This window comes from Meleagris gallopavo, chromosome 1, assembly GCF_905368555.1.
Source record: "Meleagris gallopavo chromosome 1, MGAL_WU_HG_1.1, whole genome shotgun sequence".
Classification (NCBI taxonomy): Eukaryota; Metazoa; Chordata; class Aves; order Galliformes; family Phasianidae; genus Meleagris; species Meleagris gallopavo.
In genome coordinates, this window is record NC_139404.1 from 166,177,691 (window position 1) to 166,702,209 (window position 524,519).

The 524,519-nt window shown below is 40.3% G+C and overlaps 8 protein-coding genes and 2 long non-coding RNA genes across 19 annotated transcripts; 4 read left to right on the forward strand and 6 right to left on the reverse strand.

The window, feature by feature from the left end:
- Positions 1–35,957: 35,957 nt before the first annotated feature.
- On the forward strand, positions 35,958–229,350 carry LOC146545764 (uncharacterized). The gene is made up of 4 exons (XM_085230352.1): positions 35,958–36,139; positions 142,033–142,132; positions 151,166–151,594; positions 228,880–229,350. Exons 1-4 carry the CDS (start codon positions 35,958–35,960, stop codon positions 229,348–229,350), a joined length of 1,182 nt encoding a protein of 393 aa, XP_085086478.1.
- A 7,473-nt stretch (positions 229,351–236,823) lies between these two features.
- LOC146545765 (uncharacterized) lies at positions 236,824–251,473 on the reverse strand. Its single transcript, XR_014881279.1, has 3 exons — positions 250,887–251,473; positions 236,931–236,980; positions 236,824–236,837 (listed from the first exon to the last, which is right to left on the reverse strand). It is a non-coding gene; the product is annotated as an uncharacterized LOC146545765 (long non-coding RNA).
- Positions 251,474–266,252: 14,779 nt separating this feature from the next.
- On the reverse strand, positions 266,253–286,705 carry SUCLA2 (succinate-CoA ligase ADP-forming subunit beta). The gene is made up of 11 exons (XM_010728821.4): positions 286,541–286,705; positions 284,846–285,029; positions 275,614–275,713; positions 275,257–275,419; positions 272,504–272,632; positions 271,929–272,067; positions 271,389–271,550; positions 271,165–271,307; positions 268,864–268,984; positions 268,505–268,593; positions 266,253–267,057 (listed from the first exon to the last, which is right to left on the reverse strand). The coding sequence occupies exons 1-11, from the start codon at positions 286,625–286,627 to the stop codon at positions 266,983–266,985; spliced, it is 1,392 nt and encodes a 463-aa protein (XP_010727123.1). The 5' UTR covers positions 286,628–286,705; the 3' UTR covers positions 266,253–266,982.
- Positions 286,706–295,883: 9,178 nt separating this feature from the next.
- On the forward strand, positions 295,884–298,284 carry NUDT15 (nudix hydrolase 15). Of its 2 annotated transcripts, none has more exons than XM_085215853.1 (3): positions 295,884–296,348; positions 296,437–296,691; positions 296,784–296,930. In XM_085215853.1, the coding sequence occupies exons 1-2, from the start codon at positions 296,197–296,199 to the stop codon at positions 296,681–296,683; spliced, it is 399 nt and encodes a 132-aa protein (XP_085071979.1). In that variant the 5' UTR covers positions 295,884–296,196; the 3' UTR covers positions 296,684–296,691; positions 296,784–296,930. The 2 variants fall into 2 exon arrangements, with proteins under 2 accessions (XP_085071979.1, XP_010727121.1); XM_010728819.4 differs by having other exon boundaries at positions 295,904–296,348; positions 296,437–296,627; positions 296,784–298,284.
- Positions 298,285–301,032: 2,748 nt separating this feature from the next.
- Positions 301,033–310,884, reverse strand: MED4 (mediator complex subunit 4). The gene is made up of 8 exons (XM_085215851.1): positions 310,728–310,884; positions 307,280–307,346; positions 306,818–306,988; positions 306,380–306,437; positions 305,297–305,383; positions 303,789–303,920; positions 301,693–301,910; positions 301,033–301,546 (listed from the first exon to the last, which is right to left on the reverse strand). Exons 1-7 carry the CDS (start codon positions 310,823–310,825, stop codon positions 301,738–301,740), a joined length of 786 nt encoding a protein of 261 aa, XP_085071977.1. The 5' UTR covers positions 310,826–310,884; the 3' UTR covers positions 301,033–301,546; positions 301,693–301,737.
- A 26,601-nt stretch (positions 310,885–337,485) lies between these two features.
- ITM2B (integral membrane protein 2B) lies at positions 337,486–363,524 on the forward strand. Of its 2 annotated transcripts, none has more exons than XM_085215855.1 (6): positions 337,486–337,743; positions 353,149–353,280; positions 355,718–355,921; positions 357,955–358,065; positions 361,466–361,616; positions 362,797–363,524. In XM_085215855.1, the coding sequence occupies exons 1-6, from the start codon at positions 337,645–337,647 to the stop codon at positions 362,883–362,885; spliced, it is 786 nt and encodes a 261-aa protein (XP_085071981.1). In that variant the 5' UTR covers positions 337,486–337,644; the 3' UTR covers positions 362,886–363,524. The 2 variants fall into 2 exon arrangements, with proteins under 2 accessions (XP_085071981.1, XP_085071980.1); XM_085215854.1 differs by having other exon boundaries at positions 337,488–337,743; positions 355,715–355,921.
- Positions 363,525–367,204: 3,680 nt separating this feature from the next.
- On the reverse strand, positions 367,205–372,991 carry LOC146545766 (uncharacterized). Its single transcript, XR_014881280.1, has 3 exons — positions 372,923–372,991; positions 370,313–370,438; positions 367,205–367,218 (listed from the first exon to the last, which is right to left on the reverse strand). It is a non-coding gene; the product is annotated as an uncharacterized LOC146545766 (long non-coding RNA).
- Positions 372,992–373,175: 184 nt separating this feature from the next.
- On the forward strand, positions 373,176–450,705 carry RB1 (RB transcriptional corepressor 1). Its single transcript, XM_085215856.1, is given in 28 exon segments — positions 373,176–373,383; positions 373,386–373,431; positions 373,530–373,647; positions 380,728–380,840; positions 382,817–382,951; positions 384,919–384,957; positions 386,085–386,152; positions 387,417–387,527; positions 389,527–389,675; positions 390,811–390,888; positions 393,296–393,405; positions 394,729–394,806; positions 399,646–399,733; positions 400,391–400,507; positions 401,163–401,219; positions 401,298–401,329; positions 401,408–401,484; positions 401,582–401,784; positions 442,295–442,413; positions 442,897–443,042; positions 444,049–444,194; positions 444,784–444,888; positions 445,817–445,930; positions 446,021–446,187; positions 447,017–447,047; positions 447,535–447,677; positions 448,281–448,330; positions 448,942–450,705. Coding segments are annotated over 28 exon segments (2,763 nt in total). The 5' UTR covers positions 373,176–373,334; the 3' UTR covers positions 449,016–450,705.
- On the reverse strand, positions 416,671–418,557 carry LPAR6 (lysophosphatidic acid receptor 6). Its single transcript, XM_085215865.1, is given in 2 exon segments — positions 416,671–417,141; positions 417,144–418,557. Coding segments are annotated over 2 exon segments (924 nt in total). The 5' UTR covers positions 418,021–418,557; the 3' UTR covers positions 416,671–417,094.
- Positions 450,706–452,186: 1,481 nt separating the features above from the next.
- LOC100548427 (RCC1 and BTB domain-containing protein 2) lies at positions 452,187–484,450 on the reverse strand. Of its 8 annotated transcripts, none has more exons than XM_085215858.1 (16): positions 484,321–484,423; positions 479,162–479,259; positions 478,371–478,485; positions 477,631–477,724; positions 475,763–475,826; positions 473,819–473,977; positions 473,219–473,369; positions 471,774–471,940; positions 470,937–471,095; positions 469,438–469,545; positions 467,468–467,610; positions 465,563–465,753; positions 463,026–463,152; positions 461,433–461,569; positions 460,718–460,848; positions 452,187–456,152 (listed from the first exon to the last, which is right to left on the reverse strand). In XM_085215858.1, the coding sequence occupies exons 4-16, from the start codon at positions 477,666–477,668 to the stop codon at positions 456,012–456,014; spliced, it is 1,716 nt and encodes a 571-aa protein (XP_085071984.1). In that variant the 5' UTR covers positions 477,669–477,724; positions 478,371–478,485; positions 479,162–479,259; positions 484,321–484,423; the 3' UTR covers positions 452,187–456,011. The 8 variants fall into 8 exon arrangements, with proteins under 8 accessions (XP_085071984.1, XP_085071989.1, XP_085071987.1 ...); XM_085215863.1 differs by lacking the exon at positions 484,321–484,423 and adding an exon at positions 477,085–477,283; XM_085215861.1 differs by lacking the exon at positions 484,321–484,423 and adding an exon at positions 476,918–477,283.
- Between the last annotated feature and the right edge of the window lie 40,069 nt (positions 484,451–524,519).

Genomic DNA, 524,519 nt, shown 5'->3' on the forward strand with positions numbered 1-524,519 from the left:
ATGGTGAAGATGGGCTGATGGTAGGACTGGATGATCTTAGAAGTCTTTTCCGACCTTGATGATTCCATTAATCTATTCTATGATTCTGTACTTGCAAAGAGGGACACGAGACCCCTCGCCTAAGGGTAGGTGTAAGTCCTTTCTGAGAAGACCAGTCGTCCTGCTGTTTTCTCACAGGGCTCCCTCCAGGCTCAAATGACTCTTTAATGTAATAGTTACAATGGGAGATACTTTCTGGCAGATAAATACCCAAACTGTAGGTCAGAGGCTGGTTACACCAGCAAAGCCCAGTTGTACCAGACAGGTCAGTGCACTTTTGTCTCACTCCAAGACTAGAAAGGAGATTTGGAACAAGGTCTTCCAGTTTCTTGCATGAATGCACTCTGTGTAATAGTGTGTGTAGGCTGTGTGTAAAAGTTTTGTGAACCCTAGATTCACATATGCAGCTCCCTGTAGGCCTGAAGCAGATCCCTGAAGTGTAGAAAAAGGCAGGAATTTGTCACCTTCCTGTTCCACACAGAGTAGCTTCACCTCCCCTTTGCTGTGGTAGTATAACTCTCACTCAGATACTGAAACCTTCCTTGAATCCAAAGTCTCATTTTAGAATGTAACTCTACTCTGGACATCAGAAATGTACACGGTACATGTTAAAAAGTTGGACGTTGCCATGATGGAGACCTGTACAGATACAGTCATAAGATCTTCAGGTAAGCATTGCAGCATCTCCTTTTGTCTGCTGTGGATACATTTGTCAGAGTGTCTTCTGAGCAGTTTTCTGTCCCATTTGTTAGGCGTGAGCCCGAGGCACAGTCAGATGAAATATCCTTCCTTGCATGTGAAGCACGGATGGCCAAGAAAACACTTCTGTATAGCCTAGTGTGTCAGAAACAAGTCATGATCCTACGTCTTCTAGCAAAGTGTGCTGGGTATTCTACTGGGTGAAAATATATTCTGTTATTTACCTCTAGATCTTTATTTAACACTACTATCCCCTGAAAGCCTGAAAATGGCTTTTCTTCCATGTAATGTCACTAAGGTGTCAAGCAACCCAAAAGCATCCAACCTTCCCATGCTGAACTCGGTGAAAGGAGAGTACCTGGACTTTCTATGTGCTCCTATCTACTTGCAGAACTGAGAGTGTTCTGCATTGAAGCAACAGTTAAATACAACTCCTGCATTATTTTCAATGTCTAAAACCAATGTTGACCATTGTTTTTCCTAAAGGGGAATAGCTCTGGAAAACTGAAATCCCAGGCAGTATCTGCATTGAAAACAAAAACAGCTGCATTCTGCTACAGCCTATGTAAATTAAGTGAAATCTTAGCTTGAAGTGGTGATAATGTGGTCTGCAGCTAGGCATAAAGCATTCTTCAGAAACAAAGCAGGCACTGGAATATACTGCTTTTTAATTTCCGGAAGACACCAATGTACTGCATTCATGTGAGCCCCTCCTCTACTCCCTAGCCCTGCTTCGAAATGTTGTAGGCCATTAAACTGCCCACTTGGGCAGGGTTTTTATGGTTGGCGTGGTGTGTTTTACTGCCTCCTGAAAATGTAGCTTTTCAGCAATGTCTTCCGATAGGGGACAGGTTTTTTAAAAAATCAGCTCATTTACATAACTCAAACTTATTGTTCTCAGGATAACTCAAGGTAATAAAAGCCTCTGAGTTTGTTATTGCCTTCCTTGATGTTTTGAGTAGATTGTGTAATCAGTAACAGTATAAACTGCAGAGGTTAATCGTTCACTCTGATATCTAGAAGTCAGGCAGGGGGAACATGAATAGTTTTTGTCATGGTTGAACTTGCAGTTATTTGGTTTCTCTGTTTACATTTATTGGAGCTGCTGGAGCAGTTCATGTTCTGGTGCCTGGAGACGTGAATCAGAGCCTAGTTTATAATAACAAACAACTAAATGGTGCTGCTCTGATTCTTTGTGATATATGCTCCATGATTGAGCTCAGTCTGGATCTCTTGATCTTCTCAACCCATTCTGTTGTAGAAACAGCTGTCACCATCTTTCCAAAAATCACGAAAGACCACCATCCTTCATCCTTGCAGTCCATGGGTGAAAATCCCAACAAGCTGAATTCTGTGGCACCAGCACTGTGTCCTCATGTGCTGCTTTTAAAAGCCTCACTGGCTCATGTATCCATGAGGTGTGGATGGATGTACGGCATTCCTAGTGACACGCAGTGTATCCTCTTTCCTCACTGCGTGTTATTCTTTCAGGATCTCCAGGCCACTCTGCATACTTACAGTCCCAACAAGGAGGTAAGTGTAAGAAACTGCAGCACTCTAAGGCATATCTTTGCCTAGAGATGTGCACTGGGACCAGTATCACTGCACCTGATATCACTTCCATGTTGGTGTGATTCCAGTGCAGCTCAGTGAAGTTGCTGTGTCACAAAACTGGTGTAATGATTTGTGGGCTGGAAATCACAGTGGGGGAAAAAAAAACCTCTCTTGTGAAATGTTGACTATTTAAACAGTTTCTTCATATCTTTTTTTTTTTTTTTTTTTTTTTTCCCACAGGAGGAAAATCTCTGAAGAACTTCAGTTTCTAAAAGTACCCAAATATTTTATTTCAGTATTTTTTTAACAAAATATAGCATTTTAATATTATTGAATTAAAAATGTCTTGTGAGCCAGCTACCTGGCTGTGATGCAAATTATCTTATTCCCTTATTCTCCTGGACGATTTATATCCACTGTAGCAGCAAGCCCAGAGGCAGTTTCACATTGAACTGAATTGAAATCAAATATTCTTGTTCAGTTAAAAAATAAAGTGAAACATTTGATTTCGGTCAAGTCAGTGTAGTGGAGAAAATATTTTGCTTTGATATTCCCAAAGGAAACCTGAATGCCTTGGGCAAAATTAATTTTTTCTTGCATACAATGTTGATTTTGTGGAAGCAGTTTTCCAGTAGAGGCCACGTTACTGGCAAGCATCCATTAAGTTTTTATGTTGAAGCAATGAACAGCCTGTGATGCTTTAAGAATGAACTCTGCAACCTCATTTATAGAAACCTCTATAAATATCTGTGCTTTGTTTCAGAGAGGCTTGAAAGTTCTTCTTCCTATCTTTCTCTCAGGTGTAAATGTTGACTATTTATACAACTGACAATAGCTTTTATATGATCAGAGACCTCTGTAGGTCTTTGGTTTACTAAAACCCATTTGGTTTTGGATATTTCCATTTCAGCTTTACTGGAAAGAAGCTGGCACGTTGACTTGTTGTGTGTCAGTGTAATGCTTTGATCTGGTGAGGGTAGATGTGGCACTGTGGGACATGGATTAGTGCACATGGAAGGGATGGGCTGATGTTTGGCCTAGATGGTCTTAGGAATCTTTTCCCAACCTTTATGATTCTATGATGACCTGATTTGTAAACTGGGCAGTTCCTCTACAGGTAAAAATTTAATTCATCCTGACAAACATCACTGCAAATGCTGTGGCTTAAAGCTCCGTACTTCAGCATTAGTATGAAAATCTATTCAATTTTTTTTTTCTCAGTTTAAACTGCCAAGAAACAGTGATCATTTTCCAATTGATTTGCTTCAGTCTCCTGCTCAAAGATGCGCTGTCTTCTCCTGCTGCCCCAAATAACATCGATCATCATCCAAAGCCTGAATCATCTCAGCTGTTATCCAGTGAAAAAATGTCTTCGTAATCGGGTGATCAAAAACATCACCATATTGCGGAAGTGGCAATGTGTGAGCTTTCTGCCAAGCTGTGGAGGGTCTTGCATGACTAATAAAGACTGCCTTATCCTTTCATCATGTGCTAGACACTGCACCCGTCATCCCTCCCTCCCTCCTCCCTTCCTTCCCTCCTCATTCCTTCCTTCCTTCTTTCCTTCTTTCCTTCCTCCCTTCCTCCCTTCCTCCCTTCTTCCCCTCCCCCCCATTTAATCTCTACTGCTCTGTTAAAGATGAAAGGTTTTACTTTTCACTACTTTATTTTGCTGATGCTTACTTGTAAATTAAGATCCTGCAATATTCAAATTAGACATTTTCCCCTCTTTGTGAGTTAGCAGCATTATATGGTTGCAGGTACTAACTCAAATGTTTTTGTATTTCCCATCTCCACAGAAGCTTGTGGGTCAATGGTTTCACTGATGTTAGCAGAGACCAGACAAGCATATGTTAAGACTACAAGTATTTTTCTTGGCATGTCTTTCTCACTCTTTAAATGTGGCAGAATCAAACAGCTGCAGCCTTGAAGTAATAATCTTAAATATATATACACATATATATGTAACAGCTATATATATACATATATATGTGTATCTATATAGCTACTATTTGTTATTAAAATAGCAGTATATTAAAACTAGCAGGTGACTGCTGTTACATCTTCCCCCTCTTATTCCTAGGATTGTACATTTTTAAACTTGTTAATTTACGATATGTAATTTATAATCATCACAGTAGAAAACATTATGCAACACATGAATTAGCATCAGTATAAACGTCTGTTATTGAATGTATGTTATATTTTTAGAAATACGCATTTATAGCTATTCCTTCTTGGCAAACCTAGGATTCTTACCAACAGGTTTTGTTTAATTAAATTTGACCAATTTGCACATAATAATTCTGTCACTGTTGTTATGTTTTGGCAAACACAGGTCAGCAGTAAATCAAGATCTTTGGGGCAGTATCGACTGGTAAGAAGGTGCAGATTTGTAACAGAAAAAAAATAATTGGGCTGATTGAGTCCTTAAATATTGGTCATGGCATTTTGTCTCTGGCTTATCAACAGTGTCTATCCATTTAAGATTGATTTCCACCTAATTGTACATGCATAGAAAAACAGTTGCTTTTGTGGAAAGGCAATTGAGTCAATATGTGTTTGGCAATATGTGTTACATGTTGGTGCAGCAGTATCTGAACTCCAGAGGAGGGATACTAAGATGATCAGAGTGCTGGAGCACCTCTTCTGTGAAGAAAGGTTGAGGGAACTGGGCTTGTTTAGGTTGGAAAAGAGAAGGCTCCGGGGAGACCTCATTGTGGCCTTCCAGTACTTGAAGGGAGCGTTTAAACAGGAGGGGAAATGACAAGGTTAAATTGTGATAGGACAAGTGGGAATGGTTTTAAACTGAGACAGGGGAGGTTTAGGTTAGATATTAGGAGGAAGTTTTTCACTCAGAGGGTGGTGACGCACTGGAACAGGTTGCCCAAGGAGGTTGTGGATGCCCCATCGCTGGAGGCATTCAAGGCCAGGCTGGATGTGGCTCTGGGCAGCCTGGTCTGGTGGTTGGCAACCCTGTACATAGCAGGGGCTTGAAACTAGATGATCATTGTGGTCCTTTTCAACCCAGGCCTCTCTATGATTCTCTGATTCTCCGATTCTCTGATTCTCCGATTCTCTGATTCTCTGATTCTCTCATACTCTGATTCTATGATTCTATGATTCTATGAACTAGCTGATTCAGCCAAACTGGTTAAGCTGAGACTTCGCTCCTTGCTCCCAGTGTTTTAAATGATGTATTTCTTGTGGTATAATTTTAACACCATTCAAGGTGTTCCAGAGAAAATGTGTCACTCCCTTTCCTTAGTAGTTCAATCCATTCCTACCTTCTTTTTTTCAGACACAATTTGTGAATCTTTATATTCAGGGTCCATAAAATTCAGCTGTGAAGATCCTGGGGACATCACAAAAACTTACAGTTTGATTCATTTTATTATTTACTTAGCTCAACAATCACTGCTTTATCTGTTCTCCAGTTCCTGAATATCACTGGAATTCAAATATACTTCTTTAGACACTTAGGGCATTCAAAACTATTTATTTAAAGCACTGGATCACTTAGGTAACAAGCGGAATACTACTGAAAGTTCAAATATTTTCAGTGGGATTTGATAACTCTGTAAATATTTTGGCTTCCATTTTCTTCCAACTCATTTCTGAGTCCGTCAAGGATCCAAACAGCATATTTTCTGTCAACTTCTACCAAGTACTGTAAGTTGGAATACAAGTGGAGAACTCAATCACGTTGTGTAGTGCCAATTATACCCTCTCACTATATAATATATGAGTGGTCACTGTTTTGTGGAGTCCAATAAAAGCTCGATGAATGGTTTTATTTTCCTCTAGAAAACCCATGCTGTTGGCCAAGCAAGAGCCCGTGCCTGTTCTACATGGACACACTGAGCACATCCATGGCTTACAAACTGTGTAAACTGAACAGAGCATCAGGGCCATGCTGGGTAGGGTGGGAATCCCCAAGGACACTTCTGATATGAATGTTAAATTAGTTTTATTGGACTATTACTTTCAAATGAACTGAGCCTGATGTCTCTCTCTTGCAGGAATATGCTTTCTTAATGATGCTTCCTTGAAAGCTGTTGATGAGAGACAGGAGTGAGGAAAGAGTCATTAACATTAAGAGTACTAGTGTCAAATGGGAAAAGTCATTGCCTTTCTTCCAACTGTGTGATTTTTATAAGGTCAATTAGTGCAATACAGAACACAGCAGCTTTTTGTGGTACACACTGAATCACTGAAATAATGTATAGATCGTTCTCTTTCACACCAGTAACTCCCAGTTAGCAGCCAGTCTGCTTCACTTATCCAATGGAGTGTCCACAGAGGCATTTAGGGATTACTCACCGGAAGACTTATGTGTTTAAGGAGTCCCAGATTTGGACAGATGAGAGCTCTTCTCACACCATGCACTGCCATCGTGGAGCGGCTGCTCATATTATGTAGCCCAGGCAGCTGTCCTGTATGTATCCATTTAGGATACCATCAAGGAAGGACTTCAGGAAGTTTGTCAGTGCTATTCAACAAGGGCAGGGAGGGACTATGAGCATTGCTGGGACCCTTGACATGGGATGACGATAGCACCAATGTGCTATTTGCAATGCTATAATGTGGTGAGCAGAGGCGTGGGCAGAAAGGAAGGAGCTTTGAATGCAAAGATGATCGGAGGGCTGGAGCATCTCCCCTACGAAGACAGGCTGAGGGAGTTGGGCTTGTCCATCCCACAGAAGAGAAGGCTGTGGGGTGACCTAATTGCAGCCTTTCTGTACCTAAAGGGAGCCTATTGTTTATAGTCAATTCTTTGAAAGAGTAGATAAAAGCAGGACGAGGGGAAATGGTTTTAAGTTGAGGAAGGGAAGATTTAGGCTGGATATCAGGGGGAAGTTCTTTGCTACGAGAGTGGTGAGGTGCTGGAACAGGCTGCCCAGAGAGGTTGTGGATGCCCCATCCCTGGAGTTGTTCAAGGCCAGGTTGGATGGGGCCCTGGGCAGCCTGGACTAGTATTAAATGGGGAGATTGGTGGCCCTGCAAGTGGTGATGGGATTGGAGCTTCATGATCCTTAGGTCCCTTCCAACCCTGGCCATTCTGTGATTCTCTGTAATTAGGAGGAGAGATAGCAGGACCTGGGGCTGCTGCAAAGTGGCAGGACCTGCGTAACAGAAAGACAGGGATGTACAGGAGGATTGAGAGGGATTTGGTGTTTAATGGATAAAAGGAAGAAAGGAAAGGGAAGGACGATCTATCAGCTGCTATGAAGATTCATATGACCCAGGTATAAGATGAGCAGATTCATACAAGTTTTTAACAGAAACTGTTCTATCTGCTGTGGTCATTAGGATTCCTTTGTAAACCCAGGAATTATTCTTTCCCTCATCGAAGGTTTGAAGTTTGTTACTTCAAATGCAAAAACTCACAAAGTAATAAAAAAATGTATACATCTGTCCAAAACTGTCTCCAGGGTTCTTAGAAGGGTCTCATTAAAGTTTTAATCATTTCTTGGCTTTCGTACACTGTCAAACCTGTATTTTAATGCCCTTTTAATCCTTCAGTATTTCTTAGACTATTTTATCTCCATCGTTTGTCAGGCATACTATAGAAGGAAAAACTTTTTTGAGAATTGAGTAACTTAGAACCAATGAGAGCTTGGCAAAGGAATGAAGTGTCATGCAATTTGAGTCAATGGTAAACCCAATGGTCATGGAAAATCTCATATTTTCTCTTTAGTGTATTGCCAGTTACAGTAGGAAAACCACTTATACAAGCCAGATGCTTCAGGGGAGAAAATCTGGCCCACGATGATCTTGCTGCTGTTGCTGAAGGTGCTGTATGTATAAGCTTTCCTGTTCGAGACCAACTCTTAATTCTTTTGACACAGGAAATCCAATATCAGTCTGAGAGAAAACAGCAGAGAACCTGTCTATAAAGGACAACCTGGAACAAGCAGGATTGCTTTCAGTAGAAAATATGTCTGTGCGAGAAATCATAATTAGTTGCACAAGTAATAATGGGAAAACAGTTCAGAATAGGGATCTGTGATCTTTTGTTTGCAGCAGCAGGCTCCTGGTGCTCCTGGAAGTCTCACAGGCTAGCAGGGGTTAGAAACAGAGTGTTTAGTTGTGCCTGCTTATTTATAGGGAGCTTCTGGATTTCACAATCTGCAGAAGAACAAGCAGCAGGAAGAAAGCTTCTCCTTTCATAGTTGTCTCGTTGGAAAGATTTATCATGAACACAACTCGTTCACCAACAACAGATTTTTTATCACAGTCAGGAGTTGTGCGTGGGGCAGTTTGGAAGTGAGGATAGCAGTCCCTACCACACATTGACTTTGGAGAGCTGCAACAGCTGGAGAAACTGTCCTCAAGAAGCATACTGCAAGGGGAACAGAAAACAAACATTCCTGTGGTGCTGGAACATTTCAAAGCTCTGAGACATACCCGGTGCATGCAAAGTGGGATCAGTAAATCACACAGGAGAGCTGCAAGCATTGCATGGAATCACTGCTTTGATGCTCTGTGTACAGCTTTTAATGTAATGCCTGGCACTAAAATGGAAAATTGAAGCCAAAAAGTTGCCTCTGAACACAAGTCAGGCACCAGCCCAAAGTCTGTCAGGAGATGAGCCTTGTATTACTTTCTAGTGGCCAAAACTCACAGGATATGCCAGCTTGGCAGAGTCTGAATCTGGAGCTAAGGGCTACTGATTGAATGCCTTTTCCTGTAAATATGCCTAAATACCAGGCTAATGATCTGCCACGTCCGGCTTGATTTGTCCTATTCTGGTGATAGGAGAACAAAGAAATTAGCATGATCCAAGAAAAATAAAGGCAGGCTTCATTAAAGGAAGAAGTTCTCTTTCACAGAAGTGGAATTGCTGAGGATGAGAGGGACATCTGAGGCTACCAGGTCCAATCCAAGTCGATCACAGCAAATTGACCGAAACCAACTGACAGCAAATTCCCTAAAACCAACAGTGATTCCAGCAACATAAATGGAGTGGAGAACCAGGCACCCACAACATTTATGCTGGAGAATGCAGGACAGAAATGCATTCCCCAGCATCAAAATACATGGATTATCATCTAAGTGGTAAAGAGAACCACGCATGGAATCACCGAACCTTAGGGGTTGGAAGGGACCTCAAGAGATTGTCAAGTCCTATCCCTCTGCTAAAGCAGGTTCCTTACAATAGGTTGCACAGGTAGATGTCCAGCTGGATCTTGAATATCTCCATAGAAGGAGACTCCATAATCTCTCTGTTCCAATACTCCATTACCCCTACCGTAAAGTTTTTCCTCATGCTTGTATGGATCTTCCTATGCTTACTTTTAGGCCATTAGTCCTTGTCCTATTGCTATGCACCACCAAGAAGAGTCTGAGTTCATCCATCTGCTTCCCTCCTCCCTTTAGTTATTTATAGACATATATCAGATCCTCCCTCAGTCTTTTCCTCAGGCTGAATAGACCCATGATACTCAGCCTTTCCTCGTACGTGAGACACTCCAGGTCCTTTATCATCTTTGTGATTCTCCACTGGATTCCTTCCAGGAGATCCCTGTCCTTTTGAACTGGGGAACCCAGGACTGGGCACAGTGTAGGGGGAGAAACACCTCCCTTGAACTGCTGGCCATGCTCTTTTTAATGCATTACAGGATACCATTTACCTTGGCCACAAGAGAAGTGATGCCCACATCACTTTGCAAAGTCCCTTCTGGCACTGAGCACAAAATACTTACAGGGACTGGTAGGTGGTTCTCCAAAATAAACAAATGGGTGCCATTCACCTCACTGCCCAGAAGATGGAAAATTAATTATTATAGAGAATCATGGAAACCAGAAATCAACCTGGTGCTCAACCCATCAGTGGCACAGGCTTTCAAGCTGATGGCAGTTGTTACCCTAGATGTTTAGATATGTTGTGCCAAGGTCCTGTAACATCTCCAGCTTCCATGTGTGCTGTAAGTGAGAACAGTTATTCCTGTAATGTAACTGTCCAAACAAATGAGCAAATTACTGCCTGAACTCTGCCTTCTGGGCCTCCCCCATGGCTTCTGGAATGAGCTGGTTGTCTTGTTTTGCATCTACCCAGCTGATTTTTATGAGCTAAGCAGCAAAGAGCTTTCACTTCACATCTCTCATGTATGCAGCTTTCTGTTAAAGAACAAAATGAACCACTAGCTTCAAAATGTGAGAACTAGAAATGCTCTGGGATGTGTCATCAGCTGGAGAAAAATCCCATCATGGCCCTGCTACTACAGCATCTACCTTGTTTGTGCCTCCAACTCAAATGCATTAAACTTAATTACACAGTAGTACAACTCCAGGATGGATTTACCATATCTGTATGGGAAAAGCTTTAAAAAAACACTCTTTCAACAATAATTGAAGCACTGCTTGTGCTGGCAGCAAAGGAAAGCAAAGTAATGCCAGCCTGTGGGACACAGTGCAAAGAAGCAATTGTGTGCCATGTTAATAAATACATATAAATCCTGAGCTCATGGTCACTTATCCCACAGCATTGAGGCTGCAGATGGAAAAACCCACTGGGTGGCCTAATGAATGTCCCTGGCAGAGCAGACCAACTGCTAGCATCGCCATTTCCATTGAAAGAGTCTAGTTCTCTGCACACCAAGCAATGGGACACCCACTTCCTCATGTATCTTCGTATGAACAGACTTTGATTTTTCCCCTCCACAATGGGCAGTTTGCATTTCCTTTGTGATTTCATCCACCGCTCCTAATTGCATCCCTTCTGCTGAAGGAGGTAACTCCCCTTGGTGCTCAGACCCTTCAAATATTGATAAGAAAATCACCGTGCTGCTTTTGCAGATGTGTTCAGGCCCAACTTTTGCATATTTCGCCTTTCAAATCTTTCTTCCTGTGTCCCCCGCATCCTTTTTGCTGCTCTACTTTTACAATTTCTCATTGTGTGTAAGTCTCAGTACTTCATCTTTGGTGGTAATAGAGCAGTCAGGATGCGTTTGCCAAACCCTTGCATTCTAAGTGTAAGATGATTAATCCTATTGTTCTTCCATTTTACAACTGGGGACAGACGATTTGTTTTTGCTTGGACTGCCTTCCCACTGCCTTCTGGGCTGGAACAGATTGTCCCCTCCGGTGCAATTTCAACCTCATTCAATCCTTGAAATTGGGTTTGCAGATTTTACCCTTAAAACAAGGAAAACAAAAAAAGGGGTTGGAAAAAAAGAAAGTGAATGAGGTGCTTTTGCCCTTTCCTTTTCCCAGCTGCTTTGTTCCATCATTAACCCTGTCAGTGCTAAAAGGGTTTGGGAAATGTCAGGCATGGGGGGAGGTTGATAGCAGGGGAAGAAATGCAGATGCTCTGAAGAACTGGTGAGTATGAGTGGGAAAAAGGCACTTTTGTTGAGGGTTATAGTGAGGATTACAGTAAGAGGTTGAACTAGGGAGACCAATTAGGCAGAAGCTGCTAGGAGGAACAGATAAGGCACTAGTGGCTATTGTGATGGAGAGATAAGCTGTATTTGAAACCTCAAAAAAGACCTGATGTTCTAGGAAAACCTTCTAAATTGAGAGTTGGTCTTGATATAGGGTGGTGCATCTTGGAAAGATAGAGACATTAATATAGAAAAATCTTCTGTTATCATGTGTATGCATTAGTTGATATATTATGGCGCTGTAACCAAGCAGATTAGGAGAGATACAACCCTTGATAATAAAACACCCTTTAGTCAAGCAAATTGACCTCAATCTGTAAGGGTAATTTTGATGTAGGAAGTGCCTTTTTCCATTGTTTCACAGCCTTCATTGACTAATCCTAGTGGTGTCACCTCCTCTGCTCCAGCAGTGTGAACTAGGGCAGGGTTTCAGACAATGCAAGCTATCACATTTTGCAAGATGTTGTGTGTTCATGGTCCAACTGGTAGTTTCCATGGTATATGGACGGGCAGAGTTAGTTGCAGGCCTGCATGAGCATATGAGCAAGGAGCTGGGCAGATCTTCAATGCGAAGAAATTCAGTAATCAAAGCTGATGGGCTGTAAACCAGCAAATATCCCCTTCCTGTTCCTGGCAGGAAAACATTTATAGGTGCTTACCTTGTCCTGTATATACAAATGATCAAAACAAAGCAGAACTACCCATGAGTGTTATTGTGTCAATTTATTTGTACCCAGTACCTCATGCAATATTGAATTGTTCTCGCCTTGTGGAAGAACAAATCTATGCTTGGGCACTTTCGGGGCAGGTTTTGCCTGAAGGATGTCTGGCCAGTGACATATTTTTAACTATATTCGAAGCACCTGGTGATATTATCTTTTACTACTAAATGTTTTTGGTTGCTTTTTTTTTTTTTTTTTCATTTGACCACACAACTTTGATTTCATTCATTTACTCACTGTGCTGCTTTTCTGACCACATGTGCTCCGTGCCATAGATAAGTCTGAGAAGTTGCTTCTGAGAACTGAGATGAAATTGCTTGGAGTCCTATGCTTCTAATTCACAGATTTCTTTACAAGATATTGTGTTGGATCCAATACTACATTTTACAGGCCATGCTGGAAGAGCTCAGTAGTTTAACCTTTGTCTTAAAATAATAAAATGAAATGAAATGAAATGAAATGAAATAAAATAAAATAAAATAAAATAAAATAAAATAAAATAAAATAAACCACCACCCTCTTTTGGTTTGAAAAAGAGAACTACACTCATTTTTCACTTAAGGAGAGGAGTAATTCTTCTGTCTGTAATGGCAACTGGTCAAGTTACAGAGCTCTGATAAGTAGCAAGGAGGATTTTTTATGCCTAAAGTTTTACTTGGGATGCAATCACTTTAACTGGTGTCTGCTTAAGGATTTAAAATTCCCAAGTATTTCATTCTAGAGCGAACCTTGATTTGAGGGACAGCAGATGTGGGGTGGCTGCTGTCAGCAGAGGCAGAAGACAGGATAGGCAGAGGGAAGACCTTCAGTTCTGACCAGTTTTACTTGCAGGGTTGGTGGTAGAAGAATAATAGAATCATAGAATCTTTAGAGTTGGAAGTAGGTACCACCCATCCAGTGATACTAGCCAAAAAGGTCCACCCTAGAAGCCACATAGGGATGACAAGGGTGGTGTTGAAGTGCTGATGAAGAGACAAGACACTGATAAACAACAACAAAGCACTGAACACACTCTGAGGGAGGACAGTGTGAGTGGATAAGAGGGACTTACCAAAGGAGAGGTGCCAATTGATTTGCTGGATGCTAAGGCACAGTGAGATATTTTTGTTAAGGAGATCCAGCATGGTGATGTTGGTTTGGCTGAATTTTTTTCACCTTGTATTGGTTTAAACAATTGTGGGTTGTGTTTGGTTTCTATTCCTACTTGTTGAAGCAGTGCAGAGTGAGGGCAGGGTATCTTTCTGCAGACATATTCTACTTTGGTGCTACTGTATAAGGAGAACAGAACATATCAAGTTCTAAAAGGTAAAAAATAAGTGTAGGAACTTAACAGGAGAGATCTGATCTAGTTAATTATTTATGTAGGTATCCAAGAAGGAATGATATAGACAGAAAGTAATTGTAGAATTCTACAGAAAATCGAGTATAAAAGGATGGAAGAGAAGCAGGCTGAAGATAAGAGACAATTTTTTTTCCACTGTCTTATCCCCTTCCTTTTCAGGAATAATCCACAGTAGGGAATCTTGTGAATGAAGATTTTAGAAAATAGAGAGATGGCAGCAAATGTTTTATATTGAAGCAGACTTGATGGTTTTTTTTGTTTTTCTAGCTCCAACGAATAACAACAAAGGCCTAAATCCTGCTGTAATTTTTACTTGTACAGTCACAATTAAACTTGTTCAGGACAATATTGATCTGAGGAAATACAGTGAATGCCAATTTCTGACTATTCTTCTTTCTTCAAAATCAGATGCAATGCTGAATTCAAAATAATTTACCAATTACAATATTAAGCTATGATTTGTAAGAACTTCAATTAAGTCAGTGTAACACCACCCTGGTTTGCCTGGAACCATCTGTATTTTATAGAACCCTATAACCTCATTTTCAAATTAAAATGTATTATTTTCTCAGTTTGTATCATTTCCAGCTAAGATGTCATCCTCTTGTTTAGAAGATTGAACTAATCTCTATCTCATGATGACAGCCTGAGTTGTCATCCTCACACTGCTGTTGACAAATGATTTTGTGAAGATGCGCATTTGTGTTAACCCAAATTAGCAGTAGGAGTCAGGCACTGGAGTTACAGTATATGTCATCATCACAGAGTGGGAAATTGATGGAAACAATTTCCCATCTAGCCACAGTGGGCAGCTCCTAAGCTGTTTTGGTCTTTGCACAAAGGAAGAATTTAAAGGAATTTAGTACTGCTAAAGGAATTTAGTACTGAAACAAATTTACTCTGACAACTACATCTTCATCCAGAATCCAGCCGTTGCCAGAGGAGAATGCAGCCCTGATCTGAATGGTGGAAAAAAATGTGTAAATTATCGAATAATAGAATCACAGAATCATTAAGGTTGGAAGAGACCACTGAGATCATCTAGTCTGTCAACCTATCCCCACCATGCCCAATAACCATGTGCCTCAGTGCCACATCTACATGTCCCTTGAACACCTCCAGAGATGGTCACTCCACCATCTCCCTGGGCAGACAGAGCATTGATCATTGCATCATCACTTCCTGGCATGGACAGAGAGTGAAGACACGGTAGTGCAGTGTTAAAAACTTGACAGTATCCTGGAATATTCACTACTTGGACTGGCCTCTTTGGACTTTAGCAGGATTAACCTGTTATGCAAGCTCATACCTTCGCCTGGAATGATAACCAATTACATAGGTAGTCACTGACATAAGCTATCTACTAGAACTTGGGAATGCTTGGAAATGCTCTTTAAAAAAAAAACTTAGAAAAAAAAAAAAAAAGGAGTATTTAAGAAAAATATTTTTCCTGGAATATTAAAGAATTTGAAGGAAAGCAAAACATGCTGCAGAAAGACTTTGTTTAATAAACTCCTGTATTTTCCCATTACTGCAAAGTAAGAATGGAAAATTCTAGAGTGCTTGAGAGTAGATGACCTTATCAGACTGCTGCAGGATGCAGAAAAGCAGAACCACGAGTTCCTTTCTCTCCAGGGTCTTTGCACAGGAGCAGGCAATGAGCAAATCACGGCTGAGGTCTTCAGGTGCAACAGAGCATACACATTGCCCCTCATCGAGGAGGACAGCATTCACCCCCAGAGATGTGCTTTTGTGCATGTGGCTTAAAACAGCATTTACCTATTTTTTCCTCTTTTTCCTTCCTTTGAAGCCATTTCATTTGTGCAAATTCACATCTAGATTGCACTTTGTTTTAGAGGAAGGGCTCCATCACTGTAATCCACAGAGGCTTGGAACCTTACAGTAGTTACTAAAAACTTTTTTTTACCTTCTTAATACTTTATGAAATGCTGGTAAGCAATTAAGAGCAATAAATCTATGTAAACTAAATGTAGAAATCCTCTTAGGAATATAAATGTGAGAAAAGTAAATGTCAACATCTACCTTTGTGCCTTTGTGTTTATGGGTGATGCCACAGAATGTGAATTCAGTGCCTTTCCTGAACTCCAATTTTGTATACATTACTGTTCAAGGAATTTCTTCTCCTTTTTTTTTTTTTTTTTTTTTTTTTTTTTAATTTTAGTGAAATTTTTTTGGTAGCACTGAGTATCCCACTTGAGAGGGACTTTCTTTGACTAATGATCCTGAAGATGCAGATGAAAAAACAACTGATATGGTTCCAAAAAAAGCTCTGTCTCCAAGCCAGGCCTCTGGTACATGGCTGTTCCCAGCTCTGACAGCAGATATACTGGGCCAAATCTTTCACCTCCTTTTTATAGAATTGTATGTCTTGTTGAACTCAGAAATTTCAAGAGGCATGAACTTCATCCCATGCTGAATTTAAGCCATACTTGGCATCATCAGGAGACAATGGGCGCGGCTTCAGACTCTCCTGAGGCATTTGTGTGGTACATAAACTCAAACAGTAGCTCCCACTCCTTCCTGGCCATGCACGGTGTGCATGAGGAGAGGAAGCGGGAGCACCATTTGCACTAAGGCAACCCTGAGAAGCTCCCACTGTTTGAAGATGAGGTCATGAATACAGTGGCACATTTACTTGCTTCCTAATGACCCAAGAACTCACTGCAAATAAAAAATACAACTCTTCCTTTTACGTCTCTTGCTGAGAGAATGCTGTTTGCATCTCAAGAAATGGTGTTTTTAGGTTAAAATCATTAAGATGTTTTTGTTTGTTTCAGGCCTGGTTTTACAATGTCACTTCAGTGAATTAGTCCTACTGAAATAAAGGAGGAGCCTCCTGTTATTTAAGTGTAGACTAGTGTGGTTGGATTTTTTTTTACTTTTATTGAATATCCTTACTTAGGAGAGCAAAGGGAATGGATAAATGTTCTGTGGGCATCACTGCTGTCTCAGCTACCAAACCATGCTCAGGTGGATCCAGTGCCACAGTTGCATGGTTGGCATCGTTGTTGTCAACCTAATTAATAGTTTCATCATTTAAAAATGGGTGAAAAGTTTTTGTTGTTGTTGCTGTTGTTGGTTTTTTTGTTTTGGTTTGTGGTTTTTTTGGTAGCTTCCAGATTTCTTGCATTTTCTGCTACTACAATAATAAAATTGCAGTGGATGTCACTTTATCAGTCTGATAACCTCAGAGAGGAATAACATTACTCCTAGGGCTAACTTAAATACAAGCTGGAACAGCATCTATGAAGTCAATAAACCCCTTTCTTGGGTTTCAGAAATGCTGATTCACTCAAATGCAGTTAAGAGAATAACTGAATTGATTAAATCACACTTGAATTAAAATCGAGACATTTTGATACATTTGACAGAAAATCAAAATAACTTTTATGCAGTGAAGTATGGACTGAAAAAGTAGTTCTGCCTCTTAAGGCTTCCTTAGAACAGAAAAGCTCTCAGTTAGTTCAGATGAAATGGTTATCTTGACCACTTCCATGTAGCTCTTGATAGGTTAATCTCTATTTGCAAATACTTGCGTTATTACCCTACTCATGATTTACAGGGGTGAACAGCTTCTGAGCAGATGCACGCTGATAATCACCTTGCACATTTATGAGAGGTTACAGTCTTTTTACAGCAGACTTTTTGTTGGCCATGGATCCAGATCTCCAGGTTCAGTTGTGCAATATTGTGGTGGGCTGACCTAGTTTAAGGGTCAAATGCCCACCTACTTTCACACTTCTGCTCTGCAACTGTTTTCCAACTGCCTCTTTACCAATGCCTTGCCAGGTTTCTGGTTATTATAGCTATATTGATTGACTTCATCTTTATCAAAATTCTCCAGGCATCTTCCCAGCTGAATAGACAAAGATGAAGTTAAGGTACAGTCACATTTTCTTCACTCACAGAATGTGTGTCCTTCCCCTTACACAGACTAATGAAACGAGGGACAACCCAATTTTGGATCTCTCTTTGCTAAGGTACTGTGTTTCTTATCAAAGATGATGAAGAGTTCTGGTTTTGCTGATGTCATTCCCTCCTCTCAAGCATAAGATATCCTGTCAAAACTACCAACAGGAAGGTGCTATATGGTAAGAACTTCCCAGTGCGATAAATGAGATAATGTCTTGAACTTGTAATATTTTTCTATTAGATAATAGTAAACAGTTTATAAACAGCCTTTTGAAACCTATGTCAAGAGCTGGTAATTAACTGTGGTACTTCTGGGTATTGATACGTTGTCCTTTGTTCAAAGAACTAAGCTATGTTTGGATGCAATCAATACAATTTTAAGTGTTGGTGAAAACAAGAATAATTTTTACCTACTTTATACTGATTCACATTTAGCATAATCCTGGGCAACAATACCTCTTCAAGTTAAGAGCACACCTACACTGCATCTAATTCTTCCACACTTTTTGCAACATTAACTTTTAACACGTGTTTACATACCAGCTGGGTTGAAAAGCAGCACTGCTGGCTGGTTAATTGGCGGTTGTTCTTCCTTGGCCTTCTCAGCCTTAGATCCCAATCCTCTCATTCTGCCAGTAATCCAGTATCTGGAACCAGACAGTGTTTATTGGGAAGAAGAAAGCCATTTTGGCAATGATCTTAGAGGCAGATTGTTGGGAAAATGATTATAAGACAGTAGAGTTGAAAAGAAATGTGAGAATCAAAATCCATACCTCCAGATAGGCAGAGCCACCAGCTCCTGAAAGCAGAACCAAACTGGAGCATAGAAGACATGGGACCATTCATTCCCTCATCCTCAGTAGTGCTACCAGCAGCTCATGGGAGCTGTAAGTGTTTGCTCTTTTCTTTCCTTGCCTGCTTCTGAGCACAGAAGGGAAGATTCTGGTGCCAGAAAGATAGCTAAAATCCTGTTGTATCTAGGACAGTTGTTCTCGGAGCACTGCTGTCTTCTCCTGGGAGGAATTGCTGTCCTTTATTACATGGAAGCAGAAGCATGTACCTTATATTTTCCCTGTAACTTTTTTAGTTTGAGAAGGTTTAGTGCACTGTTATGAGAAAATGAAAACCTCTAAACTTTCAATATATATATATTTTTTCTCAGGCCACTGTTGTGACTCGGATAAAGAAATAATATTAGTTTTCTAATTTCTTCCCAAGTTAGAAGATAAATGGAAACTAAAGGCTACTTTGGAGAAGTAGAATCAATTCGTGACACTTTTTAAGTTTAAAACTGTAGTCATTTACTTATGTAAGGAGAAATAAAGCCTATCACTACACAGTTTGCTGACACTGGCTAAGAGACCATATGCCTGTGTTTTGGTTGGGGGATGGCAGATGTCATCCTATGGGATGCCTGGGGGAAATGTGGAGACATGACCTCAAACTGTACTTCTGCCTTCAGCCTGACAGCATGAATCTTCCCCTGCCCCCATCCCTAATGCCTGATGTCTGCATTGCTCAGTGCTGAAGATGCTGTGGTCAATGAGGAACGTATATAGTTGGGGAGAAGAGGTAATGGCCTTAAATTGCACCAGGGAGGTTCAGGCTGGATATTAGAAAAGAAGTTATTCTTGGAAAGAGTGGTGAAGCATTGGCACAGGCTGCTCAGGGAGGTGGTGGAGTCACTGTCCCTAGAGGTGCTCAAGAACTGTGTGGATCTGGCGCTGAGGGACATGGTTAATGTGCATGGTGGAGATGGGCTGATGGTTGGACTAGATGATCTAGAGATCATTTCCAACCTCAGTGGTTCTATGATTCTATGATTCATTGTTCAGTAGTTTTGTGCTCCCAGTGTTTGTCTGATACAGTGAGCTCACGGCGGAGAGGAAGGTTTTTAGGGAAAAGCATGGGCAATGGGATTAAATTGGCTACTGCTAACACTTGCTCTTCCATTGCTTCAGATATTTTCACAATGCAATCATGGAATACAAAGCAAACACAGTTTTCACACAGATATGAGCATCTTCTCACTCAGCACAATGCATACTTTTTATGTGCATGTAGGGAAGCCAAATATTCTTCTGAAGCACAGAGAGCAGCTCCTGGGGGAACTGTGTAGCAATGCTAAGATCTGAAATTGCAGTCAAGAAGAGACAGACAGAGGGTAAAAGCTACATGAATATGTAAGGCGGAGGCATTTATGCAGAAGACATTACTGCAGACTCAGCTGTAGTTAAACTGCCCACAGCTGCTGTTTTGCTGTCACCTTTGGAATGGGAAGATGTTTCAACCAGCAGAAAATTTGAAGGAAAATGTTAGGTATATCCTAAGATCATGAGTTGCTCACTGTGCCCTAGGAGAAAACTGTTTAACTTGTCACTTCACATATACCCATGATCAGAAATGAATAACTGATTTCCTTTAAAAATGCTTTGAAGTAGATTATCTTGAAAGTTGGAAAGAATGCCTTCATTTCAGGCACACATTTTGGTGGCTTATTCCCCTTCCCAGTGGGAAGGGAAAGGGAAGATTAAAATAAAAAGAATAGTTTCAGAAGTGTCAGAGTTTCGCTTGCTTTCTATTTAGAAAGTATGCTTGTGAGAGAAAAGGGGAGGGAGAGGAAGAAAATAAAAATTGAGACTCTTTAAAAGGAGGACAATTTGGAGAATTCTTTAATTCTTTCCACTGTTTCTTTTTTCAAAATAATACTCCAAAAACTTATCTGAGGAGTGGAGTAAGTTTGCATGTATGAAGAAAAGGAAAAAGGAGCGTGGGTTTGCATGGAAGAAACACATAACAAATTGATACCCTTACTGTAAAGACTGGAGGTATAAAGAACAAGTTTAGAACAGAGGGGAAAGAAGCACAGAGTGTGAGAGACCATTATCTTTGAAGGAAATAATAACAGTGTTTGTGAAGCAAATTTTTGTTTTCCCCTTGTCTTTAAAAGAGTCATTAGATATAGGAAGACAAAAAGAGCTGCCTGAAGGAAAGTGGAATCCCCAGGTTTCAGGCAACATTTCCTACCAGCAGTGCAGTAAGCCCTTCAGTACTCCTCCAATTATAGGCCAGTAAGAGTATAATTTAGATGCAAGCTCACAAATTGCCCTGCAGGAAATGACACCAAGATGAAATACATTCGTGGATATGAAAAAATTTTAGAGACAGCCACAAGAACTGTATTGCTGAATTGCTACTTTCCTCTTGCAAATGCTTTTCTTTTATCTATTCTGTTTCTTCTTATGAATTTCTAGATGGGACCGCTAGCATTTTCATAATTAAAGATATCAGGTCCAAACAGGATGCTTTTAGGTTATTAACTTTATGTCAGGCTGTTCTTCAAACACTGTACTTTGCTTCTGCAGCAAAGTGAGATGAGATACTATGATCTCCTTAATCAGAGCCTCTAAGACATCAGAGTTGAGGCTAATTAGGATTTATGAGGTTTTGGAAAGAATATAATTTATACTTGAACACTATAGGTGATAAGGGGTTATAGACCATAACTACTCATCTTAGCTGAGCTCTGGCACAGGCTTGACAGGATAAATCATAAGCAGTACATCACACATTATTCTTCCACTTCATCTTATTTTTATTCTTAGGCCTAGGACAGAGAAAAAATACAGTATATGTGATAGAAATTTGTGTCCCACCTTTTGTTAAAGTCTATACTGGGACTGAAGCAGCAATGAATATCTCCTGCCTAAAAAGCATTTATTTTTAGTAAAGTCTCAGCCACTGAAACAGCACATTTCCATTCAGAAGTCCATCCTGCTTTGCTCTTAACACCTGGATCATATCACACCATGAGCAGGCTTATGCTCACTGAGTGTTTGCTGGGGACTCTCAGAGGAATGCAAAACTGCTCCAGCAGTTTTAGAGTAAGCCCTTGGAGCTCTCAGGATCCATCGAATCCAGGACAGCTGTTCCATTGTAAAAGTCCGCTTAACATATGGTTTATAGTGTTGATATGTTTATACTATACGCAGTATAAAATAAAATGAAGTGTTCTTGAATTCTATGAAAACGGAAAGTGCAATAAGCAGAAGTGTCGAGAAAAAAAATGATTATGCACAGTCTCTACTAAACTAGCAGGAAACATTAGCAGTAAAAGGACAGAATTCATGAAAGGGAGACTTCACTATGAGGACAGCTGTCTACTTGGCAGCTAATATCAAAAGATATTTGATGAATGAAATCTATCTAACAGGTTCTGGTGTTGACAGTAACATTATTTGCATTTGGCATATTGGTGGCAATCTCTGTAAGTTGTCTGTGTAGGAGTGCACATGTGTGAACCTATGAATTACAAAAATTATTAATCCTGCAAGAAACTTGAATAAGTCTTTTTAGCATTTTCTCTTCTTTGGGGAAGGATTTGTATCCTTGTCATTGTAGTCTTGTTAAAATTGCCAAGTATTCCTAAGATCCATGTTTCCACATGTCACTACTTTAAAAGAGTATTGTCTTATGTTTGGATTATTAGTATCTTGTGATGAAGAGCTTTCTGTTACACACTTTGTGCAAGAGATTGTTGATTACAGTCATCTTTATGAATACGGTTTATATTGAAAGACACCTGATGGACATGGAAAGCATTTAATCTATATTTCTCTTTTAGAATCATGGAATCATTAAGGTTGGAAAAGACCACTAAGCTCATCAAGTCAAACCATTGCTTTGTCTCCGCCATGCCCTTTACCATGTCCCTAAGTGCCACATCTACACAGCTCTTGAGCACCTCCAGGGATGGTGATTCCACCACTTCTCTATGCAGCTTGTGCCACTGCCTCACCACTTTTTCCAAGAATAACTTTTTCTTACTATCCAATTTGAACCTTCCCTGCTGAAATTTAAGGCCATTACTTCTCATCCTAATAGTAGCTTTATAATAGATTTTGATTTCTGAGAGGGCTAATGTCTTCTTGGTTTTTTTTTTTCAGGTCTCTATTCTAGATGAAAGAATGAAAATTTCTGACAATTTTTTTCTCAAGAGTTTGTTTTCTAAAACTCTCACAAACTGCAATTTGTATTTTCCCATTATTTTTACATGTTGGTACTGCATAGAGGTTCTCAACAGTGCTGTGCAAGGCAGAAAAAATACATTCCTTTCACTTATGAAACCTCTGTTCATCTATCCCACAATTTCATTTAAGTTTCTTGCAGCTACAGCATGTTCTCAACTCGTACTCAGCTTCTAATCCACTACAAACTGCAGATATTATTTCTTCCCTTTTTCAGAATGTCTTTCTTTTGTTAGCAGAGACAGTGGCAGCTAACAGAAATAGTCCAGAGGTCCCAGCAAGTGATCTGCTTATAAGCCGCTCCCTGTTCAACATGGCTGAGTACCTTGGTGTAATTTCCAGTTTGGATCTTATAAGGTAAAGCAAAAACAAAGTCCATAGACTGGGAATGAGGATTTGTATCATAGGAAACTATAAATGCTCCAAAGTAACAAACGTAAGGAAAAAAATCTGGAGTGAATTTTAAAAATACTTATGTCACTCCAAAAGCAATGCCTCCTATCTATTTCCATGGAAACTACAACAAAAAGCACAATAACACTACTTTATAGAACAAATTTTCTATTATAGAACAGCATTTTTCAACATAGTCACTGCCATTCGCCGTGCATTTTCAACAGAGATGAACAAAAGCCTGCATGCTGTGCCTATGAAAGTCGGCACCAATGGAGGTGACCCACTGTCACTGCTGCTACTGATGGAATGCATCACCTATCACCTCACTGTTTGGTCTCCTTAAACACTCAGCAAGTGGATCAATGGATGTCAGTGGGTGACATTTTTTCCACATGGAGGAATTCAACAACATAACTTTGCCCCACTGGCCCCTCCATGCCAGACACCATTCTATCAGACTGCCTTCTGCTGCCATCTATTACATGGCAACAAAATGTAATGGAATATTGGTGGGAAGGTCCAACCTCTGTTGTGATACCACTGCCTCTGACATCATGGGCCGACATCATAATTTTGGGAGCATTATTTTCAGAGCCACCCTTGTACTAGGCTCAACAAGATTTCTGCTCATACTTCTCTTGAAAGAAAACAATTTATATTTAGGAGACATGACCAAAAGTTGCAGCAATTGTCTTGGAGACTGGATTTTGGAGCTGTTAAAAACAATTCAGTCCTCTGTAAATTACTTGAGAAGTTGAAGTAATCAGTTCAATAATAGTAGGTGCTGGCAGTGCTCTTGGCTTCTTTTTGCAGTGTTTTAGTGTAGGTGTGGGAAAGTGGGGATATCACACACACAGGCACCACTAAAACCCTGTCTGCTGTATGCAGCTCTGTATTTCCCCTGATGATTGTGCATGAACCTCAAACTGACTCCAGAAAATTACAACTGCAGCTCATCAGTTAAGCTCAGTTTCCTGCCATCACAAAGAACTGAACAGTCATAACCAAAGGAAGAAAATTTTGAGCTATTTTGGGACAAGAAACAGGCAATGTGGCTTTTTTAATGAGAAAGGCATCTTCCAATGAAGGAAACAGACTTTTATGACAGAGCTGTGGAGCTGCTGTTTCTCTGGAAGACAGTTTCAGGCTGCATTTCTATTTAATTGGCATCAAGCCTGGCACCAAGCCCACCTTCAGAGTTACACTTTCTTCTGAATTTTAATTTGTACTTAAAACTATGCTCCGACGACTGAACTTCATCTTCCCTCGCCTACTGCTGTTTGTCTCAGAAAGAAACCGCACTCACTCAGGTGCCCTCACCAGGCTGTTCCTCTCCTGGCTCCTCACCACGTCTCCTCTGCTTCACCTCAACACTGCAGCTGAGGGGACAAACCCAACCAGCAAGCAAGCAGACGAGCGGCACAAAGATAAATGTGGTTTAACACAGAAGCTTACTGGGCACATAAAACTGAAAAAAATTTGCTCTCTTGAGTCTCATCCATTATCTCAATCTCTCAGTTGCTCTTCAGCTGGGCAGTGTTTTATAGGTTATCATGAGGTAACTTTAGGGATACAATTACTTAAAATATTTTGAAGAAAACAATTCTTTCATTTGCAATGAGTTTCCTATAAGTATACACAAGAAACAGCAACATACCTCCCAGCAACAACGAAGACACCTTCCAAGGCCTAGAACGTACTGCTTTTCTAAACTGTAGCTGCAAAAGAATCACAGAATAGTGGATTGGAAGGGACCTTAAAGCCCACCCAGTTCCAGTGCTACCCACCAGGTCAGAGCCCCATCCAACCTGTCCTTGAGCACCTCCAGGGATGGGGCACGCACAGCTACTCTGAGCAATGAAAGATGTATGCTAAACAGAACCTAGCCTTAATTTGAATGAAACCCTGCCCCTCTGGGTACCAGTGTAAATCCAGACTCTGGTTACTGTCAGTCTGTGTACCCCAAACTCCCTTTGAGGAACTTGCACTATTAAGGCTCAATTGTGAGGCTATGTGAGGCCTCACAAAATGAAGCCCAGCTAAAGGTAGGGGAGTACAGAACTGGTCTACTAGGAAAAAGGTGTGATGGAAAAGCTGTTGCTGTGAGTTTGTCACCAAGTTGAGCCTTCCTTAAAGGATGCTACACTCTTGACAATTCTGCCATAATCTTGTGTCACTTGCAGGAGGGCAGGTGGAAGAGCTTGTTAAGACTCCCTGGGCCTGATACATGGCATTTCTCTGCCCTGAGCACTTGGGGATGGGGTATGACAGTCAGATGGAAGGAGTTTGATACGATCTTCAGAGGGAATGAAATTTGAAGTTTGAGGCTAGGTCCTTTATTTTACTTCTTTTTATTCCTGAGAAATACATACACGTATTTTTATGTGTGTATACATGTGAGACGAAGGGAAAGAAGATGGAGGGGAGACAGAGAAGATTATCCTATTTATTGGTTTATATCTCACTTCCAAGAACAGAAGCTGCTCTTTCCTTCTTTCCTGTGTGGCCATTGCAATATCTGCAGTACTAATGGAATAGTGCTGTTAACAAATGTAAAGCTCAATTGCTCTGAATAGTGATTAAAAGGTTGTTGCTCAGAAACAGGTGATTTTGTGCACAGTTCAAATGTATTTACATTTTCCTAACCACATACTAGCAAAATAAGTGCACATGTTTAGGATCCCTTTCCAATTAACATTAACTTGTTTTTATGCCTGCACATTTCACACGCCATTGGTTGTCAGTAGATTGTATGAAATTTGCCAGCATAAAACCTCCTCTATTTCTCCATATGCAGTGACAAGCTAATGAGGAGGGAAAAATAAATAGATTCTCTCAAAAAAATTATTAAATTTACTGAAAATATTTTATTTGAGAGAAGTGAAAAAGTTACCGATGCTGATCACGAAAATCAGAATTGAACAGGTGACTTTACCAAATGGGTACCTAAAAATCAAAGTGAAACTAACCCACTGAAGGAGTCCTATGTGGATGCCTTGGATATGTCAGGGTACTTTGAATGACAATTAATAGTTGCACTGTGGCAATTAAATTGAGGTGCTAACAGCAGTTCTCTGACAGTTCTATCTGTACTATTTTCATGTGGTCTTCATTATCTTAGTGCCTCAGAAACATTAGAATTAATATTTTCATATCTCTCTGAGACAAGGAAATACTTCTCTCCCAGTTCTCTCCTTAGATGATCAGACTGCATTAACAACTACCATTTAGGGCTATCTTGACACCACACAATACACAATAATGCACACCTAATTTATTTGCATCTACACTGATGGCTAGCACTGCTAACAATGATTTGTTGTTGTGTTTGTACCTTTACTCCTTGATTCATTCATTTGAACCTAATTTGTCTAAAGATGATCATGAAAGTGAAAATATAGTCATCCAGAAAGAGGCACACAGGGACATTCATTCTGATAGTTCATTCTCACAGAGGCAGTGGCAGAGATGCTTCAGAACTGTTCCAAAGACAATCATTCAAAAAAACAATGAGCATCTCCACCACTTGATGACTTCAGTGGACCTGCTCTTTCATCTCCTTCCTTCACATCATATACACAGTCTCTGTTTATTTAAACTGTACATATTTAATCCCTTGCACATATGTTCCTTGTATTGCATTAATTCTCGTGATAAAAAAAGCTTCCCTGGCTATCGTGTCACACCTGTTTCACATACCAGGAAAGTGGTTTTGTTGGAAGCTGTACTCAATTTCACTGCAAAGACCTAAATCCTTAAACCAAGCAAGGAAATCACTCTTTTGCAAAGCTTAGATTTGCATACAAATCTTCTGTAATATGCATAAATAGTTCACAGTATTGCTTAGCACACCATATTTTGTACATATATAGTTTTTATGATCTAGCACTTTGTCAACTTTAAATCTTGCAGTAGTGCTTACAATTTCCTAAAAGCATCAGTGTATTCTTTTATTATTTTTTTCCCTTCCAAAAAGGTGGCTAGATCAAATTACAGTGCTTTTTACCTCAATTAAAACATAAACTCATGGAATGTGATATGTCTACCTGAATAAAATTCTTTTTCTGCTTTACCATCTTGTACCTTTGAATAAGAATTATTTTCTTGACAATTCTGCTGCTGTTTTAATTGTATTCTAGTTTTCCATAAGATCGTAAACCTCACCATAGACAAAGCATTCTAGTTTTGAGGGAGTTGTAAAAGTTCTGCAGCTTTTGAGCAAAATAAAATAAGAAAAAAGCATCTCTCCTTCTTCCCCAAGTTTATCATTTATAAAGAGCTGAAATTTCAGTGGGGAATTCTGAAGTGACCTGTAGGAACTTCTCCTAACAAAAAATCATTTTCTTACAGCTGCAAGATATGAAGAATGCCATGGGGTAAGCAACCCTACGGCATTTTCCATCTTAGTTCTCTCTGAATATAGGATCTTCAGTAGTTATGAAACCTGAAAGATAAAGAAAACTATGAAAATTGCTATACACTCCTCAAGAATATCTGTTGATTTATCTTCTGTTTCCTTTGCTGTATTGTATTGACAAGGGCAATTACCAAGGAGCATTGTTCATTCTTTTTCCTTTGTCTGTGAATGGTGTATCGCAAAGTAAATATTAACACTACAGTGCTCTGTTGTTTCAAATGACACATTGCCAAACTCAAGCTACTTGACTGCAGAATGCACTGTGCATCTTGTACTCATTACTTACAGATTTAGTGAAGTCTTGAAAATAACTGATTGATTATTCCCCTTTCAATCATGTAGTAGCAGACAGTTTATCAAAAGCGTTCTTATACCTTCATGGTTTGTATCATCAGTGGGCACACAAAAATGTGTCTCATTTTCTGCATTGGCTTTAAAGTCTTTCCCGTTTGAAAGATAAATTAACATTTTTTGATTGATGCCTGAAGCTGTTGTCTTGAAAAGATAAAGCATCTTAACTATTATAAATCTTGGAATAATAACACTACTCATTTTGCTGTCAAAGTAGTGATCTGCATAAAAGTCATTTGCGATTTATGGAAGAGTGCTGTAGAGGCCATTTTCTTTTCTGAGAAAAAAATATTCGAAGTTTTTCTTTCTCTCTGTCATGCTCGTTGAGTTATTATGATCATTTACATGTTTACAAGCAACTAAGGAAATGTCTCTGTAAGATATAGTAAGTCTTAAGGGAACGATTACTTTCTCTGTTGAACCGCGAAAAGTCATTTTTGTACTCACTGTAGGAATGATCTGTCCTCTGTTTTATATTAGGCACTGTGTCTTGGTTTGTTGATAAAACAATATCACCATAACCTCTACTAAATCGTCAGCAACATGAAGATGAGTTGTGGTCGACTACTCCTAGACCACTAGTGCTCAGATTTCTGCTTGAATGCAATCAGTCACTCTAGCCTGAAGACAGAAAGCGTTGGGCTAATAAACACTATTTGTGATAGAGCCAGTAGCTCGCTCTATTCTCAATAAACATTCCAGATAAAATTCTCTTTAGGTATAAAAATATTCCATGCAGGGTACAACTCCAGCTGCAGTTTGTACTTCTTACTTTACTGTGGCAGGTGGAATAATTTGTTAGAATTTTAAAAGGAAGTTTTACTTCCTTTGTTTTTTAAATTTGCTCAGCAGATGTTAACAAATGCCTGAGATCCTGTCCAAGGGCCTTTCCCTCAGACACCAGATTGGCGTGGGGGAATTAGAGCTGTCTTCAGGAAAGCACAATTCCATTGCAGTTGTACTAGGTCCCTACAGTGCAGCACTTTCCTTAGCTCTTCCCAAATCTTTGATGGCTTTGCCAGCAAGATTCTGAGTCCACTTCCAACTTTTTTCTACTTTGTGGCATCTTTCACCCTTTTTCTCTGAAACTCCCTCGAGTTTGAATGTGAAGGGAGCATATTTCTCTTCTTATCTCTAGGCTCCTTGTTGGCATAGAGCCATCCTCATTTGAAGATACTCAACATACAGAGCCTCACTGTACTGAAGTCGTTCTCATAAACTGAAGAAGTTGGATGAAAATATCTAGAGATTTCTGGTAAGACATCTGCCAAGACTTCTAGATTCCACTTAAGTCAGAAGTCTTACTCCTGGTTCAGTGCCCTACCTTGCACATACTGTGTACAAAATCTTTGCAATAAAATATTCCAGTATCTATCTAGAGTAAGTGTTGCTCTTTATATAACTATTTCTTCACCTTTCTAGAAGTTTCTCCCTTGTGCACAGTCTTAGTTATAAGTGAAGTGAAATATATAAATGCCACAAAAACAAAATCAAAGAATCTACTTGCAGTAGGCAAAAATTTGTAACAGTAAAATCTGAGGGAAGAGAGTGATGTCACAGCACACATTCTGTTAATTCATTGCTTAAGATAGCTGCAACAATTTCACTGCTGCTGGTAGAGAGTAAAATGCAGTAATAATAGGGGCACTAATCAAATGGCAATGCATTCTCTGATTTTAATTACGTTTTCCAGTAAGCAAAATTAAGCAAAATTACTCTGTGACACTATCAAAACAGAAAGTCGGAAGAAAGTACAGAAAGTAAAGAAAAATTGTTGATCAAATCCACATTACCTTACCAACATTTCATCTATGCCGTCTCTGGACAAAAAGCATTATAAGGCCACAAAAAAAGGAGAAGTCATATCATGGTTGCATGTATAATCATTATGCTCTTCTCGGCAAGGAATATCATTACACTGTGTGGGATGAATTGGATCTCAACAGGGGAAAAAATAGCACATAGGATTAGAAGTAGACAGTATCATGATGGATATGGAGAATTATTCAGAAAACCAAGACAGTTCGGGTGGTTATAAATTTCGCTGCTTTTTTTTTTTTAATAAGAAAAAACATGAAAGGCATCTTTGTCTTTATGACCTTAGTTATCTTCTCTTCAAGAATAGGTTATCATATGAAAATTCCAGTCTTGCTGGCCCAGTGATCCAGTGCCACAGTGCTGTGACAGCAGTTGGTCAGACAGGAGGTGGATGGGTGGTGTCTGATGTCATATCTTTAGAGGCTGGTTAAGGGTACCCTTAATCCTGACCCAATAGGATTGACCAGATTCTACTTTATGTGGTACAACCTGGTAGGAATACCTATTTTATGGCAAGATCATGAAGACCTGGCTCAGCCTCCCACATCTATGACCTTCCAAAGCTCACTGGTGTTGCTTTGCAGTTTAGTAAAGCAACATGTCAGTGCTCTTTCCAATGTTTTAACTTGCTTTGGCACTTTGACAGTAGTATTTTTTTTCTGAGGATTTCAAACTTTAGTGAGGAGCTTATGATTTTCAACAGCTTATAACTCATCCAAAGTTAAATGCAGTTTGATGGGACAAAGTATTTATTTAGCCTGAGGCCTTTCTCCCTGCTGAATTTTGAAAGTTTTTCTGCAAACTGCAGGGTTAAATTAGATCAGCTTTAAAAATAAAAAGAACCTTCCTAGAGTGGGATGTCTTAGCCTCTCTTATAGGGGTCACTACCAGCTCACTTGCAAAGACCCTTGTGGTCATTTTTTTAATGGCCTCTCGTGGTCTATGGTTATTGTAATGCAACATCGTGTATAGAGTGAGTATTTTAAAAGAGCACTCTCAAGCAGAAGGAAAACCTAGGTTTCCAGCTTCTGTATTCACCTCCCAGAAGCTGTGCCACCTATTAGAAAAGAATTTCAGCTTTATGGGCCTAGTGGTTAGGGAAGAAGATGAAGTAAGCATTTTGTCTAATTTTTTGGGAAAAAAAAAATCTTTGCTTCATTACGTATTAATACCACAAACTTCTGCAGTTTTATCTTTATTTAAAGGAGTGGTTCATTTAACATCTACATTATGCCTGAAAAATCCAGTTTCTCCTTCAAGAGGAATAGGCACCTTTAGGGCACAACGCATCTCATAGTGTGTCCTTGTCTGACACTGAGATTAATTACCTCACGGCAATGCTACTTCTCTCTTAATTATGAAGTGTGAAGCTGCTCTGTAGTGGTCGTCTACAAAATGAACAACAACACGAGATCAGAGGACTTGCCCCAGGGTGTGAACCACCACAAATTAAGATGAGACGTATGGATGTGTCTCTCCAAGTTAGTCAAGATGGCCCACAGTGAACTGGGAACAGAAAATCTGTTTGATCCCATTGAGATGGAAACATAAGGGCTTCCACTTGCCCCCCAGGTCACTGGTCTGAGACCTACTTTTTTCCTTGCTCAAACTGCTTCAGCCTCAGACTCTTTGGACTGCTGCCTTGAACAATGACTGGGGCCCTAGGGAATGTTCTGACAAGACAGAAACCATGGAAAAACTTAAATATGTCAGGATGTCTGTTTCTTGATGCAATCAAAAGAAGTTCAATTCTTTGACTTTTCTGCAAGATCTAAAATCACAGGATATTCTGCACAGCAAAGATCCTGGCTGCTGGCTCCCTCTGGTGTGTTATTTTCATGGAGAAAAGAGGGCTGGATAGCTACCCTGACTGTTAGGCTCCCTTCTCTATAAAGTGATCCATTTAATCATCTTGCCTCACTCTCTGACAAAGGGTTGTCACAATTGTGAAAGAGTGAAGCCCAGGGCTCATCAAGAAAGGACTGACAAGACATGGTAGACTTTAGAGTTGTGTGTACCAAAATTTGTACCTGTTCCATCAATTTCTTACGTCTTTGCTGTCCCCTCACTATCTTATATGTGCCTTTGTCTGATCTGGTGACATGAGCTGCGGAGCAGCTTTGCTGGCAGATGTGAAACAGCAGTCGAAAGGTTATGGACAGCTGGAGGTAAGATCCTAAGTTACATGCGACAGTCACAGTTGTTTGCTGAATGTGCATCTGTCAAAGAAATACTGGCAAAATCATCACTATTCCTCCAAGTTAGGTCAGTTTGATTTCAGAGTATCCAACTGGGGATTATTTTAATCTAAGGCTATTGTGTACAAATATCTTTTTCTCTTCATGTCTAGCTAATGAATAACTTAATTTCTCTTCTGCCAGATCAATTGGTTGGACTTTTTTTCTGGTTTCACTTACATTTATTTATACTTGAATAGTTGCCACTAGAGAAAGGTCCTGAATTTTCTGTTCCTCGGGGATTCAGGGTGTTGCTAGAAGGTTTAGTTTTGACATAGTGTAATGTACCAGTAGAAGAAAGCCAAGGAATGCATCACTAACTGGTGCCATGGCCAGATAGACTAAGAATGCATTACTAAATGATCTGGGGTTAATACTGGCTTCATAGCTCAGGAAGAGCTATGTATATAATTCAGCTGTGATTGTTGTGACTGACTGTGATGACATGCAGGGATTTATTTAAAGCAGTTGTTTTCACATTAATATATATTTTTAAAATGAATGCATAAGTAATAGAAACACAAAATGTGTCATAAGTCCTAATCTATCTCTAGCAGAATTTTCTTTTTAGAATATCACTGGTTTCTACCATTTGAGAATACATGACTTTTAGCTTTCCACAATGTCTGTTTTTGGATACCTGTAAGTTGCCTGTTGATCCTAAGACTGTTTAATCACGAACAGCCAACAATATTCCAGTCATATTAACTGAAAAAGAATCAGAAAGTAAAAATATCTAATACACACTTATTTTCAAAAAAAAAAATTAATTCAGCTCATTTTATTTTTATATACTTCCTAATGTTCTTGTACAATTAATTAAATATAATACATAAGAAGACATCAGGAAAAAAAACAATTCAAAATATGTTTAGGCACTTGTGTCCTTGTGCCACTTTACTTTCATTATCTGGGGAGGATAGCAATTAGTATATTTTTAGGAAACCTCTATCTCTCCTTTCTCATATATTGCGCATTACTACTTACTGAACCATATGTAATTTCATAATTCTCACTATTTCATTATCTACTGCTTCTATTAGCATTTCATCTTCCATGGTATTTCTTGCACATAATTGCAATATATCTGACAGGACTTAATTTAAGGTTTAATAACTTCTAATTTTGTTTACTCAGAGGATATTAATGACACACAGATCTCCAACAATAAGTAGCCTTTGCTATGATGGCCCTCATTTACTTTTGAATGTCCTTTTCAGAACAATTACATATGAAAACATTTTCAGTGTTAAGAGTGTGGTATAATGCCTCATAATACTTCAAAGATATGATCAATAACTTCTTTGCAGAAAATCACAATAATTAACACTCTTATGTCCATTCCACACAGTCATTTTTATCTGGCTATTCTTTTACATTAGGATTAAAATGAACGGCAGGACTTTGCACTAATAAGCCAAAGTTCCTACCTAGAGAAATTCCAGGTGTTGCACAGGAATCACTTATTTAAGTGATCAATCCCTACCCATCTGCCTTCTGTTGTAAGCTGATGGTACACAATTTTGGAAGGATCTCTTCAACCTGTGCTTAGCAGGAATGTAGCTGGCAAGATGCCCGAGCATTTCTCAGCCGTATCAGTAGACTGCATTGCTTGAAGATGTGAACTGTGTAACTATACTGGAATACTGACCGTACTAAAGCAGAGATCATCGTATGTCTTCCTATGATTTACAGTGCTACAAAAGTATATCTTCTTTATCTGGCTGGTAATCTGAATTCTATTCTCTTCTAACATGGTGAAAACCAGTGAAATCTGATGTTCCTTCTTGTCCTTTAATCAAGATCAGATACTAATGACATTGATCTACTCCTGGTTGAAAAAGACACCCTATTGAATCTTGTGTCCCTTCAGTTTTCTGTAATTTCTTAGTTCCCTACAGTTTCTTGTAATTTATGGCATTTCTTTCAGTAGATCATAGTCCTTTACTGGAACTAGTTTGTTCCATTGTACAGAAGGACCATGGACTTCTGTAGTAAACCTTTGCATGGTGATTTCAAAGATATTATATATGCCAAAAGAAGAGAAGGTACCTAAGGATCTGGAAACAACTATCTCTGTATAACAGATTTTGCAAAATAAAAAAGCTGAAATGTTTTTGCAGATGCTGTTGGTAATAGGATGTAAATTGTCAAGGACCATCTGCTGTGAGAATGATTGACCATGATTCAGACAAATATAATTTAGAGATTTAGCAACATTTAGGAAATCGTGGAGAAACTTAGCTTCTTTTTTTTCCCTTGCATTCGCTCCCTCATTGTCATCTTCCCTTACTAAATTTTAATTTATAATTAATTTCTCTTTACACAAAAGGGAAGGCAGTGCAAGACTGACCTTTTTTTTTCATGATAATATCATTATTTAATGGTATGTAATATACATGCAATATGAAGTGTAAGATTTCCTTTTTTTTTTTTTTTTTGACAAAAGTAAGCTCAAAATATATATTCCAAACATAATGTTGCAATTATAAGTTTAATAATATAAAATTATATATAGGGGGTTTTAGATGTTTGTTGCAACATCTAATTTTGTGAACTGCAGAAATGCTTTCATGAACCAGATTTTTAAAATGAGATATGTGATCTTAGACTAGTTCCACTCTACTCAGCATTGGTGAGACACATCTGGAGTACTGGATCCACTCCTAGACTTTCCAGTTCAAGAGGAATATGGACATAGTGAATAGAATCCAGCAAAGAACTCCCTGGAGCATTTGACATTCAAGGAGAGAATGAAAGAGTCAGGACTTTTCAGCATGGAGAAGAGAAGACTTAGGGGGAATCTTATCCATGTCTATATGTACCTAAACAGAGAGAATGAAGTAGACAGAGCCAGACACTTCTCTGTTGCACCCAGTGAAAGGGACAGTAGTCGATGGGCATGAACTGAAATATAGAATTGTTAGGACAACTGAATACAGTAGCATATTACCCAGGGAGGCTGTAAGAGGCTCCATCCCTGGAGATATTCGAAGCACAAACAGAACTGAGCCAACTGTGTGTGGTTTAGCTCACCCTGTTTTGAACAGAGAGCTGCACTCAGTAATCTCCAGAGGTGCTTTTCAAACTTAGAGTATCTATGATTCTGTGATGCTTAAATTTCTTAGGTTTTATCCAAGCACACTTGTGTTTAGCGTCCTTGTCAAGAAATGATCATAACAAAATATTTTGAACAGTATCCATTCCTTTACATAATTATTTGGAGTTCCCTTGTCTAGTTGTTTGGAGAGAATCAGGGAGGAAATTTTCCATGTGATTTCCAGCTTGGTGCTGTGATAGTCTTTAGTAAACTCTATCATGCTCAGTAGTCTTTGTGCATGGTTATTAATATCTTCTGCTCCGTATGCTGATGTGTAGCTGCAGAAGTATGAAAAGGTGCATACAACCTGGTAACTCAGGGCTTGCAACCCATCTTATCTGATGTCTGTACAGAATTTCTAGGAAGATCTAGGAAGTCTGGAAGGATTCCCATACACTTGCACATCTTGTTCAAGGGCTGAATATATTTGCCAGCAATCTCAAAGTGGGACAAATGAGTTGGGACTCCAGGCAGTTACACTGGTCCAGCTCCATGTATGTGCTGGCTTCACAAGCTGGTGTCCTATCTGCACCTTTAGAAAATTAGGTCCTTTTTTCCTTGACAACTTCAGTAACTGCTTTTTGAAAGAAGTGAGATCAACACTACTGATCATATAAAATGCTTCTTCAAAATCAAACAGTTAAAAAGCAATTCCAGAAAGATACTTTACCAAAATGTTATGTACTTTCTGTGATCCTGTCCAAAGCTGGTGTAATTTAACATTTGACAGTGTCCCACATGAACCCACAGGTCTATAAATTGGAGAAAAATGGATTTGATGGGTGGACCACTCACTGGAAAAGGAATTGACTAGATGGTTGCACTCAGAGAGTTGTGGTCAACTGCTCAATGTCCAAGTGGACACCGATGACTAGTGGAATTCCTCAAGGATCAGTACTGGGACCAGTGCTATTTAACATCTTTGTAGGTGACATGGACAGTGGAGTGAAGTGTATCCTCATTGAGTTTGCAGATGACACCAAGCTGACTGGTGCATTTGACACGCTAGAGGGAAAGGATGCTATCCACAGGTTTGAGAGGTGGGCCCATGCCAATCTCATGAAATTCAACTTGGCCAAGTGCAAAATCCTGCACTTGGATTGGGGCAATCCCAAGTACAGATATAGACTGGGAGATTAATGGCATGAGAGCAGCCCTGAGCTGGATTTGGGAGTGTTGGTTGATGAAAGATTTAACATGAGTCAGAAATGTGTGCTTGCAGCCCAGAAGACCAACCATATCCTGGGCTGCATCAAGAGAAGCGTGACCAACAGGTCGAGGGAGATGATTCTGCCTCTCTATTCTGATCTTGTGAGACCCCACCTGGAGTACTGCATCCAGTTCTGGGTCCCCAAACATAAGAAGGATGTGGAGCTGTTGGAGCAGGGCCAGAGGAGGGCCACAAAAATAATCAGAGGACTGGATCATCTCTACTAGGAGGACAGGCTGAGAGAGCTGGGGCTGTTCATCCTGGAGAAGAGAAGGCTCCGAGGAGACCTTCCAGTACCTAAAGGGGGCCTACAGGAAAGCTGGGGAGGGACTTTTTATAAGAGTAGGTAGTGAAAGGATGAGAGGAAATGGCTTTAACCCGGAAGAGGGTAGATTTAGACTAGATATTAGGAAGAAATTCTTTACTGTGAGGGTGGTGAGACACTGGAAGAGGTTGCCCAGAGAGGCTGTGGATGCCCCCTCCCTGGAAGCATTCAAGGCCAGGCTGTTTGGGGCTGCGAGCAACCTGGTCTAGAGGGAGATGTCCCTGCCTGTAGCAGGGGGTTGTGATACATTCTTTAAATCCTTGCTTCCTATTTCTTTTTTCAAAATGCAAAAACAATCTGTTGAATTAAATATGTATATATATATTATTGCCATTCTACTATTAATTGTTTTGAATTTAATTTACCTAACAAGATAAGTACAAGGAATTTGGGTCTAATATTAAAGTGAGTAACAATCACACTGAAGTAAATGGCTTCCTATTTGTTTTCATGTTTGAGCACTAGACCACAGTACAATTCCTGCTCAATTTATCTGAGTGCTCAGTTTTAATCAATAGCCCATTTATTGGGCAGAACAGCACTAAGATACATTGGCTTGAATATATTTTTGTTTCTCTGTTAGCTTTGGTACTTTCCTCTCTCACATATTCTCTGATGGGAAATGTATGATAATGTAATACAATCTGGCAAGTTTAGGTTGAAGCAAAATAATGAATTAATCTATATGAACTGATAACCTAATTTTCTCAGAAAGATCGAGCAGTAGTAAATAAACCTTAATAGTTCCTTGAGTTACTGAAGTCAGAGGTGAAAGATAAGCCCATTTTCACAACCCAGTACTAGGAAATAGTCTTCTTCGTGAATGCCAGTTCTTAAGCTTGTAGAAATCTTGCTTCTATGCCAGAAACCCATGGGCTTGGGTTTATCGCAGAGATTAAGGCTCCATTACTGAATGAACAGTAATGACACAAATCATCCCCAGAACAGCCACTATAGTGTAGTGTAAACACTGTGATATATGCTCAAAGTCCCAGCTGTAGGAACTGCCTAATATCATTCAATGAAGGAAAAATAAGAGTCATTTTGAGAATTGACTCTCCCCTCTGTTCTCCTCCCATCAATTATTTTCTTCTGTTAAGAGGCATTCACTCTCCATCAGAAGGGGAAGGTGAACTTCTTGCTTGGGCAGAATCTTATATAATTTGTTTGTCTACACAATGGTCCTACATTTCTTCATCTGACTAACAATCCTACTCTGACCAGGGAAAGAGAGACTCTCTTCATTCCTGGAGATAGAATAGATCACACTCTGAGATTTGGGTTCATGGTAATCATCATCAGCTACCCAGATTGATGTCAGAGAATCCACATACTGAGGGCTGGATTACAGGGCATCCTTGAGTCCCATGACATCTGCTGGCAAGTGTGTTGGACTTGCCTTTCTTTGGTAAGATTCAGCACATGTAGATTGCCAGCATCTACATTTCCAGCCTCCTCTTGGTTCCTCTCAAGTCCAGAAGGAGAGAAAAGACATCTGCAGATAAAACCTTATTAAAACTCTTATTTGATAAGGAGTATTGTGTAGATGGCTGTAATGTGGAGTAATGGGCTTTTTATGTGCCTGAGTGTCCTTGCAGATAACTTCAAAGCTGACTGTAAAAATCAGCATGGATATATGCTTAATAATCACTCTATGTTGTTTTATTTTTTTTATTTTTAATTGAGGAGTAAAAAGAGCCTGAAGCAAAATTTATGTCACACAGTTTAAAGCTGCATGTATTCCTGCCAGCAAAATTTATATCTGGTGAGACGTGAACAGGCAACTAAATGCAATTTGAGTGAAATTGGAAGCTGTAAGAATGGAAAACATCATTTATATTTCCTATCAAGATGGTATGGCTACCTCTAAATACAAATACTTATGCAAATACTTTAAAGCTGAGCTCAACTGTATGACTGAAATCTCTGTCTGAGATAGTTACATAATTTGTCATTCGCCTGATATTTTTTTTTTCTCAAATGTGTGTGATGATAGCATTTCAATATTGGCTCCTTAAAAACTGTTCCTTTTGCTGATGTCCCCCTGCCAGCTTCCCCTGGTGCATGGAGTAAAACTTGACCATATTTCTTCATACATGGTTTACAAGAGAACATTTGTGTCTGCATTGAAAAAACAATTTTGTGACTGCATTGAGAACTGTGACTGTAATGATGACAACAAGCACAGACACTTCCTCCCAAACTGAAGTCCAAGAGACTGATTAAGCCATTCTTTGCCAAGGCTGCAAAGTCTCTGTTCTGTGCTTTGGTGCTCCAATAACCATCTCCCAGTGGCTGCACAGGGAGACCAGACTGGGAGAGAAAGGGATCTGAAGGTCCCTAAATTAACATGCCAGAGCATATAGTGTCACAAGGCCAAATTCTGTGTCACATGAAAGAGGATGCGGGAACAGGACCTTACAGATCAAGATGAAGAGCCAGGAGTGCTCTCCTGTGACAGACGTACTCATTCACTCTTCCCCCTGCAAATTACAGTATGACAGCACTGCAAACCAGTTTTGCCCTCCAGATACATTAATACTTAAACCAATTTCTGCCAATGATTTATCACTATTCAGGGGTGAATTGAAGTCAGCTGAAGCGAGGGGAAATCACATCAACTTTTCATTCATTTTGCTGACATAATTTGAACAAAGGCTCTCAGTCAGTACAGCTTGGTGTATTTTTCCTTATTATGAGCCATTCCAAGTGAACTCATTTAAAGCATGGGGAAATATCATTCTGTCTGGACTAACTTGGACTATAGAAAGTACTGAGGTTGTGCTTGAGACCAGTGGGTAAAGTAGGAAGGAAGATGAGCTCTTAGTTAAAGGAGGTTTGTCTGCTTGAAAAGTGTATTTGTACTTGTCTTCATTTTTTCATTGAGAAATATTTGTTTTGTAATTAGAAGATACAATAAGAAAATAAACAGCTAGCACAAGGTTTCTGAAATTGGGTGGTTGCCTTTTGAGTACTATAAATATGTTGCCATACAAATAAATTCTTTCAAAAAAGCAAAAGCTTGGGAACATTTTTTGTTTCATCATCTGTTGTAGGTATCACTGCTTCCACAGATTGTGCCATTTAAGTACAAAGTAGGTCAAGAAGGAAGTGGCATCAGATTTTCACAGTGTAATGAAAGCATTGTTCGTCACCTGTGAGGTCTGGTGAGCTAGTATACTCTAGCAGAGCATTGCAACCAGGCGGACTCACAATCACTTTTTGAGTCATGTACATTGCTCAACTTACCAACCCAAATTCCAATCTATAATACATAATGCTTCCCTTCCTCATGGGATGGAGCAGTTGACAGAAGCAGAAAGAATAAAATATAGTAAAGTATCTGTCACTCTGCAGTACCATAGAAATGAAGCCTGTGCAAGAGTTTAGATCACACTTTCAATGCAAAGAACTTTATTTCCATAGGTTTCCCTCTCTCTGTGATGATAACTCGTTGCTGATAAACTGGAACAGTAAGACGTATATTTATGCACTCTCAGACTTGATGGAAGCTACTTTCCTAAAGCTTTAAAGTATATTCTGCTAAATCTTTTCATAGGAACATCCACTATTTCTGAAGCTGCTTTAGGATCTGCAAAGGAATTCAGCAAAAGGGATATCAGAGAGCTAGTGGGAACTATGTATTCCTTATGTGAGTGGAAGGGAGTTTGACAGCCTGAATTAAGCAGTTCTCAGAAATACGTAATATGTCCTGGGGCTGATGCAGTATGTTGGTGTGAGGTGTCAAACAAAGAAGGATTTAAATAGAGCCAGCAGAATTAGACTGAGCGAGGTTTTCTGGCAGTGTTTCTTTGCCCTCTGGCCTTCAGTTTTAATTGCTTCATTCACCCTGTTCTCACACAATTACCCGTAAAAGTGGCAAGATAAGCAAGATAACTACTTAGAATGTACTGTGGTCATGTCTGAAACACTTTGCATATTGTACGTTAGGAAGGTAGAGGAGAGACATCTGAAGAGACCATGCAGTCCATCCATCTGCAATGGAAAGGAAACAGATCTTCTTAAACCTTTTCCTGTAGTAGTTTCATGGAGACATAGCAGAATACAGTGAATTATCAACATCCCTACAGCAGTCTTTTGCATAATCAAAGACACCTTCAATAAACCCAGTTCTTTCCTCTTAAATTACATTTTCAGTGTCTCTTATCTCTCTTGTAAGCTCCAGTATTTTTACATTTCTTCAATGTATAAGGATCACAACTGGACCCTCTATTCCAGCTGTCGCTGCATCTATACCAAATAGAGCAGAATAATTACTTCCTGTGTCTTGTGTATAACTCTCATGGTAACAAGGATCTAGAGTTGTTTCTTTTACTTGACGGGGTCTCACTGTTTACTTTTATTTTCCTTCTGTTGTATTACATCCAGTTGTACTGGTACCTGCTACTTCATTCCCCACTTCACCCTCACTTATCTGCCTTAATGGACCATTTTGCACTCCCTTTCACTAAATTCTACTTTGTGTATTTCAGACTATTTTTTTTCAGTTTGTCAAGATTAATTTGAAATTTAAACCTGTTCTTCAGAGTGCTTACACACTTTTCTGTTTCATGTCATCTTCAAATTTATATGCACTTTCAGTTAAATAACAGTCCATTAAAAACATACTCTGCCTCATATGCATGCCTAGAGGATTGTAGGAGGGGGCAGTTACATTCCACAGGCATTCCTGCTAAACAAGCATATCTTTGACAAGGAAAAAGTTTGTACATCCTTAAGGAAGTAAAAACACCGAAGCATTAGGCAGAGATCATCACTGAAATCTAAAAGGACACAACAATCTAATCAAGTCACTGTTCTTTGCTTGCAAATGTTAGCCTAGCATTCTGATGTTTTGATGAACAATGTGTAATGAGCACTTGAGTATCCTCTGTTCCATTAAAAAAAAAAAAAAAAAGAGTGGAAAGAGAAGGTGTTGTTGACGAGTCATCTACTTATAAGATGCTAAATGTACATTTCACACAATAGTACATAGAAATGTTAGAAGGGACCTCTGGAGGTCATACAGCCCATGCTTCCTACAGGCATATACCTATGCAGAATAAGCATTGGCCTCATCTGTCTAGTTCTGGGGACCTCCAAGGATAGAGGTCACACAACTCTTTCAGGGAACTTTTCTGATGCTGCATTACTTTCTTAGTAGTAACATATTTCTTAATGTCCTGTTCAAGCTTCCCATTTGCTTTGGTCGTGTGACTTTGACTTCTCCCTTGAAGGAGATAGGCAGATAGGCAGTGCAAGATCTCTGAACAGAAGCAACATGGATGGTAAGAGCTGATAGGGTCAAAGAGTTAAGAGCAGCTGTAACAACAGAGGCAAGTTACTTTGTAGAAGTCTTTGATAAAAGGTGGTGATTGAACATCACTCCATACTATCTATCACTTCTTCAGTCCTTCAGCCTGACTCATCTATACTCACTGTCATATTGTTATCTTTGACTACAGGAAGCTCATGACATGATGAAGATGAATTTAGGATGTTATCTGATGGGTGAAAGCACATGGCAACATCTTAGATGGCTGTAGTGTAATGTTCTTTGAACAATGACAAACTTGTTTCCCTATTGATTTGGGCAAATCTAATTTCTAGAAGCAAAATCCACGTTAAGGATAGAGGTTTTTAAGAACCATAATACATATGTATGTGTACTCTGCAGGAATATTTGACATTTCTCTATCAGAGAATCACAGAATCACTGTTGTTGAATAAGTCCTCTAAGCTCATCCAGTTCAACCATCCAGCTATCACCAATATTTCCCACTAAACCATGTCCCTCAGTACAAAACCTAAACATCCCTTGAACACCTCCAGGGTCAGTGACTCCACCACCTCCCTGGGCAGCCTATTCCAGTGCCTGGCCACTCTCTCAGAGAAGTAGTATTTCCTAACGTTCAACCTGAATCTTCCCTGGTGCAAATTGAGACCATTCCCTCTAGTCCCATTGCTAGTTATTTGCCTGACCTCTGCCTTTCACCACAACCTCCCTTCAGATAGTTGTAGAGAGGTCTCCTCTGGTCTTCCTCTTCTCCAGACTGGACAACCCCAGCTCCATCAGTCACTCCTCATAAGACTTGTCCTTCAGATCCCTCACCAACTTCATTGCCCTTCTCTGGACACATTCCAAGGCTTCAATGTCTTTCTTGTAGTGAGGGGCTCAAAACTGAGTACAGTACTCCATGCTGTGGAATAGTTCATCACCACAACACATAATGTACTGTCAAGGTAATTACTCTGGAACTCCCATAGTCTTTTACTGCAAGTTCATCCTGAGATGAAATAGTTAGCAATTGATCAGCCTCTGTTTACTACCAAAATATCCCAGATCCTTTCATATACTTTCCTAAGTTTTATTCCTCAAGACTGAAAAAAGCACCTGTGACACTGGAAGTGGTACAAATAATCCACTAAAAATGTGCAATAAGAATTGTAAAATATAAATACTGCCTTTTAAAAGTTTCATAAAAACTACCAAGCAGTCTCTGTAGCTTTGGGGTTTTATGTACGTTGTATATAGCAGAAGAGAAGATATAACTTGATTATACAAAATAAAAAAAATTCATTTTCAAAGCAGCTAGTATAGATATCTCTCCAGTTCATACACTTCCTTTTTTCATTTTCTGCAAGAGAAGGAAGAAGTTATAAAGAAAATAGGCCAAAATGTTCAAAGGTGCTGATTTCTCCTTGGGAAGTGTTTACCACCCTCAAATATTACTTTTGGCAGTAGATTTTCATGGGAGCTTTTAGCCTTATATGAAATTAGTTCTCCTCAGAATTTTCTAATGTTTCTTATATTGAAAATGATGCCACTTATGGGGAAGCCTGCAGAGCCTGCTGGAGGCTTGCCTTGAGGGGTTAGGAAAATGGCATTCCCTGACTCCAGGGGGAAGGTAGGGGTAAAAATAATAATAATAAAAACAATCACTGTGATGAAAGGTTTACTTTTTCAAATGGAAATGTTTTACTATTAAAACTAGCACAGCAAGACTGGTGAATTTAATTATCTCAAATTTTGGAATAACTAAAAAAATACATGTTAAAGCAGCAAAAATTATGGCTTTTTTTTTTTTTTTTTTTTTTTTTTTTTTTTTGATAAATAGGCATTAACACCAATCATGTTGTTTCTCTGTCACTTGTACTGACAAGACAGGGAGTAGCTCTTTCAACAGTCCAGAAAAGACAGTCATACCATAGTGCAGGAGGACTGACAAAGGATCTATTTCCTGATTTCAATTTCATAATGGTGGAAGTGTGGATCTGTTTTCTGCTTGTTCTTCTCTTCTAGAAGTGCTGAAACTACAGATGGAAATTCATCTGTCACTCTGCTTTTCAGAATACTGTCCTTGCAGTTGGAGTATCTGTGGTGGGTATTTGAACTCTGTGAAGAAATGAATGAGTTCTTGTGTGTGCTTATTATATTTAGAAAACTGGGAAGATTTTCTCTCATTAAATGGAAAGAAAAACAAGTGTATGATTTCTCCCTTGCAGCTCACAACTCCCCTCCTAGTATTTTGTGCTGTAGTTACACTTAAAATGAAAACGTGGAAGAGGTCACCACACTGAAACACCTCTTCAAAAATCAATGAGTGTTTCCTATTCTGGATTGCATTACAGATAAGAAAGCTGCAGCAATTCTTTTCATGAGGCAAAAATGTAGAGACCTTTATATAGCACTATAAATGATGTCTCTCCAGAGTGAGCAGCAGCATTTCTCAAATAGCTGCTAATAAGACTAAATATGGTAGAGCATTACAGTGAATCACAGTGTTGTATTGGGTTATGCAACCTTCTAAGGTCACTTACATAAAGAAGTGAACAAATTAAGTTCAAGCAAGCTCCTCTTTGTTAATTAACTTTTAAGGTGAGCAACTGGCATTTAAAGAGACAACTTCTTATGGCTGGCTGTTGCAATGGGAGGAATACTTTATTGCAATCGTTCTTCAAGTTTCCTGAGATCATCTGAAGCTCCATCCGTTGTCAGGAATAATGCTTGTATAATCTACTCAGACCCTTCCTTGCAACCCTCCTGGCCTCAAGCGAAATTGCTGATGCAGCTTAAATTCTTTGGTTCATTTTAAAACTTGTCTGATGGCAGTACAGAAAAGATGAGGATGTCAGCACTCCAGGTTGAATCAAAAGAAGTGTGGCCAACAGGTTGAGGGAGATGATTCTGCCTCTCTATTCTGATCTTGTGAGACCCCACCTGGAGTACTGCATCCAGTTCTGAGTCCCCAAACATAAGAAGGATGTGGAGCTGTTGGAGCAGGGCCAGAGGAGGGCCACAAAAATAATCAGAGGACTGGATCATCTCTACTAGGAGGACAGGCTGAGAGAGCTGGGGCTGTTCATCCTGGAGAAGAGAAGGCTCTGAGGAGACCTTCCAGTACCTAAAGGGGGCCTACAGGAAAGCTGGGGAGGGACTTTTTATAAGAGTAGGTAGTGAGAGGATGAGAGGAAATGGCTTTAACCCGGAAGAGGGTAGATTTAGACTAGATATTAGGAAGAAATTCTTTACTGTGAGGGTGGTGAGACACTGGAAGATGTTGCCCAGAGAGGCTGTGGATGCCTCCTCCCTGGAAGCATTCAAGACCAGGCTGTTTGGGGCTGCGAGCAACCTGGTCTAGAGGGAGATGTCCCTGCCTGTAGCAGGGGGTTGGAACTAGATGATCTTAAAGGTCCCTTCCAACCCAAACCACTCAGTGATTCAAAATATCAACTTGTGAAAAGTGGGAGCGAGTTTAGTACATCCAGCCCCTTCCATTCCCTGAACATCACTGACCTACTTGCACCTCTAACGCTCATACTGCTACCTATTTATACTGTTTAATAAGAGGAGACAAATTCTGTACTGTTTGAAGCGACTGACTTGCCTTTCTGTATTTTCAAAGCCACTCAGTATTTTCAACTGGAATAGGAAAAGAGGATCTATAATATTCACTGAAAGATATGACATAAGGAATCACTTTTGAGCATGAAAATTTCAGAGCTTATGAAAAGAGGAAATACCTGTGCATGTAATATTTCATTTTTGTCCTTTACAGAATTTTAATACAGATGCAAGTGTGCAAAATGATTCAGATTTGGTGTCATGAAGAAATATATCAAACACCAACAAATAATTTATCAGAGACAAGTTTCATCTTGCATTCATTAGCTGCAGCTAAGCTTATAGCATATTAGCCAGTGAATTAATTACTGGCATTGTTCATTACAATGCAAGTTAGATGTTCACTTCATAAGTACTGTGGTACTTCCCCATTTGATCAAAAGGAAAAGGACTACTATGCTTGGCTTTTTCAGCTTAGGTTCTGTACTCAAAACGTCCCTTGTCACCCTCGTATTTCAGTGGCATAGCAGATTCCCAAAATAACTGAAAGAAGATTTTTTTATTCTTTGGCAAAGATCAGACCTCATCTCTGCTCTCAGATGTGTTGAGGAAGACACAACACACTGGAGACCAGATAGGTGAACTCCTATGTCATACACTTGAACCACTGAAGTGTTTTACAGATGACATTTCCATAATGGACCAGGGAAAAGGATTCTTAGTCCTGGGTCAGCTCTTTAAAGGGAAATGGGCTGCTATTGATGTAAGCTGTGAGTGAAGGGATATCACAAAGTGGCTCATGGGCCATTATTTCACAGAATTAAATAAAACTGTAGAATCTATTTGAATCAGAAGGGACCCTTAAATGTCAGCTACTCCATCCCCTGCAGTGAACGGGGACGCCTACCACTACTTTGCTTTTTTACCTGGGAATATCTGTAGGGCTTGTGGGTGGCTTTCTTGATTGTGGAGTGTCTCAGTGAATCCTTCAGCAACTTAGAGATTTCCCTAAGAGAGTGTGGCAGGTTTTCACACATTATTTTCATCACTACAGGAAAAGAACCGTTAATCATAGGATCACCAAGTCTGGAAAAAACCTCTTAGATTGTCCAGTTTAACCATCCACCTGGGCACTCTGCTGGCTCATGTTCAGCTGAGTGTTGACCTACAACACCTGGCCCATTTCCTCAATATATTATTCAACTATTCAAGAAACCAATAGGAAAGCCAGGTTTTTAGGTCATTTTCTTGAAGCCAAATCTATACAGTTTCTAACAAGCTGTAGATTTCCCTGAAAAAAACTCAAAGAAAATAAAGCACAGTAAACAGATTTTATTCTATTCAACAGGACCATCTATTTGATCACATGGTAGTATGGCTTGTGACATCTCCCTGCTCTGTTCAAAGGGTTTTATCACAAAAAAAAAAAAAAAAAAAAAAAATTCTGAGCACAGTTCTGGTGAAAACACAGCCTTGTGGTGGCTGACGGTGCCAGGACAGAATTTACAGCTGAAATATATAACCTATGCTATAAATTCTTTGAGGTTAGAGCCTGGCACCATGTGTCCCTGATCATGATACAAGCTAGAAGTGCAGTACAAACTATAAAAAGAAATGGTTTACAATAAAGTGCCTCAGTAGCACGAAGAATAACACCTAAGAATAGCTTGAAAATATTATAACATAGCAATGGACTATGACAAACTGCTTATGTTTGTAATCATTTATGACTCTACAGCGAATCGCACAATATCATCATAGGGCAAAAGATTTTTTTTTTTTCAGTATTTCCTCTTGCAAGAGTTTGCAAAGTGAAGGTCCTCTGTCCACGGATCTCTGTGAAAGAAATGTTGTAAGGAAACGATTTCATGCAGGAAATTCAGAGGAAATTCCCCTTTTCAGATTTTTCTTCTGCTGGAGTTTACTTAGAAGGCAGGATCTAGCTGACTTTCTCATAAACATCCTGCTGGCTTTTGGCTAGGCCTTGAAATGTGGCTTGAATTTGGAGAGGACTGAAAAGAAGTTTATTCCAGCGAAGTCATCCTCACAAACAAGACAATCAGTTTGAGGGATTTGTCCTTATACATTTTGAATATAAGATAATAAAGATAGAGGAAACTGAAGGGAGGGAGTTGAAAGAGAGTAGACTGAACCAACTGCATGTGTAGTAAAAAGATAAAACATAGAAATGTAACTACTTTACTTACCTAATTTTCATTTGAAAAAACAGCTTTTGTTTTGATTTTCTAATTTTCTGTTGTGTAAAATCTACTGAGAGGTGTGAAACAATATGAACCCAACAGGTGTGAAACAATATGAACTCATTTTCACAATATCATGTTGCCTGAGAAGCATTACAGCAGTAGGTCTGGATTGATGGAAAGAGTGAAGTAAGGGCAAACAGTACAAGGAAAGAAAGGGATGACCTAAAGAGAAGCAATTGCCAGCAGTTTTGCAGCACTGGAGAAGTAATGGTGAAGAATATGTAGAACACAGCTAGGTATGGTCCCTTTCCTTCCCCAGGCAGCCTGGCTACATTTGAACTACACGTTACTAACCTTGAATCTGTAAAAAAATACAAGGACCACCTATAGACACGTATCAGTGCTACTGAGCAGAATTTCTTTCATTTATTAACATCCTCAAAGAATGCTGTGACAAAAATGAGAAAAAAAAATCATTATTAATCTAATGTTCTGTGGGAAATATGGAGAAGTCTGTTTTACCATTGAAAATTAAAGGAAAAAATTCTAAGGTCAGACTTCCCAGCGTCCTGCAAATAATGAATAAAAGATTAAAAAGTGCTTGGCACAGAGTTTGTGTTAATCAGTGTCTTCTCATGTGGGCATGTTTCCTCCTGCAAGCCTGTAAACTTTGATTTTGTGTAATTGGGAGGTTAAAATTTCTTCTAATTAGCATCCACTTATATGGGGAATGTAGCACCTAGTTTGCAATCATAAAGGTGAGGGTTTTTTGAAGTGCTGCTAATTATGAAATAGATTTGCCATTTGAGGCAGAAATCAAGTGTGGAGTCAAATGAAGCCTCAGAATTTTTGTCAATGCAGAAGGGAAGTTAGATAGCTACATTTTATAACAACTTTTTAATGACTCCTTTTTGTGAAAAGGAGATTAAGAATGAGTTGTCAAATGTCTGTTTAACAAATCATATCATGATTGTGATCATTTTTTTCTTCATTTTTTTTTTTTTTCTCTAAATTTCTTTAGCTGCCGCCATACAAAGAAATGAGAAAAAGATTTTAAGTCAGGCACCTCAAAATGTAAAAGAGTAAGGGTGACATTTTGGTCACCTCTGTAAAAGGCATCCATCTATAAGGCTGATAAAATGCATGATTAAAGATGATTTCACAAAATATATTTTCTGACTTCTACTCTTTAATTCTGCATCCCAGAGACAAACAGGGACTTCTCCTGAGAGCCAGAAGAGCAACCTTCTGGATGAATGTTGGGGTTAGTGAAGTTCTCTAGAAATTGTCCTCAGCAGCTTTTATTCCATATATTCAGCATATAACTAGAGAGGATTAGCTTCTGCACATTAAAACTGTTTGTAATGGGCTTTTTCTTTTCACATATTTCTCATATCTGGAGAATAGTTGTAGGCGAAGTTGTTATACTTGTAAATCAATGCAAAACACAATAGTTTTCCCTTTTATACATTATACGAGCTTCTGCAGTCTGTAGTCATATATCATACAGAAGAGTTCTTTGTTGTAAAGAGTAACATAGAGCAGAATTGTGATTTACCTACAAAGTTACTCAATGGATCTGGTGGAGTTAAAGTGGAGTTAAAGTATAATTTCAGAGCTACAATACTGAAGTCTGAACACAAAATTATGGAGTAAACTCTGCCAACCACCAGCATTGATTCTGACAGATTTGGGGTTAGACAATACCAATAGCTTCTTTTTTTTTTTTCTTCAAGAACAAAACAGAAGTTATACTGCCAAAGCATATTTTTCAAACGGAGAGAGTTACAAAATGGTTCCATCTTGCAGTCAACATTGTCTTACAGTGGAATTTCTTCTGTGTACATGTAACAAAATCCGTGTAAATGACCAAGTCATCTGCCATGAAAAGTCAATGTTTCACCTTCTTTAAAAAGAAAAAAATGTATATCAGTAAGATAATAGGTTTCTAATTTTAACTAAGTGTTGACAACCTGCCTTTTATATATGGCTGTATTACATGTGATCTGAGTATCGCTGTGTGTTTCAGTTGATTACAAAACTTTCAACCCTCGCTAGCAGTTGTTCTACTAAATGTAGAAATGCATCTTGCCTGTGGAAGGAGTCACAATATTCCCACTATACATATTTTCTCTACCACTCCATTCAAAGGCTCACATTCTGACCTTTCAGGAGCTCATTATCCTCAGCCAGGTAGACATAAGAACAAAATGCCCTAAAACAGATACAGTCTGATTGGTATCTCCACTCATGTTATTCAGTGGGTGTGTTTAGAACAAGGTCTTTGGTTGTACAGAAGGTAGAAATTCTGAGTGAAAGAGTAAAGACAGTTTCAAGACACTGAGATAAAAGCATGAAGGAAAGAAGACCCAGTGCATGGGACATCTCAGTTTCAGGTGCAAAATTCAATTCTTTGCTCATCTTACTGATGGGAACAAACAGCATACAAAAAAGAGGACAAGAAAAAAAAAAAGAAGGCACACTTTCTAAAGGGTTATTAGTAAATCATCTGAGATTGATGTCTCATATAAGATCAAATGCACTTACATTTTGTCCTTCCTCAAATACTTTATGTTGTCATAGGAGATAATTTGAAAATAATGGCTTGACAACTGAAGAATTGTGGAAGTCTGTATGGCAGAAATCTTCATTAAATCAATGGCCTTATTGACTGAAGATCAAACCACCTTAATGAAATTATCTTTTTGACCTATATCCACTGTCATGGTACAAATACTGAATTGAATTTTTAAAGTCATGGGACTTTGCCTCAACCTCTTAAGTGATACTGCATGACTGAGTAGAGCTGTAAAATGGTAAAATTCTTACCACTGGTTTAATCTTTGGGTAATAGTAAGTAGTTGAAATGTTTCAAAGCATATTGGGAATGAGAAGCCTTATCCAAAGGAAAAAAAGCATATGATCAGTGTGAAATGGATGAGTTTCAAGAGACCTGAGAGATCTGTCAACAAAAGTTTCTAAATCCAGCCTACTGAGATAAAAAGAATAAATTCTATCCCAGAGGACTAGCCCATCTTGGCAATTAGCTCAATAGAAGAGGACAAGCTTTTAAAATAGATATAAGAAAATAGAAAGCATCAGCTGCAGGCCATCAGGAAGAAAACAGAAAGATGAAAATCAGTGCAAAACCAAAAAAAATTAATTTAGCTGTCCACAGTCAAAATTTAGGCTTCTACCTATAAATCAGATGCCTATGATCTTGCTGTAGTCAGTGTAAGAGTTTTTCAGTTAGTGAAACCTGGAGAGTTACTCACCTGGCCAAATACCAGCATGGATTCAGTTGCCTTCAGTAGTTCAACGTCCCCAGGTATCTAAGATAATCCTATGGGCCTGGCTTTTGGGAGACCCTTGGGACTGGTAAATGGAGGCTGCACAGAACATACAAGGGCAGCTAGACCCCTCTGTTAAATATCTGAGTCAATCCAGGAAGGATCCCCTGCTGTGTGAGTTTGATCTTGTCTTTGCTGGTGGAAGGCCTGGATGGAAGTGGACTACATGCAGTAACGCAAATAGACATCTGGGACAGCTGGTGGGAAGCATCAGCCTTCAGCTGATAGTGCAGGGAGGTTGAATATCCCCAAATTCCTGTGTCTTTTCTGTGGAGATGTCTCAGCTACTGCACACAAAATGGCATTGGATGTTGATGCATGGGCTGCCTCTGATGTAATTAGAGCTCATGTTCAGGCAGTTCCACATGGATGCATGAATTAGAGTATCACACTTGCAAATTTAATCTCACCTTAGAAGTTAGCTCAGGTGGGACCCATAATCAGATTATCACAGTATAATCTGTAAGCTAAAAATTGTGTGGCAGTGTGTTGCAGGTTAGGTAAAATCCCTATTGCAAAGTGGTAAACTAAATTAAATTCCCAGCTTTTGCTATAATTCATTACACGGGGCATACACAAGTAGCACACTTTAATGCTCATCTGATAACTTCAGGAAGTGCATGAGCCTGATGTGCCATCATCCAGCAGTATATCAAAAGAACGAGTCCAGTCATGAGATTTGTGTGCCATGAGCAAACTATACATTCTTCAGCAAGTCTAGGTAATCAATAGAAAGTGATCAGGGAAAGCCCGTTTCTATCTGAATTAGAGGACAGTATGAGGGAACTACAATTTCTGGAACAAAAGTAATCCCAGTGCTGGTATAGATTACATAAGAAACAGAAATTTTTATAGTAAAGCTGGAAATGCACAGAAGCTGAAAAATATTTTCCAGGTTTAACTTGGAATGAAATAGAATTAGGTGTTTGAATTATGAAGTGTGTGGATGAGATACGTTGTATTCCTTTACTTGACGACGGTTGACAAGTATTTATAAACTGTCTACTGCTTGCAATTAAGAGATGGTGACTGCATTTTACATTCATCAGCAGTGTAATTTCCTAATAAATCTTGCAAGATCAGTGGAATGCGCAAGATCATTAAACTGTTTCTTCTTTGCTAATATCTAACAGTGCAATGGACTGACCAGAAAACTGTAGAGCCACCAAAGTATATCTGCTATAGGCAAAGTAACAGACCTGTGGACTTAGGAACAAGTACATATAGAATTATGATATTGCAGTGTAATTAAGGACAGACAACATATCTGAAGGAACTAGCTGCTATCACACAACTCTGATTTCATTTTTTTGTTATGATTACAAGTTCTGATGACAATGGTAATTGCAAAGATGTGGTGTTATTCAGATTTCTACAAAGTGGTAGGCTTAGTATCACAACATGGTGATTTAGAAAGGAGCTCCTTAGGGTATCAATAAAGTGTTTATGGCTTTGCTTGGTACTTGCAATTTCAAAAATATTAGAAAAATATTGTCATAAGGAATCTTTATCGGACAATGTTACTTCTAATAGTTTGTAGGGCATGGCAAGAAATTTGATCATATTCAATACTCTCACGAGAATTAAAAAGGCTGCCAAAAAAAGATAGGTTAATCTCATTTATGAAAGGCTAAAACCTAGGTAAAAGCAAAATTATCCATTTATAAACAAGAAGCACAGACCATTCTTTCATAAAGAGGACACTGACTGAAAATAACACTGGCTTATAGGGAAAGTGAACTAATATAAGCTCTGATAAAACACAGAGGCAAAAGTGCTAATTCAATTCTTGTCAGCTTAAACAACAGAATAGTGAGGAGTAGGAGGAAAGTGACTTTTCATTGCATGTGACATTATTGGGACTGATGTGAAATAATGTATACAGACTTGATGTCAACATTTTAAAAGGGATATGGAAATACAGATGATATAGATATAAGCCACAAATATGTTTTGATGGCTGGAAGATGGAAAAAAAAAAGAGAAGGAACTGCGAGAGCTCAATCTGTTTATCTTATCAAGCAGATCAAAAGACAGCTTGATTATAGTACGTAAGAACCTTCACGAGCTGTAAATACCAGTTACTGAATGGCTCTTTAATCTAGCAGAGAAAGGCACATCAAGAACTAGTGGCTGGAAGTGAAGCCAAATTCAAATGAGAAATTAGACAAGCTTCTAAGATGGAATGTGATTAGCCACTGGTATAAAGAAGACACTGAATTCTGTCACCTCATTTTTTTGCAGCCAGGGATACATGCCCTTCTCAAAGCCCATGTTTAATCTGATCCAAGAGATCTGGCTCTTCTTGCTTAGGATACATATCATTCTAGATGGTCATCTGGTGCCCTTCAACCTTGATTACTGGAAATCTTGGAGGTACACCTTTCAGCACTGAGTCCAATCCTCTTCTTAATCTTTCTGTTATTTCATCTGTAAATGTTGATGAGACACATTCTAGTACTGAAACAGATGTCTGGGGCTCACACATATGCCCTAGGAAAACAGCTGGTAAGTGATGGGGGAGAAATGAAGGAGGAATAACTTACCCACACATTCCTCCTAGGGTAAGAAGAGAGCCAGTAGATAGAGGTCCGTCCACTTAACAGTGCTCACCAGTACAACAGTTAAACCACAGTACCTAGTTAAATTCTGAGCTCAGTTCTAAGGAAAGAAGTGCTCACTGCCTCTGAGAGATGCTGCAGTTCAGTGATATACAAAAATACTCTTCTCCCAGTAAGGAGAGTTTATTGCCTCTTCATTTACTTTTGTTTTTTCATCTTCCTATACCCAAGACTCAGGTTTTGCAAGCCCAAAGTGAGGGATATATACATAAAATATTAGATGTAGATTTGAAAAATAACATTGAACAGATTGTGCTGTGACAGTTTTCTAGTGCTTTAATGCAAAAGACTTCCAGAGCTCTTTATATTAGCTTATGATCAATAATAGAGGAATTAATTCTAGGTCAGGTTCTAACATTTCTACCAATATTCAGTGTACTTTCCTCTGTACATAACTCAACAAAATGAAAGGGAATATTTGCATAATGTGATGCCTTCCATGCAATTAAAGCAGCACTTTCTTTAAAACCCTTTGCTTGGGCTATCCTGAGCTATTTCTTACACGGAAGTGTTGAAGAATATAAAAAAATTTCAAGAAAGCAGATTCTAAAGCCACCTTCATAACCTTGAAATTCCCTTTCTGCTTACCATAAGAGTTCTCTCTCTTCTCTTAATGGAATTCCTTAGGCTGAAGGAGAGGAAGCACTATAAATTCATGGGTATTTTTTGCCCTCTTGAAATGGATAAAGATGTCCTTCCTCAGAAAAAGCAAGTACTGTGAACATGGCTTTGTGATGCTACACAAAATCTCAGCCTGGAATTTGTCTCACTGGAAGAGCAAGCTGTCTTGATTTTGTTGAGCAACTTCTGATCTGTTTATTCAGGAAAAAAAAGATCTCCCTAAATCAACACCTGACAGATGTTACTCTCAGAAATGTTTTATTAAATCCCAGCACCTTTGAAAATATTTCCGCTGAGTCTTCCTCACAGCAATACAAGCTTTGACACCTTGGTGGAAGAAGCGCCTACAGCAAGAGAAAAACAGATGTGCCAAGTCAGCTAAAGCTCAATGTGTGAAGGGAAAGGGCAACAGTTGGCAAGTATGCAAATATGATTCCTGTTAAAAATGCCCTCTTAGGATTTCTTGTGTGCAAGGTGTTATATCCTCAGGACTGCTTTATGTTTAAAAACGTTCATCAATACTGCTTCAGACTACAAAAACTCTTTCTTATGCAACGCTGAGTCTTAATATGGCAGCTCTGTGGCTCCATTTTGTAGCAATTATTTAACAGTTTTGAACCTTTACTACTAACATGTAATGCAAATGAATTACAAATGACATGCAAAAGATGACTTACCTCAGGGCACATTTAAAAGATTTAATGCTAATACGATCTGAGTCAATACTATTGCACAAATCAGCAGGAATTGCAAAGTAATAAAAAAGAACCATAAGACTGTGAGAATTGTTGAGCATTAGTGGAAAGAAACAGGATATATTGTGAAATGTTCTTGGGCTCAGTACTGAATACTCTTGGAATCAGATAGGAACACATCCAACACAACTTTTAGATATACATTTAATTTACAAGTATTTTACTGGATAAAAGTACTGTAGGATTTAGGGATTAAAAGGATATACTTGATTATCATGTTCAGGCAGTTTACATTTCTCTTGGAGTGCCAGGGTAAAGAACTCAGAATTATTGGCTGCATTTTTTCAGTGTCCTGTCTAGGCAATTTATATATTATTAAACAACAGAATTTAAACTACTTTGTCTCGGATGTTATTTCTCAGCCCAAATAATATAATACCAACTGCTAAATGCCAGCAAGACAATAATGAATACTACCCAGAATTTAGTAAGGATTAAGTTGCAATACTTCTGCAGTGCATATGCTTCCATTTTAATTGCCAGTTGTTAGCAACACCATTGGGAATACTAAAATTATGTTTCTGCCCAAATTATGTTTCTGCCTGCTTAGTTAAAAGTTTTCTTTGCTGATTTATAGACAGATGAAGAAGAGAATGACCCAAACAAGTTCAGCTAGTGAATTCCAGTGAATTTGCAATTCACTGCTTACTCATGCACATAACTCTATTGTCCCAGACTCCTAAACAAAAGAGAAATTAAAAAACTTGATTTTATTAAGTGCTCTGAAAGATATTTTTTACTTCATTTGAGCTAAGAATTCATGATTTTCCTCAACAGTAGGGAAGTGAGTTTGTCATATCACAGTTACTGAGAAGATATTTGTGTGATAGGAATTATCTGCTCTTATTGCACGAGGACATGTTTTCTTATGTTTCTTTTCTGTGAATTACTTATTTAAATCAATTGGGTGACAGATGCTACTTACGTTGTGGCTATAAGTGGGCCTGAATCAAAGTCTACATCAAAGCATCCTTAAATGGCAAGGAATGCTGGACACACATGTGAGCTCCACAAACACCGTTCATTTGTAAAATAAGGCAATACAGTAAACAACTGCTCTTTTTCTTCCAGCTGCAAAAGCTTTCAAATGCCTGAGCAAGCCCTATCTGAACTTGCATTTTTCAGTTCGTGACCCTTTACAGCTCTAATAATAGGGTTTAGACATCTATTACAGCCGTAGTAATAGGGCTATCCAAGGTAACATTTACCATTTTGAATTGAACAAATCATCTATCCCATTCTGGGTGCTGTCAGTTGAATTTATATGACTGGATGTCTGAGAAAAAAGTAGGGGGAAGAATGAACTGTCCATCAGAGGTAATTCATTCTTTGTTAAGTGCTTTTTATACCCTGGAAATAGGTTTTATCTCCCGACTTCAACTGTGCTTTATAAAAATGATTTCAAGTGGTACTCTCAGAATATGTCTGTCCAGAGCAGTGCAGTGGTACTTGAGCTCTCAGGTGCAGTGGCAGGGACTACAGATGTGTGACTAACACCATCATGGAGGTTCCTAGGCATGTGGCCAGCTCTGTGCCTTGACTCCCTTACAACCTGTGAAGAAGTGGCCCCATTCCACTGTTTAGATTTAGGGGCCTCTCTGACAACTCCCATAACAGCTTTAGAGACATACTGATGAAATACACATCAGACAATGGGATATTGTGGTAAACTGAAAACTGGTTGGTGTGCTTGGCTCAGAGGTTTTGATGAGCAGCATGAAGTCCAACTCTTGGTCAGCCACTCATGGTGTACTCCTGGGGTCAATACTGCAGTCAATACTACATATCACTTCATAGATGATCCTAGATGATGGGACAGAATGTAACCTCAGAACTTTGTAGATGATACGAAAGTTGGAAGAGCAGGTGATGCACCAGGTACCCATCCAGAGGGCGTCTGACAGGCTGGAGAAGTTGACTGACAAAAATGTCATGAAGTTCAACAAAGGGAAATGCCAGAACCTTTGCCTGGAAAGGAATTACAGCATGTACGAATACACACTAGGGGCCAACAGACAGGAAATCAGCTTTGCAAAGGAGGACCCAGCAGTTCTGGTGGACAAGCTGAAGATAAGACAGTAATGAGAGTAAGGACAGAGAAGAGAAGGATCGGGGGAATTATATATAAATGCCTTGTGGGGTAAGAAGGAATGAAGAAAACAAATCCAGCATTTCTTAGTAGTGGTCAGTAACATGACAAGTGGCAGTGGGAACAAATTAAATCACAGAAAATTCCAATTAAGCATGAGGAAAATCTTTTTTACTGTGGTTGTTCATTGCATGGGTCTCCCCAGAGAGGCTGTGACCTCTTTGTTTTTCGAGATACTCAGTATCTGTCAGGATATGGCCCTAAGCAATCTGCTGTAGCTGATCCAGCTCTGAGCAGGATGGTTGGACTTGACTACCTCCAACCTTAGAAGAGCTGTGATTCTGTTGTTCTGTGAGCTAGGTGCAGGCTCCCTATCTACAGTCAATGGAAATCCAAGTAACAAATCAGATTCCTAAAACTCCAGAGTTTTTAAGGGCATTTGACATGCCCTGGGCTTCTAGCCTTCTGTTTTGAAGTCTGTGGGTCTTCAGAAAGTCCGTCACAGGTGACTCAGATATGCAAGGGCATCCAAAATGGTACTAAAAACTTGTATATTTAGTCTAGTGAGCTGAGACCACATGTCATCAGTGAGTTCCAGAAACTGATTTGTTTCAAAATGGGTCAACTGCATCAGAGCCTTGCTCTCCACTGGGTCTTGGATATCTGCCTATCAAAACTACAGTTTGGTATCTTAAACTATGTCCAAGTTGAACGAATTTCAAGTTAAAATCTGAGCCAAAAAGAGGAGACAAACGGCTGCCTGTATGTCTCATAGAATCCAGCAAGTTTTATCTTGTGAAAGTCTGAGACGAGTTCTCATCCCCACGAGCAATTAATGCTTCTCTCCATATCTCATTTACTTCCACAGTGAACAACTTCTCTGCTAGTTGCTGCTCTACTGAGCATGAAGCACCAGCATGTGCCCTGTACAACACCGGGCTGTTCGCTGCCTGAGCTCTCAGACAAGAGTGACTTCCGTATGATTCCTCCTCCTGTATGTTTTCTCTGTTTATGAAATCAGTTTGGGACACAGTCAGGACTAGGGCATCAGATAACAGTATATTCTGTAGTAAAGTGGACTCTGATGGCTTGCCTAAAAAAGTCCATTTTTTTGTCTCTTGACTCAGTGTCATCCTGAACTTGAATTTAATTACACCTATCTCTTCTGACTGTCTGCCCATGCATTATTATCCCTTATATCATCCACTATTTGACATTTATTTGTTCAAAATGAAAATGACCATTACTCTTTAAAGATAATAAATTATTTTTGAATTTATATTAATTCCCTGTCAATCCAAATAATGCTCATTCGAAGAGGAACATCAGCATCAAAAGAAGTAAAAGCAAGAGCTTCAGATATGTGAGCAATCAAGATTGATAGATGATGTGTTATGGTGGTTCTCTATTGTTTCTTTTACTGTGAATGTATTTAGTATTTACAATATATCCTTTAGGCAAAAGATTTATATTTATTATATATGAGAGCTCTCCTTGTGAATCTTCAGTACAAAATAAGATAGGACTTACAGTTGGTTTTGTTTTTTGTTTGTTTGTTTGTTTATTTTCCTAGGAAACAGTATTTATGAATTTAAAAGATCTTAGGAAAAATTTATTCCCAGAAAGAGTGATTATGCACTGGCACAGGCTGCCCAGGGAGGTGGTAAAATCACCATTCCTGGAGGAATTAAAGAAATGTGCAGATGTGGCACTGATGAACATGGTTAGAGAGCTTGGTGGGGATGCACTGATGGCTGGACTAGATGATCTTAGTGGTCTTTCCAAACTTAATGATTCTACAAGACTTTCATGTTAGAGATATATGGTCCCTTTCTTTTCTCCCAGCAGCTCTGTATCTCACTTTCTGCAAGTGTATCTTTTTCCAAAGGTTCATGCCAGAATTGACCATATGGTGAGGATCTCTAACACATTTCAATACTGAGTACCAGAGACAGCCTACACTGAAAAAGAAGTTTTATAGACTTTCCTTCCTGTTTTAGATTTAAAACTCCTCTAATGCTCCATAAGCGTCTCTGTTATTCAATTGTTGTTTCAGGAGCTGTATTTGAAACTTCTGCACAAACTGTGGTACCTGACCCATCAATCAGCCAGCTTGCAGAAACTAGGATGAGCTGAGAAGATTTTCTAAGGAATACAACCAGATGCTTTCAACTCTTGTGATTTTATTGCACAGTAATGCATATCAATGCAAGTGAGACAATCCATTGCCATGAACACCCTTCTGACAAACCAATACACGACTGAGGTTACTAGAAATGCAAAAAAGCAACCCAAATCAGCAATGGATTATTAGTGATTCTCACTTCCCATACACCACTAATTTTGTATACACCACAGCCTCAAGTGCAGCTTCATGTGCTCCTGGCTGGGAGTCACTTTTCACAGCAGTCTGCCTGAGCAGTGATAAACTTGCATCCACTAGTCAAAATAGCATAACGGCTGCATGGAGTATAGCTGTCACACTGAAGGTGAGTTCTAGGTTAGAAGAATATCCACATTTTCTTCTTCTGTCTAAGAGAGGAGATAAGCTCTAACTGCTGGCTTTTCAGAGCAGTGAAGAACATAGGAGGGTGCATTGGTAATAAATTCTCTTTGTGCTCTAAGGGGTTCCATGATAAATAGCAAAAGCTGAAGCCAACTGGTTCAGCTGTTTCTGAGCCTTTCTGGATCATGCTCAGAGATGAACAAGCAAAGAGGGAAAATTTGTGTACAGAAACTCTTACAAAAATGCTGGCTTAATATTACGTGCCTTCAAACACAACCTCTTCAGCACTTTCTACAGGAGATACACAGGATGAATATTTGGCGACTGTTACTCAGTATATTCCTGCTGTGAGAAGGAAAGCTTTTTCTTGGTGGAACAAAAATGAGTGAGAAGGAGCTGAAAAAAGAGAAGGGAGGGAGGGAACTCAGCGGTTCACAGGCTCAAGCAGAACAGAGCTGATGCCAGCTTCCCACCTGTGCAAACCCTGGAGGTGAACAAGGGCCAGCAGCAGCCGGTTTATCTTTCTGTTCCAGCTTTGGCACAAAGCTGATCATTTTGAATTACATACAAAACAGAGACAGTACAGATGGAGACGTTACTTTTTCTAATGCCACACATCAAACTTATTGTTTTCTCACCCAGAAGATGTTTCTGATCTCTCCTGAGACACTCTGAGCTGTGTGTGCAGGTGACAGGGAAGTGGAGAACTCTGGGTGAACTTTCCTAGTGCTGAGAAGCAGCATAAAGCTTTTGTTCCCTCAAAGTCCCTCACCAACTGGTGTATGTGAGTTCTCCTCTTCTTAATTGAGAATAAAAGTAATAGCTTCAGGTAGGAAATGAACACCAAGGCTCCCAAAGAAGCAAAAGCTAGCAATCCTAGTGAGGATTGCTGATGGATATGAGGCTCCCAGCCCCCTAAGGTCATACGAGGGCTGATGCAGATAGACAGAGTTCTGGGGAATGGCAAAGATAGAGTTGAGAAACATGTGGAAGCCATTTGGAGGCTGAACTAAACCCAGAAATATTTTTCTCCTTAATCTGCAGCAGTCAAGGGCTGGGAGCCCTCTGTTTTCCCAGCCTGTCAAGAAAGCTGGGATAAGATCACAGATATCCAAACCATCTTTCTGAGCTGGGAAGGACAATTCTAGGAAGATGACTCTTTCTGAGGCTGAAGGGAATGAGCTGGGATTCTTCCAGGTTTGTCTAAAAACTTCCAAAGGGCAATGACAAAAAATATCCCACGGAGATGCCTGAGAAAAATGGGTGTACTTCTTCTGAGGGCATTTTCTTCAAATTTTACGTATTTGAAGCTAATCTGAATTTCTCTGGAATAATACAAGCTCATTCAGAAATAGTGACCATATTTCACCTTCAAATTAAAAAAGACAGTGTTCATCAAATAATTTTGTGTCAGTATACACTGGGATTAAATTTATGTGACAGTCTATCATCAGTCTAAATTATCATTTCAGTATTCAGTATGAAATAGGTTGCCCAGAGAGGTGGTGGATGCCCCATCCCTGGAGACATCCAAGATCAGGCTGGATGGGGCTCTGAGCACCTGATATAGTTGTAGGTGTCCCCGTTCATTGCAGGGGAGTTGGACCAGATGGCCTTAAAGGGTCCCTTCCACCTCAAACAATTCTTTGAGTCTATTCCTTTCTCTGTTTACTTGTGCTTTTCCAGACACTGAGAGTTCCAACTAAATATTTCTAATAATCTTGATGCACATGATGCACAGCCTTTACGGTTCAGAGCTTTTCTGGGGAGCATTTTTTTTCTTTCCAAAGTCAACAAAAAGTTTGACATGCATCTGTTTTTCAAATTGTAAGGTAGAGTCATCTCTCAGAACATCTAAAAAGCTGATGTGTTACACTGGGAATGCTTTTAGACAGAGTTTCCTCAGAGAATCTTACAAGCAAGGATTATCCTGGCTGTGACTTCATATTATATTTCAACAATATGCTCTCTCCTTTTGCTTGAAAATATTTGTACTCTTGCTTTTTGGTATACTGACAGGTGTTGACAATTACAGTTACTGCTTTCATAGAATCATAGAATCATAGAATCACACGGTTGGAAAGGACCTGCAAGATCATCATCCACCTATTACCACTGCTACCACAAGCTACTAAACCAAATCTTGTAGCTCCTCATGCAGACAATTCAAAAAAAGCAAGAATTTGCTGTCTCAACTTGCAAGTACATGGTGTTATGCAGCACTTCAATACATAATCTTAAAAATAAGATTATGTGAAAGTTGGCATTTCTGGACTGGCCAGAAAAGCAAACTTTAGTATGTTGCACTTCCATAGCAGTTGAGACACAGCTTTAAAAAAGAAAGACAGTGTTTCAGAGACCCTGGTTCTCAGACAATCTTCAGTATTTCATCCACACATCTTAAAACATTGCCTTCTGGATAAGTGGACTTGAGGGAAGAATCAAACTAGCAGCATGGCTGAAATAAGGTTTCCAGACTCAGTTTATAAGTGCTCCTCCCCAGAAATCAACCTTGATTTTCCCCAAACAGCCTATGGGACCCAGTGCAATAGAGCTTGTTCCCATATTTCGAACCCTCAGCAGGCCCCTAAAGTGCCTCTATATTCTGACCTCTTTTGTTGAACGCTGAGTTCCTTTTCACTTCTAGTTTTTCTTTTTTTCTTTTTTCTTTTTTTTTTTCCCCCAAACATACCTCTATTTCTCCTATTCTCCACCTTCTTTTAAACTATACCCTCAGGGACTTATTATGTACCCCATGCACTTCTTCAAGCTAGTAATTGAAAACTAGCAGAAAGAGCAACAGAGAGATAAGAGAAGAATACTGTTATTGTCAGGAAATTGAAGTAAAGGAGATGTAAAAGAATCCATACCTAAAAGTTCTGCTTTTCATATGAAAATGATGAGCTGTATCTATAATGTGAGGGAATGGACATCTGTTAGTCTAACTTTCAGAAGCAGTACTGATCCGTAATAGTAGTCACAAAATCGACAGTCATAAAAATGGCTGTAAACCTAATGAGAAAACTAAATAAACTTTACTTCCACAAAATAAACCAGACTTCTATTTACAGACAAGCACATAATCAATACATGTATGTTTGTTTGCTCCTTTCTTGGTCCTCTAGAATATCATTGTTTTAAATACAGATAAGGAATATTAGGCATATATCAGAATCATAGAATGCCTTAGGTCAGAAGGGACCTTAAAGCCCACCCAGCTCCAACTCCTTGATGTGGGCAGTGCCACTTAGCAGCTCAGGCTGCCCAGGACCCCATCCAACCTGGCCTTGAGTGCCTTCAGGGATGGGGCACCCACAGCTTCTCTAGGCAGCTGTGTCAGTGTCTAACCACCATCTAGATAAAGAATTTCCCCCTATTCTAACCTATTTTTCTGCTTTTAGTGTAATTCATTCCCCCTTGTTCTATCACTATTAGATAAAAAGTTGGTACCCATTCCTGCTTATAAACACCCTCAAATACTGGAAGACTGCAGTGAGGTATCCCCAGAGGTATCCTCTTCTCCAGCTTCCTCAGCCTTTCTTCTTAGAAGAAGTGCTCCAGCCCTCTGGACATCTTCTAGATGGTCTCCAGACCTCCTCTGGACCCACTCCCACCGCCCCACGTCTCTCCTTTGTTGGGGCTCCAGGCCTGAATGCAGTACTCCAGATGGAGCCTCATGAAGATGAAGGGGGGGACAATCCCCCATCTCTCCCTACTGCCACACCTCTTTTGATGCACTCCAACAGTGGTTGGTCTTCCTGGGCGCAAGCATACACTGCTGGCTCGTACAGATTTTTATCCATCAGTATCCCTAAATCCTTCTCAGCAGGGCTGTTCTCAGTGAGTTCTTCTCCCAGTCTGTATTCGTATCTGGGATTACCTTGATCCTAATACAGTGTCTTGTGCTTGCCTTTGTGGAACCTCATTAGGTTGTCATATGCCCACTCTCTGAGCTTGTCCAAGTCCCTTTGGATGGTGTTTCTTCCTTCTTTTGCATCAACTGCATCACTCAGTTTGGTGTCAGGAGTAACATCACTAATTTCTGTGGCAACATATGCAACTGTTTTCCTACTGGAAATAGAATCTATTTATACTATCTATTTCTTTTTCTTGTAGTTTTCGACTGTATATCAGAAAACACTTCTGAATGCAAATATAGAGCAGCAGATTTGTTTTTATTATTTATTTGCTTTTATAACAAAGCTCTTGCTTCAAGTAAAGTTACTTCTCCACATGACTTCTCTTAAAATCTGCATGGAAATGGAGGAAGTAATGTACTGCAAGAGAGCTGTAAATGATGGAAGTGAGTTATGTTAAGATTCACTGGCTGCCATTAATCATTTTATACACATTCTCCATTAAAGTCAGAAAGGCTGAGAGGCCTGACCAAATCCTCCTTTTGAGATATATAATGCCATGACCTCAGATGAATTACCCCTGATGTGTATCTGCCAAAGTGATGGAGGATCAAGTCTCAAAGCAACAACTTTATTTCAAGTATGACAGAAAAGCACAAAGAAAAGTACTTAGCAGAAAATTTGTGCCGGTCATGAATGTCATCCTGGCTTTATTGTGGAAGGGTGGCTTTGTGCCTGAGGGATGAGTCAGACTCCTCACAGTGACATTTGTGGGAGGCTTGTGTTTGTGTTAAGATCAACTGGGAGGTTGGTTGTGCTGCTCAGGATGAAGAATTGTGCACATCAGGGATATATTTCCTCCTAATGCATGCATGTATTTCTCAGCTTTGTTATGGGAATTGCAAGAAACATTTGTAGATACAGAAGCTTTGAGAGAAAGCTAACAAGACACAGAGTAAGACAAGTAATTGGAGAGAAAAAATGGCATGGAAGCACCAAAAAGCTTCTCTAGTTTATCATAGCTGGAGATTTGGCCTTGCTCAGAAAGAAACGTATTTAAGCAATACAAAGAGCAGAATTCTAACTTCAGCTAAATTAGAGACTGAAGCTTTGGGCTGCTAACGTTGCACAGTCTTCAGAAAATTAATAAATAGGACAATTAGTAATACTCAACACTACCAAGGAATTATAGGATGTATGTAACTGATAAATAATTGATGTTAATAAAATATGTGGTTAGGAAGATAGGAAGAGCTCCGTAACTACATCATCACCTCTCAATACGTTTCACATGCAAAGAGAAAGGTAGAGTAAGTGCACTTTGCAGAGCATGAATAGGAGAGGGCTCTTGGATGAAACTATTATATCCTGCTACTTCCTATAGAAGTCTGTATTTTTGGGGATTCAGTTTTGAGGAAGATCAGCTGCTGCTGCTGTGGCAGTATCTGACAGCCCTTTTCAGTCTCATAGTAAGAAGCCATGAGAGGCATTTGCTGGTTCTCTGCCACTCCCAGGACCAAGAAGGACAAAACCTCTGTGCATTCTGCTCTGAGAATGTGAAAAAAACCTCAGGTGGCTTCCTAGGATGCTGCCCCATTTACCTGTTACTATGGAGATCCATTCTGTCATCCCATTTTGTCAATGACATCTTGTTGTTCGCTGATGAGCCTGCTGTTGGGAGAAAGCATTTTTGTCGGAGATTAAAAAGAGCTGTTTGAGGCTCCTTGTTGCACATCACTCAGAAGAGGGCTGAATAAGTGAGCACAGGAGAAATGCATCAGCAGTGACCATCCTCTGCTAAGGCTACACGTGGCTGATATGTAAGGTCCCATTCAGAAAATATGGATGCAGTATTCATTTAAAATGACTATAGTAGCACTCTGTGCTAATCAATAGCAAATTACCCGTACAGCTGTACCTCACTTTAAAATCAAAGAGTATGATGTGAGATTTAACTCAGGATGTTCTTCTGTATATTTTTTGTATGTTCTTTTTCTTTCTTTCTTTCTTTTTAAAGTCTTGAATAAAAAAAAAAGCAGTGGTGTTCTGCTCTGTTCTCACTATATGAATTTAGGATTCCTAGCAGGACTGTGATGGGATGTTGGTTCTAATGGCGCAAGTTTGGAATCACTCCGCTAGCATTGCAAGAATTTGTAATAAAAACATGAAGATTGATATGAATAAAATAAAAACATATAGCATTCATAGAAGCATATGAAGAAAAACATCAGTGATAGCAGCAAAACAAGTGTTAGAAGGAAAGGCATGTGTTACTTACAATGGAGTTCCCTATCTTTTTATTTCATTCCAATGAGATAAAAGAACAAGCTGAGATAAAGATGTCAGGGGGATGAAGAACAGGACTGGAGCTTATCAGCCAAGGAAAATAAAGGTTGTAAAACTCGAGAATTCTGGCTAACAATTACAAGGGATGAATAAAAATCAGGAGGCTAAAGAATCCGATCTACATCCAAAGGGCATTCCAAAGTCCAAGAGGCATGATGAGGCATCATCAGATGGTGACGTCCCTTGTCCGTATTGCATACAAGTGGACCAAGACTATGTATTAGGAAAAGTGTCTTCAGTGAGAGTGTGGTCAAACCCCGGAACAGGCTCCCCATAGCGGTGGTCATGGCCCTGAGCTGCTGGAATGCAGGGAGCATTTGAACAATGCTCTCAGACATAGAGTTTGATTTTGGATGGTGCTATGTGGAACCAGGAGTTGGACTTGATGATCCTTGGGGGTCCCTTCCAACCTGGGGCATACTGTGATTCTCTGATTCCATATTTCTAATTAAACTCGAGCATGATTTTCTTGGTTCTTGTAAGTTAATTAGGCAGAGGAACGTATGTGAACAAAATCCACGAAAGCATGAGAGGGTGCAGATAAAAATGACTTCTTTAGAGTTTTTTTATTGCAAAATCATCTTTCCTTCCATAAAATCCCTCACAGAATTATCTCTTGCAAAGCCAGTAGAGTACAACATGCGTACAAATGTCTGAAATTAGCTTAAAGGTTTTCTAAAGTTTAGGATACAGTAAACAGTATAAATGGGAAAATATACCAGCTTTTATGCACAGTGCATCTTTCTCAGGGTTAAAAAAGGGGAAAAGAAGATAAATTCTTTGCAGGTAGAGAACTCTGAATTTATCTTAATTATGTTAATCAAGTAGAGAACTTCAAGAGACAGTTACATTAACATTTGCTTACTAGGAAATTTATTTTATGCACATTCAACTCCAACTCCTGTAGCAGTTTTAACTTAGGTGAGGTTAAAACAGCAGCTTGTGGAGGAAAAAAAAAAAGAAGTAAAGAAATCCAACCAAACAAACAAAAAAAGGAGCTTTATCTTTTTAAAAAAAAAAAAAAAAAAAAAAAGTTTTATCTACCAGAACATTTCCTTGGTTTGATTTATAGATCTTCAGAGAATTAACATGGCCGATGAGGTAGACAGGGAATTCCATCATGAGGAGGAATAGGAGCACCATTGAAGGTCACCATTAACTGCTCTGCTTTTCCTTGCTCCCTTTGAAGCAGAGCCAACTGTACAGTAGACTGTGCATTGCTTCTCTTTTCCATTGGGGTCATCTTCAGATAGGGGTGCTGGAAAAAAAGAAGGGAGAAGTCAGAGGGCCAGAAACCAGGAATTGTTAATTAGGAGCATGATGCAGGAGAATTTACTGTCCAAGGTCTTCCAGGCACTGGTATGTTCCAAACACTGCCAGCAGGAATCCATCACAGCTGAGCAGTTTTGGAGACGAAATTGTAAGATCCTGCTTCAAGGGCAACCTGAAAACTGCTATAATGACTTGTTCAATTGAACTGTGTTTGCTTACTGGAGATATGGTCATCCAAGGTGAAACTTCTTCAAAGATGTGATCTAGAATTATTATTCAGTTTTGATAACCAGGTAGCAATGATCATTATTTCTTCTGTGTTTGACATGTATCTTTGAAAATCTTCAATATAGTAGCAGAGAGAAGAATAGTTGTGCAAGCAGTACATTCAGACACACGGCAAGAGGAATGTGAAACTGGCATGGTGCAAATTCTGTCTGTTTAAGCAGCATGCTCCTCTTCATTCTGTATTTTTAGGACAGCCACTGTTGTTGATTTTTTAAGATTTTTAATTGATATTTTTTAAGATTTAATTGATTTTTAAAGATAGTCTAGTATCTCAGGACTTTAACAGGACTGTGGTTATTTCTCTGGGCAAACACTGACAACTATACAAGGACATCTTGTGTCCCTGCAACGTGAAAGCGGGCAGGCTGCAAGAGAGACTGCATGGCATGACAAAGGCATGACTTTTGCTCTGACCATTGTATAATAACGATATTTGTGTTATAGTGATACAAATGCTTTAATGAGTAAGTACTTCTAACATTCTCCCAAAATCCAGATGCAGGAGATGTACTGCTTGCCCTTTTAAAATTGAGACAGGGATTAAGACAACATTGTGTAAAACAAGTTTTTAATTAGAATTCCTTTGCTAAATCACCAGCACTGCCTCAAATATTTCATTGCTCAAATTTACAGCCAAACAGAGGTTGATGAAGATCCACATTAGAAAATCAATTTTAGTGCAAATGAATTTTAGAAAACACAGATGCCTGAACCTAATGACTCTTGAAAGATTTTAATTTCTTACCATGTTTCCTTTGTTCACACTTCGCACCAGGTTCATTAACTTTCAACCCAAATATATAAATTGCTTTCTTTCTGGTTTGTCAAAAGCATTTTCTTATGTATGTGTCATCTCTGACACATAAATCATGCAATTTTCTCTTAATGGTATACCATTTGCACACTTCATGCTCAGAAGTGATTTTCTGACTTCACTGCAGGCCGATTAGCTGCATGAGAGCATATAACACAGGAAGGGACTGTACGACTCAGGAAGAGATTGTATAACCAGCCAGTGAATTTTGTAGCTATTCCAAGTAGGACTCATTGCTGTACCTGGCTGGTTTTATGATGCTGTGTTGCAGTGAAGTAATGCTCTTATATAAGTGAAAACCTACACGAATGTAGTGCTAACCGATGTCTGTAGAGAAGGAGCATTCACCTATAATCCTAGAAACCCAGAGGAGAGCCTCCTCTTTTCTTTCTCAATTTTCCTTCTTTTCTCAGTGGAAGATTTCAAGAAAGGTCTTCTTATATTCTCAAATATGTGTCCACAGAGAAACACGTACAACACCTGAGTTCAGGTACCTTACTGCTGGTTTAGAGACTTCTGCACCCTCTTCAGGGTGTGGGAGAGCTGAGATCTTTGGGACTGGCTTTTCCTGTTATTGATTGATGATTGTCCAAAGTCTATAATTCAAAGATGATCTTTAAAGGTCCCTTCCAACCCAATCCACTCAAGGATTCTATGATTCCATGATTCTGTGACTCTACGATTCTATGACTATATGACTTTACCATTTTATGATTTATGACTATATGATTCTATACCTTCTGCAAAGGAATCATGTTCCTTCCTCTTGCTCCTGAGAGAACACCTCTCTGAACTTTGTACCCTTGGGAGATACAACACCAGAAGGTTTGTTTCAGTAAGAATATCATATACTTTGCTATTTTGTGTAGCATATTGCAGAGCTGACTCTTCTAGAAGGCAGCTGGGTACCCCCCTAGACAAGAACAAGAATTGCATCTACATGGTATGTCTTTCTTCTGTTATGAAAAAATAAATGAAAAAGCAGTAGTCTCTCAACAGAAAAAGTTGCCTTCCCCCCAAAAAAGTTGCTGCTCACACTCTGTCTTCATCTTTCTAAGAATAGCCCTGTCTCTACATTATGAATTTTTCATGTGGAGAAAAGACTTCGTGCTTCAAAAGTCACTGTGTAGAAGATGTTCATGAGAGATTGCCAAAAGTGTCTCAGTGAAAGAGGAGTATTTTTAAGCTTAATATTTTTTGCAAAATGCTGTTTGCATGCTCAACATTGCAGTCCTGTAGAAGAAAAAAAAAAAAAAAAAAAAAAGCAGATTAACTTTGTTCAGTGTTATTATTTTCTTGCTAGAAATAGAGCTTTGATCACCTCAGTAACTCCTTTTATGAAATTCTGGATACCAGTTCCATCAAAAATTTTGAAACAACTTATGAAAATTCCCTCCGTTCTTGAAAATAAACAAGCAAATAAAGCTTCCAGAAAAGTATATGCAATTTTTTTCTAACTTTCAGTTGGCTCTTCGTGAATATTTGCAAAGCTATGGCTGTTACCTTCTTTTATTGAAAGTCCCATATTATTTTCCAGTCAACTCTTTCCCATCAATAATTTCACAGTTTATTAGGTTCCAGTTTCCTCAGATATGCAGTAAATACTCAGTGCAGATGATTTTTATATAGATTTCATAGGTGGCTAAAATGAGTCTTAAGAAAAAAGTAACTTTCCCAAAGTCACAAAACAAGGTTAGAGTAAAGCAGCAAAAGTGTGATGGCTTGTCCCTGTGGAGAAATGATTGTCATGGTAATTTTCTGAAGGATTAATCTTTGTCACAAATGATTGCCACACAAATTAATCTAGAGCAGAAAGAATTAATCAGAGATCTTCTCTTTGTGACAGGAATTGTCACTCATCAGTCTGAAAATGTACTCCTTGCAATAGTAAAATTAGTAATAATGAGTCCAGGAAATAAAACATAAAATTAATTACTGGGAATTTGATGGCAACTTCTTGTCAAACTTTCTATTGAGAACCTAGGAAGAGGGGCATGGCACTAGTGGGAGTATAAACCTTTTTTTGATCTAGGACAAGCTTCTCTAATAATCCTAAACTTCCATTTGTTCCTGTCTCTGGTTTAAAGAGTTTTTCTTTAGGCTGAACCAGCTTGTAAAGAGAAATGTTTATTCCTTGCCTGGTATGCACTGTAGTGCTGTGCTTGCGTTACGTGGACGCTTTGCATGCTAGAGGAAGGAGTCTGTGAGAATACAAGAAAAACTGTTCAGAGCAGAAGCTGTGGAGCAAGATAAACAGTATGAGTACTAAGGACACCTCTAGAAGAAGAAAGAACATCTCATGGCTCTGACTGGACGGTTGAAGAATGTTTTGTAGAATGCTCTGTTGACATATAAAGGTGGATGGGAAAGGTGTAGGGGTGGATGGAAAAGCTAGAAAAAGAAAACTTGTGAAGGTATATAAGTGATGTGAGAACTTGTAATAAATGATTTGGATCATTCACATCTGAGTCCGTGCATCAGATGCCGCAGAGTCTATTGGCCTCTTATATTTCCTATTTAAGTGCTGGCATCTTCTCCCCAGAAAGCTTAAGTAGGAGGGGTCATGCTTGACTTTTTGGAGTGAGATGGTCAGCAAAATATAAAACTCATTCACATGTGATAAAGCCTATTTGAGCTGTGATTCTTGATCTCATTATATCTAACTGAGATGAAGACTGAATGAATAGCTGATGTTCCTTCCCTGAGGACTCTCACTGGAGAGTATCTGCAACGAGACTGCAAGCTTCACATTCCAGATCCTCTCCACCTTTAATGAAGATGCTGAAAATCTTATTCTGACAGAATTTCCTTCCAGGTATTCTCGCTTAGATGAGTAAATGTCAATAATTTAGTAGAAGAGTTTAAAAGGTCTTTGAGATCTCCTGCAACCCCAAGTAACCAACATTACAAGATCACTTGGATACGAACATTGTTATTCTTTGTGAGGGGATTGCTTTACCTGTGCCTTTGTGACCCAGGGCCTTAAAAGTTTCCCTACTAGGGAGCACTTTTTAGCTTCTTTTTTTCCTTGGGCAGTAAGAACAGATTTTTTGCACAGTTTTTTAGTATCTTATCATCTTTGAACCTTGTCCATTTGCAGCCTGAATTTCTATACTCCATTTTTTACCTCTTTCTTCTTTGGCCAGCGTGGTCTTTCTGTTTAGATTCTTTTTTCCATGAATATTTATAGTGAGTGACCATACAGAGTATACAAAGTATAAGTGATTTGGTTTCTGTACTCCAAGTACAATCCTCTTTGATTTATAAATCTCATCTGTCCCTGTCTGCTGGAAATTTCATTCCTGATATATCCTACAATTGCATCAACCTTTGTGTATCTGAATCATGTTGATGACTCATGGCTATACTGTGAAGGATTATTTCCAGCCTGGGCTTTCTCCTTGTCTCACGTAATCACAGTTCAGACCCCAGCAAACAGCAAATCTTCTTATTAGTCTCTGTATGCCTGACCTGGCACTTCAAGCTATTAAATTTAATCTGATTTTTATTGCTTCATTGCTCAAGATTATCAGATTCCTCCTATATTGTATTTTACCTTCTTCTCTATTGACATTGTAGCCCAGATTTGTGTCATTAACAATTTTTAATAGGTTTGTGGGGTTTTTTGTTTTGTTTGTTGTTGTCATTGTTGTTTTGTTGGTGATGTTGGTTTTTTGTTTATTTATTTGGTGGTACAAACAACTGATGTAAAGTCTGGTCCTGGTCATATTCCACTCAGGATCTGCCCTTTGCTGTCTACTTACTCCATCGGTATTAGCTACTGTTGCCTACCTTGGGGCTGGATCTTTCCCTTAAACTAATTGTAATAATTCCCCTTCTTTTTGCCTTAAGCATTAATAATTTGTAGTTACAATGTATGTGAGGCTTAGCAGAAGGCCGGGCACTTTGCGTTTATCACATTCTTTCATAAAGCAATGTGTCACAGAAAAACACCAAGTTTATCAGATGAAATTTCTTGTGAATTCTGTTTGTATTTTATCACAGTTTCTTCTTATCTACACTTTGTTAGGTAGTCTTTCTCTTGAAATTTGTTCTAAAATTTTGCATACGCTGGAAACAAGGAAAAAATGTCATATATCCACTTGGGTCATTTTTCGCTTTTGAAAATATGAGCATCATCTTTGTTAGTTCCAAATGCTAATGCACTAGCCACAGAATAGTAAGTTCCTTACAGCTTTGCTACAGGACTTGTAATTTCACATGCTAGTATTTATTGGTATGAATTAACCTGCTCAATAATTTTCAGCATACTAAACTCAGATTCTTTTCATCTCTGTTGTAATTTTCCATTTTGAACAACCATTCTTATTAAGCCTCCTGTTGTGTTTCTCATTGATAAGAGCAAGGATGAATAAGCCACATAAACAAGCCTATTTTGTTTATGAAGCATGTGCTTTCTATTGCGATTCTCTCATCTTCCATCTTTTTCTTAAGTTGATCTCCAAACAAGTAGAAGAGAATAAGGTTATCAGTAATAGTCAACATGGATTTGCCAGGGAAAACTGTGTTTGATCAATCTGGTACCTTTGCTGTCATGACCAGCTGGATATATATGAAAAGAGGGTAGTAGATGTTGAGTGGTGAGGTGCTGGAACAGGTTGTCCAGAGAGGTTGTGGATGCCCCGTCCCTGGAGGTGTTCAAGACCAGATTGGATGGAGCCCTGGGCAGCCTGGTCTAGTATTAAATGGGGAGGTTGGTGGCCCTGCATGTGGCAGGGGAGTTGGAGATTGATGATCCTTGAGGTTCCTTCCAACCCTTGCCATTCTGTGATTCTGTGACTGAGAACTGGCTGATTGGAAGAGCTCAGAGGGTTTTAGTCAGCTGCACAGAGTCTGGTTGGAGGCCTGTTCCACAGGGTCGGTGCTGAATCCAGTCTCATTCAGCATCTTCATCAATGACCTAGATGAAGGGATAGAACCTGCCCTCAGCAAGTATGCTGACACCAAATTGAGTTCAGTGGCTGACACGCCAGAAATCTGTGCTGCCATTCAGAGATATCTCAACAGTCTGGAGAGACAGGCAGAGAAGAACATCTTGCTCCTCCATTCAAGAAAAACAGTGATCTCCTAGAAAGAGTCCAGTGAAAGGCTGCAAAGTGATTAAGGGCCTGGAGCACCTCCCTTATGAGGAAAGGCCAGGAGACCTGGCATGGTTCAGACTGGAGAAGACTGAGGGGGTCATTATCAATGCTTATAAATATCTAATGAATGGGAGTCAATTGCATGGGGCCAGGCTCTTTCAGTGGTACCCAGTAGCAGAACAGAAGGGGCAATGGACAAAAATTGGATCAGAGGAAATTCCATACAAAAACAAGAAAGAATTTATTTATTGTGAAGGAGACAGAACACTGTAACAGGTTGCCCAGAGATGCTGTGGAGTCTCCTTCCCTGTAGACCCACATGGATGATTTCCTGTGTGACCTCCTGTAGGGAACCTTCTTTAGCGGGGTGTTGCACTTGATAATCTTCAGAGGTCTCTTACAACCCCTACAGTTCTATGATTCTGTGATTACGTGTTTCTGTGATCTAACAGTGTATTTTTACTGCTACAATTTTAGATTTACAGCTATTAAAATCTAGATAGCTAGACAACCAAAAATTTTATGTAACAATTGCCTCCCTCATCTATACGACCTAGTCCACAAAGCTTTAGACAAATATCATAGTGTATATCAAGCTGTATTATGGATCAGTAGTGCTTATTTCACTGTTTAACTACAATTTTGTTGTTTGTTGATATGTTTGCATTTCTGTTTTGATTAGATCCCAAATTTTAATAAATTATTCAAATGGAAAGCCCATTATCTTCCCTTTAATTAAGTCAATAATCTTAAATTATTTCTTACCTGTCATTTCAGCTAAATTTTTATTTTACCCGCTAAGAGGTCTAGAGCTAGCTTTATAACATCAATTTACATAACAGATGTCTTTACATAGTCAAATGTATCTCTGCACATGGCCACTTTCCCCCAGAGGTGGACTGCATTTTGACATTTTTCAGTGCCAGATTATGCATCTGATTTGTTAAGTGGAGGATCTCTTTTCCATACAGACTGCTATTCAAAAGCACCTTGTAAGGATGCTTAGAAAAAATTCCAATAACCAGTTTCTGTTGTTTGTTGTATTGGTAGAAGTAATATTTTTTGAGAAAGAAGTTAAATATCTATGATTTCACCTTTCTGAAAGAAGATTTTACATAGACCCAATTCCAGATTTTGATACTTGCCACAAATAAGGAAAAAATTCAGAAGGTTATTTTTTTCAGAAGCCCTGCTAATTGCAGTTATGATATAACTAATGATTATGAAGCCAATTTCATCTGAAAATTAATGTCATTAATTCTTTTTTTTTTTTTTTTTACTTTTTTTAATGCCAATTTCTGTCCGAAAAGAGCAATCATTTTCAGAGCTCAGCTTTTTCCTAAAAAACATGAATAAATAAGTCCTCAGTACAAGAGAGACATTGATGTGTCGTGATGTGTCCAGAGGAGGGCCACCAAAATGATCCAAGGGATGGAACATCTCTCCTATGAGCAGAGGCTGAGAGAGCTGGGGCTGTTCAGCATGGAGAAGGGAAGACTCTGGGGGGACCTGAGAGCAGCTTTTCAGTGTCAAAAGGAGGGCAGTAAGAAGGAAGGGGACAGACTTTTTAGCAGGGTCTGCTGTGGCAGGACAACGGGAAATTGTTTCAAACTAGCACAGAGGAGGAGATTTAGATTTGATATAAAGTTTTTAATTATAAGGGTGGTGAGATAGTTGCACAGGTTGCCCAGGGAGGTGGTGGATGCCCCATCCCTGGAGACATTTAAAGTCAGGCTGGATGGGGCTCTGAGCATCTGATTAAGCTGTAGATGTCTCTGTTCCTTGCAGGGGAGTTGGACCAGATGGCCTTTAAAGAACCCTTCGAGCTCTAAGGATTCTATGATTTCACTATTCTATGATCTTCATCTGCATGCAAAAGCCTCTTTGAGTTCCCTCATCTCAAGCTCCTATAAGATATAACAAGCACTGGGAGCAAGCAACATGCAACACATCACGTAGATCCTGCATTGCAGCAGTGTGGCTTTGGTGTTAATACTATTGCTGTTTGCCATTTGCAGGTTGCCACATAAAGTAGTGCTTATGTTGTGATTTACCTTTTCTGCTGACCACCTCCCAGGGACATCTTACAACAAAAGCCATGAGAAATCTGCATTTTACAGTTCCTCTCTGATAGAATTTTTCTTCCTAGACTTTACTTGGTTACAGTTGATAGTAGCAGGTTACTTCTTCCTGAGATAGCTTTCAGTGTCATTGTTCCAGCCCTGTTCCTGAAGGGGTGAATTATAGCAGTCCTGTGATTGAATCTGTCCCAAAAATGCAGACTGGAAGAGTAAACAAACCACTTGGAGTAGACTACAAAATATTGAAGAAAGATGGATAAAGAGCACACCTTAAATACTTTGAGACATGAAAGAGTGACCTGCAGTTTTTTTGGAGAGGATGAAATATGTATATATATATATAATTATTTATTTCTGCGTCATACATATGCAGAGGAAGACAGATTCCCTCAAGCTATCTCTCCCAGAGCTCTCTGAGTGTTTTTTGTCCCTTTCTTTGATCTTGCATAGCTCAGTGCCCAGCTCTCTAAGCAGATGGCATATTCCATGTGACAGCTCTGAACTGAATATTTCTGACAGGTGGCATCACGGGGACATACCATGCAGTGCTATGACATACATCAGGGCACTGTAGATAACTGAGTAGGATCAATATATAATGAAATAATGAGAAGATGGTAGCTTTCAGCAAGATTTTTATCCCAAAGGACTTTGATGATCTGCAGGCAAGTAGTGTCAAAAGCAGGAGTTTCATCTCCGTTTCTGAAAGAGTGCTAAAGGGATGAATGGCGTACTGAAATATAAAAAAGCCACTCAGAATGGGAATGAATGCAATTACTACATCCACTTCACATTGCAGAATGATTTGGCTCTGGACAGAGTGTCACTGCTGTGATGAAAATTCACCTAGAGCACTAGTTTTGACTTTGACAGACAGCCTCTAAGCAGCAAAAGTAACACCAAGTACTTGGGATGGGATCTCCCTGCTTCATCTGAATAGCTATCTTCAGTACCTGGCGTTCTCCTGATGTCCAACACACTAACCAGACCAACCAAAGTTCAGAGGGCAACATGCATTTTCTCTATGCTAACCCTCCTTATCTCTCCTTTATTTCCATCTCCTCATTTTGATCCTGCTGGTGATGTGGGAAATTTGAGTTGTTGGTGTTTTCTTCCATCAGGTGGGATATTGGCCCTCCACCCTCAACTCTCTCCAAACTGTAGATGGTCACAATAACAAAGAAAGAATAGTCTTGTGTTGAAAAAAAGCTGAGATCTCACTCCTGAATAACACTCAGGACAGCACTAATGCTCTCATTTCAAGAGCAGGGAGTAAGGGCACTAAGTATGGGCAAGTTCTTGACGATGCTCCATATTCACTATAGAGAGTAGTTCTGTCTGGGCAGTGCCATATTAGGACATTGGTTCCATTACTGAATTAGAGATGTTCTTACTAGATAGGTCACTGTCAGTGATAACCTTTCACAAGGAGATCAGCAGGGATCGTTTTACTTAGTTCAGAGTGATGGTGAGATAACAGCCCAGAATAATAACAGACTAATTACAAAAATTAGCAATTAGAACACATACACTCCTGAGAATTGTAGTAGAGGACCTATATGACTCATTGCCATCACTTACTTGTGTGTGAAGTTGTCTCCCATAGGTTGGCTGATGGGATGCTCTGACAGGAAGGAAACACGTTCAAAGCCCAAATGAGTCTGACTAATTTCATTGCCTTGCTGCCAGCATCTCTGGCACACACTGTCCCTCAGCTCCAATTCTGATTCTGATGATTGAATCCTCAAAATACTTCATGCCATTAGAGGAATAGTCTCATTAGTGAAATGGCTTGATCTTTTTCAGCTCATTTCTCCCCTTCTGTATTCTTTCATCTTTACATGTCGTCTCTACATAAATGCAACCAAAAGCTAGAGTGTTGTCCCTAAAGTTTATCTCATTAGATGAAGCACCTTCTTTGGCCAAAGTAGGAACAGTATCTTGTGCTAAATGAAGAACTCAAAGGCTAGAGGTTGTTGCAGTGCTGAGGATGCAGCTTGCCATGATTGTACACATGCTACGTACAGTTTCTGGCATTCATATTACTGTCCTTTAACATCTGCACAGGAATTAATCTCACCTTACTTCAGACATCCAAAACACTAAGACACTTCTTAGTTTCCTTCTTCTACTCATTAGAGTACAGGCATCTGTTGGTAGCATCTCATTTCTTCCCTTGCTGGCACAGTTCAGTACTGTAGATGCACCTGTTGCAAGTTGAGATTTCCTACACTACCCCTGGGCATCCAGTTGCCACTCCAGGATGACACAGGCCTTATATCTGTCAGCCCAATTAGGATATGGGCTTTCTCCAGATCTCAAATAACACAGGATGTTTGTGTCCATATCCCTTACTCATACCTTTGACATCTATTCTGCTGTGGGATTGTTCGCACTTGGGAGAAATCTTTCTGCCTTCATTGACTGAAAGAATAGGAGGGATGGGATGAAATGCATTTGCTCAGACTTGGGAGACATGATGCTACTCATCATCCATGTTCCCTACAGGTGGCTGCAGGCAGGATGCCTTTGGCTGTACAACATGGCATTTATGTATGTTTATGCAACTGCACTGAAACTGCACTGTTAGTTGCTTCAATTTAAGTAAGTTAAAGTCAACCCTAAAATTTTTCTGCCTTTACCTTCGGATCTTTTTCCTTACCAGCTCAGTTTGGCTAGCTTCTGTTTCAGTCACCACAGGATTGGAGTAGGTATGGCCAGCTGGCTTCTTCTCCAAGGTAACTAACAATAGGATGTGAGGGAAGAAACGGCCTTAAGTTGCACCAGGGGAGGTTCTGGTTGGATATTAGGAAACATTTCTTTTCAGAAAGAGTGGTGATGCACTGGAACAGGCTGCCCAGGGAGGAGGCAAAGTAACTGTCCTGTTACCTCCCTGGAGGTGTTCAAGGAAAAATGTAGATATGGCACTGAGGGACGTGGTCAGTGGGCATGGTCGGGGTGGGTTCATGGTTGGACAAAATGATCTTAATGGTCTTTTCCAATCTTAAAGATTCTATGATTCCAATGTGATAAATTGTAGACAGACTACAGTAGCTTTAACAACTACTTACTCTTGTTTCCACTGCTCTGAACTTGTATCCACTGTGATTTCCTGTGAGGATGAATGTGAATGTGCTTGACTGATGTTAGCAACCATTATGTAAAATGGCAATTTGGTATAGTGCTGTCATTAGAAATACTAATTACTGATATGCCCTGAAACAAATGCCCAACAATTGTTCCACACTTCTTGCTAATGCACATGGCTTATTTATTCCTGGATTACATATTAACATGGGCGTGGGAATGGTGTATTTCCCAGAAAAGAATGAAAGGAAACATTCAAGGATTCTTCTCACTTCCTCCTCACTCTCCCTGATTATCTTTCTCCCGTTCAGTTTGCCTCTGGCCAGTAAGTTTCCAAGACTTTATTAACCAGTGAACTAACAACATCACATTAGTTATTCTCACTGTCTCTCTCCAATTCTTCTTGTCTCATGTTAGCCCATCACATACAGCAAGACCATAGTCTAGATTATGTATTCTACTGCACACGCTGTACTAGTAGCAAATGGGATCCTCAATGAAATACAACAAAACAAGTTTAAACTTTACTCCAAACTTTCATTAAAATTCTGTGGAGACTCCTATTTGTGTGCTTAAAGGCAAAGGAGGAGTCTCAAAAGATGTAACTTCTGAGAATACAGGAACCAGAATCCTGTTGTTTAAACACAGTCAGTGTTTTAATGCAGACATAAGCATCTTAATAGTTTTCTCTATCCTGTGTAATAATGACAGTCTCTACAGGGAGAAGCCAGTGTCTTAGTGTTGGATCTTATTGAGGCGTTTATTCCTGGAGTAAACTTCTGGAATTCTTGGAATAAATTCTCAGCCAGTTCTTAGAACAAAAAGTTATCCAAAATACCCCTATAATATTTTAACTCCCAGAGATTTATGAAACAAAGCATACTCCAACCACGCCTCCTGGAAAGCTGCTTTACAGGTTGAAGCCTGGCAAAGAGAATGTTGTGTGGCTCTTTATTGTCAGTAATTTCCCTCACAAAGAAAACCACTATCAATGCTCAAAATTGATTGTATGTCATTTCTTCCATTTCATTAGCTCAGTTCTGAATTAAATCGGGAAAGATACAAGCATAAAATACATGGAAGCATTTTTGAGGTTTAACCTGGCAGACACCTAAGCACCACAAAACCTTTTGCTCTTCCTGCAAATACTCAGAAAAAAAATAATGTTAACGTACATTTAATTATGTATATAACATTATATGTACAAATATACCAAACTAGTGAGTCACAAGAAAATTGCTCACCATCCATCAGTCAGTCTCCAACCAGCCTCCAAGCAGTGGCAGTTCCCCCAGACAACTCCTCTCAGCATTACAGTTTTCTCTTCATGTTGTATGGAATATCTTATTGGCCAGTTTAGGTCACCTCTCCTGGTTCTGCCCTGGTGTTCCTCAGACATCCATCTTGAGATGTCTTCGATGACATAGTGGGATTGAATGCACCCTCCTCAAGTTTGCTGACACCAAGTGGAGTGGTGCAGAAGGGAGGGAGGCCATCCAGACAGACCTGCACAGGCTCAAGTAGTGGACACATGAAAACCTAATAAGGTTTGATAAGGTCAAGTGCAAGGTGTTGCACTTGGGTTGGGGCAATCCCATACAGATTCAGACTGGGAAAAGAACTCACAGACAGCAGCACTGTGGAAAAGGACTTGGGTGTCCTGATGAACAAAAGTGAAATGTGAGCCAGCAGTGTGTGCTTCAGCCCAGAAGGCCAACAGAATCCTGGGCTGCATCAAAGAGGGGTGGCATCAGGGAGAGGAAGGGGATTCTTCCCTTCTATACTGCCCTCATGAGGCCCCCTCTTGAGTACTACATCCAGGCCTGGGGCCCCCAGCACAGGAAAGGTGTTGAAGTATTTCCAGAGAAGGGCCACAAAGATGATCAGAGGGCTGGAGCACCTTTCCTACAGCGAAAAGTTGAGGGAGTTAGGCTTGCTCAGCTTGAAGAGAAGGCTGTGTAGAGATCTCATTGAGGCCTTCCAGTACTTGAAGGGAACTTACAGGCAGGAGGGACACTGACTTTTTATATGGTCTGATAGTGATAGGACAAGGAAGAATGCATTTAAACTAAAAGGGGGAAATTTAAATTAGATGTTAGGAGAAAATTCTTTAGCCAGAGTGTGGTGTGGCACTGGAACAGATTACACAGAGGAGCTATGGATGCCTCATCCCCAGAGGCATTCAAGGCCAGGTTGGATGGAGCCATGTGTAGCATGATACTGTGAGTTGCAGTCCTGTCTATGGCAGAACTGGATGATCATTAAGATCCCTTCCAACTGAAGCCATTTTATGGTTCTATTAGTCCATGATTCTATGATTCTTTCCCCTCCCAAAATCTTCTGCCCCTCTAGCCTCTAAATGTCAGGAAAGAAGCTGGAAAACTGAAGCGTCTTTGGCTCTGTATAGCACTGTTCAGCAACAATTAAAAATCTCGGTGTGTTATCAGCGTTATTTTTCTGTGTAAAGCCAAAACATAGCATCATACCAGACACTACAAAGGAAAACAATTCTGTCTCATCTGAAACCAAGACAAGCATAAACATATACAGGACATTGTAAAGACCAGATAAATCATACTAATCCCATATTAAGAATGGTGAAATTCAGCACTGAGGTTTCATACTTACAGCTAGAGTGTGTTTTTCATGGGCAAAGCAAAGATTGCTGGTGGCAGCAGTGGTTGTGGATCTGTGACATGAATTAGGGGCTTTGAAAGGTAATGTATTTCCCTTGTGAGGTCTGCCCTCCTGTAGGACACACATACATATACACAGGACACATACAAAGATCCAAAAATGCTGTCAAACTTAACAAATTTTGACACTGCTTTGTATACCATTGTCTTTGGGCAGGAGGAGAACTTGAAACATCATAAGCCAGACTCCCTAAAGGAAAATATCCAAGTAGAATAAAGGGCAATTTATTCTTAGTTTGATTTCTTAGAGAAGGATGACTTGCTTAATAGCATTCTCTACATATATCTGTTTTTTCCTTGTAGTATTTTTTTGAAGGAATCCTCTAATTTCCATTTGGGAAAAAGCCATTTGGGAAAGAGAAGAGAAGTTCACCATATTTCACAGTAATGTGAATTTTGCCATATTTCATGGAAATAGACAGCTAAATGAAGATGTATTTTTGAGGCTTTCAGGATGGGTGAATTCAGCTCTGATTAGAAACAAAAGCATCCACACAGGAATCCTTTCCTCAAAATGAAAATCCTCTGTAAGCTCAGATTGAATCTGTTTTGTTGCTTATAGGACTGTGTGTTTTGCTTTAGTTGTTCAATCTTTATCTTATTCCCCTCAGCTTCTGCCTTTCTTTACCTACTGCCCATCCTCTGCAGGGAAGGGAGAGCTGCAATTTATTTTGCTTAGGCGCCAAGTCAAAATTTGTGAATAGGAGCCACACATGCCCTGAGGCAAGGCAGTGACAGCATCAATGATAAGAGAGAAAACTGTCAGAAAATGCTAAAATGCTTTGAGTTTGGAAACATCACTGAAACAGACCACAGAGTGATGAGATATGGGTATCTCAGGGCATGGACAAGCAGCAGCAAGGAGTGAGGGAAAATGGTTTTGACTTACCCTGGCTGGAACCTGAATGTGTGCTTAGAGAGCATAGGGGGATGGCAGCAGTTTAGGTATGGTGTGAAGCAAACAGTACTTCCCCAGTAGAGTGTGTGTGAGCCCAGAGAGCAGAGGTGAGCATTTAGGAAAGCAGCAATGCAAGACCCGAGGAGTGGGCACACTGCAGCTGCAGCAGTGCTTGTACAGCTTTGAGTAAAAACCAACTCCGCAAAAGACCATCGTGCAATGATTTACTTGTTGAGCAAACCTAGGGAAGACATAACTGCAAGGATAAGAACAATCTTTCTATAAGTGCCTAGCAGTCTCTTTTCTAAGCCACAGTTTTTGTGATGACAGCAGATAGACCTGAATGTAAATGGACCTGTGGGAGAGACACAAGAGATTAACATGCTGTGGGAGTTCATTTTCAAGATTTGTTTCCAACAGTTCCTTAAAAGTTACTGTTTTCTCCAAAGGTTAGAAATTTATTAAGGAACTGTTTTGAAGTCTGTATTTCACAATTTTTGTGGCTTTGTAATTAATTTATTTATGTGTTTGGTCTAGTATTAAATTGGAAGGTTGGTGGCCCTGCATGTGGCAGGGGATTGGAGATTCATGATCCTTGAGGTCCCTTCCAACCCTGGACATTGTGTGATTCTGTGATTCTGTGTTCATCAGCCACAGAAAACACAGTTGTACCAATAGAGATATAGTCAGAATTTTCTCTGCTGAGTTTCCAAGGCAGAAATAAATTGGTCACAGGATCCTAATGCTTTACACACCCACTGTTCCCAGCACACAGGGATTCAGTCAAAAGAAAACAAGCCTTAAACTTAAACTTATTTTGTCTGCATCTTTCCAAGTATCCAATTATCTGTACTCATTTTTCATTAGAATTTCTCTACAGCTCATCTACTGTAGTTCTCTTGACCTCCAGTCTCAAATGAACTTATCCATTTCCCATTAATATTTGCTACCATCCCCTCTGCAGCTTTGTTCCCACAGGAGCATCTCCTATTCTTGCAGACTGGCTGAGAAAAAAATGAACTTGAGTTGTCCTGCAAATGCCTCAAGGCACCATGCGCCTTTAAATCTTGTGGGATGTCAGTTACCCATCAAATTGTAAAGCTTGCAAGAGCATGGTGGAGGCTGAGAGGATCTCTACCTCCTTAAAACCACTTCTGTCCTCTCCCTGGTATTCATGTTAACTTTCCCATCTCAATTACAATGTTTGACCCCAGCATCTGCTGCCCACATTGCTAGTGCACATACATGATTTCCAGAAATGCTGCTGGTTCTTCTTTTGTTCCTTGGCTGGTGAGGTGCGGTAATATCTCAGTCAATACCAGCTATGAAAGCAGCAAACAAGATTATTTTAGTGAAATGTCTGCAAATATTCTTCCACCAAAGATAGGAGTAAGGTTCCTTATAAGATGAGATAATAAAGTAGATCTTGAAAGTGGCTGTATACCTGCCTGGGTAGTACTCTTCATCCTGTTCATTGTGCCATTCATTCTTCTAGAGCAGAATTTTTCGTGTTAGCTCACATACAGATTCACAAAAACTCCACCAACTTTCAAATAGGCTTATTTTAAATGGGGTTAAAATTGGATCCTTACTTTCCTGGATTTTGAAAGCCAAAAAATAATAACAACACTGATATTGAAGGTTGTTCTTAAGTGAGAAGCATATGGGAAGAACTTATTTGAATGGCTTTCAGTTTGTTCCTTCAGCCTCATACTTGCCTTAGTGACAGGAGAGTTATCTGTCTTTCCATCTTCTGTTTCCTTGTTAACTCTCAGGCTCTTATTTTTATGTTCTTTGGGTAGTAAAATGAGAGCTGAAGGTCATGTTTATCTTTTCAAAAGCAGTCATTGCACTGGAAAAGCCCCTTTCTTTCTGTTTCCTTATAATGCAACGAAACCAAAGGCTCACGGAAGCCTGTTGCAAAATCCACCAAGTCTCTCCCGCCAGGTGGTTCCTGAGTGCTTTCTGAGCTATGCCTGCCTGTAGTCTTCCTTTTTTTCACACTTAAAATTCTTTGAAGCCCTAACACAAATTAGAATCATCCATTATAATTACTAATAGCAAACTGCAACAGTGTGGATTTGATGTACCTGTGAGAACAGGTTATCCTCTGCAATGCAGTCCCATTATTGCTAGTACTTGAGCTGTAATCCATGTTAGCACGGATACCTTGATGGTGCATGACAAATAGTGAGAAATACCTAAAGCTTTCTCCTGTTGGCTTATCACAAAATGTACAAAGCTCTGCGTTTTTTTTTCTCTCTTTCTCTCATAGTTAGTGACTCCATTATAAACACTTTTCCACTATATCCAGCAGAAAAAAATTTAATGTAATTAAGTAGGAGTTTTTATAATTTAACTATACAGATATACTATTCAGAGTGTGTACTTTACTTCAATTTACCTCAGCTGATAAGCTGTTCCCCAGACAGTTCCATGACAAATGCTACTATGCCCCTCTCTAAAACCTGTGGTTTTCCTACTGGCCTTTCCTCTGATCCAGACATGTTCTTTCAAACAAGGCCACTTTAATTATCTGATATGTGGAGCCCTACAATTAAACAAGGAGTAACGACATACGAAGGAGATCCAGGTCAATTCCTGTGTCTCTTGTGAGACAGGAGTCTCCCAAGTCTTGCTTTAATTCTCTGTTTCAGCCTTAGGTCTGAGAAGTTCAGTGTGCTCAATGCTTTGCGGGCATGAATGGTAACTGATTTAAAATTAAACAAAATCAAAACAACAAAATAAAAAAAAAAAAAAAAAAAAAAAAAAAGGCTGAAAGGTGTCGTTTCCAGCACAGTGGTGGGAGAGGTGGGAGAGGAAGGAAGTAAGGACAGAGCAAGAGTCTCCTGAAGCAGGTCTGTTTTGGTCATGAATAACCGAAGGTAGGGTGCCAGAGGTTAGAGCCAGGCTTTGTCAGTGATGCCTGGTGCCAGGACCAGAGGCCATGGGCACAAACTGGAGCACAGGAAGTTCCCTCTGAACACCAGGAGCCCTTCTGTGCTGTGCAGTGACAGAGCACTGGCACAGGCTGCACAGAGGGTGTGGGCTCTCCTCCTTGGGCACCTCCCAGAGCCTCCTGGATGTGACCCTGGGCACCCTGCTCTCGGTGTCCCTGCTGGGGCAGGGGATGGAGCAGATGGATCCAGAAGGCCCCGTCAGCTTCAGCAATTCTGTGGTCCAAAGAAATTGAAAGAATCTGAGAAGGTAGCTAATACCAAAATCAGCCCAGAGTAAAAGATGCATGGATGATCCAATGCCCTCTAGATGACCCAGGCTATGAAAGTGTAGTTGATGTTGCTAATAACCTAATGAATCTCTGAAATCTGCCTGCAAGGTAAATTTGTTAACAGGGTGATGTTCTAAGATGTCCAGAATGCAGACATTACACCTGTTCTTGACACCATAAACTCCCTTAATAGACATCTCTAGGACACAGTTTATCTTGTACAAATGAGCTTAAGACAAAAATAGGTCAAACGGATTCTACCCTTATTTCTCCCCAGTGAGCACAAAGAGAGCCTAATATGTTTAATTTAGAAATACAGATCCATGCTGTTGATATCTAAGGCTGGAAAAGAGGAGTCCCACCTGAGGGTATAATTGTTCTGTCTCAACATAGACATCTATAGGATGAGAGTCCAAATGAGTGCTCCTCTAGTGACCAAATGGAGAAGAATAAGCACTACCAAAAAGCTACTCAGCTAATGTGCCTGTCTGAGGATGACATGACTGACACCCTAGTAATGCCAATTAGGTGTCTGAACATAAAGAAGATTGCAGTGCTGAAATGACCAGATGGTATTCTGTTTTGACCATTACCTTCGTAGCCTGATGACCATTCTACTTCGAAGCAAACCACCACTGCCTCTGAAAGAAGAAATCCCCCATGTCTTTCTAGCTAAGAGAAAAGGTGGTGGGTAGAAAGAAGAAACAAAATTTCAAAATGTGTGGGATTTTTTTTTACAAAATTGCAGGTTCAGATACCCTCTCCCTCTGTAGGCAAAAAGGACTCTGCTTAGTTGCCCACACAAAGGCCCCTAGAGATATTTGAGATGTCACACAGTATCAGTGATATCCATTATGTCTGGCAGATACGTCACTAAACCTAAGGGATCTCTGTGCCCTCAGCGCAAGTAAGGTGATAAGTTAGAGCATTTCAGATGGTAACACATACTCATACCCACAGTGTAGGATATATCTGCTTTAATTCAGACATCTAAAATGTTGACCTTACTCCATTGTTGACCCCTTGCTCTTCCCCTTTGGAATGCTTCCCTCTATTGACTGTAAGGAAAGAGTCAGTGTTGCAGGTTTAAGTTTACAGTCAGAGGGGTAGGTGATGTGTTTTTTAGACTCTTCTAGAGTTTGGCAAAAGAAGTCTCACCCCTAAAAATTAATGTATACTGTTACCTGCCTGTTTCAGTTGCATGTGTGCCCTGCTTTAGCTGGCTCTACTCTTGCATCTAGCTGCCTGGCTGGACTCACCTCTACTCCCACTCTATCTTTCAGTCTTTTCAGATACTATTTTTCACTCTTCCAAAATCCTCACAGCTGCATTTACAAAGCAACTTCAATGTATCCTAGTTTTTATCTCTTCTTTCTGCACCTACCTCTTAGTAAATGAAATATACTCCCAATCTGTTTGCCTCATTATTTTACTCATCCCTCCTTTTGTGCTTAGATTTCTTTTACTTCAGTTCAACCAGGAAATTATAGTTTTTTCTTTGAAATCCTACATTGACTTAGCTCTTCTCCTCCTCAACATTTTTTCCTCCCCTATACATTCTTATAAACATTATAAACCCTCCCCTATAGATTCTTATAAACATCTTATAAACACTTAGTGAGATGTTGTACTATCCTTCCCATGAAGTAATAATCAGCAAAACCTAAATGGAAAAACTTCATTCCCATAGAAAAGAACATTATTCTGAGATTCCGGAGCATTTAAAGTTTCCACCTCTTTAATTTCAGTCTCTCTAGAGTAGGCAGAGTTGACATATATGACATATATACTACCACACATATCATATGGTTGCACTATGTATTATCTGTTAAAAAAACAGAACAAAGTAAAAACAAACAAAAAAAAAAAAACAAGCAAAAAAAAAAGCCAAAAAAAAAAAACAAAACAAACAAACAGTGATTCAACTACTGTGAAGATTAAACATGGGGCATTTATAAACAATTATCCCAGTCTTCTCTTCCTGACCTGCTTATTTACAGCTACATCCCTTGGGTCTGTTGTCTCTGCCCTTTCTCAACCTGTCTGTCCCATTTCTGATCAACTTTGCTTCTACATCTCATGCTCAGCAGGTTACCTTCTGAGGTACTATTCAAAAGAAAGAAAGCCCTTTAAGATTTGAAAGTTATGTAAGGTAGAAAAACACAGTAGATTATAGCAATTTGGAGAAGATGACATTAGTCCTGTTCCTGTTGACATTGATGGGAGAATTCCTGTGGGCTTCAGTGCTAATTCTAGATAGAGGCTGGAAGACTCCTAGAGTTCCTTTTAAATCTATATTATGCCCTGATCCTATGATTCTGTGATTTACTATGTATCTTTCCCAGAGTTGTTTCTATGAAGAGTGCTTCACAACAAATAATAATGCACGTAAATGCCTCCAAACATTTTTGAAATTAGATCTGATGATTTCTGTTCTCCTATACCCAACAGTTTCTGTAATTTCCTGGTTATAAGCCAGCTAAAAGGATCAGATGGACTGTTTCAGCAATCTCCTATTTACTCATGGACATTATCTTAGGTTACAGGAGGTAAATTTTATGGAAATCAATGGTAAATCAGCCATTGACATTATTATGGTTCCACTAGGTCTTCAAGAGTGAGAGAACTATGGCACTGTATAACTTGAGAGCTACAGTAATTGACCCAAGTCCTCAATTTCTTTCTCCAAAAATTTTGTTCTTGTAAAGCCAAAAGCAAAACGATAGTACTGTGCATTGCGTCTTGCAGAAGACGTCACCATTTTCATCAAATGTGCTGTTAAAAGTGTCACTTCAACATTTCAGTTCCTCCAGTACAGGATTTAATCTTCTGGCAATCCAACATCACAGACAATCTTTAAGTTACGACAAGCAAGTTAATCTACTGATTCTACTATCTTTTACAATTTTCTATCATTTCTGTTCTTCTCTTTGAATCAGAATGAAGAGGTAGGAAGATTCTCATTTCCTTTTAACTTGTATGACTCTTTGTGCTCTGCAGGGATAAACTAGATAACAATTGAATTGACCAGCTCACAAACTCGTGAGAAATAATACATTGAGAAAAAATAGAGTTGCAAAGACAATGCTAACATTCACCTGTCCTGGCAAGACTTTCCCTGCCTCCCCTAAGAACTATGCCTATTCTTTCACTTAGACTTTTTCCAGTCTTCTCGTTCTTTCCTGGTCCTGTTTCTTCACTATGCAGAAAAGTTTCCACCTCTTTTATCTTATCTTAAAACTTTTCTTGCAAGTTCACTTGCTTCTTCTGCATACTTATCCTTGCCCTACTCCCTTGGCAGCAATTTCCCTTTTCCATTTTGATTGCATCTTGTTTTGGTGTTGGCTTCCATCTTTCATACTGTTCCCTTAAGCTCTCTCTCCTAATCTTTCAGCAGACCCCTCCAAAGAGGCCTGGCATCTGTGCTATAGGAAAATCCTCTCCCATCTGTTGTCTGTTTTGACAACATTGATCATGTTCTTTGGAAAACGTTGCCTTCTTCTGGTTTCAGTGATTATCTTCCCTGCAGTCATCTTCTAGTCCCTATTGCAGTCCTTCAGAGCACATTTTGAAAGCTCTTCCTGCTCTCTTCTCCAGCTTTCTGTGTGAGCCCTGTATATCTCTTTCCTTGGTAACCTACTCTCTCCAAGCTTCCTCCCTTTGTTATCCCATCTACAAACATCAGTTCTAAATACTGATGAACAGACAGGCCATACTAACCAGCCTTCTTCTGTCATTACACACTAAGATCTCAGCTTGCTTTTCTGATGTCCAGCTATCATCTGTACTTACAAGAGTGTTTAATCACACTCTTCTCCTTTCTGGATAGCACTCATTCCTGGGTCCTTAGTCTGGTCATCAACTTAATCTGTAGATTCACTGTGCCTTCTGACATCCTGAAGTTTACCATGAACAGCATTACATAAATGTCATACTTGCAATTCAACCACACAGATTTCCCTTTTATTGCAGTCATCATCAGCTGTTCCCTTAGTTGTTGCAATATATTTTTCTCTGGCTTTGATAAAGACATTTCCTCCCTTTCTGTTCAGAGTGCTACCATTTACCCATCATTATCTATGCCTTTTCTTCCTACTTTTCTGTCTCGCTGAATTTAAGTGACATCTCCATTTTATAAGCCTTTCATAGACAATGCCTACTCTGCCTGTCACCCGTCATTCAGTTCTCCAAAGACCCCTGCTATCTTTGATTGCTCTACCATTTTCAATCTCCTGCTTGCTGAACTGCAAACTCTCTTTCATTCTCACCCATGCTGGGGATATAATCCCATAAACATATTCTGCTCTATCTCATCATTCAGAATCATCTTCCCAAATTTTTCCCACAATATCTGCCAAACAAACAAACAAACAAATAAATATTGTCCTCTCTGAAAATAAAATATCCTCTCCCATCTTGCTAATTAATGCTTGTTTCCCTTTTCCTCTATCTTGTGCTCTTAATAGTCTCTTGCCTTAAGTTTAAATTGTGACCTTTTTTGAGGCAAGGACCATCTTTTATCCTGTAATAACCTCTGTATGTCACAGTTATAAAGATGATGTTAAGAATAGCAATGATAATGAGAAGAAATCTGTTCTGAATTCTAACTCAACAGAGAAGAATTGTTGATTTTAAAAGCACCATCCACGTGTTGCTTTGAGACACGCTTTCAGTTTCCTCACTGTTGTAGCTGACCACAACCCAAGTGTTGTTTATGGAGCCATGTCAGCTTTGATGTATGAGCACATAAATAACATTAAGCATCACTAGAAAGGAAGGTTTGTTCTTATTTTATCACACATGCGGGAAAAATAAATAGAAGGGCATACTTTAAAAATACCTTGTAAATACCCCTTCTGCCACATGCTTAGTGACAACATGACACTGCACTGCTTGGGTCATCTGCTCTCAGTGACCTCTGGTTCTCTGTCCCCTTCTCCTTTTTGGTGTAATTCCCTTAAAGATAATATGTGCCTGTGTTGTCTGACTGGTACTCCCTTCTGCCTTCAAATCATTTGTTGTCAGCCAGATTTCCTTTCCATAATTCTTTACATGAAAATTACCTTTAAACTGCTCCATTGTGCAACATTTCTCTTTTGTCTATATACAAGACAGCCTCAGCTCCCGCAGCCTGCCAGCTCTGATAGCATGCTGCCCTTTCTGCAGTGTTGTGCATCAGACCGATAAGAAATTTCCATCTGCAGAAAGAAAGAAATATAGTGCAACAGCTATTGACATACAATTTTCCTGAGAAATCCACTGTTCCAAAAACTGCATATATAGAAGGACTGCATGTATAGCAGGACTAGACTGCTAAGATCTAACAAAGAAGTCATTGTAAAACCGCTTCATCTGCGTTATATTTAGTCTGCTCTAAATTTATGTGCAGAATATTTTGGCCTCCTTCTTGGTGATCCAAGGTCAGAAAGTTGGAAAAGTGGTGGATTATTTTAGCTCTAGGTTTCACAGAATCATAGAATTATCAAGGTTGGAAAAGACCTCCAAAACTATCTAGTCCAACTGACCACTTGTTATCAACAGTTCCCCAGTAAATCATGTTCTGTAGCACAATATCTAAACGTCTCTTCAATATCTCCAGAGATGAGAGCAAGCAGGTCAGTATTTCTCTAGGATATTTTACTAAACAGCAGAAGATGGGAGTCAGCTCACTCTGAGATCGCTAACAAAAGCACTTGTGCAATCAGATGCGACTTGGTGACTACTGTTGGGACAGGGGACCACATGCAGCTCCCATTTCCACTTGAGCATTCTAATTAGTGGGGGAATAAGGTGTAAGCAAGGAGCAAAAATTAACTCATTATACTTACAAATTATATTCAGAAATATTTAGGTGGTTGATTAAGCTCTCAGTTCATAGTCCTTCATGCTGTAGTATCATCTTCTGTAGATGAAATACATGTATTAATCAATGAGTAACTGCAAATATATTTATATAAATAAATAGGAATAGCGAAGGTAATCAATTTAGTTAATCAAGAACATTTTCTGGTGTTCATCTCTGTTTTATTCTAGCCAGAATCAAGAATAAAAACATTTTCAGCCCTCTGTCTATCTGCCAATGGCTGTTTTTTTCCTAATATACATATAAAGTCACACAAGAACAAGTTCATTGCAATACATCTTCTAGACTGTAGTACAATAGAGCTGGATCTACAGGGATTTACAAGAAAAAAAACCTTTTTTCTTACATTTGAAAATGCTGACTTGTCAAAGTTAGTTCTTTTTTTCATGACAAAGTATTGCTTTCAGTATTTTTTCTAAAGTCAAAAGGATTTGACATTTGTTTAATATCTTGTTTTGGTACCTTCAAAATGAAATGCTCAGCTTTTTCATTACAGAAACACTTCAGGAATGTGTAGCTGTAGTGAAAATAAAGATTTTAATGAAAAAGATCATCATCTAAAAACAAGCTTTTCTGTTTCTCTAAGGCTAGATTCATTGCGGAGGGGAACTGGTTGTTTTGTCTGTGATTCTTGCTATTTGTCCCAGTTGGAAGAGGAATTAAAATATTCCAAGACTTTCAGAGGATGAAAAAACAGCTTCTGGTCCTATTCTAACATCGAGTCCATACCTGTGTACAAATATGATGATAGCTGAATGTTGAGTGATAAGCTGTCTCAGTTGGTAATCTCTTGGCTTTTCTGTGATCTCTGTTGGGATTTACATCTGGACATTTTGCCCACAAGATCTGCTTACATTAGTGGCCTTTCTTTTTTCTTACCCAGTACTGTACAAATGTGTAATTAATTAACTGTACTTATTTATATCCACTTGTGAAGAGGTATTATGTAAGCTTTGACCAAGAGCCATTTCAGGCATACAAGTCAGCAGATTTATGCATTTTGAGCAAAGAGTCAGTGTAAAAATTCCAGATAACTGCAGATGAAATCTGTCTCTTATGGGTTACTTTTTTTTTTTTTTTTTTTTTTTTTTTTTTTTTTTTTTTTTGTTCAGTCCAATTCTGGAGTATTTCAATACCACCATTTGCTCCAAAACTTCAAGGAAAATATTGCTCATAAATAATAAGAGCTTAGGTACAAGGTACATGAGCAAATTGCTTCAAAGTAAGTGTTCACACTTATTAATAAGAGAAAATAACACATTTTTATTTGAAAATAAAATAAAAAAAAACTAACATACTTAATATTTTTTGTTTGTTGCCCACAGATGATTAACCCACATATAATTATTAAAAGTCTTAGGGACTTTTTAGACAAATATTACCCATGTTGAAAAACAGCTTTTCAATCAAATCAAATCTGTCCTTTCACAACAGTGCGTAAGTAGATAATTCTAAAGCTGAAGAACATATTATCTTTAGTCGTATTAAACCATTTAACTACAATTAGGATTCCATTCAGCTTATATCAGCCATTAAGTCATTTCTCTGTTAGAAGGAAACTTTTCTCAATTTCTGTCATATTCATTGCTGCCTCAATTCAGAATTGTAAGAAGCAGTTTTTCCTGAGTTACTTTCTGTATTTGAGATTATTGATCATAAATTTATTGTTCAGGAATTGCCTCAATATTTGCATTTTTATGGATTAATTTCACAATATCTTCTGTGCTGAATGAGAAAAGCTGTAATTAAACAGCAGTGTTACTCAGTGTATAGCATCAATTATTTTTGCATGTTGTTAATAAGCATCTTTCACATGTTAGACTTGTTCACTGACAAAGTTCAGACTTAGCTAGTGTGCACGTATGTGTTTGAATTCAGAATTCAGAATAGTATGAATTTGAGATTAATCACATTTGGGGCTTCAGATGAATTTTTGGTCATATTTATTTTCTACAACTTCATTTTTCTCTTCTTCCCTATTGCATAAAGGAGAGGTGTGTTTTTTGAGCAGCATGTATCTTCAGTGTTAGCCTGACTCCTTCCTTTGAGGGTAAGAGGTAAACATGCTTTTTTTCCCCAAGTATTTAAAAGAACAAAGTTGTGTGCTTTAAGCAATAGCAGCGTAATTTCTTTTGCATTAAACCAGATACAGCTAAAATTCCTTTAGAATGGGTTTTATCTTCTTAATACCAATACTTAAACTTTATTATATTTAAAATTTCTGATAAGCATACTCTTTTCCATGCAAATTCATTCTTCATTTGGACGTCTTTCTTGAAGTTAGGAAAGGCCAAATTCTTGCTGCAAGACCACCAACTCAAACTACAAAAGTGATATTATAAAAATGAAGAATAATGTGAAGCCTGCTGCATTTGAAAAATAACAGATTTATGATTCTTTATGTAACCTTGCATATATACATTTAAATAGTGATGCACATTCTATGTCTTTAATGACTACTCCCCTACTGAGCTATAATGCAAACACAAAAGGTTGAACTAATTTTGTTTTTGCACATCATCATTATTGTATGGCAGAGAAACAACGACAGAGATTTAGGAAAACAGTCTTGTTTTAGAACTATCTTCTTATTGTATTATAGATGCCATTCAACCTTTAATCCTGTCCACTCCACCTATGCCATACATCCTCAAACACCATCTCTGCTTCTGCTATCTCCTTCATTTTCCACTTCCTTATCCTGCACGTTTCATCCAGCTTCCTTTATTTTTTCTTTCAACTTGCAACTTGTCACACTCCTTTTCTTATCCGTCTGTAAATCATATTCATGTAGATATAGTGTTGTCATTGTCACATAGAGGTGCTAAAACCTGCTAATTAAAAAGCACTGTAAGACTTGTGATGGGCGAAAAAAGCCATGTATTTTCCTTAATTCTTATGTCAGAAATAGATGAACTATATCAAACAGTATTAACAAACATGTTTGAAATAAACCACTCACTTGTGAAAACTGTTGGCCCAAAAAATTCAAGTCTGGCAATGACCTGAAAATGGTGTCTTATATAGGAGTCATCATCTGTGACATGAAGAGTTTATTTGCATTTTAATAAAGAAATGGATGTCAGCTTGACAGTGTTCAGTAATTATGCTGTCTTTTATTCTAGGTGCCTCTTGAAATAGATCTCCAGAAACTAGTAGACAACATGATTTATACCTTCAGGGTTGCATCCATCTGCATCCCCTACATGGTCACCTGACCACCTTCAGCCATTCGTAACTTTTTTAATTATTTTTTTGCAAGGATAACGGCCTTGCTTGTAACTGAGAGTTACTCAGTATAATTCTCATATTTCTGCTGCGTGCTGAGCAATGCTGGAAACAAATGATTTGACAGTTCTGATGTTCTATCATATAGAAATGTTGTGCAATATTTAATGGGTAAATTAAATGAAAAGACCACATACAGTAGTTCTGTAATTTAATTTGCTGGGCTGTTTTTCTGTCAGCCTCACATTTCTATACAGTTATTAATGTTTTTTTACAGTCCATTCCTTCTCTGTTGCCAAGGATCTTTGTAGAGAAGAGATTTTATTTATTGTCTCTTACAAATATATTTAAAATTCTAAATTATCTTTCTTTCTATCTTAAAGCTTGGTCTTTAGGAGAAAGAGAGGGAATGAGGAGAATGTGTTTCCATACTTCCTTTGCATGGAGCTGAAGAAGCTTCAACTATTTTTAGAGCATCTTTCAGACAAAAAGTTCTTTTTTCTTTTTTTTTTGCCAAAGCTCTAACAAGATACTTCAACATAAATCACTCTGAAATTTAAAACAATAGGGCAGAGAGATATTATGAAATTACTCATCTCCAGAAAAGACTCAATCTTTGCTTAAAAACTCTCTGGTATTAATACTACTATGTTCACATTTTCATCAAGAATATTAGGAACAGAAAATCACCACTTACAACAAAATATTATCAGAATGTTTCAAAATAGTGATCATGCTTTTCATTCATTTCAACTAAAATTTTCAATTTAAAATTCAGTAAATATTAGTTGGGAAACACTGCTGAACGCTAGGTCTATTGTTAACGATGCTGAGTAGTTACAAGCTTAAAAACAATTTCAAGATTATTTTCTCAGTACCAAAAGATTTCACTTTCCCTGTGACTTTCTACTTTCACTTTCTGTGTGTCTGAGTAGAGTTTTACTCTTTTGCTCTGTTTTCTACAGCTTAACATCTTATTGCTTTTTTAAGTCTTTTTGAATCAGTTGAAGACCATTCATATCCACTTCTCTACTGAAAATCAAGAGTATTCTCAGAGTATTCTCTGAAGTGAGGTTTAACATGGGGTCCTTCAGAATGTTTTTTTTTCCTAGCAAGTTGATTATGTGGTGTCAGAGTGGCAAACAATGGCCTTTACTGAGCAGACATTTTTCAGAACTGCTTAGCACCTATGTAACCCAAGGAGGTGTCTGGGTAATTGACTTGACATTAAGAAGAGAACAATCAGAATTTAAAATTAATCTGATCTGAGGTGATACTACCCAATACATGTTTATTCAAAAGTGCTGACAACAGAGCTTGATATTTGTTTTTACTTCTTTTACCCTATCCAGCTACAGGGCACCTGGTGCAAACGCATAACTTTTTTTTGTGTTTGTTTTTTTTTTTTTAATCAAATGTTAACATTTCCAATTTAAGGTTAATTGAACACCCAGTCCAAGGCATGCCATTTGACTTTTCTTTGGTTTAATTTCCTGTAGCTTAGTGTTGCAAATGACAAGAACATTAGCTAAGTGAGCTCCCTCTGTTTATGTGTCTTGTCATTACTTTAATGAGAAGCTACTGTAGTGACTCATTCCCTCTTTGGCTTTAAGGCTCTTGCCTTCAAATATTTGTCACAAAAAAAAAAAAATTAGGATTTAAACTGAAGTGTATGCCTACTTCTTTTTTTCTCTCCATGTTTGTAATCATGAGATGACAGCAGGTTCTTATAGGCATACAGTGTTCAAGAAACATCTGGGTAATGCCCTTAATAATGTGCTTTAACTTCTGGTTGATCTTGAAATGGTCAGGTAGTTGGAATCTATGATCATTGATGATCCCTTCCCTTCCTTCCTTCCCTTCCCTTCCCTTCCCTTCCCTTCCCTTCCCTTCCCTTCCCTTCCCTTCCCTTCCCTTCCCTTCCCTTCCCTTCCCTTCCCTTCCCTTCCCTTCCCTTCCCTTCCCTTCCCTTCCCTTCCCTTCCCTTCCCTTCCCTTCCCTCCCTTCCCTTCCCTTCCCCTCCCTTCCCTTCCCTTCCCTTCCCCTCCCTTCCCTTCTCCCCTCCCAGATTGGTCTTTCCAGCAAGACAAAACTTTTTGTTGAGTCTGATGCTTCTGCAGATGGAGTAGAATATTTCTAAATCTCATGACATAATATGTAAATAACACCAGTATTTTACATTACTGTTTTAGAATCTCACTTTCTGATTATAATAAATTATAAAAGTTAATAAAATAACAAACCTTCTAAACACTGAAGATACTGGAAATGTAACGTCACAACATGCTTCTTGAAGTGTGTGTTCCCACTCTTCCTTCCTTTTGTGGCAAAAAGTGTTTTTTGACAGGAGCATGGGAGCATTCACTGAAAATATTACTTTGTCTCTGCTCCTGATATGAACAAATACTCATTTCTTTTCTTTTGTTTCCTTTTACTTTTTTTTTTTTAAATATACTTCTCCTTGTTGCTGTTTTAGTCTTTTGTTTGCACTTTCCTCTTTCAAAGTTGTAATCAAAAATATAGTGAAAACAGAGCAGGAGAAGTAGCACGAACTGAGGCAATGAAATGCCAGCCCTAATATCTGGGGACTCTTTTCTTAAGAACTCCCTTGAGATGCCTAGATCTCCCTTAGAGATATTGAGAAGGTGACATATATCTCTTCTTTCTTCTGAGTACACTGTAAGAATGTATTTTAAACAGGCAATAGCCTTCGCATCCCTTTGTTCTAAAATTTAAAAAAATTATTTCATGGGCCACTTAATAAAGAATACTTCCAGTTGATTGGATTTTAATGAGAGTAAAGGACATTAGAAAGTGTGTGTTGATGAGTGAGCTATAAAAATAAATGATTGGTCTGAGTTATATTTTGCCTCTAATTAGCACTCTTGGTGGGTGGGTAGTGTCAAAGCAGTGGGAAACACAAAGACTTCAAGAGTTTTATATGAATTTAATATTATTATTTAAGCAAGCCTCAGACGTAGCCCTGTATTAGAAAAAACAACAACAAATTATTTCACTCTTTAGTGTAACAAGTAAACCACAAAAGGTCTAAACTGCACATAAACATCACTGACATAGATTTACACTGCTTCTGAAAAGCATAATTCCTTTTTTTTCAGAAAATAGAACCTGTCCTCCCAAGGATGCTCTTGAATGGCTGCTTCTCCAGCTCCTGACAGCAGCAGCCCCAGCCACCACATTTAAGTCCTTTTCCACAAGGGTTCTTCACAGTTCATAGAGTTGACAGGACCTTCCAGGATTTGTTTTTCACTGATGGGAAGAAAATGCTGAATGATGGTGATCAGAAAAGGATAGGGTAAAGTACTTATGGCTTTTGTCAAGTACCAGTTCCAGCTGCCCCTGGAAAAATCTCCAGTTGACTCTGTCATATCCATCAGACTCATCTGGGTGTCCTGCACACCTTGAAGTTTAAGGAACCTGAGTGCAATTCTGGGAGCTGAAATGGCTAAATCAAAAGTTTGATTTAAAAGTGTTTTTCCTCTTCTTGCAAAAGAAATACAGTATGATCTGGGCATAAGCTTGCAGGAGGTTTCAGGATTCCATTTTTTGTCCACTAAGAAATATTCCTAAAGTCTGTTTGGTTCTTCTTTTATGTCATAAACAAAATAAATTTTATGGATCATACAGGAACTACTGTTCACAGTACTACTTTAGTACTGTGTACCACTTTAGTTTTTGTCTTCCATTTATTTTAAAAAGAAAAAGAATGATCAATATATGCAATGTCAATAGCGGTAGATTGTTGTCCAGATCTTACCCTTCCAGGCTGTTGCTGCACTCTTCATCGACCACTGTTGCAAGTGCTAAAATTTATATTTCAGGGTTATCAGAAGCCTTCCTATACTCCTTTTTATCTATCCCTGTTGAAGAATGAAACTGAAATGAATATGTATTTTATGTTGGTATTTTGGTATTGTTGTACTTCAGCCCCAGAGTTAGTTCTACTGAATTTAATGGCTACAAAAACTCAACTGGGACAGCTTTCTGTGAGAAGAAATTCCACAACAAGCTGCCTGTTCTTGCTCCCCTATCACTGATCATGCTTTGGTTAGGGGTGTCATTCAGTCCTTCTGCTTTAAGTGCTCAGTGTGTATAAGAAAATGGAGGGAAACACACTTTTTCCCTGAGAAAATACCTATTTTTTCAATTGCTTCCATTACAAGTGACATTTATAGAATCACAAAACACAGAATGTGCCAGAGCCTCACCACCCTCTGAGTAAAGAGTTTCTGCTTAACATCTGACCTACATCTCCCTTCTTTTAGTTTTAAGCTATTCCCTCTTGTCCTGTCACTAATTAGACCACATAAACTGTCAGTCACCATCCTGCTTGTAAGCTCCCTTTGAGTATTGAGAGGTCGCAGTGAAGTTTCCCTGGAGCCTTTTCTTCTCCAGGCTGAGCAAACCTGGTTCCCTCAACCTTTCTTCACTGGAGAGGGGCTCCAGCACTCTGATCATCTTTGTGTCCTTCTCTGGGCTAATTCCAATGGCTCCTCATCCCTCTTGGGGCATCCCAGGCCTTATACTGTACTCCAAATGGGGCCTCATAAGGGCAGAGTAGAGGGGGACAATCCCCTCCCCTCCCTCTCCCTGCTGGCCACACCTCTCTTCTGATGCAATCTTGAAGATTTGACAATAAAAATGTATTAATCTATAGTATATATACTTTCAAGGGGCCACAAATTTACTACCTCTGTCTATTGAGTACACCAAGAACTCTGGTTGTTGCTTTAATGTGCTTTGTTGGGTAGCTGCACTTTAAAGAAAGTTCCGTGCCTAATTTTTGAAGCCTTACTCCTACTAAGTGATACTTAAAAATATGACTGCAAACAGCTCTCTGAAGCCTGAAAAAAATGCAATGAACATTTCATTAAAGAAGCAATCTTTTGTGGAGATGAGGACCCTGGACTGAAACAAACATTCATGCTGTCAGCAGCTTAGTCAAGGCAGATTGATTCTCATCTATGAAACAAAAAATGGCAAAGAGTTATGAGCAAGTTTTGACTGAAAGCAGAACACTCAGGAACTATCTCTGGGGTATTGTGGCCCAACAGTATGCTGGAAACTGAAGCAATTGCATTCAGGTTTTCTGGATCTTAGTCTTGAATCCTCAAATAAGCTGGATATCCAGTAGATAGATGAGAAATTTTTTTCTGATGCTCATGTGCCTGCACATACCACCACAAACTCTTAGTTCTGCAGTCTGAGCCCACATCTTGTCTTCAGTATATAAAAATAAAAATATGCTAGAATATTACATGCAAATTTCACAACCAGAAGACTATCAATAAGCAGACTGTAGCATTCAAATAACTGAATGTGCAGAGGGTAATTGCAGGACACAGCTGCTACTATGTTGAGAAGTAAATTTATTCTTTTTTTTTTTTCCTTTTTAAAACATCTATTCTGTTTACAGAACTCTTCACTTTGGAGATTTTGAATTCACTTCCAAATATATGAAATGATTATACCTGTCATTTTCTATTTGATTTACTTCCTGAATTTAGAATACTTTTTTTTTTTTATCCACTCGAATCCTCAAAATAAGAGTAACCGATCATTTGCAGATCTGTGTTGAAATAATTAAGCAGTGCTGTTCTCCACTCCATAAGGATACACTCTTTCATCTGACTGATCGCTGCATCATGTTGAAGATTGTTTGAAAACAGTAATGGGAACTCCTATCTTACTTTGAAAATTCTGATCCTGCTGACACCAGAGAGCAGGACAGATTTTTTTTATAGTTATAGCAATCTGAATCAAGAGCAATTCCTGTGAAGTCAGAGCAGTTATTGGAATTAATAATAGTGAAAACAAAGCTGCCCAACAGGGAGAAACCTGCTGCGTTTCTGCAGTTATTCATTAATTCTCATTTATTAAAGTGTCTATACTTGTATAACTTTGCCAGCAAAATGTGAAAAGGCTCTCAATCTCCCTGCAGACCTCTGGTCATCTGCTTCAATGAGATGCCACACTGACAGAACCTGGTTGGAGCAACTAACAGCACTGGTATTTGATTTCAAAATTCCTCTCATTTAATGGAAGACGGCTAACTGAGGATACAAGATCCTAGACTTTGATGCTGCCCATGAGGAAGTGTAGTAATCTCCAAGAATAATGCGTATTTTAGAAGGAGATTAATCCTTCTCAGAAGGTACCTACCTCATTCCAATGACTGCGCAGGAAGTTGAGGAGTAATATGCTTCTGGTAAGAAGTTCTCTGAGTTGGATGCCATGGACCTGAGCCTATGCTGTTTTCCCTACATTCTGAGCTTTAACTAAGTGACTTGTGGTATCATTTTTTACACCATGCTAAAAATACGCGTAGTCTATAAATAAGGATCCATCAGTAGGGCAATTTATAAGATTTCCTACTTATAAGGAGAAAAATCTGTATTTCTAATTTTAAGCTGTTTTGTAGGGAAGATTGAGGCAAGAAAAGTCAAGCAGAAAGAGCAGCATGAAAGTAGGAACAAGAGAGATCTGTGCAGTATCCCTTCACAATAATTTCCAATGTTTTGGGAACAAAATAACATCTGGCTGCACCACCTGCATGCACAGATCCTAAACATAGCAACCAAAGATGTAGAGGAGGGGATACGATTTCATAGGTCACAGTTACTAGATTTGTGGTATTCAGAAGCAGGTAGAGTTGAAGAAAAATTTGAAATGCAGGGGTGAAACTTTCAGGTTGCCAAGAAATATATAAAGATATTTACATTTATGTATGTCTTTGCCACACTATATATGCATACATTAGGAAAAAAAATGGACAAGTGTCAACTGTCATTATATTTAGGATGCCAGATTCACAAAAGTGAACACTGAATATGCCCAATCAGGATGCTAATTAAACTACTAACATTCCCATTTCTCTAACTATCACCTAGAATTTTTCAGATGTTTATAAGGATCCCATGGCACTTGGACATGCATGATCCAAATACTCTCCACCATATTAATGCCAAACAACTACATGATTAAGTTCCCTTTGAGGGCATAAACATATTCCTATGCATTTTCCACCTTGAGGACTTAAAGTAATGTCTTCAAAATGTAGTTACGGGGACCTTTGCACTAGAGGAAACAAAGCTTTCTCTTTTTCACTGCCATTTTATCTAACATTCTCCAGGTGCCATCACAGGCATGCAGATTCATTTCTGCCCTCCAGTTGAAGATATGTAAACCTGTTTCAAATACGATGCTATCTGACAGATGCGGGCTGCTTCTCTTGTGTGTGCTAAGAATGATTATCCTTTGTTTCTGGGCTGAGAAAGAGGAAAGGGAAGAAAGTCCTCTTTAACCTTGTTCTTAGAGCACTGTGTGAGATGATTTGGGGTTTTCAACTGGAAACTTCAGTGCACTAAATAATAGTATGTACCTTGTATGGCTACAGTTAAGACACTTCCTTCCAGCATGGACATTAGCACTTCCGATCCTAAAAAGTGTCAGCAGCATTCCTCCCATAATGTTTCTTGCCAGCTGAGATTTCTTTGCATAGCTCCTATGCATCCTCTGCTCTGTAGAGGTAACCAAAATCCCTAATTCAGGAGTGTGGATGCTGCCAAACAACCAACTTCTGTAGAGTCATTGAGGAAAATTCGTGATTTCTAATGCTGAATGCCTTTTACAAGAGGTAACTTTTACCAGTAACAAGCTTTTACTCTTCTTTTTGTGGCAAAGGACAGATCTGGCTGGAAGTGTGGATCTGCCTGGGGGTAGCGAGGCCATACAGAGGGATCTGGACAGGCTAGAGAGCTGGGCTGAAGCCAATGGGATGAGGTTCAACAAGGCCAAATGCCGGGTCCTGTACTTTGGCCACAACAACCCCAGGCAATACTACAGGCTTGGGGCAGAGTGGCTGGAAGACTGTGTAGAGGAAATGGACCTGGGGGTATCGATTGATGCTCGGCTGAACATAAGCCAGCAGTGTGCCCAGGTGGCCAAGAAGGCCAATGGCATCCTGGCTTGCATCAGAAACAGTGTTGCCAGCAGGAGCAGAGAGGTGATTGTTCCCCTGTACTCAGCGCTAGTGAGGCCGTACCTCGAGTACTGCGTCCAGTTTTGGGCCCCTCACTGCAAGAAAGACACTGAGACCCTGGAGCGGGTTCAAAGAAGGGCAACAAAGCTGGTGAGGGGTCTGGAACACAGGCCATATGAGGAGAGACTGAAGGAGCTGGGAATGTTCAGCCCGGAGAAGAGGAGGCTCAGGGGAGACCTGATTGCTCTCTATAACTGCCTGAAGGGAGGTTGTAGTGAGCTGGGGGTCGGCCTCTTCTCTCGTGTCATTAGTGATAGGACCAGAGGGAATGGTTTCAAGCTGCGGCAGGGGAGATTCAAGCTGGACATTAGGAAGTATTACTTTTCAGAAAGGGTGGTCAGGCACTGGAATGGACTGCCCAGGGAGGTGGTGGGGTCACCAACCCTGGAGGTGTTCAAGGAATGTTTGTATTTTGTGTTGAGGGACATGGTTTAGTGAGAACTATTGGTGATGGGTGGATGGTTGGACTGGGTAATCTTGTAGGTCTTTTTCAACCTTGGTGTTTCTGTGATTCTGTGATTCTGTAATTTGCATGTGCAACTTATCAGATAGCTAATAAAGCGATCTGACAAAAACTGTGCCTGCATTCTAAAGCAGACAAAGCAGAGTGAGAGGAAATAGCCAGTGGGGCATCCTGTCCCAGTGAGGTGAATTTCCTATGCTGAGATGGATTTTTTCAATAAAATTTAGTTAGCAATTCTGTACTTAGCTAGGCACCTTGAAATGATGTGGCCTCAGCAGCATTATATTTTCACACTGATTTTCATTTTTCATTCCTTAAAAATATAGCAGATATCTGCTTACAATCATTATTCTTCCCCTGCCAGCACCTAGTTGTTGATTGACTTCCTTGGTTTTGAGTCCTGTCACAAAATGACTTTCCCAAAGGGAGAAAATAATTGGGAATGCTTTTCCAGGATGGACTGATCCAAAACGGATCCAAGATGTGATTCCTACTGCCCCTGTGATCATGTCATGGTAATGAAACTATTCGATTACTCTGAAGTTATTTCTTTGAAAGTCTAAACTGTCTCCTCATCTACCTTAGAACTTTCTTGCATACTCGGAGCCAGAGACACAAAGGGTCATCTAGTTTTGTCACATATCCTCCAGTCCTTCTGTAGATGATAATCCAAATTTTTCTTTTGCCCTCGCTCACCACAGTCTCACATTTTCTGACTGAAGTTGACCCACTGCCTTCAGTAAATATGTTCTTGATCATCATTGTTCATCTCCAGGACAGAATAAGTGAGAAAGGGTCAATGCTATGTTTGGCCAACATCGGTCATACTATAAAATGATTATAAGATCCAAACTGAGTTGGAAAAGCTATTGGACCACTGTTATCTCATTTTAAAATATGGAGACAAACTAATCTCTCATGAGTTTTTAACTGCATTTTTTAGGGACATATTTGGACTGAATTCTGGTGTTTCAGTCAAACCCACTCCATTAGCCAGTGTCAGTATCACAAATAAATATTGTTATAGGGTTTGTAATAGTACTGATGATGACTGCCATTTTCCTGTAAATATCATAGTAGACAACATTTAATGATGCACACAATAGAACAGCAAATGTAAAGAAGTGAGTAAAACTCACTCAGACTGCAGTACATTATTGTGGATACACTCCACAGATGGATGAGTAATAATATAACTCAGAAATAATTACTGTATCAAAAGAGTAGTTCTTTGAGGTATATACCACAGCAAAATGGCTAATTTGTGTGAGAGTTTGTCATCGCTTCAAATACAGCCTGAAGCTTTAGGAATAAAACAACATAGTTCCCTCAGTTTTTCATCACTAGAACTGAGCTGATCTACAACTTTCATAATATAAACTGTAATTACTGTCACTGTTGTGCCTAAACAATTTTGCATGCATGGCTTTACAACTCAATGGAGGAGAGCTTGAACACTGAAGAAATGTATTACTGTATATTTGGACAGAATGAATCCAAAAGGGAAGCCAACAGTGTAAGGCACAAAATACCATGTTCTTTTGTGAATAGAATTTTCTGTCCCCAGGTTGATACTTTTTGCAAGCTTATGGTTTGTTTTAGAGACGATTTACACAAGCATAAATATGGGTGCATTGCTAATGAAAGACTTACAGCCTCAAATGAACGAACTCCTTACATTAGTACAGCTACCAAAATTCTAGAACCTCACCCAAAACTGTGCACAATACTCAAGGTCAGGCCATGTCATTGCAGTGTAGAGCAAACAGTCATGATCAGCTGGCAGTGCTGGACCTGATGTATAGAGCATGCTGATTGGGTCCCTTTCTCAGTTTAAAGATTTGATATCACCTATATTCATCTCCTGACAGATGGTACACTGGAAAGTAAAACGGCCTGTGAAGCTTATACCATGGAGGTTTTTCAATTGGCAAGCTACAGAAAATTTCCAGAAAATGTGTTTTCTTCATTCTGAACCAGGACTCTTAATGGGTTGGTAGGGACCCCACAAGAGGGACTACCCCCAGCGTAGCACAGAGGACCCTGAAAAGGAAGACTTCAGGCCATCCGAGGAGCCCAGGAAGCCCACACTTCTAAGTGGAGATCTCAAGAGGAGGCTGAGGAGCTCTAGTGCAGACAAGGCAGCTGCTCCCACCTCCTGGCAGTTCACACAGCCTGTTGTGGGGCAAGGAGGCAGAAGAACATTAGGGCAGCCTGCAGACTAAAACAGTGAAGTGTTTCTATTGGACATGATGCGTCTGTCAGATCTATATTTACCAAAGAAAACTGTCCCACTATCAAATTTCTTGCTTCTCTACACATGCCAAAGCAAAGTTCCTGTAGATTGTATGAGATTTAGGGTGTCTGTGTTGAACCAGGAGTTTAAAAGAAAACCAGATGGAAATAGAAAAGATTAAGAAAGCAGATGCAACACTTATCTGGGTGGAAGGAAAGAGACACCTTAATGAAAAGGGCTTGTGGTTTAATAAAGGCAGCTTGTCTAATTAACAAATAATATGAAATGTCAACTCTGAACCAGATCCCCTATTGTATGCATTGACTTCAACAACACTTCTGAATAATGCAGAAATAGTAATGCTTCCGACTGCTCCATTTCCAAGGACCTGCCTGAATACAAGCCTTGTTTTCACTGCATCCTTCCTGTGTCAGTAGACAAAAAATACATAATTGTTTCAGAGAAAGTTCTAGCCAACAGCTTCTTCCTTCATACACTCTGGCTGACTTCTCATGAGTCTTTGTGCCTCACCTTGTCTCTTTCATAGGGATCTGGCTGCTGCAAGTAAGATATATTCAGTCCACTTCAGAAACAGAAACATTCTCTACTCTAGTATTGCAAAAGTCCTGTACAGTCACTCTTATTAGCCCAATAGTGCTGCCTGAGGACTATGCAGTCCTGAGATTAAAATAAATACAGAGTGGTGAAAAGAATAGAAGAACACATTTAAAGCACCTAAAAAGAGTTTTCCTTTGGTGAAAATTCTTTGATTCATCTCAATTTTAATTTTTGCACCATGCTTAGCTGTATAGTATTTTCCAGAAATATTATGCTAAAATCCCTTGAGATATTGTTGATTTGAATCTTTTCTCCTTTTTTTTCCAAGAAATATTGCTCTTAATTTTGCAGGTATGTGGCATATTAGGATGCAGATTAAGACCAAGATCTGTTTTAAAGGCTTTCGAAACAAACATTCTTGATTTTGTTTCCATGTTCCTTTTTAAAAAATGTAGGCATGTGTGCCTTGGCTGTTACTGAAGCCTGAAATAAAGTATTCAAGCATCTTCAGCATCTCTAAGTTTAAAGGGTTTCTTAGAGTTTAAACTTCTACCTTGCATGAGGAAGGTTTTTTATCATACATTTCCAATGAATTCTGTAAGGAAATGGTCTTGAAAATTATAGCTCTGGAAAAAAGTTCCAAATATCACGTATTACCATTCTGGTACATTTCCTCTTTGACATTTAGTCAAACGTTACTCTGCTTTCAATTTAATTTAGAAGAGTTCATAAGATTTTGCATGCAATATTTTGCAGACTCCAGCTCCACATCTACCTGTCTTTTTAGAAAAGATGGCCTCCATGGGTCAACTCCTCCTTCTGCTGCACTTCTGATGTCATTTATTGTGGAAACCAAGACTGTGCTTTTTAGCAGTGCCTGTCCTTTAATGTACATTTATTAATTTCAAAAGCAAGGAAAATCCCCCCGTTTATGTTTTTTTTTTATAGGGATAGGTAATTTTTGGCAAGTCAACTAAAGAATTTTATCAAAAGGTTGTAGGCTTGCAGCACTAGAAACAACACAGTCACTACCCTCTAGACTAACAAAGTTAAAGATGTGTCACTATTCAAAATAGTACAAAATATGCAACAGATGTCCTCGAGTAGAAATGTGTGCTCCTCTGTTACCTTCAGCAACTTCAGACTCATGTTAACTACAAGAAGGTTTCAGACTTCTTACAGTTCCCTGGACTACCTTTTATTCCCAATCTCTTTTGTGAAGTTCTTTGTGAACTTCACCTCTCTAGTGTCACTATTAACTTAGGAACATAAACCTTTTCACATAAAGCAACAAGAAAAAGAAGAATCAGTCAAAACCCAGTCTTGCTGCAAATCAATAATCACAGTTATTTTTGCACAGGAAAGAGAAAACAGAAAAAGCAGCAGGTTTTTCCCAACTTTAAAGGTCGGATGGTGAGATGGTCTAAGAAGAAAAGCATAAAGAAAGAAGACTTATCTTATGTGACAAGCCAAAGTTTGGTCGACTCCCAGGAGCTCTTTATGACCTTATTCTTTCAGACTCTAATATTTTCTAGTTGATGGCTTAGTGGATATGAGCTGCTCCCTACACTACATTCTTTTGTGTGACCCTGTACTAAGGCTACCCAGAGTTTTGCAGGTTAATCCATTTTTCCAAAACTGCTAGATTTAATCTCTGCATCTAGCTCTGGTCATTCATCTAAGCACAGAGCTTTAATTGAAGAAGTTTAATTTTGGAAGTTCGGATTTCCCTAGATCCTAAATCTAATGCCTTACAGGGAGCCAGTAGCCACTTTCATGTTCTCACCATCACCCTTAGGTTACGTTCACAATCAATATCAAACATACTCTCACTGATGGACCTAGATACTAGCAATGCAGTCATTTTTCTCTAAGACTATCAGAGAGCTGAAAATATTTCATCTAGCTGCATCTATTTGCTGCATCTGAGTTTTCTCAGCCTTTCAGCTTACAAAAACATCCTTGCTTTTTCTCTATGATGTTTAAATAGCAATACTTTACTGTTCCCTATTGTGTAGCTGCCTATTGTGAAGTGAGCAATGCACCTAAGCTCTCTTTTGCAGCCATTTCAATCACTATCATACCTTCAATGTGTTTGCTCTGAAGTTGTTGGTTTTTTTTTGTCAAGAATTTTCACCCATCAGACACATGGTCAGGAAATATCTTTTACCTTAGAAACCTCAATGAGTTGGCAAGTTATCTAAATTCCCAGCATTAAAAAAATAAAAAAATAAAAAAATAAAGTCTGTCTAAAAATCTTTCATCTCAAGGAAGGAAGGAAAAAAGATCTCAATCTTCAACCAGTTCTGAGTAGAATATATTACAGTAGAGCTGTATTGGATAAGATCCGATTTGGTTCAGCCTTCTCTATTCCTTCCCCAGTCTGAAATGTTATTACTCTCAGTGTACGTTCCTAGTCCGTAGGCCTTATGTGTTAGGTAGATCTTAGTGTAATCCAACAATAAGGATATGTTCAAAAAAGCCACCACTTTTCCTACCTGCTTGACAAATAGAAGTTTCACTAATATGGGATGGGAACAGCGTGTAAGTCATTTAGAGTTTAACAGAGGAATTTTCAGGGTTCCCAGTTTTCTTCACATAAAGAGACACTGAATGGTTGTCAATTCAAATATCTGATCATGAAAATGCAGATAATTTTGTACACAAGATGACTTAAATGTGCCAAAATAAATCTTAAAACAAACCAAACACAGTTCTCGCACAAGATTCCCAACAAGATCCAGAGGCTAGCAGTGTGCTCACCCACATCAACCTTGCACATGTACACACACATCAAATGGACGTTCAGTTCATCTTCCAAACCATGAATACTTGATAATTTTACTGGGACAACTGGTCTGTTTCCCTTCTCCTGATAATTTGGCAGGTCCTTGAAGATATCTAATACTTTTTTTCTTGAAATATTGTAATTTGGCTGTTCTTTCTCTGCTAGCATCTTGTCATAACTTAAAAGTTTTCTGAAATTTCATGTGGTGGAATAGACTTCATGAATATTGAAAAAACAACTCTCGTTTAGGATATCTGAAGTGTTGTAATGATCTCAGGATCTAAGATGCTTATAACAACTTTAAAAAAGTGATGTTGGGAGCAAGATGCAGAGATAATGAGATTTCTCGTCATTTTTGAGCCATTTTCACTTGTGTCTGTTATGTGGGTACTCCAGAAGCTGAGAGAGAGCCCAGAATAAAACTTTCTTTTCATTACCACTGAGTGTGAAGAAGAGTAGGAGGCATTAGGAAATGCAAACCCTAATGTTATTCTAAGTATGGTTTTCATTAAAAGGATTGAGTGGGAGGAATAAAACATTTCTATAAAGAACATAGAGTATATATGTGTAAAAGAAGAAATAAAAACTATAATTTCTGCAGCTAGGTCTAGACCAGCATTTATTGTTGTATTGTAAATTAATTTGGTATATTGCCAACCAAACTCTACTTAGCAATCACCCTTGAAAATGATGAATCAGAAAATTCTCACAGGCACATGCTTGAATCTTGAGACTTTTGGATGGGAAATGTAGGAGACACAAACTCTTGTTCCAAAGTCCAGGCTTAATTTAGGAAACACTTCTTTATTATGTGGGTGACAGAGGTATGACACAGACTGCTCAGAGGCTGTGGATTCTTCTCCTTGGAGATTTTCAAAAGCCACCTCAATGTGGTCCTAAGCTCTCTGCCTTGGGTTTCCCTGCGTGATCTGGTGCTAGGTGCTTTCACAGGAGGTCCCTTCCAATCTCAGCTGTGGTGTGATTCCATAATTATCCTGTGGAGTCTGATGAGTCACATTTCAGTCAGTGGGTCTACAACCATGGACCGTGCCAAGCGTCCTATGAACTGGAACTAAGCTGTCCTTTTTTCATTCAAGCACCTATTACCTTTTCTTACAAAAAAAAACACAAACAAACAAAACAAAAAAAAAAGCAATGGTGAGCACATACAAAACATGAAACTGGGAAGACAGAAATAGCCACAAATCTTCTTGACGTGCTACTCTAGAGGTCAAAATCTTTCTGTGCAAATTCTCTAAGTCAGTTATCAAGAGATTCAGAGGTTATATCTGTGGTGAAATTTAGTGTTTAAAAACCAGTATAGTCAGTTCATTTGCTATAATGAACAAACATAGAACAATAAGGAGAATTGTATATGGTAACCATTACATGTACAGAAAAGAGTTCAGTTTGGAGTAAAAGCGTTGAGCACAGAACAGAATTATGATTTGACTATGGTAGGCTCTCTCCTGCTGCCTTGGCACTGTAGGGTTTCAGGTGAACAATATGATGTTATTTTAGAAAAAACATACATTTTCCTTCAGTAGTGAAAAGCTGTTCTCCAGCTTAGAGGGAATTGATGTTTTCAAGCATTGTTCTATGTTCTCATGAAAGATTTGAAGGAAAAGCAATCCAGTCTTTGCTGAAAGCAAAATAACATTATTTTATCTCCTGAAGTGTGAGGATTCCTGGGGTAGTGCCTGACTTAGACATCATGTACAGGCCATTAAAGGAAACAGAGTGGGTATTGTTTGACATCCTAGTGACTTTTAACCTTTGTTAAAGTGCTCATTGTATTGGTATATGAGACATTTTTCTTGATATTTACACGCAAACAAGGGATGCCCTGAATCCTGGAAATCTAGTGTGCAAATATTTACATTTCTGGCTAGAAATGTCTTAAAGATGTGTTGTTTTTTTTTTGCAACCTGATAGTCTGGAAATGCCACTCCTAAGTCTGGCAACCAAACTAACTTTTGCTCATTTAAGACATATTTCAACTTTGTTCTGTCTGCTTTCTTGCTAGTAACTGAAAATCACTGCCTGCTATACAGCACAAGCCAACATGACTGTTATCAACACTAATGCTTCATCTGTCACAAGAATGCATCCATGCTGCAGAGCTTTGTCATCCTGTGGAGCTGAGCCAGGATTGTATACTTGTCCCCCACAGCACTAGGCTCTATCATCTTGAAAGGTTTTGGTTTAGTATCATATAAAACACATAAGGAAAGTAAATCCTATCAGAGAGTCCAGAGAGCTCCTTTGTAATGCTAACTATTGCAACCCTGAACCCAACACAGGATGACAACTGGTGCTGGAGGAAGCCAGTAGGGAAGGATCTGGGAAGAATCTGTTCATATAGATAAAAGGGAGTGCATACTTCTGGTTTTGGGTCATTGTTTATATGTGGATACACTCTAGTCATTGTTACTAAACATCTACAGACACCTGTAGTGAAATGACTCAGTAGAAGATCAAATTAACCTTTGGAATTTGTAGTTCCTTTCAACCAAAGTTATCTGGCATAGACAGAAAGCAAAGATACTTTCTCAGTTTGGATTTCAGCCCAGGTAATTAGAAGAAGGATTAATTCCTTTTGACTTTGGCTGCCTAACATAGTCAATTTAGAAATGTGCTGGAGATCCGAAGTGAGCTCAGTGCATTCTGAAGTTGTTAATATATAAGTTAAAAGGACAAAGTTTTTACTTTGTGAATATCTAAAAATTTCATTTCTGGATGCAGTTCAGGTGGAGTTTTACTCAAGGATCATGCTGTGGACCTCTAGGAAACCTTCTCATGAGATGCCACATTGCAAAAGCAGCAGCTCCATTTGTCCAACCAATATGCTGTATGCATACCGTTCATGTGCAGGAGCTGGTTGCCCAAGCTGCATTTGAAGCTGGTTTTCAAAATTCCCTCCATGAGTTTTTAAATTCTAATAGTGATCTTACTGAGGATATAAATACTGAGGGTATTAACTTTGGTATAATCACTGATGTTAATGCATAATGTATTCCTTTTTTTTTTTTTTTTTCTTTTCCCAGAGAGATGTCACAGAAAACCAAACATTTTGTAGTATAGAATCATGAAATAAGGTAGTTTGGAAAGAGCCTCTAAACCCATCCAGTTTGGTCCATGGACCAAAAAGGAGCAAAACGCAAAGTTGAATCACATTGCTCAGGACCTTGTCCAGTCAAGTTTAAAAACTGCCCATGGAAGCAGATATCCATAGCCTCTTTTGGCCTGTCTTTCAGTGCTTCATAATTTTCACTCTGAAGAATTTTGTCACTGCTTGTTGCTGGAGTAATCATTTCACAGTAAGGAAAACAGAACAGGCATAGGTGTAGACTTTACCAAGAAGCTGTTGAATCATCTGCAGATAACCATTTGTCTCTGAACTAAGACAATATTGATTTGAAAGGAAAACATATTACATCAAATCAGACATTGTTTTAGGGCATGCCCTAAGAAAACTAAAATTAGATACAAATGTCTAAGATAAACATAATAAATTAATGTATACAAATGAAAAATGCTTTGCAAAAAATATCCAGATAAAGGAAAATAGGTAAATATTGTCATGTATATTATTTTTTGAAATAGTATTTGTATAAATTTTCTCAGAAAATATTTTGGCCATATTTATGTGATAAATTATATTTATCACATAACTGAAATAGGCCAAATACAATAATTCATATTTTAAGCTAAAGTAGTTTTAGCTTCCATTTCTCAACTCCTGGGCAGTTCTCAGAAATGAGGCATTCATACGGAATGAAAATATCTAAATATCTAAATGACTTATTCGTGTAAGAGTCATTAAGAAACAGCTCAGCAACTCAGTAACAAATGTGTATTTCCTTTGGTGTGGTGCTATGATGGTGCACTGAGGTAAGCAGGGAAGCACAGTGCCCTGGAAGTTGACGTTTATACCATGATGCCAAGGTTTGATTTCACAGGACCACACAGAAACCATCATTACTTTTTCTAGTTCTTATTATCAGAGAGGCGAAGAATACTGAACATTCCATTTGTCAGATTCCACTGTCTGCAGTAGCAGATCTGAGGAGGAGTAGAAATCAAACTGAGCCTGACAACAGAAAAAAAAGGCATTTTGAGCTTCACCATCAATACAAATCAACCTTTGATGACAAGAGTTTCAAAATCTATGCACTCCAACACTTTTGAAAACAAGCATGTCCTAAGGAGCCTTAGTTTAGTCACCCATGGCATTAGTCACGTTAACAGCCTGGACAAGCCAAGAACAATTTGTTTTCTGCTTGTTCTAACATTTCCTCCCCACAAGGCCTTGTACAACAAGTACCTACATTGCAATGGCCTCATTGTGCCATGCTGGAACACATTTAAGTCCTTGCTGTTTTAAATGGTCAAAATAATGTTGAATCAGAAATTCTTCAGTTTTGCAACCCTATATTTTACCAGCAGTATACCTACAACTCTGATATTTGGCTCAAGAGCTATGCTTTTTTTCAAAAATCTCAAAGTCTTGAGTGGAAAATCTTGGTCCAAGTACATGTCAGATTCCCACAATTTATGCTTCTATTGCCTGCATTCCCTTCAGCTACTGGCAGTGTGATCGCATTGGCAAAGAGCATTACATTCAGTTCATACCTTCGAATGAAATAAAAAACATCCAGACAACAACATCTACCACAACAAGAACAGCAAAAAAAAAATTAATTATTTTACTGAACCTGGAAAAACACATCAAACTGTGGCTGTTCAAGCTTCAGTGAAGAACTTTTGTTTTTGTTCTCTTTAAATACCAATTACTAATGAGTTCTCAATTTTTACTACTTGCTACTTGCAGTCAGTAAGCAGTCAGTGGCATTTGCCTCCAACATTTCTGTTCAGTGGTAATATGGGTTTCAGCAAAGCAGTGAGCATCCATAAGTGGATATGTAAAATCTTTTCTGATTCCTGGTGCTGTTTCCAAGTGGTAAATTGAGACTTACAATTTTTTCTACACTTAGATATTTTCTCAGGAAAACTAAGGATATATTTACTTGCACATTACCACATTTGGCCATAGTTTGCACTATGTCCAACCCAAGCAAATTCAAGATGTATGGAACTCCTTCTCTAGCTTATATACCTGTCACTTGTATTTCTACAGGACCATTTCAGCATGTTGCTTTTTTTTTAAAAAAAAAAAGAGGAACTACAATGTCCTCTATTTCTCCATAGTTCCAGAATAAAACCAAAGACATGAAGTTTTTCATCCTTGTTATAAATAGAGAAAATCTCTGATTTTAGAAAGGAAATAGGTTGTAATGAGATGGATGCTTTGAATACATTATATTTCATTAGCAGTTTAACATATTTCTATTAATGCTGTTTCAAATTATCACAAATGCTGTGACATTGGCATTCACAGATGGTATAGGATGGACTGTATTTCTGATGGCAGCAGTGTTGGTTTTATTACCAAAAAAAAAAAAAGTGAGACTTTGTTGTCTCCTATCTGGACAGATCTTCAACTAATATAGACTGAACCTCATTATCTGGAGGTTTATTTCCTTCTGAAGTGATAGGGTTGGAGACTATAGACGTTAGAGGTATTGCAGACAGATCATGGCTTGGTTGTTTGTCCTGATAGACAGATGTCAGGACTGATCTTACCCTGCCCAGCCCTACTGGCTGCATGCTGGTGTGCAGGTTGCACTGTGGTCAAAGCACTCCAGTGAAGTAATGAAGGAAAGACAAAGTCTTTTCCTGGAGTTTACTTAATCTCCTCACTGTCTCATTCATAATTAATAGGTTGGCAGGTCCATTATTCCCAAGTAAATCATCCTAATACCCTAAAATGTCTAATAAATAACACAATAAACATGATTTAAAACCAAAACATTTAAGAACACTAAGAAATACTGAGAACAGTTTCTCACACTGGGATCCTTCTTCTCTAGAATCTTTTCATAATCTAATTTAACATCCTTGATATTTGAATTTCATGAGGAAAAGGCCCCCGAGTTTGACAACTACAGCTAACTCCTCAGTTTGCAGTGCTGGGATTTGCTTGTTGCCTGTTGCTGAAAGCTGTACAGCTCATCCTTCATTAGTGTTTATTGTAACATCAGCAGAATGGGGTTAGTAGACCATAAGGTTGCCCTGTATGCATCTTACCTCTTGTAACCTTATGGTTCTTCAAATGCCCTGCTCAGCAGCTACTTGTGCTGAAGTGGTTTAAATTCTCATTGGCTGGCATATATAAAACCACTGAAGATTTTATGTCAGTTCCCCAGATAATATTTAATGATTAGACAGAATATGCCTCAGCTTCGGAAGAAGAGTTTGAGAAATTGAGAAACCATGATTGTGAGTTAAGCGTGCTTGGGGACTCCCTCCTAGACTTGAGTGCCTTGAAGTCATTATTTGAAGTAATCAAAAGAGCCACGCAGATGGCTAACTGTAAATGTCCTTTTAAATGTCCTTATTTCAGTTAGCAGAGTAGTCATAATGACAGATGAAATACAGGAAACAGCTGCATCTATTCTTCTCACTATTTTTGAGCAAACTGTATCATTTTAAGAACTCAACAGGGTTATGCTAAACTGTAACATTGCCTGTCCTAACAGCACCCAGACAGATCTGAATTCTGCTGGTTTGCTCTCAATCCTGCGCCAAAAGGGTGTGTTCTCTCTACCAATCCATGGAGTTTTCCTCAAACATAAGCTTTAAAACGGAATACTTAAGCACAGGAGGTGCCTTCCCCTTCTCTGCCTGAAGGCATTATGGCTATTTAAAACTAGTTGTGCAATTTTTAGGGTCCTAATTTTCGCATAACCCAACTCTTACTTAGAAGTAAGATACATTTCCCTTCCCCATAAAGGAAATGCTTTTTATCTTTCAGTATCTGTTAACAAGTTGTAGAATCTGTGCCTCCTCCAAAGCCTCCTTCTGTTCTCTCTCCAGTCTTTCCAGTCCACACAACAGTGCAGCTGACTGGGATTAGGATGTGGTGGCACAGCCACACGTTTCAGTAGTAAAATGAAGCTGTTTCCACTCTTAGTCTACTGTTGCAGGATCTACTCAGGTGTTCATAACACTTAACCAATGACTTCCTATTAGACAGATGTCCAAGTATAAAAGGGAGGTAAGATTACAATAAAAGATAACTATGAGACTTAGGCTTCATCTACATGGTGCAGTTCTACAGAACTACTTTATCCAAGCTCAGCAACACTTCAATGCTGGTCCAACACCCGAGCCATTTATTCTAATTATTTCCATTATCCTTTTTCCAATACCCAAACATAGTGCTTCACTGTATGTCGCACAGCTGTTGTTTTTGTAGTGCAAGGAACTAACTGGTGAAATTATACCCAAAGATGCAGACAACTCATTAAGTGAAATGCAGAGGTTGTACATAGGTGACTCCCTGAATGATCCCCATCCTCCAGAATCCACATTCACATCATCTGCAATGTAAATTCACCTAAGTCAATAGAGACTCCTCTGAAGTCAATGAAGTTATAACAGAGATTGATTTGTCCCTTAAAGCTTTAATAACAGGAAATAACTAGCTGACTCTACGAGCCTGCTTTATTTAATTTTTATAAGCCACAGAGTGACAGTCTTTATAGAAAGATGGATGATTATTGTGCATTGTACGAGCATCTTTCCCTCAAACCAGACTTTACTCAGCAGGAAGAGTACAAGCATGCTTGTTTCACTTACTGATGTCTTTCTTCTTTTATAATTGTGGATGGTTTATGTTATTGTGGTTGATGTCAGTAACATCTCAGCTCCCATAATCGCTGCTCCAAGCAAGTAATGCAATGCTTGAAGCCTACAGATCTATTAAAAATTAACAAATAAATAAGTCTTCCTTCAAGGACAATGTGCCCAGACCAGTCAACTTGGCTTTTTGTTTTTTTCTGTGCCACTGCCCTGATCATTTCTTGTAAAGGAAATTGATTTGCCCAGTTTTAGCATATGAAAGAGACAGGAATTTATATACATGGGTTCATTGCAAGAGTAACGGAAGTTGTATAGCCAGATCCTCAAGGAAAAAAAAAGTTCTGCAGGAAATTTACCCTTTTAAAGACAACATCACTTTTTTTCCTAGCGGCCTAAGGTATAAATGCAGTAATTGTATATCAAGAAAAGTGATTATATCAAATAAATTTAAATTTGTTGTCTTCTGTTCCCCACAACAGAAAGGAAGATGTATGAAAAGCAATTGTTTATGTTACCATGTTTACAAAGTCTTGAAAGAGCCCATTTATTCACATCAATGGTCAAAATATTGCAACAGGCATTATAGTCTCCCAAGAGATAGATGACCATAGATTGCCAAGTTTTGGATCCCACCTTCCTTCTAGTCTTCTTTAAAACCATCTAAAAGTTACAACTATCCCTTTCATTGTCCAGATATCCTATGTCTCATTGCGGATTTGAAGCATGGGAAGCCAAAAGCAGATGAACTCCTCTGAAACTTCTGTAGAAATTATAAAGATTGTTTCTTACAGTCTCTTCAGCCAAAAGGAATTTTTTTTTTTTTTTTTGTGGGAAACTAGTGACAAATCTTGTTTTCTTTGTGTCTTCGTAAGTAAACTTCATTTGAGAACATCACTGAGTAGGCAGAAAACTGAGCCACTAAAAGAAAACCCCCGGAAAACACAGATTGTATTAGAAAGGCTAATAATTATTATTTTCTTTTTATGGTCCAACTTTGTAACACGATTATGATGGGACTTACCAGAATTAATTCCATGCATACAGGAAGCAGCCCATTCTCCATTTCACCATCTGTGATGTCATGCTGGGTTTTTAATAGAATTCTGTAGGCATGATATAATTACTAACCTAGTAAGGAGTTTGTATCTGCAATATTTGTCATAATACAGTGTGTAAGGTTTTACTAGTGTCTCTTCAGAAAGCTCTAAGAGATACAAGCAGCCAGAAGCCAGAAATGTGCTAATTAAGGTATACAACAAAATATTAATCAAGAGATGCGGAGGAGGAGGAGGGAAAGAAAAACTTCAATTAGTCACACCATTATGTGGCATCCAACATAGTCTGAAAGAGAAAGCTAGTTGAACTGATGAAACAGTCAAGGAAAATAACCAGGAGACCTGTCTGGCATGCAGTATGAGGGCAGGGGCTGTGCATGGATTCTGTAGATCCACACAAGATTCTGATAAATATTTTCAGTACAAAACAGTCACTGCTGAGGGCATCAGCTCTTTTCTAGGAAAACCTGCACACATTTCCTTCCCAAGGTTTGTGTTTGGATAATAGCCATAACATGGAGCTTAAACAGGCTATGCTAAGGAAAAAAATGTTTAATTAATCTGTAAGCCTCCCTTCACTGGTGGCCAAACAAGCATGCTTCCCTATAGGGGTACCATTGCCACTGTTAAGGGCAGCACTAGAATTGTCATTGTCCCCTGCTATGCCATGTGCTAGGGCTCAGTTGCTTCAGCCCTTCTGTGCATATAGCTGTTCTGAGACTCTCAAACTAATGAATACATTTCAATCTCCACCTCCTTTAGAGTCTGATGATGGGAGCAAACTAAATGTTTTGTAATGTCTGTCTTCCCAGAATCTGTATTATGATTCCAGATACACCACGTCTGCCTTGCTGTTTGAAAGCATTATTTGTCTTCACACATAGAAACAACATCATTTTAGTAAGTCCAGAGCAGAGTCTTTTTTGTTTGCTTTATCAGATACCTACCAGCTTTCAAGGCACTGTGGTTCTGTTGTATTTTGGTTCGGTTTTCTACTGATGAAGTCACAACAACCACGTAACCTACGTGGCCTCAGTCCACTTAACATTGGTGTGGATCAGATTCTGCCTCTGCAGTCTTTGTAGTAGTGGCTTCATGTCATTTTAATGCCATTTTCAACAATTCCCTAATAGACAAAGAATGATGGTGTAGTGTGGTTCCATATCCAAAAGTACCACATCACTCAAAGTGCAATAGAATTATATCAAAGACAGTCTATAGAGCAGCACAAGGACAATAGGCAGAACAATAGTTATGAAACCTTTCTTGAGGAGAGACTTCAGGGATCAAAAGCTCTTCAGTTAAATGTACTCCATGCGTGAAAGAAGCTGGATTCTGGCAACAGCTCAAGGCTGACAGCATCAAAACTCGTAGTAAAGAGGGCACAGAAAAGCTCCAGAGTATGAGAGAACACCCAGGCTCAACACACATACACCAAAAATCTTGCAGAAAGGTAAAACAAGGCATTAGACAGAACTTATATCACTGTGCTGCTACAGACTCATCTCTCTGTGTTCCTCTTGCCAAGAAACCTATGCTTCTTTTTGAGTAAGCTTCGTGCAATTTCTGTTGACAAATTTTTGGTGGCTTACTCAGTGCAGACAAACATGCAGCATTTTAAGCACGGTACGTAACATAGCTGCAAAAGTATATCCTGGATATCTTTGTCTACTTTCTGATTTTAATTGCAGGGGCTGACATGTTGGTGTTCATTTTTTTATAAGTGAAAACCTACCAGTACTGTTTTCTACATTTACTTCTATCTGGAAATTCTCATCCTATTTCTTTAAGCTTAATTTTAAGCTCACACAAGGGGAAGACAGAGAGCTCTAGTGACTCAAGATTCTGTTCCAGCTTAGGAGGAGAATTAAATTATAGCAGAGCAGAAGCATGGAGCTGGCTTTGACAATCTATCAGAGCCTGAGAATATACTGGGAATCCTGGCCCAGATCTTACGATAACCTTGTGACAGGCCACAACCTCAGAACCATCTTCTCCCACAGCTATAACTGTTGTACTGTTGGACATTTTCTACCTCACTAAGAGAAAGAGAAGACAGAGTAGAATAAAACATGGGAAAGAACAGAATGAAAGTGATAACTAGTCACCAGGCAATTTATGAGTGACTCTTACAAACACTTCATTGCAAAGAATGGCTGCTTTTATCTCCTTTTCTCTAACCATACTTTCAAAACTATATTAATTTCCATGTGCTGGGGTAGGTACAGACAGGTGTGTAACAGCAAAAGCAAAGCATTTTTCTGTAGCATTCACTCCCCTATTCTGCTCTACACATGCACTTTGCAGGTTGCAAGATAAAGAATACCAGTTTGTCAAAAATTTATTTAATAGATAACCAGGGCCATTGTTGTCTGTTCTTCAGAGTATATTTTCTTCAAGCAGCTTTTCCCGTGTTGCAGCTACTGCTTTGGAAAAGAGTCCCTATTCTAGCCTCATATTCCTTTCCTTCCTATAATACTTTAAAACAGCATACTGAAGAAAGGAAAGCTACTTGGTAATTTTCTTTTCCTCTGGTGTTAGATATTCATTAGAGAATACATCTGGAGAGGTCACAGCCTTTTTGGTCATATGGAGAGATAGTGTATAAAGAAGTGAACCTATCTGCTCACCGTCATCGGCTGAAGTTGTTAATGATTTCTCATTACACTATGCCACAGTTCAAGTTAGATTTCATAGAAATTAATTTGAGATTTTTTGCAGTGCAAGTTAACAGAACATACACTGCCTTATGACAACATACAATCTCTGCATCATCATCAAAATCCTATTTTCTGGTTTTCGCTTTCTAGAATCTTTCTGATATCAATTATTTGAAACGCATAAACTTCACCCTAATATTGCATGACTTGCACAAAAAAAAAAGTCAAAAATTTTTTGGAGTCCTATTAAAATATCCTATACGAGGAGGCAGATGATAAAATTACACAAGTCAGCATGACTGCAATCACATCACTCTATGTTAGTTAAATTTACATATGTATAGTCTGAGAGCAGTAGAATAGCATGTCTGCATAGCTGGAGGAGCAGTTTCATGCTTTCATACTTCCTCATTTTTTCATATAAAAACAGATTGAAAGATCTCAGATCATTAAAAAAAAAAAAAAAAAAGAAGAGATTACTATTTTCCTGATATTCTAAAGAAAAATGACTCTTTAAGGATGAGAACCCAATTCTTCAATATGAATCATGTTCAGTAGTGGTTTAACATGGGTATGAACTAATAAATCTTAGTCAGAATGACATATTCTCATTGGTCACTCTACTAACAGGTACTGGCCTTGCCCTTGACTTTCAGGGGTGCATAAAAGAGGCTCTGAACCAAGTTATCATATTTTAATGCAGTCTGTGTCTTGTAAAATCCAAGATTGGTGTGGCCACCCAGGTCAACATTAACAGGTCGCTACTTGAAGACCTAGAAAAATTAAAGAAAATGCAGAGCTTCGGAATGTTTGTGTTCAATATAAGGCTGTCTGATCGATCAAGGGGAGGGTCAGGTTGCAAATTAGGAAAGGACTCTTCATCAGATGGTGATTATGCCCTGGAACAGGCTCCCTGGGACAGTGGTCACAGACCCAAGATGCTGGAGTTCAAGAAACGTTTGGACAGTGCTCTCATGCATGAGAGCATGTTGGGTGGTCCTGTGTGAAGCTAAAAGCAGGACTCAATGATTGCTGTGGATCATTGAGTTGGATATAAGGAAAAAGTTTGTACAGTGAGAGTGGTGAGGCACTGGAATTGGTTTCCCAGAGATGTGGGGGATGCTCCATCCCTGGGGACTTTCAAGGAGAGGTTGGATCAGACTCTGAGCATTGCAGTGGAGTTGGACAAGATTACCTTTGAAAGCCCTTTCCAACTCTAAGGATTCTACTATTCTATGATTCTATGATTCTTGTGGATGCCTTCCAAATTGGCATATTCTATGATTTGATGAACTGGAGTTTGGAACTTCCCCCCTCTTCCACACTTTTCATGTTTTATGTTTTCAAAAGGCTTCACAAATTTGCCTTTCCAGTAAAACTCAAAACTTTCTTTAAACATCCTACCTGGCCTTGACTTCATAAGTAAAATCTCTTGCTCAAATCCTTTATAGTCTGATGAAAGTCACCTGCTCCTTTCTGTATTTTTAGCCAGTGAACATTTTTTTATTTTTACCTTGCACAGGTTTTCCAAAGGCCTTGTCTTTGGGAAGCATATTTCCAAATTCAAGATAATAGCTGTCATTCAGTCCGTATTCCTCAGAGATGACTCTTTGGTGTGGCAAAGCACATCCCTCTGTAGTCTGTGGCAGTGTCAAGGAGTAGAAAAGGAGCAAAGTTGCAGCTGTACAGGAGTGTTGCCTGCCATGGGGAATTCGTTCTGTTAAATCATGGGATAAGGATGACGACGGTTAGCTCCTTTAAAATAACTTTGAAGCTGTAATTCACCCTCTGTTTGTCTCTTCTTGTGAAAGCTTATATTAATATAATACTTACGACTGTTTACATGAGTGGATAGAGATAGGACAAGGGGGAATGGGTTTAAACTGAAACAGGGCAGGTTTAGGTTAGATATTAGGAGGAAGTTTTTCACACAGAGGGTGGTGGCACACTGGAACAGGTTGCCCAAGGAGGCTGTGGATGCCCCATCCCTGGAGGCATTCAAGGCCAGGCTGGATGTGGCTCTGGGCAGCCTGGTCTGGTGGTTGGCGACCCTGCACATAGCAGAGGAGTTGAAACTAGATGATCATTGTGGTCCTTTTCAACCCAGGTCATTCTATGATTCTATGACTTTATGATTCTATCATTCTATGAATATCATCTGAGCAGAGAATCTAGAGCTGTGAACAAACCTCACTCACAAGTTACATATCAACACTACAGCATCTCATGACAAAGACACTGCTGTAGGGCTAATAACTGCTCTCTGCCATCATCTGGGACTAAATTTCACACAAAATGTTCTTGCTTTGCTATACAATAGCTGAAAAAGCACTGAGTCATAACTGCAGAAAAGTGATGTTATTGGCAGATTTTGCAGGGCTGTGTTGTCTGTAACCCTTTAACAGATCTATTTTAACATGGGAAATTGGTGAATTCTTCCCTTAAACTCACTAGCATTAGGTTTCACTGATTCACAGAATAGTAAGTGAAGCATTTCTGCCAATGTCATAAAGGGAGAAATTTCATTTCTTCACTATGTGGTTGCATTAGGTAAAATCTCAGGAAGGTAAAGTTGCTGTAATTTTGAGTGATACTGGATGAAAGATTTATGTTTGTGTTCCATGACCTAGCTCTTGTCCAATATCTTGAAATACTTGTGGTATGTGAAGCTCTACACTACCTGATTTTTTTAGTCTAGGACAGTTATACAACATGGCTTTGTAAACAGGCAGTACAACAGTATTTTTAAGATTTCAAAGTACAAACAAGGGGAAAAGGGTACAGAGAGGAAAAGGTACGGAAGCTAGATTACTTTAACATAACCATCTTGTAATAAAACAACAAATGAATTGAGGAAGGGGTGTGGAGCATTAGCAAATCCCGGTCAGAACCTGGAGCCATCATGAGAAAGGATGCTCAGGGATGACATCCATTAGCAACCCAGTGATGTTATGTTCTTATCTACAACAATTCTTGTAGATTAGTATCTCAGAGTATTGAATGAACACGTTGGAAGACATTGTTCTGCTTTCAAAAGCCCTATCATAGCAAAAATAGGGAGAAGACAAAAGCTAACACAGTTTGACAGACTAGCATTTCTCCCTGTTTTATTTCTATTACAGAATTAATTGTGCTTTGGTTTTTTTGGTCTGTTTTTACCAGGGAAAATTCAGACTGTGTAGGGCTGGGAAAAGACTATCAGGATTGTTGCTTTATTTTATGTAAGCAGCAGAAGAAAATAAAGAGCAACACGAGAATGGAAAGAAACTGAGAAACAGATCTCTTAAAATATAGTGTAGAGAATGTTGTGAATTTATTTTTATAGGCTCAAAGGACTGGTGCATGAGAATTATGACTCTGCTTGCATTTCTGCGGGTTGAAAAATATTGTGAAACATATCTCTGTTTTCCTGAAAGGCTATCAGCGGTAAAAAAGACAAATAGCACTTTAATCCCATTGACATTTTTCAGTGATCGAGATACAAACGTTTTCAGTTTGGGGCACCTCTGCAGATAAGTAGAGCTTAGAAGACATTTTCAGAACATTAGGTGAGAGCATTATGCTGTATTTTTTTTCTTCTTGGAAACAAATAATTGGGAAGATATCTTTAAAACATTTTAGAAGCAGTCTTTTAGAGGATAGTGGAAATCAAAAGGGCAGTGTGTATGTAGCTGAAATTATGTTGTAGGTTTTATGGAGGATTCTTCATTCTTGATGAGGCTCTACAATCAATACCCATGAGGTTGCGAGTGGGATTATCTCCCAAAGCATCTGCAGCACTTAAAATAATTTTCTCTGTGTACACACAAATCTGTTGATAAAAGAAATTATAAAGAAACAGAGGAAATGCAGCTCACTGGATTTTGGAGGGTAGATAACTGACCAGAAGGAAGCTTCCCTCGCTGATGCTGATTTGGGTACAAAGAGAAACATCTCTCCACAGACTATGAACTAGAGCAATGTATCCTAATGAAATGTATCTGTCCTCTTTTTTTTTTTTTTTTTTTTTTTCTATGCTAAATGGGGTCACTTCCTACTAATCATCCAGACGCCTCTTGAACACTGTCAGGAAAGGAGACTCCACCACCTCCCTCGGCAGCCCATTCCAGTGCCTGACCACTCTCTAGACAAAAAGTTTTCCTTATGTCTAATCTAAACCTCCTTTGGTACAACTTGTGGCTGTTTCCTCGGGTTCTGTTTGTTGCCTGGAAGAAGAGACCAAACTCCTGTTCACCACAACCTCCCTTCAGGAAGTTGTAGAGCACAATGAGGTCTCCCCTGTTCTTCTAAGTACAGCCCTATTCTTCTAAGTACAGCCTCCTCTATTCTTCTAAGTACAGTTCACAACTGCTTTAAGTCTTGCACATATTTTGCACTGTAGATGTATATCCAGTCTGTGGTTGAATAGCCAGTCTGGGCTGAAACTCCTGTTGGGCTGTACCTCAGAGACAACATAACCTCTGTGCGAAGTAAAACATGACTTCTCATCAATAAGATGGCCACAGTTGCTTCCACGTGTCATTCATTATCTTGTTTTAATTGTTTTTTTTGGTTTGTTTGTTTGTTTGTTTATTGACAGAAAAACCTAATGGCCTAGAATTGAGCAAGGGCCTACTCTGGATTTGCTCAACCGGCCTGCGTGACATCATGAATGCCTCTATGGGGAGAAGTTCTAGTTCACCAGGCATGCTCTCTCAAAAAGCATGAACTAATCCCTCTGACTGGTCACAGTCTCCCGTGACTTCAGGAGAGCTGGGCGCTGATATGCATTTAACCCAGATCCCTTCCCACCGTGGTTGCAAGCACAGTGTGGTGAAAAAGTACACAGGATTCCAGGAGACTTCTTCCCATCACTCAGAGGCATGATGATGCTTTGAACTTTTTTGCACACTCCCAACAGGAGAAGTGCTTTCAGTAAAGTGTGATGGGTGACAGAAGTGGTGGCATTTGTTGGTTGATATACTTCCAGGTAGCATCCGTATCGTGAAAATGATCACCAGAAAAATGAAGATCCAAGTTCAATGCCTATGAACATTTCAATCCACATATTTGTGCCACTGTATTCTAGAACCAAAAGTTGACAAATTTTTGAATCAGTCGAAGGACAGATTTTCTTCATGCACAAAGTAAAATTTAAAAAGGGAGCTTATTTCCACAAGTTATTCCAAAGGTCAAGTCTTGAATGAAATTGAAAACAGTGTTATCATTTTGCATGATAACAATGACTGCAATTATGTAGATGAGATTTTGTTTGTAACCATCATTTATGTGATAGAATAACACAGATCTATTTATACACATAGTGCATATGTATAAAATGCACAGAGTTGAAGAGGGAAGTTTCCTTAAAACTGCATTGTTAGATATTTTTCCATTATTCTTCTGGAGCACCTTTTACTGGATTTTGTGAAAGTTTTTGCCAGAACAAGAAAGGTTTTGAGTTTGGATGACAAAATCCATTTTCTAGCTGCATAGAAAAGCGTGGAGGAATGTATAATAACCATTTGGAAGAAGAATCATACCTCTGAAGAAATCTTCCTTATGAATTTACTTGGAAAATGGTAGAAAGAAAAAAAAAGTAGCACTTTTTAATAGGAAATCCTGAAACAAATCTGTGCTGTTTCCTTGGAATCAGTGTTCTGCACTACATAACGAGAATTCCCTTCTCTACTGCCAAAATACCCTTCGGTGTACAGGAGTGGGTAAATGGACCAACAGAGCAAAACACTAGCTTCCTTGAAGTCTTTATCAGTGATGCCACTATCTAATTAGCACTTGATTTCAAGATAAATAAGCATTGGTGCAAATAAAGCTAGTTAAATTCAGGGTCAAAAGGGAAAGACTGCTATAAAATTGTACCACTAGTAATGGTGTTAGTACTGCTTATGTAGCAATGATGTAGCTACTTAGTTCACTGACCAAATTTCTACAGAGGAAAAATTTGGGGTAAATTTGCTAATTTGTAACTCTCTGAAGATGATGTCATGGTTTACTAGCCTGGAAATATTCACTATAAAACCTGAACTTGGCTTTAAGTTGCAAGGGAAATGGTACTTTAGGGCTTTGAATTGTTTTAATCGCACAAAAGATTTCCCATGTGTAAGTAACCTTTTAAATGAGTCACAGCAATAATTGTAAGTAGAACCAAATTAATAACAGCATAAATTTAAATATATGCACTCTTATTAGACATGTGCAAGATAATTTTCCCATTATGGCTAAGTGTAAGGGTAAGAGCCATTCCAGAAAAAAAAAAAAAAAAATTGTATTTGGTTGCATAATTTGTTTTCCTTATTGCTTAAACTTTGGTCTGCAAAGTTTAGTTATAAGTGGCTGTCTATGATTTTCTCTTCCAAAGAAGTCTAACACTCCAGGGTCTTTATAACCTTAGATGACAGATACTGGCACAACCAGAATGCTTGGAATTCAAAAGTTCAGTAATGTGTGTTGTGTTTCTTGCTGAGGTGGAAGACTCTTCACAATGCTTTTTTTAACCTGGACTCTTGTAAAGAGGATCATCACATGAAGGAAAGAGAATCACAGAATCATAGAATCCTTAGACTTGGAAGGGACCTCTGCAATGAACAGGGACACCCTCAGCTACATCAGGTTGCCCAGGGCCTTATCTAGCCTCACCTTGAAAGTCTCCTGGGACAGAGCATCAACCACATAAGTAGTTCCAGTGCCTCACCACCCTCATTGTAAAGGATTTTTTCCTTATATCCAAATTAAATCCGTCCTCGTTAAGCTTGAAGCCATTTCCCCTTGTTCTTTCCCAACAGACACTGCTAAAGAGTCTGTCCCCTTCTTTTCTGTAGCTCCCCTTTAAATATTGAAAGGTTGCACTCATGTCACCTCAGAGTCTTCTCCATGCTGAACAGCCTCAGCTCTCTCTCAGCCTGTCCTTGTAGGGGAGAAATTCCATTTCAAGGATCATTTTTTGTGGCCCTTCTCTGGATGTACTTCAACAGGTCCACGTCTCTTCTGTACTGAGGACTCCACACCTGGATGAGGTACTCCAGATGAGGCCTCAATAGAGATGAGCAGAGGAGCTGGATCACCCCCCTTGCCCTGCTGGCCATGCTGCTCTTGATGCAGCCCAGGATATGGTTGGCTTTCTGGGCTGTGAGGGCACATTGCTGGCTCATGTCCAGCCTTCCATCCACCAGTACCATCAGGCCTTTCTCAGCAGGGCTGCAATCAATCCTTTCGTCCCCCGGCTTGTACAGGTAATGGGGCTTGACTCAATGTGGTGCAAGATCTTGCATTTGGATTTGTTGAACCTCATGAAATTCACATGGTCTCACTGCTCAAGCCTGTCTAGGTCCTTCTGTATGGCATCGCATCCCTCTAGTGTGTTGACTGCACCCCACAGTTTGGTGTCATCAATAAACTTGCTAAGCACTTGATCCCACTGTCAGTGCTATTGATGAAGATATTAAAGAGTATCAGCCCCAGCACCAACCCCTGGGAGACATCACTAGTCACTCATCTCCACCCAGACATTGAGCCATTGACCATCACTCTCTGGACTGGATCCTGCAGCCAGTTCTTCCCATTGAAATGTCCACCATTTAAATCCATATATTTCCAATCTGGAAGGAAGAATGTTGTGATGTACATTGTCAAAGGCCTTACTGAAGTCGAGATAGATGAGATCAGTGGACTCTTTCCTTGTCCACTGAAGCAGTGACACCATCATAGGAGGCCACTAGGTTGGTCAAGCAGAATTTGCCCTTGGTGAAGCCATGCTGGTTGTCTCATATCACCTCCCTGCCTTCCATGTGCCTTAGAACAGCTTCCAGGAGGATCTGTTCTATGATCTGCCCCAGCACAAAGGTAAGAGTGACAGATCAGTAGTTCCCAGGATCATCCTTTTTAAAAGTGGGTGTGATGTTGACTTTTTTCCAGTCACCAAGGACTTCATCTGATTGCCATGACCTTTGAAATACCATAGAGAGTGGCTTGGTAACTACATCAGCTAATTCCCTCAGGAAAATAGGATTTAGTAGGACTGGATGATGGGTTGATGGTTGGACTAGATAATCTTAGTGGTCTTTTCCAACTTTGATGAATCTACAATTCTATGATTAAACTATCCTGCATAGAATATAACTCATACTACACACCTTTGCCCTGTCCTCAAACTAATTTACAAGGTGATCCTTGCTACAGCAGCATGCATTGCATCATTTGGATTACCATTACAAATTGCTGACTAATTTTCAATGCAATCCTAAACATGCTCGTCACATAAACATATTATTGCAGCGTAGGAAATTGTGCTGTATTTTGCCTGTCCATGGACTCTAGCCCAGGGCTGGCACATGGTAGATAATGATCAATCCTCTTCTGCTGTTGGAATCTGTTCTTAGGATAGTTCCTTAGCTGCTGTCATAAATGCTTCATGAACCCAATATTCATGTCAAAAGCCTGTACAAATAGCTGATGTTTTGTAAAAATACTTTGAAATATAATACAATAGATGACTGAATTTCCTTCCTGTTTCCAGGAATGAACCATCCCCATGAGGAGAAAAAAGTCCTAGTGCAGCAGAAGGTATGACATATGAGGTTAGTTGGTGGGGGCTCATTCCTTACTGCCAACTGGGATGCCTAAGTTCAAGAAGCCATGCATTCTCAGTCCTTCAGTAATACAAGAGCAAGCCATGCCCTCTGCATGGTGAGTCTGTTCATCTGAGATTAAAACTACTCTTCAGTGGTGCTTCTTTCTGTCTTTTGACTATGAGGGAACCTGCAGAAAACTGTAGTCCCCAGTTGGACACCAGAGCTGCAGGTAGGTAGGTGCAAAGAACCTGACCTGCACCCTGGTCAGGGCATTCTTAGTTGTGCTAGCTATTGTAGACCATGAATGGTGCTTGGCAGCCTAGTGACATCATAGCCTGTGCAAGGACAAAAAAAAGATAATTTCTGATCTAGAGAAAAAGTAAAAATGTATGGTCAGAGAAGATAACAGGAGTAATCTTTTTCAGACTATAAGCAACTCATAGAATATGTAAGTTGTGGTGTGGTAAGGTAAAGCTTTCAATCTCAGTCAAGACAAAGAGAGATGCCACAGATAAGGGGCTGTATAAGGCCCACATTCTCAGCTAGGACTCATCATGCAGTATCCTCACCACTGGGTATAAAATGGAAATTAAAATTAAATCCAGTCTGGCTAGGGACAAGGTGACAAGTTCAGCATTTCTAGTTTCTGTATATACAAGGAAATCTTATGGTGCATTTAAGTATACTACCACAGTTCTACTGGTGATTAGATACAAGAAGTATTTTGCCCTTGAGCAATGCTCTTCTGGCATTGCACTCAAGCTCAGGCTGAGGCTCTTACTTGCAAATATGACAAAACCTAGCTACTTTGCACTTAAAATCCAATGCTTGGGCAGAATTTATCCTTGATACGCTGTCCTGAGTTTTAGGAACATAAATCATACATGAATTTCACTACTGTGGCTGCTTTCTTCATGTTAAAATACACTGCATGTGCATTCTTTAATGTAATATTTGAAATTTTTTTTTCTGCTGTTTTCAACGATTAATACATTCAGCAAAGTTATTTTGCAATTAGGTTTTTTTGTAGTATTTGATTTTTTTCATGGACTGATTTTTTGAACTTCATTCCCTCCTGGCTGTAAGCAGAGGCTCAATACAGTATATATTAGTACACTGACTTCTTTCATGAAGCCATTATTAAAGGGAAATTTCCTCCACTGAATGTATCATTACAGGCAAGAAAAATGAAGATAAGGGGGAAATAGATGACTTTTGCATTAGGAAGGAAGGGAAAATAAGTTTTATTTGAATAAAAGTCTTTTGGAAAAAATTCTCGGTCAGACTAGGAAACTTCACACCAAATAAGGAACTTCATATTTTACGTATCGATTTTGTATATGTTGCACACAGGATTAGAGAGTAACATAGGACAAAGAGCACTTAACCTTGAAGGACTATTCCTGAGTCCTTGAATCAATGGAATAATATTAAAAAAAGAGAAGTCACAAAAAATACACAAAGTTCTTGAATCTGGAAAATGGTCCTTTCCAAATCCTTTTCAAATCCATCACTTTCTGTCAAGTTCCTGCTGATCCTTATGAGCTCTGAGAACTTCCAGCTACTGCTGAGATGGAAGGCAGAACAACTCTCTGGCAGAAATGTACTCATAGGTTACAATATTAAGTATCTCACATTTGTGTGTGTGTGTGCGTGATGTCCCCTGAAAGCCACAGGATATGGATCCACTCTGCATACTTTCTGCAAAACTACAAATTGAATAAGGACAGTCACTTGAAAATAACCTTCTGCACTTGCAGATTTTCCAAAAGCTCTCTCTTTCAACGCACCCTAAGTGAGATAATTACCTCAAAAGTACAGATATTGAGCCACCTTCCCTGTAAGAAGTACTGGAACCTGGAAGGAGATGAGAAGGATGGTGCTTTTGTCAGCTGTTCAAATTGGATCTAGTTCTTACTTTTCTGAATGATATGTTCTAGCTCCATATCGCTGTTGGCTGCTCTATCATGCTCCCTATCCTTGCGTGGTGTAAACTGTGTAGAATCTCATCTTCTTGACGAATAATGAGCTCTTCCATATGGTTTTCACTTACTCAGCCATTCTTTGCAAGGAAATCGCATTCTGAAATTCTTAAGCCACATACTACTTGATTGTTGCTCTGGATGTTTGCACAGTTAATCCGATACTAATCCAGTCAATATGTTATGCCAGAGTGCTGTATTTGCCAAGTAGTTGGCAACTGTTGGTAACCTGTAACTGAAGAGATCCACCCAAATGATTCAAGGGATGGAACACCTCCCCTATGAGGACAGGCTGAGAGAGCTGGGGCTGTTCTGCCTGGAAAGAGAAGGCTCCAGGGAGACCCAAGAGCGGCCTGTCAGTATCTAAAAAGAACTGCAAAAAGGAAGGGGACAGTCTTTAGCGGGGTCTGTTGTGACAGGACAAGGGGAAATGTTTCCAAACTAGAAGATGGGAGATTTAGATTGGATATAAGGAAGAAGTTTTTTTCAGGGGTGGTGAGGCACTGGAACAGGTTGTCCAGAGCTGTGGTGGATGTCCCATCCTTGGAGACATTTTACCAAAAGGACATCGGATAGTCTTAGGTATTCCAGACTTCTCTATTATGATTCAGATGCTGTCAGGGATTTCTGCAAATACCAGCAGACTGAGAAAGTAAAGAATGAGCTGACAAATCTGGTAGCAGAAATATATCTGTCTAGTATCAACCCTGGGAAGCCTGGAGAAAAAAAAATGCTCCATGCTATTTTAAGGCGTGGATATTTCAATTCCAAAAATTCAAGATGTTAATCTCAAAACAGCAGATCCTGTAAGACAGGTTAAGAGAGCTGTTGAAAAACTCAAAGGAAGCCCATTCTACATGTATCTTGACAAACTTCAGTATTTGAACCCTTCACATGATTTGAAACTCTGATTTCTTTCAAGAAATTTGTGCTGCTAAAGCCAAGAAAGATTTTTAACAGTATCTTGGAATATGGGCAATGGTGTAAAATCTAGACTGTCTGCTGAAAATATCCCTTCCCCTCAAATTATATATGCATTTGATGTCCTAATATAAAAGCAATCAAGAAAACAGCAACAGCACTTTTACAAATAAGATAGTGTATGTCAGTTTTACCATGCTGTAGTTTTGCTGAGTTCAGTCCATGATTTTTCCTGGGCTTATTGTGACAAAATGCTGATAATATGGTTATATTTGGTGAAAAAGAATTGCTTGGGAGAAAAGAAAGCTTGGAAGCATAAGGATGCAGAAATCTTATTTCACTAAAATCTTAACTTTTGTCAAGATAGCATGTCTTTAATTCTGTTGCTTTAAACTGATAATGAATAAGAAAAATGAATCTGTGTTTCTCTCAGGGTTGACAAGTTCTCTGTGAGATAGCTAAGAAATTTTCTCCCTTAGCAATGTAAGTATGTAGGTATATTGTTGGCTTTATTTTTTCTCTTTCTCTCTCTTCCCTTCCTCCCTCCCTCCCTCCCTCCTTCCCTCCCTCCCTCCTTCCTTCCTTCCTTCCTTCCTTCCTTCCTTCCTTCCTTCCTTCCTTCCTTCCTTCCTTCCTTCCTTCCTTCCTTCTTTCCTCCCTCCCTCCCTCCCTGCCTCCCTCCCTGTCTCCCTCCATGCCTCCCTCCCTGCCTCCCTCCCTCCTTTTCCTCCCTTCCCTCCCTTCCCTCTCTTCCCTCCTTTCTTTCTTTTCCCCAGAGGAAAATAGTTAAGGGTACACAGAATGGACAAATATGCTTTCTCCTGATAAAAGCCAAAAACCAGAGGGTCAGCCCACTCTTGAAAGATGGAGAAACACACCTTCAGCAGTTACTCATACAAGCACAGCAAACTTAAACTAGCATATCTGCCTTGGAGGTGCTGTAATCACTGGGCTGTTTTTTATTTAGCATTACCAGTTCTCACTGCTTTTTCAGAAGAGCCTCTGAAAGGTGTTAATTTTGTCCTAAGGCAAAAAAGAAGAAACTTCAACATCTTCAGTGTGAATGCAGAATAGGGAAACCAGCTGTGCAGAGGATGGATATGTACACATTCATTAGCCTAAGATAAGAAGCACTGCATCTTTGTTGAGTCTTTAAAATTTTGTTATTTAATATTGCCTGCCAACCAAAGATCACCATTCAGCTGTTTGAATGCTCTTGAGATACGTAAAGTCTTTTAGAGAGCTTTTGTGTTAAGTTTCTTTAATACCAAAACAAATGCTTCTAGGACTGAACCAATACCTACCAAAATCAATTATTTTAATGAACACGGGGCCCTTTTTTCTGAGGCTAATATACAGAAAAATGTTTGAATTGGTTGTGTTCTTTTTTCAGTACCATATATTAAAATCTATTATAATGAGCAGTTATGTTTTCATTTTCCAGATAAAAGTAAACATTTACATTCCAGACATTCAGTAGCAGAAAAATGAAAATAAACAAGAAAAAAAAATATCAGAAACTGCAAGTGATCATCAATATTTCTAAGTCTGGCACTTTCTTATTCATTTTCATAGGACTTCAAAATAGTTGTGTCTGTTTCTCATGATTAAAGAATGCAAGAGAATACTGACACTTGGAACATCATGTAACTGCAATATTTTTTTCTACACATTTAAATGTAAAAACTCTCTTAATGAAAAACGGATCCTTAAGGAGTCAGAAATACAGCTGAAATAGCAGCTCTTGAACATCTAGGATTTTTATCAAAGTATGAATTGCCTTAACACCAACTTTAATTAAAACCCTGTCTGCACTGTTATTTTGCAGATAAAATTAATCATCTGCACTGCAACATCTTCCTGTCTTTTACTGAAAGAGTGTTTGGGTGCCATGATTGTATTAGAGGCCAGGTCAGGTTCTAGCTGAAAGAATTGTTGCTAGAAGCTTGTGCTGAAGAAAAGTGATCTACAACAGTACATTGGAAATTAAAGAAGCTTGTGTGGCCTGCAGTTTCATGGGGTGATACAGTAAAGTGTATGTTTAAGTCATCTTAAATAAAGTTATATCTCATAAAAATCTTAAGGAGGTCTTACAAGGACCTTCATAAACTCAGGCCAGGCTTCAGCTCCAGTTTCAGCTTCAATCTCCAGAGCAGGAGGTACTGCAGGATCACAGGGAATAGCAACAATCTCTTCAGTTACTTCCAACTGTATTTAGTGTTTCAGGAAAAAAAATAAATAAAGGTTAGAAGTGTCTGTTCTGTATCAGATAATTCCCATCAAATGATCAGTGGTGATCTTGATGAGAATGTGTATATTCCATCCCCAGTGGCTGTGAAAAAGAGGATCCTGTTGTTTGTCTTCTTTCTCTGGGTAACTGGCATGTACCATGAAATCTATTCCACAGGTCAGGGACACCTACCAGAGGAGTTTCTTCTGGGAAGACTTACTTGGTACTCCTTTGTGCACACCATAAGAGAATAAATGGCCATATCCACCAATACTCTGATTCATTTGGCTCAGGAGAGGAGCCTGAAAGGAGGTAAAGAAATAGGAAAGGCATTTTGGAACCATCCATCCACTGCCCAGTAACATAATGTAAAGACTAATAATCTTAGGAGTACTCATTTTATGAACCCAGTCTGGTACACTGCCTTTGCTTTTCTATCATTGTTCATGACACATTCTTCTAATCCTTTGTCCCTGCACCAGATACAATTTATTTTTCACTGAAGACTCAGTATTTTATTCCCAGGACCTTACTAAAAACACTGTCTGTATTGATTCCTTCATGAAGCTTGTCATCAGTTCCTCTACAACATGGATTAATCGTATTTTTGATTTATAAAGTATAACTTCTAGTCAGTGTCATCATTCTTATCTACTGGTTTTCGTTACCAATTTAATAAGAAAGGTTTTATACCTTTAAAAACAATGTAAATTAAATCTTGTCTATTTTCTTGTCACTTCTTATCAAAGTCCAAATGGTATGTTTTCTAATCCAGCAGACATTGGCAACTACCTCACAAAGTGCCACTTGTGCCATCTGAGGATAAGCTACTTGATTAGATATTTGTAAAAGGTATGAAATGAAAGCAAGAGCTCAGTGAAAAAGGAGCAGTGTCTATTTATTGTTCTTGAGGGAAGTAGGAGCTTAAGCCCTCCACCAAAATAAATGCTTCTGATCCCCCCAGCTAAGAATCCACACCTGAGCCAGTAACTGAAGTCCTTTCCCAAGTCTGAAGACTTTTCATTGAGCTTTCTCTGCAAAAGTGTCAATCAGAATTATGTGGAAAATGACTTTCTCCCCGTAAGTCCCTTCAGACTTCTCCTTCCTTTGCAAACTTAACCCATAGGATTGTTTTAACAAAAGATTTCCTTGGCAGTTTAACCTCTTTGCACTTTTCTGTCTCACACAAACTTCAGTAAAGGAGCCCTTGTTCAAATCTGTTACTCTGTTATATTTTTTGTTGATATTTTCCTACTACAAACTCGTCAAGGCCCTTAGAATTCACATGTTCTATCCACCATCTTCCTAAATGCCATATAAATATTCTGTGCTTTAAAATTCTTTGGCCCTTTTGATGTCAACTCTGAAGGCAGCCCATGTAATTTCTGTGGATGCACACTCTCTCAGACTTTGCATACCATAAGACTGACACTGCTTTCTCTGTGATTTTGCACAGAACAAAAAGAAAGGCTTCACTGGTCTGCCATGACAATATATTTCTTTCTTGATTTTCTACGCCATAAAGCTTCCTTTTTTTTGAACGTTGTAGGGTAGATAGGATCATCTTGGCTCACCTCATCACTGATTTCTACAGCATTAGTCATCCAGACCTCTTTTGCCAAAAAAACAAGTAGCTGTACATAGTAAGATATGTTAAGAAACTAACAAATATAAAATCCTCTAACTAGATATGTAATTCTGTTACCTGTGAACAAGATTGTAAAATCATAGAATCATAAAGTTTAGAAAAGACTCCCAAGAACATCTAATCCAACCATCAGCTCACCCCCACCAAGCCCACTAACCATGCCCCTCAGTGCCACATCTATATGGTTCTTGAACACCTCCAGGGACAGTGACTCCACCACCTCCCTGATATCAGCACCTCTTTTATACCACAGATGACAAAGCTGAGAATGTGAAACACAAGTAGAGTAACACCACCCGACTTGCACATCTTCTGTTTCCTGTGAACAATACCTGAAACGCTGTCTTGCTTTTATTCCTCAGCTTTCATAGTATTTCACTGCTTTTTTGTCTGGATTTCATTTTCCCTCTGCTCCTCATTTATTTAAACTTGTTTTTCAAACAGAAACATTGTTCTTTCTCTCTGTTTTCACCCTCCTAATCTTCCCATGTTCTATACATTCCTCTTGCCACTCGTTTTCCTCCAAGTTATTTCCCTTCCCTCAGGCTCTCTTGTTATCTTCTCTGCCATCCCCATCCCCCCCTCCACAGTCCTCTATGTGCTGAATTTAACCTGTTTTCTCTCACATTCAATCCTACCCACTTTTTTTTTTTTTTCCAGAACATTCTGTTTCTCACATCTTTTTTGCTTTCTATCTGACCCACAGTGACTAACATTCACTCACATAGCATCGTTCTTTGCCATAGCTTTATGTTTATCCACACATTTGATACCACACCCCTTCACAAATGCAGAGAGGAAGGAGAATAGCTAAAAGTATGCTGCTGGTGAAGAAAGATTTTCCCACTGATAAACAGCAACTACACTGTACCCACTGGTTAGTCTGGGGGGTTGGACTAAATGATTTCCAGAGACCCCTTCCAACCCCTACAATTCTGTGATTTCCACTGCAGCTGGCAACTTTCCCCAGCTTTCCAACAAGACTGCATTTCTCCCTTTTACTTCACTCATGACATACAGTGCAACAAATTCTCCTTCTATGTCTGTTGTAAACTCTTCCTGAAGAATTAATAACCTTCCACACCAGTTCTCCAGGCTTAAGATTTATCTAGTCAGCAGCTGGACAGAAGCTCATAGGAGAATTTTGAATTCAGTCCATGTGCCCTCAGTTGAACTGCAGTTAAACCAGTTTTCCCCGCCACTGCAGAGAAGTGCTTCAGTCTGCTGAACCATGATACATACCCTACATGATCCAATGGTACCATGCTGGCCATGGACTCCACAAAACAGGACCAGGGCTTCAACAGGTATTTCCAGACTTGGAATTGCCTCAGGACCTGGTCCTTACAGCCACAGTGAAGGATAGAAGGGACAGCCAGCATCAGGACATTTTCCAGAATATCTAGACTTTTCTCTGAAGCCTTTCCAAACAGCAGGCACATTTTCTGCTCCCTGTTTTCTACCGTTAATGATTTTGGATTATTAGCTCCCTTGCTGCTTCAGTTTCTTGAAGCTACAGTAACTCAAAAACTGCCCCCGTGCACTTCCTTGAAGCCTAAAAAACAATTGCTCTTTTCTCTGACTTGACCTTTTCCCTGTCCTTCTTCAACTGTCTTTTACAAGTAAGCCACAACAGGATCTGACTGCTTTGATTTCAAAGCTGGAGAGTAGTTTGTATCTTTCCAATTAATTCATATTCAGAGAACAAGTCTGCAGGATGCTCTCAGCAAACGCTCTAGCAGAAAAACAAACCCCAAGTGCCCATTTGAAGATATCTTTTACCACATAAAATGTAGAATGATGGATCAAAAAACCTTTCAGTCGCTTGTGCTTTGACCCTCTGTTAAGCCAGTGAGACACCATAAGGGCTGTCTAAACTAAACTGCAAATATGCCAGAGAAATTGAAGAGAGCACACTGGAGTTGAAGTACTTCCCCTCCCACCCAAAAGCATAAGAAAAAAGAAAAGCATTAAAATCTTCCATTTCTTCATGTGGGGTTTCAACATGGCAGCCTGGGCTGTGTCACCATGCTTGCTGCTCATGGCAGGACCACTTTTATTATTGCTACTGCACTCAGAGTCAATGACAGACCTTAGCTGAAGACCACAATAAAGTTAATCATATCCTACTTACCCTGCATTACTCACAGAATCACAGAATAGTTTGGGTTGGAAAAGACCTTAAAGATCATTCGGTTTCACCCCCTGTCACTGGCAGTGCCACCAGCTCAGGCTGTCCAGGGCCTCATCGAACTTGGCCTCGAACCTTGAACCTTGAACTTTCTAGGGATGGGGGGCACCCACCCAGTGCCTCATCATCTTCTGAGTAAAGAATTTCTGCCTAACATCTAACGTCATACTTACCTATTACAAGCCAGAGTGCTATGTTGCCTATTTCTGACACTGAGATCTGTTTGGGTGAAGCAGGAACAGGCATGGAAGTGCTTGGTAAGTACTGCTGGGAGCAGGAACCCAGAAAAGCAGAAAGCAGTCCTTTGGCCATAATATTAACATCTCTCTGTACCCATTGCTTCTACACATTTACAAAGCACAGAAGAAAAATTTCTGAGATCACTGGCATCTAGTTTGCTGTTAGAGACAGTAAGAAAGAGTGATGTGACTGGGTAGAGGGAGGAGAGCCATTTCAGCAGGGACACACATCACAAATCTTACAGAAGTCTTACAGAATAAGATGAATGAGACCATCCATACCATCCAGGGCTACAGTTTAGGAAAGCAATGTTATGCAAACAAAAGTTTGAAACTTACAAGTAGAAGACACCTACCTGAACACAATTGTACTGTTGTTCTTTTTTTTTTTTTTTTTTTCAGATCAAAGGTGCATTGAGAGCTTTTAAAACAAAAATAGGTGTGGTTTCCAAAGCTAGTAACACAATTTTATGTATTAAACAGTACTTAATTTTATGTATTAAAAAACACGTATACGCTTGAAAAGACAACTTTATAGACAAGTCAGTTCCTAACCCATTCTCTCCTCTTATGGCACTCTTCCTCCCCAGAAACATTTGGTTTCTGCTGGCTTCAGTTATTTATGATTTAAAATAATGAGTTACAGATTGCGAAATGTGACCTTGGTTCAGGAAAGCTTTAAGAAATGTGCCTCAGCAAGTTTTGAGTTGTTCTTCTCTTTTGACCTGAATGCTCCCAACAAAATATGTAAGACTGTATTCTAGGGTGGATTCATCTAGTAAGTAAAAAAATTCTTCGGTGTTTGGAGAGAGAGATGTGAGGTTTATGCATCATGAAGATATTTAATTATGTATATGAAGTGAAAAACATTCAATAGGCAAGAGATACTAAGGTAAGGTTAGTCAGGACATTGTGTATGAAGCCATGAATAGGGACACCTGGCATAGCCAGGATAATACAAAATTATAAATGCATTTAATAGAACTGAACTGCTCCTTGGCATGCTGCAATGCCCTTCCTGCCTCTGCAACAAGTATGCTGAATGGGAATGCAATATTTCTGAAGAAGCAGAGAGACTCAATTTGCCACAGCAGAAAAGAGACTGAAGGATGACAATTCAAACAGTACGTGATGTGTCCATTGAAGAGGCCTATTTATTCTGTTTAGTCCCTGGTCAGGAGACTGGGTGCTGCTGGAGGAGCTGAAAGTCCCTTGTCATGTTGATTCAGTCTTTGCTCAGTGTGATCTTTCTGAAGTTTCAAAAAGTCCAGCCTTTTCTCCTGAGCTTTAAACATATCTTTCTCCATGTGTTTTGATGGTACTGTCAGGAATGAAAGATGTATGATAAAAACAAACATCAATAGATGTAGATGGCTACAATAGAGAGTAAATATACTCCGCATTTTTCTTTCATTATATCTTTGTATCTCATGCTTCTGTGGTCTATTTTACTTGTGCTTGTGTTTCAGATGCAAAAGTGTCATTCCAAATTTGCCCATTTTGAGCCCTATTTCTGATTTCTCCAAGGAGAATAAAACTGGGGTATTCCAGAGACTTTTGGCTTTATCATCAAAACCATCAGAATTTATAGAATCATAGAATCACAAGGTTGGAAACGACCTATAAGATCATCTAGTCCAACTGTCTTCTCATTACTACTACTATCACAAACTACTAAACCAAATCTCACAGCTCCTCATCCAGACGCCTCTTGAACACTTCCAGGGACGGCGACTCCTCAACCTCTCTAGGCAGGCCATTCCAGTGCCTGACCACTCTCGGAGAGAAAAAGTTTTTCCTCGTGTCTAACCTAAACCTCCTCTGATACAACTTGCGGCCATTTCCCCGGGTCCTGTTCGTTGTCTGGGAGACGAGGCCAAACCCCTCTTCACCACAACCTCTCTTCAGGAAGGTCTCCCCTGAGCCTCCTCTTCTCCAGACTAAACAATCCCAGCTCCCTCAGCTGCTCCTCATAAGACTTGTGCTTCAGACCCCTCACCAGTTTCGTTGCCCTTCTCTGGACACAGCAGAGCCTCAACATCTTTCCTGTAGTGAGGGGCCCAAAACTGAACAAAATACTTGAGGTGTTGCCTCACCAGTGCTGAGTAGAGGGGGATAATCACCTTCCTGCTCCTGCTGGCAGGACAGGATGCCGTTGGCCCTCTTGGCCACCCGGGCACACTGTCAGCTCATGTTCAGCCAAGCAACAACCAACACCCCCAGGTCTCTTTCTTCTTCACAATTATCTAGCCACTCATCCCCAAGCCTATAACGCTGCTTGGGGTTATTGCGGCCAAAGTGCAGGACCCGACACTTGGCCTTGTTGAATCTCATCCCATTCATCTGAGCCCAGCGATCCAGATTATCTAGATCCCTCTGTAGGGCCTCCCTACCCTCAGGCAGATCCACACCACCTCCCAACTTGGTGTCATCTGCAAACTTACTGAGGGTGCACTCAATCCCCTCATCTAGGTTGTCAATAAATATATTAAACAAGAGGGGCCCCAGTATCGACCCTGGGGGATGCCACTTGTAACGGGTCGCCAGCTGGACTTAACTCCATTAACCACTACCCGCTGGACACAGCCCTCTAGCCAGTTCCTTACCCAAAGAAGTGTATACCTATCCAGACCACGAGCAGCCAGTTTCCCCAGAAGAAACCTGTTTCCCTGTGAGAAACCATGTCAAAGGCTTTGCTGATGTCTAGATAGACTACATCAACAGTACTTCCCTCACCCAATAGGCTGGTCACCCAGTCACAGAAGGAGATGAGATTGGTCAAGCACGACCTACCCTTCATGAACCTGTGCTGGCTGGGCCTGATCCCCTGGACACCACGCATGTGCCTTGCGATCTCACCCGAGATGATTTGCTCCATTACTTTCCCCAGTATCGAGGTCAGGCTAACAGGCCTATAGTTCCCCGAATCTTCCTTAAGGCCCTTCTTGAAGATGGGAGTCACATCAGCAAGCCTCCAATCCTCCAGGACCTCTCCAGGAGCGCTGATAGATGTCCAAGAGGGGCTTGGCAATCACCCCCGTCAGCTCCCTCAACACCCGAGGGTGTAGCCCATCCAGGCCCATGGACTTGTGACAGTCCAGATGGAGGAGAAGCTCTCTGACTGTCTCCACCTGAATCGCCGGAGGTATATTCTGAGTAGGGTCCCAGACTTCCAGATCGGGGCATAAAATTCCCAGCGGATAACTGGTTTGGCTATTAAAGGCAGTTGTAAAGAAGGCATTGAGGACCTCAGCCTTCTCCTTATCCTCAGTGGCCACATTCCCTGCTGCATCAAGTATAGGATGAGAAATATCCTTGGTTCTTCTTCTGCCATTGATATATTTATAAAAGGATTTTTTATTGTCTTTTACTGCAGTGGCCAATCTGAGTTCAAGTTGGGCTTTTGCCTTACTAACTTCCTCCCTGCATACGTTATGAACACTTGTTCAAGTCTAATTGCTATTCATCAATCTTAAAATCCTAACATAGTCTAACAAACTCTGTTTTAGACACATTAATTGGCTGGGATAAACTCTAAATCTACACTTGGTACCTTGATTAGATACAGCCATTCAGCTGAGCTTGTCCTACACTCATTAAAATCTCAAATATCACAGCAAGTATCTTATTTTTCATTCTAACATTGAGTTCCAGTTTTGGACTAGTCTAGGAAACCTCTCAAATCAAAAAGATATGTTCTGCTTCCTTTTTTTTTTTTTTTTTTGTTCAGAATCATACAAGAAATTGATAAAAGTCATCACGTAAGCATCTGCCTTAATAGCTTTCTGCAGCTTCACCTCATTTGACCTTTGTTACTGTCTGAATTATCTACTATTGCATTGAAGTACAACTTCTTTCTCTGTCATTGGATATTTTGCATTGCATTAAAAATAATAGTTCCCCAAATATATCCTCCAGCTCTCCTTGCTCTAGTTCACATACTTCACCCTGTCACAGTGCAGCTAAAATCTTTGCAACTACTGTTCTGTCCCTTTCACTTAGCTCTTTGTCTGCTCCATTATTTCATGGCTCAGCTGCCTTTTGTCACTCGGCTAGCAGCATATTTCTGCAATCAGTGGGCATCTAACTTCATTTACCATTATGTTGGGTAATTGTCAGTTTCATTTCTATGTCCACTTAAAAAAAGTCTGGAAAAAATGTCATAAAAATAGAAGTATGTAACAAATCAGAGATCTGTGTTTACTCCCTCTACTATATTCCCCAGAGGACAAGAGTCTCCTGTGAAATCAGTGAGAGATTCTTGCCACGGGCTAACACCTGAATCTCACTCTGATTTTCCTTGCTGCGAATGATTTGAGTTACACTTCATATGGAATTTTTTTACAACATGAGGAAACTTTACCATGTTACTGATCTTTTCAATAACATGGTCTTTTTTCCCTGACCTTTTCAGCAATGGTGAGAAAAGAATAGCACACCTAGGCTTCCTTATCATTCTCTACAATGATCTGAGAGGAGGTTGTGGCAAGGTGGGAGCTGGTCTCTTCACCCAGGTAACAGTGATAGGAAGAGAAGGAATAGCCTCAACTTGTGCCAGGGAAGGTTCAGGTTGGATATTAGGAAAAAAAAAATTGTCTCAGAAAGAGGAGTGAAGCACTGGCACAGGCTGCCCAGGGAGATGGTGGAATCACTGTCCCTGGAGATGCTCAAGAACTATTTGGATGTGGCACTGAGAGGCATGGTGTAGAGCAGTCACAGACATGGTTTGATGGCTGGAACAAATGATTCTAGTAGTCTTTCCAATCTTAATGATTTAGGATTCACTGAACTATTGCATGTTAACACAAGCCGCATTTTCCTAAAACCCTTGCTAACACCAAAATCTCTAGCCATAGGTTCTGTGCAACCCAACCCTTCTGCCATTTTTCTCATAAGTGACTTTAAATAACTGCTATCTTCTTTACATTCCTCACTTCTCATTGCTGTTGCTGCATTTTATCATCTAGTCCATTGTCAGCAAATTAAGTCTATTGCTCTCAAGAGTTCTTACTTATTTCATGTTATCAGATTTGATTGCAGTACTCCCTGTGCTACGTAGATATGCATCAGTAAAATATTCAAGGATCATTTCTGCATAGAGACAAGCAAAAACAGCAGTAGACTGAGAAATTCAGAAAGTAACTTGGAGTAGACAAGACATCTGGCTTCATGTCTATGCAGTGTTTGTAGCTTCTTAAGGTGACAGCATGTGGAGACAATGGATGGCATCGGTGTGTTACATCTACAAAGCAAGCAGCTAGGATGTGCAAAAGGTTATTGTTCAGAGATAAATCCAGTGCTATGGAAGGTGTGCTGCTGTCCAGTGCAAAGGAGTCTTCCTCTCACAAAGGATATGTAATAATATATTATGACAGTTACAGTTAAATTCATGTGGTTCAAGGTGTTACAAATACAGTTGTTAATGAGAAATCCAGGTTAGATATTAGAAAAAGTCTCTTCTCAGAAAGAGTGACAATGCATTGTAACAGGCTGCGCAGAGAGGTGGTAGAGCCATTGTCCCTGGAGGTGTTCTAGAGACGTGTAGATGTGGCACTGAGAGACATGTTTAGTGGGCACCATGGGGAATGGATGATGGCTGGACTAGCTGATCTTAGTGGTCTTTTCCAACCTTAATGATTCTATGACTCTATGGATCTAGAATTTCTTACCAGTAGCTGGGATAAAGGGAGTGGAACATGTCTGGTCCTCCTAGCACCTGCAGTTTCTGGTGAGACAAGTTACTGCTGCATGGGCTGCTCTGTTACTTTGCAATAATCCAGATCTCAAGTTCTCTTGCATGCTGGCACCTGGCAACATTACATTTAACATAGCGTGGACAAGGTAAAATGCAAAAACCCACAACTTGAATGTGATAGTGTTTCATTCCCCATGGAAATCTGCAGCCATCAAAATAACAACTATTTGTGTCATTCCAACAACTGGAGTGTTTCCTGCCATATCACTGTATCAGTGCTTAAAATGGATCCCTCTACAAATCCAGCTGAAGTGTCAGCATACTAGCGTTGTTGAAAGTACAGGTTTTCAGTGTGACAGAAGAACACTCACAAATAGCAGATCCACTGCTGACCCCCTGCACTCTCACACCTGTGTGTGTGACTTTTCTGGAGGTTCAGTCTGGTCATACTCCAGATCATATCTGGAAATCATGTAAAGCACCATATCTCTATTGACCCACCTAGTTGTTCCCCATTAAGTATTTACTTAAGTGTTACTGCCTGCATGGTATCTTACACCTGTCCTAATTAAATTACATCCTTTTTCTCTCACAGATCGCTTTCCCAATTTGTCAAGTTTATTTTGGATTCTAAGCCTTTCTTACAGACTCTCACGATTTGCTTTATGGGCCAACTTAATATCCATATTCCCTCCTTCACCACGCAAGCAATACTCAAAGACACAAAACACGACATCATCAATCTTCAGAAACCTCTTCCTTTATGAAAACGAACAGTCAATATTTTTATTTTTAGAAAGGTTATCCATACAGTGTAATGCTAATGTTTCCTTAGCTCTTTACGTACATTGGTTTGAAATAGTTTTCTCTGACTAATCTGCATTGACAGTTACTCACTCCTGCCTTAGCAGTTTATAGACAGTTTCTTTTTAGCTTGTTATGTTCCAGCATTTTTCCAAGAACTGAATTAAGCTGGGAGACTTTTGATTGCTGTTTTGTTGTTGCTTATGTTATTGTTTGTTTTTATTTTATTTAAAAATAAATAAAATTTTTGAATGTTGGTGGCCTTTCTTGTGGCAGGGGGTTGGAACGTGATGACCATCGGGGTCCCTTCCAACCCAAGCCATTCTATAATTCAGCTCCTTGCTCCCTCTTTTTCGTGATAGGCACTTCATAATGTTCTTTTCCAGTATTCTGGTCTGTTTCCCATATTCCAGATGTCTTGGGTAATGGCTTGATTGAAGTACTTCTTCAAACTCTTTGCCAAGATAACCAAGAGACAAAGTTCATCAGACCTACTTCTCTGGAAAACATCTTCCTCTGCCAGCTATGCCCTAGGCTGTCCCTTTCTTAGATGGAAACTGCCACAAAAGCATCACAGTATGTCTAGTAAGATGAACTCTTGAAAGCTGTCAGGATGTCTTCATTTTCCCAAAAGGTGTTTAGGAGAGATACTCAGAGGACAGAACAAGACGATCTGGATTAAAGCCATAGTAACGAGAGAGCTACAGCTGTGTATGAAGGGCTTTTGGCCACGCTGAAGAGAACTGGCAATTTGGGGTGAGAAAGTAAGTACTTCACTACACTGAAAATGCAGTTAAGACAAAGGTATCACAGAATCACAGAATCACAGAATTGTAGGGGTTGGAAGGGACCTCCAGAGGTCATCAAGTCCAACCCCCCTGCCAAAGCAGGTTCCCTACACCAGGTTGCACAGGTAGGCGTCCAGGCCGGTCTTGAATATCTCCAGAGAAGGAGACTCCACAACCTCCCTGGGCAGCCTGTTCCAGCACTCTGTCACCCTCACCATAAAGAAGTTCTTGCTCACATTTGTGCAGAACTTCCTATGCTGCAGTTTCTGGCCATTTCCCCTTGTCCTGTCTCCACGTACCACTGAAAAGAGACTGGCCTCACCATTCTGCCCCCCACACCTCAGATATTTATAGACCTGGATCAGGCCCCCTCTCAGTCTTCTTTTCTCAAGGCTAAACAGACCCAGTTCACTTAGCCTTTCTTCACAGGGGAGATGCTCCAGGCCCTTCACCATCTTTGTGGCCCTCCGCTGGACTCTTTCCAAGAGATCCCTGTCTTTTTTGTACTGGGGAGCCCAGAACTGGACACAGTACTCCAGATGAGGCCTTACCAGGGGGAGGATCACTTCCCTCCACCTGCTGGCCACGTTCTTTTTAATGCACCCCAGAATGCCATTGGCACCACCAGGACACCCAGGTCCCTCTCCGCAGAGCCCCTCTCCAGCAGCTCATCCCCCAGCCTGTACTGGTGCATGCAATTATTCCTCCCCAGATGCAAGACTCTACACTTGCTTTTGTTAAACCTCATCTGGTTTCTTACTGCCTTACAGCTCTCCAGCCTGTCCAGGTCTTGCTGAATGGCAGCACAGCCTTCAGGCGTGTCAGCCAATCCTCCCAACTTTGTATCATCAGCAAACTTGCTGAGGGTGGCCACTATCCCCTCATCAAGGTCATTGATGAAGATGTTGAACAAGACCAGACACAGCACCGAGCCCTGGAGGCATAATAGGAGGCACATAAGGAGGCATATAAATTTGGACATAGGATTAAAATTCAGCAGGTGGCTTCATTTTCAGGAGAAGGTGATTGGTCCCCATTCATTGCACAGAAATTGTACTAAATGACTTTTAAACTCAAATAACTCTGTGATTCTATGAAAACATTAAACACTGAATCTTAAACCTTTTAAAACAAAGATCACAAGACCAAGGGAAGACATTGCATTTAGGATTAGACAAAGATTTAAATCCTGAATGAATTTTATTCTGCAACCATTTTGTCTATTGTTTGAATGAGTGGGAAAAAAATGCCGTTTGGCTGCGAGTGCAACTGATGTCAATCTCAATTTTTCAGGTTAGTTGAAGAGCTGAAAAAATCAATTGCACCACTCTTGTCCTGAAGCCTTGGAAAATTACTCTCTAGAGACAACAGCTGTAGGAGTTATGGTACAGAACACCATCATGGATATTTAAATTAGGACAGACTGAAATTTACATCATTTTTAAATATGTCATTAGACTTTTGTTTTGAACTGAGCAAAAAAACTTTCTGAAACCTTAATGAATGTGGTTAGACCTTCCACATGCTTTTTTTTTTTCTTTTTTTTTTTGTCTTGCAAATTAAGTATAATTATCTTTAATGCCAACAACATCAAATAATAGGTAGTTTTCTTGTTGTAGCTGAAACCTCTAAATCATGTTCCTATGACTGTGCTTGCGGGGAAATTTGCATTGCTTTAGACTTCATTCATCTTATTTGAAAGCAAAGTCACCAGAATGCTGTGGCCTTTCACCAGGGGATTCAGCTCTTCCTCTGAGTCACAAGATATCTGAATTTGACCATTAGGACTCAGGAAATGACTAGTTGCTTACCTCATACCTTGCCTAATAGGGAGATGCAAAATGAGTGACAAGGTTGGTGAGACTGTTTTTTGGTTTGTGGTTGTTTTTTTTCCAGTAATATCTCATTAGTGAATGGAATTAGTTAAGATAATATTTGGTTTAAACTTCTTTTTTTCATCATCCAGTTAAGAACACAGCTGAATCTCATTTAAAAACAGTTTCTGCAGAATAAGGGTCAGCCTGGGCATGGAGTCGACTGTTTCTTTCTGGGCAAGTCATAAAATCAGAGAATCACAGAGTTAGAGAATCATTAAGCTTGCTAAAGACTACTAAGATTGTCTAGTCCAACTACCAACACCACAATACCACTAAACCATGTCCCTCATTGCCACACCTACACATTTCTTGAACACCTCCACCTTCTTCAACATCTTGTTTAGGCTTTGTTTTCTTCATAAACAAGATACAGTAAAGATGGGAGGTCTTCTCTTTTTAAATTCATTCCCCTTCACCCAGAAACGTGCCAATTTGTTATGCATACTTTTATTTCAACCCAACTGTTTTCCCTCAGCTTTTCTCAGAGGTACTCTGAACATCCATACTGTTAACATAAAGCAAAGCTCACTGGGATTCTGTTGCTTTAATGTTTCTTGTAAAATATATAAAAGTAAAAAGAAACAAACGTTGTAATGACTCAGCAGCTTGAATATTTTACAGAGTGAGAAAAATGATCTGAGTCTCCCTACTCAAAGTATTGTTCCTCATATCTGTCCACAGAAACAACAAATGAAAGGTTGGTAGTTCATGTGTGTAAGTGCTCTGCATTTTCCCTTAGCAGGAACTGTGAATAGCCAGGAATAAGCCTTTTCAGACTTTATCAGCCAGCTGCTTTTGAGGGACAGGTTCTTAATGCAGAAAGATCCTTCTGGGTTTGCTTCTATTAATTTTACATGAGGCATTTTTGTTAGCCAGAATTAGATAGCACCAGTTATTTATGAATAACCCATGAAGGAATGCATGAGTCAATATGAGATACTTTCCCAGTCCCTGGTGCTGGGTATTCACAAATCAAGAGTGGCATATGTGCAGAACAATCACCAACAGAGATATTTCTGTAGTATGCCTGGACAAGCTTGAAATTAATTTCCTTTCAACTATATGAGTTGCTTTTCCCAAAACATATTTCTCTCATCCTTCACCTACTGGGAATAAATGATTATCAAGGCAGAGCTTTTTAGCTATGCATTTTGAGTGACCTCTGTTCCTTTCTACCCCTTCATTTAACTGTTCCAACAATTGTTCTCAAAACAAGAAACATCTGGCATATATTGTGATGCAGAATTACAAAGTGACCATGGCAAAATCCTTTCCATGCACAGAATATTCTGAACTCAGCCAGTTCTGTGTGGTGTGATGCACAGAAAATCAGGCTCTTCGAAATCCTTTCTCCAGTGCAGCACTATTAATTCAACGTTAGATATGGGCGCAATATAGGAAGGCCTGAATAAAAAGTGAATTACAACACAGTGAAGGAAAAAGCATGTTAATTTGAGGAGGTGATTGTAGCCACGTGATGTATATGCACGCACGTATGTATGTGTGCATTCACACTTCCTCGCATGTGCCCTGTTTCAGGTTATTCTGTTAGAAATTAAGCAAAAACAAAGCAATAATATGTGTGGTCAATTCACTACTGAATTTGGGTTGCTTCAACAGATATGCAGAGAGAGAATGCACAGGGAACTCAGGCATGCTGAAATAGAGATACTCTATTATGGGCAAAAATTACTCATGATTCTGAGTCACACTAAGAACTTGTCCAAACAGCATTTTTTTTTCTTAGCGTTGGATTGCAAAGGTAAATTACCTTGGAACGGACAGGTAAATTTTCTTGCTCTATCCACTGCACTACCAAAGACAACTGGGAAGAAAAGCTTGTAGAGGAATCACATCAGCCCCTACAGAGAGGTATCTGAGTATGCTATAAGTCCTAAAATCTCCAGAAAATAATTGGTTTCCGATGTATTTGCCAGAGCACATCGCTGAAGCATTCAGCCATCAGGCTGTTAAGTTTGCCCTTAACAAATTAGTTCCTACTTATATCTTAATCGGGTTCAATTTTTTGGAGTATAGTAAAGAACAAGAACGTTGACTCATAATTAACCGGAAGCTTTCTACAACTGGTAAAATATCAGGTGTCATTAGAAAGCAGATTAAATACATTCCGAATATGTGTTTGGGCCTTGGAATGCATCCAGTCTCAATTGGTTCATGTAGGCAGTAAAACGTGACAGTGATTTGTTATGAATTGACATTTAAATTGCAAAGCAATTATTGCAATGATTAGGAAGTCTAGCTTTAGAACATATTTCATTAACCAGTAGATATAATCATCAAAAAAAAAACCATAAACACAGGCTTAATTGACTTTAATAGGATCACTACCAAAATTTAAGTAAAAAAAAAAGTTACACTTTCTCTGAATAACAGAATAAAGCTCATTAATATAGCTACTTCATAGGAATTCTTGGATAACTGTGAATTGTACTACAAAAACAGACTACCCATAACCAGGCCTTTCACTCAGCATCCATATGTATGCCATAGACCTTTGCAGGTTTCTTTCAGTATTTCTGCAGTGTACACTGGGAACATGAGTACTCACCTGGAAATTTACAGACTTTGAGCTGATTCCCTGCATAGATTTGAAGTTCATACACAACCAAGAGCAAGCTGTACACTGATCGTTCAACAAGTTGATGGGTATAATCATGACAGTGAATCCTAAGCTCATGGGAGAGAACTCAAAGCTAAGAATTAAAACTTTAAATTTTTCAGTCCAAAAAATTAATCTCAGGCACACTGCTCCTTTGGGGAAAAGGGTGAGCAAGACTGTTCACTCCGTATAAATAAACAGCTTAATTTAGGCACAGAATTTTATACAAACAAAATCATAATCCTTTCAGTAGAAAGTCTAGCTTTTCTCTGTGCAGAAGCATTACTAGAGAAATTGTTGACTACTGTTGTTATTTTACTTGCTTAGCAACATTAGACTCGGCCTTCTCTTGGAATTGAATTTCAGTTTTTCTTTTCCCATTTTGCAATGGTTTAGCTGTCACTCCTGTTGAGCTCTCTTTCAAGAATATGAGGCAGCTCCATGGTTGTCAATACAGAGGGCATATATTAGACAACCTGTTTATCCCAAAATTGTTCTTTCTGTTTGTAACTGACTATACATTCTCTAACAGAATTCAAGTCTGAATTCCTAAAAGACTAGACCATAGAGTCATGAAATCCAAAAATAACTTAATTTGGGAGGGAACTCTGGGAGTTGTTGTTCAAAACAGAATCAATTCTGCAGTTATAGCAGACAGCCCAGGACTTTATCCTGTCCATTTTTTTAGCATCCTCAAGGATGGAGATGCAACAACACAATTCTTGTGGTTCCTTGTGTTGGACTGTGAATCTGAGGTCACGCTCACAAGAGAAACAGCTCTAACTGCATTTGATATAAGTCATAGAGTAAAATTTTCAGTCAAAGAAAGAGTCAGAAGAATAATAACTTTCTGATTGAAGCAAGGTTTCCTAGATTTTTAGGACCAGAGGGATATCTCAGATCCTCTAGTCCAACTACTGAGTAACTTAGGCTGGAATGTTGTCTTCAGACAGGATGGAAATTTACCTTTGATACACATGTTTAGTAGTCAATTTCTGCTGGACTCTGAGACCACTTGTGAGAGCAAGCTTAGTATGTTCTATCACAAAGGACAATTTTAGGTAATATCCGAACAACTATCTCTAGCTTACACAATCACTTGTAGAGATGCCAGCATTTTTGTTTCACAAGGGCACTCCATTCTGAGCAATTGTTTTCTGCTAAATTTTAGCCCCTGTTGATTGGTTACAAGTTGTTATTCAAACTCAGTTGCAGCAAAAGGATTACGTGTGTGATTAAACACTGTGAGATTGGCCTTTTGTACTGCAACTGTAAATCAGGATGCAGGAGCAGGCTGTGCCTGCATTAGAATAAGATAACTGAGGAATTTCCAAATCTCAGCAGGTGCTGTTATCAGGAAGATTTTCAGAAAAGATCTAATTCTTTGTAGTTGCTGGGTAGCTGACGTAAGGAGCCTGTTAACATCTTATTTTAGCTCCTGCTGTGTTGAAAGATGTAGCTTTCGTCTCAAACGTTTCTTCTCCACATGGGCCGAAGCACATCTGCCATGGATCATGTAGTGATAAGGCACCTTCTTCTGCCTCCACAGGATTGACTTGCTGTTAAGGTAGGGAGAAGCTGAAACTGTTTCATGATTACACGTCTGTACTGCCCCCAAATGGCTCAAGACATCAGTTCAACACTTGCCTTGGAGATTGAAAAACGGTCCGAAAATGAAACCTTACTGTTAGGGGCTGATCTTTCTCTGCCTCATTCACTGAGGGACAAAGACTTAACATCATGTACTGTGTTCTGAGAGGAAGGTATATGCAATAACTTTGCAAAGTTCATATGGTACACATCTCTTCAACATCTTTATCAATGACACAGATGATGGCATTGAGTGCACTCTCAGCAAGTTCGCAGATGACATCAAGCTGAGCAGTGCAGTCAATACATTGGAGGGAAAGGAAGCCATCCAGAGGGACCTGGACAGGCTGGAGAAGTGGGCCCATGAAAACCTAATGAGGTTCAACAAGGACAAGTGCAGGGTGTCGCACTTGGGCCGGGGCAATCCTAGGTGTTTATGCAGACTGGGTGAAGAACCCCTTGAGAGCAGCCCTGTGGAGAAGGACCTGGGGGTCCTGGTGGACGAGAATCTGGACATGAGCCAGCAGTGTGCACTTGCAGCCCAGAAGGCCAACTGTGTTCTGGGTTGCATTAAAAAAGGGGTGGCCAGAAGGGAGAGGGAGGTGATTGTCCCCCTCTACTCAGTTCTTGTGAAGCCCCACCTGCAGTACTGCGACTGGGCGCGGGGCCCCCAGTACAGGAAAGGATGTGGAGCTCTTGGAGAGGGTCCAGAGGAGGGCCACTGAGATGATCAGAGGGCTGGAGCACCTCTCCTATGAGGAAAGGCTAAGGGAACAGGGATTGTTTAGCTTGAAGAAGAGTAGGCTCTGGGGAGACCTTATTGTGCCTTCCAGTACTTGAAGGGAGGTTATAAACAGGAGGGGGAATGGCTGTTTATGGAGGGGGGATAGTGATAAGACAAGGGGGAATGGTTTTTAACTGAGACAGGGAGATTCAGGTTAGATCTTAGGAGGAAGTTTTTCACACAGAGGGTGGTGACGCACTGGAACAGGTTGCCCAAGGAGGTTGTGGATGCCCCATTCCTGGAGGCATTCAAGGCCAGGCTGGATGTGGCTCTGGGCAGCCTGGTCTGGTGGTTGGCGGCCCTGCACATAGCAGGGGAGTTGAAATGAGATGATCATTGTGGTCCTTTTCAACTCAGGCCATTCTGTGATTCTATGATACACACAGGGCAGGAGGCATCCAATATTTTTCTAACATCTTCACACTGATGGTTTCCTATTGCTGTGGAAACAGCTTTCTTGACACTTGCAAATAATCCCAAGGTATTTGGTCACACAAGTGTTCATCTGGTGTCTTTGTCCTTCACAGAATGATAGAATCACCAAGGTTGGAAAAGACCAAGATCACCCAGTCCAACCATCACCAATTTTTCCCACTAAACCATGTCCCTCAGTACAACATTTAAATGCCCTGTAAGTTGGGCACCTAGCTGCATTTTGTCCTTGGCTGTACCTGTAGGTCCTGGAGAGTTATGGCTCTGGGTTTTCAACATAGCTCAAACTCAAACATCAGTGAGCCCAAGGTGCTTAGCTCCTTTGGGTACCTCTGGGAACACTGACAAACCATTTTCTGATTGATGAAGCTTGCTATACAGAAATCCTGAACTTTGACTGGTGCATATGGGTCTCTAACATGTAGTAAGGACTTGTTTCTCTGCTACACCTGGTACCAGCCTAACTTTTCAGTTTGCATCTACACCCCATTCAACAATGCTCAGTTCTCTCTGTGGGCTTTCCATTATGCAGCCACGAATAGGCTCATCACTCTGCAGTCCCATGATCCTACTTGAAGTAAGCAACTGCTGAGCGGTATCCAGGACAGTCTTTATAAATGCTCCTGGTTTGGAATGATCTATCAGACACACTGCCATTGCCATGCTTTCCTTATACAGCTTTCTAGTTCAAATCTAACCAATATCTACTTTTCTATTCAGTGATGGTATATTTTTTGGTAGTGTTGGTGTGTAGTCAAGCACTGTTATGATACTTGATGCTTACAACTCATCACTCATTTAGGAGTGATATTATGGCACAAAGTAACTTCAAATGTGGACAAAGAGACTCCTGCTTAAAGGAGACCCCTGGATATTCATTTCTTTACATCTAGGAATGGGACAGGTTTGGGAATATGCTGCATTTCAGATTAATGTATCCTTCTAATTGCAGCTATGCAAGGCCAAACCTCATGTCTGACTTCCTTCCAAGTATTGCAGAAATTTCCTGATTTTCAAAGTAACAAAGCAGCTCATTATGACAGAAGCCTTCATGTCTTTGTATGAGGCTGGAACATTATGCAGTGAAAGAAGAAAGATTTTCAGTACTGGTTATTTCCTTTTAGGCCTCTGAGGACAAATTTTATGCCTACAGAGGGGGCTTCACTTTCAACAGTACCAAAGACTCTGATGATGGAATTTATCCAGTTTCAGAAAAGGTAAGTATGTATTTTAATATACTTTGCCTGGAAATTTTTCTACAAAGTGAGCTTCAAGATCCTGCCTTTTTGTAGGTTCACTAGAATCATCAACACTTTCACTCCTTGGGAAATTTAGATATATTGGCAGTTGCTTTTAACATCAAAGTAATATTCTGAATTCTGTGGCTTTTTTTTTCAGAGTGCACTATTTCCACACGTTTTTTCTTTTCTGTGTAGAAATGCATAGTTTCAATAGCCTCTTTAAAGCCTGTGTCGATCCTATCTTATCTAGATGTACATTCTAAGCTGTAGTAAAATCCATGAAGGCTGCAGTTCAGACATCTTGTCTCCTGTTCTTCCTGAAGGTTTCAGATAATCTTTAAACCAGATAATTGATGAGATTTTGCTAGTGCTTTGCTGTTCACTCAGTTAATGCTTTGTCCTGCAGGATGAAGCCCAACGCAAGAGAGTCTTGGAGATATTGGAAGCAACTGGTCATTAACTCTGAAAGGCACTGCAGAGTCTCATGCAAATTCACATAAACATGGAATGAGTTAATCGATTCAGTAAGACAGAATGAGTGGGTTTGATTTTACCTTTCAAAAAAAAAAAAAAAAATCCGGTATTTTAAAATATTTTTTACCTCCCAAATCAAACTTAAATAACAGATTAAATTTGCTATTAAGTTCTACACTGAAAAATATCACTATCTATAAAATAAAGTAGATGGAAATATTCTGAATATCATTATTCTTTTATGTAAGAAAAAATGGTGTAATTGCACATGTTCATGGAAATAACTCAAAGCGCAGCAGGATGCAAATGCTGCATAGTCAAGTGTTTCTTGGAAGCACACCTCTTACCTCACTGAAAGGAAAATAAATCTTTTTTTAATATGATTTTTATTATCATTCAAACAGATCTAGCATGCTCTTTTCCCAATCTTTCTGAAAATTTGTAAGAATTGCTGAAACTTCACACTGAGCATGAGCTGACCGAATTGCTCTTCTATTATAGCGAAAAGATTTCCTGACTGCAAGATGACATTAACTTGTCTTTATTATTAGACCTTGTCAACTCAGAGCAGAGCACAATGGTAGTTACAAGGAACAAAAAGCTCTCTGCTGGTTGCTATCTTGTGTATTTTTCAGAGGAGGAGGAAGGTTTCTGGATGATAATTTTCTTGAACTGCATTGCAATTAGGAACAGATTTTAAACTTTATGTAAGGAAGGATTAGGTTGAATATTAGGAAACATTTCCTCTCAGAAAGAGTGATGAGGCACTGGTACCGGCTGCCAAGGGATGCGGTGAAGTCACCGTGCCTAGAGGTGTTCAAGAACTGTAGAGATGTGGCACTGAGGGACATGGTTAGTGAGCATGGTGGGGATGGGCTGATGGTTGGACTAGGTGATCTCAGTGGTCTTTCCCACTTTAATGACTCTGTGATTCTATGATTCTATGTCTTTTCAATAACTGACTCAGTATTGCATATGAGATCACAGAATCGTAGAATGGCCTGGGTTGAAAAGGACCACGATGATATCTAGTTTCAACCCCCCTGCTATCTGCAGGGTTGGCAACCACCAGACCAGGCTGCCCAGAGCAACATCCAGCCTGGCCTTGAATGCCTCGAGGGATGGGGCACCCACAGTCTCCTTGGGCAACCTGTTCCAGTGCATCACTTCCTCCTAATATCCAACCTAAATCTCCCCTGTCTCAGTTTAAAACCATTCCCCCTTGTCCTATCACTATCCACCCTTGTAAATAGTACGTTTATACTGATGTATAAACTGAGACGTATGGCTATTGTTCTTGTCTCTGTTCCAAGGAGAGTTCATCAACCTAAAAATAAAATGCTCTGGAGAACTACGGTATGTCAGGAAAAAATGAGAGCAAGAAGAAAATGATCAAGAAATACCAGAAGAAAATGAAATCCAATTTTAACCAAGGATATTATAAAGCCTGATTTTTACCACCCAGTGAAATAATTCAGTCACATCTGTGTTGACTGAGCCCTTTTTTCTAAGGAGATAACTTAGAATCAAACAATCATAGAATCATTGTGTTTGGAAAAGATCATCACCTAGTGCAAGTTGAGCCATCCACTAGTAAGGACCCAGAGCTTTCTCATAGTCATAGAAAAAAACACATGAGATGCAAAAATAGTGTCAGAGAAAAACAAAGCGTAGAACGTGAGACAGAAGATGTTTGTATATGTGTCCAGCAGAGAACAGATGGAGGCATCAGAGGTCAGCTCAGCTGGAAGGCAGTGGCTGCCTGATGTGAGAACAGCCATCACTTATTTCTCAGGGCTTTGATTCAGAACATCTATTCTCCATCTTTAGATATATCTGTATGCTCTCACAGGGGAGATTCTTTGATCTGGCTGCATACAAGAAAAATATTTTTTCCTTGTGGGTTTTTTTGTTTTGTTTTTGTTTTTGTTTTTTTTTTGCCTTGAGATTTCACTGAAAAAGTGAGTTCTTAATGCATCAATGCAATGCTCTGCCAGCGCTTTATTTTCATTGCTGAGCATAGGATCTACCAGAAACATACATAGTCTCACAAAGCCAGACAACATACTTGGAGAAAATCAATGACTGTTTGTCAACAGTTATTCAAGAGTATCTCCTAAGGAGTTTATCAAAGCGGGACAGTCTAGGCTTTACAAATATATATGTATGTAAGTTGAATTATCACTCTCCAATGTGTTAAGTATATGCATTGCTTGTTACCTACCTTGTTTGTATATGCACTCGTTGAAAGATGAGTGCAACCTATAAATATTTCTCCCTGAATCAACTTTGGAAGCAATTAAATGTCTGAATGATATCTGCACCACTAGTATCTGCAGTTGTTTTTGTGCTGATATCCTTGTTCACACAAGCTGTACACCAGAGCACATTCTGAGTACCTGTATGAGTTTCTATGATAAGGAAATAGCTCTGGTTGAAAATGCTAAATACTGAAAATGTCATCATCTAGCTTGACTTCTGTAAGCACTTCACATCTGGAAAACAACTGGTTTCCAAACGATTTAGTTGTTCAGTCGAGGTGGAGCAGCACCAACAAAGCTGGGTGTGCATTCTGACACCTGTCAATCACAAGGGGCCCATCTGGGCCCTGTGCTATTTATTCCTATTCAGTAAAGAAATACTGCACAGGAGGCAGCTGGCAAGCTGCAGAGAACATTTTCTCCTCCCATCATTTGCAAGACTTTGCCTGCAAAATCAGGATCTAGCCATAAGGACCCAGTTTTTCTCTCATGTGAGAGCACAAAGTTGCAAAGACAGGTCTGTCATAACTATGGAAACTCGTGTCACATGTGTTTGGATGGCGCTAGAACAAAGTGACATCTAACACGCCACATACTGTAGCTGGCAATTGTAACTGGGAGTTGAAGATGTATCTCATTTTGTGCTTTTTCTCTGGATGTCTCTGTCATGTTGAACTGTTGAAGCAGGTCTAGAGGAGGGTCACAAAGATGGTCAAAGGCTGGAGTACCTATCCTATGAAGAAAAGTTGAAGGAATAGAGCTTGTTTAGCTTGGAGAAGAAAAGGCTCCAGGGAGATCTCATTGTGGCCTTCCAGTAATGGAGGGGAGCTTATAAAGCAGAAGGGAGACTGCCTTTTTACATGGTCTGATAGTGATAGGACAAGGAGGAATGGCTTAAACTGAAAGAGTGGAAATGCAGGTTAGAGGTTAGAAAGAAAGTATTTACTCAGAGAATGGTGAGGCACTGGCATGGGCTGCGCAGAGAAGCTGTGGGTGCCACATCCCTGGAGGCATTTGAGGCCAGGTTGGACGATGCCCTGGGCAACCTGAGTTGCTGGGTGGCATACCTTCCCATGGCAGAGGGTTGGAACTACATGATCTTCAAGGTCCCTTACAACCTAAGCCTTTTTATGATTCTATGATATTATTCCATGCTGTCCCTACCATCAGAATGGAGAGCAAAGGGAGTATGGTGCCTAACTCTACTCAGTCCTCTGGACCACTGAGGAAAAAAGTGATATAGTAGAGAGGTCTTAGAGATTATTATGAACAACAGATGGTAGGTTGTATGTAGTGTTTTCTCTACAGAAGGACACCTTAAACACACATAGCAATTACTGGGCTCTGATCCCCAGGTCACGTATTCAAGATGTGATCCACATGCCATGGTGCTTATCTGAAGAGGGAAGTTCTTACATACAGAAAGGTGTCCTGAGCAAGTCTCTAGGCCGCCAGACTTTTTATCCTTATCACTGAGGGAAGAATGTGATCTACACAATAAGCTGAGCAAATTTGCTTGTGGGCTTACAAACTGGAATGTGGGAAAATGGACTGTGCAAGGAAGGTTCGTGGGAATGTTTGAATTTTTCCAGGACTGCAGTGAAACCACATAGGAGCTGGAGTCCTGTCACTGCTGTGCTTGTCTCACTGTCTTTCCCTTCCCTTCCCTTCCCTTCCCTTCCCTTCCCTTCCCTTCCCTTCCCTTCCCTTCCCTTCCCTTCCCTTCCCTTCCCTTCCCTTCCCTTCCCTTCCCTTCCCTTCCCTTCCCTTCCCTTTCCTTCGCTCTCTTCCTTCCTTCCTTCCTTCCTTCCTTCCTTCCTTCCTTCCTTCCTTCCTTCCTTCCTTCCTTCCTTCCTTCCTTCTCTTGCTTTCTTGTTTTCCATCTTTCTTACTTTTTCACTTTCTTTCTGTCTTTATTTATTTTTCTCTTTCTTAATCTCTCTTTCTTCCTCTCTTTCTTCCTTCCTTTTATTTTTAACAAAAAAAGCTGGTGTGAGAAACGTAGACTGACTTTCATCAAACTGACTCCCAAAAATCTTCCTGCAGACTGATTTATATTTCATTAGATGAAGTACAGAAGAAGCTATATCTCCCATGATTTATGAGAATAAGTTTTATGAGAAATATGAACTTATAATGCAGCTGATCCATCATTCAGAAATAACTATTACTAACTCTAGCCAAAATAAAAATTCTCCTGGGTTTCTATCCAGTGATTATATGAGAAAATTTCCAGACATCCCAGAACACTACAGCATGGATAAATTGGTCTTCAGACCAAGTACTATGCTAGTATGAGTATATTCTTGGAAAAAGGACCATTAATCTCAGTTTTGACCTGAATTAATATACTCCAAGGCTGACAACACACTTTTACTTGAGATTTGTGTACAGCAGCAGAAGAGAGGAACTTAAAAGATCTGTTGAAGGTCTTGTGGTCCTGCATGCAATAATTGATGTAACAGGTAATGTCACTTCTCCTAAATAGTTTGAAATATTTAGACCATTATGTTTATAGCAGCAGACTTGCTATTTCCAGATACACACTTGTTTTAAGGGAACTCGTCCCGTAGCTGTAGACTGGGTTAAGGCTCTTGGTATGGGTTCGTAGTGAGACTGTGTTGGTCTGCTGAACAGTAGCTTCAAGGATGCTTTGAATTCCCTATGTGCAGCAAACAGAACACAAGACACAGTTTTGGGTAGGCCTTGGATGATGACCATGTTTGAGATGAACAGATCTGTTTTATGGATCACTGCTGCATTTTGCCCTGTGGGAGGATTTTGTCTTCTAAACTCCAGTTCCAGGGGTAATTTGCACAACCAAAGCAAAGCTATGTCTTATCTCAGTGGCACGTTCAGCCTTTACATCAATCTCAGCATATGTTTTTGCCCAGGGATATTTTCACACAGAGGGCTAGAGCTGGAGCTGAAGCCCCAGACATTGCATTTGCACATGGCACTGAAATTACTGGGCCATAAGTTAATATTCTGAAGTGTTCTCACCTTCAAACACCAGAAAACACACATTTCTCTACCACAGGCAAAAGTAGAGGGTGGAATTTTCCTCAAAATCTGTGCCTAAAGAATTGTCTTGTAGAGAGAGAAATACAGGAATTTGCAATGATTCATGGTGGTACCATGGCCTGTTGCTTTCCAGATAACTGTGAGTTAAGTTCTCTCCATTATGGAAATGGCAAGGACTGCCCTTCAACCTCTTCTAAAAGACTGAGGCAGTTGCTATCCTCTGCCCCGAAGAGATTATTTGTGTGAGTTCTTCATGGGACACCAGTGTCTAAAGGAAGATATTTCCTCTGCTTTGATGGTTTTTCCTGTTAGATGGTTTTGTACCCCTCCCCAAAACTAACTAACTGCCGTGAATCCTACTTTGAGGCCATGCATGGTAACTTCCCCTTTGCACATCTTTAGATGCCAAAATCCCCTTTGTGAGTGTGGCCCAAGATGGCTGTCCAGAGTCTCAGATGATGATTGGAAAGAGAAGATGCACTTGACCCAACATGTGGCCACTGCTCTAACTCAGGGACTGCGGACTTCCTCTTCCCATCAGCTGCATCCTTTACTTGGCACCTATGTTTATTGAGCTCCTTTCTGACATCAGTATTTGCAACTTATTGCTGAATCTCAGCTCTAAGCCTAGATGAACCTCACTCAGCCCAAGGGCCATGTGACTACTTTTCCACTCTCTGTGTGTACCCCACCTGTAGCTCTTCATGATATTACTGTTCTTATATTTTTAGTGAATTACTCTTCTGTGCTAATTATGGTTTTAATTTCTTTTCATAATGCTTGATTTTCGAACAGGAAAAGGAAAAACTGTCATCTTCATCCTTCAAGGAGAGTGAGAGACACTCCTGAATTTGAGTATTGCCCCGACACGGTTTTCTATTATTGAGCAGGTCTTGTAATCTCTAAATACATCAGAGATTGGTGGTACCATCTTTAAAATGGTGATGATGATGATGAAAAAGGTTTTTTTCCAGGTTTTACCTGTGGTGGTAAGAAAGCTTGTAAGAGCACTTTAAAAAGTTAAAGCAGGATCTGACCAGTAAATTTCTATTTAAAAATGATGCTGATTACAGAGTTTGAAGTGTAAGGAGGTAGGGAAGAGTGTGGGCAGTTGGGATTGTCTGGCAAAATGAGGCAAAGGTGAACCTGCACCTTTTGCTTTCACTGTAGAAACCAGATAGGTCTGAGATACTTCGACTCATCAAGGCTGTGTGAGGACCTGGATTTGCTCAGTTCAAAATCTCTAAGCACAGCCAGATGGTCTAAACCTAATGAACTGAAAACATACCAATCTGCATGCTTCTGATCTCTGTTGCACAGAGGACATGGATCTATCATACCGTCTGTTCTGAGTACATGAAAAAAAATCCTGTTGGAACTTCATGACACTGCTTCTTGACAGACTTCCACATTGCATTGTTTCTATTTTCTCTTTGCAACCCTACCTTACTGTATGTGATTCAATTTAGTTATATCATTATGTATTGTGAGTTTTGTTCATTTCCATCAAGACTCATAAGAGGATAAATTAACTGCTGGATAGTTTGCATATATAATATATATTTAGAAGAGAAATTGTCCATCAGCTCTAAACGGTTTTCTTGTAGATGGAAAAAAAATTCAAGGTTCAAATGTTGTTTTAATCGTTGGAAACAGCTTGGAGAAGACTCTGTTTTGTAATACATTCTGCATTTTCAGAATCAGCTACTTGAAAAAAATACTTAGGTGCTCAGTGATTATTTTTACCTCTTCCAAATGTTGAGCATAATCATTCTTTTATGTTCAATTAGTAAGTAGCATTCTTTAAAAAGTGAAAGCTGAGAGAAAATGGTAGGTCTCAAAAAGTGGTAGAAAGTTGTAATAAAAGGATTAATTATTCCCATGTTTCCAAGGATCATTCTATTTGTTAAAGCTACTATTTCTCCATTCATCTCTAGGAAATTAGCATTATAATTTTTAATGTTTATTAAGTTACTATATTAAAAGAACACAGAAAAATATGGCTTGTGAATGTAATTCTTCATTTCTAGAAGAATAAGTTCTGAGGCATTGAAGTAGAACTGGACTAGATGTAACTTATTTATTTTGGTAACATAGCCTTGTTAAAATCACAGCTGATTTGTGAATGACCTTGAAGTTTGTTCTAGAAAGCTTTTCTTTCTGCTAAAAATAATTCTTCTTCCAGAAACTGTGCCTACCAGGTTTCTCCTTATTTCACTGAACATCTGAATGCCTTGGCAGTCCTTGCTGTTGGCTTTGTTCCCCTGCTTCGATCTTCAACTTAAAATAGAGAAAAAGAAAAGGCAAGGGAGAAGACAGTTGTGATTTTTATTGTGTTTCTCTGAACATCCTGAACTTTTCTTCCTTCCATAGTATGGTGATTTGACACTTATAGAGCTTAACCCTTCTATAAAGAATAAACTTGTAGGGAAATGGAATAGATAATGCTACAATGGCAAGAAATACGAAGATGAGGAGTGTGGAAAAAGGTAGGCATTAGCTTTAATGACAGTGATGATCAGAAAAAAAAAGATGCTTTGCCATCCTGTAGACACTTTAATTTTGCTGCATTCTTCTCATCGTCACTAAAATACAAAATAAATCAATCTGGCAATGTCTGGTGTCTTGCACACACAGCATCTAGTGTCCATATACATTAAATGGCCTTCATCCAACCAAAATAATGGAATAGACAATAGAAACATTCACATTTAAACTGCTGTATAGGGTTCCTTATAGCCAGGACATGACTTCAATTTTTATATGTGATTCTACTCAAGTTAAAATTAATGTCTATCACCAATCACTTGAACTATGACCTGAAAATACTTATTCCCCATTGTTGCCTGGAAGGGGAACATCTCAAGCAGAGGCATCTTGACTAAAGGCTTCATAGATCTGGGTCCCTGCTAACATACTGTTTTTGACAGGAGAGGCAGAAACAGCTTTCCAAGCCAAAGATTAATATAGGCTGAGCAACTTGTCTACTCCGTGTTTCAGATGGTTTGGGTATTTTTTTATACTTCCAGCCCTAAGCAGTTTTGTGCTATTGCTATATACTGTTAATAACTTTTTATATCAGTCAGATATTTACACAGGAGGTAGCTCCATTTTGGTATGAGTAAAATGACCTATCTTAATGAGTTTCCATATTAAGCTGCAAAATGTTCTGGACTCAATTGGGCAGAGAGTCATTAGATACATACAAGTTATTATTGTTTCATTATCATTTTTTCTTTATCATTCTGTTTTTTTCTACAGATTTCCTCATTTTCATATTTGTCCTAGTCACTTCTGAGCAGGCGTTTTCAGTGCAGCTTCCAACTTTCTTTATCTCTGCCTCTTACCATTCAGAATGGGTCAGTTAGGCTACTTCTCTCATATCTTAGAAGTGCAGAACTGCATTCTGTCCTAATACAATAGACTGTAATTAAGGACAGATGTGTTATTCTCCCAGTAGAGTGGCCCTCTTCTGCAATTTTGCTTTTTGGATTATGCACAAAACTTTTTTTTTTTTTTTAATCCATTTTCTTTGAGGACTTTTTTAGTTCTTTGCTCTGGTGGTGGAGCTCCAAGTATTGCTTGACAACATGGAAACAACCAGAGCTTGTCTGAGCATGACATTACTGAAGTAAGTCATTGGGATCATATACATGACACACCAACCATGCAAAAAGACAGAAAAATGGTCAATGAACGTGTAAATTTTTTATCTGAAAAAATTTGTTTTCTCCAGTGCCTGTTGATTTCTCAGTACTTAAACGTGAACAGTGCTTCATTTTACCTTATTACTTTACATTAATGATTGATCATGTTCATATAATGCATCTAGGAACACTGGTAAAGATTAAGGCCTTGCTTTTCTAGCTCCTTCCAGGGACTTGACAAGAGAAAGTTCCCTCACTGAAAACTTTCTGCTTTCATCTTTAAGCTGTCAGTAAAATCTCAATAAGTTCTTCTGCTTTCTGCACTGGGCAGTGCTGCTCGTGACCATAGCTGTTGGTTCTTAGGTCATGGGAGGTGGGTGCTGTCCACATGGCACTCCAGATGGAGTAGTAGATATCTGTTTCCTCCTAAACTGTGGGGAATTTATTCTGCTTCCCATCCCAGAATTCCAGGTTGGGGTAGAGTACCCTGAGGATAACTGATCCAGCTATTAAAGACAGTTGTAAGGAAGGCTCTGAGAAACTCAGCTTTTTCTTTATCCCCAGTGGTCATGTTTCCCAGTATCCAGTAAAGGATGGAGATTTTCCCTAGCACCTCTCTTACTGTTAATACGTTTGTAAAAAAAGTTTTTATCCAGTGATACAATATCCCTTCTGAGCATTCCAGCTCAACCTAAGGAACTAATTTCCCATACAGCAGTGCAGGATTAAGGAGAGTTTGGCTGCCTGCTTTCTCCAATCCATATTTATTTCCTCATCCCTCCATTGTCCCTGGCTTGTTCTTTTGTGGGCTCCTTTTCCCTTCTGTTGACTTTGCTGTTTTGTTTTATTCTGGGTAGCACTGCTGATGGCCACAAAATTGGTGGTAAATGGGGTGTGACAGATAATAGCTATATTCCCTGTAGGCCTTAGACTGTAAAGGTAATGAATCTAAAAACAAGCAAACAAAGGAGAAAACAACAAAATCAATCACAGACCAAAGGGGCGTGTGTTGTAGTCAATATGATTTTTGGAATATGAGACTTAGAAATGCTCAGCTGAGACAGAAAGATCAGAAACTTGAATTGTAAAGAATCTTTCAGGATCTAGGAGGAGACTAAACATAGTTGTCCTTGCTTCTGTTTGTTTCTTACTTCACAATGATATTAACAGAAGGTGGGTAAAAAGGATGCAGAGCTCATCGTCAGACCAGACAAAGATGTGAGCATTCATCCTTTCTGGATGAGCCCACTCCACCGGGGCAAACTGGCCTAACAATAGCCCAGTCTCCTGCATGTGGAAGCATCACTCTAGAGCCAGGTTACTCCTATGCCTAAGTAATATTTAAGAATCCTGGCCTTTATACTGGTATATTGCTGATGGAGAAATGCATCTGTTCATTCATCATTAATAGATTAGTTAATTTCTAATCAGAATTTGTATCAGTTGTAAATGTAACAGCTTTCTGTCAGCAAATGCTATTTGAAATATTTGATGGTTGTGTGCTGTGATTATGGCAAAATATTTGTGGGATATCATCAAAATATTTGTTTACTAAAAGCTTGTAGCGTTTCAGTTTGACTTTATTATCACACTCATATGATTAAAAATGAGACTGCTGAAACAAAATCAGGAAAAACAGTCAAAGTGAAGTATTATTTTTGTTGTTCTTTTGTGATGTAGGATAGAGAAAACCAAATGCCAATTCCTGAAAATTTACAAAGGAAAGAAATCTGAATTTCAGTAGCTTGAATTTTAATATTAATATCCCTTCCTATGTAAACAGCTTGGCTTTTTCATCTGTACTGGAAAGCAAATGAGAACCAGACTTCCTAATGCTGGATATACTTATAGAAAAGAAAGCAGTGCCATTTCTGAGAAGTGCAACTCACCTTCTCTCTGGCTCCTGGCTACATTTGATTAGCCCAATATTGTAATTTAAACCCATTTGCCTACACCTTTAAATACTGATCCATTCTGGGAATAACAGGAAGAATGCTGGCTTTATTTAGTACATGTCATCCCCTGCCAAAAATATAAGTTATCCAAACAAATTGTAATAATTTGCCTTTCATTTAAACCCGGACATTTGCTCTAATATCTGTTCACTTTTCCAGAATTGTCTTAATTAAACTGCTGTAATCTATGTTTGCATACCAAACGTGGTGATTTCATTATTCAAAAGACACGGAGCTAGCATGCATTCTGAAGCTTCCAAAGTGAGGGTGTTTTTATGGAAATGAAAGCTTATCATTTCTGGAGGCTCATAAGAAGCATTATGTTTAATGTGAAATTAATTCTAACTGAGAATGCTGCAGTTTTCCTCTGATTGAAAAAAAAAAGTACAATAGCATACGAACCATAATAACAACCTTCGTGGTGGTTTGACAGTCACTGGCTAGAAAACTTCAATCCAAGCACAAAGTGAAGACATGAAACAAAGTTAATTGAATTGACAGGAAAGATTACTCTTTCTTCTTCAGCTTTTTTGGGACTATATGGATAAAGCCTTGCATGTCAGGGTAGGAATGGCGTTAAAGGAAACACCTTCATCACTTCTGTATCACTTGAAAAAAGTACATTAAACTCTAGGAACCTAAAATCCACTCAAGTGTGTACAAATCAGACACTTCTCTCCTGCCCAGAAATCTCTCCGGGTGCCTAAATCCAGAAGAATGCTCTAGGACAGGTCTGATTTAAATCATAACCCTTTGAAATGGTATTCCTCGTTTATTTGTCATTTAGCACACCTTGCCAGATTTAGGATCTCATTTCTCCTCCAGCCAGAATGACAATCCTGTCTTAATCTCAAAACAGGATTTGAGTTTCTGTTCTGCATGTCTGATTGCCTGTTTGCTACCTGACCAAGGTGAAATACTTCAGTGAGTTTGCATGGAAAAGCCACCCTTGCTTTGTCACACTGAATAGTTGGACCACAGAATAAAATTCTGACCAGGTCCTTTTCTTTTATGACTCCATATACATTCAGATAAGGGATGGGATATTTATATTTGGGTTGAAAAGTTTTATTTCTTTTAATAGAATGGTGTTCTCTTTTGTAATCCAAGCTTCTACAGGGAGAACAGAGTACTTGGATATCTGAGCATTTGGGACTGGCTAGGCCTTGAAATGAAAGCTGAGGACATAAGCAGGCTATATCTCATGTTTGTATTTCAATTACTAGAAAAACTCTTGCTTAAACAATTTAAGGAGTTGTCTAATCTGTACTTATTTCAGTTATCTCTTTAATGATATAAATAACAATCTCAGTATTTTAATGCACAGTGAACTGTGCAAATCTGTAGCTGCTATTCAAAATAATTATCTCAATGACTTTAAAGTAATTAGGTTGGATGTTAGGAAATACTTCTTCTCTGAGAGAGTGGTCAGGTGCTTGAACAGGTTGCCCAGAGAGGTGGTGGAGTCACTATCCCTAGAAGTGTTCAGGATAGTTCAATGTTTAGATGTTCTACTGAAGGACATGGTTTAGTGGGAAATATTGGTGATAGGTGGACAGTTGGACTAGATGATCTTAGAGATCTTTTCCAACTTTGGTGATTCTATGACTATATGATTCTATGATTTTCCCAGAAATGAAAGCAGAACATGAATAGTTCTGTTGCTTAAATGGCCACAGGGAAAATGAAAATTGCAAGAACAGTTTTGCTTCGGTCTAGGGCAAAGGAAGAGTTCTCTTCTGATCCTAAGCCCTCAAGGTTGATAGGAGAGTCAAGCATGGAAGGAGAGTGAAACTGGTGCCCAAATCAGGCATACGTGTTTGTTGAGTTGTCTAAGTCCCCTGCTGACTGAGGACACAGTACAACCATAGTCAACACGTAGTTATTAGATACAAAATGACTGTGGAAATATGCGCCTTTCCACCGCTGAAGGTCTGGGAACTGGGCAGTTTCAATTGGCCAGGACTTTCCAAAGGATGGTCAGTGTTAGCTTCTACTTTTGCCTTGGTTCTGGTTTGATGTTGTAGTAGGCGTTAACGAGGAGATCTCAAAATTTCCAAAATAATTTATAACAACTCTATGGACCAGTTATAGCAGGTCCTTCTCTAGCATCATTTCTAAGTTTTCCATAAAGCAGATTAATCAAATGTTCTTGCTCAAAGTCACTGCTTTTATGTGAAGAATATTAGGATGAAATATCAAATTGAGAAGAATTTTAAAAAATTGTCCCTTTAGAACACTTTTATATAGAGTGCAAGACATATTTCATGGTATGTATCTCAAGTGAATTACTCCCCAGCTTCTCTTCAGCCTGCATATCTCTATTTTTCCTTGGAGAAATCAGTGCATGCAGCAGGGTCTTGTGTGTGTTCTGAATTAAGTATATTAAGAACATTAAGAGAATTAAGAACATTAAGAATGTTAAGAGAACATCCAAGGACCATACAGGATTCTGGCTGAAACAAACTGACCTGGAAGACTTCCCTTGCATTTTCCAGCAGCTATCAAAAGTTTCCAAACACATTTTGATTTTATTCCTGGCTACACAAATGTAGGTGTGAAGCCTTTTTCTTTATTTTGGAAGTGCTTTTTGAATGTAGATGATTTCCACTGTTAAATCAGAAGAGGTGTACGAAGGCGTCCAGCTATCTAACACAGACTTAAGTGCTGCTCCCTCTTGTCTGTTTCTGGGAAAGAATGCTATACTCCCTTTTCCCCAAAGTCTGTGAAAAGCTGTCACTTCTCAGAAGAATGAGAAGTTGTGTCTGTTCCTTGTGCTCTTTTTTAAAACTCATCTTCCTTTGCATGTCATTGTTTGGGCTTCCTCTCTTCTTTTGATAGCCCTTTGGGGGGGTTGATCACACCTGCAGACAGATTAGAACTGAGCATACGTGTGCAAAGTGCTCACAGCTCTGCTTTGCTGAAGACCAGGCACATAAACTGTCCTTTTGTTTGAGGAATCACAAAAGCTCCTTCCCTCCTGTCTTCAAGGTCAGCATAGCCTGGACTGCCATTTTCTTAGGGCAGTGCTACTTTGTGATGAGCTGTTCAGTCTGCTGTTAAAGCTGCCAGGACCTAGCTCATTCATATCACTGCAGACTGGAGAGGTGGGAAAACCTAATGGTCCTATTTCATCTGTGTTTGAATTACTGCTGTTAAAACAGTTGCCTCAGGCCTACAGAAAGAGCCAAAGCAGGGAAACCTCTGTATCATACTTCCCAAGGAATTTTTCAGTGTGTGTGTATAGCTGTGGCACAGCACTCTGTTGGTCCTAAAATGAAAAGAAGTGGTTTACTTCACTGCTGCCATATTCACCTATGTCACAAGTAGATGTCGTCCCAAACCAGTTCTCTCCTCCGTGCCCTGCTGAAGTTGTATTCTAGGAGCACTGTCCAACACCACCCTCTTCTGTGCCTAAAATGATGCTTCAGCCTTGCCTGAGCATGTATGCACCTCTTTGCACTTACACTTAGAAAGACTGAAGGATGTATGAGATAAAACGGCTTCATAGAGTTAATGGGTCAGCAAGCGTCCTCACTGAAACACTCTCTACCATTACTTTGCTCTCCACTGAGATGCCTAGAGAAATACGAAGCCTTCTGTAACCTCTCTAATCAACTTCTCAGTCAACTGCAGTCTCAGTGAGGTCCAGCAAATCCTTATGAAGCCTTTCAATGTCACTGTTCTTATAGTCTACTTTCTGAGTGCGAGTTGAGAGAAAGATTGCTCATCGCTCCGCAGAGGCAGGCTGGAATTAGATTGTCAGTATTTGGTTTGTGTGTGCTCTGGCAATTTAGCAGGTCATCAGTCTGTAATGAAGACTTTTGGAATTTTGATTCGCTTGAGACAGCTGAGTGCTTTGCCTCCTTTCTTTATTGCATGATTTTTATGTAATTGTTCCAGCTTACTGATAATCACATCAACTCTGCTATTTAAATGCCATATAGTGCTCTTCTTTATTCAAGGCCTGCTGTTGTTATCAAACATAAAATGGAAATGTGAGACACTTTCACATCAACAGTATGCTTCCTGCCTAGGTTACCCTTTTATCCCTTACTCGCTCTGCACCCTGAAGCACCAAGCACAGCCGTGTAACACTCACAGCTCTGAAATCCTTCTGCAGTGAGGCAAGGGGGGAGTAAGCACTTGACCTCTCGTTTCTTAGCTCTCATTGTTTACACTCATGTAACATGGCTTCAAGCTAAAGGCAGAAGGGTCAGTGTAGGAATACCTTTACCAAAAGTAACCACTTCAGGGCTTGAAGGATGTTGTCTTTTCTTTTGAAAGCGCTTCATCTGACAACTGTTTTTGCATAGCACTCTGCTTATGTGTCTTTATGGCATTAAAGATAGCGCTTTTAAATCACTGGAACAGTGCTTATCTCCTCTTGACCTTTGCAGCAGGCCATTCTGATTCTTCTACTACCTTAGTCTTATTTTAAGAGTCACAATTTACATGCAAAAATAATTTCTCCACTGAGATAAAGTTATTGTTTGATTTCTCTTAACCTTTTATGTTTATTTCCTTTTTTTTTTTTTTTTTAATGAGTTCTTATGAACTATTGCATTCTGAGTATATAAAATTATCTTAACAAACAGTACCCTGAAGTTCAGTTGCACTGTTTAGATTTTGCTGGGCAACAAAACCAGGCAGGAAGCCAAGAATGGTAGTGGAGGAAGTCTATTAACTTTTACTTCAGTGTCTTGTAAATTGCTTATCAAGGACTGTGGTCCCAGCCTCTGTGGGATTAGACACAAAGAGAGTAAGAAGCATTCTGAATCTTTTCAGGATAAAACGTAAGGACTTCATAACTTGTTTGTTGAAGGGAAAAGAATTAGAATTGGTAGTCTTCATGGTTTGAGCAGTTGCAATCAAATAGTGCATATATCAAATGCATAGTTTTAGACAGAGCTAATTTACTGGCTAATAAAGGTGTCTGGTATGTATCATGCTCAAGCCCCATTTTTAGTTGTTTCCTACGTTGCCAGCAATTAAAGATCTGGAGGCAAGCTTTGCCTATCAAGTCTACTCAGGTGTAATCACAAAAAGTTTTGTTTCTCCTGTCTTTGGATTACAATTTGTTTTGAGAATATGCCTTTTATTCTTCTCATGAAAAATACTAACTCACTGCTGAAAAGAAGCTTGTATGTGCTCAAGAGATACTTGCTGCAGCTTGATTTTCCTTGTCTTGCTGTTTTCAAGAGAAGCCACTGTCAGAACCTTTAAATGATGCACAAACTGATCAAGCTCCTCTAGTCCAGTGTAGATAGGACCAGAGCTGTTGTCTTACTTGTTCCTTCTGAACAACTGAAGTGATCTGAGCCAAATCTGACTATCTTACCACACTGTGCTCCATGCAAAACTAAAGGATGGGACACCACAGAATCATAGAATTGTAGGGAGTGGAAGGGACATCCAGAGATCATTGAGTCCGCCTCCCCAAGTCACACTCTCAAGACTTCAATGAGATACTTTCCTGATGCAAATCTATGGGCTGTTTAGCTAACATGGTTCTATTCAAAGTCTTTGGTGTCTTCCTAGTGTTCAGGGTAGATGAGTGGAAGAAGATATTTTTCAGGCTTTGAGCAACCTGATTGAGTGGCAGGTGTCCCTGCCTATAGCCAGGGTTGGAACTAGATAATCTTAAAGATCCCTTCCAACTCCAACCATTCTATAGTTCTATGAAGAGCTCTACTACCAACGCCTTTCAAGAATTCAGCTCTTTAGGATTGCTCTGCATCACTACATCACTGGGAGATTCAGGTTGGACTTTAGGAAATACTTTTTTTCTGAAAGAGTGATCAGCTGCTGGAACAGGCTGCCAAGGGAGGTGGTGGAGTCACCGACCCTGGAGGTGTTCCAAAAATGTTTAAATGTTGTATTTCCCACATGGTTTAGTGGGAAATATTGGTGATATGTGGATGGTTGGACTGGATGATCTTGAAGGTCTTCTCTAACCTTGGTGATTCTACGGTTCTATAATTGTTAAGCCATTTAAATAGCACTGGGATCTGACACCTTCATCTTGCATGACTTTAAGTGAAGTTCATGCTGTGACCACCACTACATTTTCCTCAGTAGAATTAATGATGCAAGGGAGGTGTGATGCAAGTTTGTGTTTCCTAAGAAGCTTGTTACAGAAGCTGTGCATGAGTTGGAAGAAGAACTTTGTGTGAAGTAGAAAAGTGAAGATCTCAGGGTTCAGGCATTTAGAGGATAATGCAGTCCCTAAAAATCAGAACCCTTTTTTGATATTGAAATAGATTTCATGTGTGACAGGACAGAATTAGTCATTTTCCTTTAAAATGAATCAATCGCCAGCCACCTGCTGTTCTAGCTGTCACAAACTGTCCTTTATTTCAGTTTAAAAGCAAAACAAAACAAATCTGTTTTTAGACTCTCAAGGCTTAAAAATATAATAATTAAAATGAATAACCCCTTGATTTTCCACTGTCATGAAATGCACATCAGTCACCCACTGGTGCAAGATGTTATTATTGTCCACGTACATTTCCAATCATAGCAAACAGCTGTGTGATCTCTAGCAAACAGTGCATAATTGCATAAAATCATTTTTTGTCACTCTTAAGCACATATTCAGGTTTAATCTTTGGTAGGACAGGTGTGAAGCAGGTAGAGTTTTGAGTGCCAGCATCCCAGATGCTTCAGTCAGTGGGGTAGGATTACCCTACCCCTCTTTACAGCCTTGGTCTTGCTGTGAACAATCCAAGGAATACTCCTTATAGGTTCTGCTCATATTTTCCACTCTCTGGGTTTGTCTGCTGTGTCTAAATTAGAGAGTCTTTACATACTAATTCTTGAATGATAAAAATTACAGTGTTAGTGAGGCAAAGCTAGCTATATCTTCTATGCTGCTGCCAGAGTGAAGCGAAAAAAACAGAAGATACAAATGAAATGAGAAGAACTACTTGGAAGGTATGTAGGAGTCAACTGCTAACCTATGAAATACACAGTAAATCTCTGTTGTTCTTCTTTCTCCAAAAAAAACAATGATATAATATTAAAAAAAAAAAAAGAGTTAATCTTATAACTAAAGAAGACTGAAAGAATTGAATGTAGAAGTGGTTAAATATGACTGTTATGCAGTGCTCCAGATCTGAGGCTGTGTGCATTCCCAGGGGGGTGGTGGAGTCACTGTCCCTGGAGGTGTTCAAGAACCGTGTAGATGTGGCACTGAGGGACAAGGTTAGGGGGCATGGTGGGGATGGGCTGACGGTTGGACTAGGTGATTTCAGTGGTCTTTTCCAATCTTAATGATTCTATGATTCTATGCTACAACAAAGAAAAGGGCAAGAAGTAAGTGTACTGTTTATTTGCAGTCAGTCAGACACAGCATAAGATCTTTCAGTGCCTCCAAAACCTGGCAAACTCGTCCAAGAATTGGGCTGTTTTTCATGTTGTGTTATATTATATATTATATACATATTATACATATATATATATATATGTAATATATATATTGGGCTGTATTGTTATGGTGTTACTTTGTGTTTATTTTCTCTTTGGTCAGACAATCTAAGCATATGAATCACAGAATCACAGAATCACTAAAGTTGGAAAAGACCTACAAGATCATCCAGTCCAACCATCCATCTATCATCAATAGTTCTCACTAAACCATATCCCTCAACACAAAATCCAAACGTTCCTTGAACAATGTTGACGCTCTCCTGATTCTCAGATCCAGATTATTTCTCAACAGACAGCAAAGCAACACAGTACAGAAAGAAAATTATTCATAATGGAAAGAAGCAATAGAGTAACATCACTATAGATGATCTTCAGGATGTAGGTGAAGCTGATGGCTATAAGAAAGGAGAGAAATATATGTTGAGCAAAAGTGCCCCAGGACACTGCAGCCTAGCAGCCATGAAAATATTATAAATTATTTCTTTATTCCCTTTGTACTTGTTTTGATTTTCCTGTTTTACTATTTTAAGGCCCCAAAAGAGGAGAATGACATATTTGTTTTTGCATCATTTACATCTAGTTTCTGCCACAGCTGTTTTTGTCCGTTATTTTCCAGTTTATCATACCTCCTGTTTACCAGGTATGATTTCAGCATGTTTTCTTGCGTTACGCTTGTGCCAATTTGTCTTAAACCTGAGCTTCCCACAGAGCAGCAGGAGTAGCTGCAGCAGAGTTCAGTGTTAGCTGGCTGCTTGAATATTTCCCCACCTTCCCAGCAAGGTTTTGAGGCTGCTCCTGAATTTTCAGTTACTACAGACTGTTATATCAGTATCCCACATAGAAAACAGAACACTAGCTCAGTTGTGTCTGCAGGGTGGTGGTTGTAGGGTGGTTGCATGTAGACACAGTCCAAATGTAAATGTCTCAGGCAATGGGGGTCCCTGCAGACAAATTCTTTGATGCTTGAGGCAATCACTGGCACTGCAGGCCCTACAGCAGGGATTCCTGCTATAGGGCTGAGACATAATTTCCTCATCACTGAAGACATTGCAAATGACAGATGGGGTGTATTTTATCAACTCCAAGCTCTTCCCTTTCAGCCCACGTGCTTTAGCAAGTTCTGTGCCTCAGCAAAAAGGGAAATTGACTCCGGTACTATGAAAGACAGAAAAAAAATCAATGCCATACAATTGTCAGCAGTACCAGCCTAATAGCTAGAATCCTGCACTGCATCAAAGGCAAAATAATGGAGTCCAATACCGGAACGTTAGCAGCAACTGAATATCGCGCCTTTGATCTTGAGCTGTCTTCAGTTTCCTCTGCTATTATTTCATGTACTGTTTGTTTTATGGAGGACAATGAGGAAGATGTCCAATTTGCCCTACTTTTAAGCACTTTTTTTATAAGCTCCTCTGTATTTCTTGTGATAGCTTAATGGAAGAAAGCAGGCAGTGGGCAGGAGGAGCCCTGCGGAGCACGGGAGTCATCTATTTGGCCACCTCAACAGTGCTTCTATATATCTGTTCAGTTCTGAATTCAAATTCTCAAATATCGATGATTAGACTTCTGCCCAGTTCTCCAGTCTTTTGTACAATGCCCCAAGAATTTTTAATGTTAATATTTAGCTACAAGCAAACAGCAGAAGTATTTGCGATTAGTCATTATATAGATCGTTCCAGGATCAGATGATTTAAATAGTTTCCTTCCTTTCTAATAATGCTTGTTCACAGAAGTTCAGAGAAGTTCAGAGAAGAACTTGCAGACCTACTTTCATATACTCTTCCATTTAATACAAATTCACTTTCCCAGTCTTTGGGATATATTTTTAATGACCAAATCTTCTAAAAATGATTTCAACAATTACAAGGCCAATTCAAAATTGCGTATGGCCTGATGGTTATTTCTGGTTATTTGGTGGAGAAATCTGCCACCCAAGCCATCTCAAAGTAATTGACCTTGCTATTACTCATCACACTTATTCTGCAGTCTTTATCTAGGACATTGAAGTGTGCTTAATGACGCAGTTATTAGCGAAGCTCTCTATATAATAAAATTACTTAAATTCTTATGTCAAATGCCATCATGACATTATATAGCAATTTCTCAGCCTGGTAAAACCTCTCTTTCCTATCTTATTTTCCAGTGAGGAGACAGTAACTGTTACATCCATGCCTTTGTTTCTACCTTTACATGTTTATACTCAGTTCCTTTGTCGGTGCATCCCACTGACTTTATCTTTGTCTCTGCCTTTCTGCAGAGTGCAGTTCCTTGATACATTTGCTCTGAATGTGGCTGCTATTTTGCCACATGCTGTTTTTCCTTATAGGGTCTGATTTCAAGCCTGTCCCAGTAGTTTGACTTTGTCCAGTCTGTTTGCCAGACCTCCTGCATTGCTACATTACGGGGAAGAAGTTTATCACAAGCCACATTCAGCAAACTAGTCAGGAGTGGAGCAGAAGTACTAACTTCTACCTGACTTTTGTCCCTCTTACTATGAACTTTTCCTTCCTTCATGCTCCATCAACAGTTGCCATATTCTTAGTAACCTCATTTGTTATCACTCAGAACTAAAACCTAGCCTTCATTTTTCTAGCCTAAGTTCACTTCTATAAACCACATAAATTCCTGCCATGTAGGAATTCAGGATTTCATTCACCAAGCTCCATCTTCATTCCACAAACACCTCCTTGCAGCTACTTTTCCCTTTAGGTTCTCATATGTGATCTCATCTTTGCTTTCTTAACCAAAGCAAACTTCGTAGACCACTTGAGGGTGTCCCACTCTGCAGGCAACACAATAACAGCTTGCAATTCAGTACAGAAGTAATAACAAAAAAAGAGATAATTTTGTCTTAAATGCCACATGGTAAGCTAGAGCAAAATCCTGTTTGTGTAATGGCCACATTTGTGAGTAGGACAAATTTTACTTCCAGAAATATCTTGTCTTCACAACATCCAGTTTTGCTTCCAACCTTTTGACATTTGATACAAATCAAGCTTCTCCTTAGACTGCTGAAAATTTTAGCTTACAAAATGACAGTCATTTATATTAAGGACATGTCTTAACAAAATTCTAGTTGTGTTGCTTCAGAGCTATGTAAACCCATTTTTTTGGTTGAACTCCTGGCTGTGGTCACCAGCTGTGCCAGTCCAAAACTATGTTGGCATTGTGGGAAAATTTGCTTGAAAGTGCCATTGTCCTTTCAGTTCAGTAAATCAAGCCAACAGCTGGAAGGGAGATGCTGTTGTGGCTGTGAATGAAAGCCATCTTCCAGGAAAAAATGGAAGCTAATGGCATTTTACACTGATGCAAAATCATGTCATGTTGTAGAAATGTGGGCAATAAAAACAGCCAGCAAAATCCCCCTGAGCTGATCAGTTGATATTTTCAAAGCTGCCTTGAGCCCAAGCTGGAAGTACCACACACTGCATTATAATAATCATCAGTAATTCAGCAGAAGCAGTATCAGGCAAAACTGAGCTGTCAAGCTCAGAGCAGCTTTCTGTGGGTGTCCTGAACACAGTCTTTAAGACATTATTTATTTCCCAGGTTGAGGTTTCTCTTTCGGGAGTCCTTTTGTGGTCTGCTTAGAAATTTCAGGTTCTGATCTCCGAGTTCTTCCCAAATAATAAGTCTCACTGAACCTCTACTAAAAGCTTAATGCAAACAAATCCAGGATCAAGCTTTCAACAAGGAGCTCCTCTTCCAATCTGGCACAAGGTTGCCAGGTCAGAAAGACAGCACAGTAATGGGCAGGAATTGGTCTTCAAATGCTGCAAAAATCTGGGAAAATTCCAGTGCCAAAAGAAAGAGTTAAGTGGTCAAGAATACAAATCCCTTTTATGAATCATAAACTTTCCATTGTTCTTTCAGTATCTAAAGGGGAGCTACAGGAAAGAAGGAGACAGACTCTTTAGCGGGGTCTGCAGTGATAGGACAAGGGGAAATAGTTTCAAACGTACAGAGGGTAGATTTCGGCAGGATATAAGGAAAAAGGTTTTTACAGTGAGACTGGTGAGGCACTGGAACAGATCGCTGAGGTATGTGGTTGATACTCTATCCCAGGAGGCATTCAAGGTGAGGCTGGGCCAGGTTTTGGGTGACCCAATCTAGCTGTGGATGTCTCAGTTCATTGCAGGGGAGTTGGACTATATGACCTTAAAAGGTCTCTTCCAGCTCTAAGGATTCTATGATTCTATGTATTTTTAAGTAACAAGAGTAACATAATTTTTGAGTTCATCTGCAAGGTAGATAACTTGCTAGTCCAGGCAAAAGCTTTTACTCCAAAGTAAATTTCTAATTCCTAGCTGTGCGTGCTATAGACCCCCAGTAAGGGATTTATGTCCTTTATGTCTGTCAGAGAAAAGCTTTCCTTGTGTGGAAACTGGGACTAATCCTGCTGCTAAGTCCTACTGTAAAGCAATGGTTCCCAGAGAGTGAATGAGGAAAGGTCACGGGCAGAAGACATGAAGGTAAGTTTGCAGGAATGGAGCTGAACAGAAAACTCCAAAATAACTGGATGTAATAAGGAAGCACTCCTGCAGAATATGAAAATTACATTAACTTACCAATACTTATAAATATCTAAAGGGCCAGGGTCAAGAGGATGGGGCCAAGCTCTTCTCAGCAACGCCCAGTGAGAATACAAGGGGCAAGAATTGCAACATAGGAAGTTCCATCTGTACATGATGCAAAACTTCTTTACTGTGAGAGTGACACGGCAGTGGAACAAGGTGCTCAGGGAGGTGATGCATTCTTCTTTTCTGGAGATATTCAGGACCCGTCTGGACACTTTTTTGTGTGACTTACTGTAGGGAACATACTTTATCAGGTGGTTGGTCCTGAGGCATCTCTTCCAACTCCTGTAATTCTGTGATTTGGTTTCCCATTTTAGGCATTGTTACCTATTGTATCTTGGTAAGAGGTGTTATTTAAGTACACCAGTAGCATTTTGTATTTGGTGAGCCAGTGAAGGTGCAAATAGACTGCTGCTAAACTAAACCAGGAAAGGTTTTGTGAGTTGTTTGCATTTCTCTCACTTGCTCAGTTCACCAAACTTGGCTGAAATTTAAGGAGCAAGTAACAGCAGTGGAAGTGATGCAATAGGCTCGTATAGACTCTTAAAAGATATTTCATCCTTTCTGTAAATGAGCGTGAGTCAAACAGCTGTGGAGTTCAGGTCAGAGTCCCTGTAGAGTTCTTGCACTCAGCTTTCTTTCTGGAAGAATAAGTCCCTTAGATACTGTTCAGGATAAAATGAACAAATAATCAAAACTGCTGAATTTGACGCAAGACAGTATTGACTGGAAATTAAAAAGCTTCAGACAAGATGATCTTGTTTCCAGTGTACAACACTGGGCCATGGAGTGTAGTTGGACCACACCAAACCATCCAGGTCAGAAGTGGGTAGAGCAAAGAGTTAGCCTCTCCTGCTAATAAATTTGGGGTATCATGGTGCTGCTTTAGTCCCCATATTTACTAGATTGCATAGCATTTTCCTGCCATCATTAAAGTCTTTTGCTATCTGAGAAGGAACAACACTCTTTCGTGCTGTACAATATTACACTCTTAAAACTTCATGTGGTATATGTGTGTGTGCACCTGTGCACGTGCATATTGAAAGATTTGTTTAAAAATTCTATAGAGAACACCAAGAGCAAAAGGTATTAGAGACACCCACATGGCGAGATGAGTCACTCTCAGAATTAACTTTTCTCTCCAACAGCTGTGAAGGGATCCAAATGTGACCGGCTCGAATCTGAATTTAGCTTTTAAATGATGAAGAGACAGCAGAAGAATTGCATTTTAAATTCCTCTGAATGGTTGATTTTAAAATAGTGCAGTATCTTCTGTATATTGATTCCTACACTGGAACATGTATTGATATACCGGAGCATGTGGTGCTGATCTTTTAATCTTCTACTCTGATGTCTCCTTGACTGTGAGATTTTCAGCCTTAAACCTCACACACATCTGAATAAATGTGAGATCATTTCCTTGCAACGTGAGGAATGCACTGACTTGTTTCATGAGTGTGTTAATTGAATCATTTTGGCCATTTATGGAAAATGATCCTCCTCCTTTTTTTCAATTAGGTTTCTTTTAAGGAGAGAAGAAGGATTTTTTTACAGCTCTGCTGTAAATGGAAAGATTCAATGGAAAGATTTCCAAACATCCATACAGTCTTTATCAGCAGTATATATATATGTGAAGTGGTAGCAAGACATTAACTGGAGCTGTGAAGGAGAAAATCCCAACATAGAGACATGATTAAACTATGTGACAGTGCATAAACTGCATCCTAAACTCAGTAGTATATGCATCTCTAAAATATTATTATTTCTGTGTGCATCTTATGTTTTCCTAAGACTTGAATATCAGCTTATAGTGGGTATTAGCTGATGGGACTCAAGTGTTACCCTGCAGGTCAGGAGCAACTCAGTGTACTGCTACAAAACAGTCCCAGTGGGTGCTTTTCCCAGCCTTGTCACTGACAATGTATTTTCATCATTTCATGCTCTTTTTGTGACTCAGAGGTATTGGCTGGTCTGACAATCTCTATAGAGATTTCCTGCTTGTGTCTTGGTCTCTGCAAAGAGAGTTAGCACATAACAGACTTTGATGTTGCAAGTCCAGGTTTCAGAGAAAAGAACTCCTGATGACTACCATGGATGCATCCTATGGCTGGTGTGTTGGATTATTTTGATGAATCTGGTTCTCGGAAATGCGGCAGAAGAAATGCATGCATAATCAGTACAAAATTACCTGGAATCCATTCACTGTGATTTATTAGTTCTACCATTGCATCAAACATTGCTGTAGGGACACATACGTGCTGGGGCTTTCAAACAGGAAGCCATCACAAAAGGTGCATGTGCATTTCTTAAAGCTCAGTTCTGCCATAAATGCAGCTGACTTTGCTAGCATTGCACACAAAGTTGTTCTGCAAAAAGTTAATTGCATTGTGCTTTGAAGATGTGAACTGCTGAGGTTCATTAAAGACAGTGCCTCAGCTTATACCATTGCTAATATCAATATTTTCTGTTAAGGACAATGTTTGCAGTTGTTAGTGCAATACAGCCCAGTTTTTCACAATATATGCTTAATTCCAATTCAATTTCAGGGAGATTTAAGCAGATATTTAAAGTGTTCCCAAAGTGCAAGGCTTAGCGAACAAGGACATTTCATGACATTCTCACCATCCTGCAGCAAAGCACTGGGAAACTGTCTCCTTGCCAGAGAATAGGAGACTTTGTCATGAGAAAGATTTTAATTGCAATCTTATTATCTGTGTTTTGAGAGGTTGCAGAGAGCAGTTTTGTACACGTTTACATTCTGTGGAATTCAGCACTCAGCATTTCTCTGCATTTACACCTCTAGGAACCACTGGGACTTTGATTTTCCACAGGCTGAACCCAGCAGACAGACCTCAAAGTGAGGACAATGGATTCATTATTAGTCAAAACCTCATAGGAAAGCATGACTTAGACAATTTTTACCTCCACAATCAATGAGTTGGCATAACAAACCAAAAAGCTCAAGCTAAGGGTTTAATGCTGGTTTTCCTTGATCATAGAATCAAAGAATCATAGAATGGCTATGGTTGGAAGGGACTTTAAGGTCATTTAGTTCCAACACCCTGTCATGGGCAGAGTTGCGACCCACAAATTCAGGCTGTCCAAGGCCCCATCTAACCTGGCCTTGAATGCCTTTGGGGATCGTAGAATGGCTTAGGTTGGTTGGGATCTTAATGACCATTGTGTTCCAGCTTCCCTGCTGTGAGTTGATGTTTGCAGAATAAATTGATGAGCAGGCTGATGAGAAGGATGAACTGCAATATTCTAGCCAAGTACTCAGTGAGAGCACTGGGAAGATTCTAATACAGTTTTGAAACCCTTCAAACGATATGAAGAGACATTTTTGTCCTCACAGCTTCATACTGAAGTTAAAACATTCATGTGACATTGACTGTGTTCCTTTTTTCTGTAGCATGCAGATTTTGAACTCTTACTGAAAGTTCTTGTTTTGGGTTTGATCTCTACAAACACTTGCCTTCCTGATCATTTGACACTAGATTAAAAAATCGTCATTGTTGCATGCCTGTCCCTAGAATGTTGTCAGCTCAGTTCAGGAAACCACTAAATTTGATATGCAACAGAAATTCACCCATTAGCTTTCTGCATTTTAGAATGCTGTGATTTCTTTGTTACATGTAGGAGCTGTCACACTGGATCAGAACCCTGGTGAGTCATTGGCTTAATGCTGCTGGAACCAGAAGCAACATTCAGATGAGAATTTCAATTAAAAGACAGAAGAGATGGAAGATTAACAGAGAGGGTGGTTGGTCATTAGGAAAGAAGTAGCCTCAGAAGCAGCAAATTTTTCATTTGTGTTTGCAAATTAGTACTGGAGGTCTTTCTGCAAGATATGCTGTAGCCAAATGCAAGTCATTGGGTTCTATACAAGGATAAGTGAGTGAAACTAGATGCCATATGACAAAAGAATGTGCTAGTTGACAAGAGAGAGTTTTCAGTTCATTTGTCATACATGGAGAACAAAGTCCGCAGGAAAAGAAAAGATTGAGTTTCTGAGGATGGCTGACTTTGCTCAGCCATCTGAGGCTGTGAAGTTTTCATGCTGCTGCCTTGCTGCCTGCATTTCACAGAAACCATTGGCATAGCACCGGCTCACAACTGAGGCTGTGCGCTCTCACTGCAAGACTGGCTTCAGAAAAGGCCTTCTGCAAAATCGATGTATGTTATGTATAGGAGAAAAATGATGTGGTAGAGTGTGTGCGTGTGGGAGGAAGGCAGTAAGATCAAATTTTCATTGGTTTGTTGTACTTATGTCTCTTAATTAGTTATTCACTCAGATCAGATCCCAGTTTTGTTTGCAGCTTCTGCTTCAGGATCATTGTGACCTCTTGTTTGTTTTTTTAACCCTGGAGAGGATTGTATTTCACCTGTGGCAGTAAAATAAATCCATGTATTATTCAGGGCATGACTCAGTACTCACAGACAGGGAGACAATGTCTACAACACCATGTTCCTTCATGTGCTTTTATTAAATTTTGCTGGGATGATACAGACACTTTTATTTTGGTATCGTTTATCTTTCACATTTACTAGTCTTGTATCTAATTTATCAATCGGGGTTTACACTCTCAGATGATCAACAGGAGACGTTAAACAGAAATAGTAGCTAGCCATTGGAACAGACTGTGCAGGGCAGTGGTGGAGTCCCCAGCTGAAGGTATTTGAGGGACAAATGGTATGGCACTAAAGGACATAATTTAGTGATGGGACTCGGTAAGGCTAGTTGCTGGAACTGATAATCTTGAAGGTCTTTTAGATTTAGATTGGATGTCAGGAGGAAGTTTTTTACTGAGAGGGTGGTGAGGTGCTGGAACCAGAGACGTTGTGGATGCCCCATCCATGGAAGTTTTCAAAGGCCAAGTTGAATGGGCCCTGGGCAATCTGATCTAGTACCTGATCTAGTGTCTGGTAACCTTATCTGTGGCACAGGGTTGGAACTTGATGATCCTTGAGGTCCCCTCCAACCCAAGCTAGTCTATGAGTCTACAATTCTTTTCTAATCTAGGTGATTCTATGATTCTATTTAGTATAGAAATATTGCAGTTCTTTCTTGGGTCCTGTGCCTAAGTAGCCACTTGTCTGTAATGATTTATTGATATCGTTAATTTCATAGATAGAAAAGGCATTTGATCTATGGCTTTACCTTTCACTGTTTTGTTGTGCTGGCAACATCTCAGAATATTTGCCTGCACTGCAAAATTAGTGCTTAATGACTAATCCCTCTGAGTGAGGGCTAAGACTGTTCTGCTTTAATTAAGGATAATGTTAGAGCATGAAAGATAAGACCCTAAACTAGACAGGGTGATGGAAAGACACAATATAGATGAATTCTGAATATTTCTTTAATGATGAAAAGAAAGACTACACAAAAAGCCTTACTGCCAATTCGTCTTTGTTTTCCAGAAGAACTGAACAGGAACATGTAGTTCTTTCTGCTTTCATATCAGCTTTGGTATATATATGTATAATTTTTTGAAGACAATGGATCTTACTGAATCTCTGTGCTTGTCTATCAGACAGTATCCAGAGCTCACTGGAATTTCACATCCTGCATTTTCTGCTTGTGTTATCTTTTGCCTAATATTTCTCATAAGGCTGTCATAGCAACAAAGGGGCAGTGGGATTTTCTTTCAAGTCTTTCTGTGCTGCCTGTTCATTATCTGTATGTAGTTATGTTGTTCTTCTGGTTATTAAACGTAACTGCTCCAATTAAACAGCTTCCCAATGGGCATGAGTAACCGTGCATTTGCTCAGCTTCATCTTCTCCTTTTTTCAACTCCTGTGTACAAGTGTGAAGAAGGAATTTCTTTAAAATTAACACTTAATCCACCACATTTTGTTATGGGATATTTACGACTTCTCAGTGGAGGTTACACTTCATACACTCTTAAGTGAGAACATCAGAACCTCCTGCACAAAACTTCTTTGTCCTGCTTGTTGCTGTTGCTTTCCTAAGTGACAGAAACTGCAACGTGGTATAAGTATGAATGAGTAAACTGCTGCAGAATCAGGTCTGAAATATGCCAAATTAAAAAAGAGAGATAAACCATTCCTGCTGCTCTGGAGTTGGCAGTGAGATTTGCCTTTGCTCATATTTGTGGTAATTTGAGCTGTTTTTTCTTGGAGACTTCGCAGTCAGCTGCTTTATCCCTGATACTTTTATTTTATTTTACATCACCTAATTTCTGCTTCAGACTTCCAACTTTTATCTCCTGTGTAACCAAACTTATGTCTTCCCTTCTCACTAAATCCAAGGTATTTGTGTCAGTGTTAGCTACACAAAACACCAAGCTTCAAAAGTTGTTTGCAGTACTACAGAAATCGCCTAGAAGTTTCCTCGAGTTATTTAAAACTGATCACAGCCTTAACCTCATTTCCTCTCCCGGACAACCTTTTTCTGGAATATGAACTTTAAGTCATAGTTCTTAATGATTTGCTATAACTGTGAGACAAGGATCTGTTTTTTGTGACATTTAATTCATTTTTAGATTTTACCGTACTAGTCAGGAAAGATAGTTGCGGATTATGAACAAGAAATTTCATCTTGCACACTGATGCTACCAAGAAATTGGTTTACTTTGTGTATGCTTTGCAGTCTTTGAAAGACGCTTGGGAAATGAATGCATAGAAAAGCTTTCCATTATGCTAAAGTAATTATGATCCAGCAGAGTATGTAAAATGTGTTGATGATACATGAAAATGGCTATGAATTAATTAATGATGAAGCTAACTGTAATTCCTGAGGTATTGCTAGACAAATATTTTGTGAAGAATGTCATCACCACAGATTTTTCTGTTAAGGAAGGATGCACTTTCAAAGGCTATGTTTCTAGTTACTACTTTGGCACATGGAAAAGCAAACATGCACCTCTTGAAAAGTCACATTGCCCTCTTAAATGAACTTTAGAAGTTTGTCTATAGGCAGCCATTTTTTATTTGGTGATGAATTGGTAATACCCCAGAGCCCTTCCATAATATTTATGCACAACAGATAATTAGATGAGCCAGGATTTTTTTTCTTTTTAGTAATTACTATGTAGTCATTTCAAGAACAAATCTGCATTCTTTGCCTGCAGGTACTGGTTTTGATTAACTTCCTTTTACCTTTGTTTCTTTGAGCTTCTGGTATTCAGAATTGAAGCTTTGTCTTTAGAATTCTCTTTATCTTAATTCTATTAAGCAAATACCCAGCAGTTATGCTCTCTCACTGATTTGGATTTCCTTTTGCTAGTCATTTAATTTATACTGGCTCTTCAACAATTGATAACTGTTCTCTATAAGAATATCTTAGAATAGTGTCTAGTACACTGAATAAATTTCCTGGAAAAGCTAATGGGGTTATAATATTTCTCTTACCTCATTCCTCTGCTACTCTATTGCAGTTTTTCTGCACCACCTCTGTCTCAGAACCATGACTATTTCTTGCTGCATATCCCTAAATAGCAAATGTACCAGACTGGAAGAAAGCTGTGATGCAAAGATGGGAATGAGAGCTGTAGGCTGCAATGGCTTAAATGTCTTTTGGCCTGCCTCCTATCTCATCATGTCTGAGGGCTGCAGGAGAGCTGAAACTATTTTGCTTGTTTATACCTTGACATCTATTCATGCGTGTGTTAAGATGGAGTGAAATCCATAAATCCATAAATGACAGAACAGGCAAACAAGAACTTTGGTCCTGTTTACTGCACTTAGGTTTTCTCTGAACTATGAATTGATACCATGAATTGATGCCAGTTTGTCCAAAAATACCAAATTAAATGAAACTTACCCAAATACCTGGGCAGCCTGAGCTGGTGGGTGACACTGCCCATGAAAGGGGGTTGAATCTGGATGGGCTTTAAGGTCCCTTCCAACCCAAACTGTTCTGTGATTCTGTGATTCTATGACTTCAGTACTAATGAAGAAGAAATAGAGGAAATGAAAACCTGCCTCTCTAGACAACAGAGAGAAAATAATCCCATGGGACTTCACATTTCCAGACAAGAACAGCCACAGGCCTGCCTGCTGTCTGTGGAGAAGGCGTGTTGACAGAGGGAAAGCACAGCAAGTGTGTTGTCATATTCCCCTCCAAGCAGAACTGCAAATGTGAAATCTTACTGATGCAAAGCAGTGCAAGAGTATGAAAAGGTGGGAGAGTGGCATTCCTGGTCTCCTGACAATATGAGCTGTGAATGAGAAACAGATGGAGCCTCCGACATCACCAGCCTTTTCAGGCAGGCTTGCTCACATTGCAGGCTTGTTAGATATTTGAAATTGAGGGAAAGAGTCTTATCATGACGTTCCTAACATCCATATGAAGCATAAAGCATCATTAAAAGTTATGCTTATCCCCAGAGCACTGAATGATTGTCTTTTCTCAGTCAATTCTAACATTGCGTGTATCCCTCATCTTTCTAAGTGCAAAGAGTTTTTGGTGAAAATATCAAATGAAACATTTGAGTCAAAGATTTCAAGTGGATTTTTGTGCTTGGTGGTGGCTGGTATCTGCTTCCTTGTGCCAAATGGGAGCTGTGAATTGAGTGTCCATTTAAAGCATAAAATGTAGCAGCCTGCGTACATCATCCTTCCTGTTGTGTAACAGATTGTAATCAGGTGAGAGCATGGAAGTTGAATTTAAGCAGAAAATTCCACATTCTCCCTAAAAATGGGTGGTAGTGTTGATGGTTAGCACTACCTCATTTTGTACCTGAGATAGGGCTGAATTTGACTAATACATACTCTTCTACTGTTTTCTTCTTCTTCTTTTTTTTTTTTTTTTTACATGTTTTAAGTTTTATAATTTCACTTGGTTTATAGAGTGGCTTAAAATGTATACTTCCTTTATATTATCTTTATATTATCCCATCCTATATGTGTTGTCACAGCTGATGACTAGGTTACTATTTTAATGAGATATTGTTTCTGAAATGCCCCAAATATGCACTGTTATTAAACATCAATGTGATACAGGATGGGGAATTATTCTGTGAAGGAGCAAGCCTTCCTCTGTTAAATTACCTTTTCTGTAGTTTCTATAGCACAGAACTGCTTCAAGAGAATATGAAGGGGACAGTTACTGCCCATAAGACATCTGCTGATGTCAAAAGCAATGACAAAAATTAAGTCTGTTTGTGCTTTTGCATTTTAAATGAGTTGTGAGATGGACAACCAGAGTACCTTTTTGCTCATGGCATGTTTCTTGGTGACTGCTGAGGGGCCTGCAGGACTGGGACATACTGCTGGCAGTTGGACCTGTTCTTCCCAGTACTTGGGGGCTCACCATCAGCATATCGCTGTGCTGTGCCTGTCACCAAGCTGTGTTTCAGCAGCTGTTCTTTTGCCTTGTTTTCTTCTGAATATGAGTGTTGCTGTGCCAAAGAAAGAAGAAGCAGCAATAACTTTGAAGTGTATGCTTAAACCAAACTATACTTGCAAGGACAGGAGTGGAGCAGGCAATGTCAGGTTGTAATTCAGAATTGCGATTTTCATTGCATACTGGTGATTGCCCCAGACACCTTTGTTATCCTGTAGGAATTCACAGTCTCCAAGAATATTTTATAGATCAGCTCTGGATCAGAGATGTTATTCATGTGCTGTGTTAGTTTTTGTACAACTTGGAAATTGTTTGGGAAGATCCTAGAGTCCTTCTTAGGAAGTAGGAAAGGAGGTTGTCTTGGAAGACAAAAGAAGGAAGGAAAGAAGAAAGGAAGTAGAAGAAAGAAAGGAAGAAAGGAAACAAAGGAAGGAAGGAAGAAAGGAAGAGAAAGAAAGAGGGAGAGAGAGAGACAGGAAGGAAGGAAGGAAGGAAGGAAGGAAGGAAGGAAGGAAGGAAGGAAGGAAGGAAGGAAGGAAGGAAGGAAGGAAGGAAGGAGGGAAGGAAGGAAGGAAGGAAGGAGGGAAGGAGAGGAAGGAAGGAAGGAAGGAAGGAAGGAAGGAAGGAAGGAAGGAAGGAAGGAAGGAAGGAAGGAAGGAAGGAAGGAAGGAAGGAAGGAAGGAAGGAAGGAAGAATAGGATATATCCATTAAAAGGTATTAGCATAGGGATATTTCTTGCTGACAGCGTGAGAAACTATTTTTCAGATATACACAGGCAAGTAACTGGTTCAGATTATAGCATGCTACTGCAGTGGAAATCAATGTCCTAAATGCCCTACTTAATGAAATCCTACAAACACATTAAATGCATTTGTTTCCCTAGTGTTTGTCCAATGTAATGCTCTCCCTACCTGCTGACATAGCACAGCTTGCAGGTGTCTTGTGAAATCAGTGAGTTATAATTACAAAATGAAGATGCCCAGCTCAGCACACACCATGGCTGTGAGAAACTGATGATTCAAATGGTGAGATCTCACAAGACAGATTCTTTCCGTACGAAAGATATACACAGACCAGCTGCAAGGTTGGCAGTAGTAAAGACTTCAAAGAAACAGAGAGTGGAGCCATCTCTGCTCTCTTTCCTATCCTCCAAGAATTCTGCTCCCAGTGAGGAAATCAGAGAGGAAAAGATCCGATAGTTAAAGTTTCATGCACAGTGTCCCAGATGTCGTGAGATCCCAGTTCCCAATGATTGATACTTCTAGATATAAGAAAGAAATTTTCCACAATGAAGGTGGTGACACAGTTTGCACAGAGAAGTTATATAAGCCCCATCATGGGAAGTGCTCAAAGTCAGATTGGATGCAGGTCTGAGCAACATGATTTACTGAAATCCTCCCATTTAGTGAACCTCACACGTCTAGTGGGTTAAACTAGATGAGACTAAATGCCTCTTTCCAACCCAAACCATTCACAGATGTGGCAGGGAATGAAGCGTGGGCTGGAAACTCTGCGATGTCCCAGTGCAGTCAGCTGGTTTGGGCTTTGGTGTTGCCATGGACTTCAGACAGGCACCACAAGAACAAACAGCTGGCCAGAATGCAGGTAAAAAGTCAGGGACTAGGGTTAAGGATGGAGAAGAGGTGATTAAAGCCTCCAGGAAGCACAACAGCAAAAGAGAAGTGGATATGTTGAGGAAGGAAGGGAGGCAAAGGAACGCCAAGTAGGCAGTGTTCTGGGGCAAAGGAAGTATGTGGAGGCTAGGGCAGGCTGATGCCAACTACTGTAGGCCCATTCTACAGAGGAGTCAGTGAAGTGAGTACAATTTACCAGAGCTATCATGTATCCCAGGAAAACATTATGGGATAAACTACAAAGCCACTGCTGGCACAGAGCAGTCCCTTACTCTGGCAGTAACACTGAACTGAAGCAGAGATTATCCACACAGTAAAGTAAATGTAGAGTAAGTAGCTCATCACAGCAGCTGGAAGCTGAAGAGGGCATGTTAAAGTACAGCCCTGTTCTCCCTAAATGACATAATAGAAAGATAATAGAGTTTTCCTGAGAGACCCACTCAGAGATGATAAAAGAGCATATTTCCAATTAGCTGCGCATCTGAAAGGTGAGTAGTGGGTGCCTCTCACAATCAGGCTTACTAAAACAATTCACTGTAGCCTTAAATATGACATTTCTTGTCAAATTTAGGAAACAGAAACATAATTGCAGTGTTCATTCCTTCCAGGAAGCATACTTTTATGAGTGTTTGGATGCAAAAGATGTCTGAGTGGCTCATACCATGCAAGCCCATGAAAATTTCTTTGTGAGGGAGTTTGGGAATGAATAATAACATGAGGATCTCCTTATCATTTATCCTGCGATTTGGTATTGCAGGAAACTTCAGATTTGGTCCTCTGATGTCTGTGGATCTTGAGGAATCTGTGCCTACCACAGGATCAGCATGCTCTACTCTGGCTCTCTCAGAAGATGGAAATATGATCTGAGGACAATCGCTCTGCTCCTTGGCAATGACCAGACATTCTGAACGCTCAATAGACCCTGTCCAGCTTTTCAGGAGGACACCATGCAATCAGAGGTTTTTCTTAGAAAGAGGAAAGGGCAGTTTTTGCTAAGTCTTTCTACTTGGCATTATCTCTTATCATTGATAGTTCTTTGAGGAATTTGAAAGTAGTATGCACTCCAGTGTTCAGAAATGGTCCCCTCCAATCATGTCATAGCTTAAGAGTTCAAGTCCTGAATGCATGTGTTTCTAAGGACTCTAGCAGAATGAAAGTTCCTAGTTCATTCCATTGCTCTGCTATTCCTGATGATGGTAAGCTCTTGACCAGCTATAAAATGATGTCATCTTTTTATAAGAGAGTTCAAGTTTCTGGACTGAACGTAAATAGAAGCGTTCACCAGAGCATGACTGCTATGGAGAATAAAGAGCAGCATTAATGAACAAAGTTTTCCCTCAAAGAATTAAGTAAATGGCAAATGGAAAAAAAAGGTAAGGCTGACATTTTAATAGAGAACTTTCCTTCTTTTCCTTCTGAGTCACAGCTGTGGGTTGTGAATTTTGTTAGATTTATACTCAAAGGCGTTTAACTTTTTTTCAAATTGCTCAGCAAAATGTACTATTCAACACACTTGCTTTGTGTGCCCATAAGCTATTTCTTTCCCTCTCTCTTTCTTTTTTTTTCTGTTGGAATACGTGATATTTTTATTTCTCTAGTTGTTCACTCTCCTTAGTGAATGCTCTTGAAAACCACTAAAAAATAAAAAAGACAAAAAAGGAAGATAAGTTGGAAAGATCTCATTCTGGCATTCCTAACATAGAACTTATTACCTGTTTTTGACAGAAATAAAAATATAGTTTGTAGATATGATAAATTTCCCATATGCCCTTTACACCACTGCCAATTTGTACTCGTCCTAAAGCATATTTTTTCTTAGTTGTTTTCTAGCACACTCTAAATATAGCTAAATGATAATTATAAGTACCTAGGTCCCAATCATTACTAATTGTCCTACTCAATGGCTTGTTATCATTGCACGTAAAGCTGAATGTGTATTCCAAATGGAAAAAAAAACCAAATCATCTATTTGTATGTTTGTTATAAACCTTGCCAGATTAGGAATAAAAAGCTTCACTAATATCCACTTACATGACTGAAAATTTGCTAGGTGGCCTTAATTACTGGATTTTCCTATTGAAAAAATAAGAACAGAAATGCAGAAATGCAGATGTTGTTAAGCCTTATTCTTGATACAGAGTTCTGAAAAGTCATTGGTCAACTCCATGTTGCTTTGTATGGAGCTGGACCACAGACATCTTGCATACTGTGCTCATAAGGAATAAAAGACAGCTGTTAGAGATTAGTAGATCTTCCTCACAGGCTGACAAGACTGCATTGTAGAGGAATATCCTAGAAAATATTCCACTGGCAAGTCTCATGAGCTAAACTGTAATTTGTCCTGGAGAGTCAATCTCACTAAAATTTGTCATTTGTCACTTTATCTCAGTTCTTTGTTAATAAAATGAGAAGCTGACTCCCATTGTAACACACATGGGAATTGCATTGATAGGTTCATTTGTAATCACTTCTTCAAAATAAGCACTGAAGATCAAAATTCACAGAAATCAACATGCCTGAAGAGTCCTACACTAATCAACTGTATGTTGTAAGTGATCAAAGGCTAACACTGAACATCACAAAGAAAAAAGGAGGATTGCAAAATAGCTGCATCAATAGTAGCATCTTAGAAACCTTCCCAATTCTTATCACACTGGCTAACAGCTATGGATAATAATAAAGGGAAAATTGTAAGTAAATGGATAAATAACAGGAATACACAGCACTAAAACTAGGTAATTCTGGGAAGATTTGTAACAAATTCTATACATCTGCTTAGCAATGAAGTGCATGTGCATGTCACCTTGTGAGCTATGAGAGGCAAGAACAGCTAAGGACAAGTCCAGTGACCTGCATCTAGTTATTCAACACAATCTCAGCACTCCTATAACGCAAAATCAGTCCGAGGACTAAAATAGGATGAGTAAGGTGAGCTCAGAGATGACAAGAGAGCGGAGTTTGCATTTCTGAACATTGTGACATTTTGAGAATATATAACAATGAAGATTCCAGATCTACTGAGAAACTGCAAGCTGTTTTATTAATTCTTCTTATTTTTAATTGCTTCAAGATAAGTTACACGTTGGTCCTTAAATCTCAGATGTTACTTTTTATGTGTGGGCACTCACTTGAGGTGCACTCTCTCACAGAGGGAACAACTCCAATGAAAACCAACACACAATCAGCACATGAGGAAACAACGCCATGAGATTAACACCAGTCAGATCTTGAGTTCTTGCTGGAAAGTGGTTGATAATAAGAAAAGTTCATTGCTATTTCTTGAGAAGTAGAATCAGTATCACTTGCGGGGTTTTCTTTACTGCTCCTACACTTTATCCGGTCTGAGCACCACACAGGATTTAGCTATGTTTCACTTACTCAATTGTCACAGAATATATTGTACTAACACTGTTTGCCCAATGATTTTTTGGCATGAATAACGAAGTTGCAGGAAACCATATGCTTTCTCTAATTATCCATCATCCTCATTATTCAGTCACCATATGATTATCGATTCCAAAAAAATCCAGTCTAGCATTGAGGTTTAGGTTCACCAAATGATTTTTTTTCAAGTTACATTAAGATAAATTTAAAAACAATAATAATTTAAAGAAAGAAATCTCACTGGAAAATTATGCATTTATTAAGATAAATTACTGAGATCCCTCAAGGACATGAAATTCAATGTACAGTGCCGTGTAACAACAAAAGACTGGGAGATTCTATCATAGACCTTTGCAACATCCTCTGATGCTTCAAACAAGTGGGCTTTCACCGTTTTAAAAAGTAAAAAATACAGTCAGAAAGAAAGAAAGAATAGTGTAACAAAAGGTGCTCTAATTTTTTATTATTATTTTTCTTAAAACATTACAGAGTAGGATGGCCACGTTTTTGGAGAGGGGGTAGACAGTAGTTCCTGAAGGTTCTACTGCTGTAGGCTTGGCCAAAAGCTACGCAGTCCTGCCTCTGCAAGTGACATTGAAGTAAAGCAACTACTGTCAGCAGTCTGCGTGGGGCTTGTAAACGTTTTTCTCCTTCTTTCTGTTGAGCTTTCCTCTGCCACAGTCCAAAATCTGGTTCAGTGTTTCAAATGATGACTGGTGGATTGACTTTTTTAATAAAAAGTGAGATGATTAATCTGACATGCTGCTCTGTAACAAACTGGCTGTGAAAGACTAGAAGTTTAGAGTGCGTCTTGGAAATAATTTATGAAACAGCACAGCTCATAAACACTGCCACTGTCAATGCAGAATAGAGAGTGCTTTCAGGATATGTGACACACTTCCTCTACAAATGTAAGAATTTAAAAAATGCTAAAAGTAATTACATGTGATATTTTGTTTTTCTGAAAACAATAACCTTTTCCAATGTATTCCCGTGGCAAAGCAGACAAACTTCTGAGATGTAGCCTGAATGAAGAAAACACATGAAAACAGTAGGCAAGACATTCAAGCAATTGCAAAATATACAGAAATAGCAACATATCTCCTGCCTCTAGCCAACAAGGCTGGCCAGACTTTCACAGCTGGTGAGCTGGGTCTGCACTCTAACTTCCTTTGCCAACATGATAGACAACCTCCGTTCTGTCTATTCAGGACTAATCTCTAACCATCTAGGGGATGGATAATCCTTAAATCATTCTCTCCTCTCTGTGAGCTGTGAACAATATGTGTGGCAGGTCACTTCATTCCAGTCCACAGTCATATCTCACTTTTCGCTGAACAAGACAACTGTCTTAAAGTAATCATGGGAAAATATTAAGAATAAGGTGGAAGAATGTGAGCCGCATTCAGAAAAAAATGCTTCATCATCCCTCTACAACTTCACAAGTTGTCAAATCTAATTTCTTTCTTACAAACTAAGATTTCTAGTTTTTTACAGGTATTTTGACATCCTTTCTGGAGACTTTGTAATAACTCACAATGAGGTGAACCAAATCTGACAGTGAAGAGGTGGAGAATACTGGAAGGCAGCGTCAGAGCAAAGACCCAGGAAATAAGTTTTTCCGTGGCTTCCCACTAATTTTTACATCACTAGACAATATGCAGTGAGGTTATACATAAAGGTTTGCAAATATGCTGCATATTGTTTTCGCAGCATTTGCCATTCATTCCGTGCAATGAAATACAGAGGAGCCAAGGCTGCGACTACCAGCACACTCTCCCTGTCCCCACCTAATATGGAGAAATGCCTATACTAAGCCTAACTGGATGCTTCCTCTAGTCTCTTGAACTTTCTCTTATCTTTCTGAATTCTCAAGTTTTACATTGTTTTGATTCTAAGGAAGATGACAGATGTTTTCTCAGGTTTTCATTGAATAAAATCAGGTAAAATGTAGTACATGTGGTTACAGCAATTCAATACATGTGTTCTTTTATGTTCTTGACCCACATCAGCTTTGCTGTTTGGTAGCAAGTTGCCATCTCTCGAGAGGAGGAAAGTGTGCCATTTCTACAGCATGGAGAACACTCAGGCATGTTTTAATCGATTCTTGTCACTTTTCAGCCATTTTGCTTTAGGAGGTTTTTCCTTTGATCATGTTTCTTCTGGTTTCTGACAAGACACTATTTCTCATGGAGAGTTAGTCTAATATGACAGAAGACATTGGACTTTCCTTATAATACTTAATTGGTTGAACACATCAACAGCACTGGGGAAGAAACTTCAACAGAAGTGTTTGTCTTTCTGTTCAGTTTGGGACTGTCTTATTTGACACAAAGTCAAGTTTACTTAACATGGCTTCTCTTGTAAAATTAACTGTATTTTCATTAGGAAGGGGAAATTACACAAAATTTAGCCTGCCATTTCTTTGTATCACTTTGAAAGGCATTGACATTTGTCAGATGTTTTGATTTCTGCTGAGCAGTTTAGTAATGGCCTGACAGCTAGTCCTCCAGTTAATGAAGGCATGTTGGGCCCCATGCATCCTGGCACAGCTGGCTGTATGGCCTCCGCCTGCCCCAAGCCATCATGGCAGTGGCTGTGCCCCGGCCCAGACCCTCAGCAGCACCCAAACAGCAGTGTGCTGCCAACCCCTGGAACCAGGGCTCAGGTTGCAGTGCAGTGCTAGCTCAAGGCATGGCAGGTAAGCTTATGGGTTCTGAAACACGGGCTGCACACAGTTCTGTGAACAGCAAAAATTATGCAGCCGTGCTTTCTGTTGTGATAAAGGAATTTGAGAATATGCTTCAAGATTGCCAAAAGATTACCCTTTTTTTGTGTATTTGCAACAACTCCATTTTCAGTGAGCATAAACACATGGCCTACAAACTTTCAAATGGAATGTATAGAGTTGCAATCAGACATTCAACTCCAAAATCTGATCACGTATCTTAACCACCTACATTTGCAAACAACTGCCTTCAAGAATAAAGTACAAGAAGAGTGAAATTTCATCAAAAATCTGATGAACACCAGGAGACCTCGCTACGAATTGCAGCCACTGCTGTTGAACCAGCCTGATAAGTTAGTTTCATAAAAAAGAGTTAGATATTTTACAGCTCTGTTGCTCTCTTTTTTATATATTTAGTAAAACAAAATGAGTTTTGTTGCTTGTATAGATTAATAATATAACACATTTTATGAGGGCTGCTTGAAAGTAATGCTTTCTTATGTTGGCCCATGATATCAGAGGCAGGTGGTGATGGTACAGCAGTAGATGTTGAACCTTCCCACCAATATCCCACTACATGCTGTTTCCATGTGACAGATGGCAGCAGAAGGGCACTCTGACAGAATGGCACCTGATATGGAAGAGTGTATGAAGAAGAGGTTAGGGTGGAATTTAATTCCTCTATGCAGAAAAAAATTATACCCTGTGACATTCAACAACACTTGCTGAGCATTTATGGAGACCAAACAGTGGATGTGAGCACAGTGAGGAGGTGGGTGATGCGTTTCAGCAGTGGTGACAGCAACAGCAGGTCACCTCCACTGGTTGCAGATTGTTACAAAAGCAGCATGAAGGCTTTTGTTCATTGCTGGTGGAAATGCACAGCTAATATGCAGAGATAGTAAGTAGCCATCTCATCCAATTAGCTGTGGAATAAAACACTCTTTTCTGATAGTGTGTCATTCTCACTTCATTTGCTTTCTAATACTCTGTGTAAAGCATAGAAAGTCCCTAAGCAGGGCTCTACTAGGATTGGCTTGGGGAACAAGATTGCCTCAGGCTGTAACAAGGAATTGACATTCACCCTGGTTCAGTTCTTCCTGATTTTACCCCTGAGCTGTAGTGAGACCTTGCTGGTCCTACCCAACCAACTTAGGTTTCCAGTATGAGTAGAGGGGGAGGCAAAAGACAGTGGAGAAAAGGAACTCTCTTCATATCTGAGTATTTGTATAAATGCACGTGTTGTAATTACAAGGAATAGCATCTCAGTGAGAAGGTAACACAAGGAATGACTGCTTGAAGTGAAAGTGTTCTCTCAGCTTTCTCTCAGACGCTTTGGGTGTCTTGGCCTTTCATTGCAGTTCCTCACAAGGGAAATGACCCTCATACACAAGCCTTCCAGTATTGCAGAACAGTCTCATAAGTCAGTCCACATCTACATCTACAAGTTCTACAAGCTCACTTGAAGTGACATACCTACCCTATGGAGTTGAATTGCAGCTGATCTGGCCAAAGTAGAACTTGGATGGTGCTACTGACCTGCTGAGAATGGCAAGACAATGTGTCTTAAACCACTGCTCTCCTATATCTCCTACATATCTGTTTCCTATGTGATACACAGCCTTGGGGAGCCACAGCCTGCCAGATACAGCCTAGAGGTGTCAGTGATCCAGACAGAGCCAGAAGGACACATTTGCCAAGAAAAGAAAGACACTACACAATTCCCAACAAGATGACAACACAGCGGAGATTCATCTCATCCTCTAGACACAGAAAGATGCAACTGCCCACACATATCTACATATGTTATTTGAGGTATCCAAGGGTGTTTTGTCTCACCATTAGGTGCTAGCCCAAAGGGTGATAGGTCTTCTATATGTCCTGCATCCTAATCACTATTTCTTGATTTCCAGGCTGCTCCTGGATGCTTCATTAAGATCACTGAAATGAGTTCTAATGTTTATAGACCACAGCTCGAGATTTCAAAACCAAATCATTGCTCCTGTGAGGCTTCTTCCCTTTCCGAGCACCAGACCGCAATAAAAGAAACTGTAGCTCTGCTTTACAGTGTGTCATGTTATCATTTATTCTTCAAGATCAACAGTCACTCTCTGTGACAGGATTTTACCACATTTGTGAGAGCATGCTAGTACAGCAATATTATGGACAGAGAATTACTTCTCTAAAACTTAAGCAGTTTTTCAGACTGCAAATTATATTTGGTTTGTTTGTTTTTTTCATTTGTTTGTTTTGCAAGATGCAACAAAACTGGTAGAGAATAATCACCCTTTCTTTCATGGTTGAGCTGCATAACTGAGCAGGATAGTCACGTGCCTTCTTTCAAACTTTTCTTTTTGACAAGGGACCTAAACACAGCTGGCCATTAAAATAGTTTCAGTGCTCTATTTTTCAAACTGCAGGCCCATTTTCCCAATAGGAAAAAAGAAAGTAAGAGGTATCTTTCTTTTACCAAAGCCTTTTTTAGCAGCATAATTGGGCCATAAGCATAGGGCCAAACTGATAGGAGGAGTGATGTCTATAACACAAAGTAGTGCTTTAACAAAGGGATGCTGATTTTCTCATCTGACCTTTGCATCCTTCTTGTGATAGCAATTGATGCAAACATAGAAAATTGCAAAAGACAACTGTCTAAAATTTACCCTTGCTTTTTCCTTTTTATAATGAATCCATCCTCAAAGACTCAATTTGTGAAATGACTGCAAGGTATTTGCTGTCTGGAAAAAAAATAACTGTGCTAAAAAAATTTTTTGACATGGTATGCCATATTAGAAAGACGTGGATTAGTATTCAGGAAAATAAACCTTACTATAACAATAAAACACACTGACTAGATGTTTTTATCCCTATTGGAGACCACATAAATGCAGTAATTTAAACTGAGCCTGTCTCAAAAATTGTGAGCACTTTCTCCTTTCACTACATAAGAGGCAAAGCTAAATTGCTGTATTTACTTTAAGTTCATTTTCCACATGATTACACTAGACACATGCCTCTTTTGGTGACAAGCTGTGCTAGCTGCCAGGTACCCACCAAGGCACTCTTTCATTCCTATTCCTCAGCAGGACAGAGAGAGAGAGTATGATGAAAAAATGTTCATGAGCAAAAATAAGGACAAGGATTTCATCCAGTGGTTACCATCACAGGCATAACAGATGAGTACAGACTCATCACAGACTTCTCTCCACGTGCTGCAGCTCCAGCCTGGGGATGCTCCTGTGAGGGCTCTACATGGGCTGTGCCTCCTTCAGGCCTCATTGGCTGCTGATCTGTAGGCTCCTCCATGGTTGTATGTCGAGATCCTCTCAGCATGGTGCCCATGGGCTGCAGAGGGACAGCCTGCTTCACCATAGGCCTCTCTGGGCTGCAGGGATCTTGCCCAGGGATCTTACTGACTTTGGGGGAAGCACGTACCATAAAGCTCTGAGGAATCAGACTTTGTTGGTGTCCCTGCAAGACCTGATTCAGAAAGGAGCTCCTGATGAGGCTCCATGTAAACAACTGTTTATGTGGGTGGATAGTGATAGGACAAGGGGGAATGGTTTTAAACTAACACGGGAGGGGGGTTAGATTAGATATTAGGAGAAAATTACACTGAATGCCCCATCCCTGGAGGCATTCAAGGCCAGGCTGGATGTGGCTCTGGGCAGCCTGGTCCGGTGGTTGGCGACCCTGCACATAGCAGGGGGGTTGAAACTAGATGATCACTGTGGTCCTTTTCAACCCAGGCCATTCCATAATTCTATGAACAGGGATTGTAGAGAGAAGTCCTCTTATTTGACAGCAGGAAAACACAGCAAAACTTCCAGGCCAACAGGCTGCATTTCTTATTCAGGACAGGAGCCACTGATTTAAAGCAAAGCACAAGCTTGAAAAAAACTGCTCTAAATTTTACATGTTAATGTTAATCCAGCAGCTTACTTCAGAGAAAAAGTAGCTGGTATGTGCTGAGCCAAGGAGGAGTGTTAACAAAATATAGCAAGGTCAACAGAGTGAAAGCTGAGTAATTATCACCTGAGGGACACAAACATTTTAGGGCTGGGAAGAAAGAAAACTATGATACGACATAGATTCTAAATCTTTTTGTATTCATCAGGACTTTGCATGTTATTATCTTTACTTGTCTTTTGAAGGTATCTTGCCATCACTGTAAAGAAGAAAAATAAAAAGGAATTTAATCATATCACTTTGTTCAGATAAAAATAAAAGCTCATAACGAAATAAATCCTTCAAAGCAGTGATGCTGATTTCTTCCTCTTCATGACAAGCTTTACATAAAACAAACAGAGCTGATCCTATTTCATTGAAGTCAACAACAAAAAGCTGCAACAGCTTCAGTAGGAAGATGATGAGACTGAATCAGGACCATAACTTTTCACTCACCTGTTGTGAACACTGCACCATCTGGAAGATAAAAATCAGTTCCATTACATGTGATTTTTACTTAAGCAATCCTTTATAACATTAATGGCAATCCTTCATACAGCCACTGTGGATAAAATTTAAAGCTGATAGATACACAGCAGTTTGGAAGCAGTAGACTAACGCTCTTGCTATTCTATTTGTCTTTCCTTTCTGTGGTTGCTTTTTTGTTTGTTTATAAATTAGAATTTACTTTTTAGCAAGGAGAATGTTTGCGGCTGAGAATGGATGTAGATAAAAGCACAGCCATAATTCTCTCTTGCTAGCCTGGTCTCTTGGAATTGCCAATAAAATCACCTTTTCTCATTAGTCCCCATATTGCATGAGATCCATACACAAGGAAACACACTGTCAAGAGATGAGTTGACACTTTCCCTCCTACATTGTATCTTATCAAGATATTTTTCTTTCCAAAACTTTATCTTTCTGCCCTGAGAAGAACTGTTTGAGCTTGATAAGATGCATACTTATGACTGCAACAGCTGAGGTTAATAACTGCCATCACAGGCTAAAGGATTGGAATACCTTTGCCAAATCTTGAAGAAACAGGGTGGAGTTTTGTTCCTGGTCTTGAGACAGGGTTATAAGGAAGAAGTGGTTACCAAACAGGACTGCTTTTATCCTGAGAATGGTAGAATTTCTTTTTACACACATGTCAGAGGATATTTAAATTGACTTTGATTTGATTTATGGATTCTCAATCTGCTGCTTTCTTAGGTCTTGAAGTCTTGCAAATTCCAGTCTACCTTATGCTAGAAGCCAAAGCAGTAGAAGCAAAGGAAATTTTCAGAACAGAAGAAAGAAATTTAAACCAGTGTAAGAGGTCTGTTCAAGACTGGAGCTAACAGTTTTTAATCAAAAATATTTTTAATTACTTAAGAAGAAGTCTGGCGTGTCCTTCATTTTAAGACAAGATCAATAGATTTTCACAGATCCTCTGTTTTCCCAGATGAACTAATTTGCCCTTAAGTAAAAGAATATTGGCAATGTTTCTAAACACAGCACTGCCAATACTAAAACTGAAATTCCTACGCTTCAGCTCAGATATGTCTTTTATGATCTTCATATATTCTGCCTCAGAATATTATACTATATATAATGATCGAGAAACATATTGAACAAAGAAGAGAAGAGCAGAAGAGAAGAGTTAAAATTACATTTGATTACTTTGTGACTCCTTCAAAATACTCAAAGCAAGACAATCTTACCTATGATAACATACTGCTCAGATATGGTTGCTGTATGCCAGTCACCATATCGGATGCCAGGAAATTTTTCTAACAATGTGAATGATAGGTCTGGTTGTAATTTAAAAAAAAAAAAAAAAAAACAAAAAAAAAAACAGTGTGCATCTACTTCAATATTTTGTTTCAGATCAGGAACATGCTTTGAATTAAATCTCATGCTCTTTTCAGATCTATATCTCACAGTAGTCTCAGGGTGTATTGGCTGTGCATGGGGACTTACAGATGACTTGAACCTACTGGCATGTAATGAGATATGATTCATTCTACCAGATGACCAGACCATAAAGATTGACTAGAGTTGGGTTTTCATCATCCAAATTCAAAAACTTGCTACACTACTGCCTCATCAGGTTCAACTGCTTATTGTATATCGCTTATTTATTGTGTCCATATAAGCTACAATGTCCATATGCTCTCCTGCAGACTTCTGTTTCTGTCTGTTCTCAACAATGGGATACTGAAACTTGATGAAACTTGGGTCTGACTAAGTTTGACCATCTATGTTGCAGGAGCACTCAGTGAGCTCCAGACAATTCTAAAAGCAAGTAATTTGCTTGTAAAACTGTTGACATGGCACCTTCACCCCAGGCTGGTCGTTCCAATCCTAGCCTCTTTTACAATGCATGGAATCATAGAATCAGAGAATAGCTTGGGTTGAAATGGACCTAAAAGGTCACCCAGGCTAATATCTAACCTAAATCTCCCCTCTTCTAGTTTAAAGCCATTCCTCTTTGTCCTATCACTGTCCTGCTCCTCCTTATAAGATCTCTTAAGTACTGGAAGGCTGCAATGAGGTCTCCCCATAGCCTTCTGTTCTCCAAGCTGAACAACTCCCTCAACCTGTCTTCATACGAGAGGTGCTCCAGCCCTCTGATCATCACTGTGGCCTCACTCTGGGCCCACTCCAACATCTTTCCTGTACTGGGGGCCCCAGGCCTGGACACAGTACTGCAGTCAGAGCCTGAGCCTCACAATGGCAGAGCAGAGAAGAACAGCCCCCTCCCTCTCCCTGCTGGCCACCCCTCTTTTGATGCAGCCCAGAATACTGTTGGCTTTCCAAGCTACAAGCACACACAATGCAAATAGATAGCACTAAAATCCCTGCCATCCTCAGGATCTCAGTCTTTGACATGTCTGATTAACAGTATCTTGAATCTGGAGTTGTCATTTCATTGCTGGTTTTGAAAGTTCATAATTCCAACAACTTTGCAATATTCTCTTTTCTATTTTATTTTTTTAAGAGTTCTATCCTCCTGACTTTTCCCCTTTGTATAGGGGGAAAGAGAGCAAGAAAACAAAATTATCCACAATGTTTCTCTTCCTCAAATGATATGTGCTTCTGAGTATTTTCACCGTATTTGGCAATTCAACAGATCAATCTCAACCTGCAGAAGTGACCATTCAGTCTATAAAAAAAAATGGATAAAAATGGGAGCACAGCTAATAAGCAATTCCCCAGAAGTGTTTGCCTGCAGATGTTTTCCGTTTTGATTTTAAATAAATATTACCCATAAAGTTTTGTCCTCCATTTCTCAAAAGCACTATTTATCACCACCAGAACACCCTTCCCCTGCTTCCATCTAGCAAGATCTATGCTACTGTACAGTGTCTGAGACTCTGGCTAAGCTCCAGAATTTTCTGTACTAGGCATTTCAATGAATCAAAACATAAGTTTCAGAGAAAAAAAAAAAAAAAAAAAGACTCAGTAAAAAATTAACTCAGTAGGCTCATTTTTTTTTTCATACACCTCTTGTTCTATGTGGCTTATGAGTTCCAAAAGCCAAAGCAGAATTTGCTATGCTAGTGGTGAATAAGAGATGTATCTTTTCAAGAAGATCCATTGGAGGATATGGGAGGACGTTAATTTTGTTAAGTCTGTTTTACTGTAAACCTGTGTGCTTTTTAAATCTATATTTCAATATTTTGCTATTCTTATTATCAATGCATTAATGCTAAATTGCTGGGAGAAAAATAATACCTATATTAATTGTAAAGAAAATAACATATTGCTGTAGGAAGAAGAGATAAAAATTCATTAAAAATAAAACAAAGTATATATGACAAACAAAAACGTGTTAGATGCAGTGATATTCTCATCTCTGCATAAATGATCTTCAAGACACTTTGTATGAATTGTTCTGTTTCTCCAGAAATGTTGTTTTACAAATAGAAGATATTTCCAACTGCAGTTATAAAATAATTTAAATATGTTATAAATACATTCTTTCTGATAATAGCTGTTTCACTGTGGACAAGTTTCTCCAAAACCTAATTACAAAGTCTTGATTCATTGATCATAATTAGCCCATAAGCTGCAAAAAGGAAAGTGTATTCGCACAAACATTCATCCAGACTTACAAGGAAGGGAACTGTGAATATTACCATTTATACAAAGAGAATTCTCAAACAGAAGAAATAAAAAATATAGAAAGGAATTGTTCTCTGTCAATTATTATTATTTTTCCTGTTAATTTTAGTGTGAGAACATGGGTTCAAGAGCATAAAAGGGTGCACACTGAAAAAGGAACAAATGAAAAACTAACGTTTTGAGAGAAAGTTCTAGCTTTGAGGTCTTGAAAAGAAAACCCCTAGATTTACTCACATAAAAAATTTCCTTTCTTTTTTAAGAAAATCGAGCTCTATGACTGCAGTACACGATTAGCTAATCCCTCCAAAAATCTTGAGGTGCTGCAGTCAGATGGGTTTCTTTGGGTATTCCTTTCAGACCAAAAGGCATCCCATACCTTTTTTCTCTGTGTGCCAAAGGACTCCCTGCTGCTGACTAGGGCTTACCTGGAAACCCTGCACAAACAGGAGCTCTCTTACAAAAAGAAAGCCATATCAATGACCTTCATTCCAGCCCATGTGGCTTCTCCTGACACACAATGAAGAGAAGTTCAATCTGTCAAACATCTCTCCTTCATCTCTGTCCCAAATCACTCTGTTTTTTCCAAGAATCCCCACAAGATGCTGAGATCTTTGTGATATTTGTTTGTACAGCCAGGGAAGTACAGAAAAGGAGGTCCCTTCCTTTGAGCTTTATGGGGCACAGTCTGCCCGTTGCTCACCAGAACCATGATTTTCATTGAATTTAGCAAACTCTCCCAAATCAGTACTAGGAGACTTTGACTAGTGGCACAGAAGGAGCATGGAAAACTGACCTGAAAATAGCTGTCAGATTTCTAAAATAAGCAGCTTCAAGCCATAAATATAAGATTAAAGTTGCACAATATAGTGAATAGGACTCAAGGACAAAGAAGTGATTTATGGAGCCTCCCAGCAGTAGCTCATCCACCTGTTTCTGGAATCTCAAGTCAAGCCTTTTCTTTCAAAGCAATTTGCCAGTTGTTCTTTTTCCACTAATTTTAATACCCCAAATCCCCATGATTTCAGCAAGCACACCCCAGTGCTGATACTCAACATTGGAGCTGCTCTTCATATTCAGAAGCAGAGGACCCCCATCCACTACTAATGCTCAGACTTGGGTTATCAGATCTAGGTAATGGCAGTGTTCCTGATGGGACTTTGATCGAAGCCTGCCATCTCTGTCAGTCAGCTTTGACACTGTGTGGCAGTAAAAGCACACAAAATTCTTCCAACAATAATATTTTATATTCTCAACTCCCACAGGTAGGGAACTGTTTCCACTGTAATTGTGATGAGGGTTATACTTCAACATCAAGTTGGGGGCCCAAGTGCTTGTATGATATGAACAAATGAGGAGGAGAGTGAAGAAAACATGAGAGAAAGAGCTATCATTGTACCTAGAGGTGTGGATACTTCCAAGACCGTGAAAGAAGAGGTGCAATGGGAAATAGCATGCAAAAGAATTGCCTTTATGCCTTGTTCCAAGATGCTTCTGTCACTAGATTCAAGGTAGATTTATTTCTGCAGTACTTACATTTTTGCTGTGGCATTTCCTATTCTGAGGCATTTTTGCCAAGTTTTCATCAATGTCATTTCAAGAAGAATGGTAAACAAAACATATAACTGAGCTCTACAGCATTCAGTGTTTCACCCAAAGATTTTTTATGAGATCAGTTTGGATCAGTTTAATAAGAGGTCTGCACAAAAAATAGTGCCTACACATTTGTTCGGAATGTGGAAAGAGGGAAGAGATGGCAGAGAGGAGAATTATTTTTAAGATTGACTTTTAGCAGTGAGGAAAAAAAATATATATATATATTAAAATGCTTCTGATTCAGCTTTTGGTAGCTGAAAATGAGATGCCTAAATCTCAGTTAGTGCCTCTTGGCACTCAGTGAAGAAATGTAGGCATCTCCACAAGGTGAGCCATCTCTTCTCAACCTATGCATGGGTAGGGTCTAATCCAAGACAAATGCTTCTATTATATGCAAACCATATAGGACAATATAGCTCACCCTGGGAAGTTTCTGACTCTTTCCATTGGAAGCAGGGAAAACTCCAAGGTAGAATTTCTTCTAAAGAAATTTTCATGCTTTTGAAGTCCATTGTTTCGCTTTGTCATGTTAGATTCCTTTTTCCTGTGAATCAACCTGATCCCAGTTGTTTTAGGATATTTCTAAAAACTAAAGCCAGTGCAGTTCCTGTGTCAGAGTCATCATTTCTGAAGTGCTTGTCGAGAAGACGGATGAGGAGAAGACCTGGGCCCTGTAGCTGCTGCCAAAGGCTGGCAACATGGAGCACCAAGAAGACAAGGAGGAAGCTGGCACATGCATCCTTGCCATACAGTTGCAGTCTTCTGGGTTACAGCTGGGTAATATCCTGCTTTCTGTAGACAGCATCAATATATCCTGGAGAAGTCCCCTGGTTTATTCTACTAGCTTAAGCTGGTAATGTCAATAGATGCTCATATCTGTTCCTGAAATCTGGACCAGTTCCTTAGGTATTTAACTATGTTGCAGTTAGAATCTTAATTGTAACCACATGTCTTACTAAAAATTCTAGCATGAGCTTTAGCGTTCTATTTATTCATGCCTGGCAGTGATTTTCCCACTAGGCTGAGGAGGTTAGAAGTTCAGCATAAGAGTGTGTCTTCAGGACACAGACTGACTCCCACATCTGTAGCCCCGAAGCAGAAAATGTGCAAATGTAGAGATAAGCAGCAGACAACTGAGATAAGAAGTACCAAGCATTGTCTGAAATTTCAGGGCCCATACAATAAAGTAGATGCCAATATTGAAAAGGCTGTTTAAATATTAAAATACAACATTATCTCATTTGTAACTACTACATGTAAAGTGATAAGGGTGATATTTAGCGAGCACAAAGAATGAAAAGTTAATGAGCACCAGCCCATTTGAATAGATTCTGCTAAATCTAAATTACTTCAGTATTAGCAACTCTCTTTAAAAAATGATGTAATATATCATTGACCTGAACGTAGAAGCTCTTTCATTTAATTCATTTTAATCGTGTTTTTTTCCACCGGAGGAAATAGGATTATGGAAATTGGCAGTGCATGGAGGAGAAAAAAAAAAAAATCTTAAAAGAAAATACAGCTATCAAAAGAATTCAAAATTCAAAATGCAATATTACTGCTGAAATTTTCTGAATGGGTGGAAAAAAATTATTTTGCTTAATAGTTGAAAAATAAAAGCAAACCCAGGAAGATAGAAAATCAGACATAAATATGTCTAACTTCACATACTTACGATTCTAGAAGGTTTTCCATGGTTCATCCAGAAATTACAGAACTGCTCCATAAAAGTGACTGTTTGTGTTATGCTAAAGGGCTTAATGTCTATTACTTTTTCTACGTCTTCAGATTCACCAGATTTCCAAAAGTCAGACTCATCGCAGGCATTGCTAACCAGTCCATAAATGACTTGAATGTTGAGATATCTGAGTTTCAAATTTTCACCAATATTCCACACACACACACACAAATCTGACTGTATTGCAGATAATTCTAGGATTACTTATAATTCTAGGATCACCCATACATCTAGTTCTAATCAACATCATGAGGGATGGTGATCATGATTTTCCCCACTTGTAGGTTTTTTTACTGCCCTTTTATTGCACTGAAATCTCAGGATAGATGTGACTTCTATTTTGTTACCCAAAATGTAAATCCGTATCTGTTTTCATAATGTCTGACAGTTCCTGCCAGCAGAACAAAGACAGTGGCTGCACTAAATATTGCTTTCCTTTCTGAATGGCAGGGTTATTTTTAAATGAGAAAAATACAGTCAATTTGTAATCAGAACAAGAAAAGTCAAGAAACTTTTCTGAGAATCTACAGAATGGCAGAAGTTTGGGGAAGAGACTGATGTTTTCTGCTTGTCCCAGTGTTGATGTGTATTTTCCCTCTCATTTCAACCACGATTCCGGTAAAGATAATTTTAGGGAGGGGATGTTTTCCATCAGTTACAATTGCCACCTTCAGAGCTAGCAGTATATTTATGTCCATTGTTTAGTACTATACTCTTTGAGAGAGCAACTTTCTATATGGTCCAACGGTGATAGAACTAGGGGAATGGTTTTAAACTCAAAGAGGGGAGTTTTTATGTTAGCTGTGAGGGAGAAATTCTTTACTGAGAGGTCACTGAGATCCTGGAACAGCTGCCCAGAGATGTTGTGGGTGCCCCATCCCTGGAGGCACTCAAGGCTGGGTTAGATGGGGCCCTAGGCAGCCTGAACTGATGGGTGGCACTGGCCATAGCAGGGGGTTGGGACTGAGTGGCCTTTAAGATCCCTTCCAACCCGAGTTGTTCTGTATTTCTGTGATTCCCATAATAAACCCAGAGGCAGCTGCTCACTGCACAGCATGTAAGGTGTGGGAGGGCCAGTTTCACAAAATTGTAGAATCAGATAACCTCTCAGAATGTATAATTCAGAGAACAACGGGACACCACTTTCTCCTCCTCTGGTATTTTGTGTGAGTGCCAGTCCAGTCAGACAGTCCTAAAATCACCAACTACATGAAATGCAGGCACCAGAGTGTCTTCTTTGACAGAGCTGCTGGGACAAAAGAACTAGTCTGCAGATCTGCTGCTTTACATGAACCTTATCAGGTCACAGTGAGGTAAATCAAGTCACACAGAGATAAGCCAGTACCTAGAGGAAATTACAAGCAGATAAAAGAAGCATTTAGATTTATGCAACTGAATAGAGGTTAAGCAAGTGCAAATTATCAATTAAGGATTTTACGTGCCTGGCTGACTTTTTTTTGTTGTTAGGGTTTTTTTGTTTGTTTTTTTTCTTTTTTTTATTTAAACATACAAGATTGGGATTCACCTCATTCCACCTGAGCTGTCTGCAGCTTATGCACATAGTCAAACAGGCACCCAACACAAGATGAAGAAGAATAGAGCAGTAAAGGCAAGTCGCTAGCAGAGAAGTTTTGCAATTTGAAAAGAATGAAACCACATGAATTAAAGCCCATCTCAGACTCTATGCCCCTCAAGTGACACTGACCACACTGACTGGATCTTCCACCACAAGTTTTAAAATAAAAGCTGTCTGGCTTGGTCTTACTTCAGTTACCAGTGACTGTGTCTTCCGGCAGGAAACATCCTTGCACCATATTTCCATTTACATCCTCTCTTTGCAGCACAACCTTTGGCCATTACCTTTCCACCCATCAGGTGCTGTGCACTGTGAGCAATAAGCCCATTAGTGCTACTCCAAAAGAAACTCTTAGAAACTGGAAATATTCTTGCCAATTCATTTCATGAAAAGTTTCTCCCCATTCTAAACTCTCTGTAAGCCCAGAGGACTTAATGTAGCCAGCCTGAAAGCAGCTGTGCTAAAAGCACCAATTAATCCAAACCCAAGTTAACTGCAGCTGTTAACTGCAAAAGGAACAAGTACTTTTAAGGGGCAATGGGGACCAGCCCCAGACCTTCAGAGCAAAGAGAGCAAACTAAAGAGCACAGTTTGATTCACATTAATAGGTAGATGGCATAAGATCTGTATTTTCAGTGAAAAAGGGAGGTCTCCAGTATGTTTGACTCTTCCCTGTGAATAGCCATATAGATGTCAAGGAAAAAATGTCTTTTGGTTTTGTATGTGGGAGGAAGCTGGAGCTTGCTGTGTCCTTAGAATCTCTCACCATTTTCTCTGTAGTCTTATTTTCTTTTTTCCCTTTCCTTTCCTTCTTAACCAGAGGAAAGCATTCTCACTTTTAAGCCAGAAAACGACATGAAATTTCCTTCTCCTATACAGCCCAAAGCCTCTTCAGTAAACACAGCAATCTCATACCCAGCAGAGCTAATGAAACCTGGTTTTTCCAGAGTTTTGCATCACCTGTGGCATTCCCCCAGCTTCCTCCCTTGTCCCCTGCATGACAGTAATCCAGTAGCCAGCTCCTCCATGTTTCCTTTGTGGTACAGTAGCTCGTCAAAGGAATGCTCACAGTACAGCAAAACTATGACAGGGCTGAAATCAAGTGCCTACTGGCTGGCTGGCCACTGTGTTTGGCCACCAAGCCAGACAGAAAGAGTGAATTTGTTCCTTGGCTAGAAAGACAAATGAATGAATCCCATGCTCTGTCTGTATTTCCTTTCCTGTGTGAGTCAGGCTTGGTGCAGCAGCGTCACTGCTTTCAGACCTCTGCTTCTCTGTCAGGCTTGCTTGGGGCTGCCCCATACATTTTTTATAAAAGGGGAGGGAACTCACAGACAGGCAAACAGAAATATATGTATATATACTGTGAATATGTCATATGTGACTTTTTCTGCTTAGGAGTACTAATAGGTTCTCAAGACTGGAGGGAACTATTGATAGGGACACACACCTCTTAAGACAGAACAGAGAAGCAGTTTGTTTACAGTCTCATAGCAATTAGAATGTATATTTTGTATAATTATCTATGTTTTTTAATTGATTAATGGAATCCCTACGTTTAAGTTCTTAGAGATCCTGGGGATTCCCAGATTGTATCAGATCTGCTCCTGTCAAATCATTACCAGCATCATGCTGTGGGCTCTGCTAGGAATTGATTTTGACAGTTTATCAATATTATGAAACTAAGGAAAGATGCTGCTGCCCAGCCTCCTTCCACTCTGAAGCTCAAGGAGTTGACAGCTGAAATTATCTCCTGGCTGCTTTCTCCTTCCAGTGTCCACACCTCTCAGAAGCCAATACGTGATCACCACCTTCCAAACTGCCACTCCCACCACCCCAACTCACTCCAGCATTTTCAGCCAAAGTCTCTCTTCAAAACAGACTCTGTCATGTATGGTCGTCTACTTCAACTGTGTGTCAAGATCAAAGAGCGTGTCACAGAATGCACAAAAAGCCCCAACAGGACTCAGCTTCCTGAATCCAAAGAGACAAGCCACATTTTCCCTTTATGTATTCACTTTTAGTGAATCTCATTAGGTAAGAGGTGACAACCCATAGGGTACAACTTTTTTGTATTTTTTGTATTTTTTACATCACACACCATCCGAAGCCAGCTGCTATCACTTTCTGTCATGTCTCCAGGTGCTATCAATTTCAGCATAAATCCCAGTTCATGTAGAACTTCTTGGGCTGTTACATCCAGACAGTTTGTTTTCTTACTGCACAGTAGCAATGTGTGCAGCACGAAAGGTTGGGTCAGCTTTTGTTAGTCCATTGGAAACTGCAGACTTACTGCTTGTTAGTCTGCTCTCTGAATGCTTTTCCTCCAGACTAGTGAACTTTCATTTAGTCCGTTTCCACTGGTACTGATACTCTGCCAATATTTTTCAAATGTGACTGAGCCAGGTATCTGACTTTGAAATTTCATCATCCTACTTAGTACATTTCAGCAAAATATGTACAACAGAGGCCAGTGCAGAATGCCATGTAGGTCACCTGATTTTGTCCACTGGGTAGACCTTACACAGCTATAGGGTTTCACATCATGACTGTTCCGTTTTGCAAAACAGCAGCTGGCTTCGGATGGTGTGTGATGTAAAAAATTTCTATGGAATGTACCACTCATGCCTTTTAGATTAACACTTATTTTGGCTAGGCCATTTCCACTTCGTGTTGTTGTATCCTTTTTTGTCATGTTGGCCAGAGCTGCTGACAGATGAATTGATGTGTTTGTTCCCAGACTATTGGGAAGGTTCCTCTGTGTCCTCATATTGGGAATAGAATGGGAATAAGAGGCCAACCATGGCATTATGGAAAATACAGATGTAAAGCTGTGATGTACATTAGAGGAAACTGCCTTGAACAAGCTCCTTTTCAGTTTTCAGCTTGAACCTGCCATACTAAAAACAGAGCAATGAAACAGCCCTTGAACTTTGTCAACCTTTATCACTGTTTACTAAGCTGACTGAAACATTTGCAAGAAGAAAACAGTTATGTTTAGCTGACCCTGCCCTTCTCTCCCCAGATAATCTCAAAGGGAAGTGAGCAGATGGCAATTCACATCTCCTAAGCATGGAGGAACTTTGGACATCCCAATAAAGTCGGGTCTATCATCATTCATACCTGACATATGCGGGCATCTGCTGGATGAGGGCCTGATGATCGAGATCTGCATGGGGAAGACTTGAAGCTGCATCTCTTGCACTCAGTATGTGGTGCATATAACTTAGCCTGTATAGCTCACTGACTGAGCAAAGAGTGCATGTAAAACCAAAGACACCCTGTTCCATCTCAACACATGCTGAGACCAAATCTGAAGGACAAACAGATTTTTTTGCCAGCCATCAAATTCTGACACTTCTGAAAACACAGAGCATTAATAATAGGGAAGGACTAAGCAAACTGCCTCCATATTAAATTACTGGGAGGCTCCCAGAGGATGAGTGATGAAAACTTTGCTGAGTATATCTGACATGGACATACATTCCCACTCAGCAAAAGATTAAATCAAAAGAATAAATTAAAGATGTGCTTCCTATTCCCCATTGCCTGTCTAACCATCTAAATTTCGTTAAAGGTCTTTATTTACAAATCCCATGACTGGCCTGTAAACTTCATCTGGGCTCAGGCTGCCCGGAGAAACTGTGGTTCCTCACCCCTGGAGGCGCTCAAGGCCAGGTTGCATGGGGCTCTGGGCAGCCTAAGCTGCTGGGTGGCACTGCCCATGGCAGAGGGTCCGATCCAACCCAAGGCATTCTATCATGATTCTATAATGATCACACTCCTTAGCTTTCTAGGAGGCTTCTAGGAGCTTCCAGCAGCCAGTGAGACTGAGCTGGCCTTTGTCTGCCGAAGCTAAACTTTCACATCTGGTGCAGGTCCTGGTAGAAAGAAATGTCACTTACGCTCACTCCTGGGAGGATGTCGAACTACTGATTGAAAATTGAAAAGAAAGACCTATTTTTTGGGAGAAAAAAAAAAGAGCTATTTCTGAAATTAAAGACCAAGAGTTCATCAGCAAAAGGTGATTATTCCTTTTTATTAATTTACTTTCCCCTTAGGAAAGAAAATTTTCTATTTAATTTCGAAACTGAGTGGGTTTACTTGATCTGTGAATTTATAGTCCAAAACTGGGGAAGGACAAGCTTTTCCCATGTGTGTTTCAGAATAATTTTGTCTTCTATGAATACAATATTTTTGAAAGTAAGGAGGATGCTAAAAAGAGTGACAACTTGTATCTTTATTTCAAACAGTGAAAACAATGCTTATGTTTTATGCACACTTTCAATCTGCAAAGCACTGCAAGATAATCCATCATTATTACCTATATTGCCTCAACAGCAGTAAGAAATAACTAAATAACTTGAAAAGTCTATTTTATTTTATTTTATTTTATTTTTTAAAATTACAGGGACTTTACTCCTAGATTTCCCTGGCTCTTCAATTTAAATTAAATGATAAATCAGGTATTTTAGAAAGTACAGAAGGTACTGAGTGAAATATGTAAATTTTTGTAAAGAAAAAAGTCTGTCTTCTACTTCCAGATATATTACTCAATTGTCCTTTGTGTAAACTGTACAAGAAAGAGACAAGCATGAACACATTTAGATGAATTACTGTTTGAAAACCTTCTTCCATCTTAGACTCAGATGCTTTAAAAGTGAATACAACAGTCATAAGATTCCAAAGGGAAGTGAGCATGATGGAAGGATTTGAAATGAATTCATTTTAGCTTCACAATGCGCTTCTCAGACAATTTCTGAAGAAAAATTAATCCATCAGCAAGCTAGAAAAGAAGGGAAATTGTTATTTTTTAAAAGGATAGAAACAGCATAGCAAAGAGAATGAAGGCAAAACTGAAAATAAAAGACATTCTAAGTATATTTTTAAATGAACATATTTCAGAATTTCCCAAGCAGATTTTTCAAAGAAGAGTTAGAGAGAGAAAAACGTGAAAAATTTCCATTGGAAATGTGCATTTACAGCCCTATAAAAAACAGTTAAGAAACACTGAGTAAATGTTCACTTAAGGTTACTGGAAATTATTAACATTTCAACTGAGAGAGGGGAAAATAAAAATAGCTTTTGCTTGTAAAGAAACAGAAAATAGCTGTTTCTTTAATGCCCCATACCTCATAGCTCAGACAATGGTGCCAACATCCATTGCACAGTTACTGATGCAACCAGAACACAAAACTGAGGAAGTTTAGCTAGGAAAATGGTTCCACTCAGTGACTCAGTAGTTTGCTCCAAAGCATCAGTGTGCAAATCAAAATTCACAATCAATAAATCAGCACTAAGGCAAATCCCTAATTTCCAGGTTGTTTGTCCTCCTCAGTCCTGCTTCCCATGCACAGGGGAGCATGGGCATGTTTTACTCACAAGGCAGCTACAGGACCCAGAGGAATAAGGATAATGCAGATTCCATCAAATGGCTGAACAGAAGGAAAGAAATGCAAAGGGATGGAGATAAAGAAGGACATCTCAATGATCATCTATAAGAGCATGCGAGAATATTTTTATTGATGTCAAAGATTCACTTAAAAGGCCAATATTTTCATTAATGTTTACCATCTTTAACTACTAAAAATACAACAGTTCAGTACTTAATTAAGCCAATTTCAAGATTGGTCTCTTTCTCCCTTGTCAGTTTTTGCTCTTTAATTAAGACATTCCCTATTATTTCTCTGTGAGAGGATTTCCTGTTGCCACAGCAGGCTTTTTAGTGCTCATCTTTGTATTTTTTCTTGGCAGTGTTTGTTTTATCTGAATCAGTTAATTTCCTTCTAGTCAATACAGTTTCACTCTTTCCACTGAGCAACTCACTGTTCTCAAACCTCAGTGATCAACATGGCAGGATGGCAGGACAAATCCCTTTGTCACCTGCCTCATTATTTTCATGTGGACTTGTGGTTTATGCAGTTAACAGAAGTGAGAAACTCATATCACTTCTCATGGAGTTGTTTCTTCTTTCCTGTGCTGTGGATCCCTTTCTTATTTCCTTTCTTAACCATTTTGCAGATGCTTTATTCTCCATACGCCTGTACAGCACTGTGAAATGTGTCTGATTTCTGCTTCCTGGAATGAAGTAAAACATTTCAGAAGTTCAGAACTGCTATATCCTAAAAAAAAACCTGTAACCTGACAAATCCCCATTACTTCTCCAAGACTTTGTGACTGTCCTGTCATTATTTCACAGAGGTCCACCAGTGTGTATTTACAGTGGGAGAAGAATTAAAAGAGTCTCACATGCTCTCATTCATTACATCACATCACATAGATGACCTACTCACTCCTCTGCAGAGCAGTAGGATGCATCCCTATGCACTTTTCTGTTGTTGTGGTCTTGGTAGCCTATGCCTGCACTCAGATCAATGCTACTTGCACTCCAAGCTGTCCAGATGCCATAGAGCTACATTTAGCAAAGGTTTAGTAGGATTTACTAAGAGACTGTATAGGGGTAGGCATGCAGACAGAATATAGCCCAAAAGCCTTAGGTTTGCCATTTTTTGAGCTATCTCCTGGCCTATTGCTGGAAGTTTGCAATTAGGTCACTGGCACTGAAAAACAATCAGCTTGTAATATTAGCCTAGAGGAAATCAAATTCATGAGCTATTTCCCATGAAGATGGGAGCATGGTTTAAAAAGTGTGAGACTAAAAAAAATATGTAGTGAATCTTTGGCTTTAACACCAACTGTTTTCCTCCACTATCTGTTAATAACTATTTTCTACCCTGATTATCTGGTCTCTTGGCTATCCCTGCCTACCTGGGACTTCCTATCAGATAAGGAAGCCTCACCAGAGGAAATGAACTCTTCCACACTTCACAAGTGCCAAAGGCAGGCAGTGATGTTGTACAGCTGAATATAGTTACTTAAATTAAAACCTGAGTAAGAGCCCTGTCCCGGTTAAAATGCATCGTTTGCATAGCTAAATCAAATACACTCTTAGTGTCTGTGCCAGTCTTGAGATGGATGTACAAGAGCAGTACACGCTGATGTCTTTGTGAAGCCATCCGTTTCAAACAGCAGGATTTGTCCAATCTTCACCTGCAGCTATCTTCTCCTGCTCAGCCCATCAGTCTCAGTGTGGTAAGGAGGTTTTTAATTTACCTTTAAAAAATTCTTCTCAAAAAAGCATTAGAGTATTCTCATGAGGTATGGCAAATGAACAAAATCATTCAAAAGCAGGGCTGGATGACACTCTGCTCACACTTTACTCAATACCTTCCTCTGATCCCACTTACATACAGCTAATCACAAGGAAAGACCCTCTAACAGACATTAGCTGAACTCTCTCTAATTATCATACAAAAACAATAATCGAACAAATTCCCAAACTGGTCTCTTCCCATTCACATCCAAACCCCTTTTTTGCTGGTTAAGTTGTTGAGCTTCTATCCTCCCACCCAGTCACAGAGAGTAACGGTCAGCACCCTAGCTGCATCAAATGGCATAATCACAGGAAATGATTTTCATGTATGCTCACTGACCCCTGTTTCTAGTAAAAAGCAAATTCCTTCAAGGCTTTTTTTTTTTTTTTTTTTTACACAATCCAAAGTTGTGATCATTCTTGTTCCTTATCTCTGGATGTCCCCTATGCATTCTCTTTCACTTTACATATTGATACAATCAGTCATGTTATGATCTCGCCAGCACAGTGAAGAGATACATTTCTTTACATGTGCTTTGCACACATTGCACTTTTGCTAATACATCCTCCAAAAAGATCCAGTCCCACTTTAACTCACAGATACTTTTTCACAGTACAGTGGCACTGAAATATATTTCTCATTTTATAGCTGCCTTTTACATTTTTCTTTCCTATCCACTGTTCTTTGCTCTTGCCTTGGTTCAACATTATCTTGTTGCTTTTGGATCTAGATTAATCTGAAATGAAATAGTGTTTCATTAGATTATGAGTATTTGTCATAGTCCACCAGCTAAATCCTTCATGTCTGTACTGAGTAAAACAGACAGACCTTTGCAGGTCTCCATTTCAAATGTGCCATTAATACGAAATAGAATAACTCTTAACAGTTTCTAGAGCAAGTTTAGTCTAATTATTCACCTAACTCATTATCATTTCATTTGGATCATATTTCCCTAGCTTGTTTACAAAAGACAGTGCCAAAAGTTGCACTCAGATCAAGATACATTGCACCTTTTACTAAATAGATGGTTGAACTTGGCTTGTCCTTAACTCATCCATATTAGCTGGTGTATATCACCAAATTATTCCCTGTGGGGCATGTAAACATGTTTACTCCCTAGGTCTTCCTTTTTCTCCTTTTTAGAGACCTGTATAATCAGTGTTTGCCATTCAGTTCCTCTCTGCCAGGATCTCTGGGTCAGAAACTGCAGCCATTCCTCCATAAACACCTGTGGGAGGGCTCATTTGGGACTGAGCAGCTCAAATGTCTCCAATTTACTTGAATATAAACACTCTTTATCATGACCTTCTGTTTGTGATATAAGGATTGTATCCTTTTGTTATAACTCATTACATTAAGTATCTGCTCATAGTTAACCTTCTGGGAGAATAAAACAAAACAAATTAAAAAAAAAAAAAAAAGGCACTGAATGTAATAGGCTGCTCTGCATCACTTTTACACTTGACTTCTTCCTTATGCATTCATAAGCTTTTTCGATGCCTTTTCCAAGCCTCATAATTTAGAACACTTTTTTACATTCTCCCTGCATGCTTTACCCTGGATCCAACAACTAAGGAAATAGTAGCCAACACCTGAGTAAGAAGAGACATATTTGAGAATTAGATTGCAAATGGATATTAGTCCATTATCTGCTTTTCTTCACTGCCTGTTGTCTTCAAGAACCTATGCCTGGGTTCTGCACCCATACAAAGGACACACTCCTTTTAACATTAATCTAGACAGTCTCCCATAGGATCGTAGCAGCTGCCAATCACAGCTTCAGGTGTCTAGCTGCAAAAAAATGCACAAAATGCAGCTTCCCTGTAAACTGCCAATAAAAAAACATTGGTGCAAACTGATCTTCCAAAGCTCTTTTTAAAAAAGTTATCTGATGCCATAAGCTAATAGAAATGAAAGCAACAGAGTCTCTCCTTCTGGCTGGCCAGAATCATAGAATCAGAATCACCAAGGTTGGAAAAGACCTCCAAGATCATCCAGTCCAACGATCCATCTAGCACCAATATTTCCCATGAAAGCATGTCCCTCAACATCTAAATGTTTCCTGAACACTTCCAAGGAGGTGACACCTCCAAGGTGACTCCACCATCTCCCTGGGCAGCCTGTTCCAGTGCTTGACCACTCTTTAGAAGTTATTCCCAGTGTCCAACCTGAACCTCCCCTGGCGTAATTTAAAACCATTCCCTCTCATCCTATTGCTAGCTACATGGGAGAAGAGGCTGATCCTCACCTTTCCAAAACCTTCCTTCAGGCAGCTGTAGAGAGTAAGGTCTCCCCTGAGCCTCCTCTTCTCTAGACTAAACAATCCCAGTTCCCTCAGCTGCTCCTCATAAGACTTGTGGTTCAGACCCCTCACCAGCTTCATTGCCCTTCTCTGGACATGTTCCAGGGCCTCAATGTCTTTCTTGTAGTGAAGGTCCCAAAACGGAACGCATTCTCAAAGTGTGGTCTTACCAGGGCTGAATACAGAGAGATGCTCACTTCCTGGCTCCTACTGTCTGCACTATTTCTGATACAAGCCAGGATACCATTGGCCTTTTTGGCTACCTGAGCACTGCTGGCTCATGTTCAGCTAAGCATCAACTAACACTCTGCCCCAAACCTGTGGCATTGCCTGGAGTTGTTGTGGCCAAAGTGCAGGACTCAGCACCTGGTCTTACTGAACTTCATCCCATTGCTCCCAGCCCAGCAATCCAGCCTATCCAGATCCCTCTGTAGGGCCTTACTACCCCCAGGCAGATAAACGCTTTCTTCCAACGTGGTGTAATTTATAAACTTATTGAGGCTGGTGCATTCACTGCCGTCATGCAGATCATCAATAAAGATACTGAAAGGGGTAGGCCCCACTATCAACCCCTGGACCACCACTCATGACAGTCACCAGCTGGATTTAATTCCATTCACCACGAGTCTCTAGGCCTGGCCATCCAGCCAGTTCTTTACCCAGCAATGACTTTATCTGTCCAAGCCATGGGCCCCCACTTTCTCCAGGAGAAATGTACATCTAAATTAGCAAAGGAAAGGCATTACTGGCATGTGATATGTAGATAAAATTATCATTTTTAGGATAAGACTATTATCTCTGCAGATCATTCTGTCACATCTCCTTTAAATCATGCACTATGCCCTGTTTGTATAAGATTCTTTTTGGTGGTATGTAGCAATAGGAAAAGGAGTAATGAAATAAAACTTGAACATAGGAAGTTCTGTACTAACATGCAGAAGAGCTTCTTTACATAAAGGTGACAGAGTACTGGTACAGACTTCCCAGAGAGATTGTGGAGTCTCCTTCAATGGAGATATTCAAGACCTGTCTGGACACCCACCTGTGCAATCTATTGCAGGGTACCTGCTTTAGCAGGGAGTTGGACTCAGTGATCTCTTGAGGTCCTTCCAATTCCTGCAATTCTGCAATTTGTGTTTCTGTTGTATAAGCACCTACAATTTTGCTGATCAACAAGTCTTGGGGACTAGCATCAGTGAATTATTTTCTTGCAGAATGTTTTTCTATTGGAAAAAAAATAATAACTGCTTTGATAAAACAGAACCTTTCTAGAGGCAGAAATCACTCACAATAAAATTTTGTTTTGAGAAAAGGGAATTAAATTTAAAAAATAGTCAGCCCTCTCAGGACATTCTGACAATCCAGCTCTTTCAATCCTTCTCTAAACACAAGATTTGAGTTCTAAGCTTGAAATGACATTTGACTTTGCAATGTTGTATTAAAAAGCAAAAGTTACTCAAAGCCCTTTAGTGCTATCAGACTGAAACACTCAAGAGGATTTCCAAATGCTTCTTAATTATTTTTGTGGGAAGCGTCAAAATTTGACAGTTTTTATTTAGAAAAAAAAAAGTTAACATTTTGAAAACTCCTGTAAAAAAGGGCAGTCTTGTTCTCCTGTAGTACAACTGCCTCTAAGAGCATTTCAGTGGAAACACATTAAAAAGACATTAACAAAATCCAAAGTTTCAGTCTCCTCAGCTGAACAATATATCCTCATTTCTGATGCATTCATTGTGTCTCGCAGTGCCTTCAGTTCTGTCAGTGGCAGCAAGAAACTGGCCTTGAGAGTTGGCCAACAAAGGAACTTCACTTTCACGTGGGAACATCAGAGAGTAGACTCAGAATTCCTCCATTCGTGTGTTCTCTGTGTCACTCTCTGCTTCCACAATCCTAAGACGTCCCACTGTCAAAATTGCCTTAGTTCTTAAATTAAGGTTATTTTGTAATTTTATGTAACTGTTAATATAACCCTCATTATCCTATGTCCCCTAAGCCAGACTCCATCTTCAGACATCTGCTTCTTGGAAAGCGGATAGGATTATCAGCCATCAATGAAGAGAAGAGCCTTGAAGAACAGAACACCACATGGGGAGATTTACACCAGGTTTGCCACACAAAGGCAAACACTTTGTGCTTGGCATGACATCCAGTCATTAGTTGATTTCCAGTCAAGATGTGCAGACAAAAGAAAAAAATATCCCAGTAAAGTAAGAGTAAAAATCCTAGTTGCACACTAGAAAGTTGCATTACCATTGAGCTTGAAATTGAATTGCAAATGCCTAAAACACTGGTTCTCTGGACTTTCTCTAACAAGGATGTAATTCCTTAACCCTTTCAGTATCTTACTCTGGAAACAAAAGATGCAGGTCCTATCCCCGAGTCCACCGTCTAGCCAGGTTCCATAGACTATTCCCAGCATCATATATCTTTTTTCTGTTGCTAAATGACTGTCAGGACCAGCATAAAGAAAAGGCATGGATTTCTTCTCCATCCAGGAGGCCAAACTGGCACTGAGTAGACTTTCTTAGCTGCTTTTTGCCCTCATAGAGCTCAGCTGTATGCCAATAGGCTATGAGATGCAACATGCAAACTGTAATCAACAAGGCACTCAATCCATCCCATCTCCTTGGTCTTGGATAATTATATTTCTTTCCAGCATTTTCATTTGTTTTTTTTTTTTGTTTTGTTTTGTTTTGTTTTGTCATTACTTTTATCATCAGTACATTTTTTTCCTTTTTATTCATAAAATGCTTAAGAAATTATGATACATATAACTTACTATATCCAAAGCACTACAGGCAGCTTATGCATGACTTGCTAATTAAGTGATGACAAATCCGGCAGTACAAATGCTTTTATCAAGTCATTTCCCCCATTGCTTTTGGAGGTTCTGCTATTATATCTTTCCAATTCCATATTGTTAACACGGGATTTTTCAGCAGGCAGCTGTTCTGACTGGCAGTTGAAGAAGCTGAATATGAATATATGAACGTTTGCATGTTCTTATTCCCTCACACTTGCATGCATGCTGGATCGTTAGGCACCCAGATGACAGTTTGGATCTGCAGTTACCCATCTTTCAGGTGGAGTAGGAAGATCTGCACAATGTGAGGCTTGGACTGTGACACAAATACTACATGAGTATTACATTTGCAATTAATTCATTTAGGTGTATTCATTTTCAGGTGTATTCACAAACTGAACTTACCTGTGCTTTTGCACTTCAAGTTGAAATTTCCTTCAGGATAGCAGTAGATTCTGACATAGGCCTTATCCTTGTCTCTTTAAATAATTCTATTTTAAAGAAGGAACAACAGGAGCTTTCATTTTGACAGTGTGACTGGCAGATATTTTTAAAAGCATAAATTTTGATTTCCTGCTTCAACTAGGTGGAATTAATTTTTCATCTGAAATGTTTTCCATTCAAACACAATCAAAATGTATTTAATGCTATTGCAATTAAAAAAATGATTCGTTCTCATGCCGCCAGTACTGACACTCATTTATGCAGCCTGAATAGGAAAAATAATAAATGCAATTTTAAATAAGATGTTACAGTGTAAGTTTGCATAAAAGATCAGGCAGGTAATGAGCACACTGAGCTGTTAAAGACAGAAGACACAATCATATCAAATAATATTTTATCATATTTATTTGAGGTTTGAATAACCGCCTAGACAACCTCTACTGAGCACTTTTTTGTCATTCCTACTCCAATATAATCACTGTGCTAGCTGCTGGATGTCTGAAAATCACTGGCAATGAGTTCAGAAGTTCAGACTTTCAGAGCAGAGCACTTTGTTCATAACACACGTGCTCTCAACGAAGAGGTCTCAACCATAACAAATAGTGGGTGAATGAACGGTGTCATCTTGAAGAAAGCAACCAGCACACTAGTTTTCAGTACAGGGATGAAGCTTTTCAAGATTGACTACAAACAGCAGATCCTGAAGTGCAGTCAGAAGTATACACCATGCCTCTGATAGCTTTATTCATGGGCAATAGGGGTCACAGCAAGTGTTGCCTCTCTAACAGGCTCCTATGGCTCTGAGCTGGGAAGGAGCCTATGAATGAACAATACGGATGTCCCAGGGCTCCAAGAGTTGGTGTCCACATGGTTATGTCACACTCAGTACAAAAGCAGATGGGAGGCTGCTTAAGGCCCCGAGATCATAAAGTACCTCAGAACAGAATTCAATTAGTATGCCAGCATTGCAAGAAACCTCAGAAGCTCGAGTGCTCTGATAGCTCAATGACTTGGCTGCACACAGATTTGGAATGAACTGTTCATAGAAGTTGTTTTGACATATTTAATCAGTGGAAGCGTTATTAGAAGCAAATGTTATACAGATAAGTGCCCATTCCTGAGATTTGTTTAAACAAAGGAGTGCTTCAGCCTGCTGACCTGACATTTCTTGTTTCACGTCATTGTTATTGCCCAGAAGAGATATCATCTGTTCATTGCTTGTATTTACGTAGGATTGATGGGCATGGCATGCATACACAGCATATCACTGAATTACAGCTGTCTGTCTCTCTGAGCCTTGCAAAATGAAGTGCTGCCATTGAGTTAATACCTCCTCATAAAAGTACTTCTCACTTTACAATCTAGTTTCACCCTCTTTACCATTCATTTAAGTTTACGCAGTTGTAAATATGCAAGGAGGTAAAAACTCACTTATTTTGAGCATGCTATCCTAGGCTGCAGGGCTGCAGATGCAGGTCTTCTGTGAGGTCTTTGCAATGTGTCCTGGGAGCTTGGTGACATCTGAAAAAGTATTAGATATCTCTGTTTAGACACCTGGATCACTCATTTTGCATGCAGTGTTTCTACAGTGTGCAGTACATGGTTTGGTTATTTGGATATTTAAGCTTTAAGCACGTTTGCAATAGTAAATGTTCCAGTGCCTTTTTGAGGAATGGTGGATTTCAATATCTCTTGAAATGCCTAGGGGCTATGAGAACCGTTTTATCAGAAAACAACAATGTATTTGTTGAACAAAGTCATCAAAACTTTCCCATTAAAAATCCCATAGGCAAGTCAGAGGTCCAGCAATGAATTTAAAATTCATTTTTGCATGTCCATCCAAATACTTCCCCTTTCCACTCCTCCAGGACTATTCAGAGCTACAGGCGGATAAAAGCCTGCAGCCTGCAAAATTTCTTTCAAACCAAGTAAAATTAAACAAGTTCCTTCCACCAAGGGCTACACACGGAAGCACCTGCCCAGAGGCATCCCTGGAGGTGCTCAAGAAACACATAGAGGTGGCACTGAGAGACACGGTTAGTGACTGTGGTGATGATGGGTTAACTAGATGATCTTAATGGTCCTTCCAACACTAATATAATATATATTAATATATATAATAAAATTGATATAATTCTGTGATAGCAGAGGTTGCAGCCTGCCCTAAGCCACACGTTGCCTCACCTCCAACGCTGTGTTCTCCAGCTGCTGTAAGGCAAGGCTGAATCTTTCTCCAGGATCTTTCATCTTAATCCTAGTATAACAGAGCACATTTACCCTCACTGGACTTGTCAGTGCGGCAGAAGACACAGAAAAAAGCCATCATTGCATACAGTTTCTTCTCAAAAAAAGGTCAGCTCTGTTCCATTTATCCACATGCAATTCTTTTGGAGGTCATTTCCATCACTAAATACCATAAGAATATTTTACAGTGCTGAGTGTTTCAAACTTTTGACCTTGAACTTACATACAGATTTCACATAACAGAGCACACCGTTTCAGCAATTGCAAATCTTTAGAGTTGCCTTTACAAGTGTTCAACTTTCTGAGTGCTGGCCTGTCCCTTTTTGCTGTGCTTTTACATCAACATCTCATCATATCATCATCATTCCATCATCAGTCAATTCAGCTGCAAAAGTTAATTCTGCACAGGGAGGATATCATTGCAGCTAACCAATTCTGTCTGAGACTTTTTCCTTACAGCTGATCAAGAATCTAACGTGCTATATTTATCTCACTTCCTAATAAATTGAAAATAGGGATGTATATTTGTTCTATGGTTTTGTTTATTACATCTATACTACAGATGTGCTTCAGAGATGCAACAATTTATGACCTGTGGGTGTTTAACTGCAGTTCATTATAAGAGAACCAGTGCTGGGAGTGGGGCTTGTCCACCCTCTGAAGTTTCAAAGACGTGCAAAGAGGGACTCAGTCAGAACCTCGCTGCTTTCCAGGAGAAAGTGGTGGCTACTTGCATGCTGCATACCTGTTTAGTGAAGCCAAATATTAGGCAGCACTTTAGGGCACAGAAAGAGAGCTTGAAAGCCCTACTCTTTGGCCAGGAGTTCATGAGAATGCTTGAGTGGTCTCATGGAGGAATAGCACCGTTAGGGCTGAATATCAAAAACACTGGGGCTGCATTTGGAAAAGTCAAGAAAATTGAAGCATCAAGGCCACGTAGGTACTGTTAGGTTGAAGGAGACGTCAGACTGTGATCTGTATATACAGAGGCACATGAGTTTTCAAAGCTTGAGGAGGAAAACAAAGAATTCAGATCTCTCCTACCCTTTACAGTGTGTTGAAATCGGGGCTGTTTTTCCAGTATGGAGTATGACAAACCTGCAGGCATTAGTTACAACACTGCGATGCATTATTAACTCATTCTGACAAGCAGAAAAGAAATAAGTCATTTCTCTAAAAGGTGTTTTTACTAGTTTTGCAAGTGAAATTATGGAGAAGATTCATAAATTTGAAAACATAGTGTGCCTTTAAGGATAAAAAATAAACTACCTATAATAGAAGTGCAAAACCACAACTCTAAAATAGACGAATGGGAAAAAAATACCTTGGAAAAAAGATTCATGAAACTCTTTAGAGACTGATAAATTAAATAATCCATGATATGATGTACAAATTCTGAAGATTTAGCTATGCTGAGGGGGCTGATCTCTTCCTTTTGTTAGTTATGCTTATACTGTGGTACTGGCAAAATGTTCTAGCACTATTAACGCTCATTTGAGATAATCATTTCATTAATTAACAGAACAAATACTCCCTGGTGAGATAATGACAAGAACTTTAAATATGTAATTTTGACTTTGTTGTTAATAAATACCTTTTACCTAGATCTTGGCCAGTATAATGAATCATGGCCTCTAGCTAAACAAGATATTTGAATGTGAATACATAATCTAGAGATATGAATGGCTCTTTTAGCTTCAAAGAAGCAACCTGATTGAAGAAAATTATTCGTAGTCCTAAGGCCTGACATAAAATGACATCCACTACTGGATGAAAATTATGGCAGATCAGATGTGTCTCTAGGGTAAATCCACCTACTTGAAGAAGACAGATTAGCTCAGACTAACCTGCTCCAGTGTTCTGGGAGACTCCAGCTCTGAAACCACTACGTATATCTCAGCACATGAACACAAATGGCTGCTACAAGGACCAGGGAGACCAAAGAAATCTATCCAGATTCTACATTCCATGTGGATTAATAAATATTATTTGAACATATAAAACTCATATACCACAAAGCATGCGATAGATGTTCTCAGTTCATAGATGCTATTTCATCCAACTGCAGTGGAGCAGTTGTCTGAAGAGGGGAAGCAAAGGGAAGCAGACCTGCAGGCACACACATCTTTACTGGCTTAACTAGGTTTAGAGGTAGCACCCACCTAGAGTTTGAAATGCCTCTCATTTGGTCAGGGGCAAAAAATATCAAATTCTGCCTCTGAAAACTTGTAGTAAAAAAGTTTTAAACCTGTGGCCAGTGCAAAGAAAAGTAGAGTTCCATTGACATCCATGAAAAGAAACCTATTTGTTGCCCCTTGTGTTCTGACCTCTCAAATGACATGTTTTGCCACAGGGAGTCTATCTGCTGCTCCTATCAAAGAATGCTACTTTTATTTTTACAAATTGCTTTACTTGAAGGTAAATGCATTTGCTTGTATGACAGAAATACATGTAAATGCTATAACAGCATCTAATTGTCTCAGAAAAGGACAGGTCATTCATTGCTAACAGATGATACCATAAACCTGCTTTGCAATGCTAATCAACCCAAAAAGTCTTTTTTACCCTTGATATAGCCTAGTGACTTGCAGTACAGAGCAATACTTCTGTCAGTGTAGTAACTCAGATTGGGTATTCAGATGTTACACCATACAGGCCTTATAGCAATGCTGTTTGCATGGCCACCTGAGTTTTAGGAAACCAGACAAATCTGTTCATTTGCATGTAGCTAAGAGCAGGAAAAGGTCTGACTGAAGTCAAACTCCATGTTCTAGCTTTGGCTTGAGTGCAGACAGACCACATGTTTCTATCTCGACTGAGCAAGTCCTGCACAACTGCCATCTTCCATGATGGTCTCTGGTCATTTTGTTCCACAAAGCAAACCTTTCATTTTATCTCCATTTCTCCTTCACACCATGTACTTTTCTAATGTCCTGAGATGGAGTGGTGTCTACTAGGAGAAACACTATCTGTTGTGGGAGAAGAGCAATGGCAGAACAGTCAAAAATTGAAATCAGACTCTGATATTTAACCCCGGAACTCCACAGGGAAGAGAATATCTTCAAAGAGTATCTAAAAATAACAGCCTTCCCATCCACCTGGTTTTAAAAAGAAGAAAGAAAATAGACACGTGTTGCTAATGCTAAAGATAACCTTAGCTATGCTAGGTTCCTACAAGAAAATAAGCCCAATTGTCTTACTCCCGCTTAGTCGTGCTTAGTCATGATTAAATGGTAGAAAGACCTTTCAACAAAAGCACATTAAATAAATGTCCATCAAAATAAACTAGATATTTCATAGCACAAGAAGAGAAAAAATTAAAATAGGACATTACAATTTTTCAATTGTTGTCAGTAAATATACTGCATAACAAGAAACTGGGCCTGAGATCACAGAATCATAGAATCACAAAGTTGGAAAGGACCTGCAAGATCATCTAGTCCAACCATCGACGGCACAACCAGAGAGTCTCCAACAAAACTGTATATCATGAATAGAATCCAGGATATTGGCTCTCCAGCTCAAGTAAACAGTAGTGTGTCTTACTGTCCATTTTATTTTTCTTCCTTTCGAGAAGCTGGATGCAGATGTGAGAAAAAGTGAGCACAGTTATGACTTACTGCAAGGACGGATACCCAGAAGGGGCAGAGATGGAAGAAGGTAGTAGAAGGTTACCATGAGGAAAAGAGTAGAGAGAACCTTGGAGAGAGAGAAAGAAAAGGGCAGAAATCATAGTGCTATTGAAGAGAGAAAATATTTTCTTATTGGATGTGGAAAATAATAGTAATCACGATGGAGGAAAATTTCAAATGCACATTGGCAGCTTGCACTGACTGTTATGTCGATGATTTAATGACAGGAGAGGGACGAGTTCCACCAGCTGACAGAAGAGCATCCCAACACATAATGTTGACATAAGCAGCAGAGATCAGACCATTGTTTCCTTTGAATCTGATAATGTTGTGCACGGGTGTGCTGATGAAAGGTTTGGCTGAGAGTAAGGGAGAAGAGAGATGCACAGAGCATCCAGCATGGAGAGAGGTGGTAATCACTGGAACTAATGAATCCTGGCTTTGAGCTCAATGGCATGTCATTGTGCTGGCACATATCCTAAAAATGATATTGAGATACAAACAAGGAAGGGAAACACAAGGCAGAAAGTACAGATGCAGGATAATTGCCATCATGTATGAAATCAAAGAAATTTAAAACTACGTTAGAATTAACAACATTAATAGCACTAAGGTAAATCCACAGCTTTACAAGTATGACATGTGAGGAGGAGCACTTAAGAGAAATGAACAGCAAAGATAGCTTTCTAACAGCCTAACTTTGCAACTCACTTGAAGCATTTACCACTTCACATGAGATTATCTTCCCTGCTGAATTTAAAGCATCAATTATTCAGAATTCATCTTTAAAGCTTACTCCTGCTAGCAGAATGGGAAAAGTAGTGACAAAAGTATTTAAACAGGTCCAAAAAAAACAAGCAAACCCTATTCCAGGGCAAACCAGGTCCATGCAAGATTTGCACACCAAGTGCTCAGTCTGATAGCAACAACCTGCTGTCCCTCTTCTTTGCTCACAGGAAGATCTCCCTTAATATTTGTAATAAAATCTGGCTCCAGGTTAGAATTTATTCTTCGTGTGAATCTTAGATTTGATTCAAGCTGATCTCTGACTTTTTAAGACACTGCAATATATGCTTGCAGAAGTATTTGGGCTGCAGATATTAAAGAAAAGAAATACAGAAAATATCACCATCAGTAATCATACAACCATCTTTCTTAAATTATGTTGGAAGGGAGAAATGCTTTGGGGATGCGACTGCTCCTCCCAAAGAGAAAGACATTCCCTTCTCAATGGAGACAGCTCAAACGGCTCCAGGCAATGCTGCAGTTCAGACAGCCAATTCTGCCAATTCCATAAAATAAGCAGTCTGGTTCAAAGGCACTTGTGCTCAATGCAATTTTGACTTCAGTGCACGACTCTGTATTGATGCAACAGGAGCCTTTACAATATTTCATATTACCAGGAATATTTTGGCTGACTTTTTTATGTGATTTGAAATCTACACCAGTTTTTCCTACTTAAGCCTATTTCTGATTTTCTGATTTATTATTGTTATCATTATTAGCATTTGCAAACAAATCTGACTACTTGTTCTTTTGTTTATACAAACTGCGGGGGGAAAAAATCATGTTAAGGCAAACAATCTAACGTGTTTTTTTTCCAGCTGTACTATAAATAATCAGCTGAGTTTACTGGTAACCTACTGTAAAGAGGTTATCTCAGTGCTGTACTGATCACTGGAAAATGTTACTTTCTTCAGCAGTTAGAAAACAGTGGAAACCCATGGGATTAATGCTCATGGAAAGTAAAAAAAAAGAAACTAGTGATGTTCTGTTTAGTGCCTTACACTCAAATCTTTTATTCGCCCATTTGTGAGCTGCCCTTTAAGCTACAGTGGCTGCTACAGAGGCAAAAGCAATGCCCTGTTTCATGATGTCGGCTCACAACATCAGAGGCTGATGTTGGTGGTATGGCAGTAGACTTCAACCTTCCCACCAGTATCTCATTACATTTTATTGCCATGTGACAGATGGCAGCAGAGGGGCACTGACAGAATAGTGTCTGACGTGGAATTGAGGATGAAGCGAAGATGGGTCACTGAATTCCTCCATGTGGAAAAAATTGCACCCATTGACATTCACCGATGCTTGCTGACCATTTATGGAGACCTAACAGTGTATGTGAGCACAGTGAGGTGGTGGGTGGTGTTTCAGCAATGGCAACAGCAGCATGAAAGATACTCTGCATTCCAGACAGCCACACAGATTTTTACGAGCATGGCATGCGGGCTCTTATTCATACAGAGCTAATGGTGTTGACTATGTTGAAAGCATTTTGTAGCTCAGAATTTGTCACAGTGTCACTGTGCTCTTTGTAGCTGTTGAAGTTTCCATGGAAATAACTAGGAGGTACTCCTTTTGGAGCAACCTACATATATGCGGTGCAAAACAATTGCTGTTTACTCAGTGTGGCCCAGGCAAGCCAAAGGGTTGGACAGCTATGAACTAGCTGCTGTAAACAACAATTATATTCCCCTCCTGGAAGTGGTGTAGTTTGCCATTACGTACTTCTTAACTGCCCTGTAGTGCAATTGGAGTACCTTAAGCAATATGGAACTTTGGGAAGTTTAGTATTAGTTTCATATTTCCTCCCTGGCTTTCATGGCTTTCAAACATTTTTTGTACAATTCTGTATATGCATAACAGTTCCTAGTTCCCAGAATGAATGTGAACCATTCAGCATGTGGAGAAGCAGAATTATTCGCACAGCAAGAGGGAATGGTTTGTGACTTACAGGGTTAGAAAATGGGTGAAGTGAATGCTGTCCAACTCCATGGCTACAGGCCATGGGCATATGGATGGTGTCGTGGCCATAGCAATTGTCTTTCTGAAACCTATGTACCTTCTCTTGAAACCAGCTATCAACAGCAGCACTGCCAGCAGGAGCAGGGTCAGCTAGCATTCCCGCGTGTCATTCCAGAGTCCCTGTGGATAATTTAAGTTACCTATGGCAGATATCGCCATGGGTTTTGTTCACAAAGCCTCAGATCAAATGGGGCAATTCTGAGGGAAAGCTGTTTGCTGTTCTCGAACGTATACTTACTCTTGAGTTATAAAACTACTCCTGAATCTCCCTTCAAAAAGACAGGTGCAGACAAGCATGCAAATCAGTTTATTTTTAATCATTTGGGTGCTTTTTAGAGTAAGAAATTATCCACAAAGATGCAAATCTGAGAGACAGCTAGACAGACAACAGAAATGGAGAGGCTTTTATGATACCAGATTGTTAAACTGGATGAGGTTCAACAAAAGCAAGTGTAGGGTCTTACATCTAGGGAGGAATAATTGCATGCACCAATACAGGCTGGGGGATGAGCTGCTGAAGAGGAGCTCTGCAGAGAGGGACCTGGGTGTCCTGGTGGACGACAGGTTGGCCATGAGCCAGCAGTGTGCCCTCGTGGCCAAAAAGGCCAATGGCATTCTGGGGTGCATTAAGAACAGCGTGTCCAGCAGGTGGAGGGAGGTGATCCTCCCCCTCTACTCTGCCCTGGTAAGGCCTCATCTGGAGTACTGTGTCCAGTTCTGGGCTCCCCAGTACAAAAAAGACAGGGATCTCTTGGAAAGAGTCCAGCGGAGGGCCACAAAGATGGTGAAGGGCCTGGAGCATCTCCCCTATGAAGAAAGGCTAAGTGAACTGGGTCTGTTTAGCCTTGAGAAAAGAAGACTGAGAGGGGACCTGATCCAGGTTTATAAATATCTGAGGTGTGGCAGCCATAGCGGTGAGGCCAGTCTCTTTTCAGTGGTACGTGGAGACAGGACGAGGGGAAACGGACATAAGCTGCAGCATAGGAAGTTTCGCACGAATGTGCGTAAGAACTTCTTCACGGTGAGGGTGACGGAGCACTGGAACAGGCTGCCCAGGGGGGTTGTGGAGTCTCCTTCTCTGGAGATATTCAAGTCTCGCCTGGATGCCTACCTGTGCGACCTGGTGTAGGGAACCTGCTTTGGCAGGGAGGTTGGTCTCGATGATCTCTAGAGGTCCCTTCCAACCCCTACAATTCTGTGATTCTGTGATTCTGTGATACATAGCATAATTTTGTCTAATGTTTGGAGTAGAACGCATTCTTCAGCTTTGTATCTTCCCTTTCCATGTCATTAATGGCTTGCTTCCATACTGTTGTTGCTCAGTACAGGGATGCTTAGAAGTCCCTGCCAAGAGGAGAGATCTCTATGAAACACAATTAAATACATCAGGGAAAGTTCAGACAGATGAGGCAGCCAGAGCAATGGTGGAAGGACATCTAACGGAACAGAGGACAAGGACCTAAAAATTTGATGAGGTTCCTGATGTTATAAATTAAGCTTCTAGCAGAACTGAAATAGAGTCCAAGGTCTTAAGCCAAAGCTTACCAGCTTAATCACAAGTGTCTTCTCTTTCAGTGACATATCCATACTCTGCAGCAAAAAATCACCATGGTGTTGGTACAATGACAGATACTGGAGTCCTCAGATCCCATTCCAAAATGACTGATTAAGCTGAAATATCATGTCCAAAGGGTAATGAAGTAACCAAGGCATTTCATCAAGTACTCAAGCCATCTTTTGTGAGCTGAAATTGCATGTTTTCCTCTGTTAAAGTTTCCCTCTTCAATAGATTTTCAGTTGTAATTTTATAGAGTCATAGAATATCCTGAGTTGAAAGGATCACTGAGTACAGCTCTTTAAGTGTGCTTATACCAACATGAGCTGTCTTGTTATATTTTTTGATACATTTTTTAAAAATTCATTCTTTGGTGCTCAAAAGGAGACTCAAAGGTGAATAAAGGAGCTTGTTCCTGGTACAGTTTCCCTAAATGCCTTGGATAATTATATACCAAAAGCATCAAATCTTCTCTTCAGTCTAGAGAGTCAATGATCTCGATGCTGCAGTATTTTGGGCACAGGGAAAGGTTCACTGGTCATAAAGTACCACATGCATCCATGATGAGCTTGTGGAAATAAATAAGATAGCCTTCGTCCAGCAAGTATTCGGTGAAGCTGACAAAGAGAGCGTAGATAATTTCCTTGTGATCTGACTTATCAGTGGCATTGGCTCTTAGGAACTTTAGAGATCCATTTGGAAGGGAGTTTAGGAGCAGTCAGGTGGGAAGTATTTTAGGAGCACTGAGATGTGTCCCAAAACAAAGCTAAGTAACCACCTATGTAAGGAAATAAGAAACTGTGGGCCGTGTCTCCAGGGATGTTTGCAGAGCTCAGAGACTCCTGCCTGGACTCCTGCCTTCCTTTCAGAGAATGCAAGCAGGGTTGCATATGTTAAAATCCTCTGGGATGTTCTAAAAACATCCAGCATGTAGAACATTCGCTGAAGCTACATACTCAGAGCAGTATATCTTCATTTTCAGCTTGTACAGGGCCCTGGGCAAGCTGATCTAGTGCCTGATTTAGTAGTTGTCAACCCTGATCATGGCAGCAGGCTTGGAACTAGATAATCTTTGAGGTCCTTTCCTACCCAAGCCTCTATATGATTCTATGATTTCCTTTGACACTATAAAAAGGAAGAGCCAATCAGTGCCAAAAAGCGCGTGGATAGAGAGCTATAGTTCAAGCCACAATTCTGATGAGTCCCTTGTGTACTGGACTGTTATCTCACCAGCTTTATCTATCCCATCTGCTGTGAAAAAATGAACAGCTTTGGAACTGTGTGCACGAGGCTGGTAACTCTTCTGTAAGGTCGAGGACAAGGTGGAAGAAAGCTCAAATTTTTCTCTAAGGGATAACCAGCTCAGAAGTAACATTTACTACAACAGACATACCAACTGAGCATCCACCAGAATTTAACAGTAAAAGTAGTTCCCTGTGTGTAATTTAGGGCATCATATGGGACCAAAAAAAAGTTGAGGAAAGCAAGTGTAGAAAGATAAAGCAAGGAATGTGACAGGTTAGGAAGGCTGGGAAGGAAATACTACTCAAATAAATCTAAGGGAATTGGAAGCGCTGTAAACGTTGCACAAAAATGTGTGAGTCCTTGACATCATCACAGCAGTGATTTTTTGTAATGCCTAAAGCCTTTAAAAGTCAGACTTGTGACCTGAAAGGGTCAATAAAACATCTGTATTCTCCTGAAGATTGGATTAAAGGCATTAAACGCATTACATATGTTAAATAGAAAGGATTCTCTGCCCTTTGTAATGAAATCCCTTGCTGCTGCTGCTGTCTTCAGCTGCCATTATTAGTGACTAAGGCCACATGAAGATAGCTAGGATGCTTCCCTTGAGGGTTTAGATTTGACCCCTCAGAAACTTAAAAGAAAAAAAAAGCACTTGCTGTCAGCACAGTCAGCCAAAAATGACAAGCTGCAAGTGAATTTCATGGCTTGAAATCTGTTCATTTAGGGTCATTTACAGCATGAACAACAGCAGTCCTTCTCCTGATTCAGAAGGAGCACACAGGGTTACTCCAAGTTCATTTCACCCTTCACGTTAGAGTGAAGGTACCAACCCCACCCCAAAAACATGTGGAACTGTAACCAGTAAAGCAAGGTTTCCAACACTGAACAGTTCAGTACTGTTCCAGCTACAGTCGTTTTTTTGTTGTTGCTTTTAGAGCTGCAGGACAGTCAATGAGCTGGATCTGCTTAGACGGAGAGAAGGGAATGTTCTCTGGATATCCCATGATGGATGGTGAGCTGGACCTATCCTATGAGCTTGGGAGACACCAGGATGCCCCAGTATGGTACCTTGAGTGGTACACCACACCATGCAGGTCTGATTCTAGGTATGGCATGAAAATGTTGCTCAAGTCCCTCTTAGGGTATCTGAGATCTTAGTGTTTTTTGTGCTTTGATGAGTGGTTTTGTGATTTTGATCCTTACAGTGTTTAGAGGAAAAAGAATTTTCCAGCTGATATTTGCTATCCACTCATCTGTTTGGTTCTGCTATAAGCCCCAGCTGTTACATCCTCTCAGCCATGCACACAAAGGAGACAGCCACGCATGTCAGCAATGCATGTCAGGTCAATTTGTGCACGTGAACGATGCTGCCCACTTGTGTCAGGCAGCACAACAGTAGCCTAGCAACACTACGCATACCAACAGATGGACAGATGGAAGTTTTGCTTGCTTTTAACAAAAAGAAAGGGCAGCTAGAAATAATAGAGCTGTAATCAACACGTACCATTCATTCTTTGCCATGTCAACTTAGGAACATCACCTCTTCCGAAAAGAAAATGGGAGGAATTAAATCTCATATTTCGAAAATAAATATATATATAAATAGAAAAAGCAAGATGAGCTTATTTGTGCAAAAAAAAAAAAAAAATCCATAAAACATTCAGGCACTGTCAATAATGGTATAATTTTATTGAACTGATAACAAGAAGCAAAGAGGCCCTTTACTGTAACCATGGCACCTCATACAGATCTTGCATTCCTATCTCTAAAGCCCTCTACAGTACCTAGTAAAATTTTACTATGAAAGCTGTTTATCTCACAGTGCACTTGAAACAACATATATTGCCAAAAAGCAGGCTGGGAAAATTACAGAGATGGAAAATTACTGCATTAGTACCTCCCTGAACAATTCCTTCATTAAAGTAATTAGACATTTAAGACAAAACAACACAAAAACCCATGAGGTGCACAAATTTATAATGCAGCCGACATCTTTTTGGTACACACCAGGATTTGATTAGCGGTTCCAACACAGAAACACACTGCAGAGCATGAACAACATTTGTAACATTCATAGTTACAAGCCTATGAAAGGCAAATTTTTGACTTCAGTTGTGTTTCAAGTTATAGAAAAAATATGGGGTGTCTTATAGTGATATGTGTGATATAGTTATATAAGATAGTGCTAGTCTTATCACTATCTACTCATGTAAAAAGTTGGTCCCTCTCATGCTTGTAAATTCCCTTCAAGTACTGGAAGATGGCAATAAGGTCTCCCCATAGCCTTCTCTTCTCCAAGCTAAATAATCCCAGTTCTCTCAACTTCTCTTCATAGGATAGGTGCCCCAGCCCTCCGATTATCTTCATGGCCCTCCTCTGGACCTGCTCCAACGCTCCACATCCCTCCTGTACTGGGGTCTCCAGGACTGGACACAGTTCTGCAGATGAGGTCTCACAAGGGCAGAGTAGAAGGGGGCAATCCCCTTCCTTGCTGTGCTGGCCACCCCTCTCTTGGTGCAGCCCAGGATACTGTTGGTCTTCCTTGCTTAGCCTATATAACATTATAGCATCTCCCAACTAATGTGTAGGGATTGGACATGGAATTGGCCTAGCTCCTCACAACACCACTTACAATTTTCAAATGTTTACTGAAATTTTCACTTGCTACACAACTATTAACAAAGTGGAGGATTACACCCCTTGGTTCAGTGAAGTGAAAGATGGCACTTACAAAAAGACATTAGAACTGCTCACGCAGATAGCTGCACAGAGAAGTGTCCCACCACCCCAAGTGAAGCAGCAGCTAGGAAATGCTTCAATTTGTTCAAGAGTTGACTCAGCTCTTGCTAATATTTATGTCCAACCATAAACTTGTAAGCAAGGTGAATGGCAAGTAAATTTCAACTCATGCACCATTCTTTATGGTTATATGCCTTCCTTTCTTCAAGCAATCAGGTTCTAGTAGTAATTAAAATCTAGAGAAGCAAGAAAAGAGAGTTTTCTTCTTTAATCATCGTGAAGCATGTAGAAGTACTACATTTCTTCTTTGGAAGGTATAATAGACTGTTAGTAAGTGCTCACCATATGATTTAACTTTCCTAATTTCTGCAGTAAAAAATAATCTTTTTATTTGTGGGAAATGATTAGGTAAATTTAAAATGCCAGGTAAATGTTAGTATTTCCATCTACACTGATGAATCAGTCACAGTTGGAGCTTTGAGGTTCAGGTGTAGAACCATCAAGATATTTGTTCTTATTCCAAACGCCATTTTTGGAAGAGAGCATTCAATGACTTATGTACTGAGACATATGCTAGCTATGAATACACAGTGATGCCTTCAGACCTTTCCAAAAATATAGATATGTATTATAAGGTCTAGAAGAATCTCTCTTAACACCACACTGTTTGAAAATATTCCACTGAATTGAGACTTTAATTCAGGGGAGCACACGTATATCTTGAAGTTTTGATTCAGCCGCGTACCTAACCAGGTTTTGAATTCAGTACTATTCAAGAACATACTCTAAATTCAAGCCATATCTAAAGACTTGCTAAAACCATATTTTGCACTGCTACCATCACAGTGGTAGATTATCTGGGCTTCAGAATAAAACTGCCTAACTGTGAAGCACAAACAAACATCTGAAGGCAAGCAACTGGTTTTCTTGGACAGGAGTGTGGAAATGGGTGTCGGACATTTCAGAACCAGAGCTCAAAGGCACAGAAAATAATTACGGATATTCTTCTAAGTGTGATTTTAAAATATGTTTTAAAAAGAGGATGTATTTTTGAAAGTTAGATTTCAGTATGTATAATATATACATAAATAGAAATATGTATATTTCAGTTGGATAAAGAGACACTGCATTCTATTGTAGCTTGAAGAATTATGCTACAAAAAGAATAATTAATACTTTGCTGATAAAATAAATATCTGTTTAACCTTCAGAGCATTACAAATAACAATAAAAAACAATAGAGTTCAAAACTCAGAGTCTGGAAAATTGGCCTCTTTCTGTCCAGTTCTTTAATACAAGCTGCAATTTTCCAGCGACAGGTAAGAATTGATCTTCCTACACCAGATGTGATACAGCTCAAAGTAAGGCCCTAGTATTCACAACTCTCCATGCTGTGGTCTATATTATAACAACAAAAACCTTAGTGTCCTTCACACGAGTCTGTCAAAGTCAGCCCTGCTACTTACCTCACACCACTTCTAATCACACTTGACTGCTTTCTATATCAAATTACCCCACCTTTGTAAAGATATAAATCATTATAGCACTTTATCTGCTAACAGGACTGGGTGAATCACACTTCTCCTTGAAGACAACACTTCCCTCAAAACATACTTTGAAGAAGTAGCCTAGCATAAGGGAAAACTGTCAAGGATTCTATAAGGCATGAACATCATAAAAAGTGACTGTGTTTTGCTTTTTTTGCTTTTCTCCTTCTGTACAGTTGCTTAAGATCTCTGTTGAATCCTTACACTGGAAAGGGAAAGGAAAAACTCTACTCATGTATAACTGAATTTATGGGGTTTGAGATACCCTCACTCCAAGTCCTTTTCTATTATCTTCTTCACTTCTGTCTACAAAGAAACAAGTTACCTCTTCTGCCCTTCACGATGTTTTTTTGGTTTATCACGACGTTTGCGTTCTTCACGTTCAGACTGCTTCTATGTCCCTCAGTAAGAAAAGGACAGATGTGGGTTAAGAAGATATATTCTAGTTAAAATATATATACATATATACAATTGTTATCTCTTAAAATATATTCTCTTATTTTTTGTTTTTGTTTTCTTTACTTTGGTCTGGTTTGGTTTTTTTGATCTTGCAGATTTGGGAACAATGGGATCTACTAAGAATTATATTTATTGCTACCTGACTGAAGCCAGTACCAGTCTTTTTGGCTGAAAGTGGAAGAGTCTTTTGCCAAGCAAGCTGCTTGGAGTCATCCCATGGGCACTGAGTTCTTTCTAACTGCAAGTGGGTCCAGAGAGCACTCAGTACAACATCAAGACTGAAATCGTTCATCAAGACACATTAGGGAAATGCTGACAGTTTGTACACTAATGTTATGGAGAACGGTTTAGAGGAATTACATTTCTCTCTTTATTGTTATAAATGCAACCTACTTCATGATGCTGGCAATGGAAGGGAAGAGTGGAATGTCTGAAATTATAAAAGCGCAGTTAACAGATGAAGTGGCAACGCTGCTAGTAATAATGCAGAAAAGAAAGATATGGTTAGTAGATTATTTATTCTCTGTGGTAGGGAATCTAAAAGAAAAGAAGAAAAAAAAAACAGTCCAGGCTTTTCAGATAGTCATTGCAAGCAATGGGGACATAGCTGATAAGAAATTCAAATGATGGAGGGGTGAGGGGAGAGGGGAGAAGATGAATATTTTTTTCCAACCAACATGAGTTTTGAAAACATCCCTGTAAATAAATTGAGATTTAGAAGTCTAGTGATACAGCAGAATTAGTATCATATGATTCTGTGAGGCATTTAGCTTGGATTAACTTTTATTTGCAAAGCAGTGTCAGAGAGTCTTCATGGATTACACAAAACCAATAAGACACACCCAGCTTGTACAGCAGTTTCTGATCTCAGATTTGAGATCTTCTTGGCCTTCTGGAAGTGCTGGGATCATCAGGGGACTCCTAGGAGCCTATCAAGGAACCTGAGGGTTCCTACTGCCAGGTGAGGATACCTACAGGACTAAGTCCAGGGATGATGGGCACCTTACCTGCAGGAGCTGTGTGCAGGTGGACAGTCTGTGTCAATAGAGGTGTAGGAAGGTCAATATCCTTGGGATAATTAGGGAGAGGAATTAGGGGTCTCTGTGTTGTTACAGGGTTATGACATCTTCAGAATCATGGGGATGCAGTGGGATAGCTCACATCTGGAGTGCTGCCATAGATGGGGGTCTGCTCTTGAATTGACAAGGAACCTGGTGACAAAGGACATAGAAAAAACTGAGGTACTCAATGACATCCTCACCTCACTCATTACTGGTAACACCTGCCAGAGAAACTGCAGGCCTCTGAGACCAATGAGAAAATCTTGGTGGAGGAATATCATGTTAGGGAACATTGATTTTCCCATTAACATTAACACAGGGCTTAACAACGACACCTAGGTTGTGCATTATGCACACCTCCCAAGTGTGATGCTGTGATCCTTTAGGCCTCTCTGTGTCTAATAATGTCCCTTATCTGGGACACTATGAGGTTTCACTAGAAGAGAAACCAAAATGGAATACAGGATGATAGATAAAGGTAATTTCTGGTTTTATAATTACATTCAAGGCACATATTCTCGATCACAAGAAAATAATTCCACAACACTGGCCAAAGCCAAGTCAGGACAAGCACCTGCTCAGCAGTGCAAGAAGGATGGAAAAGTGATGGGTTGTTTTGCAGAGTTAGGGAGCGAACATTACCTGTGGACTGGCCATATCCAAGCTCTGCAGCTGTGCTGGTCTTGATGATAAGACAGTGTCTGTATTTCCAATACGTCTTTTTGTTGGATCAGATAGATGAAAAAACCTTGTACCTGCTCCAAGAAGGACTATGCCATAAAGAGCAGAGACAAAGACAACAACGAACAACTGCAGTAACTTATAATTATTTGTGTTTGATCAATCTCAAGAAGGATGACAAGCAATATCCACTGGGAGATGGTATTATGAAATATTTTCCAACCCAGTCAGCATCTGGTTTAAATTATTTTTACTATAATACAGTTATGTTTCATCCACAGTCCTTTCCTACTGTGCTGTTTTCTCTCCAAGAAAAAGTTAGATGCCAAACTCAGACATGAATGTTCTGAATAAACAAAATCCTTCATTCTCAAATTTTTCACAATAGTACAACAATACAGATGCTGTGGCATCTAATGAGGTAGGAAACAGCATAGGATGTGTCTCCAGTGTCTCCAGTATCTAGCCTACTTTTAATAAGTACTTGCTGAAATGCATGGATTGTAAGAGAAAGCACCATCCTGCCAGCTGGTGGTTTGCACTCAATTCCCAGGGCCAGACCTTCCTATTGAATTAATACTAAGCCTGCATCTTCTTCCTCTGTGCTGTTTCTTCACTTTTATCTCTGCTCAACATCCTCAGACTGCACAATGCCCAACACCCATTGGCACAACTCTCATGTAGCAAAGAGAGACTTGTTCAGTTACATATACAGTCAGAGGGGCAGAAACATGACACAGCTCATCCCCCTCCTTTCAGGCATCATCTGTCATACAGCTACAAAAAGCACTAGCAATTGCAGGAAGGAAGAGAGGGAGGTGATGGGCTGCACATCTCAGCAGGAGCATGTACCTGTTGGCTCTTGCATTGAGCCCTTTCCAAGAATGGGAAGTTCCTTGTCCTGTGACCCTTAAAACAGTGGGTGAAAAGATACGGAAAAGTCTTTTGTGCATACTGCTTCTTTCCTAATCTTCTTGAGCTCTTTCAACATCTTGCTGCCAATATGGCACCAATCATAAATTTGTGACATTTAACATGTTCGGCATGAGATACATTTATCACACCTGCTCCTAATCCCAACAGCTCAGAATTCCTTCTAGTTAGAAGATTCACCATTATTTTGCAAAACAAAAGTAGTTCAATGGACCAGTGCAGGCTGACAGTAATTAGTCACTGCAGAGTGAACAACACCTTTCCCTCATTGCTCTGGGTGTTGTCTTCAGCAGGAGTTGCCTGCTCTGTGCATCTCTGGCCCTCAGAAGTTGAGGCTGGAGAAAGCCAATGAGCTCTCACTGGAACAGGCACAGAGCAGTGAGGTCATGAAGCACCACATATATTATGCTCTGCTTTCTCAAACATCTCTCACAACAGAGTATAAAAAGAATAAGCAAAGTCATCTCTCCTACAAGGAATTGGTTACTACTGGGGGAAATCTTCTGCAGACCAGAAACTTTTTCTACACACATATTCACATGCTTACAGATAAATATAAGTGTTCTTACAAAAAGACTGCAATTACTTTGGGTGAAAACATCAAATACTCACATTGCAGCTATGCAGTTGTACTGTACTCAGCAATGTTGAGGCTGCTCACAGGTACTGTAAATCTACCTTTGAAAGGGAGATAACAGCAGGACAGGGGAAATGGTTTTAAGATAAGGAGGGGAAGATTTAGGTTAGAAGTCAGAGGGAAAATTCTTTACAGAGAGAGTGGTGAGGTGCTGGAACAGGCTGCCCAGAGAGGCTGTGGATGCCCCGTCCCTGGAGGTGTTCAAGGCCAGGTTGGATGGGGCCCTGAGCAGCCTGGACTAGTGCTAAATGTGGAGGTTGGTGGCCCTGCATGTGTCAGGGAGATTGGAGAATCATGACCCTTGAGGTCCCTTCCAACCCTGGCCATTCTGTGATTCCGTGATTCTGTGATTCAGTTTTTGACTGCAAGAAAGACATTGAGGCCCTGGAGCATGTCCAGAGAAGAGCAAAAAAGCTTCAAGGGGTCTGGAGCACAAATATTATGGTTAGCAGCTGAGGGAGCTGGGATTTTTCAGTCTGGAGAAGAGAAGGCTGAGGGGAGACCTTATTGCTCTCTTATACGACCTGAAAGGAGGTTGTGATGAGATGGGGTTCAGCCTCTTCTCCTATGTAGCAGTGATAGGATAAGAGGTGATGGCCTTAAGTTGCACTAGCAGAGGTTCAGTTTGAATATTACGAAAAATTTCTTCCCAGAAATACTGGTGAGGCACTGACACAGGCTGCCCAGGGAGGTGGTGGAGTCACCATCCCTGTAGGTGTTCAAGAAATGTGTAGAGTGGCACTAAGGGACGTGGTCAGTGGGCATGGTGGGGATAGGGTGATGGTTGGACTAGATAATCCCAGTGGTCTTTTTCAACATTTATGATTCTATGAATCTATGAATCCATGCTTCCCTTACTCCTCTACTCCTCCCCAAGGACGCTTGTGGACTCTTCTACATGATTTCCATATGGCATATACTGTGCCATGTTGCTTCAGTTTTTCCCGTGTAAATCCCCAAGAAATAAATTATGGTTTTTGTACATGTGAAATCCAGCGTAGGAAACCATGAAAAATGAATGTCTAAGGTCAAGGTTGTTTATGAAATGGATTGCTCAAAGGTGAAACCTTCAAAGGACAGAGCAATTTATGCTATTTACTATGTAAGTAAACTTGGAATAAAATGTGAGCTATCCCACAATCTATAGCATGGTCTTTAACAGAAATGTCAGCAAAGATTTTTATGCCACATTTTTGGCAATCACTTTAAGCTACACCAGTGAGCAAGGGATATTTTAACAGCTATTCTGGGTAGACCATGTTTGTATTTGCAAGTTTTCTCCCAGGCTGTATGATTCGTGAGCTGATGGCATAATTGGCATTATGCATATAAACCTTGCATAGCATGTCCTCTGAGTCTGGCTGATACTGAGATTTGGAAATAGACAACTTTTGTAAATAAAAGTGTGAAAGTCATAGAAGGTCAGAAAACAGGAGAAACAACTTCAGCTGCCCCCTGATCACTGAGGTAGAAATGGGCAAAGTGATGGAAACGCATCTTCACTTACTGCTGAAAATTACACAGCAGGAGAAAAAATCAGATAGTCTCAGTACGTGCCAGCAAAAACAAGTCACAACAAGGCTGGATCCTTGCGCTATTTCCAACACTATACACTGCTGGGTCATTTTCTCCGCTATCTTGTCCTCATTATTTGCTCCTTACGAGCTCCTAATTGCTTTGCAGAACCAATTCCTGTCACCCATCCAGAAGTTCTTGGCATCTTGGCAGTATGCCCGCCTTGGCATCAGTATTTACTCCTTAGTTCTGATAATGGTCACCTACATTTTCTTCCTGCTTCTAAAGTGTCTCCTCTGTTGGTGGCATGAGGCTAGGCTGAACACGGGTCAGATAGGATTTATTACAGCCAGCCCTTCTTTGCTGTGTGTCTGGAGGCTATCTGTCTGTATTATTTCAAGCCTCACACTGGATTTTTTCCCTTCTGTGATACTTAGGTAACAATATCCTAAGTTTATTCTCAGGGGCATTTGAGTCAAAAGCCCTTCATTTCAAGCATAGCTGACATTAGTTGCCCACACAATACAACAGTCTCAAATTGTTTGAGAAAGGGAAATAAATGGAACCGTCTAATCAATATAACAGGCGAATTTGAAATGCCCATCCTTCATTTAAGTGCCTTTTCTAAAAGCCAGTGTTTTATTAATCATATTCCTGCAAACTGCCTTAAACTGAAAGAAAGCAATTACTACCACTCATTACACTTAGCCAGGAAAGTATTTCTCTATTAGGAGTTCAGTAGAAATATGGGCACACTTTCAGGAAGAAGGGTTATTGGCAAAGACTGTTTTCATGTAGCAAGTAAACTGTCAGCAATAAAAACTAGCATCAGGCTGGGAGAAACAATGGAGGGGCTGTTATCACTGGAAGCTTTCCCTAAGCGGAACAGTTCCCTAGGAGGAACTATTTCTGTAGCAGTCAAGTACCAAGCCTAGTCTGGAAGGACAAAAGTGTTGTGCCACTTCCCTCCTTTTTTTCAACTGTGCAAAAGTAGAATAAGAGCCTCTGTTAGATATCCCATGGAGACACAGCCCATGCTGTTATGGTTCAGACTTGAAGGCTGTGTCTTCTCCCAACACTAGTGAGGAAGTTGCCGTGCATGTGTGCAGAACATGATCATTAAGCTAAATATCTGTTTTAAGTTAAATATCTCTTTTAAGCTAAATATCTGTTTTGGAAGATGAGCCAGACTGTGATGTGTTACTCCAAAATATTAGTCTAGTAAGAGTTAGTCCCAGTGTTGCCAAAATGCCAGTTTACCTACCATCCTTTAGTCATTCTCACAGGTGGTTCAGAAAAACCCTTCAAAGGAGGGTCATGTGTTAGGAAAAGGTTCTGAATCAGAGGGTGATGGGCATGGAACAGGCTGCCCAGGGCAGCAGTCATGGCTCCAAGCTGCCAGAGTTCAAGAAGCATCTGGACAACACTCCCAGGCATATGGTCTGATCTTTGGGTGGTCTTGTGTGGAGCTAGGAGTTGGGCTTGATGATCCTTATTGGACCCTTCCAACTTGGGATATTCTACAATTGTGTGACTCTATGAAAACCTGAAGCTTGGCAGGTGGATGGCACCAATGCAGTAAGTAGATGAGACAACAGCATTGCATGACAACATGAATATTGCCTCATCCACTGCATCCCTCTGCCTTTGATATTCTCCATTTGGGGCAGTTAGATCTCCCTATGGTGTTTTTCTTGTATGTCAGGGCATGATTGACGTTCATCTTCTTTTCTGGCTGAACAAATGCTCCAGCACTGGTTATTAACGTAGAGAATGGAATCATAACTAAATACCTTAATAACAGCTCCAAGAGCCTTCAATTGTGGTCATCTTATGCCTTCAAAAACAATGCCTTTTCATATTACTTCATATTTCCTGGAGAAGCTGAAGATCAGGGAGAGGGGGAAGGCGACATGACATCCTTGAGCATCTGTAAACTATACAGAGGAAAGCATTGGTGCCCGTTCCTTTATAACCCAGCCCTTTGAAATGCCTTCTAAATTGAAACTGGAGACAATCCAAACTGAAAAGGAACTGAATGATTCATATGCCAAAAGGATCTCAAAAGCTTCCTTTTTGTGTGCATGGGTAGCAGTCCCGCTGCTGTCACCAAAGTACTAATTTCTCTGATAGCAGTGAAGGGCACAGCTTGAAGTTCGAAGAAATCTCGCAAGCATGACCAAACAGGGATGCAGAAGGTTCTCTCCAGTGTACTTGTGGGATGACTTGACCCCAGGAATGAATACCTGACTCCTGAACTGCTGGAGCCTTCAGCCTCGTAGAGCTGAAAGTGAGCCTGCTGCACCTCGCATTCTTTTTGTGCTGTGAGCATCAAATACAAAGATCTGATGGCTTGCATCCTGTGATATAAATTAGATGGAAAAAAAATAAAGGTCTTTCTCTCTGCAATTGCCATGAAAAGCTGAGAAATTATTTCCTGATTGGGATTTTTGAGTAAGAATGTGTGTTTCCAAGTGACAGAGACCCTCTGAAAACCAAATCTAGAGCAAATTCACCAAAACCCAAACAAGGCTCTCCATTACTTGTTTAATTGCCACTAGGTAATTCATGTTTATCAATTTGATTCAAAGGGACCACCTGCCCTTTGCCTTTTGGATCAGGCAGCTCCTTGAATGACTCAGACACTGGAAAGATTTCCATCCCACTGACAGCAGGCAGCAGGGCTCAAAGCTACACTCAGATACATACTAACAGCCCTAGATCCCACATCCTTGAGGGATGCAGAGGTCAGATCCTCTGATTTAAAGGTCAGATTCAAAAAATGTCAACCTTGTTTTCCCTCTTGAATGAAAAGCTTAACTAAAGTACAAAGTAATTTCAACTAGTTTAAGTCTCAAATGGGGGCTAATGGAAAATCATGGTGTTCTGTAGAGGACAATCCAGATATCGAGTGGAGCAACTCTCAGCCTTTAAAGGGGCAGAAATAGAACTCTGCTGATGGATGAGAAGATATTATCTGGAAACAATCCAAGAAATTCACTACAGAGATAGTCGGCGTAGAAATGTGATACGAAAAGCCACTCTAGGTCTCAGCATATTTGTGTATTTAATATTTTTCTGATCCCTACTCTCTGTTCCTGGTCTTGCTTTTGATTGTGTGTCCTTCTCAGTCTTCCCTTTCACTCCCTTGCTTTCTGATACTCATTTATTTCTATCAGTAGGTGCCTCTCCAACTTCATGTTTTCAGACTTGCCTCTTCCCTCCCTTCCTCCATCCTTTCACTGCTGAAGACAAAGGTCTCAGTCTGAATACTCCAATTTGTTGTGAACAAGGCTCTTTGGAGAAAGTTCTGGATGTGTGCACATAGTGATACATGCTCTCCTTTCGTTAAGCAAAAATATGGAGAAGGAAAAGAAGATAAAGGTAGAGGTACAGGATGTCAAGATGAGAGGTGAGTGAAGCTTTTCTGTAGCTGTTGCCCCTAATGCCCCAAAATCCCAGAACTGATCTCCACACAGAAAAAAAAGAAAGAAAAAAAAAAAAAAAGAAAAAAAAAAACACGGAGAGGAGAGGAGAGGAGAGGAGAGGAGAGGAGAGGAGAGGAGAGGAGAGGAGAGAAGAGAGGAGAGGAGAGGAGAGGAGAGGAGAGGAGAGGAGAGGAGAGGAAAGGAGAGGAGAGGAGAGGAGCAGGCATTCTTTGTTCTTGGTGCTGGATGCACAAGGGGATCCTTCCACCTAATTGTGCATGCCTTGCACAAAAGATTTTCAACTCATACACATTACTTGTGTTACATATGCAGAGGTTTTCCCAGACATTACATACATATTCAATGCTTCTCCCAGAATCATTAATACAGGGTTCTATCTCCTTGCCTTAACTGCATAATACTTGCTTTCACAATCAGCAGAAATTCCCTTAACTATTCAATATCAAGACTTGACAGAACTTCCTTATCTGCTCAGTACCAGGAGTTCAGCATATCATCCTTATCTATTCGGTACAAAAACATAGACTCTTCCTGTTTTCTAAACAAACTGCTGGGCTATCCATCAACGAGCATTAGGAAGCTTAACAGTACTATTTCAACTTGTATCAGAGTGAGGCTGAAGGCAGAGTCTTTCCCCATTGCTTTTGCCATGCCATTGAAATTAGCAGTTCTCCTCAACAGCAGGGATTGGTGTCCTCTCCACTTAGTGGCATTCACTTTCAAGCATGATCTCCTTATACTGCAAGATGAGTCTGCTTCATTTTTCTCTCATTCAGGTGCTACTTTTCTCATCTTTCTATCTAGACCATCCAACTCCAAGACTTCCTGCCATGGCACTGGAATCATTAATCAAGGAAGAATTCCTAAAGAGTACCCGCCCAAAATGAATCTATTTCAACTATTCATCAACAACATCTGTCTCGCTCTGTGTAGTCTCATCTCAGTGGATCTTGGATTTGTGTCAATACCAACAGCTCCTGTTTCTCTGCAGCCTGTAAAAATTAAATCAGAAGGAAAGATCATCAGCCTGCAAAGCATACAGGCCACTTCAAGCAGGAAAAAAGTGAAACAAAGCATCTGAGAGACAGAGGAGGAATGCCTTGGAAACTGGAACAAGTCAGGTCAATAAATGGGTGAACTGCAATAGGCACAGGCAGCCTGACAGTAGTAGATCACACCAAAGGAACTGTGTAATCTGATGAGCTCACTGTACACAGAGACAATGGAATAACTAGAAGAAAGATTGGTCATATGAATGGTAACAAAGAAAGACTGTCCATACCAAATGGTCAGGGGCAATAGAAAGCAGAGAATGTAGAGATACATTTTGATGGTGAAGCTGTCACAAGTGCTGCATTTAAGCAGGCAAGCAAGGAAGGGAAAGACTAGACTAGGTTTGTCCCACAGGAAAAAGGGTTAATCCATGACCTCAGCATCCTATATGCCTGTAAGCTCCTCTACACTTCTTTCCCTGACTCCTTATTGTTTATTCACATACTCACCTTCAGCCATTCTCTGTTTTTTCCAGATATGTTGTCTGTTTGCAAATTACCAATGTGAGTTTGAGCCTCCTTCCTGCAAAAACTTTTCTCACACCATCAGGTCTCCAAAGGCAGTTCCACAAGCAAAACTATGTGTGTGAGAAAGTATTTTCTGACCTCAGCAGTCACCACCTCCTTCAAAGCATTAGCACAGAATTTGCTCAGACTACAACTCATAATGGAAATGATGAAAATGGAAAAGTTGAGAAGCAGAGCTAGCAGAGAATTATCTATCAGTACATATTAAAATTGCATGATCAGAAATAGAGATTCCCTTTTTCAATGAGAAAATAATGATGGACAATCAGATGACACAGAATAAGAAGACAGGAATTAAGTTTTCAGTGCCTTCTGCAGCTCAGCAGTCATAGACCTTCCATTAATTCTAGTTGTAGAAGAGATGATGTATTAATTAGGTTTTGCACAAGGCATGTCACGTTAATTAAATATCTATTTGAACTAGGAAAACAGGAAAATGGTTTATTTTCTTTCCTTATTCCTCGGCATGAGCTGAGTATTTTCTTACATCATTTCAAAGAATAACAGATAGTTCTTATTAGGACTGAAATCTAAAATTCTTAATGAGGCATGGAAATCAAATCAAAGTATAGACTTACGTAATATGCAGTTTACAAAAAATAGTTGCCCATTACATTGAAAATATATAAGCTTGTTTTAATAGCTGTGCATTTTATATTTGACATGAGATAACATTACCCACTTTCTTTAAGTCTTCAACTTTCTGAATTGCATAATGATTAATGCCACATAAATACTTCAGGAAGATCTGACCTGCTTCAAAATAGCAATGAGACAGACTGCCAGGTAGGAGCAGAGTTCAAATCATCCAAATATGACTCATCTGGTTCACTCCTACTGCCCTTGCTATAAATACAAAAGCAGGGGAATAATCCATTTCACATCAGATCATAGGTGCTGGAGTTGGTGACCTAAAATAAGGGCTAGACCTCCCTACCTACAGCACTGCGAATCAGAGAATCATAGAATCAAGGTTGGAAAAGACCACTAAGATCATCTAGTCCAACCACCAGCCCATCCCTGCCATGCCCACTAACCATGCCCACTCAGTGCCACGGTTCTTGAACACCTCCAGGGACAGTGACTCCACCACCTCCCTGGGCAACCTGTTCCAGTGAATGTTCCACCCCTCTTTCCAAGAAGAATTGTTTCTAATATTCAAACTGAACCTCCCCTGATGCAACTTAAGGCCATTACCTATCATCAACACTGTTGCCTGGGAGAAGAGGAATGAAGCAGGTCTTAGGAGTCTGTCTGTCCATGTCCTCCTTATCCAGCAGCTGCATTAAGTAGAGGTAGTATTGCTCTAGAGATCCTCAGATTAAAATATAGTTTGACATTTTTTTTCCCCTCTCCTTCACAACACTATTTTGATATAATCTCTATCTGGCACATGAGTGTCCTGCCTGCAAAGGCCATTCTTGCTACCACTGCACTCTGCCTCGGTATTGTGGAACATCCAGAAATTACCTGTGGTGATAAATTGCATCTTTTCCTACTTTGCTTTTATTCCTGCAGTCAGATATCATTTGTTTGGCCGTAATAGGGCATGACTTTCAAGAGGAGGTTTGATTATTTGTGTTTATTGCTGACCAAGGTTGTGCAATAAAGTTCATGAAAGGGAAACTAATACAGCATCTCATACCTTTTGGAACACTTAATCAATCATATTCTTGCAAGCTATGCATGAAAAATACTGGCAGCTCAAGACTTACAAAGAAGATGAGTACCACCACACATCAACCACTGACATTCTTCTCAGGCATTTATCAGCAGGGAAGCTGCACAAATTTTGTTGTCAGTCAGTCTTATTGAACAGACAAAAGAGGTCTCCTGTGGGCAGTGCAGCTGAACTCTGAAATGCTCCATCTCTTTCTCCAGTCACTGCAATATTGCACATCTGTGCAGGAAGTTTCCTCCTGAAGAATTTCATGTATATACAAATGCTTGCTCTCAATAGTGCTAACAAGATGCTGTTGGGCAAAGAGAGAAGCATGTGATGTCTTTCATAGAAGCATAGAATCATCTCATTTGGAAGGGACCCTTAAAGGCCATCTAGTCCAACTCCCCTGTGACGAACAGGGACACCTGTACAGCTCAATCAGGTTCTCAGAGCCTCGTCCAGCCTGACCTTGAATGTCTCCAGGGACAGGGCATCCACCACATTCCTGGGCAACCTATTTCAGTGCCTCATCACCCAACAGGCCAGAGAAGTATGCAAGGGCACTGGGGGTACTTCAAAGCAAAAAAGTTTGGGAAGTAGGAAAAGGACCTGGATAGCTACTCACGGAAAATTGGTGAAGGGCTCTCGTGGGAAGGAGTAAGAGGATTGGGTAACAAGTGGGAAATGAGAAGAGTTTTCAAAAGGCCAAAGATGGCAGAACAAGGGGTATTTTGAGCTGTTGTGCTGGGCCTGGGACAAAGGGCTAGGAGGAAAAACAGCCACCTACAAGCCTACAAACAACCACAAAGCACAGAAGTTTGTTTTTTTTTTTTTTAAAAAAAGCACAAAGTACTCAAATACAGTGCTTCTAAAATCTCCCAGAACCATACAAGCATGAGAATGCAGTAAACACTTCACTAGAGTTATGAGAGATGCTGCACCTAATTGGGACCACCTCAGGAACTCAAACCAGTGTGGCTTTGACCAAAACACCTTGATAGCCACTTTCAGCATTTCAAAAAGGGCCATAAGACTACCATGATTTTGCTGCTAGAGCCCCGTTTTGCCACAGGGCAGAAAGGACCATGGTCAGCATGACAGGACACCAGCTAAGTGCTGTTCTGTGCAGTACAGTGAACTCACAGGGTGACAGCTGCCATCAGCTTCTGAAAGAATTAACCCACCCACTCACCACATCACCCTATTTGTCCTGTAGTACAATCTGGGAGGTGATCACTGTCAGTGAAAGCCTAACGAGAGACCATATGGGGCTCATGAGTACTTAAAATGGAGACAGTTCTCCTGAACCAAAAAAAAAATAAAGCATTTTTGTTTGAATCGCTTGAATCACTGGACTGCAATAGATGCAATGAAAAGGGCGAATTACCTGTTGGCAGGTTTTCTTTTTCAAAGCTGATAGATGAAAAAAGTGTGGAATTGCCATATTTGGGATTTCTTGTGTTCTTTTTCATACAACATCCTTTGGAAAAATCTCTCCGGATGATTCACAGCAAGGAATTGTGTAGTTAAGGATGTAATTGAGCTCTCTGAAAAGGTTACAGGGAAGAGAAAGAAAAATAACTCTTCTCTTTTGCTTAGAATGTCTTTTTTTAAAAATGATCTACTACTTCCAGTGAAAAATCTCAAATAAAGACTAGCACAATGGTCCCAGAGATAACAGTGCTTGCCTTAGGTTAATTAAACCAGGAAAGCTCTCTGCTGAGCAAGATATAGTAGAAGTATTCATTGGATTTTGTAAGTTATGTGCAGAACTGACAAGGTCATATGCTCAAAGATGACTTCATTACATAGCTGTGTTAAGATCACAATGAGAGGTAGATCACCAGCTAGAAACAACATCATACGTCAGAACGGCTTTTTTTTTTTTACAGGGCAAACCTCACGACAGTATATCTTCGAAGCTACACCTTCCCACAAGATTTGTAAGAATCCATTACTTAAACTGATGATTTGTGAAACACTTAGGATACAGAATCAAGTCAGCTACCTGGTATTCCAGCTACCATCCATCCCAAGGCAAGACATGGCCATCTCTCCATTTACCATCCATCTCTGAACTCTCTATGTGGGAGTAAGACAAATGAAAGACCTGCATGGGAACATTTTGCTTGGAAAGTCAGCCTGTTTAGCATGTCACAGGTAGTAAACCTGACTTGCACAATGGAAACAGTGAAAAATGGTCCACTGCTGCTGTCCTGAAAGCTTGTCCGTGCTTACATGGAGGAGATGGCCAACCTTAACAGTAATTGATTTTAAATAATAATCAGCTAAGGAAAAGATTAAGAATAAGCTAAAATGAAGTCTGATCTGGAATCAGTGTTGATCACACTTTGAGAAGGAGGTTGGACATCCCGAAACCCCTTCCAGCCTGCATATCTATGATCCCTAAAGGTGCTTTTGCTCAACTCACATGGCTGCAAGGCACGGGATGAAGGAAATCTACCTCACATCAGCTCAGAGCAGCAACTCCTTGTCAGCACAAGGCTTGCCAGTTCTACACTTCTGTGAAAATAGAAAACTGGAGGGGCAATGGATGAAGCTGATTAAGTAAGGTTAAGGAGAAGGACCTGGAGATCTTTGTACTTGGAGTACTTGTACTCCAAGGGTACTGCTTAAAGATTTGCAGTACTGATCTTCCTGAAAAGAAGAGTGAATGGCATTTCAATTAGAATCAACTTTTAAAAGAGAAAAACAGTGCAGATATCCTGATTTACCCTTATTTCAACACAAATATCTCTCTGGAAAGAAAAAAAAAAGTAAAAAAAATGACTCCACAAAATTGGTATTACTTTACTGTGGGCTCCATGCTGCTCTTTGACTTCAAGCTCCATTATATTTGCTGAAGTTCCATCCACCAGGTAGTAAATACACATTTTAAATGAGATGCAAATTCAGTGAAGTGATTCCTAAACAGCAAAGTAGCTTTTAGGTGATCTGGAATGGATGAATGCTTTCAGGAATATTTTCAGGAAGGATGGAAATACTGAGGCTGGGGCCCACGGAGCAGTGCATGAACCCCATACCCCTACTTTGAGAAAATGAGCTGCTGCCAGAAACTAAAAGTGGAAAGGGGGCAGTGGAATTATCTTGAGAAAGCAGTTGCAGTGAAAAGGGTGTTTAGCTCGCAAAAAATTGGGAGAATATTAGTCAAGACTATAAAACCCATTTGGATGCACACTTTCAAGTAGCAATCAACAGGCAACAGATAGAAATGGGGAGAAAAACTTAGGTTGTGTGTTTTCTCAGCTGCCTTGATGCCTCTTTTTATGGATTATTATTAGTTTTATACTGGGAAAGTCCATTTTAAATATGGGTTGTCCAGACAGTCCAATTTGCCCTTGAATTTGGTCTGGTGGCAGAGTTTGTGGTTTGCTAGTGAAGTGAACACCCCATGATGAAGTCTCTTCTCTGATACATTTTTTTGTTGTGTTTTTACAAAGATATAGATTCCAGAATGGCAGCTGGGATTCCAGCAGAGCTCTGCTTTCTCAGGCAATGGTAGTGACCCAGTTTGCTGGTAACATCAAGCAACAACGCTGGTTCCACACTAATTATCTCTTTAAAAACTGGTTCTTACCTTTTCTTTCAAAAAGATTGGTGCAATTCTTGCTTCCCCTGAAGTCTCACCAATCTGATGATTTGGAAAGTGGTCACAGCACTGAGCTTATCAGAGTTCAAGAAGCATCTGGACAATGCTCTCAGCCATATAGTCTGATTTCTGTACGGTCCTGTGTGGAGACAGGGGTTGACTCAATGATCTTTACAGTCCTTTCCAACTCAGGATATTCTTTAATTCTATGTTTCTATGATGGAAGCATTGCTACTGAGAGGTGCCATCCTTTCCCATGGTGTGATCAGTGAATTTCCCATTCTTTTGGTCATTTTGGTCCCAAAACGTTCGCAACATGATGATGAGTTAACAATAGGTTGTTTCTTTTTTACAGTAAAAAGAAACACACTCTTAAAGTGTTCATTCTTTGGTAGTGCTAAAAAAAAAAAAAAAAAAAAAAACATTAAAAAATAGAAAGAAAAACTGACGTTTCTAAAGTAATAAAACTACAGCAGCATGTACTGCAGAGCAATAATTTCGATAGGGCAGTAGCCTGTAAGGGCTGGGCCACAGGAACCCAGGGCCTCTTCCACTCCATCCTTACTCGGGATCAGTCTTCAAGTCTGTTTGCAATAATATCTGTCTTTTGGTTTTTTTTTCCCTTTTCCTCAAAGACACCCTGTAAAAGCAGTCCATTTCCTCCCCTCTCTTCAGCAATGTTTCAGAGATAGTTGTAGGACAGTACAGCTTTATAGAGCAACAATCTTAGTGTGAAGTTTTACAGCCAGTGGAAGCCATGAGCAATTTTTCCTTTTCATTCCTTATTCAGAGAGTTTAAGACCTCACTGTGAAATACAAAGAAAACAATAATTCAGTACAATTTAGCCTTGTGCTGCCATGGTGACTGGTAAAAGAAAAGAGTAACAAAAGTCAACAAGGTGAAGAACTATGAAGTGTTTTCACACACACACACAAAAATAAATTCTAGACCTTCAAATGTAGGAGGTTCAAAAAAAAAAGCCACAAGCAGACATATACCATATGCCAGCCTGCTTGTAGCCTTATGAACACAGAGTCAACATAAAGTAAATAATAACAGAAACCAATTTCAGAATAAATTTCATTTACTCAAATGCCCTTAGAGAGAGTAGCCAGGGAATGTGCAACATTTTGGCAAATAGTACAGCAAGGGCAGTCCTGTGTGAGCTGCATTTTACCCTCTGTGTGTTCCTCCGTGTATGAACCCTTCTTTGTTTTCTGACTCAAAGCTTGCTTCCTGAGGTATTTCTTGTGATAAAACTTTTGGAGATGAGAGGTGGGTGTTGCCCTGTGGCAATCAACGTCACTGTCTGGACAATTTTACATTTGAAAGAATTTCTTTGGAGCTGTTGACCTTTGGAAAAGAGTGCTCAGAACTGTTTACTGGTGGAAGATCTGTCCTGTGACCAAATAACTCCTGTTTGCTATGGGAGATTGGGGGATGATATCATTGTATCCTGCGAAGGCAAGATACAAGTTGTCACCTCCATACTCCTTCTTATCTGTTGGCAAGGCCAGGGAGACGGGAACAAAAGGAGTTCCTGCTGAGATCCAAAAGCCAGAAGTGTCACTCCAAAAGGAGCTGACTCAACCACTTTGGACTTATAAATAAGTTTGTCTGCCATTGAAAATCAATCACCATCATTGCTGTGGTCACCATCATCCTCAGCAGAACAACAACGCTCAGTGACCCACCACTACTGAAGATCAATGACTGAACTACGAACCTCGCTGGATCCATGGTGGTGACTATCTCCCTCTTGCTTGTAAGACTCCTTGCTTTCATTTCCTATCTTTTCTATTGCCCTTCTCCCCCTCCCCATCTCCCTAATTAAGATTTATAATAAACTGGTCAGATCAACATTTGAACCGTTGTTTCTTAATCTCACACCGGGTATACACATATCAAAGAACCTCCTCTCCCTCCTATAAATTGGAGCGAGACACTCTGTCATACTAGTATTTAATCACATAATTTTATATGGTTGGGTTTTTTTGCCTTAGGACACTGACCTTGCTCACTGCACACCCTCGATGGTGCTCAGCTTATGAACAGCAAGTCAACATGTTGTTCTCTTCCTGTTGCTGAGAGCTCATTGCTTGACTTGTAGTGTATTTAAACTCTGCTGTGATTGTCTAAAGGTTGGTATGAGCCCAGAGTTATCACGCTGATTTCCTTCTGTGATGCCCCTTTGTGTCAAGGAGGCACTTTCCCATTTCACAGGTGGAAAGAGAAGCAATAACAGCATATGCACTAATTCTGAGCGCTCAGCTTGGGAGACCCAAAGTAGGATCTTTGAGTACTTGGTATTAAGTAGCTCAAAAAAATCCAGAAAATACATCTTCCACTGACCAAAGTTTCAGTTCTGAGCATGCAGGCTGTGAGTCACAGTTCAGCAATCCGGAACATAAGGAGCATGGGAACAGGGCAATGCTCAACAAACATCTCTGTGATATATCAGTGGTGGAGGCAGGGTGAAGATGCAGCTCTCCGAGGAAATGCTGGGAGATTTGGGGGGCTTTTTCTGCATGCTCCCTGCTTTGCCCATTGCACACCAGTCAACTTCTCCCACGTGGCCACAAATTGCAGTTCAGAGCCCTGTCTTTAAGGGTCTCTCAGAAAGCATTATGGAGAATTAAACTTCAAATTCTTACACATGAAATCCTAGAAAATATATAAAAATCATTTCCAGCTGATTTTTCTATGCATGCAAATATAGAGTTCCCTGGTGGAATAAGCATTTAACACATAGATAAAATATAAGCAAGGAAACTAATGCCTCTCATAACATTTAGAAAACATTATCAGTATTTCTACCTGGGATCCTCATAGAACATTAACCTTAACTGTTAGGACATAAATAGATATAGTCCTCCTATGGTGTTGGCATAACACTTGTGTTTCATTTAGCAGGCAAATGTAAGCACCTTCCCCCTTTCACTGATGACCGTTTAGTCTTATTTATAACAACATCATGTCCTCTGGACTGTTCAGAGACTGAAAAGTTCTTAACGTCCATCCTGAGGCCACTTCAAAACTGCAGAAATTTGGCTCGTCCTTGTCCAGCTGCCTCTTAGCACTCAAGTTAGCCATGTTGTTCAAGGCTGGGGAGAGAACTCTCACAGTGGATCCCAAGATGCCGAGCTCACAAAGCAATCTCTTCCTCCTGCAGGCAGAACTTTGACACTGTGCAGTCTCACATGAGCTGGTCTGTCTCTGGAGATGTGCTCTGCTGGGTAAATTATCTGCATTTTATCTTTACAGCTTCAGTAACAGAGACATGGTTATGTCAGTACCACCAGCAGCCATCCCACTCAGCAAACAGTGTTGGTACCAAGGCGTGAGATATTCAAACCAGCATTCTTCCATACCTCCAAAAAAACATGGAGAGTGGTTGTGCTTTCTTCTTACTGAGCTGTTGGAGCAGATCCAGAGGAGGGCCATGAAGATGATCAGAGAACTGGAGCACCCCTACTATGAGGACAGGCTGAGAGAGCTGGGGCTGTTCAGCCTGGAGAAGAGAAGGCTCCAGTGAGACCTTATAGCAGCCTTTAGTACCTGAAGGGAGCCTACAGGAAAGCTGGGGAGGGACTTTTTACAGGGGCATGCAGTGACAGGATGAGAGAAAATGGCTTTAAACTGGAAGAGGACAGATTTAGACTAGATATGAAGGAGAAATTCTTTACTGTGAGGGTGGTGAGACAGTGGAACAGGCTGCCCAGAGAGGCTGTGGATGCCCCCTCCCTGGAAGCATTCAAGGCCAGGCTGGATGAGGCTGTGAGCAACCTGGTCTAGAGGGAGGTATGCCTGCCTATAGTAGGGCTTTGGAACTAAATGATCTTAAAGGTCCCTTCGAACCCAAACCATTCTATGATTTTATGATAATCCAAAGCCTTAACTGCCTTGGCAACAGTGAGAGAGTGGAGACTTTGCCCAGACCTCCGTGCAGTTTCACATTGTGCAGATACCCAGGGATTTGCATTCTATAGTAGATCACTTATTTGTTTATCCTTTTTTTTTTTTTTTTTTGTGAATAATTCATGAGCAAAAGACACTTGAGGCTCCTTGAGCCATAATGAATATACATCCATTATAGCTTGATGATTGATTTTTGAATTTCAGCCTGGCAACCCAAACAAACCAGGTAAACATTACAAAAACAAAACCGGAGCTTATCAGCTGGTGCTTCTTTGCTGCCTGCTCCCCAAAACAGCACTGACATTTATGATTATTGTTGTAAGTCTCTCTCAAAGCACGCATCCAGAATTACCATGTAGACTTTTGAATGCTTTCAGTGATGCCTTATTATTCACAGAATTAATTACTAAACAGCATTCTCAAATGCCATTGTATGAACCTGGCATCTAAAAGCATCTCTTTATTCAGCCCAGCAGCCCAACTGAGTACATAAGACAGTCTCTCTTCCTATGTTTGCAATAAAAGAGACACAGGAGAGTTTCTTTCAACTGTCAGCCATGGATTTCCATGGCTTCACAAAACCTGATGTAGAGTCCTAATGTGAAAGAAGAGAACTGTATAATTCATGACCATGAACTGTCTCTGGGATTTTCTCATGGGAACACAACTCCAAGAACAGTATGAAATGCAGAGCAGTTGTTTCTACAAGAGCCTCATCCCCGAGCTGGCTCCAGAAGGTGTTGAAGTCCCACATCTCCTGCCAAAGCTGTGCTGGGGAATCAGCAGTGGGGCTGAGAGCCCTCAGGATGTTGGTTAAATCACCTGCACAACTGGGCCCTTTTTCCAAAATGAAATACCCATCTTCTAGCCATGCACTGTGGCTTTTCTGATCACTCCACACTGTTTGTGCTCTTTGGCAGGGTTGATATCTGAAGCTGCACGTTGTAAAACCATGCTACAAAGACAGTAAATGAAAAACATCACTCTAGGTAATGGGTCGGTGAGTCCATTCATACATCATAAGGAAAATATAATCTTATCCTCCTTTTGAGACATCATTCTGTAATATGTCACCAACTGGAAGACATGATCATGCAAACACTTGCAAGCACACGATGCTGAGAAGCCACCACCTCCCTGGGCAGCCTGCTTGCATGCATTACCACTCTCACTGGGAAAAAATTATTCCTAACATCCAACCTGAGCCTCCCTGTGCAACCTAGGACCATCACCTCTCATCCTATCACTGTGCTCCAGACCCTTCACAGCTTTGTCGCTCTTCTCTGGACACACTCTAGCGCATCAGTGTCTTTCTTGTAGTTGGGAGCCTAAAACTGAACACAGCACTCGAGGTGTGGCCTCACCAGTACTGAGTACAGAAGAATGATCACTTCCCTGGTCCTGCTGGCTGTGCTATTTTTGATATAAACCAACATGCCATTGGCCTTCTTGGCCACCTGGGCACACTGCTGGCTCATGTTCAGACAGCTGTCAACTAACATCCCCATGTCCATTGCTTTCATGCAGCTTTCCAGCCACTCTGACTCAAGCCTTAGTGATGCATAGGGTTGAAGTGACCAAAGCACAGGAGCCAGCTCTTTTTCTTGTTGAAGTTCGTACAACTAGCCTAAGCCAATAGATCCAGCCTGTCCAGATCCCTCTGTAGAGACTCAGACAGATCAACACTTACTTCCAACTTGATGTCATCTGCAAACTTACTGAGGGCGCACAATTTAGCCCTTTGAATTCCTCTACTGGAGTGAGTGCTTTGAAAGTATGCTTTTTGCACCTTTCTTCAAACAACCACAGGAATAGTTGTACTTTTGCAGATACAGATGCTCCCTGGGCTTCTGCCTTTAAAGACTTTGGCAAGGTCTACCAACTATGACACTACACAAGGATGCTGGTATAGAAGACAGAAACTCATGAAGTACCTCCCTGTGAGGAGCTGCAGTCACCATCAGGCCTCCCTGATGCTCCTCTACTCTGAGTTGAGCAAACCAAGAAATCTCGGCCACTCCTCATCCCTCTTGCCCTCCAGACCCCTCACCATCTTTGTAGCCCTCCTTTGGACGCTGGCAATTTTATCTGTCTCAGCACGCAGCTGAGACAGAAAGGCTGGATATGCAGCTGTGCCTCAAAACACTCCGTTTTAATGCCAAGGCTCTGGAATATTTCTAGCACTTTTAAATGAGCAGTTTCAATGAACAAATGTGAACAGGCAATTCTCAAGCCTCATGGGGAGACAGAAATTCTGAGGAATTTGGGTGGTTTGGCTTTTCCACACGGACTGAGCTGTCTTAACCTCCCTAAGCTCTAATTCCTCTGAGCTGAGGGATTTAAGGAGGAGGAGACTTTGCTGTTTGATTGCATCTCTGCACACTGCACCAAGCAAGGCATGGAATGTGAACAATAAGATGAAACTCAATGCTTTTACTCAGCAGCAGTCATTTGTTGAAGTTCTAGTCATTCCTGTATCAACTTCAGCTTTAATAAAAACAGAAATTAAGGAACAAAGCACCTAATACGCTCATTCGATCTCTTTTTCTCTCCTGTGTTATATTGCAACAACAGTTGCACACTTCTTAACTATTCCTTCCTAATGTCTTCCTTGTTACTAATGCTGCCTCTATGCCATGGCTGCAGTTTTCATTAATTTCCTTCCTTTCTCCAAAGAAAGTTATACTCCCACTGTCTCTTTCCAAGGCACGCATTGGGTTATTGTTCTCATAATTTCACTTCTTTCAGACCATAATCCAAAGCCTCCTTGGAATAGAGGAGCCGGAGCCCTTTGAACCATCTCATTCAGCTATTGCTTGGCTGAACTGAAAGAAAATATCAACCTGAAGGAACAGTCTCAGTCCTAACCTCATACCGTGTGGCATTTTGTTGCATTATTCATAAATAATGATCTCCCGCAGCGTGGTATGAAACCGGGAGCAAAACTACACCGATAAATGAGCTGTGCGCCTGTGGCAGCAATGAAAGCAATTGGAAGACCTTCAAGAGGTGAGCTGGCACTGGAGAAAAACAAACGGCAGGGAGAAGAGCGGGAGATCTAGGGAACGAGCGATAAAAGGAAAGGTGATATATTAGAATGAATTCATTTAGCCATACAGCAATTTCACCCTCTCTGACAATTTTTTTTTTTTTTTCTTTCCTAGAACCTGGAAAGTTCTCATATCTTCTATTAATTGTGAATCTTCTGTCACTTGGGTGAAAATCACTTTATATGCAGGACCCCAGAAGCCCTGAGTGCCAAAAGTTTCCATGAAACTCTCACAAAGCAAGTTAGAAATCTCCAAGTAACGCTGAGTGCATTAAAAATGGAGTTTTTAGTGAATAAAACATGGAAATGAATAATGCAGTCAGCGCACTAATCTTTGTGTTATTAATTTGATGATAAGTTTAATTAACTTAATGCTGCCTTAAATTTAAATTTTCCTTGTGCTGCCAAAATCTCAGACTAGAGATGCCAAAGGGCGTTGTAGAGTTATAGAGAAACTGCAGGTGTAGAGGGGACAGCTGGAGTCATTGAGGGATGTAAGACATGGGCGACTGTGCAGGAGCATGGAGTGCAAGCATCCATCTTCCAGATCTTACTGAGTATTTAAGCAACAACCAAGGCTAGTGATGAGGGAGAGTAAATCTGCCTTCCTTTCTTCCAGTAGCTGGGGTGAGCTGAGGTAGGTTAGGAGTACACGCAGTATATCCACTAGGCATGTTGCTCAGTGCCACATCTCCACACTTCTGGACACCTTCAGGGATGGTGACTCCTCCACCTTGCTGGGCAGCCTATTTCCATAATCCTGCAGCTGGCTCTGGTGTCTTTTTGTAGTTACATCAAGGCACAAAAGTTCTGCTGCAGGGAGATGTCCGCTCATCCTCCAGGCAGTTTGCTTCATCCCAGGAGGAAACATTCAGGAAATTACTTCTAATTACTTCTTTGCAGACTCCAGCATATCCTCACAGTGAGGTCAAGAGCCCATCTGCCTTACAGAAAAAAGTAGCCCAAGAGCTGTCAGCCACAGACAAAAGGACCCAGGAGAAGAGGGATTACTGGAAATGCAGAGGTGCTCTGCATACCTTAGTTACTTCAGCATCTAGATCTTCATGGTTCAGTAAATCTGGGTGCATAATGTATTTTGCTGTGCAACTTTCAAATATTTATCAGATTTTCTGATGCATGGAGGAGAGAGACAGTTTGCCTGGCAGTATTGCAGACCTGCTTTCTAGCAAACTTTCCCCATTTCTTCAGAGTTTTCATTGGTAAATTAAGTAGTTGTGCTGCTGGCTGGGTACCAAGCAGCTGCTTTCATATGCAGCTACACAACATGATCCTCCTAAATAGAAGCTGTCTCTGACAGCAGAGAAAATACTTGTCTGGAAAATGACAGTGGTTCTTTGGGGAACCAACATTTTTGCCCTGTTTTTCTAGACCAGTAGAGCATCCTTGCTCACACTTGCTTCCATGGGTTCTGATTCCCAGTCTTCACCCTTCTATCATAAAAACAAAGACACCTGGCCTCCATCTGCAACCAGGTGGTAGGTCCTGCTCAAGGCTGGGGCTGCACTGTGCAGCAAAAAAGCCACTGCAGTCCTCTCCCAGTTCCCCTGTGCTGGTCCAAGAGGGCACCAATCTGCTCAAGAGGGCAAGTAGGTCCTGCCTGGAGAAGGCACCACCTTCACAATGGCTTAAAGATCCAGAAGAAGTGAGGGGGGGGGAGGTTGAAAGACATCTGTGGAGTTGAATCCATAGGTGATTTCATGAACACACACACACACAAAAAAAAGGCATAACTACTGGTATATTTAATCAGTCTGGGAGTGCAAGGTGTGAGCTGGGCAAGTAAGCATGGCAAAACACAGAGTAAGGAGACATGATATGGTTTTCTTCTGTTTCTTTTACAAATCTAGACAACAGGCTTCTCTTATCTTCGATCTAGCTACTTCTATTTCCTTTAACTAGAACTTGGCTTCCCTTTGAGGGTTTTCATTCAGCTCCCTTACTAGAGATAGAGCAGAAGACCCATCCGTCAAAGATATTTACCTTCTAAAGAGGTGCCTGGCAGTAGCAGATTCTGAATTGAAGCAGCAGCATTCACTAAGCCAATGTTGTTGCTCTCTCCTATTGTCAGTGGATCCTCCTAAGAGCAGATTTGGGACAGAGGCCTGACCTGGGAGACCTCAGGCACCTTTAGGAAACATGAAGCAAGTCTCCTGCTCTAAACTGCCCCTTGATCAAGTTCAGTATTCCTCTCTGGTTGCTCAGACCACCAGTCACTGTCTTCCTGTGACAGTACAGTCTTCCAGTGTCTACAGACACTGTCTTCCATCTCAGTACAGCATTTACTTGCAGGTATGGGCAGCTTCATGCATTACAGTTCTGTCTATAAAGCCCACACATCTTTCAAAATCTACAGTGAGTGCATTTAACTCAACATTTAGGCTCTCTCTGTTATTAACTCTGCTAGAAGAAAATTCACCTATAGTGCGGCTGTACTTAAAACAGTTCTCTTTGTAGAGCTAAACAAGCAATGGTTTTCTGTAAAACAAATGATCGTAATTTGTGGTTTTTTTAATTTATTCTTTTCAATAAGTCCCTTTTTCTAGAGGTTGGAACTTCCTTCGCCCCTCTTCCTTCTGTGGGAAGGTGAACAATTCCCTCAAGTGCACCACTGAGTCTTCAGATGATAAGAAAGTATACAGCTGCCACCTCTTGGAATCCCACCAAGTCCTGAACCTGCTGCTCCTACTGAAATGAGTACAGTTCATAAGAACAATCAAATATGGACCCGTGGAAATTAAAAGAAGGCATCAAAAGATGGTGAAGGAAAACAAGCATGTGAATCAATGAGATAGCAGAGAGCACAAGGCAATGCAGTGCAGACCATGTAAAAGGAGAAGCACAGCTCTCAGCTTTTAGACTGTTAGCTTGTGGAGAATGATGTTCTCCCTGCCTGTTCTTGCTTGCAAGCACCGTTCCCCTTTCCTCCTGCCAGAAGTGCAGGGAGATTTGAGGCCAGTGCTGGGACAGCTGAGGAAAACTGCTTGGGCAAAGCCAATGGCCCTCAGACATAATCATGGCTTCTCACAGGGAGGGGTGGAAGAACAACATGAGCTGGGCGGGCAGAAAGGATTTCAGCATACACAGAACAGAAGATAAACTAAGAAATGGAAACACAGATAAGGCCCCTACAGAACTTCAGTGCATATGGAGACAAGTCCAGCTCCTCAACCTTTCTTCATAGGAGAGGTGCTCCAGGCCTCTGATCATCTTCATGGCTCTCCTCTGGATCTGCTCCAACACTTTCACATCCTTCCATTGCTGGGGACCCCTGGTCTGCACACAGTGCTCCAGATAGGACCTCTCAAGGGCAGAGTAGAGGGGGACCGTCCCCCTCCATCTCCCTGCAGGCCACCCCTCTTCTGATGCAGCCCAGGATACTGTTGGCCCTTCTGGGCAACTCTTGCAAAGGAAAGACAAATCTTCTGTCAATACATCAATTCTGAGTAAGGTTTTTAAGGTTTTTCTTTAAAGTTTTATTTTTCAGAAAAAAAAATGTTTACAGACCTTTTATCATCCAATACACCTGAGTGACTTTAATCCTCTGTTTCTCAATTTTCATGAGAAAAACACCTGATTGCCTCATCATTCCCTGCTTATGGAAGTAGCTATTTCCACAGGTTGTGAATGCAGGAGGAAAAAAACACAAGACAAGTGGATGGTGAACACCTGTGTGTACGGATCCTTCATTAGTTTTCTTGCACTTTAACACACACTTGAAAATCTTCCATTATGTGGCAAGGACTGCTTAATTTCAGTTGTAGTTTAACTTGTAGGATGCTTCAGCTAATCACCTCCGAAGAAAATAAATGCATCTGATCCATTAAAACACGCCCACAGAACAGAACTCAGGGTTCAGTCACTGATGGTTCTGAACAATTTTGCCTCATTCATACCCACGTTGGGTTCACAACATCCCCAGCCCCAAATCACGGGTGACTGGGACAGAATATTTGTGAGGTATCACTGCTGCTTATCGAGATCTTCCCCAGATGTCCTCTACCAAGCAAACATCTCACTTTCCCCATGCAGTGCCTGTTATACACAACAGTAACTGAATTTCAGTGGTATTTACAGTCGTCTTTTCTCAAGGCTAAACAGACCCAGTTCACTTAGCCTTTCTTCACAGGGGAGATGCTCCAGGCCCTTCACCATCTTTGTGGCCCTCCGCTGGACTCTTTCCAAGAGATCCCTGTCTTTTTTGTACTGGGGAGCCCAGAACTGGACACAGTACTCCAGATGAGGCCTTACCAGGGCAGAGTAGAGGGGGAGGATCACCTCCCTCCACCTGCTGGACACGCTCTTCTTAATGCACCCCAGAATGCCATTGGCCTTCTTGGCCACGAGGGCACACTGCTGGCTCATGGCCAACCTGTCGTCCACCAGGACGCCCAGGTCCCTCTCTGCAGAGCTCCTCTCCAGCAGCTCATCCCCCAGCCTATATTGGTGCATGCAATTATTCCTCCCTAGGTGTAAGACCCTACACTTGCTTTTGTTGAACCTCATCCGATTTCATACTGCCCAGCTCTCCAGCCTGTCCAGGTCTCGCTGAACGGCAGCACAGCCCTCAGGCGTGTCAGCCAATCCTCCCAACTTCGTATCATCAGCAAACTTGCTGAGGGTGGCCACTATCCCCTCATCAAGGTCATTGATGAAGATGTTGAACAACACCAGACCCAGCACAGACCCCTGGGGGACACCACTGGTTACAGGTCTCCAGCCAGACTCTGCACCACCAACGACGACCCTCTGCGCTCTGCCAGTCAGCCAGTTCTCAACCCACCTCACTGTCCACTCGTCTATCCCACACTTCCTCAGCTTTGTTATAAGGATGTCGTGGGAGACAGTATCAAACGCCTTTCTAAAATCAAGGTAGACTACATCTACCGCTCTTCCCCCATCCACCCAGCATGTGACAGCATCATAGAAGGCCACCAGGTTGGTGGAGCACGATCTCTCCTTGGTGAACCCATGCTGACTACTCCTGATAACCTCCTTTTCTCCCAGTTGTCTGGAGATGGTATCCAGCACAAGCTGTTCCATCACCGTTCCAGGGACAGAGGTGAGGCTCACAGGCCTATAATTACTCGGATCTTCCTTCTTGCCCTTTTTGGCTATCCTCCAGTCTTCAGGGACCTCCCCTGTTATCCAAGACCTCTCAAAAATGATGGAGAGCGGTTCGGCAATGACCTCCGCCAGCTCCCTCAGCACACGTGGATGCACCCCATCAGGTCCCATGGACTTGTGGACCTTAGTACTGCCTAGGCGCTCACGCACATCCTCTTTCCTGACTAAAGGGAAGTCTCCCATTCCCCAGACCCTCTCACTAACCTCCAGGGTGTGGGATTCCTGCGGGAGAGCCTTTTCACTGAAGACGGAAGTAAAGAAGGCATTCAGTATCTCTGCCTTCTCAGCATCCCCCGTTACCAGAAATCCCCCTCACTTAGTAAGGGGCCCACATTCTGTCTAGTTTTCCTTTTGCTGTTAACATACTTGAAGAAGCCTTTTTTATTATCCTTTGTCACTTTAGCCAGATTCAATTCCAGGCAGGCTTTAGCCTTCCTCGTTGCATCCCTGCAGGCCCTGACTACGTTCCTATATTCTTCCCAAGCGGTCAGACCCTTTTTCCACATTTCATGGACCTTCTTCTTTCCTTTGAGCTTGCGCATGAGCTCCTTGCTCATCCACAAAGGTCTCCTGCCACCTTTTCCCGATTTCTTGCTCACAGGGACGCACCGATCCTGAGCTTGGAAGAAGAGCCGTTTAAATGCTGACCAGCTCTCAGAGGCCCCCTTACCTTCTAACACCCGAGCCCACGGGATCCTTGCACGACTCAAAAGGGTGGGCCATTGCTTCATTCACATTCTTTGTTCACATTAGTTTGATATTTGTAAATATATCTGGTATTTAATGAAGCTATCATGGTTTGCTAAGCTTAACACTAGTGTAGCTGTAGAACACAACAGCCGATCTCTGAATCCCCAAATTGCCAGCGGTTAGACTACTTTTGCAGAAAGAAAAAAGCAGCAGCGTTTGCTTCTATGATTATCTCAAGACAGTTACAAAACTCTGCATCAATAACTGCATTAAAAGGAGCAAATCATTTAATACAAACTCCTTTTACTACCATTAAAACTCCAGGTCTTTTGAAACTCTTATCTGTAAGAAGTTATTTACACATTCTTCACGTTTTATTTTGTTATAAACCTTGCTTTTGGCTGTACAATTATAGTAAGCTTCCATTCATACATATCTTTAATGCTTAGTATTCCAATGCAGTAAGGGAAAGCAGGTTGTTATAAAAAGCTTTAAGAAGATTAAGGTAGTTCTGACATCAGCTTTGAGCCTTAAAATCATCAGCTACGTGCCAGATGGATTAACAGTTCTTAGTTGCAACATACTTGGACTAAAATGAAACAGGCTGAAGAACAATTAATATATATCAGTAGTTAAAAGGTCCCAATGGTACTTTGTTAAACTAATCTCTATATGCCTATTTAGTCTCAAGATACTTTACACCAACCAATCACTGGTTGTGTTTCAACACCAAGTGAAATAACTAATGTTTCCAGACTCCATCTCTGGTGCCATCTCTATACACGACCCTGCCCATGACACTTCATGTTCATACTCCTTCCACACCCTCTATCCCACCTGCGACACCATATTCAACACCTTCCATACTACTGTTTTCAAACAGAAATTCAGCTTTTTCCGTTAAGAAATATTTACATTACAAACGCATAAACATTGCTGAAGTGCCTTAAAGTAACTATCTTCATCCACACACCTTGCCATTTTAAGGTGCAGAGTGATTGGATGCACTCGGAATGCTCAGCTCAGAGACTTGTATGCTGCCTCCCTCCTTCCCCATACTTTCATTCTCTCTTTGAAGGATGAGGTTTTTTGTTTTGTTTTTAAACACTAGTGGTAAAATAGCTTCCTGACAAGTCCATTGCTTGTGAATGCATTACTGAGTATTTCAGTGTTTTACATTCAAAGACAGAAATTATTCTTCCTTGGCTTCTTCCTCCCTATTCAACATTTAACAGTTCAAACAGTGCATAAAGAAATTTTGGACTAATAGTGGGTATAGTTTTATTTCAGTTCTAGTCCAGTATTTGTACTAAAAGCCCATTTTCATTTCCTATTTTTGGCAACATCAAGTCACTTTTGTTCCACTATTCTTTCCTCTTAAGTTAAAGAAAAAGGTAGACTGTAATTATGTTTTTAAAAAAAGAAATCCATCTCCTTATGAACCTGTAAGATTATAATTCTACATAAATTTTAAAAGTATAAGGCTAGAAGCAAACCTACACATTTGAAATGAATTATATTCTCAAAATCATTCAATGCTTAACAAGTCTATTCAGACTGGTTATCTCTGCGAACCCATTCAAGACCATTGAATAAAAGAAATGCCAAGCATACCTACAGGCCCAATTTAGCACACTGGATTAACAGCACACAAGTTCTGTGTTGTGAGAGACCAACTAGGACTGAAAATAACCCAGTTTAAATTCCAGGTGAACTTAGCTTCTGCTAATTTTCTTTAGTATTGTCAAAAAGCTACTCAAATATACCATGCTTGTTTAAAGTTTCATATCACCCTACCTACCTCAAAACTGTGTAGCACTGACTGTAAGTTTCCCCACATTCCATACATACATTTTAAGTCTTTTTGTTCGTATTTATCTTAGAATGAATCATAAATTGGTTTGAGTTGGAGGGGAACTTCAAGGATCACCTGGTTCCAATCCCCTTGCTGCTCCTTGCATTGGATCCGACTGCCCAGAATCCCATCCAAGCCAACTCTGAACACTTCTGATGATGGGGCACTCACAGATTTGCTTTGTAACTTGTTTCAGAGCCTCACCACTGTCACCTCTTCCTTATATCCTATTAAAATGAATCTACCCTCTTTCAGTTCAAAACCACTGCTGGTTAAAAGACTTTCTCCATCCATCTTACAATGGATTTCCCATTTTGAAATTCCACCGTAGACAAATTCATTATTATTTCCTGACAAAACCATGCTGTTGTTAACCAAGAAAACTGCATTTAAACAAAAAATGAAAAATTGCAAAATACAAGCAAAAAATGAGTAACGGTTTCCAAACTTGATGTTAAATTACTAAGAGGTGAATGTATGCATCAACAGACAAGTTTCAAGTTGTATATAATGCCAAAAATCAACAGCACTTTAAGGTGACAAAAACTAGCTTATTAACTCAAGGGAAAAAAAAAGAGCATATATTATTACTAATTTACTTTAAAAAGCTTTTATCTTGCTACCTTTAAATCCCAACTTAATCTTTGTGTTTATGCAATTGATCAAAATGGCGACATACAAAGAAAAAGACATAAGTTGTTTTGGGAGACATTTTATTCATGTACAATTTTATTAGCAATGTACAATAGACGCTTTAATCCTCTATATATTTCATCTCTTTGAAGTCTGGTAAATGCTTATTCATATACAAAACTACATTATGCTTTCTTGTAAAGACCCAAAATTGTGAAAATCCAAGTGCTACAGTATATGTTGTAGTGATTAAACACGTTGTCCAGAAGAGTAACCAGCCACTTCAGTGAAGCACTTCTAAAAATGTTCCTAATCAAGTTCAAATGCACCTGTTCATAAATAATGATCTGTTTGTTCAAGTCCATTATACTGCTAAGCACAACTGTCTCCAATATAAAATACCGTTTCAATACAATTCTCCACAGGGACAACTAGATAATCCAGTCATATTTATATTTAACCAAGGCTAATACAAATTTACAAGGAAAGTAACTTTAGAATTTATTCAGAATAATTGTTCAACCAGAAGCTTTACTTTGGACAACGCAGAAGTATATTGCAAGTAACATTCTGCAGCAAAAGCTGGAGGTTTGAGAACAGCTAAGGACTAAATACTAGCAATACACACTTTTACAAGAAGTCCAACCATTCTGAATGTTAACATTAAAGACCAGGTACTTCAGCCCTGCGTGCCTGACAAATAATCAAAGCCTCTGCACAAAAAAAGAAAAACATCCCACAGAACACAGTATTTCAGAGAAACGTATTAGACACAGGCATGACATTTCTCAGATCAAATTGGCAACTGAAATTTAACATCCACCTGAGCTTGTTTTGCTAAGCTTACTATTTCAGAGAGTTTCACCACCTGTAAAAGAAAGCAAAGACTTAATTTCAAAACAATCTTTTTTTTTTTTTTTTTTAAGTTAAGTAATTTCAGAACTTCTCCTTCTATAAATTTTTGTCGTAGGCATTTCTGGACCATATTTTCCATATTTTGATATCTTTTGGAGAGCCAACTTCTCTTGCATAACCTTCATGAATTAATTCCTGCTAAGGAATACGTCCTCATTTTTCGAGCATTAAAATTCTTCACTTTCACTACTGCTACATGTTTGTAGAATAATTTCTTGTCTGCCTAGTTGGCCACAATCATCTAGTGAATACTTAGGTGGGAAAAAAACAAGTATAAATACACGCCTTTAAAATCACTGACTACAATCACTGCTTTGAATGCTCAGCTCATTACACTGATCTATCCTCATCCATTTGTTCATCAATCTCATTGCATCACCATACATAAACCTGTTCAAAGAATCACCTATTGGCAACATACACAAACAAACTGAATCTTTTCCAAAAATGCTTCTCCAGATACAGATATTTTTAGGTTAGAAAATTAATGCTAACTCTATTTGCACGGCTCCACGATTTAACCAGCAGAACATCATCAGTTTTAAAAAACACATTATATAGATCCAATACAGCTTAAGAATTCATACGCGTTCCTAGGGAATATTTACAATGACCAAATCAAAGCTTAATAATCTTGCAAAACTTAATATTACTTCTTAAAAGCAAGGGCTGTATCATCAGGCTTAACAAGTTGAGCAATCCAGAGCTAATTCTAGAACTTCAACTTCAGGAAAGAAAAATCATAACCGATCTGTCTGAACATCTAATTATCTTACTGCAGAAGCAAGGTGATCAACTATGTTTGATTTTAATCACATGCACAAATATAACACTATGTCAAAAGAAATGTTACATTTCTCAGTTACTTCACTTCGAACTACTCTCCCACCCATTTCCCTAACAAGAAGGATGACAGATACGTCCATTTATCTCTGTGTTGGCTTTTTTTCCCCCCCAACTTTTTCTTTTTAAAACTGCTTTTCAGAAAAAATACAATTACTGAAGGTTATTCACCACTTCTCAAGTGTGTTGAGGCATGGGAACAGGCTGCCTAGGGAAGTAATGGAGCTACCATCCCTGGAGGTGTTCAAGAAACAGATGTAGTACTTAGGGACATGGTTGAGTGGGTAAAATTGGTTGTAGGTGGACGGATGGACTAGATGATCTCAGAGGTCCTTCCCAACCTTCAGAAACTCTGGGGACATGATAGCTCTCAACAGCATAGTAAGGGAATATTTTAAAAGGAGAATTAATCTGTAAAACATTTGCTTGCAAACCTGGTAATAACTTGCACTGACTACCCTAGGCTACCTTTAGCTGACTGAAAGGATTTTCAGCTTTTCAATATTCTGAAACAGATCCTGTGTTCTGAAAATAATGTTCACTATGAGCTCTCTTACCATTTTAGCAGCTTCATCCAGGTCGTCACAGGCAAGAATTTTGAGGCCACTAGCAGTTATTAAAGCTTTGGCATCATCAACTCGCGTACCTTAAGAAAAGATAAAATGCAACCCTTACAGAATACTGGACTACCATTTCCAGTGTATGTGGATAAACATAGAAGACAACTACTTTAGTAGTTATAAAAGCAGTAAATCTCTTTTTATTAACTTCCCAATCCTCATCATCTAAATTCTCTGTTTTCCCTGTTCTCCCATAGCCTAACAGCTGTACAGCTTTCAGAAAACTTGCTAGGTAGTATCTAAGGTCAAGAACATCTGTCAATATAGACAGAAAGATATTTATCACATACACTCACCTTGCAATCGTACCACAATAGGTATTTTTAGGTCCAAATCCTTTACTGCCATAACAATGCCTTGCGCTATCACATCACATCGCATAATGCCTCCAAAAATATTTACCAGAATAGCCAGTACCTAAAAAATCAAGAACAATATTTAGGTTAAAAATGGACAGAGACACATCAGCTAAAAGCACCACTCACAGCATTTCAACCAAAGGAAAATTCAAGCTCCCTAAGTGCAGTAAGGGACTCAGCTCAAGAAAGAGAACATTTTGTTGCTGAAGTTCTCTGGAACACAAAATACAGTTCTATGAAGCCACACACTTCACTTCAGGAAATACAGATTTTCATTTCAAAAATGTCTGACCCAGGATATTTTCATGTTGTCCATATTTTGTGCAAGTATCTGAGAAAAGACAAACACTTTCTGCACAAATCCATCACAGTACATTATGGGAATGGCCTCAAGTTGTGCCAGGGTGGTTCAGATTAGATATTAGGAAAAACTTCTCAGATTGGTGAGGCACGAGAACAGGTTGCCCAGGGAAGTAATGGAGCCACCATCACTGGAGGTGTTCAAGAATCACATGTGGTACCTTGGGAACATGGTTTAGTGGGTAATATTGGTTGCAGGTGGACATATGGACTAGATGATCTTGGAGGTCTTTTCCAACCTTAACGATCCTATGATTTTATTCTATGATTACTTCAGAGAATGATTAATAAAGAAGGTTGCTTGTCTTTGAGCAAATCAAATAGATGAAACGTCAGTAATTAAAGTAATTTAACTACTTAATTTGTCAACTGTTTATCTTTCCATTTCTAACATTACCAGCAAGGGTATTTCCCACATTAATAACTCAGCATTACTGAAGAAGCTACTCTGAAAAGCATATGAGATTTCCAGAACTTACAACACTGTTTATGCAGCTTACTTAAAAGCTAGCATGTTTATAGATAAGATATCTGATGGATATTTAATTCAGGAGGACTAAGCCTGAAGTTAAGGAAAAGACTCTTCCTGCTTAACTAGCAGAAAGGAAGGCTGGAAAGATTGCAGTCAGTGGTGAAAGACAGAAGACATGTAACAGCCTTGGAGGAAGACAGGATAAACTTAACGAGACAATTTTAATATGCAGCTAGTACTAAACAGTAGGCTGGTGCTCATTATCTTGCAATCAGACTAGCTTATTTGCATATCGTTTTCACTTCTGCTACTAATGTGTAAAAGCAACCTAGACTGGAACCCCCCAAAGTTGTTCCAAACAACCCCTGAAGTGGACCCAAACAGACTGGGGTCCATGTCACCAGTGGGCTGTGTTACTGTTCGACTTTTCAGCACCAGGAATCTCAGCTACTTCATTTTTATCAACTAGTAAACAGTTGAAGGAAAGCAGAAAGGGAAAAATAGGTGCATTTGGAAAGCTTTTGTCTATGTATCTGCAGAGAACTGTCATTGTAAGAACTTGTCCCACTCCAACGCTTCCCACAACTTCTTCCTTGTTCCTTCATCTTTTCTCTCTCCGAAGTTTGTGAGAGACAAAAGTCTTTCCAAATAGAAAGAAACTAAACACCTCTAACACAAATCTCTATTTCCTTCTGACCCTTTCCAAAGAGGTCAAGTGGTATATTAAATTGTGATCTAAATGCAGTATACCATTACCATATCCTGCACGGAACTCCCAACTTTTTTGGTTACTGGGACAATCAACCCTATGCGGACCACCAAGTCAGTATTCATGTTATTAAGACAGTAAAGTTATCTTTCTGGTTCCAACCAATTTGTTATCTTAATAATGTTCAAACACTACTGATAAACTTTGCATAGGATAAAGCCATTCCATGTCCATTACAAAGTTATTTATGTTATATAAAATTAATACCTGAGAAATTTGTTTATTCTCTGTGCTGTGCACAATCATCTCTACAACTCTAGCAGCTGCAAAACTAGCACAAGAACACACAAAAAAATGGAAATTTATCAAAATACTGGTTTCTGTTTAAAAAGCCAGTGTGGACAATTTTACACTCATAGGATTTCTGAACAGACTCACAGCTGTAATTTCAACCAGAGCACACAAAACCGCCTACTCAGTACCCAGCCAAAGAATTCATTTTAAAATAAGAAAAAACTCGAGCAGGTGTTCAGGACTTCTCCATTTGTACCACGATTTAGCTAACGTCTCCATTTTCTTCCCTGTCTAATTTTACACTTACAGAAACATGTTTTCTGGAGAACATGCACTAAGCATTGTAATTCAAAATATAGCTTGTGTCGTGCCTTTGTAGGACCTTGATATGCCAAGTCCCTACCTTTTTATCAGAGGTAATAAGCTTAAAGGCTTCCGTCACTTGCTGCACTGTAGCACCACCTCCAACATCAAGGAAGTTTGCTGGAGTTCCACCATGAAGTTTAATAATATCCATTGTGGCCATAGCTAAACCAGCACCATTGACTATAAGAGAATAAATACAACATTTAGAAATTCAGTTTATAAACTCACTAAGTCATTTAAAACTCATTAAGTAGAGCATACCTAAACAGCCTATATTTCCATCCAATCCTATGTAGTTGAGATCTGCTTTTGCAGCATCTCTGTCTCTTTCATCTTCCTGTGTCCAGTCTTGCATATCAAAGATTTTCTTCTGACGATAGGCTGAATTACTGTCAAAATTTATCTTTGCATCCATACACATCACTGAAAGGAAATCACAGTTTATAAAAGAAGTCATGTAATGCCATTACTACTAGAACAATACTTCAGCTGCTACGTGTGCATGTTATCATCTGTTACATCAAGCGTGGCAGCCAGCTCATGTGGTCCAACATTTTGCTGAAATGACCCACTTAACACTGCATGTACATACAAGATTCTCTCCAGCTTATCGACAAAGACAACCATCTAAATTAATTTATGCTTATATGCTTCATTAAATTTGTTTTCCAACACAACATGTTAATGTTAAGTCCTCCTTGCTGCATACCACTGAAGTTTTAGCTGAAACTCATTGTAAACTAACAGAATTATGAAAGTATCAAGCTGTTACAAAAAGCATACGAATAAAAGAAACATTACCAACTCCTGATGCATCTTCAACCATAGGATTTATTTCTATCATGGTAGCATCATATTTCAAAAAGAGATAATATAATTTGATCATGTTCTCAGCTGCTTCATCCACAAGATTAGGAGGAAATCCCATTTTTTGGGCTAGCTGAAAGTAAAAGGCTGGTTATCAGTTATCTGATGTTCATGTTTTGATTGACATTTACAAGTTAGAAATCTCCAAGTTTAAATATTATTTCAGTACTGAGTTGTAGATACAGACTCTCTCCTGTCTTCCGAGAGAACAATAACTCTTGGGTTTTAAAAGACCATTTTTGATATAAAAAACACTGCACTTATCCTAAAAGGAGAGCTAGTAATAAGTTATCATTGTCTTTACATAGCTATATAAAGCACTGCCATGCATAGCTGGATTTACACTGATTATCAAGCTGAAAATACTTAAATCACTCACTCGAATCTGTTTCAAAATGTCAAAATGCTTTAAGACAACTCAGCAAGCTGAACACACACACACTTCATCAACTTTAGAAACAACACTACCCCATCCTTGCTAATGTGTACTTTTCCACATTAACAATTACCCTAAGAGCTTGCTCCTTTTTTATGCCTTCTACTATATCAATGGGTTCCTTAATTATTGCATCAGGATTCTCTGCAGCAACATCTTCAATATTAACACCACCCTGGGAACTGCCTATCAGCACAGGACCCTGGAACAAGAAGAAGAAAAGAGTAAAAATGTAAGTAGTTTTATACCCCACAACTGAAATGTAGTTTTTTCCATAAGACACTTTCCAACAGTAAAGCCCTGCTCAGAGTTTGGACACCTCTGTATTTCAGCATTTTACCTACATGCTTTTATTGAAAAGAACATTACCATCTTTTTTACTCAGTACCTCTACATAAACACTTTTAATAATACTTTCAAAATTGCAAGGTGTAACTTGAGCCCAATTTCTTTTCACAAGAAAAAAAATTCTGTATACAACAGATCAATTAACAGATATATTAAATTTTGACAGAAAGACCCAACTTAGTAACAATACGCTTTTTATCTTCTAGGCTGTATCATTAGAAAAGGAACATCTCCCCCTTCTCCACTAACCCCTACACAAACACACATCCAATGCCAGGGATTCATTTATTAATTCCATCATGCTCCAGCTCCAAGGACAAATTTAGGTCTGCAGAATCCAGTGATAAATTACTGCAAACTATGCCTGTCCAATAGGATCACCAAGCTCAGTAACGACAGCTATTGCTGAAAGGCAGTCAAGGTTTTCTGACAAAATAGCACCCAATTATTCAATAATAAAAGAAATTAAAACATATATATCTATAAAAAAATAAAACATAATAGATAACATTTTCTGGAAACTTTCCTGTTTGTCTTTTGTTGGTTGTTTTTTTTTTTTTTCCCTTTGCTATCTAAATCTCAAGGAAAACATCAAGGATTCACTACCAATATACCTACAGTCTCTCTCTGTGGGTACAATCCTCTTGTTTAAAGATACACACTTGTTTTTATTCCAAATACCTTCCCTTATCACCACCTGTGCATTAATTATGACATCTAGTGTACCAGGGCAGCATTACTTAAACATTAAAAAGCCTTATAGCTGCTGACAATTCAATACAGAAAGCAAGATGCTGATTCCAAGAGCATACTTAATAACCACGCTATTCTCTTCTCATCACCATCTTTCCAAATGGAAACATGTAGGTGATTAATTACCCTACATCAAATAGCAAGGTTCAACACAATGAACATTTCTGGATATTTATATCCTGAACAGTCAGGAAGCTAAAAATACTTTACAAAAATAAAATATAATTCCATAGAATTGACTAAAAGTAATGGTTTTAATATGCAAGAGGTCTTGATTCCACTGGCAAGTAAAACCCAAAACATCACATTCTACCTTCAAATCATTATTTTATAAGCTTTTTTCCTCCCCTCCTAAAGGAAAGAGACTTGCAATAGTATCAGAAATACCAGCTGCGTGCTATTCAACTTCTTCTTTGGAAAGGTTCTTCCTAATCATCAGCACCCTAGACTCATTAGAGCAATTAGAAGCACATCCAAAAACAAGACTTAAAAAGTCACAGTAAAAACTAAGTACATCCCTACCAAGAAAAAGCAAAACTCATGGCGCAATAGAAGGCAGTAAGATTTTTTTTTTTTTTTAAATAAGAGCAAGAACAAGATGTTAAGATTACAAACTGGCCATTTGCAGTATTTTCATGCCACCTTGTGGTAATTCTGGGATGCATATTGCAATGTTTGGCTCTTCCAAGCTTTTGTACAGTACAACAGAACACAGGTGCCCAAATCACTTAACTGCACTAAAATCCAAATGATACTTCCTTATTAGAAACAAAGGAAGACACAGGTGTAAGTACAATATTGAATTTTTAATGTTCCATTAAAAATATTAGTTTCCTGCACAGAAAATTTCATGCTCATGCTAGAGACACTCCTCAATGATCAAGAGCTGTCCTTCTACAAACTCTTAAGCATTTGTCTCGACTAAATTCAACTCTTGCAGAGCTTCAGAAGAAAAATTTACAAGATCTGCTTTACCTTGGCTTTGTTATCTAGCAATTCATGTTCTGTACTACCAAATGGAACTTATGGAAATTAATCTGTCAGACTGCATTGACACATTTCAGTAACCAAGTTTGTATTGTAGCCTAAAAGGCTATATAGCCATAAATACAAAATATAAGAGACTACAGTTTTCACCTTCCTGACAGCCATGAAGTGAAGTCCTAAGCTTCCTACCACTTACTGAACAGTGCTGGTATAAGAAAGCTACCACCACTCCCAAAATTGAGGGAACAAACCTGTGCATCCCAAGGAATCTCCACACTGTGGTGAACACAGGCACTTGACTTATCTAGAACTATAGGCTCTTCCAAAAGGCTTTTACTTATCTTGTTTCTAACTCTCATAAATAGTGTGTACACATGCATGCACATGCAAAGCTGTATTTTTAAACTTAACTCTAGTACAAGCATCTGGTAGATAAGAGCACACTTTAAAAGCAAAATGAAAATAACCCCCTCATTCTACCCACCTCCCCTTCAGCCCCATGAATTTGAGCTTCAGCTGAGGCTACCAGTACTCTTTCACTACATCTTAAATTCTAGCATAACATTTTTAAAGCATTTAAAACACTACGGCAATCAGTTAGAGATACTAGGAAATTACATTTCACTTGTTTATCTTTCTGAATTTCAAATGCAAGTGACCAATACAGTTAACAGCATTTTTTTTTTAGTTCAACTATAACAAGTTAATTAGTTGACCTCTATTTCTAATATTACTCACTTGAAATGACCTTTCCATTGTTATTGCAAAATAGTATTCTCTCCTGGGATATCTGCGCTCACAGATAAATACTTGATTGCATATCCTGCCCTTTTCTCCTGTCTGCTTGGTAAACAACTTCTTTCCAATCATTTTGGAGGAGATATCTTTTGCTTCTTCTGGACTAGAATAAAAGAAGCTCAGAATGTGACAGTGAAACCGCTGGAAAAACAAAAGTAGTATAAAAAAATTCGTACCTACTTGTTGTTATTTTAAGGTTAATAATTAAAACACTGATTTTAAACTTGGCAAGAGGTTCAATTCATAATAAGAAAGTGAAGTTTTTCCATTTGGTTGGATAACACAGAAAGAACTTACGAAAAAACTATTTTCACTCCTCCTTTGAGGCCTCCTTCAAATGTTCCTTTTCCTCTACCACCAGCTAAAACCTGTGCTTTTACCACAAGATCCTTTGTACCTGTAATGAAAGAAAACAAAATTTATCATGCATGACTACTAAAAACGAATTGCCCCAGGTATAACAATACAGGCTGTTTTCATTTTAATCTCCTCCCATATTCAAAAGACAAACTTGAATCAAAGACTGTATCATAATTTGCATAGAAAACAAACCCTGGTGAGTCAATATTAGAAAAAAAAAATCTTTCTACGTTAAGTATTTTACTTTTTCAAACACATTTCAATCATAACTGATTGAGAACTCAGTAATAAACGTTCACTAACTGCCAGTCTATTAGTAAAATGGCACTGAATATCTGAGGTATTACTAATCCAAAATTTACCTGAATGAAGTATAAATCCCCTACGTCTGTAACTATCTTTTCAGCAATGATATGCAACTATGGCACTTACCCGAGTTAACTTGCAGGTGTGCTATGTTTCCATTTAGCAGAGCACTGGGTGCTTTGCAGAAATCAAAGGCCTAAGCAAACCCATTATTTTTTACCAGAGCAGGCAAAGTCAATCTTTTAAAATACTCTTGAAGGTAGGACAGGCTGTGTATACGAGTTTAAAGAAGTGAAATCTGAGAATAAATTCACTATCAACCGAGATATTCTGAAGCATCGTTGAAAGAGAAAGAATTCATTGTGTTATTTAAGGTGATAGAGGAAAAAAAATAAAACCCCTCTGAGATATTACTCAACTTCAATTACACTGAATAAGTGCAGAAAACAGCTGGATTGCAGGATGCAATGTATGTGGCACATCCCATCTCCTTTCATGCCACAGCTAGCTGAGCCACTCTGCTCTTAGTGGGCAAAGAACAAATACATTGTCCACTTGGATGTGAAAAGGAAGCCAAGTAAAAGCATAAGAAAAATAACAGTCTTGACTGTGTACCTAGCAACAGACCTCTGAATGTACAGCTGATATGGAGCTCTTTGGCGTGAGAGGCTTGAACATTACAAACATATGCTTATTTACTATGCTCTATTATCTAAGATTTAATTCTGGTCCTGAACATAACCATTTTTATGGCTACTGAGTACTAGCAATCAAACAGGTTAATGGGCTTTACAGAGGCCACATAAAATAAGACTTCAGCCTTTTTTATTCATGAGACCATTTTTTAATGCAATTACCTCAAGCATAAAGCTAGCGTGCTTTAAGAAACAGTAGGCGTGATGCATGGGTAAAATCTTAAGTAGTAGCTTCATGGATATATGAGAGCCACATGCTCCAACATGCCAACTTAATAATAAAGTTCCAGCCAGTTGAATATCATTTACCTGGTACTTACACAAAATGTGGAGAAGTGTGATATTTGAGTGTCAGTATAAAACTGTGTAGTGATTCAAAGCAGATGTTCAGTTCCCTGCTCACAGGGGATACTTTTCAAGTGACTCCACAGCCCTATTTAATTTACTGTTTTGAGGTTCCTACTGAAGTTTTGTAATTGATAAAAGATTGAGATCAAACATGCTCAATAATCAAGACAGAGAGACTTAAATTACAATCCACGAAGAAGCTGAGAAAAGAGAATTCTCCTAAACCCTGTTTTTCACCTCTTACACCGAGTCCAGAAGGTAAAAGCTACTTCCACAGAGAAGTTTCCTGGAAAGCCATGAAAATTACCACATATCTGTGGCATCAGTGCTTTCTATTTCATAGTCTTTGTGAGCTGAAAACAAATGCCACCCACTAAGTAGTTGAGTAGTATCAGTGGTTACACTTTGGCAATGTATAAAGGCATCTGAAAAAAGCCTGTGAGAAACAACCTTAAACAAAACTATCACTGAACTGTCCCTTATGAATAGAATGCAACCATTTGTAGCATTCCACAAACAGGCTATTAATTATTAATTATTTACTTTTTTTTTCCTACACCACTGCAAATAAACTGGCTGCTTGATTGCACACAAAACTTCAAGAGTTATTTGACCAGCCTATGTTTTCAAGCAATTAAGTTTCATAGATGTACCTGAAGCAAAAGTAAAGATAACCATGTCCTGAAAAAGCCTTAACTTGACTCTACAAACAGTTCTTTCCTACAGCACACATTTAAAGTTGTCCTTAAACTCCAAAGGAGAGAGATGTTGTGTCACACATATCATCTGCAGTGCTACAGCTGCAGCACTTCCACACATGCCACACAACAGAGAACTGCAGTTCTCTCCCAGTAACTCAACAAAACATTTGGAAAACAGCAGCTAACGCTATTTTCTACTAATATGAACAGTTTTGCTGTCCTGTGTTTTCCTTACATTGCTCTGAAATACTGCTAGGCTTTTGTTTCAATGACAAATAGCAGTTCTGCCTTGGAGCAGGTATCCATATACCATCTTTAGGTAGCTGAGTGCAGCTAAAGTCTCAGGGAAGCAGTTAAAGAGGCAAGCAAGCTAAGGTTGCAACACACAGAACTCAGCAGCCACACTCAAAAATGGTAGGAACCACAAAGAACAAGTACCTGCAATCACTGTAACACTCAGTTAGCATCTATTCAGGATGACAAAATCAACACAGTACTAACACAGGTTTCATATTCAACAGTGGTTTATTAACTAGACAGCAAAAAACAGTGGTGCAATCAGGAAATGCCCTCTTTATTTCAAGCAATACTGACGCTTATCAACCTGAAGGAATCATTTCTGACTCCACAACCTAAGACTGGGTGAAAAGTCCTTTTCTCACCATACTCACGCACTGATGATCAAAGAGCAACACAATTTTATCTTAAGTTTATTAAGAGGAAATAAGGCTTGGTGTTCTGTCACCTCTCAAATGTTCTGTGCTATTAGGAAGTTTGATAATTAGGGCAGCCAACCTTAATTAAAGTATTCTGTTTTACACGTTTCCATTCTGAATTATGTCAAATCACTTTCGTTGTCACTTCCTTATGCCTAATAGTCACTACAGTGGCAGTACTGCTTTCCACCTATCGCAAACATCTTCATGATAACCATGCAAGCCTGATCTGTTCTAACAAAAAAAAAAAAAAAAGGGAAATAAGAGGCAATAATAGGTTAATAACAAGTGGCAATCAAGATCTCAACTGCCATTCAGCAGCAAACTGCGGTAGACAAAGACTCAAATCTTTCATAGAATAGAATCACAGAATCACAAGGTTGGAAAGGACCTATAAGATCAACTACTCCAACCATCCTCCCATCACCACTGCTACCACAAGCACTAAACCATATCTCACAGCTCCTCATCCAGATGCCTCTTGAACGCTGCCAGGGACGGCGACTCCACCACCTCCCTGGGCAGCCATTCCAGTGCCTGACCACTCTCTGAGAGAAAAAGTTCTTCCTTATGCCTAACCTAAACCTCCTCTGGTACAACTTGTGGCCATTTCCTGGGGTCCTTTGCCACAGTTACACTTTATTTAAAAGCTTTTAGCTCAAGGACAAATCTCTCCCAGTTATAAAGCAAATCAATCTCTTCTTCTTGCACAGACATAAAAATTCAAAGTGTAGATAATATTTACTGGAAGTAGGGAAAATATAGACTTGTAATAAATAATGTATTCTTCACAGAGTAACAGAGTGCCAACCTTAACAAATGCAGAGAGCCTCTTCAAAGTACACACAGTACTTTGCTAACAAGCACAGCTACTCAGGATAGAACTTCAAAATCACATTTTCTCAGCCTTAGAAACATTCAGGTTAGAAGAATCTCTGCAAGCAGAAGTCTAATTATCAAAATAATTATCTGCCAGCAATCTTCATGCCAAGCAGGAGAGTGAACAACATGTTTCACACTTCTTACACAACACTACTTTCTACACAAACACATCCTGACATTATTCACCTGCATCAAGTTTTTCATCAACTTGCAAGGTTTTGGCAGTAGCTGAATCTAAGTGATTAAAATACGGCAGTCACAATCTGAACAGGCAAGTTAGACAAGTTATTTGAATGACTGAATTATTATCAACAACATGCTTTGATATTGGAACTTCAGAGAGGTGAAATGCTATAAGAGAAAGCAAAGGCTGAAGCAAAATGCAAGCCTTGGATGTCAAATAGTAGTGCCTGCCAAAAAAAAAAGTCAAGAAAATATTTGGTTTCTAGACTGTGACTGCTGGTTCTTGAGAGACTCTGGCCAGGCAAGTAGGATCCTCATTGAAAAAATTGCTCAGCAGTCCATCTGAACCTGACCTCCACGGCAGCTGGATTTGAAAACTTGGAGGATTTTTGTACAAAACACATACTTACACATCAAAACATTTCTTTATAAATCTACCCACGTTTACATGTTACTTTTTTAAAAAACAGACACAAGCTGCAGGTTTAAGCAACTGACAGCAATATCAAGGTCAGGTTGGATGTGGCCCTGGGCAGCCTGGTCTGGTGGTTGGTGAGCCTGCACATAGTAGGGGGGTTGAAACCAGATAATCATTGTGGTCCTTTTCAACCCAGGCCATTCTGGGATTCTCTGAAAATAAAAATACTGAAAAGAACTTAAAGCTCTGAAAAAAAGCATGTACTCATCAGGGAGCTGCCATTAGGGATGCAGCCATGCCAATCACTTCCATCATTCTGCTGAAAGCATATCAACAAAAATCTCTGCTTATAAACTACACCAATAAGGATTCACAGCTAACAGTTAACAACCAACAGGGAAAATTCCACTGTTTCAATTTCCTTCCAGTAACTCAGGAATAGCAAAGTAGAATGTTATGCACTTCATTTCTCAACTCCTCCTGTTCTGTACAGCTTACTTTATTTAACTAAGATTAGAATTTCTGTCATTAAAATCCTACACCACCAGAAGCAACACCACTAGAGCTGCTTCAAGATATCTCTCAAATCATCACAAAAGGAAACATACACTTCCCATGAAAGAAAAGTAAGCTTCTCCACGGGCATAGAATATGTCACTCCCTCTCACACACAAACACTGTTAACAAAGGAAGGTGTCAGGAAGTATCAACATTTCAGTTACCACAATAATTTCATAGGTGCTGCTTTAACTAACAGCAGTGCTTCAAACAGCACATTCCACTGAGCTATCTGCTATCACACCAATGAAACGAGCATCTGCTCTTCAAAGAATAGCCTCTAGGCCTGTTAGTAGTGCTATTCACACAAATACATATCAGCTCCTAAAGCGGCCCTGGAGACAGCGTTAGATGCAATCACACATTGGCTGAGAGTAAACTAAGCTCATAAGCAGTCATCAAGACATACTCCAGTATCTTAATAGTACTCACTTTTTCAAAATGTAAGCGATATCATAAAATCACAAGGTTAGAAAGGACATACAAGATTGTCCAGTCCAACCATCCTCCCATCACCACTGCTACCACAAGCACTAAACCATATCTCGCAGCACCTCATCCAGACACCTCTTGAACGCTGCCAGGGACGGCGACTCCACCACCTCCCTGGGCAGCCATTCCAGTGCCTGACCACTCTGAGAGAAAAAGTTCTTCCTTATGTCTAATCTAAACCTCCTCTGGCACAACTTGTGTTCACAAAGAATATAAATAGTCATATTGCAAAACTCACAAATAACTAAAAACACCAATATTAAAAAAAAAAAAGCCTTTAAAGTCTGTATCAGATACTGGATATCAGTATTCTCAGCTCTGAGTAGAACACATTCCTTCCGCAGCACAAATTAGATGTTCATGGAGACAGTGAAATAGTAGTGGAAAATTATGCAAACGCTGACATTTACAGGAGGTCCAAACCTGTTCCCAGTGACTGAATTACCCAGTAATTGCTTTGAAGAAATATGTCATTCCATGACCCACTTCAGTAGGTGATAACAAATCACTTGAAATGAGATGGAGGGCTCTTCCAAAGGAAAAGCTGTTTGGTAAACAATAAATGTCAATGACCCTTCACAGCCAAAAAAAAAATATGATAAGAAAAAGTTATATGCAAACCAATGTTTTAATAATGTCCAACCTTCACAATATAAAGCTTTCTAAACAATCACAGAATGGCCTGGGTTGAAAAGGACCACAATGACCATCTAGTTTCAACCCCCCTGCTATGTGCAGGGTCACCAACCACCAGACCAGGCTGCCCAGAGCCACATCCAGCCTGGCCTTGAATGCCTCCAGGGATGGGGCATCCACAGCCTCCTTGGGCAACCTGTTCCAGTGCATCACCACCCACTGTGTGAAAAACTTCCTCCTAATATCTAACTTAAACCTGCCCTGTCTCAGTTTAAACTCATTTCCCCTTGTCCTATCACTATCCACCCTCATAAACAGTTGTACTCCCTCCTGTTTATACACTCCAAACAAAACAGAAATAAAACAACAGAATTGCAGAATCCAGCTAGAAAGGAAACCTGAGTTGAATAAAGCACTTTAAGAAATGACACAGCAGAAGAAATCAAATTTTGAAAAACAGTAAACAAAATTTTGAATTTTTTTCCTCAAAAAACCTATGAGTGATCTGCCATCATTGCTCTTACGTTGTTCACAGCATTTAATTTCATCTCAGTTTCCTTTAAAAATGTTAGAAAAAATGTTACAGGGAAGAAGTGCACTCTTATAACTCAGTTCCAAGATGAACTGCAACATTCATATGCCTCAGCTTGATTCTGTGCTACACTAATTATCTAGCAGTAATAATAATCCTTGGTACAGTTAAGCTTTGGCTTTGTTCTGGCTTACACTGACTTAGCTTTAGATACAGCTAAGTTATGGTAATTTCTGTTAATGAAGAGAATGTGTTTGCTGTGCTCTAGGACAAAAAGTTACCCATTTGTAACTGGAGTGACCTATCTTCAAAAGGAAAGAAATCCAGTGCCAAAGTGAAGTTTACAGAGAGCAGGTTTCTGGCTAAAGGTTATCAGGAGCATGTGGGTTAGCACCAGAAAGACAGAGCAAGCAGCATTACCAACTATCTTTGTCATGGGTTAGACAAACATTTGGAAAAAGGTTTAACACATGAAGGGAAGCAAAAGATAATCTCCTATCTACCAGCAACAACTTTTACACAGTAAAAACAAATAATGAGCAGGAGGACAAAAAAGTGAGGTTTTTTCATTCTTCTCCAAATTTTAGGATTGTTTTAAGTGAATACTAAAGGAAAACAGGAGGAAGTGGTTAGAATAAAACAGAAAGCCAAAATATTGCAGCCAAGATCAGCCTGCCACATGCTGTACAAGTTCCAGGCAATGCTTGAGGAAAGCCCAAAAAACCCAAGCTCATTCAGCTTTCCCCCTATTAGGAAGTCTTCCTTTCCTCATCTCTAACATCGCGCAAAGCCACAGTGCCAAACACACACCAACTTAAAGGAAGTATATGAATGGCAATAAGCAGCTCTGAATTCTTTACCTCTTGTATTCTACACGATGCCAACTCATACACTTTAAAACTTCATTTTCCTCAGCCCTAAGAAACTGCACAGGGTCACATCTGCCAGATAACAGACATACCTGTTTCCCATGGATGAGACAGAACTATGAGCAAGCAACCACAGACATACCTGCTTTGCTACAGGTCTCCTCCCTAAACAAGGAACAAAATAAAGGAATTCCGAGGTACGAGTCCCCCCCACTGTTCACCACAAAGCACAGGGGATGTCTTATTTGTCACCAGCAGGGGATCTGTGCAGATATTAACATAACAGGGCTATCACAGAACCACAGAATGGCCAGGGTTGGAAGAGACCTCAAGGATCATGAATCTCCAACCCCCCTCCAACCTCCACATTTAATACTAGACCAGGTAGTCCAGGCATAGCCCTCTGCTTACTGAAGTTTACACTGTGCTACAAGCTCACCCTGCACTGAAGGTATGGGACTGAATTTTAAGCCATTCAAAGAATAGTTGGAAAGGAAGCATTTTAACATATTTTCTTTATGATGGTGAAGTTAGAATGGGATCAAGACAAAGAAGACAAGCAAAATACACCTGCATTTCTGGGACATCAAGTCTGAAGCTGCCCAATTGTTTTCTACATTACAATTTGCTCTAGAAAAAAATAACACTTTCAGATCGCATGAAGTCAAGACATGAAGCAGAAATGAATCTAACAAAACACATAACCTCAGGAATAACTACAAATTTATCCATTTGGAGATGAAAAGAGAAAGGCATTTTCATTTAGAAATGGAATATGATTAAAAAAAAAAAAAGGAATATCTTCTGTTAAAATTGTGTGACAAGTCTAACACACTTGGGGAAGGAAGCTCTAAACTGAAAAAGAAAATAGTATTGATAATACAAATTATAACAGACTTCTATATTATATCCAAATTAAACCCCAAAGTTTTTTTTTAGTAAGATGTATAGTAGGTGAAGTGGCAAGTCAATGGGTAAAATCATACCCTAAACTAAAGCTCAATTAATCATTCAAGCATCAGGCAGAGGAGATTGGATGCCTTTTTACCAAAAAGACACGAATCCAGCGTTAACTACAGGATGTCAAAGTCCTCCTGTCCTGTATCAAGTGGCTGCATTCTGACAGAACAGTCTGTTTTCTAATGCATAGGGTTTTACCCTTCCTCTGCAGCACAAAAGAAAGCCTCCTTTGCATCTTCTGCTCTATAGCAGATTTTGGACTACAGAAGTCCTACCAGTATCCATCACTGAAGCTCTTCACAGAAGATCTACTCTACCCTGGCTAGAGAATGAGAAGAAATCCATGATTTGCACAAAGCAGAGTCTATTATTCATTTCAAAGAAGTCTAGGCACTTGTATGAACCCAATGCTAATGCAGCTTAAACCTGCCTTATCCTCTCAAAATACATTTCTTCTAAGCACAACTCACAAGTTACAGGAAAAACATCTTTAGCATTTGGGATATGGGAATGATGGTGACAGAAATACGAGTTCACAGCCTTCACTGGAAGTAAGGTTAGATCCTTCCCCACTGCAGTTGCACGGTTTAACTTCATAAACCAGTCTCCACGTGTATAACCCAGAGAGTCTTTAAAACTGTCACTTAACTGACTTCAGCATTTGCTCATGCACTGAGCATTCTTAGACATAATATGAAATATTCTTAGGAAAAAGTCAGCTCCAAAGTACTCAGGTCTGCAAGAAAGATGCTCCACAGGAAAGGCTCTCATAAAGAGAAGGTACATTCAGAACTCCAAGGAATGTCTTACAAAGTATTTACAAACTGCATCAATCCTATGCCTATACTGTATGTGTTTTCTTTAATATTATACCTATTTCTTTTGCTATTTTGTAAGCTTCATCTGGCGTCCTGGCAACCAGTCCATGTGGAACAGAAATGCCAGCCTCCTGCAACAGTCCCATGCTCAAGTATTCATGTAGTGACAGGTTCCTCTGCTGCTGCTGTTGCACCTGAAACCCATGATTACTGAGTATTCCTGGACTTCCACCAAGGACCTGAAAGGAAAAAAAGAAAGAGGAAAAAAACAAAGAACATGACTGTATTATGAAAAGCTGCTGTTTAGCTTAAAAAAAAAAAAAAGCCTATACATTAAACAAGTTAAGTGTATCAATGCAATCATCTGCCTTTCTTCTATGTTTCATGTACATTATCTATCATACTAGCCACTCGTGGTATTGGTTTGGAGGAGTTATTGAGGACAGCGAGAAAAAGCTGGAAACGATAGCAGGAGCAAGGTTTGGTAGAGCTAAAATACCTTTCAGCAACTAGTTAGCACCTAAGTACTTTAAGGAGTATATCTGTAGTGAAAAAAACTTGGAAACATCACAAAACTGAAAAACACACAAGTTTGTGCTGAAATTTTGGTTGTATCCTTCCTTCTGCCAAGCTAAGAACTGAGCTCCATAAAGGAAGGCCAGTGGAAGCTACTTTACATCAGCTTCAGCCCTATCAACTGTAAATTAAGTTTGCTACAGAACAAAGTATTGAGTGTTAAAATGATGATCGTGAACCAGAGAAGCCTACATACGAGCAGTTTCAAACACTGATGCTGAGTTGGAGGGCTGTAAAAATGTAACTCTGACATTTCAGAGGCTAGGTAAAAGAAAACATGCTTAGCACTGAGCCCAGGAAATTACAGCACAGAGTGAGTCTCAATTTCATCTGCAAAACTGATGTAGAGGACATGGAGAATTTCTGACATTTTCAATAAAGCAGTCCTAGGAAAAGACAATTTGGATCATAAAACATCAGGAGTGGCATCACATGATGTATCTTTCTCTAAAAAAAGAACAGCTACTCATAGACTTTAAAAAGAAGACCTTAACTTTACATGCATACAAAACAGCAGATCTACCAAACTCAGCTAATCCATGTATATAAATTACAGCTGAAAGTTCAAAGTAAAAAAGACTAGAAAACTAACCCGGCTTCAAACAAAAAAGGCCTTGCTGTTTAATCGTTTGGTAAGTAGCTCCGGCACAAGTATCAGACACGGAAATTTGCACCGGGAAGTTTCCCACAGAGGAGACTTCACATAATTTCAATCACTTTATTTAAAGCGAGTAAACAAAGCACGCAGTCATCTTAGGACGGCACTTCAAGGCAGAGGTTTAACCTCCGAGGGATCCCCTGCATACAGCGGCCCTCTCGCTGGCACAGCCCCAAGGACGAGGTGCTGCTGGCAGGAGCCGCGTCCCTTGGCGCTCGGGGACTCCGTGTAACGCGAGAGGGGAACTCGAGCGACCTTTCTCCGTGTGGGGAAGGAGAAGAAGGTGGCACAGCGCTGGCTCGCACCAGGCCCGCTGCTTCCTTTGTTTGCGCGGGTCTGCTGCGGCCCCACAGCCGGGCAGGGCCGGGCGGCGCGTCCCGCACAGCTCCCGGGGAGAGGCCCCAGCCCCGGCCCCAACCCCAAGCCCAAGCCCAGCTCCAGCTCCAACCCCAATTCCAACCCGAACCCCAACCGTAACCCTGGCCCAGCCCCGCCCCGTTGCCTCACGGCCGCTACCTTCGCCGTGGCAGTGCCCAGAGCGGCGCGGAAACCGCTACCCCTCAGAACGGCCGACACCCGGCTGCAGATGACGGAGGCCGCCATGGCTGAGCCCCTTCGCCCTCAGGTGCCCCTGGCAGCGCGCATGCGCTACCATCGAGACGAGGCACGGGTGGGGCAGAAGGAATGGGGAGGAGCCGGAAGCGCCGGCGCGGCTCCATCGCCCTCAATGACAACAGCCCGGGGCGCGACGGGAGGGCGAGCTCTATGAGCTACAGAAGCGGCTCTGCTGCCCCCTGCCGGGGCGGACTGCGGAGGGGAGAGGTTTTCAACCCTCGTTGTTTATCAAGGATTAAAGGATCTCGTAGGGATCAGAAAAAGCGTGATAATTAAGGACGGTGGGAAAAAGCTGGAGACGGTGATAGCAGGAGCAAGGTTTGGTAGAGCTAAAATACCTTTCAGCAACTAGTTAGCACTTTAGTACTTTAAGGAGTGTATCTGTCATGAAAAAAACATGGAAACATCACAAAACTGAAAAGCATGCAAGTTTGTGCTGAAGTTTTGGTTGTGTCCTTCCTTCTGCCAAGCTAAAAACTGAGCTTCGTGGAAAAAGGCACTGGAAGCTACTTTACATCAGCTTCAGCCCTATAAACTGTAAATTAAGTTTGCTACAGAACAAAGTATTGAGTGTTAAAATGATGATCATGAACCAGAGAAGCCTACATACGAGCAGGTTTATATGCAGTAGTTTCTGCTGCGGCCCCACAGCCGGGCAGGGTCGGGCAGCACGTCCCACACGGCTCCTGGGGAGCGGGACTCCGTCCCATGTCGCTGTGATGGTTGCAAAGAGTTTCCCCCTCCTCCTCAATTGGAGAGGCCTGCAGGCCCGCTGTCCCCGAGGCAGCCATGACTGTCCCTCATCATGCCAAGCTCTCCCCAGGCACTCATCCACCTTCCCCAGCATATGAGCACCCAGCCTGGCACAAACACAGACATCCAAACCTAGTCCTCCAGTCTGTGCTCACGACAGACTGTGTGCTTCCCTTTACTCCTGCAGACACAGCTGCAGTCACAGTGTGCTCCATCACAGGGGCATGCTGTGAGGTGGCAAGAGTCCTCCACTTTAGTTCAAAATGAAAAATAATAATAATTATTATTATTATTAATCATAGAATCACAGAATCATTAAGATCATCTAGTATGACCATAAACCCATCCTTACCCTACCATGCCCACTAACCATGTCCCTCAGTGCCAGATCTACACGGTTCTTGAACACCTCCAGTAATGGTAACTCCACCATCTCCCTGGGCAGCCTGTGTCAATACCACACCACTCATTCTGAGAAGAAATTTTTCCTAATACCCAAATCAAACCTTCCCTGGTGCAACTTAAGGCCATTACCTCTCATCCTATCACTGTTACAAGGGAGAAGAGGCTGAACGCCACCTCACCACAGCCTCCTTTCAGATTGCTGCAGAGTGCAAAGAGGTCTCCCCTGAGCCTTCTCTTCTCCAGCCTGAATAATCCCAGTTTCCTCAGCCACTCCCCATAAGATCTGTGCTCCACACCCCTCACAGCTTCGTTGCCCTTCTCTGGACACGCTCCAGGGCCTCAATGTCTTTCTTGTAGCAAGGAGCCCAAAACTGAACACAGTACTCAAGGTGCAGCCTCACTATTGCTGAGAGCAGAGGGACAGTCACTTTCCTTGCTCCTCCTGGCTGCACTATTGCTGATACCAGCAAGGACGCTGTTTGCCTTCTTGACCACTTGCACACACTGCAGGCTCACGATCAGCCAGCTGTCAATTAACACCTCTAGATCCTTTTCCTCCACACAGCTTTACAGCCACTCTGCCTTTGTCTTGTTGAAGCTCATAAAATTGTCCTCAGCCCTTCGATCCAGCCTGTCAGGATCCCTCTATAGAGTCTTCCAACCCTCAGGCAGATCAACACTTTCTCCCAATTCGGTGTCGTCTCCAAGAATTTTTTCACCCTCAAGATTCTTTTTCTTTATTTCAGTGTCTTCACACAATAAATCAAACACACCAATTACTGAACCAAAGACCCAATATTTGCACACAGTTATTCTGAAATCCATCCTTACAGCCCCAGTCTACCAGGCTTTCTATATCACATAAAATTAACTTCTGCCTCATGTAGTATGCAGCTGAGTCTCTGCTTTAGCAAATTAGCATGTGTTTGTTTACTATGGTGTCCTTGGGTGATTTCACTAGTGAGTTCATGTAAAAGACAGAACCTTCTGCAATGAATAAACCTTGTGAGTCACGGGCAAACAAAGCTTTAATGGAGAACATTAATTAGGAAATAATGTATAAGAAAGCATTAATTCTGGGAAACCAGAATGAGAAGTATGCTCTATCAATAGTAGAGGTCAGTAATGAAGAAAAATGCAGTTATTTCTATGCATGTGAACCACAAAGCTAAATCTAATCTCAAGGAAAACAATGGTGGACATGTGATCCTAGTGAGTTTTGTGACTGGAATTACCCAGTAACTGGACAGGTTGCATTTTTCTTCTGAAACTGAAAGTGTACCATCATAGCTTCTCTTTAGGCAAGTATTGGGAAAGACAGAGTAACAACTGTTCATTTATTTTGCTTCTGATCCTCTGCTATCTGCCTACAGCATTACTCTTATCTGCAGCAAACTCCACAGAGCACTTAGGTCTGCACCTCTTACATTCAGACAATCAAGGCATGAGCACCTCACTGAAGCTGTAAGGAGCTACAGAATTATGATAGACCATATTAAAGGACTGGAAAGATTATGGCAGCTACTGCCACTGTGTACAATCCAAAAAACAGCTGTATGGAGGCCTTTAATAATCTGCATGTTGCATTGTCTGAGTTCATTGTTGGCTGAAAGAATTAGTATAACTGGGATTTGTTGTAAAAAAGTCATGAATTTCTCTGTTTTCTGATCATGGATGCCACCGTCTGGCTCAGATTGTCAGTACAAAGTAGCCTGGAGATGTGCAAATAAAAAACAAACTCTGCAGAAACCATTAAAAGTAAGTTCTTGGAAAGGATGCATTCATCTTTTCTTTGTTTTCCAGAAGAAACAGGAAAATATATTGATTTTGGCTACAATCAGGATGCATTGTACATTGGTAGACATGTTTAGCTGCCAGACTAGCCAAAGTCACAGGGAAAAATCTTACCAGAAGCAAAATGAGAAAAATTCTTCAGTGCAGTCTCCATAGCTTTACACAGCACAACTTCCAGCTAGTTAATTCTCACTGTGTTGCTGGTTAGCAGGACAGCTGTCAGGGTTGACTCCGGACAAACTACTAAAGGGAACCTTGGGAGCATTTAATAACATGAAGCTATTTACTTGCTGAAGTCTCAAGTATGACGTTATTCCATCTGTTCTTCCAATTGTCATAGAGAAAGGCAATACAGTGTCTCAACATAAGGATGCTCCTGCATCCCTCCTGCAAAGATTCTGACATTTTCACCTGTTTTCATATCAGGAACTTGTACAGCCTCGGGCCTGGATGGGTGCAATTTTCTTCTGAACAGTAAGCACCACTTCACCATTTCTCCACATATAGGAATCATGAGATGCCAGGGGAGGCTACTTGGTGAGAGGTTCACTGCAGCAAAAGGAATTTGCTTGCACAGAAGCCATGAGAAGTGATCCTTCACATCGTGTGTAGTTCAGCTGTGGAGCACCTTGCCTCGGTGCAAATGTCAGGAGTTCACACGGGCTCAGTAGGGGTCTTCATAAGTTCATAGAAGAGAATAGAGAGGAAGGTTACTAAATACACAGAAGCCACCTTTGCTCTGAGAAGTACCTGAGATGCAAATGGCTATAAAAGAGCAGCCAAAAGCCCTGTCATGTTTTCTTGCCTATTTTTCAGAGATCCACATTGGACCCCCACCTACTGTCTTTGATGGATTTTTGGCTTGAAATCATGGAGACACTTATATTCTTCTGTCTCAATCTGCCCTGACTTTGACTACACACAGGAGATTTACAGAAGTTGGATCTCAATCCATCTTTTCCAGACTATGAGTTGCCCAAGGTCACTTAAAAAGTTAATGGCAGAGCTACAAATATAACAGAGTTGTCTCACCTCCTACACCCATTCTGATGACTCAATCTTGTCTGTCTACACCAGAGCAAAGAAAAAAACTAACAAGCAATTAAAATAGTAAAGCAAATACTTGTATATGCACACCATTATTCTACTTAAATCTTTGTGAAGACTATGGCCACTTTGGTGCTGACAGTATATATATATTTTTTGTTTTGTTTTGTTTTGTTTTGTTTTAAGTACAAGAGTTAGTTTGTGAGAGTCAGAGAAGGTTAGAGAAACAAAACTTATTTTGCTCAGGCAGGCCTTTTCTGAAGTATGCTATTAAACACAAGAATTTTCTGTTCTATGATAAGGAAGTACAGAAAGTAGAAAACCTGAAAGCTCTCATAAATTCTGGTATGAAAATGTAATGAGTTGGAGTTTACAGAAAGATGAGGATTGTGGAGAATTATGCAGATCATAGATTTGTAATGAAGTTGGTGACACAGGCAGAGATAAAGCAAGCTAACTTCTGCAAAATTTCCCATCTTCATTTGGAAAATTAAAAACAGTTGTTTCTGAATATTCCAGTATTTTAGCTTCAGGGGTGCAGTCTTTATTTATTTTCATTGTTCTATATTCTTCACAGTTTCCTTGTTGGCCACTCATCAAACTATTAAGTTCTGTGAGAGGCCAGGGACACGCTGAAGATACTGTGAACATTTTCCTGCTTTTTATCCAAAGATTTTTCTGACAAAAAAGTTCTCTTGTGTTATCCTATTCTACAGCTGTAGAAAAGTGTCCAAGTTTAGAGGCAAGGCCTGGACAGACATCCAGGCCACATGGGACCTAACTAGCAACCTCAGCAGGTCAATCTTTCTTTCATTTTCTTCCACTTCCTATAAGCTCAGGGAGGCAGACCAAGTTAACTTCTTGTCCCTCACCAATCTTCTTTCATTTTCCTTGATTAATATTCAGATGCATTGTGTAGATCTTATAAAATCCTAGATGGAGAATACAAATTATCGTATCTGGTTTACACTGAAAAGAAAAATGGTTTGACAAGTGTTTAATACTAATTGTCAGCATATTTGACAGCATATTTGCAATTGCAGAGAAGAAACACAAAGGCAATTAAATTAAAATCTCAAATTATAAGAAAACAAACCAAAGCTTATCAGGGGTATTGTTAGAAATCTAAATCTATCACAAGCATCATTGTCTGTCACATATGTAGACAGGGAAAAAAAAGAATGGATTTGGGAAACAAAAGGCAACTTTTTTTTTTTTTTTTTACAAATGGAAGCACATTGCATCTTAACAAGTTGCATGACAAGCTATTAAGAAGGAAGATACACCTGTCAGCTTCTTTGTCATGTTTCACACAGGTGATGATAAGAACAATGAAGTACTCAGACATGTATTGGAAGATCTTCTGTGACAACAAAGAGCAAAATCTGTTCTACTGTCACAGAACTGGACTCTAGTGGAGAATCCTGTTGTATCTAAAATCTCCAAAGCACAGCATCCCAGAAGATACAGTTGCCAACCTCATGCATCACTCCTCTTATAAACATGGCAGCATTTATGCCAATTTAATCAGAACAATTTAATGATTGAATCTGAATAGAGGGTAACAACAGTAACAACAAAAATAAGGCATTTGATTTCTCTGCTTGCTTTGCCTAAAGCATCTGCTGTTTTACATTGAGAAGGAAATGAAGAATATCAGTCCTGGAATTCTAATGGAATCATAGAGACCAGATACTCTCTTGTCATTGACATTTCTCATAGGCAGTTTGTGACAGCTTATTAGATCATGTCTCAGTTTCGCTGACTGTGTGAGCAAGTTTTGGCTGAATACTCAGTTCTCAAAGTGGCTTAAACTCACCTGCTGATACTGAACACGACAAGGGCGTCACCCTGATTTCTCAGCTGTGAGGCAAAACTACCTCCCAGTTCCAAGTGACAAGAAAAAGTAAGTGGGCACATTTAAGTCAGAGGGGTTGGAATATGCCATGTGAGGTGAAATACTCAGATAATAATGGCAAGCCTCTAAAATGCCTCTAAAGTGGCAAGGGGATTTACAGAAGCTAACTTGAAAAGATGTTCATCTTTTGACCAATAAGCATCTTTTTCCTCCTGGAAGGCTTTTTTTTTCCCCAAATCCAATTTATATTTCCCCCCTTGCATCTCTAATAATTAACAGAACTGTTTCCTGAAATTTCTCCCTTGATACAGAAAAGTAGATATGCTAGAAATTGATAGGATTAATATTTATAGTTTAGAAAGCTTACCAAAACTAAAATCAAGGAATTACAAAATGCTAAGCACTTTCAACTTGTCTGTTATCTCCCCAAGAAATACAAATCATAGAATCACAGAATTGTTTGAGTTCAAGGGGGCCTTTAAAGGTCATCTAAACCAACTCCCCTGCAATGAACAGGGACATCTACAGCTAGATCAGGTTGCTTAGAGCCCTGACAAATCCCAAAGGACGTAAGACATATTTGTGATATTACAGGGTCTGTCATCCATTCTTAGCTGTAAGTAGACAAGTGGTCTTCAAATCAGAGGAACTGCTTATGTAAGAGTGAGGAGCTACTCCTTCCCGTTACGTTAGCAGGTAGAATTGTTATTTAAATAAAAAATGCAGACCTTTTACTGATTTCCTGTTTTTGCAAATAGTGAGTACATAAATTCATCAGAAGAAATCCTAGCTGCTACCACAATAGAATCATATGTTTAAGTTGGAATGGCCATCTGTTACAACCATCCTACTCCCTTCATAGTAACTTCGAGCAGATGACCCTGGGCTCTGTCCAGCTGAGTTTTCATCAGTAACTTCAGAGCTTGCATAGCCTTTCCAAGCAATCTGCCCTAGTGCTCTAACACACTCACTGCCTATTATCCTAACACTGCACAAGAGAAGTAGGTCCCCAGGAGACTCATTTTAGCTCCCAAATCAATGGAGTTCTCTCACTGCTTTGCTAGATGGGAAGCAGCTCTCTGTATGGCAATATCACCAATCATAGAATACCCTGAGTTGGAAGGAACCCAGAAACACGGTCGGACTGTAACACAGGAAGTTGTATTCAACATGAGAAAAAAACTTATTTACTGTGAAGGTGACAGAGCACTGGAACAGGCTGCCCAGAGAGGTCATGGCGTCTCCTTCTCTGGAGATATTCAAAAACCTGCCTGGACATTTTCCTGTGCAACCTACTGTAGGCTTTAGCGAAGGGCTGGACTCAGTGATGTTCAGAGGTCCCTTCAAACTCATGTAATTCTGTCATTCTTTCTGTGGGTCTGCTCTCCAGCCTTTCATTCCCCAGTTTGTTTATGGCTGATTGAGAGAAGGGGAAACTACTATGCATATATTTACTATTACTATGATAGAAGATGAAATTGTACTTTCTCATTCTGGATTTGTTCTTATCTCTTTTCTTCATTGGATATCTGTTCATCATAAGAGTTAAAAATACTTGCCAATATTTTTTAACAATCTGTGCAAAACCTGAGTGCACATTTACATCCTACATAAGTCCTGTAAAAAAAGCAATTAAAACAGAGTCAGTCAAAAAAGAAGTGCTTTATTTTTACAGCATCCTTTGCTAATGATCACAAACATAACATACGGAAATTGAAAGAATCAAAGACAAACACATGTATCCCAAAGCCTCCCCCCAAAATCATATGTTTGTAAAACAGGTAGTTATCCTTCTACCATTGAAACAAACATAACGACCACATGAGTGTTTTTAGTGTTTTTTGCATTTAACAGTATGAGTTGAATGAGAGGAGGCAATCCTCAGTCTTGTTTGTAAATGCTGTATGGTGTAAGATACAGGAAAATGATTTACATTTAACATGAAGAAGAATGTTTTCATTGCTGCTGATGATGAGTAGTCTTTGATAAAATTTAAAATCATTATCATCTTTTCAATACAGAAATGGCATAACTGACCAATGTTTAATCTGAAGATTACTATGCCTATACTGGAAGACACAGACAGAAATAAATGAATTAAGTTCACAGAATGCCCGTTAGCCTGGGATTTTGCCTGAGATTTTTTTTTTTTTTAACGTACTGATATCAATAATTCAGGTTGTGGGCTGACATTACAGATAAAAACAGACAACTAGTTTCAATGGGCAGCTCTGCCTCCAACACACACTCTGACACTTCTGCATACCAACACCAGGGTCATCTGAGACCATATGGAGTCAGTTTGAGCAACCCAACATCAGAAAACAAATCCCACAAAAAGTAGGGATCAATAGGCAGCCAATTTGGCCAAATGACCTTTGTAAGTGAATAAAAATACCTGTATAAAGGTACATTTTCAAAACAGGACAAAATACTGTTTTGAATACAGGACAAAATTTTAAAGTCCTGAAAAAGAATAATACTTCATATCCTTTTTGTGATCAGTGGGCTGGTGAAAGGGAAAATCACAGCCACTGACAAATTTTAGTTATTTATATGGAATATATGAGCCGGCAGTGTGCCCCTGTGGTCAAGAAGACCAACGGTATCCTGGGGTGCATTGAAAAGGATGCGGTCAGCAGGTCGAGAAAAGCCACCCTCCCCCTCTACTCTCTGCCCTGCTGAGGCCGTGTCTGGGCTCTCCGTTCAAGGACAGGGAACTTACAGAAAGTGTCCAGCAGAGGGCTACAAAGATGATGAAGGACCTGGAGCATCTTCCTTAAAAGAAAGGCTGATAGACCTGGTAGACTGGAGAAGACTGAGAGGGAATCTTATCAATGCTTAATATGCTAACGGGTGGTAGTCAAGTGGATGGGGCCAGGCTCTTTTCCTTGGTGCCTAGCAACAGGACAAGGGGCAACGGGCACAAACTGGCACACTGTAAGTTCCATACAAACATAGTTAAGTGTTTTACTTTCAACTTACAAAGCACTAGAACAGGCTGTCCAGAGAGTTGTGGGACCTCCTTCTCCAGACAAATTCCAAACCCCCTTGGACACCTTCCTGTCTGACCTGGTACAGGGAACCTGTTCTACTAGGGAGCTGGACTGGAGGATCTCCAGAGGTCCCTTCTAACCCCTACAATTATGTAGTATTTGAGTTTTCTTCAATGCCAATCATTCTATAATTAAAAGAAACATGAAAAATGAAGAAAAAATGTTTGTTAACACAGATTTCCATTTGTTTTTCCATTTTACCCTTAAAGAATTTCCATTCTGCTTCTTGATTTCTGCATAACTGTGGTTGCGGGTTTTCTTTTGAACGATTTCTAAGTGATTTCACCTAGCTGAAACCACCAGCTGACACAGTAAGAACCACTCCACTCCATACAGATCTGCAGATCAACTGGAACCCTGTATCCCATGGCACGGAGTCGTATCTAGGTGGCATATTCCTGTTTGAAGCCAGCTTTCGTTTCGTGGTTAACTCGTTGCTTTTTACACGAGTTAAGGCTGCTGTGCTACTACCGCTATCAACCGCATAACGTCCTGTGAGCATTCTCCCCCTGGCGGCGGGCGGGAAGAGCGCCTGAGGCGAGGCCACGCCTCTCCACAAGACGCCGCTATGCGCATGCGCAGCCGCCGCACTACCACAGCCACCCCGGCAGCGGAGGCACCTTCGCGCACACCTCGCGGCTGCCATGGGCGAAGCGACGCGGCCCCAGCGCCCCGGGATCGGCGTAGGGGTGGTGGTCACCAGCCCCGCGCACCCCAACTGCGTCCTGCTGGGCAAGAGGAAAGGCTCGATGGGAGCCGGCACGTACCAGCTCCCCGGAGGCCACCTAGAGTTCGGGTAGGAGCCCCAGCCCCCCGGGCGGCGCGGACAGCCAGCCGCCCGCCGTGGGACCGCAGCCCTCCTCACGCTCCCGATCCGCCCGCAGGGAGAGCCTGGCGGAGTGCGCCGCCAGAGAGACGCTGGAGGAGGCGGCGCTGCGCCTGCGCAACGTGCGCTTCGCTTCCGCTGTCAACGCCGTGTGCGCCGCCGCGCACTACCATTACGTCACCGTCCTCATGAAGGGCGAAGCCGAGCCGGGGGAGGAGCCGCGCAACTGCGAGCCCGACAAGAACGAGGGTGAGGGCGGGAGGGGCGGGGCTGCAGCGCTGGACGTTGAGCAACCGCTGGCTTAACGTTGAGCGTGAGTACGGTGTTGGCAGCTTCTGTGCAAGCAGCATCCGTACAGGTTTGGAGAGGCGTTATGGTCACAATGTTTATTTTTTATTTTTTCAGGTTGGGAGTGGGTTAAATGGGATGAGTTTCCACCAGCAGAGCACCTCTTCTGGGGCCTGCGGTGCCTGAGGGAACAAGGTTACAACCCTTTTACAGAAGACCTGGATCACCTGAAGGGGTACACGGGGAGCCATCAGCTGGCATGAAGCCTGGTGGTGTGACAGCCCAAAGGACCGACCTGCTTCTGTGGTGCAGAAGTCAAAAGGACGTTTCGTGTTAGCTTTGCCCAGGTCTGAACTGCAGTTATCAACATGTCACATGCTGCAGTGCTTTCACCTGAGTTGTCGTGCATCCAGGAGGTACACAGGGCTGCCTTCCAAGCAACTGCAAACATCTTCCGTAGCTGTTAATGATTAATGTTTTCCTTTAGGCATACTGTTTTATCTGGGGAATCTTTATACAGATGAGATGCCCTGTGGAAGTAAATGAGAAGCTCACTTCAAGTTTACACTTGAAACAGCTGTAACAGCATGCCCAAGGGAAAATGATTTGTTTAAGCAACGGTCCTGGTTTCTTCATAAAGCTGTTTTGTATATCATGCTGTTTTCCTGCAGGTATACATCTAACCTGGTCTAGTGTTAAATGTGGAGGTCAGCAGCCCTACCTGCAGCAGGGGGGTTGGATCTTGATGATCTCTGAGCTCCCTTCCAAGCCAAGCCGTTCTACAATTCTATGATTTTGGACCAATCTTTAAATTTAGCCTTGTTTCATAGCTCCAGTTGAGATGCTTTCAGCATTTCTATGAAACAAAAGTCCAGTTTTCCACAGAATGTCATGTTCTCCTACATTATACTTGGAAATCAGTATTACAAACATTAAAAGATTGTTGCAGAGAATGAAAATTCTCTGACCCTTTTTGCCACCCCCTTTCACCTACCTTCTGTTTGCAGTAGAACTTGTTTACAGAAGAACTTCAGATCTCAGTTAATTATAATTTCTGACCATGTTATTGAACCCTAAGAGGTTAATGTCAAAGCACCTACAGTCCTCTGCTGGGTTGACAGAACTAACACAGTGAAGAAAGACTCATTTATAGGTGTGTAGCTCTATGTCAGGCAGCTGCACTTGCTGGCTTAGGAAGGCTGTCAGTATTAAACAGCACAGATAGGTGTTCATCCTTTACAGCTACTATGACTTGATTAACATCTTAATTTTCTGCATGGGGTGACCCAATAATTGAATTGGTAGCAAATGAGATCATAGAACATATATACAAAAATGATGGATTTGTCATTTTTATAGTAACTGTAACCAAAGTTGGCTCTTCTCAGGCTGTAGATATTAACCATAAACCAGGCTGGATTTCAACCATTAATTTTTGGATAGGGACGGATTGTGACTTTAAAAAAAAAAAAATCACATAACTGCCTTATTTTTTTTTTCTCTCCAGGGTTATTTTAAAATACATTTGTTTGTTTTGTTTAACTATACCCATTGTAGAAAATTATCTGAGATGTGTTTATTTTCTTTAAATAAAAGCAGCACAATAGTGGAAGATCAAGATTGTCTGAAATTATGCACTGACTTGGTAATTCCTACATGAGATTGAATAGCTTAAAGTTCTTCCCCACTTTGCATAGAAACATTATTTAATGGTGATGTTTCTTTTTGATGTGAAGCAGGAAGATGATAAAAGGCACAAAGATGTCTCCTAGACAGTTACTGCTCCAAATTCTATGTGCAGCTTTCCCTCATGACAGATTTTCTATGAAGAAAGATTTTGTTAAAAAGCAGTTTTGAAATTGAAGATACCAATGAAAATTCCTTTACTGCTCTACCTTTGTATGAAACCTATTTTTCTATTCAGAAGTGGAGATTTTCTTTCCAAAAGCAACTTCATGTTTATTAATAATTGCTCCGTTCAGCTGTCAACAAAGTGGTTGTAGGAAGAGTTGACAGATGTCCAGCCCATCTGTCTCAATGAATAATTAAAAATATTTAGTAATTCAAACAACTTAGTGGTCTTTTAGATATTGGAAGGCATCTAAGTATTGATGGGAAAACCCAGGTCAGCATACAGTAGTTCGTAGTGCAATAATTGCAGTTACAGTTAATGGTTATATTCACTCCATCTGTTGTAAGCAGACTAGTAGCTACTGAAATGAGGACACAGCATAACCATATGGCAGGGTTACCATTCCCTTCCTAAGTGGATTGATTAAATGACAGTGCATTACTGCAATCAGCTACCAGCAATCTCTGTTCACTTGTTCTGAATGCACCTTGCATTTCTATTTCTAGCACTCCCAATATCTGATGCTCAACCATTTTTAGTCCTTTTGAACTAAGCAGAAATATCAAAGAGCAAATTAAATATAAAATTAAGTAGGAAAATGCATTCTGTACACACCTAAGCAACTGAATAACAGAACATGCAGTTAAACCTTTGCAAGTTTATGTTAAATTGCTTATAGTAGCCAGCACCTTGGCATACCACTCAGAAAAAAAACCTTCCTGAACAAATAGTTTGAACTATTTACACAATGAAACTATCTAGGATGCATCTTATGTGCCAAGTCTGATTTTATGCACAAGGAGAACTGTCAGAAGAGCTGATTTCTTAAATATATGAAACAGGTAACTTAGGGGTACCTTTTAATCCCTTAGCAGACCATTAAACAATCCAGGAAAGTAAGTGGTTATTTCACAAAACTCTGGCTTCTGTTCCTTTTTTATTTATATCTGGAAACAACCACCCACCTTCTCAGTATTTAAATGAGTGAATCACATGATATTGCCAAATAAGACTTTGGGGTACATTACACTTCTAAGTAATTATTTTTTGTTAGGATGGTTAATTTATGTTGATCCAAATCATAAAACCATAGAATGGCCTGGGTTGAAAAGGACCACAGTGATCATCTCATTTCAACCCCCTGCTATGTGCAGTGTCGCCAACCACCAGACCAGGCTGCCCAGAGCCACATCCAGCCTGGCCCTGAATGCCTCCAGAGATGGTGTCAAATGCACCTGGCCTCTTTTAAAGGGCAAACACTTATCTTAAAAGACAGCTGGAGAGTAGGCATCTAAGAAAAAAAGCTGATTCTAGCATAAAGATTAAAACACCTATGAATAAGAATTTCTTCTAACTGCAAAATGAAGGTAAAAAAATCTTAGGAAGTGAAAATTCTCCCAAAAGTGATAGCTGAGACAAAACCAAATTGCCCATATTCTCTTTAAGTGCTTGAACCTAACTGAAGAGGTGATTTTCATTTCTATATCCCTATGGGACTCATATATATACTGGTCATATGGTATCATTACTGTCCCTGCTGAAGGCTTGCCTGAACAAATAAGGAAGGATTCTTGATTTAACAGCTATTTCCTGCACAGAATATTTAAAGTTGAGAGAACTTTGATCTATGTTTCAGGTAGCCTTAACAGTAAGGCAGGGCAGAAACCTGTAACTGGTATAAGTAACAGTTTGCATGAGTAACCTGATCAAATCACAAAAATAAAAGAGTAGCTGTCATCATATGACTCCCTAAGCAAAACAGAGCAAAGAAAGCCAAGAGAAATAACTTTGGAAAGATGAAAGAACACTTACAGCTCAGATAAAAATGCAATTGCTGAAGCAAACAAATGAACAGGTTCAAAGAACTGAAAAAAATTATAGGTGACAAAGACTAAATAATAAGTGAGCTCCTTCTGAACTGAAGATAGCTGAATCTGCAGTATGCTCCAAAGCATCTATGGCTCTGGGACCCCTGCTTCAGGGTCTGCAGTCACATTGTGTGTACCTGATAGGCTCAGTTGAAAAGAACAGACTTGCTGACTGCTCAGCTGCTTCCAATACTGACACTGCAAAGGGAAAAAGCCTGGAGAAAAGAAGGCTGCAGGGTGACCTCACTGTAGCTCACTATAAACAGGAGGGGAGTCAACTCTTTACAATGGTAAATAACAGCAGGACAAGGGGAAATGGTTTGAAGTTGAGGGAGGGAAGATTTAGGTTGGATATCAGGAGGAAATTCTTTACAGAAAGAGTGGTAAAGTGCTGCCCAGGGAAGTTGTGGATGCCCCGTTCCTGGAGGTGTTGAAGGACAGGTTGGTCCTGGGCAGATGGGGAGGTTGGTGGCCCTGCATGTGGCAGGGGGTTGGAGATTCATGATCCAACCCGGGCCATTCTGTAATTCTGTGATTACATATCCCAGTAAAAAAGGAGCACAAACTTCTGAAACTTAATCAGAAATCAAACACACACACTGAGATGAAATGCGCTGACTAATGAACTCACACAACAAACCCAAGATTTACGTTTGCAAAGTGTAGCAAAGTTGCATCAAAGGTGAGTTTATTATATATTACAATAATTACAAACTTTTTTTTTTTTAAACACCTTATTGCCATGGTTTTGTTCTCAGAACACACTAGGTGATTAACAACATGCATTTCAGCAGTAACAAAAGAGGTATTAAAATTACAAATTTTATGCCTTATTTCTGTGCCATAGAAAAGGCTGTTTTCAAAACAGTCGAGTTACTAGCAAACATACAAGGGGATTCCCCTTACACCTTTTGTCCCAGGAACGTTGTCATCTAATATGTATAGTGTGTGATAGTGTGTGTATATATATATATATATATATATATATACACACACATATGTATATATACACTATACATATATATACACACACACACACACACACACACACACAAATGCACGCATCTCCTGCAAACATACACATTCACACATTTACATCAGCACTGGAAATCTGACATCTCTCATCCAGCAGAAAGCTCCCAGTCATTTTAGTTGAACATCTAATGGGAAAAAAAAAAATATATATATATATATATATCAATTGTAAGCTCATGGTTTGAAATTAGCCACTCATATTTTTGAGCTGGCTGTATCTTCTCCCTGCACAGGGCTGCCAGCATAATAAAAGGGACTGTGATTAACCTACCTTCACCACAGGAAAGGTCTACTAGGGATACCGTCCCTCCTGTACCTAGTCTGAGTCACTGCTGCTGCTTGAGGAGTCTGTTGACATCACTTCTACATCATCTTCATTCTCTTTATTGTGTCCCGGGGGCTCCAACATGAAGTCATTACTATGATTAGGAGGTAGCATGTTCATTGACATGTCACTTGACTGCCAAGGATACTGAGGAGCAAGCACATCTGGAAACAAGGGGCATAATCAAGCCATCAGTTTTGTACATCCACAAACTGAATAAGGGAGCTCAAATAACAGTGTAAAAAATTAAAGCAAAATCTTAAAAACATTACTGGCTTTTGGACAGCTAAAAACATCTTGTGATGGAGTCATTCTATCATTATAAAAGCCTATTCTGCCAGAGGCATGTTTATGTAGGTGGCTTAATCTCTCATCAAAAGAAAAATTATTTTCAGAACAGTGTACATTCAAACTGTGTTTTGAAGATGAAAAGCTCTACATGAACTGACTTAACAGTCAAAACCACCAGCAGTTATGAAAATGGTCCCTCTCAGTCACTATGCAAAAAGAGATGAAAACATTACATCAAAAAAGAATAAGTAAGGTAGACACAGGAATTCAGATTGAAGTTCAGTCTGAACTAGGCAGGAACACCTTGGTTATCCTTTTTCAAAGAGCAAATACGATACACCAAATGCAAAGGAGAAGACAGTCCTACTACAAAACAAGGGCCATGAGCAGATGTATGTGGGAGACAGGAATGCCTCACAGTGCCCCAGCAGACCAACCCCAGCGGCCTCCTCAGATCTATTTCTCCTCATCTCTTACTTCCAAAGCACTCCCAGTGTGTATTTCTCATGAACCTACATGGGAACTCCTCCCTCCACAGCACTTCCTAGATCTCTTTCCTTTTTGTCCTCAAAACACCTCCCACTTCAAAGCTGCAGCATGCATCCATAATGTCATTTCTGCTCCTTTCCTTCTAATCTCTACTCCTACAGATAGAGGCTGGGCAGAGAATGGCTTGAAAGCAGCCCTGAGGAAAAGGATTCGGGGGAATTGATTGATGAAAGATTCAACATGAGCTGGAAATGCACACTTGCAGCCAAAAAGACCAACAATACCCTGAGTTGCACCAAGAAAAGCGTGACCAACAGACTGCCCCTCTACTCTGCTCTCATGAGACCCCAGCTGGAATACCGCGTCCATTCTGGAGCCCCCAAACACAAGGACAGGGAGCTGTTGGAGCAGGTCCAGAGGAGGGCCATGAAGATGATCAGAGGGCTGGAGCACCTCCTCTACGAGGACAGGCTGAGAGAACTGGGGCTGTTCAGCCTGGAGAAGAGAAGGCTCTGAGGGGAGCTCATAGCAGCCTTCCAGTACCTGAGGGGAGACTATAGGAAAGCTGGGGAGGGACTTCTTATAAGGGCATGGAGCAACAGGATGAGGGGAAATGGCTTTAAATTGGAAGAGGGTAGATTGAGACTTTATGGAACTACAGCCACAATTCCCTAATACCAGATGAGCACATTCCTGCATTAGCTAGTTGCATAAATCCAACTCACCACCAAATGTGAGGACACAATTTTGCCTTTATACCAGATCTACACTTGCTTTAAGAAGACCTACACTCAAGGCACCGCCTTTCCATCAGTCCTTGCAAATATCTTTTCAGTCCAGAATTTAAAGGAGAGTAGGAGAAGACAATAAATCTCTTTTCTTCTGGACACAGCATTCACAATTCCATTGTTGTCACGCCCAAGAAGAGTTTGCTTTGGAAACACTTTTTCATATGATTTGATATCAATCAGCTTACAGCATTTTAAAATAAATTAAATATTGGGTAGCTAGGTGAGTTTTCTTCATATTTACTTTGTTCTAGTGTTTGCAGTATCATTTAACATGAAACAAACAAATAAAAAATAGTTAACAGAAATTAACTTTATTGACTAGTCCTTCACTGCTGGGAACAACATTGGCCATAATTTTCATTCTTTTAATTCTCATTTCCCATGGCTGAGAAACATTTGTAACTACTCTGACCATACAAAGAATAAGAATAATTAAAAAAAAATAAATAAAAATAGTTGAACTTCTCTTACCTGGCAATCTGCCTGCTGCAAGTGCATCCCCAGGTAAGTGTCCATTAACCCCATTAGTGGATGGGTTGTTCATCTGACCCAGGAGACCACTCCTCATTTCTAGATCTGTAGGATATGGCCTGCGTGGGTCCCCTGTTAATAATAATAGTGATAATAATTAGGAAATATTATCATTTTTTTCTTCTGGTTTCCTGTCTGGATCAAAATGAGCATTACCCTATTCTATTAGAACTGGAGAATTTCCTTGCTCATTCCTACTTACCATAAAAATTACATGATAATAAGTTCAGAACATCTTTGCTCTGCTACTTGACAGCTAAATAATACGGATGGGGGCTGAATGGACTGAAAGTAATTCTGTGGAGAAGGACTTGGGGATACTCACGGATAAAAAATTGAACGTGAGCTGCCAGCACATGGTTGCAGCCCAGAAAGTCAATCATATACTGAGCTGCATCATAAGCAGTGTGGCCAGAAGACTGGAGATGGTTCTCCTTCAATTCTCTACCCTTATGAGACTCCAGCTTAAGTACTGTGTTCAGCTCTAGGGCCCTCAGTATTAAGAAAAATAGACAAGGAGCTGTTGGAGCAGGTGTAAAGGAGAGCCACAAGAGGGCTCAGAGAGCTGGAGCATCTCTCCTATGAAGAGGGACTGAGATAGGGGAGGTTGTTTAGACTCAAGAGAGGCTCTGAGGAGACCTAATTACAACCTTTCAATACTTAAAGAAGGCTTATAAAAAAGATGGAGAGTGAGCCTTTTTACAAGGGCATGTAGTGATAGATTTGGATTAGATATAAACTGAATTAGATATAAAAGTAGATTTACATTAGATATAAGCAAGACATTTTTCACTATGAAGGTGGTGAGGCAATGGAATAGGTTGCCCAGAGAGGCTGTAGAAGCCTCATCACTGGAAATGCTGAAGGTTGGGTCAGATGGGGCTTTGAGCAACCTTGTCTAGTGGAAGCTGACCCTGCAGAGGAGGATGATCTTTAAGGTCTCTTACAACCCAAGTCATTCTATGACAAGTACTGGGGAAAAAAAAAAAAATCCTCCATTTTAATTTTGGATAAGAAAGATAGCTCCCAAAACAACTGTAACATAATCAATGGAGTCAGACGTAGGGCTTTCACTGTTACCAAAATCATAGGTTACTAAAATCCTATGTACATATATCCTATGTAATATGTGCAGTGAAGGGACACAAACACACAGAAGTCTTCATCATACCTCTGCCTTTTAATTAGGGTCAACATTCAGGAAAAAGAAAAGCAAACTAATGAGAGAAGACCAATCAGTTAACAGAAGTCTGCAGTTTCATAGAGTTCTGCAGGTGCACATGAAGTTTTCTTGGAAATGCTAGATGTAACACCTATAAACATTATACATCTTTAATAAATCAAACTGTCTTTCATTGTGTAAAAACATTCTAAAACCAGATACTGACTGTGCTTTTTTATTCAAGAAAAAGAATAGGCATAAGAATAGTCATAAACATGATATTTACCTGGTACCCACGTCAGAGGTGCACAAACAGCATTGCTAGCACTGATCCTGTGGGCATATTTAATTATTTCTTCGGATGAAATGGCACCTGAAAGGAGGAAGAAAAGCTACCATATTTAAGAGATTGCATCATCTGATTATTTCCAAACATTGGACGGTTTTTCAAACTGAAAAAAATGAGGAATGTCATTCTGTCAAACATCAAGAGCATGCTTCAAGTGCAATGACTGCTCAGAGACTGCTTGGACTATACAGAACAAGCATCACAGTGAACTCACTTTACAGCCACAAGTTCAGTATGCTTTCAGTGTTAACAGCTCTTTAACCTTTTGAAGAAACACAAACCAGTATCTTCCACAGTGCACTTGATAAGCATATTTTTTTAAGAAAACTTCAGCACTTCTACTACAGAACTTCTGCAGTAATTAAAATCTTCCTTTTTTGTAACTGTATTACCTACAGGTTACCTATAGTAGCCCTTCCTCAAATAAACACACCTGTATTAGAGTTACTAGAATCATTATGAAATTCCTTGATTTGTTTAGAAGGAAGTATGGCAAAAACACTACAGACAACTTAAAAATGCCACCTACTAAAAAAGTGAAAAAAATCAAGTTTACCTTGGCAATTGCCACAGCATAGCAGCATTTGATACAAATACAAACATTATCACCAGCTAAAAAGTCTTTTATAAACAATGCTATAATATACATGCACACAAAAACTCTTCCAGGTAATCACACTGAAGTGATTTGCTTTTGTGAGATGTGTAGGCAACCAGATAGACTGTTTCTGGTCCAAAAAGAGCATCCAGAAACTTGAATTCAATTCTAATATTAAAGACATGTCTGCCACAAAAGAAAAAAAAGTTATTCCTAAAAATAAAAAATAAAATAAAATCCCCACATGCTCCATTTTTTCTCTGTTGAAATGGTTTACAGATTCACAACAAAGTCAAAATTTGTTTACACACAAAGCATCTGAAATCTGTGATGACAACCTTAAGAAAAAATTACTAACTTGAGTTCACTTGCAACATTCTTTACAACTGTTTGTATATTACATACAACCATGGATAACTCACCTTTCCTTGCCTTTTCAATTGATTTCAGTTTTTCCTTTGCTTGATAAACAGCTGTGGCCTAATTGTGGAAAGAAAAGAAACAACACTAAACCAAAACTTCAGTACATCCTTCATTTGTATCCTTCCCTATTAAGTCCTCTGTGAAGAAACCCTTACCTGTAACTGCATTTTAAGAGAGAAACTATTCAGGAGACACTTCAAAATAAACAGAAACAAAGTAGATTTTTGAAGAAAATTATCAATACAAAGTAACTGAATGCCATGATAAAGAAGTAGTGTTACTGGGAAAAAAAAAAACAACAAATCAAAAAACCCTAAAGCTCTCACAAAGTTTTAAACATTTAAATCTTCTCTGACACAAAACTGCTTTCTCCAAAACGATTTTCCTTTCCCCCTACTAGCAGATGCTCAGAAGCAAAGACATCCTTGTGAACTTACCAGTATGTGCTCCGCTTCTTTCAGTTGCTTCTGCAGCTGCTGAATGTCATTATCTCTCTTTTCTACTACCTTTTCTAAAAGCTGCATTTCATGATGGATTTTCCCCTGATCAACTGCCAACTTCATTAGCTCTTGAAACTCTCCATCTCTCTGAATCAGCAGCTCCAGGATCTATTGGACAAGAGTTTTGTAGAACTTTTAATTAGCTCAAGTAACAACATACCCTCCATCACACTGCAAAAAGCAACTGATACCCACAAGAGTATTATTTCTTGCTCAGCATGCAGAAACAGCCTATGAAGCATGAAATGAACGAACAAGCAACCAAAAACATGAAACCAAGATTGCTTTTTCAGTGATGCCAAAGCTTCGTCATCATCATTAGTCCAAGTACAAAGGGAGAAAATAAGAAGACACAGTCTCTATCTGCACAGAGAATGACAACTAAGAAAGTCAGTTTACCTGGCTCTCTTCTCCTGGTTGTGGAAGCTTCTGGTTTCTTGAAATTGCCAAAATTTCAATTAGTTCCCTGAAAGGAAAACACTATTCATGCAACTTTCTAAGCTATTATTTGTAAATCACATCAAATCTTCCCAACTGAGTATTTATATCATTATTAAAGCATTCATGTACTTGAGTATTTTACAGTTTTATGTAATAGTGTTGACAGGGATTTCACAACTACAATTCTGTAAGTAATTTCATGACTGAAGCATGATTTCATTTTAGTTCTTTGAGCTCATGAAGTGTTCACGTGTACTTGGCCTTAAAAAGAGCTAAGTTCTTGTCCAACTACATTAGACACAAGCAGAAACTGAGAGGGCAAACAGCACAGTTAAATGCACTTGTATCCTATTTATAATCACCTTTGTTCCATGAGAGGATGAAAGTTGAATTGACTATATTATTTTTGTTCTCTATTGCTCCGTATTTTTTTATTTTTCTTTTTATTTACTACAGAGCAAATTTCACACTCAGTTTACAGCAATTAAGTCTATGTGTTCACATACCTGGAGTTTGTTGTAAGGCCACTTCTATAAAAGCAAGTATTTTCACAATGGTGTATCAGCTATGCACAAACGAATACTGAAAAACTAATATTCTGGGGCTAGGTTAAAAGAGCTTCTCAAACAAACCTCTTGATCTTGCTTCCAAGAACACATTTAGTTTTCCACCATTGTGTAGAGCCATCAAGAACCTCAAATGAAACTCACTAAATAAGATCATGCTGCAAAAAGGCTATACATTTTTTTTCTATAAATTTGGCAAACATGTTTGGTTTTTCAGGCTATTAACATAAGTTCAGTGCTGCTCATGAGTTAACCACTTATCCAAAGTAGGGTCCTTGGAATGGTGCTGACACACTCTTTAGTCTGATGCAAGCAGTTCAAGAGAGATGTATAACTAATACAGTAGTGGAGCCAGAACCTTAAAACAACAACAGGTTCTTTTCTAAAAGCTTGAAAAAGCCCCTGACCAGTAAAGCTATAAATAGCATCTTGAAACAGGCTGTCCATGGGAGCAATGAAGTCACCATCCCTGAAGGTGCTCAAAAAACATATAGCTGTGGCACTGAGGGACGAGGTTAGTGGGCATGGTAGGGATGGGGTGATGGTTGGACTAGATGATCCTGAAAGGTGAGAAGGGCCCCATAAGTGAAAGTAAAAAGGCAAGAAGGCTTCACAGTGACTGAGAATAAGGGGGGCAAAGGAGAATAGTTATAGTTTACAGAAGCAAGAATGTAGAGCTTGTTAGAAAATAAGGGATGGCAGACACTGTGTCTGGGATAGTGAGGGTGATGAAGGCCATACCGATAAGGTTTGAGAACAGCCCGAGGACATTTGGCAGGGACGTGATTAGATGTCCAGAGGGCAAGAAGAAACTGTCTTGGGGGGGATGCCCCCCGAAAGGTCAGAAATTGACAGCGAGAAAGGTCTTCCTTGAGAAGGTTTCTTACAACAAATCTTCATCCCACAACCCACTATGTACGCGCAAGAGGGGAGGGTCTGCATGCTAATGAACTCTCGGGGGCACAATGAATATGTATCTGAATTCCAGGAAAACTATTGATTATGTATTAGTTTGGCCTATATCTGTAGCACGATTTTTCCTGATGGTGTGCAAGTTAGTGGATCTACCCCCCTTGTACCTGGTGTCTGCGCAGCACTGAATAAACCATACCTGCTTTGTAATCTTACTTGGGTTACACAGTTTGATTCCGCACATTAATCCTAGAGGTTTTTTCCAACCTTAATAACATTTTCTGTGACTAAAATAATTCAAAGCTATTAGTGAATACTGAAACTTGCTATTACTGAAATGTTGCCATACCTGACCAACACTGATCACTAGCAAACTATCTGCTGTAAGTAGGTCAGCTGAGACTGAGACTGATGTTGGGGAGGGCTGTAATTTGGCCGTGTTAGCACAAGGGACGCAGATTAGACATGTTACAGACCACGTGTCCCCTACCACCCAAGCCAATATGATGATCATGAAAGGTCCAGCTCCATGGTACTGCTGATCACTAACATATTGCTGACATGCTTTGTGTTCACTATTGTAGAATCACAGAATCGTAGGGGTTGGAAAGGACCTCCAGAGGTCATCGAGTCCAACCCCCCTGCCAAAGCAGGTTCCCTACACCAGGTCGCACAAGTAGGTGTCCAGGTGGGTCTTGAATATTTCCAGAGAAGGAGACTCCACAACCTCCCTGGGCAGCCTGTTCCAGTGCTCCGTCACCCTCACCGTAAAGAAGTCCTTGTGCACATTTGTGTGGAACTTCCTATGCTCCAGTTTCTGGCCATTTCCCCTTGTCCTGTCTCCGCACACTGCTGGAAAGAGTCTGGTCTCGCCACTCTGCCCCCCACACCTCAGATATTTATAGACCTGGATCAGGTCCCCTCTCAGTCTTCTTTTCTCACGGCTAAACAGACCCAGTTCATTTAGCCTTTCTTCATAGGGGAGATGCTCCAGGCCCTTCACCATCTTTGCTCCTCTAGACTCTTTCCAAGAGATCCCTGTCTTTTTTGTACTGGGGAGCCCAGAACTGGACACTACTCCAGATGAGGCCTTACCAGGACAGAGTAGAGGGGGAGGATCACCTCCCTCAACCTGCTGGCTCTTTTTAATGCACCCCAGAATGCCACTGGCCTTTTTGGCTACAAGAGCATACTGCTGGCTCATGGCCAACCTGTCGTCCATCAGGACACCCAGGTCCTGGTCCAGGAATCACTGAGGCTGAAAAAGACCTTTAAGTATATCCAGTCCAACCATCAGCCCATCCCCACCACGCCCACTAACCACGTCCCTCAGTGTCACATCCATACAGTTCTTGAACAACTGTAGGGATGGGTGACTCCACCACCTCCCTGGGCAGCCTTTTCCAATGCATCACCACTGTTTCTGGGAAGAAATTCTTCCTAATATTCAACCTGAACCTCCCCTGGAGCAACTTGAGGCCGTAACCTCTAATGGTAGACTATTAGATCCAAAATGAAAAGAAAAAAAAAGAAAAAAAAAGAAAAAAACCACCTAAAATCTAAACGGACACGAGAACAACAACAGCTGCGCTTGTTTCCTGCGCCCTACCTGTGGCAGTCAGTGAGCCACACGGTAGGTTGGCAGTGAGTAATACGAGGCCCACGAGCCGTTCGGGAGACAGACAGCACAGATAGCAGCCGACACAGCGGCCAGCGAGGAACAAAGCTCCGAGCACAAGAAGCACCGCCGCAGCTCTCGCAGCCCCCCGCTGCAGCCGGGCTCCCCACCCTCAGCCCGCGGGCGGCAGAACCCCACGCGTGCGCTCGGCCCCAGGCCGCCGCTCTCCTCTCGGCCTCAACCCCCGGGCCCTCGCTCGCCGTCCCCGCCGGCGGTTCGGCACCGAGCGGCGGCCAATTTCATCGGCTACCTGGCCAGGAGTTCGAGATCCTCCAGCGCCGCCAGCAGCCGTTCCCGGGTGCTGCTCCGCTCCCCGCCTCCCCCGGCCGCCGCTGCCGCAGCCGCCATCACGCTCGCGGACCCGCCCCCGCCTCATCCAGCCCCGCACGGGCGGCAGACAGCGCCTCCAGCGGCCGAGGGGCAGCGGCCGAGAGCGCATGCGTACCGCGACCCGCCGGGCAGGAGGCGGGAAGCGGCGGAGGGGTAACGGCCGCCCTGAGGGGCGGGAAAGGGCGGGCCGGCGGGAGGGGGTGGGGCGCAGGGAGCTGCGTTGTCGGGGGTTGGAGGTTACATTTCGTCCCGGTTGGGTTGGATGTGGGCGTGTGAACGCCCTCTCCTGGGGCTGGTTCGTTAGGCGCGGAACTGTGCTTAGAATCATAGAATCATTACAGTTGGAGAAGACCTGTTAAGTTCCTCCAGTCCGACCATCAGCCCATCCCACCATGCCCGCTGACCACGTCCCTCAGTGCCACGTCCACACGGTTCTTGAGCGCCTCCAGGGACGGTGACTGCACCACCTTCCTGGGCAGCCTGTTACAATGCCTCACCAGTCGTTCTGAGGAGAAACATTTCCCAATACCCAACCTGAACCTCCTCTGAGGCAACTGGAGGCCATTCCCTCTCGTCGCTGGGAGAGGAAGCCAACCCCCACATCACTGCAATCAGCTCATTGCTGTTTTGAATGAATTCCGTATTCCTGGATTTCCTTAGAAGAGACTCTAAATGGGATTCAGACCTTCTCTAAAGATCTAGAAAACAAATGATAAAGAAAATCCTATGTACTGATTTACATCTTATCATTTTGTACTCAGTGTCTGAGGGTGCTGATGTCTGAAAATCCTTTAGGTGGCTTTATCAGATGGAGGAGGAAAGTGGCTGAAGAAAGTTAAGAGCAAAACTGAAAATGTGACAGCAGTCCAACCTGTTAGTGGTACGGAGCCAGGATCTCCTCTCATCTAGGCTTCATGTCTCACAAGCAGCAAGATCTCACAGCTATCAAGGAAACATGATCAGCCCAATGTGCCAAGGCAAGGCATGCAGGCTTGCCCATGGCGGCTAACAGCAGCTCTACTTCATTACAGAGGTCTGCCTGTAATGATGGGGCAGCTAATATGCAAGTCTTGCCCTTTGTCCTGCCAGCAGTTGAGCTAGGATTAAAAAATACTGAGTTTTATAGGTTATGTTTTTGGTTTTTTTTAAGTGTTGCTGTAATTTGAGTGGTTCTGTAAACAGGCCTCTAGCTCTGGGTGCGGTTACAAAGGAAGCCAAAGTGAAGCCAGTGGAATTTTTTACATTCATGAAACTTTTGGTAATATGAAGAGATCAGGACAAAACGTGGAGGCAGATGAGGAGTGAAAACAAATCTAGGGCCAGAGTTTATGGCTGGGGTGAGGACTTAGGCAGAAGGCATGGTGTCCTCAGTCTCCACATTCTTCTCTTGCCAGCAGGCAGCTGCAGAACCCGCCAGCAAGCTGTGATTCACTTCTCTCTTCATTAGAGAAAGCTTCAGATGAATGATAATGTCTCTGGCTGTTCTGGTACTTATGCTGATTATCTTTTTACCTTCTGTAATAAGTACGTCCCTGAGAAATTTACTTATTAAAAAAATGAAAGGCAAGAAACTCATTAATCAATGATTCTTTGAATTGTGGTTTAAATAAACAATTCAGCGGTATGAGATTCATGATGAAGTAGTGAGATTTGGCAACCCTGAGATGAAGATAACTGCCAACAAGAGTTATTTAAAATTCATTTACAATGTACAACAACCCTCAGAGTCCTGATTGTAGATAGTTTGGGAATTCTCTTTAAGCTACGTAGCGGATAAAATCTCATCAAATAGTTCTACTCTTTAAATAACTTTTTCTTGCTCTTTTTTTGTTCCCTAGTATTTCACTGTTTTTGTTCAAGGAAAGATGTAATCAGCGATGCTGTCTGGTTGTGCATCCACTTCACTGATTTGTTAGAGTGTCACTATGGGTGCATGAACAGAAAGAAAACAGCAACTGTAGAAAATAAAGCAATCCTTCTGCTAAATCATTTTCTTCCTCACATTCATTTTGACATCTGAATTATTTAGACCTGATGTATTTCTAATACATTTCAGGGCCATTATGCTAGAGTTAAAACTTATAGCATTAATTGGATGCCCAAACTTGACAGGCCAGGGGCGTAGGAGGTCCCTGCAAGCTATCTTTTCCTCCCTGCATCCAGGAACCAGTTGCCTCCATCCCTTTTGATAGCAGTACATCTATGAGCCAGGCCAGTGCCACCAGGCTTTCTCTGGAGCAGCCTCCCTCCCCTCCTCGCTTCCCAGGCTGCTGACCCTCCTCTAGGCAGCACGTTCATCTTGCTTTTTTCCTGGTGTCTGATCCTTCCCCTCTCCTTGCTCTGGGGATGCAGTAGAGGATGTAAAGTGCAGGTTCCCAGGCAAAGTCTGAACTTGAGATCCTGCCTCTATGTGGGAGGACGGGCTGAGGCCAGAGGCATTGAGAAATGCCTGCCTGTGTTAAGACAGAGGGAGTCATTCAGATTGTGGCAAAGGGGTCATCTCCTTCTGGACAAAGGGGAAGGCTGGGTTAAATGGGCTTGCACCCTAAACTTGCCCCATGGCCCACTTGTTTAAGACTAAGTAGATGATTTTCTGAATAGACCTCTGAAACAGCCACGAAAAACAACAGAGCATCTGTTTCCCCAGTGTAGGTTCCTCTGTTTCCTAAGTTCTTCAGTGCTTTCGGATTTCTTTCCCCTGAGTAAACTTTTTTTCATAGTTCTGTTGGTATTGAGCCAGATCTGCTCCTTTAAAGTTTACGCATAAGAATAGCTAAGCATCATTCCCTATTTTTCCTCAGTAGTCTGAGAAGATTTTAATTGTGTGGCCATGAAGACAGCTTTCCATGCACAGTGAGTTTATTAGACATTTCAGAGCTCTTTGATTTCAGATTGTCTTTTCAATGGTATATTGTGCATATTATTAGCAAGCTGTTAACACAAGCAAAGCTCTTTTTATATCCTGTTTAGTTGAGTCTTCTCTTTTCCAGAATGGGAAATGATGATCTGCAGAGCAAAATGACTTTGATAGAATCATATGATCATATAATGGCCTGGGTTGAAAAGAACCACAATGATCATCTAGTTTCAACCCCCATGCTATGTGCAGGGTTGCCAGCCACTAGACCAGGCTGACCCAAGACCAGCTGAGCTGATCTAATCATTCACCAGCTCTGAGAAGCAGAAATGTTGCTCACTCATCTCTCGTGTAGATTTTCACCCTCCCTCAGATCCTCTTTGGTGTTTGTTGTATGCTTCCACGAGCTACTTCAACTCAATAACAAAACCAAAAACTAATTTTGGTGATGGTCGTGGTGAATATTATTCCTTCTGAGTTAAAGAGTGAAACCTGTTCTTGGGCACATAGTCAGGAGCAGAAAGAGGAGGAGGAAGAAGATGTTCCTGTAAATATTATGTCACCCAACTTCATCTAGTGGAACCATGCCCTCAGTGCATGATTTTGTGTTTCAAGCAATTTGGTATGGCTGTGGGCTAGCTGAAAAGTGCAGTCTCCCTCCCATCCCTCTTTGGCCACGCATTCTGTCTCATTCCTCTTTACATGACTGAGAACACACAATGAATCAGGTGAGCAAACAAATCCAACAGAAAAGTTTCATTTTTGCTGGTTCACTTGCCTTGTGTCAGATGGGCTTGCTGAAGCAATTGACTTCAGTGTAGCCATTGCTAGCTCACTAGACACAAGGGCAGATGTGGCCAGGGGAAGGAAAGAGGGATGCTTCCCTTATGCACATTCAAGTGAAATTTCAGCCTATCATTCCTCTGGTGCAAAGACTTTTCTCCCAGGATACGCTGGTATTTCTTAACCTCTGCTGTTATTACCTCACTGTACGTGAACTAGAGGGTCACTATAATTTAGAAGCTGGGCTTTAGAGAGCTGCAGAAGAACCCAAAGCAGATATACGTTTCAATTTCAGTCTGCATCTTTTCCAGGTTACAGTGCTCTTCAGCAGTTTTCTTATTTATACATTACAGACACTAAACATCAATTGTTCAAGTGGTGTTTGGTGTACCACACCTTAAAATAACAGTGGAAAATATTGATGACATTAGACACATAACTCCTGAGGGCTCTCAGGTGCCTGACCATATGTAATAAAACAGTACAATAAATAGGCGGCAGGGCAATCAAGGAGAGCAAGGACAGAACAAACCCTCATATCCACTTCCCCTAGATAATGTAAAAATAAAATCCCTTCTGTCAAATATCATCTAAAATAGAAATTAAACTTCTTGAGCATTGTTTGGGAGGATGCCACTGCTGTACTTTGGCCTGTGGAGAAGAGAATAATCATCCCTTATTTGTCAAACCGTTTACGTCATTAATGTCTTTAATGCCTCTACTAAACCATCAATTTCTTATTGCTATTTTAAAAGAAATCTTTACCTCCCTGCTCACTTCTGTTGGATAGAGATTGTAGATTGATGAGATGAGAGAAGAAAAAAAAGTGGTTTTGCTTAACCAGTGTAATTCTAAAATAGGCTAAATATAGGGTAAAAATAGGTAGTATTATGAGCCAAAGCTTATTTTTTGTAGAAGGAGTGTGAAACACTGGTACATATGGCCAAAACCATAGTTTGGTAAGCCATTCCAGACTGTTCCAGCACAAAATTATCTCTGCTTTGAGCTATATTAAACCTGAGTTGTGCTGATTTCTGCTGGTGTAAATGTAGGCACAGAACCCTGGAGACAGGAAGTCACCCAGGCAGAAAGCAGTCACGGCTTTCAGTCTGCCAGAGGGCTTCTTGGGACCAGCTCTGCCTCAGGAGTGGGAGGTGTTGAGTGGGAGACAGAATCAAAACTGGCCTGGATAATGTTGGGAAAAAATCTCTTCTGAAAAGGGAAAGCTTGTTTGACAGCTTGGCTGCTAGAGATATTCACAATCCTGCCAAGTGTTCCCAGGAATGAGGGAAAACTGGGGAACAATACGAGATCTTTTCCTTCACCAAGCTAAAAGCTAACACTGGCTACTTCATGAGAGAAAACATCCAATTAGAGATAATGAGACTACTGGGGTAGTCCCCAACACATATTAGTTTTGAGTCGTTATTAAGGTATACTTGTTTATTTGGAAAAAATCTAGTTTTCCTTGTGGCTCCTATAACATGTTTACCAAGCACTACTGGGACACCCATGCAAACTTCTACAGAAGCCACACTGAAATTTACAGTTATTTACTTCCCCTTGCAGAAAAAAAATACAAGGGCAGTGATGACAGCAGCAGGCTTTGCTCTCCCACATAGTGAATTCCAATGAAGCTGATAGGAGTTCTAATTTTCTTATAATGAAATCTTCCCACACCTCCCTCATCCCTTCACTGTGCTCCGTTGCCTGCTAAAGATGAAGCTGCCACCTCTTCTCGTTGAGGCTTTTTGGGTCACTTGTCCTTTAACTGGACAAGTTTGCCACCTTCTCTCCAAGATGCTATTTAAAGTTTCACCTGGTTCACAGTAATGCAGCCTCCAGACAGATTTCTGATTACCTGCAGCAGACACCAGCTCCAGCCCAGGGGATTCAGAAGAAGCAAATCACCAGCCAGAAATAGGAGTAGCTGGCTTCAATTGGAGGACTGAGTTCTTCAGGGAAGGTGAAATGAAGAATTATTTAGAAAGCTGTAAGAGCAAAAATGAAAAAAAGTGGTTTAGCTCCCAGCAGTTGGAGGTGGGAAGAGGTAAAATTCTTTGTGGAGTCTTGAGAGAAGTGAGGCAAGCTTTTATTGGCAGCTATGAAAACAGTGTGAGAAATTATTCCAAAAGCAATTACAGAATGGCTTTGAATGAGCAACCAAGTAGGCTCCCACTGGAGATTCTGCAGTCTGGCTGACTGCTGGCAATGCTGGTGCCATGTGAATGAGGGGAGGGCACACAGCTAATGAGACTGGGAAAGGCTGTCACAGTCACCAGCAGTCTGCCCTGTGTGAAGGAGGCCGTGTGCGCATGGATCTCTACTTAATGATTGTAGCACGTCTCTGGGCTGCAATCTACCATTCAGAGAGAAAACCCATTTGTCATTTAAATGTATTGTGTTGTTCAAAGGTTAGTGGTTGGCCCACATGAGGAGTTATTTCCATAGTTTTGATCATCTGTAAAGGCTGATAGTACACTGAACAGCCATTCTTCTTTTAGTGACTGAAGAGATTCACCTCACCTGTTCACAGAAAGGAATAAGACATTCAGCAGCATTCTCAACACAGACTCAACAAAATGCTTCAGATTCAAACTGAGCCTCCCTGCAGTAGGTAAAGCCTAACTACAGTTCACGTTTACTCGTGTCATCTCTCCTCTTTAGCTCAAACTACAGCAGGGTTTTACATGAGGTCAGTAAAGTCCATGCAGTATCGTGTCATTTGGTGTCACTTTGGTTTTTTTGTTTGTTTTGTCTGTTTAATCTATGCTTCCTGTACTGGGAATTGTCTCTTGTCCCTTGCAAGAATACAGAAACTCCACGCTGCTTGTCACAATTTCATACATAATGTGGCAACACCAACACTGGAAATTGCTTCGCTGAGAGCCACTTTGTAGGCATGAACTTGGGCACAGAAAGCACACATGCAAAATGAACTGTGGAATAGAAGATATGAAAAGAAACTGCCACAATCTGTCACATTTTTACAGGCCCTGAAAAGTGTCACAGCAGCAGAATAATTTACATGTTATTTCTCTTAACCTCACTAAATTCCTTTCTTTATCCTTCAGCTTCCCTGCTACCCACCTTGAAAAAATATATTCATTGCAATAGGACGGATGGTGACCAGACTGGGATCTCACATAATTCTTGTCCCCAGGTGCTTCATGAGTTACATTTCTTCACACTTGGATCATCTGGCAATAAACTTGGCAATGAAGAGGATGGCGTAGCAATGAGTTATATGCATCTGCAAGCAGTACAGCAAGAAGTTCAACCCAGACAACCGTCATGCTCAGTAATCTGCTTTTTCCCCTACAGCACCCCTTGTGCTTCTGATTCTCCCTTGTCTCTGATTTTGTTCAGGTTGCTCAATGCCCGAGTCATACGCCCCAGAGTAATAGACACCTTCACTTCAAAATTCAATAGCCACCTTCATTTTCAAATTCAACCCTCAGACACCTAAAGTATTATGGTACTTGAAGAAATGAAGGCTCAATTTTGATGAGGGTTGACCTTGTGAAGTGCTGAGCATTCTGCCCTCGGCTCAATAGCATGCCTGTCTCTATGTTTAGCTTGAGGCTTTAGACTAGTTGCTAACAAGTAAGCATATATTTAAGCTGTTTGCTAGATTGTAGCCTGAATATACAGTATCTGGGATATTCCAGTCTTGCAGGACAGAGTGCTCAGGAGAATGTTTTTACAAGGGCTGCACAAGTACGTGTATTCTAGGTGCTGCTCTTTCTGCAAAGTGCTTCTGTATACCCTGCCTTCCAAGTGCTGGCATTTTGTACTGTAAAATACATGATAGTTCTTCTGCTTCCAGACCATTCCCATAAACTGGAATTGCATCCAGCATAGATGCAGGCAGGATTGCGAGCAGCTGCATGGACTAACTGGGTTGTGTCTGATGTGATCACACCACTGTCACAAGAAGGGACCCTTCCACATTCACCCAGCAGCTCAAACTCTCTGCAAAACCAGTCTAGATAACCAATCAGTGCTGCAGATGGCAACATGCTGTCCTCTCCCTGCCAGCCTGACTATACTGTTCTATTGTGTACAGATGAAAGCAAAATAAAAAAAAATGTCATGGAGTGTGTCTAAACTGAAGAACTCAGTGGTGTTTCCACTGTAGTCTCAAGTCCAGATGCATCTCTCCAGTATGTCAGGGTGAGCACTGGGTGTGTACCACCTTCTCCTTTTGCCTCAGCCACTTCTCTGCTCTGTAGTTTCATGAGAAATAAACAAACCCAGGCCAAAAGACAGGCATGACACATTCTTCCAAATCCCCAAGCAAGTGAAAGGTAAGCAAGGACCACACTGTAGAGTCTTCCAGCCCTACAGCTTCTTAGCCTTCCCCTTGCTCACTGGGGAACCACTTAAACTCCTTTCTTGTGAATTCACATTTGTCTTTCATTCTCTCATCTCTGCAGAACAACAGTTACCTCTCCCTAGCAAAACACACAATCCAGGTATCAAGCTGCAGCCTTACAACAGAGAATCATTCTGGTCTCTACTGAGACACTGTCCTAAATCCATCATGCTCTTTCTCACCCAGCTCCTCTTCCTGGGCTGAAAATAAGTGTTGAGAAAAAATAATGTAGGAAAAGTGCTTTTATAAAGAGTAACCTGATAATACAAAAAAGGATCTGATTCAGAATTGTAACATTATTTATGCAAGGACATGGTATAGAAATTCTGTTCAGATATAAGCAGTTAGAAAAGGGCTTCAGGCTTTGAAAATTAACTCTGCCCTTTACATTTTTGCAGAGAGACTTTGAGGTTGTTTTTTATTGTTGCTATTCTTTATTTTTGCGTGATTTTCCTGTCTGTTTGTTGCAGTCCCCATACAAGTATTTGCTGTTAATCCCATGTGCCTGATTACCTCAAGGCTTGTTTTTATCACAGCAAAACGCTGTGGTTTGTTTCAACATCTGAATATCAGAGGTGGAGAAGCCACGCATTGTACCTAGTTGCACTCTGACCTCTGCCAATCCTATCTCCTTACAGAACAACCTCGTGTTCACTTTCAATTTCCTGACATGCACTAACTTTCCAGGGGTAACAGTATGCAGCAAAGAAAACTAACCCTCAGTCAAACCTTATTGCTTCTATCTTTTGGAGAAATTACAAACTTTTATTAACAGCAAGAGAATTGAAGCAAGTCCTTACCAATTTGAAGTTTCACACATTTACAGAAATATGCAAACCAAAGATTGCTGAAAATAAAATGGAAAGTGATGCGGAAGCTCAAGTAACTTCATGTGCTGTATTCAAAGCCAGCCTGTGAATGGATTTCTTGAAATATCAAATTTTAACTGTAAAGAAGCTGTCAGAATGCATCACGTATGAACACAAAAAGATATTACAGGCTTCAGGGAGATGAATATCTGTAATGAGAAAAACAACCCAACTGGCATGTGGAAGAATGCTTGAAGCCTCCTTTGTTATGACTACAGTAAAAATACACATCTATTTTCCTATAATAACAAAGCATTCATTCTATCTCCTGCTGGAAGCTGTTGGGCATTTACAGTGTGTTATTAACAACTGTACAAATGTCTTGTGTTTTGAAAAATCAGATGAATTTAAGAGTAAGGAGAATTAATACCTTCTCCATAGCCATCCCCCAGGATTTGCTTATGTATTTTGCTTCAAGGAGTCTCCAGATAAAAAAGGTAATCTATGCTGGAATCAAGAACTGGCGCCCGAGTCCTCCATCTCTCAGGGAAGCACCGCTATAATTAAGATACTAGGTTGGATTTTCTGTATTGCTCAGGATCTTGCTTGCTTAGTGACTTTTCAGTGCTTTTTTGTCCAGCATGGTCCCCTAGCTCCTGCATTCAGAGCTCTCCTTTGAGAAGCAGGGAGTTGCAGCACTGAATATCATCTCTCTGAGGAGGACCTAGATAGAACCTCCAATTTTTTTTCTTGGGAAGATATGAAACCAGTACATATTTATGTAGTAGATTAAAAAAACACTTCCTCCTCTGAGACTGCATTTCAGCAAGACAAACATTTGTTCTGCAGGGCAAGAGCTAGCTACCTAAATCTAGAAGTGAATGAATGGAAGGAGAGCTCAAAATATGTTCCAGTGTCACATACGCAGAAGTCTAAATCTGGGAAGAGGAAGGATCCCAGCTCCCATCTTTGCCTTCTCATTTACTGGCTGGTTTCAACAGATGCTGCTATCCCTTATTCAGAGACTTTATTGCCAGGAAAAGGATGCACCACTGCCTAACTTCCTGCTCATGGAAGAGGAGATGGATGCCTAAATCAAGCCCATGAATCACAATCCTTGAGAACCTACCTACGCATAAGATATCCAGCCTGAGTCCCATCATGATTTTCCCTTTTTGTTTCCAGTGCTTAAGTATAAAAGCATATCTAACATGCATGGTAAAAGGCTAGAAGCAAAGGAGAGATAGTCATAAAGGCAAAGTATGTTCTCCCTTTTGTCTACATCATCAGACACGTGTTCTTGCCATTTCTCTTGCGGGAGGTGGACTCGTGCAGTGGTTCAATTCAGAAAACAGATTCCTGAGAAAATAAGGCACTTTCTCACGTGTTAGATTTCTAGCCAGATCAGCTCCATGTGCTTGGTTCATCTTCTGGTTTTTCTGGCACCACTGTCATATAAGACACAAGGCCAAAATGTGCAGGAAAAAAGAAATGCATGTGAGGAGAGAGGGGAATCAGGCAGCAGCCCAAATTTACAGCAGCTTGTGCTGTGTTGGAATCATACCCTAGGGTACAGCTTGGGCTGTTATCTGCCCAGTGGGTTGCCATCATCCATACCTCCTGTAAAATAAATCTGTTTGAACTGCACACTGATTCCCAAAATAGATTAAATATCACCCACTGCAGGGTTTTGCGACACCAAAAAAAAAAAAAGAAAAAAAAGGCTTGGCAATGGACAAGGCCCAAGGGTGGGGGTTCATGTGATGCTGAACACAGTTTAACAGCTTGCTGCAGCTGACAGGGGGTTGTTTATCCTTTTTTCCCTTGCATTTCTTCCCCCACAGCTGCATGTCATTAATGCTTCCCCTGCAGCATCTCAAGCTTTATCCTACACTTTATGAGTGAGTGGGCCAGTTTGTCATGCTAACCCCATCAGAAAACGAAGCCACTGGAAAGGTGAGTGGTGTGCTAGGCTCCTCTATGGAGGAGCTGAGGGGGCTTGCCCAGGCACTTGGTTGGTCGGAAGGCACTGAAGTGGGTCAACATTTTGGAAGGGACAGAAGATACAACTGGGAGCAGGATTGGAGGCTTCTGGCAACGCACAGTTTTTGGGTTGGCTCAGCTCTGGCCAAACTGCAGCCCAGATCCTCTTGGACTTTGCTAACCAAAGCACAGTCTGTGCAAATCCTGTGTCAGAGCCCCACCAAACTATTAAGACTACCGATTATGGGCCAAATGAATTTGCAAGATCCCTGCAGCTTCAAGAACCAGCTTTGTTCTCGACTCTCGATGGCAGCTCAGGCAAGTTACGGGCCAGTGGTGCTTCCCCTCTGGGAAATTCTGCTTGCTAAGGGAGCAATCTAATGATATGCTTGAAGCTTCTGGAGAATTTGTAATGCCAGCCCCCTGAAGGGAGCTGCAGTAATCCAGATGCTAGGCAACAATAGTAGGAAACGCTGTGCAGAGGCTTGCATTCAGTAGGAAAGAATGTCACTTAAATGACAGAATGCCTGCTTGAGAACTTCCTCTCTTTCAACAGCAGTCTAGTGATTCCATTGTTAAGAGGAGTTGACATTTTGCTCACTGTCAAGTCACAGTTTTTATAAGCAGCTCCCATAACAGGCCCAACCTCTTTTTGCTGCCAGAGATTCACAGAGATTCACAGGTCTGTTTCACATGCTAGGGGCCCAACCCTTCCCTGTTTCCCCAAACCAAAGTGATTTCAGTGGGCTGATGGTCAAGAAGAAAGGAAAGATCTTTCAACCCAGGGGAGCAGCACACTTCAGTCTGACTGCAATCTGCAATGCTGTCCGCATTCCATAGACAGAAAAACAGTCAGACCTGACCCTGAATATGGGACACCCAAACAATGGGTCTCAGTGGCCATTGAGACCCACAGCAGGATGCAGTCAGAGCCATGGAGACCTACCACGATCCCCTAGAAGATCTAGTGGAGACAAGGAAGCCTTCCTTCACTCTCCATGTGAACTACATGAGTGTGCCAACATCTTTTGTGCTGAAGTCCATTTGCCTCAGTGAGAATTCCTCTGTGTGATATACGTGCTGGGTTCCTACCAACAGCATCTGTTGCTGAGCATATAGTGAAGCCACGGGAGCTCCAGACTCTAAATTATTCCTCACAGAACTGTTCAACTTCTGTATTTCTCAGCAGTAAAGATCTGAAAAGGAGTCATGTGCACTTTCTGCCAGAATTTGGGAAGTGCACACGTTCCAATAATGCAAAGAGGAATTTCTGAAGAGGAGGCGTCCTGAGTCTCACAGTGAAGGTGAAGAAAGGCCCAAACCTCTGGCTGTGCAGAGGAGCTTTCACATTTTTATTTGGGGTTGTGGTTTCATTTTTCTCACTTCTACAGCTATACCACAGCATGCATGGCCTTTGCACCCCATTTCAGGGTCTGGCTGTGCAGAGGGAGATGCAAGCAGCCTGAAACACAATTTGTTGTGGCTGCACTCAGTGTCTACTTTCTGAGAACGCAGTTGCCTCAGGTCTGCAGCATGAGTTTTCAGATATGCTTAGCGTTAAAATGCGGTTAACGAGCCCAGCTGAACTTTTACAATTAATGAAGACACTGTGCAGTGAAATCATACTTTTGTTTTTATTTATTTTTAGCTTCTATGGAAATTACAGTGATGCAGTCATGCTCTGAGTGTACGTGTGCTCTTGTGTCTGTCTTTGCTTTGCAAATAACTCCTAGCCATATTCATCCCACTTTCATTTAAGGCTAGTAGCTTCAAAGGTGCTGGGTCCCCATGTATTTCATGAAAACAGGCAGCTAAATAAAGCAGAGAGAAAGGCTAAGCCTTACGCAGAAGGAATTTTATAGCATCAAACCAAGCCATGTTAGTCATGAAAGAGTCTACACAGGAATATGAACTATATGTCCCAACCTCATGAAAAGCCTCAGTATGAGAGATACCACCAGTGGATCTCACTGAGATGAAAATAAGTTGGAAACGGGGTTTCATTTGTTGTGTAGCACATGGAAATAATTATTTACCTATGATAATAAAAAATAAATTTAAAAAATACATTTTCTCTTTCTACCTTGTCCCCTCTCTTGCTTTGCTTTCTTTGCTGCAGTTTCATGATACAAAACCAGATTCTGGGTGACCAAGAAGAGAGAGCTGATAACTGTGGATGGACAGAGAACTGAATTTTTAGAACATATTAATGAAGATAAACTTATCATTTGGACTTGAACCAGGAGCATTTTACTGTTTTTGAACATTGTTTAGGTGTTAGCAGGCCATTGGATGTTTGGTATGTCCACCACTAAAACTATAAAAGAATCTATGCCAGTAGATGAATTTAAAGGCTTTTTTGGGGGAGGAAAAAAAAATAAAAACAGTAAAACTGTGCTAGCTTTAAACTTTTGATGGTCTCCTTGCTACTTGCAACAAAACAATCCAAACACCTCTCATCCTGTGTTTAGGGTCTCACCTTCCCAAAACTGATTGACATAGGACTGACTTTCTGAATCAGGACTGAGTTAAGTACTAATAGAAATATAATAAACATTTCAGTTGCTGGAAGAAACAAACTAAAGATTTTTATTTGCTTTGCTGGTTGCTTTTACTCTCTTTTTTTTTCTCAGCCACAATACGTCAAACCCTTGAGTATGCAAGGAACTTTATGCATATAAATAGCTGCCAGATCTTCTCAAGGGTTCAGAGGTCTGTGGCTTCACAGAGGAAATACATATGAGAACGCAGAGCCTGATGTTGCAATAATTAATCATACTGTTCTACATATATAATAGAACAGAACAGCATTGTAACGTCGTTATTATGAGATAATCTTTGACTTCAGCATATTTCTTTACATTAGCAGACAAATGCACCATCCCTCCTGTACGGATGAAATAAACAACAGATGACCCTTGCAGATGGAATATGAGCATCCAGACTATTACACAGCAAGAAGGGTCCCTTACACAGGATCTTCTGGTGCTCAACCTAGGTAGGCACACTGTCTTTTCCCACAGAGTTTCTGGGTCCGAAGTCATAATCAGTCAAAGACCATTTGCAGTGAGCATTTGGGAAGCACCCTGTTTTGGGAGAGAAAATGATGTAATAGGATGAACGTGGACCACCGTGGGATCACATTTGTTTTCTAGTATAGTCTTAGCCTTATTGTCTTGCAGTTACTAACATGGACGTGTCTTCTGGATTTGTGAGTTTTACAGTTCATAAAGAAACTCTGTTAAAGTCTGCTTAATTATCTGCAATCCTTGCTTATCCATTTTGTTCATTTAAATACAGTTTTAGCATCAGTTCCTCCTTTGCTTTTGAGTCCCAGCTGTCAGCATCTCTCATTCCCAAACCTAACCCTTAAACCAAGGTAGGCTCCTTATGCTCCCCTAAGAAGCAATGACGTCAGTAAATGTTGCAGAAGCAACGCAGATCCGGAAAGAAATGCCCAAACTCAGCTTTCACAGATTTAAAAGCCTGTCACTTCTCATCCTGTATAAGAGAGGATTAGCTCAGAATGCATTACATATTAAAATTCAAACCCTATCATAAGAGAAAGATGCTTTTCTTCTCTCTTTTTTTTTTTTTTAATGAAAACATTCCAGGGCATGTTTTTATCATTGTTTATTCTGCTTTTGAGAAAAGCATGTGGAGAAAGATTAACAATAAAATAATACTGTTTAAAAAGTGCAAAACTTGACTAGTTTTAGTGAATATATTCTTTTTCTTAGTCATAAATGTACATTAGTCAACAGTTATAAACATGTTGAAACATGTAAACCTGCTGTTTAGTTCTCAATTACTTTTCATTCCTTCTCCTTATTGCTATTTTTTATGGTGTCAAAGTACCTAAAGGGCTGGTCCTGGCTGAAACTAGCGTCCTCATGTTGCCCACAAAAAGAACTCACTTTTGATGGGTTAGGTTTCTTCCAAATTGTTTGTTCATCTATGGATATTACACAAATTATGCATATGTACCTATGTACCATGATATATACCTCTAATTACCATGGACAAATAGTCTTGATTCAGTTCAGTATGTTTTGTTTTGTTTTAATAAATTGCATGCTTTAATTAACAGAAGTCTCAGACATACATTTACCTATGTATTTTCCACAGGCTTCCTTTGTCCTTTAAATTTTAATAGGAGCCCTTTCACAATTAGGTATACAGAATATCTGTATTAATACAACCTTTTGCTGACGATTTTGAAGCCACTCACAAATCAGGTGATATTCTCACAGTGCACTCACTTGATCATGAAAAGAGCTGATGTCATCAGAATCCCTTGATTTGCTGTAAAGTGTTATTCCTGTTTTACAGAGGAGGGCAGTAAGAAACACCGTTTAATATCTAATTATTGAAAGCTGTTATCGAGGAACTTGTACCCTCTGAGTATTCCTAATGTTGGGAAGCAGAGACTTTTCAGTCCCCAAATCTACCCCAGCCACATGGTAGCTGCATATTGGGATTAGGTTCTGATGTACATTATTTTCTCTTCCTGCATCCTAATTTCCACTGCGAGGAAATTCAGGCGTAGGCAAAAAAAGGACTTACAGAGTGCTCCACCAGGTCTCCATCTGGACAGACAGAGGACCACAATGCTGGGGAGGATAACAAAGGGGAAGAAGAGAGGAGGAACGCACCATGAAACCCATAGCACCCACCTATTGCCTGTTTGACTAAAGATTGCAGGTGGGTACAGCAAAAAAATTCCCTTAGCATTCAGATCCAGGTAATGGGACTTCCTGGCAATCATGGGACTAAGGTACATTTTTTGATTCACACTTGTGCTCTTATTTCAGAATCACTCTTTTTCCCTACTACAGAGCCACTCTGGATACTATAATTTTACATATTGATATTACGTTGTAAAATAACACCCTGAGCAGTTAAAACTCTCCTTTTCATAAAGTAACTCGTTCTACTAAAAATACAAGATCAAAGAATTTCCTTCCTATTATCAGTTCATCTATAACCCCTTTCTACAGCCACATCTTTCCTGTCCCTAATACCCGCCTACAAGTCACAGTTTCTTTCAGTTTTTACCTCTGTTACCACTCCTCATCTATGATATGTATTTCAGTTTCCCTGCAGGATGACTGCTGTTTTCTCTGGGATATTTCAAGGGAAGCTAATTTACTTGATGAAATTGCTTCAAGGTGATCCATCTTGGACAGTCAAAAAGTCTATATGCTTTTTATGTGCTATGCAGACATTAACACCTCACCTTTGGTTCACAAGCTCTCCCCACTGTGACAAGTTTTTCCCTTATTCAGCTTAAGTGTACAACAAACATGGTTGCCAGTGTGGTGTCCCAAGAGCAGTGGGAGGGAAAAGTCCATCCAGGCTGAATTGTTGGAGGCTAAAAGGGGATCCCATGAGTCAAGGCTGGCTTCCATCTTTTACCATCATGCCGAGGGATGAAACTAGGTGGTGTTCTCTGCCTGAGAATATTGTGAAAGCACTGCTTGGGATGTCCTTCCTTCCTGTGCAAGGTTAATGTTTTCCTAAGTAGAAATCTGTGTATTTTCTCCCAGTGTCCCAATTTACCACAGAGCCACTCAGAATCAAGTTAATGGGTGCCAAGCAAGAATTTGGATAGAACAAGACAGAACAAATGCAGTTCCGGGAGGGAATTTACTCACACATCCTGCTTCTTAGATTGACACTGCACAGGCTCAGAGTTCAAGACAGACAAAAACACTGCAGTTCTGCAAAGGTCTGTTTCCCCACCCAGCTCTGATCTCAGCCAGAGAGGAAAAAATGGGGTTACTTCAACGTGGGGAGCAGAGAGCACTTTCCAAAATGACCATCACTTTCCAAAGGAGACATGCAGCTGGCAGGCAAAACGACACAAACCAGGACGTTTGTGGTGGTCCTTCTAAAGGGACTAACAGGGAGAACGAATGGGCACTGTTATCTTGGGAGGTGTTAATGTGTATCCTTAATGCATTTTTGATTCAGTATACACTTAGAAAAGTACTTCAGTGACTATAGCTCTGATAAACAAAAGGAAAAGGCTCTGTAGCCTTTTTTTTAATTCCTTCTATGTTACTAAATATTTACCAGAATCAAAGTTCTGCCAACTCATGCCATGAATATTCCCTGCAACTCCAGAAATAAATGAAAGCTCTTCAGAAGTTACCGCTCTAGAGTAGATGTATCGTGAAGCTAAGCGTGAGGCACACAAACTCAGCCTGTAAGACAAAACAGAGGAGAAAACACAGTCTAGTAAATATGATAATGTGATTTATTCAAGTGCTTCACACTGAGGAGCATCTCTCTAGGTCTTCTAAACCCAAACAAGGCTGATAACCTCTAGGTGTACTGAGGAAAGCACGGTATGCCAAATCACATCTATCCATATATATATATATTTATTTGTAATAAAAGTTATTTCTTCTTAATTTGACTTTATAACTAGCATGAAAATTGATTTAATTTCCACACCCCCAGCCTCATTAAACTGTTTATTTCCTTGCTCTTCTTATTCTGTTATTTGTTGTTGTTGTTGTTTGTTTTAGTTTGGTTTGGTTTTTTTTGCTCCTTCTCCTTTATTCCTGGTTCCTGTTTAGTTGTGTTTGCTCTTGTTTTTCAAATATGGGACCTGCTTTTATTGTCTTTACTCAGGCAATCTTTTATTGAAAGCAAATGGCAGTCCTACTGGAGAGAAGGCAGCAAAAGTGATCCACTGTTTTCATCTTAAGGTCTTGCTTTTGTGACAAGCTGCATGCTGGTACAGATATTCGATATATAAGTAGCCTCAGGTTTGACTGCAGAGGACCACTTAAATATTATATTTCCATTTACAATCTATATAAGGAATTTACTTCTAATAAATTTTAATATTTTTAAACTATTTCTAAAATGGTTTCCATTTAGAAGGAGCGGTATTATTTAGGAATCTAATTTTTTTTTTTTTGTGCAATGAATTATTAAGACTGAAAGAAAACTAAACTTGCTTTGCTGGCAAGGTACATGTGTAAAATCATTGGCCCATCCCTTTGACTGATGAGGGGTTCTTGTCAAATCATTTGAGTGATACGTTTTGCCCCAAACCCTTTGTGTTCTTCTCTGTTGCTTCCAGAAATGACCAATATATCCTGGTACATAAACTTTAATAATCTTGAAAAGGATTGTAAACTCCTTTGTTTAGCAGAGAGAAGATTGATGACTTATCTCGAAGGCAGTCAAGACTCATAATTGTACAACTTCAGTTAATGGGAATATTGCTCTTTACTTCAGTAACTACAGAATGAAGTCATAAGCAGGAAGACAGATTTTTTTTTTTTTTTGTCTATCTCCAGAGGAGAGGGTTGAGAATCTTTCTTAGACTGAGGCTACTGTTTTCTCTCTAAAACTTGGCATTTCCTTGAAAAATAACCATTACTTTTTTTTTTTTTTTTTTTGGTGCATAATATATTTCCCTGGAGTGGTGTCTGAACAAATAGGTAGTCAACTCGCCACAGCTTGTTTTAGCCTGCGCTGGTCCGGCCAATGCTGGATTTTGTTGGATACGCAGAAGTTCATAACAACAGACCACAGGGATTTCCTGAGAAACTAGGAAATATTTCTTCAGTTTCCTCCATCTTCTTCAGGGTTTCATCCTTGTAATCAGAACACTGCCCCATCTACCAGCTTGGAAAAGCTGGGGAGACCTCATTGTTGCCTTCCAATATTTGAAGGGAGAGTACAAACAGGAGGGGGAACGGCTTACGAGAGGAGATTGTGATAGGACAAGGGGGAAAGGCTTTAAACTGAGACAGGGGAGGTTCAGGTTAGATATCAGGAGGAAGTTTTTCACACAGAGGGTGGTGAAGCACTGGAACAGGTTGCCCAAGGAGGTTGTGGATGCCCCATCCCTGGAGGCATTCAAGGCCAGGCTGGATGTGGCTCTGGGCAGCCTGGTCTGGTGGTTGGTGACCCTGCACATAGTAGGGGGGTTGAAACTGGATAATCACTGTTGTAATTTTCAACCGAGGCCATTCTATGATTCTATCATTCTATGATGTCAGCCTCAAAATTATAAAGTTTGTTATCTCCATACCTTTAAATCATCCTAAAGAGAAAAACACTGGTGAGAGATTGCATATTATTGATTTTTGTCTCTGTAATAAGCCAAACTATGAGGCTTTCTGAGGGGTAAACATCTTTCCACAAATCTAGTCGTGATTAAGAAGGCGGTTTCTTAGTAAATTTTCTTGAAGGAAGTTTTAAAACAGGTATAAATGATTGCTAGATACCTCATTCTCTTTGGCCCAGGGACAACAGTATTTAACAAACAGAATGCTGCAGCCCACTCCACATTTTGCTCTTATTAACTCACACTTTCAACTTCTGTTTTTCATTTCTTTTTTCTTATTCTGAATCTGTAACAAATAGTGGAAGGTTTGTCCTATATAATGCCAGCAAGTTAAAGGTGAGAAAACATCATATATTGCTCTGCTTTACTAGAATGACCATATCATGACAGAAACCTCCTTCATGCCACAGCATCCTTAGGGAAACCTTTCCTTATTTTTATTAAGCCTTATTGAACTTATGGATACTTTAAAGAAAATACAGAGTGGGCTCCTCTACAAGCTTGTATACTGAGTAGAAAGATGATTAAAATCTAAGCATTTAGAAATGTGTTTTAACTCAAAAAGGGATAGCTCTGATTACATCATGGTGCAAGTTGTGGACTCCATCCTCTGCTTCCAGTATTCTCTTGCAGCCCCTGGTGATTCGTATTGCTGCTCTTCTGTTTTCCAGGATGCTCTGAATGTCAGGAAAAGAGAAAGAGAAGTGATGAACACAGAGATCTCAGCATTTGGGCTATTTTAACTCCCCTAAACATCTTCATTACCAGACTGATAATGCCAGTTGTTCTGATATTGAGAGTGAGGTTTTGTGTTACATCCAAAGCCAAGTTGGTGAGGACTGCTGCCTACAAGGAGCCCTTTCACTGTTCCTTTCTTTCCTCCCTCACCAGCCAGCTCTGGCTGCTTCCCTGTGGGTAAGCCTGGGGATCGTGGCACTGATCCAGCTCGAGTTCTCACACCAAGCAAGGGCAAAGGCAGAAACGCGGGGAAAAAAAACAAACATTTCTCTCTTGGATCCAGTTTATCTATGACCACAAAAAGACTGACTCACAGGAAGCAATGGGGGTGCCACTGTGGCAGATATACATACAGTCTCCAAAATTCAGTGTAACATGAAACTTCACCTGAGGGTACCAGCTGATGCTTCGGTCACCTCTGGGTGCAGCCTCTGACTCCTGCTGCTTGGGGAGAAAGTTTGTCTTAGGTGTGGCAGAGCAGCTAGCAGGGAAATTATCTCTTCTGCACAGGATGTACAGCGTACTGTTCTGTGAGCAGGGTTGTACACCAGCCCCACTGAAACCTGTTCAAACATGATACAGCCTTTCATCCTTTGTGTTGTGTAACTCATGAAGCACTGCAGAAGTTTACCCTAAAAAACAACAGTTGCTAAGCAGAAATAACCTTATAGCATCAAGCTGGAAAGGTTAGTTTATTTTTTTTTTTTGCCAAATTCAAAGCATAGAAATGCTCTGAAAATTGACAGAAGCAATGAAAACTTCAGAGGAAAATAATAATAATAATAATAATGATGATGATGATAATAAATAACTTGATGAGAGGAAATTTTGATGATGGGAAGAATTGGACTGGAGAAGACCGTAAGAGCGAGGGGCCTCACAGTGTAACCGTAGAATCATAAAATCACTAAGGTTGGAAAAGACCTCTAAGATCTAAATGTTTCTTGATCATCTCCAGGGATGATGACTTCACCATCTCCCTGGGCAGCCTGACTGCTCTTTTGGAGAAGAAGCTTTTCCTAATGCCCATCCTGAACCTCCTCTGGCTCAACTTAAGGCCATTACCTCTCGTCCTATCGCTAGTTACATGGGTGAAGAGCCCAACCCTCACCTCACCACAACCTCCTTTCAGGCAGTTACAGAGAGCAATAAGGTCTCCCCTGAGCCTCCTCTTCTCCAGAACAATCCCAGCTCCTTTAACCACTCCCCAAAAGACTTGTGCTCCAGATCCCTCACCAGCTTCACTGCCCTTCTCTGGACACGCTTCAAGGCCTCAATGTCTTTCTTTTAGTGAGGGGCCCAAAAGTGAGCATTGTACTAGAGGTGCAGCCTCACCAGAGCTGAGTACAGGGGAACAATCACCCCCCTGCTCTTGCTGACTGTACTGTTTCTGATACAAGCCAGGATGCCATTGTCCTTCTTGGCCACCTGGGCACAGTGCTGGCTTACATTCATCCAAGCATTGACCAACACCCTGAAGCCCATTTCTTGCATACAGTTTTCCAGCCACTCTGCCCCAGGCCTGTAGCATTGTCTGGGGTTGCTGTGGCAATAGTGCAGGACCCAGCACTTGGTCTTGTTGAACTTCATCCCATTGACCTCAGCACAGCTATCCAGCCTGTCCAGATCCCTCTGTAGGGCCTATCCACTCCCAGGCAGAGCAACAATTCCAGCCAACTTGGTGTCATCTGCAAACTTACTGAGGGTTCACTGAATGCCCTCATCCAAGTCATCAATAAAGATATTGTACAGGGCAGGCTTCAGCACCAACCCCTGAGGAATACCACTTGTGACTGGTTGCCAGCTGGATTTAACTCCATTCACCATCACTCTCTGGGCCCAGCCCTTCAGCCAGTTCCTTACCCAGCCAACAGCGTACCTCTCCAAGCCACAGGTTGCCAGCTTCTCCAGGATAATACTATGGGAGACAGTGTCAAAGGTTTTGCTGAAGTCTAGGTAGACTACATCAACAGCTTTTCTCTCATCCACCAGGTGAGTCACCATCAAGCAGGTCATAAAATCACAGAATGATCTGAGTTGGAAGGGACCTTAGAGCCCATCCAGTTCCAACGTCCTGCTGTGAGCAGGGCTGCCACTCAGCAGCTCAGGCTGCCCAGGCTGCCCAGGGCCCCATCCAACCCTGAATGCCTCCAGGGATGGGGGACCCACAGCTTCTCTGGGCAGCTGTTCCAGTGTCTCACCACCCTCTTTTCCCCTAACATCTAATCTAAATCTTCCCCCTTTTAGTTTAAAGCCATTCTCCTTTGTCCTATGAGACCATGCAAAAAATTGGTCCCCCTCCTCCTAATAAGCTCACTTCAAGTACTGAGAGGTAACAATTGAGGTGTCCCTGGAGCCTTCTTTTTCTGCAGGCCAAAGTAGCTCAATTCCTCAACCTTTCTTCATAAGAGCAGTGCTCCAGTCCTCTGACCATTTTTGTGGCCCTCCTCTGGACCTGCTTCAACAGCTATGCAGCCCTCCTGTATGGGGAACCTCAGGCCTGGACACAGTACTCCAGATGGGGCCTCACGAGAGTAGAGCAGAGGGGGAAAATCCCCTTCCTCTCCCTTCTGGCACCCCTCTGTTGATGCAATTCAGGATACAGTTGGCCTTTTGGGCTGCAAACGCACACTGCTGGCTCGTGTCTAGCTTATTGTCCACCAGAACCCTCAGGTCCTCCTCAGCAGGGCAGCTCTCAATGAGTTCTTCTCCCAGTCTGTACATACACTGCTAGCATTTGGCCTTCTTGAACCTCATTAAGTTCACAAGGACCACTTCTCAAGCTTGTCCAGTGCTTCTGGCCTGACTTTGTCTTCTCTGCGCAGACAGCATTCACTCCAAGTAAGAGAGAAGCCGAGCATCAAGCACAGACGTGTGAGATGCCAGTGATCTGGCTGGAAATCATGAGTTATGGGAAACTTCACAAATCTGGTGATGCAGCTGCTACAGATGTGTTTTTCTTTGGACCACAAACAAACATAACTTCTGTAAAGCCATGTCTTTGATGGACAGGACAGATCCTTGTATGTGTGTGTATTTGACACAGAGCCAAAGAAAGCTTGCACCAGTAATGGTTTGTAGGACCAGCCACGAGATCCAGCAGCTAATACGGACAGGGCCGTGTGCCAGCCTGAAAGAGCAAGTGAGGAAGTTGGAACATGATTCAACAGGAAGAGAGACAAGCAGCAGGTACAAAAAAGCCCTTAGGCCCAAACAGAAATTGGACACTATGACACTCTATGTTTGGATAAATTGCGATGGGACAAGTGGAATTCATCTTTAACAGCCCTAAACAGGTGTCCTGGGATAAACAGAACATTGCACCTGACTGTTCAGACTGTCTTGAGTGCTAAAAGAGAAAGGAACAGTTATATCAGCTCAATAAATCCTAAAAATCAAGACATTTGCAGCATATGTTTAGTGTACAAAATAGTATTTGTTGGGCTGGAAAGGAAGGGACAGCAGCTGCTAGGATACTAGAGGACAAGAGCTTGCATACAATTTTCATTTCTGTGAACAGAGAGAAGGAGAAGAGCTTAAGGGAAAAGAGTGAGCCTTCAAGTTATTCTGTGTCCTTAGATTCCCTGAGAATTTTTTTTTTTTTTTTTCTGTATCTGATTTAGATTATAAAATCCCTTGGGCAGCAACAGTCTTTAGTTTGAATCTTCATCAGTACTGTCCAAATCATTGATGCTTAATGAGCAAATAAAATGTTAATAAATTAATATAAAGGTCGCCTTCCTGCAGACTGGCACTTCATGGATGACATCCAGCTCGAGTTGAAGTAAAAGCATTTGTATTGAATATGAGCACAGGATAAGCTTTAAGAGGAAAGCCTGAGTCCTACTGACTTCAAACAAGGGCGGATCTGGGTTATGTTGCAAGTGATTCTTTCTTTGAAATTAAGAGCAGGCAACTGGGTGCTGAATGCTCAGGTAAACTGCTGCATGTTGCACATGGTAATTTTCCACCAGACATAATACAGACTCAGTCAGGCAAGCTGCTGTGTCTTGGTGGACCCCTGAATTCCACGTGGGTGCAGAAGCTGGCCATGCAAAGCAGCTTGCTGGATTATGGCATAATTCACTGCTGTGGTGCCACTTGTGCACTCTAATTGGCTTTATTCACAGCAGGGATGACTGAGGTGCCGGAAGGCACAAGCCAAGTTGAAATAGATTTGTCAAGCTTATTTCATGCTTTGTTATAGCGGCTGCATTTTAGACAGATTGTGAAAAGTAAGTTATTTCTAAGATTTGTATCCCAGTAGTGCTTGGAGACTAATTACAGTTGGGAAGTCTGCTGTAGAGGTTGGGCCCCAAATGTTTGAGAACACCAATAGTCTGCAGTCCCAACCAAAACAAACAATTTGGGGCAAAATGGCTAGACCAACTCATTAAGCAATAGCACAAAAAAAAAAAAGTTCCTCTTTTTGCTGATAAAAGTGGCATTTTCAGTAGAGGATTTTTTCAGTAGAATTATAGAAGTAAAATACTTATCTTACCTGTGTATCAGGCTTATGCATCTAAGATAAAGTCTATTCATAGTACAAGCCCTGAATGAATTGCAAAAGGGACAGTGTGATAGAAAGCTTTAGAGGGGACGTTTGGGTAAGAACGTGGCAGATGAAAACTCAAGTGGAGCTGACAGGGCTGTGATAAGAAGAATGGGAAGTGGAAGGCAGGATGGGTCAGACAGGAAGAGTTGTGTGAAAAGCCTTGACAAAGCGTGGATGGATTCCATCTTCTGACAAAGGCAGCAAGCTGAAGAGTGTCTGTCACAGAAACAACTTTGGGTTGTCTCTTCCTCTGCTCTGCCTAAGAAATAAGGCTGATATATATAACTGGACAGAGGTAAATAGAGATATGAAGAGAAACTTGAGAGATGTGAAGCTGGGAAGAGTGGTTGAGGGAAGACATAACTGTATCAAAATGTCATGCAGCTAATGAGAAACAAGGAGTGAAATAAATAATTAAAAAAATACCAAAAAGCACCATATGGAACTTTATAAGAGAAATCTTAAAAACAAAATTTTCCTCATCTCAAAACAGTGCCTTTTGAGAATATTGTTATTTAAAACCCCCACAGTTTTATACTTTTTCATCCACAGATTGTCTAGTACAGGCATCAGAAAGTTATGATCTCTGTATGTGAGATGGCATGTAGACTGATTCTGAATTGCAGATGGGAATGCAGAGTGTGGCCTGAAGTGGCATGGCTCTGTAAGAGAGGTATCTGAAAGAGAAAGCAGCTCCCAGTCCCGACGGATGCCATTTTCCACTGAGGGTAAACAAGAAATCAATTAAATGCCCCCTTAGTAGTGGCAGCTGAAACAATAGAAAACCTCTGCCTAAGGACACAAACACACAGATGTATACAGTGAAGGTCACCTGCCCCCCAGGGGGTTCCTGAGATCCATGAATGATGGGGCAGGAGGTCGAAGAACCGAAGCCTTGTCTATGAGAGAGAAGGGGCAGAAATGAGAGAGAACCAGAAAGTCATCTGCATATAAACAGAGATGCATATACTTTCCTGAGAAAAACCGAAGCTGTGGTTCTGAGAGATGCGATGGGCTGACATAATACTTTTATCTCTGACAAAAACTCCGATACTCAGACTTTTATCTCTAATGCTTTTATCTCTGCAGAAGCGGTGAGGCTGCCCTCCCCAGCTCCCCCTCCTTTGCTGCCCTCGCAGTCTCACCATTCACTCTAATGTTGGTCCATAAATGTCTCTGAACTGACACAGCTCACCAACTCAACAGAAAAATAACCCAGAAAAACTCAGACAATTTTCTGCTGGATTGGAGAACTGAATTGGCTCATTGCATGGGTCACACATGCAGCACAGGCAGTGGTGGAAGGAGGGGAGTACAAAGGTGAGATGAGGGGGAAGATAAAGGGCAAGAGGAGGAAGAGGAGATAAGATTTCATTTCAGAGGAATGAAGCCATCCAATCAACTCAGCTGCCTGAATACACATAGAAGCAAAGCGCAGCCTGAAAGTAAGCAGACAGGGTTTCCTCTTACTCTGTCCTCTAATAGAAAGAACCCCAATTATCCTAAATCCTTGCTAATCGGAAGGCCAAAAGTAGCAACGCCATAAGGGCACTGTTGTTCTCCACCTGTGGAAGGGCAACATTCGTACACGATTCAAGAAGCAGACAGAGATCTTGAAAGATAGGAGCGCGTGCCGCCGAGGGTATGAGATATCCTTTGACAAAGATAATGAAATGCCAAGCCTCTACTGTTTTTTGCATGCCCATCCTCCTGTGAGGAATATCCGAAGGTGTCATGAAGAACAAAGCGAAGCAAAGCTCAGAACTGCCACGTCTGCATGCTAAATGCTGTGCTGAATACACACCGTGCCTGTAAGAACTCCACAGAGATGGGAACAGAGGTGTCACTGAGTGTACTTCCCTGTATGTGAGAGGGACAACAAAGTCCTACTTACTAAAAAAATCAACATAAACCCATAGGAGCATACTGTAGTTTTGGGTTGCCTTATTACAAGACTGCATTATTTCTGTGTAGCATGCAGAAACATTTCTTATGAAAGTTACTACTAAGGCTGAGAGAACCTCTGGGCCATGTCAGATATGGTTGGAAAGGGCCAAGGGAAGGCTCTGTGTTTCATCCTCTGTGCAGCAGTGCCTTTTTTATGCTTCTGTGAAATATCTGCAAACGATTCAGTCAACCTCTCCTGCATTTTAAGGCAGCTGGACTGAATTCCTGGAATACCTGAGGCAACGTGCAGTGTGGAGTACAAGCTGTGCAATCAGCAGCTTTACCCTGGGACCACATACCACGAACGCGTTTGCTTGGTGGATTTTATACCTTTATCAGAGAAAATAAAGTTCCTTATATTATCCACGGCCCTTTGAGTGAAAATACTTCAGGATGACGGGATGAACCAGGTTGACGTAGTTCTCCCATCAGCCATTATTTTGGTCCCAGATGACCGGGTGGGAGCGCGGGGCTGCGGTGGGCGAGGCCGCCCCGCCGGGAGCACCGCCCGGCCCCCACACGGCGCTCTGCGGGCGGAGCTCCTCCCGCGCCCCGCCTCTCCGCTCCTCGTCCTACGCCGCCGCCTGACGGAGGGCCGGGGCGGCAGTCGCGGGTTGAGGGGTCGGGGCAGCAGGCAGATCTCGGCGCCGCGGTCCTTTTCCTTCTGTCTGCCTCCCAGTGCCGCAGCCGCCATGGTGAAAGTGTCGTTCAACTCCGCGTTGGCGCAGAAGGAGGCGGCCAAGAAGGAGGAGGAGAACAGCCAGGTGCTGATCCTGCCGCCGGACGCCAAGGTGAGGGCGGCGGGCACGGAGTGGCGGGGGCGGCCGGCAGCCCCGGGGCAGCGCCGTGCCCGGCTCCCCGCTCGGGGCGAAGTGCCGCACGCCAGAGCCGTCTCACTGGTTGTTTTTAGGTGGTTTGGTTTTTATTTATTTCGTTTCTTTTTAAAACCCCCTCGCAGCCATAACGCGCGGACGGGGCGGGAGGAAGAGCCGCGCGGCGGTGCGCGGCTCCGCGCTCCCCCTGCGTTCACGCTTTTAAAATGGCTGACAGCAGAGCGAGCTTTAAAGCTCCGCTTCTCCGCGCTTTGGGATGGCAGCGGTGGTGTGTTTTGTTTTGTTATTTTTTTTCTTTTTTTTTTTTTTATTATTCTTTTGAAGCCCAACAGCGCTCGGGCCGCCTTCGGGCTGGCTTTTAAGGCTCTCTCGTCTCCCTTTGTGCCGTCCCGACCTACGAGGGACTGCGCTCCGTGCCGCATCGCGGGGAGGAGCGGCCCCAGCGCTGCCTGCTGCCCGCCGGGCGGTGGGCGCTCCGCCTCCGAGCACCTCGTCGTCCCCGCGGGCGGAGGGGTGAACCCGCACCGACGGTCGCCCCCAAAGCCCGTGGCCGGGCCGCAACAAAGAGCCGCGCTGCGCCCGCTGCTCCAGCTTCGGAAGTGCAGAACTGCACGGAATATCCATGTTTGAGGGTTGAGCTTTTCGTTGCTCCCCTAAGCATGGCGGGTTTTTAATTAGAAGTCGTGTAATTTGCTCTGAGTTCTTTGGAAAGGGAATGAAAACTTGATGCACGGCCAGCTGCGCACCAGCGTGCCTTGCTGTTTGCATGGGGCTTCAGAACGCTTTTGTGCATCGCAACTATGCCTGATAACCATGTCCCTCAGTGCCGTGGTTCTCCGGGGGCCAAGCTTTTTGCCTGCAGAATTCCATGTCATTTCAAAGCTGACGGGGATCACAAGATGCCTTATAGAAACATCTTGGTCAGCTTGGTGTAGTGGTTGGCGACCCTGCACGTAGCAGGGGGCTCGAAACTAGATGGTCATTGTGGTCCTTTGCAACCCAGGCCGTTCTATGATTCTGTGATCTTCCTGGGTGCAGCAAATGGTTAATTAAACTTTTATCCTGCATTTAGAGAAGTCAGACCAAAAAGCCGAGTCCTTAGAACGGTAACCAGCGGTGTGTCACAACAAGAGACAGTGTGCTTACTGAGATTCCCCGCAATTAAGAGGAATCCCTAATTAAGGCGATGTGTGCGCCTCATTGCGGTGAGCAGGAAAGCCCTCCTGGAGGAGGTAATGGGTTTTCCCAGCTTGAGCTGTGGAGATCTGTCCAGACCCTGGATTTGGCAGTCGGTCTGATTCTGGGTGGCGTGTGAGTGCGACAAAAATGACGAGTTTCTAAAATTGAAGGTTTTTTTCCTATGAACTCGGAATTCAGATCTGCCGTGGGTGATTTTGTTTCCAGATAGATAGCCTACCAATTCGGGTTGTTGTTCCAGCTGCTGCACAGACAAAATACAGCTGGCTGATGGTACGCTGGGGAGCCAGTGCTTCTGACCCTGTCCAGATCCTGACGGAAGCACGCTATTTGACTGTGATTTCCTTAATGCGGAGCTGTAAATTGTTTCAGCTGAAGAAGGGCTACAGAATCTTGCCTTAATTCTGCATGGTTCTCATTACTGCTTTCGTTGCCCAGAAATGAGAACGGCAAGCACTTATTAACCAGGTCAAAAGGTGGTCTGATTTCCCAGTAGCTGCTTGTAAGTTCTTTGGAGCCTTGCGCTGTTATCAGGGGATGAACACGACTGTACGAGGCTTAAAAACAGTCCTAAAATAGCATGCTAGGAACGGATGCTCTCTGCAGATGAGAATTCCAAAAGCAAATGAATGCTCTTAAGGGACATCAAGCCTTTGACGTTCTCCTTGACATATTTCCATCTTTTCTTAGCAGAACTGCAGACCTACACAATATGCAAAATTCTCTTAAGTAAGCTTGCTTGTTTGTTTGTTTTAAAGGAAGAATAAAGGCAGACCCGAGCGCTGTACTGTAGTTTTAGTAGAAAAGGCTGTGCAACCCTTGCAGGTTTAACAACACTGAAATGACTGTGAGATGCTCTCTTTGAACTTTGCCTTACTTAATATAAATAGACTAGAAACAATCTTTTCTCCCCTCTACAAGGCGCTTCTACTGCTTATGCAGTTCTTCCTCAGAAAGGGAAAAGTAAACCACATCTGACAAATGCATTATTCATATCACTTACTTCATTGCTGGAAGATGCTTAGCTTCAAGTGAGGTTGGAAGGCACTGTGGGAATGGATATAGAAGAGTCAATGCTAGGATGATAAATATGTCTGGGTCACAAGAGCGAACGTGAAAAATGCCCAAGTTAACAGAATCTTCATAAAATGTTATAAGGAAGGTGCTAGGGAGGCATTCTGCTCTGAAGTAAATGGAAAGAAATTAAAAATCGAGGCGGATCAGCAGAATTGCATGCTCAGAATTTGGCTGTTGAGAACTTGCAGAGATTTGAGCAAAATGTCTCAGTAAACCAGCTGATACTTGTGAATACAGCCAAGTATTTTGAAATGTCTGGAAGGTGAGGATTCATGACATTATCTTTTGGGCTAGTCCTCTGATAGTCTCGTTTTGCTGCTTTTCCCAGTGCAGTGTCATGAAGACCGCAGCTCTGCCATTTCAAGATTGTTCTGAAGTAGATTATCTTCCTAGGAGGTGTTAATGGGTGTTTGCAGCCAATATATATTGATGGATGTGGAATAGAGATGATCTGACCTCTCCAAAACTTGCCCAGTAATTTCTGATGCAGGCACTGATAGGAAATGTGACCGGGGAAGTCAGGAGAGGAGGGTTTGAGTAGAGTAGATGTTGTATCCTGGGAACAACAGCTCCAGAGAAAGCTTTAGCAGAAGGCAGTGATCTTATGCATTGGAATATGCTATTTAAAGGAAGTTTAAAAAAAACAAAAGTGTTCCCTCCATGTAAATCACTCATTGCTATTGTGAAAGTGGGTCCGTATCTACTGGAGGCACTGGTTCCCACTCTCCTTGAGACCATTAAAGTTGTAAAAGACTGAGGTCCTCTCAAGTTCAACCTTCTATGCTGTAGTTCTTGGCCTCAATTTAGAACACCATGCATGGCATTTTTGTGTTTTTCTTTATAGTAGATCCTTGGAGATGGTTCAGAGCATAGCTGAAATCTTCAGGCATTTTGCAGAGCCCATTCACTCAGTCCTCCCAAAAGATCTTCAGGTCCTTAGGTGCTCCCTTCCACGGGGGGGTGGGTGCCAACCTGGCGCTTTCTTGGGCTGCTCAGCTCTAAACATCTTCACCAAGTAGAGCTTGGTATGCAGAAGCTGTGGGTTCCTACATGTATATCATAGCTCTATCTGTACGGAGATTATAATGTGAAGATACAAATGTTAAGAATTTCAGAAGCAGCAGCTTTCTGCCTTTATTCCTTCTGAGAACCGGTCTTTTATTTTTCAATGTAGCTTAATGTTTACTAAAGCATACTGAAATGGGCGCTTTTCATGCAGAATAAGAGGGCCCACCTGGGAAATACTTGAGCCACTAATGAGCACCATTATTCCAGGTAGAAAGGCCCACAAGTGCATAAGTGGCTTTAAACAATTCCAAAATAAGGGTGTTAGCTTCGTAGTTGGCTACCCTGTGTTAATGTATAAAAATATGTATAGAGTATAACATACATGCTATATATTATATACACATTTATAAACAGTAAACAAGTTTTCCCAGTCTGCGATGTGTCTGTAGGTGGTGGTTTGGTTGTGTGTATGTTGGACTTTTCTTTGTTGTTGGAGAAGCTTTCTTACACCCTTGGCAGTCCTTCTCCAACCAAATTTTATGTAGGCCTATAAAGAAAAAGCAGTCTTTGTTTTCCTATGTTTTCTCTAATGCAACTAGGTCATAAAATGAACCATTTTCTGCAATCTGTCAGAGCGTTGTGGATTAAGACATGATTACTTAAAAGAGAATGAGAAGAAAAAAAAAAAAAAAATATATATATATATATATATATATATTTTATATATTTTATATATATATATAAATATATATATCTCAAACTGAATTCTTTCCCTCCCCTTTTCCTGCCTGACTTTGGTGGGAGTACTAAGAAGAAGCCAGCAAACCTCAGCAGTGAACCTTCCAGTGCCAGGCACAGTGCCACCCAAAATTCTGGCACTGATATGGTTTTGCAGTCACCTGTAAGCTTAAATTTAAGGAAACTGAATTTATGTAAATCATATTTGTGGCTGGGGCTGTTCGTGAGAGGCTCTTCTTAAGAAAGCACGTCTTTTGGCTGATGGTGTCCCCTGTGTCCTTTTGTTTCTCATCACTTCCCAACCTGAAAACCAAACTTGGATGGAAATAAAGCTGTTTCCCAAAAGAACACTATTTAATATTGGAAATGGAATGTCTTCTGCCAGACCTTTGTAATCACTCCTCAGTCAGTTATTTGTATCGCTTAGCAGTGTGGAGTTGAGTCCATGCCTATGATTACAGCTTGTAACACTCAACACAAGGATGATGAAATGGAGATGATGAAAGTACTTTACGTGGTTCTATATTGTTTTTGCTGTATAGATCGTCAGATCTTTTCCATGGAGATGTCCTAATAGCTTAGACCCACTCCAACATACGAGTGCCCACTCCAACATACGAGTGCCCACTCCAACATACGAGTGCCCACTCCAACATACGAGTGCCCACTCCAACATACGAGTGCCCACTCCAACATACGAGTGCCCACTCCAATGAAAGTTTACTTTATAATGTGTGTGTATACTTTCCATGTTAAGTATTTTAATGACCTATCTATAGTCGCAATGTAATTTAACATTTGTTTTTTATAGACTCAAATAAATTGATTTTTCTTCGTTTGCCTAGTGTTTTCCTTTTTTTTTTCTTTTTTTCCTACAAGTAATTTATTGAATTTTGATGTATGTTAATGGCGATTTGGGTGGCAAGGCTTTTGTAAGAGTGGTGACCATACTTAGATCCAATAATGTGTTCAGTTAACTTTTCTGCATTGAATATTTGTTTGCATTATACATTTTTCAGTTCAGTAGCCAATAGCTACAGACTCAGAATAACTTATATACAAGAAAATAATTCTCTCTGACTCTCAGGGAATCTCTTTGAAAGCAAGTCTTGCATTTCTAAAGTCTTAATCATTTAAAATGTCCTTTATTCTGTGCTTCCAGTAACATTATGACTTATTTCAAGCATAAGAATTACCACTGGGATAAGTAGTGGTGTGTTATGTTTACTGTTGCATAGATTTCTTTGGTTTTTTTTGGTCTTTCCTCCCACTTATGCAGTGATTGACGAAGGTTAGCATTATCTGCTTTTAGTCTCCCAGTCTATATGAATAATACAACATTCATTTTCTTACTATTTATGTACTGCTTTTTATCCTCAGTGGAAATTACTTTGAATCTATGGATGAAAAGCATGCTAATTTATAAAACTCAGATATCTGTCCTAATTTTACAGATGTGGTAAACCGAAGGAATGAGAGAATTAATAAGATTGAGCTCTCAATAAAATCAGCAGTGGTTTTGCAGCAGACATCACGTGGCCTAGGCTTTGGCCACAGCGGATACAGAGAGATTTCAGCTCCATGCTGCATCCACAAGCAAACCTCCTGTGTGCCGTAGCAGCCCTAAACACTTATGATGGAAAAACAGGCAAAGTAGTACTTGCTTAACAGTTGTTATAGAAGTCTTGGGGGAAAAAAAAAAAAAAACAACCAACAAGGTGATGCTTTCCAAATAACATCTTTGAGTGTGTATACAAATATATTTTGTATGAATTATATATACAATGTCTGTAATATTTATATATACATAAAAATAAAGCTCAGGTATTTGAGTGGAGTTCCTTGCATATAAAATTCTCAGATAATTTGTGATTCCTTTCCCCCAGAGATTCAAAATCTTGCTTTTGATGGAGGCTTTCTGCTGTTCTGGTGGCGGAATGAGATGGTGAAGAGAACAGATGTTGGGGGAATCATAACTGGGGTGGTAGTGATCTGCGGGGTGGATCTCTCCCTGTGAGGCCTGTGCACAGATTTAATCACATGGCTGTTGAATCATAAAGGCATACTTATTTGACGTAGAAGATACAGCCTACGTAGAAAACCTTTGTGGCTGTGCATGTGGAAGTGCAGTCCCTTCGTGAAATGAGATGGAGTGTGACTTTCTGAGGCTGCCACACAGAGCAGTGGGCTTTTGTGTGGAAGGTTTATGGTTGCAGCGAGTCCTTTCTGTCTGGCGTGGCGTTTTGATTCCTGCCGGTGTGTCTCTGTAAGGTGTGAACCAGTGAGGCACTGAGTGCTGGAATTTATCTCTCTGCTTCCACCTTTGAATAGTTTAATTGAAGTGAGCTCTGTTAGATCGTTAGAACAGTTTCTTCTAGAAAGAGCATAATTAAATTCAGGGCTTTCAAGGTAAGATCTTCTGTGTTGATCCTGTGAAGTGCCATAAGGAAGTGTTTTCTGCCTAGGAGGTGGTGGAGTTGTCGTCCTTGGAGGTGTTGTAGAACAGTATAGATGTGGCACTGAGGGTCAGTGGGCATGGTGGGTGGGGATGGGCTGATGGTTGGACTTAGTGTGTCTTTTCCAACCTCAGTGATTCTATTATTCTATTCTGTGTGTAGCAGTAGAATGCTTTCTGCCCCAGGAGCCCAACTTGCTGTACGAATATTACATATCTTAATTCCAGAATGTGTATATTAGCCAGATATGTTTGAGGACAGAGCTGCTATACAGAGGGACCTCAGCAGGCTGGAGACTGAACAGCACAAGACTTGATGAGTTCCAGGAAGAGCAAAAGCTGAGGCCTGGCCCCTCCATCATCCTGGCCCCTGGCGGGTTGTGCCATGCTGGCTGGGAACACCAAGGGCTTCCACCAGGCAGGTGCAGGGCAGGGCGTGAGGCACTGACAGTGCTGGAGGTGAGAGCTTTTTCATCCAAATATTAAAAATACACTGTCAAATCCCCACTGGGGCTGTTGTGATGGCCAGGGTCAGGTTTGCTTGCCATGGGAGCAGTGGCTGCTATGCAAGGCCTTCATGGAGGTGGCTGAGGAGATGAGAGCTGGGCTAGTCGGTGAGGTGCAGAGCAACGGTCCTGCACTAAATTGGGAGGGCACAAAAACATCCTTCGCTGTGAGAACTGGGCACTGAGCTGGTTTCCCACAGAAGCTATGGAGTGTCAGGCCTTGCAGGCTGTCAGAACCTGATGGGATGAGAGTCCTGAGCGACCCGGTCAGAGTTTGGTGTCCAGCCGCTTCAGCTTGGAGACCTTGTGCCTTTTCTAACCTGAGTGATTCTGTTGTGGTGAATTCTAATTCATAGAGAAACTGAGATGTAATGTTCGTAACTTGCTCAAGATGACATGCCATCTGTGGCTGAACTGGGAATAGAGTTATTAAATTCTGAAGCTCAGCGGTGCATATGTGCATGCTAATGAGATCTCTTGGGTGAAAGAGCCATCACCATTTGGGAAAATAGTCTTGAGAGAAATCTAGGTTAAATCCACATAGCGTTCTGTCATACTGATGCCTGAGATTCAGGCAGTCAGAGGAAAATGTGGAGAAATATTCAGCGATAAGAAGTGAGCAGGATAAGGAAGAGACAAGAACTGGAACATCCAAGGTCAAAAAGATAATTTAGTATTGATCTATTTTAAATGGAATAGGAGCCTTCTGAGTTCCTGTTTTTGAGCTCTGATGCTAATTCAGGATAAGGGAGAGGAATACTGCATTTTGAAGTTTTATTTTAGTGTATTTTTAATAAATGTGGTAGAATGCGGGTCAGTTTTAAATCAGAAAATGTGGGTGGGGAAACAAGTTAATTTTGGCAATGTGTGAAAACAAACCATTTTTCAAAATTGGACAGTTTATAGAAATGTAATGTTTAGCATGCTGTGTCTTTAAAAGGGGTAGTGATTTCTGAAAGCAAAAGGTATTCTGAAGAGTGTGCCATATAACCTCTTAGGTTTGGGGTTTCAGCAGAATAAACAGCCCTTGGGCACTTCTTGCCAGATGTCTGCAGAAGCTTTCTTCTGCATGTTTGGCCTGCCGTGCGAACTTAAACCAAAACACTTCTCTTTTCTTAAAATGCTTGTGAAGAATGGATACAGAATGCTGAACAAATTTTCATCGTTTTATGATAATTTATTTACTCATTTATGTATTTACCTATATATAAAAGACTGGCTTCTTACACCTCTTCACTAGCCGAGTTAGTAAAAAAAATTTGTATTCACTACAGTGGCAGTTAAAGACCTCTGGCTGTCACTGGCACAAGAATTCAACGTTTTTAATTCAGTGTGCAGGCCACGTCCAGGCGGCTCTGGGGGATGTCCAAGGAGGAGACCCCACAGCCTCTGGGCAGCCTGTGGCAGTGCTCTGTCACTGCACAGCACAGAAGGGCTCCTGGTGTTGAGAGGGAAGACAAGGTGGTATTGGTATCCAACTGTGCTAATTGCTGAGTAGAAAGTGAAAGGAGGGACAGTCCTTGCCCTGAATACAGGACAAGAGGCACAGAGGTACAGCTTAGTGTGACGGGGTATCAACACAGCCCAGCCCATCTTCTCAAGCAGGTAAGGACGCTGACGCTGAGCGGTGCATCTTGTAGAGCAGTGATGAAGGGAGGGAAGGGAAAGTAGGTCTGTCAGTGCTCTGTGTGTGGTAGAGACCACAAACACTACCTTTGGAGGGTGTAAAATACAGTGGCATGGATATGGGGCATGAAAGAAATTACAGGCCGACTTGAAACTGCTTTTTTTGGTGTTGAGAGAAGAGAATTGGAGGATCTTGGAAGGGAAAAGAGACAAAAGGAACAATTTGGAGAAATAGATGTGAAATACGTGTGTACGATTGCTGTAGATTGCTTGAGATGAGAATATAGCCAAAAGTGCAGGAGAATCACTTGGAGAAAGTTCTTCCCTTGGCTACTCAAGCAATTTTTCCTCCCCACTTTCTAGTCCGTGTAGGACCAAAGCTAACAGTAAAAATAACCACACTTAACAACGCTATTGCTGAGTTTAATTAAAGAAGCAGACTAGTGAGAGACTTCTTCCTCTGAATGTATTTTCCCATCCTCTTTAATTGCTGGCTGCTATTAAGTTCTGTAATCTGTGGGGTTGAAGGCAGTGTTTAGGTAAATCGGAATTACTCACATCAGTTAAGAGATGCAGGTATACTCTTCTAAGGTGCATTTTTTTTATTGTCTCTCTATCACGTAGCTCTGGGTGAACAGCTGATTCATGCCCTTTGCATTCACTTTGCAGTTGTAATTCTCTCCCTGACTTCCTGCAGACATCTAACTCTGTCTGCTCCATCATCTTTCTCTCTAATTTTATTTCCTGCTTCCCTGTTCTCTCTTTTGTTTTTGTTCTCCCTTCGCCTGTGTCTTTGCAGGTACACGCAGTGTATTTCTCGTCCTCTAGAACTGATCTCAGCATTCCTTCCCTTTCTTAGATGGTCTTGAGCTGACTGCTTGTATTAATAGAATAATGGAACCACAAGGTTGGAAAGGACCTACAGGATCATCTAGTCCAACCGTCCTCCCATCACCATTACCACCACAAGCTATTAAGCCATATCTGTAATGTTTTATGCCACCATGGATGTGACGTTTGAACCATGGAATGATTCATTTGAGATGCCTCATTTTATGGGAAAACACCCATGTTACTTGGTGAAAGGTAGTGTTTGGCTCACCATATAAAAAGAACCTTTGACTTTTGAGCTTAGAATATATCTTCTCAACACTGCTGCATTTGTTAATGCACAACATTGATAGAATGTTTTTGTTTTTTCTTATAGAAGATACTGGAAATACGGGAAGAGGTTAATATTGCTAAGCAGCCTAATAGATAATAATTCTCCTTGATTAGTCTGCTTAGCTATTCAAGCTCTGTGATGGTGGCATGTGATACCAGAATTAAGATGTGTGTTTCGAGCAGTTCCTTAGTCAAAGAGCCTTTGGCCAGAGGGTCAAGTCCCTGTCCGCCTTACCAGAGAAGCAGGCAGTGAGTCAAAAGAATGCATCACTCCTTGTGACAAGCAGGAGCTTCTATTGTATAGAGCGTCTGTTTTCCCAGCTAGCAAGTTAAAAGATCACTGTACTTAAAATTTCAATTTAATTTTATTAGGAAGTGTGAAGTTGCTCCTTGAGAGTACTGACAGCCTTCCAGTTCTGCAGCATCTGCCAGCTGAGTGAGGAGCCTTGCAAAAGCCTTCCTTAATTTCCTATCTGCAGCAAGCAATAAATAGAATACCAGGCTTGGAGCAGTCTTCAGACAGGAATACCATGGGAGGAATGCAGAGTTCTTTCTAAATTAAGGTCATTTTATATTGACTGTCTTTTGGGAGGCTTTTCTACAGATGTCAGATCTGCAAGTCAGAGCAGGAACACTTGATCAACAAAATCCAATCTCTGTAGCCGCTGGGCTGGTATTTTATTGCAAGGTTTTTTAGCTTCCCTCACTGACACTCTTGCAGGGAGTTATCATTAGTTTCCCTTCTCCCCATTCCACTATTAAAACCACACTTGGTCAATATTTGCTGAGTCTGTCCCACTGTGTTCTGTCCATCTGTGTGAGCAAGCTGGCACCCAGAAAACAGCACAGAACAGCTTCCAGATAGTTCTACCCACACAAATATATGTGTGTGTGTATCCATATACTTATGTGTATGTATTTATATAAAATATGTATTAGATGTTATTCTCAGATGTATAATTATGGACTGTGTATTAAGCTGCAGTAATATTTATAATACACAGAAATGCTCAGCATCTGCTTTCTCTGTGTCAGAGATTGTGGTGATTTTGAAAGGTTTTTCTCCCAGAGCTGTTTTATTTCTCTTTTTGTCACTGTTTCTGAGTATCAGCCATTACCTTGTGCATAAATGTGCAATGGTCACGCCACATTCCAGACTCCCCCCCAGCATATCCAAGTGCATCCATCATATCTGGTTTAGGAGGATTCTTAGTTAATGGGTTCATATGAAAATTTTTAATCGTATAATTGATGTCCTTAATTTATGCAAAGGAGCAATGCCCAATAATCTTCTCACCCATTTTATTTTGGCCTAGACATACGCCTTGTCAGTTGCTAGACTGCTTTACTTTCATAATTTTAAAGCAATTATAGTCAGTTATGTATGGAAAACCACAAGGGGGAAATCTAAATAATTACCAAGTCTAATTATACACATTTGCAGCTCAGCATTGGAGTTTCTAAGCAGAGTTCTGCGATGCTACCCTAGACATTAATTTGGTCCCTCTGAAATTCAGTGTTTTATTTAAAGGAGGATTAAAAAAAAAAGCAGAATGAAAATCAAACTGAAAAAAGCAAGAAGATATGTGGCCAGTAGCCTTGAATAATTGCTAATATTTGCAGACGTAGGGGTTATTATTTGTTTTCTTTCCTTTAAATCCACTCTAGGACTGTTGATGCTAACTGTAAATATGTGAAGCTCTCTCTTGAATTGAGAGGCACTTCTCTAAGTAGTTTGTGGTGTCGTTTGCCTCCTCGGCAGTGTTTTACAGATCCAGTAACAAGACGGCTGCAGCTCTGCATTGGCTGCTGCGGTCACTTGATGGAGGAGTCCTTGCTGAAAGCTGCAGCATCGGATAATCGCCTTGTGGGAAGAAGACAGAGCTAAGGGACTCCCGCCAACATCTTGACATCTCAAGAAAATGAGAAGTATTCAGTTCTCTCTGATATCTACAAGAAAATTATTTCTGTGGAGCTTGAAGCTATTCAGACTGGGGAGTTCTGAGCTGCTTCCCTTTAACACTGTAGGGTTTGGTGTTCTAGAGGCAGAGAGATGCTTCTCTTTCGTATCTTGTCCTTTGGAAATAGACAAATCAAATGTTTTCCAGTGAGAGACCAATCAGTTCATCAAGGGAAACAAGCTGTTTTGGGGCTTGTATTCAATTCTTCCTTTAGAGAACTTTAGTTCTGTGGCATCATCCTCAGGTTGAGGATCCAGTGTGGATCTGGAAGTTCACAGGGCACCGATGATGCAGGAGAATGGGAAGAAGAGGGCCAGAATGGCAGTAATTTAAGTACTGCTGTTCACCAAAGTGTAGAGGTGTATCATTAGAGGTCAGTCTTTGCCTCATACTCGGGATGATTTCTTTTGATGCAGTGAAAAGCTGACCTAGAGAAAAGTCAGCCAGCGAGGCTGTACTCCTGCATTGTGCTGTGGCTTCAGAAGCTGGCAGTGCTGGGCACGGAGCAGCCCTACCTACAGGGAAGAGGCACTACATCAGTGCCGTCCCCGCTGGTGTGGATCCAATTCTGGGTCGTGTTCCTTTTTTCCCAGAATGAGCTGCCTGGAAGGTTGGTGGGCATCTGTCATGCGTTCATTTCTCCCAGTGCAAGTGGTCAGTTATGGGGTGAGGGATGAGTTATTCTCATCTTGGGGCACATGCACCAAAACTAAGGTGCTACAGCAACGGTACAAAAGTTTAGTCACAGGATGGCTACTAATATGAGTATGATTTAGCCTCGGTAGGCTAATTATACAGTTTTAATATCAAGTGGTTTTAAACTGTTTGGTGGTGTACTTAGTTCTCAAATTCAGGAGATGAAATGAATTTTGTGTGCTTCTTCACCATCAGATATCTTTGCTCTTGCCTAATGCTTGTGGTTTTTACTGTTCTGAGGTGCAATCCTTCCTCTGTCCTGAGCAAGAGGTTGAACTGTGCTATGACTGTGTATGTGTGGCATGTTGGTTTTGGTTGGCTGTGGACAAAACAACACAGCAGGCAACTACAAATGCAAACGATGTTAATACCTTACCATTAGAGATGCATCAAATAATAGCAGTGATAGAATTTAGCTGCCGGTAGAGAATTCGAGTTCTATTAAACCTATTGGTTGCATCTGTCATCTTGTATATAAAAGAAAAATTATTTAGAGTGGAATTCTGATAAACCTATCCTTCACGTTCCTCCTAGTCTGGTAAAAGTTACTTCCCTTTTTCTAATCATTTTCAGGGCCCAAGCAAACTTAATTTGACATTAATCCACATTTCCAAGTAGGTGTTTGTGCAGTAATCTCCCTTCTGCACCATTTCCCAGATGTGTATTTTGTAAATCTTTCAGAGCTTACAAAACTATAGAAGAACAGAAGAGGCAGTTATTCCACAAATGGGCAATTCTGCTTGGAGGGAGGAAAAAAATGAAGTAAAGCCTCAGGGAAAGAATAAAGATACTCTTTATATTCTTCACTAGGGAATATTGTGGCATTGTAGCCCAGAGCCAGTTTGCTATGTGTTTTTTTCACGTTAAATTAAAAGTGTAAGTGACAGCTATTTTAAAGTGTTTCAATCAGGTGTCCTTCTTGCATTGAAATATCCAGGGAAATAGTTACCTAATAATTCAGGGCAACATAAAAATCCTTGTTTTACCTGGTTTAGATCCATGATTGAGTTGATATATAGAGGAATCCATGGTGAATCTTAGCCTGACCTGAAAGTTAATTAGCTTACCAAGGATATTACGTTCTATTCTCAGTCTTTGCAAGCAGCCAGGTTCAAAACCATGCAGCTAGTAATCCTGTGATGCTTTGTACTGAATTCCTGAACTAATTAGAAACATGAAGACTTCATGAAGTTGTTGGTTGTCTTTTTGCTCTGTTTACTCTTTCAGATGTGGCAGCCATTCTCTAGCCACTCTCCCTTGGCCTTGTAATGAATCACAGAGAAGTTGGTTGGAAGACCTCTGGAGGTCTTCTGCTCCAGCCCTTAGAAACAGGATGGCTTTCAAAGCAAGGTCAGCCACGTCTCTGTCTTGTTGAGTCATGAAAACCTCCAAAGACGGAGATTTCACGATCTGATTTACTGTGGGACTTGACAAGGTAACATAAAGCGTAATCTGCGGAATATCTTCAGAGTCTTACTCTAAATATTTCTGAATCAGGTTTTGGCAACTGTTGCCTGGCAAAGGAGCTGCGTTGCCACTTCTATATGAAAGATAATTGTAGTGTACTGTAAAAGCGGGTTTCACATCATCTAATTTTAGCTATATGTGACTTAGGAGCCTCGCTCGTTAACCAGGAATCTCCCCCTGTAATCAGTGACAAGAAATAAGTACCTCCAGAAAACTGCTTGTCTCTCTAGAGATGGTTGGGGTGAGTCATGCTGGCTTCTCCTCAGCTTTTATAGGGAGTGCTTCTTCTTTGGTGTCACTCTTGCCTGGTGGCAGCGGCCAGATGAGAGGAGCTCCTTCCTAAGTGGATCGGGGCAGCCTGGGGGCTGCACCAACAGCTTGCCTTGGGAAATTGTCCTAATTAGAAAATTCTGCAACAAACCACAGCCAGAACATTCACCGTCTATCATAGCCATCGACACCTTTCTCAAGTGCTTCCCTCGTGTTCTTTCTCTCCTTGTTTGGATTTTTGTTTGTTTTTGACTTCACCCTGATCATCATGCTATGATCATGCTATCCTGTATTTCCTTGGTCTGCAGAGGGGTAGTGAATTACTTTGTATTTACTGGAATTCTAATATTTTCTCAGGATTATCGAGGCTGAGAAGAGGGTGACTCAAAAAATGTATGGAAGCATCAAGGTGGTGGTTTTCTTTATTTTTGTTTTGTTTTTGATGAGAGTTATGCAAGCATTTGGGGGAGGAAAAGCATTGTGATGTGGCTGATAGAGGAAAGATTTTGCAAGCAGCAGTTTATTGCTTAGGATGCCTTTGGGGACTGCATGGTTATGCAAACTAGTGCCCCAGAGGGGAAACATCCTGTCATTCCTTCAGTGTAACACGCACAGCAGATAGCAGTGCATGGCCAGCGTAGTCTTCAGCACGAAGCTTCCTTAAGTAGGACTTTTAAACCATCATTCTTCTTGGTTTTTCCAGCCAAGAGGTGGTATAGTCTCTTCCTGATGGAACAACATGAGAAAGGATGTGTTTTGGTCTTCTTACTGCGTTTGATCTTTTGTTGGTTCTTGAGGTTCACTTAAATTGCATATACCAAGCTAAAAAAAAATCTGACCCTTCTGAACCATCTTCCTCACTGTGCTGCTGTTAACATTGAGATTGTCTGGCAACAGATACTTCTGTCTGCGGTCCCTAAAACTGCTCACTGTGCATTATGAAGTGCTCTGGGAGATGTTTTTTTCCTTATCTCTGCTGATTTAGTCCAAAAAGTGACGGTTAGTACAAGTTATCTTAGACCTCAACTGAAATAGGTCTGCTTACAACAAAACAAAAAGAATGTTTTCAAACATTTCTGATAAAGTCCTTATGTCCTTTCTGATGGATGCAATGTTTGGGCTCGCTGGGCCCGAGCTATCTGCTGTGCTGGGTGTTTTGGGAACACTGTGTTGAAGGTCTCTCTCTGATGCATTGCAGGAGCCGGAGGATGTGGTGGTGCCTGCAGGGCAGAGGAGGGCCTGGTGTTGGTGTATGTGCTTCGGGCTGGCCTTCATGCTGGCAGGAGTGATCCTGGGTGGTGCCTATCTGTACAAATACTTCGCATTCCAGGTAAGTCAAGTACATCTTGTTATGGGAGGATTTTGTGTTTTCTTCCCTTATGCCTTGTGTTTAGAAGAGGAGCGCCTGACTAAACCAAATAACCTTTCTCGTTCCCTTTTTATCTTCCTAAAATTTTGGGTTTTCTAAAGGACTGTTCTGCAGTAGAGGAATGTAGGAGCAAGGTTAGCAAATGAAAAGGAGCAGCACTTCTCAAACTGTTACTTGCAGAGAAAGGATTATATTTAAATATAGGACTTGAATATAAGAATCCCAGTGGTGTCCCAGATTTTCACCCAGTATTTCTCATGTGCAGCCGTTGCTGAATACTGAAGGTGGCTTAACTTCTTGAAAGCCCACTTGTTTGACCCCACATTCCCTAGACAAATGAGGAACTGCTGCTGCACAGGAAAGGGACTGCTTGCCAGAGTTGTGTGGTGACTCTCCTCCTTCCTGGCCTGCGTAGGGATATGGAAATGGGCCCTGCTGGGTACCTGGGAGAAGCACAGTCAGCGTGACTAAACATGCTCTGTCAGATCCAATCCACACCAACAAGGTTAGGCCTCTGACAAAATGTATTTTCACAATTGGCACCATTGCAAGAGGAGCCCCGTGAAGGCAGTGCTGCCAGGGAAGTGCAGCATTTACCTGGAGTGTGGGATATGCGAGTGAAATATTGCCTTCTGGGGTGTTGTCCCTGGGTTGCCATCTGAGCAGGCTGAGCACACTCCCCCCCTCCTGCAGAAGCTGTGCTGGGTTGCAAGATTCACAAGGTCAGAAAGGGGGAGAGCATCAGCAAAATTTGAATCCTTCCAGCCCTCTGCTTAGTGCGCGCAGTTTCAAGGTAGAAATTCTCTTTTTCCCTCCCCTGCCTTCCCCATCACCTTTTGCTAGTTGCTGATGTAGAAGGCTGAGTGATTAAACATGAGAAGCTCCAGTTGAAATTGTGTTTTATAGGCTCTCAGGCTGTGAAGTTAACCTGTAATACAGGGGAGCAGTGGTGGTGCAAACAACTCTCAAACAGCATAGGCTACCTGGGTGAATTAGCAAGCTGAGAGCAGGTGAAAGGCCCCACTGCTTTGCTAAATCCTGTTTCATCAGTGCTTAGCACCTGCTCTACCTCTCATGTGCCTGCTAGCTGAAATTGAAAGTACCACTTAACTCAAACCTGTGGTGCTTGTTGGTGAGTGAGATCTTTGTTAAAGGAAAGATTGAGGAATTGAGCTTACTTTGCACTGAAGATGTGCTGGCTTGTGCATATGCATATAATCATAGAATGGCCTGTGTTGAAAAGGACGACAATGATCATCCAGTTTCAACCCCCCTGCTATGTGCAGGGTCGCCAACCACCAGACCAGGCTGCCCAGAGCCACATCCAGCCTGGCCTTGAATGCCTCCAGGGATGGGGCATCCACAACCTCCTTGGGCAACCTGTTCCAGTGCTTCACCACCCTCTGAGTGAAAAACTTCCTTCTGATATCTAATCTAACCTGTCTCAGTTTAAAACCATTCCTCCTTGTCCTATCACAATCCCTGCTCATAAACAGCCGTTCCCCCTCCATTTTATATGCTCCCTTTAGGTATTGGAAGCAGCACACACTGAATTTGGTGTATGACTTCCTCTGACTCAGGAACTTTTTTCACTCTCTGCTTGTATGCTATGAAGGAAGGGTTGTGAACTGCTTCTTTCCACTTCTTGTGGTTTCCTTTTCTTTAAAAACTATGCAGCAGAAAAGAATATATTTTAGAAACTGACTTTGGAAACTCCTCAAACTAAACAGCTTTATAGCTATATGGAAGGTTGTGGATGCCCCATCCCTGGAGGCATTCAAGGCCAGGCTGGATGTGGCTCTGGGCAGCCTGGTCTGGTGGTTGGTGACCCTGCACATAGCAGGGGGGTTGAAATGAGATGATAGTTGTGGTCCTTTTCAACCCAGGCGTTTAGCTTGGAAGGAATCTCTGGAAATCACCTGGTTCAATCCCCTGCTCAAAGCAGGGCCATGTGCAGAGTGAGATTTGCTTTCTGAAGCTGACTTGGATGACCAGTTTCAGTGTCTTATGTTGTAGTATTTAACTGTAGTTAAATCATAATTTAATAATACTAACTTGCATGAATACAAGCATACAAGAATTTCATATTCTTTCTAAAAATAATGCCACAGATAATGTGAACAAAGCAGAAGATGACACTTTAAGAAGTTGCTTTTGGGATCCTGTTTTCCTTGAACTCAAGTGAAGGGCTCCCGCTGGGTTCAGCAGAACAGAGACTTTACCCATAGTCCTGTTGTGGATAGCAGCTGTCTCCTACTTTGGTCTGTGCGTGTGAATCAAATCAAAGGGAAAACATTTCATCTAGTCTGACAAGTTTTTCTTCTCCATAGTGCTTTGAGAGTATTAGCCTTAAACTTCTAACGAGGCTATTGATGTTTTTGTTCACTATTTTTAGCAGGGCGGTGTATATTTCTGTGGAATAAAATACATTGAAGATGGCTTAAGTTTACCCGAGTCTGGGGCAGAGGCTCAGAGCGCTCGCTACCACACGATTGAGCAAAACATCCAGATCCTGGAGGAGGAAGATGTTGAGTTTATCAGTGTGCCGGTCCCTGAGTTTGCTGATAGCGATCCTGCTGATATCGTCCACGACTTTCATCGGGTAAGGAATATTTCTGAGGAAGCAGAAAGCATTTAAAACTTGAAAATGTTCCCCTTCAGTCATCCTGATAAATGCACTTCCAAGTTATTTTGGTGGGGGGAAAGCAGAGGCTGATGGAGGCAGTAGAAATGTTTTGATCAGCAGCAAGCTGGAAGCAGTTATTAACCAAGCCTACAAAGTATGGCGTTATGCAATCATCATGATGTAGCATGGAAACCATCGCTGCTGTTTTTAGAAAGGGGAAGATCTATCTATCTCCTCTCCACAGAGCGAGAAAGTAAGAATGTACTTCTCACAGTGTTAACTCCATCACAGCAGAATGTAACCAAGTGCTGTGGTGATGAGGGAAGCGTAGGAAAGGGCTTTCCTACCTCTGGCTTGGCCCCTACCCTCAGCTTGGAGGGGCTGATTGCATGTGAAGTCAGTGAGGTTATGTTCCAGTGCCCAAAGAGGTGCTCTGCTAGCACAGCTTAAGAACTGTAAAGGTGTGGGACAAAGAGAAGGGAGCAAGCAGGTGACTGTGGAAGAGAGCTCATTTTCCAGATACAAGGAGCCTAGCAGCTCCATTTTCCTTGGGTGCTGCGGGCCACCCTGTTTCTTAAAGGCACTGAACCGGGTAGCAAGGTGCTTTGAGCTGTTTCTCCCTTTATTTTTGTAAGAGACAACTTAAAGGGGAGCCTTGGCAATAAATTTTTGGTAGGAGAGCTAACAGGCCTGCAGCTCTCAGTAGTAATGACAGAGCTGTAAAACAATTAGAAGCCCTTCTCTGTAGCAGCTTGATGGAATAGTGATAGCTATGAAATGTTCTGTTGCTGGCTTTCAGGAAGCAAAGTTTCTGTGAACATTTGAAGACTTCACTGAACTGATATTTTTCAAGCAGGGCTGAAAAAGAATAGGGAAGTGTCCTATTTTTTACGTGCACTTCAAAGTTTTAAGTTTTTCCATGCAAGGGGAGTGCTATCTATCAAATATTCATAACCAGATTTGGAGAAAAACATAGCTTGCTTAAGCTATGTCATTTAAAAATATTCCTGAATATATTTACTGAGCTTCTGTTAAAGAGTTAGAGCAAAGTCTTGAAGCATGAAAGAGCAAAAAAAAAAAAAAAAAGGCAGCATGTGAGAAGTGAATGGGAAGAATGTAATATTAGAAACTTACTTTTTAATTTAAGGTTTTAGAGTTAACTATGCATGCATCCTTAGTGCTTTGCTCTAAAGGTCAGTGCAAGGAGCATTTGCCATGGGCACAGCACATAGTCCCGTGTAATGAGATTATGTGCACTGAGGATTGCTGTCCTAGTGCTATTTTGACTGCTGGGCTCGTGGTGCACTCGGTGTTTTACATACGTCTGCAGCCTTGGAGCTTTCAGCAGCTTGAGATAATGTCTTGTTTAGCAAAAACAGATGCAGTGCAACAGCGCAGTGAGCAGAGCCCTGCGATTCTTCAGGATAATTCCTGAGAGTTTTTTTTTCTGGCTTTTTTTTTTTTTTTCTTAATAAAACAATGAAAATTATAACAGCTCAGATACTATAAAGATGGTAATCCAGGTTTGAATAATCATTAAAGCTTCAACTCAGCAGTGGTTTGAACAAAGGGATTTTTAGTTGTTGCGTTACCTAGAACGCTGTATTTTTTTTTTCCTCCTATATTTTGTTCTTTTACTCTTGAACAAAATAAAAATGTGAGTGAGCAAGGCTCTGTTTTTCAAAAAGCAGGCAGTAGGGGCAACTGAATGCTCTAGTTCATCTGCTAATGGCTTAGATAGACCTTTGTAGTTCCATTATTGTCATGCATTTGAACTGCTTATTGCCTGCTGCCTTGCACAAATCCCTGTAATAGATCCAGATGCTCATGAAGAATGCCTTCTATCTCTGCATTGACCTTTCTTCAGACTGGGCTTTGTTGGACAGACTTGAGATAGAGCAAAACAATAACTTGAAGAAAAACGTGAGGCAGTAGCAGCTTAACATCATTGTTATGTGATTTTTCTGATGCTGTGGTGATTTTGATTAACATAAGTATTTCTTCACCAGAGACTGACTGCCTATCTTGACCTGAGCCTGGATAAGTGCTACGTAATCCCTCTGAACACTTCAGTTGTTATGCCACCAAAAAATTTCTTGGAGTTGCTCATCAACATCAAGGTATTGTTAAATCTGAAATGATTTGTTCTTCACAGGGGAAAAGGAGAATTTTCTTTGCCTGACATTCTAAAACATTCACCCTTTGTGAAAGTTAACTCATCACCAGAGATCTTTGCAAAGAGAGAAAAAAGGCTATAACCTTTGAGGTTAATTAACTGCTATCACAGAGGAATTACTAATTCTGAGGAAGACAAAGAAATCTGATTTTGTTCTGTGATGCTAGAGATCTAGTTGGCAGAATTGGGCAGACGTAGTGTACCTGGACCCTTTGAGAGGAGTCTTCAGTTGTTTGTTTGTTTTTTAATAAAACTCTTTATGACTAGATTTTCCACAAAGCTTGTGTGTGCTGGATTGAGACTGGTTAGCTGAGACACTTAATGTAGATGTGCTGGGAAGCCCCTTACTGTGGGTACTATTCAAAGCAGAGCTCTGCAGGGTCAGCCCCTACTTTCACGTGGCTTTGGAGTGTGATGTGCCTTAGATGAGTTGTGTTGGAGCCACTGTGTGTGCTTAATGGCATGAGGTGCTGCACTGCCTCCATCTGATGGAACAGCACTGGAAGTGACTTGCTGAGGCTTCCAGCAGCCTTACAGTGGATCTTTTGTATTTCCAGGGAGATCATTGTAGGAATAATCAGGATTTCATACTACTTTGAGTTGGAAGGGGCCTTTAAAAGCCACCTGGTCCAAATCCCCTGCAATGAACAGGGACACCTACAGCTCGCTCAGATGCTCAGCCCCATCCAGCCTGACCTTGGGGGTGCCTGCAGGGATGGGGCATCCACCACCTCTCTGGGCAACCTACTTGCATGATACAACTAGCAAAACCTGTTGAAATAGAAAGCTTTTTAGTATAGCCAGATCCTTGGGTCTGTGTCTTAGGAAGAAGAAAGAAGCACCAGACCTTCAGAACAAGATTTCTGCATCCTTAAAAACGATGATCCCAGAAGGGCTGAGACACCACAGTCTCTGAATAACTGAACAAGAGATTTCAGTAAAATGTCATGGGAACTCCTAATCGTTCCCCAGCAGGGTTTGATAATTGAACAGTGCTGGCTGGCTTGGTGCCCCCACAGGGAAACACGGTAATAGTAACTGGGTGGAACGTAACGGCCTGTGAAATTGAGGAGGCCAAAGTAGATAATCTCGCAGGGTCTTCTGTTCTTACTAATGTAATATGAATTAGGAGAATGAAGTGGTGTCTGTAAAACTCAGTAACCTCGTTTTGTTTTGTTTTGTTTTGTTTTTTTACTTTGTGTATCCTGCTTAGTTTCCTTTTTGTTAGGTTGTTAATTTGGCTTTTTTAGTCCACACAAATTCCGCTGTTAAAATGTGTTGCTTTCCTAGTTTGGGTTGGTTCTAAATCAAATGTGCTTCATTTACAAGTAAGAGGATAACCAGGAATCGTGTATTTAATTGCAAATCTGTGCAGAAGCAAACTGTTCTGATCATTGTCCCCAAAGTGACTGCCCTAATTTTATGAGACATCTGTTTAATTCTCATTGTATTAACAGAAAGCTGTGGGCACTTGATGTCTCAGAAAATCAGGCTAAATGTTTTGCAGCTAAAAAGTGGGGAACTTTATGCGGATGCATAAAGTGAGCAAAATTCTCTTTGCTGTCCTGCAGTCACACTGGTTGCACATAGGAAAAAATGTAAAATTAAAATAGTTGCTTCATTAAAATGAATTCTGAATACGCGCAGAGGGCATTTTAGGAAGACAGAGGTGCTCTGGGCTGTTATGCTTTTAAAAAGCCATAATTGTAGTTTGAAGAATAACATTTCTATATATTGATATGGTTTGCTTTAATATGCAAATAGTGAAAGGCCTCCTTTCCTTCGGGAGCAAAACTGAAACCCAAGTATGCTTGTTTGTTGACTATAGTTGAGCCAAGTGGCCAGTTCTAACCGTATGTGACGCAGAAGGCATCTCTAAAATGATTACATTTGTGGCTCTGCTGGATCCCAGCTTTAGGGAATTGCTCCTAGAGTGGCTGAGCAAAGGAAATGCAGTCCAGCCAGTGAGCTCCTCCTCCTATAAACCCAAGGAAGGGCTGAGTAGATCTGGGGATATCCTGTGGTTTAGGTGGCATAAACACAAGAGAACCTTCAGTATGGCTGCCCACCCTGCTGGTGGTCTCAGCTGCTGTGATGCTCCTCTGAAGCTTTCCCAAAACTCTAGAGACCAGGGATTAAGGTGCACCAATTTGCTATTTACCAAGCTTTTCACTAAATAATGAGTCAGATAATTTGGGAGTGTGAGGTCTTCCAAGCTCTTACTTAAAGGAGAAAATTCGTTGTGGCTTCTTTCCTCACAGCACATAATTTCATAATTTCAAGTGAATTTTATGCATGCCTTTCTTTTTTTATTGGAGAGCAGCATTTAAACAGCTTCTTTTCAATGTTTGTTGCTTGGGCTGGAAAAACAGTCATCTTCTGTAATGGAAATTCCAAGTTGTTTATTGACAGTAGAAAGTGCAGTGATCTTTTGCTGCAGAAGATGGGTTTGTTTTTGTAATAACCAGTCACTCTATTTTTAGAAAGCAAGCAGAGCTTCTGTACTGTCACAAATAAGAAGCTTAAAGATGTCTTAAATTAAGTAACATTTCAGTAAAAGTTGATGATTATTTACCAGCAGCATTATTAGGAAATCAGTTGATACAGAGAGATGTGCATCTTCAGCCGTATGCAATGAAGCCTGGCTTGTCTGTCATCTTACTGTGGCAAAATGACACTGAAGGGGCTGAAAAAGTCTTGGAAGCCTTTGGATGTTGCGTTGGCTCCTTCTTTCTTCAATTTATTGCCATATATCATATGGCATATATCACAGACTTCCTAATACTTATGCTAACAGCTAGGGGAGCTCTCATAGTAACTGGCAAGGCCAGACAAGCTGCTCTTGCGTTTAGCCTCCAAGTTGCAATCCTCATTGTGAAGTTGTTCAAGCCTCGTAGGCTGCAGCGGGAGTGTGCTGCACCTGGCGTGTTTCATAAGCAAGATTATGCTGAGGTAGAATGTGCTTCTGCAGCTCTTGTTTGGGGAAAGCTCCCTCTGACATCTGCTGATTCAGTGAAAACTTTCTATGAGCGCTGTGGGATTTGATCCATGGTGATGGGTTCTCCTGGAAGAAAATGTCTCTGTGCTGAACACTGCTCTTACCGTAATGGGAGACTGTGGATGTATGTATCAATGGAAGTTCTGAAGTTAAGCATTATGTACTTACGTAGTGCAGTCATGCTTGCACGTCTGTGATAAAATCTATAAGTATTATATATATTATTAAAAAAAAAAAAGAAAATAACACATTGCTGTGTTAAAGAATCACAGTGCAAAGTGTTCCTTGTGTACTTCGTCAAAAGCCATCCCTTCATCGTCTGAGCTGTTACATTTTTATTCTATAGGCTGGAACATACTTGCCTCAGTCCTACTTGATTCATGAACAGATGATTGTTACCGATCGCATTGAAAATGTGGATCAGTTGGGATTCTTTATTTACCGCCTCTGCCGTGGCAAGGAAACCTACAAACTGCAGCGCAAGGAAGCCATGAAAGGTAAATGTTCCTTGTGTGACCCTTTGTGTTGGCAGTGCAGGGCTGCTAGAGTTCAGTAAGTGGGCTTGACTGTATTGAAAGGAATAACTTTGTTAAAACAAGAGTTGCTTATTGCAACTGTGGCTGAGATTTTTTCCGTGTAGGTATGGAAATAAGTTGTTTTCTTGTGCAGAAGTGCTCAGAGCCCCCCCAGTGAGCGAGGAACTCGCGTGTGTGTAGGCATGGGTGTGTTTTCTGTGGTTCACGTTTTATTGATGCTTTACTTTAATCTTGTTTCTTCACTCACTCCCAAAGCAAAAAACCATTTAGAAGAAGAGAACCCATAGTGTTGTAGTGCAGGTGCAGAAGGACACGTTTTCATCATTTACAGATGAGTCCACATCAACTATTTATATCAGTGAAATGTGAGTAAGAGTTGTCTCCACAGGAGAATTGTAGTTCTTGGCCTTCATTCTTGGAAAACTTCTGAGGAAAATAAAAAAGATTTGGAAGAGCTTTGACAAGCTGTTAAATATTGCCTTAAATTATCACTTGGTTTTCACTCAGGCTTTTTTTTTTAATATGGTATGTGATGTGTAAGTGGCCATTGAAGCAATTAAATTGCTTTAGTCATATCGTTAGACCCTAGGAAAAGAAATATATATATAAAAAGCACACCAGCAATGTAGAACGATGTTTAAAAATGAAAAGGTCTTAGCAGCAAAATTTCAGCATGTTAATCCTGTGGCAATAAATGATGGCACAGGTTGGCAGTGATCACTGGGTCTCTTTCCAGTTCTGTTAGCACTTTTCTGCCTCTAGCAGCTCACTGCCTTGCTGTCCCCCATCCCCACAAGAGCTTACACAGACTTGGTGAGGGAGACTGGGAACTGATCAGGGTTACAGGTAACCACCAGAGGGGTTTTGGTAGCTTCCTTTTAGCTAAAAGTCGGTGTTGTAGTTCAGTTCTCAAACCTCTTCAGGGATTGTTGGCTGCATATTGAGTTGTTTTCTTTTTTTATTATGTTTTCTCTGAGGATGAATTGGTGTGTCCGTGTATTTATTCCTTCTTAGAGGGATGTCGAGGAGAGAGTTCTGATTTGCAGTGACATGTAATGAGAGTGGATGTAAAGCTGTTAGGGCTCTAATATACATCACTCCGTTCTGTTTACCCTCCTTTGTTCTTTACTAATACAAACAGGCATTCAGAAGCGTGAAGCTGTCAATTGCAGGAAGATTCGACATTTTGAGAACAGATTTGCTATGGAAACACTCATCTGTGAACAGTAAGGAGAAAGGTTACTGTTACAGGAGACTTAAACTACAGTATGACCCCACCCTTTGTATTGTGTGCAGTGATTTTTTTTTTTTTTTTAAATCTTCTTTTATGTAAGTAGTGGACAGGGCTTTACTGCTGAACACCTTTCATACTTTTCATCTCATGATACATGTAAAATCAATACGTTTTAGTTTTTTTCCTAATTTCCAGGTGTGGTGTACTTCTTATATTTGAATAGCAATTGTATAAAGACTTAGTTGCTAGTGCATTTCATGTGATGAATCTCGAGTACTTGGAAGAAGAGGAGGTCTTTGAATTATCCACCAGTTTTTAAGTAAAATTGAAAAGAATTGTTAATGTACAAATGGACTGCAAGAGCTACTTCTAACTGTAATATTACCTGCTATATAGTTTGTTACAGCATATAGACAAATCTGTATTTGACTCCCTAACTAAGTGCAATTTGTTTCGTTTTTAAAATATTGTCATATTTACCTTTTTAGATTTGATTTCTGACTTGATGTTTTAAAATGGCGAGTGTTTGCTGTAACAATCTTTTAGAAAATTAAGAAGTAACTTATGTTACTAACTTGTATATAATCCATGTATGTGCAATGGAAAATAAATCTTATAAACCTGTTTGTCTAAAAGCCTTGTATTTTCTTTTGCTATCACTGTTTTTTAAAGGAGGAAAGGAGGAGACTGAGGTTAAGATCAGTGTTAAAATTAACACTTCTTTTTATCCAAAATCCCTCTTGTATTTCTTACATTATGTACATAGTCTTGAGTGTGCTGTGAATCAGGCTGACTCAGCTGAGAGCCAGGAGTGTTCATTGTACAAGTGTGTTAAATTCCTGCCTTGTGAACTGGCTGCTCTAGTAATCTGTGCTTTTTGTTGGTAGTGCACAACTCAATCCTGTACAAATATGTGGAGTGGGTCTAGTGGTTGGCGACCCTGCCCGTGTCAGGAGGGTTGAAACTAGATGTTCATTGTGGTCCTTTTCAACCCAGGCCATTCTATGATTTTATGATCAGGCATTTATACAGGTGGATGAGAACCCCTGAGCATTCTCCAAGCTGAACAGTCCCAGCTTTCCCATTCCTCTCACGTGTCGAATGTTTGAATCCACCCTTATGGGCTTTTGTTGGATGTACTCTAGGACTTCAATGCCTTCTTGTATTGGGGAGCCCAGAACTGGACTCAGCACTTCAGATGTGCCAACTGGTGCTGAGCAGAGGGGAATAATCACCACCCTAAAATGACTGGTGGTCTTATGCTCAATTTGGTGTCCACCAGGACACCCCAGGTCCTTCTTTGCAGAGCTGCTTTCCAGTTGGGGAACCCTCAGTGTGCACTGCGCAGGACTTTGTGCTTCCTGTTGCATTTAATGACATTCCTTTTAGCCCAGTTCTCCAGCCTTTCTATCCCTCTGGCTAGCACCGTACCCATCTGGACTCTCAGGTGCTCCTCCCAGGTTTGTATCATCTGCATTCTGTCCCTTTGTCCAGGCCAGTAGTCACAATACAAAATGATACTGGCCTCAGTGTTGAGCCCCTGGAGTGCACCACTAGGGATTGACTGCCCTGCAATCAGATTTTATGCCACTGATTACAAATCTCTGAGCAGGTTGTTCAGCCAGCTGACAGTCCACCTTACTTTCTGTTTAGTCTGCACTTTATCGCTTTGAATACTGAAAGCCCTGATGAAATCAGCATAAACAGCATCCACTGCTCTCCCTTCATCCACCAAGCATTTTGTTGCTGAAGGCAGTCAGGTTGGTCAGACGAATTTCCTCATTTGTAAATCAATGCTCTTAACCTACTTATGTTCAGAAATGGCTTCCAGGGGAATTTCCACCATAAGCTTTCTCAGAAATTGAGGTGAGCCTGTAACTACTGGAACCTCCTTCAGGACTTTTAATATAGTAGCTACATTTGCTTTCTTCCAGATTCCAGGGAACTTGGTCTATCACTGATCTTTCAGAGATTATCAAGAGTTGCCTCACGATGTCATCAAGCCCCTAAGCACTTAAGGGGTGCATCCCACCAGGTCTCACGAACCTATATAAGTTCAGTCTGAATGCTCCATAGCCTGATCCTCCACCAAAGTTAAGTCCTCCTTATTCCAGACTTCACTGTTCTATCGTGGGAGCATACAGTTCCTGGATGTGGATGTTAACAGTAAAGACCAATAAGAAGGTATTGAGTGTCATAGAATATCCCAAGTTGGAAGAGACCCACCAGGATCATTGAGTGGCTCCACAAAGAACCACCCAACATTCAAACTCTATGTCTGAAACAACACCCATGTGTGCCATTTGCACTTAAACTACTGTTCTTAATATGAGTTTAGTTTTCTTTATGTGATTGAGATCTTTGTATCTTTGACAACATTTATGGGGAAGAGTGCAGGTTAAGGTGTATGATATTAACTATTGTTTTGAAGCTGGTTGCTGGAAAAATTACAGGAGAGTTTAAAAAATAGAGTAGCGTTCAAAAACAGGCCTGGAAGTTCTCTCCAAAAATCCACTTCTGAGTTTCATCGTAAGGGAACTAACCCATTCTTCCAACAATTTTGAGTATTGATTTATCAGGAAAGTCAAAATGTTTAAAAGAGCGTTTGCTAATTCAAAATAATATGCATCGTGTGTGTCCAAATCTTTGGTCTTACATGGATTCAGCCAACAGGCTTTGAACAATTCTTATTTTTCATCTTTTAAAGGATCTTTTATTAATATAGTGGGAGAATGTTTGGGAGCTATTATACAATTATAAACACATTATCCTCAGTTTCCTCCTATTGTGAATATTTGGATTGAGATAAAACGATTTGCCTTAAAGGAAGTTTCTTAAATACTCATTTTTCCTTCTTTGTTTGGCTTAATTTACAGTTCAGTTTTGATATAGGTGTATTACATAAAAATTTGGAAATCTAACTGCTACATTCTGAGAAGTGAGCTTATTTATTCTTGATGGGGTATGGCAGTCACGAACAACATCAACTAGAAACTCACATAGATGTAGGCTGGATGTTTATGTACAAATTACATTTCTGTAGCTGCACTTTGGTATAGGTCTAAGCAAGCTGGAAAATCCACTGGGAAAATTTCAGCTGCAGACATTCAGGATGTTGAAATTGTGTGTTCACATAAAGGTCAAATATATGTCAGGAAACAGTTCCTGTTTTTCATGAGTTAAACATGAAGTTTGTTATTTTTCAGTAAGCCTTGCACTGCCCTTGATTTCAACATAAAACTCAGTAAGAAACTTTGTGATCTCTTTTGATGCAGCCATGATGTACCATCCAGCCAGGCTGCTGAAGGCAGCGATTGGAGAAATAGCTTTGTTCTTATGGACAGAAGGTTGATGTGATCGTGCTGCATGCCTGCATCTCTAACAGCTTCTGGGCCTGCTGGCTGGTGGAGGGATTTTAACTTCTACCAGTAGTTTGACAATCAGCTTCGGAGGAGAGAAACTTGGCTGGAATAAGAGAAAGCTCCCAGCAGGTGCTCACATCTTATTCAGTAGCAGGCACAGTGGATCAGGAGACCTAAAATCATGGAATCATAGAATTGTTTGAGTTGGAAGGGACCTTTTAAAGGTCATCTAGTGCAACTCCCTTGCAATGAACAGGGACACCTACAGCTCCATCAGGTGCTCAGAGCCCCGTCCCGCCTGACCTTGGGTGACTCCAAGGATGGGACATCCACCACCTCTCTGGGCAACCTGTGCCACTGCCTCATCACTCTTACTGTAAAAAACTTTTTCCTTATATCCAATCAAAATCTCTCATCCTTTAGTTTGAAACCATTTCCCCATGTCTTAATACTCTGTGTCCAGGAAAAGAGCCTGTCGGGACTTCTGTCCTTCTAGAAGAAGTCAACGGAGGATGAGACACAAATCTGGGTGGGGGGGAGAAGGGAGGAAAGAAACCAACAAAAAAAAACCACCTATAGGAACTGGGGAGGGGAGAGGAGAGGAGAGGAGAGGAGAGGAGAGGAGAGGAGAGGAGAGGAGAGGAGAGGAGAGGAGAGGAGAGGAGAGGAGAGGAGAGGAGAGGAGAGGAGAGGAGAGGAGAGGAGAGGAGAGGAGAGGAGAGGTCATCAGAGAGCAAAATCAAAGAAGTGCCACTACTTATTTCATGCAGAAGGCTGTGTGCTCTTGAATGTGTGCCATGCAGCCTCTGATGCTCAATAGGTCTTGGTTCATGCAAGGTTATTTTTCCCTGATGGTGTGCATGACCTGGGTTTGCAAAATGCAGAAGAAGTTCCAAGTCTTCCTTCATTCTCTTGTTGAAGTGAAGAGCCCAGGGGCAGGTTTTGGTATCAAGAAAGACTTGAAGGTCTGAATGACAGAAAACACATGAGGTTGGTTGTAGGATGGAATGAGATGCTATGGGCTTATCTGAAACAGTGACATCTGCACATGCACAGTCAAAAGGCAAGGGTGGGATTCATTTGTTCAAAAATGGTTTCCAGCTGAATCACTACTGTAGAAGTCAACAGTGGTTTGTAATGACGCGTATCAGAGAGCTGTGTTCTCTGAAGGATGAGCTTTTGTTGCTACAAGTTGAGTGGGAGGATGCCAGTCTGCCATGGCTGTGTGAGCAGTTACTGTGGTTAGGAACGACAGTAGGGCTGTGCTCTTACTGGCGTTGTTTGCTGTGGTGGAAAGAGGATGCTTCGCTGTTATGGGGGAAAAACATCAGAGAGTCCATGAAGCTGTTGTGCAAAGAGGTTAGCTGGAATACCATACACAAACACTCTCACCCAATTAGGGTGCTTAACTTAATGAAGAATTTCGTTATCTTAGGCTCATTTTAAACAAAAAGATTACAGGTAGATTTAATTCAGAGAAATGCCCGTGTCTGTTGACTATAAAGGCTGTGGGCACTAATTTTCAGCTGTTGGTTGAAACTGAGCCCTGAGACACTACTTCTAGCAGGGTGCCTTCTGTGAGCTTTGGAAGTCTTGGAAGAGGAAGCACGAGAAACATCCTTGCTGCAGACTGGGTGTTCCCCATGCCAGAGCACGCTTTCTCACATAGAGAGAGGAAGCAGAAGCTGGGACTGAGCAGGATGGGAAGGAAGGGATCGGGACGGGGACATGAATAGGGCTGCGTGGCTGCGAACAACAATAGGGTTGTGGTTTGTTTGCCAGCTGACCTTTATTTGTATTTAATTATCAGTACCAATCAGGATGAGCTGTATTCCAGAGGCAGTACAGGATGCCCAACGGGACAGGATGTGCCTGGGGTTAGCAGCACTTTACCTGCATGTTGGCACACAGAGTCCTATATATGTGTACCTGTGTAACAAAACAGTGCGATGCAGCTGCGCATGCAAGGATATGTTTTGTACTAATATAATGACATTTCCACAAGCAAGGAAAACCAGGATTAATTAGTTTCTCTGATGTAGGTGCACTTGCTCTAAGGCTTCTGTGAATAAATTGCATCACTCAGGGATTTTACTTTTTAGTACCCTGATCCTCAATACTAGCACAGATCTGTAAAGTAGACACAACCCAGGTTGCAGTTTTCACTTAGAATGTGCAATACGTAAAGTCCTTACACATTTAGAGATGATTTTCTATAAATAGATACATGCAATTATCTGAGTAAAAAGAGGGGAAAAAAACAAGTCAAACTCAGGTCAAAATGCTTGATCAGTACAAAATCTCTGTAAATTAATCTCAAAGGGAGAGAACTGGAGGTATCTGTGCAAGATCTGGCTTGTGGGTTTGCATCTAGGTGCCATTACTTGTGCAGATACTCTCCACCCAGCCCTCAAAGGCACCAGTTCCTTTCAGATCTCTGAAGCAGTCATGGGCAGTGGGTGTGAGCGTGTACACATCCAGGCTTTGCCTGAAACATTCCACTGACAATTGGGTTGAACACTTAATTGTTATGGATTTCCTCCCTTTGACTCTTCACTGTAGTATGTGGGACTCTGGCACCACACAGAGAAGAGCACAGTTAGGGATGTATATAAATGCAGAGTGAAAATATTTTTGTTAGTAACATGTCTAGAGGGAGCTTTGAACTGTTAGAGAAGCCAGCAGCTAACAAATATCTCTCCATTTAGAGATAAATGGGTTGAACTTTGTTATGGTCCCGATGGATTATATATCAGTGCAAAAATATTCATTTTTATCCTTCATATTTTCAATCAAGTATTTATTTAGGATGCAATGATATCAGAGCCAGGCTAGGTGCAGTGTAAACAAGCATGTTCTGAGTTCAGAAATGCCCACTCTTTCTCCCCTTACCCTTGCCAGCATTTCCTAAGGTAACAGTTTAACTTAAACTTCACCACTGTTACTGTAAAAGGAGGTATAAACTCCTGAAAATCAGCAGTAGCTACAGGCCAGATGTTTCCATACATTTCAAACCAGTGTAACTGCAAGGCAGTGTTACCAGTGGGGCTTCTGCTGGCCCGGCTAGAGGTAACTCAAACCCTTGGTGTCCTTGAGGCATTCTTGACACAGGACTGTCATTTAAGTTCATGGATGCTACGCATGGCTGCTCCAAAAAAGCATTGCTTCAGGCCTGGAGTGTGCAGGGCTGGAGAGGAGCTCCAAAATATAGCATCATACCAGACACTATGAAAGAAAAATCAGCTCCATCCCAGCTGAAACCAGGACACCTACGGGGAGCTGGCAGGTACACAATCATTGGTATTTGTACTGGGTCTCTGAATTTTACAGTCTATGACCTGTGTTCAAGCAAATAATCTGTCAATACTTGGCACTTGGACTAATGTCAAGAAGCTCAATGGTTTCAGTAAACACATTTATTTCATCCATCTTTAGAAGAAATGGTTTCATTAGACCTGTAACTCAGGTGTTAGAGATCTGCCCTAACGTGGACATAAGCAGGAAGACTTCGTAGGCTGAGAGGTGCACTTAAGTCAGGTCACTCTATCACAAATATATCACTTGTACAAAAACTACAAAAAGGAGCAAGCTTCTACCTTATCTGAGCAGTCAGAACCACCATAAAAAGGCTTGGCTTCATTTCTAATGAAAGCATGACTTTCCCATTGGCAATTACTGTGAAACTATAGCAACGCTTTTAAATGAAAAAAGTTCAAATAGAGAAATTACTTCAGGTTGTTCAGCAGCTGGGAGCAATGACTCAGGCCTGCCTGAATGGGGAACATTGCACAAACTGCTGCCTGTGTGTGACCTGCAATTCAAAAGCTGTTGGAACAAGATGTTTAGAACCAAGTTATTGTCCAATCCGATAAGAAAAAATAATTAATACTTCGTTCTTCTTACCTTTGTCATTTTACTCCAAAAACAAAAGGCTACACTTAAAAGGGAAGGTTTTGAAATACAGGACTAAAATATTTAAATATCTAAGGAGGAAAAAAAAGAAAAGCAGCAATTTACATATAGCTTTACATCTGCGTCTCTCTTATTAAGTGCATACATACCCATTAGATCTTCCTCCATTTTAGGTGTAGTTGCTGTGTCTGAGGGATGGATTAGAGGTTACTCTAATTAGCTCTAAGTAGCTCTGTTAATCTGCTGCCTCTCTTCTCCCTCTGGTTCTCTGTAAGCTGTAATGTGAAGTAATAAGGATATTTTTTAGTTATTTCTGAGCCCTGAGTGCCTTGTTTGATGAAAAGCTGCATACAGTTTGACCTGAGCTCAGGCTTGGCACACTAAAGTTAGAAAAGTAGTATTTACACTGACACTGGTTGTCAACTGTCAAATAGGATACGATATTCCCTAAGTGTTAATACACAGGGATTTAGGAGAGCAACACAAATTCTTTGTTTATCATTAGGGTGATCTAGGGCCTGGCTCTAAAAGCAGCTGAAGCAGCTGTGAGTGAACTGCCCAGGAGGGTGTGTTCGTTCTTGTTGATAGCTGGGAGGGTCGTGACTAAGTTTTCTGAGATGCTTTGCTCTCGGTTTGAGTTCCTCTGTGCTTTTAACACCAGTTGTGAGGAGATGGCAATGCACTCATCAGTGGGTTAGGGGTTTTGCTTACTTTTCCAAGCTGGTAGGTCTGCCACTGTGGGCTGTTGTATAACCACTGTTGTGCTTATGCTTTATTATAAATCCAGATGTTTGACATCAATCTCCCAAACTAATTGCTTTACAAACAAATGATAAATGTGTGTGTGTATTGCAAGAGTTCCTATACATAAAGATTTTGCTTTTACTAGCAAGTTGCCACCACAAGAAGGAAAAAAGGAAAGGAAGTGTGCTAATCTGCAGCAGTGATCTGCCTCTGAAGTGCAGATATGTGATCTCAGACAGATGAGAATACTACCCAAGACTTTGAAGAGAAATTTCAAGAAGAATGAATTTCAAGAAGAATTTGAAGGAGAATCAACTTAAGAAATGAGCACACTATGTGAGTATGTAGTTCTGATAGGCTGAGGGAGCTGGGCTTGTTCAGCCAGAAGAGAAGGCTGTGAGGAAACCTCATTGCAGCCTTCCGGTATTTAAAGGGGATTATAAACAAAAGGGGAATCAACTTTTATAAAAGGGTAGACAGTGATAGGACAAGGGGGAATGGTTTTAAAATAAAGGAAGGGAGATTTAGACTAAATGTCAGGGGGAAGCTCTTTACTGAGAGGGTGGTGAGGTGCTGGAACAGGCTGCCCAGAGAGGCTGTGAATGCTCCATCCCTGGAGGTGTTCAAGACCAGGTTGGATGGGGCCCTGGGCAACCTGATTAGTACCAGATCTAGAGATTGGTGGCCCTGCCTGTGGCAGGGGGTTGGAACTTGATGATTCTTGGGGTCTCTTCCAACCCAAGCCATTCTGTGATTCTATTCAATGAACGGAAGCAGCCTCTCTTGACCATTGGTGGCTCATGCTGCAGCTCAGGCAGACAGATATTTCACTCCTTCTTAGGAGTGAAATACACTTAGTACATCCTCAGCATTTGCCTCATTTTGAGTGCTCAGTTCCGTTTCAGAGAGGACTCAGGTCCTCTCCAGTACCAGTAAGGGTTGGTGTTAGAGAAAACTGGTTTCCAGCAGGCTTGATGGCCCGGAGACTGGGATTATGCTATGATACTATGCTCTTTAATATCTTCATAAATGATGTTGACACCGGGTTCAAGTGCATTCTCAGCAAGTTTGTGGATGATATCCAGCTGTGTGGTGTGGCTGATACACTGCGAGATGAGATGTCATTCAGAGAGACCTAGGCAGGCTTGAGCAGTGGGCCCACTAGAACCTCATGAGGTTCAACAAAGCCAAGTATCTTGCATCTGGGTTATGGCAACTCCCACTATCAGTACAAGGTGAGATGTGTGGGGATAGAGCACAGCAATGCCAAAATAACCTGGCGGTACTGGTGGATGGTAAACTGGATATGAGCCAGCAATATGCTACACAAAGGGGATTATAAACAAAAGGGGAATCAACTTTTATAAAAGGGTAGACAGTGATAGGACAAGGGGGAATGGTTTTAAAATAAAGGAAGGGAGATTTAGAGCTGCATCAAATGCAGTGTGGCCAGCAGGGTGATCCAGTCCCTCTGCTCTGCACTATGAGGTCACACCTGGAGTACTGCATCCAGATGTGGAGTCCTCAGCACAGGAGAGACACGGACCTGCTGGAGTGCATCCAGAGGAGGGCCACAGAAGCGATCCAAGGGATGGAAAACCTCTCCTATGAAGACAGGCTGAGAGAGCTGAGGTTGTTCAGCAAAGAGAAGAGAAGGCTCTGACGTGACCTGAGAATGGCCTTTCAGTGTCTAAAGGGGAGCAAAACAAAGAAGGGGACAGACTCTTTGGCAGGGTCTGCTGTGACAGGACAGGGGGAAACAGCTTCAAACTAAAAGAGGGGACATTTACACTGGATATAAGGAAGACGTTTTTTACAATAAGGGTAGTGAGGCAGAGGTTGCCCAGAGAGATGGTGGATGCCCCATTCCTGGAGTCACTCAAGGTAAGGCTGGATGGGCTCTGAGCACCTGATGGAGCTGTAAGTGTCCCTGTTCATTACAGGGGAACCGGACCGGATGGCCTTTTGGGGTCCCTTCCAACTCAAACGATTCTGTGATTCTGATTTGAATTAACCTTTTCACAGCAGCAGCTGCCCCGAACGCAGCAGCGAGCCACAGAAGGAGAAAACTGCTCCAGCTGAAGCGCCGCCGTCATCCCGCCCGCCCACCACCTCCCAGCGCCGCGAGCCACAGCCCTCGGCCGGTCGCCGTGCCGCCGAAAGCGGAGCCGCCTCCTATTGGTTAGCGCGGTGGAAACGAGCGCCCTCATTGGTCAAAGGGCATCCACGCCCTAAGCCCTCCTTCCGTGTTCGGCGCCTTGTAGCGGGGCGTGGCGGGGAGCGGCGACCGGCCGGCCGGCCCGGAAGTGACGCGAGTGCGGGCGTTGACGCGATTTTCCCGCGGTTCGGGCGCCGGGGAAGGGAGGGGAGCGAAACTAAGCGGAGCCCCTCGGTGGCCGTTTGTACGGCGGGGGCCCAACGGTCGCCATGCCGCCCAAGCCCCTTCGCAGGGCGGGCGCCGCCAGGAGCCAGCGCACCAGCCCGAGGGCGGCGCCGGCACCGCCTCACCGCCCGGCGGCACCCGGTAAGCGCAACGCAACGGCCGCGCCGCGTCCTCCGGGATGTATCCCGAACCCGGCCGCGAAGCGCACGGTGCCAGCGTGTTCCGCAATGCTTTTGTAGGCTGGAAGTGGGGGAAGCGGAGTTCGTGGCTCTCTGCGATGCGCTGAAGGCGTCGGACAGTGTGAGGGAGAAGGCCTGGAGGACGTACGAGGGCTTGGCGGCCGCCGACGGGGCTCCGGTGAGTGTGGGGGGCTGCGGTCCGCTCGGAGCGTTGCCCGGCGGCATCGGGATCTGCTTGGGGTGACGGCAGAGTGACACAGTGCTGCGACGGGCTGCACGGGCAGGCTGCGGGGTCTCCTTCTTTGGAGATGTTTGAGACCCATCTGGCTGCCTTCCCGTGTGAGCCGCAGTAGGGAACCTGCTTTGGCACGGGGTTGGACTGGGGAGTCTCCTGAGGTTCCTTTGATCTGGGAAAGCAGCAGTCTGTGAGCACCTTTATGCAGGTCACCTTCGTGTGTCTGTGTGCAGACACCCATCGCCTCCTCTTGTAAGAGGCTGTGGAAGGGGTCTGTTAAAAAATGGTGATGTTCTCGTTAAATGTTCCTTCTTGCATGATGGTAATCTTAGAGCTGAGATCACACAATCACAGAAACACCAAGGTTGGAAAAGACCTACAGGATCATCCAGTATAACCATCCACCTATCACCAATAGTTCTCACTAAACCATATCCCTCAACACAAAATCCAAACGTTCCTTGAACACCTCCAGGGTTGGTGACTCCACCACCTTCCTGGGCAGCCCATTCCATTGCCTGACCACTCTTTCAGAGAAGCAGTTTTTCTTAACGCCCAGCCTAAATCTCCCCTGACACAGCTTGAAGCCATTCCCTCCAGTCCTATCACTAGTTACATGAGAGAAGAAGCTGACCCTCAGCTCACTACAGCTTCCCTTAAGGCAGTTACAGAGAGCAGTGAGGTCTCCCCTGAGCCTCCTTTTCTCCAGACTGAGCAATCCCAGCTCCTTCAGCTGTTCCTCATAAGGCCCGTGCTCCAGACCCCTCACCAGCTTTGTTGCCTTTCTTTGAACCCGCTCCAGGGCCTCAATGTCTTTCTTTTAGTGAGGGGCCCAAAACTGAACACTGAAGTACTTGAGATGCGGCCTCACCAGTGCTGAGTACAGGGGGAGATAATTCCATTCAAATTTAATCACTAGGTGCATGTAAATAGATTAAGGTGTTATGTGCCCTCCTGACTTTTCTTCCCCTCACTGTATCACTGTTGGCTTGGAGAATAGCTGCAGCACAATCAAATAGTGATGCTGACCTGGGTGAGATTGAGCACACTCCACTGGGGAACTGTTCATAGCTCAGGGTCTGATGTGGGCTGGTGTCCCTGTGCCTGGAGCTGATGTGCTGCTGATACAGCACCAATTGCGGCGTACAAACTTCCTTCAGCTCTCGATGGATTTGTGTTTGTCAATGCTGCAGTGGCAGCGTGGGGGAAGCCACGTGCTGCTCGGTATCAGATAGGCACTGGCTGTAGGGTTCCCCAGGGAGTGTTTACTTAAAAGCAAAGTCAGGTTTCTCTGTGTGAACTGAAACAGGAGGCAGTCAGCCCTAACAAGTGAAAACTGAGACAGGTTTCGGTGTCTCATTTGTGAATTTCACTTGTAGGTGTAGATTTCATTTCACTTATCAGGACTTAAAAGTAGGTAGGTAAGATACAGAGCACTGGAAATCCTCCTTTTCTACATCTTCGTTTATGTGTTCGGGACAGGGCAATGGCTAGGCCTTCATCATTAAGTACACTGATACTTACCACACTGCGGTGCAATAAAGCCTATCCAGGAGCCTCTCAGTGTGTAGAAAAAGGTCTGTGCTATATTTTAGCCCAATCCTTGCCATTTTCATCAAACTTCCTGACAGACCAACAGGGTTTTGGGATGGGGAAGCTGCCAAGTGTGTGCTTCCAACAGCTGCTGGGGTTGCTGCTTGTAGTTGAGACTAATGCAGGCTTCATTTGAGTCTGAAATCCAGCAAATTAACTGCCTGGCTAATTGCTGCTTCTCTTCCCAAGTTTAGCTGTTACCATGTCTTTGCACCATGACTTTCTGCAATAGCTGGTGAGCACTCAGGATGAGGCTCTATTTGAATGTATGCTTCTTTCTCCCCGTGGTAGAGATAATGGGTGTGAAGAGCTATCCTAGTGTTTGTTCTGAGAGCACCTGCTGTGCACATTTTTTGGCAGTACCAACCTCTCAATTCAGAACTGGGACAGAATAAGCTGCTTATTTAGCTTTTCCTTCTCGGGTGGCAAGGGAAATAGCAGGACACAGACTAAGAAAAATGCCTACCTAAATCCTGCCAGACTTGAGGCAGGTTAAGTCATCAGATGGAATGGAAGTAGAGCTAGCACCCAATGATCCTGGCTCTCATTTTGGTACAGAGCATACAAACCTGAACCCTTTCCCTGGCACACTGGCCTTGTTTTTCGTGTCTGATCTCAAAGCTGTGCCTGCCAAGCCTCTGAGGACATGGAGGGGCAACTTGGAGGGCTAATGAAGAAGCAGTGTGGCCCTGACATGAGATGCTGCATAACTGGATGGGCACTCAGGGTGCAAATATGGGCTTGGGCCTGATCTGAACACCTGATATATCCTTAATTGATGAATGGTTATAAACTTAAAATAAGAATAACTAATATTAGTTGTCGTTTAGAGTACTTGGAGCTGTGTGCTCCAAGAGATTCTTATTACAAACAAAGCTTATTATTACTATTTTGGCAAATGCATGCAAAAGATAGCTAGAATGCAGTGACCTATAAGCCTGGGTGTGCTTGTCCAGTAAGATACGTAAGGGTGCCTGGCCAGGCAGGCAGTATGAAAAAGGCTGATATCTGCTGCTCTCTGGAATGAATCCTCTGTGCTGTCATCCTCTGATGCCACTAAAACTGACTTGTGTTTTTTTTCTTTAAGATGTTACACCTTTTCATGTTGTGCTTTTCTTCTTTTTTTTTTTTTCCCTTTTGAATCTGAGCTGCTAATGATCTTCTGTCTGTAATTTTACCTTTCTCACCTTGATTTGTCCACACTGCAGCTTTTCATACAGCTCTCAGCTTCTTTGTTTTCTCAGCAGTTTGAGTCAAGGTTATGCAGCTGCTCTGTATCACAGCTGAGTCTTGAACCCTTGAATCACAGCTGAACACTGGTGAGAGGTGTGCAGCAGGAGAAAGTATTGCCCTCTCCCTCCTAGAGTCTGTATTTCTGGAAAATGAGAGCAGTTTGTAGCTTAAAATTCTAAACCTATGGAGAGAAGCTGTTCAAAACTCTTATAAATGCGGTGGTGTTTTTCTTCAATGGGGAATGTTAAAGCTGTGACAACCTGAGTTTAACTGCACTATTTTACGGCAAAACTGTAATTCAAAACCTCTGAGGCAGAATCCCAAACATTGATTCCTGAGATGCAGCACTGCTGATGTATGGTGTGAAGGGAAATATCTGATACGTGACTAGAAATACGATTTTATTTTAAATTCTTTCAATATCTGGTGAGCCCCAGTGCATGTTTCACATAAACACAGTAGTGAGTAGATAGAGAAGTTCTGTGCTAATGTCATTGAAAGACTTGGAATCTTGTCTACCAAACTAAATTACTTAAGTAAATAAAATCGTTGTTTTAGAGTTGTTTTACAGTCTTGAATTCAAAATTCTTATACCCTGACAGTTGTTGACTTGGGAAATTGGCTTCTTGAATGGGAACCTTTATGCTCCAATTGTTTGTAACTGTTCCTAGATCTGTATTAAGCAGCAGTAGTACCTCTGAGCCTCTAGGTGGAGTAAATAGATATATTGGAATTATTTATTGGTCTCTTTATTGGAGAGACCTTGAAGCATGGAGTCTGCTGTGTTTCAGCCCATCTTGTTGCAGTACGTGGTGCCTGGGTAGAAGCTTTGCTTTGTTGTTTGCTGTTCCTCATAGTACTGCTTGAGAAACGTGGACTATTCTTCTGCTGTCAGCTCTTTGTACTCATGAATTCCTGAGTCACTTTTATTGATTGTCTATCTAACATTATTAAGAAAAAAAAACCCTCTGAGGAAGGACCTATAACCACCAATTCTTTCTAGTTTAACCTTCCGTGCTCATGAATCTCTTCCACAAGTACTGCTCTAAACTGTTTTTATGTTTAAATTCAGGTCTGCAGTAGTTATTTTGTAATCAACAAACATAAGTATCACAGAATGGCCTGGGTTGAAAAGGACCACAATGATCATCTAGTTCCAACCCCCCTGCTATGTGCAGGGTCGCCAACCACCAGATCAGGCTGCCCAGAGCCACTTCCCCTCTTGCTTATATGCTCCCTTCAAGTATTGGAAGACCACAGTGAGGTCTCCCCTGAGCCTTCTCTTCTTCAAGCTAAACAATCCCTGTTCCCTCAACCTTGCCTATCCTGTGTTCCGTGTAATTTTTGTGTTAGGCCAAAAATCATTCAACACATCTGATTGAGAATAAGATGCCCAAAGCAGTCTGTAACATCAGCAGTGGATATGAGAATAGTTCTGAGAACTAGAATTTGATTTGCTGTGATGGTTTTTTTTGTATATGATTCAAAGATTGCTTCTGAGGCCGCCATCTTCTTTATTGGTCGAAAGAATGAGTTGGTCTCATCAAACCAGTACTGTCTGAGGTTAGTTTAAAACTTGTTCTTACAAAATCAGATCTTGCTTCTACCAAGTAAACAGATGCTATAACATTGAAGCATTCATCATCCCTGTGTAGAGTTAAGCCTTCTAAACGAGCTAACCTTGTTTGGGCAGGCAACAAACTAGGAAAAATGGCAGTATGGCTTTGCCCAACAAGACGTGCTTTTATATAATGATGTAGACTGTGTTTGCAGGAGTGCATAGTGAGGGACTTGCTGATAAGACAGTGTGAACCGACTCCAGCAGCAGTGTTGCTCTCAGAAAAGGAATAGTCATCTCTAGGAATTAACTAGTTAACCTTAATGTTCAAGACTTTTTTTTCAGCTCATAAGAGATGTTAATGCAGAAAATCCCAATCTTACAGATCATTATTTTGTTCTTATGCTCTGGTAGCTCATTGCACCTATTAGCAAAGGAGTGCTGGAGCTGTCTAATGCTGTGGGAATGTGTCTCTTAGCAAAGCTGTTCTCTGCAAAATCCCTTCAGCTGCAGTGTTTTTGTCTCTTGTGCAGGATGCTGGTGGTGTGCAGTATACGCCAAATATCAAAAAGAGGAGGGCTTCCAATAAAAATAATTACAATGACTATTTAATGTTGGATTCTTCTCAGTCTGTTAGGAGCTTGTTTCAAAATATGTACTGTACAAGTTGTCGTAATTAATAGAAAAACTCAAATAGGAAAGTAACTTAAATAGCTGTCACGTTGGTGAAGGTGGCTGGTTAATCAGCATTCGGGTCTAGACTACCTCAGGCACTGGGTGAAGTTTGGGCTCCATAATGTCATAAGGGTACAGAATTATTCAAGAGTGTCCAAAGGAGGGCTACAAAGATGCTGAAGGGTTTGGAGAGCAAGATGTATGAGGAGCAGCTGAGGTATCCTGATGTGTTCAACCCAGAGCAGAGGAGCTGAGGGGAGGCCTGATGGCGGCTGCAGCTCCTCACAGGGAGCAGAGGGGCAGCGCTGAGCTCTGCTGTGTGACAGCGACAGGGCCCGAGGGAACGGCGTGGATCTGTGTCAGGGGAGGGGCAGCTGGGGGTTGGGGACAGGGACTGCACCAGAGGGCGGTGGGGATGGTCCCGAGCTGCTGGAGTTCAAGGAGCATTTGGGTAATGCTCAGTGTTTGAATGGTGGTTGGGTGGTGCTGTGTGGAGTCAGGGATTGGACTTGATCCTTGCAGGTCCCCACCGACCTGGGATATACTATCATTCTAAGACTGTAACTCTTTATCTAACTTATCGTACAAAAAAATGAGGCTTTTCACTCTTTGCGGGAGGCCCCAGCCTGTCTTCATTGACTTACGAACACTGATCTCAAGAAGGAAGCAGAGCACTTGTAAAAGATGTATTAGCAGTGTTAGTGAAATTGTTCTTGTATTGTTTATAGGCATGGTAAGCTTTTGGTTTCCAAAGAGGGCCAGATTCCTTATTTACAGGCTGAGTTGTGTGGACTCACTGGTATTGGGTCTGTTCAGGGTTTAGTCCTCTTTAGAAGAAAGCAGTGGGGCAGCCATGCTAGTGCTTTGCTTGTCTTTTCCTCTGTCACCTCATGGCCTAATGGCTGAGTAAGGGTGAGGTTTAAAAGTGGCTGAGAGGTCACAAGAGCTCAGTTATGGTTTGTTGGCAGAACCTGAGGGTAGGTGCTACCTCCAGAGAGGATGTGGAGAGTTCAGAGCCTTCTGGGGGTAGTTTTGGAAGACCATATAAGATGGAGAAACCCAGATCTGGTGTGACCTGATCACTGCTGCCTTTTGAAAGTATCTTCTTGAATGAGCTCCTGTGGACTGCAATAGTATTGTCTGATAGACAGATAGCCAAGGTGGTTGGGGAAGGAAAAAAGGTAGGGCAGGGAGAGGGCTAAAATTGAGCAGTGTCAAAGAGTATGAGTTTGGTGTTTTGGCTCCCTCTGGGCTCCACTTAACCTTGTTGGTCTTTGCTACTGCCACAATTTACTGCATGCATTTGTGGTTCAGCTGTGCTACTTACACCTAGTTGTAGGATAAAGCTCATGAGTATTTATTTCTCAGTCCCTCTAATGATTTTTTTTTTTTCTTATGACTACCTTCTTTCTAGAAAGGAACAAATCCATCTTTCCTCGTTCCTTAACCTCCTGTGTCTTGTTATGGTCAAAATTAGTTTGTGTCTGTAATAGCGTAGAAGCAACTGGATGGTAAAATCTGTGCAGGGAGAGAGATGTTGGCTTCCCTGAAGTAATCCTGAATAGGAAATAGTTACCATTTTCAATTTCTTAATTTTCTTGTAATTTTTATGTACGCATTTTGCTTTCGAAAAAAAGTGGAGGTGGGAGCAGGAAAGTATGCAAAGCAGAAACCATTTCAGTGAAACTGAAGCTGCTATTTTGAAGCCTTACTGAACTGTACAGGTAAAATTCATTTTGTACTCCAAAATTAAGAGTAAGATTTGAAACACTTGATCTGTCATCTGCAATGTACAACTTGTACCAGTTTCAGTTACCCAATAATTGGTTATCATGGATGAATGTCTGCTTGAAGGTCTCTTGATTTGTCATTTCTAATCTACTGTGAACAAATTAATGTTCTCTATATACCACCCACTTGTATGACATAATAAAAATAAAACTCATTTTCTCTTTTTCTGAAAGGCTTATAACAAAAAGAAGAAGGAGACATGGGGAGTCTGTATCTTTATTGTAGCAATTGATCTGGATGAAATGACATTCACTTTTACAGAGCTGCTGAAAAGCTTAAGCACAAGGTGAGTCTGTGTGAATTTAGATTTCCATTGGTGTGAATTTTTGTGTATATCAGGCTCACTGATTTTAAAATGAAGGTTACTTATGGGGATTACCGAGTATTTCATTAAACTAGGAGTCTTGCTATTCATGTTTTAATTGAGGGAACAACAGTGTTTGCTTCAAATGAGATTGGCTTATGATTGTGTCACAGCTTTAATTCTTGTTCTTGTTAAATCTGAAGTTTTCAGCAACTTAATGTACATTATTTAACATTTGATATAGGGAAAGATTTTCTATAAAAACTCTTCACTAACATTTAGCTCATACTAAATCAAGAAGTGTGGAAAAAAGCTAGCATTCAAATTGTTTGCTAATATGCTGCTCATTCTCAAAAACTTGAATGCCAGTTTAAATATTGTACTTTTCTAGGAAATTGCTGCTGTTATATTTTTATATTCACTGTGCTCATAGTAGAAAAATGAGGCTTACAGTATTTTTTTTTTTTAAATGTGATTTTGGATGGTAGTGCAGGTGTGCCCTTATGTCAGGTATATTAAAGGAACAGGATTCTGGTGCTATCTGCCTAAATACCATGCCATGCATGTGGAACACATCTATGAGCAGAGCCTTCTCAGACATTATTGCGTCCTGGCATTTGTTAGCAGCTTAGTGCATTTCTGTGGTCTTAACGTGCCTGGAGCCATTCCATAAGTATGTGCGAGGTGGGCAACTTGTACCGATTATAATTGTGTTCCTTGCCTTCTTGATAGCCAAAGGATCAACTTGCAAGGGACTTTTTTTTTCCTGATGAGGGGTAGGGGAGAAACCTTCACATCTGCAGACCATGTTGCACAAATGGAAGTACTACAGCAGGGGCTGGGCATCTTGCAACAAAGGGTTAAGATTTCCATTTCCTTCACACACAGTACTGAGGATGTCAGTGAGGGAGGATTTGGAGCACATCACAGCAGTAATTCCAGGCTTGGAACAGAATATTCACTGATTGCCAGTCATCATTTGGGGATAGACTTCCCTATGCCTCTTTTACGTCATGTAGTCTCTCCCAGCACAGTGGTTAAGTCTTGTGTTTTGACTTAATCTCTTCAGTCTTGACTGACTTAGAAGTGCTTCTGCTTCCATGAAATGTAATTGCATTTGTGCAGCGATGTTCAGTGCGTTCCACTTGAGCACAGAATGCATTCACCCAACCAATGTGTTCTGCAGTCTGAAGGAGACTTCTTCCCTTGGGGCTTCAGAAAATAAGCTATTACTCTGATGACTTTGATTTTAGCAATACTCAATTGCTTGCTAGCTCTGGGCTTTTCAGCACTTATAAGGGCAATCTGGCAGAGATTTATAGCGGTCATCTCGCCCTGTGGAGCCACGAATAGATGTGAATGTTTGCTTTATTCTGTGGTAAAAGAATTTCTAAAGAAACTACTTTTCTTTATGAAAACAAAGAAACCAAACCCCCCTTATAATACAGTATTTTTATGCAGGATCAAAACATTTGATAGCTTCCTCCACCTTCATTTTTATCTATCTGCTCATTTTAATTATGAGCAGAAAGCTTTCTTGATGGCTGTAGTATTACATGTTCACTGGGAAAGCTTTGATCCCCTGTGCAGTAGTATTTCCAACAAGCAGCAGCATCCTTACCCTCGCCCCCCAAATACTCATTGTAAGACATGAAATTCCATGTAAATCAATGCATTTATTGCTATTTTAATTCCTGAGGCTGTCTTTAGTATGGATGGAGCTATGGTTCATGTTCTTAGACTAGTAAAAATATTCTAGATGTAGAACTCTTAGTCAGGATAGGAGTCAAGATATCAGTGTTGTGTATTTCAGGTTTTCAGTCACTGCTAGTGTTAGTGAAAATACCTTGAAGTCTAGTGAAGTAAAGTACTGTTCTATGGTGATTTTTTTTTTTCAGTGGAGCTATTTCAGAATAGTCATTTTCAGAGTGATGTGACCTATTATCTTTGTTTTTCAGTGTGTGCACATTTTTTCAGTTTCTCAAAGAGGTGGATGTTAACATGGATACTGTAAGCACTAAAGTTGATAGCACTGTATCAAGGCTGAAAAAGAAATATGATGTCTTACTTGCACTGTATCACAAGTTTGAAAGGTAGTGTACATTTTTTCATTTCAAAATGATGAGTTCTTGGTGTATCAGCGTTTAGAGTTTTGTATTTTTCTAATTGTGTATGAGGAGTGCCCATTTCAATTGTTTGCTTTTACAGATCAGCTAAATGGAACTGTTTACATGCACTGAATAAACACATCTTATATTCTATTCCCTAACTATTCCAGTGCTCTGTTAAACATTCCCATTGTTGTAGTATGAGCAGAAGTAAGAACAGTATGATGAATGTTTGCTTTTTACAAGTATAAGAAGGATTGTTTTATGATCTAACATTTCTTATTTAATGGACTTTCCATTTTTGCCACACCTACCCTCCCAACTCCTTAGAATTCTTTCTAAAGGGCTTTGGAAAGGTGGAGAAAAAAGCGGGTGAGAATAAATAAGATTTTCTGTCTCCCGGATTTGGAACTGAAGACAGTTTATTCCAGTCTAGGGGTGCTGCAGATACAACCCTGTAATCAAGTCAAACCTTCCTAAGTGGTTTGGTTGACCATATAGTCAAAATTGAGGGATGTTCTTTTCTTTTAAATGGGGGTAAATTGAATTTGCTTATGTCAGCCTGCAAAGAGCTTTGTTTGTATCATTTAAAAATCAGGAGATTCTCAGGTGAAACTTCTTTTGGGATCCTGTTGCTCCAAGTTGATGAGTAGCTGCTCTGTGCTTTGATTTGAAGTCAGAGATGATGAAAAGTCTATTTTTGTTCCTTTAACAGGCTACTGCCTGGTATGCTCTGAGGCAATTTGTCTCGTCCATGAAACTCTATATTGTGCATACCAGTAAAAAACTGTTTCATATTATTAAACATCGATGAAGCATCATTAAAAAAAAATACTTGCATCGTGGGTCCCATTACTTCGGAATAGTGTAGTATTTTTCACTCGCATGAGTTTGAGCTAAAAGTCACTTTTCTCTCCTTGACCATGAAGAGGCTCTCAAATATGCCCTAAATGACCACTGAGAGGGTCACTACAACGTAGAAACAATTCACAAATGTGATTTAAATTATTCTTTTCCAAGGCTATTATTATTAACTTGGTAATATCACAGTATTTTTGTAGAGTTTATAGTTGACTTAAAGCTGATCAGTTCCATGCAAGTTGTAAATATTTAGTTTTTACCCATTGTAAGTCTTTCCTAAGCTATAAAAGCATCATTGCTTATTAACATAGGCGTCTTGTTTTTCTGTCCCTCCTCTTGCTCTTGAAAAAGTGAATAAATAAATGAAAACTAGTTTATTTTTTCAAAACTTCATTTTGTCCAATGCATCACTGAGGGAAGGCATCTAGAGGCAAACTATGCAGGCATGTTAAAATATAGCCAAACTTACGCATACAGAGTTTGAACCTAGCATTAAAAAGCTTTGTGTTTAAAAATGCTCTTTTTTTTTTCCTGTTGTTTTTACACTGCTGCAGTTGAATTGCAATAAGAGTATTTTAACAAGAAGGATTTGAAATTTGTGTTCTGTTCATATTTTGTTTTTGAACAAAGTTTCTTTTTTTTTTTTTTTGGAAATGATGTATTTATACATCAACTGTCACAAGGCTTGCAGTGACACTCTGGTAAAAGTTAAGGTTTTAAAATGCCTTTGCCTTTATACAGAGCAGTGTGCACAGCTGTGGCACATGCTTTACTGAGTTTTACAAGCTACTGAGTAACAATGTACACACATCCATTCTTTCTGGAATGAAATAGTAACAAATGTTATTACACCAAATTAAAATTGTTCTGCTGTTCAAGCTTGGACATAAGCTCTTTTGCAATAATGTTACTTCAGCTCTGGAAGAGCTTTGGTTGGGTCTGTTAATGTTTTTTCCAAGAGTTTCAATTAAAATAAATAAATAAAATTCTATAATGTTTTTGATATTTTCTTACTGCACTGAAATAAAAGGTATCATATAGTTTCCTTTCATAGAAGTGCTTAAAAATAATACTGAATTTTTATTTTCTAGGACTTGTGGCCTTATTTATCTGGAACAACCCAGTAGTGAGTAAGTTTGAATTTCCAAATTGTATTTGTCAAGATAAGATATCAGTGTTTTGTCTTCTAACTCATTAAAATTGATGTAAAATTATAGTATGTGGTTTTTAATTTAGATTTAGTGAGGGCTCTGGATTTCAGTGAGATAGAATCATAGAATCGCTCAGGTTGGAAAAGACCTTAAAGATCACCGAGTCCAACCACAACCTGACCATACTACCCTAACAACTCTCTGCTACATCATGTCCTTAAGCACCACATCCAAATGGTTTTTAAAGATCCAGGCATTGTGACTCAACCACCTCCCTGGGGAGCCTATTCCAGTGCTTAACAACCCTTTCTGTGAAGATGTTTTTTCTGATATCCAACCTAAACTTACCCTGGTACAACTTAAGGCCATTTTGCTTCGTCCTGTCAGCAGTGAGAAGAGGCCAGTCCCACTCTCACTGCAGTCACCTTTCAGATATTGGAAGAGAGCAATAAGGTCTCCCCTCAGCCTTCTTTTCCCCCAGACTGAAGAGCCTCAGTTCCTTCAGTCTCTCCTTGTAGGACACATTCTTCAAGCTCTTTCCCAGCCTTGTTGCCCTTCTTTGACCTACTCCAACACCTCAGTGTCCTTTCTGTACTGAGATGATGAAAGCTGCAGAAGTGATATCTATGTAGTTGATCACTTCCTGCATGAAGGATTGCCACCCAGTAGTGGGTGTCTCAGCATGGTGGAAACATTTGGAGAGTGAGCTTCCTGATCATAGCAACAAATGCATGGATGAACACATGCCTTAGCAACTCCCTAATGAGACTGAGTTCATTCTGTGGCTTGAGAATAGGGCATTAGTCAAGGATACAAGAGAAAAACTGCTGCTAACACTTAAGTGAATAATCCATATTCACTTTCTTTTCCAAGGATGATGCAGATGTTGCCAAATTCTTGAATGCCTTTACAGAGGACTTAATATTTTTTTTTATATGTATAGTCTTAATTATGTAGGGAACAGAATGAAATAAGTAATAAGTGTAACTATATGGGGAACGTCACATGCTGTTTGAATTGCTCCACGGACTGAAGCATGTTTGTAGAAAATTACAGCTTTGTTTTACAGAGCTCTTAATGTGGAATCTTTATGTGCCAACTTACAGGATTTCTGCTGAACTCAGTTCTGTGTTAGTCCTAAAAAATTACTGGATTACTTTTTTGCTGGCAAAAGGTGAGTTTTGATTAAAAACCATTTATTTAAATGAATGTTGTTGAACTGAGTTTGTTTTACATGTACAGTGTGGGAAATAGCATCACTTCTACAAATAGCCATTGTATAGATCCAGCATTTTCTGACTACGTGGCTTTTCTAATTACTCAGTCATATTTCTTTCTATGCAGTTCAGCTATTCTTTTAGCTAGTACTGCTGCCGTTCTATAAATAGCTTCTATAAATATTTCAATGAGTTTTTTACTTGGAACTGTTCTGCGCTGGAGATATGCTTTATAGTTTGCCTGTATTAGTATATGGCTGACTACCTCAAAAGACTGGCAGATCTTTTTAAACTAAGTCTCAGAAATTAAGTACTTCAAATACTGTGATTCTTCCTTGAAGAGGCTGAAGTCTTAGTTAAAACTGAGTGATGAAACTTGGCTTTGGTAATACAGGAAGTCCTTTCTTGTACTGCTCCTGTGATAAGGAGTGCGTCGTGCTGCTTCCATAACTGCTTCCTGCTCCAGATCTGTTTTTCTCAGCTGATCCTAAGCCAATTTCAGTAGCAGAGATGGTGGATCTTTTTAACTGGACTTCTCCAAACATAGGCATAATCCAGAAACCATAAAGTTTTTCTACCCTGTCATTTCACTGAGAATCGTAAGACAGACTGAAGTGGACCAGCAAGTATAATTTAAGTCCCTGGAGGCCTTTGGGTGGTGCTTGTTAATTCAGATTAGAACACAGGTAGTGATCTGTAGCTGTTCTGAATTACTCTTGGCTTTTCAAACTTTTTATGGGAATGTAAGAAATCTTGAAATGGCTCTGTAGGTCTTCTCTGGCACACAAGTTGTACACTGGGAACAACTGGAATAATGTAGTTCTTAAAGTATTCTTCATGCTAATATCTTTATAATTTACAAACAACTCCCTACACAATGGAAGGACTGAAAGTACAGTCAGCGTGTTTTGAATCTCTCTTTACTGTATCCTAGGAGCTTATTTATGTGAAAGCTGCTAAATGTTCAAAAAAGTAAAGTTTTAAGGTCATAAAAAGTGAGGATAATGTAGATCGAGTCTACACAGCTACTCCACTGTAGCAAAATGAAAAATGAATCAGGAAGGACTACTGAGAGCTTTAAAGAACACTGACATCTTGCAGGATGTTTTCATTACTAATCGTAGTGTATTTTATTAAATAAACTTGCAAATCTTAATTTTTCAGAGAACGTTTTTAAAGTTGAGTATCTCACATCATCTTCAACTTCTTAAATGTTTGCAGGTAAAGTGTTGCAAATGGAAGATGACCTAGTGATTTCTTTCCAGTTGTTGCTGTGCGTCTTAGATTATTTTATCAAACTGTCACCTCCTGCTATGCTCAAGGAACCATACAGTAAGGTTTTGAGTTTTTTGTTTATTAAATCAAAGTAGAAAATAAATGGGTTAAATTTCCATTGGAGTCTTGCTAACGTTTGCAGTTAATATAAAACTGCCAAAGCATATTAAAATTGATTCTTTTTTAGTATTTTAATTCAATTTAGATGATAATGGATTTGAATTACGTTATTTTAAGGTGGCAGTGTATTTAACGTACTTCAATTCTGCTGTCTTTGCTATGTCCCCTTTCCATTTGAGTTGTTCAGAAGCTTGTGAGAAGAGTAATCTTGGCTTAGTAAAATAATTTATGTTCTGGGTGGACTATGAGGATTGAGTACTACTACAAAGTTTGCTTTGAATTACGAAAAGAGAAGATGGTGCTGTGGTTCTTACCGCACTGATTCATAGCAATATGATGACAGCTATAGTGTGCAAGGTACTGGACTATACAATGTTAAAAAAAATACGTGATGGACTAGAAAAAATGATTGCAATTGTAGCTCAAAATGGTAGGGCAAAAAGTAGATAACTTTTTGAATGCATTCACTTTCTATTAGAACCTGTTTCTTCCTCATTTTATGCAAAAGTGTAATGGATCTTACCTGTAGAACTCCCACTCAACAAAAACTGTTGTACATTCAATTTTTGTACATAAAGCATGAGAAATCTCAATCAAAAGTCAAAGAAAGTAAGCATTTACTCTTCACTTGGAGCAATAGAAATCCGTTTTTTGTTGAGTAACTTCTTCCACAAGCTGTGGATTTGATATTCTAAAGTATTTGCAGCCCTAGTAAGTAGAAAACAATTTTTTGATATTACAGAGGTTTACCTGGTGTTGGATTTGAATGAGTTATTGGAATTTATAGCCTTAATCTTCCTGCTCTTCTGTTGTTTTACAGCTAAATACCCATAGGGAAAATGTGAAGACTAGCACTTCATTATTTAAAAAGCAGGCTGTGTGCATTGTATTGCTGTAAGGTGTTATATTGTAAAGTGTTGAAGTTTCTCACTTGTGCTGTGTTATAGGCACAGGTATTGTTCAAACTGTCACAAAGTGCTTCATTCCTTTAGCAGGTATTTTGCTATTATTCAAGAGGCTTCACATTATGCTAAACAGTGTCAAGCTTTGTGATACTGAGAGTGTGGGGATTAAGATGCAACCACCAGAGCAGTGTCATTTGTCAGAATTTCTCGTGGAACAGTTGTCAAATGCAAATGTAGTTACAATTGAGAACAGCTTGCTCATAAAGAGTATAAATTTTAAAGCAGGTAATTGTATTAACATATGTTAATATAATTTGGATATTTCAAGCTGATGATATTGAGGCCATTTTCACTGGAACAGGTTGCCCAAGGAGGTTGTGATGCCTCATCCCTGGAGGCATTCAAGGCCAGGCTGGATGTGGCTCTGGGCAGCCTGGTCAACATAGCGAGGAGTTGAAACTAGATGATAATTGTGACCCTTGTCACAATTCTGTGAAAATCAACATTTTTACTTCATTTGAAGTAAGGGTTTTTGCTATCTTCAAGGTGAAGTTTGTTTTTTGTACTTGTTTGGCTGGGGTATTTGGAGAAGGGAAGAACTCCCTCGTGTACCCACCAGCACTTGAGTTCTGCTTGACTTGATTAACCTTTAGAAGCATTAAGTCACTCTTTCAGCTCATTGTTCCCCACTTCTGTAAAAACACACAAAATAGTTACCCATCTCTGAAAGCACAAGGCTTTCCTAGCTTTGCAGAACAGCTGCTTATTCAAAGCTGCTTACAGAAAGTGCTATTAAATGACATTGAATACTTTGAAAAACAAAATGTTCAAATACTGATGCAGGAGTTGAAAAATTTTTTTTTTTTTTTGTAGAAATGTTTGTAATGGAGGCTGCTTATCCAGCTGAGGAGATGAAAAGGGAAAAATTTAAGACTGCCTGAGAAGTCATAAACATTTAAATCTCTGAAGTTAGCATAGGTTTTTTTCTTAAGATGGCTGTAAACTTGTAATGGTTCTGCCTGTCTTTCCAGAGTCTGCTGTGACTGCACTGACTGTTAATGGTTCAACTCGAACCCCACGAAGAGGTCAGAACAGGAATGCACGCGCTTCAAAGCAAACTGATACAGATACAAAAGTTATTGAAATCCTTTGTAAAGAGCATGATTGTAATTTAGATGAGGTAATGCCTATGTTTTAATATATGTTGGATCTTGCTGCTAAACCCCCGCTGGGATATGTGCTAATTTAAGCATTTTGGTTTTAAAAGACTGCTTGTGTTTACTAATTATTCTCTCAAGTTCAGCAGTGAAGGTATTGTGCCATTTTACAGTTCTCTAGTAGGTAGGTTAAAAAAATTAAGTCCTTTGGTATGGTATGGGTGATGGGTTTCCCTGCTAAGGTTAACTGTGAAAAATGTTGTATGAAGTTTCATACTGATCCAACATCTAGTATGTGGATGCAGGCCTGCTCTGATGGGGGTTCACAGCTGCATCTCACAATAAGAAAATGACTGCAGATAATGCACTACTTCTACATGGAATCTTGAAGGCCTCATTCTCCTCTTTCTCTGCTGAGAAACCTGTTTCTGTGTGAAAACGGCTTAGTTCTGAATATCTGAGCAGATGAGTAGAAGAAAGAGGCTGAAAGGGATAATTCTTTCCCAGTTTAGTTCCAGCAGTGGATTCTATGCTAAATGCTTACATTTGGAGTGGGTCCAAAGGAAGGTCACAAGGGTGATCAGAGAGGGCTGGAGCACCTCTATTATGAGGACAGATTGAGAGCTGGGGCTGTTCAGCCTAGAGCAGAGAAGGCTCCAGAGGGACCTTTATAATGACCTTCCAGTACCTGAAGAGGGCCTACAGGAAAGGTGGGGAGGGACTTTTTATAACAGCATGTAATGACAGGACAAGGGGAAATTACTTTAAACTGGAAGAGGGTAGATTTAGACTACCCTCTCTAAATAGGAAGAAATTCTTGACTGTGAGGGTGGTGAGACACTGAAACAGGTTGCCCGGAGAGGCTACTTCCTCCCTGGAAGCATTCAAAGCCAGACTGGATGGAGCTTTGAGCAACTTGGTCTAGTGGGAGGTGTCCCTGCCTATAGCAGGGAGTTGGAACTAGATGATCTTAAAGGTCCCTTCCAACCCAAACCATTCTATGATTTAACTAAGTTTGGGGTACATAGGCAATTCTTATTCATTCTTATTTTCTTAAAACAGTGTCTCAGTTAGTTTACTGACTTTTTTGAAACATGAAAGCAGGATATACAGGCTGCCTCTATGCATTGCTAATGTTGTTCTTTTTCTTATTTTTAGGTAAAAAATGTGTATTTCACAAGCTTTATTCCTTTCTTGAATTCTCTTGGTGTTGTAGCCTCAAATGGATTACCAGAGGTAATTGCAGTAACTTAAGATAGTTTAACAACAGTGCTTGACTTGATGCCAGCTTGCTTAAGATTCACTTTACACGTTAAATAAAGTTCCAATAGGTTCTTCTGAAATCATTTGGTAAAAATGCATTGTTTTTCAGGAATGTAACTTAAGAAGGGTTCCAGGATTCACGGACTACTTGTAATATTTACACTCAAATCTACTAAGTGAATTTCCTGAGATTGAGCTAATGGTTTTGCTCAAAGCAAAACATGACATAAGATCTGAATATCCATGATGTTGGTGAGGCCATTAATCTAAGTTAGAACCATTACAGTGTCAAATCTCTAAAGTCAGTCTACAGATGTGTTTGACCTACCTCTGTGCAACTGTATGCAAGAGTAAGCTTTAGGAGATAACCTCTTGTAAAGTAATTACGTGCATTATTCTTTAAAGAGCAGGTTTAGCTGTGCCTCACGTTGCTGTGGTAGTGTGAGAATAGGCAACTGTGACAGTAGGTATGCCAGGTGCATCTCTTGTTCAGTTTCACAGTATCTTGAGTAGGAAACAAAATACAAGACCCACTAAAAATCTTTTTCAATACAAATTTTAGGGTCAGTGCAGTATCGTGTCAACATATCAATATCAACATCTAGATCAGCAGTCAGATGAGCTTTTATACGTGGGTAGGCATAGTTTGGAAGCCCTGTATGAACTACCAGGCAAGGATCATTGTAAAGCTTAATAGCCAATCAGTGCTGCACAGCTTAGCATAGTATCAAAACAGTAGTCTAAGACTGCTGATAGAAGATTCTACAAAATGATATTTGAAAAGATGTCCTGCATCACAAATCTTTCTGCTGCCACCTAAGTGTCTGATGGATGTTGTAAAACCAAAGCAGGAAGATGCAGATATATTTCACAGAGGTACTCAGTCTGTGTCAGTCATAGCTGAGTTACTTGGTACAATTGCTAATAATATGAGATGTTTTTCATTAAAAACAAACAAACAAAAAAAAAAAAACCAAAAGTGAGGTTCTAATAAAGTTTAATGTTGTTTCCAAAACAAAAAAAGGTTTTTGGCACTTGCTGTTAATATTTCAGTTGTCTTCACTGCATGCCTCATAGTCAAACTTTATGAACAAATGAATTAATGAATGAATGAATTGAGAACTTGTGTTCTTGACTGAAGATTTCTTTCCAGTTAGCACAGTGCAGCAATTTGGTATAGGAGCAGTTGTTTTTTGCAGTGAAAGAATCTGAAGTATATAGAGGTTAATAGAATACTGAAATACTTCAGACAAAAAGAACATGTAAGCCATTAGGAAGGTAATGAAAAGATAATGAACTTTTCCTAATGAAAGAATTAGAGGTGATCGGAATCTAAAGAATCAACGTATCAATAACATCAAACTTCTAATCATGACATCGATTTGGTGCAAATCTGCTTGGCAAAGATAAAAGAAGGGATGAGGAGCAAAGCTGTGGAGGAGATGCCTGAAGCTTGTTTTAGCTTGGGACTGCTGCATGACTCATTTTGTTTCTTATGCACAGTTACCTGTCTTTGTAGCTGGAACATGACAAAATGCAGCATCATGTAGTGTGTTTAAAGGTTTAGGGAACAGATAATGGAGATGACTGATTGCTCCTGCTGTTGTGCTCCTGCAGACTTGAAGTGGAAGGTGGTATCAGGCCCCAGTTAAAAATTCTATACTTTCAGTTAGTGTTAATCACTGAAAAAATAACCTCACAAACTTTTCTTGCAAAATGAAGTCATACCAATGTGGGATCTGATTGGCTAAGATACTTTTTAAAAAAAGTAATTTTAAAAAAGAAGGATGTAGGATGTGAAATAATGTTTTGGTTTTATATAATTAGGTATGTCACTTAAGAACAACATCGATACAAATATTAACATGTAATGAGAAAAGTCTTCTTACACTTAGAACAAGATGATTTGATTTTGGATCTCTGCTTTCTTCTCCAAACCAGCAGTGATGGGGGCCTAATGGATTGTCTAGCAGCTGTTCAAAGGACACTTGTTTTACATTTCTTGTCCTTGGAGACACTTCTTTTCTGGAAGGAAAGACTTAAAAGCTTGGAAACATTAGTTTGATTTGCAGGTCTACATCTTCTACTCCAGATATTTTTAGCTTGTTTACAGTATGAAGAGCTATGTATTTTCAGATGTCTTATGATCTTGGATTGTTCTCTCTTATAAAAGACTGTCTTTGTTTGTGCATGGGAACAATGATTTTTCCTCTGGGTGCGCTTCATCTGTTTGTATAAAAAGTGACTTTGTGGGTTCCAAGGTTACTCTGAGTTTCAGCATTGTATTCAATTGTATTAATGAGGTAGTAGTAGATTATATTATTCAGTAAATTGTCAGTAAATTTGTTCCTATTAAATGTTTTTTGAAATATTTTTCAAGGTTGACGTTCTCTCAAAGCAATATGATGAGCTTTATCTCAAAAACAAAGATATAGATGCAAGATTATTTCTGGATCGTGATGAAACTCTACAGCCTGATGTTATAGCATGGTAATATTTTCACCTACTGCTTTTGTATTTTGTAGAAGGTGTGGATTCATGGATTTTTTTTTTCCTTCTGTGCTCTAAGTGATCTTTGTATCCTGTTGATATTTTATGTTTGTACTTCAGCTAAGATATTTTTGGCGTCACTATCCTTGCTTTACATTATATTAAATAATCAAAAAGCAAGTGATATGAAAATTGTACTTCAGTTCTTGTGCAAGCCTCTGTAGTCCAGTGGCAGCTGAGGAATCATAAAGAGAAGGAGGCTACATGCTAGTTGTTATGTCCAAGAATGTGTTATGGCTCTGGGGCCAGCTGGGTCCTTGCTGTCAAACTCTTTCCTAAAACTGGCTGGTGATGCATGAAAGCTGCCTGCTGGGAATGCTCCTGAGTCCACTCTGACTTCTGACTGTACACAGAAATTGTTTGGGAATAGTAGCTTTCATTGAACAGAAGTCTGCCACTGACAATTTAAGAGAAAAAAACAGTTGAGTGCTGATGCCTGGACACATTTCATGGTGCTGCTGAGTGATATAGATGTGTATCTGAATTTTCTTAGTCATACTGTAAAATATCAGTGGTTGCAGGTAACGTAACATTTCCATAACTTCATGTGATGTTTGCTCATGGTGTAAGAGTGTGATTTTATCTATGCTAGAAAAACATATTAATTTAGAACTGGATAACAATGAAGCTGTGTGTAATATAGAACTACAAAATGGCTGAGGCTCTTAGGGCCATCTAGGTCCACCTGCTCCAGCAGGGACAGCCAGAGCAGGTGCCCAGGGCCATGTCCAGGCAGCTCTGAAAGATATCCAAGACCCCACAGCCTCTGGCAGACTGTGCCAATGCTGTGTCACCTGCATAGCACAAAAGTGCTCCTGGTGTTCAAAGGGAACCTCCTATGCTCCCGTTCATGCCTATGGCCTCTGGTTTTGGCACTGGGTACCGCTGACAGAGCCTGGCTTTGGCCTCTTGGCACCCTTCCTCAGGGATTTATGGTCATTAAGATTTCCCCAAGTCTCCTCTAGTATGAGTACTCCCAAGTCCTCAGCCTTTCCTCATAGGAGGAAAGGTCCTGTTTTAGCTGTACATTTAAATTAAATTGTTACAAATAGAATTCTAGAAAAGAATAAAGTTTGAAGGAAACTCTGGAGGTCATCTAGTCCAACATCCTATTCAAAGGAGATTTCCTTAGCAATGTAAATTACATTATTCTAGATCTTCAAAAATGTTTCACAGCCTTTCTTTGTGTTATCAATAAGCTTTTTGCAGAAGACATTCTTGTGTTACTTTAATGCTTCATAAGCTTATTTTCCATTTCCACAGCTCACAGTTGGAAAGAACACCAGGAAAAAATAATCCAGATGAGGAGGTTAATCATGTACTTCCACAGACTCCTGTTCGGTATGAATTTTTCACTTGAGCTGTGTTGTGGTTTTAGCCTAACTTGAAATACCTTGAGTGTAGGTGTTGTTTGTTTGTATAAGACAGATCCTAGTTCTGCTTACTAATGAGTAGTGAGCATATACTTAGGAATGCCTAGAGTCTTCAGTTCCTGGTTAAGTTGTTGGAAAATATAGTTTTTACTGAACTGTAGCATGTGGTATGTGTAAAATAGTTCACTATATTTGTTAATGTGAGAATGCAGGTTTATACTTTCAAGCTAGTACTTTTATAAGCGATATTATCTTTCTTTTCATCTTCATTCTAACTCTAGATCTTCATGGCTTTGTTTCCCTATTCTAAACTGTATATGTATTGCATTTCTTCTTCCACGGTCTTTTCTTTCTAGTGTTCTTACCTTTTGTATTTGCGAAGATGAACATTTCTGAGTACTGACATATTCTGGTCTGTTGGGGAAAATGAACAGATATGGCAGAAACATGGTATTGATTGCAGTCCAGTAGAGAAGAACTGCAAGAATCACAGAATTGTAGGAGTTGGATGGGACCTCAAGAGATCGAGTCCAACTCCCCTGTTAAAGCAGGTTCCCTACAATAGGTCACATAGGTAGGCATCCAGATGGGTCTTGAATATCTCCATAGAAGGAGACTCCACAAGCTCTCTGGGCAGTCTGTTCCAGTGCTCCATCACCCTTACCATAAACAAGTTCTTCTGCATGTTAGTGTGGAACTTCCTGTGTACAAGTTTCAAGCCATTGCTCCTCATCCTATCACTACACACTTCTCAGAAGAGCCTGGCCTCATCCATTTGCCTCTCACCTCCCTTTAGGTTTTTATAAACATAAATCACATCTCCCCTCAGTCTTCTTTTCCTCAGGTTGAACAGATCCAGGTTACTCAGCCTTTCCTCATGTAGGAGATGCTCCAGGCCCTTTATCGTCTTTGTGGCCCTCTGCTGGACTCCTTCTAGGAGATTCCTGTCTTTTTTGAAGTGGGGAGCCCAGAGCTGGACACGGTATTCTAAAAGTGGCTTCATCCATCAGGACAGAGTAGAGAGGGAGGATCACTTCTAAGCTTGAGTGCAGTTAGCCAAAGAGGAAGAGACTTGCATGTACCATTTTTCCCTGTGCCAAGCCACTTGTTGGTAAATTAGTATGATGCTGCCCAGTAGTGCTTAGAAATTCTTGGTGCTCAAGAACTAATCATCTGCACCATTGCAATGTCGTGTGCTGTGGGGGTGAACATAGAAATGTTTGTACAAGCAGTTGTTGTAGAGGTGTCAGCTTTAGTGAAATGTGACAGTGAAGTTCTTTTTCCATGCTTGCCATATAAATGCCTTTCACTTTAGCATTTTGTAGAGATGAAAGTCGTAAGTAAACATAGTGTTTTAATTTCTCTCATTCTCAAACTGCCTAAAATACTTCTGCTTTGTTTTTAAAGAAAACAATACACTTTGATAGCGCTTCTGAAAGAATGAACTGGACCCTACGTTTATGCAAAATCTGCGAAATATTGTCTGAATTGAATTGTTTAACAAGAACATCATTGACAACAAAGGCTTTTTTCACAAATACCTTGTTACTAATGTTTTTTTGTTATACTTGCTTAAAGAAAAACCTCTATTAACCAAACATCTTTCATGGTGTTAAATTCTTAACGTGGAAATCTTTGTTAAAGTCCAGAAGTATCAAGTTTCCACAGTGAGAATTTGATATGTGCTAAACAAACTGATCGTAGGATCATCTCAGTAGGAAGGGACCTATAAGGATCACTGAGTCCAACCCCTGGCCTCACAGAGCATCACTCAACAATCAGACCCTATGTCTGAGAGTGCTGTCCAAATGCTCCATGATCTCCAGCAGCTCCTTGTCCTCTGCTCTGGGCAGGCTGTTCCATCCCCACCGCCCTCTGGTGCAGACCCTGTCCCCAACCCCCAGCTGCCCCTCCCCTGACACAGATCCATGCCGTTCCCTCGGGCCCTGTCGCTGTCACACACAGCAGAGCTCAGCGCTGCCCCTCCGCTCCCTGTGAGGAGCTGCAGCTGCCATCAGGCCTCCCCTCAGCTCCTCTGCTCTGGGCTGAGCAAACTATCTTTGTAGCACTCCTTTGGATGCTTTTCAATAGATGTATGCCCTTTCTATACTGTGGTGCCCGGAGCTGCACGTGGTACCTCAAGGTGAGGCTGACATTCACATTCTCTTTATCCAGACTTCTCTGTGTATTCCAAAAATGCTGCTACTTATGAAAGTCCAAGTGGAGGCTTGTTAATCAGCAGTGACTATGGCTGTGGCAACCTGTTTTTCATAAAGCATGGGACTGTCACTAGATGGCAGTAAACCTTTGATCACCAGTCTTCCATCACAGAATAGGAAGTCTAGGAATCATAGAATCACAGAATGGCCTGTGTTGAAAAGGACCACAATGATCAACTCGTTTCAAGCCCCCTGCTATGTGCAGGGTCACCAACCACCTGACCAGGCTGCCCAGAGCCACATCCAGCCTGGCCTTGAATGCCTTCAGGGATGGGGCATCCACAACCTCCACCTGTTCCAGTGCATCACCACCCTGTGTGAAGAACTTTCTCCTAATATCTAACCTAAACCTCCCCTGTCTCAGTTTAAAACCATTCCCCCTTGTCCTATCACTATCCACTCTCATAAACAGCCGTTCCCCTCCTATTTATACGCTCCCTTCAAGTACTGTGATGCCACAATGAGGTCTCCCCAGAGCCTTCTCTTCTCCAAGCTAAACAAGCCCAGTTCCCTCAGCCTTTCCTCATAGCAGAGGTGCCCCAGCCCTCTGCTCATCTTAGTGGTCCTCCTGTGGACCTGCTCCAAGAGCTCCACATCCTTCCTGTACTGGGGGCCCCAGGCCTATGGTTAACTTGTCTTGCATTAAGTAGATTGATTTCATTAAAGTTACAATGAAAGAGCCATATTTATTACTTTGTCTTCTCTTTACATCCTTTTTCTGGAACTGGACATCTAGGACCTGCTTTTAGGCCTCCTGAATTTTGTGAGAACTTAATCATTTTCTTCAGTGGATTTGTGTCTGGTCTTTTATATAAAAAATCAGTAGAGCAAATCACAGAATTGCAGGGGTTGTAAGAGTTCATAGGGTCCAACCCCCTGCCAAGGCAGGTTCCCTGCAGGAGGTCATACGGGAAGGCATCCAGATGGGTCTTGAATATCTCCAGGGAAGGAGACTCCACAACTCTAAGGGCAGTGCGTTCCAGTGTTGTATCACTCTGACAGTAAAGAAGTTCTTCCTTGTATTAGCATGAAACCAATGGGTACAAGTACTGGTTCATCGCATCAGAAGGATGGGTTGCATGATTTCATTCTAATTTTTTTAATCATCCTTATACTTTTCCTTGTCATTTCTAGAGCTTCAGTAGAAGTGTTTTTACACTTCTGTGTTTCAGCAATAGGTTAAAGAGTAATGCATCTTTGAGCTACTATAGTTATAATAACTAAATGTTTTTTCTTTGTTCACTGAATTTGGCTCACATCAGTCAAAAAATGAGGCTAAACAGTGCTGAAATTTAAAATAACAAATTAATCAGAAAGTAACAAAACCACTGAAAGAATCAAACAGATATTTAGTGGAAGGAAAATCATTATTGTAATCTTTTGAAAAGAGAGAAACTTAATACAGAACTTGAATTCAGGTTTTGTGGTAATGGATATGTGATTGGTTCTCTGGACTTGTGTGAATAATAAAGACAGAACAATCCATTATATCCCCAAAAGTTGGAAATATGGTCTGTTTGAGTTCTGCTCAAGCACGTATCTTAGTGTCCCATATGTCAAAACCTTTGTTGTTCTTATTTTCCCACATATCTGTATTTCAGTCATCTGAATAATGTGGACTGTTTGAGAAGAAACTGTGCTTTCTTATTTTAGAATAACAAACCTTCAGAAGGTTATGAAAAGTGTTTGTCAGCAGGATTTCAGTTTTAGAGAAGAGTGAAAAATACGTCCTTCAGAGAGATGTGTTCACCCTAGCAAAGAAACTTAATATGGAATAAACAAAGATCTTATGCATTTGTCTTAAGTATATTTTTATTTTTTAAACTATAGCTTCTCTGAAATACTGTTGTTACTTTTGTTACTTGGCTTAGCTTTACAAAGTTAGCTTCTGGTCTAAACTTCTAGTTAGTCCATTGGATATAAATCAGTGGATATTGCTTATATTTTTGAATCTGGTTTTTGCAAGAAAGCTGTAGTAAAAAATGAAAATAATACACGGAGATGTTGTTCAAGACTTCAATGCATCCTATTTCATAAAATGTAATATGTATTTTTGGTCTACTCTTCATTTAGGCTGTAAAGAAATTGTTCTACTTTGTAAGGAGATATTTGCATTTCTCAGGAACACTGAAAAGTTGATTTAATGTACATATCCTTTTCCTCATCCATAATGCTTTACAAGTTAGGAAGGTTTTCTATCTATGATCTTTCTACCTTCTGTATCTGCAGGTAGGTCAGAATTAGTATTTCAGCAAATTACTGCCTTCCTATTGGAAGCAAAAAGGACTGAAGTTAACAATTTTGTTTGGTTTTGTTTTTAAATGACTTTTAGTTCAAATCTGTGGAGGGAGAAGACTGAGAACACTGCTAATATTCTCATGCCATATCCACTGGGAACATCTGCAGCTTTTTCAAATGAAGCAACATTGCTTTAAAAAGACTGTGCTGTCTCATGAATAGATATCAAGTGCTATGTTTTAACACTTCTTTCTTACTATACCTATGAACTTAAGACTTGAAACAAATGTCATCTTCATTCACCAATCTTTTGTATTATTAATGGATTTTTTTTTTTTTGTATTTTTCAGAGCTGCAATGAATACTATTCAGCAATTGATGATGATTTTGAACTCAGCAATTGATAAACCATCAGATACTCTCATTGCATATTTCAATGTAAGTGACTTAAAGAAACTTATGAAAAATTACCAGTCATTTAAAACTCATGCACAGAGATCTGACATGTTTTGGTAACTCCTTTATCACAAACATTTCTGAACAAGTACATTTTAATTAGGATTGTTTAATTACTTTTATTTTTGAAGGCATTTGTATCTTAACTGATGTGCACTGGAAACTTGTAGATCCTTAAATCTTTTTGTTACTGCACTAAATATTAAGGCTTATGTATTGGATGGAAAAACATGGAAATATTAAGAGGACATACAGAAAGAGGAGGAGGATATATTCATAGAAGATTTCTATGTTCACAGTCAGAGATTTAAAGATATTTTTAACTTGAAAGACAGTAACATACTTGGTACTACTTGTAAGTTGAGTTAGTTAATTACTTGCAAGAGATTAAGTTGCAGTTTATTGAAAGCTCTTAACAATATATATATTATATACCCTATATTATGTATGTATATATATATATATATAAAGTATTATGTATAATATCTTAAATACTTCACTGATTTATGCTGATGAGGTAACTAAGAGAGATGCTACAAGGTCTAGCAGGACTAATTTGATTAAATCGTAGAAGTATTTTGGAAATAAAACACTTTCCTTGCCTTTCCTTTCCCTCTCATCTTTTCTGTACTTGACTAGAATTGCACAGTGAACCCTGAAGACAGTATCCTGAAAAGAGTGGAAAGTCTTGGCCACATCTTCAAAAAGAAATTTGCTGAAGCAGTTGGACAGGGATGTGCTGAGATTGGCTCACAAGTAAGTAGCATTTGGATTATTACTCATTTGAACTCTGTTGGTGCTAGCTAATGTGTGACCTGACTTACTGCCTTGTCTTCAGTGAAGATTAATAATAGAAAGTACTAATCTTTTCAAGTTGAGGAATGGATATGCTTTTCTTCTAATGCTCTGTAAAGATAGCATTTAACAAGTGGTTCTTAATATATAAGGAACTGGATGGGCAAGAAGTATGCTGGAAAGTTTGGTGAAGAATGAGAGAATTGATGGGCAAAATACATGAAGTGGAAGGTGTACTGCCATTCATTAAAGTTAACCTGGAACTCTTCAGTGTTCTTTATATTTATTTATAAAAACAGCAGCCCAGCTGTGCTTTCTATAAGCATTTCTTCTGGAAAGCAATTGCAACATGTTTGTACTCTTGTCTATCAGCATCACTTTTTATCCTGTTAGCCATGACTTGACATAAACCCTTGATTAATTGATCTTCACATGGTTGAAATAATCACAAAGCTTTTGAGGTATCTCTGGTACTACTGGCAATTGGAGCTGAGGAGAACGAAGTTCTTTATTGTAGCTCTTCCAAACAAACAAACAAACAAAAACAAAAACCCAAAGCCAAACAAACATTCTTGATTTTTTAAAATTTTTTTCTTTTTTCTCTCCTTTTTGATAGAGATACCAGCTTGGAGTACGGCTGTATTACAGAGTAATGGAGTCTATGCTGAAGTCGGTAAGTTCAGCACTGATAGCTGTGCACTGGCATTGCATTTTTAAATGCTGAAAATAATCAAAGCTTTATGTATCTCAGGAAGAAGAGCGCCTTTCAGTGCACAATTTTAGGTATGTGCCAACAACTGATTATTATTACCTGTTATTTTATTGTTGGGATAAGTAGTAATGATTTTGTTTTCCCTTTAGCAAACTTCTGAATGATAACATCTTCCACACATCTCTTCTGGCGTGTGCTCTTGAAATTGTCATGGCTACATATGGCAGTAAGTTGAATCCAAAGTGCTAAGGAGCAACCAGGGAAAACATGTGAGAAGTGAAAGAATGTAATGCTCTTGGTAATTGTAATCTGCTTCCTTGCAGGAACTGCTTCACAAAGTGATGGTACCAGTGCTGAAACAGACTCGTCTTTCCCGTGGATTCTCAATGTATTTGATTTAAAAGCTTTTGACTTCTACAAGGTGATTGAAAGTTTCATTAAAGTGGAGCCAAGCCTAACAAGGGACATGATAAAGCATCTAGAACGCTGTGAACATCGCATTATGGAATCTCTTGCTTGGCAATCTGTAAGTAACGTTTTAAAGCAGTATTTCTCCTTGTATAACATGCAAATCTAGAAAAAAAAATACACCTAGATATATGAAAGGAGCTTTAGTCTTGCTGAGATGTGTTTTTAGCAAAGTAAATCACAAGAGCTAAAGAAGATCAATTTTAGCATGTCTTCAGGCTTGGGGAAGAAAAGGCTATATCAGAGCAAAAGGCTACATCAGAGAGAGATCAGCTTAGCACTGCTGAATTACGTGCCAGCATCTTTCAGTATTCTGGCATGGATATTAAGGGTAATAATGCCCATAAACAGTATTTTGGTGCCAGTAGACAAGGCAATACATTCTATGCTCTTATCTGTAAACATTTTCCAGTTTTTAGTCTGCTTGACAGTAAAGCATTCATTCTCTGCATCTGATATGATTGTTGATAGTACTTAAAATACTGATTCTCAGTGTAACTTGCACTTAAATTCCTTTTAACGTTTTTGAATGCCATTAAAAGCATTCTGGTAGGTTGGGTTTGGTGCTTTAGGCTGAATCTCGGTAAATCAGCTGCTGTTTCTTTATGCTGTATCTTACTTATGTACCAAAAATGCTAACCCTAACCCTAACCAAAAAACAGGTGACTATAAAGACTGCTGACAGAATGAAACAAAGTGACCATTTAAGAACCCATCTGATACCTTGTAGATCTGGGAAATCCAAAGAACACAATATGGCATAACTAATACAATATTCTAACTGTGAACCAAGTTTGTGTATGATTTTGGTTAATGCATAATTTAAGCTTCAAGTTTTCTAGTACTGGTCATACTTTACCAGGCTGTGAGGTTGTACTGGATTCCAGGAGCAGCATTGTTGAGTCTGAGCCACAAGAGCTGCATTGTGAGCTCAGGCTTTTAGGTAGGGAAAGCACACTGGCCTCTTTGTTACATGGAAGCAGTTGCCATGCTTCAAGGTGAATCTGGTCAACCTGCTATGCTGAACAGCCTGTTGCATTTGATTTCCCCTATCAGCAGTCAGTGGACATGAGTGAGGCAGCTTCTTGAATATACTATCAGGAAGGAGACCTTTTCATTATTGGACTAAGACTTGTGCATCTGGCTTTGCGCTCATTATTGTGACACTTATGTGCCCCAGCATTTCTGATGCAGTCCTACAATTGTTGCACCACACTTTTTTTTTTTTTTTCTCCCCTGTATTGCTTTCACATGTTTGAACTCTTGGTGAAATGCATGTGCTTCTCCACTGCTGAATGCACAGATTTTTTTTGAAAAAGACTGCCTGAAAGCACTTGAAGATTGAGAGCCTTGTACCAGAGCTTACATTAGCAGGGAAAATGAGGAACTTTGCTCAAAATGTTTAAAGAATACTTATTTGAGAATTTTAGTGCTTGGAGGATAAAGGCAGAGATACAAATACTGAAGTTTTACTCTCACAAGCAGAAATTGGCTTCTGACAACTCATGCAGACTGGTTTGATGTCATCTTAATCATGAGCTTTTATCTACCAATTTCTACTCAGTAATTCAAGCACAGCATGCAGATAATCTGATTCAGATTTGGGCTTTCAAACTGGAGAATCCAAAACACAGTGTTTTCAGTATTGAATCTATTGTCTTGAGTTGCCTGAGGTGTTTGGAGCTGTCTTGGAGTGGCTTGTACATCTTATTTCAGTGGCTGCTAGTAGGTATCTGTAAAATTTAAAAACACTTACTTTGTTACCTTCTCATATAATCCTTGGCCACTACTTAAAACAGAGCTAAGAATTTGTTGACAGTAGAGGAGGGAGTAAAAAGAAGTGTGCAGTCTGTTTTTGTTACTGGCAGGCTCATCACTAGGGGGCACAGCAGGGCTCTCAAAAATAGAGGGTAACTGGCACTGACAACCAGTTATGCTGCAACAGGACTGTACAGGTAGCCTGTGACTCTGTTTTGGCTTCTGTGGCCTCCTCATAGAAGGTTCTACCTTTCCTTCAGCATTGCTGTCCATCCCTGTCTTCCTCATCCATTATATAAAGCATTTGAATAAATATCTTAATTCTTACAGATGTCTTGTAGCTTACAGTGAACTGAAATTGTGAACATAACTTAAAGAATACTTCAAGTATGCTAGTGCTACAAAGAGTACAAAAAAAAAAAGTTGATATATCTGAATCCTGTTAGGTGTTATAGCTGCCCATAAGGGAAAGGTTGCAAGTATTAACCAGTCTACACGTGCATAAGCAACCTGAAGATGGAAGATGTCCCATGACAGGAGGGGTTGGACTAGATGATCTTTAAGGTCCCTTCCAATCCAAACCATTCTTTTATTCTCTGACCGATATAACAGTAGTTCAGGAGAGGAGGAGTAGTGAAATGCTGGTAGTGCTAAGATCTAGCTGTTTTTTTGGGGTAATTGCAGTGTGCATTATAAGGCTACAAACAAACTTCAGGGTTTTTTCTAGTACGGAATATCCATCTTTGCCTCACATATTGACTATTACAGCAAATAACTTATGTAACTGCCAGTTACTATGTTGTTAAGGCTAGCTGGTTAATTAACATTCAGGTATAGACTACTCAGGTGCGGTTTGGGCCCCGTAAAGTAAAAACAGCATAGAACTGTCAGAGTCCGAAGGAGGGCTATAAAGGTGGGGAAGGGTCTGGAGGGCAAGAGGTTTGAGGGGCTGCTGAGGTCCCTCGGTGTGTTCAGCCCAAAGCAGAGGAGCTGAGGGGAGGCCCGATGGCGGCTGCAGCTCCTCACAGGGAGCGGAGGGGCAGCGCTGAGCTCTGCTCTGTGTGACAGCGACAGGGCCCGAGGGTAACACTTAATCAAAAGGAGGACATTTTTTCAATGGCAGAAGTCTGCTAAAGGTTTTGGATTTCCTCAAAAGATTCAGCTAGTGAATGAGTGGTGATTTATTGTATTCCTCTGGTGTATTCCCTGGGTATATCTCTGATATCTCTGTGTACTGTTGTGCAAGATGAAAAAAATATAATCTTAATTAGTAATTTCCTCAAGAAAGCATATGTAAGTTGAGACACGTACTCTGTAAATGTCTCTTACCTCTAGATACTATAAAGTAGGAGAGTGGCTAGGTAACTTATGCTTAGTTATAATGCATATCTTACAAGAGATTGCTTAGGCTTAATTTTAATCAAATTGCCTGATAATGTAAACATGAAGGAATCTTAAGAAGATTAATGTTTTCTAATATTCTTAGAGAACGTATTTTCTTGAGAAGGTGTTATACTCTGAAGTAAGCATGTGGAACTTACACAAAACAAACAAGCAAACAAAAAAGCCCCTTGTATTTTGGTCTAGTCCTTACCTTCCCTTACAGGCAGAATTCTTCATTAGGAGGTTTGTCTGCTTTTGGGAAGTCAGGTGTATTGTCTGTGTTTATCCAGTTTTTCTTCTTGAAGCAAAACTACGATGTGAGATCTGAAGGGATGAGGAAATTGAAGAGAGAATAGCTGAATTTATTGGAGTTTTACTTGTTGGAGTGTTTTCATATGAAAAAATGCTTTGCATAATTTCTCTGAAGAAAAACTCTTAAGAGTTCATCTAACCTTTATCTGACTTTGGAAGCTATATCCAGTGAATGTGAAAGATTGTATTTGAAGATAACATATTACTTCTTTGCTAGTCTTTGTGAATACGTTCATTGCTTTTTGCACTGCTAGTTGATTTAGTTGTCTGTACATCAGAAAAGAGATCAAAGATTTCCTTTCTATTAAGTAAAAAAGAAATCATAAAAACAACCACCAAAAAAACCCACTCCCAAATAGTGCAAAAATATGGAAGTCTTCTCAATAATACTTAATTTTGAAAAGGGGCAAATGTTGACATTAAGTGATAGGGAAAATATTTCATTTTCTTTAAATCTTAATTGAACCCTGAAGTTAGAAGCCCCTTTTATCCCATTAAAAGTTATTCACAAATGAGGATGTGATGCTTCCAGATGCAGATTATATGCAGACCAATTTGCTACATATTTTTTATTCATAAAGTATACCATAATATCTGTATATTTAACTGTAGAGCATTTGTGCCTCATCTCATTAAAGTATTTAGGGCACTACTTACATTTGGTAACTATTTAAAGGAACTAAAATTATTTTAGATTCAAAAATAAAGGTGTCTGTACCCTTTGATTCATTTTTATCTTATTGATATAAATATGTTTTAAACCTTGGAATGGTTTGTCTGTTTCCTATGAGATGGAGCCAGCCTGGGAGCTCACATTCAGCTTTTTCTGTCAAACTGATGTCTCCTTGTGATTAGCTTAAAAAAGGAATTGTTTGAATATCTCAGGTTAAGGCTATATGAATGCATTCCTGCATCTTTAAGTATCCCTTAGAGAAAGCCCTGTTAGCTGCTGCACTGTGTGTTTGACATGAGTATTGCTGCTTGCTGCAGTGAATTCAGAATAACCAGGGAAGAACAGGCTTTCAGTGCCAGTAAATCAGATACAAAGTCTGTCAGTCCCACAGTCCATATTAAGAGCAAAACATCTGGCCCATCTAAAATGCATTTGTTCCTTGGAACAGCATGAGAAGAGAAGGCTCCAGGGAGACCTCATTGTGGCCTTCCCGTACTAGACGGGATCATATAAACAGGAGGGGGAACAGCTGTTTATGAGGGTGGATAGTGATAGGACAAAGGGAAATGGTTTTAAACTGAGACAGGGGAGGTTTAGGTTAGATATTAGGAGGAAGTTTTTCACACAGAGCGTGGTGATGCACTGGAACAGGTTGCCCAAGGAGGTTGTGGATGCCCCATCCCTGGAGGCATTCAAGGCCAGGCTGGATGTGGCTCTGGGCAGCCTGGTCTGGTGGTTGGCGACCCTGCACATAGCAGAGGAGTTGAAACTAGATGATCATTGTGGTCCTTTTCAACCCAGGCCATTCTGTGATTCTCTGATTCTATGACTTAGCTGGGTTTTTTTTGCTGAATCGTAACAGAAAGTCAACACCTGTAGAGTGTCTTTGTTATCCATTCCTACAAATCCATCTAGTTGTGTTTCCTGGCCTCTCAGCCATGAACAGGGAGGGCCAGGCAATGCATTATGCTGCTTTCATGCTGTTGGTACCTCTGCTTGAGGACTGTGCTTTCTGTAAATGCCTTTCCACAGGTAGAGCAGGTGAAGAGGGCAGCATATGTGTTTTATATTGTGGTCCGCATACTTGAAGCCATACTTCAGTGCATCTACATAAGCAAGAAGAGTCCAAAGGGTATTCCTTGGAGGACTGTGTTTTTAAAAGGTTACCTGGTAGCTTCTGTGGTTGGCAGATGAGGGAGACTACTGTGTTGCCCTCTGCAGCCCCACAGCAGCCCAGAAGGAATGGGGACACCTTTTGAGCTGGGCTAAATGGAGTTAATTCTCAGTCTCATTTTGAGTGCTAGGCTTTCTTTTTTGTGTGTGAGGAGACGGATGAACCGAAGAAGTGCACTGCACTGCAGGTGGTGGCACCATAGACCTCTTTAAAGGTTTCTCTACCAGGTTATTCCTCTTAAGAGTTAAAATATAATCTGAAGTAGGATAGTGAACTTGGTGGTGTGCTGCCAACCCCATCTGGGCTTGGACCAAGGCTGGAGCACAGTGCAGTGCTAGCTCAAGTCCTGGCAGCTGCACTGTGTTCCATAATGCTTCTCTTTTATCTGCACCTTCTCTGTGGTTTCTACTGGCCAGCATTTGCAACGACATTTGCAGTACTGTTCTGTCACGTATCACAAATTTAACATAATTCAATGTTTGCAATATCTATTTGTCAACTAAATATGTAGTTAATATTTGTATTCAGCTGCCTCATCCCACAGCAAAGAGTACTGTTGGCTTTAAATTATGCAGCTCATTTTGTAAGAATTACCTTCCTGAAGAAAACAGCATATTCCCAGAGAATATATTTGTGTCATAAATATGACACACTCCCTGAGCTGGAATAACAGCAGAGCTACTTTGATCATGCAGTATGGAGACAAACATTAAACAAGCATGTCTAAGATTTATTTAAACACTGTTAGACAAATCCAGGTTGAGATGAAGCTGCAAGGAAGTACAGGTTAAGTACCCATTAGTATTTAGTAGAGGATAAGCTTGACTATGCAGCCCCTAGTGTTTGATTCCACAAGGACAGGGTTATTGTGGTGCTCCCCATACTCCAGTGCTTGGTTTCTTAGATGCAGCATACAGTTTCCAGTTAGATTTCCGTGCTCCTTGTAAGGAGGAACTGAACATCTAGAAATGGAGGTTAGCTAATTATCTGGTGGCATGGAACCTTCTCAGCAGTCTTTTCTGTTAGGTTTGTCTGAAGTCTTATACCTCTACTTCTGGAGGAAGATGTCTACATGCAGTTAAGAAGTCCTCTCTTTGACTTAAGTATCTTAAGTCATTCCTATTAAAATTGGAAGGAGAAATAGGAGTGGCCAATACATTCAACAATTTGGATGAAAAGTTACTGGATGAATCACATGCTGTTGAATTAGTAGAGTGACCTTAAAACCTTTCTGATGGGCAGCCAAGCAAGGCCAAATGGTGAGGGAGGGAGTTTGAGGCTGCATCTCTATCGACAGCCTGAAAGAGGCTCTGGTTCAGGCTTGAGCACTGCCTGGCAGCCATCTGCAGTTCTGCTGGTGACTCGTTCCCTGGCTCCTTATGGCTTTGTCAGCACTATTCTGGACAATGCCCAGGCAAGGTGCAGGGCATGATGCAGATCACAGACTATTTTCTACTGCCGGGATGGATTAATGGGTGAGGAAGCTTCAACTGTGTGGGTGAAAGCTGTGCTTTGCTGCTTGCCCTGGAGGCTTTAGGACAGGCCCTGGCTCGTTATGTGAGCGACTACAAAGGTAGTCGTGGATTCAACCACACGAGTGACCTCAGCGTTGGCACTGAGTCACACATTCTCACATTGTATCTCCTTCAGTTCCAAGAACTGTACGTGTTCCTGCACAGCACTTGGCCTTTTTTTCAGCAAATCCAATCTATGTCAGACATACTCTTTCTCATGTCTACATTTTACTTTTCAAAGACTTTAGATGTGGGAATACCTGGTTGGTGCTGTAGACGCAAAAATGCTTGGCTTATCCAGAATGACAGCTCCTCACTGGCAGGAGATGATTTACTTAGGGAGCTGTACTGGTGTGTAAAGGTAAGGCACCTAATGAATAGCAGGCATCAGATTGGTAATATCCACAGAAACGATCTGTTGTGAGCTTATGGATTTTAGGTACCTGAAATACCCTGTCTCACTGTGGACGCTGTAACAGACAGTGATTTCTAACTTTGAATTTTTGAGGGTTTTTCTTAAAGATTGAAAACGGTGCTAAGTGCCACCAAGTGACGCCATCCCACATGCTTCTCATGATCCTTTCTAAGGAGTTATGTTAGGAGGCTGCAGCTTTAACCTTAAAGAAGGAACTGAGAGTTGATTTGAGGCTTCCTGTCTGTACAAACTAAATATATTTGTTGCATCATGCGTGTGTTCTAGAAGTGTGTGTGATCAGAGAGACATCACTGCTGGTTGGCATGATAGTACTAACGAATCATATTGGTTGTGCTGCATGTACTTATTTTTATTTTTAAGGTTAAAAATTAGCTCTGACACTTCAGTTGTGACAAATGGAGCTAAAAAGCTGGATTACAGGGTTCAAACAAAACTCTAGCTTTTGAATTCCTGCCTTTATGATATGTGGGCATATTCTTAGAACTGAGATGGCTGCTTTTTCTGTGTGTATATACCATATTATGTGCTTTTTTTAGCTTAAGCAGATATATAAAATCTTTAATAACTGTGTAATATACCTATGCATATATAAAAATGATTTTTCTCACCTTTCTAGCAATCTAGAGTTGTCTTTTATAGAAACAATACTGTGCTTTTAGAGGCTTGAAACCTGCTGAAGGCACACTGAAAAACCAGGAAGACTGCTGAATGGTAATCTTCACTCCACCATCACTTTTAAAATCTGTTTTGCCACTCCTATGTATCGTGAGGATGACTCAAGCTGTTATGCATGCTTGGGTGTTCCCATCCAGCTAAATCCTCTAGGCTACTGGAATAGAAACCAGAACACCTAAAGCTGAGGTCTTGCATTTCCTGTATTTGTCCATATTGGTAACATGCTTAATCCTTGGCAGACACTTAAAAAGGGTATGAAGTGCTCACTAGGTCGTGAAGTGTTGGTTATGCTAGAACCATGTTATTGGATTTATCTGTTTTCAGTAAAACCAAGGCAGCCCAACCCTTAAGATGCAATTTAGATTCAAGTACAAACATGGCCAAAGGGATTACCTAAGACATAGCAGCTATGCAACGTTCTCATTCTCTGAAGTTTGAATGCTTGTTCCTGAATATAGATTTCAGTTTTTCTCTGCTTCATCCACTGCTTTAAAGTGTAGAAGATGCATTTCGCATCGATGCTTGTGGTTTCCCTTTATGAAAACCATGTGCAGCTAAATGAGCTGCAGACCGTAACTTGGTGGCTGCAGAAGCAGGAGCTAGGTGACAGTCTGACTCAACTGCAGCTGCAGTAGCAAGCTGAGTTTTGCGCCCTGTGCAGCTTGCAGCTAGGTTGATTGCAATATCTAGACATACTGTTCTGATCCCTGTGCAGTTTTAGCCAGAGAAGTAAGACTTGGTTAGCATCATACTGTGCTTTTTAATGGTTTTGTTTTTGTGTTTTTCTTTTTCCCCCTTAAGTTGTCCCGATTACTAGTAATGTTTTAACTAGAAAAAGTGAAATAAGTTTTTGGGAATCACTGCTTTTCAGTTTCAGTATTGTTCAGTATTTTGGTGACCATACCATACCTATAGGACTCCAATTTTCAGTTCTACTCTCTTTCTAGGTAGTATGAACTTCAGGTAGTGTGAACTTCATTCTGCAGCACTGCAGTATCTGCACTGCAATGACTTGCACGTCCATCTGGATGTCTACCTGTGTGACCTATTCTAGGGTACCTGCTTTAGCAGGGGGGTGGACTTGATCTCTTGAGGTCCCTTCCAACCCTTGAAATTCTGTGATTTTGTTGACATTTTTAAAGGTTGCCCATGAGGAAAAATACAAAAATTCAGAGCAGTGCTTACAGTTGTTTAATTTTGTAAACTCTGGCTGAATTGGGGGAAATTTAATGGTACTGTCACATAGAATGCAAAAGTAAATAATACACAGATTAAATTCTGCAGCTGCGTCCCTGCTGCTCCCAACTTGGGTAGGCTTATGCTCTCAGTCTTTGTAGTTTTGTAAATGTTTTGTCATTTGGTAGAACAGAGATTTTCTTGGCTTGCATGTTTTATGTGAGTCACGGTCCTCTATAGTTATCAGAAGCTTACATTGCTCTTTCCATCCTTATTTCTGAGTTATTTGAGCTATTCCATAGTTCACTTTTCTATGGAAGATAGTTTTTGTTTTCATTAGTAAGCAAAGAAGGTACCAAATAACACATTTGAATGTGTTTTTTTCCAGCTTTATGCTCAGTTTTCAAGTTTTCAAGGGGCTGATACTATCTCGTCAAACTCAAATTACCACGTCGTTAGAAAGAGGTTTTTTCTTTCCATTTGTTGTATTTTGTATAAGTTATTGCATACACATATGAATGGTGTGTTCTGTTTGTTGTTTTTTTGTAGGCCAAACCTCTTACCTCTTCTATGCTGTGTAAATATCTGGTGTTTGTTATGCATCTGTATCACTGTGTTCACCTTACAGTAATTTTCCAATAATACGAAGTCTTTTTCTGTGATGAGGATCCCACTCTGCTTACACCTGTTGAGCATGCATAGTGTTCGCAGTCCCAGTCCTCCAAGAAGGTGATTTGCCTGTGTTTTGTTGAAGTTTTTTGGTCAGATGGGGTTTGCTGGTCAGACTGGGTGAGAGAACAACCTGTGGTTCAGTTGTGCTTTAGAGATAACATCTGGACCTGTAGATTCAATCCCTATACAGAGACTTCAGGCTCAGTTAAAACCATATCTTGTCTGAACTTGGCTCAGGGAAGTCCCCGACCTGCTGTCACCCTGCTCACCCAGTTTGGGAGTTAGCTTGCATGTGGCATGCTGTATCCATGGTATATTTCTTTACTACGTGAGTGGTGAGGTGCTGGAACAGGCTGCCCAGAGAGGTTGTGGATGCCCCGTCCCTGGAGGTGTTCAAGGCCAGGTTGGATGGGGCCCTGGGCAGCCTGGTCTAGTATTAAATGGGGAGGTTGGTGGCCCTGCATGTGGCAGGGGGTTGGAGATTCATGATCCTTGGGGTCCCTTCCAACCCTGGCCATTCTGTGATTCTGTGATCTGTCTGCTAGTTCTTCCTTGCAGACCAGCTTTGAGTAGCCCAAAGGAACTTGCAGATCTTATCTAGACAGAACAAACTTTTGTTGTTGTTTGTTTGTTTGTTTCTTGGTTGATAGGGTATTTTTTAATGCACTTAACACTTAATAGAAGCTTGTGAAACAGGCTATGAGCATGCGGCAGATAGCACTTTTGACATGTGAAAGAAACTTGTGTAAACAAGCCAATAAAAAGCTGCTGAATTTGGTTTTCTTACAGATAATTTTATTGTGGTTGAAAATGCAGATTTATCTATACATTACACTCAATTTATTGTGTTTTGCTACCTAATTCCTCTGTTAAGAGACACCTGTGGTGCTACAAGTACTTTCTTCATTACTTGATAAAAACACCAAAGGTTTTTATTGTAAATGATTGTAACTTCAGTCCAGTGTAGCTCTCAGTGCTGTGGTGAATGGTGAATTAGCCCACTCCTTAGCAAGCAGGAGGGCTTTTTGGTTGTTTTTTTTCTCCACGGTTTATTATTACATCAGTAGTTGCTTTTATAAATATCCTGCCAGGACAGAGAATCAGTAGATCTAATGTGGCATAGCTTTACAGGAGGAAGACTTCAAATAATGATATGTACATCCTTTCATAAAGAAGCATTTTTAGCAAAACACATCTGAAAAGCTGCAGTTGTTTTCATGTGAAGCAGACTTGATATTATTTTCCCAAGATAATGGCATTAATTCCTGGTGCCTCCCATTAATGGTGTCTTTCAGATGTTTTTTCTTTAAGGCATCAACTGGCTGTTTGAAAAAGATGAGGGTAGGGCACATCTTAGAGCCGCGTGTGTGGGAAGTTATTCTTGTGAAGAACTGCCTCTTAATATAAAGCTGGGAACTTTTTGCTGAAGGCTTTTCTTTGTTACTCCTCGTGCTTCACTTTTTCATATTCAAACAAAGAATTCTTAATAATTCTTCTAGTTTTGTTCTAACTGAAGCAGGAAGACTGCTCACTTAATAGAGAAAAGGATTTTAAGTCTCAGCCCTGCACTTCAGTTTTCCAACAAAATGATAAGTTTTATAGAAAAACAGATGCTGTGTATTTATACGTTTTGTGATAATTTTAGTTTTCTTGAAGGAAAGACTGGGCTTATTTTGTAAGCAGTTGTAGAAGGAAGCAGGAGATGGAGGGAGATGATAAATGCAAAAGGCTGCAGAGCACTTCAGTGCCAAAGCAGAATTGGAGGACAAGAGCAAACTCCTCCATACCACTTCTTGCAGAAGTGTTACACTGTTGGCATGGCTTTCTAGATTTACATCCATCTTTAATGAGCTCTGTTGTGTTCTGAACGCACACTAATTCCGTGATTGTCAATTGTTTTTATACTTAATGTTTTCAGCACTGATAACTGGATAAGAAGTACAGGCCAGGCATTTGATTTGAATATATATATTTTTTTAAATTTAAATTTTGCATTAGCTTTGAAATGTATACTGCGTTTTGTCAGTGATGCTTAAAGGAAATTGTCAGGACTTACAAGTCTGCCCAGGTTTCAGAATCTTATAATATATTTGCTGTTGGAAAAATATGAAGGCACTGCTCGTCATTGACAAAACTGAAAAATTAACTTGGAAGAATAAATAATGCCAGGATTTACCATGGTCAGGTGGGATTTCTGAAATTACCTCTGGGTTCACTGTCTTAATGTAATTCCTAAAATCTCATCTCTGGTTAGAATGCTGTTTGCAGTTGCAACTGGAAAATCACTTGCCATTTGCTAGAAATGATACAGGAGTATATAATAATCAGGTGTGATACAGAAAGACTGTCTGGCAATCAAATGCTTCTTGCCTTTTCCAAAAGAAACGAGGAGGTAGTACTGAAAACAGTGAATTTAAATCAGAAGGTGGTGGTTTTGTTTTGCTTTGTTACCTACCACAACACCCAACACAAACCTGCTGCAGAATGGCTTCTCACTACATATACCTAACACAAACCTTTTGCTGCAGAATGCTGCAGATGTTAAAGTTGGCTAAAGTTGAAATACAAAAAAAATATATAAAAAGTTTTAGATGGAAAATATTTTGTTGTTGAAGTAACTATATGCCAAATGTTATTTTTGATATTTTTTCCCCTTTTCTTTTGGTTTATTGTCTAGTTAGAAACTGCTGCCTCTTTTGTCTTAGATCGAAAAAGGAGTTGACTAAACTTTAATTGCTTTTATTTTTGTGGGAAGTGGGCAGTATCTGCACTCTGTATATGAAGAAACTAAAATACAAAGAACAAATCTGCATGATGTGGTCCTAAAAATGGACTCCGAAACCCCGCCGTGTAACCATTCCAGTAAAAATACAGCACTTTTAGGAAGTGCTGCATGCAGTGTGTTATCAGATACTCGGGAGCTCTGTCAGTGTAAGCCATTTTTTATTGGGATGTCTTGGCATCACTTAGGAGATTAACTCCTCATCTAGATTTAAATTTTGGCACGAGCTCCTACCAGCAGAGTTGATATCAAAGGCAGGATTAGACCGAAGGGGTGCAGCTGTTCAGGAAAGTACCCATGGAATGTTGCTCTATCCACTGCTCTCTAGGATAATCTTCCTACAGAACTGGAAAGGGAGGAGAGCTGCATTCAATCCTGACCAGCTGGGAGCATAGTCTTATATCAGCTTTTGTGGGGGGAATACAGATTTTGCTCCCTATGTTCTGAGTTGGTCAGATCAGGAATTTCTCAAGTAACAGATACCCTAAATTTCAGATGTTCCTCTTATACATGAAGAACGTAACTGACTACAAATACCAGTAGCAAAGTTTTTTTTGTTTGTTTGTTTGTTTCTCCAGTCATTCCTAATACTAAACAGGCTCTTCAAGACATTAGGGATCTGTATCTGATTTCTGAACTTTGGGCTTCTCAGTGACTTCTTGTGTAAGAAACATAGAAGTTTTCTACTTGCAGTGTTTTTTCTCATGCATTTTTTTCTAGAAGATAAATCAGGAGATTAAGATTTCCCAACAAAGAGCATTGCCCAAAGCATCTCCAACTGTTAGTCTAGATTTATATGCTTATATCTGTAGTTTAGCTCACAGTATTTGAATTTTCCTTTCACCAGACATGGAGAATGACTACAACTGGAAAACTTGAGGTACTCATACTACAAGTAATCAATACTGCTGAATTAGAAATTCAATGTACAACTTACTTAAGATAATCATGCCAAAACACTGCATATAAAGTATATCTATAATGTACTGTGATAGCCCAGTATGCGTTTTGGCCTGCACTGAGACACTGAGATACTGCCCTGAAAAGTGCCTCAATTAGAGTATTGTGTCTGTGCATTTAGTAGTACTGTAGCTGTGTTGCAACTGACTGCCCTAAATCAACAACCTAATTTAATTTGCTTTTTCACTCCATTGTCCTTGGGGAGGAAAACCCAACACTTACTTCTACCTTTTAAGTATTTATTGAATGTTACAGGGATGTTAAATTAATTTTGAGGAAAATGTACATAATGTTTTAATAGCCAGGAAATGTACGTAGCAGGACATTTTAAAACGCTCCTGTGTACACACTGCTGTTTGTAACATTATAAATAGACTTCTCTCTTTACATTGGCTTCGACTTTTCAAAGCGTCTCGATTAATTTTGCCGGTGCACAGCCTCAAGTAATTTATTTTTATGCTCTGTAACGTTTGCAAGAGAATAGCATTTCAGATTTTAAATGCTAAAATGTTAAAAATCAAAGTTTTCTCAGACAGAAATAGAGAGAGAGAGAGAGAGAGAAAGTTCATTCTGAACACTGCTGTGCTTGAGTTGCTTTGAGAAACTAAATAGTTTCTTGAAAGAAATACTTTGGCTGATGCATATACTTATTTTTAGTTACCAAAGGTCATATTTTTTCTAGTAACAAACTCCTTAGAGATTGAATTACCTTACTTGGAGGATGTTATTTTGCTTAAAACTTGAAGAACTTTTCACAGAAGAGTTTAATAAGCTTGTATTGTACCTAAAGCTTCAGTCATCAGAGGTTCCTGTAGTTATAATTGCACAGACATCTGAGACAGAGACGAGAAGAAAAACCAGTTTTTCTGACATGTTTCCAGAAGCCCTAAACTACCTGAAGATTTAATTTCTTTATGAGGACAAGGCTTGTGGAGGAAGAATATTTCTATCAGATAAGTGGAAGAACAGAACAGTCTTTCTTTCTAGTTTTGAAACAGAAACAGTAGTATAAAGCTGGATGTGTTGAGAATAAGTGTTATTGGGGTTAAAGTAGGCATGTTAATTTAGATAATGCGGGAAAAAGAGTGGTTTGTAGCTGTGCAGAAAAGGGATGTTAGTGGAGGGGAAGATACCTACTGTTTTTATGGGAACAGCAGTGGGTCCATAATTTACTGCTTATGGAAAGTGGAGGGCAAGTATGGGAGAAATTAAGATCTTGTAGCACGACGACTGAAGCTCCTCACAAACATAATGAGGGAGGAAGCTGCAGGGAGAAAAAGGGGTTAGGAGCGAGGGAGAGGGAAAGAGGAGATTCAGAAGCAGGCATGCCAGCTGAACTTACATGACCAATATGATCAGTAACTGGAGTCTGTAGTGTAAGCCAATCACTTTCGCCCCCCTGTCTTCAGTAACTTGGGAATTGATGTGATTGTTTTAAAAAAGCAGTTTTAATTTTGGAAAAAACAATATTTTCCATTTCTCTGACTTGACAAACCAGTCTTTGGACTTTCGTAACTGAGGCTGAAACCAAAAGGTTGTTGTTTTTTTTTTTTTTAATATAAAAACGAGTTAAAACAGACATCTGATAGAAATTCTTAAAATACTTTCTCTGTGTACTGTTAACACTTTTACAGTCTTATCATAAACATTTTCTAATATGAAGAAGTAACGTTTACAGATCAGAATATATTTTCACAGCTGAAGAAATGTGCAGGCTTCTAATTCCAGTTTAGTCCCAACAGTCTCCTAATACAGTTTATCTTGGAGAGTCACTATCAAATATTTTCATTTTTATGGTCTGAAAGCTGTGTTGCAGAAAGTTTTCTGACAGTGGCATTTCAGAGAACCTGTTATCACGTGTTCTGGTGAACCTGTTGTTTTTTATCGAATTTTGGATTGTATCTGAGGTGAAATAATACACTATAGGATCAAAACAGCAGTTTGAAACGGCGATGCACAGGGTGACAGGGTACATAGTCCTAACCGCAGTCACCACCGAGCAATTAATCCATGTCTGGGTTCTCATCAGAGAGTAAAGTATCAAGGTAATGTTATAAGGCACAAAACAGAAGCAGAATATCACCAAGTGGACAAAAATCATTTTGAGTACCTTTTTCTTGCTTAATTTATTCCGACTTAATGTAAGCGGTTTGTTCAAAGTCCGTAAGACCATGGTAGAACAGGTGACGTTCAAGATGAGGGGAATAAAAAAACCCACGATTTCAATGAAGATAACGATCCTGGACAGGTAGGTCTTCCAGGTGGACTCAGGGAAGTTTTCAAAGCACGTTCTTTGTTCTGTGTTGTTTTGGCGGTTTGTGGACTGGAAGAAGCTCGCCGGCGTGCTTCCTGCCAGCACCGTGATCCACACCGCCACACACACAATCCTGGCGTTCCTTTTGGTGCGAAGAGTCTTAGAGCGAAAAGGGTGCACTATCGCTAGGAAGCGATCCACGCTGATGCAGGTCAGGAACAGAATGCTCCCGTACATGTTGGTGTAGAACAGCGTGACGGAGATCTTGCACAGAACGTCTCCGAAGGGCCAGTTCCTTACCACGAAGTAATAAATCCTGAAGGGCAACGTAAACACGAACAGCAGATCCGATATTGCCAAATTCAGCATGTACGTCGTAGTCTCGTTCCGCACTTTCAATGTAAAAGTAAAAATGTAGATAGCAACGCAGTTGGCTATGAGGCCGAGAACAAATACCATGCTAAAGACACAGCCATATAAAGTGTATTTAAAGGAGTCCTCAGTGGAGCAGTTAGAGCTTACCATTATAATGGTATATCAGAAATACAAGCCTCAATTGCTGTGATGTGCAGCTTTCTCGGGTGTTTTCAGGGCAACGTTTAAAAACTTCCAGCACTGTTGCAGATGTGCTTCTGCTCCTCCTCAGAGCTTCAGAGAAGCACTGTGTGTGGTGGGGTTCATCTCCAGGAGCTCGCTCCTCTCTTCCCACCGCCGTTGTAATCATGCAGCACGTTGTTCGCAGCAGACCAGGTAAGCGCCAGGCTTGCTTACTTCCATCTTTCCTCCCTCGGTTCGGTGAAGAACTTTCCGCCTTATTCTGAGCTGCAGCTCATGTCGTCCAAGTGGAAGTAACCGGGTACGACGTGGGTTTCAGAAAGCCGTTTCCCGTGCTCGGCGAAGCGTGGGCGCTTCCATGTCTTTTCCCGCAGTCCTCTCTGCACAACGAGCTCTGCAGCCCGGCGGAGGGCTGACCCCGCCGCGGGCGGGAGGCAGAGCGGCTGCGAGGGCAGGGCGGCGCCGCGGCGTGTCGGCTCCTGCGGGAGGCGGGGAGGGAGGGAGGAAAGGAGGGGAGGGGGCAGGCAGAGCTCGCCCCATTCGTAGCGTGACACCACGGGGAGGAGAGGCCACGCCGGTCTCTGCCAACCCGGGGTCTGTGGTGGTACGGCTGCTAGGCGGTCGGTGTCCGCGCTGGGACTGCCGGCTCGCCCCGCTGTGAGGAGGCGTGTATCTGAGCGGCTCTCGCGCCTAAAGGTTAATCTGTTTCCTCGTTGGGGTTTCCTGTTACATGTGTGGCTGAAGCTAAGCTTACGCTCTTGGAAAGGCGTGTTTGCTTGTGATAACACGTTAATCACACCAAATCAGCTGAGGTGCTCTGTGTTGATCCCCCTGATAACACCAATATGTTCTTCATGAGGGACAAAGTAACACTGATAGCTAATTAATTTCACTTCATGATTTACACAGGGTGAGGCACAGGCATGGCAGACCTGGAATTGACCTTGGGACATCCCCCAAGCTGAGATGTGGGACAGTGAGAGATTGTAACCTGTGCTAGGAAACGTACAGAACCATTAGGATTGGAAAAGATTGCTAAAATCATCTAGTCTAACCACCAACCCATCCCAGCATGCCCACTAACTGCGTTCCTCAGTGCCACATCCACACGGTTCTGGGACACCTGCAGAGAGGGATGGTGACTCTACCATCTCCCTGGGCAGCCTGTGTCGCTGCCTCACTGCTCTCTCCAAGAAGAAACTTTTCCTAATATCTAACCTGAACTTGCCCTGGTTCAACTTGAGGCCATTCCCTCTTGTCCTTTAATTCAGCTCAATTAACTTGATTCCTCACAGGGGAAATTTTATCTCGTATCCCAAATTACTCCTAATCAGTAAGATGGTGCTTTTCACAAAGCATGTTTCAAATACTGCACTAAGCAGTTGGTTTTGATAATATAATGGGGCACTTATCATATGTGTCCAAAATATTCCCATTAGTCACCGATTAATGAAATGAAAGCTGTAACTAATGTTGTAACCAATTAAATTGTTAAGTAATACTTTTTTTTTTTTTTTTTTTTTTTAAAGCAGCTCTTATGCCTCCAGGGAAGGCAGGTAGGAGATGCATCTCCATTTAGATAGAGTTGTTTATTTAGCATCAGCGTGGACAGACACACTGACTTCTGGCATCAAACCCAGTATGTTTCAAAGTCTTCAAACAACAAACCTCTTCATATCTGGCTGGGTGGTGTGGCTCTTTGAGCACGATTTTAATCAGCAGTGCATAAGCAAAGCTCTGCTAGGCAGAAATTGTCCAATCTGTTGTAAAGGAGAGTAAGTAATTTTACCACGGGGTTTTGGCATGGTTTCTTAATGTGGGATATCCCAAACAAAATTCAGAAACACGTTAGAAAAAAAGGAGAGTTTGGCTTATTTCATTTCAGTTTTGCTTCTGTGAAACCTGCTCACCTTGATTTGGAGGTGAAGTTTCCTTCAGTGGGCCGTAATCACTAGAAACACATATATAAATATATTTAAATATTTCTGAACTGTAAAGCAGAGTAGTGAAAAGGCGAGTCTCTTGTTTATTTCACTGAATTTGTAGCTTAACATAAAGTTGCCTTTCCTGGCTTTCCCTTGCAAAAGCAGTTGTAATACGTGGTTAAATGTTGTTTCCTGACAGCCTCTTGGGGCTAAAGGGGATTTTTTTAGCTTTTTTTTTTTTTCTTTCTTATGCATCCTGCATTGGCTCTCAGGAGTAAGATTTCACATGGTAATGACCTTCCTTACACACCACACCTTTGCTGCTGGCAAACCTTCCTTTGGGGTGGGAAGGTGGGGGTAGGAGGGTGGGAAGGAGGAAACAGCTGCAGAGTGGGCCCTGGGGGCCGGGGGTTTTTTCCTGCAAAGGAAGTGATGCTGCTGCTGAAGGGAGATGCGTGTTTGAGTCTGCCTGCTTTTCCAAAGACAGGAATGTCGTAGGCTTATCCTTTGTTGCTAATGGTAGGTGAGCAAGGCTCCTTTTCCATCAACAGGAGAGGAAATGACGGGAGAGTGAGCATGGGCTTCTTGAAGCCAGGAGTTAATGTAATGCTAGAAATCATCTCTCACTTCAGCAGTGAGTGGATTTTGTAAGCTTCTTCAGTTGGATGTCCCTTAGCTCTCCTTACCAGAGTTTAGATATCCAAGCTGAGAGAGCACTCTTTGCACCCTTGAGTGATGTTGAATTTATATGGCAGATCTGTTCAGTGCTAGAACAGAAGGAAGAATCCTTGTAATCCTAGCAATTTGCAAGTAAAGCAGCTGGTAAGACCCTGCCAGGAGCAGCTGCTGCTTCAACTGCTGCATCTTTGTACCCCCAGATGTCCTAGAACTGAGTTTGCTCTCAGTTAGGACACAGAGGCAGGAGCCCTTAATTTCAAGAGTCCAGGTTGAGTTGCAAAGAAATGTTTCACTGAAATTAAAACAACTGTTTGAAGGCTTTCCAAACTTCTGGATTTTCTGACCAGTGTTGCATGTTCCTCTAGTGTTTTTCAGGTCTTCAGTGCTGGAATAATACAGAAATTGCAGGCAGTTGTGAATTTTGAACTTGTATATCGCATTGTTGCTTGTTATAAATGTTCTAACTTATTTTAGAGGAAAAGCAGCTTCAGCACTAATAACGCTATAATGAATTTAGAAGCACTGTAGTGCACTCTGCTAAACAGTTTGTCAGAGATGTGTGCAACACCACATGCAGCTCTATTACAGTGTAAAGAAACAAACATTCTAGTTGTAGAGACGTATTTGTAAGACAGCAGTCATTTGTTCCCACTTCAGTTCAGCAAGCTCATGCAAAAGAACTAGTGCTATTTGTTGCACTGAAGACAAACCATGGCAGGATGGTTTTGGTTTTTTTTTTCCCCCAAGTGTCACTTATTCATTTTCATAGGTAATGATGACTCCTGAAGTGTTTTTAGTCTATTTACTACAGTTCCTGTTTGAGTATGTGTACATGTACAGGAAGGGATTTTTAATGGTTGAGACGGGGAGCCAGGAAGTCTGTTTCTGGTTGTGTCAAAGATATTTTCTTCCAATCTTGGTAAAGTTTTCTGTGATGCGGTTCCTTCTGTCTATGTAAGAGCTAGTTCACTACTTCTTTGCAATGTGAGGCTATCTGAATTGTTAAAAAAAGCTGGAAATCCTTGGATGCAAAACCCTTTGTGAGATTGGGATAATTATAATGGCTAGCATGTCTACCATGTGGACAAAATGGCACCCACCAACTCCACTGAAGTGCTCACTGAACACTTCTGGAGACCAATCAGTGGATGTGAGCACAGTGAGGCAGTGGGTGGTACGTTTCAGCAGTGGGTCACTTCCACTGGAGCAGATTTTCATGAGCATGGCCTGCAGGTACTTGTTCATTGATGATGAAAAAGTATAGCTCGTGGTGGTGACTATGTTGAGAGAGCAAATTCTCAGCTCCAAAATACTCTATCAAAATGTTACTGTGCTTTTTGGATCTTTTGTCGTTTCCATGGAAATAGATAGGAGGCATTACTTTCAGAGCAACCTACACAAGCACACTGAAAATTGCCTTTTTCCTTAAAAGCAACAAACAAAACAACAACAGCAAAACCCAAGTGTAGCAGAAAAGTCTTAAAATGAGTGTTCCATGTTTTATGGTGAACAGACACCACAAAACTAGTTGTTACCTAGCCAGACTAATACTGGATGACTTATTGTTTTGCCAGTAAAAGACTCCTACATATCAGGAAATGTGCTAGCTTGATGCAAATGAAACTGCACACACCAGTAACAAGTAAAAGTTAAAAGAAAACTTAAATATTTTCCGCCAAAAGTGGACGTTTAGACTGACTTACCAGTTTTCTGGATTAGTTTTTGTTTCCCCGGATATGTTCTAATACATAGATGCCAAAAATCTTTCAAATATTGTTTAAAGGATAAAAAATAACAAAAGCTGAAGTATTTAGCGAAGTGTTTGTGAGTTTCTTACGTTCTTGTAGTTAAAATAATTTGTGTAATTGCTTAAAAAGGAAAAAAAGGAAGCTCAGAAAAAATAAGAGTTCTTCATTCCTGCACATCTGAAATGTTTCTCTCTTCTCTTTAGAATTGTTTGAATTTCCTTTATAGGAAGCACAACAGTTCCTTCCCTGCTCGCAAAAAGAGGAAACAATTTCTCTCCTTTTGTTTAAATTAAACTTGCTGGAGCCCTTTCCCCCCCGCTCCTTGTCTTCATGTAGAGGCAGTGTTTTGGGTGCAAATATAGATGTTCTGTTGGTGTCTCTATGCAAGTCAGGCTTGAAGGGTCAAGCTTGAAGGATTGATTTAGTTCTTTGTTCTTAAAAATATGTGCAATTAATGTGGAAATCTTACATTGAAAATGCCACTTTTAGTTGAGTTCTAAGATTGTGGGGTGGTGTATTCTGAAACACTTCTTTCTACAGTTGTTTTATGTCCATGTATGAATGAGCAGTTTCTTTGGATCACTTTAGCTATAAAAAATCTCTTCCCTGCTTTTTGCACTGTCTTTTATACCTAATATTTGAATGAAGAGTACAGAGAGCATGTTTTTATTAGGAATACTGTGTCAAAGCTTATATAGAATCATAGGATGGTTTGGGTTGGAAGGGACCTTTAAGATCATCTAATTCCAACTCCCCTGCTGTAGGCAGGGACACTTCCCACTGGAGTAGGTTGCTCAAAGCCCTGCCCAGCCTTGAGCTCTCCGTATATAATTTGAGAGGAAAATGAGCACAAGTTGATTGATACCACTTTTAAGTAACTAAGAGGCAAATAAGTATATTTTGCTGCTTTTCTCTCCAAGCTGAAAAGTCTCCTTTGAAGTAGAACTCAGAAGTGCTGCTGTTGGGACTGTGTTCAGGCATTGCAGTATCCATTAGCATAATGTAATCCTCAGTAAGACTTACAGGTCTACCTGAAGTTTATACTCTCATTTACAGAGGAAATTCTTGAGAGACTTATTAAGAATCTTTAAAATGCTACTAATTTGACTTTTTCTCTTCTTGTTTCATTTTCATTTTGCATAAAAGGAGCAGGATTCAGGGAAGAATTTCCTACAGTGATGGGAAAAAATGCAGAACTAGGTCCTGAAGTATGTCATAGAAGATACTTATTCTAGAATATTTTATTTCAGAAAATATATGTTTACAGCTTAGAGTTTATTCTTGGCATTCTTTGGTTTCTGTTGAGCATAGCAGTTTGGATGTTAGCTGAAAATACAAGGTTAATTTCAAGCAAGTTTGGAAATAATTCTTGTAGTAGCACTGATAGGAATATGCAGTGTCTAACAGTGAGAAGAGCTTTGTTATCTCAGAGTTCCAGTTACCTTAATTAACATGAAGCTTACCTAGAAGTATGTAAATGGCATAGTGGGATATGCAGATTGGTCGTTTGCATTATAAATACACGTGAACAGTTATAGCACTGTTTGAGGCCACTAAGATGACTGATAAAGATTTGCATAAAGGTTCTTGGTTTGCATTTTACGTGCAACTCATGGAAATCCTAGCAGAAGATTTTTTCTTACATTCTAGAATTATTTTGATGCTCCAAGTGATTCTTTTTTTAAGAATCACAGAATGGCCTGGGTTGGAAAGGACCTCAAGAATTCATGGATTTCCAACCCCCCTGCCACATGCAGGGCCATCAACCTCCCCATTTAATGCTAGACCAGGCTGCCCAGGGCCCCATCCAACCTGGTCTTGAACATCTCCAGGGACGGGGCATCCACAACCTCTCTGGGCAGCCTGTGCCAGCACCTCACCACTCTCTCTGTAAAGAACTTCCCCCTGACATCCAACCTAACTCTTCCCTCCCTAAGAAATTGATTATGAAAATGTCAGGAGGGAGCAAGCAGTAATTAGACAAAATATTTGTATATTTTTGATATATCACTTGTTATCTGGTGCATTTAAAATGATGCCCCGCACTTTTCTCTAATAAATGCAGCAACAGCAGGTAAGAAAAGCATCATTTACTTATTCCTCCCTTCCAGCTCAATTTTTACTGTTGGTTGATACGAACAGCAACTGTTTCTCTGGGTTATAGAATGCCAATTTTTAAGCCTCTTCTCCCTCTGTGTAGTCATGCTTGAAGGGAGAAATTACTTTGCATGAAGAATGAAATTGCCATTTCTATTACATATCTAATTGAATGAATCTGCTTGGCAAGAAGGGGAACTCTGAGAGGTGATAAAAAATGCTGCTTCTGCTGTGTGGTCTGGTGTTTTTTTCTGAGGCTGTATGGTATATGTAGGAGATGTTGTACAGCTGTTGGGGCAGTGACATTGTGAGCAGGCAGTTTTAAATGGGTATCCAGACACAGCTCAAGATGATGTCTGGAGCTGTGCTTTATAAATTAATTGAGGAGTACTTCTTCAGGTGTACTGCATTGTATTCACCTGTGAAGAGATGGTATGAAATTGTCCTTCAAAATACATTGGACATCAGACAATTCCATCGTAGAAGCAGAGCTGATAGGACAGTAGGTTAGTTGGCGGTTAGATAACATTAAATATTTTCAAGCTTTAAGTTTTCAGTTGAGTGGTTTTAAACAAATGAGCTAAAAAGTAAAGGATCACAAATATGAAAAGCTAAAAAGTGTACTGACGTGATTTAGAGGGAAAGAAAATGTTTCCATTAGGATAAGTGAGCAATCTTTGCAATATTATTTAGAATGGGTGGGAATAGGATGAAAGTAGTTTCTTAAATGTTGAGTAGGAAGAGGGATACCTTAATAAGAATGAAATACCTGGATTGTTTGCATTTTTAAAAAGTTTTTAATTAAAAGAAGGCATTTATCCAACCATTCTACAAACGCGATTGAAATATTTACTAGATCTAAAATTTCTCTCAATATATAAAAATAAATAAAATGGCTTTCTTTAAGATTGGTATATTCAGGCTCTACTTAAGTTTGTACTTTCTAAATCATAGTATTAGAAATTCAGAGTTTAAGCGAAACGGATAGAAATTTGCAAAATGTTCAATGACAGAAAATTCATATTCAAAATAATGCAGGTGTGGAAATGTGGCTTTTTCACAAAAGAACTAAAAACTCAGATGGCATAATTAAGAGAAGACGAGGAATTCTGATAAGGAGGTTGAAGGCTTTTCATTAATTATTTTGGAAACCATTCCAAACATACAGGATGAAATGGGGACAGACAGAATTTAGAGAAAGAAGGCTGTAATTTGTTTAGTTTCTAAGGTAATTACTTGTTATTTTTTTAGGTCTTTAGTCAAAGCTTGTGCTCAACATCTATTCCCATTCTTCTTTTTCCAGTACTGAGGTGGGCTGGTTCCATGTGAAGATAAGTGCTATTTATCCACATAGGTCTTTAAGATACATTTCACTTCCATGCCAAATTACTTGCAGCCACCACATCAAGTACTTGCAGCCTCCTGCAACTTTGACAAAGTAAAGCCTCTGCCTTTATATGAGAGGATTTTAACCTCTGCTTGTCAGAGAGCACACAAAGCCCAAAACCACATTCCTATTCTCATTCCTATACAGGACGGCATTATGAAGCTATTGAAAAAATTTACCATAGTCATTCATAGAGTTTGAAAAACAAAAACAAAAACAAAAAAAAACAAAAAAAACATGGAATTACTTTGGTTTCCTTCACAAAACAAGAATGTAAGAAGTTAGAAATAAACTTTCATAAGAGTTGTTCAAGCTGGTAAGCTAATTAAGCTGAGATAAATCCTGACATGAAAATGCTTGTCTGGGGAGAACTGCTGCCAAAAAGCAGATCTTGGACTTGATTAACGTGAAGAACTATTACTTTCTAAAAGTGTCAGTCAGCAAATAAACCTCTTTAAATTCTGCATCATAAGATAATTGTAAATGATTATGTAGCATGTCATTACTACTGGTAAACAGTCTTATAAATACTTCAGCTGACTTTATCCCTACAGTGGCTCTTTCCTTCCAGCCCAGTTTTCTAAAACTGCTGTGCTGAAACACAAATTCAGCACTTCATTCTTTTGTTGTTGTTGTTGTGTTGACCACTTGGGGCAGTTACTTTTCCAGCGTGTCAATCAGGCTGTACCTAGAAATTAGAAATAGCTGAGACAGGGGAGATTTAGGTTAGATATTACGAGGAAGTTTTTCATACAGAGGGTGGTGATGCACTGGAACAGGTTGCCCAAGGAGGTTGTGGATGCCCCATCCCTGGAGGCATTCAAGGCCAGGCTGGATGTGGCTCTGGGCAGCCTGGTCTGGTGCTTGGTGACCCTGCACATAGCAGGGGGCTTGAAAATGGATGATCATTGTGGCCATTCTGTGATTCTGTGATTCTATGAAATTAAGAACACAAATGTCAAAACTTCGTAGGAAGGACACAGGGCATGCGTCTCATGACTTTTTTTTTTTTAATTTTCTGCTGAAATCTTGGAAATAATGGAGTTGGACAATCCAAACCAACCAAAGCAGCATGATTTTAAAAAGGAGAAGCAATTTTTTTTCCATCAGATAAGCTTCTTCAGGGTTCTTAATCTTGAATGAAAAGACATCTTTCATGACGGAAATAAATAGATCATGTGAATATTTATTAGTAGACTTTCTGGAAGAGTTAAGCCATTCTGGGAGATAGATGTTGGGGTGGCCGTGTCAAAAGAGGGATGCTGGAGTCCCTCCGCCTGGCCTCAGTGATCTCTTCTGAGCACTGAGATCAGAAGCCTTCCTCTGTAGTTTCCAGTGAGCCATACATGTGGTATGGTTTAGGTTCCCCCACATACTTCTAGGTCATGAAAGTGGTCTACTGAATGAGGAAAATTACTTAGTTTAAAACTAATCCTAGCAAATACATTTGCAATACATGACCAATTTCCGTGGTCATATCAGTGCTCACGTCAAAGACTGCAAAGGTCATAGTGAGATCCAGCTGGTGGCTGGCAGTACATGCTGTCATGCATTCCAGTTGCTCCCTTTTCTGGGTTTTGTGATACTTTTTCAGCTGCTATCTGTGATGATTTGGCAGTGCACTGATAGAGATGGAAAAAATTAACTTCTGTCTACATGAATCCTGCTCTTCTGTGGTAAAAGCAGTAGTCTTGAAAGCTTCAAAACTTATCATTAGTTACCAGTCATATAAGTTTGTTTTTTTTTTTTTTAAAAAAGAAATAATTGGTTGATATGGGGACAAGGGATAAGAGTGTATTGGTACCTGTTATTTAGTGAAGACCACAGAGTTCCTACCTCTGTCTACAAATATTATTTTAACTGTATACTTCTTGAGCCCATTAGGTTTTTATGTTTCTTTGCACCAAACAGGGGAGGGTATGGTTTGTATGATTACATTGGTTTGTATAATTACAATGATTACATTGGATTAAACGTGAGCTGTTGCTCAAGGTAATCATCCTGCCCTCCCTTCAGTCCTGTTTTTTCCCTCTTAATTTATGTACACATGCAGTCTGTTGGTTGAGGAAAATGATTTGGTTTTAAACAAATCCCAACAAACACGTGATTGCTGTAGTTGTGGCTGTGCTTACAATCTTAAAGCAGAGGAGAGAGCTCAAGGTGCAGATGCTCAGGTGCCATTAGGGACGTACCAGTGCACACAATGCTGATTTAGTCCAACTGTGAAATTTCACAGTGTTGTGGTTGGATGTTCAACTTCAAGGCTTTCAAATTCTATTTGTGTTGACATTTGGCCTGAGATCAATTTAGTGTTGGCCACGTGAGGCTTAGAAGTGTCTGCTAAGCTCAAGAGTGAGTTCTCCATTTCTGATGTTGCAGCCTATAATTTATCTTAATGTAAATGGTTTGAGGTAGTGATACTACTAATAAAATAGAACCATGTATGCTTGATGAATTATTTCACGAAGGGCCATAAGTATGGGCAGTAACACGCTGCGCTTTGCTGTTTGAGATCAATAGGGATGTGATGCAGGATGACAGCCTAACAGTTGGCATTGAAGATTCTGCATGTCTTCTTACTTCACTGTTGTGGTTGCTTTGAGCCGACAGTCTTCACTACTGGCATCAGTTTCCATTTTCTTTGTCGTTTTAAGATCTACTGACTCACATCAACCAATTTAGATAGTTAGAAAACCACAAACAAACACGCCACAGGTACCTTGTGTAGCGTGCAGTTAAAACAGAAAGACAAAGAAGTTGGGTGCAGAGAGAGAAATTCAGGTTGAGGCTGTCAGTTGTATGTCTGACTTCAAGAATTCCTTCATTTGCACCCACATAGTTCACTGGAAGTTTGCAGTAACATCTGTCTGCTGCTTCTGCTCTGGCTGAATCACTGATGCACGTGCTTTAGATAGCTGTAGAAAATGCACAGTGGGTGACAAAAAAGGAGATGGTCAGTTATTGTTCAAAATAAGTTCAAAATATACAGAAATCTACTTTGTAGGACGAGTACTAGTTGATTCTTGCATCTGAATTGAGGTCCTCGTAGGAGATTTCCTTAAACGGCCATTTCCATGTAAGGCTTCTGCCTGCTGTTCTCACGCACTCGTGGGTGCATCTTGGACTGTAATATGTTGCAGATATGCTTTGGTTTCTACACTTGTTTTAGATTGTGACATTTATGTTTGCACTGATGAAGCGAAGCTGCTCGTAACAGATATGGCAGTAACTAAAAGCAGAAATAGGCATTTTCTATAGAATAAAAGCAAAAGCAGCAGAGTAAACCTGCATCCCAAAGAAAGTAATTCCTTTACATTTGACAACTGTTTCCACGTGTTATTTGTCTGTCTTCCTTTGAGAGAGAGAGAACAACACTGGAATGCACAGAATAACTTCATATATATATATTAAAAATATATGTATATATATGACTAAGAGTGAGTTGGTGTAAAAATGCTTCATTTCCTTACCAGAAGCATGTTGAAATTTGGGGGTTGACTTGTATTTTTAAGTATTCATTTCATTCCTGATTTTTTTTTTGAAGGAGAAAGCTTTCCCTTTTTTGAATACAATAGAGATTAGAGCTTTCACTTTCTAAATTCATGGAAATTTAAGGTAATCCTCTCTGAGTTCATTTTCATAGCAAAGTTTTTAAAATTTATGTATATATTTAAAAAGGTGAACCCTTTATGTCCTCTGGCCTGGGAGAGGTGAGTTTTATTCCACGTCTGCACAGCTGGAACACACAGAGCGTCAGTATTGAACTGCATGTTCCTGGTGGCAAATGGAAAATATGTGAAAGGTGGGATAAGGGGAAGTGGTGAAGCTGCAGTTACGGTTTGTCTTTCAAGTGCAAAATAATAAAGAGAAGCTGTAAAATTCAACAGACTTGGGATTGCGTCACTGTCTGTATAATGTGCAATCTTTACGCATTCTGGAGTTGGAGAACTAGAAGGAAATATTCTGGGGGGCTTCTGTAAGGCTGGTGAGGTGCTTTTCGTTGGGAAATGTATTTCCAAGCTATAAGCTTGCTGTGGGAATTAATTTCAATGAAATTTCTTCCCAAAGGGCTTTCCAAATAATAACAATAAAAATAATTAAAAATAATAAAAAAAAAAATCTTTAGAAGCTAATTTCATTTTCCTGAAATTTCAGGAAGTAAAACTTGAAGCAGAACACTTCAATCTTCTCAAAATAGGAATTGTAAAATGCAGTGATTTCATCAGAAACATTGAAACTTTGGGTTTTGCTCCATTTATAAACGACTGAAAATTTCTGACAATAAAAAAATTCAGAAAGCTTGAATATATGTATTGAAAAAAAAAAAAAGCATGTTGTTACTGAATAATGTGACATTTTTCATGTGGAAGCAGCCAGATGTTTATTATCATAGGATCATAGAATGGCCTGGGTTGAAAAGGGCCACAATGATCATCTCGTTTCAACCCCCCTGCCATGTGCAGGGTCGCCAACCAACAGACCAGGCTGCCCAGAGCCACATCCAGCCTGGCCTTGAATGCCCCCAGGGCTGTTCAGCTGTGAAATGGGAAATCTGCTATTGACATGTCAGAAAAAAATATGCTAACTTTGCCTTTTTGTAAAAGTTGGTTTTAAAGTTTGATTGTGATTAATATTGCTGCCCTCAGTCCCTGCAAAGTTATGCAAATCTGACTGTTTTAAGTGCAGGCTTTTGTGCTTCATAGGCATCAGCAGGGCTTATCTGTTGATCTAACTTGTGTTTGTCACAGCATTTCAGTGCTCAGACACATCTGTCCGCTAACATGTTTTTGCTAAAGTCACTTATCTTTACGTGGCGATTCCTGTAATTCAAAGAACTAAGAAAAAAAAAAAATAGCACTGTACATTATTTTTTAACTGCCTCAAAGAAGCTAAAAAATGAGAAGATTGACTACGTGGTGCTGTCACCTGACTGCTGCAGCTGTCTACATATCTGTTATTTGTTATTCAAATAATCCAGAATGGCAGCAAAATGGCAGTTTCCTCCAGCCGTTCTTTGTACCATCCATCAAACTGCCGAAGTGAATTAAAAAACATTCATTTTATATGAAGTAATAATTAACAATTGCATCACGTGATATCGAATAATCAAACGCTATATCTTTGGCCCTTGTATATACATGGAACAGCATTCAAGGGTTGCCCTTTATGGTGTAAATTAGAAAGGTAGTAATTTTCTGCACCATTTCCTACTAAATAGCTGAGGGGGAGATGTTCTGCCACCCATTTTTCCAGAGCCTGAGTTAGCCTACATTGATGAGTCTTCAGAAGCAAGTGTTGATGTGTGGCCATGAGGAAAGGCACTGAGTATCCTGTCTTACTTTATTTGCTGAAAAATAACCTGGGTTACATTTGGCAAGCGTTGGATTGAGCTTCTTGTATGTGTTACTTACATCCCAGCGACCAGTTTACTACATAGGTGCATTCTCTTGGATTTTACGTGTAGATTTTACCACATTTTTTTGCCCCTTTTTATGATTTTTGCCCTTCCTTTCCGGTTCAGCTGCATCTTACTACGTTACAAGTATATCAAAGCAGGTGTATTTTGCATTTTATTAAAGTTTCTTTCATGTTTCTGAGGATCTTTGGATAACTTTGTGGATTCTTTGGACTCCCATCATTTGTTGGTAATACTTGTATTTGGGTACATTTTTCTGTCTCGGATGTATGAAAAGCTAGTGTAGATAAACAAATTTTAAGATTGTTTCTGTTATGGATGTACAGATTTATAGCTCTTAGTTGAGGGAATCAGCCAATGCCATGGGTTGGTGAAATTGCTCTCATGAAGAAGAGGAGAAGTGAAACAACCAGAGGGAAGCCTGGGTGGCAAGGAGGCCAGCAAGCTCCATAATATTAGAATTAGCTTTACAGCATTAACTGTAAAACTTATGGAGAAAACAGCAGGAAAAATACTTAGTAAATAATAAAATACCAGGTTTATAAAATAGCTAAAAAGTGTGAAATGAGTGTAACATTAAAAAAAAATTAAAAAAAAATAGGGTCTTCTAGGTTTTTGTCCAGACAAGTTTGGAGGTGTCTTTTTGATTTTTCTGCTGTTCTGTGTCATAATGCCAAAATTGAATTTCTTATGCTCAGATTAGGAGGAATGTGTTTTTAATGAAGACTAATCAATCCTAGAATATTTTGGGTGGGAAGGACCCTTAAAAGTCAGTTAGTCCAACCAAGAATTCCTTTAATTTTGTTAATCTGACCTCCCGTGCACTGCTCTCTGTCTTTATGGTATTGCATCTTATCCGATGGTTACCCGATTGCTTCCAAGGCAGAAGTGTTCATCTGGAGGCATCTTGTTTGTTTTGTCATTGTGCTCCAACACCCGATGGGCTGTGGGCTGAGATAGCTGAGCTTTGCCTATTCCTTTGCCTATAATGGTGATCACAAAAGTAAAGGTTCAGACTAAAATCAAAACTCATCATAAGGGATGGGTTTATGCCCAAAATGTTGGTGTGCTTTACTGTAAGAATATTTTACTACAAATCTGTTTTTTCTTTCATTTTTATGTGTACTTTTTTTTCAGATGGAAATATTTTCCTAAAGTGACCATTAAATATGTTTTATACAATGGTATTCTTGCTTGTGTTGTAGCATTTCAATATGAAGCACAACACTGATGGTAGAATCATGCCATAGAATCATAGAATCACAAAACAGCCTGTGTTGAAAAGGACCACAATGATCATCTTGTTTCAACCCCGTGCTACGTGCAGGGTCACCAACCACCAGACCAGGCTGCCCAGAGCCACATCCAGCCTGGCCTTGAATGCCTCCAGGGATGGGGCATCCACAACCTCCTTGGGCAACCTGTTCCAGTGCGTCACCACCCTCTGTGTGAAAAACTTCTTCATAATATCTAACCTGAACCTCCCCTGTCTCAATTTGAAACCATTCCCCCTTGTCCTATCACTATCCACCCTCATAAACAGCCATTCCCCCTCCTGTTTATATGCTCCTTTCAAGTACTGGAAGGCCACAGTGAAGTCTCTCCGGATCCTTCTCTTCTCCAAGCTAAACAAACCCAGTTCCCTCAACCGTTCTTCATAGGAGAGGTGTTCCAGCCCTTAGAACCCCTTCTTGTTATCTTTCACATCCCTCACCATGTTCAGCTCCATCCGTGTCATAGCATGGATATCACACTGCTTTTGCAAATCCCAATTTCTTTGCCTCATTTCCTACCTTAAACTATACAATGCATGTTGCAAGTCACAGTAATTTTTACTTTTCAGTATCATACATTGTTCTGTTCTTACTGCAGCTTCTTAACGTGACTTGTCCCAGCTCATGCTCCTTTTCTAGAGGATTGCGCTTTCAGTATTTGCAACTCATGGTAGCAGTCCATGTTCTCATGGCAGATTTTTTGGTGTATCTGATTTTGTCCAATTGAAAACTCAGCAAAAAAGATAGTGTTGTGCTTTTTAAAAAAGGGCTGTGTGCAGAGTTTCCTGGCACGCTCATTGCTTCAACTGGATTAAGAGATTTGTTGGTGATATATTATGCCTACGTTTGTCCAGCTAATGAGAAACTGGGAAGAAAATGAGACTTGAAACTGAATTGTTGACTTAAACCGAAAATCTAAGAGATGCCACATTGCTGGTACCTGAAGGATACTTAAATGAAATGGTTTCTCGTGAGATACGTGTTGCCAGTTAAGTCAGAGGTTTTAGTGCTATGAATTCTTGCAGTGGATCATGCAGGGGCTGAGCTGGTGCACCATGATCTGCATCCCAGCACAGAGAGAGAGCAATAAAACGAAGAGGTTACATGCTTGCTTCCTGCCTGATGTAGGGCAGGCAAAGTAGCTTGTTTTCATCAGCATGTCATTATGCTTGCTTGTTTTCTTCCACATTTAATGCTGCTTTGTAATCACAGTTGGAGTGTTTTGCCAGGTAGAAGATGAGAGATGTGAGAGCAGTGTCGTGTCTACGCTTGTACTTGGGAAAAATAATTCCTGGAACTCTTGATTTGTGGTTCTGGGAACAGTGACTGTGAAAGTCAATTAGAATAGAAACAACTAGAAAGAGGGAGCTTAGTGTGATACGGTGCTGTAACGATCTGCTTGGTTGTTACCACAGCAATTATAGAAATTCATCGTCTTTACCAAAGTAGGTATTTAGTGACCCAAATTTTCTTCTGAAGAAAGTAAGTGCTTAAGTGCTATTTTGCTCCTGAATGCAATGATTTTTCGTGTATGAGAATTAATTACAGAAGTATTGTTCTTAATACTTTTGGTCCTTTAATGCATCTCATCTTGCTTTGCTGACAAAGTCTTCACACTCTATAATGTTTTCACAGTTTAAGGTTGTTGATGCAGTTCTCAACCTCAAGATTTTTGGCAGGACATTTTGTTGCTGACTGATGCGTCGCCATTTCCGACAGTCCAATGGCTCTCGTCAAGAGGGTTTTAGTTTACATACTGTGCACAGTTTCTTGTGCTGAGAGAGAAAACACCAGTTCGAGTTCCCTTTGTCTTTGAGACCTTTGGCTTCTGCTTAAAAACCTTGGCAAGTTAGATGTGTCACAGATGACTCATACTGAAGTCCGGTTACAACTGGGAGCAAGGTAATAAACATGCTAATAACTTCAGATAAGGTTGTTTCTCTAGCAGCACTACCACTTCAGACCAAAGATCTATCTGGAAGAGGCGTGTGGCAGTTCCTCTGGGGAAAAACTAGCCTACAGTGTAATTTTTGTAGATAATGTTCAGTAAAAACACGTAGCAAGGGTTTTATTGTATTCTGTAGTGCTTTGTGGACCTTTGTGCATGGTTGTCTTTTGAAGCAAGGTGTTTTCTATGTTTGCAGTGTTTTTTGCTGGCTGCTTCCATGGCTGTACTCTCAGGCTGTATGCAAAAAGAACAGTTGTTTTTGGCTTTCAGTTTTGTTGCCTGCTAATTTAGTTTGATGACTTTTTTTTTGCTATGCTGTGGGTTACAGTACAGGCATAATGATAGTTCTATTTTAGTACTTTGCTAATAATTCTTTATACTTGGACTTCTGAGCCATGAGTTGGCATTTTACTCACACCGACTCTAAATATCTCGCCTTAAAATAACAGTGACTTCAGAGCCCTATGGATTGTAAACGTAAGGTCATTTTTCCCTTTGGTTTTGCTTTTGTCATTAAGTACTATGACTACTTTATCACCCAGTCATTGAAAATCACGAGATTTCTTTGCATTATCTTCCAGTTCTTGATGCTGGTGCTGCCACTGAAAGATGCTGGCTCATGTCATCCTACAGCTGCTTGTTTGTTTCTTTATTTGACCTTTTGTGCAAACGCTGGCATTGCCATACAGTGCTATACATAGGGAATCTGCCCAGAGTGTAAAACTAAGCCTGAGGCCTCCCTTGCCGAGTGGGTTTAAGCAAAACAAGAAACCCTCACCTAAAAGAAAGAAGAAAATCAGCAGAACAGAAAAAAGCACAGTTCTGTGGTTTGAGACTGTGTCTTTTAGTGCAATACTGGCTATGCTGACTTAGAGCAGTTGTGTAGTGAAGGTTTTAACGTGCTGAATATTAACTCCTTAGTTACTCAGAGAGCTTTGTTTTAAATTGTGGTTGAAGTTGTGTGAACGTTAAGCAGAAAGGCTGCTGAAGAAACATGTGGGAACCTACTGCAAGCCATGTGGCTTTCCCAAGGTCATCCTGAGTAGTTTAAACAAAGAAAGAGCTGAATGAAAATGTAGTCCTGTGCTTGTAGGCTGGTCTTCAAAACTCCTTTTGAAGCAGTTCTTTCAAAAGGTAGTTTCATTGTCATGGCAAATGGGAATGGCCTTAAAGCCCATGGTTCATTTTTCTCTTCAGTATTCGACTGGTGATTGGGTTATAGATGTGTCAGTTGCCTCATTGTGGAAGACCTTCCAGTGCCTGAAGGGAGCTTATAAGCAGAAGGGAGACCACTTTTTACACAGTCTAATAGTGATAGAACAAGGGGAAATGGCTTTAAACTGAAAAAAAACAAAAACAAAAACAAAAAAAAACAGGGAAATTTAGGCTAGATGTTAGGAAAAAATTATTTGCTCAGAGGATGGTGAGGCCCTGGCATAGGCTGCCCAGGGAGGCTGTGGATGGCCCCATCCCTGGAGGCATCTAAGACCAGGTTGGATGGGGCCCTGGGCAGCCTGAGCTGCTGGATGGCAGTTCTGATTGTGGTCAGGGATTGGAACTGGCTGGGCTTTAAGATCATTTCAACCTAGAGCATTCTATGATTCTTCTATCTTGTAGTGAGATGGTCCAGGATCTTTTGCTGAGCGACCTTGTGAAACACAGGGGGTTGGTTAATACAGAACCACCTGATGAAGAGCAGTCTTGGGAGTGGAGAGAAACTGTAAAGAGAAGCTGTAAAGATAATGGATTTACAGCCTTACTTAAAGCAACACTAGTTTAAAATGCATAGCCTGTCTGTTAGGACCTTACTTGCCTGCTGTTAACTGAAGAGATCTGAACACATTTCTCACTAAGCCTTCAGATATCTCTTTTTTTTTTTTTTTTTAGGAAACTGCTGTTTCCCCCATTAGAGTTGCTTGATTTCGTATTAATACATTTGTATATGTACTTGAGACTACCTAAAACAGGGTCTAAATCAGCTATGAAGGGTTCTAAATGTCAGACCACAAAATAATTGCTCTTTTTTTGGTGCAGTAACTGTTTCTTATTTTATAAGAAGCTGAAATGTGAGAGAACTGGCTTGAAAATTCCTAATAAGCTTGGGGCAAGGACATTCATTCAGATCTGCTGTTCATGTGCTTGCTGTCAAGGACTTCAAATCATTGGAGTTTACGTGATTTTAAATGCCATCAGTATGTGCTTGTCACTTCCTTGGTAGTTTATGACTTTCCAAACCTCTTGTGTGAAGAGGAAAGCCTTTCAGATGCCACAACTAGTTGTTTTTTCTCTACTTTTTTTTTTTCTTTCTTTCTTTCTCTGCCCATTACGCATTTAGATAAAAGGAGATTATCACAAGGCTTGATGACAGCATTACGTTCTGTAAACCAACATTATGCTGTTTTTTAAATACCAAAGATCACTAAGAAAGCCTCTTGTATTAAATAAACAAGTGCTCTAAGGAGTTAAAAGCAGATTGGACAATATTCTTATATGAGTTAAACTATTAGGCAGGTCAAGAAATGGAAGCAGAAGTTACATTTTTTGAAGTTAACACCAGGGCAGCCTGGCCTGGTGGTTGGCGACCCTGCACAGAGCAGGGGGTTGAAACTAGATGATCATTGTGGTCCTTTTCAACCCAGGCCATTCTATGATTCTATGATTGTACTGTAATTGTTAACGTTAATGTTTGTTTTAATGAACAAAAGTCCTAATAGAATCATAACTTAATTAACGCAACTCATTTAGTAGGGGACGTGTACATGTAAATAAAACAAAAACGTTGTCCTTAGTCTTGTATTTCATATACCTTAAGACTGTGAAGTATATTTTGCTGTGACAGACCTAACCTAATTCAGAATTCTCAATGCCATTTCTTGTGTAACCTTTCTGAAATACAACTGCAAACATTCTGCTTTCCAAGCGTGTAATTCTGTCATGAACAAGAGAAATGGGAATTGGTAGTTCCCATGCAGTCTTTGTGCTTTCATTCCAAAGTTGTCAATTCTAAATTGGCTTTGTTTCGCCTTGCAAAATCACATCCACCTTTTATCATAGTATGAAGAAACACGTTTCTTAATGTGATGTATTGCGTTGATCGACTCAGTAATTTGTGATGGTGTTAATTGTTACAAAACAATGTTACTGGGCATTGAGACACACGGTCCAGTGATAAACATCGTAGTAAAATTTATGGTGGACAAATAATTGGAAATTGAAAATCAATTAGAAAACTACCATAAGGAATGGAAGTGTATAGCAGTAGAAAACAAGAACAAAAACAAAAGCAGACTTTAAAATATTATAAACTGTCAATTTATAAAAATTATAAACTGCCTGAGAGGAAAGCTGCTCTGGGACTTCCTTTATAGTCAGTGAAGTACACCCCAACCCAAAAGGGCAGTTGTCCTCTGTATTTAAGGCCATAGGTCATTTGTTTAATCTTTTCATGGAAACCAAAGTCCAATTAAACATAGAGTTGGGACAGAGCTAATGTAAAGATGAGGAAAGTGGGAAGCATCCATGTGTCCTGTAGTTTCATCATAGCCAAATAAAGATTAGCCAACAAGAAATTCAACCTGTTTTGTCCACAAAAGGAGCTTGCAGGCTGGGGCAAAATGACTGCAAGTGTTTGCAGTGCAGCTATCATCACTCCCTAATCTGCCCCCCATAGAATCATAGAATTATAAAATCACCAAGGTTGGAAAAGACCCATGGGATCACCCAGTCCAACCATCCACCCATCACCAATAGTTCTCCCTAAACCATGTCCCTCAACACAACGTCCAAACGTTCCTTGAACACCTCCAGGCCTGGTGACTCAGTAATGCCCAGTTTGGTTTTGCAGAGTTATGGTTAGAGGGGAACAAGTCACATTTCTATCTGTTACTGATAGTTACTGATAGTTACTGATTCTACTGCCAATGCCTATTTGACTGTGAGAAATTTTAGCTCTCATGTCCTTCCTCCTTGAAGTGGAGCTTGGCTAGCTGATGCATGGAAGATTCAAATTAAAAGCAGCATTTCATTTTATCAGTAAAATTTATTCTGTGAGCGCATCTAGTATTATGAATCACTTGCTTGGCATTGAAGTAAAAACTGTGCAAAACCCCTTTCATGTGAAAAGAATGCATTGGAGGTGACCTGTTGACCTGACGTGTTGCTTAAAAGCTTTAGAAAGCAATATAAAATTTGTACTAGATAGTGTGAATAATGTCACTTTAAAAAGAAGTTACTGATAAACATTCCAGCAAGATAAAGCTGGACCTGGGGGTTAAAGTTCTTTTGTGACTTACTCAGAGGACTGGTAAATTGTCTGCTTATTGACATTACGCTTCATCGGTTCAAGCAAGATGTAGAGTCTTGAATACCAAACAGTGTAACCGAAGCCAATCAGAATTTGCACCAATAAACTCTGGTTAGTACATTTCCTTGGAAAATCACTGCAAGCTGCAGAACACACTTCGCTATATAGAAGAACTTTCATGTTCAAATGTAAAGGGAGAAGTCAAGGTTATAATTAAACCCATCAGCAACTGATGAATGTTGTACGGCGGAGGGTAGATGCATTTGCAAAAAACTCACCTCTCTGTGTTTCAACATCTTTCAACAGTATCTGGTTTTCATTTGATCATTGTGGCTGTGCATTTGGAAAGCTACAAATAATAGTGGTTTTTCTCCCTGGGAGAAACATAGCACATATGGTTTTACCATGGAAATTGTGATTATCACGATGCTCACCTTCCTTTTCACCAAGTCAAAAAAATAAATGTGCAAATCCCATCACTGACACAGTTTTCTGCAGGCTTTTCAAGAAACCAAGTTTTGCCATAGGTCTCCCACTGAGTCATTGTTTTAAGATGTCCAGCCATTGCTGGGAACCAACTGGGATGTGACAGCCGCTTATTTATGATCATACACTGTTAACCACTGGCTTAATGAGAATTCTGGGGAGCCAGAAAAGGCACACTGGACTTGCTGTGTCTTGCTGCTCTAAGTAGATTTTGCAACACAGTGTATATTTTCTTGCTTATTGTACTTCATCTAACTGGTGGAAAGTAGGACATCTCATAAATCCTTGTAGGATAAAATCCAAGGTGAAAATCAGTTAATTTAATGGGTTGTTGTGAGTAAATGCAGAAGTTTCATACTTGCTGTTTTCTTCTCTTTCCTGCTTGCTCCCAACCTTAGAGTGGTTGCTGCCCTGACCTTAATGCTTCTTCTGGCTCTCTTGGCTCAATTCTCTGCAGAGCTGATTTAACTCAAAATCATGTTTTGCATTTTCTGTTGACTTTCTGCCATTTTGTTGCATCGTATTGACCTGTGCAGAGGCTGAATTAATGTCAACACTAGCAAATAGGGGGAAAGGAACAGGGAAAATGATGTAAAAGTAGGCAGAACTTTTTCATAGGTAGCAAGCTGCAGTGTCCTTTCTCACTATCTTGTTATCAGAGAGTTTAATGCTGGAGTTCAAGGAGTGTTTGGACAACGCTCTCTGACATAGTTTTTTGGATGTTGGGTGATGCTGCATGGAGCCAAGAGTTGGACTTGGTGATCCTTATGGGTTCCTTCCAACTTGGGATATCCTGTGATTATCTGTAATGAAATCGCACTCCGTGCAGTGACAGTCGGAGCAGGAGGACCTGGAACTGGAAGTGTTAACTTCAAAAACTGCAACTTCTGCTTCCATTTCTTGACCTGTCCCTCCCTCGCCCTCCATCAATTCCATTTCCTTTTACTGATGCTTTATAGAAAACAATACTTTTCCACTTATTAGTAATTAAAATGCGGATCAAATGAGGTGAGATTTCTCTTAGTTGAGGAATGAGATATTTTCACCATGAATTAGTGACTGCTCTTGGAAAGAAACTTGGATCCTTCAGAGCATAGTGACATGCTGGTGGGAATAATAAAAAGGAAGAGACAAAGTGGCCAGAAGAATGAGAAGTGGAGAAGGTTATGTCTGTGCATTTCCAGCAAGAGCAGCACTGAAAGAAACAAGTGAGAAGCACGTGCACTCCTAAATACAAGGAAAGATGATGCAAACTAGTCCAAGGTCGGGTTGAGAAATGATGGAGAAATAACTCTGTGGTTATGAGTCAGTAACTTATGTTTTGTTCTGTTATGAATGGAACAGCTTCAGTATTGCTCAAAAGCACAACTTACAAATTACACAGTATGAAAAGTTGTGAATCTCAAGTCACTCTCATCTTATTGATCTGACTTGGTAGTCGATAAACTTCAGAAGCAAAGGGCTCTTTTTTTTTTTCCTACAGTGAAGACTTAATTAAAAGAGTCTTAATGCAGGTTTTAATACTAATAGAACTGGCCTGATCTTGCTAGATGTTTTCTTATGACCTTCAGCCAAGTGATGCAACTTGCTTGACTGCATGCTGCATACCTGGCTGTTATTGTATGTAAAGATTTGTCATTTGTGCTGTCATATTTTAGTAACACATGAACTTGTAGAACCAAACAGACCTTGGACAGCAAAATGATGCTTTATGCAGGAAGTGTTGAGCTGATCGATTTTGTGGCTTTTAGGGGACTGTTAGGAGGAAAATGCTGCATTTCTGGTTGTGCCCCCCTTTGTTCCCTGTCTGTAGGAGTACTGCTTTCCACTCTGAAGAGGCAGCTGCTTTTTATAAGCTGTTCTTCCATTGCTTCTGGATTTCTCATGCTGCATTCTTGCAAAGGAACATTATCCACAAGGATGGGAGTCATGTTTAAAGAAGATGTAACAAACAGGAGCCAGCAACCTGGTGTTTTCAGAATTAATTATAACTATGGTGCCAAAGTATTTTCCCTTGCAATCTTGATGTCTCAGCAGAATTCTACTGCATACGTGACGCACAAACAACAAAAGCCTGAGACACTGTTTCTGCAGGACTACTGTTTATTACTCATGTCAGCAGTACTACTAACGTTACATCAGCCAGATCCATCCTCATTTCACTTAAATCCTCTCTTCGTTGCTTCCTACCTTGAGCTCTTAGTAGGTTCAGGCTTATTCCAGCTGCCTTACCTAATGTCCAAATAATTCACTTTAAAATTAAAATGTGTGGACTCTTGGAGGGGGCAAAAGAAAATAAAAATATCGGACATGTCTTATAATATCAGACTGCTGTTTCCATGTCTCTCCAACAGCACGCCCGTTGAATACAGGGACAGTAACCTACCAAAGTAGGATCAGGTCACTGTAGTTTTAAGATCTCAGTCGGGTATAAGGGCAGAGACTTAATGCATGTGGAGTTACCATAGCAATTGCCAGAGGTAGGTCTGGGACAATCACATCCAGAAATGATATTGCAGAAATTTGAATTGTTCCCACTGCAGTTAGATGAGTTATGAATGTGTTTTGTATGTTATCTATTACATGTGAAATGTTGGGTAGGTTCTGGAGCAGAAATGGTACCTTTCTTTCATTGGTACCTTTCAGTTACCCAAGTGTTGTTAGGGATCATGACCTTTTGTAATCATACTTGATGTACCCATGTGCTTTTCTCTTTAGGAGTGGCTATTTAATAGGAAATAGTAAGAAACTCTAGAATGCCTCAAACTGTATCTAATAGACTGCTTATAGAAGTTTGGTGTGTTTTAATAGTTACAATTGATTGATACCCTGACGAGTTGCATACTCTGAAGTATTTCAAGGCATTAAGCTCCTGTTGAGCAGCATGTTTTGGAGGTTATTTTTTAGAGAAGGAACAATGTCTGTCCAGTCTGGCTGGCTTTTCTCAGTGTAATGTACTCTTACTGGGATTTTTTTTTCTAGGATTCACCTCTGTTTGATCTTATCAAGCAGTCAAAAGAACGAGAAGGTCAGACCGATCAACCTGAGCCCACTTCCACCCTAAATCTGCCTCTCCAACATAACCACACTGCAGCAGATCTGTAAGTGATGCATATGCTTGATGTCTAGTGAAATGTATAGTTGATATCTCCCTTAATATTTAAGTCCAGGCCCCATCAAACTTGTATTTGCAAACTGTTTTCTTCCTTACCTAGGAATAAATAAGTCTTCTTATCAGAAAAATGTTTTTGGCTGGGTGTTAGTTGAAGTTGAAGCGAGTGGAAGGGTGTGAGTTTTGAGAGGAGAAGGGAAGGAAGAGAGAAAGGTGGAGCAGCTCCATTGTGTGCTGTCACTAACACATTTCTCTTGCTGTTTTGAGCTGTAGAAGGAAAGAATACAGATTAGTATTTAATCAATTCATTCAATAATTTGAATTGTTAATTTATAATATGAGAATAACAGGTTACAGTACCAATTTGTTTCCCCTACTGGAGGAGAGAGAAGAGTTTGTTCCAATATTATTCATGTAAAATTGTTCCTTTATTCTTTGATGATAAAATGCTTAATAGAAGTTAAATCCCCAGGTATCTTTCTCCTGTGAGATCTCCTAAGAAGAAAGCATCTGGACACCCTCAAAGCAGTACTTCTAATCCAGATGCTCAGCCATCTGCGACCTCACAAACACAGAAGCCACAGAAATCTACCTCCCTCTCTCTGTTCTACAAAAAAGGTTTGTTGCTACTGCACATACTGAAGTTGCAAAGTTTCTTCTTGTTATTTATCCTTTTCAGGTCTCAGCATTACTGAATAGGTTATAACAGATATGTAGCAAACACGGTACAAACTCTTAACTGCCACTGAAAGAAATAATAAAAAGTTACCAGAAGGTTAATACATGCACTCTACATGGAATCATACAGAGATTAAGGTTGGAAATCACCTCTAAGATCATCTAGTCCAACCATCAGCTCATCCCCACCATGCCCACTGACCATGTCCCTCAGTGCCACATCCACACAGGTCTTAAACACCTGCAGGGTCAGTGGTTCCACCACCTCCCTAGGCAGCCATTCAGCAGCACTCTCTGGGCCTGGCCATCCAGCCAGCTTTTACCCATGTAAGAGTATGCCTCTCCAAGCCATGAGTCACCAGTTTCTCTAGGAGAACACTGTGGGAGACAGAGCCAAAAGCTCTACTAAGTCTAGGTAGACTTCATCCACAATCTTTCTCTCATTCACTAGGCATATTAAATTTCAACTGAAAGTTTATCTACTGTTTGTAAGAATGACCATATTAGCTCTGATGAAGAGTTCTTCTATCATCTTTTTCCAATGTTGACCACAAATAGGTGTCGTGGGCAACTTAAGAGCTGGGCAAGCGTATGTGGAGATTCCCCTGAAATGCTTTCCCAAGCTTTGACTTTTTCCAGCTCAGGGTATTCCTGAGCTTTCTGCAGTGTGTCTGTTTAATAACTCACAATAGACTAATTTTCCAAATGTTTGTCAAGACTTTTTAACCAACATTTTTAGCATGCACATGTACAATGCATCCGCAGTGTAGACTTCCAGATGTCCACTACCTGTTGTATCGAGTCTTTTCCATTCATTTTGAACCTGGCTACTTCATTTCATGGGTTGTAGCTCTTGTGGTAGGACTTGGTAAACACTTAATTGCTGCCCATTCTCCATCACATTCCTCTTATTTTGTATACCTCCTATTTTCTTTCGTTTCTCAAGTGTTTCGATTGGCCTATCTTCGATTGCATACCCTGTTCTTTCGGCTTCTCTCTGAACATCCTGACCTGGAACCATTGATCTGGACCCTCTTCCAGCACACACTGCAAAATGAGTATGAGCTTATGAGAGACAGGCACTTGGACCAGGTAACATTTTTAAAAAGTAAAACATAAGGTTTGAAAAGGCTTTCCTGAGGAGAAATGTTCCTTACACATTCTTAAGATGTCAAAAATTATAATCTTGAGGGTTTTTTTTCTGTTGATGACTCAAAGCAGAAATTAATTTAGTTAAGTGTCCTTTTGATCATCTCAGGTTTGCTTGTTAGATTTTTTTTACTATCAAATATCCAAAATACCATTTATAGCTATTTTCAAAATAATGACCAGAGACTGTTAATTTTTATAAGAAAATACTGATTTTCCTTGAGAAGATGTTTGGCTGAATCACCTTTTTTATTGTAGCCTGACGTTGCAGTAAGCAAAATGAGTTTCAGAAGCTGGCTTAGAGAGCACAACCAGTAACAGCTTATAAACTGAGCTTTTGCTTTTGTTTCCTAATGACGGTTCATGAAATACAGATTAAAACTCAGTAGCAAAGCTTCACAATGCTGGAGTTTCTTTCTGTGTTAAAAGGAAGAAAGCATCAACTAGCAGAGAAAAAAGGATTTCTAAACTGGAAATGAAAACCCATCTTATTTACTGCATTTCCTGTTGTCTTTTCCTGTTTCATTAATAGATCATGATGTGTTCCATGTATGGCATATGCAAAGTAAAGAATGTGGATCTTAGATTTAAAACAATAGTTTCTGCATACAAAGAGCTGCCCAATACAAATCAAGAGGTATGGAAATTCTTTAATATTGTCCCTCCATAAAATTGTTATAAATTACTTGCTTACTTCTTTGTCTTAAAAAAAAGCAACCCACAAAACAAGCTACACACAAGGATAGGAATGTTCATTACAAACTGTCCACATGCTTCATTATATTCTGGGGAGACCTCATTGTGGCCTCCCAGTACTTGAAGGGAGCGTACAAACAGGAGGGGGAACGGCTGTTTATGAGGGTGGACAGTGATAGGACAAGGGGGAATGGTTTTAAACAGAGACAGGAGAGGTTCAGGTTAGATAGTAGGAGGAAGTTCTTCACACACAGGATGGTGATGCACTGGAACAGGTTGCCCAAGGAGGTTGTGATGCCCCATCCCTGGAGGCATTCAAGGCCAGGCTGGATGTGGCTCTGGGCAGCCTGGTCTGGTGGTTGGTGACCCTGCACGTAGCAGGGGGTTGAAAGTGGATGATCATTGTGGTCCTTTTCAACCTAGGCCATTCTATGATTCTATATATTCGCCCTACAGAGTAGAAAATTAGCTCTAATACTAAGTATCTCTGTAAGCATCTTGCAAAATAGTGAATATGTTGAACCAATGTTAGTTTTCAGAAAGCAAATTTCCTCCTGCCCTTTTAATTAAAGATAGCAAGTAACAGTTTATGATTCTATTTGGAGACTAGATGAGAAGTTCAAGTGTAGTACTGATAGGGTTTTTCAAAAGCGGCTTAAATTCCTTTAAGAACTACTTAACTTTCCTGGAACATTTAGGGGGAGTAGACAGATTACTTATTTCAGCTGTCTTAAGTAAAAAATATGGTCATATGTCAAACAGGTATATATGGAAAGGCCTGTTACAGTTGCAGGCTTGATTCTAACATGAAAAAGCTCATTAAGGCGCTTACAAACAAAAGAACTTAATTTTTATTTCTCACTCTGCAGACTTTCAAACGTGTTCTTATCAGAGAAGAGCAGTATGACTCCATTATAGTCTTCTACAACTTAGTGTTCATGCAGAAACTGAAGACAAACATCCTACAGTATGCCTCCAACAGGGTAAGGTGTTAGTTGTATCCTGAACTGTTTATTTAATAGAATAGGAATTTATAGATGATAAAACCTTCTGATACTGTTATTTTTTTATAGCCTCCTACGCTGTCACCTATCCCACACATTCCTCGCAGCCCCTACCAGTTTTCCAATTCTCCTCGGCGTGTCCCTGCAGGCAATAACATCTACATCTCACCCTTGAAGAGCCCTTACAAATTCTCTGATGGGTTTCAGTCTCCCACAAAGATGACTCCGAGGTCCAGGTACGTTGGTTACAAACATTTCAGTGAGTGGAGTGATTGGGAGATAGGATAGGTACATGATAGGTAGTGATAGGACAAGGGGGAATGGTTTTAAACTAAAGGAAGGGAGATTTAGGTTGGATGTCAGGGGGAAGTTCTTTACAGAGAGAGTGGTGAGGTGCTGGCACAGGCTGCCCAAAGAGGTTGTGGATGCCCCGTCCCTGGAGGTGTTCAAGGCCTGGTTGGATAGGGCCCTGGGCAGCCTGGTCTAGTATTAAATGGGGAGGTTGGTGGCCCTGCCTGTGGCAGGGGGTTGGAGCTTCATGATCCTTGAGGTCTCTTCCAACCCGGGCCATTCTGTGATTCAAACTGTGGGTCACTGGCTCTTAGCAGAGGATGACAGCAAAGGAGTGATATTACCTGTAAACAGCATTTCCATCTCAGAATTGAAAAGCCTGTGCAAATCTGTAGTGGGCTTTTCCAACTAGGGTATGCTATCACATGTTTTAGGTTGAAGACTTATATGGGTTTGATTAGCAAACATCTAAAAGTAATGATTAAGGGCTGATTATCAGGTACTCAGCATTTCCTTTTGATAAGGGCTGGGCTGTGTGGATCTTTCATTCTTCCAAGCCACAGCTTCTCATTTATCAGTATAGGATGGTGGATTTGACAATTAGGCTTTCACCGGTCCTAATGGAAATGTGAATAATCTGAATGCAGCAAAGCACAGTTTAAGTTTGCACTGTTAAAGAGCTTCATTAATGCCTTAAGAAAGTCTGTGCAAATTAATGGGTGCTTCTCTGTGGAGGGCAGCTTCACTGAAATGCTTGTTTTCTTCCTTCGGCAGAATTCTGGTGTCAATTGGTGAAACGTTTGGGGTAAGTTTTACAGTTCTGATTGTCTGCTCTTGAATGCATGGTGTTAGAGGCACGGGGTAGCCTGCTGGCAGCCAGAGAGCTGGCTCATGGCTCTCGTTTCATGTAGTCATTTTATGGAATTTGTAAGCACAAAGATTACAGGGATGTTCCGTTCACTTCTTTCAAATATTCAGACTTAGCTTTTAAAAAGTATAGCATTGTATTTTAGTTGTTGTGGAAGGAGCTTCCTCCTTGGAAGCATTCAAGGCCAGGCTGTATGGAACTTTGAGCAACCTGGTCTAGAGGGAGGTGTCCCTGCCTATAGCAGGAGGTTGGAACTACATGATCTTAAAGGTCCCTTCCAACCCAAACCATTCTATGATTCTGCAGTTAGAGTTCTTAGGCTGCAGACTCACAGAGCTGGTAACTTTTTAGTGGATAATTGGGGAAGTTTGAGTAATTTCAAGATTTATTGACCAACTCTTTCACTATTTTCTTGTGATTTCAGACTTCTGAAAAGTTTCAAAAAATAAACCAGATGGTGTGCAACAGCGAGAGCCACGTAAAGCGCAGTGCAGAGCCCAGCGATGCCCCTAAGCCACTGAAGAGGCTGCGCTTCGATATAGAAGGGCAAGATGAGGCAGATGGAGGGTAGGAGATTGATGGTGGCTTTCTGCTAAACTGCTTAGGCTTGGTTCACGGGGCCCCCAGAATGCATCCTAACTTCTGTTCGAGGGTGGTGACGCACTGGAACAGGTTGCCCAAGGAGGCTGTGGATGCCCCATCCCTGGAGGCGTTCAAGGCCAGGCTGGATGTGGCTCTGGGCAGCCTGGTCTGGTGGTTGGTGACCGTGCACATAGCAGGGGGTTTGAAACTAGATGATCACTGTGGTCCTTTTCAAGTCAGGCCATTCTATGATTCTGTTTATTTCTGAACTTCCATAAATACATTAAACAAGGGACGGAGCAAAATACTTAATTGGACATCGGGTGTTAAAAGCAAGGATGTATTCAGTGCCTCACACCCAGGTATTTATGCTGAGGGCCAAATTGTGCTGTTGTTTTTAGCCACTCTTTAAAAATATTTTTTTAGACGTATGAGAAATAAAACGTCTCTTGAGTTTACTGTAGAGGAAAATAGAGTTTGTATCTTTATAAGATGAGGCAATAGCAATGAAATGAACTAACCCTGATTTATGTGGGTGGGGTTTTTTTGTTTTTAACTTCCCTTTAATCGAATGCTTTCTATCTGCAGCAAACACCTGCCCCAGGAGTCCAAGTTCCAACAAAAGCTTGCAGAAATGAGTGAGTATTATTCTTCTGGTAACTCCTCAGCAGTGAGTACCTCGCATAAAACAGTTTGTGTCAATTCAGACAAAAACACTGTTCAACACTGCTATCATTTCAGTGCTTAGTTTTTGGACTTGCTCCACTGAAACACAGATGATCAAATGAAAATCCTCCAAAGCCTCTTCGGTGCTGTTAAATGGCACAATGGCATAGAAGTGCTAGAAAATGAGCATGATGTGTTCATCTTTAATATCAGAATTCTTAAAAGGGAATTAAATGATTTGCTGTGCTCTGGGATGTGGCACTGCTCAGCCCATGGGGACTGGGGCAGCACAGCGCAGCCCCGCGTGAAGCTGCCCATTGCTTGTCTGAAGGGTGAAATGGCAAAAGGGAGGCACAGTAGCAAGGAGAGCTTCAGTGCGTGGGTGAATTCCTTCAGGTGTGTGACATTAAGCAAGAATTGCTGAAATAACACCATTATGCATATAGTTAAAAGTGCAGAATTTGTTTCATTTAGAAGAGCGTACTTCTATTATTTCTTGGGTCATGACCAATTTGTGCAAGAAATAATCACGTCCAAAATACTTTTGAAGGAAGCATTTAACTCCATTCATTTTTCTTTCTAGCATCTACTCGAACAAGAATGCAGAAGCAGAAACTGAACGATGGAAACGATACCTCAGCCAATGAAGAAAAGTGAGATTCTCCTCAGGACCAGGGGCTGCTGCAGGCCCTCCCAGCTTTTGTTTTACTGCCTTCATTCATTGAGTTGCTTTTTCAGTCGCTTTTATCTCAAACCGATAGTTGAAAACCTTTGGACTTCTTTATTTTTTTCAAGGTTTTTCATGATACTTTGCCTTATGATGTAGCATGTATGCGATGTAAGCCACTGAATTTAATTTATATATTTTCAGAGGATTTTAAAAACCAGCTTGGAAAGTGTCTTAGTTTGCTATTGCAGCGTTACGGATTGAAGCCAGTTCAGTCTACCTGGATTGAATTTTTTCTGTCTCAAGACAAAATGTTAGCTAGGGATCTGAAGTGCACTAATTTTACTTCTTAAATTTCATTTTAATGTCGGATCTCAAAGCATTATTTGCAAATATTGAAAATTAGGGGTCAGACCGCAAGGATTTCTGTCTCTGTGTGTAAACACATCCAAGTCCCATTAACTTAAGCTGCACAGCAGCAGTGGAGGGTCAGGGTCTCCTTGGAGAGGCAGGAAGCAGTGAACACATCGTGTTAGCACTACTACTGAAAGCAGTGAGCTGTGCTGTACCTCAGGTACGTCCCATTCTGCAGTTCCCCAGCTCTCACACCACACAATTCAGAGGCCCAGCTTCAATTTCATTGAATCTCACAGAGATTGAATCCCACGAAGCAAAAAGGTGCATTCCCAAATGCAAAGTACCACGTTGTGCACTTTCATATCTTGGAAAAGCTTGATTTAAAAAAAAACAAACTATAAGTAGAACACCCCCAACCTACGTCACACCTCACACACAGAAGATGGCAGAGATCTCACGACGTAGGATTCTCTTGCACCTCACAGCACAGAGCTGTGGGCCTGAGGCGGTGCCTTACCCAAAAGGCAGAGCTCAACAGGCAACTTGGGAACAAATGTTTTTAAGTGTATTTATAAGTTATGGATTCAGATAGTGGATTTTTTTTTTTTCTTGCAGTGATAAAAGGTCTGCAGAATAGCCAACTAAGAGAAAAGGATGTTTTATTTCTAGAGAACTAAATACAATAAATGAGTTGCCACTTTTTTTAAATGACCCATTTGAATGAAATCTAGCTCTTAGCAGCTGCTTAAATTGAAAGATAGGGTAGCAAAGCATGCTGCTCATCACACAACAACACTTCTCTGCATAGAAGGTGTTTAGAAATGGTGTAGTGAACCTAAAATGCCTACAGTAGTGCCTGCTGAAGACCAGTTGTGGTGTTGACCAAAAGCTGAACCCGGAGCCAGAGAAACCTCCACAAATGACACACTGATTGGTCACTGAATTGTAAAATGAAACCGAATTATTTTTTTATTCTCAGCACAGCTTCAACTTTCGTCCTGAAGAATGTACAGAAGTGTTAAGAGTACATTACGTTTATTTTTTCACTTACCAGAGTTTTACAGACAGGATGTGTGTTACACTGGGGCTCACTGGTCACAAGCTCTGTTACAGCAGCTGAAGTTCTTCAGTGATCCTCGGGTGAGAGCGCTGCAGGCACGACATGACAGAGCCCCACACCTAACAGATCTCCTAGTGCTTGACTGTGACACTGTGTGTGTTTGTTCCAACAGATTGAAGGCTTTACATCAAATGTATGGCAATATTTTATACAACTCATCCGTTTATCTTCTTTCAAGATGAAATAAAATAGCTTTTAAAAGATCTTTAGTTGGTGGCTTTATTAGATGAGAAGGCTGCTTTTTCTGGTAACTGTGCCCATCTATGTCACACTTCCTCCATGATTCTGCAGCTGATACGAGCAGAAGCTGCTCCATCAGGAGAGGGAATGGCCTCAAGTCGTGACAGGGGAGGCTCAGGTTGGTTATTAGGAAACATTTCTTCTCAGAAAGAGCGGTGAGGCACTGGCACAGGCTGCCCAGGGAGGTGGTGGAGTCACCATTCCTGCAGGTGTTCAAGAATGTGGATGTGGCACTGAGGGACGTGGTGAGTGGGCGTGGTGGGATGGGCTGATGGTTGGACTAGGTGGTCTTGGTGGTCTTTTCCAACCTTAATGATTCTGTGTCTGAGTTCATCTGGAACTGTTCCTGATGGATCTTTTGCTCCAGAGTTATCGCTGGTAACGCCTCTGCCCACATGTAGCTGCTTCACGTCCTGCATTGCCACCACAGCCCTTGCAGAGGTGCCTGAACCCTTCAGAGACATTAGTGTTCACATCACCACCACTTTTCACGATGGATTCTTTTGTTCTGAGAACTGCTCGAAATAGCCCAGTGTGTCAGAGAGCAGCATGAGCTGCCACGGCCTTCTGGGCCAGGTGTCCGGCTGCAGGCAGGCAGGCAGGCAGGCAGCCCCACACACTTCCTGTGCTTTATGAGCCCGTAGGTGCCTCACGGCTCTGCTGAGCTTGCAGTGCTATTTGAGGAACCGACAGGCATGACATAACGCCCAGAGCACAAAGAGCACTCGCTAAATCACCAGCCCCCGCCCCTCTAAAAACACTTCATCAGCTGTATGCAGATACGTGTGCAGACGGGCATCCTGCAATTAGCAGCCTTCTAATCAAGGTTTGCAATCTTACTGTTCTTAAGTAGCCATCTCACCGCAAGACCTGACTTCAGAATGGCACAGATCATTGAACCAGGTTCCAGGATAAAAGAAGAGATGGATGGAAAAGTGACAGCATTTTGTGTGCTTCCGTGGAAAGGATCAAACTCCATCTGTGATCCCTGTGGAGGAATGGACAGCCCTGGGAAGAGGCTGCTCCCCTCCATTGGAGCCAAGGAGAGCTCAGCGCTTGGCCATGCGGGCGGCTCAAGATGGCGGTGCTGCTCCTGGAATAAGTTGACTATACTGTACATTTGCTTTAGAAGCTATTATTGGTTTGGGGTAATTTTATTGATTATTAAATCATTATCAGGGCATGAATTTATTTAAAAGGGGGGAATACACTTCGGGACATTCTGCAGCCCTTCTGCTTTGTCTGCTCTCCTCATCTTTATCTGGGGACAGCTATTTTCTTTAAAACACAAATATCTCTCCCAGATGTAGAATCTATTTCATTTTTCCCCTCATAACTGACTACAGTCAATTCAGTTCACAAATCTGAGCAAAAATTGTCAAACTTTCTTCCTTTCTTCTGAAAGGCAAAAAGATACAAAACAGTGCCAACCAGCCACTCACACTTCGCAAATACAATGGTGTTTTTATTAATGGTCTGTTAAACCAGGCAAGTTTATAAAGAAACAAGAAATCAGAACCTACTTGTATGTTCAGGCTGTAACCTTGCTGCATCGTTAGGTGGTACCCAGTGAGTCCTGGCTCTGTGGGGCAGCTGAGCACTTTGTTGTACAAGGAAAGCCTATGGAAGTGACTCAGCAGCTCACCCGGTACCAGGACTACCCACAGCACTGCAGTGCTGACTCTTCAGCAACTTAACCTTGAGGTGATCAGTTTCTTGTCATGTCTTTTCCTTGCAAATTCCACTCTGTGTTTCCCCTTCTTAAGCAAAGATCCATCTCTGAGCCCCAAACACATATTATGCTTGACCATATTCTCACATAACAATACCCTTTTTTGTCTGCGGTGTCCTAAAAAACAAGAACCACCTCCTTAAGTATTTAACCTGCAGGATCCACAGTTTAACTTCATTGCAGACCACTGTACAATGGCAAAATCCATCCTGAATTTCTTCCAAAATGCCCCCACAAGAGGGTTTCAAGCACATCTATGCACACGCATCCACGTTTAACCACTTACACCAGTATGTTTCTTAAACATTGACCATTAAGTGCCAAGGAAAGTGCATGCAAACAAAAGTTAGCAAATAAATAAATAGAAGTCTCTATGAATACAATGCCATCGCATCCAGAACCAACACTACGTATGGTGTGAGGGATAGCCAACACTGCCATACTACACCTATAGTTGCCTTTGTTCAGTGCAGAGATGCTTTCTCTCAAGACAAGGGTCTTTGCCAACCACAGTGAAATCGCAGCCAAGTTTTGCTGTGCACAGTAGGTGGGAAATCATACACAGGAAGGAAGTAATTTTTTTTTAAAAGGCACTGTTGGTTATGTTAAGCCAAAAAAAATGCCTTACTAAGAAAGCACGCTGTACTGACTGCTGTAGTTTCTATCTGGGGGTTTCAGGTTGTTGAACTGCCCTATGGACGTGAGCCAGAGTAGGAACGCGGCAGCACTGCCCAGGGATTTCTCTCCAGGGAGCCAGGCTCTTCCCTGAGCAGTGGACAGGTTTGATCAGATGTTGAGTAAAATAAAAAGTTTTTAAAAACTTTAGAATCTTAACACTTTGACAGTGGAAATATTTAGAGAACATTTTTTGAACTTAATTCCAGCTTCATAAATACCATGACTGGGTGGAGGAGCTTTTGCCCTTCCTACACAAAGCAGTGCTGCCCAACTGCCTCCGGCTCTCCTTGGCATCCAGCGGCTCTTTCGCCCCGATCTCCTCGGGTCCTACAAATGTGAGCTCTGTTGTTTGTCCAGGCTTGTGGCAGGCAGCCATGCTTCCCACCCACAGCTGCAGCCTTGCCTACAGCCAGTAGTGTCACAGAACCACAGAATAGCTCCGGTTGGAAGGGATCTTAAAGCCCCAACCCCCTGCCATGGGCAGTGCCACCCAGCAGCTCAGGCTGCCCAAGCCCCCATCCTACACAGCCTTGAGTGCCTCAGGAATGGGGGCATCCACAGCTTCACTGCCCTGTGAGTAAAGAATTACTTCCTAACATCCAAGGTCTTTTAGTTTTCCCCTTGTCCTATCACTATCTGCCCATGCAAGCCGCTACCCAAATGCAGGGCTGCAGCAGAGTCACTTGGTTCTTTGTGCTGCCAAGGCCACGCTGGCAGGTGACACTGGCAGTTCTCAGGCCCTGGGGTGCACAGGACTGAGATTTCACCATGACTGTCCCTGACTCAACCAAATGGGTAGGAATTCCCCAGCCTTGACTCACACAGTGTTGCCTTTTATCTGCACTCTCGATATGATCAGTGTTGGGCTACAGCACGGTGAACTTGTGCCCCACCTGAGAACAGTCTAATCTGTGTGCCTGAAGCAAGCCCTTTTTAACACAGAACTACTACAACACACCATTTTCCCCTTGGGGAAGTTGTGGTTTTGATGAGATGGCAATATGTACTGGAAAGTTTTGACCAGTTCTATTTGAACATAAAATACTGACGCAGCAGCTGAAGTATGGGTCTGTGCTGCTGGAGGAAGCTGTATGACTACAGGATGGCAAAATAAGCTCGTTAGCAGTAGATGATACAATATACTCCTAGTGACAGTTTGAGGGAAAAGCCCAAACTGCAAGTCATTTTTTAGCACAGCATTTTCCCAAAATAATCTGCTTCCAGCTTTCTCCCTAAGTCATTTTTGCCATCTGCACACCTTACCCATCCAATCACAACTGCAGAGACCAATGTGACGAGAGCATCTCCTCACTTCCCTTCTCTGAGAACTTGTTTCTCCTCTTCCTTCTCTTCAAGGAATACGACCGCTTAAGAAATAATTCTCTGATATGACAAAGGACAATAATTTCCACTTCAGAAATGAGGAAATGAGGCCGAGATCATTTAAAGGAATTAGGTTCTTAGAAACCACATTTGAGGATTGGAATAAGTCATCAGAGGAGTCTGGCAGGGCACGAGTCTGAGTGAAGGTGGCATGACACAGACCAGCACACCAAACCTGGCCATCCAGTTTTGTAAAATACTGCAGCCATAAAATACTACAGCTGCCTCTCCTGCTCTGTGAAGAGAAATTATTTCTCAGAGTTAATTCACAATTGCCTGTTAAAAAAAAATTCCAAGGAACTGCTCCATAAGCTCAGCATCTTCTGTAAGAGGGCAACCCTTCCTATGCGTAACGCAAGGTGGGATTTTATCTCAGCTCATGTTAGTCAGTTAGAAATTAAGTACCTACTCTGCCTCACCCATCCCACCCACCTCCATGGCCAGTGGACAACTCCTCTCATCTGACACAGGCACGGAATGCAACTGGTGGGGTCACCCGGAGAGGTATTGCAGCCCTGCCCAAAGGAGAACCTGAAACGACACACTCAGCAGGGTGTCCTTACTGCCACATGGGAAGAAGTGCGAGTTCCGCTTTTGTGATTTAATTCTAAGACCCATTTTATCACTTTATCTTCTTTTCCACTTTTCTTAAGATGATCTATTGGGAGACAAGCAGTAAGACAGGATTCAATGAGCAAATCTCAGTCGAACTTCCCTTTCCTTGAGGTTTTGTTTAGGTTTCTTTTTCCTGATAACAAGCAACGAGATGGTTTTCTGAGTGCTGTAACACAGCACCATAATTCATGTCCAGATAAATATGTTTGCTGTCCCACTGGGGCACCAGGGAGCATTTCTGGTGTAACAGAGAGGTTTCTTAATTGTCCAGAACAATGGGAATATTGGCCAGCAACTTCAAATTCTAATATCCAGCTGAAACCCTTCACAGTTTTAGTATTTACACTCCAAATAAACGTACAGTGAGACAAAACCTCCTCCCACACAGAAAGCTTCTCATCCTAAAGAATTTATAGTACTTTATCAAGTACTCAGAAACCAAGTTTGTCTCTAATCTGGATGACCTGGCACAAAGCAGTCTACTATGGCATATTAGCTTAGTTTGGTGATAGAAGTGTACTATGAAAGTTTTAGCAGCAAGGATGTCACTGCTCCATAAAATCCAGTTACAGGTTGTTTACATAAAAATAATATACTCAAAATAGCCAAGATAATGACAGCTTAGTTTGCTTGACTTTAAGTGGGAAAGGGTAGTTATTGCATTAGGTTTTGTTGTCAAATTCTGAATGCTGGCTCTCCCTACACACCTATGCTGTAGTCATCTTTTCAAACCAGTATGTTAGCAGACTTCAAGGCATTTCCCAAGCTGACGGACACTGAGTCTCTCTTCAAAGCTCTCCAGAGCAGAAGTATTCCCAGGAGGAATGAGGCTGTGCTCTTCAGCTTGGTGGTAGTCAGCTCTCAATTTCGGAATGCTCCCACTCTGCTTGCTTTGCTAATGAAGTTTTTCAGGAGATCGTGGTCCATTTCTGCAAAGCCTTGAGTTTGTGTTACAACAGTTAAGTGGTTTATGCAAAATCTGAAGCAAAACTCTTCCAAGTCCTAAAAACAAAGAGAATTAATTTATAATATGAATGACTGACAGCAAAATTATGATATTCTCCTCTTCCAAATCTATCATTTAATAAGCAGGCACCATATCAATGACCAACCCTTTTTTGATCAGTTTCATTAGATCACAAATGATAGGATGAAAATTGTAAATACAAAGTTTGCCACATTGTACATTAGAATCACACCTAAAAATAATCTGTGGCAGCAGATCTTTGTATTTCCTGAGGACAGGACAAAACATTTTGATCCTAACAGATGCATTCAGCAGCCAAGTCAGCCTTCAGTTGATTTTCTATGCTAATGGTAGATAAACACAGCACTACGATCTTTCACCTGCACAGTTCACACACAGTAACAAAAAAATCAACCAAACAAAACGAATGTTGCTTTCTAAACTATCAGGACTCTTTCACAGTCCTTCTCAGGACAGCCTTTTACTGAAGCACTGATGCGCTACAGACGGCTCTCAAACCAATTTTTACCATATTAATGTAGTGCAGTCCTGGCTTACTTCACAATTCCTTAGACAAAGGTTATCCCATTATTAAAGGAGTCTTTGTTGCACTCCTCAGAAGCAGTTCAATCCCTTTCTGAGCTGTGGACAAAGGGAGAAGAGCAGTGATGTACTCCTGAGGTTGGCACATCCTGTTCTAGGAGCGGGTGAACCAATTCATGGGATGATGACTGTGTTCAAATGTTGCCTGTATTTAAAAATTATTCTGTATGTGCAGAATGTACGATAGAAGGAAGAAGGGAATAGTATACATGCAGTCATTTAGCCAATCCCTTTTACTGTGCTTCTGCCATTGTAATCTCTATTACTTTGGGCTATTTTCACTACTTCAGGATACACTTACACATATCTTTAACTATTCCACCTGACACAGCTCAGTGAAAGCCACCTCTGTTTTTGAGATGGTCAAAAGTGGTGAAAAGCTTCTAAGAGGAAAATCTCCAGAGTAAATGTATAATGAAAACTTCCACTCTTCAGAGAACCAAACTGTTTTCCTCTTCCCCTGCCCAATTTTCCCTCTTACATCAGGCTTCCACCACCACAGCACACTGAAACCACAATTCCTCTTCTTTGGTCTCAGCTGTTCATGCCTTCTGTTACTGATTATTAGCCTAGATACCTTGGTTAAGTCTGATCTCATTACTCTACCAGCAGCTGGTATTCTTATTGTCTACTGATTAGATATTATTCCTGCTTGCTTTCTGAAACTCATTGTAAACTTCCAGCCTCCTTTTTGCAACTCTTACACACATACATTATTACATTGCTGTCATACAGCAATATTTCATCTCAGTTTTTGTTTCAGTTCCTTTTTTCCACTTGCTTCCAGTGCCTGGAACTGTCTACCAATGCATCTTATGTAAGCATCTGCTTTAAACACCACCTTGCATCTTACAATGGAGCAAAAGCAAAAGGAAATATGGATATAATGAAAAAAAAATACGTATCAGCTACATAGAATTATAGAATCAAAGAATCATAGAATCGCTCAGGTTGAAAAAGATCTTACAGATCATCAAGTCCAACCACAACCTGACCATACTACCCTAACTCTAACAACCCTCCACTAAATCATGACCCTGAGCACCAAATCCAGATGGTTTTTAGTCCAGGGATGGTGACTCAACCACCTCTCTGGGAAGCCTATTCCAGCACTTAACAACCCTTTCTGTAAAGAAGTGCTTCCTCATATCCAACCTAAACCTCCCCTCGTGCAACTTGGGGCTACTTCCCCTCATCCTGTCACCTGTCACCAGTGAGAACAGAACAGCCCCACTGTCACTGTAAGCACTTTTCAGGTATTGGAAAAGAGCAATAAGGTCTCCCCTCAGCTTCCTCTTCCCCAGACTAAACAGCCCCAGTTCCTTCAGTCTCTCCTCACAGGACACATTCTCCAAGCCCTTCGCCAGCCTTGTTGCCCTTCTTTGGATCTGCTCCAGCACCTCAGTGTCCTTTCTGTATTGCCCAAAACTGAACACAGTACTCGAGGTGAGGCCTCACCAGTGCTGAGTACAAGGGCAGGATTACTTCAGTCCTGCTCACTACACCATTCCTGATACAAGCCAGGATACCACCAGCCTTCTTGGCCACCTAGGCACACTGCTGGCTCATATTCAGCCAACTGTCCATCAGTACACCAAGGTCTTGCTGTCATCTGCAAACTTACCCCATCAAAGTTATCAATAAAGATGTTGATCAGGAGTGGCTTGAGAACCAAGCCCTGGCGGACACCACTTGTGACTGGCTGCCCACTGGATTTAACTCCATTGACCACAACTCTTTGGGCCAGCCTTCCAGTCTGCAGTACCCAGCAGAGCGTACGCCCATCCAAACTGTAGGCAGCCAGCTTTTCCGTGAGGATGCTGTGGAGGACAGTGTCAAAGGCTTTACAAATGTCCAGCTAGGCCACACCTAGCCTTACCTTCATCCACTAAGCAGGTCACCTTGCCATAGAACGAAATCAGGTTTATCAAACAGGATCCACCATTCGTAAACCCATGCTGACCGGGCCTGATCCCCCAGTTGACCTTCAACTGATCTATGATGGCTCCTGAGATTATCCATTCCATAACCTTCCTGGCACCGAGGTGAGACTGATAGGTCTGTAGCTACCAGGATCATCTTTCCAGCTCCTTCTGAAGACAGGCGTCACATTTGCCAGTCTCCAGTTATCTGGGACATCCCCAGTTAGCCAGGACTGCCAAAGAATGATGGAGAGAGCTTGGCAACCACATCTGCCAACTCCCTCAGCACACCAGGGTGCAATCCATCCGGCTCCATGGACTTGTGAGCACCCAGCTTTTGGAGCAGATCCAAAACCAGCTCATCATGGATTATGCAGGGCCTATTCTGTTTCCCATCCCTATCTACCAGAGCTAGGGGCTGTGTGCCCGGGGAACAACCAGTCTTACGATTAAAGACAGAGGCAAAGAAGGCATTAAGTACCTCAGCCTTACCCCGATCCTTGGTCACTATGTTCCCCTCTGTATCCAACAGGGGACAGAGATTCTCTCTAGCCTTCCTCTTACTGTTGATGTATTTATAGGAATATTTATTGTTGTCTTTCACCTTAGTGGCCAAGTTCAGTTCCAGCTGGGCTTTGGCCTTTCTAATTTTCTCCCTGCACACATTCCCTATGTACTTGTAATCCTCACAAGTAGCTTGCCCCTTCTTCCAAAAACCATAAATTTTCCTTTTAATCCTGAAGTCTCTGTTCAGCCAAAGCGGTGTCACTCCCCGTTGGCTCGTCTTCTGTGACATGGGGATCATCAGCTCCTGCACTTTTAAAATTACTTTCTTAAAGTATTCCCAGCCTTATTGGGCTCCCATGCCCTCCAGAACAACCTTCCAAGGGACTCTCTTAACTATGGTCCAAAAGAGACCAAAGTCTGCCCTCTGGGAGTCCAAAGTGGCAGTTCTACTGACTCTCCTCTGTGCTTCAACGAGGATCAAAAAATCCATCATTTCCCAATCACTTCACCCCAGCAGGTCTCCAACCTTTGCATCCCCCCAAGACCTTCTCTGCTAACAAACAGCAGGTCCAGGATTTCTATCTCATCTTTTAGCTGTTCTAACAGGTCAGCTTCTGTGTTTGGCTATCTTAATTTTATTCTTATGCAGCAAAAGAAATTTTGAACAGAAAGATCAGGACTCCTGAGCTAACTAGGCTGCTCTGTTATAACAAGTCTAAAACAAGAACGTGGATTTCTTGCATAACCAAACCCACCGCACCGTTATATCCACAGCACAGCATTAAGAAGCTGAGGAAAGGAAAACATCTTTCCAAGTATTTGTTTACAAATAAAGTGCTTGTGGTACTGCTGGTGAGGTGCTGGAACAGGCTGCTCAGAGAGGTTGTGGAAGCCCCGTCCCTGGAGGTGTTCAAGGCCAGGTTGAATGAGGCCCAGGGCAGCCTGGTCTAGTATTAGATATGGAGGTTGGTGGCCCTGCCTGTGGCAGGGGGTTGGAGCTTTTTGATCCTTGAGGTCCCTTCCAACCCACAGCCATTCTGTGATTCTGTGATTTTGAGTGCTAGTGAAACACTCCAAGGCCAAGGGCAGGCCAGAGGACAGGATATGGAGAAAGGATAACAACAATTAGGTAATTTGTTCAGCAACACGGTGAAAATGGATTTCTGATATAAGCATGAGGGCAAACAGGGAAGGACTTTCCAGGTAAATTTTCCCACTGCCTGTAAAAGGCAGCAGCAGACAAAACGAGGGGGTGGAGATCTTCAGGAAGCGAACAGGCAAAATCTGAGGGTGGAGAAGTAAATGGCAGTGAGACATGTGCATGCCATGCTGTGCTACATTACGAGACAGGAAGGAGATTAAGAATCCTGACTCACAGTTGCAAGTCAATGGGCAGGAAGATAACACTAGTAGCTGCAGCTTTTATGGCTTAAGTGAGGGAAAACAAATACCTGGGAAGCCAGAAGGGGCAATTGCAAGTAATCATGACTTATAAGTTAAATGCAGTTATGTTTATATTAAACACTTTCTCAGAAAAAATTGTTTGCCTGAAGCGAAGTTCTCCCTACCTGAGCTTCATATTTGACAGCAGCAGAAAGAAGAGCGATCGCATTCTCTTCACAAATGCCTTGTTTGATTGTTTGCTGGCAAAGCTTTTTCAATCTGTTTTCTCTATACAGTGTTGCCAAATCTAGCAGTCCTGCAAAAATTCATACACTTTACCCATCCTGGTGCAAAAAATATACACTTTTACTCAAACAAATCAATTGCCCCATTATTTTAGGCTGAATTGAATTAATCAGACTTTTTCGCTTCTTCCTCCACATAAAACATTCTTTTTTCAAGGTCCTTGGATGATACATCAGAAAGGGACACTTTACTAGAATGAAAGTCTTCTGTCACCTTGTTCACTGTACTACACCTCAGTCAGGGTATTGATTAGGGACTCACATTAATGTGTGGAGCAACTCCTTTTTCGTTCATGGTAAAAATGCTGCAGTTACTCAGACAGGAAAGTATTATGGTGGCATTAGTGCCTTTGTAAGGAAAAAGCAGTTCCTCAGATGAGAAGCAATTGAGTTCTTTCTGGATGTAAAATTTTGATCTTACTGTATCCCTATTACTCATTCTCCAGCGTCCCTTCCTCCTGACAGCTGCCAAACTGAAGATTTAAGTGCTAACAGAAAACAAATTAGCAGCCCTACTTTCCTCATTCCGTCGGACTGCACAAATTCAACTTTTCAGAAACAGAAACCCAGAGTTGTTTCCATTTATGGCAAATACCTATGGCATCTTCAGGAGGGAGCCTAATACTGTCTGTATACAGGTACTCCAGGAAGGCTCGATAAACAGGATAAGAAAATTCACTCATTTCTATAATTTCATCATCGTTATTCAGTATGGAACGAAAATGTTCACACCTACAAAAGAAGAAGAACAACAGTTACAGTAAGAGTTAAGCTTGAAAGATGAGCTGCAGTAAGATGTTGATGAAATAATCAGTCACAACAGACCAAATACACAACCATAAACACTAACTGTATGATTTCTTGGTATAAAAACATTAATTTCTTCAGAGCTTTTTATGTAATTCAGAATTGTATTTTCCTTCTGCTGTTAGTACTTTCTATTCTAAAATTCTTAAGCAGTAATAAGCATGCTTTCATCCCACTGTGGAACTGACCTTTGGGATGGGCAGCTGTTCACAGTGGTACCACATAACAGTAAAAAGTCAGAGAGAAAGGTAAATAAATCAAACCCAACTGCTCCTCATCCTTCAGTTCACAAAGTATCCTGGTGTGACTCAGCCCAGGAGTGCCTCTGGCAAAGAGGAAATAAGGCATTCCAAACAGAGATGGTAGGCAATAAGCAATGTGGGTGCAACGTGATGAAATCAGTACAGAAGAAAATAGTAATGTCAGTAATTGGAAGACTAAGAGGGGTGCAGAAAATAAAATAAAAAAAACACACACACACACACACACACATATATATATATAAAGAATTAACACAGACATTTAATTAATGCAGTAATATACATGAAATCACAAACATGAATCAGGATCAGAGACAGGAGAACACAGGACGAGATAATAAAGCATTTTGTGAAAGAAAATTGCAAAAAAGAGAAAAATAATTGTAATAAAGATGGAAAAAAAACAGCTGGCAAGAGAGATCTAAAGCAGTGTATCTAGAATATTTTAGTGCCAGCAACTAAAAACTAATTTCTGCATGTTATTAACAACGTGATTACTCTGTAGATCTGCATACCAAATCTCACTTTAAAGTGGTGTTAACTTGCAGAAAGCACTAAAAACAAAAAGGGAAGCCAGCTTAAAATTCAAATGCACTGATAAGAAGATACAAAACAAGTAGGATAAGGAATGTGACAGATAAGGAAGAAAAAAGATAATCTGAAGAGCATCTGTGGAAGATGCTGACACCATTGAAGGGTCCTGAGGAAGGCAAGAAAGGCAAGAATAAACACAAAAGTCTCAGAGCATCCAAATGGAGGAAGCTAAGCAAAGACAGGAGGAGAAACTGATTAACATCTAAGAAGGCAACAGAAAGAAGTGAGCCTTTTTTTCATCTGCAAAAGGTAACTAGTTATCAGAGTCAAGGCTGCTTAGGTAGTACAAAGGAGGGCAGATGTCAGATGGAGAAAAGTGTTGAAGAGGCTGGCAGTAAGCAGTATGTTTGGAATGAACAAGCAAGGAAGTGAAGAAAATTGGGTAACAGTGAAGAAGAGCTGGTGAAACTGAAGCCTGAGGGAAAAGAGAGCTTGTGCAAAGTAAAAATTTTAAGCAGTAGTGACTCAGCAAAATGGACTTTACTATGCAGTTGACTGTATATTCATCTATACAGTTTGTGCCTCACCTAATTTTGAGAAGAACTTTATGAACATGGATGTATTTTCCATCCACTAGGAACTTCAGGTCTGCAGTTTCAGGGTTGTCAAATTCCTTCTTCAGTGACTGGGCTACTGTTAGATGGTCATCGGGCTCTAGGATAAAAAGGGTAATCGATAGTGAGTGGTAACACTCATGATGATGCTTTGTCAGCTACTAGCATTCTTCATAAATATAATTTATCCTTAATAATAGCAAAAACCAACCAAACATAAAAACACATCCATTATGAACCTCCAGGAAAGCAAATAAAGGGAAGATTCCTGCTCCAAACAAGAAGGCCTCAGAAACAAAAAATAAGTCCCTCTCCTCTACCTCATCTCTACAAGACCAGAATAAAATTAATTACTAGTCTCAGAATCATCTGATAGGTAATGCTGCCAGTTGTCAGTGGATAAATCATTCTAAATATAAGGTGTTGCTTATTATTAGATACACAAAAAGTCAATAAAACTCAGAGTATGATTTTTTAAAATATTCCAACGAGGAGACATTATCTCAAAGCAGAAATAAGTCACTACATATAAAACTGACCAGTGCAATACAGTTAAGAGTAAATATCAACAGCTACCACTCTACTGAGAAAGTGCTCTCCCTCAAGTTTTGGTCTTAGCAGCATTCTTTGGGTCAATATATTTCTGTGTGCCACATATGTACTTACATCCCACTGTGACACTGCAACACTTGCACTGTGCAGTCAACAGCTTTGAAAAGCCACCTATTGTCCACCTAGACATCTCCTGAACTGGCTCCAGTTCTGATCCTGAACTGATTCTTTGTTTTTAGGTAGCCTTAAATAACTATTTTCTTTAATAACATTAACAAATTAAAAACCTCAAACATCATTCTTAGTCTAGAGAACATTTCCTTCTTAGGATCAGAACACATATTATTGATTTATACAGATTTTGTGGATTGGCAATGCTAGGTCTACCGGGCTTTAAATAAAAACAGCATTCATTTGAGAAAAGGGAAACACCCTCCATCACAAGCATTAGAAAAAACTACACACACACTTTGACACTACCACACAAATGAAATTGCTCAGGAATATGTTCAAGAAAATGTATCAATAACTAGTTATTAGCATAATAATGACATAAGTACTTTGGACTACAGATGAAAGGATGAGGGAAAAAAACAATGAAATAATAATAAAAAATTCCTTTTAAAATAACAATACTGTAAAACCACTTTGTTAGTCTTATTTTGTACAAGGTGGGTTCAGACCTCTGCTATCTCAGCAAGTGCAATGATTTTAAAGACCAATACAAAGTTGAAGCTCTACTGTAATAGTTCAAAAGATTCTGCAGGATTTAGTTATGAATCTTCAAAGTCAAATAACAACTGAGATGTCCATCCATGTGCAACTCCACATGACTTCTGCAGTCCAAGGTAAGATAAATAACATAGGGTGAAGTTATGAAATTCTTAGAGAAAATAGGTGCTTTGGTTTGTAGCTGACTTTCTGGGATGAGTGAAACATGGAAGAGGCAGTTTTTGCTTCTTATCCTCACTACTCTGCACTAAACTGAAGAGAAATGTGGAAATGTGGAAGGAAAACTAAGAAGAAAACTGCGCTGAGGATAAACTGGAACATGAGACAAAAGAACATTCATTCCCAGGACTTAGAGAGGGCCTCTAAGAACATGGGAAGAGATCCTTTATCAGAGAGTGTTGTGAAAAGACAAAGGGTAATGGTTTTAAACTGAAAGAGCATGTATATTATTAGACATCCAGAAGAAATTCTTCAGAGGGCAGTGAGGCCCTAGCACAGCTGCCCAGAGAAGCTGTGGGTTCCTCATCCCTGGAGGCACTCAAGGCCATGTAGGATGGGGCCCTGGGCAGCCTGAGCTGCTGGCTGGCACTGCCCATGGCAGGGGGAAGGAACCGGATGGGCTTTAAGATTCCTTCCAACATAAACCATTCCGCGGTTCTATGGTCTTAATAATAATCAGGTATCTGAGATCCAGTAACTTGCCTTTTTAGAAGGTCAAGTAATGATCACTTGTTAGGAGACACTAAGTGTCTGTGGCCAACTCTGAACGTGGGAACTTGGCTCTGTCATTCTTTGCAATCTACTTAAAAGACATACGCAGGCATTAAAGAAAGGTTCACTGTTCCTAATGCCTCTGCATGTCTTCCTAAATTCAAAAGCATCTTCCCCATGGCCATTGTAAAGTAACATTCAGTAGTTGCACAAAAGCTGAAGTATGAACTTGCTATTCAGACCATCATTCCAACCAAAAATGCACCTAAAATACATGAAGAACCAAGGCATTCCCCACAGAAGCAAACTGCACCAAGAAAACAGACAGTCATTTTGCAGTGCCATTAGGGTTTACCAATTTTTATAACTCCATACATTTATAAATTCACAATTTAGAATTCCTAGAATGATTTTTTGCAGTAAAACAAGTTTAAGCTTCAAACGCAGGCACATCTGTGTTATGCACTTGATTTTATTAACTTTATTAACGTTAAACCAAAAATATTTCGGCTCACCTACTGAGAGAAGACGCCACATAACAGCAGGGGTAGCAAAGCAAGCAAACACATCGTCAGTGCAGGCAAAGTGAGTGAGGTGGGGAAGGACCACAGACTGGCCGCGGCACTGGCCCCACATGTACACCTGGCCGCTCTGCGTCTTGGCAGCCGAAGTGTGAGCAGAGTGGCAGGCTGCAATCTCTATAACTCTAAATTTACAAGCAGAAAAAGAACAAAAGCAAGTCACTGTCACAAGAACAAAACGCAGTGAAAAAGCTCGTACTTCTTGCATTTCCCTGGTGCAAAACACATCGACAAGCATTCATGCACTTCGGATGGCAAGAACGTTTTCCTAATTAAAACAGTCATCAGTGTTTCTTTAAACAGCGTGCACTCAGAATGTTTCTTGGTGAAAAAGCATTTGGGCAGTCAGGCAAGTAGGACAAGACAAGCAGTGCTGCAGCAGAGCACCAGGCTGCAGCACACGCTCTGCTGACCCCTTGGCTCCCTCAGACAAAGCCACAGTGAGTTCCAAGTCTCTGCTCGCCTTCGGTGGTCCTGCACAGCGAGGTGAGCTGTTGCATTAAGCTGTGGTGAAGAAGTATTTGAGAAATGGCAATAAACCAACAACCTAAACAGCTTTCTTTTAATTAAAAGACCGAAGTGTCGTTCCTCATACGATTCTTAGTGCTTACATTTAACAGACTTTCATTTTGAAAATGAAAAAAATAAAACCAAACAGAGCACTGAAAGCTGCTTCTAAATGCATTCTAGTTACGGCAGGCTATCTCAGTAATCCTACAGTTGATTTAGGATTTCATAAATGCTGCTGTGTACAGCATTGCACAATCCTCTGTTTTGCAGTCTGAACTATCACTTGTTTGCTTGTTTTTCCAGCTGCCTGGGGAAAGTAGCTGGGAAACAACTTGTTTAAGGCTGCATGTACAAATCCTGCAGGCTTTAGCGAGCTAATATCCTCGCTCACACCAGGAATATATATTCTGGCAAATAGAAGGGGAAGGCAATACACAGTATTAAAATCCATACTAAAATATGGTAACTGCAGCCAAAGTGTCTGGAAAAAAAAAAAAAAAATCAGTTTAATTTTAAACAAAAGCACAAACACGAAAAAACAGCAATGTTCAAAATCAGGCCGTGTCTCAGTGGCACAGAGGAGCTCCCTCTCTTGTCACTGCACTAACAGTCACAGACGTCTTTAAAGGGTCATCACACTTTTCTTACTATCCTATTACAATAGGAGGCCAAAATCAACACCTCAGCAGCACAGAACAGACTGAAACATCAGCCCATACAAATACATGGCTTTGAGTCAGCAATAAAAGAATTACCCCGCTACCCATCAACGACTATTTCATTTGTAAAAATCAAAGCTTAATTTTCAAGCAGTGACAGCAAGAAGAAACACTTCCCTTTCTCACTCCCCTGCGTTATGAGCTGGCTGTAATAGCAAATATAACACAAATTGCAGATGTCCACTCCTTGTGTGTATTCTTTGTCAAACGTAGCACATTAAAATACAATTTCTGTTCAGAGGCAATAAAGCTTTTATTCTTGACTTCAAACAATGAAACCACCGAAGAGAAACTGCAATTAAGACCTATGAAGTACAGAGTGAGCTGAAGCAGAAAATAGCACATTAAAGCCCAGAACATTCAGTTTCTCAGGGGTGGTTATAGGATGGATTCAAGCACTTCCAGTGAAAGTCAAACTTTGATGCACTGATTTTGTGTGTCAGAAAGACAGACTTTCAATCCGTTCACATTTAGCAACAGAACTGTGAATGATAGGTAAAAAACGAGAGGCTATTTCTTGCAAAAAATAAATTAAAAATGCCATAGTTTTGTGTTGCTCTTTTGAAAGTGTGCCAACTAATGTCTGACTGGTTGAATATAATAATATTACCTGTCCTTATCCACAGTAACCGTAGTAGGGTAAGACTGGTTGCTTTTATTCCCAGTACCTAACTGGCCATATGAATTGGCTCCCCAGGCATAAATCTGACCTTCATCTGTTAGCACTAACGTATGTGCACAGCCACAGGCAACCTATAAGGAATAATAAACAGAAAAATCTTTTTTATGTAATAGGAATTTAATACAGACAGATGTATGTTATGTTATACATTAATGTCACTGACTCTAGGCCATTATAAAGCCGGTCGATAAAAATGACAAATAGAGGTAAGATGATTAAAATGGAAAGCAAAGGAGAAAAGTGACTGAGGAAAAATAAATCATACAATCTCACGAGTACAAAAAAGAACAGCCAGGAACTGAGAAAGAAGAAAAGCTACAGGGCAAACAGACAGTATGCTGAAAAAAGACAGGCCAACTCTTGCCCTGACCCTGCCCTATGGGCAATTGCTCCAACCTGAACAGCTTACCACTGTAAAAATATGTGAGGTCTCTCTGACTGCTGACTACACACAAAAGCAGCTCCCTGTGCCAGCTCTGGTGCTAATTGGACCCTGTGTGGAGATAATTTACATCACTGGAAGGAAACTCTCTGCATGTGGGCCTGAGGACCACCAGTGCTCACATAAAATAAACAGCCATCCAGGAAGGAGAGAGAAGGGATGAAATACCATCTAAAACCAATCTGGTTGTTCAGAACTGGCTCATGAATAATAATACAGTCTGCAAAGCAGATATACTGTAAGAACACGCAGTCCACTGACATCCATGAATAGTGAGATATGATCTAAATGATATAAATGCTAAAGCTATTTGCTGATTGGAAACCCACAGTTTAGTACTGATGGGTACCAAACACACGAAGTGGATGAAAACAGGAATTATGGCAAACATACTGGACCACTCCTACTCTCAAAGCAGTAGAATACATACAGGAGAAAATGTTATTCACTTCATTATATTATTCTCCAGTAGCAAATGTTACCAGCAAAGCTACAGACTATATCCCAGGACATGAATGCAGAAGTAGGTTCATTTCAATAGATAAAAAAAAAAAAAGCAGTTTCATAATTTATTTGATTAAATGTGATTATTAGGGTGAAAAACTCACTAAAGTCTTGTAAATTCTCACTGGATTACAAAAAAAGACCAGTCTAGCAGAACGTGTTGTTTTCCTGACAAGAGTCCTCTATTTTGGATAAATCATTTTAAAACTTTCAGTATCCATTCTGCGCTTTAAATATTTCTAACTGGTAAAATGAATTGCTGGTCACACACACTGATGGCAGCTCAGTCCTTTGGTACAGTGTAAGAGCCACCCAAGTTCAAGACCTACTATGGAAACATACCAACTGTTGACCAAAAGCACCCACAGATTTGTTCTGAGTTCAAACACCCACTAGTCACTGTGGTGCAATTCTAAAAGTGGCATTAAGTCTAACAGAAGGACAAAAAGTTAAACTGTGGCCATTTTCCTAGGGGGAAAAAAAAAAAAAAAGATGGGTTCTAATGAAGAATGGGATAGCAGAAGAAGAGTTATTAAAATAAAGAGTTATTAAAAATTGGATTTTTTGAAGAAAAAAAGGAATGACCAAACGTTCCTAATTGCCCACTCCTCTTTGAGTAAAATCCTTACCTCACTGAAATTAATGGCAAAATTCCAGCTGAACTCTACAGGGCCACAGTTTGTCAGAGGTCCATTCTAAGATATATGCTTTTATCCTGATAAATGGTATTTTAAACAAAGAGATAAAGAACTTCCCTCACATAAAAATTACGCTCTAGTACCAGATCTGGAGGTTGGTGGTCCCCCCTGTGGCAGGGAGGCTGGAACTTGATGATCCTTGGGGTCTCTTCCAACTCAAGCCATTGTATGATTCTATGGTGATTCTATGAATATTCCTTAGCTTATTTTACTGTTCCTAAAGGAGAACTTTGAGAAGGGCAGTGCACACATACCCGCTGCACACGAATGCCTTGCAAGGCTGCTATTCGGCACGGTGTTGGCTGATTGCCGCTGCTGCCCAGCCCCAGCTGGCCGTTCCCATTGTAACCCCAGACATAGACCTACAAAACAAAGACAGGGATTTTAGCTGTTTGTCATTCCTTTGAAAACAAGGTAACTACTTCATCCATCCAACAATAATTTCCTTCAATATTTCAGTTTCCCACACCTGGGAACTTAGGATCTGCACTTCATACGTAGATACTTCTAAGTATATGCTCACCAAAAGTCTAATCCTTCCTCTTCACCCTGTTCTTTAGAAGTTATAGCAGTGAAAAACAAGTGATTCACAGGGCTTTTCCCCAGCACAGAGCAAATTCAGCAGGAATACTTCCCTTTTTCAAAGAGTTAGTTTCTCATTCAAAAATCCTCTAACACAAGAGAAAACATATTAATCTGGAAGCTATACACAACAGTTTGAATAGACCGCTCACAGTTTTATGCTGTGAAAGGAAAATGCTGAAGGCTGAGCATTTCAGTGACGTGTATTCCACTGCCCTAATGCAAACAGTCAATAGCTTCCTAGGTCTAAACTGAAATGCTTGGAGTGATGAGTCTGGAGAGCATTTAGGCTGCCCAAAATCTTCAGCTCAAGTGAACTAAAGCAATAGGAAAACTATACCCCTTTCATATCCTCACAGAGAAGGAGATAAAAAGTGTGAGAAGGGTTTGATGTGTGTACTGCAGTGGAACCAACATATGTTATCAAATTCATTTTCTGTTGGTTTGGATTTTTGTCTTCATAATAGATGTGTCTATACAAAGATTGAATATTAAGATAGCATTCACTGATTATTCTCACATTCTTGATTGATAAGATTCTAGCATAGACCAGATAATTAATTTTGCTGTAACTGCTAAAGAGAGCAGTGACATAACAGTCAGCACCTTCACTTCTGCAAGAACATAGCACCAACTGGAAAAATCAATAAATCAGTAATAAAAAGTTATCTTTTTATGTATGAGAAAATGAAGCTAACATGAAATATTAAATTCATATATAGCACTTATGATTTAATCCCCAAATTTATAAAAATCTCCTGACCTTTAAAACGCTGGCTTTTTGTTTCTTTGAGAACTGTATTTTCAAGTCAATTTTAAATTTGATCCCTGAATTCCTTCAGGTCAAAGCCAACTTCAGTAGCTGATACTAAGTAATAGCTGATCAATTTTGAGTAATCTCATAAGGCAAAATTTCTCTGTGTAACTTCTTTCTGAAGAAGATGGTAAAAGCATTATGGGTAGGAAGACATGCTTAAGCACACTGTGAGGATATGCAAGCCAATTCACGACAAAGATTTTTACAAACAGTGTAAGCAGGCAAGTCAGATGGACTCAGGAAATAAATACTTCCTTTCTCCTTGGCAGCAAATTACAGAGAGATTTTAAATGACCTCAGTGCTGTGATACATACAATAAAGTTTAGTCTGAAAATTCACTTAACATTTCTTACCTCTCCATTTTCCACCACAGCCATAGAGCACATCTGTCCACAGGCTATGTTAACTACTACTTTATTTTGTAGGCAGCTGGTAACTCTTCGAGGAATTGGTTGATTAGCAGTTGAACCAGATCCAACCTGGCCTGAGTTATTATAACCCCACGTGTACACCTGTTGTAAGTGAATTCTCATAAATGAAAGGTATATAACAGACATCTCTAAGTATGTATTCAAGAGAGAAATATTTGTTAAATGTATAAGAGACACATTTAGGTTGTATTCCTGTGCTCTTCTACAGATCTGGGAAGCTACACAGGTTTGTAATTTAAGTGTTTCCAGCAAAAATATGCAACTTACAGTATTTTTTATATCCCATTCTTTAATGTTTCTCCTACCAAAGCTAAGAGGCAGCACAAGAACTGCACTCATACTGGGAGATTTCACTGTTAGTTTACCAGAACCCAAAACACAATGGCTAACTGGATTCAAATAACATCTTGAAGTAAATGACAGGAACACTTTTTCCTCCAGAGGGTAGAACTACATACATGTCATGATTTAAACTGACATCAGCTTTAGTGATATTAAGTATCTACAGTAGGGTATAGCACAGAAGAAATGGTAATTTCTTTTTATAAACAGAAGTGACACAAAAATCAATGTCCTGCATACACTTCGAAGTAGATAAACTCAAAGATTTTCCATTTTTCTTTAACATTTTTGTTGCAACATTACTCTGTGGACAGAAAGAAGGAAGGCTAACACACTAGGTGCAGCGTGTTTTCCTGTTTCTCCCATACCCAAATTTCATTAGGAGAAAAAAAAGATTTACTCTCTAGCTTTTCTCACCTCCCCATCAGATGTTAACACCATAGAGTGATGAGAGCCACAAGCAACTTCAATGACTTTCTTGTTCACCAAGTTGGTAGAGACTTGACAGGGAACCAAACCATGATTTGTTGTACCATTGCCCAACTGACTGTAAGCATTATGACCCCATGTGTACACTTCTCCTTCTGTAACAAAAACATAAGAAGCTACTAGAAAATCTGTTTTACCAATGACTACACAACATGAAATTACAAACAGATAAGGGAAATTCAGCAACATACTGCACGTAGTTAAATATATATATGTCCTTTTTGGCTCTTAATCCCAGAGGTATACTACTACAGTCTTCTCACAGCATTTAACACAAATCCACAGTGATAGTATCCAGAATATCCACATAGTCTTCATAAAAGAAATCAGAAAGCCAAAAGAAAGGAAATAGAGCAAAACAGAAGAGCAAAAGATGAAATGACAGTCTGTTTCAGTTCATGTTTGTTACTGAGAATGAATCAACATTTCTGTATTAGCCCTGGCCCTGTGTTTCCCATTTTTAAAAGTTCAAATAATACAATTTTCATCCTATTGCAATAGGAGTAAAGATGCTTGTAAGAAAAACAATTATGTAATGCTGCTGCTTATTACATAAACATATTATTTGTGTCCTGTATTTTGAGGAACATGGTAGTAAAATTAAGAATGCAAGAAATGTGGATGCCCCATCCCTGGAGGCATTCAAGGCCAGGCTGGATGTGGCTCTGGGCAGCCTGGTCTGGTGGTTGGCGACCCTGCACATAGCAGGGGGGTTGAAACTCGATGATCATTGTGGTCCTTTTCAACTCAGGCCATTCTATGATTCTATGTCTGACTGGGTTAGACCAATAGTCTGCTGCAGAACTGTGTGTCTGCCTAGTAATTAAAAAAAAAAGTGATGCTTAGAGGTAACACGAACCTGAGCCTGGTCACTTTTTGCAGCTCGTTCCCTGTGTATTTCCTCAGCACTTACAACTTCTGGATTAAAGATATTATAATTCTTCTGATTCACTGGTCTTATTACTCATGAAGCTATTGTATTTACTTTTCTTATCTGTTTTAAATCAGTTGTTCTCTAATTACAGTAGCCCAGATACAGTGAATAGTAGTTCTACATTCATCTTGTCTATCATCATCATTTTCTAAACATCAATTATGCTGTTATTCGAGGAGAGTTAGAACTCCTTCAGACCTCTAGATTCTTTATTTGATATTTTCACCAAGGCTTCCCTCAAAACTACCAAAGCAAAATGTGCTATACTAAACCAGTATTTCCCTACAGTAAAAGGTTTTATCTACTGACTTTACCCTGACAAAAGCAAATAACACGAGACTATGAATTTCAGAAGATACATGAAACAGGTTCACATAGAAATTGTGGACAAACTGAAGTGAACCGTTCTGAAAAAAGCAGCATATGCATCATACTTTACCTTCTGTAGCAAGAACAACATGAGGGCCACTTCCATAACTCAGACAGGCTATCTTTTTGCCACATAGAGAATCTAATCTCTTTGGCTCAATTGTGCTTTGGACGTCTCCGGTTCCCAAACACCCACTGCAGTTCATGCCAAGCACAAAAACCTGTTACAAAAGAATCACACAATCATAACCTAGGGGAGAACAGACCACCAGAGGCCAATTAGTCCATGTGGTCCCTTGCTCAACAAAGGTCTACAAATATCAGTTTACTCAAGGCCACGTCCTTTTGAGTCTTGGCCACCACCAGAGTCATTAAGCTCTCCAAGATGTAACCACTGACATGGTAATAAAAATATTCTAATATTCCATTGGAATTTCCCATGTTCCAATTTGTGTTCATGCATCTCCAAGAAATCTTTACCTTCATCTCCTCTTTATTCCCTGAAAGTGGTAAGAGGTCAGTTTTAATTGCAAATGTCTTAGCTTTAATGAAAAGGTTCAGGTATTCAATATGCAACTTTTTCTCAATATGCAACAGTACCAGCTTTCACAAGATCTTGACACATAAATTAGAAAATACATCACGTTTTCACACACTCTTGGACAATTACCTCATCATTTTCAGTTACATACAGCACCTCATTACCAGCACTTCCAAATACACAGGCTTGACGAATTAACTTGAGCTCTTCTTGTGAACAAAGGGAAAAAATTGGCCATTTCCCAACATCCAGCATCTTCAGGGCTGACAATAATGTTGCCTCCAAGACCTGATGTTACAGACAAATCATATCAAATAACTACATAGAAATACTGCATAATAAAAAGGATAAATTCAAACAAAGACCGCTACCTTCTCAACCACATTCTCAACCACAGAACAGTATTTTAATTCTAGAACAATACACACAGCAAAACCACTATAATAAACAAATAAACTGTATCATGATCTAGAAAGAAAGAATGTATGTGCATGAAGACAACTACAATGTAAGAAGTTAAATGCTGTGGTCACATTTTTGTTATATTCATAGAGTGTGACTTCTAGATTAGAGGATTCAAAATACAGGATTCTAATACTAAGATGTAAAGTATACATCCAAAATCTGAAAACAGTGTGCTGAAATTATTGTTGAAAAAAACAAAAACAAAAACATGAAAAATCTGCCCAAGAATGTACTCATCTTTGAAAAAGACCCACATTTATTTTCATGCATTAAAAATGGAAAGTTGAGAAAACTCAAGAAATCTTTTCCTTTATCCTTTACTTCTGGATCTGTCTGTGTTTCAAAAGATACTTTCTAAGAATACTTGTGTCTGTAGGTAGATATATAATATGAAAAAAAGAAAAAAGATAATAGAACATTCTCCACTTTATTCAAGGAGAAACAACAACTTTCTAGCAAAGAAAAATAATTCTCTCCAGACACTGAAACTAGTTAATGTCTGAATTTCACTCAACATTTCTACTGCTTTAACACAGCATGAGTCAGAAAAATATTGCAGTATCAACTTTTAATAGCAAATTTTGCATGGGGCACTCATCATTACTATAATTAAAGAAGTTCTGGATGTGAAAGAAAAGTAGCATGTAGCTACTTCAGAGCTAACTGGTAGCTCTGAAGATGAGTAAGAATCGATTTTTCCTATCACTGCATTACACAGTTCACCATGTAACAGTAAGGACTGCATCACTTGCTTACCTCTAGGAAGTATCAGACTTTCAAAACATTCTGTCACAGAAAATACACATCTTTATATAGATTTATATATATAAAATCTGTGACTGAAACAAAGCTGTGAATAAATTCTAGTTCAGAGTCACCTATATTAGTTGTAAGGATATCACTTTTTTGACTAACGTCACTTATGAAAAAATGTATGCAGAAGCATAGACAGAAATATTTCAAACCAAAGAAATAAATCTTTACATTAACTGTGAATGTAAACCTTTCAACAAATACACTTCTAAGGAAGGAGAAGGAGGATTGGTCATGTTCCATAAGGAAAAGCTGTGGTTTTGATTACACAGTCCATTTTCCCACGTCCTCGCAGCAAATAATTAAATTTAATTTAATAACCAGTCTAAAAGCTGGTTATGCAGTTTTGTCATACAGATCACCTTATCAACACATCATCATGAAGCTCAGAATCTAAATGATGTGTTTCACTACGTTCTACAGGCAGAGTGTACAGAGAAAGAGACAACAATTTGAAGTTTTCTCACCACATTATGCTCTAAAAATTAATTATTACAAGTTTGTGTTATTGAAACACTAAGCTGAAGAACGCAACTTTGAAACTTAATACTAAATTAAACCAATCTTGTAAGCCAAAGAAGAGATTCAAACTGATGAAAATGAATGTATTGACCTTTTAATATTTTGTGGATCACATAAGTAACATTTCTTCTGCAAGTATCATTTTTCTACCTACAGTTTTGGTTTTCTGTTTATCTTGAAAGCTACTGGCATGAACTAAGCTAATAATAAAACCATGCTTCTTTCTTTCGAGTTGAGATGCACAGAATTCTCAACACAAAGTCACACTCTGACCTTGACACTGACTCCTTGAGAAGGAGGAGGTTCATCTTCCATATGGATTTGTGCTGGCGTCCCTCTGCAGAGAGAGAATTGTAGTTAAAATCACCATATCATTTTGCTGCAATAGAACTACACACATTTCTTATTAAGACCAAACTATTTGTGTGTTTCTTTGAGAAAACAAAAATCATGAAGCTCAGACAATTTTGTTTTTACTTTCAACTCTATGATGATCAGTGACTCAATTTTCTGTGTTCTTACCAAAATATTAATACTTGGAGAAAACTTTTTTAAACAAATAGCATAATTGAAAAAGTTTTAATAAACATAATACTCCAACATGTTTTTACTGTAGTAAAAATGAATTTAAAACCTTGCTGATGTCATTTTCCACGACATTTTTTTCAGCAAAGAAAAAGCACATGGATACAATTTCCCATTTCTGGCATAACCCTTTAAATATTTTTATTCCATCTTCATTCTGAGCAGTTAATGGAAAAAAAAAAAAAAACACAAAAAAACATTTGGACATTTTCAGATTTACTGAGAATTGTTAGAATATTCGTTCTGTTTCTGAAGCAACTGCCAGCTCTGTAAGTGACCTGTATGGCTTCTATGATGTGCATCACCACAGGGAACAAATTTTCAGATCAGCTGTCTCCTTCCTGATGGCTAACACTACTACTCTCCATTTCCCAACACAAAGCTGTGCAAATCCATTTTCAGTAACAATGCACAAAAGAGCACGCAGCTCTTAAGCCATGCAAGCTTCTTTTACTTGACAAATGAGAAAGCAGTACACATCATTTTCACGGAGATCCACTGATTCAGCCAATTCTAAAAATGTTTTACCTCCCACAGAAAACCAAACATCTGTAAAATTCTGACAGCAGGCAGAATGACATCCAAGGGACAAGCAGCCATCATTTTACTCAGCTACTCTTCATAGGACTACCACACTTCAGAGAGATTTTATAAAACTTCTAATTTTCTAATTTAAGTGGAAGCACAGCTCTGTATTTCTGCATTTCATCTGCAAACCATTTGATGCACAACTGATGGTCATTATTCTTCAAGTTCTGATATTTCAATTCAGTTGCTTCTGTTCAATCAAAGGGACATGGTTTGACTCTCAAGCAGCTTATACATTAGTATAAATTAAGATACCTTAGGATGGACCACTGCAGTTACTGAATGAAAGGTTCTCCAGCCCACTACTTTTTCAGAGCTCCAGAAACACACTGAGAATTTTGAGTTAACTTTGCAACACAGATCGCTTACACGTCCTCAAAATGCAAAAGCTGCTTCATCTTAAATGTAACTGAGAAAATTACTCTGCAATTCCATTCTTCAAGATATTTTGCAAACGTAGACATCTTATTTCCCATCAGTCCTACAGGAGTACATTGGACACCCCAGATAATCTGTTTATGCTGTTATTCAAATTCATTTGTTCTCATACACATTTCTGCCTCTGCAAAAAGTGTTAAATCACCTGTAAGTGATTTAAGAGTACACAGAGACCACTGGATCCTGAAAGCAAAGAAGAAAAAAATATTAAATCATTAAGCCTACCTAAGAAACATTCTTATTTGTGGACCTACTGATTATTCACATTTCCTTATTCTTTTAGCAGTTCTTCCTCCAGAAAAAATAACAGCGAAGCAAAAGAAAAGCAGTACTTTCATCAAATGATTAAAGAATAGAACCTGTGCACATTTGAGGACTTCAGATACAGAAGAAAAACAAAGTCCAATCTATTACAGACAAGTTATTCAGACTGTTTATCTATAAAGTTTTAAAATACTCACATAATCTCTCAGAATTCTTACTTTAAAATAATCACCCATTACTTAAAAATAAGAAAAAGCAATACTTACTTTTGAAAGTAAATAGGTAAGCAACATATATTTCTCATGTATTAAAAGTTTATATTCACTAGCTGCTTTTCCCCCAAAAATCCAACGTGCCGATCTAAAAGAAAAAACATCGTTTTTTTGTGGGAGTACACAAAGTTTCAGTACAAAAACATTTATATTAAACTTCACAAATCTCTTATCTGGAATCCAAGTACAATTTAAGAATCTGGACAGCGTACTCTGGCAGTCTGTGTCAAGACTTTTTCAGTCTCTGGATCTGCTCCAGCAATGGTCTTGGCACAAGCTGTGCATGCCTTTGTGGTATAGATAAGATTGAGTTAAGGAACATAAATGCTGCCTCTATTAGCCAGGTTCCATTAAGAGTCTAACTAGATCACTTAATACTAAATGTTTACACAGGTTCACTGACGCATTCAAATGTAAACATTCCTGCAGATTTTCTCTCTAGGAACTTGGCAAGCCAACAGGTTGTGTGTTTTTTTTTTTTTTTTTTCTTTCCAGAACTCCACTTAGCATTTCCTCCCACTTAATTTGAGCATTTATGAAACTCATCTGCTGAACCAAAGATCTGACTGGAGTATCTTGCCCCAGTAACTCTAACCACAGACTTTGGAAAGAGCAGAAGGAAAAAGGCACAGGCAAAAAAGGACTCGCTGGCACCTTTAAGAAAGGGACCTAACCTTGTCTGATCTTGATTTCACAGCAGCCATATACAAGAGCAGTCATGAAATTATGCTAACCTGTCCAAGTGATCTCACAGGAAAGGACAGAATGGTAATCGCAAAATCACAGAATCACAGAATCGCAGAGCAGAGGTTGGGGAAGGGACCTCTGGAGATCATCTAGTCCAATCACCTGCAAAGTAGGTTGCACAGGGAAGCATCCAGGTGGGTTTTGAATATCTGCACAGAAGGTGACTCCACAGCCTCTCTGGCAAGCTTGTCCCAGTGTTCTATCACCCTTAAAATAAAGAATTTTTCCCTTGCATTCGTATGGAAATTCCTATGTTCCAGTTACTGCCCATTACCCCCTTTTCAGCTGGGCACCACTAAAAATAGCCACTTGACTCCTGTCCTTAAGATGTTTATAAGCACTGATAAGATCTCATCTCCTTTCTCTAGGCTGAATAGTCCCAGGTTTCTCAGCCTTTTCTCATAAGGGAGATGCTCCAGGCCGTTAATCACCTTTGCAGCCCTCTGCTGTACTCTCTCTAGAAGACCCCTGTCTTTTTCGAACTGAGGAGCCCAGAAGTGCACACAGTATTCCAGACGTGGCCTCACCAGTGCAGACGGGGAGGATCTCTTCCCCTGACCCGCTGGCTACACTCCTTTTAATGCACCCCAGGATCCCACTGGCCTTTCTGACCACAAGGGCACGCTGCTGGCTCATGGCCAACCTGTCATCCACCAGGACCCCCAGGTCCTTTTCCACAGAGGTCATATTATCGACAGCTACTCCTGCTGAAGAGATTACATCTCCTTCCCAAAAAGATGTGAGTCTACATTCAAAATTAACATTCTCCTTCACGTACACTGAAATGTCAATACTTTGTCCAGTGCTGACAGAACTCAGCTTTTCATTTATCTCTCCACTGATGCAACATTGTCCATTGCCAAGAAACTGCAGACCCTGAAAAACAGTAAGTGGTTGGTTGAAGAGCTGCTATCTCCAACTAAAGAATGGTCTTCTCTCATTTCCTTCTTGCCTCCTGACACCAGACTGTGACTTCTCAGCTCCTGATGCAAGCTCCTCTGGGTGCATACTAATTTCAAAAGCAAAGGTACACATTATTTAAAAGCTAAATCCATGAACCTGAAATCTTGACAATCTTCCAGACTGTCATCCTTGACCTTGCAAGTCAACTGCTACAGAAATTTTGAATTAGAATGACCTAAGACAGTGTTATTGTCTCACTCCACAGAGACAAAACTTTAGCCAAAAACACCTTGTCAGACGCCATTTCTTTTTTAGCACGATAACCAGTTGTATCTGTTGGCTGGGACAGACCTCCAAAAATACCTCACTGAATTTATCAGAGGTCCATCTACATGCAGAATGGTTTTTTGGAGCTGGATACTTGAAATCTATTTGCAGAGACCTTTTTTTTTTTTTTCTCTTCAGTAATATCATCATGTCCAGAAAGAAATTAATTGCCAAAAATGAAAGCAGTGAAGAAGCTGGAAATAATAAACAAAAAGGAAACATGGACACGCCAAAAGCAAGGACCACAGGGAGAACAGTGCCACATTCAGCACTGTCCTTTAATGAAGCCTAAATACTTCAAGGAAAAACATTTTGAAACACATGAGAAGATAGGAAAGAAAACAGAAGACGTGACCTTTCAACTCTCCAATGGATTAAAAAGAAGTGTCTGGGTGTAATGTGAAATTCCTGTTCTAAGTGACAACATTGCTTTGAAAATCCTATGAAGATTCCTGGGACACTTTCTCCTCACTTGCAAAAAAAATCCTGGGAGATTTGGACTTGCAAGAAAATCTGACTGAGTTTTATAAAATTCAATAAGACTTTTCTAAGTCTTAAATAATAGAGATGATAAAACACACAGTCCATACTGACATTATTTATTTCTCCTATCCCTATTCTAGTTACTCTTTTTCCCCTTAGAACTGCTGTCAGATATAGAATGGTGTATTGTTTACCAGTGAGCAACAAGAGTGGAACTGACTGGAAAAATGCATCATTATCTACCAGAGGAAAAATGTTTAAAGCAGAAGAAACAATTTTCCAATTCCTTTTTCTCATTCTACAAACCTTCCAGCTACCCTGATAAAATCATCTGAAAGCTTTGGCTATCCATCTGCTGGTTTAGAAAACAAGAGAAAAAAAAAAAGAAGTCAAGGTCAGCAGCTAAAAAAGTCTAATTAAAACTGTCAATCAAAAATATTTTTAATTTAAAATGTTTTCACTTATTTCTGCAAGTGCAAAAACACCTTCTGAAGGCAGTCAAGCGTTTCAGATTTTGCAAAGTGAATGCACAAAGTGCCCTCAGTGCTCAACACTGCTGTAAGAATGCCAGGGTCACTTCCACATTCATACTTCTGCAGTAAAAAAGAGTATTCTCTCCAGATCTTGAAGATATTAAAATAATCAAACATTTTCTTAGACAGTTTCTTGGTAAAAGGATATTATTCCTGTATCTGTTTCAAAGCTGAGATGCTGAAGAATTTCTTTTTAATGTCTGATCCCAGATTTTCAGAAAATTAACTTGAAAGGCAGTTTCTCTTTGCTAAACTGTTAGCCAAATTCCAAAAACACTTCAGTTCCTGTAATCCATGTAGATACAAACATAATAAAATATTAACAAGTGATGCAGTTATTAGCTCCTGTCCATTTAAAACACTACATAAAATTAAATTTACTATATAGTTGATTTGGTGTAATTGGCACACACTGATTCTTCATTTTGACTTTCCAACATGAGAATTCAAAGAACCAGCTTCAGGGGAAAAAGAGTATTCAGATTATTTGGTTTTAGAAGATCTTTATTAAAGATATTAATTAAGTAGCATTAATTCAAAATAATGCAATAAGTGTGAAAGGAATAGATGGTTATTATATCTTTATAAACTTAAGAAATCATAGTACAGAAAATGTTTAAGGTTTAAGAATGTAAGAAGTGCTAACAGCTCACCAAGTTTATCAGGATAAATTGTGTACAAGCTTGAGATTTAAGTAGTATTGCACCTGCAAGGGGGAACCTAAATAAACACAGATCGAACAGCATAGGAACAGCATGTCAGGAAAGGGTCTTTCTTTTATTATGTAAGCATAAATTCCATCTTGCATTTATAGAAAAACAACAAACAAATGCACTTACATTGTTATGCCTCCTCTATGGGAATCTAACCTACCTGAATTGTTATTAGACAGCAGTTACCTGAGCCAGCCAAATTCTGATCCATAGATCAGTTTAGCTTGTGAGGATTTTTGGACTTCACATTCTCCTAGAGCTGTTAAAGAAGAATGCAGTTTCTGTAGTTGTAATCTTTGACCTCTTCCTTGGATGTCCAAGAACGGTCTTCCTAGCTCCATTTAAGCTAAATTTCAATTTACAAACTGTACCTTCTACAAGGTACAAAATCAAATAAAACCAAACTAACTTAACAAGCCCATAAGCACTACACTAAACCACTTTCCTTTTCTCCATTCCTGGCTTGTTTAGATTTAACACAGTTTTTCAGCACACTGGGTCACCAAGATAAGGGCTTTTTTTTTCTAGATCATGTCTAACACTACCACAGCACGAATCATTAGCTGTAGTTAAACCCCCCTCTTCTCCCTCTAGCACTAGGCACCTGCAAGAGAGTTTCCCAGGAATCAAGCATAAAAGACCAGGTAGGGTAGGAGGGAGGTGTATACCCCAAACCTTCCCCCATACAATATCAGAAACTTCACGCTATTTTACTTCAATTTTTTCACTCAGTGGTCTTATTTCTACTCTTGTTTTTCCTTACATGATTAAAGAAACTTTTAAAACTCTTGCCTCTAACTAACTCAGACTTAATTCTGGCAATGTTCACTTCATCAGTACACTTTATCTCCTGCAGCTTTCTTTGTTTATCCATCCCTTTTATCCAAAATTCTTTATACCCAAAATTCTTTCCGAAATATATAAAAATCAGACAGACTTCTTTTTTTTTGTTTGTTTTGTTTTTTTTTAATACTACTTCCAAGTAAATTCTACCTTTGACATAAAACAATTTCATACTTTCTTTACTTCCAGGGCCCTCAGGACTCCTGTACAACTGACATCTCACTAACTAATCCATTTGATTTTTCAGAGTTCTCCCTTCCAACATCATGAATTTCAATATATCTTTCTTTATCTCTGTATTGTGTTTCTATAATCAAACTAAAAATGTGGTATCAGGCCAAAAGCTCTTCTCAGAATTTTTTACACCTAATAAGAGTGACTCTAGGGCAATGCAGTACCTGCTCAGTAAGCTTGGAGCAGATGTATGAGAGAACAACTGGGCTTATATGTCATCTGTATTGAATAAAGAACTCTACCTGCGACATAATTCCTGATGGTATCACACAGTAAGCACTATCCTTATCCAAATCCAGCTCTTCTAGACTATAGTAGAAACCATCAAAGCTCTTAGAATTTTTTTTTTCATCAGAGCTAGATAAGCTTGATTCTTGTTTATCTACACAGCTTCCTCCTGCTACTTTACAATTCATTGTAAGGACATGTGTCCATGTCACACTGTCACACCTATTTCTCATGCCTGGACAGCATTAGCTCTACTAACTCACATGCATCAGGATCGTTATTTTCTCCATGTTTCTCTATGTACTATGTCTACTGTCACATCCTTCACCACTAGTCCAGCCCAAATGTTTCATAGTGGTACACAAAAACAACTGTCTGTGGACCTTACTCAGTCTGTAACAAGTAGTAAAATCCCTCTGCTAATATTACCCTTTTTTATTATCTATCAATATTAGAACTTTCATTTCCAGAAGGAAATACAAGGTGATTCCCTAATCTCTCAAGCATTAACAATCCTTTGTCATTTGTTAAGTCTTAATTTCCGTTTTTCTGCACTAAGACTGTGATCAAACACCAAGCTAAGCTTGTCTAACATACTGCAAACTTCATACTGCTTCATGAGCCAGCAAGGTGCCCTCACAGCCCAGAAAGCCAACCCTATCCTGGGCTGCATCCAAAAGCAGTGTGGCCAGCAGGGCGAGGGAGTGATCCTGCCCCTCTGCCGTGCATTGTGAGGCCTCAGCTGGAGTACTACATCCAGATGTCGAGTGCTCAGCACAGGAGGGACATGGACCTGCTGGAGCGTGTCCAGAGGAGGGCCACAGAAGTGATCCGAGGGATGGAACACCTCTCCTATGAGGACAGGCTGAAAGAGCTGGGGCTGTTCAGCACGGAGAAGGCTCTGAGATGATCTGAGCTGCCTTCCTGTATCTAAAGGGAGACTGGAAGAGGAAAGCAGACAGGGTCTGTTGTAATAGGACAAGGGGAAATGGTTTCGAACTAAAAGGGAGATTTAGACTGGATATAAGGAAGAAGTTTTTTACAGTCAGGGTGGTGAGGCAGTGGCACGGGTTGCCTAGAGAGGTGGTGGATTCCCGCAGACACCCAAGGTCAGGCTGGACGGGGCTCTGAGCGCCGGATCGAACTGGAGGCGTCCCAGTTTGTTGCAGAGGAATTGGGCCAGATGGCCCTTACGGCTCCTTCCCAACTCAAGCGATTCTGTGATTCATACTTCACGCTGAGGACACAACTCCCCAACACCACACGCACATCTCCTGTCTGAGACATTTATACAGACTGAAAACACAAAGCAACGGACTGCGGCACAACACCCGCCTGACAAGACCCTCCCATCCTCCAGCAGCCGGCTGCTGACAGGACCCCACGACCACCCCCCACAGCGTAGCTCCCGCCAAGCCGCCCACCGCCCCGCCCCGCCGCAGGGCCGCAGCCAACAGCAGCGGGCGCAGGGCGGGAAGCGCAGGCGCGCAGCGCCCTCCCCTTCCGTCCCCTCCCCCGCAGCGGGGCGGCCGGCACTGTCCGCTAGAGCCCCGCGAGCGCTCCCGAACGCCGCTCGGCCGCAGCGCCGCGCCTCCGCTCTCACCAGCGGATCTGCTCTACCGGCCGCCCGGGGAAGGGGGAGGCGGTGGCGGGCCCCTCGTTCCGTCGCTTACCTTCCCCGCAGGCGGCGGCTCCTCCTCCCCGCGATGAGACAAGGGAGGATGCCGCCGCGCTCAGGCGCCTCCTCAGCCGCGGAGGGGGGAGGGAAGGAGGGAGGGAAGGGGGTAAGCGCCTCCCAGGGATCCACCTCCTACGGCGGGAGAGCCGTCTTCCTTCCAAAGGCATGGCTGTTGTGGCCGCGCGGTTGCCTTGAGGAGGATGAGGTGCTCCGAGCAGGCACGGCGCTGAGGGATGCAGTGCGAATCGCTATCACCAAGCGTCTTCCTAGGCGCAGCCTGCTGGTCACGTCTCTTACCTGCTGACCTGCCTTCTTCCTGTGGTGTGTGTTCTGAGACCTTTGCTGCTGTATTCAGTGATAGCAGGGTGTGGGAGGCGTATTCAGGAGCAGAAAGCTTGCTCTGTGGTTTAACAGCAATCTATAAAATAATGTTGTATCTTGCTCCAGAAATAATGCCTGCTGTTTAGTATAAGGGTTTTCCTTATAAATCACAGGACTGTACTGCAAACACCCAAATGTCTTTAGTCAGCAAACCTGGTTTGGAAGCACTGTAAGAAGAGTTATATTATCATAGAATCATAGAATGGCCTGGGTTGAAAAGGACCACAATGATATCTAGTTTCAACCCCCCTGCTATGTGCAGGGTCGCCAACCACCAGACCACAGCCAGACCAGGCTGCCCAGAGCCACATCCAGCCTGGCCTTGAATGCCTCCAGGGATGGGGCATCCACAACCTCCTTGAGCAACGTGTTCCAATGCGTCACCACCCTCTTTGTGAAAAGTTTCTTCCTAATATCTAACCTAAACCTCCTCTGTCTCAGTTTAAAACAATTCCCCATTGTCCTATCACTGTCCACCCTCAGCCGTTCCCCCTCATTATGGAATGCTGTGTTTTTACACTTCCAGATGGAAAGAAAAAAAAAACATTATTGGAATAGATTTTCCTTAGAATTTCCTTCCTTATTTCCTGCTTGTGGTAGAATTCAGAAGTTAGAAGTCCAGAGGGTTTTGAATCGTTAGATTTCAGAATCTGGAAAAGTTTGAGACTTTTTGTCTCCTCTCGTATCTGATGATGAACAAGAAACGATAGCATAGACAAATACTGGTTTCACTTGTGTCATTGCAAGCACCAATCTCAGCTACAGGAGAGCAGACACCAACAACCAAAGCTCCTTAGTGTAGTAACTATGGTACTTGCATATGGTTTATGTGTGGTACTAGTTTAAATATCTCAGTTAAAGTACCTAAGGGTCTCTGATATGTGATAATAAGGGGGAGAGAGAGAAAAGGCCTGATAGTGATAGGGTAAGGGGAAATGGCTTTAGGCTAAGTGAGGGGAGATTTAGGTTAGATGTTAAGAAGAGATTTTTTTACTTAGAAGGTAGAAAATGCTGTCCAGAGAGGATGTGGATGCCCCATCTCTGGAGCTGTTCAAGGCTGGGTTGGATGGGGCCCTGAGCCACAGCAGGGGGTTGGAATTGGATGAGCTCTAAGGCTCCTTCCAACCCAAGCCATTCTGTGATTTTGCATAATGATTTGTGTAGAATGTGCAATGGAGGACAGCAGACTTGGGGGATGTTGGATTCAATAAGGAAGATAATGTCATTCTCTGTAATTTTGTTCTCTCTTTATATACAATAAACAGACTGTTGTAAAACACAAAACGATTTATTGTATGTTACCATGTTCATTTCTCTGATATCTGTTTTCTCAAACCCATTTCAGGAGGGAAAAAATGTTGCTGGATTTCAGTTGTGTGTAAATGTAGTAATATACCTGATAATGTCAGTCTCACAAACTATTCATTTTCAGATTGACAGTAAGGCAAGTATTTTTAGTAAGAGTAATTGTCCCCTAAATCAAATTTCATCTTAGGCTGTGAGCTGTTTATTGATTCTTCAGTGAATGTTTTTGAAGAGTATTGGATATTTTTCTAAAAGTTATACTTTATTTAACTGCAGGAAGCACTGAGTACTATTAGGCTGAAGGCTACACTTAGAATCAGTGGAAAAGATCACCATCTTGACCCACTGAAACAAAATTTGGTGTAATGCACTGAAGTCCTTAAATCTAGAAGCAGTGGATGTAGATATACATCAAAGAAACTGAATTAGAAACATTTGGTAAAAGATTGAGGTTGGTGAAAGTGTAGGCATAAGAAAGACTAATGTCATTTTTAAATGGATAAAGAGAGTTGTGAATGGAAGTTAAAAGGCAATTTGCCTCCAGTAAACAGTGTAATAAAACAACTACTGGGACACTGCATATAATGCTATTATGCTTTTTAATAGAGAAGCTGAAAATGGGATGGCATGCTTGAAGATGGTCAGTGGTTTGGAAATAAGAGATACTGTATGAGGTGATTTGTGTAGTTTATTAAAAAAACAGTTTAAGGGTTTTTACAGTTTATAGTTTCCTTCGAAAGAAAAAACAGTAGGTATTCAGTGACATTTTAATTTAATGGAAAAAGACACAAGAAGCAATGGGGACAAATCAAAGTCAGAGGAATCCAAGGCAGAAATTAAGGATGAATTTCTGACCGTAAAGGTTATCTCCGTTTAATGATGTCTTCCTATCAAAATCTAATCAAGTTATTTCTGCATTTCCACACGTGACAGTTGTTCTATACCTGTCTCCTTTTCTACCTTTCATTTGGGCTGTTTCCAGTTTGATTCTCTTCTTTGCTAAGTGTAGTACCAGATTAAGAACTCAGCAACACCGAATGGAAAGAAATACATATCTGTCTCACCTTGCAAACACACTTGTTAGTATATACCAGGATTGTATTTTACTTTTCTCCAATAGCAGTATTTTCTTCTACAGTTTAAGCTTTACATTTCTTTCTTAAGGTATTTTTCCACTCGAATTTCTGCATTTTCCTTTGGTCTTCAGAGTAATACTTGATGGACCTGATTTTCTTTTCTGATTAGCAATGGAAGAGACCTGTTTTGCTGAACTCAGTTGCCAAATAAGGTAGTTCAGTAAAACTTTTGCTGTGTTTCTTCTTAGACAGTATGTCAGCAGAAAATGAGAAAGCTAGGAGTCTTTTCAGGTCAAAATAAAACCAGCTTCCCACCTCAATAGCAAGGCTCCCAGTACCTGTGTTGTGGTTTGTGGGGATGTTGTGTGCATCAGGGGAAACTACTGGAGGCCTATGAGAAAGTGAAATAATGTGAGTGGAAGGCAACCATAGTTTGTTAAGTTCTGATACTAGATGGAAGATGAGAGGATGTTTAAAAGAATTAACAACTGTTTTTATGTAAGGTTGTTAGACCTGAAGACATAGCAAGTTAAAGAAGGGGGAAGTTTCCAAAAAGCAGATGTTTAACAAGAGTTAAAGGCAAGGGGATCCTCACAAGAAAAGTTATGCAAACTTGTGGAAATTGACAAATCGTAATTATCGTATAAACCCTGTATCTCATATGCCATAGGTCTGCAGGCCAGCGGTGGGACTGTGTTACATTTCTCCAGGGAACTTCAATCCTCTCTGTGCACACATCTGTTAAATTTGGTAGAGTGCTTCAAGCCCATGTAGCCTGCAAATAGGATCGAAGATCTGGAAGCTAGCTGTCACAGGGACTGCGGGTCTGGGGGTAAATACTGGAGAGAGAGGGGATCTACAAGTTGACTATCAGAGGTCTACTGGTTAAACCACAGGTCCAGACCAGTTACTATTGAGATTGATTGTGTCTATGTGTATAATGGAAAGAGATGCAAGTATCAGCAGCTGCAGTGGGACTGAAATTTTGGGATTTGTAGGCCTGTGTGCCAGCAGCTGAGGAAAACAGGAGATCTGGAATCAGCTATAAATGAACCGAGTGTCCAAGGACGCCTGAGTGCATGTGTATGTATATCTGCATACCACTGGCAATCTTCAGATCTTTGTGCTGTATGTGTGAGTGCTGGAACTGGTAAGGCACTTCTCTCTGTTAATCTGCCTGGTTGGCAGTGAGTGTATTGTGCACGTGCCTTGGGAATACATGCTCAGCCTTGCTACTGGCTGAACCCTGGGGCATGGAGCTGCAGTGTCCTTGGTCTGCTATGCCACTGGATTCAGCTGTGTTGGGCAGACAAAATGAGTGATTGTTGTAGAGTGAAATCTTGGCGTCAGTGGAGTTGGTGACAAAATGCAGCTTTATTTCTCTTGAAATTTCACTCATTTTCAAATAAACACCAGTTGTTAACCCTATATTCTTATTTTCTTGTCATTGAAAGGTATTAGCAATTTCACTTAATTACTACAATATTAGATCATCAAATCCATCTAGTGCTGATTTTTCTCTTGTCTCTATGTCTGTCTGGTTGTTGGGCAGCATCTCACTGTCAGTTTTCTCATTCAGGACAGCAAGTAGATGCAAATCAGAGTTTTTCATTCTGTTTTCCAGGAATAACTTTACAGTAACAGTAGACAACATGTCAGCTTCCTCTCAAGATTTTTTACTGTCTTGTAAATACTTCAGCCCATCAGGCTTGTTTCCACAGTTTATCCTCCCACAGGGTATGGACATGTGGCTACATGAGCAACTCAGTTTATTTGAAACACAAAGATGGATCAGATGTGGCTTTCACATCTTTAAGATAAAGCAAATTTATTTTCTACCTGTTTCTATATTAATAAATTTATCCTTGCCTAGAGAAGTTTATCCCATGCCTAAAAAATACCTTTAATTGGAAAAGTTGACGTTGATAACCAACAAAAAGTTCATCAAAAGTTAAAGTCAATGTAAAACAAACTTGGGAAAGGACTGAATAAGTAGGGGTTATTAAAATGAAGAGGGCTGAGGGTGATTGAAATAACAGTTGTAAGAGGTTGAACCTTCCACCGGTATCCTGTTACATGTTGCTGTGTGACAGATGGCAGCAGAGGAACAGTGACAAAATGGCATCTGAAATGAAAGTGCGTATGAAGCAAAGGTGTGTCATTGAATTCCTCCATGCATAAAAAATGGTGCCCTTTGATATTCATTGAAGCTTACTGAATGTTTGTGGAGCCCAACCAGTGGATGTGAGCACAGTGAGGCGGTGGGTGGTGTGTTTCAGCAGTGGCAACAGGGACAGTGGGTCACCTCTGCTGGTGCAGATTTTTATGAGCATGGCGTGCAGGCTCTTGTGCATCGCTGGTGAAAATGTGTTGCTCCTGGTGGTGACTGTGTTGTAGCTGAGAATTTGCTCTATCAAATAATGCCATTATACTCTTTGTATCTTTTGTAGTTTCTGATGACATAAATATGAGGCATTACTTTCGGAGCAACCTGTATATACCAGCATAAATAATATTTTACTATCTGTCCTGATGAGAAAAAAAAACAAAACACGGCTTTGCTACCTGCATGATTACAATGCTGAGATATTATCTTTGAAAAACAAGTTTTAAATTACTGTTTAATATTTGAAGTCCATGTTCATGATCCATTTATGTAATGAATACCCAGGTTAATTCTGAAGGCTTCTTTTTAAGTTTTCTTTTTATATTACTTCTAGTTACTTACTAGTTTGCACAAAAAAGGAGACAACACAAACAAGAAGTGTGACTACTGTGATTTTCTATAAGAACTGTTACTTAATTCCTTGCAAAAAAAAATGCTGTTTCTTGCACCACATACATTATTTTCTCGCACAAAAAACAGTTGCAGACAGGAAATGTTTTGGATAGTGTAACAACATTTCCTGATAAACATTTTATCACAGCTTGATAACCATTTCCTGTTGGTTGGAACTTGCTATAACTATTGCCATTTTTGTTATCTTTACTATAATTAACACACATACGTGATCTGGCCAAATGTGCTCATCTTGTCAAACAAAGCTTTCAGTAAAGTACACGTGGTTGTAATGCAGTGCAAGAATTTATATTGTCCATTTCCCATCATTTAAACTTTACGACAATAAATACAATTGCAACAAATACAAGACATTCTGGGAATTCTCAGAAGGGTGGAGATTTCTCAGTATCCCAAATATTTTCTCAAACGCTGTCAGCTGTGGCTCAGTAAGCTTCTAAAATAGCTTCCGATCAGAAGGTGGGACTTCATGTAGGATCAAATTGCTCCACGCTGAATAATCCTGGAAGGGTATCAGAAGAACCCTGGCATTTTCTAAGCAGCTTTAAAGCATTGTCATTTGCAAACTAGTATTAGAATGAGACCACATTTTAGAACTTACTCTGTGGAAACATCATGCTTTCCATCAACAGAACCACCTTCATCATTTTTTGGAGTTACCTCATTAGTTTAATAATAAGAGACTGGCACTTAAATACAGCTGATCCCGATTCTCGTTCACACAAAGGTTTTAAGCATGTTTGACTATGCCTTTACTAAACAGTCGTTGGCCAGCATGAGGACTTTGGCCCTGAAGCCTCCTGACATAGCCTAGCTCATGTCTGTGTTGTTTATGGCTGTATTTCTCTTCAGGTCAGACTGGCCAATTGATGCTACGTAGCTCTTGGCCACAGAGCTCTTCTGTGCTGCTGCACATCCTCTGGCCTTCAGATACAGCATCTGCGGTGTTTTTATACTTCATTGTGTTGGAATGTGACTGTTTATTTTTAACTGTTTATTACCTTGCTTGTCTGTTGTAGGTAGATACGTTTTACACGCACATTCTGAAGGTATCCTCAAGAAAAATATCCAGGGAAACAGAATGTAAGACAGAGTGAAAGTTTTTTTTTTTTCCAAATTAGAATGAGTGAATGAATTTTTTTGCTTCAAAATGTTGATCCAAGTCACGCAACCCAGAGCTGAATGCATAAGCTATCCAGGCATCTGAAAGAAGGTAACATTGATGAAATCATCTATGTCACTCACTGAAGATGTGAAATTGAAAGTGCTTTTGGGACAGGAAAATGAACTCACATCCTTGATTTATAATTCCAGAACAAAACCAAATTGATTGCACAGAATCCAGTAATGGCAAGGATAAAGTAGATTGATTTTCCATTACTGGACTCCAGCAATAAATAACGGATAAAGCAGTGTGAAAGCTCTATTTGGATAGTGTATTATATTCATTGTTATCATCTGCTTTCTGCAGAGCAGACATCGTAGAGACATTTCCTTTGAACCTAATGGATAAATCAATTTGTGAAAAATACGATAGCAAGTATGTGATGAGAGGTGAAATTTTCACAGTGATTTACAAGTTATCCTATAGGCTGATGAAAAAATAAAGAAAATAAAGGATTTGCTTTTGAACACATATTAAAAAAAGCAAAATGGATGACAGGAACATCCTGTTTTCTCAGGAGCTAAGAGCAATATTGCATTTACAATTGCTATTATCATGTGAGCTTGTAAAACTAGTTGTCAGAAGAACAGAAGGTTTTTTTTTTAATTTACAGCGTTGGACCTAACGATTCAAACTAAAAGCACTTTCCTCACAAAGTGGAGTTCAACCTGCAGAACTTCCTTCTGTGAGATTCTGCGAGTGCTAAAAGTTTGCAATTAGCAGAGATTGCTCAACAGAGAGTCAGGAAGTCTCCAAGATACAAACATTCGAAAGCTGGGACAATGTTTAAAGGAAGTTTCATATTTGCTTACCCCACTCTTTTTTTTGTACTCTCTGCCAGGGGACGGATTTTTTTTCAGCACTGGGAGAAAACACGAGGTCTGGTAAAACTTTGGCCTGACCCCCAGTGGCCCTTTTTCATTCTCTGTCCTTATGCAGAGGATGTTTAATTATGCTTTGGCGATAACACTGATATGCACTTTTTTCTTCCTGTGAGGAAATGCTCAATGCTTTCTGGGATTCTTTTTTTTTTTTTTTTTTTTCCCCTTTCTGGGTGTTTTGTTTTTAAAGGAAGCATTGCTGCTGTTTGTTAGTTCTCTTTTAAGGTCAGAGGGATGGAAGACTTGATAGTAGTCCAGGAAGCATGATGCAGGGCTGGCTCCGCATCTGGGCGTGCCCAGACTCACCCTGAATCAGAGATTGAATACTTTTCATATATGCTGTACTAAAACATCCATAAATTACCAGTTTTAAAAAGAAAAGGTGTCATATGTTCTCTATAAATTGTATTTCTAGGAGAAATGTTACAGTGTAACACTAGATACCTGTTTTAGCAAATGTACAGCATATATAGGTTTTAACATACAGTTAAAATGCTGCACAAATCAGTGATGTATCAGCTCTAAATATGATTTATAGAATGCCATATGTAAGAGACATAGATGAGCATAATTATTAATCAACAACTATGTCAAAAAAATTGGCAAAAATCTGAAATGAAGTTAAATCAGAAAGTCTGTGCCTATTCAAGGCAGTGAACATCCCTAAAGTACCCGCCTTCATTATCAACCTTAAAGTTAATATTTTTCAGCTCTTCATGGCCTAATTGACCTGCATGTTGAGAACAGGTGAACTGGAAAAGAAGACTTACCTGCTCTGTTACCTTTCTAATTTTGTATGTATGGGCTCTGTTATGCATCCTCTGTTTATACTTCTCTTAGCATTCCCAATGCCTACTGATGCTAAAATATTTTCATACTTTAATTATTTTAAAATATTTGATTAATTTAAACAGTCCACTGTCAGCACATGGCTGAGTCGGTGTGTCTATACAATATTTAGTAGGGAACATGATATAGAAATAGAATTTATTGTGTACTTTTAAACATGTTATGTTTTCCCCTAAGTGACATATAACCAATAGTTTTCACAGTATATGGGGAAATGAAAATAAACAAGCTGTTCAGGGTAATGAGATGGAATTAAAGAGCTGGAGTTCCTTGGGCTAGCCACAGACAACTCAAGTTCTCGTTTTCAGGTGGAGCAATCCTGAAAACTTCAATCTTTTCCAGTGACAAGGGTCTCTGGACCACCACAAGGTTTTTGATGTTCTTTTTGTACATTGAGGATTAGCCTATACCGTGTTTCACAGCTTTTTCATATATTTCTCTAACTGCAAGTCATGCTGTGTGACAGTTCAATTAATCCCCTTGTCAGCTTCTCTTCTCATGGAAAAAATGAGGATGATTCTGAAAAACAAGATGGAAGCTGTGCCTTTCAGAGAAGCATTTGCTATCTGGACAGACTTAGAAGAATAAAGAAGCCCTGCTCAAATCCTAATTCTGATGTCAAAATATCTTAAGTAAAATTAATTTACTGGAGGCAAGAAACAAATTGAACTTTAAGGGCTAGCATTTATGTCAAAGCCTTAAAAAAAAACAGCGTATTTCAGAGTTTTTTGCTTCAGTTCTGAAGCTTAAAGCATTCTGAGTTTCTCTCTCTGGCCATCCACAATTCCCCCATGCTCATTTAAGGCTGCTTGTAGTTCCCATCTTCCTTGGCTTACAACTGGCTCAGCACTCCTGTCAGGAAGACCTGTAAAGAAGATTCATGTCCTGTAAAGAAGACTCATGTCCTTTAAAGAAGACTCGTGTCTATCTTGGCCACATGATCTTGCTGAGATGGTTTGGAGAGATCAGGCACAGCAAGAAGGTTTCATACAGCTGATAAATACCTTGAGAACACCTTGTGAAAGTAGGTCTGATTTTTCTTGAACATACAAATTAGACTGCCTCTGAAGACTCCCCCAGGCTATTATGAAGAGGCAGTAAATCCCTTCTGAATCTGGGTTTAAGTTTGCTTTTGCTGGGCAGTTGATTAATGAGGTAGGATGCAGTTACTCTCACTGTTTTGACAATGCTTACACGGGACTCTTGATGCTTATACTGCCCTGCTACTTCCATCTCTCTGCATCCATCACGTTGAACATAGCTTTAAATCACCTCAGTACTTATCAGATTACAATGCAAATGCAATTGCATAAATGTCACGGGAGTTAAATGGGAGTATGAACAATGTAACAGTGAAGAATGAGTGTAGTCAGATTGAAGACTTTTTCTAATACTGTGGCTTTCACGTCATGAACTGGTGTGTATAACTTGGTTGCCCACTTTTGTGAGATGATTTAGTGACCAAAGACATCCTTATAGAACTCCACTCTGTGAACATCAGATGACATTCATTCATGAGCATGATATGTTGGGAATCAGCTGCTGTCATTGCTCCTGTTTAACTTCCAACACGCTGTACACCAACGTCATGGAACATGCCACCTGCGTGGTGAGATGCTCCTCTCCTCAGGTATGGCAGGGAACAGCAGGACAACAGAGTGCTCATGTAATGTGTTCACATAGCCAAACTGTACCAAGAAGTCTGTGATTGAGCGCATAGTGATCCTTAAAAATGACAGTGGATTACGTTGCACATTTATGCTGACCTATTCATTTGTTCATGAATGGACAACATTCTCCTCAGAGATATGAATAGACAATTCACTACACAACAGTCTACTATTCATGGATGAGAAACCTTCTAGAAACATTCTGGTGCTCTTGCATCAGCCCATCGACCAAATGATCGAAAGCAGCGGTCCTGTAAGAGTAGCTTCCCAGCTTGAGCTCTGGGCAGCTCTTGTTGGCTGGGCTGGGGCTGCTGCCTAGTGAAGGAGACATCTGATGTATGAGAGGCTGACAACTTCATCAGTGGATGAGGTTAATCACAAAAGGCACCATCCCTTGTTAATTTGACAAGTGTGCTTTCCCCCTTCTCCAGTATACTTATGTTTAAATTGTTTGCATTTCACTTAGTGCACTCATGTTTGAATAGTCTGCATTTTGCTCAGTACGCTTATTTTAAAATTGTTGTATATTTCACTTAAAAGTAGATATTTGTGCAGCTATGGTTCAATGCTACAATAAAATCACTGTAACTTGGCATTCGATTTGTTGTCCAGTATGCAAAGAACTCCATTGTCCTGTGACTACCCGATATCCCCTGGCTGTCTTTTTCTTGCCTCTGCTACAGCCTTCTTGCAAGGCCTTCTGCTAAGCACTTCTGGAAAGATAGTTCTCAAAAAATGGCCAGGCCAAAGCAGCCATGTGCAGTTTTCTGTAACAGCGTAACAGAATGAGGAATAAAGCCCAGCAGTATCTTCTTCTCTATAATTATAGCAAGTCAGTGCTAAAGGATAGTCTACTTATCTCTGGTAATCCTTCAAGATAACCACCATTTCATGTCTGTGTTAAAGACCTTTGTGTCCTTTCTCTTACAGAAAATATTTAGGGGAAAGAAAGTTTGCTCTCTGGTTCAGTGCCTTGGTGTTGCCAGGACACAAGTCTGTGCAAACAAATGTTAAGCTCTTTAAGGTTAAGCAGTAATTATCCAGCTTTGCCTGCTGACTGGTTGACTTGCTGCCAGGGGACTGAAGCAAGGCTTGTGACTTCTAAGCATACTGCCCGACAAGTGACAGGACGTACATTAGGGATAAGGGTTGAGATTAGCACATTTCATGACCAGAAAACAAGCAAAATGTAGCTAAGTGGGGTGTGGTCAAAATGGCATTAGTTCATCTGGAAGCCATCTGGACCTCTGGGTGCAGAAGCTGGGATGGAACTATTCAAAATTTTGTGAGGAGTTTCTCCCAACTCCAGTTTGCCAAAAATATTTCCTTTGTGAGTTTTTATCCCCTGCAGGGGCTTCAAATGCAGAGAATCATCCTTCAGAAACTCTTCCTTTGCAGGAATATAGGCTTTTGTTCTTTCTTAGTGGAATTTCTTTCTTTCTGAGGGGCTATGGTTGCAATCCTTCTTACTCTGTTCATTTTTATTCCCTACACTGCTGCTGTAAAGAAAACATTAACCTCTTTTAGCTCTTTCTGTCCAAATGGCTAATCAAACCCATAAGTTAACTGTGAAAAAACATGCATGCTTTCCCATCTGCTCTACAGAAAGAAAATGTTTCAGAGACGACCAAAGATCACATGAGCAAATGAATATAGATAGAAGTAAACCTACCAGAGAAATCACAGGCAAATCTTTTCATACTCTGTGATATCAAGAGGAATCTGGCTCTATTCCCCAGAAGCAAGGGGCTTCACAGAAGTACGAGTGTTTTCCCTCTTTTATGAATCTAAAATATTCCTTCTTTCATGCTGTGAAAAGCCATGACCTCCTAAGTGGAAAATATGAGCTGCAAGAAATGCCTGATCCTCAGTGACATTGGATTGAGTCCCCACACAGGCAGACATTGTGGGTGGGGGCATCTTTCCTACCTTCAGGTGTTTGCAGGATAGGCCTCTACAATCCCTTATGCATTTTTTTGGTCAGAAGAGAGTAATTGTCATTTTGAGGGGCGATTTACTTTATTTTAGGTATCTGCTTTATTACAGAACAAATTGAATCCTGGCAATGTTTCCTCCACTCTCCTGACTACAGAGGGAAATTAAGATGGAGATCCTTGTCTGACAGAGTCAATCCATCACTGGCTGCCACTCCAATTTGGGGGCACGCGACTGCTTACAAAGCAGCAATATGATAACGTGCTGAAATGTACTGAGCCTCTGGGTGACATTTTAATAATTATTACTTGAAGTTGTCTGTTAGGAGATGTGTGCAGAAATACTGTTGTATTGTACTGAAGCACGTAAGTATGAAGAGAAAAATTCACTCTTTTGTTTTTTTTTTATTTGAAATTCATCAGAGCAAATGGCTTGCAGTCACATGATTCTTTCTTACTGTGATTTGTACACAGAATTAAACATATCTGTTCTCTGGCTCCATCAGGAAAAGCAAGGCACAATCATAGAGCACTTAAGTTTAAATTGGTAACTTTTCTGGACGTTTAAATTACAATTAAGATATTAATCTACATGAATAAGTAAAAAGAAAATCTTGATCTCTCTTTAGAACAGTGACATAAAAAATAAAAAAGACACTGGAAATTATTAGTTTCAATATGTATTGGGTTACTTAAAATGCAGATTGCTTTCTGAATCCCCAGACCTGAAAGTCTAATTACTGCTATCTATTCTTGTTACTGTCTAGCTTTCTAATAATAATTCCAGTGCTGTTTCTCTCTGTTTCTATTTTGTGGGAGTTCCTCATCACTTACATTTTACTGGGTTCTTCAACCAGCTTTCCTGAATAAGAGGTCCATACAATCATTTCCTTTACCCATCTCTCTCCTTTCCTTCACCTCAGTTAAATTCTTGTTTTGACCAAATCAAACAAGGGATAAAGGTTTTTCATACTACTGTGCTCCTACCAGATTTGTGGAAATGGCAGCTAGATGGAGTTGAGTTCACATCAAATAACTCTACCAATGGACAAACAAGCACACTCAGCCCATGATGCATTGATTTTGGCAGCTGCTATGTGCCCCAGTGTTTGCTTTTTTGTGGCATTAGGACAACACAAGGGGACTTGAGGGGCATTTGAGGTGCTGTAGGATGATGCGGATGAAAGGCAGCTTACAGGGACTGACACAAGAAGTTTGACCGACTGCTTAGTTTTAGTGTTCATGAAGTAATTTATTTGTATGCCTTATTTTTTATTTTTTTTTTTCCTTCCTGGTTCATTTTTCTCTACTTTGCCCTCTTTGAATGAACTGATAAGAGCTTTTTAAACTTGTGCAAATATGCAAGCAGACTGAAAACAGGATCATTTTGACCTTGGTTTGCTGTCTCAATAAGCTTTTCAGGGCCCTTTTTAAGAATTCCAGGAAAAGTGATCTAGTCTCAGAGTCTTTGTTCAAACTCCTTGAACTCAGCAGCAGGGCAGCTATGTTTGTGGCAGATAATAGCACACACTTTGTGTGCACCACGGTTAGCATATTTTTCTTTACAAGTAGAAACCTCAAGTGGCCTTGTGGCCTCTTTGACCTTGATGATGTACAAATGTACATATACAAGAGAGAAACTGAAACACAAGCCTAAAGGAAAAACCATTGAATGCAGTTTTTTTATGAAGATCAGAGATAGCCAAGAACTTTCCACCAAAGTGGCTGTCATCAAAAAATGTCACTTATGTGAAATGAAAACTTCTTTTGCACAAATCCATTTGTTTCAGCCACCTTTTTTGCACGAGATGGGAAGAAGTCCTGGATTTGGCTGGCCTGTGCTGTTGCTGTGTGGAGAATCATGGAATGATTCAGGTTGGAAAAGACCACTACGATCATCTAGTCCAACTATCAGCCCATCTCCATCATGCTCCCTAACCATGTCCCTCAGTGCCACATCTACAGGCTTCTTGAACACCTCCTGCGGGGACAGTGACTCCATCGCCTCCCTGGGCAGCCTATTCCAATGAATCACCACTCTTTCTGAGAAGAAATGTTTCCTAATATCCAACCTGAATATCTCCTGAGGCAACCAGGCACACCCACACATAGGATAAAAGCCTCTCTGGATATTCAACTATCAGGTGAATCTTGAAAGCCTTATCATGCCTTTGTGCAGATGTCTTGTTTTGGGGGTGATCTTTGTGAATTGGGGTGAGCTCCCCACATCTCTTAACCCATCTCAGGTGGGACCTTAGACCATAACTTGCCAGACCACTGTTACTGGATATAATCCAAATCCTTTGGTACATCAGTCTCCTGCACAGAGCTGACAAATCGTCAGGAAAATCAGGTGCAGAGATCAGTTCCCTCACTGGGTAAGCAGTTCCCCTCTCAAAACTGTAAGTAGTTTTTCTAGAGGGGAGGTGGCTGCAACTGAACACTTCAGGGAAGGCATTGGTTATTCAGTCTGGGGTTGCATGTGGAAAGAATTTCATCCTCTATGGCTGTGTTACCCTGCTTGATCTGTCAGATATTTGTTTTGCACTGCCTGCAATTTCATCACTTCAAAGTTTTGGCCTCTTTTCTTGGAGAAAACTTATTAATGCTCTGCAACAGAACAGCCTTTACCCTATCTTGACTGTGTTTTTTTTAATCCTCACCACGCATTCAACTATGGAACATACTTAAAAATTTGCAATCTGTTATTGGAGTAGACCGAGTTATTTGCTGGGTAGCATCAACACAATGCTTCAATAAAGTGCTACTAAACTTAGAAGGCTAATTGCCTTTTTTTTTTTCTTTTTTTTTTTTTCTTTTCCTCACCGTTCTTTGTTATAAGCATGTGAAATATTAAAATATATATATATCTCTTTATTTCCCTGAATATAAATGAAATTTTCTACTTTTCTCTTTTCTTTCTTTTCCCCATATATTGTAGTTACTTCAACCATCACAGTCTCTTATTTTCTAAGCTACAAATTGTAAGGCAGATAGTTGTGTTTGCACTGATGGAAACCCAAACTTGCAGTGAACCAAAGAAGGCACCGCGTTGTGTCCCTCTTGCTGAATAGATTTCAGACCTCAAACACAAGTCTTTTGGATTAGAAGAGAGAGCTGCAGGCAAATTTAGAGAAGTTAGTGTGCGTTGGTGTGGGTCTGTTTAAAATAATGGAAAGATTTTGGAAAATGCTTCCTAATTAAACACCTTCCGTTTGTGCTGGCAGTTTTATTTCAGCGAGCTGGCAGAATTGTGTCCCACTCCTGCAATGTACAGCTGACATAGGCTTATTAATGCAAATTAAAGCAGTCAGCAGGCTGCTAATTTAAGATGTGTTGAGAGTGAATCAAAGAATTAGGAAGTTGTTGCTCTCAATTTTGTTGCGGAGGTGTCCTGTGTTAGGCACATCAGGTTTGGTAGATAAGAGAATCACTCTATTTATTTATTTATTTGCTCATAGCAAAGTACATCAGATACAATCAGATAGTATTTCATGATATGATCTATGGTCACCCCCTCTTTTTGTGATCCTTTGTAAACAGAAGTCCCCTTGACAGTGAAGAAGAATTACAAGGATTGATTGCGATGGGATTTATTTCCAATATGCCAGACTTATATAATGGATATATGCCGGAAACACCCAGGACTTTTAAAGCTTTATTTTGTTCCTAGGACAAAAAGTAGTCATTAACCAAGTTTAACTGTGCAATTAGGATTAGTTTCTGATGGCTGTGGGTGAGTGAAGGCAGAAAAGCAGGTGGAGTGTCTTTGGTTGTTCTTTCTCTGATATCTTCCTTTATCAATATACATCAGCTCCAAATGCCCACTTGCAAGTCCAAGAGAAGCAGCTACAACCTTGTAATGCATGCTGCTTCCATGAGCAGTTTCACTGATAGACAATGGACTGCCAGAGATACATCTATTAAATTTTATATGCCATAATGTTCTTGGAAACTGTGACTAGCTGCTGTTTCCACATGTTTCTCCAAAGGAAGAGATACTGCAGCGTGTAAAAATATAATTAGTAACAAATGCTGACTAGTTGCATGCAAAAGTAGTCACAGGGGAAGATTTATTTTGGCTGTTCTGAGAGCTATCCTCTTAAAATTTTTAATTGGTCCTAAGAATTGGAGCTGGTTTGCTTTGTGAAAAGATTTTGAACTGGTGATGATTCTCATAAGCTCTGAAGCCAATACCCAATTTGAATTTAGCAATATAGTATGTAAGAACATGGAGATTACTTTTTACTGTTAAAGTCATCCAAATAATCCAAGAGATTTAGTCCTGCAAGACAGTGAACCAACATAAAGAAAAATAAGACCATGGCCATAATAGCCTTTCTGGCTTTCTTTTAGGCGATGATGTGTGAGTGAAAAAACTGTTTATGCTGCTGAACCAATACGCAGAGATGGATGGGAAGGCACATCTGAGCAGTGGTAGCACCTAGAAGAGAGGTCACTGTGTCCTGTGGTCTTGTTGACACAACAAGTCCCTGTTCTTGGCGCTTTGCACCCATGCTCTACCTTTGCTATCAGCAGGCTGTATAGGAACAACCAAACCCTTATTTTCTTTTAGGTATAAGCTTTTAGTGTACTGACATTTTCAATTACATCTTTTTTTATAGAATCCTCCTGATCATATTAGACAGTGTTATGTGTTATGCCTGTGCCTCAGCTACTTGTAATATAGAGTAACTGGATGTGCCTGGTTCCACTCATTTACTGTAAAGAAAGCATGAGATGTAAGTAAAGCTACACAGATTTTAAGGTGTGTACCATTTGGCACTAGTAGAAGTGCTATTTCAGTACTAGTGTCACCTGTCTACCAAATTATAAAGTTTGAATATTGCTATAATACTGTCTTGGAATTCACAGCAAATCTATGTTTAGGTAGGTGTTACCACTTAGAATTAAAAGACTTATTTAATATTTCCCATGGCCCTAGCCAATGCCTCATAAATGAAATCAGATCACGAATGTAATAAGATATTCATCCTGAAATGATTGAAAGCAAGAAAGCAGTGCTCACTTAGAGCTACTATGGAGGAAGAAATTTCAGAGCTGGTTCAAAATGGCTTAAAAGTTTGGATCCTGTCCACAAACTACTCAATAATTAGATGGCAGAGACAAATTTTGACAAAACGAGGATAGATTTGGAAAATAAGTGAAGTAAGAAGAAAGCTTTAAATTTTCCTCAATATTGAAGCGTGTAATTGGTTTTGGATCACACTCCAAATTGCCTGTAATTAATTACCTCTAGTTTGCCGAAGTGGTAAAGTAGCGGTGACAGCAAATGTAATTTGATAGTTCCCACTGTGTTCCAGAAAGAGCATAAAAAAGAGCATAAGAAAGGTTATATGACACCATGCATGCTGTGTTTGCTTTGTGAGACACGACACTGCTTGCTACATCCACCTCTGGGTACTGTCAGTCGTCGATCGCTGTAACATGTACCTGTTCACTTGCATACAGGGGGAGATGTAGGAAATAAGAGCAAAATCATCTTTCTTAAAGTATTTTTATTCCAGAGAAAGTTCACCAAAATAACTTAGTTTGACATGGCTGTTGTCCTAAAATAATGTTAGTAACTCAAAGATTTGTCTCAAATATTCATACTCAAGTGTGTAAATCATTACAGCAGCTAATTCCCTCAGTAGAGAGGAAGAATGATGCCATATGCAACTCATGCCAGAGGCAGAGTCAGAGTGATACTTACATAATTATACTCTATAAATAATGTTTCCATATATAATCGTGCGTGCTCTGGATATGCTGCAGTGTGGCTTTTCCACCAAGAACTGCAGGAAAAGAGAGATGAGAAGCAGCACCTCATCGGCACCTCCAGCCAGAGGTGTTTTGCTGAGAGGCGCTGCTGCAGGTGGGACTTCTCCTAGAAGCTGCTCCAATGCCTTTCAGAGGTGTACTCCACATCTTCTGCAGAAGCAGCATGCAGACACAAGCTGTGCTTGAATTAGAGGGGCTGTCTGTAAACTCTTTTAAAGTCACATGCAGGGTATCAGTGTTGCCTTTAACACGGGGAAGAAGAGGGCTTGTTCGACTCACATGCCTTCCTGATGTCATTGACCTAACAACAGAGATATCCTGAATAAATGAGAGCACAACAAGACATGCTAGAAGAGTGTGAAGGCTTCAGATCTAAGCTCTCCAAAGTTAGGAAGTGCCATAAGTTACACTGACGGGGGATAGTTGTCCAAAGTTCCATCTGGAGTCAGTGCTGGAGGCAATTTAGCGTAAAATCTGAATTACTTTTTGGAGGCATTTCTCTCCCTTCTGCAGCAGAGCACCTGATTTGAGCAAGGGACCTATATTGTGTACCATGAGTACTTAAATCAGGTGAAATAAGATTGCCCACAAGCCTTGTCTACCGCAGAGTGTTCTGCTCCTCTCCCAAAAGCAATGATTAATTTCCCTGTGGGATTCATCACAATGCACACAACTTCAGATTTTGAAAGCTTCACAGATTGTAACGTTATTTTCAAGATCCTCTAAGATGAGGGGATAATGCAACTCCCAGTTTGTCTATGGAGAACTGAACTCCTCAATCTGTAATTCTGCCAAAATCATCCAGTTTGATGTCAGCGTACTTTGCACTACATCTGGATTAAAAGAGAGCTCTCGTTGCATTTGATGGTGGCTCTGTGTTGTATCGCAGCGTTCTGGACAGGCACCCAATGCAGCTGAAATGCACTCAACGAGACTTTGTGCAAGTGAGCAGCCTAGGACCTCTCAGGCTACTCTCTCCTGGAAAGGGCAAAGTTTCCTCCTCCACGTTAGCATTCACTCAGTTCATCCACACAGCTATCTTCTTCCTTCACTTCATTCTTCGGTCCAGCTTGCAATTTCCATCTCTTCAGGTGCTCCTGCTCAGCCCTCCTTTTCTCTGGGTCTGCCATTCTTCCCTCAGCTACCTCTGTTGGGTTTTCCTTCCCCTGAGCCACATCAGACACCTTCCCTTTGCTCAACCACCACAGCCCCTTGGAAGGAGCTCATGGGAATAACTCTTTCCAGGAATCTCCATAAGGAAGACTTCTTGGCCACGAGGAACCAGCTTGGCTCCTATGTGAAGCCACATCTGCAGGGTAGCACCTCCAGCACTGAGGTGGGAGTCTGCCTCAAATAAATTAACTTCCCCTTGCAGTAGTTTTTCTTGCAGCGTTTTGGCTTTGTTTGTAGGTTTCTTATCCAAGGAAAAGACTGACCTCATTAAAACATTGGTCCCATGAGCTTTGCATTATGCCACAAGTACTATTACATGTGCTTACCTTAGAAAAGAAAGCGTGCCAGCCTTCAAAATTCAGAGGTAAAACCAAGCACGACTGCCAACTTTCCTACATTTCAGGTTTTCCATAGTGAAATCTTCATTCAAATCTGAATGTTTTGAGAACTCAGTGGCCAGAAAGTCTGGGGTCCACTTTTGGATTTTAATTTAATCTTGCTGCTCTTGGAGCCACAGACAAACTGTCTGATTAGACTGAGCTTGGATATAGCCCCAGTAAACACTGGTTATTTTAATATAGCGAGGAATGGTTTGGATCACACACACCAAGAATGTACCACTGAAGTCATAAGCTTAGTTAAATAGAAGGAGGTAGACTTAATGTTTATAAATGATAAAATGAAAAAAAAAATCATGAAAAATAACTTTTCATTACTTTGCTGTGTTTTTCCTGCTCAAACCTCCTTTTCTGGTCAGAGGAAGAGAATTAGCAGATGTAGAGGTGATGAAAACTCCAAAAACATTCCTCAGACATTGCCTTTTGAAGCCTAAACCATCTAATTAACAGCTCATTCTGTTTCTGTGTCCCACCAGTCAAACGTTAGTTCCTTGATACATATGTCATCATAGCATTACTATGCCAAGACCTTCTCAGGTGTCAGTGAGCTTACACATATCTGAGCAGAGCTGTTCATGCTGCAGTTACCTTAACTCTCCATTTTGTCGCGGTCTCTTTATCAATCAGCATCTGCCACGCAGTACTCCCCTCCCGATTTACAGAGAGAAATGCCATGAGGCTGAAATGCACCTGAATGTTGATTATTGTGTTAGAATACAAGATTTCATAACTTCCAAACTGTTCATGAATCTCAGGCTGCAATAAGGGTGTCAAAGAGTTACTTCTCAAAATACCAGCCAAGCTATTGCATTTCTCCCATCTTTGCTCTCCCATCTGGAAATAGTTCTTCATCCTACACAAATGGCCTACTGCATGTGGCAGAGGAAGGAAAAGGCTCTGCTTTTCCTTTCCACAGCCTTCCCAGCAGGAAGCCCTCATCATACACCCTGTAGAGCTTTTGGCACATGCGTCACCTGCAGTAGGATGGAGCCAGTGACCCACTGCACCTCTCTGTAGCCCTCAGAGATGGGGAAGGGCTGAGCAGCAGCTGCTCACGTCAGACACGAGTGTCCCTGCTTCATGGAATACCTCATTCAGAGATCAATTCATACTAAAAATATGAGTAAAACTGGATAAAAACACTTGTAAGTATTTTATTTCAGTACCACCGAGGCTTGGAAATGGGAAGAACACTCCGCATTGACAAATGTCCTTGCAATTTGTAGAAATCGGTGTTCATGAGAAGTGTTTTACACTTTGCAAACCAGGATGAGCTGCTCTTTATGCCCCAGTTAACTTTTGCTTGGTGAGCATTTTCCTCTTCTAGATGGCGCCAGTGACTCACTTCTGAGACGACTTCTTTCTGCTCATGAATGCGGCGATCACGGTTTGATTGTAATGGCTTCTTCTACAAACAGGTATTCGTCAAAATGCAGTTTTGCATCGCTTTCTGCTAACTTTTGGGAACTGCTGTTGTTTTTCACACAATCTTGACTTTATGGTGTGAAATGCATTCTGCATATGTTTATTTTTTTAGTATTTCTTTTATACCTGTTTTATGCTCTACTGTTGTTGTAGAGAACGTGCTAATTTAAACTAAGTATAAAGATTAATGATATTTTTCAAACTCCTGGGCCAGTAAGGAGAGCAGCCCTGTACTGACAGACACTCTGAGAGCAGAGTCTGTACCAATGCATCCCAATTCACATAGCATCATAGAATCATCATAGAATCATTGAATTACAGAACGGTTTGGGTTGGAAGGGACTTCAAAGCCTATCCAGTTCCAACCCCCCTGCCGCATGCAGTGCTGCCACCCATCAGCTCAGGCTGCCCAGGGCTTCATCCAATCTGGCCTTGAACACCTCCAGGGACAGGACATCCACAGCTCCTTTGGGCAGCTTGTGCCAGTGCCTTACCACTCTCTGAGTAAAGAATTTCCTCCTAGTTTCTACTCTAAATCTCCCCTCTTTTAGTTTAAAGCATTTCCCCCTTGCCCTCTCACTATTTGCCAGTATAAAAAGTTGTTCTCCCTCCTGTTCACAAGCTCTTGCACTCAGCCTTGTTGAACCTCATTTGGTTCCTGTAGGCCCACTTCTCAAGCCTGTCCAGGACCCTCTGGATGGCATCCCTTCCTTCTACTGAGTCAACCACTGAGCTTGATGTCGTCAGCAAACTTCCAGAGGGTTCATAAGATCTCACTGTCTATGTCACTGATAAAGATGTTAAAGATCACCCACTCTGGCTAATAAATTTCTATTTCTCTGCTAGTCAAAATCTTTATCTGTCACAAGGCTTTCTGCAGCATGTGTCATTCAAAACCCAATTCAGTAGAACTGGGATTTTCTGGTCTTTCAAGTGGGACTGCTGAAGTAAAGAGGAGGGTTTGCAGAACACCTGAAGGTTAATCACCATTTGCATCATTGCAGTTCCCTTCAGGATCTCATTCCACATTGGCAACCTTGTACTGAAAACATCTGTCTGTGACTCACTGCTTTGATGCAGAGATTTGTGTCAGCAGAAAGCAGCTGCCTGCATGGTGCAGGGGGGAGGTGCTGGTGTTGCAGTGGGTCTCCATGCTCTGGGCCCAATGCTTTTGTGTCCCATCTTGGAGATGGACTTTGCACCCCAATACCTTTAACTTGGTAATGCCATGGGCCTGCTATTTGCAGCCCTGCAGCTTGTCTTTAACTCCCAGCTCTGAAACCTGTCACCAAAGCTGCTGTGGCAGCATTTTCAAAGCTTCAAATAGCAAATGGAGAAATCATGTGAAAAACAGGCACCCAAGGAACTCCTTAAGAGTTAGTGCAAGAACAGCTCTCTCTATTCATACAAGACCAACTCACTTTGGAACTGCTTGCCCTATTTACATAAAACCAGCTCACCTTGAAAATGGCATTAATAAGTCTTGGAGAAGTGATTCTAAGTCCCTTTTCAGGTATTTTTATTATTTTTATAATGCAATTTCTTATTTTTCCAAACACACGAGAGAGAAGCCTGACCTTTTCAAAGATAAACTGAAGCTTCACTATCAACAGGTCTCTCTAATAGGAGCTTTACTCATACTACATGAAATCTGTTAAGAAACGCTATGAAAGCTAGCTACAAGAAAGGGCAGGAGGCTTGTGGCTAACAAATTGTCCATTTTTATGGGAAGTGTTTAAGCTTGTGGGCACTGTGGCTGGATGCAGAGGCATTCTGGTTGCATTTGCGCAGGCCTGTTACCACCCTGTGGGCAGTAACTCGAGGTCAAACCCTGTGCCATCCCTACTATCCCCATGCAGTTACAAGGATGGGCTGTCCCAGGCAGGGCATGGCTAGCACAGCTGGCCTTGCTTAGACCTGCACTCTCTCCTAGTGCATATCCTACCTTGGGGCTGCTTTGGTGGTGCCAGGAGACTCAGATTTACCTCTCAGCAGGTACACACCTGAACAGATTTTCTGCTTGAGTAGTTGCTTTTCACAACCACAACTTGTCCTCACTCAAAGGGTGTCAGTGTTCTCCCCGTGTCTTGGCAGAGGCAGCCTATATAGACAGGTTTTGAGACACACAAGTCAGATTTAGTAGGCATGTGGAGATAGAAAACTGAAACAAATGCAGACTTAATAAGAAGCCCTGCTTTTGTCCTTGTGTCTTCGCCTGGAGCATGGGTTACTACTCTGTGTTGTTTGGGTGGGTGTACAGGGATTCAGTCTTCTTCTGCATGTCCCATCTACACATGCAGGGAAGGATGCATTCCTCTTTGGGAAGCCTTGTTGTGCTGTGGGGCCAGGAGCAGTGAGGTTTGCTACAGACACCACAGCTTTTCTTGCTGAATCAGCCTTGATTGGTTTGAGTTGGCTTCACCTTCTGTGCACAGAAGAGACTTGCATTCTTCATCTTTTTTGAGAAAAAAAAAAAAAAAACAACAGATCACGTAATAGCTGCTTATTGATGAGAATAGAGGTCAGGAGAATGAGTGTTTTCAGAACTATCTGAATAATCCATGATCATCTTTGTCATTCAGTTCAATTCATCAGAATTAAATGCAGGTATCATTGGCTTTATTTTTGGTTTCTGGATCCTGTAGAGGGTGTTGAAGTGCTTCTTAATGCGATCTATACTTATATTTACTTTGCTGGTTGATAAAACTGCTCACAATGGTAAAATACGTCTCCTGAAACCGTAAACCAACCTCCATTCTGTACTCAAATCAACATGGAGACTTGTTTTTCAGAATGTTGTCCTTCACGTACATGGAAATATTCTTGAACCTGAAATGTAAGGAGCACTGTATTAAGAAGCCCACTGTCCATGCTTTTGGCTCTTTACATTTGAACTGCTGCTCCAAATTCCAATTTCTTCTGAGCACTTTTGGCTCAGCTGGCCAACATCATCACTGGGCTCCTTTCTGACAGTTGCAGAAAGTATTACCTCAAAGAATCTGTCCCTTCTGACAGTCAGGGATCTGTCACCTCTCAGATCATCCTTGACATATAATCTCTCACTCACAATAAAACCTGCAAAGCCCATCACTCTTCATTAGTACTGGGAAGGAGAGTGAGCAAACACTTAATGAACCTTTGCAACATTGTCCTATTATGGCTTGGGAGCTGACATGCTGGATGTAGAATAACAATTACTTGCAACAGAATAATACTGGAAGACAATTTAAGGTGCCATGAAATTTACCAATTCAGTTAATGACCAGAAACAAGTACATTTAGAAAGAAAATACTGCATTTAAGATTCAATGTCCTTTTGCCTTAAGTAATATTTATATATTCTGCAATCCTTGTCTCCTGGACAATTCAGGTAGGAATGATATTATCAATTTGAGAGTGTGGAAAGGAATTACTGTCAGTGTGAAAAATGAAAACGTCTCTGAATACTTCCCCAAATACACTTATTTTAGGTTTTCTTTTTATTTTCCAGCCCTATTTCTATACCTTTGTGAAGATGACTTCTTAGGAGAAGTTCTTTCCACCAGTGAACTGAACAAGCAAGACATGCAAAGCCTCAAATACTAATTTATTTTGGCATATGATCATAATAAGACAAAAGCCTAAGCTTATTTCAAAATTAATATCCTTACATTTTATTCACTTTCATGATTTTCTCACTGATGAATCCATTATATTCATATGTACCAGGAATGAATGCATACTGATTCCCTTCAAACAACCTCTGTTACTGCCTAAGTAAGTAACTTTGCCTTAAAAGAAAAAAAAGCCTTTCCTAGTTGGAAATACAGGTACCAGGTATATGTAGAGTTTTAGCTTTCAGTTTACTTAGATTAAAATTATTCAACCATTTCCTGAAGGCCTTTTTTTCACTTTTGCTAAGAAGTTGCTAAGGACAACCAGCCTTCAAACAAAAGCAATCCAAGTGGGTTTCAGTAGATAAAGATTTCATTCAGCGTAGGTATCCCAGCCCTTCACAGATGCACTCTAAATTAGTCTATGCAGGTCATTTGCTCCTTTTGAGAATTTTTCAGTATTTCGTGTACTTAAGAAAGCCGTATGGATCTTGTATAAACAGGTTTGTACACGTATCTTGATGAGTGAAATCTCACTCCATTGCCTGAGAGAAGTGCAGTCACAAACCAAAGGCAGAGAAGTGCCAGCCCAAGCCTAGCTCTGGAGTCAAATGAAGGTTGCATAAATGAAGTATCTGATCTTCCAGTCTGAAGAGCCAAAGATGGGTGGGTTGTGAGACCAACCATCACTTTCCTTTGTGCATTATTTGCTAGTATCACCAGGATACTTTATTCTTTATCCATAGGTTACCTTGGTTCAGGCAAATCATTCTTTAACTAGACTCCAAGCACCACCCTATGCCAACCGACAAGTATTTGTGGATTTCCACAAACAAACTGTAAACAAGCACCCGGTTATTAACTGAAATATGGCCTTCAGTGGAGTCAACCTACAGTCATAGTCCTGATGGTGCTCTCCACATATCTGGAACAGCACTGATATGGCACCAGTGTTTTGTCTGTTGTTTAGCAGTGCTGGCACAGCATCAAGGCTCACTCCAAATGCCTCCAAAACTAATAGGCTGTGCTGAGCCTCACTAGAGGTGAGGAGGGGACTTCTCCAAGGCAGCTGATCTAACCTTGCCAAAGAGCTAAACTGTATGCTGTCACACTCAGCAATAAAGGTGGGGAAAAAGAAAGGAGAAAGGGTTGCTCAACCACTACGTGCATTGAAGCTTTGCTTCCCAAGACATGGCCAAATATCACTTGCTGGTGGGAAGCAGAAAAAAATTGTTTTCTCTTTTTTTCTTTGCTTCTGCAACAGCCTTTGCTTGTGTTTCTCTTTTTTTTTTCTTTTTTTTTTTTTCCTTTGAGTTATTCTTATCTTACCATGTAAGCCTTTTTTTCCCTTTCCTGCTAAATATTAAATATTCCATCACATCTTTCATGGAAGCCAATTGTGGGGAGTTTAACTGTCTGTTAGGATGCATATAAGGGAATATGGACTCACTGACTAATTCATTCAGTTCAAATTAGTAACATCTCCTATGACAACAGCTCCTTCAGCTAAATCACTCTTTTCCCAGATATCTCCACATAATTTCCTCTCTTTTGCCTTTTTACTGGGAAATGCTTTAATCTCAGCTACTGCTGAATCATGCATGTCTGGCTTAAGTCACAGTGGTTTATAAAATCTCTTTGTAACAGACTTCTTGGCACAGATATTTGTGCCAAAAACAGGAACGCTTGATTCCTTACTATCAGTGTTGATGTCTTTGCTTGGTAGTCAATTGTTAGTATATTTTTCCATATCTTCCTGCATCAGGAGCCAACCTAAACTGATTTTGTGGCCAATGACCCTTTCCCTCAATTTGGATCTGTCCATTTTCTCATAATCTAATCTTTTATTTACTTGGGAAATCTGCTGTTTGACATCCAGATCTTGACACAGCCTTTGTCCTGAATCTTTGAAATATGAAAGAAAGGAGATGATTGCTATAATAAGTTTCAGTCATTCTTCAGCTCACTTCCTGGATCTATACCAACCCCTATAGCTACAGCTACTCTAGCAGTAAATGTGCTGAACCATTATGAGGTTGAACTAAACAGCCCAGGTCGATATTGCAAAACTTGGTCTCCTGCAATCTTTCTTACCAGCTACCTCTTCCAAATAACCTATTCCAGTGCCCCTGGCAACTTCCAAATCATGCATGGAAACTGGGACAGCCAACTTGTACACTAGCTGTGCAACAACCAGGTTGTTTCAATCACTTAGCACTGTAGACAATCTGGGATCATTTCTGATGTCTGAGAACATTTCTGGGTATGCATTATTTCCATCAAATTATTGTAGGCTATGTTTCTTAAAACAACTGTTTCAAAGGTTCTTGCTATTCCCAGGAATCTCTATTTTTAAATTTCTCAGTGGGAAATCTTCCCAGTTAATGGTATCTGATTTTTTTTTTTTTTTTTTTTCCCCTGTAAATTCTACCAGTGCATACTGCTTGTCTCAAATCTTAAAGTACTTGGACCCACTTGTAAATGCTCCCAGAACCTCCTTGGTCCCTGGACTTAGAATACCCCAAGGATGCCTTTCAGGGGGCATAGCAATCAGATGACCCTGTTATCATTCCCCTACTTTCTCAGTAGCTGAGGATATTTCTTTGCTCACTGAATTCTCCCAGTATACCCAGTCCTGGCCAGTTTCCTCATACTTCCCCTGCCAGTCAGGATCAAACATCAGTGTGAAGTAAACAAAAAGGAACCATTTCTCAATCCCCAGTGCCTCTGCCTTTCTTTTTCTCCCAGCTAGCACCTCCTTTTGTAGGAATGTCCTTGCTGTCGCTGCACAACATCTATCTTTCCCTGCAAGAATTTCTGCTTAGCTGCTACTTTCTTACATCTCTGTACCTATAGCGGGCCTTCTTTGATACCCTTCTCACAAACAAATGAGATCTATTATACAAACCATCCTTTACTGTGCTCCTTGATTTAAGAGTTCACCAGCAGTGATTTACACACCCTGGGTTTTATTCTGCTGGGGGCAAAATTTTTACAGTGCAGCAATCAGACCTCAAATCCACAACCTTCAAAAGACACAACTCTTCCTCCTTCTGAATTACCCTGTGCACCAGAGGCCTTATCTTCTCCCGAGGACTATTCTGAATGGCAGCATCCAAGGTTTTGCCAAGCTCTGCTTTACCACTATAGCCCCTGAAGAAATAAGTATGATATCTCAGTATTCTTTCGTAACTGTGTTAATAGGAGATCACCTCTTTCGATTGCTGTCACAGAATCATAGAATTGTTAAGATTGGAAGACACCACTAAGATCATCTATTCCAGCCATCAAACCATTGCCATGGTGACCTTTCATTTATCCTTTTCCAAATATTTTTAGATACAAATGGACATTGGTGCTATTAATAAACCATAATTCCTACAAAAGAATCCCTCAGCTTTCTCAGTTCAGCTCTTAGTATTGATCTACGTGCTTTACTGTTCAGCCTGTTTTTATCTATTGATTAGCAAGGCAACTAGAAGAGATATCTGCCTGTCTTCTGAGCCCTTCCAGCTACTACAATAAACGTAACTAAAATAATTATCTCATACTGTTTTAAAAAAAGACAAATCTGCCTTTTTTTCCCGATCCCTTTTTATCTCTTCCTGAGCTTTTTGAAGACCACTTGTAACTTTTCAGAAATCATCTCTCTTAAAATTTCCTAGTGGCTATCTGCCTTTTCCTGTGGAGTTTTAACCTCAGTTAAGGAAGCATTTCATTTCCAGAAAAGGCCGGGTATCAACTAATGGTTCTGTAAGAACCAATTCTCCTGCATAAAACATACACACTTCAGGTTTAAATTAAACCATTGGCCTTTACGTTAAGGAGTTATAACCTTAATTAAGACCATAATTGAATTATTTGTGAGTAACTTAGTACTGACACATTTTTACTTTGGGGTGAAAACAACAAGCAGTTGAATCTTTTTCTAGGGGTGCCCAGATACTTTCCAACCTGCTCTGGTGTCTCATCACCCCAACTGTAAAAGACTTTTTCTTCATATCCAATCTAAATCTACCCTCTTTAAGCTTGAAGCCATTTTCCCTTGTTCTGTCACCACAAACCCTGCTAAAGAGTCTGTCCTCTTTCCTGTAGCTCCCCTTTAGATACTGAAAGGCCACTATCAGGTCACCTTGGAGCTTTCTCTTCTCCAGGCTGAACAGCCCCAGCTCTCAGCCTGCTCTCATGTAGAAGAGGTGTTCCATTCCTCTGGATGCACTCCAACAGGTCCATGTCTCTCCCGTCCTGAGGACTCCACATGTGGATGCAGTACTCCAGGTGAGGTCTCACAGCACAGATCAGAGGTACAGGATCACCTCCCTCGCTCTGCTCTCCACACTGTGTTTGATGCACCCCAGGATATGATTGGCTTTCTGGGCTGCAAGAGCACATTACTGGCTCATGTCCAGCTTCCCATCCACCATTACCATACCTTAATCATGCTTAATACTTCAACTCAAGAAAGCCCAGATCAATATTTAAAAGGAAGCGCACATGGTTTGAGATGTACCATCCACCAGTGGAAAATTCTACTACTGAGTAAAGAGCGAAGTAAATACTAACGACTACTGCAGTACTCAAATGGAAGATCGTAGAATCATAGAACCATAGAATGGCTTCGGTTTGAAGGAATCTTAAAGAACTTCTATTTCCAACCTAAAAGTAGAAGAACAGTTGAAGTCTCGAAAACGGAAGAGAAGTTGAACTGAAAAAATGAAATCATGATATCAGTGTAACAACTATATGAGAATCTCATAATACAAGATAATAAAGAGTGCAAAGTGCCAGGTGCCAATTTATCACACTGTCCCTCTGCTGCCATCTGTCACACGGCAAGAAAATGTAAAAGGATATTGGCAGGAAGATTGGACCTCTACTGCCACACCACCAACATCCACCTCCTAGTTCATGGGCCAATATAATATAATAGGAGGCAATACTTTTGGAGCAGCTTTTCTGTATTTGCATATTACCAGTATGACTGTATTCATATTATATTATTTTCTAGTATGTTTGTTGTTATATAAAGCATGTCATTATTATAATATAACATTATAGAATTGTTGTGGCTGGCAGGCATCTCTGAATATTTTCTTGTACAAATCCCTTGCTCAAAGAAGATTAAGCTGGAGGAGGTTGTCCTTCATGAAGGAGCAACATTAACATATAGCCACAGTTACCATGGAAGAGCTGTTTTGTACTGACCATGAGGTGCTTGAATTTACAATGTTTGCTGGACTGATTGAAACAAACAAAAAACAAACCCAAAGAAACATGCAAAACTCCCTTACAGCTGTTAAATTACAATGGGGGACTACACGAAAGTGAGGATGTTTATTAACACAGTGTTTAAAGGTCAGAATTGAATATCTGCATGCCATTTTGAGACTTCTTACATATACCGTAGTGAACTGAACATAGTGGAGGAACAAAGCAAATGCCTTCTACTAATCAAAAAAGGATTTGAGAGCACACAAAAGGAAGGCTGCTTAGATAAACATTGTTGAAAGGAATATAATTCAAAACAAGAAAGCTTCATTTGGAAAGCCAAAGTTGTGGCCAAATAGGGTGATAGGAAAGAGCTGTAAGATGCGGTTAAGTACAAAAAAGATAGTAAGGCAAAAAAAAACCTTACAAAATTCTCTGAAATCCAAAGAATACAGGAAACTATTAACAAAAAAAGCATAGAATTATTATTATGCATATAATTATGCATAAAATTATGCGTAAGAGCAGAATGCTTATCAGATGGCTGTGAACGGAATGGAACAGAGTGGAACAGAGTGGAACAGAGTGGAACAGAATGGAATGGAATGGAATGGAATGGAATAGAATGGAATAGATAGTATAGAATAGAATAGAATAGAATAGAATAGAATAGAATAGAATAGAATAGAATAGAAAATAGTTTAGTTGGAAAGAACTTACAAAGATCATTAGTCCAACTGCCTGAGGATTTGAGGACCCAACAGAATTTAAAGCATATTACCAAGGTTATTGCCCAAATGCCTCTTGAATACTGACAGGAATGAGGGCATCAACCCCTTGCCAGGAAGCCTGTTCCAATTTTTGACTATCCTTACAGTGAAGAAATGCTTCCTAATGACCAGTCTGAACCTCTCCTTGCACACTTTGTGCTGTTCCCATCCTGCCACCAGTTCCCAGGAGCAAAGACCAGCACTCCCTGTCCACTTCCCCTCCTTCTAGAGAACAATGAGGTTGCCTCTCAGCTTTCTTTTCTGCAGAATGGGCAACCCAACTGTCTGCAGCCTCTCCTCATATGGCATACCCTCCAAGTCTGCTAGCAGCCTTTTTGCCCTCTTCTGATTTTTCTCAAGGACCTTAGCATCCTTTTTATATTGTGGAGCCCAGGACTGCATAAAACATTCATGGTGAAGCCACACCAAATCTAAATACAGTGGGAGAATCACCTCTTTTGATCGACTGTCCAAGCTGTATTGAACCCATCCCAAAATGCAGTTTGCCCACTTGGCTGCCAGGGCACACTGCTGGCTCCTGGTGAGCTGCTGTCACAAACAGGCTGCTCTCCCAGTCTGCACTGGTGTCCATCATTGCTCTGTCCCAGGTGCAAAACACAACATTTACCTTTGTTGGACTTCATGCCACTGATAATTATTCAGTGCTCCAATCTACCCAGATCCCCCTGTAAGGCCTCTTGTCCCTCTCGTCCTTGTCCCAGACGCTCCCAGTTCAGTGTAATCAGCAGACTTGCTAAGGATGCATTCCACTTCCTCTCCCAAATCATAGTGGTAGAAGGAGCTCAAATTACTGAGGCAGGACTTTCCTTTGATGAATCCATGTTCATTATGCTGGATAATAGCTGTGTTCTTTAAATGCCATTCAACATCTTTCCAGGACAATCTTCTCCATAACTTTTCCAGGGATTAATGTTAGCTTAAAAGTGTAGTTTCCTGTGTCTTCTCTCATGTCCTTTATGCAGGAGGGTATAATGTTAGTTAGCTTCCAGTCCGCAGGAACCTCCCCAGACTCCCATGGCCTTTGGTGAACTTTAAAATCCATTTTTATTCTGAGACTAATCCTGTCAGGCCCCATGGCTTTATGAATGTTGAGCTGATATGGCTGTTCCCCTGTAACTCCAGTGAATACAGATGGAAAGTCACTGTTCCCCCAGTCATGGTCCTTCAACTCTGAGGTACTGGCAGCCCCAGATCTGTCTTTACTGTTAAATGCGGAAGCAAAAAAGGCACGAATGCCTCTGCATTTTTTTCCTCTTTACTTGTTAGGCGACTATCTTCTCCAAGTATCAGTGCAATATTTTCCATTGATCTCTTCCTGCTGTTGACATTGAAAAAGGCTTTTTTGTCATCTGACCCCAAAGTAGCCAGCATCGATTCAAGCTGGGCTTTGGCTTTTCTTGTTTTCTTCCTGCAGTTGTAAAGTGCAACTCTGTAGTCTCCTTGCGTAGCCAGACCTTCCTTCCAGAGCTTATGTGCTTTTTCTGCCTCAGTTCCAAGAATTCCCCGTTCAGTCAGGATGGTCTTCTGCCCCACTTGCTTTACTTGCAGCACAATTGGATTGACTGCTCTTGGGCTTTTAAAAGGTGGTTCTTGAAAAGTGACTAACTCTCATGGAGCCCTTGGCACATTAGAGCAGATTCCCAGGGAAACTTGCTAATTAGCTCCCTGAGAAGCCTGAAGTTTGCTCCCTTAAACTCTGTAGTGGCAAGTCTGCTAACCTTTCTTCTTCCACCAGAAATTCTGAAGTCAACTATTTCATGATCACTCCATTTAAGTCTAGGAATTTGAAGTCTTACTTTGAAGTAAGGATGAGAGTAACCAGTGCTGAGATTTTCCTTAATTGCCTCAGCTCTTCCATCATCCTAGGTGGGTAGTTGATAGCAGGTACCCACGACAATGTCAGCTTTGCTGTCTGCCCCCTTGATCCTCACCCAGAGGCTCTGTACTGTAACATCTCTAACAGCAAGGGCTGTACAATCAAATCTCTCCCTTACACCTTCACGTCATCTGCCCTGCTTCATCCTTTGTGAATAGTCCATAGCCCTCCTCCATTGCTTTTCAGTTTTATACTGTTCAGTACTTTGGTGACCATACCATGGATGTAGGATTCCAATTTTCAGTTCTACTTTGTTTCTCGGTAGTGTGAACTTCAGCTCTTCATTCAGCAGCATTGCAGTATCTGCACTGCAATGACTTGCAAGTCCATCTGGATGCCTACCTGTGCGACCTACTGCAGAGTACCTTCTTTAGCAGGAGAGTTGGACTCAATGATCTCTTGAGGTCCCTTCCAACCCCTGAAATTCTGTGACTCAAAGCTTTGTTAAAAAGAGGGCAGTGAGGCACTTGCACAGGATGTCCAAAGAAGCTGTGGATGCCCCATCCCCAGAGGCATGAAAGGATAGGTTGGGTAGGGCCCTGGGCAGCCCTGCCCATGGTAGGGAACTTTAAGATCTCTTCCAACCTAAGCCATTCTATAATTCTATGATTCTCTGAAACCTGAGATGTATTCTGGGCAAATTACTAGTAACTCTGTTAAAGAAACATTGAGAATTAGTGGATAAATTCATAAACCAGTTATAGCAAGAAAGAACTTTTCCAATGGGAAATTGTACGACACAAATATATTTGGGACCTCTGAAGGAAAAATTTGTGAATAAAAGAGACTTGGTCTCATTGTACTTTAGTGTTCAAAAGACATCAAAGAAGGCCCTTTGCCAAGGGGACCTTCACTGTGATGAGATGTTGTTTTCAGTGTGCTTCGGATATCCTTGCAAAAAAATCATTGTTTCACATATCAATAAATAATGCATAAGCAGAGGTAAAAAGTGAAGAAGTAAAACTTGAAGATGCCATTAGGACGACAGAATAGCAGAGATGAGGGGTGTCTTTATGAAGAACCACACAAGCATCTTGTAAGTCTGAATAACAGAGCAATTAAATGAAAAGTCCAATAGTGACATATAAAATAATGCACATTGATAGCTTCCTTGTCCAGAAATTCTGCCTTCATAGACATAATGATGGGCTCTGAGCTGGCTGCTACCTTTCAAAAGTGAGAACTAGTTGTATGTAGAGCTCGGCTTAGAGTTTAGGAGCAGAAAGAAATGACCTACAAATGTTACTATGCCAACATAATGCACAAATGTTTTTAATATTCTGTGCAACATTGAGCTCCTCTGCTCAGCTGGTATTAAATTGGATGAGTTTTCGGGTTAAAAATAATGTAAGTGTGCAGACTTGCTTCCATATAAAGAATGAGTAGAAAAGCTGGGACAACTCAGCCTGGGAAAGGAATAACTTGGGAATGTGGCATAGATCTACAGAACCATGGACGGTCTGGAAAGGGTGAACGCACCTTGACTGTACTCACATCCAGTCTGGAAAAAAAGGAAAATTATCACTTATGGTAATGCCAGAAAGCCTTATTTTGTCATCCAAATGCACTGCTTTTTTCTATCGAGGGTTGAAAGGTCATCAGGTGAGGTCAGTGGGAGCCATACTCAGAGTCAATGAAAGAAATTATCCTTGCTAAAATAGTTGCAAGGTCAGAGAGTGCTCAGAGGAAGTGCCATGTAAGTTAGCCTTGTTCCTACACTTCTCTATCAGTCCAAGTGGAGATAAGATGCTGTCCTAGACAGATCCTAGATCGTAATCAGTAAGTGTCCACTTTTTATATAGGAATAAACATTATTTCCTCCTCTTTTTTAATATAAAAAGTAGATAGTACAGAAAAAAAAAAAATTAGCAGACACTGTTCAAAGTTTGAGACAGATGTAGAAGTGTGATTTTGCACATATATAACTCTATTATACATCTATATTAAATATTTATTATACATCTTCAATGTACACAGTCTGATTGTTCAGCAAAAGTTTTCCATGGTAAGTGGTTCTGCAGAGGTTCTTTCTGTGTAGTGATTTCCAGAGATTGGCATGGGCAAATTCACTGAAAAAAAAAAAATAACAGCAAGCGTTATTACACTTCTTGACAATCCTCCTGCAGCAAATCCTTGAGAAAAATTATTGACAGCCGAATGACTATTTCTAGAGAAACATCACCACATAGTTGACTTTTTTTATTGAACTGCTCCACAAGTGTCCCTGATTGGTCCCTGCCACATGCCACAGACAGAGTACCAGGCAAAGTGAGCATTTTGAGTGGTTCTGTATGGCCTTTCTTGGCATCTTATTTTCTCCTGTCCACATCCATCTTGCAAGTACGTGAAAAGTGTGTGTGTACATCTGTAGGTTTGATCTTCCAAAACACAACCTGACAGCTGCATGGTGGCTTTCTTATACTTTTATCTTTGATACCAGAAAGCTTGTTTGTTTGTTATTTTTTTCCCGGGCACACAGAAATGGCTTAGATTCAAGATATTCTTACTGTGTAGTTTATCATTCTATATACTTAAAATTGGGCTGCCTTTATACAGTGACTAGGGCGGTCATTGTCTTCTAGCTATGGTCTCTCATGGTTTTTTTTTTTTTTTTTTGGTTTGTTTTTCATTAAATAGCAGTGTAAAGGGAAGTAGAGCACTTGTGTTTCTATGGCTATGGCCTACAAACATTGTATCTCAAGAAACTGCAAAGATATTTGGATAATATCTTTATAGATGTTTGTGGCTAAGATTTCTCATGCTAAAGCAAAAGAATCTTTCATTACTCTATTAACTTTACTACAATTTGTCATATCAAATACAAAATAAGCCTCTATCACTCATTTGTGAACTCTTGGCATTGTAAAATTGTCCTTTCATCTTTTGCCTAATTTTAGCAGTTGGTCTCACAATTCTAATTCTAATACATTTCAGCAACGCAAGTGATGATGGATCTGTGCATTAAATAGATGAAAAATGAAAAAATAGAAAACATCCCTGAAGTGGGAGTATTCGGTTCCCAGAGCTGATTTATTTACACTTGCAAATATTTTCAGGATCGCCTGTCAAAGAGAAGTGGAGTTTTCTATGGATGTATCTGGAGGATGCTGTACATAATGCTGCTGATCCCACTGAAGCATTTAAGCTTTGCAGAGGTGCAAGCACAGAATCACAGATTCGTAGGGGTTGAAAGGCACCTCTGGAGATCATTTAGTCCAACCACCTCCTAAAGCAGATGCCCTCCAGTAGACGTAGGACGTTTGCTTGACACAAGAAAATGGCACTGCTATGCTGATAGGTGGAGATTATTTTATTATCTTCAGAGGTTGTAGTGACCATCATAGATTATTTTAAAACAAAGTAAAAACTTCATACTATGTTAAATTAGAACATCTGGATTATTTGTTAGAATGACTTTGATTAGAAATGAAATGAAATTTTAAATAATAATGTAATGACTCTAAAATGATGTAAGTTCTGATACAAATTGGAGAGAAGTAATTTAGTTAGCTCATAGAAATTATACCTACTATCCTACTTAGTTCATTTAAGAGGTGTCTAGAAAATTAATGTGTATAGTCCAGCAAATGAAGTGCAAGCAGCATATTAAAGTCAGTGTTCTTTGGAGCTTTCCACAGGATGATGTTTTTTGGAGACTGCATCATGTAAATCTGTCAGGTCAAGTTAAGATCCAAAATGTAAAGAGCTGCCTTAATTTTAAAGTGTATCAGCTTTATCTCTATTCCCCCTTACATACGGTTGTCACTTTCTCTAATAACAGTATTATCATAAAATAACCAGTTGAAGTTTATGAGCAGCTCAGTCAGAGTTGACAGGCCACAGTCCCACTCCTGCCCTGTACTTGAGTACCAATAATTGCAGCAAATGAGAAACACTGCATTTCTCAGAACTGAGCAATGCAAAATATCGAACTGTTGGTCAGAGACATCCTCCAGCTGACTGGAGATCATTTGTACAGGTGGGAGCCTATCTCTCCCCAGCATGGTGCCACATATATCACTTGTATGGATCGGGGGTTCCAAAAGACTGGAAGAACATCTTGGCTTGCTGGGTCTCTTCTTGACATCTGCTTGGCAAGTGGTGTTCTCATCATGGGGAAATTAGTCTAACGTGAGATTCTTGCAGGAGCAATGCTTGCCTATTCATAGGAGGATCTCATGAGAAAGCTGTGAGATTTGTGTCAGAAAAGCTGTGAGATTTCATCTGAATTGGAAATCTGCTGACTGCTTGCTGTGTGTTTTGCTTCTTGTCTGCCAGCTAGAATATGTGTTGTTAAAACTAGTCTAGCATGTGTAAAGGAAGAGCAGGGAGATCTGTTCTATTGCTCCAGAACACAGCCTTAATTTAGGAGTTTAGTATCGCTCTTGTTGGAAGCCAAGTACAGAATAACTACAAGGAAGACAGACATCTGCTGAAAATGCTACCAGCAGGGAGAATATACAGAATCTTTCAGCAGAAAACATTTCATCTGCTTGTGGATATGGTTTTCATGGTGATGGAACACAGGTTCAAATCACGAGAGAGACAATTTTTGTCTGCACTTTGGAGTGGCTTCTGATTTCAAAGTCCCTCAGATACAAGCCTTCGTCTCCACAACTGGACATCCATACCAGCTCTGTACACCCAGGAAAGTGTGTTATCTTAGCTTGTACATTATTGGATAGATGGAAGTAGAATTCGTCTCCATCCACCAAAGTCACTGTTTGTAAATTTTGCTAACACTTAGTTCTGTCATGGATTGGGAATTGATTGAATGCCTTGTCCTATAATCAGCTATGACAGAGCTTCATTTGCCCCATGATATAAAGTCATAATATAATAGAATTATTAAGGTTTAAAAGACCACTAAGATCATCTAGTCCAACTATTGACTCATCGCCACAGTGTCCACTATCCGTGTCATGGAGGGAGTCAAGCAGAATTGTGACACAAATAGTGAGTGCTGAAGATAACTAAAGCTACAAAAAGTACGTTTTCATTTTGTCATTCGTTTTAATGAGAAGTAAAATAAGAGCTGATGCAGGAGATGCTGGGCAAGAGAAAGCTTTATTATATATAAAAACTTCCCCGTTTCTTCCCCACTCTATTATGTGAAGAATGAGTCATACTTCTGACAGCAGCGATGAGAAAAGTTGTGGCAGAGGGACTGCGAGTACAAAAGGAGGCAGATGGACCAGTGCTGGAACATGCTGAACAAACAGCTTACTTCATTTTGTTTATTCTCTACTAAGGCGCTTGGTCGCTGGGTATTGGGAATGTTACATCAAACTAAAACCATTGTGCTAATTCTTCTCTGGTGTCATGCTCCAGATTTCAGAAGAATTACAGCTCTGGTCTTGAAGCAACAACAACAAACTGGCTGAAATATCTCTGCCAAACAAAACTGAATTAAATCATGCATTTGCATTTATTTTCTTTCTCCAGAAAATGAACAGTTAGCCTTTACTTTATTTCAGTGCAGACTCTGAAAGCAAAACAGGAGGCAGTTTATCCAAGACATAGTGAGCTATCTCCTGGTTTTGCTGAAGGATTCCATGCAGACTTGACTGACTGCTACCCTTTTTAATAACCATCCCACCTCAGACTGCTCACACCTTTCCAGGCATAAACTGTATTTTTGAACAAGATCACTTGGTAACAAACCACTGCAGAGGTGAGTGCTGAGGTGCCTCCAAGCTAGACACCTGGGCACATGGTGTGGGAGTACACCCTAGGCTTCACGTGTCTTCCACAAAGAAACACAGACTTTCACTGGAACAGGTTGCCCAGAGAGGTTGTGGATGCCCCATCCCCTGAGGCACTCAAGGCCAGGCTGGATGTGGCTCTGGGCAGTGTGGTCTGGTGGTTGGTGAGCATGCCCACAGCAGGGGAGTTGAAACTAGGTGATCATTGTGGTCCTTTTCAACTCAGGCCATTCTATGATTCTATGACTTAAGATAAAGACTTAAAGATTAAGATGGTATTAGTCAGCTCAATGTGAGCGGCTTCCTAGAGCATGGTATGGTGTGATGTGTGGGTGACTTCTGTCCTACGAGAGAAGAGGAACCCGGTGCTGCAGTACTTTCTCCCTTCTTCTCTCATCCATGCCACCACTACCTCCAGCTGGCTCAGTCAGTCCTGTTCAATGTATGCCAGTAAAGAGGATTTCACTAAGTCAGTTCACAAAAGCATGTAGTCTGTGACAGAGATGATTAATTCTCATTTTTGCATGGGGATATGCTGGCTGCAAACTATTTGCAAAAGAAATACATAATCTAAACAATTTACAAAGCTGGAAATTTCATTTGTTTAAGTGGACATTTTTAACATCCAATGGTCAAACATTTAGATGTCTTCCTAAAATTCTGAGTAAATACTGGGATTAAAAGTCATGTTATTTTCTCCTTCAAAAGGGCACATATAGTATACCTTTATCTGGTATTCTGAAATACAACATAGAGAATCTCCAAAAGAGGAGGGCCACAAGGATGTTCCAAGGGCTGGAGCACATCTCCTATGAAGGCAGAAGTAGCTGGGCTAGTTCAGCCTGGAAAAGAGAAGACTGTGGGGACACCTCACTGCAGCCTTCCAGTGATTTAACTGAGTTTGTAAACACGAGGAAAAAAAACTTTCTACATGGGTAGATAGTGATAGGACAAGGAGGAATGGTTTTAAACTAAAGGAAGAGAGATTTAGATTAGATGTCAGGAAGAAGTTCCTTACTGAGGGACTGGTGAGGTGCTGGAACAGGCTGCCCAGAAATGCTGTGGATGCCCTGTTCCTGGAGGTGTTTAAGGCCGGGCTGGATGGGGCCCTGGGCAATCTGATCTAGTATTTCGTCTAGCAGCTGGCAGCCTTGCATGTGGCGCAAGGTTGGAACTCAATGATCCTTGAGGTACTTTCCAACCCAAGCTATTCTATAATTCTATGAATGTGCAATACCCTAAATTATTTCCCAAAGCCAGAAAAACAGAAAATGCTGCCACTGACTCAAACCCCTCTGAGTTTTACCTAAAGAAACATCATGAAAATACAAACTCAGGACGAAATTTTGAAGTTACTTTGTACACATACTTTTATACTACAAGTACACAAACGCATGAGTTTTCTGTAAGTGTCTGAATTACATGGGTGTATCCATATGCATGTATGCATGCAGTTGGAGATACATTTGTGCAAACATGAGCATTCTCCAACACCACCATACAACCTCCCGTCTCTATAACTACCTGAAGGGAGGTTGTAGTGAGTTGATGGTTGGCCTCTTCTCTCATGTAACTGGTGATGGAGTTAGAGGGAATGGCTTCAAGCTGCACCAGGGGAGATTTAGGCTGGACGTTAGGAAATACTTCTTCTCTGAAAGCGTGGTCAGGCACTGGAATGGGCTGCCCAGGGAGGTGGTGGAGTCACCAACCCTGGAGGTGTTTAAGGAACGTTTGTATTTTGTGTTGAGGGACATGGTGTGGTGAGAGCTATTAGTGATAGGTGGAGGGTTGGACTGGATGATCTTGAAGGTCTTTTCCAACCTTGGTGATTCTATGATTCTGTGATACACAGAGATGAAAAAGTAAATGGACTGCAGTAAAAAAAACGAGTGAATAACATGAAGAAAGTGGTACTGGGGAATGGAGTTGCAGCGATGTATGTTGTTAGTAGTGATAATGGTTTTCATGAAAGCATAGCACAGCTGAGATGAAAAGAGACCCTCTGAGTCCACCTAGTTCAGCCTCTGCCCCAGCAGGGACACCCACAGCAGGGTGCCCAGGGCCACGTCCCGGCAGCTCTGGGAGATCCCCAAGGAGATCTCACAGCCTCTGGGCAGCCTGTGCCAGTGCTACGTCACTGCACAGCACAGAAGGGCTCCTGGTGTTCAGAGGGAACCTCC

What these genes read in the sequence shown, in the direction of transcription:
- LOC146545764 (XM_085230352.1), top strand. Translation starts at nt 35,958, where the DNA reads ATGGACAGTGGAGTGAAGTGTATCCTCATTGAGTTTGCAGATGACACC. An exon ending in TTGGATTGGGGCAATCCCAA is followed by an intron (nt 36,140 to 142,032) that starts GTACAGATATAG and finishes TGACCTTTTCAG; the next exon opens with CAATGGTGAGAAAAGAATAG. An exon ending in TGGCCAGAAGGGAGAGGGAG is followed by an intron (nt 151,595 to 228,879) that starts GTGATTGTCCCC and finishes AGGTGGAGGGAG; the next exon opens with GTGATCCTCCCCCTCTACTC.
- SUCLA2 (XM_010728821.4), bottom strand. Translation starts at nt 286,627, where the DNA reads ATGGCGGCCTCCGTCATCTGCAGCCGGGTGTCGGCCGTTCTGAGGGGT. An exon ending in AAAAGGAGCAAGCTCTTAGG is followed by an intron (nt 272,068 to 272,503) that starts GTAATTGTTAAT and finishes TTTTACTTTCAG; the next exon opens with CTAGCCCAAAAAATGGGATT. An exon ending in TTATTACCTCTGATAAAAAG is followed by an intron (nt 268,985 to 271,164) that starts GTAGGGACTTGG and finishes TTGATTTTTTAG; the next exon opens with GTACTGGCTATTCTGGTAAA.
- NUDT15 (XM_010728819.4), top strand. Translation starts at nt 296,197, where the DNA reads ATGGGCGAAGCGACGCGGCCCCAGCGCCCCGGGATCGGCGTAGGGGTG. An exon ending in GGAGGCCACCTAGAGTTCGG is followed by an intron (nt 296,349 to 296,436) that starts GTAGGAGCCCCA and finishes ATCCGCCCGCAG; the next exon opens with GGAGAGCCTGGCGGAGTGCG. An exon ending in CGAGCCCGACAAGAACGAGG is followed by an intron (nt 296,628 to 296,783) that starts GTGAGGGCGGGA and finishes TTATTTTTTCAG; the next exon opens with GTTGGGAGTGGGTTAAATGG.
- MED4 (XM_085215851.1), bottom strand. Translation starts at nt 310,825, where the DNA reads ATGGCGGCTGCGGCAGCGGCGGCCGGGGGAGGCGGGGAGCGGAGCAGC. An exon ending in AAGAAGCGGAGCACATACTG is followed by an intron (nt 306,438 to 306,817) that starts GTAAGTTCACAA and finishes TTCCACAATTAG; the next exon opens with GCCACAGCTGTTTATCAAGC. An exon ending in TGCAGCAGGCAGATTGCCAG is followed by an intron (nt 301,911 to 303,788) that starts GTAAGAGAAGTT and finishes CCTTGTTTCCAG; the next exon opens with ATGTGCTTGCTCCTCAGTAT.
- ITM2B (XM_085215854.1), top strand. Translation starts at nt 337,645, where the DNA reads ATGGTGAAAGTGTCGTTCAACTCCGCGTTGGCGCAGAAGGAGGCGGCC. An exon ending in TCCTGCCGCCGGACGCCAAG is followed by an intron (nt 337,744 to 353,148) that starts GTGAGGGCGGCG and finishes GATGCATTGCAG; the next exon opens with GAGCCGGAGGATGTGGTGGT. An exon ending in ACAAATACTTCGCATTCCAG is followed by an intron (nt 353,281 to 355,714) that starts GTAAGTCAAGTA and finishes CACTATTTTTAG; the next exon opens with CAGGGCGGTGTATATTTCTG.
- LOC100548427 (XM_085215857.1), bottom strand. Translation starts at nt 477,668, where the DNA reads ATGAGAAATATATGTTGCTTACCTATTTACTTTCAAAA. An exon ending in TGTTAACATCTGATGGGGAG is followed by an intron (nt 471,096 to 471,773) that starts GTGAGAAAAGCT and finishes CACTTACAACAG; the next exon opens with GTGTACACGTGGGGTTATAA. An exon ending in GTTACTGTGGATAAGGACAG is followed by an intron (nt 465,754 to 467,467) that starts GTAATATTATTA and finishes TTGTAAATTTAG; the next exon opens with AGTTATAGAGATTGCAGCCT.